Source organism: Tribolium castaneum, chromosome 3, assembly GCF_031307605.1.
Source record: "Tribolium castaneum strain GA2 chromosome 3, icTriCast1.1, whole genome shotgun sequence".
NCBI lineage: Eukaryota > Metazoa > Arthropoda > Insecta > Coleoptera > Tenebrionidae > Tribolium > Tribolium castaneum.
In genome coordinates, this window is record NC_087396.1 from 14,605,392 (window position 1) to 15,097,934 (window position 492,543).

At 37.0% G+C, this 492,543-nt stretch overlaps 76 protein-coding genes, 6 long non-coding RNA genes and 11 other non-coding genes across 132 annotated transcripts; 39 read left to right on the top strand and 54 right to left on the bottom strand.

Annotated features, from left to right (window-relative positions):
- The first annotated feature begins 2,232 nt into the window (after positions 1–2,232).
- LOC107398322 (uncharacterized) lies at positions 2,233–6,018 on the top strand. Its single transcript, XR_010333305.1, has 3 exons — positions 2,233–2,864; positions 2,916–5,666; positions 5,717–6,018. It is a non-coding gene; the product is annotated as an uncharacterized LOC107398322 (transcript).
- A 1,529-nt stretch (positions 6,019–7,547) lies between these two features.
- Positions 7,548–8,773, top strand: galla-1. Of its 2 annotated transcripts, XM_008197742.3 has the most exons (6): positions 7,548–7,726; positions 7,818–7,883; positions 7,936–8,015; positions 8,066–8,249; positions 8,295–8,405; positions 8,490–8,773. In XM_008197742.3, exons 1-5 carry the CDS (start codon positions 7,693–7,695, stop codon positions 8,390–8,392), a joined length of 462 nt encoding a protein of 153 aa, XP_008195964.1. In that variant the 5' UTR covers positions 7,548–7,692; the 3' UTR covers positions 8,393–8,405; positions 8,490–8,773. The 2 variants fall into 2 exon arrangements, with proteins under 2 accessions (XP_008195964.1, XP_975560.1); XM_970467.4 differs by lacking the exon at positions 8,490–8,773 and having other exon boundaries at positions 8,295–8,460.
- On the bottom strand, positions 8,702–12,868 carry Fem-1. 4 transcript variants are annotated; one of them, XM_015982061.2, is made up of 8 exons: positions 12,438–12,868; positions 12,176–12,359; positions 11,546–11,757; positions 11,150–11,490; positions 10,197–10,662; positions 9,930–10,147; positions 9,637–9,881; positions 8,702–9,587 (listed from the first exon to the last, which is right to left on the bottom strand). In XM_015982061.2, the coding sequence occupies exons 1-8, from the start codon at positions 12,561–12,563 to the stop codon at positions 9,427–9,429; spliced, it is 1,953 nt and encodes a 650-aa protein (XP_015837547.1). In that variant the 5' UTR covers positions 12,564–12,868; the 3' UTR covers positions 8,702–9,426. The 4 variants fall into 4 exon arrangements, with proteins under 4 accessions (XP_015837547.1, XP_975561.1, XP_008195966.1 ...); XM_970468.5 differs by having other exon boundaries at positions 9,658–9,881; positions 12,438–12,867; XM_008197744.3 differs by having other exon boundaries at positions 9,655–9,881; positions 12,438–12,865.
- A 153-nt stretch (positions 12,869–13,021) lies between these two features.
- On the bottom strand, positions 13,022–14,343 carry LOC664464 (uncharacterized). Its single transcript, XM_971392.5, has 3 exons — positions 14,057–14,343; positions 13,720–13,999; positions 13,022–13,661 (listed from the first exon to the last, which is right to left on the bottom strand). The coding sequence occupies exons 2-3, from the start codon at positions 13,989–13,991 to the stop codon at positions 13,430–13,432; spliced, it is 504 nt and encodes a 167-aa protein (XP_976485.1). The 5' UTR covers positions 13,992–13,999; positions 14,057–14,343; the 3' UTR covers positions 13,022–13,429.
- Positions 14,344–16,795: 2,452 nt separating this feature from the next.
- LOC100141741 (uncharacterized) lies at positions 16,796–17,826 on the bottom strand. Its single transcript, XR_010333459.1, has 2 exons — positions 17,123–17,826; positions 16,796–17,071 (listed from the first exon to the last, which is right to left on the bottom strand). It is a non-coding gene; the product is annotated as an uncharacterized LOC100141741 (transcript).
- A 192-nt stretch (positions 17,827–18,018) lies between these two features.
- LOC103313719 (uncharacterized) lies at positions 18,019–19,341 on the top strand. Its single transcript, XM_008197746.2, has 5 exons — positions 18,019–18,256; positions 18,302–18,519; positions 18,570–18,879; positions 18,925–19,053; positions 19,098–19,341. Exons 1-5 carry the CDS (start codon positions 18,090–18,092, stop codon positions 19,309–19,311), a joined length of 1,038 nt encoding a protein of 345 aa, XP_008195968.1. The 5' UTR covers positions 18,019–18,089; the 3' UTR covers positions 19,312–19,341.
- A 19,822-nt stretch (positions 19,342–39,163) lies between these two features.
- On the top strand, positions 39,164–56,179 carry LOC664468 (uncharacterized protein). 3 transcript variants are annotated; one of them, XM_970473.4, is made up of 4 exons: positions 39,164–39,299; positions 42,603–42,890; positions 42,988–43,927; positions 55,562–56,179. In XM_970473.4, the coding sequence occupies exons 2-4, from the start codon at positions 42,658–42,660 to the stop codon at positions 55,763–55,765; spliced, it is 1,377 nt and encodes a 458-aa protein (XP_975566.1). In that variant the 5' UTR covers positions 39,164–39,299; positions 42,603–42,657; the 3' UTR covers positions 55,766–56,179. The 3 variants fall into 3 exon arrangements, with proteins under 3 accessions (XP_975566.1, XP_008195969.1, XP_015837641.1); XM_008197747.3 differs by having other exon boundaries at positions 42,603–42,815; XM_015982155.2 differs by lacking the exon at positions 39,164–39,299 and adding an exon at positions 39,338–39,487.
- A 2,547-nt stretch (positions 56,180–58,726) lies between these two features.
- LOC664470 (uncharacterized) lies at positions 58,727–59,858 on the top strand. Its single transcript, XM_971393.4, has 4 exons — positions 58,727–58,806; positions 58,854–58,894; positions 58,944–59,203; positions 59,250–59,858. The coding sequence occupies exons 2-4, from the start codon at positions 58,858–58,860 to the stop codon at positions 59,778–59,780; spliced, it is 828 nt and encodes a 275-aa protein (XP_976486.2). The 5' UTR covers positions 58,727–58,806; positions 58,854–58,857; the 3' UTR covers positions 59,781–59,858.
- Positions 59,859–62,285: 2,427 nt separating this feature from the next.
- Positions 62,286–64,851, top strand: LOC664472 (uncharacterized). Its single transcript, XM_064355646.1, has 5 exons — positions 62,286–62,355; positions 62,415–62,457; positions 62,512–63,787; positions 63,835–64,325; positions 64,385–64,851. The coding sequence occupies exons 2-3, from the start codon at positions 62,421–62,423 to the stop codon at positions 63,243–63,245; spliced, it is 771 nt and encodes a 256-aa protein (XP_064211716.1). The 5' UTR covers positions 62,286–62,355; positions 62,415–62,420; the 3' UTR covers positions 63,246–63,787; positions 63,835–64,325; positions 64,385–64,851.
- A 1,181-nt stretch (positions 64,852–66,032) lies between these two features.
- On the bottom strand, positions 66,033–67,313 carry LOC103313721 (macoilin-2). Of its 2 annotated transcripts, none has more exons than XM_008197753.3 (3): positions 67,054–67,313; positions 66,946–66,993; positions 66,033–66,898 (listed from the first exon to the last, which is right to left on the bottom strand). In XM_008197753.3, the coding sequence occupies exons 2-3, from the start codon at positions 66,977–66,979 to the stop codon at positions 66,174–66,176; spliced, it is 759 nt and encodes a 252-aa protein (XP_008195975.1). In that variant the 5' UTR covers positions 66,980–66,993; positions 67,054–67,313; the 3' UTR covers positions 66,033–66,173. The 2 variants fall into 2 exon arrangements, with proteins under 2 accessions (XP_008195975.1, XP_008195974.1); XM_008197752.3 differs by having other exon boundaries at positions 66,946–66,997.
- A 141-nt stretch (positions 67,314–67,454) lies between these two features.
- Positions 67,455–69,085, bottom strand: LOC664474 (UDP-glycosyltransferase UGT5; the record flags this gene model as incomplete). The annotated part of the gene is made up of 3 exons (XM_015982197.2): positions 67,455–67,766; positions 67,819–68,261; positions 68,306–69,085. Coding segments are annotated over 3 exons (1,503 nt in total), but the record flags the coding sequence as incomplete, so codon positions are not given.
- Positions 69,086–70,439: 1,354 nt separating this feature from the next.
- Positions 70,440–83,564, top strand: LOC664478 (uncharacterized protein). 4 transcript variants are annotated; one of them, XM_008197755.3, is made up of 14 exons: positions 70,440–70,634; positions 76,978–77,178; positions 77,226–77,327; positions 77,373–77,450; positions 77,501–77,551; positions 77,598–77,676; positions 77,726–77,818; positions 77,929–78,061; positions 81,613–81,758; positions 81,804–81,993; positions 82,053–82,312; positions 82,360–82,754; positions 82,801–83,028; positions 83,074–83,564. In XM_008197755.3, the coding sequence occupies exons 1-14, from the start codon at positions 70,527–70,529 to the stop codon at positions 83,152–83,154; spliced, it is 2,145 nt and encodes a 714-aa protein (XP_008195977.1). In that variant the 5' UTR covers positions 70,440–70,526; the 3' UTR covers positions 83,155–83,564. The 4 variants fall into 4 exon arrangements, with proteins under 4 accessions (XP_008195977.1, XP_008195979.1, XP_015837211.1 ...); XM_008197757.3 differs by having other exon boundaries at positions 81,616–81,758; XM_015981725.2 differs by lacking the exons at positions 70,440–70,634; positions 76,978–77,178; positions 77,226–77,327; ... (3 more) ...; positions 77,726–77,818; positions 77,929–78,061 and adding an exon at positions 81,146–81,553.
- Positions 73,040–74,104, bottom strand: LOC103313722 (very long chain fatty acid elongase AAEL008004). The gene is made up of 3 exons (XM_008197754.3): positions 73,946–74,104; positions 73,710–73,900; positions 73,040–73,653 (listed from the first exon to the last, which is right to left on the bottom strand). The coding sequence occupies exons 1-3, from the start codon at positions 73,992–73,994 to the stop codon at positions 73,105–73,107; spliced, it is 789 nt and encodes a 262-aa protein (XP_008195976.1). The 5' UTR covers positions 73,995–74,104; the 3' UTR covers positions 73,040–73,104.
- A 425-nt stretch (positions 83,565–83,989) lies between the features above and the next one.
- Phax (Phosphorylated adaptor for RNA export) lies at positions 83,990–85,574 on the bottom strand. 2 transcript variants are annotated; one of them, XM_064355373.1, is made up of 4 exons: positions 85,362–85,574; positions 84,668–85,208; positions 84,525–84,616; positions 83,990–84,472 (listed from the first exon to the last, which is right to left on the bottom strand). In XM_064355373.1, exons 1-4 carry the CDS (start codon positions 85,389–85,391, stop codon positions 84,044–84,046), a joined length of 1,092 nt encoding a protein of 363 aa, XP_064211443.1. In that variant the 5' UTR covers positions 85,392–85,574; the 3' UTR covers positions 83,990–84,043. The 2 variants fall into 2 exon arrangements, with proteins under 2 accessions (XP_064211443.1, XP_975575.1); XM_970482.4 differs by having other exon boundaries at positions 85,258–85,572.
- Positions 85,575–85,588: 14 nt separating this feature from the next.
- Positions 85,589–86,465, top strand: Ccs (Copper chaperone for superoxide dismutase). Its single transcript, XM_970484.4, has 2 exons — positions 85,589–86,085; positions 86,133–86,465. The coding sequence occupies exons 1-2, from the start codon at positions 85,701–85,703 to the stop codon at positions 86,429–86,431; spliced, it is 684 nt and encodes a 227-aa protein (XP_975577.1). The 5' UTR covers positions 85,589–85,700; the 3' UTR covers positions 86,432–86,465.
- Positions 86,466–86,493: 28 nt separating this feature from the next.
- LOC103313724 (A disintegrin and metalloproteinase with thrombospondin motifs adt-1) lies at positions 86,494–89,353 on the top strand. The gene is made up of 10 exons (XM_008197760.3): positions 86,494–86,810; positions 86,858–87,032; positions 87,076–87,414; positions 87,465–87,676; positions 87,732–87,923; positions 87,967–88,348; positions 88,394–88,618; positions 88,669–88,789; positions 88,838–89,013; positions 89,061–89,353. The coding sequence occupies exons 1-10, from the start codon at positions 86,605–86,607 to the stop codon at positions 89,298–89,300; spliced, it is 2,268 nt and encodes a 755-aa protein (XP_008195982.2). The 5' UTR covers positions 86,494–86,604; the 3' UTR covers positions 89,301–89,353.
- Positions 89,354–89,410: 57 nt separating this feature from the next.
- On the top strand, positions 89,411–102,378 carry Lpin (Lipin). Of its 2 annotated transcripts, XR_511560.3 has the most exons (12): positions 89,411–89,556; positions 96,652–96,968; positions 97,025–97,707; positions 97,757–97,932; positions 99,536–99,772; positions 99,868–99,976; positions 100,030–100,258; positions 100,317–100,661; positions 100,714–101,217; positions 101,267–101,370; positions 101,473–101,790; positions 101,915–102,378. XR_511560.3 is itself a non-coding variant. In XM_970488.5 (11 exons), exons 2-11 carry the CDS (start codon positions 96,780–96,782, stop codon positions 102,042–102,044), a joined length of 2,706 nt encoding a protein of 901 aa, XP_975581.3. In that variant the 5' UTR covers positions 89,412–89,556; positions 96,652–96,779; the 3' UTR covers positions 102,045–102,378. The 2 variants fall into 2 exon arrangements, 1 of the variants encoding a protein (XP_975581.3); XM_970488.5 differs by lacking the exon at positions 101,473–101,790 and having other exon boundaries at positions 89,412–89,556.
- On the bottom strand, positions 102,360–123,213 carry Dhc64C (Dynein heavy chain 64C). Of its 7 annotated transcripts, none has more exons than XM_064355368.1 (20): positions 122,837–123,213; positions 122,021–122,787; positions 119,581–119,873; positions 119,276–119,525; positions 118,783–119,227; positions 118,351–118,724; positions 116,269–116,304; positions 112,508–116,102; positions 112,217–112,451; positions 111,854–112,164; positions 110,773–110,861; positions 110,672–110,704; positions 109,456–110,602; positions 109,219–109,406; positions 107,248–109,168; positions 106,654–106,852; positions 103,231–106,483; positions 102,981–103,178; positions 102,758–102,929; positions 102,360–102,707 (listed from the first exon to the last, which is right to left on the bottom strand). In XM_064355368.1, the coding sequence occupies exons 1-20, from the start codon at positions 123,078–123,080 to the stop codon at positions 102,439–102,441; spliced, it is 14,019 nt and encodes a 4,672-aa protein (XP_064211438.1). In that variant the 5' UTR covers positions 123,081–123,213; the 3' UTR covers positions 102,360–102,438. The 7 variants fall into 7 exon arrangements, with proteins under 7 accessions (XP_064211438.1, XP_064211439.1, XP_064211440.1 ...); XM_064355369.1 differs by lacking the exon at positions 106,654–106,852 and adding an exon at positions 107,000–107,195; XM_064355370.1 differs by lacking the exon at positions 116,269–116,304.
- A 1,113-nt stretch (positions 123,214–124,326) lies between these two features.
- Positions 124,327–127,031, bottom strand: LOC664490 (uncharacterized). Of its 2 annotated transcripts, XM_064355371.1 has the most exons (6): positions 126,847–127,031; positions 125,301–126,341; positions 125,153–125,254; positions 124,961–125,098; positions 124,660–124,903; positions 124,327–124,612 (listed from the first exon to the last, which is right to left on the bottom strand). In XM_064355371.1, the coding sequence occupies exons 2-6, from the start codon at positions 126,223–126,225 to the stop codon at positions 124,504–124,506; spliced, it is 1,518 nt and encodes a 505-aa protein (XP_064211441.1). In that variant the 5' UTR covers positions 126,226–126,341; positions 126,847–127,031; the 3' UTR covers positions 124,327–124,503. The 2 variants fall into 2 exon arrangements, with proteins under 2 accessions (XP_064211441.1, XP_975585.1); XM_970492.4 differs by lacking the exon at positions 126,847–127,031 and having other exon boundaries at positions 125,301–126,691.
- A 1,360-nt stretch (positions 127,032–128,391) lies between these two features.
- Mat1 (Menage a trois 1) lies at positions 128,392–131,312 on the top strand. The gene has a single exon (XM_015982125.2). The coding sequence runs from the start codon at positions 128,510–128,512 to the stop codon at positions 129,455–129,457; it is 948 nt and encodes a 315-aa protein (XP_015837611.1). The 5' UTR covers positions 128,392–128,509; the 3' UTR covers positions 129,458–131,312.
- Ras64B (Ras oncogene at 64B) lies at positions 129,486–131,462 on the bottom strand. The gene is made up of 5 exons (XM_008197763.3): positions 131,371–131,462; positions 131,155–131,311; positions 130,878–130,965; positions 130,622–130,809; positions 129,486–130,568 (listed from the first exon to the last, which is right to left on the bottom strand). Exons 2-5 carry the CDS (start codon positions 131,257–131,259, stop codon positions 130,347–130,349), a joined length of 603 nt encoding a protein of 200 aa, XP_008195985.1. The 5' UTR covers positions 131,260–131,311; positions 131,371–131,462; the 3' UTR covers positions 129,486–130,346.
- Positions 131,463–133,175: 1,713 nt separating this feature from the next.
- Positions 133,176–146,495, top strand: Myb (Myb oncogene-like). 2 transcript variants are annotated; one of them, XM_970495.5, is made up of 12 exons: positions 133,178–133,505; positions 138,541–138,670; positions 138,840–138,989; positions 141,956–142,405; positions 142,461–142,779; positions 142,828–142,982; positions 143,920–144,114; positions 144,169–144,453; positions 144,510–144,668; positions 144,727–144,840; positions 145,709–145,807; positions 145,883–146,495. In XM_970495.5, exons 1-12 carry the CDS (start codon positions 133,474–133,476, stop codon positions 146,000–146,002), a joined length of 2,208 nt encoding a protein of 735 aa, XP_975588.2. In that variant the 5' UTR covers positions 133,178–133,473; the 3' UTR covers positions 146,003–146,495. The 2 variants fall into 2 exon arrangements, with proteins under 2 accessions (XP_008195986.1, XP_975588.2); XM_008197764.3 differs by lacking the exon at positions 145,709–145,807 and having other exon boundaries at positions 133,176–133,505.
- LOC107398259 (uncharacterized) lies at positions 139,601–140,859 on the bottom strand. The gene is made up of 2 exons (XR_001575155.2): positions 140,043–140,859; positions 139,601–139,910 (listed from the first exon to the last, which is right to left on the bottom strand). It is a non-coding gene; the product is annotated as an uncharacterized LOC107398259 (long non-coding RNA).
- Positions 146,496–146,603: 108 nt separating the features above from the next.
- On the top strand, positions 146,604–151,427 carry LOC103313725 (E3 ubiquitin-protein ligase Topors). 2 transcript variants are annotated; one of them, XM_008197765.3, is made up of 5 exons: positions 146,604–147,030; positions 149,466–149,650; positions 149,704–149,799; positions 149,906–150,040; positions 150,091–151,427. In XM_008197765.3, the coding sequence occupies exons 1-5, from the start codon at positions 146,881–146,883 to the stop codon at positions 151,238–151,240; spliced, it is 1,716 nt and encodes a 571-aa protein (XP_008195987.1). In that variant the 5' UTR covers positions 146,604–146,880; the 3' UTR covers positions 151,241–151,427. The 2 variants fall into 2 exon arrangements, with proteins under 2 accessions (XP_008195987.1, XP_008195988.1); XM_008197766.3 differs by lacking the exon at positions 149,704–149,799.
- LOC135265602 (uncharacterized) lies at positions 146,746–148,877 on the bottom strand. Its single transcript, XR_010333319.1, has 2 exons — positions 148,673–148,877; positions 146,746–147,106 (listed from the first exon to the last, which is right to left on the bottom strand). It is a non-coding gene; the product is annotated as an uncharacterized LOC135265602 (long non-coding RNA).
- A 98-nt stretch (positions 151,428–151,525) lies between the features above and the next one.
- On the bottom strand, positions 151,526–152,207 carry RNASEK (Ribonuclease kappa). Its single transcript, XM_970498.4, has 3 exons — positions 152,048–152,207; positions 151,874–152,002; positions 151,526–151,822 (listed from the first exon to the last, which is right to left on the bottom strand). Exons 1-3 carry the CDS (start codon positions 152,114–152,116, stop codon positions 151,721–151,723), a joined length of 300 nt encoding a protein of 99 aa, XP_975591.1. The 5' UTR covers positions 152,117–152,207; the 3' UTR covers positions 151,526–151,720.
- A 228-nt stretch (positions 152,208–152,435) lies between these two features.
- rush (rush hour) lies at positions 152,436–156,280 on the top strand. 3 transcript variants are annotated; one of them, XM_064355376.1, is made up of 7 exons: positions 152,437–152,597; positions 153,854–153,929; positions 154,195–154,461; positions 154,505–154,903; positions 154,952–155,037; positions 155,536–155,566; positions 155,698–156,280. In XM_064355376.1, the coding sequence occupies exons 2-7, from the start codon at positions 153,914–153,916 to the stop codon at positions 155,700–155,702; spliced, it is 804 nt and encodes a 267-aa protein (XP_064211446.1). In that variant the 5' UTR covers positions 152,437–152,597; positions 153,854–153,913; the 3' UTR covers positions 155,703–156,280. The 3 variants fall into 3 exon arrangements, with proteins under 3 accessions (XP_064211444.1, XP_064211446.1, XP_015837240.1); XM_064355374.1 differs by lacking the exons at positions 155,536–155,566; positions 155,698–156,280 and adding an exon at positions 155,162–155,516 and having other exon boundaries at positions 152,436–152,597; XM_015981754.2 differs by lacking the exon at positions 155,536–155,566 and having other exon boundaries at positions 152,443–152,597.
- Positions 156,265–157,696, bottom strand: LOC664501 (uncharacterized protein). Its single transcript, XM_008197768.3, has 2 exons — positions 156,535–157,696; positions 156,265–156,482 (listed from the first exon to the last, which is right to left on the bottom strand). Exons 1-2 carry the CDS (start codon positions 157,475–157,477, stop codon positions 156,304–156,306), a joined length of 1,122 nt encoding a protein of 373 aa, XP_008195990.1. The 5' UTR covers positions 157,478–157,696; the 3' UTR covers positions 156,265–156,303.
- A 390-nt stretch (positions 157,697–158,086) lies between these two features.
- Positions 158,087–159,037, top strand: bisc (biscotti). Its single transcript, XM_970504.4, has 3 exons — positions 158,087–158,518; positions 158,572–158,653; positions 158,703–159,037. The coding sequence occupies exons 1-3, from the start codon at positions 158,326–158,328 to the stop codon at positions 158,977–158,979; spliced, it is 552 nt and encodes a 183-aa protein (XP_975597.1). The 5' UTR covers positions 158,087–158,325; the 3' UTR covers positions 158,980–159,037.
- A 123-nt stretch (positions 159,038–159,160) lies between these two features.
- LOC664505 (adipocyte plasma membrane-associated protein Hemomucin) lies at positions 159,161–161,343 on the top strand. The gene is made up of 4 exons (XM_970506.4): positions 159,161–159,318; positions 159,376–159,499; positions 159,552–160,043; positions 160,131–161,343. The coding sequence occupies exons 2-4, from the start codon at positions 159,378–159,380 to the stop codon at positions 161,026–161,028; spliced, it is 1,512 nt and encodes a 503-aa protein (XP_975599.1). The 5' UTR covers positions 159,161–159,318; positions 159,376–159,377; the 3' UTR covers positions 161,029–161,343.
- A 376-nt stretch (positions 161,344–161,719) lies between these two features.
- LOC664507 (uncharacterized protein) lies at positions 161,720–170,173 on the bottom strand. The gene is made up of 14 exons (XM_015981752.2): positions 169,726–170,173; positions 166,673–166,916; positions 166,426–166,582; positions 164,810–164,929; positions 164,322–164,756; positions 164,034–164,270; positions 163,892–163,976; positions 163,698–163,821; positions 163,307–163,648; positions 163,096–163,255; positions 162,892–163,050; positions 162,678–162,846; positions 162,020–162,633; positions 161,720–161,972 (listed from the first exon to the last, which is right to left on the bottom strand). The coding sequence occupies exons 1-14, from the start codon at positions 169,959–169,961 to the stop codon at positions 161,755–161,757; spliced, it is 3,300 nt and encodes a 1,099-aa protein (XP_015837238.1). The 5' UTR covers positions 169,962–170,173; the 3' UTR covers positions 161,720–161,754.
- Positions 164,992–165,064, top strand: TRNAM-CAU (transfer RNA methionine (anticodon CAU)). The gene has a single exon. It is a non-coding gene; the product is annotated as a tRNA-Met (tRNA).
- TRNAL-CAA (transfer RNA leucine (anticodon CAA)) lies at positions 165,635–165,749 on the bottom strand. The gene is made up of 2 exons: positions 165,712–165,749; positions 165,635–165,679 (listed from the first exon to the last, which is right to left on the bottom strand). It is a non-coding gene; the product is annotated as a tRNA-Leu (tRNA).
- TRNAS-GCU (transfer RNA serine (anticodon GCU)) lies at positions 166,028–166,109 on the bottom strand. Its single transcript has one exon. It is a non-coding gene; the product is annotated as a tRNA-Ser (tRNA).
- On the top strand, positions 167,510–167,581 carry TRNAC-GCA (transfer RNA cysteine (anticodon GCA)). Its single transcript has one exon. It is a non-coding gene; the product is annotated as a tRNA-Cys (tRNA).
- A 2,297-nt stretch (positions 170,174–172,470) lies between the features above and the next one.
- LOC664509 (enolase-phosphatase E1) lies at positions 172,471–175,291 on the bottom strand. The gene is made up of 5 exons (XM_970510.4): positions 175,039–175,291; positions 174,391–174,626; positions 174,083–174,336; positions 173,867–174,033; positions 172,471–173,797 (listed from the first exon to the last, which is right to left on the bottom strand). Exons 1-5 carry the CDS (start codon positions 175,141–175,143, stop codon positions 173,102–173,104), a joined length of 1,458 nt encoding a protein of 485 aa, XP_975603.1. The 5' UTR covers positions 175,144–175,291; the 3' UTR covers positions 172,471–173,101.
- A 1,170-nt stretch (positions 175,292–176,461) lies between these two features.
- On the bottom strand, positions 176,462–185,574 carry LOC664511 (ephrin-B1). Of its 3 annotated transcripts, none has more exons than XM_008197770.3 (2): positions 185,345–185,574; positions 176,462–178,762 (listed from the first exon to the last, which is right to left on the bottom strand). In XM_008197770.3, the coding sequence occupies exon 2, from the start codon at positions 178,694–178,696 to the stop codon at positions 177,896–177,898; it is 801 nt and encodes a 266-aa protein (XP_008195992.1). In that variant the 5' UTR covers positions 178,697–178,762; positions 185,345–185,574; the 3' UTR covers positions 176,462–177,895. The 3 variants fall into 3 exon arrangements, with proteins under 3 accessions (XP_008195992.1, XP_064211447.1, XP_064211448.1); XM_064355377.1 differs by lacking the exon at positions 185,345–185,574 and adding an exon at positions 178,996–179,703; XM_064355378.1 differs by lacking the exon at positions 185,345–185,574 and adding an exon at positions 178,814–178,952.
- Positions 185,575–185,796: 222 nt separating this feature from the next.
- On the bottom strand, positions 185,797–189,207 carry LOC664513 (uncharacterized). Its single transcript, XM_971397.4, has 9 exons — positions 188,507–189,207; positions 188,267–188,422; positions 188,113–188,220; positions 187,623–188,067; positions 187,400–187,572; positions 187,152–187,350; positions 186,622–187,101; positions 186,101–186,560; positions 185,797–186,058 (listed from the first exon to the last, which is right to left on the bottom strand). The coding sequence occupies exons 1-9, from the start codon at positions 188,521–188,523 to the stop codon at positions 185,910–185,912; spliced, it is 2,187 nt and encodes a 728-aa protein (XP_976490.1). The 5' UTR covers positions 188,524–189,207; the 3' UTR covers positions 185,797–185,909.
- Positions 189,208–189,403: 196 nt separating this feature from the next.
- Positions 189,404–192,511, bottom strand: LOC107398270 (uncharacterized). Its single transcript, XM_015981798.2, has 8 exons — positions 192,332–192,511; positions 192,115–192,267; positions 191,950–192,057; positions 191,320–191,898; positions 190,477–191,269; positions 189,970–190,264; positions 189,757–189,918; positions 189,404–189,707 (listed from the first exon to the last, which is right to left on the bottom strand). Exons 1-8 carry the CDS (start codon positions 192,349–192,351, stop codon positions 189,565–189,567), a joined length of 2,253 nt encoding a protein of 750 aa, XP_015837284.1. The 5' UTR covers positions 192,352–192,511; the 3' UTR covers positions 189,404–189,564.
- A 497-nt stretch (positions 192,512–193,008) lies between these two features.
- Positions 193,009–195,043, top strand: LOC664516 (lysosomal acid glucosylceramidase). The gene is made up of 7 exons (XM_970515.4): positions 193,009–193,189; positions 193,236–193,714; positions 193,764–194,048; positions 194,105–194,218; positions 194,268–194,489; positions 194,534–194,814; positions 194,867–195,043. Exons 1-7 carry the CDS (start codon positions 193,153–193,155, stop codon positions 194,964–194,966), a joined length of 1,518 nt encoding a protein of 505 aa, XP_975608.1. The 5' UTR covers positions 193,009–193,152; the 3' UTR covers positions 194,967–195,043.
- Positions 195,044–195,702: 659 nt separating this feature from the next.
- LOC664518 (uncharacterized) lies at positions 195,703–214,676 on the top strand. Its single transcript, XM_008197772.3, has 6 exons — positions 195,703–197,715; positions 197,840–197,852; positions 197,930–199,816; positions 200,095–203,073; positions 214,324–214,450; positions 214,555–214,676. The coding sequence occupies exons 1-5, from the start codon at positions 195,785–195,787 to the stop codon at positions 214,411–214,413; spliced, it is 6,900 nt and encodes a 2,299-aa protein (XP_008195994.2). The 5' UTR covers positions 195,703–195,784; the 3' UTR covers positions 214,414–214,450; positions 214,555–214,676.
- On the top strand, positions 214,418–216,278 carry Rab23. Its single transcript, XM_970519.2, has 6 exons — positions 214,418–214,450; positions 214,555–214,676; positions 214,966–215,128; positions 215,334–215,413; positions 215,933–216,120; positions 216,166–216,278. The coding sequence occupies exons 1-6, from the start codon at positions 214,418–214,420 to the stop codon at positions 216,276–216,278; spliced, it is 699 nt and encodes a 232-aa protein (XP_975612.1).
- A 341-nt stretch (positions 216,279–216,619) lies between these two features.
- On the bottom strand, positions 216,620–224,386 carry LOC664523 (uncharacterized protein). Its single transcript, XM_008197771.3, has 3 exons — positions 224,148–224,386; positions 219,048–219,222; positions 216,620–218,039 (listed from the first exon to the last, which is right to left on the bottom strand). The coding sequence occupies exons 1-3, from the start codon at positions 224,241–224,243 to the stop codon at positions 217,498–217,500; spliced, it is 813 nt and encodes a 270-aa protein (XP_008195993.1). The 5' UTR covers positions 224,244–224,386; the 3' UTR covers positions 216,620–217,497.
- Neurochondrin (neurochondrin) lies at positions 219,340–223,861 on the bottom strand. The gene is made up of 2 exons (XM_970523.4): positions 223,701–223,861; positions 219,340–221,522 (listed from the first exon to the last, which is right to left on the bottom strand). Exons 1-2 carry the CDS (start codon positions 223,810–223,812, stop codon positions 219,451–219,453), a joined length of 2,184 nt encoding a protein of 727 aa, XP_975616.1. The 5' UTR covers positions 223,813–223,861; the 3' UTR covers positions 219,340–219,450.
- Positions 224,387–224,506: 120 nt separating the features above from the next.
- LOC103313744 (sodium channel protein Nach) lies at positions 224,507–227,915 on the top strand. Its single transcript, XM_015981799.2, has 10 exons — positions 224,507–224,989; positions 225,036–225,245; positions 225,293–225,455; positions 226,415–226,586; positions 226,634–226,737; positions 226,789–226,938; positions 226,986–227,172; positions 227,219–227,363; positions 227,410–227,510; positions 227,809–227,915. The coding sequence occupies exons 1-10, from the start codon at positions 224,913–224,915 to the stop codon at positions 227,913–227,915; spliced, it is 1,416 nt and encodes a 471-aa protein (XP_015837285.1). The 5' UTR covers positions 224,507–224,912.
- A 1,626-nt stretch (positions 227,916–229,541) lies between these two features.
- LOC135265583 (uncharacterized) lies at positions 229,542–230,846 on the bottom strand. Its single transcript, XR_010333303.1, has 2 exons — positions 230,243–230,846; positions 229,542–230,148 (listed from the first exon to the last, which is right to left on the bottom strand). It is a non-coding gene; the product is annotated as an uncharacterized LOC135265583 (long non-coding RNA).
- Positions 230,847–232,021: 1,175 nt separating this feature from the next.
- LOC664529 (patj homolog) lies at positions 232,022–237,705 on the top strand. 2 transcript variants are annotated; one of them, XM_015982057.2, is made up of 3 exons: positions 232,022–232,646; positions 235,021–235,746; positions 235,797–237,705. In XM_015982057.2, exons 1-3 carry the CDS (start codon positions 232,398–232,400, stop codon positions 236,787–236,789), a joined length of 1,968 nt encoding a protein of 655 aa, XP_015837543.2. In that variant the 5' UTR covers positions 232,022–232,397; the 3' UTR covers positions 236,790–237,705. The 2 variants fall into 2 exon arrangements, with proteins under 2 accessions (XP_015837543.2, XP_015837544.2); XM_015982058.2 differs by having other exon boundaries at positions 232,535–232,674.
- LOC103313726 (uncharacterized protein) lies at positions 237,610–238,360 on the bottom strand. Its single transcript, XM_008197773.3, has 3 exons — positions 238,151–238,360; positions 237,885–238,049; positions 237,610–237,834 (listed from the first exon to the last, which is right to left on the bottom strand). Exons 1-3 carry the CDS (start codon positions 238,209–238,211, stop codon positions 237,722–237,724), a joined length of 339 nt encoding a protein of 112 aa, XP_008195995.1. The 5' UTR covers positions 238,212–238,360; the 3' UTR covers positions 237,610–237,721.
- Positions 238,361–238,429: 69 nt separating this feature from the next.
- LOC100141605 (uncharacterized protein) lies at positions 238,430–243,741 on the bottom strand. Of its 3 annotated transcripts, none has more exons than XM_001816441.4 (5): positions 243,532–243,741; positions 241,065–241,274; positions 240,603–240,707; positions 238,736–238,861; positions 238,430–238,595 (listed from the first exon to the last, which is right to left on the bottom strand). In XM_001816441.4, exons 2-5 carry the CDS (start codon positions 241,234–241,236, stop codon positions 238,492–238,494), a joined length of 507 nt encoding a protein of 168 aa, XP_001816493.1. In that variant the 5' UTR covers positions 241,237–241,274; positions 243,532–243,741; the 3' UTR covers positions 238,430–238,491. The 3 variants fall into 3 exon arrangements, with proteins under 3 accessions (XP_001816493.1, XP_015837546.1, XP_015837545.1); XM_015982060.2 differs by lacking the exon at positions 243,532–243,741 and adding an exon at positions 243,020–243,462; XM_015982059.2 differs by lacking the exon at positions 243,532–243,741 and adding an exon at positions 241,587–242,374.
- Positions 243,742–244,867: 1,126 nt separating this feature from the next.
- Positions 244,868–245,551, bottom strand: LOC103313727 (hypothetical protein). The gene is made up of 3 exons (XM_008197774.3): positions 245,295–245,551; positions 245,131–245,244; positions 244,868–245,077 (listed from the first exon to the last, which is right to left on the bottom strand). Exons 1-3 carry the CDS (start codon positions 245,392–245,394, stop codon positions 244,977–244,979), a joined length of 315 nt encoding a protein of 104 aa, XP_008195996.1. The 5' UTR covers positions 245,395–245,551; the 3' UTR covers positions 244,868–244,976.
- A 1,187-nt stretch (positions 245,552–246,738) lies between these two features.
- Arl2 (ADP ribosylation factor-like 2) lies at positions 246,739–247,634 on the top strand. The gene is made up of 4 exons (XM_970532.4): positions 246,739–246,900; positions 246,987–247,097; positions 247,145–247,307; positions 247,353–247,634. The coding sequence occupies exons 1-4, from the start codon at positions 246,836–246,838 to the stop codon at positions 247,566–247,568; spliced, it is 555 nt and encodes a 184-aa protein (XP_975625.1). The 5' UTR covers positions 246,739–246,835; the 3' UTR covers positions 247,569–247,634.
- LOC100141526 (protein mothers against dpp) lies at positions 247,631–248,602 on the bottom strand. Its single transcript, XM_008197775.3, has one exon. It carries the CDS (start codon positions 248,600–248,602, stop codon positions 247,631–247,633), a length of 972 nt encoding a protein of 323 aa, XP_008195997.1.
- A 20,170-nt stretch (positions 248,603–268,772) lies between these two features.
- On the top strand, positions 268,773–272,397 carry AlaRS-m (Alanyl-tRNA synthetase, mitochondrial). Its single transcript, XM_008197778.3, has 11 exons — positions 268,773–269,074; positions 269,120–269,293; positions 269,341–269,486; positions 269,536–269,727; positions 269,775–269,919; positions 269,969–270,108; positions 270,157–270,304; positions 270,362–271,624; positions 271,673–271,830; positions 271,880–272,090; positions 272,139–272,397. Exons 1-11 carry the CDS (start codon positions 268,865–268,867, stop codon positions 272,343–272,345), a joined length of 2,994 nt encoding a protein of 997 aa, XP_008196000.1. The 5' UTR covers positions 268,773–268,864; the 3' UTR covers positions 272,346–272,397.
- Positions 272,398–272,420: 23 nt separating this feature from the next.
- wwk (white walker) lies at positions 272,421–278,885 on the bottom strand. Of its 2 annotated transcripts, none has more exons than XM_008197777.3 (17): positions 278,159–278,885; positions 277,548–278,109; positions 277,258–277,501; positions 276,966–277,207; positions 276,801–276,917; positions 276,650–276,756; positions 276,409–276,594; positions 276,052–276,234; positions 275,867–276,002; positions 275,651–275,706; positions 275,374–275,448; positions 275,071–275,322; positions 274,821–275,018; positions 274,468–274,766; positions 273,834–274,197; positions 273,403–273,783; positions 272,421–273,357 (listed from the first exon to the last, which is right to left on the bottom strand). In XM_008197777.3, exons 2-17 carry the CDS (start codon positions 277,645–277,647, stop codon positions 273,298–273,300), a joined length of 3,000 nt encoding a protein of 999 aa, XP_008195999.1. In that variant the 5' UTR covers positions 277,648–278,109; positions 278,159–278,885; the 3' UTR covers positions 272,421–273,297. The 2 variants fall into 2 exon arrangements, with proteins under 2 accessions (XP_008195999.1, XP_015837199.1); XM_015981713.2 differs by having other exon boundaries at positions 272,422–273,357; positions 276,052–276,204.
- A 145-nt stretch (positions 278,886–279,030) lies between these two features.
- On the top strand, positions 279,031–279,686 carry IscU (Iron-sulfur cluster assembly enzyme). The gene has a single exon (XM_970538.4). It carries the CDS (start codon positions 279,127–279,129, stop codon positions 279,580–279,582), a length of 456 nt encoding a protein of 151 aa, XP_975631.1. The 5' UTR covers positions 279,031–279,126; the 3' UTR covers positions 279,583–279,686.
- Positions 279,628–285,493, bottom strand: LOC664349 (sorting nexin-2). 3 transcript variants are annotated; one of them, XM_961860.5, is made up of 9 exons: positions 285,351–285,493; positions 285,156–285,295; positions 284,957–285,103; positions 284,497–284,905; positions 284,328–284,449; positions 283,836–284,279; positions 283,633–283,785; positions 282,811–283,583; positions 282,474–282,761 (listed from the first exon to the last, which is right to left on the bottom strand). In XM_961860.5, the coding sequence occupies exons 2-8, from the start codon at positions 285,249–285,251 to the stop codon at positions 283,533–283,535; spliced, it is 1,422 nt and encodes a 473-aa protein (XP_966953.1). In that variant the 5' UTR covers positions 285,252–285,295; positions 285,351–285,493; the 3' UTR covers positions 282,474–282,761; positions 282,811–283,532. The 3 variants fall into 3 exon arrangements, with proteins under 3 accessions (XP_976493.2, XP_064211483.1, XP_966953.1); XM_971400.4 differs by lacking the exons at positions 283,633–283,785; positions 283,836–284,279; positions 284,328–284,449; ... (2 more) ...; positions 285,156–285,295; positions 285,351–285,493 and adding exons at positions 279,628–279,771; positions 279,822–282,456 and having other exon boundaries at positions 282,515–282,761; positions 282,811–283,537; XM_064355413.1 differs by lacking the exons at positions 283,633–283,785; positions 283,836–284,279; positions 284,328–284,449; ... (2 more) ...; positions 285,156–285,295; positions 285,351–285,493 and adding exons at positions 280,234–280,381; positions 280,429–282,456 and having other exon boundaries at positions 282,515–282,761; positions 282,811–283,537.
- Positions 285,494–285,503: 10 nt separating this feature from the next.
- On the top strand, positions 285,504–286,990 carry LOC664544 (protein PRRC1-A). The gene is made up of 6 exons (XM_970540.4): positions 285,504–285,727; positions 285,778–286,012; positions 286,058–286,263; positions 286,311–286,413; positions 286,465–286,795; positions 286,843–286,990. The coding sequence occupies exons 1-6, from the start codon at positions 285,646–285,648 to the stop codon at positions 286,951–286,953; spliced, it is 1,068 nt and encodes a 355-aa protein (XP_975633.1). The 5' UTR covers positions 285,504–285,645; the 3' UTR covers positions 286,954–286,990.
- Positions 286,991–287,103: 113 nt separating this feature from the next.
- On the bottom strand, positions 287,104–288,135 carry LOC135265609 (uncharacterized). Its single transcript, XR_010333325.1, has 3 exons — positions 287,879–288,135; positions 287,606–287,649; positions 287,104–287,382 (listed from the first exon to the last, which is right to left on the bottom strand). It is a non-coding gene; the product is annotated as an uncharacterized LOC135265609 (long non-coding RNA).
- LOC135265779 (small nucleolar RNA SNORD31) lies at positions 287,233–287,300 on the bottom strand. The gene has a single exon (XR_010333639.1). It is a non-coding gene; the product is annotated as a small nucleolar RNA SNORD31 (small nucleolar RNA).
- LOC135265778 (small nucleolar RNA SNORD31) lies at positions 287,501–287,569 on the bottom strand. Its single transcript, XR_010333638.1, has one exon. It is a non-coding gene; the product is annotated as a small nucleolar RNA SNORD31 (small nucleolar RNA).
- On the bottom strand, positions 287,770–287,836 carry LOC135265777 (small nucleolar RNA SNORD31). Its single transcript, XR_010333637.1, has one exon. It is a non-coding gene; the product is annotated as a small nucleolar RNA SNORD31 (small nucleolar RNA).
- On the bottom strand, positions 288,034–288,102 carry Mir3859 (microRNA mir-3859). The gene has a single exon (NR_038703.1). It is a non-coding gene; the product is annotated as a microRNA mir-3859 (primary transcript).
- Positions 288,136–288,483: 348 nt separating the features above from the next.
- Positions 288,484–293,013, bottom strand: eEF2 (eukaryotic translation elongation factor 2). The gene is made up of 9 exons (XM_970542.4): positions 292,858–293,013; positions 292,309–292,523; positions 292,068–292,261; positions 291,607–291,815; positions 291,081–291,340; positions 290,267–290,910; positions 289,388–290,070; positions 289,077–289,334; positions 288,484–288,873 (listed from the first exon to the last, which is right to left on the bottom strand). Exons 1-9 carry the CDS (start codon positions 292,858–292,860, stop codon positions 288,805–288,807), a joined length of 2,535 nt encoding a protein of 844 aa, XP_975635.1. The 5' UTR covers positions 292,861–293,013; the 3' UTR covers positions 288,484–288,804.
- Positions 288,982–289,073, bottom strand: Mir11627 (microRNA mir-11627). The gene has a single exon (NR_161844.1). It is a non-coding gene; the product is annotated as a microRNA mir-11627 (primary transcript).
- A 31-nt stretch (positions 293,014–293,044) lies between the features above and the next one.
- On the bottom strand, positions 293,045–295,495 carry LOC664548 (lysosomal proton-coupled steroid conjugate and bile acid symporter SLC46A3). Its single transcript, XM_970544.5, has 4 exons — positions 294,057–295,495; positions 293,770–294,010; positions 293,628–293,716; positions 293,045–293,253 (listed from the first exon to the last, which is right to left on the bottom strand). The coding sequence occupies exons 1-3, from the start codon at positions 295,261–295,263 to the stop codon at positions 293,635–293,637; spliced, it is 1,530 nt and encodes a 509-aa protein (XP_975637.3). The 5' UTR covers positions 295,264–295,495; the 3' UTR covers positions 293,045–293,253; positions 293,628–293,634.
- Positions 295,496–295,642: 147 nt separating this feature from the next.
- Positions 295,643–303,531, bottom strand: LOC664550 (uncharacterized). The gene is made up of 11 exons (XM_015981581.2): positions 302,656–303,531; positions 302,344–302,600; positions 300,579–300,695; positions 300,062–300,154; positions 298,992–299,889; positions 298,840–298,941; positions 298,658–298,795; positions 298,367–298,607; positions 298,263–298,317; positions 297,702–298,137; positions 295,643–295,824 (listed from the first exon to the last, which is right to left on the bottom strand). Exons 1-11 carry the CDS (start codon positions 303,377–303,379, stop codon positions 295,685–295,687), a joined length of 3,201 nt encoding a protein of 1,066 aa, XP_015837067.1. The 5' UTR covers positions 303,380–303,531; the 3' UTR covers positions 295,643–295,684.
- A 199-nt stretch (positions 303,532–303,730) lies between these two features.
- On the bottom strand, positions 303,731–306,161 carry cactin. The gene is made up of 5 exons (XM_008197782.3): positions 306,016–306,161; positions 304,803–305,968; positions 304,560–304,758; positions 304,020–304,509; positions 303,731–303,968 (listed from the first exon to the last, which is right to left on the bottom strand). Exons 1-5 carry the CDS (start codon positions 306,042–306,044, stop codon positions 303,780–303,782), a joined length of 2,073 nt encoding a protein of 690 aa, XP_008196004.1. The 5' UTR covers positions 306,045–306,161; the 3' UTR covers positions 303,731–303,779.
- Positions 306,162–306,544: 383 nt separating this feature from the next.
- Positions 306,545–307,361, top strand: Cks30A (Cyclin-dependent kinase subunit 30A). Its single transcript, XM_970551.4, has 3 exons — positions 306,545–306,815; positions 306,872–306,999; positions 307,055–307,361. The coding sequence occupies exons 1-3, from the start codon at positions 306,736–306,738 to the stop codon at positions 307,114–307,116; spliced, it is 270 nt and encodes an 89-aa protein (XP_975644.1). The 5' UTR covers positions 306,545–306,735; the 3' UTR covers positions 307,117–307,361.
- A 125-nt stretch (positions 307,362–307,486) lies between these two features.
- On the top strand, positions 307,487–308,384 carry LOC664557 (uncharacterized). Its single transcript, XM_008197835.3, has 2 exons — positions 307,487–307,696; positions 307,742–308,384. The coding sequence occupies exons 1-2, from the start codon at positions 307,487–307,489 to the stop codon at positions 308,372–308,374; spliced, it is 843 nt and encodes a 280-aa protein (XP_008196057.3). The 3' UTR covers positions 308,375–308,384.
- LOC135265610 (uncharacterized) lies at positions 308,380–308,767 on the bottom strand. Its single transcript, XR_010333326.1, has 2 exons — positions 308,634–308,767; positions 308,380–308,577 (listed from the first exon to the last, which is right to left on the bottom strand). It is a non-coding gene; the product is annotated as an uncharacterized LOC135265610 (long non-coding RNA).
- LOC135265202 (uncharacterized) lies at positions 308,470–309,489 on the top strand. The gene is made up of 2 exons (XM_064355415.1): positions 308,470–308,691; positions 308,739–309,489. Exons 1-2 carry the CDS (start codon positions 308,470–308,472, stop codon positions 309,399–309,401), a joined length of 885 nt encoding a protein of 294 aa, XP_064211485.1. The 3' UTR covers positions 309,402–309,489.
- Positions 309,490–310,774: 1,285 nt separating this feature from the next.
- On the bottom strand, positions 310,775–312,699 carry LOC664560 (lysosomal acid glucosylceramidase). The gene is made up of 6 exons (XM_970556.5): positions 312,540–312,699; positions 312,020–312,495; positions 311,574–311,975; positions 311,299–311,523; positions 310,965–311,242; positions 310,775–310,906 (listed from the first exon to the last, which is right to left on the bottom strand). The coding sequence occupies exons 1-6, from the start codon at positions 312,574–312,576 to the stop codon at positions 310,792–310,794; spliced, it is 1,533 nt and encodes a 510-aa protein (XP_975649.1). The 5' UTR covers positions 312,577–312,699; the 3' UTR covers positions 310,775–310,791.
- Positions 312,700–312,741: 42 nt separating this feature from the next.
- Positions 312,742–314,629, bottom strand: LOC664562 (lysosomal acid glucosylceramidase). The gene is made up of 6 exons (XM_970558.4): positions 314,513–314,629; positions 313,991–314,469; positions 313,661–313,945; positions 313,266–313,604; positions 312,927–313,216; positions 312,742–312,877 (listed from the first exon to the last, which is right to left on the bottom strand). Exons 1-6 carry the CDS (start codon positions 314,544–314,546, stop codon positions 312,778–312,780), a joined length of 1,527 nt encoding a protein of 508 aa, XP_975651.1. The 5' UTR covers positions 314,547–314,629; the 3' UTR covers positions 312,742–312,777.
- Positions 314,630–316,859: 2,230 nt separating this feature from the next.
- Positions 316,860–319,288, bottom strand: LOC664563 (lysosomal acid glucosylceramidase). The gene is made up of 7 exons (XM_064355414.1): positions 318,994–319,288; positions 318,452–318,942; positions 318,112–318,402; positions 317,948–318,061; positions 317,680–317,901; positions 317,351–317,634; positions 316,860–317,296 (listed from the first exon to the last, which is right to left on the bottom strand). The coding sequence occupies exons 1-7, from the start codon at positions 319,031–319,033 to the stop codon at positions 317,197–317,199; spliced, it is 1,542 nt and encodes a 513-aa protein (XP_064211484.1). The 5' UTR covers positions 319,034–319,288; the 3' UTR covers positions 316,860–317,196.
- A 1,086-nt stretch (positions 319,289–320,374) lies between these two features.
- LOC664564 (lysosomal acid glucosylceramidase) lies at positions 320,375–322,394 on the bottom strand. The gene is made up of 8 exons (XM_970560.4): positions 322,248–322,394; positions 321,712–322,193; positions 321,380–321,664; positions 321,216–321,329; positions 321,020–321,164; positions 320,895–320,971; positions 320,571–320,848; positions 320,375–320,520 (listed from the first exon to the last, which is right to left on the bottom strand). The coding sequence occupies exons 1-8, from the start codon at positions 322,273–322,275 to the stop codon at positions 320,421–320,423; spliced, it is 1,509 nt and encodes a 502-aa protein (XP_975653.1). The 5' UTR covers positions 322,276–322,394; the 3' UTR covers positions 320,375–320,420.
- A 3,039-nt stretch (positions 322,395–325,433) lies between these two features.
- On the bottom strand, positions 325,434–331,456 carry LOC664567 (uncharacterized). The gene is made up of 11 exons (XM_008197786.3): positions 331,256–331,456; positions 330,986–331,205; positions 330,824–330,939; positions 330,570–330,775; positions 329,592–330,505; positions 327,161–327,492; positions 326,875–327,115; positions 326,720–326,829; positions 326,464–326,669; positions 326,096–326,416; positions 325,434–326,048 (listed from the first exon to the last, which is right to left on the bottom strand). The coding sequence occupies exons 1-11, from the start codon at positions 331,433–331,435 to the stop codon at positions 325,475–325,477; spliced, it is 3,420 nt and encodes a 1,139-aa protein (XP_008196008.2). The 5' UTR covers positions 331,436–331,456; the 3' UTR covers positions 325,434–325,474.
- Positions 331,457–332,659: 1,203 nt separating this feature from the next.
- On the top strand, positions 332,660–334,637 carry LOC664571 (beta-hexosaminidase subunit alpha). Its single transcript, XM_008197788.3, has 7 exons — positions 332,660–332,889; positions 332,937–333,159; positions 333,204–333,313; positions 333,363–333,568; positions 333,615–333,935; positions 333,994–334,210; positions 334,260–334,637. The coding sequence occupies exons 1-7, from the start codon at positions 332,728–332,730 to the stop codon at positions 334,614–334,616; spliced, it is 1,596 nt and encodes a 531-aa protein (XP_008196010.1). The 5' UTR covers positions 332,660–332,727; the 3' UTR covers positions 334,617–334,637.
- A 701-nt stretch (positions 334,638–335,338) lies between these two features.
- On the top strand, positions 335,339–336,188 carry ND-18 (NADH dehydrogenase (ubiquinone) 18 kDa subunit). 2 transcript variants are annotated; one of them, XM_008197789.3, is made up of 4 exons: positions 335,339–335,500; positions 335,546–335,708; positions 335,757–335,932; positions 335,983–336,188. In XM_008197789.3, the coding sequence occupies exons 1-4, from the start codon at positions 335,448–335,450 to the stop codon at positions 336,161–336,163; spliced, it is 573 nt and encodes a 190-aa protein (XP_008196011.1). In that variant the 5' UTR covers positions 335,339–335,447; the 3' UTR covers positions 336,164–336,188. The 2 variants fall into 2 exon arrangements, with proteins under 2 accessions (XP_008196011.1, XP_975662.1); XM_970569.5 differs by having other exon boundaries at positions 335,343–335,503.
- Positions 336,181–395,533, bottom strand: LOC664574 (sodium channel protein 60E). 4 transcript variants are annotated; one of them, XM_064355803.1, is made up of 29 exons: positions 395,067–395,533; positions 356,949–357,157; positions 352,065–352,285; positions 348,700–348,883; positions 347,613–347,970; positions 347,128–347,557; positions 346,913–347,079; positions 346,707–346,851; positions 346,107–346,324; positions 345,796–345,966; positions 345,552–345,745; positions 345,230–345,335; positions 345,057–345,182; positions 344,912–344,989; positions 344,243–344,417; positions 343,599–343,720; positions 343,372–343,549; positions 343,017–343,320; positions 342,652–342,967; positions 341,687–341,962; positions 341,536–341,640; positions 341,294–341,485; positions 340,957–341,245; positions 340,711–340,904; positions 340,188–340,663; positions 339,913–340,132; positions 339,725–339,864; positions 339,159–339,663; positions 338,888–339,069 (listed from the first exon to the last, which is right to left on the bottom strand). In XM_064355803.1, exons 1-29 carry the CDS (start codon positions 395,460–395,462, stop codon positions 339,028–339,030), a joined length of 6,537 nt encoding a protein of 2,178 aa, XP_064211873.1. In that variant the 5' UTR covers positions 395,463–395,533; the 3' UTR covers positions 338,888–339,027. The 4 variants fall into 4 exon arrangements, with proteins under 4 accessions (XP_015837603.1, XP_015837606.1, XP_064211873.1 ...); XM_015982117.2 differs by having other exon boundaries at positions 336,181–339,663; XM_015982120.2 differs by lacking the exon at positions 344,912–344,989 and having other exon boundaries at positions 336,181–339,663; positions 395,067–395,532.
- Positions 395,534–400,048: 4,515 nt separating this feature from the next.
- LOC664575 (uncharacterized protein) lies at positions 400,049–404,286 on the top strand. 2 transcript variants are annotated; one of them, XM_015982181.2, is made up of 4 exons: positions 400,049–400,197; positions 402,773–403,767; positions 403,815–404,080; positions 404,135–404,286. In XM_015982181.2, the coding sequence occupies exons 2-4, from the start codon at positions 402,778–402,780 to the stop codon at positions 404,214–404,216; spliced, it is 1,338 nt and encodes a 445-aa protein (XP_015837667.1). In that variant the 5' UTR covers positions 400,049–400,197; positions 402,773–402,777; the 3' UTR covers positions 404,217–404,286. The 2 variants fall into 2 exon arrangements, with proteins under 2 accessions (XP_015837667.1, XP_975664.1); XM_970571.4 differs by having other exon boundaries at positions 403,815–404,286.
- Positions 404,287–406,324: 2,038 nt separating this feature from the next.
- On the top strand, positions 406,325–408,125 carry LOC664576 (myrosinase 1). 2 transcript variants are annotated; one of them, XR_010333538.1, is made up of 5 exons: positions 406,325–406,465; positions 406,521–407,295; positions 407,347–407,655; positions 407,708–407,873; positions 407,925–408,058. XR_010333538.1 is itself a non-coding variant. In XM_015981594.2 (4 exons), the coding sequence occupies exons 1-4, from the start codon at positions 406,431–406,433 to the stop codon at positions 408,064–408,066; spliced, it is 1,479 nt and encodes a 492-aa protein (XP_015837080.1). In that variant the 5' UTR covers positions 406,325–406,430; the 3' UTR covers positions 408,067–408,125. The 2 variants fall into 2 exon arrangements, 1 of the variants encoding a protein (XP_015837080.1); XM_015981594.2 differs by having other exon boundaries at positions 407,347–407,873; positions 407,925–408,125.
- Positions 408,126–410,444: 2,319 nt separating this feature from the next.
- LOC664577 (myrosinase 1) lies at positions 410,445–412,250 on the top strand. Its single transcript, XM_970573.4, has 4 exons — positions 410,445–410,604; positions 410,652–411,429; positions 411,485–412,023; positions 412,076–412,250. Exons 1-4 carry the CDS (start codon positions 410,570–410,572, stop codon positions 412,230–412,232), a joined length of 1,509 nt encoding a protein of 502 aa, XP_975666.1. The 5' UTR covers positions 410,445–410,569; the 3' UTR covers positions 412,233–412,250.
- Positions 412,251–413,990: 1,740 nt separating this feature from the next.
- On the bottom strand, positions 413,991–418,750 carry SMC5 (Structural maintenance of chromosomes 5). Its single transcript, XM_970574.4, has 9 exons — positions 418,592–418,750; positions 418,402–418,543; positions 417,700–418,356; positions 417,441–417,648; positions 417,108–417,394; positions 415,623–416,001; positions 415,379–415,572; positions 415,149–415,331; positions 413,991–415,098 (listed from the first exon to the last, which is right to left on the bottom strand). The coding sequence occupies exons 1-9, from the start codon at positions 418,636–418,638 to the stop codon at positions 414,064–414,066; spliced, it is 3,132 nt and encodes a 1,043-aa protein (XP_975667.1). The 5' UTR covers positions 418,639–418,750; the 3' UTR covers positions 413,991–414,063.
- Positions 418,751–419,732: 982 nt separating this feature from the next.
- On the bottom strand, positions 419,733–430,859 carry LOC664579 (microtubule-associated protein Jupiter). The gene is made up of 4 exons (XM_970575.5): positions 430,679–430,859; positions 420,537–420,715; positions 420,375–420,464; positions 419,733–420,321 (listed from the first exon to the last, which is right to left on the bottom strand). Exons 1-4 carry the CDS (start codon positions 430,738–430,740, stop codon positions 420,164–420,166), a joined length of 489 nt encoding a protein of 162 aa, XP_975668.1. The 5' UTR covers positions 430,741–430,859; the 3' UTR covers positions 419,733–420,163.
- A 21,507-nt stretch (positions 430,860–452,366) lies between these two features.
- Positions 452,367–458,188, top strand: LOC664580 (uncharacterized). Its single transcript, XM_064355954.1, has 4 exons — positions 452,367–452,523; positions 452,586–453,339; positions 457,207–457,265; positions 457,318–458,188. Exons 1-4 carry the CDS (start codon positions 452,512–452,514, stop codon positions 458,077–458,079), a joined length of 1,587 nt encoding a protein of 528 aa, XP_064212024.1. The 5' UTR covers positions 452,367–452,511; the 3' UTR covers positions 458,080–458,188.
- LOC664581 (sodium-coupled monocarboxylate transporter 2) lies at positions 454,188–456,583 on the top strand. Of its 3 annotated transcripts, none has more exons than XM_015982103.2 (7): positions 454,188–454,428; positions 454,466–454,743; positions 454,796–455,015; positions 455,056–455,196; positions 455,251–455,466; positions 455,530–455,797; positions 455,850–456,583. In XM_015982103.2, exons 1-7 carry the CDS (start codon positions 454,217–454,219, stop codon positions 456,267–456,269), a joined length of 1,755 nt encoding a protein of 584 aa, XP_015837589.1. In that variant the 5' UTR covers positions 454,188–454,216; the 3' UTR covers positions 456,270–456,583. The 3 variants fall into 3 exon arrangements, with proteins under 3 accessions (XP_015837589.1, XP_015837590.1, XP_015837591.1); XM_015982104.2 differs by having other exon boundaries at positions 455,329–455,466; positions 455,850–456,431; XM_015982105.2 differs by lacking the exon at positions 455,850–456,583 and having other exon boundaries at positions 455,541–455,744.
- An 847-nt stretch (positions 458,189–459,035) lies between the features above and the next one.
- LOC103313729 (larval cuticle protein A2B) lies at positions 459,036–459,463 on the bottom strand. The gene is made up of 2 exons (XM_008197792.3): positions 459,452–459,463; positions 459,036–459,401 (listed from the first exon to the last, which is right to left on the bottom strand). Exons 1-2 carry the CDS (start codon positions 459,461–459,463, stop codon positions 459,036–459,038), a joined length of 378 nt encoding a protein of 125 aa, XP_008196014.1.
- An 895-nt stretch (positions 459,464–460,358) lies between these two features.
- Positions 460,359–461,058, top strand: LOC135265586 (cuticle protein-like). Its single transcript, XM_064355340.1, has 2 exons — positions 460,359–460,501; positions 460,550–461,058. Exons 1-2 carry the CDS (start codon positions 460,490–460,492, stop codon positions 460,970–460,972), a joined length of 435 nt encoding a protein of 144 aa, XP_064211410.1. The 5' UTR covers positions 460,359–460,489; the 3' UTR covers positions 460,973–461,058.
- A 1,695-nt stretch (positions 461,059–462,753) lies between these two features.
- LOC135265585 (larval cuticle protein A1A-like) lies at positions 462,754–463,789 on the bottom strand. The gene is made up of 2 exons (XM_064355339.1): positions 463,665–463,789; positions 462,754–463,615 (listed from the first exon to the last, which is right to left on the bottom strand). The coding sequence occupies exons 1-2, from the start codon at positions 463,674–463,676 to the stop codon at positions 462,824–462,826; spliced, it is 804 nt and encodes a 267-aa protein (XP_064211409.1). The 5' UTR covers positions 463,677–463,789; the 3' UTR covers positions 462,754–462,823.
- A 1,523-nt stretch (positions 463,790–465,312) lies between these two features.
- On the bottom strand, positions 465,313–466,396 carry LOC664584 (cuticle protein). The gene is made up of 2 exons (XM_015981578.2): positions 466,247–466,396; positions 465,313–466,191 (listed from the first exon to the last, which is right to left on the bottom strand). Exons 1-2 carry the CDS (start codon positions 466,256–466,258, stop codon positions 465,397–465,399), a joined length of 807 nt encoding a protein of 268 aa, XP_015837064.2. The 5' UTR covers positions 466,259–466,396; the 3' UTR covers positions 465,313–465,396.
- Positions 466,397–466,853: 457 nt separating this feature from the next.
- Positions 466,854–467,797, bottom strand: LOC100141525 (uncharacterized). Its single transcript, XM_001816297.4, has 2 exons — positions 467,729–467,797; positions 466,854–467,672 (listed from the first exon to the last, which is right to left on the bottom strand). Exons 1-2 carry the CDS (start codon positions 467,738–467,740, stop codon positions 466,986–466,988), a joined length of 699 nt encoding a protein of 232 aa, XP_001816349.1. The 5' UTR covers positions 467,741–467,797; the 3' UTR covers positions 466,854–466,985.
- Positions 467,798–472,948: 5,151 nt separating this feature from the next.
- Positions 472,949–481,681, top strand: dmrt99B (doublesex-Mab related 99B). The gene is made up of 3 exons (XM_970582.4): positions 472,949–473,141; positions 475,733–476,207; positions 480,482–481,681. The coding sequence occupies exons 2-3, from the start codon at positions 475,757–475,759 to the stop codon at positions 481,168–481,170; spliced, it is 1,140 nt and encodes a 379-aa protein (XP_975675.1). The 5' UTR covers positions 472,949–473,141; positions 475,733–475,756; the 3' UTR covers positions 481,171–481,681.
- Positions 481,682–482,281: 600 nt separating this feature from the next.
- On the bottom strand, positions 482,282–483,311 carry LOC107398231 (uncharacterized). Its single transcript, XR_001575143.2, has 2 exons — positions 482,613–483,311; positions 482,282–482,478 (listed from the first exon to the last, which is right to left on the bottom strand). It is a non-coding gene; the product is annotated as an uncharacterized LOC107398231 (long non-coding RNA).
- Positions 483,312–492,543: the final 9,232 nt, after the last annotated feature.

Below are 492,543 nucleotides of genomic sequence, written 5' to 3' on the forward strand. Positions count from 1 at the left end.
CGGAGTTAGAGAAAACGAGAAATCGAGACGGATGTTGCTGTCTTGCTCGCGTGTTGTATGTTTTGGCAAAAAAGCGAATTGCTTCCAACTTTTGCCTATTTGAATTGGAAATTACCCACCGATTTTGTTGCTTTTTGAGCTCTGATTGCCTTTAATTAAGCCCCTTTAACAAAAAATACTCCAATTTAAAACTTATGTACGGCTTGTTTTCTAGAAATACGTCTTTCGGTGGAGAAAAACAACACAGAAGTTGGTATTTAACTTAATATTATTGCACTTGGTGTTTTTACTCCTTGCTTACATTTCTTGGTCGAAACTTTGGTTTTATTTTGCTTTTATCGCGGCAATTTTATGGTAAAGTTGAATGTAAATTTAAAATGAGACAATTTATTAGTGGAAGCGAGCAAAATCAAAGCAATAAAACCGTGGAAAAGCGTTCAAGGCGTAGATTGTGTATCCATAGATTAAGACGAGATTATCGCCATTATTTCGGGTTAGTTCAGGATATAAAGGGGAGGATTACTTATATCTGAGATTTATCAATTGACTAAGCCCGGTTCTTTGAAAAATGTTCGAAACAAAACAAACCAGTGTAGTTATTAAAGTTTGCTTCTGAAGCAGAATTGCCAAGGAAACGGCAGTGAAAATTCACGACAAACAATTAAAAACTCTTGTTGGTTTCAGTAATCGATGTGATTTCAGATTAAACAGTTTACAAACAAATATTTATTATTACATATTATTATTATTTTATTATTATTATTATTATTATTACACTTATCTTATCAGTATCATTTCACATTAAATGAATTGCATTTACCTGAATGTTTTTAAAATGTTAAAAAACGGGTTAGTAATGTAGTTGTGAATAAAAGATCATGTTTTAAAGAGAATGATAAATAAACATCAATATCAAACGAAATAGTATACTGACTGATCATTATTACTCCGCTATCTATTATTTATAAAAACCAACATGAAAAGGACAAAACGTGCGTAGTTTTCAATCAATATACTATTGTTAGTATCTGTAATTCTAAACTATCGTATTTCTTGTTTTAGATTTGAAAATACATATTTAAGTAAAACTAGAACCTAATCAAATACTTAACAAAGTTTAATTTAACTGTATTTCAACCCCACAATAAATTACAGTCAATCAATGTTCCGCAACTTTATTTCGTTTAAAAACAATTATTAACACCAGACGCCAGGAATTTTTTTCAAATGATTAGCGACTTAGCCAGAAACTAGGAAATAAGTTATTAAATTTGTTTAAAAACTTATTTATTTATTAAACATTTGCACGTTAAGAAAAATTGCAAATTGTAAGTTTATTTTGTAGATTTTATTATAAATTAATCATTACCATAATAGTATTATTTTAAGTAATAAGTACCAAACAACGTTATCCTTAAAAAAACTAATGTTTGGTTTAGTTTACGTTTATTGTACGACATGAAATCACACATAAAATAGGCGAAATTCACGACTACAGGATATTTCACATAATTTTACGAAGCCTGTCGGTGTAAGATAAAATCAACAATGCATGTTCTGTGTCTTGATAGAGTAGTACATGATAATTATTTCCGAAAAAAAATAATTCACAACTGTTAATAAAATAGCGATTAGTTTGACAAATATACTACAATGGGTTTTCAAAAATAAAATAATTGAATTTTAATTAACAAATTCCGGAATTTTCATAAAAACTCCTGGTCAGCGCCTTCTTATTCTAGCCTAGGTTAAATTAGAACAGATAAGATAAATTTTTATAGTCTGGACATTGTGTCTTGCCGTTTCGAACACCTTTTTAGTCGTAAGTTAACACTTTTTTGGGGAACTGATCCCCAATTTCCATTTTTTTAATATTTGATATAATTAAAAACTTTCAAACTACATAGATCAAGAAATTAACAGAAATAAAAATTAAACATACAGTATAAAATAAAATTTAAAAATATTAAAAATTGCAAATATAAAAATGGTGGATGCGCCGGGCTAGCTTTTAATCTTATGTTATTAAATGGCAAATAAGCACATTTATTGTGTGGCTTCATAATCGAACATTTTCCATAATGATGATCACGCAAGGGCAAAAAGCAATCCTTCCTAGGCGAAGGGTTAAAGCGGACATTTACGGCCATCTCCGAGTCTCTCTTTCTGCAAACTCATTCTGACTAGTTCATATAACTGTCAGCAGAGAGCGACATCGCTTCATCATGGTCAAAGCCAGTAGATATACTAAAGTAGCGACACGGACCTTGACAGGGCAACAATAACGATTATATACTCTAGAGAGGGCGCAACTATCGAAATTCGACATATACCGCATTATTTACATAAAATGCCTAGCCTTGAAAAGCCTTAGTAAGTGCGTTTTGTCTCTGTTTCTACGTTTAATCTTCACTAAATGAAATTGCTAAAGGGGATGCTCTAAAGAGATATTCGTTAAAGGTCACATTAGATGATAGATTTAAATTGAGAATGTATTTAAACAAGCAGTTTAGTTTTCCAAGGCTCGACATTTTTTGTAATAACGCTGTAATTTTAAAGGTTCGTCAAATTGTCAGTAATTTTGAACATACGTCAAAACTGTCAAGATTCTCTCACTTTTGAAAAATTGGTAAAGAGTACAATGATTCTGGTGTTCATCTGTAGTTTTACTGTGGTTATTGGTTATGAACAGATTCCATGGAACTTTCAAACCTGTGCTTCAATCACGTAAATAATAAATCGACACCAAAAACATTAAACAAAGGAGCCTCCAGACTGTTCAAAGTCGTCCACATTACGAAGCACGTCTGTGTAATAATACTAGAAACTCATTCAAACAAAATTTGATTAAGAAATGTAAAGTGGTAGGTATCAACTTCAAAGAGAAATTTCTAAGATACCAAATTTTCATTAAGTATTTCAGGTAGATTTAAACAATACGTCCTTGAAAATTCATTCTAAATTATTAGATTCCGCCCTAATGGGAAAGAATTTAAGACCGCTCTGCTTACACTGACCTTCGTTTCAGAAAATTTAATGCATCTAAATCTGGGAATTGTAGCGCATCGAAGTTTGGTGGACTTTTTATAGCCACTTATTTACAGCAACTATGTTATACAAAATTTAAATAATAAAGAGAAATTCAGGTTGTATTATTTCTATTTCTTAAGTAATATCGAGGTGTAAACCGTACCCCAAATTTTGTACACCTGTGATTTAATCATGATTCCTTCTGATTTTTCCCTAAATTTTTAAAGTGATTTCCTTAAAATTTCTTGATTTACTCAATTTTGTACACTGATTTCCTCTGCGGTTTACCTCTCGGGTAATATTGAAAACACTTACTTTTATTATTGCGAAAAATGTCTTGGTTTCATAGCAGTTGTTAATAGTGTTGAGGGAAAAAATTAAATTTAATTAAAAAAAAATAAATCGACCAATTTAAAATCTTGGAGTAATTAAATACGATAAACTGTAAAAACACTTAGAGAGGAGTTTATTAAAATTAGAAATGTAAGTATCACAATTTTTTTAAATCAAACAATTATTATTTTGAAACGTGTTTTTGGCTTTTTCGTTAAATACAAAGTTCAAATTCTTTTAAGGAATGAATTCACTGTTGAAGCGCCAGCACCTTCTTCGAAATGTCCATAAGAGTTGCTGTATTCTGCGCATTCTAAAAGCCTTTCTCATTGCAATGTTCAGTTGAATTTAGGGACGATCTGATTTATTTTTACGTGAGTGAAGCACAAGTTTGAAGGTTTCATGGTATCTGTACACATAAACTGTAATAACCAGGGTGAAATTATAGACGATCACCGAATTTATTGTTCTGATTCACCAATTTTTCAAACGTGAAAAAATCTTGACATTTTTGACGTACGTTTTTGAATTTTGATAGTGGAGCCATCTGTAGAGTGTATAATCGTTATTGTTGCCCTGTCAAGGTCCGTGTCGCTACTTTAGTATATCTACTGGCTTTGATCATGGTCAGTGTGATGAATGATACGGTCAGTAAGAAGGCGCCACTGTCGCGTCACTCACCCGACTTGCACACGTAATTTTCATTTTCTCCGCCAATCCGATTAAAAACGAAACTGCACAGCCAAGTTAAAAACTCCCAGAGACAAAAACGAACATCACGCCTTGTCTCTAAATTACTCTTTATTTATCTAAGTACGTGCCTGGAGCAGGTCGCATTGGAACCCCATAAAATCCCGAGTACAAGTTTTAATGTTCCTTTCAGTTGTTTGACTCCAAGGAATCCCCCATAAAGTACATCGTTTATAATCGAAATATACGAGATAGGTGCAATATAAAATGATCATTTTATTTCTTTATTAAGTCGGACGTTCCCTCGAGTTCGGAAACAGATCGAAGTCGTTTTTTTATCATGGTTAATGTCCCAGTGTGGTCTTTTAAATCGAGCATTAAACTTTTCGGACCGAATGGAACTTGCCGGACCACACTGAAACATTAATTTTTGCGCCGCCCAAAGGGCCGATACAAATTATTTCGATTTGGGATCGAGAGTTTTCAGCCGTGGCTTGCCGCCGGCTCAATTAATTTGGAAATCAATAACAGTCCACTGTTGTACACATTTTTGCTAAAGAGAACTAACGCGTTGCAAACAAAACGTCAATGATGTCCACGCTAGTTTTACGGTTTGAAATATATAACTCTTAAGGAAAAAATTACCAAATACGCCGAGGCCGCTCAGCGACCCTTAAAAAATCCCATCAATTTTCCCAATCGGCCCCTAAATGCATAAAATTGTGTGGAATAAATCAACTTTGTATTCATAAAGCAGACAACAATCAGACAAATAAATACATTCCTGGTGTTCTGCCTTATTCTGGTAACCGCCGGCACAAAAAAATGATTTATCGGCCGGCGTCTGGTAGACACACCAGGTTTATTCTTGGCCAAAATATCACGTTGTCATTAGTAAGATTGATGTTTCCTCGTATTAGTCCCGATCGAATCCCTCCAGTCGTCCGCATGCAAACATCTCTAATTCGCTGTGAAGACAAGCCGCCCGTGCAAAACTGCATCAAGTCGATGTTTATCTTCTTTATGGCTCCTGTTTCCTGCTTGTTAGAGTCCAGAGTCGAGGATTGTTTGACCAAAGCACCCCACAAAACATCCTCTCGAGTTCCAGGTGAATCTCCGGAAGTGGTTAATCCATTATGTATGTTGCTGAAAGCATCGGGATTTTGTATGGAAATCATTCCGTAACTTATGAATAGGCGGATAGGGCGCAAGTTTACTTACTTCTTGCTGCGGCATTAAAGATGGATGGCTGAATCGGAGGATTCCAAAAGCCACCTATCGACTGTCCGCCCCCTTTAATAGTTTATTGAAACGCGAAGACTTGGGGTCAGATTTTATGGAAAGAACGGATTTATGGAAAGCGCAATTTACACACACAAAAATCGCTCCCCATTGTTGCGAAAAGCAACTCTATGGAAACTACAAACTGACACGACTTTGACTACCCAAATGGAGAAATACTACATTTTAAGGAACCCTCAGTCTAGATTAGTTTTAGATGGAACACAAACGATTGTTGCCGCCCGCCAAGTCACCAGGTTCGACACTCAGCTGTGGAAAGTGGAACATGTGGAGTGTGGAAAATTTTTCATCCACAACAAGGCTAACAAAGGGTGAGCGCTTCCTTGTTTTTATAAAGCTAATCCCGAAAGTGCAAACTTAGAAAAGTTTTAGACATCGAACGTGAAAGTAAAACAGGAGCCAACATCTTACTCTGCGAAAAAGAAAATGGAAACATAAACCAAAACTGGTACATAAATTCCGACGGTTCCATCGTCTGTGCTAACGGTGATGATTTTGCACTTGATATTTCAACGGACAGAAAAGTTAAACTTGAACGAAAGACTGGGTACCAAAACCAAAAATTTGAATTCTGCAGCAGAGGTGATATCTGAATTAACTACCCATCTAAGAATTAAAGTGGAGATTTGAACCAAGTTTGTTTTAATAAAAACCGCCACTTTTTGAAGTGTTATGTAATTATAAAGTCGAAGAATGAATGTTTTTTACCAAGTGTTAAAGAAACAGATAAATTGACGAAATGGTACTTTTAGAAAACCAGAACAAGAAGAAAAAGGAAATAAAAAAGATCTTGCCACAAGCATAACAAGTCAATTATATAAACTAAATCTTCGAAAACTATTAAATTGTTATAAAAAATACTTTGAAGAATGAAAACTTTGTCTGATGCAACGTTACGAACAGCAAAAACTGAATTAATTTAGTATTCAAAATAAATATCCCAGTAGTTTATAAATTAAAATAAATTGTAAAGCTAATGTAAAAAAACATGTGACAACTTCCAATTTCAACCTTAATTAACATAAGTACCACACATCTAACTAAATGAAAACGTATAATAATGCTGAGTCATTTTAAACTTGTGAAAAAGTATGAGTATTTCGCGTTATCTGATGCTCACCAGAGTTTCAAATTAATACTACAATCAAACCAGACACAAGCAATAATAAGATTTCATGAGATATATCGTCAAATATACACACACAAACAACGCAGCAACAAATCAGTAACATATTTTCTAACAAGAAATAAAGTGGACACGATCTTTGCCATTTACTTGACAATCCAGTTTATCTAGTCTCAAGTTTTTACTAGAATGTGTATTCAAAGTTATATTTTACAGACACAGACCTCGTAGAATTTTGGAATCACCCGGTAGAAAATAGTTCAAAAATGGTGGATGCGCCGGGCTATTTGTTCAATTTTCTAGCACAATCACTGTTACTTTTTGATTATTTTGTTGTTCCAATTTTAGAGTAGTATCACCTAGTACTGGGCCTAGTACTACTAGTAAAATTTCCAAATTGTTTACTATGCACAGTCTGTAGTAAATTTGTAGCCTTTATTGAAAAATAAGACTGAAAATAATAGGACTCATGCATAAAATTGTAATTTTAATAAAAGATTTGCAAAGTTGCGAAAGGTAATAAAAGTTACATTGAGAATATGGACACGCTTATCATTCCCCGTGAATCGTCCTGCAACAACCACTTTAGATTCGAAAGGATTCCATTAGGAGAGTTTAGGCAACCAAATCTACAAATTGAATTGAACTGAAAGACACTTATTATTGTGAACTTATAAATATTTTTTATTTATAATAATCATATGGGTACGATCTCAGGTATCATCAACACAAAAATATTCTTGTAACCAACTAATATTAATCAACAATTAAAATGTCGACTCAATCTGTTACGGTAAATTTCCATTGAGGTATTTTTCTTATTCCAAAAAACTTGTGATGAATAATTAAATTAAAAAATTAAAAAATACTATTATATTTAATTTATTTATGTGTATTTATAAAATACGAGTATATTGCCAATTTGGTGTCACAACACCTTTAAAATTTCTGCAAGTCATTGCTTTATATGGATTCACCTAATTATAGAATTCTGTTCGGAAATGAAAGCCCCACAACCCACAACAATTAACTATTACGTGCACAATCAAAACCTTTCGAACTTGGGTTATCATTACAAGAGCTTCAACTTGAGATAATTTTTAAATCTGGCAATCAGTAACAAAATGACCTCACACGACGCCGGACAATTTTCTCAACAAAAGCCTTGAATTTTTTTAACTTCCTTTAACAGTTTTCCAAATAAGCACAAAATGCCTGACCTTCTGGAGCTGGTGGAATTTGAAGGTTAGAACAGCTGATCAATTACCATTACTCGTTACATGAGTTATTTGTAAAAATTACATAATGTTTTTATCATTTTTCCGGAAAAAAACAGATAGTCCACGCAAGGAAGTCAAGGAGGTGAGTGAAGATGATAGTGAATTGAAATATACAGTTTATGGTGAGTGCTTGAGCCTGATTTTAGTAAAAATTTAATTTAGGGGTTGTTTTAGATTTAATTCGCACTATAAAGGACCCAGAGAAACCCAACACTTTGGAAGAATTAAACGTAGTTTATGAGGAGGGAGTTGAGGTGATTTGTTCCTTTTTTTTTGATAAATTGCTGAGTTTATGGTATTTGAGGTTAAGGAACGTACTTCTGGCAATGTTAGCGTTGTGAGGGTTGAATTTAATCCCACTGTGCCCCACTGTTCTTTAGCAACGCTAATTGGATTGTGTATTAGGATAAAATTAGAAAGATGTATTCCTTATAGGATTAAATTAGATATTTATATCAAGGCAGGAGCCCACACAACTGAACACGAAAGTAGGTCAAGTTTAAAGGCATTTCGTCAATAACATCTTTTTTTAGTCAATAAGCAAATTAACGATAAAGAGAGAATAGCAGCCGCAATGGAAAATCCAAACTTGCGGGAAATGGTAGAAAACTGTATTGTTGAAGAAGACTGAACTTTGTATCCAGGTATTTAAGCCGAAATGTTATTTACTATTTTATTAGAATTACATATTATATCGTATTTATAAAGTTTTTCCTTGCTCCTTTCAGTACAAAATGAGACTCTAGCTTCAAGCTCTCAGAAAATTGTTCTGGAAAATTTCCCAAAAATGTTTCCTGGTTTCGATGTTTCACTGTTGAAAATCACGGTGACGCAGCATTTCGCATATTTTTTTTCAAGACTCATTCTATTTTTGAAACAGCGTCTCATCGCTGTTTTGTGATTAATAAAAAATCTATTTGGGGGTTTCACAAAACATGAGTAACAGATATCACACTTGGGTTTATTTCAGAATAGAAAAAATACATAAGTAAAATATAAATATCTTGTCTCATCCCTATCTCTATTATGCACCATCTTGATTTGATAATTTACAAATTACACCTAAAAATCATAAGGAAGTCACTTAGACATTACAGAAAAGGTTAGGTTGCAAACAAATCTAATCCTCGTGCCGTTTCTATAAATTTTCTAAACGTCCTTATTGCTATTTTCAATCGGCTTTATAAATAAATAATACTATAACCGCCAAATTTTCGCTTAAATGTTAAAATTTTCTTTAAAAACACTTGTTTCCAAAAGCTCAATCAAGCAATTATTTGTTGCTTCACTCGCCAAAATTTCATAATTTTGGTTTGAAATGTTAATGTTATTATCAGTGTCCAGTTGTAGCAGTCTTTGCCTTTTGTAACCTAAACATAGAAAAGCCACGAGGTTAGACACAAATTGAAGGAACGGCACAATTTTGTACAAAAATAACAAAAAAGGAGACATACTAATAACGCCTCAAATAACAAGTACAATTAAAAATCTGATAAAAAATCCTAATTAGCAGTCTCAAAAAATAACACCAATTATTGGTAAATGACAAAAACAATTTGTTCGTTTGCTTAACAACTCTACAACTTAAAGCTAATAAAACAATCAGCAAAAGAACAAATTGGAAAAGCACGCTATTTACAATAAAAAATCTAACAAAACGATTGACTAGGCCTTCTTCACGATCCCCGGACCGTGTAACTCTATAAAAGATTCGAGAGCTTCAGGAACTTGCCCTTGATAAGTGAGTTTATGATGTTTAACAGCATTGGCAGCGATACACTTCAGACTAAGTTTCATTTGAGTCTTTAAAATAATCTCGGCCACACCTGAAACACACCATCAATCAAAAAACGTACACTCGAGGCCGGGCCGTACAATCAACACAACACTTACTACCTGTAGCCGAGGCTTCCAGCGGTGTTTCCCCTCTCTTATTTACACAATCTAAATGCGCCCCCGCTTCGGTCAAGTCGGTTATGATCGAATGCAAAGTCAAAAAATCCGAAATTGGCTTATGGTAATTAACAATCACATGAAGGGGAGTATTACGGTCATAATCCATGGCATTCACATCAGCGCCACATTTTATCAACAGTCGGGTGGTCTCAGCACAGGGAAATCTATAAACACACGAATAATACAAACTCACCACCACTACCGCCACCTACTTGCACACATCGTTAGTATGGAAATCGTCCACAGGTGTCTCCGCATTACACGCCAGGTGCAGAAGCGTCTGACCGTCTCTCAGCGTTACATTAAGCTGGTTAAGAGTAAAAACCATCCGATTTACATTGAAGCGTTCCTCCTCTGAACACTCCTTGAGTAATTTTGTTAATATTGTCAGGAGATAAAGAGTCGTAGTGAGATTACTTTCAAGCTCCTCCTAAAATAAAATAAGATAAATTGGCACCACCAGTGCCCACTTCCTTTACCATCACAGTCTCAGGATCATCCTTGGGCCCCGGCTTGCTCAACTTGTACTTATTCCTCTCCAACTCCGTAATAGCCGCCGCTAAAACCTGCACCACGTGATCGTACGTAACCTTGACATTCACGTGTAACATCTGCGAAAACACTTGAGCAAACCTGAGCAAGTCTTTAACAACCGAAATATGGTTTTTCTGCCTCAACCTCAACGCGTGCAACCACAGCTCTAAACACCGCTCAAATCGCGCATTATCTGCGAAAACAGCGCCCCTGTATATCACAGGATGAGGCACTTCTGGGTTCTGCGACCCCAAGATTCGTTCCCGAATGGTCAAAGCCTCCATATGGATGGAATTGTGGTTGTTTTGGATGGCTTCGAGTTCGTAAACCGTCTGAGATTCGACCCAGTGTTCGTACGCGGGAATTGGAGTTATCAGTTTTTTCTTGACCGGACTGTCCGGATCGCTGTACCTGCAAAAAATTTGATTTCGAGAAACTCGATCGATCTATTTTAGATTTTATCTGAATAAAGTTGGCAACGGATCAATTGCTCGTAAGTTGCACAATTCATGTTTTCGTACACGTGTCGAGCGTGTACTTTTGTCAAATAAATCTGAATATTGGCAGTCAGGTAAATTAAAACTATTTTTCATGAATATTTTGAGACGACAAGGTATTTGTGCGTCAGTTTTTGACTTCCCGGTTCAACGCGCCGAACACCTGGAAACTTTCGCCCTTACTTGTCCGCGGCCCTCCGCCCACGTGTCCGTTCCGCCACTGCCAAAAAGCTATAAATAACGATACAAAAAATCCTATTTTTAGTGTTGTATTACACGCAAAACGCTGATTCCTTTAAAAATGCTAACATTCACCTTGCCGTCTAAAAATACCGTCCCCGTATGTTTATTTCATAAAGTTTATTTTCGATGGCGGAGATTTTCTTTGTGTACGAACCCACCTCAGCATCATTGACCTGTGCAAGTACTTGTAAGCCATGACGATGTCGTAATTCTCCTTATCGTTGGCGTACGACGCTCCCAGCAATTCCAGTGCTTCGATCTGCTCCTCTTTACTAATTTCCGGTCTTTCGACGAGATATTCCACCACATCGGCTCGGGTTCTTTCCGCTGCCGCTTTAATGGGAGTCATTCCCGAGTCGTTCGTTGAAAAAACAGCGTTGTATTTCAACAGTTCTTTAACGACGGGAAGGTGTCCGCACTCGGCGGCGAAATGCAGGGCCGTAGCCCCACAAAGGGCTTTCTCGTTCGCGTTGGCACCATGCTCTAGGAGAAAACTGACCTAAAATAACGGGGACAATCCCTATTGAGTCACACTGTGTACCGGACGGACTCACGACGTCCAAATGGCCTTTATACGCGGCTATCATAAGACAGGTGTTATTGTATTTGTTTGCTATGTTAATATCAGCCCGGTGGTAAGTCAGGTACTTGACGATGTCCAAGCGACCGTCGAAACAGGCGGCCCGCAAAGGCGTAGAATTGGATTTTGTGGGGTGGTTTACGTCAGCCCCGGCCTTCACCAGTGTTTTTACCACGTTTAAGTGACCTAGACGTAATTCCATGTTACAAAACTTCTACGTGAAAGACAAAAAACTGTTAGTGAAACAACAAAATTCAATTTTCAGTCGTGCAGAAAACACAAACATCGAAACACAATAAACTGCACATTCTGGTGAAAAAATAAGCAATTTTGCGATTGGACCTAAACCTTGAAATGATTAACGATTTTATAAACAAAGAAATCGCGCCGTGGCGCCAAATTTATCAATTACGCATTCCTTTAGTCCTCAATTGCGTTATTAAGTCCAAATACCACAAATACCAAATTTTAACACAAATTCCTTTTATTTCTGGAACTGTCAAAATTTTGAGGTTATGTCTGACAACCAACGAATTAAGCCTTTAGTCCCTCGTTAGTGTTTCAAAACGTATAACTAAGAACACTGTTAGTGCAGCTTGACTACCTGCACACGCGGCACACCACAGAGCACTGGCCCCCTCGATCACATATCCATCGAACTTGACGGTGCCTTCTTTCTCCAGATCGGGCTTAAACTTGGTCAACATCATGCGCATCACCTTGTCGTGACCCTGCCGCGCCGCCACGATCAAAGGGGTGCATTCCTGGCCGTCATCCTCGACGAACTTCTGCAATGGTGCACCAGGTTAAATTTATCCAGTTTCCATGCCAGCAGCCGGCGGCAATGGCCGGGGACAAGAGTTTACCTCGTCGAGGATGGCTTCCACTTCTTGTTTGTTAGCACCCACCAGCAGAGCGTACAGGGCTAGGGACATGCCGTCCTTGGCGGCATAATAAACACGATTTTTTAAGTGGTCGCGAGGTTCTTGCATCGTTCACTGTTTCAACACATACTTCGCGAAATGCTATTTTGAACTAACTCGAGCGCGGACTGCGATTCACTGATTTGCTCAAGGGAGCGAAAGCATTTGCTTGCTGTTTGACGTAGGATGGGGGCAAGCATTGACAGATCTGTCATTTGCAAATTTTGTCACGTGATTTTCTCGTAATTTAAAAATCTGTTTTGATCAGAATATGGCACAATTACATATCGCTTCTAAATTTAAACTCCTGGAACCTGCAAACCGTAAATCAACCTCAAAATCAAGAAACTTCAAACTTAACCTTTCATCACCTTTACATTTTATCGTTCTTGGGTTGGTAGCAGCAGGTGGCGAAAATAAATCCATTTTTTTAAATTTGTATATTTATAACAGTGAACATATTGCATACAAATCTTTATGATGGAGTAACTGATAAAGAGTACAAGTAATATAAGCTACACCCCTAATAGCTTTAAATATTTTATATACTTATTTAGAAAAATATAACAAATTTACATTAACACAGTCCGAATTATATACTTCCCAATATAACATTTATTTTAAAGGCAACAGCGTTATTTTTATTTAATGGAGGTGAAACATTTTTGGTCTTAGGGAAAATTAATTTGTTGCTATTACTTATTGGCAGCCCTGTACATCAAAAAATGAACAAACTTCAAATAAAAAAATTCGTATTTTAAATAAAAAAATGGAAATAAATTGTGTTTAACTCCGATTTAAGGCCCCAAATACTAAGTACAGTAAATTATATTTCATTTGACAATGACCCTAAATGTAACAATTTAGCCCTTATCTGAACAGATAGTATTATTTGAACATACTTAAAGTATCCCAAGGGATAATTAAGCCAAAATTTAGTGGTACTCCAAGTGGAATTGCTGATTAGGGCCCCCATGTCTATCATAGGCAATGAGAATATTCCCTGGGAAGCAATTACCATCACACACATCCACAGCCAAGTTTGCAGCGGCACTAGTAATGGTATGGTCAGGATTGACAAACCATTGTTGATTAAGCCCCCCGTGACTCTCATAAGTAATCAAATTCGCACCACAATCTGGCCCTCCTTCAATATCCAACACAGCCCTAAGATTGACAACACCAATTTTCCTACTTGAACTTGTGACATAACATAACCTCTTACCCATTTCCCTTGTTTCTGAGAACGTATCTATCACCTCCTCCAACCGGCTCTAGTATCCACTGCTGAGCTGGAGAACCTGTGTAATGTTGCAACTTGACTTCATATTCAGTTGCATCAAGACACAGGCCAGACGGGGTGTTCCTGATGACGGCACATTGCCCCCCTTGGTAGGGAGGAGGAGCACCGGGAAAGCCGGGCTGTGGGGGTGCTCCTGGCTGGTATGGAGGTGCTCCCGGCTGGTAGGGTGGTGGTGGTTGGAAACCGTAACTCATGCTTTTTCCTTGACCAAAAAATGGAATTTTATAACGTTAGATAACTGGAGTTGAGACCAACGTACCTCTAAGGCGCCGACCTTGGTTGAATGTGTAACTAACTGTTGGTTTAGTCTGATTTGGTGCACTATTTGTCGCTGGCGAAGAACACAAGGACACTTATTAAATTTAAGGCACTGCAGGAAAAAATGGGTCACATGGGTTAGAGATGGGCGTAACCCATGAGTAATTACTGCGAAGTGGGAATGACTTCAGCAGGAAGCAAATTGAAATTAAATAATCCAGATCCAAATACGCAGACGACCTTTAGTGTTCTTGGACGAGAATGAACAGTGGCGTAACTAGAAATTTATTGTGCCGCCTGTCCAGACGTTTTTTGATTTATTTTTTTGCAATAATAAAAAATTATTGACAGATAAGACATATTAAGGACTTTATTAATCACTAATAAAAATGAAAATTTAGTCTAATTAAATTTACATAATTTTATTCGACAAAGGAGATTTTATAAAAAAAATCTATTTGCCTATCACGTAAAAATTGAGGTAAAAATATTATTGGAAAGCCAGAACTTTGATTTTAAAGTTCTTGTTACGAGTATTTGGCGGAGACAATGATAAATAAGTAAAAACAAAAATAAAGAGTATTAATATTTGATTTTCTGTTACATGCTTCGGAAAGGCAATGATGTTATCTAAATCTCTGTGTAAATATCTATTTTCGAGGTTCATGATCATAAATTTTTCTTGGTCCTATCAGTGTCAACAGTTAAGAATATGCTAAATCTGCACAAACATATTCAAGGGCCAGATTTAGAATTCCCTATTAAAACGGGTTTTTGGTGTGTATTGTTTATTACATCATCAACACATGTTTACATGTCTTCGAGACATGTTATCGGCTGGAAAAGCCAAGCTCTGATTTCGCAAGTTCTGATAAAATAAAGACTCTTCTTGGGAGCTTACTCACATGCAATAAAAGTAGTACTATGACATACTGCTATACTTATTATTTTTCAATTTTCATATTAATTAAACCAAGATTTTGTCTAATTAAAAACTGATATTTCTGTTGTAGGAACAAATAATAGTTATTCCAAAAAAAATTTTTATCATTATTATTACAGGTTTACTAGAACCGACTTTTTATTGTTTATCATAAATTCGGATCATTTATCAGATACTTTTTCGCAATTGTCTCATAATAATTATTGTACAAATATCTGTTATGTCAACATTAAATCATATTTTGTCGTATTTTTGGCTGATAAGTCTGATTATGATTGTTTTTTGGGAAACAATAAAAGTTAGTTTCAGAGTAAATACTATTTCAAGTACTAATTTAATAAATGTTATCTGGTTTTTTATCTTCGAGTGTTTGATTTTTTATTCCTAAATCCTATTTATAAACAAATAATTTAAAATAATTTTTACACAGGTATACAATGTATAAAAATTGACGATGACACACTTGTGGAAGTTAGGAACTTTGAAATAATTAGGGACCGATTTAATATTTAAAAATTTTTTATTTAAGTTTCTCACTAAATTAGGAAATTTATCAACATTAGTTATTAAATAAAACAAAATTTGGTCATTTTTTATTTTATTTAGACGTATAACATTTAGTATAAATAATACATAAAACACGTAAAACACTGAATCGTTGACTTTTTATTTCCTGTCCTATACGTTTTTGGGTCTTTTTCTACAATATAGTAACCAGACCCAGGTTTAAATTTGTTTCCGTTTAAAACCTAGTTTAGATGAAGTATACTTATTAACAGGGGGCCACTGTTGATATATTGCATTACTTCCTTAATTAATCACATTTACACCATTTTTACTACCTAAGAATCGTCTCAAGACCGAAGAAAATATTATACTGAACAAAAGAATTTTTACTTTCTGGAAAGAAAATTATTTTATATAACAAAATTTTTATTTTGGATTCTTAATTACTGATTGATTAAAGTGTAAAAAACATTTTTTCAACCTCAAAAAAATGTTATTTGTTTTCGAGTTAATTTTTAAATCGTGTACATTGGTTTTCCTTATGTTTATTGCTCACAAACGGTCGTGTCCTCTTTAATATTGTAAACATTAAAAATATAAATTACCTTAAACTGAAACGGTTTTTCCTTTACAAAATCAACATACCAAAGTAACAGACAACGCTAAATCTCTGATAAAATTCAACTTGTTGCAAGTTGGTTTGTTGTTGGTTACATCTTTCTATTTATTACATAGGTACAATTATTACAGATATTATTAAATTGCATAAAATTGTACACAGTCATGTTATCACAGATATATTTTTATAAATCAGTTGAGACACCGAAAGGAACGAGTTGATTAGTATCGTCAGTAAACAGATATCGTATATAGGGGTGGAGATATCTACTTGTAGGTACATTGGATCTACGCATATTTATTTTCCAAATAAATAAGGTTGGGAGTGGCTTCACCTATGTAACTTTTAGTATTTGCCCCAAGTTTGCATAACGTACCTACCCACCTATAACAAAATTTTATGACAAAAATAGCAAAGATAAGGCTAATCCTGTTTGATAGAAGTATATCACTAAAACATTTTATATGGTATTTCTAACAAAAAATTCTTATGTTGCACAAATTCTTGTTTAAAACTAATGTTATTAAAAAAGTCTCATCACTTTACAACTCTCTACAGTTGAGACAGAGGAAAACCATGTAGATAAGAGGAAAACCGATATGATGTATGATTTATGCGGCTCTGGCACACAACTGTAGACACAACATTCAGAAAACAAAAAAACGCACAGAAAAGTTATAAAATGACTTTATTCGGAAGCAAAACTACAAGTTAACTATTGATATTGGAAGGTGAATTGCTGATTGGCTCCCCCATGCTTGCGATATGCAATTAAATTATTTCCAGGCGTGTAGTTTTCGCGGCATATGTCCACAGCCAAATTTCCATCGGCACTCACAATGGTACCATCGGAATTAACATGCCATTGCTGATTTGAGCCACCGTGTTTCTGATATGTAAGTAAATTTGAGCCGTTTTTCAGACCTCCATCAATATCCAAAACTTTCCTGTTGAATGAAAAATATATGATCTTATTCAACACTTTTAAAATTCCTTACCCGTTGCCTTTGTTAACAATGAAAAATTTGCCAGGACATGCATCTTCTAACTTCCATAACTGCGCTGGAAATCCCGTAAAATGTTGAATTTTGACCACACAGTCACTAGCGTCTAATACAAGACCAGATCTTTGATTTCTGATAACTGCGTATTTGTCGTGGTGGTGGTGGTGGTGATGTGGATGACACTGGGCCATTTTTGTAAATGTTTGATGTGAAGTGCTTACTTCAGTTTATATAGCAGTTAGATATGAGGAGGGGCGATTTGATAACATGTTATTGATAAAATTAGTCACCAAATTTCCAAAAAAAAGAAAGGGTTTTCCTACATGTTCCACTTTTAAGAAACAAATCCCTGTTAAGTCTCAGGGATTATCTTCCGAATAAATTTTCCGCGTTTGAAGCTAGTCTAGGGTAATTCAATACAACATAAGCATACGATATAAGGAAAAATGCTGGGAAAAACACTGAGGTTTATCCTCCCATTTATCTTTTTAATGTCGGCATTTTTCGAGCTTTAGAACTCAACTTTTGAAAAAGCATTTTTGCCTTAGAGAACCAATGAAATCTGAAATACTAGATATCATAAAGTCTACATAATTAAAGCATAATTATGTTGAAGGAAAACACTGCGTGCAGGAGAGGAGAGGCATTGGCAACTAATTTTCTTATTTTATGTTTTTCTAAAAAAATATCGTTAGTTTTATGCCATTTTTCCATGTTGTAATTTTCTAATGACTATTACTATTAGCACTATTAGTGCTCCATGTTGTAAAATGGGTTGCAGTATCACTTGGAAAAATTAAAAAAAAATTACTCAAACATTTTCTTAGTTATATAACACACAATACAAGTTGTATGTTGTATTAACAGTATAACATTAACCATGTAAAATTTTGACTCAAATGAAAAATGATCAAAATGACATAAAATGTCACAATAAGTGTAAAAAATTTAAGCCGAAAAAATGCCCGATACAGAGGACAAACCCTTTGGTTTCGGCAGCGCTGTTAAGCGCTTTCGTCCTTTGGGGCTTCACCCAGAACTGATTACCGTAAACACAACAAATCCTCTTGGTCCCGGACAATACGATCCTAAACCGGCTTGTTGTAAATACAAAAATAATGCAGCCAGGTTTTTATAAAAAAATATTTATTTTGTTCTATCGCAAAATTCTAGTTGGAAGGTAAAATTAGACAGTGAAGAATTTTCCAAGTATTTGGGCTTTCGAAACCCTCAAGTATTATGCGATCGCATGTTTGAAAGAACCCTTGGAGGGCCAGGAACTTACGAACTTTTTGACTATAAAGAAAAAGGAGTTTCCACTTTGGAAAACGTTGGTTTTGGGAGTGGAGAAAGATTTCACTCGGCTATTAGGGATGAAACATTACCACCTGGTCGAAATTTAAAAAATTAATGCTACGTTTTATTAATTAAAAATTTCCAGGTTGTCACACTCTCAAAACTTTAACAACAAAATTTACAAAAACACCAACTTTTGAATTTGATGGTATTACATCGAGGTTCAAAAACACTGAACCCCCATATAGAAAGGCCCCAAATCGTTACAAATTACCCACTTATTGCATCACAAATAAAGTTGTTTCAAAAAGAGGCCCTTATGACACGTTCACCGGACCTCGTGACGAAACAACAATTAAAAACCACTTTGCTCCTCCTCTTTTTAAATCACCTGACACTTTTTACGCCATACCTAGTGCAGTTGACCACCTTCTGTACCACCCGAGCAAAAAAAGGTAGTATTTTGTAAATAATTGTCGTTTAATTAAAAGTAAACTTAGGAATGGTAAATTCTTGTTGGAAGAGAGGTTCCCGGAAGGTTTGTCTGTAACCGCGACCAAAAATGGGTTCAGTATGTTCATGAGAGATCCAGAATATCCAAGTCCTGCCCAATATGAAGTTTCACAAGGGTATGGTTTAGTTCAAATAATTGAAATTTTGAGTGGAGTTTTAGGATCAAAGCGGCCAAAAAAAGTTTGCATCCTTTTAACAGCTCAAACGTGAATGCCAGACCCCCAGCAAACTGGAAAATTCATCCAGGGCCGGACCGCTACAAGGTAAAATATCCCACATGCCACCAGAAGAGCGTCAAAGGCTCTTGGATGTTCCTGTCGACGACCGAGCGCGAGTTGGTCAAAGTGGAGAGCTACAGCAATTTTATCTACTAAACACCTCTGATAAATAAACGATTAGCACGTTGTTTGTGCAAATTTCCGGAAGTTTCCGTCCCTCCGGGAGTCGGAAATAGCCGACTTCCGTCAGATTAGTAGACAATACTTATTAAAGACCAGCCCAAAAGGCGCATTCGTAATTCGCATTAATCGCCACCCAAATATTGACTTTCGCAAGAACAACAGGAAACGCCCATTTTTCCATACAATGGACTTTCTTCGCTTGAAATTTCTCTTGATTGACGATGGATTTCCGAAAATTCTGACAACACGTGTCACCAAGGCGTGACACGTGCGAAAGCGATCTAAACTTTGTGAACGAAACGTCGCTCAAACCTCTCATTTGAATTTCTATTACGTCTTCTCGATCAACTGTGAGATAATGCCACTTGACGAAAAAACCGATTAACCGCACGAAATCTTCCCATCATCAGCCATATCAAGCTTTCTTTCATCTGGGCAATTACGAGAAAGTTTTCATCTCGAAAAATCGAAACCTTCGATGGGTCTTTTTCGGTGATTTTCCGCCTTTGTCAATTCATCATAAACACTTGCTATTATGCAATTAACAATTGAAAGATGTTTCTCTGAAGAGGAAGTAGTAGGCACAACGTGGAACAATATAAGACCAAACGTGACCGGCGTACGCTTTCTCACAGGTACCATTTTCATTTCCTTCCAACTGCTGCGATTTTTGAGTCAAGGTTGGACTAACTATTGCAGAAGAAAATCAAGTTTTTCTTGATGGAAATATTCGCAAGCACAATATCGCAACAGGTGTTTATCGAGAACTTGGAATGCCGCGTGCTAGTAATTAGGTAACTCGTTAGTCATCGGAAGTAGGGGAAGGTGGGGACAAGATACACCAACATATCTTATCCCAAACATCCGCAAACTGCCTATTTCTCCTTCCGAAACCATTTTTTACTTAATTTTTACTCTCCGTATTCTGAATGCAGAAGTAAAGTGATGCAAATGTGTTGTTATTTTTTTACTAAAAAGTATACTTAAAAAAACTATTTAGAAAATGGTTAATCAAACCTGTAAGCATCAATAAAGCATTTATTTAAAAAATTCTATTATTGTTCAAATTCTTGAGCTTTTCTGGTTTTGAAAACAGAATCTGTTTTTTTTACAAAATTTAAATTCAAACTTTAGAATATCAGTAACAAATTTTTTGAAATACTTGTGGGTATTTATGTGTGTGATTAAGAGAAGCAACTGATGCGGAAATGGACAAACCACAACGTTTAGTACTCCGTGTTCAAGAAACCGCAACATATTGCCATTTACCTAAGAAGAATATTATTTTAGTTGCGACATGGCGGAATTGTAGACGGAAACGCTGGTACTCAAATAATTTAATTAATTTATCAAAATTAAATTCAATGATACGAGAAATTATCTTGCAAAAATCTAAGCAATTCTTTATTAGGTAACAACGGTTAGCAAAATTGTAATTACCATGGGTAATTGGATGTGATATTTCTTAATGTTCGGTTATTTTAAACTGTTTATTACATAAATCAATTAACGGCAAGTAAAAGAGAGGATCATGTTAAAAAAAGTAACCTGATTTTAATCGCAGGTAAGTGTTAGGGGAAAAAACAAAAACAAAGAGTTAGAGGATTGACTTGCTATCTCTGACCCGAATTACATATTCTATTATATAAAATTTTATAGACACAATTACGTTTGTGTGCCACCACAATAATTATTTTTACGTGAGTTGATACTTCTTACGACACTTAAAACGTCCAAACCGCTGATATAACAATACTTGGACGAAGCAGTGAGGGGTAAAAACCTCCCAATTTTCTAAAATCATGACGTAAGATTTTAACTCGATTTTTTTACGAGAGTTTATTATTGTTTTTTTCTATGCTGATCTAATTTGCAACTTTCACGTGGCTGTGACAGCAGTTTATTTTAGTGAGATGAGGTCATATTTTCTTAATCGGAGTATTTCCGTGTTGATTTCAAAAAATTAAATAGTAATTACTAACCCACTTGAAGGGTTTCGCACAGGTGGAAGTTTTCACTTTCTACGAGATGAATGCGAGATTAGGATTAAAAATATTTAATGAAATACAGACCGGTAGAGCTGCACATAAGGAAAGTCATTGGTTATTCCAATTGATTTGATTCATGCTGAACCAATGTTTACGATAATTGATGAAAATGTGCTGAAAGCATGAATTGAGGGAAAGCACTGAAGATCCGGTTAAGCTGAGTGGGTGGCGCGAAAGAAATTTTATTATACATGCTTAAATGGGAGCGCTAAAAGTATTTATCGATTTTTTTTGCAAATGTGGTGTTAATAAAACCGATTTAAAGAACGGCAGGAGTGGAAATCGAAATTTCACAATTTTATGGATAACATTACGGACAAGCACAACATTTTTTATTTGAAGTGAGTTTCTAAGTGTGTGATTTTTGTTTTTAGACTTAATTTGGTGTGTTTTATTTGTGTTTTCTTCGTGTTGGATTAATTCCACTTTCGGTTTTTATTTTTATATTTAGTGATTAATCACTAAAATGCTTTTAAATACTAGGGGTCCTATACTAAATTTTGAGATGGCAGGTGGATGGAATTATACTTGAAAACAACAACATGTTAATAAATCAAAATAAATAAAAGTCACCACTCGAGAGGGCATTAAAAAAACACACAACACAGTCAGTCAGGATATTTATTTCATAAACTGTAGTGGTTTTGGTTTGTTTCACATTATAACGAGAATAAGAAATTAACTAAACTGACGGGAGCTTACCGGTTAATGAATGCTGAACTAGATATTACTAGGTTAATTTAGTAAGTGTATTAATAAACAAACCTTGTGGAAATGTAAAGTAACAATACGAGTACGAGTCAACACTTTAATTCCCCCTTATTTCCTGTGATATATTCTCCTACGTGATGTGCTTTCAATGCCGTATACGACAAAAGCTTGCACTTGCACAAATCTTCCCATTCCCTAAAGAGCAACAGTAATACTCCTGACGTATATTATCAGCCTAATTAATTACTGTCCGGCAACCTTTGAATGCATTAACAGTTGTTTATGTATAACATCCAGACTGGGTCAGTAGATAATAGTTGCTCTGACATTTTGACTGCTGGGCATTTAGCCGCTTTGATTGATATACCAGTTTTGGCGAATGTTTTTCGATTTCGCAACGATGAGCCGTGAATACACCTTAAATGTTTGATTTATCGCACTTTGCCCAATTGTTGATGTCAATCTTCGGAAAGTCTTCGATCGATTGTGGCTGGTTGTGCAACGGAATTCTAGTCCAAGCAGCGCTGACCTAGGACAACTAATTAGCGGCGGCCAAGCCAATTCAAGTGAACCGAATCGGGCGGACTTGGCGTCAAAAAAGCCCCAATTGGAATTTGTTTCTTAACGAGACAGTTGCAAAATTCCTGAGTCATGGAGGAAAACGGCGAATTTCTGCGATGGGGTCGCCGTTATTACTTTATAATTACTGGAAATTCGGACGGGTCACGTGCGGCTGAGGTGTGGAAACGAGTTCGCATTCTTGGCCGGAGCGGCAATTTGGCGATCTTTCGATTGCATCGGTAAAACACCTAAATGGATTATTATCAAGCGAGAATGTCACTTTCGACAAATTACGCTTTTAGACACTATAGATGTGCCTGTTGCAATCGTGTGTGTATGAGTACTGACATTCAGAAGAATGGTTCATCACTTGTCACGATAATTTCTCCCATTTATATTATTACGAGTCAATCATTTTAATGATTTTGTTATATAATGCGATAATAGTGTACAATAAAAGTCTTTAGTTTTGAAACAATGTGTCTAATTAAATTCGCAACAAAGCTTTTGCAAAACTTAAGAGATAATGGCGGATGTAATGGCGATAGCAATCTGGGATGGGTTGTCGTTAAGCGATTATTGTTTAGCCTAGCTAAGTGACTAGTTAAAAAAATAGTAACCTAATGACTACGTTAGCACCAGTCTTCATTAAAGAAAAACATTATAGCTCTAATTACATTAAATTCCTGTTACTCAATTTCTCTTTTACTTTCTTTTTTCGACTAAAAATGCCTGGTATTCGATTTTATTAGGTACATTTTTATTAAATCTTTCTGGTGGTCACTTGGTTTTTAAGAACGTGGAAACACTGTAAAACTAAAACAGAATTTTTTTTATCACTTTACTGAAAGTCCAAAGTCGACAATAAATCATCTGCCTACCAAAAAATAAGCTTGTCTGCATTCCCGAATAATTTATTCGAGAATGCAGACATTTTGATATTGATTTAAACCAAAGAATCACTACGATTAAAAAATAAAAATTTTGATCCCAAAAACCCTTAAATTCTCTAAAATCACCTCCGAACTAATCACGAACGTAGGAAAAAAATCAAACGGGCTAGAGAAATTCGGTCGATAGTTTATTGATGAAGAAGTTTAATTCGTTCAAATATACTGTTTACTAGTAGTTTTCTGTTTACTTATTATTTACAAATAAAGCATTTTCTTCTTCTTCTTTTTCCACTAGGTAGGTACATACCTAGTACTTAGGTAGATAAAGCCTGGTCATCGGGATAACTGCTGTTAAAAGCAGATATAGGCTACAATAATCTTAAAAGTCAAATTATTATGAGTAATTACAGTAAAACCTCTCAACAACGGACACCGACGGGAACGTAACAAAACCTATGATAAAATTTCCACCTCCCATTAGTGGACAGTTCTCTACAACGGACAATTTAAGATGAATTGTCCGTTGTGGAGAGGTGTCCACTAATGGGAGGTGGAAATTTTATCATAGGTTTACGTTCTTACAAAAATGTTCGTTTGAAAGGTGTCCATTAAGAAAGATTTTACTGTATTTTTATCCTCATTTTTCCGTGGATTTTTAAGTGGCATTTTTTTCATACTGTGACTAGATCTTGCGACACAATGCCAATTATACAATTTTATTAAAAATTATTATCAACTTTTTTACGAATAGTGGTACTGGCGGACAATTTTATTATTCTAGCTTAAATTGTAAAGTGTGAAGATGTAGGTAATTTTTTTTAGTAAGTAGGGAAAATTTTTTGTTAGCCTCAGGTATTATGATTTAATGATTTGTATTTTAAGAAAACATTTCTTTTTTAAATGAAAATGTTATAAATAAATAGAGACCACATTATTAACTTGTTGACAATACAAATTTTTATTTAATGTATCAAAAACCTATAACTTCTTTGGCTTTGAAATAATTAATAAAATTTATATTTGCACACTCGCAGTTACGCTGCGAAATAATAAAAATCAATTACTTAGACTTAATATTAAGTAATATTGTACTTAATCTAACTGCCGCCTACGAAACACCAGGTACAAATTACTGGTTGTTGGTCATATTTAAGGCTGTCAGATGAAGAATAATAATATGTGTGGTTGTAGAACAAATTTGTTTTCGTGTTTTGATGAAGCAATAAGAGATTGTTTTAATTAATTATTTGACTGGCCGTTTTTGTGAAAAATGATTTTTAATAAAATTGTCAGTGTAGGTTGTAATGAAAACACCCAACTATTTTTTAATAAGAAAGTTTTGTTTTAATATAAAATTATTTCCAACACTTGACCTCTATCCAATAACATATCGTATCCAAATTAAACTTGTGCAATACTGAACAGCGCACTTTCACCCAATCAACTCCCGGTGTTACTCGTACCTTGTAATCTTCAGAACCTGCACGTTATCAATATCATGCACTCGCAAGTCCAGATTTGAAATAGAACCGCATAAATCGTAGTTTTAATTCTCAGAAGAATCGACTTTGCAATCCTCGTTTCACAACGCCCTAGATGATGCTCTTGTTGATGTTTGGATTAATTACATGTCGTCATTGAAACTGATTTTGACATGATGAAATCGCATTGTTCACGTCTTAGCAAACTTCTACAATTACTACTGTCACTGAAAGTTATTAAACGGGAACAAATTTTATGTAATGCTCGTTGGATCTCCAAAAATTTTTGAGTAAAAGTTACGATTTTTTCGGGCTTGTATCTAATATTTCACTCCCATCTAGTATGAATTTGCAGAATTTCCTCTGCGGTTGTAGGTCATGATTTGCGCTGGTGGCGATTACATTTTTAAAGTGTTCTAAACTTAATTGATGTATTATCTAATAAAATGTAAAGCAAATTTTGGGAACATGTTGCAATAGTTTTATTAGGTTATGCAGTCGTTATATCATTCAAATTTGGCGAAATGCATCCTGTTCCACAGCGCTCCTTTCGGGTCCCAATTTTTTTAGCGTTATTAACGCGAAAGAATAGAGCCAACGAGGCATAAAATGTCACTTAGGTGGTTCAAAAAACTATCTATTATGATCGCATCTTACACAATCGTTCCGGTCTGAAAACTAAAGGAGTCAGTCGAGTATTGTCAATGTTAGTCTCCTTTGATAATTAATAAATAAAATCAGAAGAGCGTTTGCCGATTAGGCAATGTGAAGAATTGCGCTTCTATTATTAGGAATCACCAATGGTCAGCCTTGGTGCATTGCGTAATATTTATCATGAAGTCGTCCTCAGCAGTACTGATAATCAGACCGTGGCTAAGTATGCATGGTCACTTGGGCTCTCGACCCAGCGGCGTTCCAAGGTGTTTTCCAGTTGATAAAGACCCCAAAAGCCCGCTACACGTCACTGCTTTGCATACGTGCATGCTAATCGTTCCGACTAAGGGCAAAGCCAGCCAAGCTTGACAAAAAATGAACAACCTCGTGGAAGGACTATAATTTGCTTTAGTGGACAGTCATCATAAAAGGAAACGGATCCTGGATGATTTACTGCAAATAGAAGGCATAACTCACTGATCTTTGATAAAGAGGCGCGATTGGCCAATTTGACATTGGTGGACGCGTGCTCGCTCGTGACCTGCACTAATGGTCCCTCAAGACTCTGTTTTGTGTAATCGCGGATAAGTGGTCACGCATCTGGCGCTAGTCGCTCGTTTTTTCCACGAATTTGAAATCAGTTGCGAAATTTTGGCAACGAGCAGATTTATCTGATCGCGAGCGGCGTCCCGCAGGGTGCCAGTTTGGGAACAATGCTGTTTTTAGCACTTCTCGGTCGCATTCCGCACGACCCCGTGGTCGATTAATCAAGTGTCGAACGGCATTGTTGGAAAATCACGATCGTTTGTTTGGACATCACACTAAATCTGATTTGAGAAGAGAAACACGAGGCTAAATATGGAGGTGTAGCTTGCAAGGTGATGTCTTTTGGCAACTAGGTTAGAGTCTGTTTTAAACGACTCAAATTACGGTGTTTTGCTAAAAAGCGTTATTTCTCCTATTGCGAAACCTCCACCCGCATCAGGTGGTATTATCCGTGTACTGGCCAATGGGTACAAGGGCACGTGTCACTGCAGGTAGTCCATTATTGCCTGAATTGCGAAATTCCCGCATGTCACACCGATGCGGTCATAATGCACATTAATGAAGACACTGTCGACGACACGCAGGTCAAGCTAAGACCTCCTGCTGTTTAGATTTTGGAGATAATAATAGCAATAAGTTCGATTAGCTACGCATTACCCACATGATTGTTGCACACTTAATGGAATCTTACTAGAATTCCAAAAATGATTATCGAAAATTTTTGTAATACGAAGTTTGAAGCGTGAAGTTATGTTTCACCTATACGTTCATCTTTTTTTCTCTCAAAACAAAAGGTATTTTATTTCCCTTCATTAGGATGTGGTCTTACATTTACAATTTGGCGCATTTACGTACTTTTACCTTTTCTCGCATTATTTTCTTATTTCTCCGCCTTACGTTTATACGTCTATGTGTTCTCTCAATACATATCTTATTTTTGCTTACGTGTTGTTTCACTTACCTTTTTTTCACTTTTTTTCATAGAAAAATTGTTACTCTGATCCGGGTTCGAACACCCGACCTCCCTTGTCGAAAGTGGCGCTTATACCACTGGGCCACCGAGCCCCAGGTACTGACTGTCTTTTACAGATATTTTAACACAAACTTTTTAAATAAATCAACATTACAAACTATATAATTGCAATAATTCACCTAAAACGCAAATTGATTCAGTTCAAAAGTTGGCGAATTAGCTCGAGAATTTTCTTTTCTTCCACTTTTTTCAATTTAATTCTCTAATTTTTCACTAGATTTCATGAAAAGATACTGGGCATATAAGTTGATTCTACAATTTTAAAATTGATTTTACTTTTTTTGTTACTTTCAGCACTGTTTTGACCGAAAATGGACATAATTTCGTAAAAAAATCACCATATTTGTGTATTTTTCAGTCAAAAATAGTGGACGTGCGCAAATCTTATCGGACCATGATTTTTATTAACAGTGTTTTTCGAGTCTTTACTAAACAAACTCAGTTAACTAAAAATTTTTAGACATAAATTAAATATTTTCGTTTATTTTTTTATAATTGTAGAAAAAGCTTATTTAAGAATTCAACGCTAAAGTTTGAAGTTATGTTTCACCATTACGTTTCGTCTCCTTTTCTCTCAAAACAAAAGGTATTTTTCCTTTATTGGGATGTGCTTTTACGTTTACAACATGGTGCCTTTACGTACTTTTACCTTTTGCCGTATTGTTTTCTTATTTCTGTCAGTTTTTTACTCCGTTTTACGTTTATACGTCTGTGTGTTTTCTCAATCTCTTATTTTTGCTTACGTGTTGTTTCACTTACCTTTTCTTCACTTTTTTTCATACAAAAATTGTTACCCTGATCCGGGTTCGAACCCCCGATCTCCCCCGTCGAAAGTGGCGCTTATACCACTGGGCCACCAAGCCCTAGGTACTGACCGTCTTTTGCAGATATTTTAACACTAACTTTTTAAATAAATTAACATTACAAACTATGTAATTGTAATAATTCACCAAAAACACAAATACATTCAGTTCAAAAGTCGGCGAATTAGCTCAAGAAAACATTTTCTTCTACTTTTTTTCAATTTAATTTTCTAATTTTTCACCAGATTTCATCGAAAGATGCCGGGCGTATAAGTTGATTCTACAATTTTAAAATTGTTTTTACTTTTTTTGTAACTTTCAGCACGTTTTTAACCGAAAATGGAGATAATTTCTCCAAAAATCACCGAATTTGTGTATTTTCTAGTCAAAAATAGTGGATGTGCACAAATCCTACCGTATTCACAGTAACCATAATTTTTATTAACAATGTTTTTCGGAATTTTACTAAACAAACTCAGTTAACTAAAAATTTTTAGAGATAAATTAAATATTCTCGTTTATTTTTTTATAATTTAAGAAGTAAGTCATGTAAGGATTCAGCGCTAAAGTTTAAAGTTATGTTTCACCTTTACGTTCATTTCTTTTTCTCTCAAAACAAAAGGTATTTTCCCTTTATTAGGATGTGGTCTTACGTTTACAATTTTGTACCTTTACGTACTTTTGCCGCATTATTTTATTATTTCTGTCAGTTTTATCCGCTTTACGTTTATACATCTATGTGTTCTCTCAATATCTTATTTTTGCTTACGTGTTGTTTCACTTACCTTTTCTTCACTTTTTTCATAGAAAAATTGTTACCCTGATCCGGGTTCGAACACCCGATCTCCCCCGTCGAAAGTGGCGCTTATACCACTGGGCCACCGGGCCCCAGGTACTGACCGTCTTTTGCAGATATTTTAACACTAACTTTTTAAATAAATCAACATTACAAACTACTTAAGTGCAATAATTCACCTAAAACTCAAATACATTCAGTTCAAAAGTCGGCGAATTAGCTCGAGAAAACATTTTCTTCTACTTTTTTTCAATTCAATTTCTTAATTTTTCACCAGATTTTAACAAAAGATACCAGGCGTATAAGTTTATTCTACAATTTTAAAATTGTCTTTACCTTTTTTGTAACTTTCAGCACGTTTTTGACCGAAACTAGACATAATTTCTCCAAAAATCATCAAATTTGTGTATTTTCTAGTCAAAAATAGTGGACGTGCGCAAATCCTACTGGTAAAGCCATTATAAAACGTATTTTTTAATGAGTAATTTAATGCCTCGTTTGCATTTCTACTTTTGAAAATTTTAATTATACGGGTGTATTGTTCGACGATCTTTATCCTAAAACTATTTTTATGAACGTTTAATGGAATTGGTTTCGGATCTCTGGATGAGCTTATTTGAATTCGATTGAAAGTAGAAATTGTTTGTGGATTTCTTGCTAGTTTTTCGTATTTTGGCTAGCATCTGCTGTTCGAGCAATTATTATAATTCCAAATGTGCTTCAAATTCCTTTGGCCACTCTCCGGCCTTCCTCCAAATCCATTTTTTCATGTGCGGCGCGTGGGAGTTTATTGTTGCGTGAAAATAACAAGGTTCCAGCTTCAGTTTATGTAATTATCGGAGATCTCGATCTCCTGAACCGAACAATTATCATAATCACTCCGATTGTCCTGTCCTCATTAGCCTGTCCTTATTCGCGGATGCGCCGATATTTAAAAATTACGTTGACGTTCTCGTCAAGGATTATTGACCAATCACTTACAGAATTATTAAAATTTAACCAAACCCCTCTTGTTTGAAGATTTACGTCGTGTTGGAGCTGTCGCCACTCGTGCCAAATTTTCGCCTTTGTTTTCTGTATTGCATCGCGAAAATGTCTTATTATTATAATTTAGTTGTAATAGCTTGTAGTAGCGTTTATAAATAATACATTAGGAGCCAATGTCGTGATAAATTAGAAATTCAATGAACGATTTTACATAATTTATAAACTACTTGCTCGGTTTATAGCCGTCCAGCGAGATTAATGTGACCCAAAATTTTTCTGGGGGTTCGTTTCGCTGTGACCTATTATATGCAAATTTGCAATCGTTGTGCAATTGCGTCTTCCAAACACAAACAACCAATTAGCCACATTTCCACCAACAGATTCACATATTTCTCTCATTAGAAACAAAATTTTTATGAGAAAAAAATGAGAAAATCATGGAGAAATTTTTCAAATTAAGAATAAATTCAGCCAAGGCTGAGGTAACAATAAAATATATTGTGATAATTTTTTTCAGAACCGAAATTTATTGAATCGCTAAAAGCATATTTCGATTAAATTATTATTACAACAAACAATACAATGAGCTCAGAATTTTTCGTACAAAAGCATGCAAACTAAATATAAACATAGTTTACGTGACTTCGCTGTCTTCTTCAAGTTATTTTTAGGCAGTGTCCGCTGAAGGTTATTAACACCGTGATGGACACCCGGATCCTGACAAACAACAATAAATACCTAACCGAAAAAAATAATTGCTGAAAGGCCGTTTGTAATTAGAACCAATTACAGAAAATTTTGTTGGAAAGTCGTACAAAGGATGTTTGCAACAATACCGAACTGTAACACCAGTCCCACATTACCATATTGCTTGCAAAACTGACTAATTATCGGCTTGAACGAAAATAATTTCCAATATATTTTATTGCAGAAATTAGCTGCTCATAAATCACTGAATAATACCGAATTTTGACAAGTGTTGAAACTTGGCGGTCAGGAACTGCCATTTACTGGCGATAAATCAGAATTAGTGAGGAATAATCTTACGAATTGTTCTTTACGAAAAAAGAGAGGCATTCCGAAGTTGACCTGTTGACCTGTGGTCACTGCAAGCTGCCAACCTTGTACTGTCAGCCATTCAGGTCGTATTGCGAAACTCGATATAACTATATACGTCGCTGATGGAAATTTTCAAAAATGCGAAAAACGATATCTAAGGAATTTGATTTGATTTATGATGGATTTAATAATTTGCTAAGGTCAGAAGAAAGTAAAAAGCAACCTTTATAAAATTATTACGTCATTTTTGAGGGGGAGTTGGAACCACTGGCCGTTGACGCTTATTCTGATTTACTGAAAATTCGGGCAACGTAGTAATAAATTGCAAGGGGATTTATTTATATTATTTTTCGAATTGTTTATTACATTTAAATAAATTAGCATTTTTAAATATATTTGCATATTTCTAAGAGCTTCTCTTGTATTTTTTACGTCTCAGATAACGAATGGGGGTTTTTAAGCAACAAATTTATTACAGGCTTCACAGATTATAAAAATCTATTCTGGGAATGATAAACAATTAAAAACATGACGAGGGTTAAGCCGTTTTTATTTTTAAATCTGTTTGAATTTAAAAATATTGGAGATACGAAGATCAAAAAACGTTAACAATTAACTTTACAATAAAAAATATCACGACCACAAATAGAGCGGAACATTTTAAACACTGATAGTATTTCACAATTGCAAAAGGTTGAGCACTATAAATAAAAAATTGCATAACTATTGTTCAAATTTTGACTTTGCAATTTTTCCATCAAAGTTTCAAATTTGGCGAGGAAAAATCCTTAATACTGTTGCCTGCAGTTGATTGAATCAATAATTAAAAATTTGTTTTTTCTATCGAAAATAGCAAGGCCAGTTTTGCAATAATTGTTTTCATGTTTTTTGTTTCGCAAGCCGCGTTATTTATACTAGCGGCTAGCCCCTGCCGGTCTACAAATGTTCGCTCAGTCGAAATGTTGCGAGCGAGGTCGGAACAGTACGAACGGAGACCATAACGGACTTCTCATTTCAGCTGGGCATATTGGAATAGTGGTTTTTATGGAAATATGTTGCGCGTGGCTGGGGCTTCGCCCCAGTTAACTAAAAGGAAACAAACCCCACGACCAATTAAACTCGAAACGTGGAATAGTGTTTATGTTTATGAACTGTACGCCACCCTAGCTCCATAAAAAAACACTATTCCACGTTTCGAGTTCCACGTTTTCGAGTTGGTCGTGGGGTTTGTTTCCTTTTAGTTAACTGGGGCGAAGCCCCAGCCACGCGCAACATATTTCCATAAAAACCACTATTCCAATATGCCCATCAATGCCGATTGTTAATGTAATTATTTTTAAAATACTCAGAAAACTCTTTAGACTTAACCAGCCCAGCTGAAATGAGAAGTCCGTTATGGTCTCCGTTCGTACTGTTCCGACCTCGCTCGCAACATTTCGACTGAGCGAACATTTGTAGACCGGCAGGGGCTAGCCGCTAGTGTTATTTATGGGCTGTACTCCTTTTAATCCTCTAGTTCAGGGATAACTCCGGGAAATATGCAGGGACCGCCTTGACAAATAAATTAATTTCAATTAAGATACGCGCCGAAATCTCGTTTCGATTAAAAATATTCCATCTGTCACCCAGATTACCATAAAATTTGCATTATTTTTGTCATAATTAGAATAGATAATTAAATCGCCGATGTTGATATTATTATCAGGCGATTATGTAACTCCACATTTCGCAATGCACGATCCCGCATGCACCGATTATCTAATCTCAGATGCCATAAAATGGTCCACCGAAATACCAGCTCCCTCGAATTAATCGGCTTAATGAGCAAACGGTTACGTCAAGGTCCGGCCCTGACCCCTGAACCCTCCGAAAATTTGGAACACATTGAGCGCCACCTGCCTAGTAAAAGTTGTTTGCCAAAAAGCGGATTTTTGGGTCTAATTGTTGCAAAATTTCGGCAACGAGGAAGTGTTATTTCGTGCCAAACTGTACCCGAATCTAAACTATTCGGGTTTGTGTATCGCACCACTTTGAAATGTAGCTTATACCCGGTCGTAAATTGATGAAATTGTGCAAGATCCAAAAAGCTATGCGACGTTATCCAACTTCTGGGTTTGACTAAATACCTAATGATGAGTTGGCTTAATTTATTAGGGGCCAGGAGAATGTTGTTTCCCAACATTTGATCAACTATTTCTTTTATTGTTGTCTTTTTTCTGGCGTCTCTTTTAACAAGTGTCTAGGAATATTGCATGGGGACTTGTCCAAGGATAAATCCGATCTGTTCTCTTCATGTGACGGTACTGATACCTGCGACATGTCTATCATGTTCGAACAACCTATTTAATGTTTCAAGAAGCCAATATCTGTCGAAACATTGTGCTAAGTAACCTTTTAGTGCAGGAACGACTGTCAATCAAAACACAATGCAGCATAAACCTGAATTATTAGAATCTGTCCAAAGCAATCAGTGCGATTGCTTAAAAATAATACCGTCAAAAGCAAGTTTAAGAAATCTCTTTCGGGAAAACCTTGACTTTTCAAAGAAAACACTTAGTAATATCAAGGTCATTGATGAGCGTAGGTGCGACATTCGTTAATTTGTGAAAATTGAGTCATTGTCACGTAATTTATTCACTAGTGGACAATTAGTCATGTCGAAAGGAGCGATTTATGTAACAGCAGGAATTTTATGGATTGTTTATGTGCAAACAAGCAAAAACCAATATAAACAACAATAATGGCGCTAGTTGAAGGAAATCATTTCACAACGACCTCGCGAAAGCTTCTGATTTTCGCGTGATATTTAATAATGTAGGAGAAAAAGTGGTAAATCCGTAGGTTTAAATTAATTGCTTGAAGTATAAAACAGCCGTTTGTAAATTATTATCAATTAGCCGATTGTACAGTTGTAAATAATTAGGCGCTGAAACGAATTTAACATTTAGAAAATGTATGCAGACATAATTGCACTGCAATAACGGATAAAGAGCAGAGACTTTCGGATTCATTCGATCAAAATAAGAACGGATTATTGGGTCAAAACGAACATGTGCGAATAAAACGGCCAGTCGTAAACTGTAATTGATCGTAATTTCGATTTAATTTATACACACTATTTACAATTTACAAATCTCAGGTGTAAAACTCGAAAGGTGACAGACGTTGTTCTGGTAATAACGCAAAAATGAAACGGTATTTCTGGGTCTATCGATCTTTGCAATTTCCTTGAGACCTTAGATACAAGTGGACTAAGCAGGTTACCTACATGGGGCTAATTAGCGTAAATCTTAATTTGACTGCCGATCTGTCGCAAATTATCGTTGCAGATATATGTAATTATAATTAACTTAGCTCGAATTACCTAAAAATCGAAGTAAATTTGTGAGTTTCTTGATTTATAAATTTTTATTTATTATAAAAAGAAATCGATAAGAAATTGAAAATTGCCATAATTTTTGTATTCAGAATAGAGTTCCAGTCCGCTGAACTAGGTGTCTTAGAAATTGTTTTAACGTTCTTATTAAAAAATACTTTATTCAGGAAATATTATTTAAGGAAGTTGTATGTACTTACTATTAAAATTACAGTATACTTGAGAACAAGTCAGTTATAATTATACAGGGTGACCCAGGGGTGTGTAACTGGTCTATGACTTTTTTCCGACCCACAAACTAAAATATTTTTATTATACACAGAGTGTTGTACATAAAGAGTGGTGAATCAAAGTTCTTTTTAACGGAACACCTTATATGTTTTTTGCATAGGAAAATTCTACGCAAAAAATAATGTAGCTTCATATAAATTATTATGGGTCTATCTCTAAATTTTTGAAAAACCACTGCGAAGTGGCCTATGATTATTTACCAACAAATTTGCAACAGGAGATCTCAAAATATCTTGTAGTATTAGCAAATAGTCGGCTTTTACTTGAAACATACAGATAATCTACAGGGTTTGACAAAACCCAAAAAGTTAAATAACTCATTTTTTACTATTAAGACACCATCTATCTCTTTATACGTGTTGATAGCATTTTTCGTAAGCTTTTTAATAATACGTGGTTTGTAAAGCAAATTTAAGTATTTTTTAAGATATTTAAATATTTTTTCTTTTTTATTTATTTTATTATTAATTCTTGATGAGTAAAATTAATAATTAGATAATAATTAGATTAGTAATAGTAATAATCAGATTACCAACGTAATTAGTCACATTAGTACATATCAAAAAATAAATTACCATTTGACTTCTCAGATTCTAGAATAACAAATTTTTTTGTAATAAAATATTTTTTTTAAATCTCGAAAAATATTTTAAATTTGCTATGCAAACTCAATACCGTTAGAAAGCTGATCAAAAGTGCTATCGAACATAAAAAAATACACGGTGTTCCGTTTGAAAAAAATGAGCTATTCAACTTTTTGAGTTTTAGCACACTCAGTATATTATCTGCGCGCTTTAACTAAAAGTCGTTTATTTGCTAAAACTACAAGGTATTCTAAATTTTTCTATTGCGAATTAGCCGAAAAATATTCATAGGCGACTTTGCAGTGTTTTTTCAAAAATTGTTTTTTTTATAACCAAAAGTTGAATAATTCCTAAACGAAAAAAAATAGACCCACAAAAGTTTATACAAAGTTACATTATTTTTTAATTATGCAAAAATATATAAGATGTACCATTTAAAAAAATATAACTTTGGTTCACCACCCTGTGTATAATAAAAATATATTTAGTTTGTGGACTTTAATCTATCGGATAATAAAAACAGCATTGCAATCTTTTAAATAGCAAAAAAATTATAGACCGATTACACACCTCTGGGTCATCGTGTATATAAAATAAAGATCACTAAATACGTAACAAATCTCTGACGCCATTTTTCAATTATAATTAAAAAAACATCTTTATAGAGGCTTTTCTGCTGGTAGCAACTTAACTTGACTGAGCTTTAATGACTCTAATTGAGATCTAAAGATGACCCTGATGAAGATTTGTTTGTATTTTTTATTACAAATTGATAAAAAATTGAAAAAAAGTAGTAGTAAAATTGCTGCAACACCTTGTTGAATAAATCGTAAAAAGCATAACTGTTTTTTTTCGGTTTCTTAAAGAAATAAGAGAATTCTGCAACGGCCTTTATTTAGGGCATCAAAATATTATAAATCTCTTCAGGTCACCCTGCCATGATTGCACACACTCAAGTCAGATTTAGTGGTCCATAAAAGAGCCATATTTATATAAACCCATTGGTGTAATAACCACGGTGTCCCATTTAAGGATACCTACACTGCGTTCTGCTCCCGTTAAAACCCACACGAACAAGTTTGAGTGTGTTTCAGTTAAACCAAGCCAACCTGTCGACTTTTCATGTCATTTACGGCCACGTCTAATTACGCACATTTAAAGCAATGAACGTAATCGATAGATCACCGACTTCTTCAGTAGCCGCGACGTGACACCTCGAGAAAACGTTCCAACGACCACTCGCAGCCTTGGACGGGGCGTAAACCGCCACACACACAAACACCATGCCGTAAATCAAGCGAATCCTCCAAACAATGAAACAAATAATTGATAGGTACGACCAGGTCAGGCCTAATTTATGTCCATCAGCGCCCTCAGCGAGTGTTTTATTGCCTCGATGATAATAGTAGATTGGGAAACGGCAATTAAATGTGAGGCAACGGAGATAAAACGCACGCGAAAAGTGGTGGATGCGCCGAGGCCGGCACGCATCCACCACTTTTCGTTCTTTGTGGAAACAGCGACCTCGCTTGGCACGCGGCGCCACAAGCAGGTTGGGGTTGTCTGTTGCGTCACGAAGGAATTCCAATAAACTGCTCTGTGATGATGAGTACGGTTTCAGGGGCTCGGATGCTGGAGGGAGGCGAGGAGCAACAATCTATTACAAAATTTTAATGATTGAACGGTTGGGAAATACACGACATATGGGTATCGGCCAGTTTATGACATTTCACTTTTGTCTAAAATTAGGTAATAATTAATTATTGACAGCAGAGTTGTTTTGTTGGGATTCTCGAAGAAGGACAAATTGAGTCAAATCTGTTTTTCGACGATTTGCTGAGTCATTCCGAAGCGATGCCAAATATTTCGATTTTTGGAGGGCATTTGCATGTTTTTGCACACAAACAAATTAAGATTTACTGTTACTTCAGTCATGTACATAGCCATTCTATTCTAATTGAACCGAAGACATGCTGACTTACACTCATGTATGCTTGTAAGTTTATGTTGTTTTGCATTACTTACAAGTGTTAGGTGCGGATAGAAAATTACACAGCAAAATTCAATAAAACATAAACGTAAATGGGAGGAAGTAAAGTTATCTAACAAAAAAAGATGAAGTGAATTTGCAAGTGGATACAAACAAATGTTCTCTTGCATTTACGACACCCAGTCGTATTTACAATGAAATAAAAAAACAGTATGCGCAAAAGATTTAATGTTTATAGGTTTATATGTTTATATTTTTTATTTTTTGAATTTTTCATATTTCATAGGTAAGTACAGTCACGATCGAAAAGAATGATACTCCTACCACTCGGGCCGGATAGCAAAAGTCCGACTAAAGACTTTTAGATCATAAATTTCAACAAACAAGTTAATCTACAAACTTTCCAGCTACTTGATACAATATCCAGCTGGTTTATAAATTAACCGTATCATTTCGAAAAGATTTGTGGCTGCGGTTTTAGGGTGTCATTCTTTTTGATCGTGAGTGTACAAGTACAATTATTTCACAAGAAATTAACACAATAATTAATGTTTCCAAATACAAAAAACATTGTAAGTATAATACAAAGTGTCAATAAATTATTGTAGAATCGTAGTAGGTATTAACAAATATCGAACAATTCTAGTATATGAAAAAATTGGTTTTATTCGTAACCTGGATACATAAAAATTGGTACTTTTCAAAAATTTCATAAAAATAAAATAATTGAATGCGGCAAATTCAAATGCCAGAACCACCTGAAATCCTACAATCATTTATAAACAGTTTGTATAATCTTCAATTGCCTTTTTTTCTGGGAAAATTGCGATTCATTTCATTTCTAACATGTGAAAATTATAATTACGAAGACAGCAGATATGTGATTTAAATAACACTCCATAAAGATTTTATGGGGGAAGTAGTAAAATATGCAAATAAACTATCGTTTTATTAAAATAAAAAATGTGTTATATGTTCATAAGTCTGAGTGGTGATTTGTTACGCTTTCTTTAAGACTCGTAAAACTACTTAACTTAAAATCTAAACTTAAGTGACCTAAAGTTGATCTATTGTTTACACAAATTTAAAATGCACGATTTTGGAAACGTTTTTAGTTTGCGTAATTTCAAACGTGACTTTCTTCAATTTATTGTTTAAACGCGCTTAAACGACGCAATTATAAAAATCTCCTACTACTTGAAGAAGATACTCTTGTAATCATAGCTTCTACTTTTTCGACACACATAGGTATGATGTATTGTTAAATACCTTTGTGTAATTTTCACGTCACATGCAGGAAACATATCGTTTCGCTTACTATTGATTAGAAACCCTGTCAAGAAGAAATTAGCATTGTTATTAATTGAAGTATATGTAATTTATAAGATATAAACAAATTGTAGATTAACATTTTTTCAAGTTTTAATGTCAGTCGATTTTTTTTTCTGCCTCTTGAAGCTCCAAATATTACAGTTGATGAAAAATTTTGTAAACCAGTCAAGCACTGGTCAATCTTTTATGCTTATGACCTTTCTAGTAATATTTTTGATTACGTGGTATCCAAAATTAAAAAAAGTGCAAGCGATTATATCACCAATTTAATACCCGTTAGACATGGCTTTAGTAATTATTTGTTTCTCTTCAAAAATGAGGGTACCTTCTAAACGAAAAACTTTCTGTGACTAATAGCCGTCCAAATACGCCCGCCAAAAAAACGAGAGATCTGGTCTTAATATAATTAAAAGTCTATAAATAATGCAAGAGCCCAGAAAAGCAAATGCATTGTATACCGGCTCGAAAAACTCTTGTCGCGTCATTCTGGGCTCAAAAATCCCCTAACAATAGCGTCCATTGTATGCATTCCTCGATCCATTTCTTCGCGCCCTGACATTCCTTCAGCCCAAAAAAGATGCATGATCAGGCGGCATTCCATCGCTTTGTGCAGGATTACCACATGAACTCTGATAAAAGCATCAGCCCCACTCTCCGGTGACTCCGGCCACTGACCACCTCGCGACTCCGGGTTCCACTTTCAGTTTCGTTGGCGGGTTCATGCCGGCTGCATGCGCGAGACCTTCGCCAAAGACCAAGTTATGTGCTGAGCAAGTGACAGTTCGTTGACAGAAGCCCAAAACCGAGCTGTTAAGGGTAATTTGTGTCTCTACCCCAACTTCAAGACACCTCTTACATTCAATTTTTTTTCAACAAATTAGGAAAAAATTCACTTGCGAAAAATGATTTAAAGCTTGTTGACTTTTGTGGTTTGTTAATGAGAAAATGCCAGAGCTTTGTGTGGGGTAGCCTTATTTCAGAAGTTCGCTTACATAATTAGAGAGGTAAACGGGTTTTGATTGTATTGTTGCTGATGGTGCTATTAATAATATTTTTTTGCAAATTGCGCGAATTATGTAAGTGACCTCATTTTTGTACTCCACTGTGTATATATTTAGTTCTTTGTCTTTTTAGAGCGGTCGCGATAGAGTAATCTTTGAATTTATCAACTTCCGTTAATTTTAATAAGAAAGCTTAAACATTTCCTTCCAAATAAAACGGTTATTATCTCCGAAAAATTATCAAATTGTTGGTGCAGACAATACGTTTTTTAAGTGAGCGAAATTAATTACAAATCAATTGTTATTATCTGTTTAATTTTTTGAATGCAAGCAATTAGCTGCAATAGTGGCAAAAATGTATTGTGACCACTTCATTAATACTATTTTTTTACATCAGCGCTGTCATAAATTAATTGATGTTTTAACTACTAAATCACGTTTGAAATTTGAAAATATTCTTGTCAAATATCATACTGCTTCGGTGTTTTATTGACCTAGTTTTTTATTTATAATGAATTTAAATACGTCTTAATTATTTTCATAACAATTTTAGCTTGCATTTTAAAAAAAAGCTGACGCGAAGCATCTGTAGAAATAATGAACTGAATTACAGCTGATTTAATTGAATATTTATAAGTTTGATTGATTAATGTGATAATGCATTTGTTGGTTTTATTCGGTTTTAGGATTGTTTTTGTGAAAAATTAAGTAATGGTACATTCTCCACATTGCCTTGGGTTAAACAAAAAATTAATTTTTGTTACAATTAAATTACGTTTACACACGCTAATATCCTTAATCTTTCGTGCCAAAAAAACCGTAATTACCTCATTATTACCTCAATATTTTTTAAAACAATAATAACAATCAGCATTATAAGTCATTGACTCAAGCAATTGAAATTCATCTCATGCACATTCGTGGCTATACACTAATGTAGTTTGTATAATTTTTTATGAATTTTAGATTTTACGATCGGAAATTTAAAAAATGCTATAATGGAGTGGACAGGCAGAAAATCGTGGAGCAATTAAAACAATGGCAAAACTGACACAACAATGTTGGTAGAAATGAAATACGTCCGTTTCATTATTACCCATGTCATGTTCTGCCATTGTTTTATTATATTTAAATCGCGTTTAGATTAATTAAATGAGAGACTATCGCCGGATTAGGAAATAGCAGTAACAATAGGAACAATTTGAACACGATTCAAAGAAATTTATTTTATATTCTGCAGTCACTGCGACAAGTACCGTTCATTTCATTAAACATGTGATTCGGCCCTGACATCAATGACCCTTGCATTGCCCTAGCTTAACCCAGCGTGATTTTTATTTCTTATAAATGCAAGTTCAAAACTGCTGTAAATAGTTTATGGGTTGTAAATTTCTCAATCGAAGCTTTCTATCCATTTTTGTTACAAGTTTTTGAATTGGTATACAAAAGATAAGGTACTTTCTCGATTTGTATCAAAGACGTTGCAAGTCACTTTTGCTAAAGCAATATTTGCTGAAAGTCCAACAAGGGAAATATTGGTGTGGTAAATACACCAAGCAAATGTTTGAGCAGACGGCAGAAAACACGATCCCAGTTTTTATTGCCTTGCAAATGTGTTATGCAAAGAACACACATTTCGCTCACCAAAAAACAAATTTTCAGTTACCGATAATCATGAGAAAATGGAGTTGGCATCTTTGAGGTGGCAGTCATTCAAGATATTATTAAAAAAATTATTTACATTAACTTAAAGCTTCCTCCATATGCCTCAAGTGCGAATGTTTTATTTGTTTGTGTGGACGCCACTGTATTGACTCTTATGAAAAGGAGCTTCAATTAAATGAATTGAACTTGACCTATCCACTTGACTATTATTACTTTTTAGTTGAGGATACTCGAATAACTGCAAAATAATTAATTATTTATCATTACCAGTAATTAACGTAGGTACGAATATACTCGTAAGTGATTTTGCTTTATTTACATTCGATCTTGCATACATTTCGTAACAACTTGGATAAAGAAGTAATGAGTACTTTTTTCTCAAGTGTTCATTACATTTTCTCAAAAACTGTCGTGGGCCAATTAATTTATTATACAATATGTCTGTAATAAATGTAGGATTGTAGTAGATATTAAAAGTTGGCCACTTCTTTTCAAAAAAAAAAGAACAATGTTAGTATATGAAAAATTTGGTTTCACTGGTTGCTTGAGTAGATAAAAAATGGTACTTTTCAGAAATTTTATAGAAATAAAATAATTTTATTTTATTGATTCACCTAATTTGAATACGAGTATCAGGACAATTTAGGCAAGAATTCAATCAAATATTGTGTTTATTTACAGAACATGTTCTTGCTTTTACTTTTTATTATCTTAAAATTGTTTATGATAAATTTAAAAGTAGAAATGTAACAAACTGGAGAAATTCTCTATAATTTTTATTTTGGTATATCAGAACATAAAGATACTAAAGAAATATATTAGACAAAGTACGTTGAATTACTAATTGTTTTTAATGTGTTATAAGTTCAGTATTTTTTTCAACAGTGGTTTAAACAGTTATGTTGTTAGTTTATGTAAATCTTTAAACTTTCAGTTTCAGAAATACATTTTAAACCTATACCTTGTAGGAATATCTATTTTGCAACGTTGATGTTCTGGTTAGAGAAATTATTTTGAGATTTTATGGTTATTTAAACTGGGCTTTTTGCACTTTAACACTGCGAGAAAAACATCTAATATTACGTTTTGCGATACATCTCCCATCTTGTTCACGCCTCCACACCTCTTGTCTTTATAATTTTGCAAAATTGTATTAAGTAAATTTGCGATGAAAAAATCCACAACAATGGAATATTGTCCGCGCACACAGAACGGATGTTGCATTGTTGATAAGTAGCAAAATTATGAAGAAATGTGTGCAATTCAAGTCTTTGCGAATGCATCATTTTGGTGTCAGAAAAACGGCGATATTTTTGTAATTAAGTGCAATTTACCGATGATGAAAACCGTAAGGTTACGAGTTTCGCAAGTTTCCAACAAGAGATCTTACAAAGCTTTCCACTTAAACGTACATTGCGCCACGAAAACGCTCCAATTCAATAATCACTTGCAGCCGTCACATCTCGCACTGTCATGCTGAAAGGTAGCTGAAATCCGCCGAATCAGAAATGTTAAGATGGCTTGGACCGCGCAAGGCCCCGACGCCGAACGACGGTCAAGCAGATCCTATCCCGAGCATCCTCCAAGACGAAGACGTCACCGACGACCCCCTCGCTGTCCTAGACACCCACCGGAAGGGACTCAAGCAGATCTACTCAGTCAGCAGGTCAGTCTTCTTGCCCAGAGTTAGTCTCAAGAACACTTGTAACACTGACAATGACGTTTGCTGTGCGCCGCCGGGGTGAGTACTGTAACTCCCATCGACTAACAAAGTAACCACGTAACACCTAACTCGCAAAACCTGCGAAAAGCACCATCTATTTGGCCTTTTGATGCAGGGTAAACCCCCTTTTTCGCGACGCTCCACAAAAAGCCCCCCGGCAACGCAGCCCCCAACCAGGCGAAAAGTCCAGCTCGTCGGGGTATGGGAGCAGTCTCGACCAGTTCTACTCCGACCCAAAACTCCGTGATGAAAGTGAACAAAACCAAAATTTTGCCAAGTCAGTCAAACCCAACCGGGTTGGTAAAAACAACCGGTCGCCCCCATCATCTGGATCCTCCTCTGGTACCTTGACCACCATTCCTGAAGGTCGCGTCGACCTCCCCATCCCCAAGCCCATCTGGCCGGACAGGAAACCCCACGATTCCCTCGTCGATGACGCGCTCCTCCGCTACACCAGCCTCAACCAAGAGCAGGACTTTACCACCGACCGTCTAGACGTCTCCGTCAAAGAGGTCCTCGTGGAGCTCCTCAACGGGATCAACGCCACCATGGACGGAAGCACCGGACTAACCCCTGAAGAAATGCTGAAGTCCGTCAACGAGAAAATCGCCGCTAGCATCGAACTCCTGCGCTTGACCACCGAGGAAGAAATGAAGAAACTGTGCGTTAACTTGAGCAACTGTCGGAAAATCAATTCGGTCCTCCGGGCTTTCAGTAACTCTCCCGAGCGAACTGTGAGTGACGCCGACGAGTTGTACCAGATTCCCTCGGGGTCGTCGAGTAGTGGTTTTAGTGATTTGCACGCTCTCCCGGTTTTCATCCACGAGGACCTGGGGAGTGTGCCGAACGGGGTGAGGAACGCGATGATCTACGGGACTCTGTACCGGGGCAAGAACCTCGGGAGCAAGCCCGCGAAGGACGCGCCGCCGAAGAGGACCTCCCTGAGGGACGTCAACGACAATAAGCCGAGCGTGTGGGAGCAGTACTACGGGGTGAGGGCCGTGCAGGAAGGGGAGGTCAAATATGCGGCAAAACCAACGGATGTCCCGCTTTTTGTAAGTATTTTCAATGAATCATCCAGTCGTGACAAGAGCATCCCAGATGTGTAACATGTAATTGGGGCCTTTAAATTGCCCATACACCCACTAGATCAAAACAATCCGACTCCCACGTGACTCACCCAACCGACTACTAGATCAGAGCGAAATTTCTTTATGACCTCATCGCCGGCATGGTGAAAGGTCGTAAGCCACCAAATGACCCATAAACGTCAAATCGGCCGATTCATTCGTTTCCTATACCATGTTCAAGGTCGGAAAAGTTTTCGCTGCGCGTAGATGCTCTTAAAATTGGCAATTAGACGCGGTTAATATCATACCGTGACGAAATATCGCCGTGAAATTATGGGATTTTTATCGGATTTTCATTCAAATTAAACATTAATTAATGGAATGTGCTTTTTCGGTTGGTTTGACATTTTGGTAGCTGCGTGATTGGAGTTTTATTGGTTGTAATTCGGGTTTATGTATTTTAACAAACATACCTGACAGGAACATTTAAAATTGCATTACACGAACTTTTATTGTTACAACATTTTTGTCTTGGGACTAGCCAGATCGAAAGATAATATTTTCTATTTAATTTCTTCTCATACCTTGAAATAACTCTTTTATGCATTAAAACGAAAAAGAATTGGGCATTTGTATGCACTTTCTTTTCGCGTCCTATTTTTCTAATCAGAGACAAGAAACCACAAATTAATCATTCAGAAATTATTTATTTGGTTTCGTTTTTGTAACAGTCACTGCTAATTGTTCGGAAATAATCACAATAAACTACAACTCTGTCACTGTGAAAAGGTCAGTCGACGAATAAAAAACCATTTTGCAAAAAAATTTCCGATTAATATTTCCGTTGTGAGCATTTTTGAGCATCAAACTAATTGATTGCCTTACCATGGCCCAGTTGAGTGAACGTGAATTTTCATGGGCGTTCGAAACAATTTTTGGAACTTTGGGTCATCCGAAGTGAAGCTGATTAAAGTAGGAAACATTTAATGACAGATTTGGTCGTCATTTTTGTGGTTTTTAAATACCCGAAGAAATTGATTTGAATTTACAACTCCTCCACTTTTCATCTAACAGATGTCACATTTTTTCGCTTTCTACCACGGCCAAACAGTTTTCAATTTCAAATTGCAAGACCACGAAAAAATGGGTCGCCATCTGGTAAATACTTTTGCAATAAAGAGAAAATACCGAATCTGATAAGCATCGCAGCGTATTCACGTTTTGATCTTATGAATAATTGTCAAGAGTCTTAAAAACAACACGGAAGTGGATAGGGTGCAGCCTTCCGGCCGGAAAAAACACACATTGAAAAAATTGCAAATAAATCAAAATCAGAGCGAAACTTTCTCCTGATTTTGATCATCGAAAATGGAATTTACGCTCTCGTGGGACGATTTATCGTGAGCAAAAAGTTTTGACGGCTGTACCTACGTTCTGAATAAGAATTACACGTAAACATTACATAAGACGAAATATAAAATATTACACATCATTGGCAGTTGTGGATTTTGATGGTTTTATTGGATTTGTAATGGTGGAAAAATCTTACATAAAGCTCAAACTTACAATTATTAAATAAATATTGCAAAAAAACACTCTTACGAAAGCTATTGATTCAATTTCTTCTTTCTATTTGTTTGCATAATAATTGTTAGTAAACAAAACATGGATGCATAGCACTTATCGCCTTCAGATTACGAGGTATTGTGCAGTGACACTCATTTTCAACTTCTAAATTTAAGAAGCATTATTAATTTTAAACACTTTAGATAATTGCAACTGTCAAAGGTCATGCAGTTTGATTTACGGGAATGCGGAGATTTGCAAAATTTATTGATTAATATTCGTTACTTCAAAGTTATGAATAGTTGATGACGTAATATTGTCTGAGATTTGCAGAGATACAAGATATCAACGCTAATTAACCGTACAATCAGATAAATAATCGGCTAATTACATCTGCGTGTATTTATTTCTAATATTTAAACATTCAGAATAGCTATGCTGTGTTTACCGCTTTTAACAATCGATGATAATATCTAATGGCGTCATTTACGAGCCAAAATGTTTTAAAGGTCGGTTAAGGTATTTTTAACATATTTAGGAAACATTACATTTGAGAGTGTTTAGAAAATTTTAAAAAAGTTTGATTTAAAGCCTTTTATTTTAAATACATTTTATTGTAAGAAAAATACTAACTTAGGGGTTGAAAAAAATTGAAAAAAGGAGGACCTTATAGTTTTCCAACTAATAGAAATTGTTCTATAATCATTAATCAACTTGTATAAGTATGTGTAGTATAATGATTTGTTTTTTCTGCGAAATAGGATAGTAGCAGTAGCTGCATATAATTTTCAGCCTTTTATTTCAGTTTCTATGTCTGGTTTTTTCGTTTCTTCGCACGCAAGGCTCGTTTTTCTCCGATTTAACCAACACTATTTTTATTATCTCCATTGCAAATGTCTTTATGTAACAAAATTTCCATTTCTCATGGAATTTTCTCTCTTACTTCCTCAATAACAATGATTTTTCTTCCGTATCAACCGTGAAGAGTATGCACATGACCCCATTTTACGTAAGCCCTACGTGGTTTACATTCTTTCCGCTTGAAGTGGTTGTACCTTTACGAATTTATGTACCAAAAACAGTCCTAATCCACATGAGATATTGCAAAACTAAAACCAGAAACGCCGAACCAGAAGAGTCACGGCACAAGGCCTCAACAACCCGAGCGTTAAAATAACACGGAAACATTTCTCCTCTTCATCGAGCACTTAAATCTCACAGTCTAATGCACTTCATTCTGGCGCGATGACGCAACAGCATATGTGGGGCCGCCAACTTCCCTTTTGGTCGCCCCAAAGGGTGTCTTACGTAATTCCAACCACGACTCGTGCTCCGGGTCATCCTCAACCTTTCGGAGACAATGCCGGGCGTGAAAGAGGCGCCAGAACGCTTCCCCGAGGCGGTCTTGCACCACGTCGTTACCGACGGCCTTCGAAGGCCGCTGACCAGTTTTTGGCCGGTGACGACAGCTTTAGCACAATTCACACCCTCGTCCGAGTAATGCGTTTATGTAATAACGTGGTGGAATTTTTGGAGAAATTGGTGGAGTTAATTGGCGCCGGGGGCTGATTAGGGCGTTGGGATGCATGGGAGATGGCCGTGGTCGTAATCGAAGGCGACGATTCGGTCGTTTTGTGCATACGTGAGTTTTATTTTATTTTCACTTTCAATGATTGCTTGGCCTACTACCCTACATTGTTGGCTAAAGCATCTGAACGAAACGAATTGGAAAGTCGTTCAACGTTGCAATAGCTGTCTAGCGTATTAGCGAATTTTTAACGCGACTCGAGCTGGACCCTTTGCCGATGGCCTCAATTATCATTTCATAAAGATAAAGAAATTTCTTGTTTACTGTTTTTTGGAGCAGTTGGCCAATCGCTTAAACGAACTGCCTGGCTTAATTGTGCTCTTAATTAACACATATCTTTTGCTACACCAACACCACCAAAATTTCAAAATTTCTCTTCTTTACGAATTTTTTCTGAATTTTAAATTATTTTAGATGTCTTTAAAGTTGCCAATCTAAACTCACTCTTATAATATCATTCATAAACTGTCTCGACATAAAGATCTGCTAAGTGAATCTAAGTATACACGTGTCTCAACAAAAGATTGGAAAAATGCTAGAACAGGTCAACTTTAGTTTAAAGGGGGAGCAAATTTTATCTTATTTTCAAAGTTATTTCTAAATATCTCTTGAGTCCAGAGCTACCTCTTCAGCAATCAACAAGTTAACTTTTAACTTTAAAATTGGTTTTCATGTAAAAAAATGTGTCGCTCTGTTCAATTAAATTCTCTGTCAATAAATGTCAAAACTGTCAGTTGTAGAATTTACAAATTGTCATTTAATTAATTTTAAAAATTTCGTTAAAATGAAACTAAATTGTTACACTGTGCAATAAAAACACTTTCATTGTCGAAGCTTATTCTGAATTGGAGACTTAATAAATGGAGAATGGTAATATTCGGTGTCTAAATGCCTGTCAGTAAATCTATAAAGCGGCATTTCTGATTTTACACGGGAAATTCACAGACAAATAGATGGGAATTATTTAAAAACACATTGTACATGCAACCATGTACCTTTTTCAATTTTGAACGATTTGTTCTTGAGAATTTTGAATTGGCTTTTTTACTTTAGTTAGATATTTGCTCTGGTATTCGGTTTAATTTTCCAAGTTTTTCTAATTATTTGTAACTTAATGTAAATATTTTAAATGTAAACATTTGTTTTTTTAATTTTAAAAGAAAATATTTACTTCGCAAATTCTGTATTGAAATATTTTTTTCTCAATTACAATTTTTGAAGATTGGTTTTACCTTCACACTACAAACAGTGAAGATTTTATTTTGCTGAACATTGGCGTTTCTATAAAGTACTGTTTTCAATGTATTGATATGGACTTTTTAAATCTCAACATAGAATAACACAATTAATAGTGTCATGGCGTGGTATATAATATTTAGTCTTTATCATATTAATGGAGAAGATTTAAGCACTCTAATAATATATTGATACGACTTTTGTAAAACTGATCATAGGATTAATAGTGTTATGTGTGTTATATGATGTTCAGTAAATTAAAAATCTCAGTACATGTAAGTATTTTTTTCCGAGTTTTAAAAATTGTTAGATAACAATTAATATGACTTCATTATACAATGTATTTTTTTCAGTAACGCTACTGAGAATTTAAAAAAAAATTGAGTTAAACATTTAAAATCTATGAAAATTACTTAAAATTATACCATTGAACAAATGAACAATAAGGAAATTGAAAGTCAATAATAGTTCTCTTATAGTAGGTAGTTTATAGTCTATCCCGAAGGTGCTTTTTTATTTAAATAACAAGGCGCTGTTAGATAGTTTCTCAAATCCTACTTTTTGAAGGCCTTGCACTCGGAAATTTTACAGGCTCGTAACAATTTTCATTGAAAAAATATGTTGCATTATTTTAGAATTCTACACTAATTTTTCGTCAAAAATTATTTATTTAGGATTTTATTCCAGAAATATTTTTTTTTCAGTAATTAAATGAGTTTTTTTTCAACTTCACAGAATAGTCAAAAGCAATCAGCATCAACAACAGCTTACAATAAAAGCCATTTCTTAAATCAATAAGATTAACTATTGAAATCGAAAGAATAAAAGATATTGAAATTAAACCTAAATCGAAGAATTATTAAAGTTTAAAAAAATTATTAAGTTTAAAATTTTAGCTGTAAAACCTGAAAATCGTATAACTGGGGATTTTTGCTGAAATACTACTAGTCCTTCTAACACGATCGACGACTGAGATATGTACGAGTATTTTATTTTGCAAAAAGCCTGTGTTGCAATTTCCAGTAATTATATGATATTTGAATGGCGGTATTACAAAACACAAAAAGCTAGACAAAAGCTCGTAATGGAGGAAGACCTAAAGATTGCCATCAAATCGTCAAACCGTACTTACGACGATGTCAAATTATATCAGATTTCCTGTCTTCAAAGTGGTGAAAATAAGGAAATTTCATTAATATTAATTTAGCTAACTAACCTCGTTGAAAATTTCCCCAGTTATCTTTGCATTTACGGTCCGCCGGTGTTAAACCGCTGTAAAGCGTCAAATTAAATTTATATCACAATTTGCATATCATTATCCTGATGATTCCTAATCTTTTTATCAGCTCTTTAATTGTCTTGTTATGAGGCGAGAAAAGAAAGCTGATTAATAAACGCGATTCGGTTTTGACCCATTTCTGGCCAACTGGAATCGATTTCTACAAGTCTCGCAAGGTTTTGGTTCAAAAGTTGGAGCGAATTTGGACAGTTTTCGAGTTTTTATGTTCATTGGGAAAAATCAGTGCATGACTTCTGACTCCCGCGTAGATGATGTCAAGCACGTCACTTAAAACACGTGTCTCCCGAGAAATTGTTTGAACTTTAATAACAATCAAAAGTTATTTAATTAACAATACGTTACGTAAACGAAGAAGAAAGCGAACGTGTGTGCAAACACTAATTGTCGGCCCCGGAATCACCTGAGATTTGCCAAGTTTATTCTGTTTTATGGAGAATATTTTTGGCAAATATTGTGAAAATGTTTCGTAAGTCGAACCGGTCGCGCGAATTATCAAGGGATAAAGGATCGTTGTGGAGATGGGACATGGTGGTGATGGTGGCTTTTCGGAGGTGGGACTCGAATCTCGGTCATCGGGTCAGTTAATTCGCCTTAGGATTTTGTTATTATTTATAAATACAAACTACATCTGGTTTTAGATTATTTCAAGGTTGATAAATAAATAAATTTTTCGGTAAATATGAAATGGGGGAATTCTTGTTGGGATGTTTCCTCCAAAGGTTGCACCATTGCCACGGTGATTCACGGAGCATCCACGCAAATTTCTCTCCCTGTCGAAATAACTTCTAATTTTGGAAAACTACAATGAATTCAACTGATATTTCGCTTTTCACAACAAATATTATTTATCGCTGTTTCTATATCATTTTTTCTACTTTTGTTTAATTTTATTCATAATTTTCGTTACGTAAAATTTATGGTGATGGCTCAAACCACCTGTGCCAGGCTTTTGTATGTTAATTTTGTACAACAGATTAGAGTAGTACTCTAAACCAAAAATTGATTTTTACAACTCATACCCAATTTTTTTATTTCACACTCTTGAAGGCAAAGATTTAAGAATGCAGTTGGCCATGAAAATCAAAACTTACTGATCCATCCACACTTTCATACAAGTTGCAGTGTTGTTTAAAATTTTCAAAATCTGCTGAAATGTCGGTTTACTCGTTAAAACTTTTTATTTGCTTCTCACGTAGACCTGAAACAAGTGCTTTTTCCCATGCTATTTGAAAAAATCTTAATTGCGATTCCTTGCGCAACTTGATGTAAAGGTTTAAGGTCTTTTTTGTTTCGTTCTTTCCCCTTTCCACTTGCCGAAATTTCTCTCGACCGCTTTTCTCCTTCGATCGATGTTGCAAGGTGCGTCACCGCCGAAATTATTTTCCTATTTCCACACCGTCGAAAAATGCCGTTCTTTGCAATTTTTTACCAACTCTCACCGGCCGCCCATACCTGTTCCGTCCAACGCTAATAAATCGAAACCAGTCACATCCATCATGCGTAATCCGCCACAAAACCAACAACAATGGGCAATTCGGTCGCCCATCGGCGTTACCTAACAATGCATGCATTACCCGCATTGCGATGTGAAAGCGCTGAAGAATCCCAAAAATCCAGTACACCCTGCGTTACAATAGCCAGTTTCAGGGATGCTTATTCTAGATCTTTCCGAAACGAGAGAAAGTGGGAAAGTTAGTGCTTGTGTCAATGGCGAATAAGCGATTTCGGTTTTTTCAGTAGGTCGATGCGAAATGCGTGAGGATTTGCCGCACGCTGACGTAATACCGATCGGAGAAAGTAATGGGCAATTACAATATTTCGCGCAATGGTAATGTCAACATTACTACAATGGGACTTTCTTCAGTTTCTTCTCCTTGTCTCTTGACCAATTCGGGACAGTTATGTAACCAAATTCAATTTTCCGTGCAATTTTTGGGAAATTTTGAAAACCAAAAAAAAAACTTCCTCGTCATAAAATCACTTCAGAAAATACCTATCATTAATTTGCAGCTTTTAGAATCACTTACGGTTAAAACCCAATTAAAAACGAAATTATATAATAACATTAGCATAAACCTTGACCACCTTCCCTATTTCGATATTTTTACATTAGAGTTTGCTAAAATAAGAAAAACTGCCAGCTTTTGGTAGGTGTCCAGTTGGAGTCATTAATTAATCATAAAAATGGAAAGGTAATTAAATTTTTGGGTATTAATGATATCATTAAAAAGCAATAAAATTTGAAAATATAATTATTTTAGTTGGTACAGTTACATGATTGATAGCTTTTCTAATATTCAAATGAACTTATTTTGCACAGTGCGGTGGGTGTCCATACCCGGCATTAAAATCTCCGCGGATTCTCTTACATAACGCAAATTATCCACGGTAGAAATAAATCTCAATGCACTTCCCTCATATTTTGCAATTATAATTTATCATAACCTAACAAAACGTTACGACGATCCTTAATAACCTTATATTTTTTCAAAACAACGGTCTTATGTATGTCACACGAAGATTAGCCGTGTTATTAGTGCAGAACATCAATTTGCTTGATGTAAATTGTGTAATCGGCAATTTTTTGTGTTAAGTATAGATATGTAACTAGAAGTTCGGCTTTATCGCTCAGTGAAGCCAACTGAAGTGTAACCGCAACAAATGAAGACGTACCGTGACAATCCATTACGGGAAATTACAAGGAATCTAGACGATATTACACGCTCTCAAATGACGCTGACCGTGAAAATTATTGACGGTCGACCGAATATGGAGAATAATTATCGGTTGAAAGAGAATGGCGAGAAATTTTCACTTACAATACGCATAGGTGGTCGAAATGATTGATTTTTTATTACTAATTTCACATTGTTTATTACTTTAATACGAACGAGATTATAAATTAATTTTACAACTGCTGTAATTATTAATTTACTCGATTGTTCCACGTGTTCGCCTCCTCTTTCACTTTTTCAGTCACTGCGTGAAATGAAAATCGTCTAATTAATCGATCGTTAGTTTTAATTACGTAATAATTCTTGATTTTTCATTGTGTTAGTTCCGCGGCGCCACCAAAATAAACATTTCGCCATTATTGTTGTGTATGTTTTTCCGTGTGCTTTGTGAGAAAAGTCCCAATTGCATCGGCAAACAAAATGTTGTGTAAAAGGGAAACAATCGAAAGATTCTTGGCGCAACAATTTTATCAATTAGGCAACTGCATCGGGTTCAAGACTACTTGACTACTAACATTTACACCTACTCGTGCAAGAAATGTCAACACCTGTCATCGTTTATTGTTTCGAGAACTAAATTAGGGATTGATGTCATCTCGGTGGGAAATTGGAGAGAAAGTCCTGCGCGAGATGGAATCTCCTGCTTCACTCTCACTGCAAGCGATGACCGTGAATTGTGACTTGACCGTCACAGTTTGGAATTGCAGCAGAGCTGGGCTTTCCTATGGATGCGCTAATTGGACCGAGGAATTAACCATAAAGCACACGCTAGAATAAGCGGTTAATAACGTGTCGAAGGAAACTAATAAAGCTATAAAAATTTCTTTAAAAAAGAGAGAAATTCTAAGCGATCAGGTACCTACAAGACAGTACTAAATGTTTGAAAAATTATTAAATATAGAAAAAAACACTAACAGATGAACTACTCTGAACAGACTGATGGGTTATCCCAGAAATATGAATAGTCTAAAATATTAATTATCCTTTGGACCCGTTTTTAGAAGGCGAGAATTAATTCACTGTTAGTTCCTGAATCTGAACTTCTATTAACTAAATTTGGTCACATATTCAGTTAATCTGATGTTTGACTGCAATTAACTTAATATCTGCTTATGATCTTGGTTTAAAGCTCCTGCAGCGAGCGTTGTAAGAATTCTTAATTTTAAAACAAAAGAATAATTAGTTGTACAGGGTGATGCATTTTATATGTCCGAATAGGAACATACAGCATTCCGCTATCGTCTTTTGTTTTTGACTTATAAACAACAACAAAAAGTTGATATTTCAGCGAAATCTTAAAAAAATTCATATCTTATATAAAAGATACAAATTTAAAACAAAGACATTATAGGCACTTTTTTGCAGAAAATCCAATAATGTTATCAGCGATTTTTTTAAATTATTCGTTTAGCTGTCACAACATAAAGTTGTATTTTTTTAAACAGTATTCATAGACGGCTGTGATATTTTTGAAAAGCTTATTTTTTCTGATTTGATATGTCTATTTATGTAATGCATTATTTTTAAATTATTAAAAAGCATTTCTCTTTTTCTTTATAGTAGGCTATGAAAAAATTTTGGATTTTCAATTAAAACTATGAAAAATATATTACCCAACAGTAGTTATTTCAAAAACAGCAAAATAAATTATTATTAGAGAAGATTTTTGCGATTAATAAAAATTATTTGTTTTTAGATTTAAAATGGCAAGCTTACATTGTCATTCTTTTTTTCTACTTAAACATGAAATGTCGGAAAAAGAAAGATTTTATTAATTGTATGATTGCCTCTCAATAAAATTTTATTTTACAAAAAAATGACAATCCAAACATTAAAATAAAATTCCATCTTCGTTAAAAAATACATAACATTATCAATGTCACCTCCATAGCACTTCACTAAATCATAAAAAAAGTGATAGCAAATTTTTGCACATTTTTTGTGTAATTAAAATTTGCGACGATTGTATATTTGTTCAATTGGAAAAAACTTTAACATAGCTTATTTTTATAATGTCATATTTTTTACTTTAATAACCGTTTACAAAATATTTATACTATTCACACCTCTTATGCGAAATAATTTTTGCATGGCCAACTACTTTCAAATATTATAAATATATTTTTTATCAAAAGTATATAAAAATATCAAACTGTATTTACATTGTTTTCGCTTCAGAAAAAATAAGCTTTTCGAAAATGTCATAGTCAACTATGATTCCTAATCAAAAAATTAAAACTTTATGTTATTACAGCTAAAGGAATGATTAAAAAAATTGCTGGTAGCATGGTTAGATTTTCTGTAAAAAATGCCTGCATAATGTGTATCTTTTATAATAAGGAAGCTATGAATTTTTATGCTAAAATGTCAATTTTTGCTTGTAAGTCGAAAACAAAAGACGATAGCGAGATACACCACCTTGTACAAAATGAAAAAATCTTTATACAATCAAAAAAATACAAAAATGTTTAAAAATACACACTTTACACGAAGACCTCGACTAATATTAATTTTGGTTTTTTTAATAAAATTTGAATCAATAACTGATATTTTTAATATTTAAATTTAAACCAAAAAATTGAATTGGCGTAATTGTTGAATCAATTTTTTCCTTGATTAATCAGTTGTAACAGTAATTAATTTAATTCCGTTTACTATCAATGGAAAATAGAAAACTTGTTTCTGTTACAAGACACAAAAATGTTAGACGATTTTCGTTAAAACCGGAAATAGTACACACCTAGATTAAATGCGACAGGTGGCAATTAAGAGTTTTTTGATTTGATAAATGGTATTTTTATGTATGACTTCAGTTACTTGACATGTGTTCAAAAATTAAACATAACTTTAGCGAACGTCTGAAAATCCGAATTTCCGCTCTTATCAAGTTCAACGACACCATCGATGTCGCCAGTAATAATTTCATCATTTACATCACGTCTAGACACTAATTTAGCCAAGTATCCTCACTAATCATCATGAAATGATTTCTCCTAGATTTCCCCAGACCCGCGTCTTCCTGAGTACTTGCTGGAGTCTTGGAGCCACACCTGCGCAAAATGCCGACCTCAAAGGTCGCTTCACTTGCACAATAAATCCGTAGGATAGATAAAACTCGCTTTCTTCTCAAATATTGGCTTTTCTTCACTTCGGAAGTGTGTAATTACCTTATGTAAGGCTTTGTTGGTTTGCAGCCTGGGGGCCGGCCCGAGGCGGACTTCACCCTGGACGTTCCGCGGTCGGAGCTGCTGTCCAAACGCATGAAGCAGGACAAGAAGTGGCGATGTCGCTGTCGGCTGCTCACCTCCTTCCTGGGGCTGGTCTTTTTCCTGCTGTCTGTGATGGCTGTGAGTCTGATGCTCACCCGAGGCAAGCGCATGTTCGGTTCGATGATGTGACCAAAATTTTTGTGATATTCGACGTTTTATCACATTGATGCACCGAAATACTGCCATAAGTTTGCTCATTTTGCAGGTGCCAAATGCTAGTTACCACGATTTTGCAGTATTAGTCCTGATGGGCTATTAGAGTTGTGATAAAATTATAGTGTCATGTAGGTATTATGTCTTTAGAGTGATTGTAAGTCGACCTTTGCCACGAATCGGGGGATTTGGGGCAACTGGAGGCATTATTTTTCTTTAAAAACACATTCTTAACTTATTGATTCAGGTATTTTTCATTTATTTTTAAGAAATGTATTTAACTAGATATGTTGCAAGTTTGAGTGTAAGTTAATGTGTAAATGATGTGTCGAAAATGATTTGTGTGCAAATTATTGTATATATTGTAATAAATAAACAAATAAACTGTTATTGTCCCATCTTATTTCTTATGCAAAGCAACAACGTGAATATCAATAAATATGGTTATAATAATTATTACAAATTATGAAATATAAAATAAGAAGAGTAGTTGCGAGTAATATCCCATTTGTTATTCACTATTAAAAAACACTTTCTGATTAAAATGTTATATTAATGATTTGTTACTGCATTTCTGAAATTTCGTTAGTAATATTTGTTATTGATTAAATTAAATTCAGTTTTTATCAATAAATAGAACGATTACTAATTTACTTATTATGTTACATATTCGGAAGTGTTAAATTAATTGCTCACTGCATGTTTTTTAGTGCCAAAAAGCTATGCTATACAATAACACACTGATTATTTGTTTGTTACAGTTTATCTGCAAAATTTGTAAAGTTAAAGCTGAAAATTTGTGTCACTTCTATTAAATCAAAACATTTACAGCACTACAGCAATTAATAGCAGTACATTTGTTAATCAGGTACTTGTATTATTATTTTTGTCCCGATCACTATTTAAGTGATCCTTAGGTCAGGTCAGAAGCTGGAGATGCGAGTCTGTAGATAAAAACTCTGACACTCATGTTATTTTATTCATTGTTTAAAGTTTATTTTATATACATTTATTAAAAAATTACAATATATATCTTCGTAGCTTTCTAAAAATAGGTAATTAGATATCTCTGCTTATTTTTTTTAGTTCTGTAAAAAATTTGGTGTATAGAAACGATCAACAAAGCTTTTATTGAAAATACTTTGTATATTTTTTATTTAAAAAGTGTTACAAACTTAATAGTAGTTTATGCAACTAATTATACAATAATGCATAAAAAAAACTTACACATAGTTTAACCAGAGAGTATGCGATAGTATGGCAGTTTTAATTTAATTAATTTAATTAATTTATTTATTTAATTTATTATTATTTTACAAATAAGTATTTTGTTTGCAAAATAATCTGCTTTAAATCTGCTTAAAAGTGTGACACATTCATTATAATATGTTTTTAAAAGATCATTTTTTATTAATAATAATAAAACATATTAATAATTTATTTGCACTTTATATAAAATTTTATTTTAATATAAAAAAACTAAGTATTTCTAATAAATCAATTCAACCAAACTAAACACTATTACAAAATAATAAATACAAAAGAATATAGTACACAGTAGTTCCTAAAGGGCTGCATTATTGTATAAAATAGTGGAATCTTTTAGCTCAAATTTTGTCAATAGGGTTCAGTTGTAACACAAATGCTTCTTTTACATAAAAATCCAAAATTTATGACCAGTTCACCTCAAAACATGACATCGTCTGGGGGCTAATGTGTACGTATATTTTCCTTTAATTTTTATAAAGCAAATAATGTGTTTTGTACAAAACAGAAAATAATCAACAAAACTAAATATTTATTAAAAAAATGTTTGGTTAATCATTTGGAATTAAGTCGAAATTCAAAAAAATACTTGCTTTATGTAAATTCTAACGTCCATAATTATTATTTTTGTTTTAATAGTATATTATACTATATATATTTAATCCCGCGAGTGGAGTGGAGAGCAAGGCCCGAGAGCCACAATCACCCAAGGAATTTAGACACTTCGGTCTCGAAGTATATACGCTATTTCTTGCACTTTAAAATTATTTATTTGCACTCCCGAGACTAAAATAGATACTTTAGTTTCTGTGTACAAGGATTCCCTAGGGATTAAATATGAACTGAACCCCCTAGAAAGTTAATAGTCCATGTAAAGTATCAGCTTTAGTCCCGGAGTGCAAGAAATAACGTTTTAACTTTTTGTTGTTCCAAAAAAAAAAAAAAAAAAATTAACAGTGATGCAAAATACCATCAGAATAGTATGTCTACTTGTTCGTTTTACAACAATATCGTGCACGTTGAAAACATTAACAAATTAACACTGATTCTGAGATTCATAACGAAAGTAATTTGTGTTATTATTCTCATCATGGTTATTAAATTGTATATCTGGAATAAGTTTAATTAAATTTCATACAACTATAGAAAGTTGCAAAATAATCGAACCATATGCTTCCTCAGAAACGAATTCAAATCACTTTACAACAGTAAAACGGCAATTGCTATCATCACTATTCAAACACTTAAACAGACAATAAATTGGTAAAAGTACAATACTATTGCTAATAATAGCATTGTTAAGCACAAGTACTTATCTCTATCGATGTTTCGTGAGCCGAAGGCACTATCCAAGTAACACTTTAAATCTGTAATTTTATAATATTACAGTGCAGACATAATTTTAATGGAAACAATCTTTAGTAATACTGAAGGAAGTCAGTTGCAACAAGTTTTTGCCAAATGCAACCGCCCCTGTTATCTAACATTTCAACTTTATTCAAAGTTACGAAATTGGCAAATTGACCATAAAACGAATTTAGTTAAAGATGTACAATCTACTTTAATTATTCACGGTGTGTGCCTTTTTCCATTTTTAATTGATTCAGTTACACTTGGTATTATTTCGAAGCATATTCATTAATAACAATCCCCCTACTCATCCTTCTTCCATATAAAAGCTCTTTGGCAGTGTTGTAGCATCAGTGACGACTAGATCTCTCATATAGGTATACCACCACCAGTTGGGACAAGTAAGTATTAACCAAAACCCCACAGACATTACCAAAAATTGTTGCAGTTCCATGATGTTCAGATTCATTCTTTTTGCATCTTGCGTTGGTAAGTCTGTCACTTGACCAAAAAAACTTTTCCTAACACAAACCCTTAGTTGCTTTGGCCTCCTCAAAGGTCGTAAAGCAAAAACTGAAGATTGTAGTTGGTGAACCTGAAGCTCAAGGCACCCACGTGGGTGAGGTCAGTGTAGGTCTCAGTGGCGGCCAATCCAAGTCCTACTCCTCCGGCGCCGCCCTCACCAGCTTGGCCCACACCTCGGCCCTCCAAGCCAAGTCAGCCGTCCAGAACCAAAACACCGCCGGCAGCCAAGCCGCCTTCGGGGCCAAAAGCAGCCTAGCGCAGGCCGCCCTTGGGGTACTCACCCATCCACCCCAACCCTCTCTTAACTCACAATTTCCAGGCCGCCGCTACCGCCCAAGCCGCCCTCGTCGGCAAGCAGGTCATCGTCCAAGGCCTCGAGCACCAGCTCCACGACGCCGAGCACCAGCTCCAAGCCGAAATCGCCCAGTACCAGCACACGGAACACGCCGCCCATGCAGCGCAAGAGGCCGCCCAGCAGGCCCAACAGCAGGTCGCCGCCCTGACCGCCGCCCTCGCCGCCACCCAGGGAGGCGCCCAACACGCCGCCAAAGCCGCCGCCGAGGCTGCCGGAGCTGCCGCCGCCCAGCACGCCATGATCCACGAGGCTAAGCAACGGGTGGCCCATTTGAGGGAGGAACTGCACAATGCTCTCGCTGGGCTGCAGGAAACCGAGATTTCGGCCCAGAAAGCTGCAGCTGCTGCTCATATTGCGCAAAGTAATGCCGCCGCCGCCGCCAATGATGTCGCCGCTAATGCCGCCCAGACTGAACTCGAAGGGCATGGGCATGGCTACGAACAGGCCGCTGGAGGGCTAGAAGGACAAGTATACGAACAAGCGGGTCATAAATGAGAAGGGCTGAGTGTCACTCATCTGTAAATAACCATCCTCGTTTCATGTACTTGTGATTAATAAACAAATTTAAAATTATTATGTGGTTTTATTCAAACAACATAAAAATTCACAACTGCAATAAATAATAAAATAAAGTTGAAGACAAATTTAAAATAGAATGAGTAAACACACAAATAAACCAAAAGGTTATTCTGGAAGCCTAGGATTTTTGTTTAAATACGACTAAATACGACATTAAAAAAATTTAAAACTTTGAACTAAATTTATTTACACAAATTACGTATCCAAAAAGGCAACTACTATTACGTAAAACATGCATAAAACTGTGACAAAGTATGATATCAAACTTTTGGTAAATTACTCGTATCTTCCTTACAGAAGGTATAGGAACTTTAATTCTTTCTAGCCGCATTATGTCTTTGTAAAAACGAAACAATTAAATTAAAAGTATTATGCAAATTTTTCAATCTGTACGACCTATTTATTAAACATAGCGGAAACTGCTGTAGCTCTTAACGCAATTAATGAGAGTGAGATCAGGAACCAAGCACACTTCGGAAGCTATTATCCTGGCATGCGTTAAAAATAAAAGCAATTCGTAAAGAAATGCAACACCATTTAATTGGACACCATACCGAGTTTTTATAAAAATCTATTACACATTATAATTACTTAAAACTCTCCATTTACAAATGTAGGAAGCTTCTTCAAACAAAGCAAAATAGGATAATTGTTGGTTACATCTGCCAGGCACTATGCACGAAACCTTTCTCTTCTCGCTAATTATTATCTACATTTTTTGAGAAACGTTATAGTTCATTTACATTTTTCCTAATGAAAACCACTACCAAAACTAATATCCTCGTTGCATGTTTTGTTGCGTTTAACGTCGTGGATAATGGTGGCCAGTGCATGCGTTGGACTGTGCAGATTTTTAGCAACCTTTGAAAGAATTTCAGACACTCGTTGCAATTGTGCGTGTCTTGTAATTTCAGCTTGAAGCACTTTTTCCGCATGTTTTAACTGATTTTTCAAAGCTTGAATTTCTTGTTTCTTGCTGGCAAGAATAGCCTGAGTTTTAGTAGAGTTCTAAAAAACTTTTTTTAAATCGGCATCACCGTAAAGTAGTTTCGTACATTGTGAGCCGATTGAGCTTGAACCAATTTTCTAGAAAACTCTAGTATTTGTTGATGGAAAACAAAATTTTGAGCTTGCAGAGCCGAGCTTTTGGCCAAACTGCCTAATTTAGCCGCCGACAGTTGAAAGTTAACATTGCCACAATGGCCCAAATCTACAATTAAAATTTTCCAATTGTTTAAATGAAAAATACCCAACTCTTACAAAAATGTGCTGTGATTGTTATAAAAACTTGAGGATGCATCTTGTGAAACTGATTATTCGTGGTTGAAATCTAGGCATTTATGTGCAGATTTGTCCCTTCTCACTGGTAAAATGAAGACACTTATTTGCTGACTGTACGAATTGAGAAAGTGATGAATCATTTTCTTTTTGTTAGATTACTGTGTTGATGTTTTTGATCGGTCGTTAAACTCGATTGAGCAGAAAAATGTTATTTGAAGAGTGGGCTTGTTGATTGGCTGTTAAAAATCAATTTATATTAAACGGTCACTTCGAGTAATAAGTGTAATGGGTACGAGAAAAGTAAAGCAAGAAATAAATGAAATGGTTGTTAGCGATTTGCACGCCGTTTCTATTGATTATTTCCCATAACAATTTTTAATATCTCTAGAAAACTTCTGGAAGAAGTTAGAGTTACCATTCTCAATAATTAAATTCAATTATTTTGATGCATTTTCTGCAAACACATAAATATTAAAGAAGCTAAGTAGTTAAAGTATTTTTAAATATGTAAAAAACTTTTTAGCACAAATTTGGGTTGATAAATGAGGTTTATTTGTGAATTGCTAAACGATCTTTGCGCTACACTAAGAAATTATAAAATACAATTTTATTCTTAAAACATATACAATACTTTTAAAACCTAAAACAGAAAATGCTGCCCTGTTTTTATTTAGCATAGAATTTTGTCGCTTAAGGTAGTCTAATTTGTAAAACTGATCAGATCCGGCTTACATGCATATTTTTAAAATACATCAAAAATCAGTTAAATATTTTCAGCTTTTTGCAATGTTGAGCACATAAATTTGCCATTCTTTGAATAAACTTTTCTTCATTTCCGGCCAATCAAACGAATCTTAAAAACCCATTACATCACCTAAAACGCCATGGTCTGCTTGTCCCAAATCATTAAAAAATCATCAATTAAGAAATCTGATAAATTCATATGCAACATGCAACATTCTTAGCATTCTTGTCAGATCCTTACCACAAGACTCTTTAATCTTTATTCGAGGAACACCCTCGAATAATTTTCCAGTGCATTATTTCAATGCATTGAAATCCGATTAGAATGTAAATTAATACCAACCATCAATTATAACCATCACTAGCATGTTGGTTGCAATTAAGCTACTTGTATAAAAATAGGTGGTACCATCACAAAAACACCAGTACCTCCTCAGCTTTTAACCCAGCACCTCCTCCAGTTCTCGTAAGATTATTAACATTTTTCAAACTAAATAAATATTTAACAAAAAAAATAATTTTTAGGCAATCATGTCTAGAGTTTTTGTTGTCGCGGTCGCAATCTTAGGTAAGTTGACTCTCTTCCTCCTCCTCTTATCGCTCATCGAACTCTCTTTCGAAGCGTCCGCTTCCTCCAAGCAACAAAAACTGAGCCCGATTGCCGAACCCCAAGCCCAATCCACGGTCCAGATCGAATTCGAAGGCGACTATTCCGCACACGGGGGCAAAAAATACTCCTCCAGCGCTGAGCTCACCAGCCTCGCCCACTCCTCAGCTCTCCAGGCCAAGACGGCCGTGCGCAACCAACAAACCGCCGGCTTGCAAGCCGCCCTCGGGGCCCAAACCGGCTACGCCCGCGCCGCCCTAGAGGCCGCCGCCGCCGCCCAGGTGGCTCTCGTCGCCAAGCAGGTCATCGTCCAAAACCTCGAGAAAGACATCGAACACGCCGCCCAACAGCTACAAGCCGAAGAGGCGCAGTATCAGCAGTCGCTACAAGCCGCCAGTGCCGCTCAAAACGCCGCTCAGCAAGGCCAACAGCAGCTGAGCGCCGCCACCGCCGCCCTCGCAGCCGTGCAACAAGCCGTGGCGCAGACCGAGCGGGCCGCCGCCGCCGCCTCCACTGCCGCCGCCGGTCAGCATCACATGATTCAAGAGGCGCAACAGCGGTTGGCCAGACTTCACGAGAAGTTGCATGCGGCGTTGGCTGGACTGGAGGAAACCAAAATTTCGGCTCAGAAGGCGACAGCTGCTGCTCAGGTTGCTCAGAGCAATGCGGCGGCTTCGGCCCAGCTGGCGGTGGTCAACAGTGCGAGTAATCAGATTGATGAGCATGGTGCTCAAGAATATCATCATTGATTGTTAAGGTGCATCGTGTATCATACATTCTGTAAATACTCATTTTAGACGCAAATATATTGCATGTTTTAAAATTTGCTTCAGTTTCATATAATAATACTCGTTAATTTGGCGTTGAAAAACTAGATATTTTCTCCGATACGTCGAAAAAAATACAGGAGTAGGTCGACGAATATGTTTAAGCCGAGGTAGGTAAATAGGTATAAACAAAATATAAATCTTAACTTTATTATTTAATTATAGCATGCATAGATGCTTAACTTATCTCAAATAACTGCGAACCAGACATGACTTAATTGTTTTGAAAAAATATTATTCTGTTAATCTAAAGCTTCAGAAAGAATTGTCCAATTGTGCAATTGTCCTGACACAAATATTGAATTTGTGATAAGAAACCGTTACTTATTTAGAGCAGCATTTAACAAATCAAACAACATATCCTACCCCTGCCTAAACAGGGTGTTACAATATACATATAAAAAGTAAGTACTATACTTCATCATGAGCTTAATTATTTGTAACTTTGCTGAAATTAAATAGAAGTAGGTATAAACAAAATATAAATCTTAACTTTCTTATTTAATTATAGCATGCATAGATGCTTAACTTATCTCAAATAAATACGTTACAAAACTGCAAACCAGACATGATTTAATTGTTTAAGAAAGATATTATTCTGTTAACCTAATGCTTCAGAGAGAAGTGTGCAATTGTGCAATTGTGCAATTGTTTTGGCACAAATATTAAATTTGTGATAAGAAACTGTTACTTATTAAAACAGCGATTAAAAATTTTAGCATTTAACATACTCTACCAGTGCCTACAGTTGGTGTTACAATATACATATAAAAAGTAGGTACTATACTTCATCATGAGCTTAATTGTTTGTAACTATCCTGAAATTAAATATAAAATCACACACGAGAAATATGTTATCATCAAAAACACAAAGTCTAACTTGGTATTAGACGCCACCGAGTTTGAAGTTAAACTGCAACGTTATACAGGTATTCTAGCGCAAAAATGGTTATTGGAAAGCACTGATTATGGAAGATTTTTTATTAGAAACATGGGAAATGGGTATAATAATTAAATCAGATGCTGAGGTTTAAATAAATTCTTTGAATAAATTGTTTTAGAGGTGTTTTAGACACTGCAAATGGTCCAATTTGTGGTGCAAAGGTTATTACCAACCACGTGAAACACAGAGGAGTTAATCAGCTGTGGCATATTACCTCAGATCACACCATAGTGTGTTGTCAAGATAATTTAGCTTTGGATGTACCTGAGTCAAATTTTGTACCAGGAGTTGGCATTATCGCATACTGGAAACATGGAGGTAATAATCAGCAATTTCGTCTTGAGTCCAGATTCCACTAAATTTTTGATATGGTTCTTATTTATCTTTGTCAAACAATACATTTAAGTGTGTGAATAAAAACTAGTTTTGTGTTAAAATAAAAAAGATATTAATTAACATAAGCTTAGATTTAATAGGTATTGTGTAAAATTTTTGCCGCAAATTCACACCAATCACCAGATTCTATCACCGATGATATGTAATGTAAGTGAAATGTAACGGCTTTAAATAAAATATTTCTAAGTAGGTAATGTCTGTTTGTACACCAAGTGTTGTTCATGTGATATTTCTCGACGGCTTCATAAAAAATATTGTTTTTCATGTACTTAATAGAAATTAATAACATTGTTTAACTCAAAATAATTAAGAACAGTGGAACTTTTCTTGTTAGCAACACTTTTTTTATTTGCAACACTTTTCAATAATTAGAATATTTTTATTTGCTTCTTCCACATTCTTTTCACTTCTCCATTTACAAAAGTGTTGGTAATTTTTTTTTGTATTTTGCATTAGACTTTGTAGATAGTAAATCTAACTCCGCTTCTGCTACCAATTGCAGAATTTCTTCATAATTTTCGCTTTGATTCATTTTAGTTGAAAGCTTTTTCGAAAATTATTTGTTTAGTTGGTTGTGATGTTTTATCACTAAGGAAACAAATGCCTGGTGGGGATAACTTTGCTAATAAGAACAAGACAATTTTTATTTGTAAAATCATAATTTTCGTGAAGTTGAAATACACGAAAAAAGTGAGTTTTCTAGCGTGTGAAAACATAATTCACGAGCATAGCAAAAGCTCACTAGAATATCGTCACTTTTCTTTACTTGTTAAACAATCTACTATTTTCAACTTTTTAAATACTCTATAAAAGTAAGTTATTTACTTTTAAAACAGAAAAATGAGGAAGGAATGTACGTTATTTTTTTCTGAGGCAGGAAATAATTATTTCAAAAACCTAACAAAGTCGACCGAATAGGTACTATTTCACATGAATTATAAAGATTTCGAGGTTTATCAGGGATATAATAATGAATTTTTTTAATTTTCCTTCAACAATTTTTTCGGAAAAAAACAAAATAGGAAAAAACTTTTAATTTTAGCCTAAATCATTTTAGTTGCTGTTGTTAGATGTTAGATAATATTTAATTTTATTCATGATACTCCTAGTTTTACCCGTGAATCAGAAATGTTATATTTTGAATGTCCTTTCTTTCTATTCCCTTGACTTATTAATTCAATACCGAGTTCAATACTAATAAAAACCTCATTTTTATTAGTTAGTTATCGTTGAGAGGCAAAACAATTCAAATTAGTGTAAATGAAGCTCAATTCCGTTCCGAATCGTTGACTTTCTTTAATAGATTAAGCGATTTTATGGCATGCTTACTAATTTGCGTGGTCAAAAAGGTACCAGAGCGAAATGGAATGTTCCGGATGATGTTTTATTGACTTCACATAAAATTTGAATTAGGTACTCCATTAAAACCAAAATTTTCAAAAACAACGTTTATTTACTAGATAGAATAAATGAGATAAAATACAAATACAAGTCTTGATCTCTTAACCCCTTTAGTGAAACTTCCCAGCCCCCCCATGTCCATGCGCCTTGGCCCCCAACGCCACAGCATTGGCCGCAGCCGCAGCATTAGCCTGAGCCGTATGAGCCGCAGCTGCCGCTTTCTGAGCCGCGGCCTCAGTCTCCTGTAAGTCTGCGATAGCAGCCTCCAACTGCTGAGTCAACTGAGCAATTCTCGTCTTGGCATCTGTCACCATAGCGTGCTGAGAGGCCGCCGAACTTGACGCTCCTGCTGCAGCTTGACTGGTGTGCGCAGCAGTGGCTTGAGCAGCGGCCAGAGCTGCACTCAGAGTGTTGACTTGTTGCTGAGCCTGCTGATTGGCCTCCTGAGACGCTTGAGCTGCCTGCTGTGCGCTGTTGTACTGAGCGATTTCGGCCTGGAGCTGCTGCTGAGCCGCTTGGACTTGGTGGTGCAGCTCTTGGACCAAGACTTGCTTGCCGACGAGAGCAGCTTGAGCGGTGGTTGCCGCGCCCTGAGCCGCCTGAGCTAGGGTGCTTTTGATGCCATAGGCGGCCTGGTTGCCTGCTGTGATCTGGTTTTGGGCCGCAGAGTTGGCCTGAAGGGCGGAAGTGTGGGCTAGGCTGGTAAGTTCAGCACCCGTGGCGTAACCATGGCCGGAGTAAGAGCCAGAGTGGCCAAAACCTCCACCTCCGTAGTGATGGTAGGAACCTTCCGCTGATGAGTCCTCGTGAGAAGGGTACGAAGAAGTGACAGCGACTAAAAGCTTGTTACTTTATTGGGTTACTTTGGACGAATTTACTTACAAGCACAAGCAGCAATGGCGATGAAACGGAACATTGTATCTTGTGTACCTGTCTTCACAATAATTTAATTTGGGAAATAAGTTAACTTAATAATTAACAGTGACTTACTTGGATATTTGGAGGTAATTGCTTGTTTGAGGTCTGGCTGACACTGTCTACACTTTTACGAGCGCGATTATTTATAGTAAAATTGGAAATAGGAGTCTGGGGTTGAAAAAAGACCTAATCATGAACTTATTGTCACGCTTCAAGTTATATTTTGCAGACATTCTATATGACCGAGGTACTTTCTTTTTTTTATTGCTTTTAAGTGTTTAATTGAACTGATTTTACGGTATTTTGCCATTTTTACAATCATCACGTTTTGTAAAAAGACACATAAGTGTAGCTAAACAACAGTCCCGCTCGTTCAAATCGTGACGCTGTGCACTATCGGTTCTTAGTCTTTTTGGATTTTTTCCCGAACTTTCTCTTGTTAAATGTGGGCTGGGTGATTAAGTGTTTCAACAAAAATTTTATTGAATTCGACAAAAAATTGTTTTTATTCTTGTTTCGATTTATTATTACTTCTTCGAACTAATTTACTAACGATTTTCATACACAAATAAAAGAGATAAACAGAAACCGTGAAACCAATCAGAAATAAGGCAAGTACGTCGAGTAAAAAATACTCGATTAAAGACATATCGGCCGCAGAACTCCTCAAATGTCGGGCTCCATTGTACCTTATCACATACTCAATCCACCATATGGATTTTTCCAAACCCGTCATTGGCTGGTCGGAAAATAAATCTTTCAGCTGCCTGGCTTTTTCTCTATATCTTTGAATAAATAAACACATTATTCGAACATTGTTTCAAACAACTGACATACTTTTCATTCTTTATAACATCCAGAATAACTTCTTTTAAAGTTTCTTTGGTCATCGTCTTGTGATTGACGCTGCGGCCAATGCCCATTTTTACCATTTTCATGACATTTAAGGGCTGATCTGCAATAAAAGGCATACCTACGAGGGGTACACTATTTGTGACAGCCTCCTCCATCGACTGAAGCCCTCCTTGCGTAATAAAAACTTTGATGTTTTTGTGTCCCAAAATACTCTGCTGAGGAAACCATTTACTTGTTAACACGTTACTGGGTTTATTCAGGAAAGTATCAGTTTCCCATTTCCATAAAACGTTGTAAGGCAATTCTGAGAAAGTTCTAGTTAAAATTTCCACAGTATTGTGAGACAAATTAGAGCTTCTGATGTTTGAACCCAAACTCATATAAATAAACCCTTCGGTGCTTCTATCCAAATAATCTTTCAATTCCTAAAAGTATCAATGTAGTACTGTTTATGAAAGTAAGTGATTACTTTTGGTAATGGTTTTTTAGTCGTAATATGCATTTGTCCCATTTCGACAATCGTGGGAACGTTGGGCCGAATTGGGTGTAAGATGGGGTTAGTGTTGACCAAAACCAGGCTTACATTTCGTTCAATGTCGCCAAGGTAGGGACACTCGCCCCAGTATTTTCTCGCAATTTGGTCATTTCTTGGCAAGATTTGCCAATAGTAGACGATACGGAACCACACATTGTGCACAATACTACAAATTTTTTCGTACATGGAGAAGTGTTCAACATTTGCTAAAATGTCAGGCGCCACAATCGGGTGAGTGGGGTTTCCGACCGCATCATGAGTTTCCAAGAAAACTCCCAACGAAGAAACTCCAATTATTGGAACTCGGTACTTACAACCCAAACTATAAACCAGAGGGTGCAACGTTTCGACTATAATCAAATCAAATTCAGTTTTGGGATTATTAAAAATATGTGCAGCTGTTTTGAAATGATCTTCAGTTATGTGTTCAATCATGTCAAATAGCCATAATGTGGCATCCACAGCGTAATTATCTTTAGCCATGTTTGTGGCAATATCATTTTCTCGAAAATAGTCGTACGTGAAGCCGAGATCAACTTCAGTCAAGTTGGTCAAATTCGCATCATTTAACGGATTCGGAGTCAAAACGGTCACTTGGTGGCCTCGCAAAGACAATTCTTTCCAAATTGGTTGGTAGACAACTTGGTGACTTATTGAAGGAATTGGAAACACCCCTAAAATTTTAGCACACTGTGACTGGATAACACTGCAGAATCAGACTGTCAAAAGCAACATTTTTACTGAAAGGCAGCATTTTACTCTTGATGCTTTTATGTAATAAATGCAAGCCATTAGAATAATGTACAACATAAGTTATAAAACATCGATGACATGCGAACTCCATTTTTCAATAAAGTTAAATGTTTTTTTAATTAATAATTGAACAACCAGTCATTTGGGTTTTATTATATTTAATTTGAAGTAAGTTAACACGAGATTGATATTATTGTGTGAGTCGTTTTAATAGTCGTATTCTACACGTGGATGAAGGTTGTGGAAAAAAGGGATACGAATGTAGCAAATCATCCAAATGAATAGTAAGTTAGCAAATAATTTAGAGAACGTTTAAAGAAAACCAAAACAAAACAAACACAGAATATTTGAAAAAAGAAATACAATATCTAAAGGGTCAATGTTTTAATTTAGGAAAAATGTTCAAGTAGGAAACTATTGCATTTTATTTCAAAATTTTATTTATGTTGAGTATGAGTTTCAGTTTCTTATTTATTCCCTCTCATTATCCCAATTTTGGTGATTTTCATTCAGCAGACGGCCCAACATTACCTAGGAGGGTAGAGCTCAATGAAAATCTATGTAACAAAGACAGACTCATCCTTTAATGAATTAACGTAACCCCCGTAAAGATTGTTGTAAAATTTGTAAGCATTTTGATTGGGCCGTTTAGGTCGGCCATTAAAATTACGTAGAAAACCAATCATTTTAGATTTTTGATTCATTGACAACTTATATTTTTGGATATGATTGGTCCACTTAAGGTCAGCCATTAAAATTATCATAGAAACCAATCACTTTGAATTTTCGGACTCATTCAATAATTTAATAGAAATGGTTAGTTTAAACTTGAAAGCGTCAATGGCAATGATTTTTTTAAACGGTTTTGCTTAATGCTTTCCCCAAGTCGGAATTTTAGTGAAAAAATTGGCAACAACTCATCTCAATTACCACAAATTTTGTTTATTGATTGCTCTTGCAGCTAAAAATTTCTTTAAAAATTACTTTTACGCCAAAAAGACCTAGGTATATAGATTTTGGATGCATTTATTCTGCCTCCTGAACGCGTTATTATCGAGTACCTCAGGTTCTTCAAGACAAATACAGGGTGTAATAAAAAGATGGGGAAAAAAAGGAACCATAGATTCTGTAGGTTAAAATAAACGGATTTAACACAACTTGCGTCTGTATAATGTATTTTTCTTTGATAAGTTTTCCGTTGTTAACAGCTCTATTTTTTATTGATAAAACTTATTATGTAATCATTATTTTCATTTTGAAAAAATGTTTAGCGTAGACAACCAAGAATACAGTCCGTACGCGTGCGCTCTGCCAACCCGGAGTTGGGGACAAAAATGTCAAATCGGTAACTAAACGGCTTATGTGAGTAGTTTTAGCGGTGTTGCTTTTCAAAATCGAAGAAATGGTCGTGATGGAGGGTTCTTTGAGTAAATGGACGAACGTGATGAAGGGCTGGCAGTATAGATGGTTCGTACTCGATGACAACTCCGGCCTTTTAACATATTACACAGTGAGTACTCCACCTGTCATTTTTTCACCCGTCAACATAACCACGAAAAGCCGCTCCTGGCATTTACCGTGTCTCTTCCGTTTGTAAACAAGTTAGGTGGGTGTAACTCCATGTCGTCAATTAACCGAATTGTTGCCCAGTTTGTGGTCATTTCCACTAATAAAAACAGCATTAACAAAAAGATGAACATCTGCGCTGCTTGCCACAGTAATTGGCTATTTGAGTGTTGTTTCTTTGATAAAGCAACTCGAGTTCGCCTGCACCCGGGGCGTCATTATCAAAGTGCGCTCCAAATCCGGTTATGATAATTAACTAACGCTCAGCCCTTTGAAATCAGGACGGAGACGTGCTGTGGCGCTAAATCAGCCAAAGGGTAAATGGCCCTCAATTATAAAAAACTGACATTATTTTCACAGTTTTGTGAAACCACGATCATTTATCAAATTGTATTACAATTACTGACATGCCTTTTGTTGTCACGTTTAGTGTTAACTCTTCAAATCAAATCGATGTTTCTAGTTAAATAGTTAATTACTTAAGGGCCAATTTCATGATTGAAGTTAAAGCAGAATTAAGTTAAATGTTGTTTATAATGTGCTGGTTACAGGGACCCATTAACTAACATTTAACATTCTAAACAACACTTAATTTAATGCTCTTTTAAATTTGAGTATGAAACTGGCCCTAAATCAACATAATTTAGTATGTAGTGCAGTTGCTCAATTTAGAAATTTGAGTCATGACTAATTAAATGACTATTAGCTGAGTTAAAACTGTAAATGGCAACGTCGTATTTTTCCAAATTATTTTTTTAATAAAATCTTATAAAATATTACATAGTTATTAATGATCTCTCATTGAAGCTTTAAATTACATTACCTATAAATGTTACCTATGTTGACTTCTCGAGTTTAATGACAATAAATGGAGTAGTTGTTTATGTTGTAAAATAATATGTTTCAGGTTTTTTTGGTATAAAATCTTCTAATTTTTTTGAGAGAACGTTTTTAAAACTTGAAATAAGGGTATTGTGTAATGCATTTTATTGGTATAGCGCTAATCATCTTACTTGATCCACCTTATGTATACTGAATTAAACAAATCTGTATTTCATGATAAGTAATGACCTACATTTCGAAATATGTATTGAAATAGTAACTTTATTAAACTTTATTGCAAATTTTTTCGCATAATTTAAAAAATGACAGAAGGTTTAATATATCTGACTTCGAATCTTAAAGCACCTCCAACTGATTAAAGCAATTATCTTGCTACAAAAGCATTTTGGAGTGCATTTTCATTTCTATTGGACTCATTATACTACTCATGAAGCAAGAAGTGACAGCAAGCTCTTGAGAGAACTCAGATACGAACGAAATTGTAAAAAATAATTCTTTAATTTTTATAAGTTATATTATTATTATATTTGGAAACAAATAAACAGGGAGCATATGGGAGCATTAAATAAATCCCCACACAGGGTGTTTAAAAATATGTATTGTTTTTAGTGGTGATTTATTAAAATTAAATTAATTAAAAGAAATGTTACGGTAAACTTTATTACCGCTAAAATACATTAAAATAATCTAGGGGAATTTATTGCGAAACACTTTCACAGAAGATGAAAAATAGAATCCGCTAAAGGCAATTTTTCAATAAAGCATTTACTCAAAATAAAACAGTATGTTTCAAAAATAAAAAAAACGACTCAAACAGTCTCAGTCGATTCATAATTACTGTCGAAAGTTCTCTTGTCTTCACTGCTTGTCCCCTAGATTATTTTGATCTGTATAGTATTTAAAAAAATATTATTTTGATTTATTAACATTTCACGTTATAAATTATGGTAGAATTTTTTAAATAAACCGCATCCAAGGATGAATGACTTTATAAATACAGGCGGATGTGAAAATTTAAATTTCATTGACAATGACATTGTAGGTATGAGTTTTTGAATATTGAATGTAACACTTGTGACTCTGTTTGATATCAAAATATTTTGCAAAATAACACCACTTAACATGCAATTAATTTTTTTAATTACCTAAGTAAGTGATTACTAATTACTCAGGTGGTGAAATAAAACCAGAAATTAGCGTATTTAAAGATTTTGGAAACCTTAAAAAGTATTAATATTGAAAGTACTTCTAAATAGAATTTAATAATAATTTCTACCTAATGCATTTTCCAAATGAAATGTGAGTTGGCATATCTTTGTTGTTCTGCACTTTTCTTCACAAGTTATTTTTATCGTTATTTGTTTCACATAATGCATAAAAATACGTATCTTTATGGTCGGCACGTTAAAATTTAACGTCAGTGCAAATATTATGAATTATTTAAAATTAGAAGAAACAAATTTATTAACAACCTGTAGGTAGGAAGTCATTACAAAAATTACAGTCTTTACAAAAAATATCGTTTTTATTAATTTGGTGGTAACACAATCACACAATGCAATACTAATCGACTACTTGTTCTTTTGCTTGGGTGTGTAGCTTTCCTGATAGAATTGCCAGAACATGTAAAACACTAGTAGAACATTAGGAACATAAATGAGCAATAATTGTTTGGGTACTACACACTCAGGATGCAAACTTTGCAAGGAATGCGCTATAATAACGCAAAATTGGACCATTTGAAAAATAGTCAGTCGCGGTTTCCACTTGGCCATCTTTTTTTGCCATTCCGGTCCCAAACTCGCCAGAAGGTAATAAGTGTACATGAAAACATGTATCACCGAGTTGATCATAATTGGAAAAGTGCTCATGCCACCTCCGACGTATTTGGTACCTATCCAAGTCAGAAAGAAAGTGGAAGCGTGGTGGTACACGTGCAATTTAGACACTTGATTAAACTTCTTTCGTAAGATAAATAACACTGTTTCAATCAATTCAATTCCTTTGAGGACGAATGTGAAATAGCACCAATGGAGCATGTTTATTGCTTGGGGGTTGTTGGAGTAGTCGACAGGTTGGCAGCCCCAAGAGTACGTGGTAGTCCATCCAGATGTGGCAACCTTTGTTAAATAATTACATTTCAATAAAATATTACGTTATTCTAATCAACACCTACTCCGTAGATTAGGACTAGACAGGACACTATTTGGAAAATATTGTAATAATAAATAACATTTTTGAGGTCGTATGGTTTGCGATTTTTCATGTAGGCCGGTAAAAATATGTAAATACTGGACAGGTATAAGGCAATGATGCTGAGTACCATGGCAGGGCTCGAAAAACCGATCCAATTCTTGACCCGAGGATCTACGAAGATTTAAAAAAATGCGGTTCTATTGATTTGAGACTTACCACTCAGGTCGTTCATCACATAATCATACTTTTCTGCCAAACCTGCCATTTTTCTGGAAGGATTTGTAAAAACTAAAGTTGTTTACCCTTTAAAGCTTTATATAAAGACCACGATGAACAGGAATGACGCTGACGTACAATAATCTTTTGTTTGTAAATGAAGACGCTAGAGTATGCGTAGATATAGAATAGTTTCTTTTATATCGTTTCGGCCAAATACGTTTGATTATTTTATAATTCACATGTGAATTATGTATTAGTGAAATGTGTTGAATGGGTACTGTGACACTGCAAATTTTGTTTACAAATTATGTTTGCAACAATTCTATTGCAGTTATTAGAATTGTGACCAAAGCCTGCAAAATAATGCAGCTATTTGATTTATGTGCAAAATATTAAACAATTACATGTTTAACACTGCGTTTTAAAGGGCTGCATACAGGGTGTTTCAAAATTGGCGAATTCCGAGTTAAGAGCGTTGTAGAGAATCACTTCACTCGTCCAAATATAAAAACAAAATAAAGATTCGGGGTTTCTCCACAAAGATAGATTGGTTTTAAATGCGTTTTCTGGTAATGCTGGCTAAAAATGTCAGTCTTTATTTTTATTTATGGTGTAGATAATTGTGGAAAATAATAATGTAAAACAATTTATTGAAAAATTAGCTTTATTTTGGAGTAAAAAAATCATGTAATATTTCTTAAAAATTAAACGGCAAATTATAAAAATTTAAGAATTTTTTACTCCAAAATAATAATTATTTACTTTACTTTGTAGTGTAAATCGGACGTTTTATTTCGTAAGTGGATTGTCAAACCACGAGGTGAAATAAATGCACCGATTTACACGAAAACGAGTTCAATACAACATTTTATTCTTCGAATACAAGTCTTAAAATTACTTTAAAACTGTTAAAAATAATCTGACTTTTTGTATTGGGAAATGCCTTACACAGGAAAAAAAACGGAAATTTTGACAGTTTCTAAAAATAAAGCAAATTTTTTGAGAAATGGTTTTATATTATTATTCTCCACAATCATTTACACCGTAAATGAAAATAATCACTGAAACTTTTAGCGTACATTCAAAGGTATCGCAGTTCAAGGTGTAATCTTCAAACCAGTGTATTTTTGTAGGGAAGCCCCGAATCTTTATTTTTTCTATATTTGGACTTCTGAAGTGATTCTCTAGACCGCTCTGAACTCGTAATTCGTCAATTTTGGGGCAGCCTGTATAAAATGAAGTCCTCCAAAAAATGAAATTTATAGAGTTGGAAAATTACTGGGGAAGGACTATAAATGAAACCAAAAGAGAGTTCTACAACGTTTCGTTTTATTACATAAGACATCATCACTTATACTTATAAGATTATTTCCCTGATAATGTCTTATGTAATAAGACGAAACGTTGTATAACTCTCTTTTGGTTTCATTCATAGTCCTTCCCCAGTAATTTTCCAACTATATAAAATGGGGTGTTTAAAAAAATTTCGGAACTGATCATAATAATTTTTTAGTGATCCAGAATAACTGTTCAGTTGACAGTATTAAACTTAGTCTTGAACGGTATATTTCCGGGTAACAACAGTCCAACAATTTGTTAGGTTGAACGCGGGTTAACTCCTAATAATGGTATATTATTATGCGAGTTTTATAAGACGTTCTATTGTGGCATGAATGGTTTTGGAGCACGACGAAGGAGTGTTTGCTTCAATAGAATGAGTGTCACAATGAAGTCTTATAAAACGAGTGTAATATACTGTTTTTCTACTTTTTATTTTTGTTGTTTATTGTTTTTTTTTATTTAACTTATCAAAATCTGTTCAAACTATTTCCTATTTTTGTTAATTATTTGGGCTTTATCAATAAACGACTTGACGCTGTTGACAGATCACACACTAAATTACAGTGATAACGATAACCGATGACACCCAGCCCAATACAACTTCTAAAAATTTATTAAAGGAGTTGCACAAAAGTTCTCTCAATGAACAGTTTGTGAAACCAAAGTAGAAAAAAATATTTCGAAATCTGTTTCGAACTAAAACAGCCATTCTGAATCACTTCGTATTTGGAATATAAAAACTTCAATTTAGTAAGTACACAGATAAATGCAAAAAAAAATAGCAATCAAATAGAGGCTATAAGAATATTAAAAAATTATTGATTGACTCTCGATGTGGTGGTTGATTTAACTGCAAGTTTGTTCAATACGAACGTTCCCTGTTTACCCACTTTTGAGCTGTCGCAATTAGCAACGTCAATTTCAATAGCTTATCAAAGAAGATTCTGTGGGTAGATTTAATTGCAATTTCTGTTTGTTATTATACTATGTATCATTCTAACGTAACACACCATTGAATTGAAAATCATAATTTTTTAAAATGTTGATACGAGACTGATGTATTACTATTGTCAAATAAAAAAAAATAATTTCTCATGAAAAAAAAATCCGAAAGTTAATACTTTAAGTTTGACCTGTACAACGAATTAACGGGAGAAATTGTTAAATATTTAATGTTATTATTGCAAGATGACCTACTGTTTTATTCAACATTTTAACATTTATATAAATACAATTTGATTTGTTAGCTTCTGGCAACACATTTAAAATATGCATTTCAAGTTCTAATCTACAACGACAGCCAGGAGTTTCCCGAATTAGAGTGCTGTATTGATTTATCACGTAACTGTAATTGTTTTCAATCTAATTTCCAAGAGTAAATAATCCATTACGCGATTTTATCGAATAAATTTGGCACACTTTTTAGTGGAAAAATTTATAGGTAATTTGTATAATTATGGACATTGTTAATAGAAAAAGGTTTTGGAAATGAGCACAAGTAATTTTAATTCAATCACTTTTATTTGCTTTGAGTAACAATTGGAATACACAAATCTATTCATCTACCAAATTAATCTCTCCTCATGCGTGGAGCTTTCAAACACCGATCGTCAATTCCACATTTTACGAGCACTAAATATCAATTTGTGTGAAAACTCTGCAATAAACGTGGCTATTTTCCCTACTAGTCCAAGGAAAAAATGATGCGTGGCGCCCGTCGAGGCTGCGTCCGACTGAAGGGTGCCGTCATCGGGATAGACGATGAAGATGACAGCACCTTCACTATCACAGTCGATCACAAAACGTTTCATTTCCAAGCAAGAGATGCCGAGGAAAGGGAGAAGTGGGTACGCGCCCTCGAAGACACGATATTCAGACACGGCAACCGCGTAAGTGCTTGCTTGAGATTTTTGGTGGAATTGAAACGGTTTTCTAGACTTTATGGGACAATCATCGACCACCCCCGACCATCAAAGACTTCGATAATAAAGTTTCAGAAGCAGACGCATATCTACAGTTGATGATTGACCAAACCAAGGTAAGTTTTTTTTGAGGCGAGCGAAACCAAGCTGGGAAATTGCAGGATCTTGAGGAGAAGATCAAGTCGATGACGGACGGCGATGATAAAGCCAAGTGCCAAGTGATCCTAGAACACGCAAATGTGAGTCGGGGACACACTTTATTCGGTTATTTGAAATTTTTAATTCGCAGGCGATGCTCGACAACATCAAGCACTCGATAGTACTCCTCCAAATAGCAAAGGTACTTGTATTTTTGTGTTAATGTCGGTACTAATTTGGCTCATTAGAACACAGCACACCCTATCAACGGTATTTATCAACCAAGGCCGGGTACTTCCACAACCAACATATCTGCAAATATGGGAGGTTTGTTTCCACCTCATTTGTCTAAACACACTGACTAATTTTTTGCTAGAAACGAATAACGTGGCCGGGTCGGTCGTCCAACAGGGCATCGAACTGGGTTCAGAGTGCGTCGAAAATTCAAGAAGACACAGCCGGACTTTGGGTAAGTGCTAATTTTACGCAGCACTTAACCGTTTAATTGCCATAATCGGGTCAATTTCGTCAAGACGAAAACATTGACGCAAAGATTGTTGAACTGTGGCTTTTTGGCAGAATTGGTCCATCCAAGTGCGGCCGCAAGCCTGGCCGTGCCCCCCATGTCCTACTCGAGCTCCGAGGGCGAGGAGGACTTCTATGACGCCAACGATTCGCCCTTCACGCCAGGAAGCCAACAACAGACGCCCACGTGAGTATTTCTTCGCATGATTTTCAAAAAATCCATAGTTTATACGCTGGCATAAACACGAATAATCTCAAGGCTGCAGCGTCGGGAGTTAAAATTTACGGCCCGTCGTTGTCGTGTAGTAAAGTTTTTATTGGCGGAGAAAAGAGGTGATAATGGGATAATCATTTTAATTAATTACGTCACTCGGTGCAGAAGTTTTTACAGATCGTGACTTTCGATTTGTAACTTTGTTATGAAGCTTCGGAAATGAAATGAAAGAAGTTTGACGGTCTGAAAGTTTGTTGTTTGTTGTAATTATTAGGGAAAATCGCCCCCGCTTTCGTGTTTTAACAGTGAAATATACGACTCAATCTCGCCGGCATTTGAAAACCCTCCTGACTAACGACAAGAAAATTAAGTTGGCAACGAAAGCGCAATTAAAAATCACGAACACGAGATAAGATGACAGCGAAAACTTTATAAAAGGGAAAACGGCGGCCAAAAGAACGCCGCAGATATTCATCTTACTTTCATTACGTTGAAACGAACTTCGCGTGTTAAGGATGAATGAACTACCGGGACTAAATTGATTTATTTAGTCACGTCCTTGCCGAAGGTCGGGGATTATGATAATTACACAAATAGTTGTGTTGATGGATTTGTGTAAACATAATAAATACTCACAACTGTGCTGCAATTTTTGAAAAATCCTCAAAAAATCAACCTTACCATTCCTAACTTACTCAAATCTTTCTCACGAATTTTTTCATTACGGTTTAGAAAACATAAAAATTGTTACTTTAGTGACACACGTTCGCAAAGAAGCTTAGATATTTTTAAATCAATTTTATATTGTCACGAACGCATGCACACATTATTTTAAATATGTTTTGAATGTCGAATAATAAGTATGTGATTATTATGTATGTGGAAAATCAATGTTATCAGATGTAATTGTTTCGTGCAATTATTTATTATGTAAAGCAGGAAATTGAAATTTTGTTTTCCGCCTGATCTACAACCGTACCTGGCTTTATTTTTAAAGACACATTTCTATGAAGGTTTTAATTTTTTTCAAAATTTTTCACACAATACATTTATGATCTGTGGTAAATAAAAGCTGCACTTTGTTGGCTGTGAGACAAAATTGTTATTTCTCGTAATGACGTTAAAAGTTAATTGGTATAATTATGGAAGAAGGTAATGTTAATATTTTTAAACCCGTATGATTTATCATAAATTACCAAGACGGAAAATACGAACAAATATGTTTTGGAAGGAGTCAGTTATGAAACGATAATAAATATTATAGTAAATAATATTATAGTAAAATCAATGACTAAATAGTTATTAATAATACGAGTGCGAAGACACAAGCTTTAAGTTTCGTATGAGTATTGTTCAAATTTTTTTTTGTTGGAACATTTTATCGTAAAACACATTGCTATGGAAAGCGTGTTTTAATAGTATATTAATGTGTAAGTATGTATTGAGGTCTTTAAAACACGCGCTATTTTTTGAGCACGACGGCGTAGTCGAAGTGCTCGAAATAGAGCAAGTAATGTGAGATCAGTATACCTTTCGTTGTCATGGAATTGATGGTCATTTTAATAAAAAATCATTAAAACGATGCCATTTATACTTCAAGTATCAAGTGTTTTCTGTTTTTCGTTATTTTACTTATTTTTTGGGCAGAACCGCTCTTTTTTAAAACTTGGGAGTTAAATAGTCAGTGTTGTAAACTCTTGAAGTTTGCGTTGAAGAGCGATTGTTTTTTATCTTATCGTTGTTTATGATATTTTATCAAAAAAGCTCGATTATATTAAGAGCGTCTCACTATTACGCAGACTATTATTATTATTATTGGGATTATTCCCCAACTAACATAATATTCCTACCTCACAAGTTAATAGGGTAGATCTTTTAATTTATTTTTATAAAATGTTCAGTTTGAGTGTTTTCTTGATTTTTGTTCTCATTTTACAAATACAGCGTGATTCGTAAATAGACAGACAAAATTCTACCCATGGTAGTATCAAATGAGTACATGGTGGGATAAATAGTAATAAAATTCTTTGGATAACCGTTAAAAAAATTAAGTTATTTTGGAGATACATCGTACGCCACTGATGTGTTCGCAAAACTATAAAAACACCAACGTCGTATTTTCGCTTAAAATTACCTGTTTTAAATTATTTATGGACTTCAAAAAAATAATAGCTAATTGAATTCATACTTTCAATGAGAGATCTAATCATTAATAACTATTTTACAATTTTATCAATTTTATTTAAAAAAATAATTTGGTAAAATGCGACGTTGGAGTTTTTATAGTTTTGAAAGTGCTAATACCTCAGCATGATAATTATTTCATGACAATATACTTGATCAATACAACAACGATTTTTGTGCACTATTGATTTTCTTGATGAAAACGGGGATATTTTTTTCAATACAACGAATTTAAACTTATGAGCGCCGTAAGTGACACGGATTAAAGGATTTTTACGTCTCTATTTATTCTTAGAAAGCTGTGATAAAGTTTTGTCAGTCTATTTAAGAATCACTTGGTAAACATATTACGCTAATTATAAAATAATAATAAAAAATTGAAACCTAATTTCTGATATGATTTTGTTATTTTTCACGCCATCAAAAAAAGTTTCATTATTAGCGTACAATCAAGATACATAATTGCAACTTTATTTCACCCTGTTTGCTGCATTAAGTTTCCCGGCTTCATTTTGAGCACGGGAAGTGGGCTGTTACGGCATCAGTGCCAATCCGGGAAGTAAGCTAATAAAATGTGAAATCAAACTTTTTTTAACGGTACGAAATCAAATCCGTTATTACGAGATTTTATATAGAGATTTTTTCTGTCTATCCACAAAGAAAAAAATCAGTTTTTGGTTTTAAAACATTTAGTTTTTTTTTAATATATGTAACCCCATTTGTGTGTGAATAAAGAAAACACGACGTCGGGCGGCAATTGAATTGACTCTCCTAGTTTCATCATGAGTTACGTATCCATTTTTTGCTGGCACAGTTACAAAAAACAACATTCTATTGACCGCCCCCGACAATAATCACCAGCCTTTTCATATTCGCCGCACAATTTCGTCTCTCTCGTTTGCGCACACGTAGCGTCGCGGCGCCGACATTCCGAGCGTCTCTAACCCCCAAGAATCCCATCGTCTCTTCTCGGTCGCAATAATCGTCAACCACCTCCTCATGTGATCCCAAGTATAATCCTCGTGCCGTAATAACCCGTCGACAATAACAACAATGCCCAAATCCGTGCCCTTAAACCTCGGATCGATGAAACGGGTCTATTGATTTTCGTCCAAGACTGACATCAACATTTGTGTTTTTTCAAAAAATCATTGTCAATTCACACAACAAGAAGCCTTATTTTCAAATTCACGCCCAACGAATTTTTTACGTGTAGTTTTAAGCGAGTAACACCAAAATGATGCGACTTTTGAACAACCGGTTGACGTTCAGGCGTAGGAGGTAAATTCGTTTGAATTGACGTTTGTCAGTTTGCGGTGATTGACGATGTGCTTTTTCAGCAGTTTGAGGTCGTTTGATGACGAGACCCAAGCGGCGTTGGCTATCAGCAATAAACAAACCATACAGTCTCACAACTCGAGGACGCCGTCCGTGAGGCAAGATAGCGCCACTTTGTCAACCACCTCCGGCAATCTCGACTATGATGGTGAGCATGTCATTGGAAAACCGTCGTGTGAACCGCCTTTTGCAGCCCTGTATGAGGAGGAGGACGACCAGGACGTAGAGATGGAGAGCCATGGCTCCGTCATTCGTCACCTTCTGTCCCAAGTCAAAATCGGGATGGACCTCACGAAGGTCGTCCTTCCCACTTTTATCCTAGAAAGGCGTTCATTGCTAGAAATGTACGCGGATTATTTCGCTCATCCCGACTTGTTTGTAGAGTAAGCGAGCGGCATTATCTCCATTTTTCCGAACTAAGGGAGGAAATTATCCATTTCAGTATAGCAGAATTGAAAGATCCCAAAGATCGGATGGTACAGGTGGTCAAATGGTACTTGTCGTCGTACCACGCCGGCCGAAAAAGCACCGTGGCCCGGAAACCCTACAATCCGATTTTAGGGGAGGTTTTCAAGTGCCATTGGGAAATCCCAGGTGAGAAAGAAGACAAAGACGAGGGGGTTGTTTCCGACGGTCCCGTGCCTTGGTGCAAGAAAAACCAGCTGTCGTTTATAGCCGAACAAGTGTCGCATCACCCACCTAGTGAGTACTCACTTGAAGGGAAACATAACTTGAGCTTAATTTTTAAGTATCCGCATTTTACGCGGAACACTACAACAGACGCATCAGTTTCAACGCCCACGTGTACACGAAGTCCAAGTTCTTGGGTTTGTCCGTGTGCGTGTACAACATAGGACAGGGCATAGTTTCGGTCTTGGACTACGACGAAGAGTACGTGGTAACATTCCCGAACGGTTACGGCCGTTCAATTCTAACAGTTCCTTGGATAGAATTAGGAGGCACGGTCACTATAACTTGCCAAAAAACCGGCTATTATTGCAATATTGAATTCCTAACCAAACCGTTCTACGGCAACAAGAAGCATAAAATAAACGCCGACGTCTTCGGGCCCGACGACAAAAAGCCGTTTTTGTCGATTAACGGCGAATGGAACGGCGTTATGGAGGCAAAGTGGTCTGATAAGGTGAGTGGGAAGTGGCGCTGTCCTGGTGTTTAATTGTGTTAACTAGGACGCTGAGCAATTCATTGACGTAAACGCCCTGGAAATAATTAAGAAAAAAGTGAAGCCTATCAGCCAGCAGGAGATAAACGAGTCGCGCAGGCTGTGGAAGGAGGTAACAGCCGGCCTTAAGTTTAACGATATAGATAAAGCAACGACGGCTAAACAAACGCTGGAGCAGAAACAAAGAGACGAGGCCAAAGACAGGAAAGAGGCGGGGATTGAGTGGCGAACAAAGGTGAGTTGGCGTGGAGGAGATGCTTGAATAAGAAATTTGTTCTAGTTGTTCCACAAGTGTTCGGAAGACGGGTGGATGTATGCGAAGCCGCTGCGACAAAGGCTGCAAAAAACATCGAACACTTGAACGCGAAACGGTCTTATGATTGATAATTGTGCTTTTCTGAACTGTTCTATGAACTGTCTTGTCTGATGAATTATTTTTTCAGGATTATTATAGTGAACTGTGATATATTATCATGAAGTGTACGTATTGTAAAATTTTAGTATTATACAGCTGCCGGACAGCATTTATTTTCGTGATGAAGCAATGTATATAAGTTTAAGTATTTTGTTTTGTTTAAATTTGATGTACATATTTGGTTGAGTTAGGTTGAGTTTTTTACGCGAACAATTCTGTTTTAGTCGGTTTTTTTCTATATTTTATATGTGACTCGCCTGTGAAGGGTAACTGGTAGTACAATCAGATCAAATTTGTATGTCACTTACTTCCAAGTTGAACTCCTCTAATAAATGATATACACATATCATCCTGTACCTTGCGTTTCGTTTCAACACAAGAGCGGAAAAGTGGACGTTTTTTTGGCGCCAAATGAACTGTCAAAATTACATAACCTCACATCTTGAAAATTACGGATGGCATCGTCCGCAAACACTGACGAATCCATCATTTCAAAAGTTAACACAGCTTTCAAAAATGTGAGTTAAGCTCTAAATCTTTCTAAACCGAAACAAGACTTTCTAGGATGTCATTAAGGAAACACTCAAATCAACTTTCGCAAACCCCAAAACTAAAATAACCGACGATGCGGTCGACTTAATGACCGAACTGAGTAAGTTCATTGTTGTGGAAAGCTGTCTCAGGGCAGCCAAGCAGTGTTCCAGTCAAAACAGGACCACCGTCACATTAAACGACATGGAAAGCGTTCTTCCGCAAATCGTAAACAGCAATCAACAAACAATAAAAATAGTATTAACTTTATTTGTTCCAGATGTTAGACTTTCCATAAATAAATTTAAAACAAGTCCATGTCATTTGAACAATTTATATCGAGAAAATCGTCATCATAAGCCTCGCACTTCCTCCTGTCTTCAATTCCGTTACCCCCATCCATGCCATCGCCGCTGTTTTCGTGCCCTCCGTCTGTTTCAGGCGTTGGCGGCGGATTAATTACGTCCCTTTCATCAGTCTCTTTTCTTACGCGATTATTTTCCTTAGCTAATAACTCAGCTCTTGTTAGTAGGTCAGGCAAAAATTTGTTTTTAGAAGCCGCAATTTCGTCTTTGAGTTTTTTCAATTTCTTTTTCTGCTTGTTCCTCATCATTACCTTTGACTTCTCCTTCTCGTCTTCAAAAATTTGGTTTTTTTGTTCCTGCGTCAGGTCGTAGTCATGCCTGACTAGGAAGAGGAACACGCCCCCTGGGGTTCTACGCCGTGTTTGATTCTAAAATAAATAGCTTAAGCAATGTAATAAAGTTAAGGCAATACAAACTTACCATGATCAACATACCGCCTTCTTCTTCTATCCTTTTCGTTTCTTTGAATAAGTTGAAGGTTTTTTCGGTGCCCAGTGTGTTAAGTACCCTCACTGCAACATTTTTATATCAAATTCTATTAAATAAACCATTTTGAAACTCACAGATCAAATCCTCCTTCTCTTCTGATAATTTATTGGCAATATCCTTTGCAATTTCCTCGGGGGTGTTTGAGGCGGTGACAGCCAGATCTAGTATATTCCTGGCATTGCCTTTTGCCCTGTCTTGACTTTTAGGTCGCCCCACTGACCTAACATTAGGATTCTTCCTGTCGTCTCTCGTCCTCTTATTATTCGTTCTGTTGTAATGACTTAAACTATAATCATAAGTCTCCACGTCACGCGACCTGTCTTTAATGGTAACATCACAGCTATTTAACGTTTCCGCAAGAACATCTTCCTGAACTCTGGTGCTCCAAATATCGTATCTCTTCCTCTTAGGTTGTTCCAGCTTAGGTTTTAGCTTAATTTTAGGCTTTTTGTTTTTCTTTTTATTCGAATCAGAATCACTGTCTGAATCAGACGACTGCAACTCTGTTTCGCTCTCAGATTCAGGGGGCACTACTGGAAAGCGCGGGTTGGGTTGAGACCCTGAATAGTCAGCTGGCCTCTCAAGGGGTGTGTACGTATCGGAATCCTCAGACAACTACAACATTCACAGTGAAATCAGTCATCAAACTTTGGCTAACAAGTACTTCGCCCTCTTCTAACTCAACTTCGTCTTGTTCCATGTTAAAACACCCCTTGTTTGTGTCACCCTTGACAAACGAACGTATAAATTGAAATTTAAGCCACTTACTGTCAACGTGCGCTGCGCACGAATTTTCATAACCAAATTTTCGCCCAACTGCCAATATTATTTTTTTAAATACAGCTTCACATTTTTTAAATTTTATAAGAAAATGTGATTTCACAACAGTTAGAGATTTATACGGCTTGTTAATTTATTAACAATCGATTTAAGTTAAACAAATTGGCTGTTGTTGCACTCGCAAGCCGGGAGGAGTGGCGCTTATGGGAAAAAGCGACTGTCAAAATGATGACTGACTTTGACAATATAACCTTCAAAAAGTCACGAATTATTTCGTGGAAATATCCACTTTTATGCACTGTCATGCTGTAATTGTGCTTTGGAACGATGCCAGAAAGTCAGATTGAGTTTGCCGTGCAGATGACATGTAACTCCTGCGTAGAGGCGGTGAAAAAGTCTTTGGCCGGTGACCCCAACATCAAGAACGTCAATGTAGACCTAGAAAAGGGTTCGGTCGTGGTCACTTCGACACTTCCGACCCTCCAAATCCAGGAAAAGCTTGAATCCACCGGCCGCAAGGTTGTGGTTAGGGGATATGCAGGTAGTTCGGCAGGTGTTGCTATCGTAGACACAGGAAAAGGGAACATCCAAGGGGTGGTTAGGTTCGTCCAGGTGGCACCCAGTTCGTGCATTATTGACGGCACCATCGACGGCTTGGAACCCAGTGCGGAGTATAAGCTCACCGTGAACGAATGCGGGGATATATCACAAGGTGATTAATATTGTTTTAATTTCAAGTTGAGAATATTTGTTTATAAGGGTGTGAAAGTGTCGGCGGCGTGTACCAGCCACTTCAAGACGGGGAGGGCCGTCCTTATGGGGACTTGGGAGTCTTCAAAACGGGGAACGAAGGTCGCGCCACTTTCAAGAAAGAGGATAATGTCCTAAACTTACCCGAAATCATTGGGCGTTCACTTGTTGTCAATTCAGGAGAGAAAAGACTAGTTTGTGGGATCATTGCAAGGTCCTCTGGCCTTTTCCAAAATCCCAAAACTATATGTGCTTGTGATGGAGTTACTATTTGGGATGAGAAAATCCCACCCAGAGCTGTTTTGTAATTGTAATTAATTGTTAATAAATATTTGCACCTGTCCAGGTCGTTGTTCTTGCTTCTCGTGCCTTAATCTTAATTATTCCAAAGTCTTATCCTACGTCTACCAGCAGAATAGGGTAATACAAACACAAAGCCGATATAAAATTAGCCAAACAAATTGGGGAGATATCAGTGAAGATGTGGGCCTTGGTGCTACTTTTGGTGGGTTGTGGTGAGGGTTTTTCAATCGAGGCTTTACATAATGAAATGACTGAAGATGAGCTGGCTTATTACTTCCAAACTGATGATAAAAGTTCGGTGCCTGAATACGAAGTGATCTATTTACCCCAAATGGCACCCATTGAGACCGACTCATTTAGCTACAATTTTGATGCTTTTCAACGGTATGTACTAAAACAAAACGATTTAAACCAAACAGATACGTTTCCAGACCTATTAATTTAAAACTGAGGAAAAATGAACACATCGTGTCTCCGAATTTCACCACGTATTTAACTGAAGACCACTTTCAGACAATTTTGCCCGAAAGACCGAATGACTGTCATTTTATTCACCAAGACGGTTCAATAGTGGCGGCTATAAGTTCGTGCGAGCCACGTTTAATGGTAAAATTAATAATAATTAAGACAATCCTAATTGTTCTCTTAGCAAGGGCTCATACTTCTCGAAGATTCAACTTTGGAAATCCACCCGTTAACAGAGCGTCTACAAGCTTTGGTCAAAGAGCCTTTAGTGACGGAAGATGATGATAATACAACTCCCCACATTATAAAACGAGCGACTTTTGTATCACACGATGACGATGCTTTTCCAATATCAAATCATATTATAACCGGCGTTCGAGAAGCCGCAAGCCACAGACCAGCCGGTGCTCTGACCGTAGAAGTCGCAATGTTTTTTGACGAAGCTGCGTATAAAATTTTTGCCCCGTTTTTGGGCAACAACAATCAGAAATTGCAAGATATGTTATTGGCGTACATGAATGGAGTCTGTTTTTAACTTTAACTTGACTTTTACTTGACTATGATTATATCTAGGTACAAGCACTGTATCATCACCCAAGTCTTGGTACTTCAATCGAACTCGTCTTGGTGCGCCTGGACATTATGAAAAAACAGGCGTCGGCTATGCCCCACTACAACGGGGAGCGCTCCAAACTCCTGGACTCTTTTTGCGCCTACCAAAGTAGCCTAAACACTAAGAGTGACGAAGATCCGAATCACTGGGACATGGCTTTGTACATTTCTGGGTATTTGACCAACTTTAGTTAAATCCAGATGTGACTAATAAATTTACTTATCCAGCTTAGATTTTTACGCTTACGAAAACGGGAGGAAAAGTGGGGTCACAATGGGCCTGGCCACCGTAGGTGGAGTATGTTTGACCAAATATAATTGTTTAATTGCCGAATTGGGCACAACTAACGTGTTCGGGAAACCTTACCCTAGCGCTGGTTTCACCAGTGTCTATATTTTGGCCCACGAAATTGGCCACAAGTATGTGCAAAAATAAATAAAATTGAGTTTTATTGCTCTGTAGTTTAGGGATGCACCACGACAGCGTGGGCAACTCTTGCCCAAAGGAAGGCTACGTCATGTCGCCTTCCCGGGGCACAAACGGCGAAACTCAGTGGTCTCGCTGCAGTGCCGAAGTTGTTTCCAAACTGAGTTGGGCCAAGTGTTTGCATGATTCGTCCAGGCCTCCCAAACAACTGGACCACTCCCGATTTCTCGACAGTCCAGGCCAGGTCTACACTGCGAAAAAGCAGTGCGAGATTTTATTGAGAGATAAAGATGCAGTGGTCGCACCTAATCAAGACTTGACTACGATTTGTTTCAATTTGCAGTGTAAAACACCGCATCGTAGCGGGTATTATTTTGCAGGGCCCGCTCTTGATGGAACTGAATGTGGCAAAAAAAGGGTAAAGCGAAACACAAAAATATAATGGACTAATTAAAAGTTTTAGTATTGTTATGGGGGTGACTGTGTCAAGAAAACGCCCCCTAAACCAATGAAAGTTGTCTCCGGAGGATGGGGGCCCTGGAAGGAGTCCCCATGCACCTCCGGTTGTATCGAAAAATCGCGCGGTTTTCAGGTGAAGACACGGCAGTGCGACAGCCCGGCCCCCCTTAACACGGATCAAGGGTGCCAAGGTTCAAGTGTTCAGTTTGGAGTTTGTCGGGATGATAAGGTATACAGTATTTTTCCCAACATTACAAAAATTCCGTTTTAAAATCACAGATTTGTAAAAGTAAAAGGCTGAGCGTTGTCGATTATGCGTCCCAAAAATGCCAAGAATTTTCAAAATTGCTCCCAGAACTGGACCCCAAAGGTGGAGGACTCCAAGCGCCTCACGAAGACGGTATTTCAGACCCAAATATCAATTCGTATTAACTGTAATTAATTCTAGCCCGTGTTTGGATGGGTTGCGCTATTTTTTGCCGACGAGCCGACTCTGGTGGCTTTTATACCCCCAGACTGGAGTTGAACGATTTGGGGGTTTCCCCGTACTTTCCCGACGGGACCTGGTGCCACCGCGAAAACGACATGAATTACTATTGCTTACACCACCATTGTTTGCCTGAGGTGGGTAATTTTTCAAACAAAACTCAAAATTAAACTAAAATTGTTAGAATTTCCGTTTTTCGAAAATTGACCCGTTGGACGCCATCGGCGACGACATTCCCTTCTCGCAAAATGCGGGACCGGAATCGGAGATTCCGCCCGAAATCAAGTCCTATTTTTCTTTGAGCTCCCAGGGAAAGCCCCTGAAGACGGTGCTCAAGCCGCATGAAAGGAACAACCCCAAAGAAGAAGACTGGGAGATAGATGACTATATTGTAATCCCGGGTTTGAAGGAGCGCTATGATTAGATGATTTGCTATTGATTATTTTATTTAACTTAACAATAAACTATTGGAGCATTGTTGTGTGTATTGTTGGTTGCGCGCAACGTGCGCAAATTTCGTGTTTTTGCCGGTTGCCTAACCTGTTTCTTAAATAAATTCCCACTTGTCAATAATTTATCTGTCAGTTGCTAGACGTAGTCACAGGTGAATGTAGCTGACCGTTTTGTGAATTTATGGTGCTTGATAAAAGAAATAAATCGTCAAGATTCAATTAGATTAGGTGAGTGATTTTCCGTTCACTTGTGCGTAATTTTCGCGAGGTTTTTTCACAATGTCACTTCGGGATTTTTCTGGATGGGTCCCGTCCGCTGATAGAATCAATAAAGGAGCAATTTTTTAATTAAATAACCGATTTTTATTCCGAACCGCGAGTTCGCGTTAACCTTTGGATCCCTATCACTAAACAAAGGACTCGTCAAGTGACTCACGTAATTAACCACTGCGAGTAATGATTTTTCATAATGCATGCAGAATCGATTCGGTTTGTTGCGAAATTCGCCGCTGTCACAAAGCGGCCTTGGACTTGCCGAAAGGCCCCACATGTCTTGAAAAAATGCCAAAGTTTGTGCGCCCCCACTTTTGCCACTGTCTTTGAGCGAACTCGGAACGACACCGGTGCTGTCTTCGAGGTTATTTGAAAAAATTATAAATGCGGAAAAACAATCTGAGTAAGGTTGTTTACCTCTAATAAAAATGATAATGGGCAAGGTCCCCCCAACTTCTTTGTTGCCATTATCAGTTGTTTGTGACCAAATTTGGCTTCACGCTCAAATCGATTAAAAAAATTATCAGTGAAGTGCGGGAATCAAAGTCTTCACTTTGTAACTTAATTTATTATCTGGAATGTGACTACGGTTCCAGCGGTTTATTTTTTTAATTGGACTTGTAGTTATTGAGATAATAGAATTAGTTCATCTTTACATCGCCTGGAGTTAGTAAAAAAGACAGAAAAAACTGGTATATGTGTGGAGCACTGACCTAGAAATGGAGACAAATTACCAAATCTGTGTTACGGAATCGAAATTTTAAAATATTTGGATTTTTTTCATGTCTTGCACTATCTAATAACAGTAATAAAACTGATCTCCAAATCTGCTACAAACATATTATTTCTTTGTTTTTTGTTTGGTGCCCTGAATCCTTATTGCGAACCTTATTAGCATTCAAACCAGTGACCTGCCTTTGAACAAAGAATACGATTCTATCGTCCTTGGACTTGACCATAGTGCCAGCCTTGGTCCTTTGACCCCAGCAGTCGGAAATCAACAGAATATCAGATTTTAAAATCCGCAAATCACCCGATTCCTTGTTCTTTGTCGCATGACATCGCACCTGCCGCCCCCTCCTTGTTGCCAAGCCAGACTTTCGATCGTCACAATATTATTGTTAGATTTTTTGGCAATAACCCCTATGGGAAATTTTCCATTTGTATGCGAAAGTTGCGCTTTCGGCCAAGGACGGATAAGGAACCCTTCTTGCGCTTCTTCGAAGTGCGACAGAGCGAATCAAGTGCGGCCTCGATTTTTTTTCGGTTGGGGATTAGTGAAAGTGTGCCGAAACGTCGACGGTTATATAATTTTGATTGTAGCAATGAGGATTGTTGAGATTTTTTGTTTGTTTGTGGGTTCAGAGGTGACTTGGGGTATTGCTGTTTTGTTTAATCAGCCAAATGGAATGAGATTTGGTGCCAAAAATTTATAATCTATTTGGAGTGCGGTAATGAACCGGATCTCTCCGCATTTTTTAAGTTTGGAAAATCAAGAATTGATCGATTCTTATCGCGTTTAACAATTCAATAGGAAGTGTAATTTATATTTTCCATAAACATTCCTAATCATTTTACAGCACCTTGACGTTTTAAATGAAATCGAGTCAAGTTGTAAAATTTCACTTTTGCCAAGTAATCAAGGTTACCGCTTCTTATTTCTTCATTAGTGTTGTTTGCAAGAATTGGTTTAATAACACCATGCGAATGTTAATTTTGTCTTTTCTTTTAGAAAATCTAATGTAATCTAGGTTAAATATTAGTTATTTCTAGTGCGAATTACTAAGTCTTTGCAAATGTCTAACATGAAGTCTTGGTGAATTTTTTAAATTGTTGCGAAATAGGTCAAGTTTGACTCTTTCCTGTTCTATTTATGTCTTCTTTTTTTGGCCTTAATTCCGAGAAACGGGCTTATATTTTTAGACACGCTCGCCGTTTCAATAATGCTAGAATGTTGTTAAATTAATATGATTAGAATAGAATGAACGATGCTTTTTTTATATTACCCTTATATTTTTTTTAACGTAAAAGTAATCGTAAGGTTGGAAATTGTTTTGGTTTTTATAGTAGAATGATAGTTGCACTTTATAATAGTGTAACAAAATTTCGATGTATTTTTGCGCTTATTTGAAAATATCTTATTTTTTCATTCAGAATTTTGTTTGTTACACTCAAATACAGGGTGTTAGGGAAGGGCTTAGCAATATTTGGTTTGTGAATTTGTCATGATCAGCCGAGTTAAAAACCCTTATATCATTTTTCCAAAAATGCGTACTTTCTTCAGAAATTTTTATTAACCCACCTGTTGAGAGCCACTGTGTAGCTTATGGTAGTTTTTAGTTAATTTTTTCATTTAACATAATGAAGATGGTAGCGCATGGGCGTTTTCAGAATTTTTCAAAATTGTGGTTAACATGTTCATTTGTGTGGCAAAAAAGAATTTTTGTCTTTTTTTTTCGTGAAATTTAATAACAGAACACAAATTGAAATGGAAGAATAACGTAGTGGACCAAGAAGTTAACTTATCTATGCTGTTTTGTCAATAATACTAAAATTTACGCTAATTTTTATAATTCCATTTCAGCGGTTCTCAAAATTTGGGACTTTATTTTCAGATCGATTATTCAGAAAAACTAGGCATTTTTTATTTACATAAATTTTGCTTAATCGATTTGTCTTGCCATTCTCTATCTACCTTTAACTTCTTGCTAAACATTTCCCTAATATGCTGTATTTGTATTGATTATTTGTCTTCAGGAAAAAAAAACTACGTTTGCAAAATTTCGCAAAAAAATAAATTTCATAAAGGCCGTAAGAGAATTCATTATTGTGTGAAAAATATGCAAACTAAGCTTGAAAACGGGACTGTACATCTTCTAGTTTGAAAGTTTTTCAACTTTTGTCGAATTAGTATTTCAAAACTAAAACTATTTGTTTGTAGATAATTGCAGTTTAAATTATCTAACAATATTATTATCAAACTTTCAACAATGTTGGTAAGTGGTTGGTGTAAAAAGTGTTTTAATGTGTGATAATTTATTTAGTATAGAATAAATTAAGGATTATTTTTCCAGTGTAAAACGTTTGGCAAATGCTCAGTATAATTCCGCTTTTATGAGGTGGTGTTAATTTCCGGACTTAATGTTCATAAAATCCTTACATAAAATCTTCAAAGTTCAATGCATCTTTATGCAATCAAAGTCGGACGATAATTTATTGATAATGAATAAAGTCAACAGAACTGTCTTTGACGCAAAGGCTAAAATCGAATTAAAATATTGCGTCAAATCAAACATAAATGAAGTGTGCCCTTAAATGGGAAACACTCGAGAGTAAACAAAACAATAGTCACAATCCAAGGCTGAGTGACCAACAAAACAAACTCATCAAAAACCTCATTGCAAAAGACAAAACACGTGCTACCACATTTTGATTTTAGAAAAAAAAAATGCGGCCTCTAATTCCCCAATTCGCGCCAACAAATTTTTGTCATAACAATAAATCGGAATGTTAATCGGAATTCGGTCGTTGGCAAACTTTCCATAACAAATTTTCGCAAAAAGAATGACACTCATTAGTCAAAGTGTAGCTTTGTTTACCTCACGTGATCAGAAATCGAAGAAGTGAGGCGAGATCGCGCCACGCAAAAGTAAGAGGAGATCGATGACGTCGTTTATCGTACGACTGTGACCCCCATTTTCGCTATTGGAGCATCGTATATGACACCACCAACACGCGGCTCATTACACGTGCACTCATTGATTATGTTTACAGTACGAACGGGAGGTGTGTCCGCTTCGCAAAATACACTCAAGGACCAAAAACAAATTTTGGGCGCGTGGACACACTCGCATTGTTTATTTGCGAATTTTTTAGATGATACTCAGTAATAATCTCCGCGAACTTCCATTGAAATTTTGATGATTTTATTCTTTAAATGATTACGTCTCTAATGATAAAAGTGCGTTGTAGGGTACACGTGGTGTTGTAAAAGGAAAAATATTTATTGTTGACATTTTACAATGGCAGGTGCGTATTACATGCAAATTCTGAGCGTTTCTATCGTAACTATAAGAATGTTAAGCTGTATAATAATGGTAAGGACTAACGACAATAATCGAACACTTTTTGTGCTTTGATTAATTATTATTTAATGGATAGTCATCATAAAACAACAATTTATTAAACCAGGTTTAATAATTGTTGTATGAAATAACGAAACAAAACAACCTAGCATTGCGAACTTTTAGTAAACATGGATTTTTGAAATGTACCGAAAACCTAAGTAACTTTTTTATTTTTAATACAAAAATTATGTGATTTTTTTTAAACGAGCCACCCTGAATATCTCCGAAAATACGCAAAAAATTTAAAAATCCAGAAAGGGATTTTTGTGTACTTTTAAAATTTGTAGCATCAACCCCTTTTGTAATACAAAAAAAACCTTGAAAGTTTTAAATGGCATGTCATGAAAGGTATTTTCACCAGAAATTCGTCTATCTGTTTTTTTTTTAAGTTTCAATAATTTTTATAAAGTTACATGGTGCACAATTATTTGATAATACACAGTTCAAAAATGGTTATTTATCAAAAAGTCGAGTAGGGATTTTAAATTCAATTTGCCGATTCGTTCAAGTGAGTACTGAATTTTCTGAGAAATGTCATCGTTTGTTGTCAAATTTTTTATTTGTTGTTTCCTCATTTTTATGCATTTTTCGGCAATGTTGTTTCAATTGTGGGGTTTGTCTTAATTTGTGTTTTACATTCTCGTGCTTATAGTGGCGGTCAGCTCGATTTGCGTGTGCGTCATCAATTTCATTTTTTCATTACCAACACAAATCTATAAAAAATTATCAAAAACAATGCAAATTTAAACAACTAAGGGGTATCTAAGGGTGGTATCCTTGAACATTAATTTACATGTGCACTTCGACAACACCGTCAAGTGTCACGAATTTGTCAACCTGACATTGACAGTAAATTATAGACGTCGTCGCATGGTTGTCGAAAGTGTTATCGTTTTAATCGCAAGTATTTTCCGTTCGTTTATTGTGTTTTGTGATTTGCGTTTCGTTAGGTTTTTGATTCTGCGTTTATTAGTTCTTGTTTTGTGAATCTGTATTTTTTGTATCAACTCATAATTTAAACACTTCGTAACCTCAAAAAATATTTGATAGTTTGTCACCGTTATGACCCTCTATGTAAACGTAGTGACAGAAATGTCAGATGACGCACACGCAAACGGAGCTGAGCGCTACCATACTTGAGTAGTCTGAGCTGACGTCTTTCTTTAATTTTAATTTTATTGTTATTTATTATTATTATTATTATTATTATTATTATTATTATTATTATTATTATTATTATTATTTTCACTACTAATATTACTATTATTATTATTAAATACCGATCAAAAAACGTTTAAAGCGTTTAAAGCGACAGAATTACTTTTACTTTTACAACAATTTGTTCTATTCTTCTAAATCTTGTTCTGTGTAATGTAAATAAAAATATTAAAAACAGGTACACAGCTGAATTCCTGATCAAAATACCTTTCTTGTAAGAGGGTCATGCCATTTAAAATTTTGAAGGGGTTGTTTGTATTACAAAGGGGGTTGATGCTACAACTTTTAAAAGTACACTAAAACGTGTCCCCCTTTAAATAAAAATTAACCTGTCTCGGAATTTCTTAATTTTTTGAGTATTTTCGGAGATATTCAGGGTGGCTCGTTTTCAAAAAATCACCCTGTATTTGTAGAATTCTTCATAAATCGTTGTAGGTATCGAATCGTGTTACAGAACTTGAAATCATTTCAAATTACAAAGCCACTCTACTTTAATTGTTAAAAAAAAATACGTAGCCAGTAATTCCTTCAAATTTATGTATAACGATTTAAAACAGCTTTTATATGTATCCATTATTAAATTCCATAAAACTGTCATTTTGCATTGTTTTATTTTTAAATTACTAATTTACTACTGTAATTTAATAGCAAATTACAATAACTATTAAATTACACACAGATATCAAAGTCCTTTCATAAATTTCATTTGTAATAGTTAATTCTTATTTTGTTCTACAGTTTTAATTATTTTGTTGACTATTACCAATGACGATTAACTTTGTGCTATCTAATGCATATTAATAATTTTAAAAGATATTGTTTTAAACTGTATAGAAGTTGCCACCAATTTTTTCAACGCTCAATCAAAAGCAAAACAATTCACAGAATATGGAAAGTATGGAATCAAGCGTTTTTTGCCCAATCTGTTTACTTTATGAAAAAAGTGATTAATAGTACATTATTAAGTCCGGTAGAAATATAATTTTTGAGGAATACAATTTTTCGAAATTACGTTTAGTTTTTATATAATGTATTTTTTTTAAATAAATTATTAAAGTTGCGTTCTGAGCTAGTTAGGAAGACTTTCCGATGTAAAGTTTACGAAGGTAATACGATTTTTACAGTAAGAGTAAATTTATCACAACGCTATTTTGATACTTAAAACCACACGTGCTAAACTACAATAAGGACCTTAATTCCATACGTTTGCTCTAATAATTTTTGTTTACGTATTTCGCACATCTAACCATGACCTTGTGATGAAATCGTTGATAAATAGTAAACAAAAACAAAAATTGACTTTCTAATAAACGGCGTTACATAAGTTCAGAAAATGCAGCTGTCTGGCCTCTCCATCGCAAATACGAAAGCGTCAACTGTTTCAATATTTACATAAGACGGTTTCCTTTTCCGATGGAAAAATCATCATAAAAATCTAAAAATAAAACGTTGATCACTCGCCACTTAGTCTCAGTTTGTACCTTTTAATAATTCTCAGACTTTGTTCCGAGCACTTGTACCTTGCGTGACACGTTTGTATTATTATTGTTAGATCGATATGCGGTATTATAAAAGGGTACGTTCGGAGGAGACTGACTTTCTCTTACGTCGGTAATAATTACGAAAGTACAAATCGATGCGGTTCCAAATACGTCAAGATTATTTTATCGCAGTGTTTTAAGTTTTATATATGTTTCTGTTTTAGATTGCTAGCGCAGGACGCGCGCGCCAGGATAACAACAGACACTATAAAAATACGCGTGTTTTGTTTTTCCACTCATTATCGAGTTGGAATCTGTGTGAAGTTCAAGTGCTTGTGATTAAATAACCAAAATGTATTCTATGAACTATATCGGACGCTTCTTCAGCAACTTTCGCGAGTTTTACAACGAAATCAACACAGCGACGCTGACCGGAGCCATCGACGTCATCGTCGTGGAGCAGGAGGATGGGACGTACAAGTGCTCACCGTTCCACGTCCGATTTGGAAAACTGGGAGTCCTCAGAAGTAGAGAAAAAGTGGTTGGTATCCGCAATAAACCATTTTTCTCTTTATTTAAATTTTCTTATTTAACAAGGTGGACATCGAAATCAACGGCGAACCCGCCGACATCCACATGAAACTGGGAGAGAGCGGGGAGGCTTTCTTCGTCGAGGAGCTCGAAGATGATGAGAACGAAATCCCGGACCATTTGGCCACGAGCCCGATCCCCGTCAACGAATTCGAGAACATCTTCACGTCGCAAGGCCGGAGGCGGAGTTTCGGGGAACCCCCGACTCTCGAAAACGAAATCAACGATTACACAAAACGGCGCAATACCGCCGATAACGAGAGCAGCGTCAAACGCGAGCGCGATTTTCTCAAACGACAGATCGGTTTGGGGAACATCGGGATCGGGGAGAACAGCACGGAGGACATGTCCAGGTCCATGCACTCCACCACCAAGGAAAGCGTGGAGGACTTGAGCAAGGACAACGACATTTCGGACACTATCTTCAAAATGGACAGTCTGGAGATGGACACCAGTCGGTCGGAGAGCGGGCCAAAGCCCGAGGAAGCGAGTCAGGGGAAGGACGAGCACAGCAGCGAGAGTCGGAGTAGTAAGAAAAAGCGGCGCAAAACTAAAAAGAAAAACGCGCCGAGGAAGTCGTCCAGTGTTAATCAGATATCGCCCGAAGTGGCGGAGAAAAATGACTCGGCGACGACCGATCCCAGCTCGATTGAGAGCAATTCGTCGGAGCCCGAGTTGAAGGAGTTGCAGTAGGTGGTTTTGGTTTTTTCGATTGCGTTTTTGATTTTGTGGGTTTAGGAATGTTGAAGGGAGTGCTCAGACGCCGTCGAATAGTCGCAAGATCATCGATCCGGATTTTCATTTCTTCAGCGATACAGAGTTGACCAGTAATGTGGTGGATTCGAGGGCCGATTCGCCGATTCAGGTGGAGGCAGTGCAGTCGGATTCGGAGTTTGAAGTGAAAAATCGCAAAGGTGAGCGATTAGCTAATGAAATTATAACGGTTGATAAAACGGTGAAATATGTGTGGTAATTGGATTTCGTTACGCTAGTGATACTAAATCTATTTTTAATCCGGTGATAATGATATACCTAGTTATTTATAAAGTTCGTAAGCAAATGAAGGTCATTATTGGACGATATCGAACATTATGACAATAGATTCTACATTCTACATTTTTTCTACGACTCTCACTGTCGAAAATCACAATAGTACGTAATTCTAAAAGCCACAACCTTGGTCTTGGGTCGCAATTCTATTATATTTTAATTATCAGATAAATTCACCTCACAATGATGTACTGATTATTGTGTTTAACGGTCTTTTGGAAAAAAATCAAACTTAACCCATGCTAAAAAGTGTTTTACAGCCGTTGTAAGTAACGTTTTTGAAAGTTATTTACAGGATACATTCTTCAGTTCGGGTTGTAGAGGGGAAAGTGGTTTAAAACGCTATCAGTGCTTTATTTAATTCAAAAAAAAATTCTAAAAACTGTAAAATAAATTGGTGTTCTTTGAACATTATTTTCCTTCAACAGTGTGTGTTAAAGTGAAAATGAAATACTTTTGGCCCTGCAATGGACACTTGGGAATAAATTGGCTTTTGTTTTAACTTGAAATTGTCAAGCGTTAACTCGTAAAACTTTTAAAACGAACTTGTAGTACTGGCTTATGATATGAGCAATTTTTTGACTGCGCGCTCGCTTCAATTCACTGTCGCACATTCGCACGACCACGTACCTAAAAAAGTGACTCGTTTACTGAACACTTATTCCTATGCAAAAATTTTTGTAAAAAATTGCTCACTGCATGTAGTTTTTAACATAAATACACAACTCTTTGAGTTTTGAGAAAAGAAAACTGAGAAAATTGACTTCGTGAGTGTTAATAGAATATTGATATGATTCTTGCACCAAAAACTTATTTAAGCTATACATATTAATTTCATTACGTCTCTATTATGTATATATCTAACTTTTAAAATAAAAAAATTCTCGCATCTCGAATATTTCACTACACAAATATGAACCGTAAACGTACAAGAAAACTGTACTTATTTGAGTTTTCTTTTGTCAAACAAAACTAAAACTAACTTCGTTAGAATCCACTTTCATAGAGGAATCTTTCGCAGAAAAATAAAGTTTCTAGTTTTATCCAGAAGGAAGATATGACGATCTAAACACAAAATTTGACCAATTTTAGGTTTTTCAAAAATAAACGTCTTTTTCATGATGAACGCAATTCCAAACAGAAAACCGAACTTTAGATTTGAAATCAGCAGAAAATTTTGCATAAGGAACAGTTTAAAAAAATCGTAGGTTCTCCAACCCAGACGTACAAATAAATAATTAATTATTGCGCGTTATATTCTACATTTTTTCTATGACTCTCACTGTCACGAAAATCGCTATAGTACACAATTCTAAAACCCGTAACTTTGATCTTGGGTCGCATTTCTATTATATTATAATTTTGAGATAAATTCACCTCACAATGATGTACTTATTGTGTTTGTCGCTCTCTTTGAAAAAAAAAAACCTTGAGGTTTAGTATTTTTCTTGATTATGTGCACTTCAGGCGACAACAAAGATAATGGCCAAAGCTGGGAATGGGGCGGCTTCCCCAGCGTCTCGCCGACAAACTCCCCAATCAGCGAACAAGCCACCAAAAACGACCAGTTCGCCATCAGCAACGTCTTCTCCTTCATGAAAAAATCTCACGGCCAGACGGAAGGAATCTACTTATCGGACCTCAACTCGGTCGATCCGGAAGTGGCCGCCCTTTATTTCTCGACAAACAAAAATAAAACTACAGGTTAGAGTTTTCCCAGCTTCATTTTTCAAGTAGTGTAGATCCGGTTTGTTTTTTGAGTTCTTTTTATTAAGTGTCAATGTCGTGTAATAATTTAGATGCCGACATGGATTGTGAATCAGGAAATGGTCCGTCACTGGCCCAAAGCCCGAACAGTGCTGAAGGGTGCAAGTCGATCGATTCCGACTTCGACGAACACATCAAAGGGTAGGCCAATTAGGCGTTTTTAAAACAGTTTTTTTGATTAAATGTGTCGCTAGGGGTCGCTTGTACTCTAACGAAGTCTCGTTGTCGCTGTGCGGCTGGGACCCGGAACCGGATGCCACGCGTTTCGACGAGCACATGATCACCTTCAGTGACTTCTGCAACAACCCCATGCTGCTGGAAGACCCGAATTTGGTGGTGAACATCAGAGGGAAATACTACAACTGGAAAGTAGCAGCCCCTATTATTTCAAGCATCATGGTTTTCAACAGACCTCTCCTGCAGGTATTTTCTGTAGTAATTCCTATAATAAGATGATAACGATATAACTTTTTGCTTACAGTCATCAATTGATCAACTGTGCAACATACATATGCCCTCTAATCAGGAGAGCAAGGACAATAAACAAGAAGCTAAGACGTCGTGGTGGCATTGGCGCAGATCTAAGACTTCAAGAGAAGCGACCCCGACGGTTGATACGAGAAAAACGGTAGTCGAAGTTAAGGACACAGCTATAGATATCGGAGATGAGCACATCCTCCAAACCGATATTTCAGTAGCCCAGAAAATTCCCAAAACTGAAGAGACTGAAGAGAAGGACAAGGAATGTGCCATCTCGATCTCGCCCCAAGTGTGCCAACTTTCGGAAAAGTGCAGGAAGACCTTGCGCCTCAGCTCCAAGCAAATTGCAAGTGTGCCAGTTAACAAATCGTTGGCAAAACTAATTAATTTAATTGCAGGCGAGTTTGAATTTGCGCGACGGCATGAACGAAATCGTGTTCAGTGTAACGACAGCCTATCAGGGGACAACCCGGTGCACCTGCCACTTGTACAAGTGGAAATGGGACGATAAGATCGTCATTTCCGATATCGACGGGACCATTACGAAGTCGGACGTGTTGGGCCACATCCTGCCCATTGTCGGGAAAGACTGGGCCCAATCGGGCGTCGCCCAATTGTTTAACAAAATTAAGGGCAACGGTTACAAACTATTGTACCTCAGCGCTCGAGCGATAGGCCAGGCCAGAATCACCCGAGAGTACCTTAGGAGTATCAAACAGGGGAACTTGACCATGCCCGATGGTCCGATTTTGCTCAATCCCACTTCGTTGATCACGGCTTTCCACCGAGAAGTGATTGAGAAGAAGCCTGAACAGTTCAAGATTTCCTGCATGAGCGACATTAAGGCGCTGTTTCCGTCTGAATCAAATCCGTTCTATGCCGGATACGGGAATAGGATTAATGTAAGTCGTTGGACTGGAGCCTGGTCAGGGATTAACGGTTTGATTTCAGGATGTGTGGGCGTACCGGGCTGTGGGAATCCCTATAGTTAGAATTTTTACAATTAATCCCAAAGGGGAGCTCAAGCACGAGCTCACACAAACCTTCCAGTCGACGTAAGTGTCTCAAATGTTTGATTAATTGGGGGTTTGCTTGTTGATTTATCCACATTTTAGTCAGAGAGGTTCTTTAAGTTGGTGTTTTATTTAATTTTACAGTTACACGGGTCAGTCACTGGTCGTCAATGACGTGTTTCCCCCACTTTTGCATAAACTCAGAGACAATGACACTAGTAGTGACGAAATAGAGTCAGATATGAGCGATAGCGATTAATTTGTATTTTATCAGTACAAACACTCTCATCTAGTTCATGCAACTAACGGTGGTAGCGCTTATCATTCATCCTCATGATCATCAGGGGCTTATCGCGAACGCATCCAATGATAAAATACAAATGAGTTCGCGTTTAATTTATTTATTTATTGTTTAAATGTTATTGTCTTAAACTCCGGCCCTCTCCGTGGTTTATTATAACGGTAAGCTTAAGTCAGTATGTGTGTGAGTGTGAGCCGCTTTGCATTTGTTTTTCGTTTTATTCGATTTTATTTTGTTTCTTTCATCGGTGTAAGTAACGCATACTAAGTTTTGATTTATTTACAGATATTCGACCATGACGTACTACGTAGACCAGCTGTTTCCTCCATTGATCGAAGCTGCCAATGACTACTCGCAGTTCGCCTATTGGCGCGATCCACTTCCGGTCGTTGAAGAACTCCCGGAAGTAGCGTAAAATTGAATTTGTCTGCATTTATCGATTCAGTATTTGTTGTCGTGCGCTTTCGATGTCTCCATTACCGGACACAGCTTTTAGAACAAATCAAGTAGCTGTCACTGTTATAAATTACAATAATAACGATAATGTGATATACTGATTACCAACTTATTGTAAGGCTAGGCTTAAATACTCTACCTGTTAAACAAATTGTGCGTTGCTTTGTTCAATTTTAGTACTAAAAAGTGATTCACTACTTTTTATATTGTGATATTTTATTTCGTAAGGGATACACTATTTTTTTTGTTTTTTTTTTAAGTTATTGCAATAAAGTTCCAACTGTATATTTTAATTTATTCTCACTGTTAGTATAATTAAATATTTTCAAGCATAATTGGTTATTATTTAAAATTTAATTAAGCGAAGTTGATGTGAGTAAAGCTACACCTCTTTCGTAGAAACTATGGGAGTCCTGACCTGGGGCTATGTTCAAGTCCACAGTGTACAACAGCTCGGTCCTCGTGGAATTCAAATAAAGCGGCAACGATAATTTACTAGCAGTGATTTTTTCGTCCCCAGACACTCGAATCCACCGCAGTAAGGTAATCGGTAGTTCCATCATAATACTGGAAGTGAGTAACAATTGATTGTTGCGACACTGGGCCCCTTGGAGTTTAATTCCTGTAAGTGATTACGTAAATAATTTAAATTACATTCGGTTAAAAACGTACCTGTAACTGCGAAACAATCGTGCGGAATCGACGCTTGATCATTGGAATCGGTTATAGTGACCTCAAGGTACAGTTCTTCCAATGACCAACTGTTAGCCTGAGCCACACACTGTCGAGTGGCAGTGATGTAAGCTTCGGGGTTCAATAAACCTCCCAACCAAACTGGGAAGCTCTAAAACAATTAATGAAATAAAACGCTAATAATAATAATCTATTGATTTACCTGTAATTCTTTAGCACCCGATGTGGATACTAGTTTTGAGACTTGTTGCAACTGTTTGACTCTCTGACTGAAATCGGTGATCCACTGAATGACAGTACAACCCCTAGGTACAGTGTACCGGCGCCAGTTTCGGGGCAAAATGCCCCTGACCAGCTCTCCCAGCATTGTTCGGTGGTAATTCGTTTGTTTCTTTTCGCCCTAAAAATATTTCCTTTTGGGACGTTCTTCCAAAAAAAAACACAACCCTTACCTGACAGATAAGCACAACGTCCTTAAGATCATGTATAACATCCTGCAACAACCTCGCCCCCGAATTGACTTCCCTCTCGAAGTAGCGATACAACGGGTCTTTGATATTCTCCACCGTTCGCTTCAAAGTCTGCAATGACGTTGGCAGCAACTGCAGCCAAGTTCCCGCCGAATTATGCAGCGTCTTCATCCACGACGGCCTTCCATCAACTTGTGCCGCATCGGCCGGCAAAATCTCATCAACAGAATACGCCAGTTCGTCATCATCCTCCAACTGCTGCATTTTCAACAACTTGCTCACCAAATCCGTACCCCTAGTCGTCAAAAGCACCTTCTCGGCATTATTCGGCAAACCCAACCAAGCCGGCGTTTGCCGATCGGCCAGACTTTCAATCCACTTCAAAAAGTGGTCCCTTCTCGTACCATCCGGCATAGTTATATGTCTGTTGCCATTAGGCCCATTATCAATATTAGCCACCAAAGCAAAATCAGTCTCGAAACTCTTCGGCGTGAACAACTTATTCAGGAACGAATGCAACAACCGTTGGTCGAAATCGTTATCAATCTTGCCGCCGTAAATCGACTGCGACAACAGCGTAACCAGCGCGTCCCATGGCACCTTCGTCGGTGGCAAATTCGTCCGCCCCATCGCCGTGGCATCAATCCACGTGTCAAGCGTATCACACGCCACCCGCAAATCGGACTCGTTGAACTCATAGTACTTCGCCCACCCCAGTGGCGCGTACCTCAGCCTCTCCTGGACGATGGCGTGGAACCAAGCCAGCAAAAAGTACAGCCTTGCCCGCTCATTCGGCGGCTTCATCATGCGACTCGCCGGCACGGTACTGAAAGTCCGCAACAAGTTCGCTCTAATACCTGGCGGCGGCTCAAACACGAAAATGCGGCCAGCTCGCAGCAAATTCACCGGAAGCTTCGGGTTTATCTCCATGGTGAGGAACAGCCGGAAGTTGGCATGCGGCTGCAACGAGTGCAGCTTCTTCTCCAGCTGCACCAGCCACTGGGGCGCCAAATGTACGTTCTTCAGCATGACCCATCTCCCCGTCTTGCACGCCATGTTGATCGCCCGGTCGGCCTGATTGAAACCTTCAGCTGAACCAATCGCGATGCTGGAAATTTGCTTATTAAGCTCGGCGGCCAGGTCATCGACTCGACTCGAGGCATCAAAGCCTGGCACTGAGCAAAGCAGGGCTGGGACGTTTGATCGGATCTCCTTTTCGACACATTCGGCCAAGTCGAGCTCTTTTTCGGCACTCGGCATGAAGTTCTCGCCTAGGACGGCCGAGACGAAGAACTGGGCGGCGGCGATAACGCGATCTGGGCGGAACGCTTGGATTACTAGAAGTTGGTACATGGCGGTCCCGATGGGGCTCAATTGACGTTCTTCGATCCACAAGCGTGGGACACACTGTTCGGGCGAGCTTTGCTGGAGCCAGGCCCCGAATTCGGGCATTTCTTTGATTTTCTCGGCCAGTTTTTTGAAGGCCGGGAGACGGGAGGAGAGTCTCATCATGGCTTCCTGTTGCTCGCTATTGAGACCTTCGATTGAAGGACCGGTGTTCATGTTAAAGACACCTTCTTTGCCCCGGAGGAAGAAACTAAATTCTTGATCGAGGTTTGGTTCCGTTGGTACTCCTTTCAAGTGTATGCGGCAGAGGAGGATGGCAAAAGTGAGCCGATCATTGTGCAACATTCCACGAGCCACTCGATCGTAACAAACGGAGAATAAGTCAGTTGTGATAATGTTAAGTCTCGCTTGGTAATCAGAAATGTTCTCCAAGTGTGGGTTACTGTACAAAATGCTGCTAAACATGTCCAAAAACATGTGGAGGGAGTACTGGTACAAGAAGTGTACTTGATTCAGACTATCCATTGTGAAATAAGTGTTACTACAAGCCTGGGATAGGGGCAAGTACTGTTGCGACACCGTCTCAATTTCGGAAATCACCTTATCGGTCTCTTCGACCTTTTGCCCGATTTCGGCCGCTTCCTGTTTCAACGTTTCCAAAGTCGTAATCACACTATCATCATCCAGGATCTTTCCTTTAGCATCATTCAACGCCTGCAGGAGAGACTTCTCCAACTGTCTCAGCCTCAAGTGGAATTCGCCTTGCAATTTCAACAAGTCGGACCTCTTAGCATCAATATCAGGCCTCTCGGCTTTAAGCACTTGATTCAAGCACTGACTCTGTAACGAGCTCCTGGTCACCGTGAAGTTGACAAAAGTGACTCTCGAGCATATGTCTGGCGGAAATTCGACAGTGGGGTCGCGAGTCGATAAGAAAATAACAAACGAAGGCGACAGATCGATATCTTGATCACCCAGAGTGATAAGAACACGGCCTCCGGTCCTTCGTAACTCCCGATTGAGAACAGGGTTGAGAATCGGGTCGTAATTTTCAACATCTTGGACCAGGAGCGGATTCCCGAAACGTAGCGCGCTTTCGAGGTTCTTGCGGAACGAATCGTCCAAGAAACTCGTTTTTGTGATTTTCTTATCCTTGAATTCGTTCATGATGTACTCGGTGGCTTGACCTGACGGGTCTATGATCAGAGGGTAGCGGTTGAAGCGCTTCAACATGATGGCGTTTTCGGTACAGAGGTCGTCCGAGGGTAACGCGTTAGCTTGCCACCTTAGACGTTCATCGGGGTTGGAGAGGTACTCAGTTCGGGCAATATCAGGCCTGTACTGGATGGCAGCTTGGGTCAAGTGTTGGCACCAGGTACTAAACAAGTTCTGGCGGTAGTGCTGGTCGAAATAACCACCGTAGGCTATGAAAGCAGCTGACAAAAGAACGTCCCCGATTATTGTCGACATTTGCGACCTAAATGTTTCACTAGTGGCCTCCCAACGTTCCCTTTCAATGACCAAACTCTTCAACAGCGCTATGGAACGGTCAACTTTGGCTTGGACGTTCTCCAAGTCGGTTTTAATAGCCTGAGCTTGCGCAATCAACTGTGCGTATTCTTCCTTGTAGGACGCGATACTTTGTTCCAATTGGCTGATCAAATTTTTCACTTCTTCGCCGCGCTTTTGATTGGTTTCGGCTTGTCTTTCTAAAGAACTCAACTCTTCGCGCAGCGGTTCGACCTTCTTTAACATATCAGCATACAAAATTTGGGCTTTCGCCCACTTGACTAAAGGCCCGCACGCGTTACTCGCATGATTGACTTTTTCGAAATTGTAGTCAGGGTTATTGAGATAGCGCGTCTTCATTTTTTCGCGGACGTCGTCACTGTAACACGTGACCAGTTACCAAAAATGATGAGGTAAGGGAAGTGGGAGGGGGGTTGGGTCATGCTATTAACTAATAAATACATTGAGGGGGCGCAAGCTACAGAAACTTTGTTTTTTTTTAACAGTGTTGCTGCAACTGCCCCCAGACCAAACTAAGCACATGCATACCTAATGTCCTCTGTATTGAAATTGTTGACTACGGTATTGATGAAGTTATCACGCATGATGACCGCTCGAATAGACTTCCAGTCGCTTGCGTTTTCACCGAGTAACAAGCAAATGGATTCTAGGGCCAACTTTACCACCGCAGGGGGATTTGCCATGGTACGGATTTCGACCAATTGTTGTTTTTTGATAGACTTTACGGCTGTGCAAAAACAAAGAAACCAAAAAATAATACAATGCAGGATAGTCAAATCAAAAAACAAGAAAGAGAGACAAGCAACAACTAGAAGAGAAGCACAATACAGGTTGTACATCTAGAAATAAATAAACGGCTTCCAACGAGCCTTACGTCAGATTATCACTGCTGAAGTTAACAATAGTCGCGATGAAGTTCTCTCGCATTATAACCGATCTTATCGAACGCCATTCGTTGGCGTTCTCGTGCAGCAGCAAACACACCGATTCGAGCGCCATCTTGACGCTGTTTGGTGGATTCGCCATCGAGCGCACTTCGACCAGATGCTGCTTCTTTATCGATTTAACGGCTAGTAATCACGTCACCTACAATTACGTACTCAAACACACAGCGACACTCACCGTTTTGGGCGTCGATGACCGCAGGCTCGACTTGGGCGAGGTCAGCCATGACTTCCTGCCGCTTCTGCTCGATATGGACGGTCTGTTCGCTCAACTGTAGCTGGATTTCTTGGCTCTGAACCTTCTTCTTTTCGGCCTCTTGTTGGTCCTTCACCATCTGGCGCAGCTTCGCATTGGCGGCTTCGTTCTTCGCTTGCAATTCTTGCGACTTGACGGCGAGACTCTTCTGCATCTCCTCGACTTGCTCGACGGTCTCGGCGATCTTACTGAGACCCACGTTCAAGTGCAGTTGTTGCTCTTCCAAGTCTGAACGCTTCTCTTTGTATAACTTGACGAAATGGTGGATGAAGTCCAAGTAGTGCCTTGGTGTTATGGCCATGGTGCGACTGCCACGTTTAGCCAACCGGGCGTTGGCCTTGTGGAGAGTTTGGTGGACGTAGACGCAAGCATTGATAACCGCTTCCCTATGTGTGGGAGTCGCAGAGATGAGGGCACAAGCCGCTGGGAAGAAATCGGGCGATTTCCACGTGGCTTTATCCAAATCCACCCGATTGGTGAACTCTTTACCGACCTGGAAGAGGGCACCGTCTGACCAATCACCGAACCAGTTCAAGACACATCGATTGAACAGAGCGGGGGAAGTGGCAGCTCGGTCCTTCAAACCATCGGTTGAAGGATTCATAGTGAAAACGACATGCAAGTTGCGCATAACTTGCTGTGTGAACCACTTATACAACTCGTCGTTCGAGTCAAGCATCAGACCTTCTCGTTGCGCCCCTTCCTTGCACTGAGTCATGAGAGTGGTGTACTCATCACCTTCAAATAATCCCGGAACTTCACCATTGGCCAACAAAGTATTCATTCGCTCCAAGAAGCTTGAATCTAGCATATTTGACTCGTCCAAAATGAACGCGATTTTCTCATCCTTGCACCCACTACGTCTCAAGACTGATCTTAGATCCTCATCAAAGTCTTCAGCGGTGTATTTATTGTGTACTTTGATTTGGAAGATTGACAGTCCGTTCATCCAGGCAACAAATCGCGACAGGGTTGTTTTCCCAGCCCCTGACACTCCGATAAGTAACAAGTGGCCCTGAGGCTGCCTGAAAATCCGATCAATCCTCAAAACATGATCTAGAACTTCATCAAAGAGCACCAAAGGCACGTCCAACTCCTCCTCGTAGAATACTTTCAGTCTCGCTTTAACATACTCCCTCAATTGTTCCCGATCTACAGGGACATAATCCTTCGACAACCAATTACTGTACAAAATTGGCCTCTCCAAAGCCTTCTCGCAATTCGCCGAAGGGAAGTGTTTTAACGCAACAGCATCGATATTTTCATTAGTCCATTTCCTCTCAGTTTCCTCCACTAGCCGATCTTGGAACAACCTCAAAGCCTCATGGGCCCACAGTCTGACCAACCCTTCCACATTCAAATGATCAAGGGGCCTGATCGCTTCACAAATCCCACGCACCCACCGAGTCATCTCACGAGGTGAGTACACGTAATGTGGTTGCATATCTTGAGTGAACCTGTCTTGGGAGGCGAGATAAAACTCGACCATTGCATTGGTCAGTGGTTCAGCGTAACCGCGCAAACCAAGAGTCAGTCTGAGCATAGCTCGGGTGAATGTGCCGTAGATTTGTTTCAGGGACGTTTCTCCCGGATAATCGACGTAAATCACGGGGACGTGGCGCAGGAAACGGTGGGAGAGGGGTTTACGGCCGGGGTCAGTCGGGGGATTACAAGCACCAACGAACTGAATGCGTTCGAGGGACACCCAGGTTTGGTCAGAAGCGCGGTAGAAACCTTTCTGTTCGACGATCTGACGCAGGAACATAATCACGCGTTGGGTCCCGTAATTGTCCATGTCGGGCAAGTTGATTTCGTCGCAGAAGAGAACAAGCCATTTGCCCAACTAACAAGAAATAAAAGTAAAAACTATTTTGATTAAAACGTGACACTTACTTGTACTGGTGATAAAACCACACCGTTGGGTGTTTTACGATATTCACAATAGTGGTCAAACGTTTTCAACAACAGTTCGGGTGTAGTAGCCGACGAGAAATTCAAACCGACAACTTCCATGTCAGGAAGAGCCCTCAAAGCCGAAAACAAGGTCATGGTTTTACCAGATCCAGGAGGACCACACAAAACTAAAAGGCGAAAAATTACAACTCTCTCCAAAACCGACTTTAAACTTACCAATCGGTTTATGTTCAGCCAGCCAGGTGTACAACAGCGACTCATGTCGCACTGTGTCCAAAGTCGGTACTACGATATCAGGCGACGCGACTTTGTGCGTTTCAACCTCAATCTGTGGCACTTTATTGGACCAAGGTGACCATTCGCCTTCGATATTGACCTCGTAGTCAATAATCGGCATGTTGTTGGAAGGTGGTAGCGGTATTGTAGTCACCGAACGGATGAAATCGCCCAAATCAGACCGCACTTTTAGCTTGGCATCGCCTGCAAAGCTCCACAAAAGCGAGTAAACCAAACACTTGGGTATGTATTTTTCGAGTTGTTCGTTGGTTAGCGGAAAATCTGAATGCGAATGGTTGTACTGTAGCACATTTCGCACGCTTTGGTTCAACATGGAGAAGAGCGAACTCAGAGCGCGTAAGCGCGTGAAATCCATGATATGTTCCTGTTCCATTGCATACTCCAGGCATCGGACGACCAACCCATCAGGGGCCAAGTGAGACTGGAGAATGTTAGCAACGTCGACTTGAACCTGCAGCGTTGGCGATAACAAATCATCCTTATTCTCAGTTTTCTTCCCGAAACTGTCATCCTCTCCCTCCTCCAGCGGGATACTTTTAAGCCTCAGCATGTAATTCTCGAAGATCATCTCGGTCGAAAGCACGTCCTCGGAGAACCACACCATGCCACACCGCGAAACCGTGGCCAAAGTGGCGTATTTTAAGTCCTGCACCTCGAACATCACCCTCACGTTGGGAGGGAGCGACAAACGTTCGCCGTTTGGTAAAGTTAGTAGTTTATTGTCGTCCAGGACCGAGTTGAGATTCTCGACCCATTCAGGATCGACGTCACCGTCGAAAATAATCCATTGGCGCTTGTTGATTTCGCCTCGGACGTTATCGATGATTTTGCGGAGGATATGAGTGAAGAGACCGTCGGTCCATTCGCGGGTGTTGGGGTCCAGGACACCGTAGAGCGCTTCTTTGCTGATGGCTTTAGGGTCGATGACGTGGGCGACACCCTCGATGCCTTCAAACCGCTCCAGGGCTTTGAGCAACACGCGCCAAGCTGTGCTTTTGCCGGAGCCACTGGGGCCCACCATCATCAGGCCGTGGTTGAGGTTGGAAATTTGATACAGTTGGAGGACCTAAGGAAAAACATATTGTGAAAATTGTAAAAATTGTAATAGAGTAATGAAATTAATTGATGAGGGTACCTTTTGAACCCATGTCTCTCCAACTAAAGTTCTCTGTGCAGCATGGAATGAATAAGTGCCAACATCATAACATTTAATTTAAGAGTTAGACAAGAGCTTACCTTTTCCATCCAGGCTGAGCCTTGCTCGTCACCCTCGCCACACACTAGGAACTCTTCTTGGCACACTTTCCGAATTTCGTCCTTCAAGCCTACAAGAAAGAGTCAAAATAATTTTAGACATGTTTTTTGACAACACTGTTTACGTTTTTTACCAAGAGATTAAACCAATGTGTAATGTGTATAAATAATTAACTTAAAGTCTGATACTGAAGTCGAAAAAAAATTAGAACATCCAGTTTTTTAAATATCCATTATAAAGTATTAGTATTTGAGAATTTTTGCAACATCAAAAATGTTACAGACTGCTTCTTTGTTGTGCTATCAGAGTCAGTTTAACTTAATGTAAAATAATAGTAACCGAATAACATATTTTTATTCCAAAAACCTTAATACCTCTCGTCATAAGACTTTAAATCTTGATGGAAAAATTCACCAATCACCATATACATCGGCTAAGTTTCCCAGGTTTTGTTAGAATAATTTTAACACAAACACAGAAAAAGTTTGAGCTTAATTTACATTCAGCAATCAGCTGATGATATTTTACAGCAAATAAAATATTTATTTGTGAATCACATCAATAACGAATGCCAAAAACACATAATTCAAAACTTAAAAAATTAAAAATGTCACAGATTGTTTTTTTTTTGCACTGATGAGTGTCAGTTTCTCTTACTGTAACCTGCAGTAATTGGTTAATACATATTAATACATATATTTTTATCCTAAAAACCTTGGTATATCTCTTTCTATAAGACTTTAAATCTTGACGAACACGTTTACCATTTGATTCAGGTTTTAAAACCAGGTTTTAAAAATTGTTTGGGCTTAATCTACATTCACTTGACGATATTTTAGAACAAATAAAATGTTTAACAATTAGTTTATCACAGAAACAACGAATACCAAACTAGACACCAAAAACCAACTTTCAAAACTTTTAGTGAATATATTAAAAAAACTAGACGTGATAGACAAATATGTTATCAGTGCGAGTAATCAGACTACGAAATCAATATAAATTATCTCTTGGTAAAAGAAAAAAAATCTTTGTAAACTAGTGCAATTTTCGGAATGTTACCCTTCATTTCTGCTCGTGTGTACTGAACATTGGGAAACACGTCGTTCAGCAAACTTGACAACAACGGAATATCCTCAGCTACTAACTTCGGGACCATCGTTTCGCAAACCGACTGAATCAAGATCGCCTGTTCGGGTAAATTCTCTGCAATACCGGCCTCATCAATGTTAGTTTCGCCTCGTTGTTTCATCCCTTCTTTAATTTTCTGAATGCGGTCACGTTTGACATTACCAGCAGAGACCAGTACTGACTTAAGCGCACGCAAACCGAAATCGTAATGTGATTGGTTGGAGAGTTGCTCGTCGCACAACCTGGAAGCAAGTCATTACAAATTGCCAAAATTTTCCCTTAGATTAGACGTACTTAAAGAACGGTACAATCTTAGACGCGAGTTTTTCAGCAGTGCGGAACCCTTGCGAGAAGAGCATCACTTCGGCGATTAATTGCCTGTCTGGGGTGGTCATAGCTAACGACCTGAACAACTTCTTCAAATTGTCAGGTAAGTTGGACCGGCCGGCGTAACCCGGGTTCATTGTGATGAAAATTGCCATGTCGGGCGAGACTCTGACTTGTTTCCCCACAAGTTCCACCGTGATACCTAGGCAAAATCCATGATTACGTCTAGACTCTAACAAAAAATTAATTGTGACTCACTTCCAGTAGAGGCATTTTCGTCCAATTCTCTCTCCTTCTGTGACTTCAGCGCCTCTTGGATGGTTTGAACTTGTTGCGAGACCGCTGACAACATCCTCTCTTCCAGACGATTAAATTCATCAAAGCAACCCCACGCTCCCACTTGACACAACCCAACAAAAATCCGCCCCATGGCTTGGAAATCAAACGTTTCGTCACAATTGAAGACGAGGACGAAGCGTCCCAACTGATTCCCGAGCGCTTTCACGGACTCGGTCTTCCCAGTACCCGCAGGGCCAAAGGGAGAACCTCCAAGACGTGCTTCCAGGGCTTGAGTCATCGTCAGATAACACCGATCAGTTAACGGCGTCTGCACTAGTCTGTCCTGAACCCCGAGATACTCAAACCCATAGTAGAACTTGGCATTGGCCATGTGAATCGTTAATTGTTTCAAAACCTCAGTTTGGCGAGGGTCAAAGTAGTACCTCATTTCGCACAACCATTGGAACGCTTTGTTACCACAAACCCCGTTGGCGATCAAACGCCTGGTCACCGTTCTCTTATGCACAAATTCATTGATCAAATGTTCCAACTTTTTACGCCTCAACAAGGGCTGTTCTTGCAGTACTGAATCGGCAAGTACGTTTAAGGTGTTCTCAACTTGTTGCAAAACCTTCTCCAGGACACCTTTCTGCGGCTCGCCGTTCATTTTGACAAGAGCCGCTTCCACGTCCTCACTCCACAAAATTTGGGCTGCGAGTACCACAATCTGGGCCTGGTACTTATCCACCCATTGCATGTATTGTTTAGGATCAATCTCGTCTTTGAACTGTTTACTGTCTTGCACGGCCTGAGCCAAACTCGAGGCTAAAGTCACCCGCATTTCCTTCTCGACCAAAGTGAGCCACTCGTTGATTTTCGGGTGTTCGACGGTACTCACAGGAGTGCAAAAATTGACTTCTTCGCCCTCTCGGGACGCAATACCGGTGATAACAGTGTTATCCTCATTCAGGATAATGGCAGCAACCCCAGCAAACATTTTCTTGAAGTGTTTTTGCAACCGGGCGATGTTTTTACTGTTACCAATGATCTCTAACAAATCTTCATCACCGACGAAGTAGAATCGGGGGAAGGAGGTACGTTCCCGCTCCAAGTACTCGCCCAAAGCCTTCTGTATCTTTCCAAGTAAATCGGCGAGACGTTCGAGGGCGCGTTGTACGCCTGGGATGTTCAAAACGTCCATCACCATCGGCGATTTGCTCACTTTCTTCATCAGGCCCAGAAACTCCGAACTGATGCTTTGGAACCGTGAAGTTTCGACCGGAAGCAAGGTTTTAATGTCGGCGCTTCCGGAGAAGATTCCCTCCAGGTAGACCCAACGTCTCTGCACGTCAATCCACACATCAAACAGGGCGTTAATCCGGTTCAACTTTTCCTCCCAAGTCAGAGCTTCCTCCTCAAACACCTTGTAATACGGGGACAATTTCATCGCAGCGACTGAATTAATGTGTTCCTTGACTTTGTTGAATAAATCGTCCCAGCCACGGATCAACTTGCACTTGTTTTGGTAGTTGATCAAGTCGAGTTCGTAGGTTTGCCACGATTCGCGCACTTGTTTCAAGAATTCTTCCAGCGCCATCTCCCCTTGGGCAATCAGGATTATATCCTTGACTATGGATTCGTTCTTTTGCAAGTTCACGTCCCAGACTTGGCCCAAGGTGAGGTCGGACAACACCCAGTTGACTCTCAACTGTTTCATCAGTTGTTTCCAGTGGCGTTCTTTCAAAGCGTCCGATTTCAGCTCAACAATCATCATGTTAACCTTCGTGTAATTGTTGAGTGTCTTTTTGACGTATTCGTAGGAGGCGTATTGACGCAGCCTGGCCGGGAGTTCCTTCAGTTGTGCACTCATGGCGTCTAGTTGCTGGCGCAACTTGCGAGGTTGCACCGATAACCACGGTTTTTCCCTTGTTTCGTCGATTTGGGTCCAAATCCGCGATAATTCAGACCAAACGCCTCGCAAGTCTTGCAGTTCTTCATACACGACTTGCATCCGGTCTTCGCTGGTGCTCACACCTCCTGGCTCTTGCAACTCCAAAGCCTCCTTGGCTTTGGCGACATTGTCGCGTTCTTCCTTAAGTCGGGCGAATTTGCTTTCGAAGAGTTGCAACTGAGTTAAGGCATCGTCCGGCTTGAGGTGGCCTTCAACCGGTTTGCTTCGTTCCCAGTCGTTCAAGAAGTCGTTAGTCCGACTCTCGACGGCTTTATCCTCCGAAACGATTTTCTGTTGCAAGCTTGCAACCTGGGTCTGGATGGACGAGTCTTTGCGTTTGATTATCTCGTTGAAAGCGCTCCATTCGCCTTCCAAGTTTTCAACGTGGAGCCAGGTTGTGGGGAATTGGAAACGCTGTCTTTCGAGGATTCTCTGACCCTCGCGGTAAATCTCGACCTGTTTTTCCCAGGCTTTCATGCTGCGTTTCAACTGTTGCACATAGGTGATGAAACAGACGGCGTCTGAAGTACTTGCAGCTTCGATGCTTTGCAACTCGAGGTCGGAACGTGATTTTGAGACGTTCGAGTGGAACGTAACCATTTCGTTACCCAAGAGACTTCCAAACTTGCTCAGAGTCTCTTTGTGCCACGAATCGTACTTAAGTGAGACTTTACTTTGCACTTTGGCAAAGTCTATAACGACCGGGCCAAATTCACGCCTTGTGTCTGAAGTATCAAACGTGGTTCGAGTCTTCTTAATGTCATTCAGACACTCCATCCATTTGCTTATATCATCACCCAACTTGCCATACAGATTATCAGCTTGCAAGTCCCAGAGTGACTGGTAAGTCAACCATTCGTTGACATAATTCTGAATCTCCTTAATTTTTGAAGCAATCGCACTGTAGGCATTTTCCAAAGGTACAGACAGATTCGGTAGCTTCGTTAAAATATTCCTGTAGGTCTCTGCAACCGGTTTATCGACCCCCACTTGGTACCGACTGCTTTGCAACCGCTGCTGCGACATAACAATCGCCTCCCAGGCAAACAACTGTTGCATAATTTGAAACCTGGCCTCTTCAATGCTCGGGTACAAATACATGGTCTGATTTGTAATCCTCACTTCGTGTATCACCACCTGAATTTGCGGGTCACCTCCAGGCTTGTGTGTGGGTTGGGTGGGAGCATCCGTATCCATGCTATGGTCAATTTCCTTCTTTTGCCCATTGAGAGCATCAGTCCAGGCCTCAACCCCGGCCTGAAGTCGCCTCGCTAAATTCTTCTCGACTTCCTCGTCCAATCGATTGACCCAAATGTGCAAGTTGGAGTACTGTTTGAGTGATAAATCGTCGACTGCGTGCTGTATTTTCGATAAAATATCGGCAAAAGTGTTCGCTGAGTAGGGGCAAGTCTCGAGTGACCTCACGTCGACTTCGAGTTGCTCGCCAACGATTACAAGTTCCTCGACGCGTTCTTGGAAACTGACGACGGTGTCGGAGAGGCGTTGGACGTAGGGGTCGAGCTTGTAGCTCTCCCAGACGAGTTGGATGCCTTCGGCGATGAGTTGTTGGACTTCTTTGCGCATGCCGGCCACCAGAGGGATGATGCTGGCTTTGTCGTCGATCTGTGTGGGATTCAGTGGATGAGGTACTGGTTTGGATTTTTTGGTATAACACAACATGCAGTAAAAAATCGTACTGTCAGAAAATGGTAACTAGAAAAATAGACAGTAGTACTACGAGTAGGGGGAAACACATAACATGCCGTAATTGGTTTAAGCTAGACGCTACCTTGGTACCGCCTTGTGCGCTAATCCTGTTCGAGAGCTACGTAATAAAAGACATATGCCTGAATTTGTTGTCAACGCAAGTCAAAACGCATTCATTTGTTGCTAATTCCTTGTTCTAAGCGAGTGGTAAAACAAGTTAATTCTAACAACTAATCGCGAACCTTCTATGTTAACACAAAAAGTAAAATTTTTGCGTAAATGTAAAAACTTCTAAATTTTAACATTTCCATTTTTATATATTTTCACACTTGTCTCTGTTTATTATTTTTATTAATAAATAAGTAATAAGTAAATGAATAACCTTTAAGTAACCTTTTTGAACTACGAGCCCTAACAACTAAATATTTGGACAAAATCTCGTTTTATTTTTAGTAATCAAATTGGTTTTATTTTATTCATAATTTGCATTTGTTTTTTGTAATTTACTGTCTAATTTTCAATCAGTTATCAGAAACAAAAATATAAATGATAAAATTGACCCACTTCAGCTGGTAAGTAAATGTATGTACACTAAAAAATTTAAAAGCAGAATGGGCTTTTAGTGCAATATTTTTGTATTTAACATCATTTGATCTTCAATTTGATGGAATGCCAACTTTCATTGGGTTTTAATTCATAGAATAACAAAAGGGGTGGAAATTCCAACAAAGGCAAAATAATTCCTTTGAAATGTTCACTCTGGAAGTAATTCTAAAAAACTAAATATTGCCAATTCTTCGGTGGCAATATTATACAAGTATATGGAAAGCAAAGTATAATACTTTGACCATGAGTTGTGACACAAAGGCTGCTACGACACTTAGTAAAAATTTGTAAAAGTTGCCGCAGAAGCATTTTAAGGAAAGTTATTGCTCTAAGCATTGCAGAAACATATTCGAATTTTCTTGAGAATGTTGTGCAGACGGACAAAAAAACAGTACTTGGTTTTATAAGGTAGACACAATTGAATAATAATGTTATGTTACTTTACAAAATAATAATTTTAACTAGGCAAAAAATACCATTTCCCTCTTCTGCTCAAAAAGGGGAAAATTCTGTGGGTCAAAAGTTAGTGGCAGTGGACATATAATGACTGGAAGAACGTGATATTTAGAATTTTAATTTGATATATGCGTTCGAGATTCTGTAATTCTCAAAAACAAGTAATAAAAAATAAACAAGAGATCTTTCACAAAGACTGTCTTAAAAGTACGATTAAATTTACCAAGGAATAAATTGTATGAGGATACTCTAGGGGATAAATGTTTGTAAAGAATTTTGAGCAATTTGAGTTCATATATGGAGCAGTATGCAGTAAATACCAAATATACTTGCAAAGACGTTTATTACCAACACCCACTGACAAGTTTTATCCCGAAGGTATTTTTATTAAAAAAAATATGTTTCTTGCCACACAAGATTTGTAATAACGATTTGGTAATTCTGACAATAACATTATGTCTTGACCAGCAAATAGCCCGGATTTAAATATCATTGCGTCTTTTTAGCACATAATAAAAAGTTAGCTTTTCAAAAAACATCTAAAAAATTAAATAGGACATGTTTGGAGCAATAAAACGCCAAAAATCTGCGACAGAATCGTTAAAAGTAGCCACCGGTAAGTAGAATAGTCATCAGAGCCAACGAAGATGTCAAATTCCTAAAAAGTTTTTCTTTTTTTTGTCCAAACAATTAGTTATCAGATATCATTCATGTTTTTTTTTGTATTTTAATTTTATGTTTAGTAGTGCTTTAAAGTAGTTTTTAAACAGGTCATAACCACTCATAACTTATAAGTTACAAAATAAACAAACTTCTTCAATTATTTATACTTGAATTCTTTTAATAAACATTTATTAGGTTGACGTGCATTTACCTTGTAAAAATGAATTCGTACAAACAATTAATTGTTAGGGAACGTAATACTTTATTTCTTTCCTCAATATCAATTTTTCAAGTGTTTGTTAAAGTCGTGAGTCTCCCGATTCTTCGAGTGTATATTAATTTTCTTCGAACGTATTTAAATTCATTCATATGATAAATCATTACCACTCGCTTCCAACGCTATTATAATAATCTCTAAAACAAATAGCACTTTACGTACCTTTTCCAGAGTCATCTCGTAGGTCCTCACACTCTCAATCAGTGAAATCGCAAACGGATACAACTGATTGGCCTGATGCGCCTTATTAACAATCGCTAGCGGCACCCGAAACCCTAAACATTTCAAATTTCGCACTTCTTTCGCCAAAGTAATAATTTCCGGCAGAAAATTAACTCTCAACTTCAAAACATTCCCACGTCCGCTCCTCGAACGCACAGCTTCAATCGTAAAAATACGACCTGTCACTCCCAAATTACGTTGTTGCACATTACGTGCCCAATCATCGAAAATTTCTTGCGTATTGAGCTTCACTCGAAAACTATCACCGTCAGCTTTAAGCTTCTGACCCTCGATGTGATTTTCCCAACCCTTGCCTTTATTAAAAAAATAAATAATTTCGAAAAAAAAAACAACAAAAAATTAATTTATTACCTAAAACGTCTTCAACACGTCGCAAATAAGTGGTTAATTGGTGATCAATCTGTCTTGCCCAAATGATTGAACCGGCGACTGGTGGCAAATCGCGGACTTTGCTGATTCGAGCGCTGTTACTTTGAGGGTACTGGACCTTGAATTTCTCATGCAGGGCTTCGATATCATCTTTTACTCGTTGGATCAAGTGAGTTTGGTACTCCCTGATAGCCCCGCGAATATGTGGCCGCACGAAAAGTGCATTAAAGCGCGAAAAAATCCTGAACATTTCGTTGGCATTCTTGGCTGTGCCAAGCTGGTCTCTGAGATGTGCAGTGATGCGAGTTTCGACTCGATCGATACGTTCTTCATAGCGTTGGACAGCCGCATCCCAGGCGTCTTGCCCTTCCTTAGAAATGTCCAAACAATCGACTTCTTTCACATTCTCGTAAGCTAAATTAACTTCCTAAAAATACAAAAAAAATAAGACATCATGGTTGATGGATTATCGGACCTCAATGGCATTAGCATCGGCTGCATCCAACGATAGGGTTGGTTTGGACTGCTCCAAATCCTCTCCTTCAACGGGGGCTGCGGTGTCGCGCACCGAAGGCCGCAACACCCGGACTATAACAGTCCGAAGCTGTTCATGTTGACGGCGGAATTTCCGCATGTGTTCCATGCGACTTTGAAGCTTCTTGTGTTGGGCCGAAATGCGCCATACCATCTTCATTTGTTCGTCCCGTTTTTTCTTAATGATGTCTCTAAACAATTTTGACAAAATAAGATTAACAAAAAAGACAGTAAATGTAAATTTACCGAAGTAGGGCTTGTAGTTTTTCATATTCATCTTCCCAAATAGTGAAAACATCAAAACACTGGGTCATCACTTTTTCGAATTCGTCGAAAGGAATGTGCATTAAGCGTCTGGTACCCAAAACTTTGAGTAGTTGGGCACCCAAATCACGAGAAATTGCTTCAACGAGACGCAAACAACGCTGGATTGGGTATTTTGTTGATCTGATTTTTCGGAGGTGGGCGAAAATTAATTGAACGGCTGCTCGAATCCGCTCTAATTCGGTCGCCGAGAGTAAATCGTTGATTGGGAAATCCTTTAAAGTCGAATAAAATGAATGAATAACCAAGAAACAAAATTAACGGAAGATAGCAATGTATTTTTTAAGAAATACTTTAAGACAAGCTAAATGCTTACAAGAAACACATATTTTTTGCCATTTTTTATTATTAAAAATTTCATTGTTAATTACATGATTAAAGAATTCTCTTTTCATTCGTGTAATAATAAATAATATAAAAAACTTCGTTTTATGCACAATTTTAACGTAGATCCTTTAACGTACCTTAGGCACAGAATATTAGGCGTACGTTTTTAAATTAGACTTGATCTAGGACTTTTAGCAAGACGTGGAAACTTCTACATGACTTCCACCTCAAAATAATAATCAGATTATGAAAGATGTATTAAATGTTGCTGCATTTGGGGACGTAATTATAATTTGAGTCCTCGAAGAATTGATTAGGATCCGTTTCTTTTCGTAGAGCGAATCGAAACAAATTGTAATCATAAAAAATATAATGCGTATTTTAGATTTAAAAGTCCGATCATTTTTTTAACAATTTGACGATATGCTTTGTATGTTTACGCTTCCTTCTTAGGGAAAGCTTCTTGTCAGTTGCCCTTATTGCATTTAGATTTTTGACAAATATTTTGCTTCTCATTATAATTTACGAGTTTATGACAAATTACAATCAAGAACTGTTCTTAGAAGTGCTAATTCGTTATCTTTATTGATCCGAAGATTAAAAATTTTTCAGAATTCACAAAAAATTTCACGTATAACATATAAGTAAGACAAAAAGACGTGATGGGTGGTGTTAATAAAAATAGGTACTTCCTATTTACTTAGTAGTATAAGATTTTACAATAAAGTAAAAGGATGTGCAATAGCAAATCCTGGATTTTGTATTAATAATAAAACGCTTATACTTATAAACGTTTGCTTCTGATTCTAGGAAATTGTTTTTCAGTTGCGTCACTTAAAAAACTTAAAATATCTTGTTTTTCAATTAACTGAATTTAATTTTTGATTTAAACATTTCATAAGAGAAGTAAGCTATATACAATACACATACTAAAATATTCTGCAGTTAATTAATAATTATGCCATTGTTGAATGGCTAGTGATTTCTCATTTGATGATAAATCTTTGCCTGAGAAAAAAACTTGAATAAATAATTATAGTAAAATTATTACAAAAAATCCTTTTATTTTAAATAAAAGCCAAGTGCTCTCCATAAAAATACGAAAACGAGGAAGCAGAAGTACGTATGAATGAACTACGCACTGAGAAAATTAGTTGATAAACATACATAATACATAAAAAAGAAAACAGATAAAAATGTAACTGCCAATAGAAAAATAAAGCTAAGCGCTTCTGAAAAAATATTTTTGGTTATTACGCAAAGTGAACAGGAAAATATTTAATCTTACATTATAAAAAATTCCTAATTTTTAGAGTTTGAAGCAGTTACTAATTCAACAAAGAAAACAAGAAGAGTTTTCTTCAATTCGGAATACTCCTAAAAAATTGTCACCGCCACCTGCTAGATCTTCATCTATTAACACCTTTACTTAAGAAACAGATGAAACAAAAAATCTTTCAAATTTAAGAATTTAAAATTAAAAGATCTTGGCTACCAAAACAAAAAATCAGAAAATAATGTGAATGCAAGTATTTTTGTGGATGTTTGCTAAAAACATTTTGAACAAATGATTACAAATTGTATAAAAAAAATACACATTAAGCTTTGTACATGGCTGCAGCCTGCCAGTCATCTCTATATTTTGATAAGTAAAGCATTTAGCAAATCTATATTTTTGGAAGCATTTGCTTAATTTTAAAAGCTTACCCTTATCTTTATTAATACAAAAATAAGCATTACCTTCTGCTAATAAAAATTAGGAAAACCTTATACTTAAATTCTTATCCTTATTTTCATTAAATATGTGTTAATACATATTCAAGGAAAAACATCGTAAGTAAAAAAATAATCTGTGTTAAAAACAAATACTTATTTTTGTAAATTCCACCCAATACGTCTTTCCAATGATGTTCACGTTGACGTTAAGATTTTTCTATTTCTTCAGCAAGCAAATAACGTACGTTATTATTACGACTCAATAAAACTGTATAATAAGTAGAGTTTTCTTATAAATAATTTGATACTAATGTTATACCTTCATTAGTGGATTGTAGTCATTCACGGTGGCAATGGCCTGTTTCAACCCTGTATCTGTGTCAAAAGACACAGTTGCATGAAACCTCTTCCCATGTTTGAGAATATCCAAAGTCAAAGCGACTTCCATACTCTCCCTCTTCTCCTGAATCCTATGCAGCGCTCTTTCTAAATTCAACCAGAAACTAATCTCTTGTAAAGCGGTCCCTGACGATGGATCCCGATCCAATTTCGTCACCTTCTGAATCTCCTTAATCCAGCGATTAACCCCGTGTTGCAACTGATTCAAAAAATTCGAATCTTCAACTTTATCGCTAAAATCAGCAACTTTCGGTTTGCGCCCTTCATCAGCACACTGTTTAATCAAGCTAGCAACGTAGGGGTGCACTTGAAGTGTAATTTCCGGAATATCAATATTTTGTTGCAAATGCAGGAGCCCCATTTCCAGCTCCGCGATTGTTTTCTCAACAGAGGGTGCCATCTTATCACCATCGCGGTCAGCTCTGCCTGACTCCTTAACATACGATTTGAAAAATGGAGCCACCGTTTTGCTGATGTATGAATGGAGGATCTCGTAAGGCGAGCCATCGCTGAAATTCATGAGACGCACTTGCGCCCGAATGCTCTTATCCGCTTCAATGACAGCCCCTCGTTTGATGCAAACCAAACTGGACATTTTGGAATTGGAGTAGTGGACCTCATTGCTGATGTAAAAAGTGACCGGTTCTTTCTCTTCCTCGCCCTCAGGAGGTTGGTCGCTGTCGTCGTCTGGACGAGAGTCAAGGTCATGAGGTTAGTCACACCTTTGGCCACTTACCTTTGGATGGATTCCTCTGGATATAGAGAATCGAGACTTGGGAGTCGCTGAGGAACTTCCGGATGGTCTCTTGGTTGGATTTGTCGTCAAGAGCCGCCCGGAGATTGGTGAGTTCCCACTGGTTGTCTTCCGGTAAGAGCACAGTGGCCGCTTTCGTTATAAAGTTAGTGAAGTCGTTAAAATCGACGATTGCCACATTTTGTGGCTCGGGAGTCGATTCACTCCCTTCCAGAGAGTCCCCCATGGGGGTACACGGTTAAAAACACGTAAAACACGCAAATAACGGACACACCACGAATGCAAGAAACGTCACCTGCCGGTGACAGCTGCCTTGCAAATGGCGAGTTGCGGAAATGCAGACACAAAAGAGGCCAATAAGGAGGGAGCAAAGGACGAGTCAATGATAAGAAAGATAAAAAAGCTGATAATAGATAAGGTGTAGACAAAAAACTGCTTGTAGAACCGGTTTTAAGTGATTTTTTAAATTTTCGTCTTTAACACCAGTAGAGTAAGTAGACCGGTAGTTCATATAATTTAAACTTCAACCATTTGTCTTTGTAAAATCTTAATTTTCGACATCGTCCGTAAAGTGTTAATGTGTTTGAAAACTAGAATTCATCTGTAAAGTAAGGCCCATCAGAATTCCTACATTTTTTGTAGAAATCGTTTTTAAAGTGACTGACATAGTCAACGGTGTGAACACGTGTATAATGTTGGTTGCATAGTATTTTAAAATTGAAGTTAAAAAAATAACTTTTTGGGAAAAACTCAGCAGAAAGAAACTTAACTTTAGTATCTTGGTGTAAAATAACTACTCGACCATTCAAAACGTTTTGTTTAAAAAGAAACACTTATTTTTACTGAAGCTCATTTATTTTTTGACATATAACATCGTTGTATGTACTACTTTTACGTACATATTACCTTAATCCGTACATACCACTTTTTTTGTCCACTTTATTCTTTATGTAATAATACCCTAATGACCAGCAATAAAAATTAAGCTAACAGTGGTTTGGTTTTTCCTAATTTTTCGAAATTAATACTAATAAAACTACATATCTCATTAACCATTAATGTTCATAAAAAACGGAATCATTAATTTGAAGGTGTTATTAAGTGAAGGTTCCAAACCTTAACATATGGAAAATTTAAATCTTTATTATCACTTAAATATAATTACACTTATTTACAAATTACAATTTTTTGACTACAATATAAATGAGTCATTCGGAACTCCCTGAGACGACTTCATTCTCACTGTTTGGTTCTTTTTTTACAGACTCGCACAAATGAGAAATAAACAAACTCAATAAACCGAGAGATCAAAGGTTAAAAATAATATTTATCATTTTTCAATCTGCGTATAATTAGTAATTACCGCACGAATCATATTTATAAAAAATTGCACATTGTTTCGTTTATAAATAAATTAGAAATGATAAATAAATTCTTTATAGAAGAGCTCATTTTTTATTTTAGTTATATTCTTTTGTCTTTATCTAATAAATTACAAGTATTTAGAAAAATGTTCACTTGACGCATTTCTAAATTTAATTTCTTTTTTAAAAACTGGGAACTTTATTTTTTATTTTAAATACATCATAAAAAATATATAAAATGAAATAGTTTCTCTTTCATTATTATTTACAAATTGCAAGTTTCTGCTAAATATGGGTCATCTGGAATTCCTCTGAGACTTTTTCATTTGCATTGTTTGGCTGTTCTTTTTCGATGTCACCTTTTTCTTCCGACTTACTTGCATAATACATCCATCTAAAATTTCCATCGTAATAATAATTTATATTTTTTTACTCACTTACATTATCACCACCAACAACAAAACATGTAAAATTGCTCCAAAATAAAAATAAGCCGAAGGTAAAGTATCTAAACTGTTTAAATAAATTGCTTTATTGTACAGCGGAGCGGCAATTGCTGGACCTATGGCTTCACAAATTCCAAATAAAGACTGAGCTTTTCCTAAATCCTCTTGTGAAACCACTTTCGTAGCCAATGATCTTATAGCAATGTTAGAAATTCCGGTAATTATGCTTACAGCAGTGGCTAAAAGACAAGTCACAATAATTACGTACAATTTAAAAATTAAATCTAAAGAGTTACCAACATATAACATGACATCAGTTTTGGCCAAACCGAAAACAATATTTGTTACAATTTTATCCACAAATGTGATGAGTAAAATCATCAAATCCCCCAGTGAGAGAAATTTGGTAAATAGGGGAACCCCAATTAATGTCCCTTTAATAAAATTAACTCTAATTCGTGTATCTCATTTGGTACTTTGGTACTCACCCACTAAATGAATAACGGTATTAATAGTAATAAAGTAACTGTATTCAAGAGGACCCCAGTTAAAAAATCCTTGAACGTACAAATAAAAAACTCCTCCTTCACCTACAACCAGGTTTAAATCCGAGGAAAACCAAACACTGTTACCAACCTGTAACCACTATACTGTAAATGAACAAAATGAACAAAACGGCGACCACGAACGCTCGATTATTCCCTTTGCTCTTTTTGAATAGAAGATTGAAAGTTTCCACCGCATGTTTGGGGTCAAAAGCATCGACAAAAAACGATTTCTTTGAAATAACATCGGGCTGATGCGGTTCTTTAATCCAAAAAATCCCGTACAAAATCGCGAATAAATAACAAACAACGGCAATCGACAAAACTCCATAATAGCCGATTTTCTCAAACAAAATCCCACTAACAGCCTGTCCCACAGGAGTGCAAACGTTCAAAACGATTTGCACAACCCCGACCCTTAAAGTCCGCATCTCCACAGTGCTGACATCAGCAATGTAGGCAAAAACAGCCATGACAATCATCGTCTGGCCCCCGAAGAAAGACGGGATGACCGTCTGAGCGATCCCTTGTGACGCCAGCGGCCACTCTTTCATGAAAACAACACACAGGATGCACCCCGCGACGGCGAAAAACTCCCCCAGGACGGGAATCAAGAGAAAGGGCTTGCGCAGCTTGTGCCTGTCGCTGTACGACCCCAAAAACAGGACCAAAATTAGGGGCATGACGCTCTGGAGGGGTATCTGCCACGAGTGCATGTCCCCGATCAAAATCTGGATTTTCTCGTTCTCCTCCGAGTAATTTGTGGCCTCTCCGCTGAGGATGGCGTCGCAGATGGAGTCATTGAGCTGCAGGTTGGACCGGCAGCCCTTCTCGAACTCGAGGTTGTACAGCGCGGGCCCGCAGATGATGGAAGCGAGGAGGTACGCCGCGATTAGGGGCTCCACGGTGATTATGTTCTTGATGTAGTGGAGGCGCTCTTTGGTGGTCATCGTCCGGAAGGTCTTCGGCTGGAGGTCCGCGACGGACGCGGTGACCAGTTCCGCCGTCGATGCCATTTTTGTCAAAGACACTTCACTTAAGGACAGTTTTTGGTTTCATAGTAAATCGCGTGCAGCATAGCTGAATAGATGGATTCTCACTGAGAACAGGTTTCTTGGGGCGAGTCGGTGGCCTTACAGTGATTTAAAGATGTTGGAGGAGAAACGGCAAAAAAGAAATAAAAGTTACATGATCAAGCTGCATTCCGGTTGGGGATTTAAAGTGGCTAATTATCTTGATCATTTGAACTTTACTGGCGTTTTACGTTTGATAGTGCGAGATAGCATGACGGATCTTGTTTTCATGAAGATGCGCTTAATGTTAAGGTTGCGGAATAAATAAATATTAATAAGCAATGTCACGTCATTGTATTGAAATTTACAAAAACACGGAGATAACAATATCTATAATTAAATAATCTACCAAATTTGGTTATTGAACTCATGTGTGTGAGTATAGTTACAAATTTTCAAAGCCCGTTTACGGTAGCATTCTTTGCCATGTGATTATCTGCATCATTTTGTGGGATAAAAAATAACAAAGTGAACAATCAGACAGATCAAAGGTTAATAAGAATAGTATAATTATGTACCTACTTATTTGTTCAATCGTCTAGAAACGTAAATCAAAAAACTTACATATTGTCCCATTTCAGTTCATAGTGGAGTTTTGCAACAACTCATTTGCATTTTTTGTAATGAAATGGAGCACAAATTGAGAGTTTTTGGTGGGTTTTCTTGGCTCAAAAAATTTGTCGCTGGGATTTAGTTTAATATAGAAACTCTCAATTTGTGTTTTTTTATTTAAGTGACACAATTTCTTGTCTTTAGTAAATTAAAAATTTTGGTACACATGAACGTTAAAAGCAGAATACTTTACGAAAGATGATTTCATTTGATTTATTCCCAGGGAATATTAGATATAAATAGCTTTTGTTTTTGTTTTCTGACCTTCAATATCATATTTTTTTTCAAGCAGAACTTCTTAATAATTATTGTACTTGATATAAGCATTTTAATTCATCACAAAATATTGCAACAAGTCTGTTTACTTGAGTAAACTCCATATAATCTGTGCTTAAGCCTTAGGAGGGAAGAATAAATTAAAAAAAGATTTTTTTAATAAAATCATATAATTTTATTATATAATTATAAAAACTTACAGTTTCAAAAAAACTGTTATAGTGTTTTTATTTTTGTGTGCACAGTCAGTGTAAATAAAGCTTTTATAGTAATAATTTAAAACTGGGTTTCAAATTACAATTTTTCGCGCCTCATTTCCCGCAGCTTAAACGGTTGATCTACTGCCACGGAGCATTTGAACTATTATAAAAACTGCTGAAGGTTCAATTTATCAAGAAAAACATTGCTTAGGCTTCGTATTTGCTATTGTATTTGTTTTGATACTTATTTGCCTCAAATTCTGCTTATAAGCAATTTCAATTCGGAAATAAAATTAACTACACGCCCTCTGGTGATGACTTTTGAACTATGTCGAAAACAGTAAAGAAATTTTCGTAATGCCACATTTAACTGACATTTAATGAATTTGCGTGTATAGTGTTAATTACTTACAATAGAAAGAATTACTTTAAAAGTACGTGGTGGTAAATGCTAGCGTTGACTTTGGTTCTGTAGTTTTTCGTGGTATAAAGTGTTTATTGTTGGAACTTGAAAGTGGATAAAAAGTGAAAAATATTTAAATTTTGATTACAAAGTGTTATCAAGCAGTTGTTTAATTAAAGATTATAAGTAATGGATCACAGCGAACACAAAGTTTGGCTCAAGAAACCAATAAATTAGTGAAGTGTTATGAATTTTAGGTTAGAATTTTCCACTGAAAAAATCATGAAATGCTGCGGTAAATCTACAAAACTACAATAAAGATTAACAACTGCTGATACATTTAAACGTAAATTATGCCAAAAGGTAGGCTTTTCAATGTCTTTGTAATAATTTTCCAATAAAGAAAGTGAACCAAACAGTCATTCGTTATTCGTGTTTTCCTCGTCATCTCACATTTGTCAACATAAGTTTCTTGCATCAAAGATGCAATAATCATTCCGCATAGGCAATGTAATAATTGTGAAGCCCCAAAATTCGTACAACGCTCAAAATATCCGAATAAACATTTTCCCGCCATTTATGGTTACTGTTTTCGACCTAGCTCAGTGGCGCCCCCAACGGTAATTTTACTTCCGAATATTAAATAACGTGGTAACAGCAATGTGTGTGACAGCCGGCAAGTAAGGTTATGTGCTCCTGTTGATGTGCGAAAAAGTTGCCCCCTTTTCCTTGCACGATGGAGGACTTTACGTGCCCGCGATGCAAGACCTCAAAGTTCCAAAACCCATCACTCAAAATGATGGTAAACGTGTGCGGCCACGGGCTGTGCGAAAGCTGCGTGGACTTGCTGTTCCTCAAAGGCTCCGGGAGCTGTCCCGAGTGCCGCATTCCACTCCGGCGCAACAACTTCCGCGTCCAGTTATTCGAGGATGCCTCAGTTGAAAAAGAGGTGGATATTCGCAAACGCGTCTTGCGCGATTTCAACAAAAAAGAGGAGGATTTTAATTCGCTGGCTGAGTTCAACGATTATTTGGAGGAAGTCGAGACGATCATTTACAACCTGACGAATAACATCGACGTGGTTAACACGAACAAAAAGATTGAGCAATACAAACGCGACAATCGCGAACAAATAATGAAAAATAAAGGCAAACTGGGGAGAGAAGAGTACGAGCTGGAGGAACTCTTAGAGTTGGAGAAACAGCAGCAAGAGATGCGTAAGCAGGAGATAATTATTGAGGAAACTGAAAGTAAGAAGAAGAAGATTCGGGAGAAGGAAGCGCTAATTGATGAGTTGATGTTTTCGAGTGAAAATGCTAAAAACATTGTCGAAACGTTTGCCCAACAAGCCAAGGAGGCCAAAGAGGAGGAGGCTAAGGCGGCGCCTGCCAAAAAGACGCACTTTTCAACAGGGATTCAAATTGGGCGGCAGACACAAAGCTCATTTTTGCCTGTTCCCATCGAAGAGGGCCCCTTATTTGTTTATAAACCTTTGGTTTTGCAAACCGATGGCCCCAAATTGCCAACAGATGAAGAAATCGCCAGTATGGGGTACACGAACCATGTACGGGCAGAAAACGAGCAAGAGAGAGCTGGCGGTTTCAGGTCCAATATTGCGTGTGTTAGGGCTCTGCAAGATGCCTTCTCGGGGCTGTATCATGTAAGGAAAGCGCCGGTGCATTAATTTATTGACGTGTTGGAGAATAAAGATATTTTTTGTACATTAAAACATTTATTTTGTTAAAATAGAACACACAAATCTAAAATTTATAACTAGAAAGTGTGCCCGCGATAAATAGCACCGTTGATTACATCTAATTGTACTTGCGATAAACCTGTTAAACTAAGCAATCAATAAGGGGGCTATTTTGGTAAGTTTGAAATAAACCAAACGTTTGTTTAGTGTAAAAATATGAGTCAAGTCTATTACCGCCTAACTAAATATCATTAGTAACTCGCTTATTAGATGTAATTGACACTCTGTTAAATCAATTCTGCCTATTAAAACATCAAATGGCAGTGTTCATGGGAATTACATAATGTAAATATCATCTCACGTGATGTACTGAAAATTATTTCGGTTGAAATAATTTTATCGAGATCTCTAAATGAACAATCAGGCAATCTTATTTGTCTCAAAGAATCCATAAAACTATTCTAGCTACTAGTAGCCTAGAAAAATATAATTTATATAAAAATAAAATTGGTGTTTTTCACTCTCTATTTGGTAGACAATAACTTATATACAAAAAAAGCTTGAGTCATATTCATATAAGTCTGCCTCTCTTTATAGCTACATATTATATACAATATTTATAGAGCTTGACGGCTAAAATCAGACAAACAAGGGGTCAACGAAAATTCAATACGCACTAAGGGTGTGGTCACTGGAGTTTTGATTAGTGTAAAAAGGATTTTGATTGGGAAACTTCACTGGGAAAACGCCAAATGTCCCCCTGTTTATCTGTAGAAGAACACAAGACCGTGCAGATATGTCCTAACAGCGTAATTACGTTTAAATATCATAAAACCTTAGTGATGTGTACATAAAAATAAGCGTCTAGCGTGCGCGTTCACAGCATGCAGCATTTTTTCTTGTTCCTTTTCATGTAGCCGGTCTTTAGAGGCGGTCTTTCCGATAACTGGAATTTTCGCACAACGCGGACCAGTTCGTAGAAGGCATTATCCACATTCATCCTCATTTTGGCACTGCATTCAATGTACGGGATTTTTAATTGTCTGGCCAGCTGCTGCGCCTCCTCTTGCCAAACGACTCGCTGGTGCTCCAGATCCACCTAAACGGAACTGTTTACAAAGGACGGAAAATAGATTAGGGTCAAGGAATTACCTTGTTTCCCACCATCAGCATGGGGAACTCGTCGCGGTCCTTCACTCTAAGGATCTGTTTGTGGAATTTGTACACTTCCTCGAAGCTGGACCTTTCTGTTACTGAAAAGACGAGCAAGAAGCCTTCACCCGATCTCATGTATTGTTCCCGCATGGCGCTGAATTCCTCCTGACCGGCGGTGTCCAAAACTGCAATTTTGGCGGGTTAGCCTTGGGCTATTTTGGGGCTTGGGAGTAAACATTGGGGCGCTACTTACTGTCTAGTTTTGCGGGGATATCGTCGATGACACATTGTTTGGTGTAAGAGTCCTCAATGGTGGGGTCGTAGTCGGTAACGAAGTAGCTCTGGAATTTCGTTTTGAAACTTGTCACAAAAGTGTAGGATAAATTACAAGGTTAAACACACTTCACTCCATATAAAGGAAAATGTAATTAGGGACAATAACACCTGACGATTTTCATACGCTAGATTAATGAAACCAGCCCTTTTCAACAACGGAAAACATGCAAAATTGACGGTGTTTGCATAATTACCTGGATAAATTGCAAAGTTATTGCGGACTTTCCGACACCACCTCCACCCACAATAACCAATTTGTACGTCTGATAACTGTTGGGCCTGTCCGTTACCTTAGACATTTTAATTTCCTTTTTCAAATTAAAACTAATTTACGACGACTTTACTCAACTACTGATTTAAAAATAGGGAAAAAATAAATATAGAACAACTAAACGTGAAGTTAAACCTACCAATAAAAAATTAGTCACAGATTTAGTAACATTCACGATTCTGCCGCAACGTTGGCAACTAGACGGCGCCAAGTACAAATCATCCTTTTTCTTGTTTACCACTCTATGTGAGCATTTAGCAAGAAAATTTTATTGATGCGGGTGTGTGATGCTCCCACGGTGTTAATTTTCAACCCTTCCGTCGGTGACTTCGTTGTTTTTTATGCAAATTAGCAAATGCCATTACCATGTTTCATGAATAATGCGTGTTTCCGGTGATGTGGGAAAGCATTTTCCGAGAAGTAAATATGGGGCATTAAAATTACATAATGTGGAAGCTGGAGATGCGTTGACCTTCGTTTCCCGCCAGTTCCAGCGAACACCCCGCGATGACGCATTCCAAGATGTGGCCATCAGGTACTTGGTTCATCCCCCTTTTCAGGGACGGACTCGCCAGAAAATAACAGTCACAAACCAAATTAAAAAAAAAAACAGTTCATGTTATATCTCAAACTTTGTTGTGTTGAACCCATTAATTAAAGTGGTTGCAGTTAATTTAAAGTTGTTCTGATTATTTTCCATTTCATAAATTATTTCAACTTATTAATCTTATTATAACTATAATACGAATACGACTACAATAAAAATATTTGTACAAAGTCCAGAACCACAGATTACTTACACAGATAATGTTTTAATAACTATTGGCACAATTAATCTACACTCTCTTTTCCTGCTTTTATAGCACTATTTGAAACTTATTATAAAAAGTGTACACAAAAAGTACCGAATTTCTTAAATAAACAAAAATAATTATTAAAGTTTACAACAAAAATGACTATTTGATACATTTTTTTTTCAAAAACTTCACCGATTTGAATTTTGTGTGAATTTGTTCACTAGCTGCAGAAATCAGTTTTTAGTTTCCAGAATTCTTTTTGAATTGCGTTTTCTTCAAATGCAAAATTTTGGTGTTTATTATCATTTATAGTGTAGCTGGGTCATTGTGGAAAAATAATAATGTTAAACAATTTCTCGAAAAATTAGCTTTATTTTAAAAAAATCTTAAATTTTTGTAAGTGAACGTTTCATTAAAAAAATACAAAGTACAGATGTTTTTACTTCAAAATAAAGCTAGGTTTTCGAGAAATTATTTGCCATTATTATTTTCTACAATCACCTACACCATAAACAATAATAAACACTGAAATTTTTGGTTTGCATTTGAAGAAAACGCAATTCAATGTACTTGAAGTGCACCTTCAAACTTCAAATCAACGTATCTTTGTGGGGAAGCCACGAATCTTTATTTTTTTTATAATATATTTATTTGGAATACTAAAGAAGTTCTCTACAATGCTTTGGAATTTGCCAATTTTAAGACACCTTATACGTATCTTTGACTGAAGATGTTGTTATCGGTATCATGTTTCCCCAAATGATCAAAAAAACAGCTCGACTCATGGAGGTTTACATCTAAAGGGAATCGAATTTCTATCCAACTTATTTAAAAAGGAATTCGACTTCAAGATTTTTGACATAAAATTACATTGGTTTAAAACAGGACCCAGCCAATCATTTCTTCAACATATCCAAATTTCGAGATACAAAGGTTCGACTGTATTTGTTAAAATGTATTTTTTAAAATAAGGTTTTTGCTAGTTGATATGTTCATATTATTATTATTAACAAAATTGTTTGTTATCTGATTACTACAAGTTTTTAAATTCTTTGCTGTGCGTTTTTTTATGTTACAATTCACAAAAAGAAGACATCTTCAAGTTGGCACAATTGCAGCTTCTGCCAATTGACAGTAAACTAACAGTAAGGTTATGCGAAGTTGTTAAGTTGTGGAAATTCCTTTTGCCTTTTTGTGTGATCCTTCAGTTCCTTAATCCTCTATCCCATGCCTGGCGCTTGGTATGGTGAATATCCTCCTTGGTCCGCCCCTGTTTTTGTGCCCATTGCGCAGGTCCTCCCGTTGTCAAAGGCGCGCTGAGAACCAGAAACCGTCCTTCGTTTGCAGTCCAAAAGCGAGGTCTCTGAGTGACTGTTGTCGAATTAAAGTAAACACGGCGAGTGCATTGCGTGAGTGCTGCAGCCCTACGGGGCTCCCGTGTGGATATGGCTCACTACTACCAGTCTAGCCAAGACAGGTAAGCTGAATCCTTCCCAACCAACTTATTTCTCCGAAGAAGATCGTCGGTTTGTCTCCATAAACCGGTCGACGGTCGTCTGGAATGCGGAGCTCGCGGGATGAACCGACCCCTATTTACAAAATGGCGCCATAAAAAAGTCCGCCACAACCCCCAAACCCAGACCGGCGTAAAACATTAAGACCTGATTATGTAATTAGGGCAGTTTTAATTGTCATTCCTGGCAAGACGCAGTTCTTTTGTTCCCGAAATGTGGGTCCTCGTACCAGTCGTGCCACCCTTATCTAAAAAAGTGAAGAAATCGAAGATTCCAAAGAACGAAGAGCACGTTGCAAAAGACGGTTATTCATGACATCATTCGGCGAAATTGAAATGTTGTTTACTGATTTGAATTTGCCAATGAGAAGCGAGCAATTTGTTGAATAAGCGTGAATGAAATTAACGTGCGTTCAATTATGTAATCTTCTAATCTTCCAACTAACAGAATGCGTAGGTGTATATTTACTGAAGAGGGTGTCGTGTACGCGTTTCCTTACGAATCTCTACAACACGCGACCACAGGAAATGATAAAAAACTTATCACGAAAAGCTGCGTTTCCTCATACTCGTATTTACTCTCCAGGCCCTTCTACAACACACCCTTATCTTTTTGTGGTTCCGTGATCTTTTCCGAAAAATGGACAACCCACCTCATTCTCGGTCTATTTTTATGACTCCTAAACAAAAAGTATTTATGTGAGGAGTTTTTACTTTTCTTTGTCCAAAGATTGGTTCGTGGTAAGGCTTGGAACTTTGCCGACAACCAGCGATTGTCAATCAATCGTTCTAGGCTTCTTGGTGCTGAAAAGTTTTCCAAGGGCCACGCCTTCCAACCGAACAATGAAAGAAAAGAATTATTAAAAAAGTAACGTCAACCCTTTTCGAGATCAGATATAGTTTGTTGTACAAATGAGCGGAAGAGGTTGGTCAAGACGGGACAGAAGGGTTAAGTTAATGACGGTGGTGATTATGTATTATTACGTGAATAAAATTGCATTGGGGTAATTAAGGTTTTAATTGGGTTTATGGTGCGCCATGTTGGCATTTTTAACGCAATTTTGACAATCCTAGAACGAGATTTCTGAATTCAGAGCTATTATTTAATTATCGAATTGGGGCTTGCAAGGCAATGTGGAACATAAATATCGTGGTGCTATGTTTGCTTACATTTCTCAGGAAGTAAGAATTTGCCTAGCCACAGAACATTGGAGATAGCGATCTCAAATTTAATGTTTGGCTTTTTGCACTTGTCGGCCCCCGCTTCGCATCAATGAAGCTCTGGAGTTTAATGTTCTTTTACGCGTTACATAAAACATAAAAGGGTGGGCGTATTGAATCTAATTTGTCCGCATATCGTATGTAAAATTTAAACCAAAAGGAGTGGCCGCATACCCACTCGTGTTTCGTTTCTTCCATTCATGAGAAAAATATCGCCCACATGTCAGATGTTTGTTGAATTTCGCGCGAGCAAATATTTGCCCCGGAACTGGTTTTCGCGCCAACAGCTGATGGTCAGTCGCGGAATCCCCACAAAAGCGGTCTTTTATTGAAAATCGCGATGTCTGAACGTCTTACAATGGGTCCAAAAGACCCGTTGTTTCCTAGCAGCTGGATCGGCGGCACGCGCCGTCTACCTTCCTTGTAACAGTGAAGAAATTCATTGACTCAAGGGTGTTACCCTCCGGAAACTTCCTTGGGGTCGATCGACAGATGCGCTATGTGATTCCTGGAAATTGGTTCGTGTGTCTAAGGAAAACGTCCCAAGGGGAGATTTGCACTCCCTAAATGCTCATGGGAAAAATCGTGTTGGCGACTTGCACTATCTGAATTTATCAAAATTTGACCTCGGGGTCGGGTCATGGAAAGGCGGGAGACTTGACGAAGTTTTGCAATTAGACGCGAAATGTATCTATGGTAGCAAGTTCAAGTCGGATATCGATCGACCTGGGGAGACCATCTGCCAGAGGGGACTCACAAGAGACACCTGCCGGGCCCGCATGACCCCTCACATGTGCATAAATTACTCAGGCACTATCAACGCTGTGATAACGCGACCCAAATGAAAGAAAAAAAACAACGTAAACCGCAAAATAAGATCGAAACCCAAGAATCTTCCAAGATACGAAAAGATAAATACAAATAGGACTTGCGTAAAAAATCGGAACAAATATTTGATCGTTGGGTAAACCCCACTTAGCCTCTTGGTGCTTCGCACTACAAGGACACATGCGATCATAATAATAAATAACTCTGATTGCCTCCGGACCGAAACTTTATCTTTTATTGATTCTTTGGTGCCCCTTGACGAAACTACTAAACGGAGAGATTCATAAGGACAACTTCTTGTGCAGATAAAAAGTAGATTCCGTAGTGCGGAAGGAAACATCTGCTGCATGTTTATGATAATAACAAGAAAAAACATGAAGTTACATTTTGTAGTTATCCTCAAGTGGCGCCAAAATTATTCCAAAACGGCACCAGTTAGTTTAAGAAATAGAAGTTTAAGCATTCAATCATCATGTTGTCGTGGTCGCTTCCTCTTCAAACAGTTTAATCTTTCTGGTGTGGAAACGTGAACCTGACCCAAATCCGGCGGCCCAGGTGTCGGCGGCGGCGCTTATCGCCACATCCATTCTGATAATCGTCACGTGCCCGATTCTTTTGGGTCTTTTTGGTATAGCAACACCAGCGCAGATGCGGTCTAGCCCCACGCATCGCTATTGTACACACACGAGCGGCAGCTGCGTAACACCCCCGTGTCAAAACGCGGCATATTGCCAATACGATGGGGTACATTGTACATTCGAAGGGGTAAATCGTTTTAATTGTCGTCGTATCTCGAAAAACACAAAGGCCGCAGCAGCCGTCCACTAATTAAAGCAATATCGGTCGTTCGCCAATCAGGTGCATTATCCTCTACCCCTATATCCTCTGGTTCATTACTCCGGCCTAACTGTAGTGCAGTTCAATGTCCAGTGTAAGGCAAGGACCCTTTCGCCCACATCCCCTCGGAAGACAGGTGCAATTCATCTAGAAAAGCACATATGTCGCAGACACGTGCTACCTTCAATTTCGTTTTGATCCAGGAGAAGACGGTTTCGGCGACAGTTGGTAGCGCTGCCACCTACTGCGGTGGTAATTGACTTCGAGACGGGGAAAAGTAAGCAGCAAATTGCAGAGTGAAGGTCGAGGAAAAGTGGCAATTGGATGGTGGTTGACGTACCGAGAATATTATTCCATAATCCGGTTTCACAGAAATTTAAATAACAACACTTCTGCTTTAAACCCGACAATTTACCGGGAAATGGCCTAATTTAATTTGAATAATTCCAAGCGCACATAAAACTACAATAAAACCTTTCGAAACTGCACTAATTAACCTACTAATTTTTGGTGATGTACACAATTCTTCCAGGTACATGAAAAATACAAAGCGGCATCTTTATGGCTTTAAACCCTTGCTTATCCACCTTATTTTGCCACCGACCGCGAGGTCATTGTAAAGTATGCAAATTTGAAAATATGGACATAAACGTGTCTTGTCTTGAAAAACAGCATCCGATATGATCTTCCAACATTGTTCCATAAAGTCTGATCCCGAAGTTGTTTTCCCAAGAGTTCTGTTCAAAAGATATTTTTCCGCACACGGGGAACCCCAAATTTTGGGCCTATGTCGAATCTAATCCATTAAAACATTTTTTTGTATATTTTTTCTGTTCCTGTTTCTTATTATTATTATTACTCTTGTCGGTAATAATATATCCAACGGATTTGAAAATATTTTAAGTCTTTTTTACGCGCTCATTGTCTATAAGAACACCTGACGTAACTCGTTAATTGGTAATACATTTTCATGAAAAGTGTACAAGTATTAGTGTACTAATTTATGTGCATACTAAACTCTGAAAGCATTGTTAACGAAGTAAATTCATGCACAGAGAGTCAATGAATATCCATATTTGTCACTGGGTGTAATGTAAATAAGATAAGGATCCACTATCTCATCTTTATTTATCCTTTTCAAATTGATCCTAAAATCGCACCAGGACTAGAACGATACTCGTGACATTTTTTCGTTTTCTCCCATGGAGTAGCGGTGGCTGTAAACAAATCCTCCCAGCGTGGGCGCAGTGGAGCCGTTGAACGCTTTTTCCGCAACTAGACGCTAAAAATTTCCCATTGTCGAGCATTCGCTGCTAATGCTCACGGTATGCGTCTGGTGAAGTCAGATCGAGTGTAAATAAATCGACAACATATGGCAGTGTATCTGGTTTCTCTCGTGTTCCAAATGGTGGTAGCTTCATCAGCGCCAATAAACAATCCGCATAAAACGAAAAGTGATTATTTTAATTGCCCTTCGGAGGAAATATTATCTCATTGATCGAACTTCATTATAAAAACGATATTAGGTCATCCGGTCTGTGGCGATATGCTTGACGAACGCACTTAAAGGAAGGCTTCCTGTCATTGTCACGCATTTCCGCCATAGGGTGGTTGGTTTTCGGAAGGAGCGAATTTTACTTTGCCGCTGATTAAACGAGGTCTCACAAACACACAAAGGGTCTGGTTTAATCGAGACCTGCCAGGTAAAAGATATTCGGAAGATTATTTGCATTGTGAATCTTCTTACGCTGAATAGAAAATAGGCCATTCCCATAGGAAAATTTCGGAGGGGAAGGCCCACAATGATGGGGTGAGGCCGACCCCGAACTTGGTCATTGCTATGACTAAGTGCAGAGGGGTGGTTGCATGTTGAAGCCTGTGTATGCTGATCGTAGAAAGGGGAGATTTTCAGACATCGAATGATTATTTTGATTGCTAGATTTTGGGAAAAGAATATTTTTTGTAAAAGCCACCCTGCAGTGTTGATTGCCTTCATACACCTGGCTTGACCTTTGATCCCATTGCATTCTAAAGTTACGCAAAGTCCCCCAAATTTTGGTGGGAAAAATTCGCCCCCTTTGTTCCCGCCCTAAGCAGATTTCTATTGTTGCAGATACCGAAAGGAAGATTCGGAAATCGACATTTCTGGAAATGAGGATTCCGACTCTTCAGCATTCACCGAAGAACCTCAACATTCCAAAACGAAGAAACCCATAAACAAGGGCCGGTGGAGCAAAGAGGAGGTAAGGAAGAGAAAATAGTTTAACATATAGCTGGTGTTCTTTATCGAACACCTGCTTTGAATTAATTATCGTTTCATTAGCTCGCTTTGCTATTATTTAGCAAGCTCGCCGTTGACAGACTAGATAATAGATGGAAATTCCAGTTTGTTAATGTCCAAATTGATTACAGGACGCCCGTTTGAAGCAGCTGGTGGAGGAATACAACGAGAAATGGGATGTGATTGCGGAGCTTTTCCCAGATAGGTCGGACGTCCAATGCCAGCAGCGCTGGACCAAAGTGGTGAATCCCGAACTGGTCAAGGGCCCCTGGACCAAAGAGGTGAGCGTGACCCGATTTACTAACAGCCAAGGACGCCTGCCTTCATCGGCATTCTCCGAGCGTCCGGAAAAAATTCTTTAATGACGCGTTACTTCCTTTTTGTCTTTTGATGAGCGTATCTCCATCGGCTATTGAGAGAAAATTGCTTTTCTTCTTATTACGAGACGTCTTGTGCAATGAATGTGTAGAGGTAACACACAAAGGGCATTGCCCCTCTTCCGTTCATGGTGGGAACCGGTATAGCGAGAAATTCTACAGAAGGGTTTCTTCGCTTTTGTCTTGGATATCTCGACATGCTTGGGCGCACCGAGAAAAAAGGGGCGAAGACATCGTTCGACTCGGGGGAAAATAATGTCAACAAGCCAAAATTAGCAAACACCAGGTCCGAATTTTGTGCGTAACGGTGGCCCTTCCAAACGTATTTCTCCGGTGCGGCTTTAATTAGTACGCTCGATCGGCTTCTTAATAGCCATAGAAATGATTACGACTGAGTTGCAGTGAGATGGACTGCACGGGTTATCATAAATATGCGATAAATTTCCCACAGTTCATTAATTTGCTTACATTATGCACTAAGTGGTAATTTTCCGCCAAAGCTTGAATAACTTCAGTTAACAAATTATTTTGTTTAATTCGGAGCTTATCTTATTTTCAAACAATAATAAATTGTATCCACCTCTACTGTGTTTGTTTTCTTGTTTGTGTTTGTTTGTGTACACCATGTGCGCTTGCCGACAACGGTCTTATATTACAGGAATACATTGTTGAAGTTTTATCCATAATTGGGTAACAGCTTAATCCATTATTCCGCGTCTTAAAAAAGTGCATTAATTCCTTTTGTTTTAAAAATGACTTGGCACTTTTCAGTGTTATTCTTCCGTCAAACAAGACTGATCTTTTGCACCTGCCACAAAGTTTTACCTGTGGAAAACAATATATTAGCCAGAAAATTCGATCAATGATATCAAAATATATGAATTTCTATTTTTATAAATAATAATGCCTTCGAGGAAGGAAGCTCAAGCTTTGGCTGTTATTCCGACCACGACATACCTGCCAAGGCCATCCCGTCGAAATTCCGTGCCAATAAAAACAGGAAAAAAACTTTGAATTTGCCCATAACGGTCGGAACTGTGCCAAACTAGTTTTTTTTAATCTCTCAATTCGGAGCCGTTGTTACTACACCATTATTCATGGGGCCTCGTTGTGGGAGTGCCTAAATCTGAATGGGCTCTTGAACTTGCGTCAAGGTGAATCTTCACCCCGCGCCCCCGCTCACGTAACAATTTTTTTTCGTGTGTGTATAATTAAGCCACGATAAAGCGTAATTCAACTGGTTTGTTTTGGACGGTACTGTTCTTATCCAGTCCGGGCACACCTTACTTTGTAATCTGAGGCGGTCTTCAGGGCCACGTTAGCCACGATATGATGATCGTTCAACCCTCCCGGCCCCGACTTGATGATTTTAATTCAAGCTTGTGCGGCTTCCCACGCTTTTCTTTTGCGAGACAAGATCGAATCGTAAATCAACGAGTACAAGACAATTGCGGGGGACATTTTCAAACGCGCTGCTTTATAGCCCCCTCGGGCTGCTGTACTTACGTAATTTGCACATTTACATGCTTTATGGAGGAATTTGGCCGCACACAAAGGAACGGACACACTTCAAACACGATTTGAGTAAACACGACCTGTAATGAAGACAACCTGAAACGGTTACTAACGGTCATTACCGAAAGTAATTTGAATCGGACATACACGAACTCAGCTCAAATTGAGTTAACATTTGTTCGTTAATTTTACAGTTTTTGATTACGTTTGTTCATAAGCATTAATCATTCATTCATTTTGCAATAAATGATGCTTGTTGCACGTGACAGTTGTTTAAAATAACGAGTTTTGATTGGCTCGTTTTGTTGACAGTTTAGCGTTGTCTAGGCAACACCAATCAGGATGAAAAATTTGAATTTAAATCAATAGCGTAAGAAACGGTTTTATCCACCTGAGATTCCGTAAAAATTAGCAAAAATTGTATTCGATTAAATAAACGCATATTACAATGGTATTTGATTTTGCATTTTTATTTGTAAATAAATAATTTTTCAAATAACTGCCACAATTCTTCGTCTCTTGAGTTTTTCTTGAGATCAAAATGATTTTCAAATTAAGGAATCAGAAAATGTTGTAGAAATATAGTTATAAACGTAAAAAACGGCTAGTGTTTATGTAATGAACTAATGACGAGTAATTATTGCTTAGGAAATTTTTGTATTAATTTACATAAACGTTAAAAAATATTGCTGCAAGCATAAAGTCAAGCCTTTGTTTTCTTCGGTTATTTTATTTATATAAAGAAAAATAAGGAGCAGATTGAACAAAGCAAATAAGGAAAAAGAAAATTTAAAAAATATTGGAACAAATGATAAGCAATTTGCAAATTTTTTAAGACAGTTAGCTTGCCTCATACCTATAGGGACGAAATGCCGAATCGTATACCTGTCTCTTTCTTTCATTAATTGTAACAGTATTGTGTTTTCCCCCTGACTATAATTTGATCCAGTACAAAAGAATCGCCACATAACAAATATTTCACCGCTAGTTCCATCCATCTGATACAGGACATGAGGCTTCCAAAGCATTATTTTTCACAGCTGTGAGTTCCCAACGGGTGGGGGGTTCAAATTGACCACTTTTATTTGACTAAAGAATTGATTGTAATCCAAACCTTTTTACCAACGATGGCAATCAAAATTTTTCTCATAAATTCTGCTCCACTTTGGGGGCATTCTCACACGTTTTCGTGAAAACCAGGCGATGCGTTACGACCATATGGCCCTAAATGGCGCAAATTGACCCTCAAAGCATCACCATATGTGTTTTGTGAACTATGACTTTTGTGGGAACACGTTACGTAATCAATTAAAGAAAAAAAAACGGAAGTTGTAATTCTGTTTCTGTGTTTCCAGGAAGACGAAAAAGTGATCGAATTGGTGAATAAATACGGAGCGAAGAAATGGACCTTGATTGCGCGTCACCTGAAGGGCCGTATCGGCAAACAGTGTCGGGAGCGATGGCACAACCACCTCAACCCCAAAATAAAAAAGAGCGCTTGGACGGAGAACGAAGACACGATTATCTACCAAGCGCACAAGGTTTTGGGCAACCAGTGGGCCAAAATCGCCAAACTGTTGCCCGGAAGGACGGACAATGCCATCAAAAACCACTGGAACTCCACCATGCGGCGGAGGTACGAGACCGAGAACCGCCAAGACGGGGAGACGCGCCGTGGGAGAGCCAGAAAGAACCAAACAAAACAAGCAGACATTCTGGCCTTTCAGTACCAGAACCACCAAGTTGTGACCATTGATAATTGTGATAGTCGCAGTGTCAACCAGGATAATCTGATTATCAATGATGTGAGCACGCGGGATTGCGTTACGACCGGTTATTTTATTTTAATGTTAATTGCAGGAATGGACTTTGGAGACGTACGACCATGGAAGCAACCAGTCCAGCACAGGCGGTTTCTCTCTGACGGCCACCCCCAGTCCAGGTCCTCTGACCCCCAGCCATACGGTCGTCAGCTTTTCCTCCTCGCCTCCACCCTCCACGACCTCAGTTAAAGCAGATTTGCCATCATACAGCTACCTTGATGTAAATACGTACAACAACCAAACTAGTCCCGTGAAACTAACACCAATGACTGACGATTTTGACCTGAAATACTGTACCCCGAGTGGAATAAACCCACTGAGGGATTTCTCCGAAAGTCGCCACTTTATCAAGTCACGTAAGTTGGTCAAGTGTCAGAAAAACGTCATTTCTAGCTTGCTTGCAGGCCTGACACCGCCGAACCTCAACCAAAACACTTTAGTACCTGCTGAAAATATGACCCGAGCCTCCACTCCTCCCATCCTGCGACGGGGTGCCAAGTCGAGGCGAAGAAGGGAGAGTGAAGGCCAGGATATCATGTCGGACTGCGCTGAAGATCGGGTAAGAATCAAAGGACATCAAACCCAATTTCTAGCTAATTATGGTTATTCGTTGAATGGCCAGATCTATTTCATAACACAAAAACATAAACTAAAAATAATAAGAGAAATAGTTATAAACTGAACAATTGCATCTGATAAAGCAAAACTCTGTGCTATTGAAGGTAAAATAGATAGCGATGATAATTTGAAAATAATTAGATAATTATGTGCGAAATACCACTTTCGAAGATAAGACCTCTGTGCCTTCTAATAAACGATTTAAACCGCACATTTACGAAATTTTATTTTGGCTTCACCAGCGACAAACAAATCATCAGTTAGATATTTAACAACTGTTTTTTTATTTGTTAAATGAAAAAAATGTTTCATCATTCTTTTGTTAGTTATTATAATAAGGCAATAAATTGACTTGAATATGATGGTTTAAGTAGTGATATCTAGTACAAAAACTGTGTAAATTTATTCAGAGATATAATTAAATTAAGGCACAGTCGCATAAAAAAAGAGCAAGAGATGTGTAATCTTTTTTTTCTGAAAGAAGCAATAAAATGGGAACGGTTCCATCTTATGGAAATTTAATGACCACTCAAATCCAATTTTTTTTATACCAATCGATAGCTTTTATCGAAATAATGAGCAATTCGTACCTTTGCAAACTTTGTAACTTTTTTAATAAAGGCAGAATTAATGATTGGAAAATTAAAAACGGTAAATGCAAATTGCATTGGAGCAAAAAAAAAACAGAGGAGGGGAAGTTTGAGAGTCTATAAGTCATCAAAGTTGGTTGTGGCTGTGAGGTTTTTTGATTTCAAAATTAAATAATTGTTTATGATGACGGGTTGTAGAAAAAATAAAATATGCAGCTCGCTTTTAATGGCCATGTTTTTAATATTTGGGCATAATTCAGTTGATTACAGTCCATTGTTATTTTGTAGAACATCGACGAATTTGCGTCTATGTTGGGCTACAGCACGAAACCAACCAACAACAATGGCACCTCCCCGATAAAACAGTTGCCGTTCAGCCCTTCACAGTTCTTCAACAGTCCTGGCTTTTTAGAGATGCCTTTATCCTCAACGCCCGTCAAGAGATTCCCGACGACACCATTGAAAGATCGATCGTTAAAACCTGTACGAAACATTCAACTCGTCTTCTGACCACAATATTTAATTTTTTTCTTATAGGACTACAGTCCCTTGAGCACCCCCAACGGTCTTTCAGTCAAGGTGGAAATGCTGAGTTCCACAACCGACCCAACGGTGACACCCAGCAAGCGCTCGTTCCAAAGTATGGACACGCCCCGTACCCCAACGCCCTTCAAGAAGGCCTTAGCCGACTTGGAGAAGAAGTCCGGCCCTATAACGCACCTCCCAGACACGCCAACTCGTCTGGAAGACATCACGGAAATCATGAAGAAGGACCAAGATATCAGTTCGAATTACGAAACCGACACCAGTCTGATGATTACAGTAATTTAGTCACAGTTTAATGTGGTGTTTTTTATTGATGTGTGCTTGACTTTTAGAATGATAGTGGTTACATGACGGGGAAGAGAAAAAATGGGAACGGGCTCGCTGAAGGCAAGGAAAACGTTCTTCCGAATAAGCGAGTGCGGAAGGCTTTGGCGCCGTCTTGGGCCTCCACCTCGTCGCAGGATATGTCGTCGTTCGCTGTGGAAACTCCCGTAAGTTGCGATTTTTGCGAATCAAATTTTCGACATTGTACTAATTGTCTGGTTTTAGAGTAAATCGTTGGGCGACGATCCCTCAGCTCTGTTCTCCACGCCGTCTTCGATAATGAAAGACTCTTTGGGAGTGACCGGACTGATGGATTTTGCTCAGTCAGGATCATCCAAGGTACATGGATGGTTTCATTTCGGAGATAATTTATTCCCCTCCTAATCCTGCCCCCTTTTTGTTGAGTTAACAATCCTGTACCTGTTCCCATGGTCCCTTATTAACATGTGTCTGGGATTAATCGCTTCGAAATTCTATTTTTCTTCGATTTTTAGGTCTAGGTTGTAGTTCTTTTTTTTTGTACATTTACTTGTTTTTATTTTTTATTGGCCACATTTTGTTTGGAAAATTTCTTAGTCTAGTGACAAAACCAATCTTGCATGTACCGTGAGTCGTACCTACACTTCACCTTCTAGTCTATGCCAACTTAAAAGTTGCGCATAAAGTCACCAAAGTCCATGATTACCATTCCTCTTTTTGTTCTTCAGTCAGCTTTTGCCATCGCACAGAGAACGCAAGTATTGTCACACTATCAGGGGCCGGTCGCGCTGACACAACCGACGGGGTTAAACCTCGGTCACGTGGTTATGTCGGCTGAGACTCGGAAATGTTCTTTAACAAGGCAACTGATTTATTATTATGACATTTGTGTCTTTAAATATTTATTTTGATTGTTAATTGTGTTGTTATTACGGTTTGAAGAAAATGCGAAGCATAAATGCAACAATGAACAAAGTTTAGCGTTACCAGAATAGTCACGCCCGGTTGTTTTTAATTATTACTAAGATATTGTGTAGATAGAGCACTTGAGTACTTAAGTAAGTAGTGTTGTTGCACAGAGAATCCACGCATTTTCTCCTAGTTTTTAAGAAATTAAGTTGCTCCTCTTTCGCGGGGGCTCTTTGGGGGTGTTAATGCTAGGCTTGGGGAATCAGCATGTGGTCGTTTGTGTGGTGGTATTGTAGCTTTTTTATCCTTGTCCCGGCAGCGCCTGCCATCTGCCAGTGCCCCCTCCCGCGCCCCTGGTCCACGAAGCACCGCCGCCAAGCGGATCACTTTTGAGGATACTAGGCCCAAAGCTCCAAAGGTGAGCACTCGCCCATTTCCCTCCCTCCACGTCCGCAAAGCGCCGCCTGATAGTAAGGTTCCGTTTTTCTTCCAGATCGAGAAGATGTGGGCCATGGTTGCGTGCGGCAAGACGCAGGACCAGATCGACCTTACTAAACGAGCACACAATTTTTTAAGAACTACCAGCTTGAAACCTCGTTCTTTAAATTTTTAAGAAAATTTTGTACATATGCGATTCGGTTTACACTTTGTAAATAGAATCTTTTTTACAAATAATTTAGTGCAAACGATTGTATTGTAGATTTGTCGGCTAAATTCAATAAAGCATCACCGGAGTGAGGTTTCGTTTACGGCTTCACTTTACTTCTTTTTAACTACGTGTAATGTATATAGACTTTTCACTGAGTAAATGAAACCTTACTGAACAAAAACCATGTATAGAACTAGTCTACCATTTTTCTTGTATAATTGTTTTCGTAATTATATCTTTTAATATATACAGTTATTAGAAAGGACGCCCAAAGGTTGAAGTTGTAATTTTATTGCCATGGTAGGTCTAGGTCTCTTTCTTGTTGTCCTTTGGGTTGTTTCGCTTATAAAGCATGCTTCAGTTTAATTTTTGCATCTATTTAAAGAATGTGTTTCTGAATTTATATTTATTTTATAATTTTATGTCACTAAATAAAATTGGTACTTTTGTAAGAATACACCGCATCGTTGTTTTTTTCCGCCCCGAACTAAACTTTTCGGAAGTGCCCCGTATTACATAACAGGAAAATCACCAGGTGGCAGCTGGTGTAGTTTTCCGATTGCGTTGGCACCCCTGCTTCAGATGTTTTATGTCAACTCCATGATCGGTACACAAGACGTTCCTAGAAGTGATTTTTGTGGTATTTTCTTAAATTAGAGCAACTTGGAGGCTAAAAAAGCATTAAAATTAGCGTTTTTGGTGCAGTATTGTTGTTGCGTGAGTGGATAGTGTGTCTAATCGTAGGAAAATCGCGAAACTCGCAAGGTCAGAACTAGTGGATAAATCAACATGACTTCATTCATCTCCGGAGTGCATTTGCAGTGAAATCGAGTTTTAGTGATATGGCAGACAGTAAACTGGCAAGCCCCCGTGCTGACACCGCTAGCCCGCCCCCACACTGTGCTATCTGCTTGGGGACGTGCAAAAACAAATGTCGGGCCAATTCCTGCATGCACGAATTTTGCTACAGTTGTTTGTTGGAATGGTCTAGAGTGAGTAAATTTGTAAGATTGCGACATTATTTTCATCGATTGTTCATGTATTTTCACTTGCTGATGGCCCGGTGCACTGAAATAAGAAGTACTACAGCTAGATTATAATTTATTTAGGTACAAAAAATTTCCAGCTCGCAAGAACGAAAAACCTTTAATAGTTTTTGAAAAGTCATCATAATCAGGATCATAGTCTTAAACCGCAATGATGACCTCATGTACTGCCATATCTATGTAAACCCTTTTGTTCAGATAAGTAATACGGAAGTCTTAAAAACCCGTGAAAACCCAATTAACTAACTAAATACGTCGAGATTTAAAAAAGTTGTTGGAATGATAAGAGCAATAAAACAGGGAACGGAAATTTTGAACAGAAAGAGTCGTAAGGAGTGACCCTGTTCTCAAGTTTTTCTACCATAACTTTAAAATATATAGTAAGATGCTTCCTAAAATAGCAAAGGGTGGAGGCACATTTTGTGGTTCCAGTATTAAAAACATTTGATTTTTTAACAGTTCATTGGTTAGTTTTTCGTTCATGTAATATTGAATTCCCTTGCTAATTGAAAACTTTGTTCTGGTCGTCGTTATGTTTCTTTGCTACTTTATACACTGTCGAATATAGGACTTTTCGTAGAGGTTTATTTAATTTTTTGCCATGAAATTGGAGCTTAAATATTATAGTAACTTAATTAATAAACTTCTTTCAATAAGTTGTAACTTCTTGGACTGGGATTGATAAGAAAGGTTCTTAATAAATAAATTTTATTTAAAATAATGTTTTCCTTCCACCCCACAAGTGACAGTGTTCTTATCAGACAAGCTTTAAATCTGAAGGAAATGGATATAGGATCCTTCAAAATTGGCGAATTCCGAGTTCAGAGCGTTGTAGAGAATCACTTTAGTTTTCCAAATAAAGAAAACTATGAAGTTTCGTGGATTTTCCACAAAGATACATTGGTTTGAAGGTGCACTTTTGGAGCACTTTGAATTGCATTTTCTTCAAACACAGACAAAAGATTTCAGTGTTCATTGCTATTTATGGTGTAGATGATTGTGGAAAAATGTAAAACAATTTCTCGAAGAAATTGCTTGATTTCGGAGTAAAAAAAGCTTAATTTTTTTGTTATTTTTTCTTAGAAATGAAACGGCAAATTACAAAAATTTAAGATTTTATTATATCAAAATAAAGCTAATAAAGAAATGTTTTGCATTATTATTCTCCACAATTATCTATACCATAAATCACAATAAACACTGATACTTTCAACCTGAATTTGAAGAAAACGTAATTCAAAGAGTAATCTTCAAACCAGTGTATCTTTTGTTGATATGTAGAGTAAGAGAAAAATAAAATAGTCGCGTGAATTTTTTACATTTTTGTAATAACCTATGATAATTCTTAGCTTTTTACGATTTCAATAGTTTCTTTTTTAAAGGATAACATTTAAACACCTTTTATTGGCATTTATAAAGATAATGAGTACTTGTACTCATTAAAAAAAGAGTGATAAGTATATACCAATAAAAAGCAAAAGAACTTACACAGTTAATATTTGTTTCTTCTATAACAAAAAGCCATAATATTTCTGATAATCTTTTACATACAAAAATTATCTTTTATTGACATTAACATAATACTTACTGCTTCAGTAAGGTAAGGAAATAATGTCTTATCTTGAGTCTCAAACATGTATACGATGACTTACTGAACAACTGGTTTAAACCACTATATTAACACTCTCCAATGCGCGCTTTTGTAACAGTTCCCACGATAAGTAAACTACGAATACACTTCACTCAGTGGCTAAGTAATATTGATAAAATTCTTAATATTGTAAAAAATTGAACACATAACATGCCAACAAACGCTGTAAGTTTTTAACTTCAGATAAAGTAATTTTCGACTTGACTACAATTTCTTTTCGAGTGCTTCGAGTTGGTCAGTATTTGCTCAAAAGTTTTCCGAGAACAATGCGTTCAAAAATGTGCTTCCATCATTTGAAACAGGCGTAAATACTTTTTAACTTTAATTACGCTATTGTTGGGAAAGTGATTTGGTAATTTGGGTGATTTGGTCATTTTTACCACGAAATTTCATAAAACTGTAGAAAATCTAACGAAGAGACCAAAATATTATTTTCAATCTAATCACCTTCGTGGCTTTTGGAGGAAAATTTTGCGAAAAATAGAATCAAAACTAATAAAATGACATAATTTTTTTTATAATGGGGAATTTTTCCCCGTATCAGGCAGAAATTTTAAACAAGAAACCGTCCTTTAGCTAAAAATTGAGAACATTGAAGCATGTTTTGTGAATTTTATTAGCAGTTCTTCACCTATTTTCGGACCTGCGCCGTCACTACAACTGTTACCCCAAAAATATTCTTTATTTTTTTAATATTAGTGCTAAAAAATAAAAAACTTTTTAATTGCAGATTAAAGCGGAATGTCCTTTGTGCAAACAAGAGTTCAAATCCATCCTCCACAACATAAAGTCTCTCAACGAGTACGATGTCCACATTGTGGAAAACATCACCGTGGAGAACAACCGTTACCTCGAGAATGCCTCCTTGATCTACTTGCCCCCTGCCACGCCCCCCGTGCACCAGTACCACTTTCGGTGAGTATTCATTTTAAAGGTATTTATACGTCTGGAAATTGTCCATTTTTCAGAACCACATTTACTGTGGACACAAACGGAGAACATGCGATTCAACAAATGTTGCTCAGTCATCCGTTACTCACCATCGGAGGTTTTACCCCCGACAGGTAACTTTGTACAGATTGGAGTAACGTTACCTTGACTTTCCTTCAACTTCTTCCATTCCCCCGCCTGAAGATTTGTAAACTGGAGGGTTAATTGTGTGGGTTTTAGGTATACAAACCATAGGAGACGAAGAGGTGACACTTCCACGTCGTTTAGGAGATCTGTATATACCGATAATTTGTGGGTCTATGCTCCTCCTGATATAACAGGAAGGTATAGAGACGTATCACCGTCTTACTACAGGTTGGTACAACTGTTTGCCAATTGATCAGAAATTGACCTTCGTACTTTAGACATAATCCAGCTGCGAGAACACGTCTAGTGCCCTGGCTAAACCGCGAACTCAACGCCCTCTTGTACGAAAACACGCAGCAAGTGATGCACTTGGTGGACATCATCATGGACCACCTTCTTCGCCACCACATATGTAGCTACATGTTCCGATCCCTTTTGTACGATTACTTGGGGAACAAAACTGACCATTTCATTCACGAGTTTTACAATTTTATGCGGTCTCCATTTGACATGGTTGGCTATGACCGGCATGTGATATACACTGAGCGCCAGCACTCATCGCCGTTCCGATTTGTTGATGAAATCGACGTTTCGGATTACGACAGTGACGTGATTTTGGTCAGTGACACGAACAATAATCAAGGGGCCCAAGCACAAGATCCGGTCATTATTGACCTCGTTGAGACTGATTCAGACGAACCAATCATAGTCTCGGAAGAACGAAACGAGACACGGTGGTGCGATGAGGAATTAAACCGGCAGCCGATTCTTCCGTTGAAACTCAGAATCAAGAATCGACACAAGTCAAAGGAGAAAAAATCCAAGAGTAAGAAACGTCACAGGCCACCGTCGACGAGTCCTTCCACCAGTAGCAGCACCAGCAGCTCAGAAGACAGCTCTTCAGACACTGACTGTGGCTACAAGAGGTACCATAAACGATGTTTGAAGAAGATTAAGAGGGAGAAGAAGAAACGGAAAGATAGTTATTATGTGGAGAGGAACAACTCGGACAATGAGGATGATATCCCCTTAGCTAATTTCACCAAAAAGAAGAAAGCAAAGCACAGTAAACACAAGTCGTACACTGTGGTCAACTCGAAAAAGGAAAAGAAACATTCACATAAACATCACGAACTAGGGAGTGAAGCTTGCGATTCGACGCAGAATCCCACTGTAGAGGTAGAGTCACAAAATGGCGAAAGTCTTAAGAGTGAGGACAAACACACAGACAGTACAAACAGTGATGAAAGTTTTTATAGTGAACATAAACCGTACGTTAAGAGTAAAATTAGAGACCTGAGGAACGAAGATAGGCACAAGGCAGGGCCGAGCAGCGGACGGCTGAGGAATACACTTAAGAAGGAAACGTCAACGAACTTGTGGTATTCAAGGCCTTGTCTGTATGATTCCGATAGTTCTGATAGTTAAGCGTCAGTAACTAACTGTACAGCCTATTTAAATATGATTTCTATGTTATATTTATGATTTCATTTACAATCACTATTTGTAACCACTCTCAACAAGTCCAAAGTTTTCTGCCCTATAAGCGCGCATATTCCAACTGGTGTAGAGTTGAGAGTGTTTTTTTGTTATTTTAATAAAAATTACTTGACAATTACGAGTTTTTATTAATCCTCTTTATCACAATTTGCGTCGTGAAGGTTAACTAATGGTGGTTATTATGTCAAGGTTAAAAAGTACGAAAAAGCGAACTTACGGCGGTGCCCAAATATTACTTTATTGAACTTAAATTAATAATCCTACACTAGCATTCACAAGATAGTTGTAAAATTTGAACTAATCGCGAGATTAAATAACAGATAAAATTAAAGACGAGGTATTAACTACGTGAAATTTAAACATATGTACACTAAAAACGGATAAACGAGCAACAATACTTAAACATTTTCACACGCTCAAGGACGAGCGGTTGTTGGCCCAGAACTGGTGCACTGAAATCGCAAGGGTTACAAGATATAACAGAGCTGCAATCCAGCAGTTGTAGGCATTCTAAAACAAAACAACCCTGAGTGAAACATGGGGGTATGGACTTGGTCTCACCTGTGTGAAACCCCTGTCTATTTCACTATAAAATTTATCGAGATCTTTGACATGTTCTGGGGGCTCGACCTCGGGAAGGTCTTCGGCAAGAGCCACCGAATGGAAGTGGTAGAAAATCCCCATCAACCCCTAAAGTACAGAATTAGGAGGTTTTTCCTTAGACAAACAACTCACCAATTGCACGATGCCCCAAACGCTCAAGATCAGGCCACAAAGTGACAATTTTGGTCCACAAACTGGCATTTTGGAGAGTGTTTTTTGAAAAAACTGATCACACCTTAGACAACTAACTTGTCATGTGATTGACAAATGACGAATTCGAGAAATTGGAGTCTAGTGCGCAGCCGAGAAAGTCCGTTCACGAGAAATCTCTAAATTCTCATAAAACATCATTGTTTATTAATTTTTTGTTGCTCGAAACGATTTGAATTCATGTTTGATCACTGAGATCTACCACGCATGGATGAAAAAGTATAGGTTGACGATTTTGAAGGAATTCTCGTGAACGCATATTCTGCGGTGTCTATGGTAGAACTTTTGTTGCCAATATATACAAAAAAAAGCCCCACGGTTAAAGTTTACAATTAAATTTTTATTTTATTTAATTTTGGCTGATTATACGATAATGAAAGTACTTAGCCCTCCAGGAACCCCCCTGAAGTGCTATTTTTAAGTGGGGCATTTTTATTATTATGAAGGCGTTCTTGTCAATTTGACAACTGACGGTTGTCAGCATGGGGGTGAAAGTGGGATACGCGCATTGGCAACACGAGAGTATAGGCGAGGGGGGTTTTGCACTCCCGGGGAGATGAAAAGGGACGACCAATGACGACTGCTTATTTTAAAACAAGCGCGTATTTATTAGGGATTTCATTAAATTATATTTTTTGACGTAACAATGACATCTACGCTTGCGCGCAGATCGCACCGAAAATATCGCGCCAAAAGTGTTGTTTTGTCACTCATCGTTCAACGTGTTACCGGAAGTATGTAGCAATTATTTGTTTAATCGTTTAATCAAAGCAAAAATTCTGATTACAGTTCGTTAGTGAGTCAATTCCTGGTGTTGAGCGCCGACCAAAAAGATAAGTATCTCTTATTTTATTAATATAACCTCATCTTTTTGATTGGTGTTTCTTTCTATTTTAAAGGCATTGGTCTGGAGTGACGGATTTTTGATTTCTACTACTCAACTGAACTTTAGTCATGGCTGGTTATCGCAAATATTCCTGCAAATACCCCGGATGCACCAGTGATTATGTTCCCAACAAAGGACAGTCCAATAAGCATTTCTTCACCTTCCCTAAGAATCCAAAGCTTCAAGAATTGTGGAGGAATGCCTGCAAAATTGAGGATCCTGTAAGTTCAAAATTTTGGCGTTTTCGCTATTTAGGGTATTTCAGAATTTACTTTTAAGTTTCTTATTTGCGCTCGAGTGTGTCAGTGCACTGCATGTACCTCCTCGTGGTCGTAGCGTGGGCAACTGTTTGCTGACAGACAAGGTAAAAGTCATTGCAAAGCAGACCTTATTTTGTTTTAAGTCTCGAGCAGACAGGCAAAACATGCCAACACTGACTGATTTAATTTTTTTATAATTTTTGTATAATTAAGAAATAATACAATACTTTAATTTTTTGAAAAATTTAATTTGTTATGTTACTCAAGTGTACAATAAAAATGTTAACAAAATCTGTGTTTTATTACCCCAAAACAACTTTTTTTGTAAGTTTCATTTCAAATTTTGTTTAAAATAAATATAAAACGTTTTCATTTTGTTTAAAATGAAAATATATTTTTTTATTTTAAACAATTTGCAATGAAACTTGTAAGATAAAAATAATAAAAAACAATATAAAAGGAATTTATTCAAACGTGGCACTTTACCGTGGTAGTAACGCACTTCAGCACCAGAGGCGCTGGATTCTCGTGTTGCCAGTGATTTACTAGGGAATTATCACTTCTTAACCCTTTCTGTTCTGTGGTTGTCAGTTTGGGAAAGTGGGTAGTGGTGTTTTGTGAAAATCGTGGAAAGCGCTAGAAATGGTGGATAAATTAGGTAAGTTTATTCCAATTATAAATTCGAAATCACACCGACCCAAATAATCCACATTCCACTTGTTAAATCCCCCAGTTCTCAGTAATTACACTAGTGTCCCTTATAAGGTTAATTTAATGCAATTTTAATCCTTCATGGTCTGTTTACTGGAGTTTTTCGACGGTGTACTCATTGCCCACCCGACTAATTCCTCCGTGATTCACTCGTCTCGCCATGGAAGTGCCTGTGGCCGCGGTCACTCCAGACTGTGTTATTCCTGTTTTAGTGAACAGTGAAGCCAACACCAGGCGAATAGCCACCGTAGAGAGCTGTTTCGGAAATTCCGGACAGCCCCTGGAGGTCCCGGGGCGTGTCCTAGTCGGCGAAGGTGTCCTAGTTAAAATGTGCCGAAAGAAACCGAAAACCCGACAGTTTTTTCTATTCAACGACATCTTAGTCTACGGCAACATCATAATAAACAAGAAGAAATACAACAAGCAACATATCATTCCCTTAGAAGAAGTCAAATTGGAAAATCTCGAAGATGACAATCGTAAGTGCCCAAACAAGTTTAGTCTTTTCGTTATTTTGTCTAGAATTCCGGAACGGCTGGCTGATCCGGACCGCCTCCAAGTCGTTCGCCGTCTACGCCGCCACGGCCGTGGAGAAGCAAGAGTGGATGGCGCACATAAACAAGTGCATTGAAGACCTGCTGCGGAAAAGCGGGAAAAAGGCAGTGGAAGAGCACGCAGCTGTGTGGGTGCCCGACGGCGAGGCCCCCGTGTGTATGCATTGCAAAAAGACACAGTTCACTCTAATCAACCGGAGGCACCACTGTCGCAAGTGCGGGGCCGTGGTGTGCGGCCCCTGCTCCAACAAAAGATTTCTTCTGCCCAATCAAAGCTCCAAGCCTTTGCGGGTGTGTCTGCACTGCTACGATGTGCTCACGTCGGCCGCTAAAAACCACAATTCAGCCACAGACAATTCACACAAAGGTTTGCGTTTTATTAGCGTCGGCGAAAATTCTATTCACCGGTTTCTAGATCGAAATAATGCTGATTCATCAGGAGAGGAAGACTCGGATGACGACGATGAGACCAACAGAGGTCAACCGGAATCCCACGATTTGGTAAGTTTTAAAAAGTTGATTGCGATTAGTCACGGAAATGATAAGAGATTTCTGGAAACGCTTATCGAAAGAGTTGTGTAGGCGAAGAGATCTTTAGTCTCCAAATTAATATTTTTTCTCCAAGAGGCGAAAACACCGGAAGAAGACTTTCAAACGAACGAAAAGATAACGTAATATTTTTCGGTTCAGAAGCACAACTAAGTTCCAGAATGTATAATAGTAACAAATAAAACTCATCAATGTTTTTGTGGACATTGAAGTCCCGTAAATAATTATTTACAGTCGTCATAGGCGTTGCCTTGCTGATAAAAGTAATTGCTAGTCAAATATTCACAAACCAGCAAAATGCGGTCGCCTAAATACATAATTATTACACAATAAACGTGGTCATTAACACTTTTTACCAGCTTGGTACTTTCGGGATGTGAGTAAATGAGCCTCCTTTTATTATTTGTCTATTGTATTACTCCACCTGTCGTATTGACGTCATCTGAATAGTTTCAGAGCCACTGCCTCGGTTACACTTGTTGTAAGTTACAGTTTGTGCGATTTCGTGTGTTAAAATACCTTTTGTGTTGATTGCTTTCGCTTTGTAACCGTTTTAGTCTGTTTTTTATTTTCCTGTTATTGTTCTTTGACGCCGTGATTTTGTAATTGCAGCCTAAATTTTACGGCGACAGCGAAAGAACCGATGATCTACACTGAAATGCACTTCCAGTCGGTATAACCCCACAGAAATAACAATAGTGTAAAAATATATTTTTAATATGAACTCATGGTAATTGTGTATTCGGTAGAATATATGTAGATATTGAGAATTGTACGTCAATTTCCTCTTATACATGAAATATGTGTATTTCGATGCAAAACTTTTGATAATAACCAACAATGTTTGCTCAAATATTCGATCTATTTGTCATTTTATACTTCTTGATATTTACATAATATCGATCCGGAATTATTTTTATTGTAAGAATTTAAGTTATAACTGTAGTTTTAATGGTGGATAAGGACTTGTCCAAGAAAATAATCAAAGCATGTACATTTTAGCAACTGTGATATAGTTGGCCTATTTAACGGAAGTTCTAAGGGAAGAGGGTGTAAAATTCAGTAACTTTTTCAGCATAGGCATTATTGGACTGACAGTTATTACGTCCAGTAGTGCACCCTCAGATTAAGTTATCATCACAGTACACAATTGTTGAGAAATTATACGCAATTAAACCATTTATATTATTTAAAATCTGTTTTATTATTCCTTGCTATTTACAACTTCCACTTTGGTTTCTCGCCCGATTCCTGTTCCAGCTGTGCGAAAGGAGTCTTCATCTTTTTGTTAAGCTTCGAATTAATTAATTTAATGTGGTGTGTTTTAGGTAAAGCCACGTCGTTGTCAACTGCCCACCTAATAATTTCCGAGCACTGATTCCAATCTCCATACCTAACTGTAAGCAAAACCAAAATGAATGAAAAACCCCAAATCAAATTTATCATTACATTGATATTCTAACAGAGACTCCAACACGTTGGAATATTGTTGTTTCATCTTAAACTTGAGTAAAATTTCCAACAACCGGTAGACAACTTCGGTCCTGTGGCACTTTAGCGAGACAAAAACTACATAAGGGATTCTATTGATCACAGATTTGCACAAACCGTTGTGTTTTTCGAGTAGTTCTAAAGCTACACTTTGATCAGTGAACCACTCGCTCAGGAAACACGCTTGCCACACGCAAGTGAGGGGACTCACATCTTGAAAGTCCCTATGAATCCGTTCTGAGAAAGCAATCGTGTTTGCTAGTGCGGCTTCACTGCCATTTGTAATCAAATCACTGATTAAGTATTTTAACATGAGGCGGATACTTCGCCTCAAAAAGGGATTTTCACGGTAAACATTTTCAAACATTTCTAAGGCTTTGGAAATATCTCCTTTCGTCCATATTGCCTTGGCGAGATAGTGGCGAAAATTCGAATTGTCCTCGAGTGCAGTGGGGTGATGAGTTTTGCATAACTCCTGAATTTGAGAAATGGTCTCTTTATCGCCACTTGCCCCACATATTGAAAGGACATTAACTATGGTATTAACTGTCGGCGATTTATTGTGTTGAATACACAAGTTGATTAAATTCTTAACAGCTTTTGTGTCGTTACTATCTATTGCGTTTTGGAAGAGAAAGCCAAGTTGATCACTTCCCATATTCTCCACCGATATTTCCCCAAGATGGGTGTCATCACTTTTAGGGATGTTCTCCAACAGGGCTTGGTTTTGTCGCTTCTTTGACTCCCATTTACTGATTTTACTTTGCATCAACTGGGTTGTAAAGTCGTCAATAACATCGGCCTCAAATTTTGAATAAAATTGAGGCAAAACCCGAGTTAAAGTTAGCAGTGATATAAATCGAGAGCTGCTCACGTAAAAGCGGCTTAAATAAAGTGCCATATCTCGAAGTTGGATTTTACATAACCTCAAGAAAAAAAGTGGTAACCACTAGCATGCGACGAAGAGAACTGTACTAGCACTCACATCGTTTTCAACACTATTTATTCATTAACCGTTGCATAATAATTGATTTGCCACTATTATTTATTATTGAAATTGTTTAAGTTTTGACATTTGCCGTCATGTGTCAAAAATGGTGCTGGCACCATGAACATTACAGTCGACCAACTGTACCCAACAAAGAATAGGGAAGGTACCCAAGGGTTGTTTGTCCAAACATGATTTTTTTACAGTCGAAAGCCCTATCGAAGGGCTTAATCTCCTGCAAAAATAAAGAAAATTGCAGGATTAAGAGAGGTGAAAAAAATCAGTTTGCATTGCTCGAATAAGAGAATAAAAAATGCAGAAATTAAATGCAGTTAAGTTTTAATTTGTAATAGAAACACATTAGAATGGTCAGGAGATGTTCTACAAATGTGATATGCAAGTCAGCATAACAGCTTATTGATGTTTTTATAATGATTTAGAATACGATTATTTTGATAATTTTCCTGGTGTGAACTTGGCTTTAGAAAACGAGCAGCGATTGTCTGGTCGACTGTAATGTTCATGTTGACAGGTGACAGCACCATTTTTGGTGCTATCTTCACCCATATAAAGAAGATAACCTCAAATAGTGGTGCTTTTTTCTGGCCCAATTTCGGCAATTTTCTTCATTCTTCCCTAACTTTTTGTAAATAGTAATTAAAAAGAGAATTTACTGCCACGAAAGTAAATTTAATCTCCTAAAAATTCAACTTGTGAGTTTTTCGAACATAACCACAAACCGCCAAAGCACTATGTGAAAAATGAAGAAATACTTGTATTTGATTCTCAACGTGTTATTAACGGCATGGGTGTACACAATGGACCCAAACCCCCAAACAATAGACTGCAGCACACTTCGAATGGGGCAGTACATCTGCCCTGACCCAAGCTACGACCTTGTTGACCCCAAAACCCAACAAATCCGGGGATGTAGTAAAGAAAACAAAGCCAGAGGTTTATAATATTGTGCCCTGATGTTTACATGTAACTCTATGAGTTCTTTCCAGTTCCTTGCATAGCAGCTGAAGGCCTAAATTGTTCAGAAACAAACAATTCAACTTTTACAAGGGAAATGCCTTGCAAGTGGACGTAAGAAATACATTCGTTTGGTTTTAATAATCTTAGATGCTCATTTTAGAAATGGGTATTCATTCGAGACTGCTCTTTTACTCTCTATATTTCTGGGAATGTTTGGAGTTGATAGATTTTATTTGGGGTACCCAGCCATAGGTTTAGCAAAATTTTGTACATTAGGATTCATGTTTCTGGGCCAGTTGGTGGACATTGTGCTTATAGCGACTCAAGTCGTTGGGCCTGCAGATGGGTCCGCATACGTAATCCCATTTTATGGGCCTGGGGTGCAAGTGGTGCGCAGTGATAATTGGACTTACAGACTTAAGCAAGATGATTGGTGATCATTAGTTTTTAATTTAAGATATTTAATTGTATTCTCAAATATATAATGTTCATTAACTACGTATATTTTTTTCACTCACCCACGAAATGCAATGTGAAACACAGTTTTCACTTCACAAAACTAAATTGCAGCAGGGAGCCCCTTTTCGTTTGAAAGCAACTGGTAATTTTTCGTTTTCCCTTAAACATTGTCGGACAGATGGCGCCACATTCGAATCAGCCTGTTTTCAGGTGTTGTCAAAACGGTTCAAGGCTGGTTCAAGGTTCGTAAAACGTGAAATGCACAGTTAGCCTCAAGTTTTAATCGCCGTGTCATCATTGTAGCGTTAAGTAACGAAGTAAGAAACTGCCAAATCCCCAAGGTTTAGTTTTTTCATCCCTAACCTCAATTCCAGAGATGGGTCTTGTCGGTATCGTGAAGTTTTTTACTCGTAGAACTTTTGAATTACTAATAATCGCTTTATTGCTTGTGTTTCTCCCGAAAATCCCCCCCGAGGCAAAGTTCGAAAAACCGTACAAGTAAGTACACCGTAGACAGCTTTGTTTGGAAATCCTTTTACTTGATGTTTAGAGTTGCACCGCCCCGGCCGTTCGAGGGGGCGCTTAAACTCAATGAGAAGCTAAACGATGCAGAGATTTGGCATAAGGGGGACCTCCACGGGCCTGAGGCTTTCGTGGATTACAACGGGGAGTTGTATACGTCACTGCATGGGGGCGACGTTGTTAAATTAACAGGAAACCACATTACCCCTGTTGTAAAGTTTGGGAAACCTTGTAAGGGGATCTATGAGGAACGGATCTGTGGGCGCCCCTTAGGCATGGCGTTTGATAAGAATGGAGTCTTATTTGTGGCCGATTCGTACTACGGGGTGTTCAAAGTTGACGTCAAAACCGGCAAAAAGGAGCGATTGGTTGCCTTTGACGAACAGATCGACGGCCGGAATGTGACTCTCCCAAATTCCGTGGCGGTTGCAAGCAATGGTGATATTTTCTGGACGGATTCAAGCACAGAGTTTGATTTACAAGATGGTGTTTTCGACTTGTTGGCGGACGGGAGTGGGAGGTAAGTAATTTTGATTTGAATAATTAATTAATTTTTGAAGGTTATCGGAATTCATGCTTTGATTATATTGTGATTTTTCCATTTTAGATTAATTCATTATGATTCAAAAACGAAAAAAAATAAAGTTTTAATCTCAGATTTGCATTTTGCAAACGGTGTTGTCTTATCCGACGATGAGGAATTCGTTTTAGTTGGTGAAACAGTTCGTAGTCGTATTCACCGTTACTATCTGAAAGGGCCCAAGAAGGGCACCCATGATATTTTCATTGAGGGGCTCCCGGGCCTCGTTGACAACTTGAAGCACGACGGAAAGGGCGGTTTCATTGTCCCTTTGGTTGTAGCCGTCGATAACGAACACCCACTACTCACTCAAATCATGGGTCCTTTCCCCCTGTTACGAAAATTCGTAGCTCGAATTTTGGGTTTGGTCCAGTTCGGGTTCAAATTTATCGGCGATATTTATCCGAACGAATTTTCAAAACGCGGCGTGCATTTCGTAGGCCATTTCAGCATGGCTTCGTTCATGTACCCCCCAAGGGTCACGATTTTACACCTCTCCAAAAACGGCGAGATCAAAGACAGTTTGCACTGTCTCAATAAAAAATTGTCGGGAATTAGCGAAGCGCATATCTTCAAAGACACGCTTTACCTTGGGTCGCCTTTTAACGATTACATCGGGCGCATTCCATTGTCGAAAATAGGTTGGGAGCACTTGAAACCAACCCCTGCTCCCAAACCTACAACTACAACACCTAAACCCACCACTACTACTACGACAACACCTAAACCTACTACCACTACAACCACAACAACGCCCAAACCAACCACCACAACACCTAAACCAACGACAACGACGCCTAAACCTACAACCACAACACCCAAAGCAACCCCTCCGACAAAACCTGCTCAAAAAGAAGCTCAAGCAAAAGCGGTAAAAGACCAACCCAAGGCAGTGCCAGTTAAAGAATCACCCAAAAAGAATTAATCTCTAGTAAGCTGTGATGTTCCAGTTGTTAACCGTTTTATATCGTCGCGGTCGTCAGTTGTTTTTTATAATTTTTATTTAATAGACTGTATAAAATAAGAAAGCCATTCCATTAATCAAGAATTCTCCTTTTTTATTCATGTACTGATATTATATTTTGTAGAAATCTAGTTTTTGTTAAGTTCTAATTTGATGGCAGGATTATTATTTGGTGATACTTTACATAGTTTTTATGTATCTTAATAATCATTTTGTATTGGGTTCTCTTTGTTGGATGTGATGTACCTACTATTTAAATAAAACTGTTTACTACAATTTTTTCGTGTATTGTTTGAACAGCCTAACACCCGAATAAATATTTTTGAATTATTTTATCTAATTAAGAGGATGACAAACTTGACTCTTGAAACGATAAGAGTGATCTTTCACGTGATTTTTTTATCGTCTCGACTAGGATTTAAAATATTAGTCCGATATTAATAATTAGGAGCAAGTGAAACTAGCTTGTTGGATTTTTATGGCTAACAGTAATTTTCTGAAAATATTAACAAGGTCGTAGATAAAGCAGCATTGTTTTTAAACATGCATATTTGCCCTGGAATTGAATGTGTCAAGAAGAATTAATATTTAAAATTCTTTCTTTGGAGTTCCAATGTTATCGCGTGCCGTTTTTTTCGCAACAAAACGAAGGTTATCCAGAAAAATGAGCGTTTATTACCACACACATTAATTTCCCATAAAAATGAGTGGATATGGATTAGTGTCTTGGTCCGCTGTCACTAGGGGCGAGGGCGGCCTGGCCACAGGCTCGGTACTTCCCAGAAGCCAATACGTTGTCACAAACCCCTTACCTTTCAACTCAACCTCGCCCCTCAATTCGAGTTTGAACGTCCCGTACTTGTCCAGAATATTCTTCGTAATCTCGCTGACGTGAATCTTCAAAGCTACGGAATATTTTTAAGGGAACATTGGGACAGAAATGGCTTATTACGTTGTCCAGTGCTCTCCATTCTGCTAGCTGTGTTAACAGTGTCGCCGAAAAGACAATAGTGGGGCATGCGTTGGCCCACAACCCCGGCACAAACCGGCCCTGAGTGAATCCCAATGCGGACTTTGAGCTGATAGTCGGGGTTGTGCTGAATACTGAAACATCGAATCGCGTCCAAGATAGCCAACGACAGGAGCGCTATTTCCTTCGCATGCGAGTCGCCGTTTCGCTCAGGGAGTCCAGACACCACCATGTACGCATCTCCGATCGTCTCGACTTTGTACACGTCGTAGGAACCGATGATCCTGTCGAAGGTGCTGTACAAGTCGTTGAGAAAATCGACGACTTCCATGGGAGAGCTTTTGGCGCAAAGGGCCGTAAAACCGACAATATCGCTGAAATAAACGGTCACACATTCGAACTGCTCCGGCTGGACGATCTCTCCCGCCATTAGTTGTTGGGCCACAGGCCGGGGAAGTACTTGGTAGAGGAGTTCCTCCGAGCGGCGCTTCTCCTGGCTGAGTTGTTCGGTTTTCTCCCCAACTAACGCCTCCAGGTTGTTGGCGTATTGTTCCATGCGCCTCAAAAGGTCGTCCATGAGGTTCTCACAAAAACCCCTATAAATAATAGTAGATTAATAAATTCACAAACATTTTTTTACTTCATGATGGTGCGAAGAGTTATTTTAACTGAATCAAAAGTCGGTCGGTCTTCAGGATTGTCGCTCCAGCAACGCTCCATCAGCTCGAAAAGGTCCTCTGGACAGTCCCTACAACTGACAGCTGGGCGAAACGGCGGATTTTCCCTCGTGGCGACTCTTGCTATGATTTCTGGAGCAATAATTAAACAAATGGAAAAATATTTTTGGTAGGTACCATGAGGTTCCAAAAACTGACGAGCGGCTTCGTATGGCCCTCCACGGACAATTATCTCTTCTAAAATAATCCCAAAACTGTAAACGTCGCCTTTTTGGGTTGCCGGAGTGCCTGGCACGACCGTCAAGGGAAGGAGCTCTGGCGCCACCCATAACATTTCTAAAAATATTTAACAATGAGCTACTAATTTTTGTAATGACTTACTCTTGTAATAGTCAGCGTCTTTTTCGACTTGCAGCGGAGTAGTCAATGTTGTTAAGCCGAAATCGGAGATTTTTAGAACAAAGCGGCCATCAATGAGACAATTACACGACCGCAGTTTTCCATGGACCGAAACCTCGCAACTGTGCAAATAACTCATTCCCTAAACGTGGCAAAATGAGCACAAATAAACGAGAGGTCATTTAATTCTTACTTTAACAACGTCATGAATTAAGGACATTCGGAAGTTCCAGTCGAGCTGAATTTCCTCATTTTCTAGCACATCTTTAAGACTCCCTCTGGGGCAATATTCGGTCAGGATAAGCACAGTGGGGGACTCAATGCACGCCCCCACAAACCTGACCGTGTTTTCGTGAGTTACGTCCCGAACCTGTTTGATTTCCCAGAGAAGTTTTTTATTGATATCGACCTTCTTTTTTGAAATTTTTTTAATAGCGACTCGACTCCCTTTGTAGATGCCCACAGTGGTGAAGATTTTTGTTTGAAGTGAGTTGGTGGAAGTGATAGACGCGCGGCCACTTCTGAGCCCATATGACTTCAAGAAAGTTGAATAAATTTTTTTGTAATGTTACAAGTTCTCTTACTTCTGTTAGTTTGTGGAGGGCTAGTTTCGAACCAAACGCTGATCTGCCCGTCATTTCTAGAATTACTTCCTCCGGACGGATCCTCCAGGACATGTTGTTGAGGTCGGCAGCGATTTTCATTTGTCTAAACGTAATAAATAAAATCAAGAAAACGCAAAAATTGAAATGATTAAAATTGCACACGAACGACTTACTTATTACAAACGCAGGTGAATGTGATAATTAGGGCTAGAAAGACCCCAAATGCAAAAGATCCGTAGAGAATTATCATGTAGGTTTCTCCAGCAGCACAAAGGGGAACTAAATATCAAAAATGAATAACCAAGTAAAACTTACCGTGATTTCGGCATTCGGGGTCATTATTCATAAAGCCGCATCGTGGAACGTCAGGTGGGGCCCCCTCACGGCCCCCTGGCCAATGGATTCTTTTACCGGTGACCGGAGAGTAGCGTTTGTGGACCCCGTAGTAGTGTGCCACCACTTCGAATTTTCCAGTGATGGGGTCCAGGTCCAAGACTGAGTAATCGGCGTCTCGGTCACCGTTGTCATCAATACGCACATGACCAGTGATTCCTGTTTATGTAATAAAGAATTAGAAATAATAAATCGGGATTTTTTATTCACCGTGAAAATCCCTCGACCACATCCTCGTCGTGATGTTGATTCCGTTCCTAATATCCCCGCCTTCAGTCAAGGTTTCATTCAGAGCCATCCCTAATAAATACACCCCATCATAGAACGCCCCAATGACGAAGTTGATTTCTTCTCTTTCACTGATGGTGTAGTTGTAATCCTTCAGGGCTTTTTCTTTCACTCTATCGGAAAAATCTTGGAATTGGTCGCTTGTTGGTTGCAGTAAAGACACTCGGAGAAGCGCTTCATATGCTTTTCTAGCAGCTGCATCATTGCTGTCACCTGCTTCCCAGTCGTGGTCCTTCCAGTATGATCCTTGGAAAATTTCAACATCGAGAAAAGTCCAGTCGCCTTTAGTCATACCAAGGGAGTGAGCAACAAGCATGAACTTCCGGACAAGGGTTCCCCGAACACTTAGAATTACCACTATAGAAAATAGAAAAAAAATAGTTAAGGGTGTTTTTGGGTTTGAGGGCTACCTCTGGCATACATGCTTGCGTCGCGGAGGTAGTTATCGATGGATTCGTTGTCGTTACCGTCTAACTCGCGCATGAATGTGAGGAGACCTTCTTTTTTTAAGCCATGTTCTAAGTTTTTTCCTACAAAAGGGATGAAACAATTAGTGTTTGCTATGTTAGGATTCTTAAGCGGAGCTTTCAACGCCTCGGTAGCGCAGTAGGCAGCGCGTAAGTCTCATAATCTTAAGGTCGTGAGTTCGATCCTCACCCGGGGCACACTTTTTTTTATCGCAGAAATTGAATTACTTTTTTGTTTTGGCGCTATGGAAGTTTAAGGTACATTACCTTAATGGATCAACATCAAAAAGACAATTCCTGTGGGAGGATTTATATAATATTTCAAAAGCTAAGTGATTTAAAAATTAAAAGGTTCAAAATGATACGGACTGAAAAGACAACGCTTTTAATATGCTATACTGTAAATATATCCACACTTAATGACTTACTGTATTTATTTACTAGGTTTATTACATTTTTACGAGGTTTTGGCTATAAAAATAATAACCAACAAAAACTGCCTATTCACACAACGGGACGACTAATATTTTCTTTATTATTATGGGTATAGTAAATATAAAAATTAATTATTTCAACTGTCAAGAGATAGCTAGAGTTTGTCGTCTAGAGATTTATTTTAATGTTATTAACTATTTCCCTTTAATGAAAAATTGGGATAATATTACAAAATCTGTACATAAATATTTTGTTTACTTAATATTTGCTATGTTTAGATAACGTAAACTAAAATAATTAGTTAAAAAACATTCACATTGAAAAAAAAAAGTATGTCAGAAGTGGGATTCGAACCCACGCCCACAGAGTGGACCAGAACGCTCATCAACCTGCAGTGCAGGCAAGGATACCTTGAGTCTGGCGCCTTAGACCGCTCGGCCATCCTGACATGTACGGAAATTTTGTCTGTTCCAATATTTATGCACCATTTATGCACTGTTATCAAATTTTAGATAATGCATTACTTTATAAAATAGAACAACAAAAACATGTAAATTCACATAAAAAGCTCATAAATGTAACGTTACTTCCTTGATAAATTATTATGATTTTGTGAAAACTATTTCTTTGTTTGCCGTTTTGACCAGATACAAAATTTGGCATGCAAATTGGCATTTTTTAATTTTTAAAAATTAACTTTGCAAAATAAATTTGAAAAAAAAGACCCGACGAGGATGGGATTCGAACCCACGCGGGCAGAGCCCATTGGATTAGCAGTCCAACGCCTTAACCACTCGGCCACCTCGTCTTGTTAATGTGACGGACATATGACGCAATTGCCTTGCCGGTTACTTTAGCGATTGTGTGATAACGAAATGGATAAGATATCCTGCATTTTATCATTTGCTTAAAAGCTACTATCTCTAACGTTCTAATTCGGTTGCTGCCACGTAAAAATATCACTCGTACGCTTAGAAAAAATACATATGTAATTTACAGCACACCCTTTTTTTTCGTGAATTTCTAAATTTCTTTAATAACAAGTCGTTAAGAACGGCACTTTTTTAAATCTGCTTGCTTTGTTATAAAAGAAATACACTTTTTCTTCGTCTGGGTGGTCTTACCGGCAGTAAGGGAGAACAGATCCGACCTGTCCAGAATAAGCGCGATGTGTCTCCACCCAAACTGCCTAAAAATGCTCGAAAAAACGGACTTGAGCCTGCACTGGCAGTAGGACATCCTCGTCAGTGTCGGATATTTGCTTTTGTCCTTCAGAATCCCCTGCAACATCACGAAATAACGCAATCAACTCGATCCAATTTCAATAATGGTCCCATTAAAGCGGCCAATTTGGCCTAATCTCGCACTTACGGCACTGTCGCTCTTGTTCCACTTCTGCAACCGGCCCAGAATCCCGGAAGTGACCGACAGCTCCCCTTCTGAGGGCGGCTGATCGCCCATTCCTGTGATGATGGGGGTGTTCCAGTAGGCCGCCAGGCGAGCAACAGGTTCAAGGGCAAACAAACAAGCGGGCCCCACGAATGCAATTACGTCCGATTTGAAGTGCATGTCGGCGGCCAGGCCGGGGGCTCGGGCGCCGCTGCACGAAGGGTAGCTGTGGAAGATGAGAAGGGGTGAACTTGACCGTCGCAGGTGATAATTTCGACTTGTTACGGGCTAATGATACGCATTCAGAGGAAAGCTCAATTTATGGCCTTAGTTAAGGGTGTGAAACAGGGTATAATTTAAAACAAACGGCCGGTGGAATGGTGCGCATTTATATCATCGGGATTATTCAATGGCCGTGATTGCTAATTGTGCGGCTGATTCCATTCCAAAAGGTGGGATTAATGTCAATGGGTAAATGTTTGTTGAAAAGGGGAAAGATGGACATTTAATTCGCTATTCTGGAACGTGAAATACAATTTGCCCTGCGACAAAAACAACTCGACTTGTTTTCGAAAGTAATTATCCCTTTTAAACACCAAATTACACAGTCTCTACTGCCATATCACAATACCTACCATCAGTACGATGAATACTATACCATAGTTTTATTGAATACCTTTTTTTTGGTTTAATTATTATCTAGAAAATGGTAGCATTACTATATATAAAAAACTGATGCTAAATTTAAATTTAGTTATATTATTTCTAAAACAAATCAGAGTTGTGGAAAAACACGTTTAGGGGAGAGTATAACCAACAGGGGATATAGCTCAGTGGTAGAGCATTCGACTGCAGATCGAGAGGTCCCCGGTTCAAACCCGGGTGTCCCCTAATAACTTTTTTTTTGATGTAAGTACATCAATCTAACGTAATTTATCTCATCTCAATAAATATTTAATTAACTAATTTGCTATTTTAGATTTTCTCAAGTAAAAAAATCACAATAGTCTGCAATACAGTCTCGCATTTCCCCTACCAAATTATTTATCCCTTTCTTATTACGTGACAGCAGTGTGAATCTAATCTTAGACATTGTGTTCCTTAATTTGGCACACTATTTTTAGCTTTTAGAGGTGTTAATGACGTAATTTATGTTGTTTAAATTAATTAAATCAAAATGAACCGGTAAACATATTATGTAAATGACTAATGATGTAAAATCGATAAAGCTCCAATAGTACGATTTACACAACTGGGCAATAAATTTAAAAACTGCCAATATCTCTTCCGTCTTAAAGTAGCAGTCAACTAATCAAAAACTGAATTCCAATTAATATTTTCAATCCGTCGATCCGGAAAATATGATTCAAGACAAATCATTTGGAGCAGATGATCCTAAAAGAAATACAGAACATAGAGAATTTCGGTTTATTCGGGCGATAACGGAAAAAATCCGGAACAAATCTAATAAAGTCTTGTCTTTACCAATTCTGCTGAAATGGACATCTATCGAAAAACATAATTTCACATAAAGACATTATAATTAACCTTTACTTTGTGTTTCATTACAGCAAATGATGTCACAGAAGCCAGGTAATGCAAGGGAAGCAATCTTCCGAAATCGGACAAATATACAGCATAAAGTGCTCGATTATGTTTTTAATTATCAGCATTCCAAATTCTTGCTGTTATGAATTCAGTTCAATGTAATTTTAGCAACATATTATTATTCCCACCGCTGTGCATTTCATAACTGTAAAGTACAGAATATTGTTCACGATGAGACAATTCTACATAGAGCTTTATAACCTGCACCCTTTGAGACAGCTCGTTTGCTCGATATGTAAGTTGTAATTCGAATGCAAGTTGTGAAGTAGTTTTTGAGATAAAGGCACCAAAAGTTCTGCAGAATATAATTATAATAAACTTATTCGAAATGCAAATTATAGGGTTTAGTTCATATCAGAAACTAACCCTATGTCTCTCATGTGACAGTCTTTCAAGATTAAAATCACCCTGCTAATCGTAATTTTGTGACGCTTATAACTTATGACACCCTTTTTCGTAAATCTGATGAAATCCCAGGGCCAATTCCAAAGGAAAACAGATTATGAGTCCAATCTCGCCCCAGATTTTCGCTTATTTACTTAATAAAATCTAAAATAAGTCCTAAAATCCGTCTGGGCAAGCGTTTGCATTGTGTAAAGTGAAAGAGGATGAGAAAATGACAAACGACGAAGTCTAGAGTCTCTTGTGCGATCCTTTGGGAATTTGCAAGGCGGTGATAACATAAAGCGCGAATATTCTCCCTTTTTCACGGTGTCGATGGACATATTTTCATGCCACCATGGTCGTGATTTAATCCATTTTCGTGGAACAAACGCTTTCTCACTTTTTGTGATTGCAAATTGGATTTTTATTTATAGATGAACTCGGGCGATGTTGAAGCGTTTTCATAATATTTCCAGAGTAAAGTTCCAAAAAAGAAAACACAGTCAAGGGAAGTTTGTCTTTTGAAAGCCCACTTTGAACACTTACCACACGTTCTAAAATCTTTACAAATTCTGGGGTCTCCACCAGAATACAATAACTAATTAAGGAATCGAGGGCCACAAAAAACCGTTATTTAGTTTAGTTGCGTTGTCAAATAATTACATTTCTCTATGTCCTCTGCTTCGTATCTTTAACAACCCTCATTCACTATTTAAAATACGAACTCAAAGTCTAGCAATTTCACTCCGAATCACAAAGCAGACGATTTAATTAAATCGTAACACGTTGGAGAATAATTCAGTTGTTACATAAAATAGCGTAATTCGGGATAGGTGTCGAACCGTGCAATTTTTTGCTTCCACTGAATAAAAAAGCCATTCGTGTGAGATGAATGCATAATCTCGATAATACACACATTTGCAAACTTTAAGCAAAGGTGGAAAATAGCGAATGTGTCGCCTCTGAAGCGATAAAAGTGGAAATGTCTTCTCCGAGCGTTTTGTTGTTGAAGTAAATTGACGTACTCAGTTTATTTAATTTACCTTTCCTGGACCTTTTTGAGTTTGATCCCGTGGTGTGCTAAGAACTTGTCGTTGATCTCCTCCAAAGCCATATCAACCGCAGGTCCGCACCTTTCAAGATCGAAGGGCGAATCCAAGTGCGATGCCATCAAAACCCCGATGTTATAATAACGGAAATTATCATCGAAGGGTTGCTGTGACCATACTAAACCCGCGCACCACCACAATACCATTGCTACAATTAGCTGATTGGACATTCCGCTCAAATTACTGCAATGATTAAATTTCTGCAGAATTTGAAGCACTTTAAAAAATGATTAATTAAAATGATCGCGTTGTTAGTTTTTTGTAATTGATGGATTATGGAAGAGCTTAATTCGCTAGGAGCGACATTATCTCGGAATTTTAATAGAGTCAGGGGGTTGGATTGTGCTTGCCTACGCGATTGTTGGAGGAATACTAAAGCGGGAATCTTGTGCGAACCACTTGCTGCGCTTGAACACGTGTTTTTCAAACGCAGTTGGTTAATCTGTGATCGCAATTTTGAGTAAATCACTGGAGATAAATGAAGATGTTTTGATAAGTACAAGGCGTGTCTAATTAAAGTCTGCAGTGCATCAGTGCAACAGCTATAATTTCGCATTTCTGTTGAGTCTTACTGTGCACAGGAACTAATTAATCGTTAGCAAATATGATTAATTTCTGATTATGATTAAGATTTACTCGAAAGGCTTCAGTTCCTTTATAGTTAAAGGAAAAATTCGTTAGTGTAACGACTACTCACTCCTAACTAGCATCGTTCTTTCAATTTATTGAATTTATCTTTGTTTTGAAAAACCCTGAAAACTTTAAATGTAGATCAAATATAAGGTGAACAAATAAGGACGAGTTGTAAAGGATTCCTTAAATTTAATGTACTTTCAAAATGCAATTAATAATAATAATATAATAAATAATCGGACTATCAGGCAGTCAGGCCCTAAAATACGTAGTTTTTAACCTATTTTTTAATTTCCAACTAACATTTTCAGGTCAATATGTACCGAAACCATGTTCAGATTTTTCAGTCTTAAGTTAAAAAAAATAGAAACCCCAGCAAATAGAGCAAAATTTAAGAAAGAAGTCCTAAAATTTTCTGAGGTTATTTTAATCAAATGAATTATCGGTGTTTCATTGTGTCCGTGAGGAACACTGAACTCAATATCTACACCTAAATTATTTATAGTTAAGAACTTCCTCGGAGTGTGTAAACGACGGATGCGTTTAAAAACTTAAATTCAATAAAAATGTAAATTAAACCGTCGCTTCAGACGGAACTATAGACGCTTATGAAACCGGTAATCACTTTAAAAGCGCGTTGTAAAAAATTGAACCATGCTGAAAGATGAATTTGCTGTAAACACAAAATTGTTTACTATTTTCGTATGTATTATATTTTAGATGTACGAGTATCTCAATTATTTAAAATCGAAATTTTAAATAATAAAACAAGATAATCCTAATTACGACTTTTCGTATCCAAGAATTACAACTGATCCTCACCGCGAAATGTTTGTGAGTAAAACTGAAGTAAGTAGCGAAATTCAAAATTGTTAAAATATTCTTCGCATTTTCTGTACAATATGAGTCAAATCCAATAATCACTGTAAAAAATTACCCACGCTATAAAAGTCGAAACTCTCTCTAAATTAAATGAACGCATAAACGGCAGCAGTGAAATTGAGTTAATTTTCTACGGATCTTCTATTTTCTCGTAAAATTTTAATGCCAATATCGGCCTCCTGAGGAGTATTAATGCGGTGGAAATTTCTTGATAAGGAATAAAATGCGTTAATAGAACAATGCAAATATTTTATTGGAGTAAGTATGTACTCGTTCATAGAAATAAATATTTGATGCAAATTATTCTTATGAGTAAAAAACGATTCCAAAAATTTAATGATAACTGTTTATCCACATTGTCACTTAATCTTTTTTGGCAATATTAAGATATTATAACATTCGAATAGTACTGAGTGATTTAAAAAAGAATTTTGTATAGTAAGAAAAATAAGAATTTTTAGAAATACTATAAACAAAAAAGAATCTGAATTCTTTATTTGGTACCTGAAGTGTTAGAATTGTTCTTAAGAGTTTTAGCCTAAAACACCTTAGTAAAATGTTGATGATAACGAAGGTACAATAACTTTTTTTTTATTTTGGAAAACAACCTAGTTCAGATCAAAAAAATCAAAGGACCATTGGCGTAACAACAAAAACTGTTACAATTGTCATCTAATTAGTTGGAGACGCTCGGACCGTTATTAAAAACAATTTAATAAGACGATTTAGGCTAAGTCTTAGTTGGGCATACTCAAGGAGAATATTAACTAAAATTTCAATCAGGCTCTCTCGGCCAATCACTGACGTCCTTAAAGCGTATTCAAAATACACGCCTTTATATTATTTTTTTTAAGTTTCCATAAAATTCAAATATGTTTTTATAATCCTCGGCTACCAAAACAAGTCAATTTATATCGTATGCAAAAATAATTACGGTTGAAGTAATTAGGCTGTCTTTTTAATTTTAAAGCGAGTAGTAAGTCTTGAAATGTTCCACTTTTAGTATTAAATGGTAATCTGTCCTCAACATACTAGAACTAAATAAACGAATTAAAATGGCAGCAGTGAAATTGAGTTAATTCTCCGCGAACCTTTTTTTTCTCGTAAATTTTAATGTCGGCGTTTTGAGGAGTATTAAAGTGGTGGAAAATTATTGAAGAGTAATAAAATGCCTACAAAATTTTATTAAGGTGCTAAGTAACGTATACAAAGAACTGTAGTTATACATTAGGCCTGTACACCATCACTATTGCTTAACAAAAGCTCAAATCACAAGAAACACAAAACGCAATGTGGCATTCCAAATTTTTCAATTTTTTTTAATATCACAATCTCATGAGCCATAAAAATGGAACAAAAGTGGAACACACTGGAAGCCAGTTATTTTACAAAACTAAATTAAGTAAATGCGTTAATATCAAAAATAACCGTACCAGTATACTCATTAGGAATGTGATTAAGAAAGCGAGTTACATAGCTAAAATAAGGACAAAACACCTAAACAATGAGTGACACAAATTTAATACTGTTCAGTAGTCTTAAAAAATGAGTATCACAAAAGTGAGATTAAAAACAGTCTTTGGGTCCAGTCTTAAGTCCAATAAAAATTTTGGCACTTGAAAATTGAAATTTCCCAAATGGTACAAACCAAGAAACTTACGATTACTCGACAATACATTCGTTTAGATGTGATATCTAGAGAAACGTTGGTAATAAATAACAGAAGAAAAGAAAATTGAACACTACAATATTACAATACATCCAGTATAAATATGAAACAAACGAGAAATTAATATTAGACCTCCACACTTACTGTTTTACTTTCAGCACTTTCCTCTAGTTTTTTCACTTTGACCTCGGCTTCATCGCTCTTTTCAACCTCATCGACTTTGACTTCAGCGCTCTCAGCCGCATCTGTGACAGTTTCACTCTCTTCCTTTCCGTTCTCAACACCGTTGGCTAGCACACTCTTATTTTCTTTTTCCTCAGTTTTCTCCGCAGCTTCGGTTTTTTCTTCACCGTTCTCCACAGGCGCGTCGGTTGTGTCTACCTTAACCTCTTCCGTTTCAGTCTTTTCGGGGGCTTCTTCAGCGGGTTTTTCCTCAGGCACTTGTGCCTCTTCTGTAGGTTTCTCTTCTTCGGGTTTAGGATCTTCAGGTTTTGCATCGTCTGCTTTTGGTTCTTCAGTTTTTGCTGCCTCCACCTCTTTTGGTTCTTCAGTTTCTGTTGGTTTTTCTTGCTCCGTTGTTGCGTTAACCTCTTCAGTTGCTACTTCTGCTTTTGTTTCTTCAACAACTGTTTCCATTTTTTCCTCAGATTCAGTGACTTCCTTGGTTTCTTCTTTATTTTCAGTCTTTTCCGTTGGTTGTTCAGTCTCGTTTTGGGCAGTTTCAGTGGCTTCAGGCTTACCAGCATCAACTTCCATTGACTCTGCTTTCTCTTCAGTGGGTTTTTCTTCCACGTCGGTTTTAGGGAGTTTTGAAGGTGGCGCCTGTACAAAAAAAAACACAATTAAGAATAACAATTTATTAACAACAACTACGAAAACAACAAATTATACCTCCTCTGAAGTGGGTGCCTCTTCAATTTTTCGTTTGAGAGTTTTATCAAAGTCTTTAAAGGAACTAATAGTTGTAAATTCTTTTGAGATCTCTTCAGGTAAAGGAGAATTGCCTTCTCTGATAATTAGGACAGCCGCAAGTCCTCCAGATTTAGCAGCTGTTGCTTCTACAAATCCAAATCATTAATCACAATTTTTCAAGTGCAAGAAAACAACCTTTAGGGTCGTCAGTAATAAAGACGATTTCTTCTGGTTTGGCTTCAGTTTCTGTCGCTATCTTCTTGTAACTTTCAGCTTCAGTCTTAGGTCCCACAGATTGGTCGAAATATTTGGAAATGTGTGCAGAAAGATCGCCTTTAACCGTGTTACTAAAAAGCAACTTTTGTGAATCAACGCTTCCAGTGGAATAGATAGCAACGCGGCGATTTTTGGCCCAAGTTTCAAAAGCTTCAGGAACATCATCAAAAACGCTGTAAACATGCGGTTTCAAATAAGTTTCTAGCTACAATAATTACTACACGTACTGTGCTTTGAGTTCGCCCTTTTCGTAACCATCTTTGTAGATCAGCCCTTGGAGCGTCTTCAGACCTTTATTGGAGCTATCTTCTTGGGTCAAGGCTTTGACACGTTCCACTGCGGCTGCAAGATCCAAATCGGCATCTCCTTTGATTAATTTGATGCAATCCTTAATAGATTCTTCTTCCCATTTTTCTTGAAGAAAGGGTTCAGCTTGTTTGACGACAAAAGGAAAGAGAGTGTCCTGAAGAACGGAAAATTATTAGATTTGTGCATGAAATGTTGCATGTGAATTTTAAGTAGTTGTAGTCTGACCGTGTCGTGGCATTTTGACCAAACTGTACCTAGACAAAGATGTGAATGCACCAGGCATCGAACAAGGGATAAATTTTTACCTGAACCAAGGACAACCGGCTGGTTTGTAACGAAAACACGTGCAAAAATCGAAAACTGCACAATAGCGAACACATCACCACGAAATCTTCAATTCCGAATTATTTAAAAGGAAAAAAACTGCTTCAAGTTGCATCACATGCTTTTCTCATTCGATAAAGTTAATTTATAACAATCAATGAAACATGAATGAAATTGGCCTCGAATTTGGTGTTTTCACACAAAAATGCGAAAATACTACAAAATTGCGGATTTTTACTCACCTTTACAAAGTCGATGGAAGTCGTTGTGCCGGCAACGTCCACAAGCACAAGAGAGTACTTTTCGATGCTCATCGGAGAAGAAACACTTTCTTTTTCAGAACTCATCTTAAATTCAATTACGGTAATGGGTTTCGATTAGTGGTAACGTTTTTTCACAGAATTTGTGGTTTTTAGTTTAAAAAATTTCGTGATTAACGGCAACAACGGACGATGCAAAACACGAATGGTGGAGGTGGAGAAAATGGTGAATTTTGCATCGTTTACGCTTGCGCACTGGGAAAAACCGCCAAAGATTCGGCGGAAATTGCCGATTATGAACGACAGGGCAACCAAAAAATTAAATGGTTTTCAAAAGGGTGATTTATCTCAAATTTTAATAATTATTTGCAAATACGGTGTAAGCCATTAATAATTTCGCAACACATATTGAAGAATGAAATTTCTCTAGGGATAGAACTGAGGAACATCTGCAAAGAAAGTTTTACACCTTTTTTTAAAACCTTACAATATAAACTTGTAATTAAATAATTCAATAAAAGTGAAACATTGTTGGCGGTAAAATAACGACCATTTTTCATTCTAAGTTCTTTAAATTTTCATTTTCCTAAAAAGTGAGATAATAAAACTTTTTATACCTACAAAATATCAAAAGAAAGTTGTTACGACATAAACTTCTATTATAAGGGTAAAAATCTGAGATTTATAACTTTTATGATTCCTTTACAAGTTTTACCAGGCCAAACCAACACTTTTATAGTAAAATTATTGTCTTTGTCACACGTTTTTCATTAACACATCAAAAACAAAATTGGTATTTATAGTAGGATTTGTAAAATACACAGTGCTAAAACAATTACCTGATATTTAACATTTTTTGCACAAACATGTTTAAACATCATATAATGTTGTGTGTTTGTTTAATTTAAAGTATAAAAAATATTTCTAATTTTATTTCAAACGCATATTGATTTTATTACTTTAAAATTTCAAAACATTTACATTTGAAATGTGATTTTGGGAGTTAATTTGGTTCGCTTTGTTGTTTGAATTCCGTTGTGTGCTTTTTACAAATGCTTAAATAACATAATGTTTTGAAACAAATAAAAATAGAAAATACAATGGGCTGTCCGTTCGTAACAAAAGTAACAAAGTGTTGACAAAGTTACAGCCAATTGGCAAATAAGTCAGCAAAATATTTTTAAATTTTTACACAACTGGGAGGGAGTATATCCCATTTCAGTTCATTATAGAATTTTGCAACAACGCATTTGCATTTTTTCAAGTTTCTGGTGGGTTTAGTTGGCTCAAAATTTGGGATTTATTTCACTCCAAAAAATTCAAATGCGCTGACAAAAAATTCTACTATGAAATGAAATGAGATTTATTTGCGATAACACATATTTGAACAAATAAAAACCTAGCAAAAATGGCATGTATGTATATTTATAATATTATGTATATATAGTGAGTGCATTTTACAATCGTAATACATACAGTGTGTTTACCTATTAAAATGTAACACAAATTTCGTATGTTAAAACCAATTACAAATATATACAGAGCATTTCGATAAAATAGTTTTAAGGAAAAATATATGGAGTCGTCAAGAAGCGACCGTTTACATGTTTATGTGTTTGCAGAAGTTACTAAACGTCACCCAATAAATATGTTAAAAACTTAAATAAACCAAGATCAGTTGGTATCATTGCTATTTTCGTTTTTTATAAGTTAAATATTTATCACTATGGCTTGCAATTAAAAGTACATCTGATTACAATATCGTAAAACTACTTTTCTAGACACAAATCATCTTCAATCTGGCGTTTTTAGTGCGATGGAGTATTGTTCGATTAAAGCCTTAATTTTACATGGCAAGATCAAAATGGACAGTGTGATAGAGAGAATTGATGAGTATTATTGAAAGCTTATATTGCACAAATCTACCTCACTTCAGGATAATTGACACGAACAAATCCTATGCAAAGTGTAAATTTCACCGGGCTATCCTGAAGAATAAAAGTAACTACTAAACAGCGTGTTAATTCGACACCCTGTTTAGTTTTTAAGGTGAAATAATTTACTATCTACAAAGCTACCGTGATGTATAAATAGAGAGAAAATAAATAAATTAATAAATAAAGTGGAAGTCTGCATTAGTCTAATTTGTAAACTGGCACTATAAAAGGGTAAATAATCACAACCATTTACTGTAAAACAAAACTGTCACCGCGTAATAAGTACATGGAGGTTGAGTGAAATGTCGACTAAAAACGCCAAGATTATGCTATTAAGGATATTAATACTTTATATTTAACACAATAAAAACTATTATCAGTCTTCACAGTTATACAAATACGCCGTTATTTGAAATGTTCAACACTGTTTATAATCTACGAAATAATCAACTGACCGAAAAATATAACATTTACACATTTTTTGTTTAGTCCGTTGAATTGGTCACAATGCGCTTGCGCATTAAATTATTTTTCTTATTTTATTATCTTCAGTGTCTACACCAACATATAAAAAACTGTACACCACCAATTCATATTAAAAATAATGGATAATCGAATAAAAAATTATATTGTCAGGTTTCAGTCGTCGGTTTCGTTACTAAAATATACACAATAATAAATCCGAGGACTGGTTTGCATCTAAAACCGACGATCGAAAATGAGAAGTGGGAACAATAATTTACCTTAATCGCCTAATAGTTACCAATATTTATATAAAATTAGGATAGTTTTAGGTCGTTTTTCCTCATTAAAAATAACTCGTGACAGTACATTACACACAAAGGGACACGTAACGTTCTTTATTATTTAATCATCTTAACTACTTAGTACCGCGAAAAATTTCATCGCATCGCGAGCAGCACCGCGACCGCACACACCACCAGCACTTGCACCGGCCCGACGGCGGCGCCGCCGCCGAGCGTGAGTTCCTCGCTCTTGCCGACCTCGTTGGGGTGCTTGCCGCCGTAGGTCTTGGACTTCTTCGTCGTCGTGACCGGCGGCGGCGTGCTGGTCGTCGTCGTCGTCGAGCTCGTGGAGGTGGAGCGCGGCGACGTGACGGGCCACCACCGCGAGACGGTGGCGGGCGCGGGCGGCGGCGACGTCTGCGCGGGCCCCCACACCTTGAACACGATCTTCATGTTGTGCGTCGTGCACCGGCCGCCTATTCGCCGGTGCAGGTCGTCGCTGGTCGACGTCGAGATGAAGTAGTAGTCGTGCCCGGGGAGGAACTCCAGGCCCCCCGGCTGCGGCGTGAACGGCCGGAACGTTATGGTGAAGTACATTAACTTATACGGTTTGTCACAGACGGCAATGATGCGCGGGTTGGGGTTCGTTATGCGGCACGTGTCGTACTCGTCCTTGGACACGTTGTAGATGATGTACTTCTCCATCTCCTCGTCGCGGGTGCCCGGGACGTACACGGGGCAGATGAGGTTCACCTGGTCGTACTCGAACTTCAGGTTGTAGCGGTTCACGTCGATCACGTTGTCGGTGTTGTCGATGCGAAAGATCGGGTTCGAGGAGTTCCAGTGGATGGTGTAGAACTTGGCGCTGCTGGGGTTCGTTGCCGTGACGAAACTGTGTAGGCTGAACGTTAGCAGGATCAGGCCGTTGACAAGGACACTGCTCGGTTGCCAGACCATCGTGATGCCTTCCTCTTCTTCAGAGACGGGTGAAAAAACGATTTACATGTCTCCTCCAGCGTCAATCTAGAACACCACACCATTAGCAAAAATTCAAGCACTGTGACTACCCGTTACATGCAACAAAAATTACGGTCCGTAATCGAACGTGTTATTAGTTTCATTACGGTGAAGCGTAGACTGTTGTGTAATTATTATTGACTTTTGTTGTTTGGAGAAAATTCCTTCGTGTCTTTAAAAATTCACCCCTTCTTTAACGAAGTGATGGCAGGAAATTGATTACGAGTTTCACCACTTACGTTATAATTGTAATTATGTTGTTTCAGTGTCAGGCATGTACGAAACGTAAAATTGTCAAATGCACCCTCCCCTGTCATTAGTAATTGAAACATACAAGTAGGGGAGGAACCAACAACGTTCGAGGTATTGAGAAAATGTACTAGCCGAACGTATTTTCTACCACTTCATTTAGAAAATTGATTCCTTATCAAATTCATTATAGACTTGTCGCTCAACCGAAAGATTACAACTCGTCTACTACACTGCAGACAACACATAACATTCTTAAAAAGAAAAGTAAAAAAATTGCTCGAAAAAGCTTAAAACATATAGTGTAGCCACAAGTTCATTAATGCTTTCTAATCAGCTGCTTTTTCTAAATGATTACGAGTGGAATGACGGTACAATTGTCTTCGGTTTATGATAGAAAATCAACCATAACCATGCAATTCCTTGGCTGAAACACTAACAGTAATGTGGAAAGGAATAAATGTCATAAATCCGCAAGATTATTTTCCGCTGTCTTTTAAACTTTTCACATAGAACAAATGTTTCAATACTTTCATGCTGTTCCTATAAATCGGTTCAATATAATAGGTTAAACTCCATATTAATGCCTAGCAGACTGCAATTCCTCACTTCGATCAGTTATATCATTTTTCCTAGTTGTTTTGATCGAAAATTTAACACCCGCCTGAATGCTAGCTCTATTTCATTGCATACCAAAATAAAAAACTATTCTTGTTTTTGTGAATTCGAAAGAATTTCTTACTAAATCATCAAACTTTATTTATTATACAAATTATTGATAAATTTCTTCTATTACGTGAAAAAACTACAATATGAAATATTTATAAACTTACAATTAGGAGCAAGAAATATTTTTTTAATTAAACAAACCCAACGATTACCATTTAGTCTACCCTAATAGTAAATTGAAATAATCACAATGTCCTAAATTTTATTGTCAAAAGACTAAAAATAGGAATAGAACCAAAAATCCCCCGACATTTGGCGTACAAATCAAGTGACTTCACAGATGCAGTTTAAATACCGTATAATGAAACAAGACAAAATAACTATAGTGGAGCGCAGTAATTGTCTTTAAGTCATGAAGACGCACTATACTTTTACTGTCTATTATTTCCACTTGAACGTACAATACTCAATAGCAGACGTGCTTACACTAATTAATTAATTAACCACCATTGTACTGCAACTTTAACTGGATTTTAATGCAACTATTCAATTGAGAATAAAAAAGCCTCCACATTCTGCTCGTAGAAATCATATAATCCCTGCGGAAAAATTAGAAAGTACATGAAAAGTCCAGCAAGATAAATCATTTGCACTGAACTGAAATGAAATTTAAGAATCGAAGAACCTTGAAAGAAATTTGGATTAAATTTTGTAAATTTAGTTGTAACCCGAAGATCGATAATAAAGCTTTCCGCCGTTCATTTATCATTTTAGAGCAATGAGCAGTCTCTCAGTTGCTCGTGAACAAAGTAAGAACATCTTAAATGTCTTTTAAATCTCGGAATCCTCCACGAACTTATTCGCGAGTTTTAAAAACGATGTGAAAACCTCTACTCTTTCGCGTTATTACACGTTGTTGAAGACACTTCCCTTGGCTCAATTATCCCCGATTCCGTGAACTACTCGACGATCACATTCTATTTGTTTACCCTGCGTTATCTCAAGATCATTTTCCAAGACCGTATGTCTCGAGTTGATTACATTACACGACAAAATCCTTGCGGTCTACTCTGAAAATTACCGAAATGATGTTCTCCGGGCATTGGAGGCGGTCGCTGAAAAGTGGACCTAGCGAACTCCTCTATTCATTTTGTTAAAAGTGATCGCCGTTCTGCAGGATTTGGACGGTCGTCATGGTGATGATGAGGCCACGCGTTAACTTCATCTCTATTAACTTGCCGGCTTTTTATAATATACAAATCGAAAAAAAATTAGGTGAAGCATCACTCGAGCTGACACCTGACAAGTCGCCAATTTCCACTACAAGTGGCCGTTCGCTGTGAAAACAAATAAAACGCGAAAAAGTTCAATTAAGTGAACAGCTTTGATATCACCACACCGCTAAATAATTACTTTAACAAATAAAGAGCTTCGGCTTCTTCAACTCACCACTGCGAACGCTATTTTGCGACAGTACTGAGGAGAGTGGGAGCCCTAGCGACGCAACAAGATAACAAACATGAAAATTATTTTTTATATCGACTTAACTTGTTGTTTTGGCCATTGTTAAGCTCGTACGATGGTGTAAATGAGGCGCAAATAGTGCACATTGTACTTTTATTGTCACGTTATATCTTATTAGGTGCCCCAGCCAGATCGATATTTTTGTTATTTATCTATGAAACCTACTCCATAAAACAGGTATAAGTAATAAAGTCAGAAGCAAAATAAACGCTAAACCGTTAAAGCAACTATTTTCTTTTGAAAATAAACTACGCTTTATTATGAAAAAGATTTGTGACTCTGATATTTGGAAAAACACGAAAAATTTGATTCATGGACGATTTTATTAATAGAACGGTATTTGAATTAATTATCATTGTCGAACCTATGTTTAACATCCAGCATTTGGCTACGTTACATAAATCAATAACAAGCGCAACTTGTAAAAGTTTTTACTTCAAGAAGTATTTATTACAGTGTCCTCTTTATGACGGAAAGGCTTATAAGTAACTTAAAAACATAATTCACTGAAAGAGAAAATACGGTGAGTACAATAATTTATGCTAAAAGTCTGCCTCCTTAAACGACTTTTTGATTATTTTCTCAATTTATAACAATAATCTCTTTAAAACAAGGATATTAAATATTTTAATTCCTTTTAAAGTTATAAAAAGTAAATCTAAATTTTTTAAATATTACCTGTAATGCATCTAACATACCTAGTTAATGATTTATGATTTATTTACTAATTATTATCGTTATCGAATGACCAATACATGTATGGAATGATAGCAACAATCTACACGTTTCATTCGAACGCCCGATAAGACATGTAGATATTAATTTATCAAAAGTAGAGAAATTTAGTTTTGAAATTTTTAATCCTAGTTAATCAAAACATAGAACTTGAGCAAGCTTTTAGGAGCTGGACATTCAAGGTTGAAAAATATTAAATTTCCGATAGGAAACGTATTAGAAAAATCTGTAAACCAAAATAATTTTCCTGTTCTATTTATCGGCTTGTAAACATGTTAAAAATTGGAATAGTTGCCTGATAATTAGGAAAGGTGGTCTGTCAGAGTCGAATCGAAACAAAACGCGTTCGGGAAAAACTGAAATAAAGATCCGCGGATAAGAGGCACGCTGTGGTCTAGTTTCGTGAGCTGAACGGGGAAAAATTATCGAGCCGATTTTTGATGTTGATTGTCGTGGTGCGGAAGTGAGTTCGCCGTTTTGAACAAACGAGTTCCATTTGTAGAATTCAAAATCGCGCATTTCATCCAGGATCCATTCGAATTTTTCGATAACGAGTAAACAGGACTGGTCCGCGAGTAGCGGCCTGCGGCGTTCCCGTTCGAAAATTTTGTTAATCGAAACATATTAATTGGGCCATCCAGATGGTGAACGGGACGTTACTAATTTGGACTCGGTATTGGCGAGGTCGGAATTCATCCTCTCCGGTCATGGAATTTTAACAACAATAGATCTTTTTCATGACGAAACGTGCAATTTTATTTACAATGGAATAATTCGTTTAAAATATGTAGACGGCGTTCCCACAAGCCGATCGAATTTATCAGCGGCGGAAAAAATGAATTTGCGTCCTGTGCAAAGGATGTGAATAACGAGATTATTAAAATTGTTGCGAAATAGTCTATCACATTCATTACGGGCATTTGGAAATTATCGTCGTGTAATACCAACGACTTCCTCATTTCCAGATTGCGTTTAAAAACGAAATTAACTAACCATTTAATGGTTCTTAATTAAGTACTTCCACCGGCTGAAAATACCATATTTACGACCAAGACACCATTTATGCGCTTACGATAAGCGCAATAATTATGTTTCAGGGAATGTTGCAAAAAATTTTAATGAACTTTATTTGATGAGATTCACACCACTCCCGTTGTGTGCACGTGTGTTGATACACTCCTTGTAACACGAGCTCACATATGCATAAAGAAAGTGCTTAATAATGGACGAAAAAACTACACCCAAAGAGTGGAAGTGCAAAATTTCCGATATCTTGCCATCAAAATAAAAGCACTTTTATATCGCAACATTCTTCACATTATTCATTCATTGCTAATTAAATATCCACCGCAAAAATTACCAAGCTGTCGCCAAGACCACGACCTAGGCAATTACCTTGAAAATAGGAAAATTGCACGAGACGTAGATGAGTCCTGGTAAAACCAGACTAAATGACCTGCTTTTCCAAGCTGCATGCTAAAACGCTTTTACCATCCCCAATGAGGATAATCGCAAAAAATGATTAATTATTAATTTATTATGCATAAAATTAGCCATAAAATTAATCAGCCTAAATTACACGGTATTAACTGCAATTTTCTGTACTTTTACTGCTCGACTAAACCTAGTTTCAAATAGACACCATTACATAAAACAAAAAATTTGTAACCAAGTTAGTGACCAACTCGAAACACTGTTGATGCAAGATTGTAAAACATCGGTGATTAAATTAAATAAGTAAAAAATAAGTGAAAGGGACGACTACCTCTCGTCACATCTGCTGCAAAACAAGAACAAAAAACAGTCAACATCTGCAAAAGTTAAAAAAGATTTATTTTCACTTTAATAATAAAGTTCATAATTGAAAAATAATCTCATACTCGTAAATGTACCCCACAAAGTATAATTTATAACTTGCGCTGTATTTTTTTGAGTAAATACTGCTACCAATAATTTAAAAATCTTGGATCAGTTTAAAATTCGTTATTAATTATCTTTTATTACATGGAGTTTATGAGGAATGCCCTTGAAACTGATTAATAAAGTTACAAATATATTCTTTTGTGTCTCCTTACGGGAGAAAACCAGCTCTTTATCAGGACTTTTCTATTATTATTTTGCTTGGTTCTTGGAAAAAATGTGGTCCTCGATACTCTCTCTCGCACCTTTATTTGGAGACAGCTGTACATTTCTTTTCGTATCAGTGTCAAATCTGAGTGATTGGTCACTAAAATTTAATATCCTAATGTAATGTATCTTCGTTTTTGTCTATTTGATGTCAACTTTAACGATTCATGTTAGCATGACTGGAGGTTCTGAGGCTGAACTCTTGTCACTGTCATAACGGACAAAACAAAGAGAATAAAAGAAACCATTTACACATTAAAATCCTATTCGAGGATTACATGTTGCTGTTACTTATTAGGCCTGGAGTCTGGACATTTTCTCAGCAAAGCCTCCCAGATCAAAAGTTAATCCTGGCGGCTCCGAAGAGTCGTCTTCGGCGAAGGTGTGTTTGGCAAAATTTCCCGTGGTTCGTAAAAAATACGCACCGTGAAGAGGTAAATACCGGCGGGGTCATCGTGTCCACACCACGAGTGCACAGAATTCCATCACATTTCGTGCAAGAAACAGTAGAAAAATAGAATTATGAACGTCGTATTTATTTTCGCGTTTTTGAGTAAAAACGATTCTCAGCTGATTGTGTTACTGGCCGAGTCTGAATAGAATGGAAGGTAGAAAAATGTGCAAGAACAAGTCTCGGTGAATTGCATTTTTTCGCTGGTTTATTTATCACACGCTGTTGTTTTAATTAGCGTCCAACGGAATTGAGGCAGTAAAATAGTTAAGAAAAAACATAAATACCTTATGTTGGATGTTAATGAAGAACTGTCAGCGTTGCTAATTAACACAACGTGCAGATGATGGTTAATAAAATGAGTCGGTTTGTAAATAAGACAATTCGATTAGGATGGCACCGTAAATCGCCGAGAAATGCTAAAGTCCTAGGTGTAAAAAACCGAGACGCGGCGGAAATACCGTGATTGCATGGGACATGAATGAAATACGAGCCGAAAAATTCGATTACAATGGAAGAGATTAAAATGAAAATTGATTATTGGCATTATCACGAATCGTAAATAAGTCGGAAAAGCGTTAAACGGCCGGATATCAATTAGACTTTCGGCACGCCTTTTCCACTGGCAAATTAACGCAAATCGGGGTAGATTAATAAACACAGTGGATTTTTGCACTTCCAACCCAAGATTTGCCCAAAGACCAAAACCGACCAACTGGGCCTCCTCGTGGGCGGTTCGGTGGCGACGTTAAATAATTCAACGGCAATTGATCAATAAATCAAATTACAATTCATAAAAAATATACAAAGGTGATTGATAAGACATGGCTTACCTATTGTTAAAAGTATATGGTTCATAATTGGAAAAGAAACATGATAAACCCGGCCGAAATGCACTCACACATCGAGCCCCACAATGCACATTATGTTAAATTATGTTTACTAAACATATTACATTCAACAACACCACAATTATCTTAGAAATTTAACGAAAACACATCATAAAGTCGGGTTCTTACACCAACATTCCATTGCCATTTTGTCACTCAGCTTCTCTCGACGATCGCGCCGCCACCTGACGGCGACCTACACAAACGCGCGCACTACAGGAAACTGCCCAGCGGTGAACGACCTAAGACCAACGTGCAACAAAGAACACAATTCAAAATCATGTTGTAATAAGTTTTTTCGATTATTTATAAATTACATGAAATTACCAAAAGACACAATGTTTTGTTTAGAACAGTAAGGCGCTATGAGGGAATGTAAAAAATAATTATTCGGGTTTGCATGTAAGTAAAATTTATTTCTTAAAAGGTAACTTAAAAAAGTTTGATCAAAACAACACAATCGAAATTGTAAATCAACTAAACTTAGAACATGTAAGAAACATAAAAATTAAACACTCTCTCTCAGATTCTTGATGAGAGCAGGAACTTCAACTTCATAGTGGTCACCACTCAGTTGTTTGATATTTATTTCGTAACTATCACCTTCAACAACAATCTGCTTCAATAACTCATCCACGTTTGATAAATGCGGTAGGCCTGCAAAACAATTAAAAAAAACACAAATGTTAATTAACCTACCAATTAAGCGACACGGAATGCCTAAAATAGGAGTATTCTTAACATCATCAGACAATTTTCTCAGCTGATCCCCTTTGAGAATTTCTACGTTGCCAAAATCGATGAACTCGACCTCATATCGCGAATTCATCGTGCGATTGACTACGCATCTGGACCAACTATCCAAGTATGAACCAAAACAAATCTCGCCTGTGATGGGTTCATACGGTTGATTATCGTCCAGCTCTGTTTTGATAATGTGGTCCAAGTGAGATTCAATAGCGTCATTGCAACCAATGGTTAATTTATCCTTGTTCCTAAAAGTGTTAAGGATGTATTCGCCTACGCCTAATTTAGGCTTAAAGCGAGTCATGTCTTTCAACATTGTTCGCTTTTGGTGAGATTCTCCAGGTGGTGGTTTTAGTTTATCAGACAGCAAATCCTTTCCAAGTTGGAGATCAAACTCGTCACCATTTAAAACCTTAAAAATAATCCCACATTATTCATGTTTTACAAAAAAAATAAATAATAATAACACTTACAACAGTAGACTTGGCACGAGTTTCAATCAGATTTTGGACAATTTCCGCTGTTTTATCTGAGAGTCCTTTAACAGACGGAGTGACAAGATATGAAATTGGCTCCTTGGCCAAAGATTCGGTAATATTGCTTATTGAAGATAAGTCGACCTTAACTTTGTCATAATAATCTAGCAACTCAAGTTCGACTTTATTCTCCTGAAAATTTGTAACAACTGCTCTTTGCAAGTTACTGTTCCTACTGAAGAGAACAAGTTGATCTTTCTTAACGCTGCTCAGAGGTTTAGAAGTCACTTCTGCTAGAGCTTGTTCCACTTGTTTCAACTTATCATAGCACTCTTTCGTCCTTAGAGCCAGTTTCCCGTCTCTTTGGGAAATAATCATAACCCTCTGACCATGTTGAAGCTGACACAAAGGCTGCGGTTTTGAGAAAAAAGCATCGTCTGTTTCAGCGATAACAACAGTGTAAGTGCCATTCTCATGCTAAAAGATATGTTATTTAATTTACTATACTGTGTACACAAATTTGTCACCTTGTTCAAAACTTTAACTCTAAGGGTTTCAAAATCATTTGGCTTCATGCTAGAGTCCTCCAGTTTCAGTTTAACGCACTGGCAAGGATATTTGGCTAATTCTTCGGAGGCCTCTTTAATTTCGGTAACTTCACCAATATTACCATAGTCAATAAAAAAAACTTTCAGAGGCTTAAATTTGATCACTTTGCATCTAGCCCTAAAACAATGTATTATTCCCGGTTACGTTAATTACATTCTAATCACACCATAATCCTTCATGTTGTGCTAAGTACACTTTATTTAGGAGGAAATCGCAAATTTGCTTATTTTTCTCAGCCTCCTCCTTAACCTTAGCGTCAATCTCAAGTAGCGTTTCACTGTTTTCCGTGTCCTGGGCCCAGAAGAAGGGAGCACTTGTTTCAACATGGGTCACTAAGATCTGCAAAGCAATAGTAAAACCTATTCTTATAAATATTAAATTTGAGTTACAGTATGTTCAGGGTTATTTAGCCCAACATGCGAGAGCTTGACCTGATTCTGCATATTGAGACGTCTCTTCTTATCGTCTTGCCCATTGATAAACTGTGGTGATCCGTCTGCATTAATAACAGTTTTTGGCTTTCTGAGTTCAAAAGATGAATTGAGATTCTGATCCTTTTTATCATATGAGCTAGATCTTTCTTGATTGTGAGTAAAATTATTATTTCGCTTGTAGTCGGGAGAATTGTGCCTCCCATCGAAAGAATGAACGGAAGATGCGGGACTGCGTTTCTTGTACGAAAAATTCTGTTGATCATTATGCACTTGCATGGTGCTTAAAGTAGGTGAGCGCAAGTTTGCTGTGACTGTTATGTTATCACCAGAATCGTGCCTAATTACATGATCCCGAGTAAATTTATTTGGGGATGTTTCTTCAGTCAAAATTTTCTTGCACCTGTTCCTATTTGATTAGAAAATGCGCCAAAACAAATGCACTTACTTTTGAATGCTATCAATTACTGTATGTTCATTGAAGGCTATCTTCTTCTCTAACATGTACGTTTGGGCCGCTTGCAACATAAACAAGTCAAATTCGCGATCAAATTGTCTAGAACTGGAAATTATGGAACAATTCAACCCAAAGAGTAACTTACTTATCGTCGATAAGAAGTCTACTGTACTGATTCTTCCTATAGATCCTGAATCCCATTTCCCTGACTTCATCAATGGGAATGAGAATTCGCCCCGTCTTGTCGCAAACGAGAACCTTAACATCCTGGCCGTGGATATTAACATACCCAGTGTCTTCACTGAAGAAGGCAAAAAACGCCAAAAATAAGGTTATAGGTTATGTACCCAAAAAGGAAAACATTCACTTGTTTTGTCTCAATTACCTGTATTTTTGAGACATAGTTGGAATTAAATGAAGCACAGTTAAAGATGGAAAAACTTAACCGATTTTCTTAACACGCGTTGACTAAATTTTCGTGGAAAAAGAATCTCACAAAGCCAGTTCCATCCTCGTTACACCCTCCTTAAGTTGTTTAAATCAATTCGACCAACCAGAAGACGTTACTAGCGGCTAGCCCTTGCCGGTCTACAAATGTTCGCTCAGTCGAAATGTTGCGAGCGAGGTCGGAACAGTACGAACGGAGACCATAACGGACTTCTCATTTCAGCTGGGCTGGTTAAGTCTAAAGAGTTTTCTGAGTATTTTAAAAATAATTACATTAACAATCGGCATTGATGGGCATATTGGAATAGTGGTTTTTATGGAAATATGTTGCGCGTGGCTGGGGCTTCGCCCCAGTTAACTAAAAGGAAACAAACCCCACGACCAATTAAACTCGAAAACGTGGAACTCGAAACGTGGAATAGTGTTTATGTTTATGAACTGTACGCCACCCTAGCTCCATAAAAAAACACTATTCCACGTTTCGAGTTCCACGTTTTCGAGTTTAATTGGTCGTGGGGTTTGTTTCCTTTTAGTTAACTGGGGCGAAGCCCCAGCCACGCGCAACATATTTCCATAAAAACCACTATTCCAATATGCCCAGCTGAAATGAGAAGTCCGTTATGGTCTCCGTTCGTACTGTTCCGACCTCGCTCGCAACATTTCGACTGAGCGAACATTTGTAGACCGGCAAGGGCTAGCCGCTAGTGAAGACGTTTCCCAAGGCATTTGTTTGGCGCACGTGATAACAAAGCAAGAGAGCCAATCACACGTAAGAAATGAAGCGCTCATTTTGAAATTTTAAATTCAGCATCATCCACACTAAATAAAAAACTAGTTATTCTTGTAATTTTATTCGTTTACAAATAAAAGGCGTAAAAAAACTTAACGTTTAAAAGCGACAATAAAAACAAATCACTCATTTTGAGCTACAGCTGCTAAATAATTGTTTAGCAGTGCACAATGAATACAATGATAAAAAATCACTCTAAGTTAGACCTAGTCTTTCAAAGCTGCGTATACTTTAGGTAGTTCCACGTGGCATTTACCCCCCGTTATTGATTTTACATCAACGTCGTAAATCTCTCCCTCAAGAATTATCTTTTTTAACGCTGCTTCAACATTTTGATGTCTTGGCAGACCTGCAAGTTTGTGTTAGCCTGAAAAAATCTCATTTTTGTGTTGTGTTACCAGTGAGTTTACACGGTAAAGCCAAAATTGGCACTTTCATAATGTCATAGTCAGGTCTCCTTAAATTTTCTTTTTTGATAACTGTAACATTGCCAAAATCCAGTAACCTAACTTCACAATCCTTATCAAAAATCCTTGTCACTACACATCTATACCATTGATCTACAAAACGGGTTTTATTGGCTGTTCTGGTTGGAAACAAATAACTCTTACCGACAAAATAACACAAACAGATTTCCTTCACATCAGCAACGTATGGTACACTATCTTCAACGTCACATCTTAAAATACAGTCAATGTGTTCTTGCAATTCCTTCATTGGTACAATCGCAAAATCGTCGCTGCTATTGTAATAACCGCACACAAATGAGTTGACTCCTATTGCGGGTCTGTAGGGCGTTACGTCTTGAAGATAAATTTTTCTGGGACCTTTTGGTACTGTTTGCAATTGCTCTGAGAGAAGCTGATTACCGTCAAATAAATCAAGTTCGTCGTCGAAACCCAACACCTTAAATAAAATTGAAACAATCAAATAAATGTGTCATTGAAGTTAACACTCAGAATCAAAATTCTAGTCTTTGCTTGACCCACAACCACAGATTCTGATCTGACAATTAAATCTAAAGATTTGCTAAAGTGAACAAAAAACATAATGAATTCATTTCTGTGAACCAAGCAAAAGCTTGAGCTTTGTTTCAATTGGTGTAGTAAAGCAATTACCACCCGGAATTTTGTCCGCTTTTGGATGTGTTTTGCAATAATTTTCTTACAATCTTCCCCGAGTTGTTTGTTTTCAAATCCGGTCAAGCGCCCCCCAGGGAGACAAGTGACAGGTTCTTTACTTAGTTGTTCACTGATCGATTTTAGATTTTTCAAATCTGTAGTAAATCGTCCTGGATAATCGAGAGTTTCAATTTCAACATTATTGTTATTAACTTTCAGTACGATAGCTCGGTTAAGTTTATTGGTTTTGCTGTTATAATGCAAAATAACTTGATTAACTTTAACATTTTCAATGCTTTTAGCATTTGTAGAGTACTCTTCGATCATTAATTCAACGACTTTTAATTTAGCAAAACATTCTTTAGTTCTTAAATAAAAAATTTCTTCGAGCACTTGCACAATTGCCACAGTTTGACCGTCACTGATTTCGCACAAAAGTGGAGGTTTCTTGAAGAAGACATCATTTATTGTCTTTGTGGGGTGTGTGGTGCTTTGTTTTATCTCGTTTGCAACCTGGGAGCGTTTAGTTTGTTCAATTGGTGCTTTTTTGGCCGAACTTAAAATGTTGACAAAGTAAGTTCCATCACTGTTGTAGTAGAAATTCTTTATTCGGATTTCGTCCTCCAGAACTGGCATATACTCCGCTTCCTTAAATGTAATGCGTGTTGCCATGCAGGGAATTTTTGCCAAGTCTTCTGAAATCTCCCTGATTTCGTCCACTTCTGCCACGTTTCCGTAATCCAGGAAGAAAACAGTCAACGGAAACATCCTGGCGATTTTACACCTAAACCTAAAATTAACACTAAATGACACGTTTTGCAATAAGGGCACCTCGCATACCAGCAACCCTTATCCTGAGCCATGTACACTTTTTCAGTTTTCCAAGGCTTTGAGGGCACCTTCTGGTGCTTCGCTTCTTCGTTCACTTTATCGTGAATTAACTCAAAAATTTCGTCGTTGGCCTTATCCCGCACCCAGATACAGTTCCGCTTATCAATTTTTGTCACATAAACCGTACGTTCTTCTTGAACTATGTTATAAGTAAACCTTTTAAGAGACTTGGCACCTTGTGTTTGGTCAGAACCATTTTTTAGTTTCGTTGTCCCATTTTGCGCTTTATCAGTGTCAAATTTCGGCTTCCTTGTACCATTTTCGAACGGCCTTGCTTTACTTTCCTCAACTTGACTGGTTAGTTTTATTGATTCAGGGCTTGTTTTTGGAGATACGTGTAATTTAGGATTGATGTTTTTAAAGTTTGGAATTTTCTGTTTAGCGCTTGGAGGCTGGAACTGGCTGGGTTTGTTAGTGACTTGAATCAGAATTTCATCATCGCCTCCTTTAGCTACAGATCTGTTTTGTAAGAAAGAGGGCTGCTTGTGAGGAGCAGGATTTTTGTTGTCTATTAAAATGCTCTTGCAACTAAAAACACAAATGCTTATTTCCGCTGCTAAATAAAAACGTAATGTTTACTTCTCAATGCTTCTCATAATCTGATCTTGGGAGAATGATACTTTATTGTTCAGCATGTAATTTTTTGCTGATTCAAGCATGTAGTCAACAAAATCGCTATCAAATGGTCTACAATTTTATTATTATTCATAAGCACAGGCATGCTGGGAGTAAAAATCAACTTACACATCAATTTTGGAAAGTTTTTCATACTGGCTTTTTTGATAAATAGCCACACCTGCTGGTTTTAATTCTGCCAGAGACAGTGCAATGTCTTCCTGCTTATTTCTTACTGCAGGTATTTCTCGGCCGTGTAAGTCGACGAATTTGTCATCATTACTGTAAGCATTTATAAGAAAAAAATATGTAAACATGATAAAAACATTTTTTAAAACGAGCTCACCTTAATTCGAATACGTCCATATTACTTAAGAAAATGATTATTTAAAACCGGTTTGAAAAATTTAAATATTTTTTATAAATAAACGAATAAAAAACGGCATTTATTTTTATAACTCTTTTAAATGGTAAATAACAGACGACGTTGATGTTTTTGAGGTTATGTAACCACCATTGACATCTCTCTTATTCTATGATTGACATTTGACAAAAAATGCGCCAATTTCAAACCTTTGTTGTTCATTTATCATTTTTTAGTAAATTAACTCTAAATTTTAAAATTTGCTTCCATAAATAACAAATATCTGTTTATTTTTATAATAGATAGCCAAATATTTATTTTCGTTTAATAGAATGTAATTAAAAAAAATTGTTTGCTTTTTTTCTGGATAGGGTCTGGATAGGATTTTCGAAATGACTTCATATTTCCCATATAAAAGGAGTATTTAAAACCCAAAATATATATTTATTGAAATTACGTATATTTGTTAGTACCAATGCGATAATACGAATAAACTAAAAGCAAATAATTTTTAAAGCTAATGCCCATAGTATCGCACATAGTGTAAGTGATAACTGATAACTCTTTATAGGTAGTAACTATAAGTAACTATCGTTACACTTTTGTGTTCTTTTATCTTTATCATAATAAATACATAATGAACAGATAGATAACAGAAAGCACACTTGCAAATAACTTATACAACAGACTCTTATACGATATTTATACGATAAAACAAACAAGTGCTAGTATCTACGGACAAAGTAATATTTTGTTATCATTTTCATTATCTTGGTCCTCAAACAGATCTAGATTTGCACAAGATGTTGGCAAAAATTCTTCTCCTATTTTTGCTCACAGGTAAACTGAAATACAACGTTTCAAATGAAAATAAATAATTTTTAAGGATTTTCGCATACACAGGAGTGTTTGAGCAGAGATTACGGCCATGGTGGTACTGTATGTGTATGTAATGCGACCCATTGCGATACTGTTCCGCAGCCAGAGAAAGTAGAACCGTCTGAGCTTCTGGTCTACACTTCCAATAAAGCGGGTTTAAGGTTTCATCTAGAAAAGAAAAAATTTGAATCGTCTAATCTTTTGGATAATCAGATCATAATCAATCCTAAAGAAAAGTACCAAACCATTCTGGGTTGGGGTGGTGCTTTTACTGACGCAACTGGAATCAATATTGCTTCCTTAGAAGAGGAACTTCAAAGCAAACTTCTAGAATCTTACTTTTCTGAAAACGGTATTGAGTATAGTTTGTGTAGAGTCCCGATTGGTGGAACCGACTTTTCGGTTCGTGCCTACTCGTATGATGACGGTGAAGAAGACAAAAACTTGACCAACTTTAAACTAGCTGAAGAAGATCATCAGTATAAAGTATTTAATTCTAGGGCGCTGTTCCAGCCACGAAATTGTTTTTTTGTAGATACCGTATATTAAAAAAGCACTAAATCTAACTGGGAATAATTTGAAGTTATTTGCTTCTGCTTGGACTGCACCAACATGGATGAAAACCAACGGGGAATATACAGGTTTTGGCTTTCTTAAAGAAGAAATGTTTCAAACTTGGGCTAATTACTTTGTTAAATTTTTGGACGAGTATGAAGAACAAGGAGTGGAATTTTGGGGTATAACCACAGGAAATGAACCTAGTTTAGCTCTAGTGCCTCTGAATCAAATCAATAGCGTTGGTTGGGATGCCACTGAAATGGTAATTAAAAATGCAAATAAAATAGCAACTGGGGGTAGAAATTAATCATACTGTAGGGTAAATGGATAGTGAATAATTTAGGACCAACAATCAGAAATTCGACACATCAAAACATAAAAATTATGATTCTGGATGATCAAAGATTATTCCTTCCATGGTTTGTAGATTTGGTATGTTTAAGAACTTAACTTCCTGCAAATAATTTTGCAATTTGTGAAGGCCCTCAAAGACAACTCCACTCGGAGTTACATAGACGGGGTCGCAATCCATTGGTATTTGAACAACATCGTTCCTATAACAGTAGTGAATGAAACACATTCGCATTTCCCGGAAAAATTTATTTTAGCTACTGAAGCTTGCAATGGAATTCAGCTGGGTGTGGGTCCGGTAGTTTTAGGCTCTTGGGAACGAGGAGAATATTACTCATTCGACATAATTGAGGTACAAAATAATTTCCCAATTTTTTTCCCAATAAAAAATTGTAGGACTTGTTAAATTGGGTCAGTGGTTGGGTTGACTGGAATATGGTACTCGATTTGACAGGTGGCCCAACTTACATTAACAATAACGTAGATTCTCCGATAATTGTAAACGCGTCAGCTGGAGAATTTTATAAACAACCCATGTACTACCATCTGGGGCACTTTTCAAAATTTTTGCCACGGCATTCTGTACGAATTGCCGTGAGTAATACCATAGAGGAAAATGTGTTGGTGGTGGCGTTTCAAAGGCCAGATAACGCCACAGCTGTGATAATTTTAAACAGGTAAGTTTAATCAGATTGGAAATGATGAACAAACACTGGGATATTTTTCCAGAAATGAAGACGTGGTCCCTGTGAGTGTTACTGATCCTAAAAGGGGCACAGCACAATTAGAAATCAGTGAAAAGTCAATTACGACTCTGCTGTACTGGTAAACAACATACGAAAATTAAATAGTTGTTGCAACAATGTAATTTGATTTATTGCCAAATAAAATCTTGTACAAATGTAATTAACTAACGGTTATTTTTGGAATTAGGGGCTTTAGAAACTACGAGTGTGTTCAGTTTGTCATAAATGAGTGAAAATACTTTATGTAATAAATCGTTTTAATGCATAAAAAAGCTATTGTTGAGTAGACCAAGTATACCGTCATGGCTCAAATAGCACAGTTTGAGCACTCCAATAAAGAATCCTAATTGCTTCCTGCAGTCTGCAGTCAAAGAGGCATGCAATAAATTGCCCGAGTTAAAAATAAAAATGCTGCTGTCTAAACTGATAAACATGACACAATGACATTTAGATCTAATTAAAGCAGAAATGTAACGAGTAAATAGAGAATAAAAACATCTTGACTAATTTCCATTAACGAAAACATATTAAGTGAATTTCCACGTGCAATAATTCATAAAAGAACAAAAAAATTTCTTATGTATTTGTTATTCTAATGTTAGGTAATAAAGCAAATCGAATAGAAAAATCGAATAAAAAAAACTTTGTTATTTATTTATAAAACAACAATTAATGAATGGAGAAGAAATATCAATTGAATAGTCGTCGACGACTCCTTTTAGCTCAGTGACTTACCAAAAAACCTCTCCGTAAGATTGCCGAAAGCTAAGTCAAGTTTATAAATAATGTCAAGTACACAATTCCCCTACGAACAGGTACTCAGTCGATTTTTGAACCCGTCTCAAACGTACAAAAAATTGGTAGTGTTTTCGGTAAAGTGTTTTAACAAATATCTATCAAGATGGTTTTCAATGTGATGATCCAACTATGCAAAATCACACGGGCTAGTAAACTGTTTCAAAGGAATTTCTATTTACCGCTCCTGAAGCCGCTTTCACCGAAAGATGCCCTCCGGAGGAAAATTCTCACCGGCCAAAATGTCCTCGGATCTAGAATTGAGCATTACATTCCGGTTTTGGAAGAATATTTGATGAGGTTGCAACGACGCAAATACGCAGTCAAGGGTGCTGGGAAAAAACGATTACGGAAGAAGTCAAGCATGAGATATTTAATGCCGCTTTTTGATGAAAATATGGAAAATCATGACAGGCTCATACATCTGCTGGCTAGGAAATCGAAGGGGAAGGGTCAATGTTACACTTACTATGTTCCTGATAAGGACTGCACTTTGGTGTTTACCTATCAGTTGGAGAGGGCTATCAGAGATAAGGAAATTCTTGATGTTGTGATAGCACAAAGAAGCGAGAAAATTGTTGTTAAATTGAAGGATGGCACTAAAGTTACTCTACCGTTGTTGACTTATGATGGGCGGGCTCCATTTTACCGGGGCGAAGGTTGGACGAAGAAAGACATGGAGGAGTATCACCATCATGGGAAGGAAACCATGTCCATTGCTCGGCTCTTCGAAGCTAAAGAACAAGGTCTGGACGAATGGGAATTAGAAATGATGCGAATTGCGAATAAAAGGAAGAAGAAGATGAAAGGTGAAGGAACAGCTGATTGGAAACAGATGATGACTGCGACTGTCGCAAATATGGATTGGGATGACTTCGAGGAAGAAACTAAACAAATAGTTGAACAAATCAATGAACCTGTGGAAGACGAGCCGATTCCCATGAAAATAGACAGTATGGAAAAAACCAAATTTGTGAACGAGAAACTTAAAGAAGCTGGTGATGAAATAATGTCGCTTCTGCCAACAATGCCCGAAATTCCCGAATGTGTGAAAGTCATGCGAGAAGGTTCGCTCTCAGAAATCGCCAATATCTCTGGAATGTCTTTGAATTTGCCCTCTTCTGGCAAGGACCGCTTCGTCCCGGGCCAGGTCGTGTCATCGGAGGAAGGCGAATTGTTTGTTCCTGGTCAGACCGTTGAAACGGAAGATGGCAGCTCGGAATACACGCCTGGCTTCACTGTAATTTTGGACAACGAGCCCACCCTCCTTCCCGGTTTGGTAATGGGCGACGATCCAAGCAAGCTTATGTTCTTGCCAGGAGAGTCGACGATAACTGAGACCGGCGAGCTGCAGTTCGCCGAAACCGAAGACGATATCAGGAAGGACTCGCTCGCCTTGTTGCCCGAAGTCGAGGAGGTGGAAGAGGTCGAGTTAGAGGAGGAGCAAAACAGCGAGGAGGAGAAGGAGGAGGAACGCCCGAAGCCGCCCCCTAAACGCGAAAAGAAAGAGCTCATTTACGAACGGCCCAAACGTGTGTACGCTACTGAAAGTATGGGTCCTAAACGTCGCGAACGGTCAAAAAAAGCGCCGCCAAAGGAAGAACCAAAGCCGGAACCGCCGCCGGCGGTGGTACGAGTGCCTGGTGAGCCGATTTTGTACGATATGACAGTACCGACTTTCGAGAAGGACCTGTTGGAACAAGAAAAGGAGCGCGTGGAGAATTTCAACAACAAAAAGGCGAAGGAGGAAGTGGACATCGACAAGAAGCGAAGGGAGATCAGGATCAAACTAAAACAGTTCGTAGATCGTAAGCCCCCTCCACCAGTGTACGAACCTTTAGAACCGGTGAAGAAGAGCGAGAAGCTTAAAGAACTGGAGAAGAACATCAAGAAAGGAAAGTTTTTCGATGTAGACTATAAGAAGTACTTGAACAAGGAATACCCTCAGCCCTTCATGTGGAATAAAATGCACGAGTACAGACACACGTTCGATTCGGTGGGGATAATGCGTCACCGAGTTTGGAAGTCGGTCATTTAGTAGGAGACGACTTGGACCAATTAGGTCACTGAATGTGGCTGTTGATAAATCGGTAATCGGGTTGGATGGCATACGTCGATCCATTCTATTTCCAATCGCGACCCCTCACCATCCGCATTTTAGTTCATTACCGTTCGTGATGCTCGACTCGATACATACCGGTCTTAACAATAGCCAGTAGTATAATCTAGTGCAACCTTTTTCGTCAAATAGAAGCAAATAAACGAAATGGTGCTCAACGTCAAGATATCCCTCTGCAAGATCACCGCCGCTAGCAAACTCTTCCAAAGAAATTATTACCTTCCACTCTTGAAACCACTCTCGCCCAAAGATGCCCTTCGTAGGAAAATCATCACGGGCCAGAACATTCTAGGTGCAAGAATAGAACACTACATCCCCGTCCTCACCACCCATGAAGAAAAAAGTTCGGAACGCAAAAAGAGAGGCAAAGGGACACCCGTCATTAAGAAAAGAATCCGAAAGCATGAAAGCATGCGATATGTCGAACCTTTCTTGGACGAAAATATGGAAAACCACATGCTACTACAGAGTATCCTCAACCGAAAACCTAAAGGCACGGGCCAACACTACACTTACGAAATCTTGGACAAGGGTTGCACCCTTGTTGTCTCCTGTCAGATGGAGAAAGCTATCAAAGATAAAGAAATAATTGACGTCACCATGGCACAAAGAAGCGAAAAGATCCTAGTGAAACTGAGCAACGGCCTCAAAGTCACTGTTCCCGTCGCCAGTTACAACGGCAATGCCCCTTTGTACCGAGGCAGTGGCTGGACAAAGGAAACAACAGAGGAAGAACATCACCATGGCAAGGAAACAATGTCCATTGCAAAATTATTCGAGGCCAAAGAGTCAGGCGTTGAAGAATGGGAACTGGAAATGATGCGACTTGCAAACAAACGAAAGAAGAAAGTTAAAGGTGAAGACTCTGTCGACTGGAAGCAGATGATGTCAGGCTGTCTCGAAAACATGGATTGGGACAAATTTGAAGAAGATACTAAACAAATTGTTGAAGAAGCCAGCGAAATCGTCGAAGAGGAAGACATCCCGATGTCAGTCGATGACATGGAAAAAACTAAAAACGTAGGGGACAAACTCAAACAGGGTGGAGAAGAAATTCTATCACAGTTACCCACAATGAAGGAAATCCCAGAAGTCATCAAGATCCTAGAAAGTGGCGAGATGTGCGAATTACAGAATGTTTCAGGCGTCAAGGTTAAAATGAACAACGGCCGCACTTGTTTCATTACAGGGCAGATGGTGAAAAGTGACGAAAATGAGGTCTTCGTACCGGGCCAAACGGTAGAAACAGAGGGAGGAAACTGCGAGTATACTCCAGGTATCACCATTTACATGGACAACGAGCCTACATTGATTCCTGGCTTGGTATTTGGCGAGGAGGAACAACCCGCCATGTTTTTACCTGGCGAGTCTACAATTACCGAGAAAGGTCAATTGAAGTTCGAGGTGACAGAGGACGACCTTCCGCCTATAGAACACAAAAGATTTTCGGATTCCTCGCCATCTCCGCCACCTGAACCCAAGCCAAAAGCCAAGCCAAAAAAACCCGAGGAGATCGTCATACGTCGGCGCGTTATCGACGAACCAGAAGAACCAGTTCGCAAGGAACGAGTGAGAAAGAAACCACCAGTCATAGAAATGAAACCCAAAGAGGAACCTCGACGGGAAATACAATTCCGGCCGCAACGACAGCCACTTGATGATCCTTTGATACTTCTGGAAGAGCAACGGTTAAAGAGAGAAGAAGAGGAGAAGAAGAGGCAGAAGGAACGCATGGAAGAGAAAATACTGAAGGAGGAAAGCAAAGTAGATAAAATTCGGATGAGTATTCGTAAGAAATTTAAAGAATTGAAGTTTGAAGCGCCGCCGCCTTACGTTCCCATAGAACCAGTAAAGAAAAGTCAGAAGTTGGTCGAGCTGGAACGCAGCATAAGAAAGGGCACTTTCTTCGAAGACGACAAAACCAAGGAAATCCTAGAGAAGGCGCGAAGTGCGACGAGGATGCTCAAGTACCAGCACGCTCTCAACGCTTATACGAGTGAATTCGGGAGAATACGGTTCTAAACGAGTGGTCCAGTGGGATGAGGCGAACAAGCGTCGCGACGCTAGTCTGCTCAACGTTCTAACGTCGGGATGACTTAACTCGCCGCCAACGAGCCGATTTACGAAACGATTTCTCTTGTCTTATCTGCTTCTATTTATACTGTTGTAAAAAATTGTATATTTTGTCGATCGTTGAGTGTTGTGTGTCCGAAATGTTTTATAATAAATCGATGTATAATTCAAGTGTCACCGTCTGAATAAATCAACCCTTTGGCCCCACTTTCACAATAAAATAAAAAATGGTGAATTACGTGTTGTCATTTTGTAAGATAACCGCCGCAAGTCGGATTTTCTCGCGCAATTTTTACCTGCCGTTGCTCAAGCCCTTGACCCCTAAAGAAGCCCTGCGAACGTTCCGAATCACAGGTAAATGGCTACTAGGCGCCAAAATCCAACACTACATACCGGTGCTACTAAACCACAAAAAGAAACGCTCCAGCAAAGTCAAAAATTTTGGCAAAAAACCACACAAAGAAATGGAGGATTACACCTACATGACTCCGGTTCTCGATTCGGATAACGAAAGCCACAAGCTTTTGCTCACAATTTTAGACAGCAAAAAAGGAAAAGGCAACTTTGTTTACACGGTCGATGATAAAAAATATAACATTGTTTTGCAAGCTGAGTTGGAAAAAGCCATTCTAGATGGTGACGTGATTGACGTCCTAGTCTCACAACGTAACGACAAAATGATAGTTAAGCTTAAAAGCATGAAAAAAATCCCCATGGAAATTGAGTATTACGACGGGGAAGGCAAGCTGTACTGTGGTGAAGGAGCGACCTGTCCCGAAGACGAGAAGTTTCACCACCACGGGAAATATACAATGAGTTTGGCGAAAATTTTTGAAGACAAGGAATTGCAGGAAGAGAAATGGGAGGAAGAATTGAGACGTATCATGCGTCGGCGAAAGAGGCAAGCAAAGGAAGGTTCAAAAGAATGGAAAGAAATGATGAAGGAAAGTATTAAAAATCTCGACTGGAATAAATTTGAAGAAGAGGCTAAGAAAATTATTGACGAAATTGACGAACCAGCTCTTGAACAAAATATCGATATGGAAATCGATGATTTGGAATCGACGAAAAATGTCAACGAAACGATACTAAGGAAGGGTTCCGAAATGTTGGACCAGCTGCCAACAATGAAGGAGATTCCCGAAATTATTAGAAACTTGGGTAGTGCCACTTTTGACGAAATCGAAGTTGAAGAAGGTGATGAGGAAAATGGAATAACTAAACGACGTGTATCGGGTGTCAGAGTTACTTTGCCCTCTGGAAAAGAGTGTTTCATAAGTGGGCAAATGGTCCACACTGAAGATGGCGATGTTTTCGTCCCAGGCCAGACCGTCGAAAATGAATTTGGACTGGAATACGCCCCTGGGATTACCATTAACGTTGATAACAAACCGACTCTGATCAGCGGCCTAATTATGGGCGAAGAAGAACACGACCCGATGTTTCTGCCAACTCAATCGACAATCACATCAGACGGTCAACTCACTTTTGCCACGACTGTCGAAGAGAGACCTAAACCGCAACCCGAGAGACAAAAATTGAAGAAAAAACAACAGGAAGAAACAATAATTGAAGAAACCGCCGAAATGATGGAAGAAGATGAAGCTGACGTCGACAGTATTTCATTGTCGGAAGAGAAAAGTTTGGACGTTTCGAGCATCGAACTGAACAATTCCGAAATCGAAGAACTCGACATCGAAGCTTACAGACTGAAACAGGAGCAGCAACGCCTCGAGATCGAAAAACTTAAATCGATCCTGATGGACGACGGCCTGGACGACATCCTCGCAAGCATCGAGGACAAGCGGGAGCAACTTCGCAAGAAACTGGAAGAACTGCGAAAATTGAGCGTCGCAGCGGAGAACAGTCTTGTAAGTTACGTCAGTGAAAGCGACACGATCGAACTAGCGTCCAAGATAACCAGCGATAAAGAAACTATTAATAGACTTTCGGATATTTTTATGACAATAACGCGGAGGGCAGCGACTTTCCGCGACAAAAATAGCATAAATGCGGACAATATTAATCAGGCTTACATTTCTGTAAGTAACTTGTCCGAGGCGGACGTGAAATTCAACAGTTCGCGCAACAAACTGAAAGTCATGCTTAAAACAGCCGCGGTTGCGGCCAACGATGTCTTTAAAACGCGCCCCAAAGACCAGATTCTCGCCCTGAATGCCATTGGAGACATTGTGGTCGAAGTGCTGAGGAATGACGATCAAACGCTTGCACAGCTCTTGGATTTGATGAATACGCCCATAGAACGAGCGGAAATTTGCAATGCGGTGTACAAACAGCTGACCCAGAACATAACCGATACGAAAATAACTTTCTTGAACGACATCATCACGAACTTGTCGGCGTACGACGTCATTGATCGAGTCGAAAAGGTTCTCAAGAAACAATCCGAAATTAAATGCGAGGCTTTTGTGAAAATTGCCAAAGTTGACCCCGAAATTATAAACTATTTGGTCAAGAATGTCAAGAAGGGGGTGATCAAGGTTAAGACTGAAGAAGACGCGATCGAATTACTGGAGGAGTCAATCGAGGAAGCAACGAGAACTTTGATGAAGGAAAATTTGTCGCATATGGTGGATGAGCTTGAAGAACTACAAGAAGAAGCAATCAGTTTCGCCAGAGCCCTCGGAATGGGGAAAGTGGAGGAGATCCTCTCTGAAGCGACTGATTTGGATCAAATAACCGATAGCCGGGCTGTTGAGCTTTTGGAACGCACGAATTTAATCCGTCAGTTGGCCGAACGTGATTTCTCACTGAAGAGTGCCCTGGAACGGATCAAGAAAAATCCGGAGCGTGGCCGTTCAGACCCTAGGATTCGCCAGTTGATACGGGAGAGCGCAGTTTTGATATCGAGGGGGCCCCAGTTGAGGAGTTCCCGCGATGTTCCTTTGCAAATGCTGAAGAATCAGAACCTGCTCGCTATTGAGGATCTACTGATTCAGAGAATCAAAGTGGAGTTTCCGGTTTTGGTCAGCAGAGACACATTACAAGCAGTTATACCAAAAGAAGCAGCTCGAGGAGTGCTGTCGGGCCGCGTCCCGTATGTCCTTATCAATGAAAACGGTGTAACGAGTATAAATCCAACGCGAAGATTCTCGGCGGACGTGCGAATTGACGATTTTAGTGCGCGCGAGCGGTCCTCCGAAAGAGACGATGACAGAAAGTACCTCCAGGCCAAGAGTAACGTAAGGAAACTCAAAAAACTGTTGAATAATAACAGTAGACAGGTTGCATGAAGTGACTAGAACAATGTTATTAAAAAGACCGCCATGTGGATGATTGTCGTAAAATTATATTTGTAAATAAACTTAGGTTTAAAGCTTCTCGTTCTAACAAGTATAATTTTAAGCGTGTGAGTAAAAAGTGTGCGTAATAATGTCGACACGAACCCCCAACACCGCTAAAAATAATCTTACATTTTTATCAAAATAAACCAATCGAGACACCACATTATCACCTACACGAGCGCTGCATATTTTTCGGAATGTCTAATTTCAGGTGAGTGAATCATACTCTCGACCGACCCTTTGCTATTTTTGTGTTCATTGCGAATTAACAATATTTTTTGTTTCAAAACGTTATTTCTGACACGAGTGGGTTATTCGCGTCTGTTTGTGTGGCGTTGTTGCTTTTTTAACGTTTCACAGTTTTGAAATATGGACACGAAATTTGGCGACCGCACACACTCTCCATAACTTCATACATCATCCTTTACATACCTGAACAAGTATAAATATCTCTACTTGTGACTTTAGATAGATGCGTGTGTCTGTGTGCTGTGTTTGGGTGGGCTTGCAAAAAACTTCTTGGAAGAAGGTTCCGCATACTTTAAGTAAATATACAGAGCGACCCTTTATTGACGAAGTTACACCAACATTTTAAATAAAAAATTGCAAAAATTATACTATCTAAGTATACTTAAATAGTATAATTTTACTATCAAAGATAAAAATTCCTCTCGGTCAAAGCTAGTGGTGCTGGAAATTTAGAAGATAAAATCAATAAATTTAGCTCATTATCTTTTTTTTTTAAACTAAATCATATTTATTTGAAGTACCTTCTTAGTTAATTGGTGCTAAGTAAATTATTTAAGTAATTATGGAAAATAAAGAGAATTTTGTCTTATTGGCTTGTTTCCAAAAAGTGAATCATTGTAAAGTGCCATGAAATTGTGAAAGTCAAAAATTACGACGAAATCGTCATTTAGCCTGCAAATATTGTTTGTTTTGACCGAGGCTTTGACGTAATGATTGTTCCATTTAATGATGTCAGAGTGTTATAGTTGATCAATGAACAAAATTTCACAATTTCATGCAGGCGACTGAATTAGAAACTAGTTACAAAATATTGTATATTTTTTCAATTTTTCCAAATAATTTTCCTGTTCCTTTGGAATTCAAAAATAGAAATTTATTATAAACTGCCAGAAACCAGCGACTGGCTTTGGTATAAAGCTGTTGTAATATAAATGCTTGGCAGTCAAAAGAGCTTTTTTCTTTTACATTTTGATTCTGGGGCAAGGTTTGCGTCTAACTTGAGAAAATGATTCAAGTGTAACCTCCCACTTGTCACTCTTGGGACATATCGAGTGTTTGTCTCTGTACACACTGTCGCAATGAAAATCCTTGCAAAAATTTGCTTTTGTCGCCCTCTCACACACTTAATTAAACCGAGTTGAAAGATGCAATTGAGTTGAAATCGTTTATGTGGCATTTATGTTAAACATTTTGCACAAAAATGTCCTGTGTTCTTTATTGGACCATAAATCATCTATTTTAAGTTAAAACAAATCGGAACAGTCTAATTATAACAGAAAAAGTCATGTCATTTAAGTGAATTTTTTATTACCCAACGCAATACATAAATATGAAGAAAGACCTTCCGCATCCGCGTTTGTAAAACCAGAAAAAATCGTGCACTTCCTACTTCTAGTTCACACATAATCAGAATTTATCGCAGACAAACTGTTCTGTTCTCCACTGCCAATATTATCGTAACCGCAATTCTTGGCACTTCTTATAAACGTAAATCACCAAAAAAAGAAACTCATTTTGAATTGAAGAATAAATAAATTAAAGAATGTCATTTTCCGTGGTAACGTCCTTTTAGTTATCAATAATTCCTGGCCTGTCCCAAGCCTAGACCCCACGTGGCCCCCAATTCCACCCCGGTCCAAATTTAGTAGCAATTGCACCAGCGGAATGCCATTTGGCTGCAAGACGCCTCCTTCTTGCCATCTAACACAAATAACAAACATGTCTCGTTATTCTTGTCGTTAATCACCGGCCGAGGTGTTATTTCGGTGCAGTGCATCCCCGAAGATGCTTTTTCGGCCGGTGTACGTCCGGGCGCCGCCTCTGGCGGTCAAAGTACCCTCTCCAGTGAAGCCGCCGCCACCACCGCCCCCGCCGAGATCGCCCACACCGCCTCCGGTTGAACCGGAACCGGAACCGGAGCCAGAACCCGAGCCCGCACCGGTGCCTAAGAGCAAGATCCCTATTTTGGTGTCTGGGAAAGGGGTCACCGCGGTGTACCCCAAAGAGGCCACAATGGACGTGCTCTCCGGGAAAGTCGACTATTTCCTAGTGGATGAACGCGGATTGACGCTTTTTGAACGGAAACCGGGTGCGAGGGTTGTGGTGGAGGAGGAGGTGGAGCCGTATGAAGTCCGGCGGTGTCGGGAAAGTTGCCAGAGGCTGACCCATAAGAACCCCAATCTGGAGTTGGAGTGCATGGGGCGGTATTACGGGAATAAGGTTTTGAAGGGCAACACAAGCTATCGCAGTAGATATTGACTTAGCTCCGGCAAGTTACGAGTATGTTTGTTATTTATGTAAACAAATTTTGTTATTTTTTACAAAATGACTACTGTTTCCCACGTCTAGTTATTAAATTGTTGATTGTATTATTTTTTATTTCCTCTCTTAGTTACCTGCAAGACCTCTGAGCCATTTTGTTGTAACTTTAACATAATTTTTGTTTTAATAAGTGATTCACGTCAAAATTAATTGTATTTATATATTTATGTTGGTAATTTGCTGCCATTTTAATGCTTCAATGGGCCTCAACTATTAGTGTGAACCATTAGACCAAAGGTTTAGTGTAATAACCCTAATTTAAATATTTAGATACGAATTAATTTTTTATAAAATTTAAACTTGGTGAAATGAAATAAAACAACCTTAAATTTATTTTTTGGAATTTGTCGCCATTTTGATGCTTTAATAGACATATTAAAGCACGCAACGTCATCAAGTGCTGTGTCATAATTGTTATTATCTGACGGAACATTTTACGAAAATTAGGTTGGCAAGAAGCAAGTTTGGGACCGTAGTTTTGCTATTATGTTATTGACAAGATTTAAAATAAAAGAACGACAAAATATTTACTTTGGAACAAAAACCTTTATGAAAAATACGCAACAATTTTGGTTTAAATTTAGAACACGGAAAAACTTTGCTAAAAATATCTTTTTAAACATGAAAATATCTCCTATTTATTTTCTTTTTTATTGTTAGTTCACTAACCGTTGTAAATTCAACTTTAGAATACATTATAGGTTCATTTCAAGGTATAAGATTTGTTCTTGGAAAAACTTAAAAAGGTTTTTTTTTGTAATTGCTGACAAGCACTACAATTTTATTTTAGGAAAATTGAAGTCAATTAAAGTAGCCATTTAATGAGGAATTTGAAAGGAAAGTTATTTTCATGCAAGCGTATCTCAGCGTTTGTAAGAACCATAGAAGGCTTTTAAAAATTTTCAGGAAATGATTCGGTAACTTAATTATTGTTTATCAAGCAACACGGCAATAAATTAGCATAACACTTTCGCCTTTTATCATATCAGAGCAAATAAAATGTCGCTGTCAAGCCGGTTACAAATTTCACAAAACATAGCAAAACTGAAAGTAGTCGTCGTCCATCAAACTCGGAATCGTGTGAGAAGCGAGAATTTCAATTTTTTTTCAAAGCTATAATTATCTCAAAAAAATTGAAAGTTCAGACCACAGCGAAATACACGCAATTAAGTGTCAAGAGTAGATTTCCATAATTAAAACCGTTCCGTTCGCAGACCGAAAAAATGGAGACGAGCCAAACTAAGAAAAGAAAATTTTGGTTTTCGTTGAAGGTCTAATTTTAACAAACCTTCCGAGCTGAATGCCGATGAAGACCGCAAAGCTAACAACCACAAAAAATGTTGCAAGTCATTTAGAATTTTGTCACGCTCATAATTTAATTGAAACTAGTTGCATCGATGCTGTTTTATCCAACGGAAGGCCGGCATTTGTAACATTTCCGACAAGTTGTTTCGTCTTGTTAATAAACTCACCGGAAAATAGCAAAATACGACGTGAATGAACAAAAACTTAATAAAATCATTTAGAAAAAAGCCACATAAGCGGCCCCGTACAGCTACGTTCTTCCGGCACAAAATATCAATTACTTCATGCTTATTAACATTCCACGCATCTTGATCGAAACGCACAGATGACAAAGGTGATTGACAAATTAATGAGCAAACAACGCGGAATTTCTTCCGCGTGAAGATGGCCAGAACCACTTTGCCAGCCGATTAGAAAATCGTCTATTTATGCAAACGCCGCTTTTACGAGGCAGTCTGCTTATTTTTCCTGTGAGCGCCCTAAACCGCGCGATTTCGCGTGGACTCAGATCGGGCGGACGCCGTGGCCACTTCGTGGAGGAATAACGGCAGGTGGCAAATACCGACCGAGCAGGTGAAATACACAAACACGCGGTTGCAACCTAACTTGGTGAAGTCAGTCTCGAGCGAGTGGCCGTTGTTGGTGCAGTGCCGAAGACGCCGGCTCTTAGTTCTTGTGTTGTTTGTGGATTGCGTTCTGGATTTTTGAATGGGACGCGCAGTTATGTAAGTGGTCCTTCGATTCGATTTGCTTGGGCCTTGCGGGGCTGCACCTCGTGTGAACCGCACAACAAAAGCTAAACCTCTGGCAATTACGCAATTTGATCGGAGACAAAGACGCGAAGAAGACACGAGGGTGCATCGAGTCGTTGACTTGATGAGAATTATTAAAAAGGGTTCATTCGAGTTCAGCACGGAACGATCTGATAAAATATTTACAGAACCATGTAATTTATTCAGGTTTGTTGTTTACGTCATTCAGATTAGTTCAATTTGTTCGGGATGCTTTTTCGAACGTCTTCTTCGAAGCAAAAGCTGTGACGGCTCGAATTAGACACAATTAGGGAGGCGCGGGTATTTATACCATTCCCAGATAATTTTAGAAAATCGAAAACAAGAAAGTTGAAAACTATGAGTTATCCTGCTTCGAGGGAAATTTTCGCTATAATTGGGGCCCTTCCGGGCTCTCGCGTGAGACAAACTAAAGGTCCAAGGGTTCTGGAACAACTTTTTCCACCAAATTATTATTAGTTTTATTAAATGGGGCAAGTCTACCACAACGTTATATCATTTGGGCCACACAAAATTACATTTATTACCCATAAAATACTGTAACTTTCATTTGCTTCCTCCATCCATTTCATTTGATCATCGTTTATCATATTTAATAGTCTAAATTATATTTGTGGTATTTTGAGCCACTGCTGCCAACTATTTTAACACATTTGTTACGCTCCCTACTTATAGATATTTTGAAATTTCTCCAAAAGTGTAAAAAAGGTGAAGCGATGAAAATTGCCAATGATTCGAATCCATTATATTCGTCACAGTGTATTGGCATGCAATAACATTTTTGTGTCAACACGTTAAATCACAACAAATCAAATTACCCGGAACCGAAAAAGTATGAGTTCATCGTGTAACTATTCTTCATTTGAATGCAAGAAATGTCGGAACTGTTATCAGGTGCTAAGTGTATGCAGTGAGTGCTAAAAGAAGCCTTAGAGTTTGACACAATTATTTCGAATTCTTCAGGTAATAATAACTACCTAGTTATTACATTCCAGGCGTTTAGCTTCCGCTTAATTTCTTCAAACAGAAGTCATTTATTAAATTAAAAAACAGGAAACTGCAGATTCGAGCGATATGTCTGAAAGTATAGCCTCGGACTGTTCCTCTTCCCTAATTCATATATTTTTTCATGTACCACATTTATGTCAGTGACAAATCTGTCTTGATTAAAGGCAACATTCACAGCTTAGAATTTTGAACAAGTAGGTCAGAAATTATAATTTATGGTCTTAGTACAACGTGTTTCATACTTATTACATTATTATAATGTTTAATGCGTTAAAACAAAACGTAATAAGACCTGAAATGGCATTACGTAGGATTATTAAATTTAATCTAACATTTTACATTACCTACATCAATTCTCTCATCACAAAAACGTTTGATTTTAAAATTATATGTTGTAGTTTTTTCTATTATTTTAATTTTTAATTACCAATACTTCTTTAATTTGTGAATCAAATACTTTTAGATCACCTTCAAAATAGTCAATAACTCGTCTATCAAGCGGTTGGTTAGATTAAATCAAAATAAATAAATTCGGTCGTTGAGCCATTCAAATAAACAATTTTTGCAACATCTGAAATTAGTGGTCGAAATCTTGGCAAGCGCATCTTGTAACGTCAAACATTCATCTTCAGCCGTTCAGTTTTTGTTTATGTAACAAAATGCAATTAAATCGAACAATAGGGAAACGTTCCCTCCATTATGCAAGAATAACAAGCTTATTGTGATCATGATCAAATTACAAATCCCCTGACATTTAGCCAGAGTTCAGTCTTGTACAAGTAGGCGAAAATAACAATTGAATTGATAATTAATTGATTGGATTTTTGAAGCGATCAATGGCGCGCCATAAATGTCAGACTGATTTGGGGGAAGTACCGAAGGCGAGGCCGTTGCCACGCGTTATCGAGATACTATCATGTAAAAGGCATCCATGCAGAACAAGAGCAAGAAAGTTATGTTTACCTTTACGGACCGTACGTGCCGTAAAACTGCCAATTTCAGTTTACCTACTTGCATAAACATCCATCATTAATAACGAACCATTATAATTTATGGCCAGCCGCAAAGTACTAACTGTAGATTCATACAAATTTTTCAAGTCGGACGAGAAAGTCGCGTTTCAAGTTAATTATCTATTTTTAATTAGCTCAATCCCCGTGGAAATCTGCCATGTACATCGATTATCTTCAGCTACTTGTCTTGGGGATTTTTTTAATTAGTGAATCTCGCATTCAGTAGCGGCGCACATTTTTCTACAAGTTCATTTGCTCGAAACGGGTATTTTTACTGCCCTGTCAACAGTACCGTTGAATACTTAATTCATGGCGTTGTTCAGCTTAAATCTCGTTTAAACACACAATCACCAAAAGCCGGCTTGTGACGCCTACAAGGCCCGCGAGGCGCCGCGGCTGAGATTTGCGGGGAATAATCCCATTGATTCGCATGTCTAAGGACAGATTACTCATGTCATATAATTAGATGAGAATATAACGAGAAGGTCGAGCCAATTTTTTCATTTTTTGTGACATGACGGAGCAAGTGTCCAGACAGTTGAGCTTCACAGACAATTTCGATTTCGAATTATTTACATCGTCATGCCAAGAAATGTAGAAACTAAATTAAAATCACTGCAAAATCAAGTAAAAATCGCTTTAATTTTAATTACAATTAGGTATATTTGAAAATATATTTGATTCTTGATCAAGGAAATGCAGCTGAAAAGCATTCATTTTTACGCAAGTTATGCTAGCATTTTGCTTATGCAATTATTAGAAAATTACTGTGTATCTGAAAATTTTATTTTGCAAAACAAATAATTTGCAAACCAAATATGTACACTGATGCATATTTTTCCACATCTACGGTTTATAAGGATTAATTGCGGTCTTAAAATTTCTCATAAACAAAGTAGAAATACTTAAATATTTATGTCTATCATAAAACCATCTATGTAAAAATTGATAGGGTGTGCCATTTAAAACTGCCAAGGAATACACAATAATAATCTAACAAATTAAAAGAATTTATGTTTCCTCATGAAATTTAATTTCGCGTATAATCATAAAGCTTGAGCTTAAAATTTAAAACATATTCCCACAGAATAGCGTTGAAAAAAGCGGAAGTTTAGCATATATGAAACAATTATTCTGCTTGATATTATTGTAAGTACTTCAAAGGTGACCGATTCTGGAATTTTATATGAATTTGCTTTAATTTCCACAATCCAACCGCACAAAGGAATCCATTATTGCGTTATTTCGCATTGTTGGAAATAAATTAAAGGAAGCTCAGCACGCTTCGTTCTAAAAATCGTCATTAAGCGTCGAGCGCCTGCCTCCGAAGCTCCATCACCTCTTTCTTCCATAAAAATCCAATCTGATACAAGTTAAACGAGATTCCTGCTGCAAACCGTTACGCTTGCTACAAACATCTAAATCAATAAAACAAAAGAGCCAAATTAAGCCGAACCATGACCATGTATGCCGACCATATGGGAAGCGTGACCGTCGAGTGATGTACGACAGAAAAAATTACATTTTGCCCGAGGACACTCAATTGGACAAGCATTGGCAAAAAATTGAAAAATTGGAACTAGTTCTCGGAGAAAATCGAGCTAAAAACCTGTAATGTTCTGCGATTGTTGCGCGATTTCTCAGATAACAGATCGTTCTCATTCTTGCCGTGCTGGTAGGCCTGGTTTCCGATGGAAGAAATCAGGTGGATATGTTTCTAGATCTGCAAGAGTAATGAATATGCGAAGTGGGGCGCACCCTTAAGGCGCGTTCCACGATTTCGTAATTCAGCGCTAAAAATGGACAGAGGAAAGTGTTCGGCGTTCAAGGAAACACCGCGATTATGAATTGTTTTGATCAGAGGGATTAAGTTGCGTAAATTGTTTGGGATTTGGTGCCAAAATTGGCACGCTTTCGTGCGGTATTTCTCAAATAAGATCGCTATCGGGGGCCGGGACTGCCAAATTTTGGGTATTTTTGGGCCAGGAATGCTGAGTGGTGTCCGCTTTAATTGACATTATTTTGATAAATTGCGAATTTCGTGTCAGTGTGCATCCTTTCTCTTCGCAAAAGATTCGTCGGTTTTTGTCTCCCGGCATGCCAGGAAATAATAGCGAGTCACACAACAAAATTGCCAAGTAAGCAATTGCACTCAACAATCAAACACATGTTACAAATGAAAAGAAAACATGGATCAAAGGAGGAACGCGCTCCTCTATAACTTGCTGGAAATTGGCACGTTGTTGTGGCTGTGAGTAATAATTATTAGCAACGGTTTCGAAAAGCCGGTTATCAATGCAAAAAGAAAAAATAGATGAGAAAAAGTGATACATGTGCCGTCCAATGGAACTTGAAGCATAGAAAGTGGAACTTGGATTGGAACTTCGTAAATGAGTAATACTGGCAGATATTCAAAAAAGACGTAAAAAGACAAATATTTACAGAACAAAAACGCCTGGCAATATGGATTACAAATATTTGCCGACATGAATCGAAAACAATATTGTGAACCAAATTCTATAAAAAAAATGTCAGGAATAGAGGACAGAGAAATGATGCATTAGTTATTGTTTTGTACTGGTATTTATTTGTGAGCCATCGATCAACTGATCTGTGTTCAAAAGAATAGGTGTATCCACCTCAAAGCATAGAACGCAACAAATTATTTGCTTCAAATATCATACATTTATTTTTGCTTTAAAAATATGTTATTATATCTCTCGCACAATGTGGCTCGCAATTGATGAAATGCTAGACACAATTTATTCACTTCGAATGTCATTACCCACATTTGGCTTCGAAGTAATATCCATGATTATAGGTTTACACTTGAGAGAATGTGCCTCTTTTAAGAAGATGCCATATAAGTTAACGCGTACATTCCCCCTTCATTCAATTAATTTAACACAAGTAGGATTTGGCAATAATGCGGCAGCCAATTTTCATCTCTTGTTGGACCAACTGTTGAAAGATTCCTGCCACGTTCTATCCTCGACAAAAAAGTGATGAGTGATGAATAGAATGTTTTGATTTCGTAAAAAGTATACCACAAACAGCCGTATTCTCACTAGTTTTTGCCAACGCTGATGGAGGCAAGGAGTCAGGTTTTTCACATTTCCGGCATAGAAACATCTTAATTAACGCTTTTTACAACAAAATGTTAATAACTGAAGGTATCCACTAATAACACATGTTCTAAAATAGCTATGGGTCAATTTGGGTAAATTTATATTTGATCGGAAATTTTTAATCTACATATTCAGTGATTTTTTCTATTCGTTTGACCTTGATTGTGGACAGCAATTCACTTTCCTATTCCAATGGACTTGGCTTTAATCTCAACAGTTTGAACTTAATTCTCATTTTTTTACATTTTTAATGAATAGAGCTTTAAATAGACTGTAAAAATAAGGGCCTTGGGAGTCCCCAGGCAAACTCGGTTTCGACTCGCTGAACAGCGTCTGTTACGCGTCTGCCCATATGGTTGAACGAACATCTAAAACCCATACTTTTTGAACGTTGTAGTGGAAACTAATAAAATATGAAAAAGATTCAACTACAGTCGACGTGGACTGGGTACTTAAATATTCCTTGAAGTTGCTCGGAGTAAAAATATCGTGCAAAAAATACTAAGCGATTTCAAATGTGAATAAATTATTGAATTTTCCCATTCCTGCTAGAAAGTGCAAGATTTATTCCGTCTCCGCTTCCTTCCTCCTGCGGCCATCTACGACTTCCTTGTCCAGGAGTCGGTTTTTCCTCCGACTAGGAAGAAATTACACCTCAAGTCCAGATTCCGATCAATTTCCTTTCTTGGTGTTTAATCCTAAGCTATTAATTTTAATAGCCGCTATTAACCATGGGAAAAAATGACAGCATAAGTCGCATATAAATCGAACCGATTTGTAGTAAGATTGTTAATAAATTAATAAGCGTCGGCTCTTTATATTCCCTATTACACGAATTTTTACAGACTCGGCCATTGTGGCGCTTTTTTCGTTCGGGAAAACACTGGAAAAACGTGTTCTTTGTTGTATCCTCGACGGATGTGACGACCGTGTCGGCGTGGCCTTGGCTGATTCTTTCTTCAGAGATGCGTATCGAATGTGAATCGAAGAGGTTTTCTCTAAATTATGCAAATACGGCGAAGTCCATGTGGAGGGGCCGCGCTTTGTTCCAATCCGGTCGATGGCGTTTCCGGTGATTACCGGACCTCTTGTCATCTCTCATCCAGTAAAAAATTCTCGGCTCGGCTTAAGCGAACCGTTTCTTCCTTCTTCACTAGACATGCACCTCGCGTACGCACTTGCATACTTGGAAAATAGCAGATGATGGCAGGCGGTCTATATCGCAATGGCGCTTCAATGGTCGCTCTGTATAGGTCACTAACCGCTCCGCAAGGTCGTGCTGTATCTTACTCCATCGCACCTTAGAGAGTTTTGATAGATTTGCCTTTATAGGGCACCGACTTTTCCTGGGGCAGTCCGCGGAGCCGCCGAGCGATGAGTTCCGGAAGCCTCTACAGAGGTTACACCGGGCCTAGGGCCTAGCAATATGCGGGAGGAAGAACTGGAGGTGGCCCTCAAGGTACGTGCGATAAATATCGCCATGAATTATTCAAACGTAGGGATAGTCGCGGTCTACGCACCGCGGGTCCTGATTTATCGGCTCTATTGTCTGGGTCTGTTTAGGTGGTGATCGTGGGCAATGGTGGAGTGGGCAAATCTAGCATGATCCAACGATATTGCAAAGGCACTTTCACGAAGGACTACAAGAAAACGATAGGAGTCGATTTCTTGGAACGGCAAATCGAGTAAGTCGCATTTTTTACTCGCCACAAACACGCAACTATTGCTAATTTAAAAGTATAAATGAAGCGATATTAAATTCCCGTGGTGGTTGCTGCTATTAGTGTTTCCGGTCGAGACGGTGGCTCACCCGGCGCATTCGCCAATTGTCACCGAATTACCATAAACCTGCAGTCTTAATACGAAAGACTGAGGTAGAATTAGTCAGATATCTCCTTTCATATTTTTTTATCTCTAACTTCTTAGTCTTCTTAAGTCATTGTTTTTATCATTACTATTATTTTTTGCCGGTAGAGTCGACGGCGAAGAAGTCCGCTTGATGCTGTGGGACACCGCAGGTCAGGAGGAGTTCGACGCCATCACCAAAGCCTATTACAGGGGGGCCCAGGCCTGTGTCCTTGCCTTTTCGACGACTGACCGGGACTCGTTCGAAGCAGCGCATTCATGGAAACTTAAGGTGAGGCATTTCGAATGTGATGTGTCAAGTATAGCACTTTTTGAAATTAATCATCGACAATGACTGAGCTGTTTGCTCGTGCAAATAAAACGAAGAGTTAACGGATTCCCGCCGAGTGTTTAATATTGAAAGTAATTTCGTTGTTGATTTTTAAGCTGTGTCATTTTCGCCGTCTGCTTATTATAAATGTGTATTTATTTTGCAGGTTGAAAACGAGTGTGGCGAGATTCCTACGGTCATTGTACAAAACAAAATCGACTTGATGGACCAAAGCGTCGTCAATCCGTAAGTGCGATTAAAAATGGATCTGATTTATTCCTCGCCAGCTCGGTAAAAAAGCTAATGAAGCAGAGATGTCGCTATGTGTGGCATAACTCAGATTACATCTCCTGATGTTCATAAAGCCGTAAACGTGGGTTTATGGACTCGGAACGAGAAAAATCGGCGACTTTGTATGCACTTACCAACAATTACCTCCAGTAAAGTCGCTAACTGTTCTGCCTTTGCTGTCATCGGGCAAGATTTATGCCTCAATTAGCATACGTAAAAATGACAATTTTATTATCGGCCCAAAAACTGTTCTAACGGTATTCCTGATTTGCATAAACCGTCCCGTTTTGTATAGAAATGGCTAATTTAATTAACCGCTCCACATTCCAGTGGAAAAACAACAAATTATGCACACACATAAATCCCTGACCAAAAATAGGAGTAAGTCACGGAAAAGCGTCGGCACGCGATGCGGTTCAGGATTTATGGGGTTAAAAGTGACCCGTTTGACGTCATTTACTCTTTTATTTACAGAGAAGAAGCTGACCTTCTCGCCCGCGCCCTCGGCTGTCGCCTGCTCAGGACGTCGGTGAAGGAGGACGTCAACGTCGCGGCTGTTTTCCGACACTTGGCCGCAAGGTGCCTTGCAGAACTCAGAGATCCGCGAGATTATGACTATTTCACTACGCCCACACCTCACCACCCCAATTCGCTCACAATTAGTAAGGCCCCAGACTGGTTTATCTCTGACTGAAAATGCGTTGCAGGTGCCTTCAGCCCTAGTCATTCTTCCAAAAACCACAACGGAACTATAGTTTTGAGGCCCAATAAGCACAAAAAGAAGAAGAATGTCTTAAAGAACGCTTGTCGGATATTGTGACACTCTCGATTCGTTTCTTAGACTTATTGTCTCGTATTGCCATTACTGAAAACTTTGTAAAATATTGTTTGTGTGTTAATTGACTGATTTTCTAAGCCCGTATTATAGGCCAATTGGTGAAGTGCTAATATTAATTTAGTTTTTTAACAGAACCGGTTTATGACGTATCATCGTGCACAAGAGGCCACGGAATGCGGGTTCCAAAGGCCGTTCAGTGTGAATATTTTGTAGTTAATAGCTGTATGTTTGTAACAATTATCCAATAAAAGATTAGTACCGAAACGAATTTTTAGCGCGAAATTAAAGATTCCTGTAACCGGGGGAAATGAAAACCACATTCCTTATGAATCTAAGAAATTTATTAAGACGTATGTTACATAGGATACTGTTATCATTAAATGTATAAAAGTACATGAAAATATATCGTTTATGCATAGGTAATTGTTATGTGATGATAATGATACAGTCGAGTTAAGTAAGTTGGGCGTCTAATTGTTACATTTGAATATTACGTTGTTACACTACATTAAAGTGGAATCTGTACATAGGAATCCTAGCTAAATGACTGATTTCTCTGATAAGTCGATATAGTACATTACTATAGCTCAGATCTTACTGAAACAAACTTAAAAATTAACAAAAATTTAGTAGAGCAGTTATTTCTCTTTATACTATTATATCCCACACCAACTTAAATAAATCCTTACACAAAAAATAATTATTTGCACTTCATTACCATCAGATGACTTCTGTTTCTGATTTTTGCACAAATCGGACAAAGTCCATATTGCACAATTATTTTTAAAATCTTCTCTTTATAACTTAAATTATTTGTCTCCTTAAATATCTAACAACAATATAACAATGCGTTGTTTCGACCACTTTAACGTATTATCCAGATTCTTTAAAAAATACAGTACTGAACACAACGATACATTCTTAAAATTTAAAAAAACGAAAAATTCATGGTACCCGTATCTATCTTTGTGCCACACTTTTTCAACATTTTTTAAGAAAATATAACCTCTAACGTACCTATATTCCTAGAGAACGTAACCTACTTCTAACTAGTCAGCCACAAATTCACAGCAAATTTAGAATATCTATCACAACTGCGAGATTTTGTACCTTAAGTAACGTGACTCATTACCTAAACTTTGGTGTAGAAACCTAATTGAAAAAATACTGCAATCATGTACTGACTCATCATGGGCCCCTTCTAGCTGCCATCGCTGCTGTTGCTGTTGCTGTCTTCGAAATCAGGTGCGCTGATTTGACGAGTGCGCAATTCTTCTCTCCCCCTAAACCTAGGTACTTTGGGATTTTTCGGTAAAAGATTTGGTAATTCGGTCACGTTTTTGATAACATAATCGGGCCTGGGATCTTCATCCCCAACTTCGATCGAATTCAAGGGCACCCACACTGTCCCTCCCAATTTCGCCTTCAAGCCCCCCAAGATGTCGGTCTCTAACTTATCGCCCACCATGATGCATTGCTGCGGCTCGACCCCCAGATACTCGCAAGCTATGTTGAAGATCTCCCTGTGGGGCTTCTCCCACGGGAGGTCCCCCGACACTAGCACGACATCGAAAAAACTCTGAAGATGCAACAGCTGGATCTTCTCCCATTGGGCCCTCGACGTGCCGTTTGTTATCAAGCCGACAAAGTAGTGCTGGCGCAGCTTTATTAGCAAGTTTTGTATTTCAGGAGACAGAGCCAGGTTGTCATAACGCAACTGTAGCCACATGCGATACACTTCCCCTAAAATAAAATATACGAGTTAGGGTTGGGTTGAATGAAACGCTTTCGATGTGGTTGACGGTTTATTTCATATTTAGGTCGTCAGAGAAAAATAAATATCCCGCCGCGTAATGCTACAACAAGGTGGAGAACAGCCCCACCTCGGAATTTATAGCTTTCGATTGTTCGATCATCTTTTAATTGTTTGCCTTGATGGATGAGACGCTGTTGCTCAGGCGGAATGCCTTCACGTTCCTCGAGTTTTTCTTTTATTGTTATTATCTTATCGGTAGGCTCGACGTCTATTTGTTTCTCTTCACCGGTCAACGTCACCACTTTTATTAGCATTTTACGAAAATTGGGCACACAGACAATTTTGATGAGGATGGACGAAAGAACAAGAAAGTGTCATTTTTGACAAGTGGGGACTTAATTGTTGGAACCGTTTTGTATTTTTATACTGTTCAGTCAACGACCCATTTAAACAAATTTAAACAGTCAAAAATAAAAACAAAGCAAAAGTAGCACCACTTAAAAACAATTCTCCACATGAAGTATTTTCGAAATAACAGCTCCACAACATGATTAAGTATTTGCACTTAAAAACTTGAGAACTTAAAAACACTTCATTTTGATTTGTTATTAAATGGTTAAACAAGATTAAATACTTGTTTTTTTTTCAATATTTTTCTTAAAATTTATCCTCACTATCTAACATAAATAAAAAGTTTACCATCTCTATCGACTTTTTATGTTGAATCTATGGAATATTTTTAATGACTTTTACCAATTCTTTTATCTCGTATTACGTACAGTTGTAAGCATATAAAAAAGAAGATATTACACAAGATCTTTTAAATTTAATAATAGTACTGGTGATTACCGTACGCGGAATACAATCAAAAACATTAAAAAAATTGCTCAACAGCAAACTGTATGTGCCAAGATAAAAGATTCTGCAACAACTGAACTACCAAATATTTATTTATTCCGCTTTATTGTAACAAATTTTCGCCAACTGCTGCTTACCTGCATACTTGTTGTACTGATCCCCCAGCGCCTGAGCCCAAAGCAGCCTCCTCCACGCATCCAAACTCATCGATAAATTCTCGGGGCATTTCCTGAAAGCCTTCAAAAAGGCTTTCGAGGCATTCGTTGCAAAATCAGTTGGAACGTCCCATTTCTCCCACAGAATTTGCGCTAGCTACAAAAAACGACACAGATACCCCTTATTAATACCTGCCATGACTATGCGTAAATTATTTTAGATACATCTATCGTTGCCAAAATCCACCTACACATCCCGAAATAAAACCACGTCTCGTCGACAAATACATTTATTTAAATATAATACAAAATCGATTACTTCGTATAAAAATCATCAGCGCCAAAAATAAAACAAAAAATGCATTAAAAGCACAAACGCACAGGTTTAATCCCCGAACAACTTCTTTCCTAATTCCATCAGTCTGTGATTCCGGCAAACCCTCAAAGCTTCAGCTTTCTTCAAAACATCGGTAACACTCTCGTTGGCGTCGACTAAGTGGCAGAGGAAATCTTCATAAGCTGATTTAACGTTTGGTGGGAGAGTCCCGATTTTGACTTTCTTCAATGTCTGGACGATGCCTTCGGCCCAACCGCTTTCAATCGCAAATTCAGAAATCCAGGGGATTTGGGCGATGACGCCTGACATGGTTTGCATTCCCAAAAACCAGAGTTCCATAAGCTCCATCCAGTGTTCTTTGTACGCCATTGACACAACCAAAGCGGTTGGGTCATTTGACTCATCAATGATGTACGCATCCCATAAAAACCTAATAGTCGCCTGGATGTAACGACAGATCGAAAAATCATTCTTCTTCACTTTATTCGAGAGCTGCTTCAGCAACAAAAGCCCCAACACGGCCAAATTCCCGTGAAGAACGAGATTCTCGGGAATATCCTTCAACTCCGGCAAATTCTCAAAAATAAATTTAAGCAAATCGTTGAAAACATCACTCTCTTCGACGTATTTCGTTTCCAGCACAGTCAGATTCATCAATACGTTACAGGCGCTGATCATGGCAGTCCTGGAGTCTTGCATTTCGGCCAAAAGTTCGGGCGATAGTTCCTGTTTTGGTTGATTTAGAACTTTCAGACGTTCGGATCGTGGAACCGGTGGACGTTTATAATGAACGATGCTCCAGTGAAACTGCACCAAGTCGAAGAGAACTTTATCTTCATGGTGTTTCAAGATAATGGCACGTGCTGCATCCTCCACGGCCAAATGGCAAAGACCTGGCAGAAGAATTCGCAAAATATCCACAGAATTGGCAGGGTTTGTTTCACTTTCAATCCCTGCTTTCTCGGCAACTCTTTTCGCCTTATGCGCATTGAAACTTTCATTGGCGATTTCGAGAATGAACGGTAGGAGTTGGTAGACCTGGATGCGTAACGCGGAGGTTTCTTGAGCCAACCAAGCTGCCAGAACTCTGATGGTAGCATAAACAAACCATTTTTCATCGCCAGAAGGTTTATTCTTATCAGCGGCCACTTTTAACAGTAGGTTTATAATAGCAGTGAATGCTCCCTTCAAACCGGTATAAAGTGTCTGCTTCTCCTTCTGATCCAAGTCCAACTGATCCGTCGAAATATAATTAATTGACAATTCTAGAATAATGTAACAAGCCGTTACAAGATTCCTTTGGGCGGTTGCAGCTTTGAGACTTTTGCCATCAAGTTGCATTCGGACCTCAATTGCTGCCAACTGTATCAAGAGTAAGAAAAACTGTTTAGGTTTCTCCTCATCGGACATAGCCCACTCGACTCCCAAAGCATCCAAAACACTCGATGCCAAAATTAAAGCCGGATTGCGTTGCTGTGGTCCAATTTTACTCTGCAGTATATCAGTGAGGCCCTTATAGAGACTCATAGGCCAGGTTTCCTTATCTGCACTGTTCACAATCTTCTTCGGACAATTAAAAATCAAGGCGTTAAGCACTTGGCATAACTCGAATTTTCGTTTATCGTGGTCTGTTTCGAAATCGACTGCGATTTTATTAAGTAAATTATGAAAAGTTTGTGGATTATCCTCGTCCCAGCTTTTTATTCCCAAATTGCCGACTAAAACGGCCAAAATGTTCAATGCCTCGTCTGACTGGAAACTCCCTTGGGAGTAAATCTCGCTCAGCTTTGCGATACCTCCGGCTTCGATAAGGGCCTGTTGCCCAGGGGGGTAACTAGCGATGCCCTTGAGACAGTTGTATGTCTCTCCAACCGACATGAGATCCTCGTCGTCGGCTTTTTTAACAATGTCGAGGAAAACGGGGACGTTAACTAACATTTCAGGGTGAGTGGCTAACTCCTCCTCGTTGCAAAAAACGGTGAGGATTGAAAGAGCCACCGATTTGTAGATGTTCGGTGGGCAATCGACGGGAACGTCATCGGTGAGAAGAAGACGTTTGATGAAATCGAAACCAATCGCTTCGAAGATGGCTTTCTTCGCCACGGCATTGCAGTCTTTACCTTCGGATACAATCGAACGTCAATGTCCGCTATTCATATCATTACAAGAAATGAAGTTATCGTTTACGAGATAACAATGTTTTGACACGGAAACAAGATATCTTTGCCTTATTGGTTCAAGATAGGCCTTAGACATGAGTCAGAAGTCAACAATGCGACAAGTAATAAACGATAACTTATTTCGGTAGTTGTTTACAAGTTGGTCAAACACTGAAACATTGTACTATGTTTTATTTTAGAACGTTCTAGTTAAATTACTGTTGGATGTATAGATAAATAGATTTTGCAATAAACAAACCAACATCCGCTATCAATATAACTTACAACGCATAAAAACGTCTCTTGCCAAATAATGATTGTCAGGTCAAGCTGCATTAGTTACGCATCAAAACTACAACGCCGGTATTCCTGTGTGAATATGTCACTCAAAATTAGCGAATCGATTTTTGATTATAAATTTATATAAGCGTTTAAACCGATTCAACGTTAAATTACACATTCATTTGTGTAAAAACACAATTACTGACATTTTGGAACGAGTTAAATATGCAAATGTAATGGCTCTGGATATAAAAGATTTTGTCTGAAAAAGTCGACTAATAAGCAATTTACTTTATTCGACACTGGCAAAATTTATGTTTTTTTCCTATGTAAGGAAGTTAACAATTGTTTGGCATTTTTCAATACGAAACATAGGATTATTTGCTTAAAGCAATTTTAAGGCAATTTTAGGCCTTGTTGTCTTGTTGAGTCTAATTTGGAGAGTACAACGTTGTATGCAACTCGTTTTCGTGTAAATCGGTATATTTATTTCACCTCGTAAATGATAAACCACTCGTTGTCACTGGTGGTTTAAAAATTAACTCGTAAAATACTATTATTTAAATAATAGTATTTAAATTTAAATTTTAAATAAATAACTATTCTTTAAAATAAATTTAAGGTTGTTTTATTTCATTTCACCATGTTTAGATTTTATAAAAATTTAAATCGTATCTAAATATTTAGATCAGGGTTATTACACGGAAGCGTTTGTTGTAAACGCTAATAGTTCTTATTTTAGAGGTTTTTTTTTGGCGGTAAGATTTTTTTTTTAATGTGTTATAAGTTATAACACATTAAGAGCATTCAAACAATTCGTTTATTAATTTATCTCTGAACACTGAGGTTCGAGAAAAAAGCGAAATATAAATTAAAATGTAGAATGGAGGGTGGCAGAATTTTAATATTTCTTTTAATTTAATAATTTACATTGACAATTACACTGCCAATAAAAAATGACAACAAGATTACTGTTATTAACATGTTGTCCTTGGCAATGAACAAATACATTCATTAGCAAAAACTTGTAACCACCCAATGAAATGATTGTAATATTTCATAAAAATTAAAAACACGCTTTGTTACTATCCAAAAAAAAGTTATTCAAATCTACATTTTTCCATAATCATATTTCTGATATTTAACATTACATAGAACCATTATGACACACTGTATTTTGTTTTACCTAGTCAATTAGTATTAGAATTTTTCGAAATAAAATTGACCTGATAATTAAATAAAATATAGTACACAGGCTCCTCTAAATACTCAACAACATAATAGTCTTGGTAATTTGTACAATTCTTTGTACAAAGGTGGTAATAATTGGCAAATACCACTGTGTTACTTTGCCAAAATGCGATAGTAATCTGAACGAACACCTGAACTAAATTACACCTCATAATTGGTGAATGTATATCTAAAAATAGTTATACTGGGAAACGTTTAAACAAGTAAAACAAGCCTCTCGCTTCCTTTTCTGTTAAACATCAAATTGGCAAGTCACAGCAGTCATGCATCCAGAACCAATCACCGACATGCCTTTTCAATTCTTCAGCTAAGTGAAAAACAAACTTTTCATCGACCAAAATTTCGAGTAAAAGAGGAATATACAGAGAAAAGTTTAAACAAGTAAAACAAGCCTCTCGTTTCCTTTTCTGTTATACGTCAAATTGACAAGTCATAGTCATGCATCCAGAACCAATCACCGACATGCCTTTTCAGATCTTCGGCTAAATGGAAAACAAACATTTTCATCGGCTAAAATGTCGTGTAAAAGCAAGTAAATCAACGTTTGACCATTAAATCAACTCCGAATTTCTTGTAACGTCACTGCAACGTCGCCTCATAACCTACCTTTGGCCAACTTGGTGACCATAAACAAAGCGGCGAACTTCTCCGTATCGCTGTTGGTGTTCTTGAGAATATTGATGCACTTTTTAACAGCATCGGAGATCTGCCCCGCCATTGTTTCTCACAGGAGGCCCCTCGCACTACTGCGCCGCTTGCATGCGAAGCGTCAAGGTTATATTTAGTTACAGCGTCCCGACGCTTTCTAAATTCGGTAATTTTTGGTCGTCTCGTATCACTGGCACTATTTTTAGTATTCCAGTCGTTGACTCCTGCATGGAGCGTAGTCCACGTGCGGCGATTCACAAGACAGCCCCCGTGCGGCCGCCACGCGCATGCGCCCGTACGTCAAAAACAGCTGATCGGGACACTAATCGCTAAATCACGTTTCGCATTTTGGGGCCAAAGCCGGCCTACACGCCACCAAAGGGGGCAAAGAGCAAGGGGGCTTACCTGGCTGCACGTCTGCTTGTCGGCCTTCCGGGTGGCGATGAGCGTGTTGTCCAGGTCGAAGAGGATGGCGGATATTCCGGGGCGTCCATTTTCCATGGCTCGGAGTGCCAGCGGGGCATGAGAAGAGCCTCAACGGTTTAAAATGCACTCCGGATAAACTTTCCCCCGCAATATGTCATGGAAAGACAGAAAATGGACCTCACGACCTCCCAGGCCCCCCTCTACTACAATGGATCCGCTCCGATGAGGTCATCGGATACTGTCACGTTGCGCGAGTCACGTGACTCCAGGAAAATTCCACCGGGGGCTTTATTTATAGGGTTTCTGCTTGGGGAAATAACGGTTTAATTTAGGGCGAGGCAAGGGAAAAGTGGAGACGGTGGTGAATGACATAAATTTTAGTCGCCACCAAGAAACGCTATGGACTTCCCTTGCGTGATAAACTATTGAATTTTCAATTAACCGAAAAACGAAACGAAATAATTGCTACAAAAAATTCGAAATGTATTAATTTAATATATCGGTATCAGTGGATTAAAGCATTACTCAGCAGAATCTGTTTTCCGCACTTTGTAAAGACTTCCGCTTCGCCGGTCTTTAATTAATAAACAAAAAGCATTTCCGGTTAAACCGCTAGTAGCCACCGCAATCCGCTCCATTACTAACTTGCCCTTGGTAATAATAACTAAATGAATAATTTATAGTAACACACCCTCATTATAATTTCTGTGTTCGCCCCCTCAAACCAGTCAAATCCACCGTTTGATGGAATCCGGCAACTTAATACAAACAATGCTCAAATTAAAGAATAACAACCTGAAGGCGGCCAATTTTCGTAATAAGTAAGTGTCTTCCCAATCAAACAACTCCTTGAAAAACGAGTTTCAGACTTCTGTGGCCATTTTTGGTATACATGGTTTTTACTGGTTTTACCATTTTTCTGGTTGTTAGTCTATGGAATAGGTTTCTCGCAAATCCGACGCTGACCTCGCTCGAAAGTTCGGTATATTCAGTGGGCAATATACCGTTTCCAGGTGTATCGCTCTGTAATTTGAATAAAATCAGCAAAAAACGGGCGCAGGAGATGGCTGAGTATATGTAAATTGAAGAAGTAAAAAAATGGAAAATTTCATTAGGTGTTACAGTGTCAAACAAACTGGGCAAAATTTTACACGAATTATGAGTTCTTTCAAGTTCTTGGGATTCCTGCATGACTCAAACTACGACATTAGGTTCAAGACAGAGATCGAAGAATTTCAAAGTATTTTAGATTCGCTACAACTCAAAATCACTGCTTTGATAAGAAATGTACGTGTTTTTTCTTATTTTAAAGCTTTTTAGTTTTTGTTATAATACTTAATGGCACAACTTATATTTTCTCATAAAGTTTATTTAGTCTCAAAAATACACAACTGATATAGAATATAAAGTTTTATCAAACAGGTAACTTTAAACAAAATGACCAGAACAAATTTAAATTCAAAAATACTCCCACCTTAAAACATTTTGCTAAAGTCATAAAACTTTTTGCTGTTATAATATGGAAAAAATGCTGCAATAAGAAGTGAACATAATTACATCCACCTTTAACATTTGCTACTAATAGAACTCTGACACAAGTGCGATTAGATAAATCAAACGCAAGGCAACACTTAATAATTGTGTTAACACAAAAAACACGTTTGTTGTCAATTTTGTTACAGCTTTTATTAACGTGTCTTTTTGATGTGAATGGAAACAAAATTGGTCAGTACTTAGCTTTATGTGTTAATAAATTACGACACTTTTAAAATTATTGATTTTAATTGTATAACACAGCATTTTTTGCTCGTTAGAAAATAATGAATGGCCAATTAAATAAAAAGGATTAGAAGTGTATAATACGACGTTGTAATATCATGTTTTAATGGCGCAATTAAAAACAAAATATAAAACAATTTTTAAAAAGTTTATTTTCTGTCCAATTTAATGAATTCAGATTAGTTTACTAAACCTTTTTATATGTATTTACATGATTTATGAACGTTTTCTTAAAAGGTCACAGGTTACTTAATAAAATGCGAAACCTGTTTGTTCAAACAAAAATCAAGTAGCTCTTGAACCGTTGCAAAAAACACGTTGCCAGGCAGCATTCACAAAATTCTGCATTTGTATTGGTGGATTTACAAGAGGCATTTGTAGAGCAAAGCCGACTTTAGCACTGTGTAATCAATATCAAATTTATTTTGCGTCTGAATATAAAATTGGTAATAATATAATTTCTGAAGCTGACCACACCCTGCGACGACCTTTTGCAAATGTGTCGCTGGAAGGGTCACAAGATCAACTGTTCTAATATTTTTCGCTTGAGACTGACCTTTGAGGGCTACTGCTGTGTTTTTAATTACGTGAAGAATACGTCAGAATGGTGGATGCGCCGGGCGAGAGACGAAACTTTGGGTGAGTTCGTAAACTCATTTGGTCCTGTCACGTGTCTGATTTATCAGTTTTGGAATACGGGTCTCCAGGGATAAGCAACGGTCTATCAGTCGAGCTTAATATCGATATAGACGACTATTTTTATACCATGATGTCTTCGACGGGAGTTAACGTTCGTGCGTCGGTTTTGATTTCATATCAGACCGCTGGTGTAATTTTCCAGGTGCACATTTTCATCCCTAGCGACTATCCCGACAAGTCCAGCGGTGACTTGATCGAGAACATCGCCGACATCGGCACAGAAAACTTCGTGGAAATCATCCCCACAACCGTGAGGGCGGTTAGGGATGTAATGAACTACGCTGTTGACAAAGTAAATCTAGCGCTCTCGCTTACGACCCCGAAATTTGATTGTTGTAGCGAGAATGCCTCTTCGAAGTGGAACAAAGGACGCAGTTTGGGGTGTATTCGCAAAGCGACTGTTTTGTGGATTGTAGGGTAAAGAGTATGACGACTCTGTGCGAATGCATACCCTTTACTGTGCCTTTGAGTGACGATTACACAGTTTGTACCTTGCGGGATCTTCCATGTCTCGCGAGATATAAAAGTAATGAGAACGAATGGACAACAAAGAGTCCAGAATCGATTTTCAGGTAAATGGTCATCTCTTGTTCCGGATAAATGGCACGAATACAATATAAGGGAACTGGAGGATGCGCTTTTGTGCTCAAAAACTTGTTATCCTTCATGCGACTCTACTTTGTATAGAGTTGGTGCATCCGCAGTTCAAATCAACGAGTATTGAAAACAACCATTTCGGATCTTTTGTCTGATTCGGAATTAGTTCCAGGTTTAGCAACATCACCGCTATTCATATTTTTTACAGGGACAGACATCATAGTTTATACAAACAAGACGTTGTGTATTACTGGTTTGAGATACTCAGTAATTAATATTCCGCTAAAACCGGGTGCAAAAAATTTTGAAACCAAGCATTTTCCACCATAATTTGTGGTGAACAAAAAATGATCGACTTTTGTGAAAACTTTTCGTCGTATGTGCGAATTTTTAACAACAACTTTAACTATTTTGTCGATTTCAATTTGGCAAAACCAAATTTTTTTAATATTCCTAAACTACAACTGTTTTTTTTTTACAAAAAACACCTTTGATCAAAAACTGCTTGGTTCCATAACTTCTTTACACCTGGTATTTAAATTTTGCAGCCACATTGTTTTTTTAGGTAATTATGGTGGTGTGTTTGGCATAAGTCTTGGAGTGAGTTTAATTTCAATTATTGAATGTTTACTATACTCTTTCAAAGTGATAATTGGAAAATATACTTTATAGATATACATTGTTGTTTTATTGACTTTAAACTAAGATTTTAATACCGCCAACGTGTTCAATTAATGTAAAAAAATACTTTTTTATTTTGTCAAAATATGTATCAGTTTTTTAGAAAAAAACGTACTTTTTTATAATAATAACGATTTATTTTTCCAACTCGTAAAACTCAAATTAGTCAAAACATGCACTATTACGTTTGGGAACATTTCCATGAATAATAGCGAAACCGCGACCTAATTCAGGACAAATCAGAAGAATCAACAAAATCAATTTTAAAGGCTAGTAACGTTTTAATAATGCATGTCAGTGGAATAAGTAAGAACCTAATGGAACTTAGAAAAACGAGATATTTTTAAACACGTATGAAAATTTTAGAGTTGCTTCCTACATTCATTCGTAAAATGTTCTATATTTAACCTCTGTTATAGCATCAATATTAAAAAAAACACTTTGGATCTGTTTATAGAATCTGTAATTAAATGCGTCGTAACTGATCACGTGACCAAAATGAACAAATTTGATTGGTCCATTCGCGTTGTTAACTTTTAACAACGACTTAAATTTTAATAAAGCTTTCTATAAACCGGCCCTTAGACTAGTTTGCTAAGTATGTATAATAAAGGATGCGTATTTTTTACAGAATGTGTAAATATGTATGTGGTTATACACCACTTCGTATAAAAAAGTTTGTTAACGATGTTTAATTTAGGAGCCTGGTGGAGTTTCAAAGCTGACCACGGATTCAATTTCGCGTTTGCAGAGCCTCAGTATGAAATTATGATGACTATTCAATTCAGGGCACAGAATAAACAGAGCTTCTGATTATAAATTGAAATTAATCATCTCGGTTTGTTCTATCTCCACATTACAGTCATAGTCCTGTAGTTTAATGAATAGAGATCGTTCTGTAATATAATAAGGGCTGGATAAGCAGCGAGCAAACAGATCATAAACCCGGAACTAGTTTCTGTGTCGAATTATGTAAAGGTCCGTCAATAAATCATCCAGTGACCGGAACGGTGGTTAAAATATTGAACCTTAGCTGGTTTTTCGCATTCCTTTTTCCGGTTGAATTCGTGTGTCAGCACGACGCATTCGATTTTATTCATGAGTGGCAATTCCTATGAAATCACATGTTTTATTTAAATCGTCTCCTGTATCGATTCGCTTCGTAAATGCGTGATTTGAGGTGTACTATTGTACGTGTGTCCTGCGTGTTCCCGCCGTCCAAGTGCCAACATCCCGCGAACGGCTGACCCCCTCAGCTGTCAGTCGAACCAGAGAACAGAGAGAAGCGACGCGCAACGTTTGTCCCATAAGCAAAGCATTGAAAACGAGTGAACACGAGTAAATGACGGTTGAGGGCACGATGTCCTTGAAATTATTTGAAACGGTTTAAAAAATGTGGTGGCAGTCCTGAAGTTACTAAGAGATAGACATTAAAGTTACTAAAGTGCAGTTTTGTAATGACAGGTAAACATAACCTAATATTAGAATTTAAACCGGCACCAAGCTAACCTTACAATAGATAAATATTTAATAATTGTTAGTTGCTTAGTTTAGTTAAATGTGGAAGTGTAAAAAGTGAAAGGGGTGTGGTATCAATAAGACTAAATGAAAAGAACATTTATAATAGATGATTTATTAACATACATACAACAAGGGAAGCTACATACGAAGCAATTTGTTTTGATAAATAAATGACCCATGCCACCCTATGCTATGGACCTATGGTTACGTAAGTATACATCATTCTTTGTTAAGATTATAATACAACCTTGAATACAACCAGAGAACGACGATAATACAATTAACAAAGGTTACAAATGTGAAAAAATAATGAGGCGGCGTTCTTTTTTAGATTTAGTTTTTTGCAGAGTATTGTGTGACTTCACACAAAGGAAAAGTCGCATCCTTACAAACAGACCCCGTACGTAGTCTAAAGGAAAGTTTTTGCAGGGATGTGAGAATGGAATTTTGCTTAATTCGGTAAGTATTTGAAAACCAACCCGGGCCCCAGTGGAATAACGTTCAAAAAGGCCGTTGGAGAACTGGTGTTCCAACTGGGCAATGTAATACACAAAATTAGTTGCAGGCATTGTTAGATTACCAAAATCTGAGCTTTCATCTAAATTTTTGTAGTGACAGAATAAGGTATCTTCGGAAATAGTTTGGCAGGCCTGTGCATGTACTTCTTCCCTGCTGGTTCCCGGAAGCACACAGGAACTTTGCTCTGTAAATATGTATAGATATATTAATTATTTCTATTTATTTTTTTTAGTGATGTGACAGATATCATAATACACCAGTATTTGGATCATTTGTACCTGACTCTTTCTGGTGAGGGATTGCGTCTCCACGAAGGGCCTTTTTTTGAGGATGTGTGAACATGTTGTCTGCAAAATGATCTGCACATAGGCGGAAATTGCCGTGGTCCTTCATTTCACGGGTTAACAAGTCTACTCGCCCACTTGCAGTGGCCCATATTTTGAACCTGCATAAAAATTATGCGTATAAATCGTAATATGTGGGGCATTCCACGCCAAATCGGACGGTTTGAGAAATTTTTTGTTTTGATTTCCTCAATTTTGTGATATGTTTTAGTACCCCTTAAGGTAGCATTTTTGGTAAATTTTGAGATTTTTTTGATTACCCGTTCAAAAGATATCGACTTTCTAAAAAAATTGCTGTTTTTTTAGATTTTTGGGCATAATTTCTGCAAAAATGGTTCAAATTTAACCATTTTTTTTTAACATTTGGGTTTTTAAATGGCCTTTATAGAAAAACATTTAAAAAAAACTTTTTCAAGATTGTTTCATAATGATTTTTTTATGTTAGATTTTAATTCGAGTTTTAAAATTTTTTTATATCCTTCGCTTTTTTCAAAATTTTTTATTTTAAACTTCTATTTATATCTCAATTTTTAATCCCGGTTCGGTAATGGGATCTCAAAATTAGATTTTTTTTAATTATTAAAAATAAAAAAAATATTTTTTCGTAAATTATTTTACGTATTTTTGATTTTTGAAATTGTACACGCATTTTTTAAGTATTATAAATAAATTTTAATACTGTTTCATTATTATTATTAAGTGTTTAAAGTCAATAAATACCAATTAACTTTATTGGTAAATACAATTACCACTGTCATTTTCATTTAAGGGGTACTAACACATCACAAAATTGAGGAAATAAAAAAAAAATATTCTCAAACCGTCCGATTTGGCGTGGAATGCCCCATGTACATTCAAAACGATTTTATATTAATGAGACCGCACTGTAATTAATTGTGTAAATCTTGTCGGTACATTTTTTATGTATCTATTTTTAGAGTAACTTACCTTTTTGCTTCTTTTGGGAAACGAAAGAAGCTTTTATTTCCATCCGCAGTAGAATTTGTGCACCCCGCAGCACTACACAGGCGTCTTTTAGGCATTCTAATTGTCTTTTTTCAATTGCACTATCACTAATATGTATACTACACTAAAGGCTACGTAACTAAATCTAAGAATAATATTAATGCACTATATACTATATACAAAAAAAGTCAAAAAGTTCCAAACTAAAAAAAGCCACAAAATTCGCAAATCTACAAAATCGTACTGTACTCGCACTGATCTGCTTTGCGAATGCTTATTACTTTCTGCGTAGTGCAGATTCTGCATTTTTTAAGTGTTAATGTAAACATAACTTTGCACTTCAGAAGTGCCCGCACGTGTGTTCTAATATTTACGGAAACTTTCTTTTTATAATTATTACTTTTGGGCTTAGTTGTAAATTTTTTAAATGTAATAATTTACGTTTCAGCTATTACCAAATATATTTTTACATACCTTTGAAGAGTTTTTAATAGCTACTTAGTTATTTCACTAAGTAATATGTACCTACCTTTTTTTTTGTCAGAATAATGAGGCTTCTCCTATAACTTTTTTAAAATCATTGCAACAGGTTTTTATCAAAAACCAATTGCAGTTATTCCACAGCAAAAAAAATTATATGCTTTCAGCGTTACCACCATTTTTTAGAATCAGCTCAACATTGCAATTTATTAATTTTTTTCTTGGGTTAATGAACAACTTTTCATTTTTATCTTTTTATTCATTAAATTACAATAACATTCAATTAAAAAAGCAGCATTGTAGCGAGATAATGACTATTCCAATATACATGCTTATTTCAAATCGCGCGCCTCAAAAAGTTCGTTGAGGGCGCCCCCCACTTTTTAGTCGTGTTCACGAATTCTCTGTCCGCGTCGCTTCTCCTCTGTTCTCTGGTCGAACTATGGCCTCGTTCAGATAACCACAAAAACACTTGGTGCCAGTCTCCGCGATGTCTGCCCGACTTCGGATCGACAAAAAAGTGATTGCCGGCGTGCCGTTCACGCTTTATCAACCGTCTCGGACATAACCTAATCGGCCACCGTTGGAAGAGCGCCAAGTTCGAAGGGGCCCCTTTGAGAGATGCGGCTAGAGCGAGGACATCATGGTGTTGAGCACGGAATGGTCGCAAGTTGAGATTATCGACTTGGTGAACGATGGCTCGGGGCTGGGGTTCGGCATCGTCGGCGGCAGAAGCACGGGGGTCGTCATAAAGAGCATCCTCCCAGGGGGCATCGCCGACAAAGACAGCCGTCTCCAGAGCGGCGACCACATCCTCCAGATCGGAGACGTCAATTTAAGGGGGCTCGCCGCCGACCAAGTTGCCACCGTTCTTAGGCAGGCTGGGGCACAGGTGGTTAACATTTTTAATACACCAATATGTAAGATATCACTTAACATTGTGCACTGTGTTGTCCATATAGGTTGTAGTCGTTTGTTAGGCAATTGCCCCGAAAAACGTAATGACGACGAGCATGCGAAGGCATTTTTAAAGTTCGCAACCCTATCGGGTTTTTCAAAATGCATGCTTTTTTAGTATGTACATTTTGCATCATATTTTTTCCCATTTATATTATTTTTGGACGAATTAATTAATTCAAACAGAAACAACTTGAACCTTTCTATCCGATATTTCTCCTTAACTTGTTTTACTCATTGCACCTTAACAATAACTTTTATTTTTGTGTATTTCTTATACATGTTTGATAAAATTTTAAAACTAAAAAATTGTCACAACCATAATTTGACGAGCTTCTCAATTGATTTAAACACTTAAAAAAACTTTTGATGAATTCGTCATTTCACTTCAGAATCCAAAAAAAACAATCTAATCTAAAAATTCTGACGAAAACAACGTGACTTTTGTACTTTGGGAGACTTAGGGGGTTATACAGGGTGAGTCAATAGTGAGTTATTTTTGAATTTTTGTTAATATGCAACCAATAATATTGATTCCAGCAGACCAGATCGGTAATCATAAATTTTTTTTTAAAGTAATCCATTGTTCGGGGTATTGTCCAGTTTGTTTTAGCAGTTTTGCTAAAATTTCAGTATGGACTATTATTAAAATTTTTATTTATTATTAAAAGCTAAAACCCAATGTTGATTTAATTAATGTTTTTAAAAAATAAACAAGTGTCTCCAAGTGGTAAGTGAAATTAGTATTTTTGGTTGCATCTTGGGACATGTCAGAAATATTGACTCATCCTGTATTTTTTTTTTGGATCTTTTGGAAGACAATTGTTCAAATCAATGTCCCTTATACTATTTTTATTTGTATCTGAAAAATTAAGCTCTCATTTTCATAAAAAATATCTCTCAGCAAAGAGTGTATTCCTGAATCCTGGAAAAATTAAACTGAAAGATTGTTTTTTGAACTACCTAGGGATGCACTGGAGAACATTAGATTCCACAATGACAATGAGCAAAATTTTGCGCATAACTTGCTTACGCATTCGGCCAAAAAACTTCACTGAAGAAGTTTTTGGAACTACCAAAAGGATGGCCTATGTACATAATGGTAGAGGAAAAGTTCGTGGATTTTGTTTCAGTGAAAACTTTTAAGCAAATTCCGGTTTATGTTTAAAATCCCCTCGTATTAATACTCATTGAAATAAAAAAAACTGAAATGAGATAGTGATTCTGGCGTGAATTTAGCCATGTATTCCTGTCGGAAACTCGGATGAAGTCATGATCCGAATAATTTCCCTCGAAGTTTTGTTATAAAGGAGGGAATATTCAATTAGTGGGTGTGGAAAACATAATGAGGCCAAGTACGTGTTTGTGGGTTATTTCTCGTTCCAACTTTTAAAAGCCGGTTATTTTTAACCCAAGCTGTCCCTTTGCGCAATAAAAGTGACACCATTGACTGTTTAATAAGACAAAGCAACGTCATGATAAAACTGGAGTCCACTGGCGATCGAAACTTCATTCATAAAAAATGTCTTGTGGCTCCATGTGTGCGCTTTTATTAATTTTGTAACTTTCTCTATTTTATTATTTGTGAAGTTTGGAAGGCGTGAAAAGTTTTTTGACGCCGGTGTTTTCCTGTTTGGAACGTTATTCGATTATGTAAAGCCGAGAACGTGAAATATGTTTTTGTTGTGATCAGAGTAAATCGATAGTTGGATAAAAGACGGCGGGCGTTAAAAGGAAAAACTTTGAATATGAGTCGCGAAAGCATCCAGATAAGGGGAAATATTGAATATAATGTTTTGTAATAGTAAAGAAAATATTTGTGTGAACGTCGAACCAATTTATCTGTACTTTTGTGCTTTAGCACATTAAATATTCATGCCGCTATTTACGAAAGGCGATCACTTTGACACGCCTCATACCAAAAAATCATAAAAATATGAAACTTGATTTATGTTCCCCTTCAAGTGCTATAATTATTTCCGTCTGAAAATGAAATTTTAGATTAGTTTTATCTGAAATTTTGTCATAATCGACATTGATTTTGCATCATCCTGCTTCACCGCTCGGGAAGAAGTCGTTATTGTTCACTATATCTCGAATGCTTTTATCACTTGTGTCGAGTGCATGTTTTTTATTAGATTACCAAGTATCAGAAACTAATCAACCGAAACAATTTTACACTTATTTGAGTGCTCATGAGTTATAATTTCCCTTAAATGGGAAAAATTCTTTACAAGGAATGATTTTAAATTCTTTATATTGTGGTACGTCCTGAAAGGAGCTTTCCGTCAACCGGCCTCTCTTTTCAGGTCAGGATGGTGGTCGCACGTCCTGTTGAGCCTTCTTCCGCGGATTTCCAGTCCTTCGGCTGTTCGGCTCCCATAGTTCCGACAAAAATCCTCACCGATCCGGAAGAGCTCGACCGCCAGCTCCAACAAAACGGCTACTCCTCTTTCTACGCTTACAACGACCGCGGTTCTTGCGACGACCTCGAACAAACCGACGTAAATTCCATCGATGCTAACCCCGCAAGTTTCAATTCTTTAGACGTGGTTGTCAACAACAATAATAACACGAATGGCTTCTCGCCCACCAGCGAGAGTCAAGTGGTGATCATCCCCGCCGACATTGAATACACTCTTCCAGAAACGGAGCGCTTCACCGTAGAACTGACAAAAAACGAATACGGGCTGGGGATTACGATAGCAGGGTACGTGTGCGAGAGGGAGGATCTCAGTGGAATCTTCGTCAAGAGTTTGAACGAAGGCAGCGAAGCCTTTAAGTGCGGAAAGATTAATACTAACGATAGGATTGTGGAAGTTGATGGACAGTCTTTGCAAGGGTTTACGAATTACGAGGCTGTGGAGAAGATTAAGCAAACGGGAGGGAAAGTTGTGTTGACTTTGGAGAGGTACTTGAGAGGGCCCAAGTTCGAGCAATTACAAGAAGCGTTAGCTATTCAGGAACAAAAGGATTTGAGTCCACCTTCGCCTTCGCAAACGACTCTCAGTTGGATACCTATTGAAGCAGCCGAGGTATTGTTTCACCTTGTTTTAGTTTGTCTCAGTTAAGAGGGGGTTTTCAGGGCCAGATCGAGCCGGAAGGTGAGTCCGTCGTGAGCGTCAATAGCGAAATCTACGAGCAAAACCTCGAAACTAAAGAAATCTTTATCGAAGAAGACTTCGAGGCGAACCCCGATGACGATCTAGAAACCGCCACCAAGAAAAAATGGGAGGCTATAATCGGCAGCGACACTGAAATCGTCGTCGCCAACCTGACAAAACTCAAAGGCTTGGGCATAAGCCTGGAGGGAACAGTCGACGTGGAAGGAGGCATCGAATTACGTCCCCATCACTACATCCGTTCCATACTCCCCGAAGGCCCCGTCGGCCAAAACGGCAAACTCAGCTCAGGTGACGAACTCCTGGAAGTAAACGGCCAAAAACTCCTCGGGATCAAGCACGTGGAAGTCGTCAAGATCCTCCGCGAGTTGCCGAGCACCGTCCGCCTGGTCTGTGCTCGCAAGCACGAGGAGAACCGCGTCATCAACACCTCCCAAGACCGCGAAGCTTTCGAAGCGCGGAACATCCTGGGGGGCAGTTTGAAAAACCTCTTACCCCAACCGGAACAACGCCTGCTCAAAGCTCTAAGCGACACGAGTATCAACACTTCGAGCACCGTGACCGTGACCAGCGAGCCCAGCTTGCAAAAAGCCAAATCGCGCTCGCTGGAAGTGACGAACTTGGCGATGTGGTCGGAGGAGGTCGAGTATGTCGAGTTGCTCAAAACCGATCGGGGTTTGGGCTTCTCGATCCTGGACTACCAGGACCCTCTGGACCCCAAAGCGACCGTCATAGTCGTGCGGAGTCTCGTGCCTAACGGGGCGGCGGAGCACGACGGCCGCATCACTCCAGGTGATCGACTGATCAGTGTTAATGGCAAAGTAATCAAAAATGTGACCCTGGACCAGGCGGTCCAGGCGCTGAAAGGGACACTGCCCGGTCCTGTCAAGTTAGGTATCTCCAAACCGTTACCCAGTTCCAGAGCCAGCGAAAACGTCAGTACGATAGGGTCTTGAAGCGACAATTTTTCGACAATTGTAAATAACAATATTTTAGTACTTGGATTTTGGATAAGCACAATCACTGCTGCCTTTTCGAATATTTTTCCGTAGTTAAGGTGATTAGATGACGAATTTATAAGCTGTAAGGCTTCAAGGGCACAAATTCGTATGTATTTTATACGCATATCAGCTGATGAGGTTTTAAAGTGTCCAGACACTTCACTTTTTTAACGCTCTAGTCGCTAGGTATATCAGGAATTAATGAAGGTAGGCGATAGACGGGGGAAGTCCCCGCTTGTATAGTCCGGAGTCCGGTCACTAGTGCTTCGATCAGTTTTCTTCTACAAGCAGGTTCTTCCATAAATCAATACGTAACAATGGAATTTATGCACAATACTGATCTAAATAAGGAATTGAATACACTTGATGTTTTACTTACACTGTGTAAATAATTGTGTGGTGTTATGTGTTACAAGTCTGAATCTTGATATTCGTGCCATGTTTTGTTGTGATTTTGTTTTTGTTAAGACTGATTTTAAACAACTCAATCTGGAGGTCAATATTTAAGCAATATGGCGGTTATTATGTGATAAGTTCATTGGCCTAAGTTTTTAATTTTGGTGTGTGATGTGTACATAAAAAATCGATCGTATTGTAAAAATAGGATAAATAATAAAATACTTGATTCGAGTTAAAACTCGAGACGGAATATTTATCGATTCTTGCCAGAGTTGATGAAGAGTTCCTCCTCAAATTGTTAAATAGAGTCACTGGGGGGTGGTTTTGATTTGTTGCATGATTAAATTAGGTCCCACCGGAAATTACTATTCTTAGACACTGTTCAAGCTTCATTATTTACAAAAAACTATCCTCTAATCATAATTACAATAAATTATGTAAGTGACGTTACATGAATAAATTATATTTATTATGTTGAGAGTTTTTCATTATTTGAAATAGACGCTGGTGCAGCAACAGGCGGTGATCAGTTTGTGTTCTTGACAAGTATTGGCGTGAAGGAAACTGCAATCCGCAAACTGGCATTGGTATGGAAGGCGATCTATAATTACTCACTGTGATTGATATTCGAAACGAATTGAAAATGCATACCGTAAGGGTTATTGGGATTGTGGCAACAGCAAGAATCGTGGAAAAGTTTGTCGCTACAGTAGCTATAAACCGAGGAGTCGCAAAGCGGACACCGCCTTCTGAAGCTAAGGGCGTAGGGTTGCCCTACACCCAGAGGACCGTCCACGTCGTTGTTTGTGAAAACCGCTGGAATTTTTATTTTATTATGGACAAAAAGTTGTGAATCATTCGCTGCATTATTAATTTTTACAGCCTTTCGTAATTAATTGAAATAATTGAATACTCACTGGTAGAGCGGACGTAGATGACGCATAGCGCGACTAGTAGTAGCGGCACGAAGAACTTCATTTTCTTGCACTAAACGTCGGGATGATGGAACGAAACTGCTTGAGGAGCATTCCAAATGCAGAAGACATTGTCGTCTAACTGTATTCTGCCCGATTTCTTGTATAATTTACTGTCTTGTGTTGTGGGATGACTATGAGTTTCACAACAGGTAACGGGGAAATTGAGCCATTCCAATAAATTAATTGGGAGAGCAGACGGGTAAAAAACATAAACAAGAGTTACGTAACCAGAAGGTTTATTATAATAATACTGTGCAGCCTTAATATTGCTTTGGTAGTAATTAAAGGTGATAATATACAAGTATGTACACAATTTGCACCATCAGTGCCAAGGTAATTATCTCTTTGTTGACGTGTGAACGAACCCCCGCGGACTTTTTCTTCCCTGCAAAAGCCCGAATCAATATTATGTAAATGTGAACGACCGGTTAAATTGTATGACCAACGATGTGATTATTGTTGAATCGGGTTCGCGTGACCGTCTTCAACACACTCCCAATTAGGAGAAGTTTATTTGGGGCTTACATTTCTGCAGGGCGTATTTATCACAACAGCAGGTCCGCAGTCGGCTGTACTCCGCACAGTCTCCAACCACCGGCTTGCAGATTTGGGTGCCCAAGTAGCACGTGTGGGGGATAAACGGTAACACTTCTGCAAAACAATTGTGATTCAGCGATTAGCTGGAGGCGTCAGTTAATATGTTAATTGAAAGGGTCACAAGATGCCATGTGGGAATGTGAGGTTTATTAGTTTGCTAACACCGCACCTGGCCTTTGCTGTGAATAAAATTAACTAACTTGAACTTCTTAAAACTTCGTCATCTTATTTTTTATGGTAATTAGCAAGAAAGTGAACACTGTTCAATTTTTTCATTTGTCTCCAGTGGTATGAATTTCAGCGCTTATTTAAATGGATTTACTCGGGTCTGCGGTTTGAACCGACTGCTGACTACGTTTCATATCGCAACACATTTTTTTTAATAAGGACACTTCTAACCATTAAAATAATCATGTTGGTAGAAAGGCGTCTACGAAAATAGCAACTGGAGTAAGTTTCTGGACTTTTTTCATAAGCTGATTAATGGAAAATTACTGTTGTCTGTTTCTAAATTTTTATTTCTTTTAGTAAACAGCAATCATGAGTTTCGTAATTGCACGACATGGTCATTCGGTTGAACAAAAAACTTTTTGCGTTACGCATATTTTTTACAAAAATTGGATTTGGAGTCGATAATTTACTGATTTTCTAAATTAAGCAATAGAAATACGTAATCGACGAGAAATCTAATGCAATTCGGAATATTGTTAAAATCAATAAGGGAAATAAAAATGATTTATTTAATCTACGAAAACAGAATACAAATTTTAAATATGGAACATTTATTTAATTTTTGTGATCCAGTGGGCTGCAGAAATGGAAATTACCATCTCATCGTATTTTTCTGTTAATATTTTCTTACCAAAATACGGACAGTATAGGCTCGGGTATATGATAATAATTGTTTAATCATGTTTATTTCCTTAGAAAATACAACACCGATAAGAGGTATAGAATGTCATTTTATTCACATTTCAGTATTTCCCAATTTTTTGTGAATGATAATGCGCCGTATATTTCGAACTTCGTGGTTTTAACTTACTAATACAATGTGTTTTTAAATTATGCTCATCTAGTTAACTTTGAATTTGGTTAACATGTAAAAAAATGTGCCGTTCTGTTCAACTGAATCCTCTGTCAATAAATATCAAATCTGTCAGCTGAGAAATTCAATTAATTTCTTTTAAAAACTTCGTTAAAATGCAACTAAATTGTTAAACCGTGCAAAAAAAAAACACTTTTATTATCGGAAATTATTTCCGAATTGGAGACATAATAAATGGAGAATGGTAATATTCGGTGTCTAAATGCCTGTCATGAATTCTATAAAGCGGCATTTCTGATTTTACATGGAAAATTCACAGACGACTAGATGAGAACCATTTAAAAACACATTATATAAATATAGCTACTTAATTTCTTAATAAGTCAAACATGCATAAACATGCTAAGGTAGGTATGTAAATACAAAAGAAGTAAAAGCTTAAAAAAACAAATCGATTTATGGGCGTTTGTCCCGATAGCAACTATTTGTCAAACAATAATTCTTCATAATTACATTCTCTTTCAGTTTTTTACTTTATTTATAAGTTCTGCTTTTGTAATTCAGTTATTTACTTTTTATGATTTGCTGTAAACCTTAAGAAAAATTACTTAATCGCTCCGTCGTCAAGGAGCAGTGACGCAGCAAATGTTTAAGTGACCACATAATTTTTCATACATTTTATAATTGTCTTAAATCGCGTACAAAAATTGACTTAGCTTTTGTGCGGGAAGTTCGTCCTTACTTACTTACCATGGTACTTCCTGTCGCAGCAACAGTGATCAGAAATGAGATCGATGCCCAAGCAATATTTGATTTCGTCTTTGGTACATTTTTGGCATCCGACCGGTGAAGCGACTGCAAAAAAATTCTGTGACAACTTTATTGTTATTTTCACTTGTCCTCATTTATCCGGGTGTGGTTGTTTTCTTCTGGAAATTCTTCGTTTAATTTTAATTGAGCGCTTAATTAACTCAAATCAAGGCTGCGTCTGAAGTGTAAAACTCCGTTTTTCAGTCATTAAAACGAAACTGGACTAACTTTAGCCGAATTGTTGGTTTCTTCGTGATCTAATTTTAACCCTCAAGTGGGTTAGTCGATAATGGATCAAAGACGCATTTTGTGTTCTTAAACGATGTCAATGGGTTGCGTGCACTTCCCTTTTATCCCGCGATCTTTTGCGGCTGTTGTGAGTTATGGTTGGTCAAGACTTACCGGAGTTCAGATCGATACTAAGGGCAGCGTTTCTCGCTTGTGTGGCCGATATTTCGTGCTCCACAATGTACTCCTCGTAGCGGTAGCCCTTATCATATTCGACAATTGGGCTGCTTTGCGCCAGATTTAGCACCAAAAAGGCCACGGTGTATCCAAAGACTATTCCCAGCATTTTTCATTTTTGGCTTGGGGAGAGGCACTAGAGAGGATCTGCAAGTGGAGAAATTACGGCTCTTGACTGCTAATGGCCAGGGGAGCGGATGATGCGTCATGTGAAAGAGTAATTTTGCGATAGAGGATTAGGAATGTTCGAAATGACGTCAAGGAGTTTCAAGTAGTAAAAAATAAAATAAAAATACCTTGGCGTGTAAATATATCGTTTAACAGTTATTAGAATAAAATTTATTTTTTTAAGTAATTAAATCGTAATGAGATAATTGACACGCTGTTGAGTGAAATGGTAAATATTTAGAAATGGATAATTGAGTAACAATTGCAAGGGAAAAGTTAAAGGTGAGTTACCTAATGTTGTATCAGGGGTCGTGAACTTAAGATTCTATTAACAGAATCTATTGATTCTTCTCTGAAAAATTAATGAACGAGTTCGATGGTAATTAATTGAACGGACATACAAATACATTATGGTATGTTTCCCTAAGAAAGGATGCTAAAAAATAAATGTTTGACAAGGAAGTTAGCCTAATTTGCGGTCCATATTTACAGAATTTCATGATTTTTTTATTTTTCGAGTTAACAACTGATTAAGTTATCTTACTTCCCAGCAAATGCCTGAAGCCTAAAAAGGTACGTACAAAATAGTAAAAATCGTGTCCTGTGGGTGAAGAAAAATTGATTCTTATTCTATTTTATTCATAAAACTTACAACATTAGCAATTTATTTTATATCTTCGTAATTGCATGAAACATGAAAGAAATTTCCAAGTGGAAATCCTTACCACAAACAAGAAAAATCCCTGTGAATTTGAGAAAATTACTAAATCAATCAATGGTTGGGGTTTCTAGAAATAGAAAAAAGTAACTACAAACTATAATAATAATTAATAAGTTATAAGTTGCTTCAATAAACCCGACTATAAGCGGTTCAGTATATTATTGTGTCTATTCAACGCCACTTTTTTCTCAAGATTTCCATTAAGCCTAAATATTTTTTCAAACAGCAAATAAATGAGTTAAAAAATAGCTTAAGAGGCATATAGACAAACTGATTTTTTACCTCAATTTTAAATTAGCTAGTTGCATTACCAGAAAACAACTCGCATTAAAAATAGACAAGAAAGTGGCGAGTTCTTGAGATATCGTCTTGTAAACAACGAATGCAGTATTTAGCTACTTTAAGAAAGATTTAGATTAAAACTTTTCGAAGATATACTACTATTTTTCAGGAAGGAACCGAAATAGAAACGAGTTTTTTCATATCGCGTATGAGCTGCACGAATTAATTCTCTCACTATACGATTTTAAATTAAGACGAATTAGCAAAACTGTTTAAGAAATACCTGCATGAAGAAATGTTGCCTCGAAAATGTTGAAACAAGTAAAATAATTAACATTTTCTTTAAAATTTCAAATAAGTATAAAAATTTAAATATTTTGAATATTAAAATTTTTGGATGAATAATTAATATCATTTACTTACTATTGTTACTGCTTATTTATTAAAAAAAGATAACAATTGTAACCTTGCATGTACTATACAATGAAAATTAGTTTTTTATAGGTTTGTCGTGAAATAAAAAAATTGTATTAATTGCAATATCTCACGTTCTCAGCGCTTATTAGAGAAAGTAACATTATTTAAATTATTTAATATCATTTAGCTTTTTTGTTTTCTTGTTACATTTTCGTGATTCCTGTTAAATGCAATAACTTCAATTAGAGAAAGAGTTTAACAGTGATGATGTCACTGCAGAAACAGTAATAATAATAATAATTACCCGGAAAAAATGTCCCTCGATCATTACATGTGAGACGCATCTGCCATAATAATTCGGACACCTGCTTATTTACAAGGGCCTTCACTCGAAATACCAGCACGTGTATCTGACAGTTACTCGACTGATTTGAAAAAAGAAATCGTGCCTGTCTTGTAGACCTAACACGACAATTAAGTCAGAATTTTTTGAATTAGCGCTGACGACACCGTCTCAGTTTCACTTTAATTGAAGTTCACGGTGGAAATTTTGAATACTACATGATTTTCATTTTGTAAATCAACAATACATGTCCTTTTTCCTTTGTGACACACTTAATTGCATAATGAATTTAAAATTGGAATAAATGCGCCGAACAAGAAAATAATACATAAATTCCCAATTATTGTGAAGGTTAGTCCCGTAAACATTTGATTGTTGTGTCTATTGAACTTTTTATTTTTCGCTGTTTTTCACCTTGTTTTTCCTTATCTACGAGATACATAAAATTGTACTCAATCCGTTTATTCACTCACCTTCATACACAATCAGTGTCAGCCGTCGCGACCACATGGACGAACGCACCAATGAAAAGACACGACCGGTCGTCTCGACGCGCCGCACACACACAGCCAACTTGACCGACGCTTTATCACCAATGACAATACGAGTCTAGTTGCGAATAGTTTTTCTATCGCGCATGACAAGACGACACATCGCGCGAAAGACGCATATTTATTGCAAATTATTAATTTTTATGGGTGCGTTACGGCAATGGTCACCCAGAGGAAAAGACCAGCAGGGAAGGGGAAGTCATAACGCACCGGCGATAATCGCGATTTAACAAATCCGTATTCCAATCAGGCACGAAAATACCTTACATAATGGTATTGTATTCACCTGTGATGGTACACGTCATAAACCCTACCCTTCCGGTGGATTGATTGGTGATTGCGAGGTCGTGGCACGGAGGGTGGTTCAATTATTACGCTCTTTGTGCAACTAACGAGGGCATTTTTTGCACCAATTCATTTTTATCGGAGCGTTAATGCAAAATGCGAGTGTCTATGTCGTAAAAGACGAAAAAACGACCACAATTTAAGGTTGCGGCTTTGCCGTGTTGCAACAATTTTGTTTTTGTTTGCACTAGAGTTTGGAAGGTGAAGTGTGTTTGTTTTTATTCGCGCTGGTCACCTACTTACTGGAAAATGATATTGTTATCAGATGGAATGAGGAATAAAATGTTAAAACATTGTTAGGTTTTATGTTCTGATTAGAAATATTTATACACAAGAAAAAGGTCATAACGTTCCTTTTTAAACTTTTCCCTCTACTTTTCCTAATAGGACTTTATTTATCAACCAATTTTATCTACTAAATTCAAAAAACTGTAGTAGGTACCGATTACTACCTAAATCTTTTTCATAAACGCACTGTATTTACGCCATTTTTTATTAATTGTACTACAATGAGATCTCCCTTAATGACATCTCCGAATAACGGACATTTCTGTAGGACGTAACATATATTTAAATTTTCGCCTTCCATTAGTGGACAACTCTCCACAACGGACAAGTCAAGATTTGCCATCGGTGTCCGTTGTTGAGAGGTTTTGCTGTATTTGTAATTTAGAAAGAGACCAAAAGACAGCTGGTGTCCGGGGTTGCCTACATCTGGAAAGCTCGGTAATGTCTTCGGTTATTTCACTTTTATTAGAAAATTTCCCTGTGTTTAATCTTAGTGTTACAAAAACAGTCACGTTATTAACAAATGCAATTAGTCGCTGATTTGCTCAAACAGTCGATGAAATAATCAGGAAAGGTAAAAAAGGAAATTGCATTGCTAATTCGCCTTTTATCAATAAGTTTTTTAATTAATTTTAATTACCAGTGTTTTTTCTGCACATACAATTATTAAAACATTGCAATTACAGTTAGTCACTCTTTAAAGCCAATTTTTCGATAAACCCAAATCGATGAAATCACTCGCAACAACAATACATCATATACTCGTAATCTTCGCATAAATCATAAGTATTCAGAGGACAGTCCACGAAAGCTCCGCACTTGACGGGCAGCACGTCTGCAACATTTCCATTTGTTCGCACCTGGTCCACCTACACCCACTACACTTACCAAAAAATCTGGCACATCCGCAACAATAGCCGTGAATGATGGCCGGGTCGTCGTCACAGTAATGCGGAGGACATCCAGTGCAGCGTGGGCCCAGGCCCAAAAATGGGATGTGGACTGAAATTGAGAATATCAATCATCGAGGATTCTGTCCGAATGAGATTTACTTCTTCGCGATGAGCGTGAAATTGGAGCGTTGGCTAACGCCACACTTAGGATAAAACAGCTGGTTAAGATAAAAGCAAATATTTTTGTGAGGGTGGCCATTGTTGGACTAGATGGGCGACTTGTCTGGATGCAGTTTTAAATGGGTGTGTTATCGAAAAAGTTGTTAAAAATGCATCTAGATAGTGGCTATGGTCTTTAGTAATGGAATTTTTTACGAAGTGGAGGAGATTAGGTAGACGAGTTAATTGGGTAATAGGTAGTTGTTTGTTAAAACTATGGGATTGTTATTCAAAATCCAGCAATTACAAGAGACTAGTTAAAGCACTTAGTTTAATTTAAAACCGAGTTTGAAACCTATACAAAACATCTACGAAAATTATTGTCTTATTTTCACTAAAAGTAAATAAAACAAAGTTTAAAAAACCCGACACACCAAACCTTTATTTAAAAACACTAAAAGTAGGTAATTTACAAAATTACTTTTTTGTTTCTTATCTTTTCAGGAAAATATTTTGCTAATCAATCAAGAATCACATTTTTGTATTGTTTTATTATTCAAGATTGAGTACTTAATCAGTCAAATAATAATTGTGTAATCTGCTCAAGATACTTTCAGTACATCAGCATTATCTGCAGGGGCGGGTTTAGATTCGTTTACTGGATAATCCTAAAAATACAGTTATGGAATAAATGAAATTTCCAACAATAATTTTAGATAATAGTATTTTGCGAAATCATTTTTTGAAGCAAGTATACATATCTAACATAAAAATTTAGCTCTTTTGACAACAATTAGTTTAAGCAACCTATAGTTTAAGCACGATCATAGCTAAGAAGCTGTTAGACTTCGTTTAAATAAAAGAGTCAATCAAAATTGAAACACATGATTCAGAAAAAAAAACACTTCAGGCTTTTATAAAACAAATTGCATCATACGAATGAATGTTCGAGATTTGATTATTTACAAAATTTATAAAGATAACAAATCGTGGTAAAAAAATTAAGCGACTTTTGTTCATTATACGAATTAGTCGTATTATGTAAATATTTTGATCTATTACCACCAGGTAATTTTTTTTAAAACAAAATAGTTTTGCCTGATAAACGAGCCAATTTTTTGCTCAAAGTACCTACAGTGTATGCACAACGTCCACGCAGGATGGCTTTCAAAAATGATAGAAAGAAGCACATTTTTGTATTTTTTAATGATTGTATTACAAGTTTATTTGTTTATCTTTTTTGAAAAGGTTTTAATATCAAATCATTTTTATTATTCTTTTTTTTAACAAAGAGTCACTTCGAATTATGATTGGTGTTTTTTCTTGTTCGCTTCAGATGTGGCAACTTTTTTGCGAATAAACGGGGTTTTACTGTAGTTGAACAACAAACTTATGTAGGCAATCACCAAAACTCGTGTGTAAAATTACAACATACGTTCTGGCGGTAATGTGACGTTTCTGTCAGATGTCGAAAATCTCAAACGTCATAAAATAATAAGTCTTCGAATTTTTTTATTGTGTCTAATAATTTTTAATACAAAATGGGTTTTCTCACAGTTTTAAAGAAAATGAAGCAAAAAGAAAAAGAAATGCGAATTTTGATGCTGTATCCTTTTATCGTCCAGATCTAACCTCAAAAAACTCATTTTTTGTGCAAAACATCTCACTGTTTTTCTTAATTTTATAATTTAGAGGCTTAGATAACGCTGGGAAAACGACAATTTTGAAAAGGTTTAACGGGGAACCAATTGATACGATTTCACCTACTTTGGGGTTCAATATCAAAACCTTGGAACACAGAGGGTAGGTCTGCTATTCACACTCCGAATTTTCAAAATAAAGTGTTTTAGTTTTACTTTAAATTTGTGGGATGTCGGGGGTCAGAAATCACTACGCTCCTACTGGAGAAATTACTTTGAATGCACAGATGGTCTTATTTGGGTGGTGGACAGTGCTGATAAAAGACGTCTTGAGGACTGTAAAGCTGAGTTACACACTTTACTTCAAGAAGAGGTACATAAATTTGTATGAAACATGTTCGTACTACTTTTTTTTCAGAGATTAGCTGGCGCGACTCTTCTAGTTTTTGCAAACAAACAAGACCTTCCAGGGGCTTGCACCCCTGAAGAGTTGCGTGAAATTCTCGGACTGGATCAAATCAAAACCCACCATTGGCAAATAGCGAGATGTAGCGCTGTTACGGGCGAAAATCTTTTGAAAGGAATGGATTGGTTAATTGACGATATTGCAGCAAGAATTTTCACTTTGGATTAATTTATTCTGTATCAAAATATTTATCTTTTGTACAATATATTTAATAAAAAAGACATAAAATATTAATAGTGTAGTTTGTATGGCGCCCCCATTTGCGTCAAAGTCCTTTGGGTCCACTCCAGATGTCGCAGAAAGCGCACTTCAAGCCAACAAGGCTTCTCAGTAATCCCCCCAACTTCGTTACCCCAACCCTCCACAAAACTGATTCGAACGGTGCACACTTTAGCTAAGCTGTAAACAGCCTCCCAACCCTTTGCCACCTCCGCAGATAACATTTCGTGAAATTCGTCATCACGGAACAGTTTCATGTGTCTGCACCGAAACGGCGACAACTTACAAATAGTACCACCCGGGTAGTTTTTAAGCCGATTGTAAAACCGCGAATTGACGTAGAGATCCGAATCGGACCACAACTGCACGTAAATCTGCCCCTTAACATAGTGCAGAGTAATCCCTCTCCCAATCTGCTGCCTTGTATTTTTCACCGTCCACTCGCGTCCCGCATTTTCCTTCTCGAACAAATTAAACCTGTCGTTTCGCTGCGGTCCTCCTTGTAAGCAATGCACCCAAGCGGAGAGTCCTTGGCAAGGAAACGCGTCCCCAATTCGCGACCCCTTCTCGTAGTAATAAATCGTTGCCCAAACCGGGGACGCTAGAACTGGGTCCAAGGGTGGAAGCAGTCGGTGGTGTCTGTAATGACACGGGTTGAGGCAAATCTCCATTTGGTGGGCCGAAAAACAGAAATTTCGCGGCTGCAGCTCGAAAATAAGGTGGGAGAGACTGCGCCGTAAGTGCGACCATCGCCAGACTTGGCCGTGGATCACTTGAAAGGGGCGAGATTCCGAAGAGGGCAGTTTTCGAGACACGGTTAGGCATTTATGGGGGTTGTAGGCGGACAAGTCAGTTCGGGTTTGTAACTGGTCGAGGAGCTTGTAAAGGTGTCTTTCGATATTGGATTGTTCGTCGCCGAGACGACACGAAATTTCGTGGTAAACGGAAGAAGCATCCGGCAATGATTTGCCGGCCGCAAACATGGTTGTTTAATAAAACGGCAATATATTCTCGCCTTTCCTAAGAAAAAAAAAACAATATTTGAATTATTATGACCTGTTGTATTTAATTTTTTTTTTGGTTCATTAATAAAAAGTAAGTTATAAAAGTTGTAACTCATTAAATGATTATCAAAACGATGGTGAAAGAAGCTTTATATTAACAAAGCGTTTAAAAAAAGTTTAAATAAGTATTAAAAAAAATTACACACCTACTCAAATGGAAAACTTACGAAAAAGCACTACTACATGTGAGTTCCACGTTAAGTGAAGGCAAGCTTTAAACTGAGTAAAGCATCTCAACTTTTATGTAAATTTTAATACTCTTGTAAACATAAAGTCAGGTAAAATTGCCCTTGGCTGGGGATTAATAAGGGTGAAATTTTCTACTAAATTCTAGGTAAATGACAACTTTCTATTTAATTATTTGTAATGTTTAACTATTTGTTCAACATGCTTTCTTTTGAAACATTTACTGCTCTCGTTACTGCCTAAAAAATTAGTCTGCAGATAGCAGGTAGTCCGTGTGGTTGTACACAAGTAAAAAAAAAGATGAGGCGAAGGCCAATTAGTAATTAGCATGTAATTTCTGGTACCATTTACTGAATCCATAAAATAAGCCCACACCAAAAATACGCACAAGAAAAAAGCCCACACAAAATAGCCCACAAGTTAAATGGTCACACTGAAAAAAGCTCACACTAAAAAAAATTCACACAGAAATAAGCCCACATAGAAATAGCACTTTGAAAAAACCTCACATAGAACCAACCCCACATGTAAACCTCATAAAGACAAAAGCCCACCCAGAAAATACCTACAATGAAAAAATTCCAACCAGAAAGAATCTCACATGAAAAAAGACCTTAAGAAAAAAGTTTACGGAAAAACTAACTCACTGGAAAAAAACAATCTCTTTAAGCATGGGTAGATTTATTATTTTATTCGGATGACAATAAAAATATTTTAATATTTTAGAATCAGTTTTTGCTTTTTATCCTATTCAAGAAAAGAGTAAATTAAAATAATCAAAAGCGTAATCATTCACCTTTTTTAGACAAAGACAATTCAATTTTATTTGTTTTATTTTTTTGTTTTACTTACAAATTTAAAATATTGGTAAATTGATTCCAGCTTTTCGACGTATAGCTTAAACCTAGACTGAGTGATCTTTCGGTATTTGTTATTCCTTTTGCAATAAATAATTTGTTGTCGCAAATTATGAATATCAACAAATTATACTGTATGTTAGGGAATGATTTAGCAAACATTTCCAGTTGAATAGGGATAGGAAGAAGTATCGTAAAGTAAAATTCTTGTATATCGAAAATGTAGTTTTTTCAAAAAATTGTTTTGGTTCCAAGTTTTAAAAACCGCTGAACTGGATTGATAAAAATTAGCTCGAAAAATATAAACAATAAAAAATTTAGGATTAAGGCACCTTGAGAGCGTTAAATGATAAAACATTTACAATTGAATCAGTCCGTAAATATTACAATCGACTCATTTGAAACGTTTTTGTTTTAAAATATCTAAGTTTTCGAGAAAATTGCTGCAATATTCGAATTGCTATACCCAGCTATAGCTAACACAGATACTCTTTTGACAATGATCATTTTATCAGAATTTAGATAATTGATGCAATCTCTATACGAAAGCGGAAACAAAACGAAAAATGTGTTGCCAACAAGACTAGATTATCCACTTTTTACGATTCTGTAGTACTTGGAATGTTGAAAAGGTAAAGACCGCTAACTATATTATCAAAAGTGCACAACGTAACGTTTAGGTTTAGGGTAAAAAAGTAAGATTTTCTTTTTTGTGATACCTAATGCAAAAGATTTATAGTGTATTTTTCAATAATTCTTAAACAAGAATGGTATCGGCACGCTTTTACAACAACTCCCCGCACTAGTGCCAATCATGAATTTGAAAAAAGTACCATAAAATTAATTTTTTCATTGAGTTATTAAAGTAGATTAAGACACAAAAACAATTTATTAATTAACTGGAACTAGTGGCGAAACGTAATTACTTATTCTCTGTGGGTTTTTTGATATGAGTATTTTGTGTGTGAGCTTTTTTCTACGTGAGTTTTTATCCGTGTGGGCATTTTTCTTTGTAACCATTATTCTGTGTGGGCTTTTTTCATCTGAGCTTTTTCTATGTAAGATTTTTTCGACGTGGGCTTTTTTCTTTCTGGGCATTTTTCTCTGTGGGTCTTTTTCTTATGTTTGTGTTTTTTTTCCTGTGCGCATTTTGCGTGTGGGCTTTTTCTGGTCACCCCACTTACTACATGATTTTTGCTGATTAAAACCTAATCGCTCACGCCTTGTTTAATTTCCTATATTACTGTTTACCCCTATTCCAACTTTCAACCCCTAGATTACCGTAGTTAGTGGTGCGCGATGAACATGATTCTCAAACTATCACTCAAAGATATTGTTTTCATTAATCCACTCGTCAAATATTTGAACATCTTTTTCATCACTCCTTGGTATGATTTCCCAACGAATCAGAAATATTACCCCAGTTTGGCTAAATGTTACGCGTGCTTGTTGATGGTAGTGAAGATTCTTTGGGTTATTTACTGGTTACAAGACGATGCATTGAAATCAGTTTATGCAAGTCTTCTTTGCACCGAAAAAATCTTCTTGTTTGCTATTTATACAAACTTGTCGATTTTAACGACAGTGACGATATTCAAATCTGCATTTTGGGATGTCGACAAGTGGAGGACGTTATTTACAAACTTACAGTACATCGACATAAACTTGCAAAATAAAGGGAAAAAAGAAAGCAAACTCATGAAGAATTTTTATTTTTGGTTTGTGCTGAAACAAGTTATGTTTCTATGTTACTCGACTTACGGAATTCAAGTTTTTGGTACAATGCAACGAACGTCGTTTTTTAAAACCTTTCTCAACAGCTGCCTAATGGACGTCTACTACGAATTTTTATTAATTAGTTTGATAAATATTTTAATAAGGAGTTTCAAATCAAGGTACAAGGATTTGAATCAAAAACTGGAAACGGCTTGTGAACAGTCGAAAAGTGTGGAAGAGTTGATGAACATCGCAAACTATTATCGTATTCTTGGAGACACAGTGGAAATTTTCAACAGTCTCTTCGGTTATCAGATAATCCTGGTAATTTTCGACTGCTGTTTAGAGACTGTTAGTGCATTAAACGGGGCTTTTTTGTACACCATAAATGGACAAGGCCAATTTAATATTGAAATGTTTCTTTGTAACATGTCTTTACTGACCGTAATACCCGTAAGATAATTTCACATATTGACTTTAAAACACAAGCTGTGATTTCTACATTTCAGTACTTTATAGCAATGATTGTTTTAAGCACGGACTCGACAACTCAGGAAGCAAAAAAATTTACTTATTTATGTTGGAAATACCAGGAAAATTTTACGCAAGGTTCCAAAGAACTTGAAGCTTTGGAAAAGATAGCTAGTTCGTCAGCAGAATATTTTCGAGGTTTTCACGCCGCTGGATTTTTTAATGTCTCCAAAAATCTAGTATTTAGTCTCATAAGTAATATTGCAACTTATTTCATCATAACAATACAGTTAAACAGCAGCGAATCAAATCAATAGGCGCTTTGGCCTGAAACATCTATCGTATTTAGCTTAGTAATATACTTAATGAATAAATACAATAACAATCAATTGATCATTTAATTACAACTAAGTGTTTTATTTCACGTCTCTATACTCACTAGAACAATTCCGTTGCAAACATGAGTCTGAAAGTTCAGTTACCAAAAGATATAAAGTTTATACGTTATTACTCCATTTACCTTAACATATTCCTCATCGCACCTTGGTATGATTTCAGCAAGAACACCATGTACAATCCATATTTAGCCAAATTTTACGGAACCTGTTTGATTTTGATTAAGCTACTACTTATTTTATGGGCTAGTCGCGACCAAGAAATATTACAGCTTTTTTCACAAGAGCTGTTCATTACCGAAAAATTTATTGTCATATTTTTAGTTACAAATTTAGCCCTAATCTATATCTACTCAGTTATAAATTCTGCTTTTTTGGACTCGAACCGCTGGACAAGGTTGTTCGACAATTTGTATTGGGTGGACAAAACTTTAAGAAACAATGACGCTAAAGAAATCTATTTACCCAAACGGTGTCTTTATGAGTTTATGATAAAACATGTCATTTTCGTTGGCATTCTGGCCTACGAGTTATACGTTTGGGGCATTTTTATGAACATGCCCCTTTACAAGATTTTCTGGCTAACTGGCTATGAAGACATGTACTTTGAATTTCTGCTGGTGATGTTTATGGCCGCCTTAGTTCGAAGTTTTGAAGCCAGATACAAAATCCTCAACAATGAATTACTGCAAGTGTGTTTGTCTACGCAAAAATTCAAGAAAGAGGTGAAAAGGATTATGCAAATTTACCGAGTCCTGGGACAAAATATCCAAATTTTTAATGAGGTGTTTGGTTACGCGATTGTGCTGATGTTATTTCATCATGGAACGGCATGTGTCAGTTGTTTGAATTTTATAATTGTGTATATTATAATTGGAATACAGGAACTGCCCTTATTTCACCACATGTTGGTGGCTAATTTATCCATTCTCATTTTAATGCTCGTAAGCATTATGCATTTTGGAAAATCTGGAATTTAAATTTGTATTATTGTAGATTAATTGTGTCACACTCTTGTCGTCCATAAGTTCAACTACAGCTGAAGCGAAAAAATTTCTCAATTTATGTTATAGAATCAGAGAGGAATTCCTAGACGATACAGTTCATTTACTCGTACAAGCCTTAGAAAAGTTAATTGATCATTCGAAATATTTTTTACAAGAATTCCACACTAATGGATGTTTCACTCTCAATAAAGGCATAATTTTTAGCCTTATAGCCAACATCTCAACTTATTTAATTATAACAATACAACTGAATGAAAGTCAATACAAGAATATGAATGTGTCCGCTCAGAATTGTTCGTAATGATAGACGCAGAATGTTGTTTAAAAATTGTGTAAACTGAAATTAATTAATTAATTAACGTCTTAAAAACCTGAAGTAGGTATGTAATTTACAAAGATAAATATTTATTTAGGTTAATTTGAGTAGAAACAAGAACAATATTTGGTTATTAAATAAATTACTCAATATCATTATAATCGTATAGTGATGTTCCTGAGCCACTAGAATTACTCACAACACAAAGTTAACATGAGCGTTAATTTACTAGAAGATATAAATTTCCTACGTTACTACTGCACTTTTCTAAACACTTTTCTCGTGGTGCCATGGTATGACTTCAAGAAGAATATAATTTGCTACCCGTTCTTGGCAAAACTTTATGCAACATGTTTGATTTTGATAAGGATATCACTTATTGTATTTACTTGCACGGATCAAAAATTGATGCAGATTTGGGCTCAAAGTCTCGTCATGTCACAAAAATTCATTATGGTGTTTTTAATATCAAATTTAATCATATTTAGTACATACTCAATTGCAAATAGTGCTTTTTTGGACATCAGTAGATGGATAAACTTGTTCAAAAATTTGCGCCTGGTGGACAAAATTTTCGGAAAACACGAAAAAAACGGACATTACTTGTCAAAACGCTTCCTGTGTGTGTTTATAATGAAACACATTTCATTCATCTGCATTACGGGGCACGAGATATATACTTGGTCAATTTTTATAGACATGCCGTTTTATAAGATTTTTTTGCAAACTGGTTACGTGGATTTGGTCTTCGAATTCTTCTTGATAATGTTCATGGCGGCTCTACTCAAAAGTTTTGAAGTTAGGTATAAGACTTTGAATAAGAAGTTGATACATATCTCGAATCAAAAAATGAATCAAGTCGAAGTGAAGAAATTTATGCAAATTTATCGGATCCTGGGCCAAAATATTCAAATCTTTAACGAGTTGTTTGGCTATCCGATTGTGTTTATGCTGTTTCATTTTGGAGTGGGTGCTGTGAGTTGTTTAAATTTTCTCTTTGTTTATGGAATAATGACACAACCGGAAATGGCTTTATTTCACAACATGATCATCGGTAACATTTGTATCATATTACAAATACTGGTAAAGAAAAATATTTGAAACAAATCGGTTTCAGCAATTTTTTTTAGCTAAATTTTCTTACAATTTTGTCCTCGATAAATGCAACTGCTAGAGAAGCGAAGAATTTTCTTCAATCGTGTTATCGAATCAGAGAAGAGTTTCTGCATGATTCAATTAATTTACAAGCCTTAGATAAGTTGATAGAACATTCAAAATTTTTTATGCAAGAATTCAGCACAAATGGGTGTTTTACTTTAAATAAAAGCATCGTTTTCAGTCTTCTAGCCAACATATCAACTTACTTAATTATAACGCTGCAACTGAACGAAAGTCAATATCAAAATGTGACTGCCCAGAACTGTTCTTCTATAGCAAAACCAATTTAATAAAAAAGATTATACACGAACGTAATGTAATAAAGTCTAGAAAAATTTAAGGATTTTTTTCTAAATGACAATACATCTGCTTTAATTAGTTTGTTGTTGATGTCCCACAAATAATTATTTTAATGCAAGTCTTAATGCTTTCAGTCATTAGAACCCAAATTCAGATGTTTGATGTTTGTAGTAAACAACATGGTTTTTCATTTATCAATAAAAGACATAAACTTCATACGCCCTTTGTGGAGTTTCTTGAATCTTTTGCAGATAACGCCATATTACGATTTTGATAAAAATGTGACAATACGTCCGTTATTGTCTAAAATACATGGGATGATTTTAATTGTGATAAAAACAGTATGGATCGTGACCATGATAAAAGATGAAGACGTATTTCAAATGTGGAAAACATTTTCATTTACTCAAAAATTTACTTTCACTTTGGTAATAATAAACACAGTCGCACTGAATATTCTGACAATTGTTAAATCTTCACTTTTGAAAGCCCACTCATGGAAAAGAATGATCAAAAATTTTCAACAAATTGATGTGAAATTACGCAACAGAGGAAGAGTTGAAACAAGCGTTTGGGGAAACTTTTATTTCAAATACACTTTGAAACAAATACTGTTTCTCATATTTTGTGCTTATGAGTTGTACAGTTGGTCGAATTTCATAGCAAAAATAGCGCTGTCAAGTATTTGGTTTAGTCCTATGGGAGACTTGTTTTACGAATTTCAAACTTTTAATTTGATCACATGTCTGCTTCAAAGTATTAAAGTGAGATACGAAGTTTTAAACGAGAAATTGGTGATGATAACGAAGAGAAAGGCAAAATCTCTGTACGAGTTGCAAGAGATGGTGCAAATCTATCGAATCTTGGGCGAAACTATTGAAATCTACAATAGTTTATTTGGATATCAAATTCTCTTGATTACATTTCATTGCGGTTTGCAGTTGGTTGGATGTCTCAATTTTCCACTAGTTGCTCTAAATACCTCGAACTTTGATATTAACATAATACTCTGCAACATAATTTTTTTAATGATAATGCTAGTACGTAAAAAGTTAGACGTTTCTAAAAATAAGTAAAATTTCGTAGGGTTGCTTTATCTGGATGGTGCTATTAATGGAATCAACTGTGCAAGAAGCGGAAAAATTTGTAAATTTTTGTTACAAACTGCAAGAACAGGTTTTCCAAGATTCGAGGGAAATTGATGTTTTAAGAACAGTAACAGCATATGCCCAACATTTCACGCGGAAGTTTAGCGCGGGCGGATTTTTTTATATTGGGAAAAAAATTATTTTTAGTTTGATCGGACATGCTGCCACGTATTTAATCATCGCCGTACAGTTTAATGAGCGGCAGTTTCAAAAATAATGTCATTTCGTTTAGCTTTTTCTAAATTGCAAACATCTGACAGAGTTCCAATAACTAATCAGGATTTTAATTTTTTTCTTGTTAAGTGATGTAATATTTCTTTTTCATTTTAGTACTAATAAATAAGCATGTCACACAGTGTTATTCGATTCAATTCCAACAAACAGATATCAATTATTACCATCGACCTATATTTTTTGTCCAATTTACATTTCAATTAATTTAATATAACGGTCTCCACTGTTATCAGGAAACCTCTTGAGCCAACATGAGCCTTAATCTATCAGTGAGAGATATAAATTTCATTAAATATTTATGGCGCTATTACAACTTTTTTCTTATTACACCGTGGCACGACTTCGACAACATCGTTCCTTGCAATTCTAGTATTTGCAAAATTTTTGCAACTTTACTAATTTTTATAAAAGTATACTGGGTGTCTGATGCAACATTTCTCGACAAGCACTTATTATTTACACAAAAAGTCAATTACTGTATCACTACTGTGACAATAACCACACTCAATCTCTTGACAGTGGTAAAATCGTCATTTTTGGCTGATGGTAACAAATGGAGGACACTTTTCAACAATTTACGATACTTAGATTTAAACTTGCACAATAAAGGAAAAACTGAAGGATCAATTTGGAAAAACTTTTATTTCACTTTTGTGTTACGCCAGTTATTTTTTATTATGTCCGTTGTTTACCAGATTCACGTCTGGACTAGTAAAGAGAAAATTTCATTTTTGCGGGGATTTTGGTTGTCTCCTGCGGTTGACATGTTTTACGAATTCCAGATAATTGAATTAATGACTTCTGTAGTCAAAAGTTTGGAAAGCAGATATGCAGACTTGAACGAAAATTTTTTGCAATGTCAAGACGAGAAATTTGAAAGCTTCGTTTACTACCATCGAATTTTAGGAGAAACGGTTGATCTTTTTAACAGCTTGTTTGGCTACCAGACTTTGTTAATCACATTTCATATTGGATCGCAGCTGGTGGTGTGCCTAAATTTTTCTTTTGGTTTTCTCACTCCTTCAAGCTTTACTCTACAGTTGGATCTGTTAATAAGCAATTTTTGGGTTGTGCTTGTGATTATCGTAAGTTTGAAAATTGGTAACGAACTAAATTCACTTGGTGTTGGTAGGTTTCTTTTGTTAGGATGGTGATACTGGTGGATTCAACTGTTCAACAAGCTGAAAGATTTCTTGATTTATTGTATAAAATGCAAATGGTGTTTCCACAACTTAGGAAAAATTGTTTCTTGACTAAATTTTCCAAGCACAACATTCGAAAATTTACAGCAGCCGGATATTTTCAAATGAGGAAAGGAATTATTTTTAGTGTGATGGCGAACGTGGCGACATATTTTATCATAGCTGTTCAGCTCAACGAAAGTCAAAAAACCACTTAATTTTCTTTTGTTAGAACACAAGAAAAAAATTTGTTAATTATTTATTACGTGTATTGAAGGCAGTTGTGGTTGTCTTTGTGATTTGTTTTTCAGAAATTATTAAAACTAGGTATAGAGATTTAAAAGAACATCTGCAAAGCATTAAAAACCTGAAATTTATGGATGTAACATAAAAAAACTAGGTTTAAACACATGCTGGAATTTAAAAAATAAAATATAACTTACAGCATTTTCAGCTTAGAATAGAAAATTCGTCAAAATAAACTGATTTTTTAGCTTAAATGCTCAAACAAGACAAGAACAACGTCACAATTCGGCGACTTTCAGTCAAGTTTTAGAAATTTTGTTAAATAATCGAATGTATTTTTCACGAAATTTGGTACTTTTGTCGAATATTTTTGGAAAAAAAAACTTGTAAAATCAACATTGAATTTCTAATAAAATAAGTGGCAATAAACACAAAAACAAAAAAAAACACTGTTTTCAACGCTACTGAGAGATCTTTCAGTCTGGTTTATTAAAAAAATTACTGACTACTAACACGGTAGAAAATGACAAAACAATGAATAAAAGTGAATTATGCGTCTAGTGTATGAAAACTAAGTATCAAGTCATGCTATAATCAAAAAATAAAATAAAAAATCTTCAGCATTTTCAGCCTCAAATAGGAAATTCGTCAAAAAACACTGATTTTTCAGCTTAAGTGCTCAAACAAGACAAAATAACACAATTTTTGTCTTAAAATGCGGCGATTTTCAGACAATTTTTAATGAAATTTGGCAAAATAATCGAGTGTGAGGCTAAAAAACGTCCCTAAAAGCCCGAAAAGGTAACTCTATTTTCGACCCAATTTGGCATTTTTTCCGAATAATTTTAAAGAAATCTTGTGAAATCATTGAATACAATAAAATAATGCTATTTTCGAACCAATTTATAGAGATTTTTCAGCATAACGAACAAAAAATTTAACATGCATCATTTTTAACGTGATTGCAAATGTGGTCATATATTTAGCTATTTCATCAATTCAGTTTAATGAAAGTCAGAAGTATAAAAAATAATGAAAACGTAAAAATTATTTGAGTAAAAATATAGCTAATTGAATTAATCTTGCACTTGTATGCTTTTAATTTCCTGTATTGATGTTTTAGTTTGTTACTGCATACCACGATAATTAATTAATAATACACCTGTAACAGCTACATACAGTAAAAACTGTTCTCAAAACCACGATGAGCACGTTCTCAGATATTACTTTTATGCGCACAGTGTGGAAGTTTTTTAATATTTTCCTGATAACCCCATTTTACAACTTCAATGAGAATACAATTCATTCAAAACTGTGCAAACTGTACGCAACTTTTTTAATTGCGCTAAAACTTGTGTGGATTGTGGCTCTATTTAAAAACGAGAATTTGTCCGAAATGGTTAAACAGTTTTTGTTCACTCAGAAATTCACTTTTGTGGCAGGGTTAGCCACTCTCTCAGTTTTAAATTTATTATCTGTGATCAAATCCTCCTTCCTGGATATCAACACTTGGAAAATGCTTGTGAAGAGTTTTGATGCCATTGATTCAAAATTGCAAACTGGAGGCAAGGTTGAGACAAGCATTTGCAAAAATTTCTGTTTCGGGTTTATTACCAAACAGCTAATTTTTATGATTTTTGTAACATATCAATTGTACTGTTGGTCGAGTTTTTTAAAAATCAGTGTTTTACAAAGTCTATGGGCCAGTCCTACGTGTGACTTGATGTACGAGTTTCAAATTTTTACCTTTTTAATGAGTCTACTTCAAAGTATCAAAAGAAGATACGTTCTACTGAACGAAAAAGTGGAAGCAATTAAAACATCCCCAAAAATGCGACACGAATTGCAAAAACTTGCCCAAGTTTATCGAATTCTGGGCGAAACTATCGAGACTTGGAACAAGTTATTCGGGTACCAAATCTTGCTTATTACTTTTCAGAGCGGTTTGAACGTAGTTTCTTGTATAAATTTTCCATTGGGTGTTTTAGACAGGGGGAATTTCGATATTGAAATAGCTCTCTGTAATGGCATTTTTTTATTACTGACGCTGGTAAGTACAAATTTGCTGCTTCTAGAATAAAACAAAGTTTGCAGTCCTGCTTCATATGGATGGTAATGGTGATTGATTCCACTACGCGAGAAGCTGAAACGTTTATAACTCTGTGTTACAAATTACAAGAAAACAATGAAATCGATGCTTTCGGAAAAATAACGATCTATGCGCAACATTTTACAAGAAACTTTACCGCAGTAGGATTCTTCAGGATCCGGAAAAACATAATTTTTAGCATAATTGGAAACGCTGCTACTTATTTAATTATAGCAATTCAGTTTAACGAGCGTCAACCTTACCATTCTTAAGTGATGTTTTTGTTATTCAGCAAGTCTCACTTTTTATAAACAAATATTTTGTTACTGTAACTCGATGACAATTGACTATTGATTCCAATAAAAAACATCCAATAATTCTAATATGCTTTCAGTTCAATACAATTACCTAAATTTTGTTGTTTTTGGCTGTAGTAAGTTAGGTGATAAAACATAAGAGAGACACTTTTCCAAACCAGCATGACCTCGAATTTATCAAAAGACCTCATTATAATACGCCCTTTGTGGAAATTCTTTAACATTTTCCAAATAACTCCATACTACGATTTCAATAAGAACACAGCAACTCATTCCAATTTACGTAAACTACATGGAGTGATTTTCATTTTGATAAAACTTGCCTGGATTTTTGTTATGCTGAATAATAAAGGTGCGGCTGAAATGTTGACCCGGAGCGTGATGACGGAAAAATTTACTTACATTTTGGGAATCATTAGTGGGACAGTTATAACTTTAACTACTCTAATTAAGTCTTCGTTTTTTAACTTTAACACATGGAGAATGCTTTTCACGAACTTCTACTCGATTGATGCAAAATTACAAAATGGGGGAAAAATCGAGATTAACATTTGGAAAAACTATTTTCATTTTATTTTAAAACAAGTTGTTTTGCTTGCGTTTCTTCTTTATCAGGTCTACAGCTGGTCAATTTTTTTGAAAATAAGTGTCCTTCAAAGTTTATGGAACAGCCCGTTGTGTGATTTTTTTTACGAATTTCAAATATTCACCTTACTCACTAGCATACTTAGTAGAATTAAAACAAGATACAAACTTCTGAATGCTAGGTTTGCAAGAATTAAAACCAATCCAAAAGTGGTCCAAGAGTTGCAACAGTGTGTGCAAATTTATCGAATATTGGGGGAAACTGTGGAAATTTACAACAATTTATTTGGGCATCAGATCCTGTTGATTACTTTTCACTGTGGTCTGCAGCTGGTTGCATGTTTCAATTTTTCACTAATTGCCTTCAATACCACCAATTTCAACGTTCATATAGTTTTGTGCAACATTGCCATTCTGACGCTGATGCTAGTATGTTAAACTGTGATGTTTTTTTTTAAATTATAGTAATTTTTAGTTTTGTTTCATTTGGATGGTTATTTCAATGGAAACAACCGTGCAAGAAGCCGAAGCATTTGTGCATTTCTGTTTTAAGTTACAAGAAAATTTCATTCAAGATTCGAGAGAAATAAACACTTTAAGGAAACTGACAACGTACGCCCAACACTTTACAAGAAATTTCAGCGCAGCTGGATATTTCTCTATAAGGAAAAGTGTAATTTTTGGGTTACTTGGAAATGCTGCAACCTATTTAATAATCGCAATTCAGTTTAATGAACGTTAGGCTCAGTCGTTTGTATTTAACAGATAAACATTTTTTTTAAATTTAGGTGAAAATGTTTCAATTCAATTTTAACCAACATCTAGGTGAAGGTATGACGTTCATTCAATTAATTGGATTAAAACAGAACATAAACATAAAATATAAAAATAAAATAAAATAAAATAAAATGAAATAAAATAAAATAAAATAAAATAAAATAAAATAAAATAAAATAAAATAAAATAAAATAAAATAAAATAAAATAAAATAACATAAAATAAAACAAAACAAAATAAATAAAATAAAAAATAATAAAAATAAAATAAAACCCCCTGAATGAGTTAAATGGGGTTTTAAAGTTTTAGGTTATATTTATAAATAGGTTTTCGATGTGCACATACCGTAACTTATACCAACATTAACGGCATGTTGGTCATTAGGAAATATATTAGTACCTAATCACTTTCATTACGTTTATTTTTTACTTTTTAGTGCATCTTTTAAATAAATTTTTTTTCTTAAAAAACATTTTTTTTAATTTTTTTTATTACCCAAAAGCTTAATAATGTATTTAGTTCTGCAAATCTAATCATTCTTAGCATCGATTCAATTAATGGCTCGTAAATTTTAAAACCAAAAAGGGGGTAAACAAAAAATTTATGAATTCGTAGAGATAGATGTCAATAAATACAATTTCATTATCTTTTATTTGGTAAATGAATTAATTTCCTAAAGTGCCACTGTTAATAAACACAGTAAAGGACTATACCGCCTTCTAAATCCTTAGTGTCAACATGAGGTTTAATCTTTCCCTAAAAGACATAAATTTTATTCGACCATTATGGAGCTGTTACAACATTTTACTGATTACCCCTTGGTACGATTTTGACCAAAATGCACCATATAGACCAAAAATTTCCAAGCTGTATGGGTCGTTAATAATTTTATTAAAGATTATTTCAATAGCCGCTATGACAGTTAACAGTTCTCTTGAACAAACCTACGAGTATTTATTTGTAACACAACAACTAAACTATGCTTTGTGTAGCGTAGATATGTGGGCACTGACTTTTTTTGGTATTGTAAAATCATCATTTGGGAGCGTGGACAACTGGAGAAAACTTTTTTCAAGATTGCAGTTTATTGATTTGAAACTACAGAATACAGGGAAAACTGAAAAACAGTTTTGGAAGAATATTTATTTTGCTTGGTTTTTAAAACAAGTAATCTTCTTTGGTGCAAGTTGTGGACAAATGTACATTTGGTCAGTTCTCATGAAAGCATCGTACTTCAAAACCATTTGGACTACTCCTTTGCTTGATTATTTATTCGCATTTGAATTAATTATTTTGATAAACGTGCTTACTGAAAGTATAAAAGTCAGATACAAAGATTTGAATAAGCGGCTCTTGAAAATTTCTGGAAGCCCGAAAGTTACCGAAGAGCTAAAACACCTCGTGTTCTACCATCGCATATTGGGGGAGGTTGTTGAATTAATAAACAAAATATTTGGTTACCAGATAATCCTAATCGTTTTTCTATGTGGTCTTCAGTTGGTAGGCTCTTTAAATTTCCCCTTTACAGCATTTACAACTTTAGAATTACCCCTGAGACCTTATTTATTACTTTCACTATTTATTTTAACGATAGGATTATTGGTAAGGTTGCACTGTTTATTGAGTGGTTCAATAAATTTTTGTAAACTGTTTTAGGGTAGCCTTTTACAAATGGTGATATCGATGGATTCAACAGTTGAAGAAGCTAAAACATTTGTTGATAGATGCTATAAAATGCAGGAACAGTTTACATTAAATTTTAGAAACAGTGACGAGCTTATTAAATTTATAAGCATTGCAAAACACAATGTACGAACATTTAGCGCTGGAGGATTTTTCGACATTAGAAAAAATCTTATATTTAGCCTGATTGCAAACGTGGCTATGTATTTTGTAATTTCAGTGCAGTTTAATCAAAACCAAAAAGAATAATAAAATAAAAATAATAGATGTAAAACTTTCAAGTAAAAGTGATGTGTGTCGTCAAAATTTTAATAAAAAAATCCAACGTTCACCATTTTTTTGTTTATTAAGTTTAGAAAAGTTTGTATTTTTCTGAATACTTCTACAAGCAATCAATTATTGCCCTAAACTGATGACATCAGATAAAGTAACAATTGATCCAATTATCTGGAATTATAATTAAACATTAGAAATACCACAACTGCGTAATATACCAATAACACAACATTTTTACCACTTTTACAATCAACATGAATTTAAATTTATCAGTGAAAGATATAAACTTCATTAAATATTTGTGGAAATATTTTAACATCTATCTCATAACACCTTGGTATAATTTTGACAAAAACGCCTTTTACAGTCCCAACATGTGCAAAATATATGGAACTTTACTGATTTTACTGAAACTTTTTTGGCTGTTCGATGTAACATTTCTACATGACAAATTAAACAAATCTTATCGACAGCTCTTATTTACGCAAAAAATCAATTATGCATTCAGTTGCTTAAATATATTTGTTCTTACCATCCTATCTATCGCAAATGCGTCATTTGTTGGCACAGACAACAAATGGAAAATACTTCTTGCAAACTTTAGGTATTTAGACCTAAACTTACACAATAATGAAAAAACAGAAAGAAAAATTTGGAATAACTTTTATAGCACATTTTTGTTGGAACAAACATTGTTTTTTGGGTGTTTGTGTTATCAAGCGCATGTTTGGTCACGTATTATGAAAATAACTTTCCTGGAAAGCCTTTGGTTTTCACCTACAGTGGACAGGTGTTACGAATTCCAAGTAGTTACTTTGATAGTTGCTTTTTTAAAATGTTTCAATAATAGATACAAGGAATTGAACCATCGGCTTTTGAAATGTCTTAATAACAACCAAAAAGTTCTACAAGAGTACCAGAACTTAGTGTGTTATCACCGCCTTTTAGGGGAAACTATCGACGCTTTTAACAAATTATTTGGTTATCAAATTCTTTTACTTGTTTTTCACGCTGGTCTCCAACTGGTTGGATGTTTGAATTTTCCGTACGTTTTCTTCACATCTGCTTCTAATACACCGGAAAAGTGCAGTGTAGCATTCAGCATGCTATTTTCAAATTTTTCTGTGTTACTTATCTTCTTAGTAAGTTCACAAAATGTTACTCAAAAATTGTTTATTTGACAACATTTTCAGTTCGCATTGGTTAAAATGGTTGTACTGATGGATTCAATCGTTCAAGAAGCTGAACGATTTGTCGACTTATCATACAAAATGCACGTAAAGTGGCCACAATGCAAAGAAATTGATGTAATTATTAAATTAACAAAATTTGCTAAGCAAAGTGTTCGGAAATTCTCTGCAGCGGGATTTTTTCAAACGAGAAAAAGTATTATTTTTAGTGTGATTAGCAATGTGGCCACTTATTTCATCATATCTATACAATTTAACCAGAGTCAGAATATCGTGTAATAATAAAATAATTTTTTGTTAGTGTTTGAATTAAAAAAACAAATTTATTGTGTAGGATAATGTTATTTATAAATTATTTATGTGTAAATAAACTACTTTGTAGTGAATTCAATAACAAATAATATTTTGGTTAACAAGTGTTGTTATGTCAAAGTTTTCAGGAGCAAATGTTGGTGCAAAAATGGTGGATGCGCCGGGTTAATATGTATATATTTTTTGTAACACTGTTGTAAGATCGTATAGTTTTTTTTTAAGTGTTGTGTACGTGTTATAAACCTATTCAAGATATATTTAATAATGTAAAGGTATAGTCGTAGAGAAAATAAAATAACACATATCAAAATATTTTTATGAAAATAAATTTTTCATCAAACTTACAATTTGAGATATCTGTCGTTATAAACTTTAATTCTTTTTCTGTTTTATTTTTTCCTTTAATAAATGCATTCTCTAATATTTGTTTTTAACTAAATTAACTTTCAGTTTTCACAAACGCCTCAGTCTCAGAAGTATAAATAATTGAAGCAGTTACGTTTTTAGTTTAATGGTATACTCGCTAGGACTCTTAAGTATTTATTTTTTTCATAAGCCAAATTAGTTATTCTATCCGCGTCCTCGCCAATTAGTAATTAGACGTCATAACACTCAATTTCCTGAACGAGAGAACTAATTAATTAAAAATGTCATCATACCGCGGTAGAACTCTAACGAGCCAACATGACAAGTTTGAAACTATCAACGCAAGATATCAATTTTATTCGTCCCTTGTGGAAATTCTTGAACGTTTTCCTAATTACACCATGGTACGATTTCAACAAAAACTGTGTTCACAAACCACTTTTAATGAAGTTATGTGGATGTGCCTTAATCATTGTTATTATCTTTTGGGCTATTATTCCAACATTCGACGACACTGTAAGACACATTTATCATATAATGCCATTCTCGGAAAAATGCGTCAACATTTTAACAGCTGCGAATTTAAAATTCTTCGTTTTTTTGGTCATAATAAAGTGCTCTTTTCTGGATTCCGACAAGTGGGTTGTTTTGATGACACATTTTCAATACATCGACGAGAAATTAAACAACAAGGGAAGAAAAGAAGAGCAGATATTGAAAAACTTTTACTTGTGGTTCTTCCTGAAACAAGTCCTTTTTCTTTTATTCGCATTTTACATAACGTACATCTGGTCACTGGTTTTGGGTTATTCGTTTATCAAATCCCTTCTAACTGATATTTTACTAGAGTTGTTTTATGCATTGCAAGTCATAATTCTGATACGATGTCTTGTCATTTCAATTAAAATGCGATACCAAGGCCTAAATAATAAGCTCCGACAACTACACTCAAGTCCGAACATTGTACAAGAACTGCGGAAACTTGTTGAATATTTTCGAATTTTAGGAGAAATGATTGACTTGTTTAACGATTTATTCGGATACCCAATTATCCTATTTATTTTTCACAGTGGATTACAAGTGGTTGTTTGTGTAAATTTTATGTTTTCAATGGTCAGGCAGACTCAGGAATCCACGTTCCATCATTTCATAATCGCAAATGTCTCGGTATTAATTTTTACGATGGTAAGAAGAAGATACAATAAGGTTTAAATTATTACTTCGTTTTTATTAACCTGCTTTCAGATTAATTTGTTCGCCATTATTCTACCCATCGATTCAACTGTACGAGAAAGTAAAAAGTTCATGCACCTGTGCTTCAAAACTCAGGAATACTACTTTACTGAAGATGCTCAAAAAGCTGAAGAATTAGCAAGGTTAACACGCATCTCAAAGCATTACCTACGCGAGTTCTCTCTAGCCGGCTTTTGTAATGTCAGCAAATCAATTATCTTTTGCTTTATTGGAAATGTGGCAACTTACGTTATCATTACACTTCAGTTTAATGAAGCAAATATTGAAAAGAGGTATAAAATGTAGTTACATGATTTGTTTCCGTTCCCGGATTTAAATAAAAATATAGAAAAAACTTTTAAGTGTAATTAAAATAATAAAAACCCCACAAGAACAAAATATAACAAACCTTGACTTGACATTTTGCTTTGTCTATAATAATTTGAAAATTTCTTTCATTCAATTACATTATTTTGCCTTTGTGTAATTTATTGCCAAGTGCTACAGGTATCAAATTTCTGGGTGACGCAAGCGAAGCTCTCACTTAATTGTTTATCGGGAATTCGATCATTACCTTGCCGAATCTTGAATTCTCCAGTTATGATGAATTTCAAACTATCAGTGAAAGACATAAATTTTATTCGACCACTATGGACGTATTTAAGTTTTGTTCTAATAACCCCATGGTACGATTGCAACAGAAACTGTCTATACAAACCCACCATAAACAAACTAACTGGATGCATTTTCCTCGCATTTAAACTGTCCTGGATTGTTGCTCTCATACTGGACGACACTACCCAACAAGTCTTCGAGATTATGCCTTTTTCCCAGAAGTGCCTCTACATTTTGACTTGTGTGAACTTGAAAATTTTTATTTTTCTGGTTGTCATGAAATCCTGTTTCTGGGACGTGGACAAGTGGAGAGTTCTGATAACAAATTTTCGGTACGTCGACGAGAAGTTGCAAAATACAGGGACAAAGGAGTTGAGAGTTTTGAAGAATTTTTATTGTGGGTTTGCTGTGAAGGAAGTTGTCTTTCTCTTGTTTGTAACGTATGAAATGTATATTTGGTCAAATGTTCTGGAGCTTTCGTTCGTTAAAGGAATGAAATTGGGGCCTATGATCGATTTGTATTACGAATTTCATTTTATTGCTTTCTTAACTTGTATAACTGAATGCTTAAGAATGAGATACGAAGAATTAAACGCCAGGCTTGTTAGAATGAACTCAAGTCTAACTATTGTTAAGGATTTGAGAAGTCTTGTCCAGTATTATCGAATTTTAGGAGAAATCATCGACATCTTTAACAACTTATTCGGTTATCAAATCATACTGCTAATATTTCACAGTGGTTTGCAAATAATCAGTTCTTTGAACTTTTGTTTTACGATTATCACACACACGGATGGGCCTTTGTACCAACATTTCATTATTGCAAATATTTATGTGTTATTCATTACAATGGTAAGTAGAATTCTTTTTTTTTTTAGTAAATGGATCATTTTTTGCAGTTTAATCTTTTCATGATTGTTTTTCCTATGGACTCCACTACTGAAGAAAGCAAAAAATTCATCGATTTGTGTTTCAAAACTCAGGAATATTTTATTGAAGACTGCCACAAAATAGACACTTTAACAAGACTAACGAATTTTTCGAAACACTACTTTCGGGAGTTTCGCCCGGCCGGCTTTTTTAGCATTAGAAAAGCTATTATTTTTTGTTTTATCGGAAATGTTGCAACTTATGTTATCTTAACGTTTCAGTTTAACGAGGCAATTATTAGACTAATGTAACTGTTACGGTGCCAAATAGTAGATTAGTGTTTGAACGAATTTTTTACTAAATGATAATTCAGTGGTATTTCCGGGACTTTACCCAAGCCATGTTTTCGCTCTTTTACACAACTACGCTTAAAATAAACTAAGCGAATGTTTTAATGCACAAAGGAGTTACTTAATAAATATAAACCCCTTACAATGTCTCCTTACATTAACTAATTTAAAAAATTCAATAATTACAATCAATTTCTTTCGTTCAAATCTTCAGTAGGTCGAATGTCGCTTCGCTCGTGACAGTTTAGTTCGATCATCCTCCCGGTTTTTAAGGTTATAAAATGAAATTTCCAGTTTTTTAAAATGACGAAACTTTTATGGGGCTGCCAAATCGTCCGAACATCAACGCGAAAAATCAGTAAATATGTGGACAAAGACAGGACGGGTAAAGCCATCCGACAAAAATTTCTCGATTACTTCATTAACAAAAACAACCATAACTTCATCAAATCAAGCCCGGTGGTCCCTTTTTGCGACCCCACCGTGGCTTTTGTGAATGCCGGGATGAATCAGGTAAGCAGTAATGGTCCCAAACTCTCAACTAAAAAATACTTTAAGTTCAAAGGAGTTTTCTTGGGGACACACCAACCCCAATACAAAAACGTTGCAAATTCACAGAAGTGCATCCGAGTCGGAGGCAAACACAACGACTTGAATGTCGTTGGAGGCGATGGCTATCACCACACGTTTTTTGAAATGTTGGGGAATTGGTCGTTTGGCGATTACTTCAAGGTAGGTGTAACAAACGTGTAACACTGACTCAGATTGTTGATTTAAAGCAAGAGGCGTGTGAATTGGCTTGGAAGTTGCTAACTGAAGAGTATAAAATACACCCCTCAAGGTTGTATGTCACATATTTCAAGGGTGACCCAGTTTTGGGGATCGATGAAGATTTGGAAACCAAAGAAATTTGGAAAACAATTGGGTGAGAAAATTACTGTTTGAGCCCTTGCCTTGTTACGTAAAATGTGTAGGGTGTCAGAAGACAGGATTTTACCTTTCACATCAAAAGACAATTTCTGGGAAATGGGGCCTACGGGCCCTTGTGGCCCTTGTACTGAAATTCACATCGACCATACAACGTCAAATAATCGGGCGAAACTAGTCAACAAGGGACTCCATGATCTCACTGAACTCTGGAATTTAGTTTTTATTCAATACAATCGGTAAAACTGTTATTCCAACAACCAATTTTCTGATTATTCACTTGTAGTAAAAGCAATGAATCAGTTGATTTACTCCCTGAAAAGCACGTCGATACCGGTATGGGCTTCGAGAGACTCACTGCAGTTCTTCAGGGCAAGATTAGCAATTATGACACTGATAATTTCACTTATTTACTTAAAGCAATACATAAGGTCAGTTTGTTTAGATTCAACAGACAAATTGGATTGAATAATTGAACAGAATTGCAGCAAAATCCCCGAATATCGGGGCACGTTTGGTGAAAAGGATTGGAACAGTTTGGATGCATCCTACAGGGTATTGGCCGATCACGCAAGAATGGTGACCGTTTGTCTCGCTGATGCAATGATTCCTGAACAGAAGTAAAAACCGCCACCTGATAAATTTAGATAAAAAACGTATCATTTCAGCCAAAAACTGAGACGTGTAATGAGAAGGGCGTTCCTATTGTGTGAAAATGTTTTCAACAAAGACAGTGGGCTGCTTAAGGAGCTCTCAAATTACGTAATCGAACACTTGGGGTGTGTTTACCCCGAAATGGAACGCAACGTCAAACAGGTGGACTTTAACTCTCACATATTTAACTCAACATATTTGTAAAAAAAAATATTGCAGATACACCAAATTATCGATTATGAAGAGGAAGTTTACAAATCGGTGCGCAAACAAGCCACAGAAGAGTGGGTCAAACTGGCCAAACACCAACCCAAGCTCCTTTCACTCGACATAAACGAAAACCCCAGCCTGGTAGCCGGGTATAAAGAGATCAGTTCTACCAACCCGAAATTTATCGACGCTCAACTCGCTTTTAAACTCTACGATACGTTCGGTTTGGACGAGGACTCGATCTCCAGTCTGGCACAAATCTTGAATTTGCCCTTCAACGCGTCCGACTTGCACAAGCAACTCGAGCTCGCCAAAATTCGGAGCAAGGAACAGGGCCTAGTGTCAGGTCCTAACGTCTATGAGCAACTCACTAGGGCTAAAGTACCGAAAACAGACAGGTCTACTCTTTACAATTACGCAAAGAAGGGCGAGAAGTACGTCTTCGATGATCTGGAAGTGGTCATTTTGAAAATCGTCAAAGATTCGAAGTTAGTCCGCCAAATCGAGTCGGAAAATTTTTACGGGTTGGTTCTGGACAAGTCAAGTTTTTACACCGAGGCTGGAGGGCAAATCAGCGACAGGGGCGCAATTAATTTTGGGGACTGCGTATTCGAAGTGACTGAAGCACAAGACTGTAACGGGTATATTTTACATAAGGGGTTTCTCCGTTCCGGGGAGAGTGGGCGTGTTAAGGTCGGCATGACCGGTAGTTTGAAAATTGACCCCGATTTTCGCCTCAAAAATATGAGAAATCACACGGCTGTTCATTTGCTGAACTCGGTGTTAAAAAAGGTGAAAGGCGCCACGTGCCAGAAGTCGAGTAAAGTCACCCAGAATTATTTCAACTTGGATGTTGGTATTTTTGCTGAGAAATTGTCGCTTGATGAGTTAGAGTTAGTAGAGAGTACGATAACAAAAGTTATTCAGGGCCGCCTACCGGTCAATATCAGCGAGTTGGATAGTCAGAGGTTGGCCAACTTGGATGAGATTATTTTAATCCCAGGTGAGGTGTACCCGGAAACTGGGATTAGGGTTGTGGAAGTTAAGGGTGGAGAGGGGTTTTTGTCACGTGAGCCGTGCTGTGGTACCCATGTTTTGAATACAAGTGATATTGAGGACTTTTGTATCGTCAGTATGAAGTCACTAGGGAGGAGCACCACTTCCATTCACGGTGTCACGGGAGATAGGGCTAAAGTGGCCAAAAGCAACGGAACCCATCTTTTAACTAACTTGGAAACCCTCGAGAAAAGCGTTTCTGACAATATTGATAAGGTAAAAAAATACACATTTACGATTCCTTTAATTTCAAAAAAATTCTAGCCTGATGTGTTGAATATGGCAATTACATCATTCAAGAAACAACTGAATTACAGTGTTGAAGACGAGAACATATTGCCGGTTGTTGTTAAACAACAATGTGCGGATATTTTGAACAAAATTAGTAAGCAGATTAAGGATTCAGGCAAGAGAAATTTACGGTGAGTTATTAGCAGTTAGCAACGCAAAAAACTTGTTATGCTTTTGAAGAGAGTTTATCGAAATCGAGATGCGCAACGCTATGGAGTCAAATGTTTCACAAACAGCAAAAAATCGGAAATATATGGTACACTACTTGCGCACATCACTTATTTTGGAAAACGTTTCGTTGCAAAAAGCGACAAATTTATGTCCTGACATTCCTGTTTTGATAATTTCTTACTCTGATAATGTAGTAAAGGCCCGTTGTTGTGTTCCTGAGGTAAGATTGCACAAATTATGAGCGACTTGTGACTTGTATTTGTTAAAGAATATGAAAAATGTCTCGTTTGATGCCGAAAAATGGATGAAAGAGACCGTCGCAGCCGTTTTCAAATGTTCTCTTGTTCCTCCCAAGGGTTATGACCCGTCTCTTGTGTGCAATATGAAAGCCAAGCGAGTTAAATTGGAAGATTGGGACCCTTTATTACAGGAAAGTCTCGAATTGGCTAAGAAATTCGCTGAACAAAATCTGTAGTAGAGAAATAAGATTGTTTTTTTTTAATAAACACTTATTTATTTTTATTAAATACATAGTCAACAAGCTTAACATTTAAGCAACATGAAAGTTCGACAAGCACAGAATTTGTCAATTTTTTTGTTTGTTTTTAATGCTGTGGATAATCACATCGTTAAAATCTGGCTAAAAATCGAACTAATAACAATAATACCAAGGCATTTTTTCGTACTAAATCTCAAAAATATTTGCAGTCTTATTGTTAGTTCCACTATTGAGACTTGATAAGCGCTATGTAAAACGTCAAAAAAATACTCGGCCTAGTGTACTATAACTGGTAGAAAGTGGCGACCGGCTTTAGACGGGTTCGTTAATTAGAGGCGTTAGCCGGGACAAAGCGGACGGCAGACTAAACAAACACTAGGTGGAGGCCAGGGTTGCTCCGGTCGTCATTTTCTACACTTCGTGGGGTCACACTAGCCGCATGAAAAGGCAATGCATTACAATATACTGGACGAACTTTACTCTAAACGTGGTCAAAATATAGAAACTAATAACTCCAGGGATTAGGGGGTCTACAATGAACCCAACGAAACTACAGCGGCTACGCAACCAAGCAAAACTCCAGCCGACCTATTCACTAATTATTAATTGTTACAGTCTTACCGCTACGTGAGGATAACATACAATCTACAGATTATAAAAAATAATTTAAAAACAATCTTATGTAACTATTAACATTAAAGTTTAAATATCTAAAAATCAGCTTACCATCGTTTCATAAACGGGCATTGCAATCTGTTTGATTTTTAAACGTTTTAAACTATTATTGCTCGATTCACGGAATACTCTTTCACCCGATTGAAATTGAAAAACATGCAAGTTCGTGTCGATAAAACAAATTTCTACTTTTCATTTCTTAAATAAAGAATGCTTACACGACGACTGAGTAGGAGGAATGCGAGCAAAGTTGCTACAAAGTTCCGGTTTGGTTAGGCCGTACGTTGCGTCTCACATCCTCCAGTTGAATGAGCTGAAACAGCCCAAATAACCCCAATTTCGCAACCGCTCCACTCACCTTTTCGATGGGTATGCACGACAACTCGCCGCCTCCACACTGCGGCGGCGGCAACGGCGCAGTCGGAGTCACCGGCTTGTTCGCCGCCTTCTCCTGCGCCTCCCTAGCGCGACGCTCCTTCAACTTCAGCGAGAAAATGGCCACAGAACGGGCTCGTTTCATTAGGCTTTGCTTGACTCTCGTCTTCTTCGCTGCTAGTTCTTCGGCCGCGCGGGCCGCCTCGTCCGCCGCCTCCTGACTCGACACGCTGCGAGCGCTGTCGCTGAGGGAGGAGTCGGCGGGGGCGGGGCGTGCCCGGTTGGGCGGCTGGGGCGGGGACCGCGGGCGCGGCGGCCACACCGGGCTACTTTTCAACAGGTCTGAATCAGAACTAGAGGCGTCCTAAACCAAACAACATGTATTTAATTAAATCAGTACGAAGGTTTTATTACTTTAGGGGTAATGCAGTCAGTACTTCGATGTATGTCGGATTCCTCTTTGAGGCGTTTGGCCCACTCGGCGCCCCCTCCAGGCCCGATCGTCAAATGGTGGGTCTGTTCGGGCGGCACCACCTCAGCTGGGGTCCACTCCTTGGATTTTCTTGGCTTAAACGGGGGAATTTGTTGAATGCTATCGGGGGTTATGGAGACGGGTTTGTAATGGGCCGTGCCCGGCGCTGGCGAAGTGGGGGTCGGTACCGGTGTGACATTTTGCGAATGTGTCGTTTCCTTCAAAGTTTCGCTCATCTCGCGCAACTTAATGTCGAGTTTGTTTTCGTTGCCGGCGACCAGACTGTGGCTCGGCGACACTGAAAATCTAAACAAAAAGTCACATTCACGATTCAAGTGATATGGCACTGGCTAAGCGCGGTTTTAAAGCGAAATGACTACGTCAAAATGGAGTAGACGTGCTAGAAAAGATTGATATGGTTTGCATAGTGACAAAGTTTTTGTTTTGGCGAAGCACAAACTTTTTACCATTGGGGACGAACGTTGCTAGCCCTCACACGGGACCTAAACGGAAGACAACCATTGTATTTATTTCTAGAGACTACGAATTCTACCTTCGCCAGACGCTACAACTCACCTCCCGACGATCTTGGCCGATAGCTCTTCGGGTGAGGGCGTCGACGTGTTGGCCAATCGGCTAGCTTCGCGTCGAGCCCACTCGATTTTGGCCATTTCGGTGGCCAACCAACCGGGGATGTCCGGGATGGCACACGTGATGATGAATCTAATAACAAGCATGATATGCTCCAAGGCCACAATCAACAGAATTGTCTGAGTGGCAGTCATGTCGGGAAACATTCGGTGCACTTGCCCCGATAAACCAATCAGAGCGCAGTTGACCAAAACCGCCATTATACTCATATATTCCATACAATTCTGAAACAATTGACTCACTCCCGTTTGGTCTAATTTGATTGGGCGAGTGATTACCTGCCACGTGCCGATATTTGGCACTCTTTGCCCAAACGGCCTTTGGCACACATAAGCCAGCTTGAAGGCATCACTCCTGATTTCGATCAAGTTATTCAACATCGCGCAAACCGCAGCCGGAGGAAAGGCAGACGAGAACAAAATGACATATCCTAACTGCATTGTCATTTCCAAATGATCGGCGAAAGTTCCATCGTACTAAGAGAAACGTAAATCAGGAGAAGTTATTTGCAAAAATAGCTTAACAGACTTTGTATAAAGAACTTTCGAGTTCGGCTTGACTCATGCTCCGTTTGTTGGCTTGTTCGGTGCTCGGTTCTTCTTTAATTTCTGGTACTTTCTCGGTTTCCTCGCCAGGTGGCGGTCTGGCGTTTTGGGGACTTAAAGCGCCCCACAGATCGAAACTCATTTTGGCCAATCGCAAGTGCTCAAGCATGTAAGGCAAGGCCGATTCTTTTAGATTACCGATCACTTGTCGAGATATCAGTAAAGCGGCCAATTGCTAAAGATAGTGTGGTGAATTTTTGGGTAGACAGGATGGGTGCAAAGTTACCTCTTTGAGGCGCGCCTGATCTTGCAAATAGAATGCGATGTAAAATAATGAGAGGAACGAATTGACAAATTGAAACTGAAACACAGAACAGTTTATGCATTTTTTTAATAATCTGCGGAGGTTTTTAGAGTTGGGCAATGGACGTTTAACGAATTAGTAAAACCTGGCATGCAATGATTTAAATTACTTTGTTCTATTTTATATTGGAGAAGAGACTAGTACGCAGTTAGAGGAAGTAAAGTGCAACAAGCTTTGTACAAGTAAGAAGAATACAAACCAAGGCCACTTTGCCGATGAGGTGGTTTTCGTACTTGGTCTCGAGACGGTAGTTCTCTGAGCAGCGTGGTAAAAACATAGCTCACAGTTAAATAGTTAGCACCTACTCTAGACTAACTAATAAGAAACAACCAACACAATATTTTACGCTCTCTTCGTACGAAAATCCATGCCAAACGTCAGTTTTGAAAACTACCACGCATTTTATCCAACTCACCTTTATCGTTGAGCCAGATGGCTATTTTGAAGTAGGCCTCGTCCATTAGCGAGATAACGACAGCCAACATGATTTTGGGGAGGTACCCCAGCCACATGGGCAGTCCTCTCGCACTTAGCAACCCGTCCCACCAATCCTGAAACACATCTACAATAGCCACGCCCCCTGGAACAATCCCAACCCACCTGAATTTGCAACGAAACTATCATGACGAAGAAAACGGTCGATAAACAAATGACAATGATCGGCACCGAAATGCAATATCTGAAAACGTGTCTCTTCCACGTCGGGTGCCAGGGCTCCAAGCGGCCGGTCACCGGACTAGGCTGGAGAGGTCCCTGGGAACATATCATAACATGTCGCGCAACCTAACACGTCGACATGTTACAGCACTATAAGCTCTCTAAAGAAATAAAGCGGCATACATAAAGTACAAATTATAGCGAAAAAGGTGCTCCAAGCGATGACATTTCGCAACTGATTGACAGTTGACCAAACGTCAAGTGTGTTAATTAATCGTTGCTTAGTAACAGTGGGCGTACCCTGAACAGCGGGCGGGGCTCGGCTAGGAGGTCATCGCGTTGATCCAGAGTGCCCCACCTGAAGGCCAACTCGGCCGAATAACGCTTCCAAGCTTGGAGGTAAGTCGTGACCCAAACTACGTTGAAAACTGAAAACAGGACATAGCCCACGTCTTCCAGCGTCTGGTGTTTGCCGTTACAACATAACTGGAAGGGAGAAAATGGGAGGAGTTTGTTTTGTGATCGGTTGATTAAGACCCACCCAAAAGAAAAATCCCACAATCGCCGGAATGCTCAAAGCCGTGGTGTAATGACCCAGCCAGGCAAAGTACATCCCGATTTTGACCCCAAAATATTCGGTTATTTCGTCTAGAAATATCAATACATTAGAGTCCGTGCCGTTTTAGAGTTACCTAGGGGCTGCCGGGCACAAAAGTCTCGGACCCACGTGTTCTGGAGGCGTTCCAGAGCCGCGGGTTCGTGCAGGGGAAATACCTGCGAGATTATTCCAGAAGTTAAACATTTGGGGACTGAAAATTACTGATAATTCAAATGGATTGATAATTCCTGTCTGGTACCAATGGGCTGTCCTTCGAGAAGTGTCAACCCTGGAATTGCCTGGGAATCGTTGGGTTTGGCCCTTATGCTCTCCAAAAGCCTCAAAACCAGCCACTGTCTCTCCTCAGTGGTAAAAAAGTGGTCCTCAGCGTCTGATCCCTCATAAGACTGGAAGTCCTGAACTAGAAACTCCTTCAAGCCACCTCCCTTGCTCTCCTTTAAGATTTTGGGAAGATGATATTCTTCGGCAGCTTTGAGCAAACTGTAATAACAAAGACTGCACACGGGGGCTTAATTGTTTGTGAAGGTTACATCGAGAGAGGTGCCGTGAGGTAAAATGCGCTGCTTTGGGTGGAAGCATGGTGTCTTACGTGTACCGTAAGCCCCGGCGACTGTCTCAGCTTGGACAGGAGCCACAACAACACCGAGTCCTCGGCGCCGGGCGGGAAAACAACAACAACATCGCAGTTCGGCGTCGAAATTCGCTTCAACCAGAGGCGCTTCGGGGCCAGGAAGTGGCCGGCGCACGGGATCTTCTTTTTTAGCAGTTCCGAGGCTGGAACATGTTGCTTAAGGGGATGCCAAAGGTGGGAATGCTTTACCTTGTTCGATTTTTTCTTGGGCGCACTCGACCAACTTGCGGCGCCGGAGGGTGCTAGCAGGGTCGGATTCCTGCGTCGCCATTTCACCCTCATTTGACATTCGAGACCACCGAAATACACAGTTGCGATCACGCAAGAGGAAGTAATCAATGAGAATGCTAATGTTAGGTAATAGGTTGACGTTACGCCTACTTCTGACATAACGCCATTTTTAAAAGGTGTCAAGAGGGTGACGTTTAGGGGTGCCAACGTAAACAAACATTTTAGAGTCTTTTCCATCCAATTTTTTCAAAATTTCTAATTTACAAAATATAAGCTTATTGCGACCTTTTCGTGTGGTGACAAGAGACAACACTTTGGAAAAAATATTTAATAGGTTAGTTAATACAAAAATATTAGGTATTTACAAGAAATATGTAATTATCGATTCGTGTTGTGCACATCAAACAAAGTCTCGTCTTCTTCGTCCTCGTCAAGTGGAAGAGGTGTCATCTCTATGTCACTGCGCCGTGTCCTCACACCGTATTTGCTTACCATCACAGGTTGTTTGCTTTTTTTACTGCTAACAAAACCCGTCAGTCATTAGAACAACAAATTACGTGCTAATTTACCCGCAATAAGTCTTCAAGGCCATGTAAACAATTACTAGAGCTGTTAAAATCACCACAACGGAAACACCCCGCAAAAGGGCACCCGATTCCATTTCCGTTGGTTTGAAAACTTTGTGATCTTCAACTTTCGTTTCATTTTTTTCGAGTGTTTTGCTCGGTTTTTTTGGTTCAGGAGGTACTTCCTGAGGTTTGACAGGTTGGGGTTCAACCTTTGCTTCATTTTTTATGTGCACTGTTTCTACATGATCCTTAGGCTCTTCTGCTTTGCTAGCTTCCACTTTTTTTCCGTCACTCTGAGGGGGTATCACATTCAGCAAACGCCGGTTATTAACATAAATCACTTCATTAGTTGTTACAATAAAGGTTAGGTGCGAAAACACAAACAAAACAACAAAAGGAGACATTGGATAAATTAACCACAAAAACGCATCAAAAACTTGCAGATTTTTTAATCACATTTCACTTCTTTTACGGGGTTTAATCATTATTTTGTATTTTTTCTTCCAGCATATTGACAACAGTAACGTCACCTGTCAAAATGTACAGTTTTTTAAAATTTGTTGCTTTTATAAACGCAAAACACGATTAACCAGTTTGAATAGGGCAAACACAACAATTAACTCGTTTTATCAATTAAAACAATTTAAAACTTTAAATATTTTGCTAATTTTGATTTTATAAACTTTTTGCTTGAAGGTAGTTGCCTTCGAATGTAATAACGCCCGAAAAAAATATCAATAAAAACTGAGAGCAGTGTTTTCCACTATTTGTATTGTATTCAGAGCATTGTGCAATTTTGCACTATGAGTATTATTGCATTTATTTGTCGATAAAAATATTTTAAATAAATGATTCGTGAATCGGTACATTCGGGCGCAAGCTCTACTTGCCTGACGTCAAATTTGGAGGTTAAATTGGTCAAATAAACATTTGATATTCGCGAAGAGTGATAGCGCAAGAATTGAGGCATGGCGTTGAGCTCCTCCTCAAAATTGTTGCGTGCCGTGGAGCCGCTGAGAGTCCTAGCAGCTGCCTACCACCCTAAAGTGATCGATCACTACGAAAATCCGCGCAATGTCGGCTCCCTTGACAAGAACGACGAGTCCGTGGGCACAGGCCTCGTGGGGGCCCCGGCCTGCGGCGACGTCATGAAGTTGCAAATCAAGGTGGACGAAAATGGGAAAATCATCGATGCTAAGTTCAAAACATTTGGTTGTGGGTCAGCCATTGCAAGCAGTTCTCTTGCTACAGAATGGGTAAAGGGTAAGACAGTTGATCAAGCCCTTGAACTGAAGAACACAGATATCGCAAAAGAGTTGTCGTTGCCTCCCGTCAAGTTGCATTGCTCTATGCTGGCGGAAGACGCGATAAAAGCGGCATTGTCTGATTACAGAATTAAGCAGAAGAAGAAGGAAGAGAAGTAAATGGTCAACGGATTTAAGGGTTGTGATATTTAAATTGTAGTCGGATTAAAATTAAAAGCTTTAATGTGTAAATTTGCTAAATTTAATTAAAGTTATAAATAAGTCCCGTCATTGTTTTTTTCCGATACTGCGTTGACCTTGCGCTGTACGTATCGTTATGCACTTTTTATCTAAAAATGTTAGTAGATCCTGAAACACGTAATTGGCAAAAACAAATATTTTGTAAACACTGAACTTACCTGAATATTGTATTTGAAACCTTGTTCTTTTAACATTGAATGTAAATTCTCCAATTGGAGGGGCTCATACAGCAATATATCTTCCCTAATTTTGGGGTTACTCATTACTAAATTGTGCCAGGCGATGTGCAAAGGCAATCGACACGATGCTATTCGCTTTGATTGGGTTCTTTCAAAAATCAATTCCTCCTCTTCTCCTACATCACCGATAATATCATTAAATTGGACGAGATTATTAGTACGTCTTTTTTTTACAATTTTTCCATCGTTATCTTCAACTATAGGATGCGTCGCCTCATAAATATATTTCAGTAGCTTAGCACCTTTACTTCTTTTGAGCGGTTTCAGGCCAAACTTATCCAGTTCTTTACAAACTTGAGGAGTATTCATTTCATCGTAATTGGCCATAGGCGTTACATTATCGGTTTTTATTATGATGGAGGATTTATTTGGAGTTTCCATGTCTTGTTTATCAGGGGATTGATCCTCAAACTCGACCATTTGAGGAGATAAAGGCCTTACGGGGGAATTACCGTGGTCTGAAATTTCATGTGAAGAACCTGCTTCAGATAAATTAGAGGCTTTAGGAGCACTTTTGAGTCTTAACCGTTCAGATAACGAAAGGCCCATATTTGAAATACCAAACTCTTCGTCATTAGAAAAGTTATATTGCGTCTTTTCTCCGAGATTTTCTTGTCTGTCAATGGAAAAATCCTCAAGTTCGACTTTTTCATTGTTTGGAGACACTTGTTGAAGGGTAGAATTAAAAGTTTCAAGTGGGGGCGAACAAGCCTTCAAAGGGGAATCCTCATTGGTGATTGTATCTGAAGGACCTGCTTTAGACAAATCGGAGAAGTTCGGACTATTTTTAAGTCCTAATCGTTCAGATAATGATAGCTCCATGTCCGGAATATCAAACTCCTCGTCATCAGAAAACTCATATTGCACCTTTTTTTCGCTAAATACGCTTGAATAATTCACTTCATCGTCGCTTATGTAGATGCTTTCTTGACTACAACTCTTTTCTGGTGAATCATCATCACTAGTACTTATTTTTTCTAATCTCCGTGGTTGTGGTGATGTTTGATCGCCGGATAATAGATTATTTACGTACTCAGTGACGTTCAAGCTTGATTCAACTGAGTCATCAGGTGCAGAACGACTCACATGGAAACTTGTAGTCTCTTCATTGTCGGACTGTGTCAGGTCAAAGCATTCCATTTCTTCTTCGTTATTTCGAGAGAGTTGATGTTCACTTTCTGATTCGAACAAATCGGGAGAAATACAATCTCGAGACCGTTTAACACCTTGATAACTCGGAGTTATCGGAGAAAGCTGAGGTGACAAGCATAATTTTGGAGAATTATATATTTGAAACGAGGAATTCACTCCCTCTTCACTCCTCCCTGAAGGACTGCTAGCATCTTTATTTGGGGAAATTACGGAGCTTATTTCGCTCGAAAACGGATTATCGTCTCCACGTTTGGAGAAGTCTTCCTCTCCAAGTTTTACAGCAGGAGATGGAAACTTTCCATAAATAATTTGGGAGGTGTTACATTCAAAATTTTTATTTTCGTTTGAACTTTCGTCAGAGTTGGTTAAATCTATTACTCGAGAGTTTCTTCTTTCCTCCCTCTTTTCAGATGCAAACAAACTGTCGTTATAAATAAAATTTGGACTTTCACACACAGATAATCTGGTCCAAGGCGACGGTTGTGGAGAATTTTCACGAAACGCGTTTTCTTCCGGTTCTAAATTTTCTTTATCACTTTGTAAATAACTTTGCGACAGTTTTGGCACATTTGATGTAATGACACGCTCGGGGGTGCGTTCACGTCCTGGAATGCTCCCCCAATCCTTCAAAAAGCGCCCACAAGATGATCCAGTGCTTGGTTCAAACCCCTGCACGTAGAATCGGCCCTCCTCGTTCAGCTCCTCTAAGGCCAAGTTGTTTATTGGGAATATTTTCCGTTTTGTCAATTTTTGAAGGAAGGCGGAGAACAATTTAAGCGTTTCTTGTGCTTTAGGCAAACGAGTTCGTTCATTCTGGGCCAAAATGAGTGAAACTTTTGACGAAATTAGTGATTCTCGTTCCTCGCTAGTTCGAATTTTGAGTATTGGGGTTACATGTCTATAGCGCGATTTTTTACTCTTTTTAGCTGGGTCTAGTCGTTCTTTCTTTTCTTGTACTGAAACCCTGCTTTTGTTATACCCAAAGCCAAATTTCTCAAACGCGCCTCTAAAGGAATCGATTTTTTCTTGTGAGCTGAGGGTTTGACCGGGATTTTCTGCGGCGTAGGTGGACTCAGAGAGAGCTAAAGCCATCTGGAGGTGGTCCGGATTGACGTCAACATGCTTGAAATTGTCCTCAACAAATTTTGTAAGGGGCACTTGTGTTTTCTTGCGTTTTTTAACGTTTTTACACGGGGGTTTCGCGTTCGCTATCTTTGACACTTTGTTGATCGCTTTAGGAGTCTCAAAATCGGCTAAATTACCCGCGGAGTCATCGAGTTTCACTTCACTTAAACAGTTTTTGTAAGGAGAATCTGAGAAACTACCTGAACTCTCAGAGCCCTCGGCATTGTCTTTAGTGATTTTGGCGAAATATTTCGAAATCTTCCCCGTTTTAGTGGCGCTAATGAAACGACAAAAATGATTAAACAACTTTATTACAGTATGTACACTACACTAACCTACGCTTTACAGGTTTAGATGTCTGGCTTTGTGTGGAATTTTGTGTACCACGGCTGCGGCTTCGTTTTGTCCGTGTAGAGCTCATCTTCTTTTGCGTCTTCTCTGGCCTTCAAGGCACTAAACAGTTCCAAATAGCCCCCTTTGGTTACGAGGCTAGTGGCCATAAAGCGTCGCCGGGTTTCAGGGCTATCGTCAAACTTGCCCTCAAGGTAACTTTTTTTGAGCTTTTGGGCTTCGGGCCACAGTCTACGAATTATGACCGGAAAAATGATTTTACTTCAAACTGACATCTTACTCGAAAAGTAGCCAGAACAGGCCCCCAACTGCTATAACTCCACCCGCGTAGTAATTCCTCTGTACGTAAAAAGGGGTCCCTTTGGTTCTACGAGGCTTCCTGAGTGATTCGTCAATGTTTCGGTTTGCCATAGCAAAGAAAAAAAGTATAAATGTGGGTCAACTCATAACCTCAAACCTGGAAGTTTTGCTTTGATTGCCACACACCCACGGTGGCGCTAGTGTAATAAGGAGATCCGGTCCAATGTACAATTTTATTTAAATTTTTCTTACATAATGGAAGCAGTACAATATTCGATAATTCATGCATCACTTGTACACAATGCCAATAGGGACCTAAATTACCTTAACTTGCACTAGACTTGAACAAGAATCAAGCTTCAAAAACTGAGCATATTCTTATCACAATGTAGGGTATAATATTCATGTTTCACACAAAGCACATAACAAATATAATTCTTTAGGCGATTTTTACATAACAAAGGAGCTATATTTTAACGTAGCGCTGTAAATACACAAGGGCTACAAAGTAACATAAATAGATTCAACAATAGGGTTATAAACTACAAATATTTGATTATGTGTAAATGACAGAAATAAAAAAGGGACGAACTTGGAGACTCCTCGTGCTAAATAAGTTCAAAAATTGTATATTACACATTAAACTTCTGGAAATCTCCAATAGGAATGTCTGTTCTGCTATTCTTTGCAGATATCCTCTAGTCAAGCAATCGCTTTGGCTTGCGGCAAGAAGGCTTCCCAGTACTTAACGAGCTGAAACACCACATCAGTCTAGAGTTTTTTACCCTTACTACAGTCAAACCTGGGCTTGGTGATTGAGGTGGTTTTCAAAATACTTTATAAACATAATTTTAAAGTCGTGAATGCGACACTTTTCAAACCTCTCCACTTCCGTTTTGATCATTTTCGAGATCTTATCAAAATTCTCTTGGCCACGTTCGACTTTGGCTTCCCACTATAGTGACATTAGTAAAGTTTACAACAGATAGTGCTGGTGCCACTCACCTCTATCACTTCAGCGCCAGCTTGGTCGACCTTGTCTGTCCTGTTTGTGAGCTCCATCTTAGCCTTGGCTTCCCTTTTCTTGGCCAACATTTGTTGCGAGTGTTGCCAATGTTGGAAAAGCTTTGTTCTTTCATGAAAGGCGTCACGAACAGCCCCGAGAAGCCCTAAATAATCCTTCAGTAACTCACAGAGAATGAAGAAATCCGTGTTGGCCTGTTCCAAATGCAATGCTTCAACTTTTTCCTCAGTATCGGCCAAATTGGACAGCGCCATTGAGAGCGAGTTGTGGTCCTCACAAGCGCTCAACATCGCCGCAGACCGTGAAACGCCGTTAGTCAAGTGACTCAGTTCCTTTCTGTAAGCCACCATCGCCTCAACATTGGTATGCAATTTCCTCAGCTGAGTCTCCAGAGCCTCAATGTGAGCCAACTTATCCTCAAACCACTGAAATTTGATTGGTTACTAACTCCCACCAACTCGTGATTGGCTTACTGGATCAGTCTCATCCATCTTGTAGGTGATTTTGTTCACAGTCTCGCCAACCTTATTGAAGAGCCTCATAACACCGGCGCTACTCAAGGCAGACGTGCTTGTGGCCTTCGGCAGCTCAATATCTAACGAAATGGGAATGTGAGGGGGAAAAACAGCCAGCTCTACCAACCTGACTCCAGAAACTCCCTAAAGTCGGGGTCCAGTACCAGGACAGGGTGTTGGGCAGTGCGTTTTAGGTAACGCTCCAAGGACGCGCGCCTGCGTTCGACAAAGTCGTTTCCGTTCGAAGGACTGCCCTCCGCTTGACTGGAGATCTTGATTTTGGTCATGCCAATGACACTCTTTTCAGGCGCTGGCGGTATGATCCTCCCGACCTTGAGGTACTTCTCTGATAATTTGTCGTGGAGGCCCAGAAAGTCGCTGAAACGCCTCGTCACCGAAAATTCGCGTTTTTTAAATATCGGCATGTTGGTTTTTGTTGTGACCCGGTAAGCCATATAAGCGCTCATGCCGTCACCCACTTTTTGGGGCTCCGTGATGGATATTTCCAAAAATTGATCGCCGCCTGCAGCCTCGACCTGTAGTTTTCACAATGCGAATAAAAATTTATCAGTTGTGTGAAAAAATACTTGTTCCATGGTGTCTGGCAATGTTCCACTATTGTTGATTGGGACAGTCTCCAGTTCGGGTTTCTGGTCGTCCAGGGAGAGGTTGGTGAGGTCGGCGTCGCCGTTGAGGCCTTCCTGGGGCTCATCTTTGTACGGTTCGGCCTGCTCCTGTGGCAAGTGGGGGGTTATCAAGCGATATATCAAATTACAAGCCGTGTACCTGTCTGGCTGACACGAAGAGATCTTCGTCTTCTTTTCGGTCGGAAAGGATGTCCACGTTTTCAAATAAAGGGGGCGGCTCCACAGGGTCTGCCATTTTATTTCAAAAGGCGATAAAATTAATTATTTGACGCGGCCGGTCTGTTAAATTGACAAACGTCAATCAAAAAAATTAATGGCAATAGGGAATGCCAACCTAATTATTCACCAGGTGCTAACGACGATTTTTCGCTTTAAAGTGCTTGGAAATATTTACTTAATGATGACTAAGGATGGAACCTCAGGCGAGGGTTTTGTAAAGCAAACTTTACTTTTATTTTCGTAAACAAATCTCGCGTAAAACAAATAAAACGTTCACGTAGCTAACTTCACACGTAGCGGAAAAATCCCTAGTTGTGCCACGATTACGTTTACGTACACAAACCAAATTCTCTGTTATTCTACGATGTGATCATATGTTTACAATAATCAATCAGTAAAAAGTAAATAAAATGTTACAAGAGGACTCAAACGGCGAAGCCTCATTTGAAATAATCGACAAGAAGCAGGACGATGCCTCGAATGACAAGACAGGTGACACGTTTGTAACCTAAAATCGCCCCAATTTTATTAAATGATTCCAGAATCTCTGAGTAGCGTGTCATCTCCGTACTCGATACCTTCCCCAGGGGGTGTCGCTCTGCCGGGTGGAAATTTGCTCTCGAATTTACCACCTCCGACAAATCTCCCTGATTTCACACTGTGGCAGTCTCAAGCAATCCCAGCACCTACCCCTTTACCTCCAAACATCGCGCCTGCGGCTACACAAGCGGCCCCCGCACCGGTTAACGTCCAACCGTTCCCCCAAACCCAGTTTAGGTAAATTTGACTCAAGGTTTCAAATTATCTGCAACTAACTTGCAGTGCTGCCATACCGCCGAGTAAAGGTGTTCAACATGGACCAGTTCCCCAAACTAGTGCAGACGCAGGACAGGGGGGCGGGGGACTGATAGGCTGGATGAAAGATGCAGTCTCCAGCGGTGGCATATTATCAAAGGTTGCGGAAAAGGCGAAAAACTCCGTAGATTCACTCATCACAACCCTAGACCCACAAATGTCGGAGTTCATTTGTAAGAATCTCCGCGTTTTTCACTCATTTATTGTGTTGATTTATTAGATTCTGGAGGGGACGTGGAGCTTGCTGTTGTATCGCAAGACCCGGACGAAGTCGCCCCCATTCGTGAGGCAATTTTTTCAGTATTTGGTAAAGCTTGGGTGAAGTAATTTCTTCACAAAGTATGTTTCTCGTGTAATTGATTAAATTTTTCAAGTGGGATTAGCGTTAAAGTTGATGAAAGGAAACACCAAGCTGTAGGTTTTGAAGAAGGGATTAAGAGGGCGGAAGAAAAGCTAAAAGCGGCGTTAAACTCGAGTCAAGTTCCAACAATTGCTATTGAGAATATTCTTTTACAACAAAACGATGAATGGTTTGACTTAAGCGTCTTAGTTTTGAAAGATGTGGAGAAAAAGATTTTGCTTAAAACATATACTCAAACGACACCAATTCCGCTTGATTCTTTTGTGAAGTTGGCCGAAAAAGAAATGCCCAGCTATGCGAAAGGGTGCGATTCAACCGAAAAACTACTAGCGGCGTATTTACAAGTGAGTTGAGTTGTTTTGTTTGTAATTCGTTAGAAAATCTGTTTTAGGTTTGTAAAAATAATTGGCAACAGGGGGTGAGTGGGGTTGCTAGAAAAGAAACCCTATTTCTAGCAGCGAGGACACTTGTTACTTTGTATAAAAACAAAATCACTAATTAAATATCGTACTTACTGGAATATAAAATTAATGATATAACTGTTGCATTTTATTCTAGATTTTATTTAATGTTCAAAATTCATTTTATCAATATAGGCTTTAATAAATAATTGTAGTATTGTTTGGGATTCGTTAACAGTAAAAAGCATTCCTTGTTTTACGTTTTTATTCAAATTTTTTTAATTACAGAAATATATGAAGAATATTTACCTCAAGAACCTGCAACAAAGAAAAAGTTGCTTTTGAAACAGTTAACAAAAAATTAAAAAAAATAAATAAATGAATAATCAGACAAACCAATCAGTCACCGGTTTCAGACTGGGGCGGTAAATTAATCATCACACAATAATTAAAAAAGAAGTAAGCAAATAATGCAATTTTACTCACCAGCTTATAAAAATCCAAGCCAAGGCACCCTCACCGTTACTTATCTGCAAAAAATAAACCGAAATAGTGAAAAAAATTTAAAAAATTTTAACTACTGAATGTGTGTTGCTTTTAATACAACTAAAGAACAAAAATAAATATATATTAATGTTTGTACTATTTAACAAATCAGAAAAACCAATCAGTCACCGATTTCAGACTGGGGCGGTAAATTAATCATCACACAATAATTAAAAAAAAATAAGCAAATAATGCAATTTTACTCACCAGCTTATAAAAATCCAAGCCAAGGCACCCTCACCGTTACTTATCTGCAAAAAATAAACCTAAATAGTGAAAAAAATTTAAAAAATTTTAAAACTACTGAATGTGTGTTGCTTTTAATACAACTAAAGAACAAAAATAAATACATATTAATGTTTGTACTATTTAACAAATCAGAAAAACCAATCAGTCACCGATTTCAGACTGGGGCGGTAAGTAAATCATCACGTTACGTTTAAAAAAAAATTAAAACAATGATTAAATTGTGAAACTCACCACCATCTAATGAATTCCAAGTAGGGCGCCTTGTTTCAAATTACCTGTAAAAGTAGACACAAATAAAGAAAAGCTTTTTTTTGAATGAAATGTATCTAATCTTCCTTTGGTTAGACAGACGAATTGCTGAATAACCATACACATGAAAAGAATTAATGTTCCCACAACGAGCACACCTCTTCATTTTAAGACATGAAACGGCCGGCTTAAATGTGTGGGGTGTGTGTAACAATTACTATTTACTTAAAAATTAAAAATCTTACCTTAATAGCTAGCAAATAATAGCACTGCCAAATGAGCCCCAGGTTGTGAACTGCAACAAAACAAAAATGGTTTAAACACAAAATAAATTTCGACAATTTTCTTGTTTTATGAAAATAACTTCAGACCTGTTGAGCTTAAAATTTTACATCCATCACGGTATTATGGCGTAAAAAAATCATCATCTAAATATTGATAATTTAAGTCAAATATTAAAAAGAAACTCACCTAAAACGTGTCGGAGAAGCCCCATCGCAAACTGACCTAACGTTACTGCAACAAACTTTATTACAAATATTTGGACTCTTACCCCACCTAACCTACTGAAAATGAAATTCTACAAATAAAAACTCCTCCTTTATTCTCAACTCCGTATGTTAAAACAAATTGCTTATAATTAATCAGTTCAACTAGCTTAAATAAAAATGCACTGGTAACAATAAAAACCCTTGTCTTATTCTTGGACACAATTTACTTGAAAATAAGTTGTCATAAATAATGTGGATTAAAATACAACCAATGCGTTGGGAAGCAAAAAACAAAGTTACAACTGATCCATGTATTTTCACCCTGCCAGTATATAAAAAAAATTATAATTATCAATTGCTTTATTGTATAATTTAAGATGAATCTTAAATAATCTGTACATAACTAAAACCACCTCTTTATAGTTTGTCCAAGTATTGTGAAAGATCGGGTAGACCTTCTTTGAGACCTTTCCTCTTACGTGTTTCCTGCAAAAACAAAAAATAATTACAACCATGCCAAGCGCAACGTTTGGGATTGACCATTAGAATGTCAGCCCCCCTATTCAGGCCAGGAATTTTACTTCAAGACCGAAACTAAAAGACTATTGATCTCCCATCAAAAGCAAACTCGTGGACATTTAAAACAATCCAGAGTTGTCTGAAGATGGGTCAAAATCGCCTACACTCACCTGTACAACAGTGTATGGTCTCGAGCTGGTTTCAAGCGGATCTCCGGGGAGAATTTGCCAATGGTCGAACACGCATTGTGGGAAAGCTTGTCCACCGGTGTTGGAGCGGAGATCGGCGGTAAAACCGAACGACTCGTTTACAGGCAAGTAGGCTTTCACCACGAACATAGGAGTACCAGCTACTTGTTGTTCCTCAAAGACGTGGCCACGTCTTCTGTTCAACACACCGTAGATACCACCGACGGCGACTTCAGGACACTATAAAAAAATCATTATTATTGTTACTAATTTAAAGTGCTTAATCTTTGTACCTGAATCTCACACTGGTACACTGGCTCCATAAGCCTTGGCCCAGCTGTCAAAAGACAAGCATACAAGCAACGACGAGTGGTTGGGATAATTTGACCACCTCCACGATGGATAGCATCAGCATGGAGAGTAACATCATAGATGTTAAACCTGACGCCTCTCAAGTTTTCTTCAGACAAAACACCTTCTTTCGTAGCCCATTGGAACCCAGCGACTACCGAATCCTTGATTTCATTCAAATATTGCACTCCCTTCGTACAATCGACCAAGATGTTGGGGCCGGTGCCGTCGGGACCGAAGCACCAGATCTTCCTAGCTTCCGTCACATCGTATTCATACTTTTCGCCCAAGTAACGGGCACGTGATTTGAAATCGTCACGTGGGTTGACTTTTCCATCGTCAATATCTTCAGCCAAACCTTCAGGCATTGGTACGGCCTTCATGAACAGACGGTTGTGCTTGTTTGGCGATTTGGATAAGCACATTTGGTTCGATTCTTCAACGACGGTTTCACGGTATGACACGACAGGGTCGGACTTCTTGATTGGAATGCAGGCGTGGTCTTCTTCAAGATCTTTAAGACAGATTTCCAAGTGGAGTTCGCCAGCACCAGCGATGATGTGCTCGCCGGATTCCTCGATGATACATTGGACCATAGGGTCGGATTTAGCAAGACGTTTGAGACCTAAAAAAAAAAAACCAACACTTTGTAACTTCTTGACATTACGTATGAACAAAATTCTCTCCAACAAATTGGTTGTGTGTTAGTAGTCAGTTGGCCGTTCTTTTGTCGTCAAAGTGATCAGAACAGGTCTGTGAGAACAATCATCATTGAAGGAACCTTGCTTTGATATTTGTAACTATTAAAAAATAAAACATACCTTCGACCAATTTGGGCAAATCAGCTGGATTTTTGGGTTCGACAGCGACACGTACGACCGGCGATACGCTGAACTTCATAACTCTCAAGTTGTGGGCATCCTTGAAGGTCGTGATGGTGCCAGTTTTGACCAAGAATTGATCAACACCGACCAAACCGCAGATGTTTCCTGATGGCACGTCTTCAATGGCCTCGACGTTACGTCCCATCATGAGAATAGTACGCTGAATGGCTTTCTCGTATAAATCTTCCTTCTTGCCGGGAGTGTAGTTGGGTCCCATGATACGTGCCTTCATTCCTGTGGCGACTTTACCGGAGAAGACGCGACCGAAAGCATAGAAACGTCCCTTATCAGAGGTGGGTACCATTTTCGAGACGTACATCATAAGAGGAGCATTGGGATCGCAATTCTTGATACCGATGGCGGCTTCATCGTCATGGGGACCTTCATACAACATTTCCATTCTGTACTTCTGGGCAGTTACGGGTGATGGGAGATGGATGGCAATCATCTGGAGGAGAGCCTCGCCAGCGGGCAACCAGGTGCGCATCACAACCTTGAGGAGAGGCTTGCCGTCTTTGTCCTTGTCTTCGTGTTTCAACTGGATACCAAGTTTGGGGAACAGAGCTTCGTATTCTTCTTTCCTGTAACATGAATAAACAACATTGGCCACAATTCAAAATTACACAAAACTTTTTAAAGATTAATTAAGGTCAGTTGGCCGTTCTTTTGTCGTCAACCAGATCAGAACAGGTCTGTGAGAACAATCATCCTTCATGTCCAGTAAATTAAATCAATTAATAAGATTATTCACCTGTAGTTCATGATGCTGTCAAAGATTTTGTAGATGGGGTCCAAGATGTACATACAGAAGGAGCGTTTGTTGTCGGCTTCCTTCTGTTTGGCCCACTTCTTGGTTTTGGGGTTGAAGAAGTTCTCACCCCACAATCTGTTCATTAGTTTCACAACGTCAATCTTGAATTTTTCAGAGTACATTTCAGCGAACTGTTTGAGGGTAAAAGCCCATCCGTGGAGACCTGAACCGAAACCAACGGAACCTTTGCTAGGATCGACCTATAAAAAAGAAATTTCATAAAAAAAATGACACAAAAAATTAATTTCAATGTTCCACATCAGGAAACTGCTTTAAATATTTTTAATCTAAAGCAGGGCAAATAGTGGACCTTATCTGCGAGTTTCTTCATGGTTCTAGTCAATTAAAAATTAATTAGACCTCCCGAATTAACTCGCGATATGCGTTTAATTCAGAAAAACAACCATTGCATAATTTCATTTTTTTTTTCAACTAACTTCTAATCGTTAAATTACTAAAAACTTACATGAATGTTACCCATTGGGCCATTATCATCAGCGTAAGTGGCGATAATGACGTTCACGTTTTCAACAATACGCTGGAAAGTTTGGTAGAGTTCCTCTGAGTCCAACTGCAGCTCCAACAAAGCTCTGTCCATCTTGTTCATGAATAAAATAGGCTTGATACGTTCGGCAATAGCCTGCCTAAGTACGGTTTCGGTTTGTACACATACACCTAAAACGCCACGTTTCCCAATTAAAAACCGAGAATTTCCAATTTCTCATAAATAAAATGTACAACTCATGCCGTAGCGTGCCACAACCGGACATAAAGATAGAGGTCCTGTGGCAGCGTTTAAACACATGTTGAAATTAATCTCCTTCCATTGCACTGCCAACATCGTCGTTGAGCGTTGGTTGCAAGCAGCCAATGCTCTATGAAGTGGCTCTTGTTGTGCTGGAAGCGACACTTCTTACAAAAACTTACCAGAAACGCAATCAACGACGACAAGGGCGCCATCAGTGACGCGAAGAGCGGCTGTGACTTCTGATGAGAAGTCGACGTGTCCGGGAGAGTCAATCAGATTGATCAAGAAACCTTTTTCTTCCTTCTCACGCTGTTCAGGGTTGGTAATAAAGACGAGATCCCTGTCTTCAAGTTCGAAGTACATGGAGATGGCACTAAAATAAGGAATCAGCCATCTGGCAACGAGGGTTGGGGCACTTACGTAGACTTGATGGTGATGCACCTATCTTGTTCATCCTTTCTCGTGTCAGTAAACCTCGTTTCTCCCGCCTTGGCCCCGGCAATGATACCAGCTTTGGACACAAGGGAGTCGGTCAGAGTTGATTTGCCGTGGTCCACGTGAGCAATGACGGACATGTTACGGATATTCCGCTTCTTGTCCATCACAGCACGGATCTCGTCAACAGTGAAGTTCACCTAAGGGGGCCACATAACATTAACAGATGTCCGGTTAAGATCCAACATGTGTTGACACTTGACGTCCCCTTTTCTCCACATTTCCACCGTTAAATGATCAAATAATCCCAGCTTTGGTTCGTTTTTATTAATTACAAGCGGGCAACGAAGCCGAAAAACACTTATTAGTAAACATAAATACCGGATAGAGTGTACTTTCATCTTATTGTGCAATCTGAACAAATCCGTTAAAAATCACTAAAATAACGCTAAGCCACCGAAATAAATAATCCACGGCGTGGAGAGAGGCTGGGGCAATCGTTTAACGTTAATAAAATCCACAAAAAGGGCTTACCATGTTGGATGTTTCTTGATTTTGTTAACACACACAAAAATACGATACGCCAGTAATGGCGCACTCCCGTGAAAGGACGATTGACGTGAAGTGGGCTAAGAACTGCCACGCAGCTGCATCTTCACGGTATTGCCAACGTGGAAAAAGTCACTAGTTTTTGTCGCCTTGGTGAAAAGTAAAAAGCGGGTTGATAAAAAAACGGTTTTATTTCTTTATACAGTTATGTTTCCCGTTTTCTGCCTTTAACTTGAATGCGGAGCCCGGCACAGGCGTTTCGGTGAGTTTCTATCCGATCAGGGAAAAATTTGCGGCCACATTTTCCACATTCGACCAGTTCAGCCAAGTGGTTGTCCCATATCCTGTGGAAGGTGCCCGCGAAATCCACATCACCAGTGGCTGGAAGAGAAAAAGCTTTCATTTGGAGATATGCCATAAGAAATATTGTTTCCAATTTTTTAATAGACTTTAAGCATTCTCTGCTTTACGCACTGAAAACTTGAAAAACCAGAAAGCCCTGTTTTTGGAAACATATTTAACGGAGGGATTAAATTTAAACCTCAGTTAAAACATAGCAACGCCAATCAGATACGCAGTACCTTAGCAACTAACAGAGAGATAAAATTTAACTAATTAACTAATTTAAGTTTAATCGTACCGGAAACCGGGCCTTAATCGTTTGGCAACGCGTTTTCATAATTTCTCTATGTTATTATTTAACAATTAGTGTGAAATATAAAAAGCAGTTTTTGTAACAAAACAGATTTATTTACATTCTTATCATTTAGGTAACAAACTGGCTTTTTGTGGCTTCTCCTTCGCCTCCTCTTGTTGATCTTTCTGATGCTCTCGGTATAACCAACTGTAACAAATTCGTATCAACCTTAAGCTTTCCCCATTTTCGTGAAACTTTACTAGAATATTACGATCGCAGGCGCAGTTAAAGCCCCTCCAAGTAGAAAGAAGGAGCCTGGTAGGACCTTAATTGTGGTTTCATAGACTATATTATACATGGGCCCATAAACAAGGGGCATTAAAGCTTCAGAAACTCCAAACAAAGAGTTAATTTTGCCCAATTCTTCCGGAGGTACTAACTTTGATATAATTGATCTCATGGCGATGAAAGAAGTACCGTTTAAAGCCTCGATTATCGCTCCTGCAATAATCGTTTGGTTGTGGGAGAGGGTCATTTGAGAACTTACCAAGATAAAAAATTGTACTTGTGGGTGCGAAAGCGTATACGAGGGAAGCGGCGATTTTACTCGTGCTTGAAATCATTCCAAGGACGGCATCATCGACTTTGAGGAATTTGCTGAAGAACATTAAAGAGAAAACAGTTCCACAGACGTGGATGACAAATTGGAAGGTTGAGTACAAGCTGTAGTCAATTTCGTTCCATTTGAACCTATGTCGGACAAACAGATACATGACTTGCATTTCGCCATGCATGGGTCCGATTATGACCATAACAAGGATCATGATGGTGCAAATGCGGCGCTTCCGGTTACGTGGGCCGTCTTTAAAAGCCACGTTCAGGGTTTCCTTGATATGTTTCAAATTGAAGAAGTCCAAAACTGGGTTCACTTTCTTCACGTTTTTATCCACAATCACCTCCTCGTTCTTCGGCATATCTTTGACATAGACGATGGCGTAAATCAACGCTGTCGTATACATGGCTATGGCTAGAGAGAACACTCCGTAGAACCCGATCTCGTTGTAGAGAATACCACTGAGGGCTATCCCAACAGTCACACTGACGTTGGAGAAAAGATTAACAGCACCGATTCGTAGAGTCCTAGTTTCCACAGAAGAAATTCTGCTAACATAACTGAACACCGCCATGAACATCGCGAACCAGCCCCCGGTTAAAGCAGGCGGAACGGCTTCGAAGAAAGCATTGAATTCCATCGGCAATTGGTAAAAGAAATACGTCGACAGGAGAAAGCCAGTACATGTGCAAATTTCACCCAAAATCGGGAGGATGATGCAAGGTTTGCGTCGTTGGTGGCGGTCGCTCCACGACCCCAAAAACAGGAGTAAGAGCGATGGGACTAAGCTCTGGATCATGCTTTTCCAAGTATTCATTGAAGTGATCAGTGTTTGGGTTACGATTTCGTCGCTTTCGTTATAACCAGATCGGTTTCGGATGCTTAAAGCGTCGCAAATGTCTTCGTCCATTTGCAAGTTTACACGACATGCCTTTTCGAGACTGAGGTTTTGTGTGGCGATGCTTGCCATCACACTTGGAAGGACGTAACATATTAGGACTGGTTCGACGGTGATGTTGGTGAAGATGAGTTTGATTTTCTTGCACAAGGAGATGTTTTTTGGCTTGGAATCCGGAGGGTCCTCTTCGGTTAGGATGGTCTGAAGACCGGCTTCGATGCTTTTGGATTTTTCCAAAGCCATTTTTCTTCGTATTGGTCGCGAGTTCACTTACCGATAACGCAGTCACAATACAACACGGCGGCAAATATTTATCTGATCTTTGGTGGGTATTACATTTTTGAAAGTTCTGGTGTGAAAACAAGGAGACGGGCGAGGAATGAACCAGAGGAACTCTTATCGAGGGTATTCAATTAGATTTAGTATCAACTGTTTACTGATCTGTGTGACACTTGAAGATGCATTGTGTTTCACTTAAATTTATCTCTTGTACTTTGTTTAATTAAAAGAAATTAAATAAAGTCGCAAACAGGGGTTTTCAAGGATTAACAGAACATGAATAGCAATTTTGGCTGCGAGTTATCTTAATGATTTGGCAAATACTCAGTAATAAAAGCCAGGAAACTTGTTATTATTTATTGGAAAAAATACAATCACACTTGAATTAACCCTTGCAGCTCCTCTCGTGCACTTCCACCCTGTCTGGGTTGAAAGTCCTGGAGCAGAATTGACAAGGAACCAACTGACTTAAGTGACTCTGCCACTTGGCTTCGTTCGTCGCTTCGTAATCTATTTTACCATCTTCTGCAAACAGCGATAAAACCCAAACTTCAGTTTATTGTAAATCAAAAAATCGTGGACAAATACACAGACACAAAACATTTGTGGATGGATTAACATGAAGGTCACTAACCCCTCTCCAAATAGAAAACGTGTGCAATCATTTTTAACGTTTAAAATGAACTTGTGAATTATTTAGGGGTGGGAGGGTGGTTTGCTGACCGCGACGCGGTCGAGGCCAACAACCTCTATCGATTATTTTTTACCTTCACATTATTGTCTAAGACGTACACACGTGCATATACGAAAGCCATATTTTTCTACAAGGAAGTGGTGGATAAGATCGAGCTACAGGTGGGGTGAACGAACTGATTTGCAAAGTTGGGCTACCCCTCCCAGAAATCAATCAACGACGTACGATTCCGCCTCCAAGGACTATTTGATTTTAGATGCAGATTAAATTTTCATAATGGAATTGTTTAAATTACTCTAAGCTCCATTCACGTCATAGAAAGCTGTCTTAAAATAGAAAATTGTAAACTGCAGACGACTTATTTCGTGTTGACGGTATTGACATTCAATATTGTGATGCATGTTTTATGAACTAGGCGTGTGACAGTGAATATTACATTGGTTTTTGACGTCACCAGAACAGTCGTTTTATAGATTTAAGCTAAAACAATTCTTATGTGATATGTAGGTTATCGATGTAAATTTTTTATCTTGTAGCCAAACAAAACAAGATTTTTTTATTTTTAACATGATCTCTAGATCTATGGAGGTCATTGTTAACACCACTTAACACCAGACGTAACAATCAACCTAATAGTTTGTCACAGTTGTGTCACTCAAGAGTTAGTTATTAGCAAATTTTAAGTTACTTCTTTCAATGGAAAGCATCACAGAACGAGCCAGGAGTCTACCCGACGTTCGAAATATGTCCGAGATTGTATATGAAAATATCCAGCACGCAGCTTTAGGTGCTCGGAACCTTACAGCTAACGCGCAACGAAACGCACAAGAAATCGCTCCAATAATCCGTGATAGAGCTGTTTCTTTCAGGAACACCGCAGCTGATACTTTGGAAGACTTCAGAGTTTATATTTTGACCAGAAGCAGAACTTTACCAGACATAAGACAAAGCGTCTCGGATTTGAGACAGTTAATTGCAACTTGGGTCGGTACCGCCACTGGTAGAGAATTATCGCAAGAGAGCATCAACTGATTTATAAAACTTTGACACTTGTCAATAATATTCTGACAAAAAATGTAAACTTCAAAATTATCGTGTTCCAAACTTTAAAAAAATGGCGCTTTCATTGGATCAAAATGGTTTGAGTGCGTGTAGTAGTCTTCCTGACCTCCGAAATATGGTACCGAGAGCAACCGACAAAATGATTACTTCAGAATCTGAACTGATCAATTCTTGTCTCAGTGAGGAAGTTCTTAAAAATGAAGAAGAACCCTTAGATACCGTACTAATTAGAACTAGAAGTAAAGACAAAAAAGAGATTGATTTAATCGAACGTTTGCTTCAAAGCATTTTATGCCAAATACTCAGTCTTGGTTCTGCCGAAATTGAAGATTCAAACTTGGAGGGCGCTTTTTTACAAGTACCTGCTACGAGACCAAATGAATGGTGGGTCAATACCCTTAACACAATTCTAAGCCGAATCGATTTGTTATCAGAGAGATTGAGGCTTATTATGGAGGAAGCAGAGAGAAGCGCGTCGTTCTCAAACATTGCCATTTTCACAAGACAGTTATTGTCGGGTACTGTTGACTTCGCCAAAGACCTATGGGAGTACTTGTGGCTACTTCCCGTCCATTTCAAAACGAGACTGCTTTCCGTACCGCAACCGTTAACTTTGTAACGCTTTAGTCAATAAAACATAACTTACGTGTGAACTTAATATCAGGTTTGAGTGGTTGCGGCCTCCTTTTATGTGGCGGTAATTTGTCGTTTTCAATCTTCCACATTTTCAAGCACTGCGGTTCGTGTATGTAGATCGAGTTGACTGTAAAGAGCCGGCCGCAGATATAGCAAGGAAACATCGGCGACTTCTTCCCGGACGAGGGCTTCTCTTCTTTCTCCACACTGCTCCTCCGGGAGCTGGGCTCCGGACTTTGGCGCACTTTCCCAACTTCCCCTTTTTTGGGTTCCGGGGCCCGGATATCCGCCGGTAGTGAGTCATTCTCCACGTGCCATTTTTTGAGACACTGCTTTTCGTGGATTTTAATGGAGTGCGTCCCGAACATTTTACCGCAGATGTAGCACTCCTCGCTGGGGGGACCCATGGGCGCTGGGGGTATTGATTTGTCGACGGAGGATTTTGACTGAAAAGCAAAGTTCACGGTAGTGCGATTATTGATTTTCACATGCATTTATTGCTAAACCGCAGACAGACACGCGAAGGAAACATGTGAGAAACGGAAATAATTTATTTATAATTGCGATTTACAATTTGGGTTTGGGCGTCTTCCTCGAGGTCTTTCTTGTGCTCGCGGTACAACCAGCTGAAAGAATACGCTTCAGATCAAATGGAGAGAGCAAAGTTAAAGGTACCAAAATATGAAGAGAGATGGTACTGTAAGGGCACCGCCGACTATGAAAAAGGTCCCCGGGAGGTAATTTATGGTGTGTTTGTACACAATACTGTAAAGGGGGCCGTAGATAATTGGTACCATTGCTTCAGAAAGCCCGAATAACGAATTGATTTTTCCCAATTCGTCTGGTGGTACCAATTTTGATATTATCGAACGCATGGCAATAAAAGTGGTACCGTTGAAAATCTCAATCAAAGCTCCTTTAAATACAATATTATTGGCAACGTTAGTCCCGAGTTTTCATCCATACCAACATAAAAAGTGAATGCGTTTGGGGCAAAAGCATAAACCATGGATGCCACTATCCGACTGGCACTAGATACAACACCAAGAGCGGCATCGTCAATTTTCAGAACTTTTGTAAAAAGAATTAATGAGAGTAGAGTGCCTACAAAAATCGTTAATTTCTCACAAATTAAATGGTCAGCGTACCAAACATGTGAGTGATCACGTAAAAAGTGGAGTATATGCTGTAATCAATCTCGTTCCATCCGAACTTGTAACGAACGAATAAGTACAAAACGCTAACTTCTCCTAAAAGCAATTGACACAACCAGGCGGTACTAAAGGGGTGTATACGATACCATGCATGGGTCCCATAATCACCATACACAAAACCATCATAGCACAAATCCTAGCCTTCCGGTTTCTTTTACCTTCTTTGAAAGCAACTTCAAACGTCTCGGCGATGTGTTTTGTATCAAAAAAATCACGAAGGAAGCTTTTGTGGTTGGTGGTTTTCCCCTCATTTGGAATTTCTTTGACAATTAAAAGGCCATAGAGGAAGCCTATAGTGTAAAACAGGAGAGACAAGGAGAAAATCCCATAGTACCCAACATGTTGGTACAGGATCCCACTCAAAGCATTGCCAACAGTGAAGCTGATATTGACAAAGATGTTGACGGCTCCGATTCGGAGAGTCCTCGTCTGAACACTTGTGATTCCTCCAACGTAACTAAAAACGGCCATGAACATAGCAAACCACCCTCCAGTGAGTGACGGTGGTACTGCTTCAAAAAACACATTGTATTCTACTGGCAATTGGTAATAGAAGAAAGTACAAAGGAGGAGCCCCATACAGGTCACCATTTCCCCGATTATGGGGCCCAGAAAGCAGGGTTTCCGCCGTTTGTGTCTGTCACTCCACGATCCCAGGAACAAGAGAAGGAGCGAAGGCACGAATGACTGAATCACATTTTTCCACGCGTTCATCGTCGCTACCAACTTCTGGACGGCCACTTCATCACTCTGGTTGTACCTGGAGACGTCACGAAGAGCCAATCCATCACAAACTTGTTCACTTAAATGGAGATTAACTCGACAGGCCTTGTCCATGTTGAGATTTTGCGTGGCCAAGTTGGCCATCACGCACGGAAGGACGAAACATACCAGGATGGGTTCAACCGTGATATTGTTAAAGACCAGGCGGAGTTTCGATCGGAGGGTCAGTTTCCCGCTGGAGACACTCTCCATTTTGACCGATCATGTCGGTGGAAAAGCACGACAAGCCAAATAAACGCGAATGAGGGCCTTTTGATTAGGTAATTGCAACGAAGCGTGTGCGCTTTGTTCGAGAAGGTCGCGATTTCAAAAGAAAACGGATCAATGTGTCTTCATCAGCGGTTTAGCGAGTAACTGATTGATGCGTACTTACGCTGTCTTGGACGACTTTGCAGCTACGCTGGTGCACAAGGAGCCGGTCGGGGTAGAAGGTGCGCCCGCACTTGGGGCACGGCGTCAGAGTGGCCTAAATAGTACCAAAATTTGTATAACTTATTGGTACACTAAAGACTAGTAACTAAACTGAAGCTCCAAGACTAGGATTTCTAGTAGCAGCTAGTTGTCACGACTTTGAAACGCAGCAATAATTTAGAAAAAGCCAATTATTCAATGACTCTTTTAAATGGAGAAATTACTCGTGTCCAATAAATCGATTCCGGAAGTTCAATTGCAATGTTAAGGACAATTATTTAATCAACAATCGAATCCTTGTCCATTATTTATGTGTTGTAAGCGATGGCACGAATGCATTTGGTATTATCGTTCCGAAATCGCTGCCCCTTGGCATTTTCCATTTGATGGGCGCTAGCCCAGCGGTGGATCGATGGAACCACCGTGTGTACATTTTTCTGTCGCATGCAATAGCTTAATCATAGAGGTGAAGGACGCACCTGTGAGGCCTCCCAGGCGTATTGGTTCCATTCGTCGGGGGTTAAGGCTTGGTCCGGTTTAACCGGTGGTTTTCTCTGCATGTGCTTAGGCAAGCTGGCGTTTTCCCTCTCCCACTTCTGCAAGAGAAGTAGGTCGTATAAATTGCAAGGTTTATGACTCGATCATGCTTTTAACAATATATGGGTTAATTTATTCCAGATTGTAGGTCAGTTTTTGCTGCAACTGGTTGATGGATTATTTAAATTTCATTAGGATATTAAAATTTTTGTCGTATCATTGTGTGATTAAATTAGGCGGTTTATATTGTTTGCTAGGGAATGACTTGGAGATGGTTGTGAATTGGCTTGTCGTGATAAGAGAAAAGAGTGGTGGCTTATCAACATGCAAGAGGCGATGCAGCAGTTTTGCTCCAATTTCGAGCAGTCAGAAAGGAATTGCACTACGGGATTTTCATTGAGGTATTTTTAGAGGTGACCAAGGCTACACGCTTTAAAATTTTAATTATTCATGAATATTACGTGAATAATACAGAAATTAATCTCTCGTTGAGTTATTTAAGGCCAGGCGAATTTTCGTCTCGTCCGATTCGATTTTACAGTAGATAAATAATTGAAAAAGAAACTATAAAATGAATATAAAAAAGCAAGAGCACTAATAAGTAAACTACAAAATAAAGAAAAAAGAATGTGTATTACAAAATACATAGCTTGGATCCAGCTTAGATGAAAAATATTTTTTTCACTTTTTTTTTGCAAGTGCAATAAATCCGTGGTGGTCGATTAAGATGATTCTGTTTTTTTTTAATATAAACTTAAGGGTCTATGACAGGAACCAGTCAGTACCTTATGTGTACCGAAACAATAACGATCACGGAATATTTTGTAAGTAGGTTTTTATTTTTCTCAATATTTTAAAACCAGTCATGTTATTAGAATGGAAAAACCATTTGTCGTTAAAAAATAAATCAATAGAACTACATTAGTAGTATGATGGAGCCGATTAAATGAAACGGATTTTTATGTTTTATGCATAATAGTCTATTTTGGTTTTATATTTTTCATCTATTTCTTTACTATGAAAATTTGCTCATCTTTGTTGTGTGACCTATTGGCCCGTATTTGATGATTGCGTTAGTGGTGCTCTAATTACGTCTTGATGGAAAAAATAAATGAGTTTCTTTGTATGTCAAGTTACATTGTATATCTAATCAATTCCCGGTGTGAAATACACAAACCAAATCGATCAATAGTTTGTATGAAAAGCGTACAAAATACAACATTAAAAACATTTCGATCGAAACCGTGACCCTCTATTTGGATATTTTTAACAATGAATTCTGTACACCAATAGGTATATCAAATTATATGACTGGGTCAGAATTACTCCAATTAACAAATTATAGTCGAAATTTCGCCGTAATTGCGTGCCCTGCCTTCAGTATTGTCATCGATAGTCGTTATGAAGTAATGAATTTGATTATATCGGCCGTTTTAGCAATTTCAGGACGGCTTTTGCCGCTCGGGGAATCCCTCCCACAATGAATCCCATGATCGATTATTCATACATTTGCATGCATTAGCAACCAGACTTGAACTTGGACAGAAGTTTTTATTTATGAGATCTGGTGGGAAGTAACAGACTGTTCGATTCTAGTGTGAACATGCGATGGGGTTTATTTGAAGCACGCCATTATTTTGAGAGTATGCGATTAGTTGCACGAAACGATTCGAAATTTATGAGCAAGTTTAACCAATTGGCACCCACCTGCAGACATTTGGGCTCGTGCAGAGGCAAGGAAGCCGTGCCGAACTCGCGTCCGCAGAGATAACACGTGAGCGTCCGCTTCGCCGACTTGACTCGCGGGGTGGCCGTCTCGGGGCTCACCCCCACATTCGGGGGCGTGTGGACGAGCTTCTGGGCCGGTAAGGACGGCTTTCGCTGCGCGGGCGGCAAAGCCTTCTTTTCCGCACTCTGTTTCGACTTGTATTTCATTGCCACCGGTTTCTGAACGGTGCTCTTCACTGCAATGGTTAAATTTAGCGCTGATTGCATCAAGGAGTGTCTAAATTGACTTACTTTTCGGGGGTTCTTCCTTCTTGACAATTTTCAGAGGGGTGGCTGGATGGCTGTGGAACCTCTCTGGCTGGTCTGGGCGGCCGCAGGTTTTGCAAGGTTCCGGCAGTTTGGTCGATTTGCCCAAATCGTTTTTGTTAACTTCGAGTAATTTAGCAACAGTACCAGCACGCTTGCGTGGGATTTTGAACGTTTTCGTGTTGTTGTTAGCGTCGCTGAGGGGCTTCTTTTTCGATAAGATGCTGGGTTTTTTAACGGTGGTGTTGGTTTTGCCGGGTTTGATTTTAGCGCTTTGGATGCTCATACTTTCCTCTTCCTCGTAGCTGTCTTCGCTCGTTTCGGGCCGTTTTTTGCACCCTTTGTGTTTCTCGGGGGATGGAAGGCTGAGGGGGCGGTTAATCACAGGCGTTTTCTTTCGTTTTGTTATAGTGAGCGCGATTGGAAACCGGCACAGGTTTGAAATGTTGAGGAATTCTTTGCGAACTGTACTCATATCAATTATTCCTATTAGACTTATGTTGAGTACTGTTGGTTTATCTAAAGTTGCAGTAAGTGGACGCTCTTCTTTCTTCCCATCTTTCTTCTGGGGCCAAGTTTTCGTGAACAATTTTAAATTTGTTTTCTTAGGCATGTTTAATTTTTTCAATGAGAGATTTTCGAGTAGCGGTAGTACCAAAAAAGGGCGCGCTTTTCGTTTTGTTTTCTTAGCTTCAGTCTTAAGCGTCATATGTTGCACTTTTCAATGATTCAACATTAGTCACTTGGGGGAGAAATAAATAGGGATAAGGCGCGAGAAATCGGAAAAAACGATAAACCGCGCTCGATACAAACAAGGACAAGGCTCCGGTAATACTGGATGGTATGCAACTTGTTTGTTAGCGGAGTTCTTGATGCCTACCTACGCGCAAAATCAACCAGACGCAAGAACATGACTAACAACAAACCTATATAAGGAGATTCCATGGCGATTTGTGTGAACACTGCGGCCCACGAGTGGATATTTAAGGATTTCAGCGCAGAAAAGGATTTCCTTGAAAGGACGTTGCCCCAGAAAGAAAAACTCTAATATTTTTTTCATAAAACTTTATTATATACATTAAGACAGATATCATTACAGCAAAACTGAGCTATCTTCGGTATCTGTACCTCTTAAAGTGGAACCACAATTGAAAAATGTTGTTGTGAAACTGGCACCTGAACCCCCTCTTGTACGAATATTCCCACTCCCTGTTCACGATCTTAAACGCAATGTCTTCATACGGCGGCCCTGCGTGGAACCGCAAAATGGCAAATTCCCGATTTTCTGGACACGGAGTCTGGAACGACCGAAATTAATATACAACCAAAATAAATTGTCACAAACTTACCAAAAAATACTCGGGCGTGCTATTCTTGTCGATCAAATCCGGGTAAAAAATGTTAAACTTGTAGCCCTGTACGATTTTCGGGGGCGGATTGTCCATGTCATAATGGGTCTGGTTGTACTTATTCCACTCAAAACCTGTGTGCACCCTATTGAAGTATCTGGGTTTCCTCGGTCTGTACTTATCGGACCACAAGTACACTTGGTTGTCCAGAGCCGCTTCGACCGAAAACTGGGCCTCATCGTCACCCATGCCCTTGCGGGCTTCGCGTTGTAGTAAAATTTCCTCCTTAGTTATGGCGTGTTCGTGCTTTTTGCCGCCTCCAGACATCTGCATGCGTGCGAATTCCAGGCGTTTGAGGTCATCTTCTTCGGTCACGACGATAGTCCCGGGCTCAATGTCTTCGGGTGAGAGGAACTTGGGGCTGTAGCCGCCGGCTTCGTACGCGTCGAAGTATTCGTTCAGGATGTCGCTGGCGTGTTCGTCCGCGGTCCTGAATTTTCTAAATTAATTAACTGACATTAAAAAAAAATTCAAACGTACTTTTCATTTTCATCGTCACTTTTCTCCTCCTGGGAAGTCCCGGGTTTGGGTTCAGGTTCTTCCTTGACGTGGGATTCCGTAGATGGGGTTGTTTCCTCAGGGGCTGGGGTTGTGACCGCTTGTTCGGCTTTAAGGACTTGCAGTTTGCGTCGGAGACTGTCCTGGTGGCGGTCTCGCAAGCGGGCTCTGGCCATGTGAGCTAATTTGAAATTAGTTAAAATCACACCAAATAAACAGTCTTACCTTTTAGTTGCGACAGTAGCGACTCCCAGTAGCCTATATCTATGCCATCAGCTTTGCCGTTTATCTTGCTTTCGATTTGTTTCTGCAGGGCCGCCAGCTGGGACGAAGTCTTTCCTTTGAAGACTGAGGTGACGTCGGCGGCAACTGCCTGATTGATGCCTTCTCTTCTGTTCACCCCCATGTCGAATTCATTTTGCTTTTCTAATTTTCGGAGTTTTTGCAGCTCGTCTTCGACGATTACGGTAATGTCGTTCCAATAGTCTAGGTTTTTCCCCCGTTCTAGCTCCTCATAAACTTTAATGTCTTCAACCAAGTCTTCTAAATCTTTGATGTGTAACCCGTTTAGGTAAGTGTAAGGTTCGTGCATCTCAACGGCGTCTACTTCTTCCTCTGCACTGATATATTTTGCGAGTAAATCAATCGGTTTAGCTCGCCCGTCTTGTATTCGAATGTGTGATCTTAGTCTGGCTTGTTCTAAATGAAACTGGTCCTCTTGACGTTCCCATTCTTCAAACTGCGCCGCCTCTTTACTCCTTTGTAGTAACTGCATTTCTTCCTCCCGCTTCTGTCTCTCTAGTTCCCTCTCTAATCTTCGCTTCTTTACCTTTTCCAATTCTCGTTTGTTCTCCTCCTGTTTGTGGCGATTCCTCGCTTCTAGTTCTTCAGGAGTCACACCAGTTAGCCCCTCTTTCGCCAATTTTTTTGTCCACACAAACGTTGATAGTAGATTCCCGTCACCAAACGGGTTATCTGTATTGGTATAATGGAGATATTCATTGTCCCACCCCATACGTTCTTTGCGTTTCCTCTCTTTCGCTTGTTTTTTGGCTAAACGTCTCAAACGCTTCTCCTCTGGCGTTTCAGTGGCCTTCCTTAGTTCTTTCTCACGTTTGCGCTCTTCAAGAGCTTTAATTCGTTCTTCTTTCAATTTTTGGAGCAATACTAAAGAGTCATCAGAGGAGGTGCTGCTACTGCTTGAGTCTGACTCTGAGTCGCGTCGTTTATGTTTTTTATGATCTTTTCTAGAAGAGTCACTCCGATGGCCACTTTTCTTATCTTTTCTGGAATGCGAACGTTTCTTTGAATCGTGCCTTTTGTAACCGTCACTTGAATCTGACGAGTATTTTTTGTTTGTTGATTTGCGGGAGCGAACTGGTGACCTGGAGCTAAATATTGGTGAATAATTGTTTTAGTGTGATTTTTGTACACTTACCGATGACTGGAGTAGTCATGTTTTGGCATTTTATTTCTGAACAAATGTTTTGATTTTAAGGTTAGTGAGTGTCAAACTACTGTCAATCGTAGATCATACGTCGTGTATGGCAGACGAGAATGTACGCTCACGAGAATTCTTCCATCGCAACCAACCTTTGGGCAGAAATCCAACTTACCTGCTTTATCCTGTTTTTCTTTAAATACTTTACGTAAGGACCGGTTTATAAAAGCGACTAATTTAATTCGCAATTAAACGCGTGATTAAATGATTATGTGACCAAATTGAAAAAATGTGTTTGGTCCATTTGCGTTAACTTTTAACAACGAATTCTCGTGAGCGTAAATTCTAGCCAGTGTACTATCTAGCTTTCGCACCATTTCAAGCAGGCAACATAATAATAACACTGTACCCTTTACTTGGCAATTTCTGTTTAAAAAACTTGAGGAAACTATTGATTTTGTTCAAAATTCAGTCATAAGAATAATCATTACAGCCACAAACGTGACAATGTTGATTTTTAGTTTAAGTTTGATGGTTTTTAAGTAAAAATTTATGCGTAATTTTGTTTTGTTGTCAAGGACCAAGTTTGTCATGTTGGTAGTACAATTGAATGTTTTGTCCGTTTGAAAGAGACGTGAAAGTTTTTTGTGTTGGAAAAGTCAGAAAAACCAGCTTTACGAGCAATTCCTTGTATAATAAATAGTCAAAATTACCAAAATGCATAGAAATAAGCTTGAGGAATTGCAGAGAAACATCTACTACTCCGATAAATATTACGACGAGGAATATGAATATCGGTAAGTACACACACAGTTCCAGAATCTTCGCACAGTTTAGTCTTTTTTCATTTTAGACACGTCGTGTTGCCCAAAGAAATGGTTAAAATGGTGCCGAAAACTCATCTGATGTCAGAGGATGAATGGCGAGGTATTGGGGTACAACAAAGTAAGGGTTGGGTGCATTATATGACACATTCTCCAGGTAAGTTATAACCGTTTGCGTTCGAGTGTCACAAATGGCTCTGTTAATCTTACAGAACCGCACATTTTGTTGTTTAAACGGCCAATAACAACACCACCAACCCAGAATGGAAATTGAGTGAGCAAAAGTATGTTTGTATTTGTCTATATTATGTTTACATTACCCACGTGATAAGAGTTTTTTATAACACGTCCGTAATGTTAATTTTCATTAGGGTCACTACTTTGGTCCAGTGGAATTTCAAGGCTGTAATTTTAGCAGTTTTTTTTATTGAGCTTGAGAGCTGTTTCCTATAGTGTAATCATTAACATGTCATGTTTTAAGTGTTACATTTTCATTACCAATATAGTTTTTGTAAATTATGTGACACTGTTCAATGTTCATGCCCCCGTTCAACTATAATCCCTTGTCCTTCATAACTAAAGTAGTGGGGTTATCATCAACGATAATTCCATTGTTAAATAGTTAGTTGAGTTATTTAATTAAAATGAATGATGTTTTGAATGAGATTCTGGACGAAAATCTCCCTAAATTAGCCCAGATTTATCAGAAACATGTAGACTGGGCACCTCACGTCCTCAGCCTGGTTCACACCGGCATGAGGTGGAGAAAATCCCAGAAATATCATCACTGCATCAAATTCTTATCATTGGGTGATAGTTGGGAGAAAGATGGCACTCTTATCGTCCTGATGGAGGTAAATTTAAATCAAACCAAACAATCTTTTTATGTTTCTTTTTAGTTCGGTTGTTACGATATATTCGTCTTTACTTTAGACGAAAAATGTACAAATTTGCGCCAGGGATTGGCCCAAACAAATTTACTAAATTTTACAAACGGTTCATTTTTTTGCGTACACGAGAAACACATCTCCGCTCTTTTGCAAATTGCCGACGACAAAAACATAAAACTGTCATACGCTCCTGATCCATATATTATGTTTGTTTTGCCTCCAGAAATAGAAATTTCGATTTACCCTTCTGGTGCTTATGTTAAAAAACTAGATGCGACTTTTGCCAATCAGATTAACTCATTTTGGGCGTACGGTGCTCCAGGATTTGACTTACGCTATTTAGAGTCTTTACTCGAAATGAATGGGGGGTTTGGAGTGTTTTTGGAGAGCACGAACGAAATAGTTGCGTGGATTGTGAGACATTGTTTGGGTCACATCGGCATGCTTCAGACTAAAGAAGAGTTCAGGAAAAACGGTTATGCCGTTCTTGTTACCAAAGTTTTAGCTGAGGAAATCAGGAAAGACGGGATTTTTCCGTTTGCTACAATTCATTCAAGTAACGCGGCTTCAATTCGCATGTTTAAAAAAATTGGTTTTAGCGCAATTGGAACTTGTGCATATTTGAATTTTAACAATAAATAATTTAATTGTGCCACGTACATTATTTATTCCTGCTTGAATCAATCGAACATTGCCAAGTGGGGATTTAGTCATGAGGTTTAAGAGAAAGTTAAGTCATGTCTTCGCCCAAAAACGACATTCTCGCCGAAATTCCAACCGAAGATTTGCCAAAGCTGGCCCTTTTGTTTGAGAAACACGTTGACTGGGCGCCCCATGTCTCAAATCTAATAAAAACGGGAATTTGTCTCAAGCAGTCCCACAAGTATTGTAATTACATTACGTTTTTATCTGTTGAGACAGCTTGGACGGAAGATGGCACAATAATTATCTTACAAACGGTGAGTGTCGGATTTCGGTGGAAACGAAATAATCGCATAATTTACAGTTTCATTGTTACAACATATTTGTATTCACTTTGGACGAACAGTGCATAAATTTACGTCGAGGTCTCAGCTCAACAAATCTCCTAAATTACAAAAATGAACACGCTGTGTTTTTTTGTGTTCACGAAAAACACATCCCTGTTATAAATCAGGTGATTACAGACTTAAATCTAAAGGCCACAAAATCGCACGTGCCGTATTTAATGTACGCACTGGCGCCGGAAGTGGGCCGCAAAACTGGGACACCGTCAGGTGTCAAAGTGCAAAAATTGCATTTAGGTTTGGTGGAGCAGATTAATTCAGCCTGGCCTTACAATTTCAAAGGATCCGAGGATTATATTGGGTCTCTTATTGAAATGTATGGGGGCTATGGGTTGTTTTTGGACGAAACGAACGAATTGGTGGCTTGGATCTTGAGATACAATTTGGGTCACGTTGGAATCCTTCAAACGAAGGATAAATACAAGAAGAGGGGATTTGGGACACATGTGACCAAAGTTTTGGTCGATAATATTGTCAAAGAGGGGAACCGGCCGTTTGCAACTATAAGTGCAACAAATTTTGTTTCAGTTTCTTTGTTTGAAAGGCTGGGGTTTGAAAATATCGGGGAATGTTCGTTTTTCAAGCTTTCGGGGTTTAAGAATTGTGACGCTTGTATTAAATAAGCAAAGAAAAATGGGTTTTTTGCTTTGTTTTATAGAAAATGACTATTGCTCCCTAATTTAAAGGTGAATAAAGTGGTGTAAGTTCGTACGTTTTCTTAATTTTTTTGTAGTAAAATTAAAAAAGCGTGTTTTTGTTAAAAAACTAAGCCAAACCGAACAATAATAATTTGGCTTAGGACGTGAGTGTTCAAAAATTACATCATAAAATGCAAAAAATATATGATAGTTTATTGAAAAAATATGTTTGTATCGTAGCTTATTTTCGGAACATTTAACAGGGTGAGTCAATAGTCGGTTTTTCTAAATTTCTATAAGTATGCAACCAATAATACTGATTCCAGCTGACCAGATCAGTAATCGTTAAGAAATTAAAATTAATCCTTGATTAAGTGATAAATGTCAGCAGTAACCCACTATTGACTCACCCTCTAATGGGTAGCGATCAGTAATAAATTCGATTTTAATCAGTAAAAAATAAAAATGATCAGTGTTTAATTAATTTTTGCACTGTAAAAAACTAAAAGTGATTGATATAATAAATTATTTTGCACAGTAAAAAAATTAAATGACAAGTAAACCACGCACAGTATTTTATAAAAATTTATTCGGTATAAAGTGCCCAGTAAAAAAGTCGTATATGCACAGTATCTAATTTCAGTTTGCACAGTTTAAATAATAAACGCTCAGTAGCTAGCCTGCAGGCTAGGGCTTCGTTCCAGCGAAGTAAAAGGAAGCAAACCCTTCAAACGATAAAACTCGAAATGTGGGATTCTAGACTCTCTAGTTTTGAAATGCTATTGTCACCCGGCGCCTCCACCATATGTCACGGGTTAAGATAAACGATGATGGTAGAAAAATAATAATTTATTGTCCTATAAACTACATAACAAAACGAAAGATTCTGCTTACATCTTAAGTACACAAAAGTCAGGGCACAGGTCACAATCCAACTCTTCAAAACCGACCAACTACGACTAACACCCGCTCCTCGTATTTCGTCAGTTTTATTAAGCTTCGATAGGCTGACTTTACTAAAACGTCGTTCACTATTGTTTATAGAATTTATCATTTTTACTGTGCCATTAGTATTTCACTGTGCATTTATTATTTTTACTGTCGTGCATTTAATTTATACCCGAAAATAATTTTAAATGAGTTTTAGCTTTAGTATCTACTGCTTTTGTAAAAAATAAAAAGATTGATTTTTTAACATTTAAAGGTCAATAATGGACTTTACCAACTTGCTCTAACACTCTGTAAACATATTATTATCAAAGTCATAATTTACATTGTTTAAATAATTTATTTACATTTTTGTAAAGGATGATGAATGATTAATTAATTATAATACGCATGAATTGTGAAGGCATAAAGTGGGTAAATTAATAATTTATTTATAATTTTGGCTATAATAGAAAACTGTGACAATTGATCTTGCTTTGATTTCCACCTGTGCGACACCTTTATTAGGATCGACAACATTTACAGGTATAGTTTTTCCAGTTCTGAAAAATGGTACAATAATTAATGTGCCTTATTGTTCCTGGCCATATCTATACTCACTTGTTTAGAATTACCAAGACTGTAGCATTATCAGGTCTTTGGAAACCTACCGTAAGTAAGTCTTTGTTGGCGAAACTCGTCTTAATCAGCACCGAATTCGGTGGCACAAATTTTGAGAAATGGCCTAAGTGGTAGTACATGGGTTGTTTGTAAAATTCACCCGCAGACGCGTTAACAATTATGGGCGCATCAACGTTATTGCTAATGTAGGTGGGTCCACCTGATAAATCGAGCACCATGTTCCAGTCGATCCAACCGGTCACCCAGTTTTGCAAATCCTACAATTAACAATTTCATGTTTGATACAAAATATAAAATTTACCCTCGAATTTACCTTAATTATATCATACGAATATTTTTCGCCTCGTTCCCACGACCCAAGAACCACCGACTCCTCACCTACACCATTGCAAGCCTCAGTGGCTAAAATAAACTTTTCAGGGAAATGCCAATGAGTGAAAGTCAGTACTGAAGCAGGCCAAAACAGAGGCCAAATATTGTGATACCAATGCACAGCGACTCCATCTACGTATTTACGAACAGTATTATCTTTAAGAACCTTTAATTGTAAAGTTATTTAAGTCGAGTTGTTACATATTTAAAACTCACCTCATCGGCATACCACGGAAGAAGCGATCTTTGATCATCCAATATCATAATCTTCATGTCTGAATATGCCGAGTTTCGAATTGTTGGTCCTAAATTATCGCGAACCCATGTTCCCATGTTTTTTGGGCCCCACCCGACGTTATTTATGCGGTTAGTAGGCGATATAGCTAAACTGGGCTCATTTCCTGTAGTTACGCCCCAAAAACTGATTCCTTGCTCTTTATAACTATCAAAAAATTTGATGAAATAGTCGACCCATGTTTGATACATTTCTTTCTTAAGAGAACCGCCAAGACCGGCGTACTGTCCGTCAGTTTTCATCCATTTGGGTGCAGTCCAAGCCGACGCAAACAATTTTAACCTATTTTCAGTCAACTCTAGAGCTTTTTTAATGTACGGAATCTGCAAAACGAATTTACTTCTGAACTTGCGCTAGAATTTTATACTTTGTATTTGTGGTCTTCTTCGGCTAATTTAAAGTTGGTCAAATCTTTGTCTTCTTTACCGTCGTCGTACGAGTAAGCACGTACTGAAAAATCGGTACCGCCGATCGGTACTCTACACAAGCTATACTCAAGACCGTTTTCAGAAAAATAAGATTCTAGAAGTTTGGTTTGAAGACTTTCCTCCAGCGATGCAATGTTGATTCCTGCTGCGTCTGTAAAGGCGCCGCCCCACCCCAATATCGTTTGGTACTTGGTTTTAGGATCAATGACTATCCGATCCGAGAAAGCACAAGGTTTGAAGTTTGTTTTTTCGAGATTAAATCTCAGACCAGCTTTGTTGGATGTGTAAATCAAAAGCTCACTCGGTTCTAACTTTTTCGGCTTTGGGACAGTGTCACAATGATTCGAATTGCAAACACATACAGTGCCTCCATTGCCGTAATCTCTGCTTAAACAGTCTTGTCCTAGGGCAAACGCTACGAAAAAATCACACCAATGCTACCTTCAACGTGTTTTTTACCTGACATTAGCTGGAGAAGGATAAGTTTTGCAAGCATCTTGTGCCAGATCTAAGTACTTTTAATATTATGTAAGGCATTTTTATATTGTTAGGTGCGTGTTTACTTATTTACACAGCTCAAAAATATTTTTGCAGTTTCCACATGTCACGTAATAATGTTATCAGTTTTGGGGTAGGGAGTTGTTAGTTTAAAGCAAACACGTTGTACGTTGTTGAATAATCATTTATTTAACACTTGTTACCAGTACAAAACAGTTGTAATGGATTTTGCTGTTATTGCTATGGGGGCGGTACCTCTAGAGTTATCCAATATGTTGAGCGATACTGCTGTTGGGTTTCTGCAAAATTAATTTGTACTAAAAGTGTACTAGTTTTGTGTTATCGGACCTGTTTAAAATGACTACGGCGGTACCATTGTCCGGTCTTCTGAAAGCAACACTGTCAACATCCGTAGAGTTATCGCTGAGGACTAGGTTGCAGTCAATCCTAACTGATCCTCTGGGTACAAATTTGGAGAAATGTCCGAAGTGGTAATAGGTGGGTTGTTTGTAAAACTCGGCACTCGTGGCGTTTACTATGATGGTGGAGTCGACGAAGTTTCGGATGTAATTGGGCCCACCATCAGGATTCAGCGCCATGTTCCAGTCGACCCAACCGGTGACCCAGTGTTGCATATCCTTTGGAAAAATAAAAGAAATTTGTTTTTGTCCATTTCTTACAAATTACTGTTATTATGTCGGAAGAATATTCTTCACCGCGTGTCCATGAACCTAATAAAACTGGCGTTTCGTACGAAGCTGGCATGACACTAGCCTCCGTCCCTAAAATGAATTTCTCAGGGAAAAGTCTCTGAGTCTGGTCTAGCAAATCTGGTGAGGAGTATAAGTCCAGGTACCAGTGAACAGCAATACCGTCGATATATTGTCGCGTTCTGTTATTATTTAGTGCTCTGACTATATACCAAGGCAGAAATACTCTTTGATCATCAAGTATCATAATTGTCAGATTTGAGTAATTAGGAGATCCTCGAATTGTTGGTCCTAGATTGTTTAAAATCCAGTCTCCCTTAAATCTCGTTTTGTAACGTTTGGTTGTAATGATTATGTTCATCTTTGGCTTACAATCAACCATGAAGGCCAACCAACGACTTCAAGCTGGTCGAAAGGGTTCAAAGCATCAGCTGGTTCGTTCCCTGTGGTAATTCCCCAAAAATTGACACCGCGTCGTCGGTACTCATCCAAAAACCTGACATAGTAGTTTGCCCAAGTCTGGTAGAAAAACCTTCGAATAAATCCATATCCGCTGTAGTCCCCATTCGTTTTCATCCATCTGGGTGCCGTCCATGCTGAGGCAAAAAGCTTGATGTTGCCGTTTGTCAAATTAATTGCCCTTTGAATATTTGGAATCTACAACCCTTAACTCAAAATTGTGAAAAGTCGTCAAAATATTACTTTATAGAGTAAATCTTCCGGGGCTAGGGCAAAATTAATCAGGTCTGGATCCGGTCCACCATCGTCATAAGAGTACGGTCGTACCGAAAAATCCGTCCCTCCAATCGGAACTCTCCCAAGACTGTATTCAAGCCCATTGGGCGAATAGTACGATTCTAGTAACATTTCCCGCATGTTGGCTGGTAGCGATTCAATGTTGATTCCGGTCGCATCAGTGAAAGCTCCACCCCAGCCAATGATTGTTTGGTACACCCTGCTCGAGTTTAGGTAAATACGGTTGGAGGAGTTGGGTCGAGGGGCAAACGTCCCACTCGTTTGGCTGAATCTCAGGCCAGCCAAGTTGGAGGTGTATGTGAGAAATTGGGATGGGGGCACTCTTTGGGGTCTTGCGATTGTGTCACAATACGTGGCGTTGCACACACACACGGTCCCCCCGTTGCCGTAATCGCGACTTTGGCATTGTTGGCAGTTTGAAAAACCTGTTAATGTTAATGGGTTAGGCGATTTGTGGGTTTGACTTACTTAGGGTGGACAGAACCAACAGCAGTACCAGCATTGTTGGGTTGGTGGTACCGCACGCCACAGTAGTTCAAGTTTGGCAAAATTCTCGTTTTAAGAGGGTCTCGAATAAACGATAAGGGAAGTGTCGACTGTAAATTCTTCAAGTTTGCGGTATCTCGTCAATTAGTGGCAATATTTTTAACGAAAATTTATGGCTTTTTGTGTCCTTGTGTAAAAGTATTCCTTTATTTGACATGTTGAAGATACCACTACTTAGAACTACTGTGGACTTGTGATGCAATTTTTGGTTTGTGAATAGAGGAGTGCATGGGAAATAGATTTTTTGGTAAATAATTTGTGATTTGTTTTTTGTTTTTATTTGTCGTAAGACAGAATGAAGTAACTATTTGCATGCTGAAGCACTCATTAATGTATTAGGTGAACCTTATCGCGCACCTAAGAAAATCGCAATTTCTAATTAAATAAACACACCTGACTGTACGTTCAAAAGGTATCTCCCCTAATTTTTTGGTAATTTTTTACTTGCAGATAAAAATAATAATTAAAAAAAAGTAATTTTCGATCAAAAACTCAAATTTTAAATTTTATACTAAACCACGCGTGTTCACTTCAGATAATTGTTTACGAAATTAACGAACAAAAATACCAATCAGACTTTAAATTAAACGCACTTTTACATTTTAACTTTAAAAATTATTTTTATTTATGAGTTGCTACTTGTGGTGTCGTAAATTTAGGTGACAGTGTGAACTGTAATTGGGGTAAGATTGTAAAAGATTTCGTTGGGTTTTTATAAATAAGGAGTTTCAAAAATACCGATTATTTCACCAACCAAGTACAAATTTATAATTCTGATACCAGCGTACGATGGGCTAGCAAGGTAAGGATTCATTTAGTCTAAAAACTTTGTAGGTAAATTAACAGTTGGTGCCTAAAAACTCACAAAACTGCTACGACTTTATTTATTTACAAAAAAATTTAATAAAAATTTAAAATGGTCCTTATCAATGTATAGGCTGGTGTGTAAAATTTCAGGATATTTATTTCATTAGAAGTGCGATAAAGTTGCTCATCCAGTATCTTCTTAAAAATATTGCTGTGTCTACTTTTCTACATCAGGGTCTAAGAAATTAATAATTTAATTCTCGATTTAATTGGTTAAATATTTGCATTGTCGTATTGTTTAATTATGTATTTATGCTGTTTGAGATTTGTGACTTTTTTCAAGTACGAATTATATGTCAAGTTTTGTTTATTATTCTGGAATTTTTGTTGTTAAAAATATGTTTTATGGAATTCTACGTGTTTTTCTGAGAAATAAACATTTTTTCGTTAATATCGATATTAATGAATTATTTTATTTAAAAATGGATGCATTAATACACATCATTAATACACTGTTTTTTAAGTAACTGTTTTTGGGATTTTGGCTTTTTGATGATATTTTGATATAAACAACCAGTTATTCTCATACAAATAAAAAAACAAAGACAACAAACATCATACATTTTAATAATCCATAATTAATTATTTTTCGTTATTTATGATAATATTATTAATATTACAGTTGTTTAAATTTAAGAATGGAAAGTGTTGAAAGATTTAAAAATGGTCTATCTTGAGAACAAAGAAAAGACGAAGGTATTTTATAATGTCTCATCTTTATCGATGCGATGAAAAAGATGAAATTGGTTTTGATTTGTAATTAATTTGTAATTTTTTCTCAAAAAAAAGAATTTACGGTCAACCAAAAAATATTGTAATGAACTCGTTTGTTAATGGGCGATTAATAAACTCAACTATTAAAGGCACTCATTTGCTATCGCTCGTTCGTGCTTTAAACAGTTTCGTTTATTAATCGCTTTCATTAACAGATTAGTTTATTAAATAACTATTTTTCTTCTCTATTTTAAAATGCCATTACATATACATTCGTATGACAGAAAAAAAAGGACGATAAGAAATAACAAAAGAAATATAAGAAATTACAAAACTTTTGTCAGATAACTAAGTTTTAGCTTCTGTTAAATTCTATTTAAGCTATATGTTTCCTTGATGTTATAAACACACTTCATGTGTTTTGGTCACGGCTTGTCGTGTTTAAGTCACAGACGGAAGTCAGTCCTAGATTTTTTAATGTTAAGGACAATAAAATAATTTCCAAATTTTTTCCGTTGTAGAAAAAGTATACTAAACACTAGTCAGTCAGTTTCACTAGTTATTATTAAACACTCGTGACTAAAATGACGTTTATAAAACAATACTTTTGTTGATTTAATGATAAAGACCGAGATAAAGACTGATATTACGAGTAGGTGTAAGGTTTATTAGGTAAATAAAACAATAATACAGTTTGATTGGTGTTTTACTTAATAATTTTCTATAGCAATTAAGCTTGCGGTGGACAACTTTTAATAAAAAATATAATATGACCATCAAATTTTAAATACCCACCTACTTTTGGGTTTATGATGGTCTACTAAAATATATCGGTCACTGTCACATTACCATTTTTGATAAGCCGCAGTTTTATGTTGTACGTCAAGGGTATAAAAAATATATCGGTTTGTTGCAAACTTACTTGTTATGTTGCGATATTGTTTAATTTGTTTACGTGTACATTATTATTATTTAATTACAGGCTACACATTTTTTGTAGACTAAATAAACAATTACTTTCCTAGTTACCAATAAAGAATACTAGTAATGGATTTTTGGCTGATGTCAATTGCGGCTGTTCCTCTGGTTTCGTCAATAAGATTAACACTAACGGGCTTTTCTTTCCTAGATAATCACAAATTAATATTAAATTAATTAAACATTACTTTTCTTAATTACTTGTTTAATATTATAACTGCTGTTCCTTCATCCGGGCGTTGGAAAGCCACAACCATCACATCGTCTAGATCAAGATCTGTTTTTGAATCAATGCGAATGGAACCAACTGGCAAAAATTTGGAGAAATGCCCCAGAACATAATACATGGGATTTTTATAAAATTCATTTGCTCCCGCGTTAACTATGATGGGCGCATCTATGAAATTACCGATGTAGGTAGGACCTCCTTTCATGTCCAAACACATGTTCCAATCAACCCAGCCGACAACCCAGTTTTGCAAATCCTGCCACAAACAATTAAATAACGATCATTTAGACACATTTTGCACCTCTATTATGTCAGTGGCGTACGCCTCGCCACGATCCCATGCACCTAAAGCAACGGCTTCAGATTTTGGAGAAAAACCACACGCAGCTTCTGTTGATATTATAAATTTGTCAGGGAAGTTTTCGTGGGTTTTGTCCATGACACTGCCTGGGGTTATAAGCCCCAGGTACCAGTGGATTGCGATGCCATCTACGTAATTTTGGGTGGCTTTGTCTCGCAACACCTACAGGAATTGTCAAATTTTGTAAGGGCATCGTTGTTGTACTCACAGAGTTGACATACCAAGGTAGGAAGGGCTTTTGGTCGTCTAGAATTATAATTTTAACGTCTGAGAAAGACGAATTTTTAATGGTAGGGCCTAAATTATTAGTAACCCAGTTTGCCTAATACATTTGTATTAATAAATTATTATTGCGTGCTCTTACGTAAGTACCAATTGTATAGAATCCCAACCAGTTGATCCGAGACCTTTGGCTCCTTTCCCTAAAGCTAAGCTCGGCTCATTTTGCGTGGTAACTGCCCAGAATTCTAGACCTTCTTTTTTATACTCTTCCAGAAATTTAAGAAAATATGACGCCCACGTTTGGTACATTTCCGTTTTAACGAATCCAAAACCGTCGTACTGCCCATTGGTTTTAATCCACTTCGGTACCATCCAAGGCGACCCGAAAAATCGTAGTTTGTTTTCACCTCGTAGTTCCATCGCTTGTTTCATGTAGGGAATCTAAATAAAATAGCGTTTTTCGATAATTTGTAGTAAGGATTTGGCTCACTTTGTATTTAAAATCCTCCTCAGCCAAGGCAAAGTTATTCAAGTCAGGATCTTCCTCTCCGTCGTCGTAAGTATACGCACGTGTTGAGAAATCAGTACCACCGATTGGTATTCGACACAGGGAATATTCAATTCCGTCGTCCGCAAAGTAGGATTGTAGGAGAAATTTTTGCACGTTTTCGTCCAACGATGCTATGTTTATGCCCACGGAGTCTGAAAAAGCGCCGCCGAAGCCTTCGATTTCTTGATATTGTTTACTTCGATCGATTGTAATTTTATTTTTGGAGAACAATTTGCCCTTTTTTGAAAATACTCCCGATTTTTGCTGAAATCTTTGACCATCTTTGTTTGATGTGTAAACGCGAAATTGCCCCTCTTCTGTTTTTTCCAGCTTTGGCAGCGTATCACAGTGTTCCGAGTTACATACGCAGACAGTGCCACCGTTGCCAAAATCTTTGCTCAAGCATTCCTCTTGTGATTTACATGTTGTTACTTCAAATATAACTTTACTTCATGAAGGGGTGTCTTATTATTACAACATACCTGCTAATATTAAGGCAAGTGTTAGTCTGGACAGTGTCATTTTGCAATTGTTATTACAATTTTGTATTTACATTTTACGAAAATGAAGGTTTCTGATAACAATGCATGAAGTTTAGTAAAAGCAAAAGTTTATCACAGTGACGTTAATTATTATGGCTAAATTTTAAAAACTAATGTGGCTTAATTACTCCCATTTCATGAAAAAATTGTTTATTAATGACTGAACGTACGACCAATTGTCCTGCTGGAAGAACTAGCTTTCGTATGGGCCGCTGTATTTCCAGCAGGACTTCACTCACTATTTATTCACGTGATGAACTGAATTGCTTCAAGCGCTTTTAACCAGTGTCGGCGAGTGGTGTAGGTAAAAAAATTGAAATGTAGGTAACTTAAAATATTTATTTGAAAATCGAAATATTTTACTAAAAATGTAGCATTAAATATTTATCTGAAAAACGGATTTTTTTTTCGAAGAAAATTTCTTAAGCTGGAATATCATGCTTAACATGATGAGAAATGCAATTACGTCTGCAAAATGTTGACAAATTAATATGCAAAAATAACTTTTAAGTTATTAAAATGATTCAGCTAAAGGTGTCCAAAACCATATGTGGCGGTTAAAATACTCGTAGATAAAAAATCACAATAGTAAAAGTACAGATCTAATTCGCAATTAAATGTGTGGTTAACTGATCACGTGACCAAATTGGTCAAATGTGATTGGTCTATTCGCTTTGTTAACTTTTACCAACGAATTAAATTATTAATAAAGCTTTCCATAAACTGGCCCATAATATTTATGGCCCATAATTTAATCATGATGATTTTGTCTAATAATTAATAAATCTGTAAAGCAGAAAAAATTGTTCCCACGAGTTTAATATTGCAAATATCACTCATAATTGGTAAAAATGGTCATATCAAGACGAAACAAACTTGTTCAGACAAAAAAATCTCTTTTCGTTTCTGTTAATTCTGGTCTTGCTAGCAGTACGGAAAGTCCTAAAATAAGCATTTAGGACGGGTAGTAGGAACTGTCCTTCTGGCAGGACGTTGTACAACGTTCTAACATGGGTCGGCTGGACGGTTGGAGAAGCAAAAATGTATTAACAGACCATCATTTGAATAACAGCCAATACGATTAGTATGTAATTAGTTTACAGTACAATTAGTTTCTTTGCTTTCTGTGAAACTAATTATAAGCATAAATGTCGATTCTGAATTTAAGTTTGAAGGTAACAATGTGTAATTGCTATACTTTTGTGTAATTGGATATGCGTAGTACTCTTGAACTTCAAGAATAATCATTCGGTAATGAGCCAGTTTGTACTTGTAATTTGACATAAGGTGAGGTACACTTAACGAGGAAAGGAAACACAAATTACGCAGTTAACATTTTATTAAAACAAATTTGTACAAAACAGTTATTACCAATACAAGATAGTCGTTATGGACTTTTTGCTGAGATCGACTTGGATACTACCTTTGGAATCGTCGACTAACGTGACTGGTACTACGTGGTCTTTCCTAGTAGTTCGTACGTAATTAATTTGTATTTTGTGGGGCAATAAACTCACTTGTTTAAAATCACTACGACAGTACCGTGATCCGGCCTTTGGAACGCTGCGACAGGAACGTGGTCATCAAACCCTGACGATCCAATTCGTACTGAATTTTTAGGGACAAATTTCGAGAAATGCCCTAAACTATAAAACATGGGTTGTTTGTAAAATTCACCAGCCGTAGAATTAACAATGATTGGAGAATCTACGTAGTTTTTTATATAAGTAGGTCCTCCTTTTAGGTCGAGGGCCATGTTCCAGTCAACCCAACCGCTCACCCAGTGGGTAACATCCTGGAGTAAAACAAATAGGATATTTAATTTTTGGGACTTGTCGTACCTCAATAATGTCAAAAGCGTAACTTTCTCCACGTTCCCACGAACCTAAATTGACGTCTTTTTCACCAGCTTTTTCACCTTTTAAACAAATTGTCTACAATTTTGCGTTTCTACTGTATTTTTTACCTCGACAAGCCTCAGTAGCCAACAAAAATTTGTCGGGATAATTATCGTGCGTTTGTTTCAGTAAACTTGCAGGAAAGACAGTGTCGTAGTACCAGTGCACCGCAATGCCGTCGATGTAATTCTTGGCAGCTTTGTTCCTAAAAACCTAAAATTATAAAATTGCGTTATATTTTATTTACAATAAAACCAATCGTACAATATTGATAAACCAAGGAAGAAAAAATCGTTGGTCATCGAGAGTGATTATTTTGATGTCGGCGAAGCTCGAATTTCGAATAGTTGGTCCCAAGTGATTTCTGACCCAATTGGACTAAAAAATTTAATTCAGACCCATCGTTTTAAATTCGTTAACTTAAGTACCATCATTATGGGTGTCCATCCGACTGAATTAATTTTGCTAAATGGTGCAATGCCTAAACTTGGTTCGTTCCCTGTTGTCAGCCCCCAAAACTGTATCCCGTGTGATTTATAATTTTCCAAAAATTTCACAAAATAGTCAGCCCACGCTTGAAACATTTTCTCTTTCAAAAAACCAAAACCGGCGTATTCCCCATTCGTTTTCATCCATTTGGGTGCTGTCCAAGCCGAAGCGAAAAGTTGCAATTTGCCTTTGCTCATATCTTGTGCTTTTTTGATGAACGGAATCTACAAGGAATTTGTAGGAGTGAAAAAAATTTTGTAATAGAGATTACTTTGTAATCAAAATCTTCGGGAGCTAATCGGAAATGTCCCAGTGTTTCATCTGCATGTCCATCAGCGTAGGAATAGCCCCGTTCCGAAAAATCAGTGCCTCCAATTGGTACTCTACACAAACTGTATTCAATACCATCTTCGGAAAAATACGACTCTAGCAATTTCGTTTGAGCGTCTTCATCTAATGAGTCGATATTTATTCCGGTGGCGTCGGTAAAGGCACCACCCCATCCGAGCATAGTTTGGTACTTTTCATTGGAATTAATGAGGATTTGGTTGTCAGACACTTGATCGGTTTTAGTGAAAGTACCGCTCGATTTATGGAATCTTAAACCGGCTTTGTTGGAGGTGTAAATTAGGAATTCAGGTTGTTCCACTCTCTCAGGATATGCAACAGTGTCACAGTGTTTTGAAGTGCAAACACAGACATGTCCGCCGTTACCGTAATCCCTTTTGCGACATTCTTCCGCAAGGGTAGTACCTTGTTAACGCCCATTTGAAATAACTGGTGAGACAGTATTTCTATTTTGCTTACCAATGAGAAAGAAGATTATAATCCACATGGTACTTTCACCTTATCACAAAGACAGTACTGATTCATGGTACCGATGCCATGATATATATTTGATAATACTGCTTGCTAATGCTGACGGGAGTTACTTCCGTCTGTAAGCACTAATTATACTTTGGACTCTCAAATCAGATATTTGCGTAAGGTTATAAGTGATTTATTAAGAACTAGAAAATGTATTTATGAAAATCAATACAATAATATAGACAATAAAAATTAAGAATTAAGACACTCCAAAATACTTAATGTACAAGATAATGTTGTTTTGACAAAATTAAGCAATCTGAATAAACAATTTTTTCGTTTTTTCTGGAGATTAAATTAAAGTTTCCTTATCTGCTTATTTCTCTCTATTCTGAGGTACTATATAGTTTGTGAAATTTTTGAAAGGATAAAAGTAGTTTACATTCCGATAAGGCAGGTAATAATTCAGAAAGTCACAGTCAACATAAGGGTTCTAATAAAAAAAAACACATTAGTAACTTTATTTTGGTACCTCATACATATTTTGTAGGTACTTTGTGGACCTCAACAAAATTTATATTGGATTCCGACAGACTCTAAAAGTGTACACGGGCTATTGGTTAATAATATTGCAGTGCGTGGTGGACATGAAGATGACCATGGGGTAATAAACATTGGAAGAGTAAATATTAATGGAGGCTTTAAAATTAGAAAAATTAATATATTCGAAAAAAGGACGTTTCCATTTTACAATAATAATCTAAATGAAGAACAGGCCGATGCTTACGAAATACTATTGTACAAGAATCATAATAACGTAGGCAAATTGAATATAAGAAAATATAAAATGGAAAAAAAAATAATAAAGAAGCAATTTATTTATTTAAATCATTGTTTTTATCATAAACGTTTTGGCGTTTACACATTTGACTAATTAGGACTAACAGGCATTAAAAATGATGCTTTTAATTTTTTTACTGTTACATTTAATTAGACTGTCTTCGTTTATAAGTCATAAGTGCATATACTGTTAGTTGTAAGCGTAGTATACAATTTTGCTGATACCAGCAGAGGCACCTGCTTTATTTATCCTGTCGACCGTCTCCTTATTATCTAATACTAGAAGTACTTCGTAAAAATAGGCATATTCTTCTGTCATGTTGTTGTTGAAATCGATGACAGGTTCCCAGAAAGAAGTAATTTTTCCGATTATAAGTTCTTTATTGTAATTTATTCTTCCAACATATAGCACTCCGCGCCCGTCGTCTTCATGTCCACCACTCACCGCTGTATGTTTGGTGAGTAGTTCTTTAATGCTAGTAGAAGTCGTTGCAATCCAATACAAGTTTTGTTGATAACCACAAAGTATCTAAAAAATAATTTTTAGATGTAAAAAATATGCTGCTTTTGATAGGTACTTTTATATTAGTATCTATTTTTTGGATTCCATTTATTGGAACATAGACCTCTTTTACTCCAGGAAAAATCTCCGCAGGTATAAGACCTTGATTTTGTACGTAGGCTTGTCCAATGTGAATGTTTACACCGTCACTTTTTTGACCTGCGATTATAGCATCTGAAGGTACTACTCCATCAATGTAAACTCGCCAGTAGTAGCCTAGAAATTAACCAAATGTTTAATGAATTTATTTTGGTAACTACTCAGTTAATTATTCTAGATTTACCAAGACAAGAAGATTGTCGACTATTAGTTAAGAGAAAAAAGACCAGAAGGTAGATGAACCGTAGCATTTTACACTCAATGAGAGAAGTAACTACTAAGAGGATTTGGTTTGGCTAATAATATATTTATATATAATGTTTTCAAAACAAATAAACCTACGAGGATAAATCGTTATTTAGAGAAAAAATGACACACGTCCAGTTATTTGAAGTACTTTTCGATAATATTTTTTTTCCAAAAACAATAATATCTTATAAAACTTAATTTGATTAATAGGAAGTGCTTTTAGATAATTTGTTTCAAAAACAATAATAATAATATTGTTTAAGATACAATTCTATTAAAGCTTATAAGTCTCAGAAATATAAACTAATACGAATATGAAAAATAAGTTTACAAGTTGGTGGTGTTGCTTATTTATTACCCATTAAAAATATTACATGTACAAGTTTTTTTTAAATAAATTTGTTATTATAATGGATATTTAGGTACCAGGTATGTAAATTGTGTTTATTTGCTTGTAACAACTAGTTTACTTCGAACATCAATATCTAGAGCACTTTCATAATACAGAAGTATTTCATAAGAATTAACACGTTCCTCTTTTTGAACTCTATTAAAATAAAACAAAGCGTTTCCTACATTATACGAATTAATTTTTCCAATTCTGGTCTCCCCATCGTAACTTATTCTTCCAATATTTATCACTCCATGTCCATCTTCATGTCCGCCAATTACCGCATGTTGGCCGACTAATTGCAAATGAAGGTGACTAGAATTAGCTGCTGTCCAATAAAATTTTTCTTGTGGCCCACAAAGTATCTAAAAATTATAATTTTGCAAGTATAGTTAAAACATGTTTTTTAAGTCCAAACTTTTATATTGGCTTCAACTGTTTTTATTCCTCCGAAAGGAACATAAACCTGTTTTATACCCGGAAAAATTTGACACACAATGAGCCCCCCATTTTTGACATAAGCCTGTCCAATGTAAATGTTTTTACTGTTGATGTCTTCACCTCCAACTACTGCATCTTCAGGCACGTCTCCTGTATATTGTCGCCAATAGTAATCTAAAAGATTGTAACTGTACGTTAAGTGCAATAACAAAATAACTGATTGAAGAATTACTTTCTTGGAGGCACAAATATTGACGAGTATAACTTAACAGAAAAATAAGCGGTAGATGTTTGAAGCCCAACATTGTGTACTAATACTGAATTAGTGAAGAGTTTTCACAACTTGTTCTTGTAATACACTGATTTATGTCTGACGTCTACAGAATTTCCAAAACAGGTTAGTAGGGACTTTCGGAAAACCCTATTTTAAGAGTTTGTTTGTTAACATTCTTCGTTTGAATCATTACCTATGTATTTATTCATGTAAACTATTCAACTTATGCAATTGTGATGACATCATTTTACATATTTACTTTATACCACTTAGGTCACAGGACAGATTCCAAGTTATAATTACCGAAAAAATTATTAAAATAAGACGAAATTTAATTTTTGTGGCAGTTTTTATTAAGCTATGGAAAAGGTTTAAAGACACACTCCTGGTCCATTAGGAGGCTGTGCCGCGATTCCCCTGTTATTCATCCTGCAAGTGTGTTCCTCTAGCCGTCCTTTGGCTGCTTGAGTATCGTTAACGTTTCCCGCAGACCACAGTTTTTCCGCAACGGCACTAGCTCTTGGCCACACTCTTGGCATGACGTTATACTCGTTCACAGCTTCGGACCACATACAGGCTTCTCCTCCCAGAACCAATTTTTTCTGTTCCTCAGTACCAGGAAAATCAAGCGCTTCACACTCATAGAACTTTTCCCAGTCGCCTCCACTGGACACATGGTCCAGGTACCAACAACTGGAAAAAATTCCATATTTTCCCGCTTTGGTCACGCTGTTCAAGGTCTCGTGGCCGTTGTCTCTCCAAACGTGCACGAGAGTACTGTCGGGAAGAGTGACCCCATTTACGAAAACTTCCTCCCACACTAAATAATTTGAATTTAGAGAATCAAGGAGATTGACCACGTGTTGTATGAAGTAACTTTCCAGGTCTTCGTAGGTCGAAATATTGTTGGCTTTCATGAAGCTTGCAATGTCGGGATTGTGTTGCCTAAGGAAAAAATTAATTGGCACATAAATATTTTCATAAGAGATTACCAGCAAGTAAAATCAACTTCGTCACCACCAATGTGGAAATAAGAATCTGGGAAAACTTCAACAACTTCAGTAAATAATTTGGTCAAAAAATCATAAGTGGAGTTTTTAGTTGGGTCCATGGGTCCCAAGTCTCCGTCAGGTTTATCATTTGTGTAGCAGGTAGTCAATAATTCAGGATGAGCTGCTCCCCAGGAGCTAGTATGGCCTGGGGTATCAAACTCTGGAATAACCCGAATGCCTCTCACACGTGCATATTCTATAACTTTACTAACATCACTTTGCTCGTAAACTTTGGAAACTGGATGGTAGGCCCCTTCATCGCTGGAACAATCTATAGTACTAACAGTTCCAGACTTTTTTTGAGCTACCTCAGTTCTGGATAAGTACGACTCTTGTAGGGAAAACTGTGATCATCTGTGATATGCCAATGGAAGACGTTAAATTTATTGTACGACATTGCGTCCAAAGTTTGAAGAATGATATAAATGGGTATAAAGTGTCTGGAGGTGTCTAATAAAAGACCTCTGTGAGAAAACCTCGGATAATCATTTACGTTAGTCGCGTTTATAATAAGCTGAAAACAATGGATTATCATAAGTGTTTTTGTTTACAACTTACACTTGCAGTATCTTGCTCTAGATAAATCAACTGGGAAAAAGTCTCCAAACCACGCAAAACCCCCCAAATTGTGTCGGCCGTAAGTGAAGCTCCCTCCGAAGTGACACTGAGTGTGTCTAAAATACCGACTTAAAATCATATTAGTGTACCTGAACACTTACAATTTTCATTGTCCCCGAAAGCTGGAAGTACATATTCACTAGCACAATCGTCTAACTGAACATGTAAATTGGTTAAATCACCGAGATAATTGCTGTCGGCTTTCCAAAATTTGGTTTTTGGTTTTCGCCCCACTTCATGCAGACGACCTCTGCGTTCTAGTGAACTTGCAGTCGCTATAATAGTCCAGTATCTCGTAAAGGCATCGTTCAGAAGATTCGGGCAACCGATGTTGGTGGGGCCCTAAATCGCTTATACAACTGACAAGCTGACATTATAATTAATTACCTTAAAATTGAAACCGTGCGGTCGTACTGTGTAATACTGCTCTGTTTTTTCCTCTACTTGTGGTTTAGGCCAGACTTCGCCTTTGGTTGCCCTGACCACGGGGCCAGGATGAATAGCATTGCAGCTGATGATTAGCGGAAGCAAATATAAAACTAATTTGGTCATGACAGAGCGCTTATCACAACTGACTCTAGTAACTGACTTGTTGAAACTCAAATGTTTTCGTTTATAAATCTGTGTTGATTCACTTGAAGAAGATACGCCGAGATAACTATTTTTGGGAAAATTGCTACAGTGAAAAATAAGGTCTAGACGAATACTAATATTATTAGCTCATTTTGTACTTTCTATGGTTTATCTGGGATTCACATGGCCTTGAGAAATGATTAACGATAATTTAGTTTTGATTGATACAAATAGATGTGAATGCTCGTTCTGTGTTAATTCAATTTAATTACATGGTTTTAATTGTATGGTAAAAATTATTGTGGTTGTAAATAACCACTAATTAGTTAAGAAATAAGCATTAGGTAATATCGATTAATATCACACTTTACTTGATATCCAGTGGGAGAAAATAATAGACTATTACTGAGTCATACAGGTGTTCCATCTCAGCTCCCGTCTTCTGTAGCTTGGTTATTAGTAAGGTTGGACTTTTGATATTTTGTAGACGTTATTTATACCACAGTTTATACTACTCTACGACGCATTTCAGGAAAATATTGTAAATTATACAGTATCCTGAAGAAAGTAGGGGAGAGGGGGGCAGTTTTGAACACGGGTTACTTTAGAACAGTAGACGTAACTTCTTCTCATTTTATGTTAGGAGCTCTAGCTTTTGAGCAATTACCAAACTTCTACGTACGAATATTAGTATTGTCCGGCATTGCAATCAGCCCTCTACCAGTTTTTGTATGTTGAGTCATATTTTTTTAAAGTGTAAAAGTGAATTTTTTGTTCTTGACCGGTAAGTTAATAATCCCTCTATTTTATTTTGAAAAATGTTACCTATTGACTTGGTAGAAAACTTTGAAGCTTTGTGTATTGTTTGCATTAGTTAGTTTTCAATTATCATCAATCATAAGAAAAATTTTAGCTCTTCTCGGAAAATTTGCTCCGAGGGCCACTTTTGAACATAGGCGTAGAAAAAGAACGATTACAGCAGAAAACACTCATCAGAAAAGAGAAACAAAAACTAGCAGACATAAGAAAAGCAAAAGCCAAGAAAAAAAAAAGAAAATATATTTAAAAAATCTAAGAATGATGAAGAAAGTGAGACCCCTGAAGATATAGAAATAATTTATGAGACTCAACTGACACAGAACATTTTTCTGAGGAAAATCAAATGTATGAGCCAAAGAAACCATAAAGAAAAAATGATAGCACTGCTGCCTGACAGAACTGGAATGAGCTCATTCTTTTTAATTTTTAAGGATGTCTATTGTTTTTTTTTAAGTTTAAAATTTGTAATATTGTGAGTATATTTTTTGATAATATTGTTAGAATGAGATTTTATACTTGTACTTTTACATTTATAATGCAATAAAATTATTTTTCCACACCTATCATTAACCCTTCATGTTGTATAAAACCAGTTTAAAAAAAAAGCCTGTTCGAAACTGCCCCCGTGTTAGGGTGGTTTAGAACAGTTGAAGACAAGTTTTTGTTATTTTTTTATATTACTCAAAATGCGTTTGTGGTTTCCGCAGGTATTACAAACCTTGTGCAACGTATTAAACTATAATACACTGCAGGTAACAGTTTCGTAAACTAATATTTAAAAGGATTTTCTACATAAAAGGTAATTTTTGTTCTAAACAGCCTCTCTCTCCTCTATGATGTCATTATAATAATTTTTTAATGGCATACTATTATTTTTTTGAGCTGATTAGGATACCTTTTTAGCTTCTTACATCTCTCTAAGGTTTTTTCAAATCAAATCAGGGACTACTGTTAAAAAAATAAACACCAAAAAATTGGTTTTCCATCGTTCCTCTGTTTAAGGTATATTTTGAAATTAATATTTTTCAAAGATTTTACCGTTTTGAACTTTTTACTAGTAGATTCTTTCAGTACACACCATTTTTGGGAAAAGTAGTTTTGTCCTATGTCATTGCATCTTCTTCCTTTATCGATATTTTAGATTAAGTAATCTACTATAAGTATCTAATGATATGATTATATTGTACACCTGCAAATTTTACGATTACAATCTAAAGATAATGTATTTCTAAAATATTCCATATTAAAAAAAGTTTGTTTATATTTTTGAATTTGTAAGTTTATTGTAAACTTCAGTTTTTGCTTATAAGCAAATTGCTAAGAAAATCAGTGATTAGTTGATTACTGAATGATATGCACTTTATTTTGAAGACTGAGTTAACAATATTTTATTCAAAATTATTAAAAAACAATAATTCATTAGCTTAAAAACAAACACTTGGTCCTGAAGGCGGCTGTGCCGCCACCCCTCTCCTGTTCATTCTGCAAGTCTGCTCTTGTAGCCTGCTAGCGATAGTCCAAAGCTCTCCTAAATTTTGCGCACTTTTGGGAGTGTCTGGAGGCGACCAAAACCTCTCCGCCGCCACACTAGCTCTCGGCCACACCCTTGGCTCCAAGTTATACTCATCAACGACTTCGCTCCACATACACGCCTCCCCTCCAAGAACAAGTCTTTTTTGTTCGTCAGTACCATCAAAGTCTTGCGGGTCAGCATTGTAGAATTTTAACCAATCACCTCCGGTCTTCAAAATATCCAAATACCAGTAAGATGAGATGATTGTTGGATGGCCAGCTTCTGTTACTTGTTTGAGGGTTGTTTTCGGGTCATCGCTAATCCAGACGTTGACTACTGTGGATTTGGGTAGTTGGACACCGTTGGTGAACACTTCTTCCCAAACAATTGAGTTTAAACCTAAAGAATCGACGTGGTTGATGAGTTTTTGGATGTAGTGGCTTTGCAGGGCGACGTAATCGCCCTCCATCTGGTGCTCAGCCATCCATTGGTTGATTTCTGGGTTGCTTTTCCAGCAAGAGAAATCGACTTCGTCGCCGCCAAGGTGCGTGTATTCGTCTTTGAAAACGCTTTTGATTTCTTCGAATAGTTTGAAAATGAAGTCGTAGGTGGTGTTTTTAATGGGGTTGATGGGTCCCCACTTAAGTTGGGGTACGTTGTGGCAATCGGTGAGCAAGTCTGGGTTTCCCAGACCCCAAGAAAGGGTATGGCCAGGGGTATCGAACTCTGCCAAAACACGAATTCCGCGTTTTCGAGCATACTCTTGCACTTCGCTTACAAAGTCTTGCTCGTAAATCATGAGAGTCGGATGGAATGCTCCCTTATTGCTATCATAAATTTTATAAGTTTATTATAAATAGTTTATGGTGTTGATAAGTTATCGGTAAATACCTCATTTGCGGGAAAGCTTTACTGACGTAGGGAAAACTGTAATCGTCAGTGATATGCCAGTGGAAAACATTTAATTTGTTGTAAGACATTGTCTCGATTAACTTCAAAATGTGCTCTTTTGGGATGTAATGACGGGAAGTGTCCAAAAGTAGTCCGCGATGGGCAAATCTGGGGTAATCGTGAATTGAAGTTGTTCCAATTCTGTGCTAATGAATAATTACAGTCAATGACTGAAGAGTAATTACGTATCTTACACAACTGTAATCGTCTGTCAAGTATATCAATTGTGAGAAAGTTTCGAGCCCCCGAAGTATTCCCCATATAGTGTCTGAGGAAATTCTTTGCACTGTTGACGTTACGTTTACAACATCTGCAAAAACAACTTAAGAAACTGAATAAAATTCGTGTAAATTTACATTCTTCTTTCATCTCAAATGAGGGGTACTCTTCATCGTTACAAGCACCAGTCAATTCAACTTCCACGCTTGTCAAATAGCCCAAAAAATTTTGATCTCCGCCTTCGTAGCAACTGCGCGCTTTGTAATAAACCTCCTTTATTCGGCGATTGTTAAATATGATCAACTTTCTGTATCTGTCCAAAGCTTCAGTTAACGTGTTACAGATGTTTCCGATTGGCTAGAATGTGTTATATTGTTGATAATGGTTACTGTTTCACTTTGACTTACATTGAAATGAAAGAATGTTGGTAACAAAGAGAAGAATCCATCGTCTAATTTATTTTCATGTTGGGGCTTTGGCCATATTTCGCCTTTCGAAGCCGGAACAAGTGGGCCGGGTTGGAAAATGAAATCGAAAGCCGAACAAAATGAAATTATGAGTAAAAGGAAAAATAGTTTGAACATCATGATCGTGTAATAGAAACTGCAAATTTTTTAATCTGCACTGTATAAAATAATATGATAAGGGCAATAAATTCATAAAGATGTTTTAAAAGTAAATACTTTTATTGCAAAAAAATAATGGAGGAATTTAAAAAAATATATGGTCGGAAAAATTTGTAAGAAGTTTAAACGAACTATTGTAATTATTGCTTTGTTAATTTAAACTGACAAATAATGCTTATTCTTATACCTAGTAAGTAATATCAAAATTTTGTTTTTCGACGAAAGTTGGCTATAGATTGGTCTATGGTTTGTCAGTACGCTCCAAAAATAACACAAGGTATATTAATAAAACTATTGTTACAATAGAACGACTGAAAAAAAAAACAATATTTTTTTAGAATTAATCATAATTAGGGTTTAAAAATTTAAACATTACCTGAAGGCTTTTAGATGTTTATAACATTATTTGTAGAAAACAGTAAAAAAGTTTATAAAGGTACTTATAGGTTCGTATGGTTAATTTTTTAAATCGGTCACTTTTCAAAATCATTGTGCATGTATAGTTTATTATTATTATTATAATTATAAACAAATACGTCACATTTTCCGTTTGCGTAAAAAGGGCTATTAGTGTTTCTGTAAGTGATTAAAACTATAAATACTTTATTTTTGCTGGCATTTTTCTACAAGGTGAAATAAATTCAGAGAAAGCGAAATCAAAATAAATTTTTAATTTTTTTCTGTATTTCACAACTTACACACCTTTAAAAAAGGATTGATTTCAACAGAATATTTTTTAATTGTGTATGGCTTGAGTCTTATTACAAAATCAAAATTGTAATTTTTACATTTTACAACCTGAAGAAAATGAAAAATGTGATTTATGTTTTGTGATTTACAGAATGGAGATAAAGGAAAGTTATGTATTCTATTTTTATCAAAGCGGTCCATCTTAAAACTTTTGTTATTTTATCAAGTTACAAAGTTAAAGTATTCTGTTGTTTTGGCAATTTTGAAGATGATTTAACAACTAATAGGATTTAAAAAGTAAACAACATAAGACTTTATTTTATAATGTAAGTACATTACATTTTTTGAGCACACGTTGTTTAAGCACATTAACTAAAACTTAATCGTTTTGTCTATAAATGTATTTTATAAAATTGCTTAAAAGAAGTTTGATATTCTACATGAAGTATATGAAACTTCCTAACACTAGAAATTGTGATTGTCTGATTAGATTGTCAATTATATTATAAGTAACCCAAAACAAACAGTTAGTAAGTAGTAACAAGATTATAGCACACATCAAGATGAGACTGTTTATATTTCTTAGCTTTTTTTTCGTTTACACCTTTGCCATACGTCCAGGCCCTGTAATTCAAGCTTCAAAGGGTGCAGTATGGCCTAAGCCCCAACAACAAGAAGTATCTGAGACTTATTATTTAATTCGCCCTCACTCTTTCACTTTTGAGGTAACAAACATAGTTAAATTTTCAACAACCGTTTAATTTTCCACAAGGCACCGGTAAATATTGGGTGTCCTAGTTTCTTAGACGACGCTTTAACGAGATACTGGACCATCATTGCTACTTCCATAACATCAAAGTTAGAAGAAACACCAGAAGCGAACTTTTGGGAATTAGATGATAATTTTCTTGGGTATTTGGAAACATTGACGATTACTTTACTCGGCGAGTGTCCAAATGAGAATATTTTACCGGAATTACACGACAATGAAAATTGTGAGTCGACGATAAATTGGGTAAACGTTGACGAAAAGTTTCAGATACTTTGACTGTTGACTCCGAGGGGGCCTTTCTGGAGTCGGAGACAATATGGGGCGTTTTGAGGGGTTTGGAGACATTTTCTCAATTAATTTACGCAGAACAAGATACAGTACGCATCATTCAAAAGTGTTTTTTCAATTATTCAATGTTTTTTGCAGCTAATGATTAATACAACTAAAATCGTTGATTTTCCGAGATTTCCTCACAGAGGTTTTCTCCTGGACACATCACGTCACTTCGAGCCCGTGCGTATCATTCTGCAAATGCTGGACGCTATGGCTTATAACAAACTTAACGTTTTTCACTGGCATATCACAGACGATCATAGTTTTCCCTATAAAAGTCGCACCTACCACGAGCTAAGGTTCAACAGTTAAAACTAATTAAATTTGCACTCAATAATATTTCAGTGATAAGGGTGCTTATCACCCTGTTAGTGGAGTCTACGAACAAAGTGACGTTATGAAAATAATAGAATATGCCAGGGTTAGGGGGATTCGGGTAATCCCCGAGTTCGATACTCCCGGTCATACACGTTCTTGGGGAGTGGCCCACCCGGAACTGTTGACTAGCTGTTTCACGGACAATGTGGCCAATGGCGAACTGGGCCCAATGGACCCAACTAAGGACACCACTTACGATTTTATCAATAATTTGTTTACGGAAATTGTGGACGTTTTCCCCGATTCATATTTTCATATAGGGGGTGATGAGGTTGAATTTGACTGTTGGTACATTTATTCCTCATGAATAAGAAACATTTTATTTTCACGTACATTATTTTGATAGGAAAAGCAACCCGGATGTGAGTAATTTTATGAAACAGAACAATTTCTCGACTTATGAGCAACTTGAAAGCTATTTTATTCAACACGTGGTCGACATTTTAGACAATTTGAGTTCGAAATACCTTGTTTGGGAGGAAGTTTTTGTAAACGGAGTCGAGTTACCTAACTCGACTGTTGTACACGTTTGGAAAGACAACGGTCTTAGCACTTTGAATAATGTGAGTATTTTTTCACAACTGATATTTTATTCTTTTTTCAATTTTGAAGGTGATTAAAGCGGGTAAATATGGTCTGTATTCATCTTGTTGGTATTTGTCGGTTCTGCACAGTGGTAGTGACTGGGATGCGTTTTATAAATGCGAACCTGGTTTACTTTTGCACACAGAGGAGGAAAAGAAATTGTTATTAGGAGGCGAAGCGTGTATGTGGGGAGAATATGTTAATGAATTCAGCGTAATCCCAAGAGTATGGCCACGAGCTAGTGCTGTAGCTGAAAGACTTTGGTCTGATGAAAACGTTGTTGATATTTCTGATGCTCAGATCAGACTTGAGGAACATGCGTGCCGGATGAACAAAAGGGGAATTGCGGCACAGCCTCCAAATGGACCAGGAATGTGCTTTTAAGCAATAAAACATCCAAATTATTCCAAGTGTATTATTTCATAAATCCTTGCAAATCAGCGATTATTAGACATGTTGAAATCACTTGAATGTTTACAAAGTTATTGAAAATGAAATAGTATATTGTACATTGGAGGTCTAAAGTGCAGCATTTAATTCCGCGAGTGAATTTGGTCACTTTGGTCCCGAGGCATATACATTATTTTTTGCACTTTAAAATTGTTTTTTTTTGTTGATAACATTTGAAGCTTTTTTTTAAGATCCTAATCCTAGATTGTTCCCATAGCAACGTGTTTTCACTATTTAAAACAACGTGTTTTAAATTAAAATCACTTAAAATGTTCCAACAAAAAAATTTGAACAACACTTATGCGAAAACGCTTGAAGTTTTCGGGTCTCTAGGTATGCAACTCGCATACGCTTGTTGCATAACGACAGCCTTCGGACTTTAAGCTTGTGTTTTTGCATTTGTATTATTAATAACTATTTTTGCACTTCTGAGACTAAAATACAATAGATAATTTAGATACTGTCTACAGGGACTACAGTGGATTATTTATTCCTTAGAACGTTCCTGTAAACAGGGCCTTGAAACTTTCGTAGAAAGAAAGTTTTAGTTCGTGTCAACAGGAACTAAGTATCAACTTTAGTCCCGGAAGTGCAAAAAAATTATTGCCTTTTTTTCTTTCATTTGAATATTGTTCCATTTGAATTATCCGGTAAAAACTTCGGTTGGCCGTCCTGAATTTTGACAATTGATGTAACATCGATTGTCAGTGTTTATAAAAAAAATTAAAGTTTTCCTGATTAGAACGTTAATTAGGGTTTTTTCAAATGGCTTCGATAATTTTGCGTTCACGGGCACTCCAGAAGTGCCCTAGTTTAAAGTGGTGAGTTTTCAAAATGATTTGGTATTCTAACCTCAAACTTAGGTCACTTGCTAGTATTTCCACAACTTCAAGCCGACAAAGTGACGACGTTTCTAAAGCACTTAATCAGAAAGAGGCCCCACAAATCAACGATCTAGCCTTGCTTAACCCTGAAGAAGTCGAACAACGTAAACGTTTACAGGGTTACATAACAGTGGACGCAACTGTAGGTCTTACATTTATTGGGGTATGGTATGAATCAGTGGGGTTTTAGACTGATATTTCATGCGTGACGGGGGTCCCAGAGGAGCACGTCAAGGAACGCTTGGTGCGCATTTATGAGCCGTCTAAAAATGCAATGCAAAGTGGGACTGACAACACAGGACATTGGGAGATGGATTTTGACACTCGCGAGCGCTGGGAGAACCCTTTGATGGGCTGGTGTTCGACGTAAGTTTTAGTAATTGTAGGCTTACTGTTGCTGAAAAGGAGTGTCATAGCGGTGACCCATTGTCCAACATGAAACTGCAGTTTTCAAGCAAAGAGGACGCAATCCAGTACTGTGAGAAAAACGGCTGGCAGTGGTACGTCCAGGAGAGTTCGTTTGAGAAACCGTTCAAGCCAAAGTCGTACGGCATTAATTTTGCATGGAACAAGCGTACTCGAGTGTCCACCAAGTAGTTTGATTAAAAGAAAGCTTGATTAATTTGGTTTTATTTTTAATTTAAAAGCTATAACTTTGACAATTTAAAGATTTGTACACAAGTCTACTCTAGTGTTTCCGCTACTATATTAAAATTAACAATGATATTTAAAATATCTGATGAAGGCAATCTAGGTAAACGTTATCACTAGCAATATAAATAGCTAACAAAACAGCAAAAGCTGCGTGTGAAACGCAGTTTCAGGCACGCGGCCCCATAACTTTGGCGATTATATACATTTATTAAATATTTTGGCAATAAACTTTATTCAAATCTGCCTCATAAAATGCAACAATACGTTTGTAACAATTTATGAAAGTCCTGACGGGAGGAGTCTGTCCTTCCGTTGGGACCCGTCTTTGATACACAATATCACAATGAATAAAACCTCGTTTAGCATGTAGTAATAAGGAAGAAGAAATTTTTCATATAAACAATTGATAATTTTATTTTCAAGCAATAAAGACAGACTAGTTCTCTACATGATCAGTTTTTTATGTACACTACTGTTTCAATGCACACGTCTGGCCCCCTGATTAGCTTTAATTTTGTCATCAAGCGAACGAAAGCGAATTTTGGACATACGTCAAAGAAGAGTTTCAGGAAGAACAAGTTTCGTTTCCAACTAAAAGTGCAGGATTGAAAATTGTTGTGGCTCTGAGTGCATCTAATCAACTGATAGTAGCGCAGTAAATCTTATTTTAAATATCGTAACAATCGTGTTGGTTGCATTTCCGCACCTCCATTTAAGCGTTTATTTACAGAAAACGGTTGATAAGTGATATGTTACGATGTGGGTGAGAGAGAGCGAACAGTGGTTAAATGGAGGGCGAAAAAGCGTACAAAAACTGTAGTCTTTTTGTGTAGGCCTTTGAGTAATGTACAGTTATATTGTCAACATATATTTACACATCTTTATGACTAATAAAATAACGCCAACAAAAATATGTCATGCTAAATCATTTAATATCCTTAAACGCTACAAACTATTTTCGCTACTGATTGTACGATGTCTCTTTTGTAGAGATATAGTCATAGTTTAGAGTTTAATTGACTTAATAATAACCTGTACGTTAAGTTATTGATTAATTCTCTTAACTATACAAACTTCAGATTCATAAAATTAAAAAACTCACTCATTTCATAATGCTCTATCTACATGAAAATTCATATTTTTTCTTGGTTTTCTTGTTTTATGTACAATATGCCCAAAGCATCTGAATTAGAATTAATTCGCTTTATCATTTTTCTTTTTACAATAACCTTAAAAAAGTAATCCTAATTATACAAAATGAAAAATGCGTGGCCAGGACCAGGCGCCGTAATTTTTTGACGTTCATAAGTTATTTTGAAACTGGAAAGTTGCGTAAACAAGCAAAACTGAAATATGGTGAATTAAAAAGAAACAACAGATTATTCGCAATCATTATTAAGGTTGAACATCGATATGGTTCCACAAGCGCGTGAACGCAAATTTTTGAATTGAATTTTTATGAGAAGTAATAAACAAATTGGTTTCAATTAGGTGTTGTTTCTGAGTTGAATCATTCCCTCTCAGGTTAGTTTGTACTTTATTTTTAATATTTTTAACTGAGTTTAAAGTGGTGAAAAACTCGATTGATTTATTTTCCTTTATAAAAATTTTAAACTTTATATAAAAATAAAAAAAATGTCATTTAAAAATAAAATGAAAAAACCGCATTTTTTGGTCATTTTATTTTTTTTATTAAAATAATGGTACGTAATTTTTTGAAAATTTTTATTAGGAGTCTTGTGTATGACTTATTTATCATACTGTATGTTTTTCAAGGCATTTGCACTTTTGTTTTTTTATAAAAACATTAAAATTATTAAGCTGTTTAAGCCGTTAAAACATTGTTAGAGATTTTTAACGCGAGATAAGAACTGGTTTTTGAGGTAATGATTTAACCTACGAACAACATCTAATAATGAAGTTTAATCATTTTTTAGTAATCTACGTTATTAATAATTTTCACTAATTGAATGATCTCTCATATTAATTTTATATTTTTAAAATAACAAAGATGATGATTGCGAATAAAACAGTACACTATACTTGAATATTTTCTACCTCGTATCTCCCGTATGTCATATGTTATTATTATTATTACCTACATAATTCACTAATTGTGGTCAACAAACCAAAAGAATTCCGATTGTTAGATATGATCTCATTAATGACTTAATTGATTGGTTGGTGAGTAGCACATGAAAAACGCAACAGAATTAATTTTATCTCTAGGAAAGTATTCATTCTAAGATAAGTTATTGCGCTTTATTGTAATTCCGATAAAATTTATTTAATAAATCTAGTTGTACCTAATTAGGATCGAGTGATACAAAAGCGTGTTTACTGTTTTAGAGTTCTTTTGGTTTTAAGACAATTGTGATTGGTTTAAAAAATTATAATAAGCTGAAGCCGACTAGTTATCTAAAAAATCATGCTGTTCTGTTGTAAAAATCAGGACTGCCCTAAGCATAAACTGAAAAGTTGTGATTGTACTGCTTGTGGAATGTTTAAAATTGGTTTTCATAAACCATTGACTGTACGCCGCCTGTTCCCCCACTTCCTAGTCTACATTTAATAATTATTGCAATAGTTCGGTGTGTGCGGGTTCAGATCAGCTATCTGTGGTGTTACCGTTTTGGTTATTCGCGTCAGCGCCCGACACTTGGGTCAAGTCCGTATCACAAGCGTCCTCAGGAGTGACTTTAATCGTGGGCGTGGCTTCGTCATCGTCCTGATTGTACTCCTCACTTTCCCTATGAACTAACACTTGAACAACGGTGGCCTCGCTCTGTTGCCGTTGCAGAGGAGGCTTAAGGATGGGTGCTTCTGGCGAGGCTTCCGTCACTAAAATACTAACGTCCGCACTGTTAAGTGGTTCGGATTCGGCCCTGTGGGCGGGCGTGATGCCGCCCCCCGTCGGTCTGGCCTTGACCGAACCTACCCGTTTTCTTCGGATGATGCTGCCGCGCTTGGGCTTGGGGTCCTCGGCCATCGCCGGGTGCAGCGATTGCGCCGAGCGCTTGGACGCCGGCGGCGAGGCCGAGTCGTCCGGCTTCTCCACCGCGTCCTGGTGCCGCAGGAAGAACGGGAAGTTGTAGATGCTGCGGCGGCGCGCCGGCGGCGGCGCGCACACCGGCGTCGTGGCCTCGGGGGTGGCCTCGCTTACCTTTATGTTGACATCGGCGGCGTCGCGCGTCAAATCCAGCTCCTCTGGGTCCATGTTGGTGGCGCTTGAGAGCAACAGCAGCGGCAAGTTCAGCCACGGCCCGCCCAGCTCGCTGAGGTCGCTCGCGTCAGAGGCCCTAGAGGACTTGCGAGAAGAGGCGCGACTCCCTCGATGCACATGCAGGAAAGCGGACAGGCGCCCCTGCCACCCGCCGCCAGGCGACGACGTCTGCGTCATCTCGTCCACCTCCTCCTGCACCCGCTCGCGCTCTTTCTTGCGCCTAACACACGAAACCATCGATTAAACCAAACAGTTCACTTTTCTAATGGAAATCGACTCACTTTACGTAATCCCGGAAGGTTTTCTGGATCAACCTGGCGGCCTTATCTTGCCGTTTCCAAATCCGAGTCGAGGAAACAATTTCCAGCTCTTTTCGCGTCGGAAACTGCTTCTTGAATTTGATATCCATTTGTTCTTGTAACTGGAAGAGATAATCTTAATCGAATGTCCTTCTTCCCTTCACACTCACCTGTCTAAAGTTATCAGTCTCTTCCACGTGGCCGAGCACGTGTTTAACTAACGCGTGTAGAATATCTAAACAATGGATTTTATTGCCCTTGGCGATGGGCAGATTGAAGCTCACTAAAGCAACGGTATTGGGTTTCGAGATGCCTAAAGGAGGGTCTAAAGAAGCGATGAAATCGGAAAGTTGAGAGAATCGAATAAACTGAGTTGCATGAGGATCGTATCTGAAACCAAACTTGAATTCTAACACAAATCCCGCGTTTCCGCAACAAGACCTACTTGCTCCACCGGATGTAGAACATCTCGAGATCATCCTCGACGATCCCGATCTCTTCCTCCTGGTGGGCCTGGTTGAAGTTCTCCAAAATTATAGCTATATACATATTTATCACTATCATGTAATTTATTATGATGAAGCTGGTAAAGTAGATGATAGAAAGGAGGGGATATCCGCAGTCGCCGTTCGACTGGTTCCTATAATGGGGATCACATTCTGGCGGTTCGATCATTAGCGACTCCAAAACGTCGTTCCATCCGGCTGATGTTATCAGTCTGAAGAGCAAATGCATCGATCTTCCGAAAGTTTGGAAGTTGACCATGTCGTCGAGCGCACCTTGTTGCTTGACGTGACCGAACAGGAACATTCCGATTATAGCGTAAATGAAGGTGATTAAGGCTAAGAGAGCCCCTATGTTGAACAGGGCTGGTAAAGACACGACGAGGGCAAAAAGCAACTTGCGGATGCCTTTGGCCGCCTAGAAAAGCACACTCAACGAAAACAGTATACATAACAGTAACTCACTTTTATCAAGCGCAAAATGCGCCCTATCCTAAACACCCTGACCACCCGTAGTAAAGTCGGCGACACGGGAAAATCAATCATGATGTCTTCCATCAAAATGCCGAGAATGGAAGCCAACACTAGTAAAAAATCGAACACATTCCACGGGACCGTGAAGTAGTGATACCTTAGTCCTATTATCTTGACGATAGCCTCTGCAACCACAATATATTTCAGTGTTGCATTTTTTGGGTGATAACTACTTACCTAAACCGAATACTGTAGTGAAAAACGCGTTACTAACTTCTAAAATGAAGAACACAGCATGGGGCTGATTGTAATGTTCGATCCCCATCGATAACATATTGAGAAATATCAACACGAATATTGCTATTTCAAACCTGCGCGAGTTCGACAGGTCGTAAAACATCGCCAGAAACTGGTTCATGGGTCTTTTAATGACCTTCTGGGGTTTTTTCCTACCCAGCTTCTTCATCGCGGTGTAATAGTGCTTCTGGCTTTCGGTGAGGAACATCTCCAGTACCCCGCCTTCGTACTGAAATCACTTTTCAAAATTTGTCCCACCGCTTCGATCCCTTCTTACCTTTTTTTTCAACATGTTGAAATTATCGATGATGACTCCAATGAACAAATTCAAAGTAAAAAAAGAACCACAGACTATGAAAATAACAAAGTAAATGTAAGCGTAAAGGTTCGCCTCGCGTTGGGGTTGCAGGTCCACCCCTCGGGCGTCCACGGCGTCGGCCATTACTTCCATCCAACCCTCAAATGTGGCCTTAAACAACGATTCGAAGCCTTCTTTTTAAACCCCAAAGGCGGACTTACCACTTGGAACAGCGCAAGATAGGCGATCCCGACGTGATCGAAAGAAATCTTCGAGTTGATCCAAGTGTAGTTTAGAGTTAGGCAATCCAGGCGAGTGTTAACAATCTAAAATATATTACAATATTGTGACGATTTGTTGATTAGTCCTTACTTCTATGGGTACTAATTCGTCATTTTCGTCGAGACATTTGTAGAATTTACCCCGGAAAAACTGTACACCCATGATGGAAAAAATCAGCCAAAATACTAGACACACTAACAGCACGTTGAAGATGCTAGGGATTGCGTACATTAAGGCGTTGACCACGATTCTCATCCCTTGCCATCGGCTAATGGCACGTAACGGTCGTAAGGCTCTTAATGTTCGTAATGAACGTAAAACTCGCAAGTTTTCGTTTTCCTCAATCAGTAAGCTGAAGAGGGAGACCTGGAATATAATAATGAGAGAAGATGCCAGGCGACGCCTTATCAAGGCTTATAAAGACGAGAATTTGTGGTTACGATTTATTCTTATCAGTATGTACATGGGGAACTTATGACAGTGAATGCATGAGATCGAAATATGCACTGTTCACAAGGAAAACAGCAATTCCATATAAGAAGGTGTTGATAAAGCCGAGCAGCCCGGCAATCATGTCAACAAGTCTTGATTTGTTGATCGAGTCTAGCGTCTGAATGAGGGAAGCTAGGGCGTAATCTATGCAAGCGACACCAATAAAGATTCGTTCCGCGATCACCCAACACATCACCGATGTAATAATATCACTGCCGACCGCAATGTACAGAATTATCCAAATTATTGTGCCTACTAACGCCGTAAAAACTATAAAACGGAAAATTGTTCCGGTAGGGTAGATGGGAGAAGCCAAAAACCCACAAAGCGCACCAATCAGGAATTCTGCCACTTTTAGTAAACCTCTAAATGTTTTGAAATGGTCGAGATTTCTTTTTAAAAAATCTGCAATACTGCGCAGGCTGGTGGTAGAGTCCGGCGGAGTTGATGTCGCCGACTCTTCGTCCAGTTGTAACATTTTTTGTTATTTTTTGACTCAATGTTGTCATAATGACATTAAGTAACAACAAATTTTCGCCTTTTCAATTTATCTCAATACTTACGAAAACTATTAAAAAATCTAACAAGGTCCAAAAACTGGTGAAGTACTTGTGGAACCCCAACGCGATCCATTTTAACAACATTTCGATAATAAAAATAATTGAGAACGCTAAATTCGTCCAGTAGAGAACGCTTTTCAAGTCCGGACTTTCATCCAAATGAATGTCCTCAAAGCACAGTGTCACACTAGACGCGAAAATCAACACCAAAATAAACCACTCGAATCCGGGAGTGTCAACAACTCGTAAAACCATCGTCCTTATCATTGTCCACTTTTTGCCCACACTAGTGTTCAAGCAGTAATTGAAACAAGCGCACCTGCAAAGCAAACATTAGTGTTGATCGGGGCACAGTCTTGCAAAGTTACTGTTGGTAACAATGATGGGGAAAACAGTTTGGTGGTACTTTAGGCGGCTTCTTGTTACCGAAACCGGGAAAGTTCCCCATTCCGTCAATGTATTGCCCTTTGGAGTTGCGTCGGCCACCGACGGTTAGCTCGTCCACGTAGGACACTAAAGTCTGCCATGGCTTCTGGCTGTCGTCTTCGTGCTCTCCTCTCCTGTTGCAATTTTTATGGGAATCCGGACATAAAGCGGACTCCTCGTCGTGCTCCGTGTCGGCCGATGTTCCCCTGTCAATGTTTTTCATCTCCACACTTTCGGTGTTTTCCTCTGGAAAATCCGAGACTCGTCGTTTGGAGGCCATGCGGAAGTGATTCTTACCTTTACTATCGTTCGTAGTTCCTCTCCCCGAAGACATGTTCTGTAGTAATCTAACGTCAGTCTTTTTGTTTTCGATGAGTCGTGTCTTCTCCGCATTATCGCTCTCTTCTGAGTTTCCGTTAATCAACGTCGAATATCTCCTGGCGTACTTTTCCTCATTCTCCCCTTCTTGTATTGTCTAGAACCGAGTTATTGTTTCCATTCCATTTGTGGGTGATTAGGTTTACCTGATAGTCGGGTGGATGATCGTAACTTATGATCGAGATCGGCCTATTCATCGCTTCTTGGTAACTGCGTTTGTCCCTCGGAAACCCAACAACAGTTTCCTGTATCGCTTTAGTTGTTATTCCTGTTGGAAGAAGGGTCACGTTAGATCGACCGAAGATAATAAATCTTGTCAACAGGTTCTTGCGCCGACATCGCGTATAAATTGCCGAAATTAGGAAAGCATTAAGTTGAGCGTTAAAATAGATACATAATACGAGTCGCGGCTGCTGCAATTACCATCGTTTTGTGGGCTTTATCAAACTAGGACGTGACACGAAGGAGCATAAACAAGACAGAAATCGATATCTCGCCGTTGCAACCGTCAAAAGGATAACGAAATAATGCAAATGGAGCTCGTTAGAGAGCTGTAAAGGTTTACCGGAAATGATTTTCACATCAATCCACTGAGCGTAATGTTTAATAAATAATTATGAATCCCGGAGCTGTGAAGTTCCACAATTAGGAGCCGGCGAATTAATTTTTATGAAGAATTGCTCTCCGGCTTTGATCATGTAAATGGTAATTTGTCTCTTTGTTCCCTCTAAGACGCCTAATTCGTCACGAAATGGCTGTGGCTTTGCAAACGAACATAATGGCTAAATACCTGTTTTGAACGCTTCTTCCTCAGCTCGCCTCTGCATGACTTCCCGGACAATCTGCTCCAGCCGTGAATTGTTTTCGTTTTGTTTTTGTTCTTGCATTCGTTGCTGTCGCCGCTTCCTGATCAAGTCCCGGATCCGTTCAAAGCTCTGAGCTAATTTCGACTCATCTCCAACTTCCTGTACAACATTTTTGTTTGTTTTGTGAATTACTCTCCAGCAGGGAGATTGTCTAGATACATGCATTCTGGCAAGTTCCTCAAAAGTTCTATCGTTATTTCGTGTTTTCCAACTCGGTCCAATGTGTCAAGTGGGTAACTTTTGATACAGTGAAAATGCATGTTTTCGTGTTTTCTCTAATTTCTAAACTAATTGCTAAACCACCAATTTAATTTGGAAAACTGGCGGTTTATTTTTGCGCTACGTTTATAGCGATTGCGTTTGGTGTCGTGATTTGCAGTTATTTTTCAGCATTGTCCAATAAGCGAAGCAATTAAACAGGAATTAGTTACTTACCTAACGCATAACACATATATTTATGTACATTTCGCTTGCAAACGACAATATCACAGGGATTTAGAACTTGTGCAATATTATCCTTGTTAGAAGAGTGCATGCACACAAATTAAACAACAAAGAGGTAATAATTAGTCGAACAAAAACCGATCACAAACCCGCTCCCGGTCTTCTACTGGATAACATAAATTTGGTTCGGGTCTACATAAACTGTGTGTGGGGAAAAAATAATAAACCTGTGAAGAAGAAAAACGTAAAGTAACATAAACGGACATGCAGGTGGGGTGTGAATCGATTCGGTACCTCTTTTCGCGTCTTGAGTTCTTCGGAGTTGAAACTGTTGAGCAACAAAGCCAAGAACAAGTTCAAGACCATGAAGTTCCCCATTACTAGAGTCGGAAGGAAAACGGCGAGGCACGTGCCAGGACCCTGCGATTACGAAAATTACTCGGTGCCGCATTGGGGGCGATTCTCACCTCAGTGCTCTCCGCCCGCATGCAATCCCACAAAGGCTCGATCCATTCGCCGCAAAGGATCCGAAAAATCATCATGAACGAATGAAAAAAATCAGTGAAGTTCCATCTAAAACGGAAAACGCAAAACTGTTACAACTGAAATGTTTACTTTTAAGAAATTCGAGGAAATAGCGTCCCTCTCTTAAGTGTCGGTCGTTCTGTTTTTAATTATCCCAACAGAACAGTTTCATCGGTCGTAAAAAATATCACCCTCGTAAAACCCTTGTTCCTGTCATTTTGTCGCCGGATTAAATATGAAACAAGCCCGGAATTCCAGCCTTACCTAGGAACGGGATCGGGATAGAACTTCTCCGGGGTGTAGTCCTTGGCGAAAAGTTGCATCCCTATCACGGCAAAAATATAAATGACGATAACAAGTACGAAAGTGAGGTTCCCCAAAGCTCCTATCGTGCTAATTATGATGCTGAGCAACACTTTCATGGTTATCCATGATTGAGCCAGCTTCAGAACTCTCAACTACGGATAAAACTAAAGTCAGGAAACGTCTAGTCGGTTTTTCGACTCACCAATCGCAAGCCTCGCAGTACCGATAACCCATCGACAAGTTCGAATATCAGATCTAGAACGCTCGCCGAGACTATAATTAAATCAAAGATGTTCCAGCCGCAGTAAAAAAATTCCTTGCTAAGCGCCATCAGCTTCAGGCAACATTCGAACGTAAAAATGGAAGTAAAAACCTAAAAATAAACACGGATATCAGCGCTCGCGTTTTAGTGAGCAATGTATAATTAAACGGCTTTAATTGGATGAGTTTTGGCCGCACAATTGAGCTGATTGAATTGCCAACCGAGGGAAATGGATAATAGGCTCGACTCACTTTATTGCCTATGTCTAGAGCCTTGAGCACGTCGTCGCTCATGCCGTGGTGCTCCATGGCTAGGAACATGGTATTGAGCACAATGCAGACCGTGATGGCGAGCTCGAAGAGAGGGTCCCGGACTATTCGATAGAGGGCTTGCTGAAACTGCAGCCACCCATCGTAGTCCACACAGCACTGTTCACAGCCGGAACAGTTCCGATCCGGAATCTGGTCGTCTACAATGTATTTTTCAATTAACCAAAGGGATTCAATTGGGGCGCTGGCGCTTAAATGGCGAATTTGTGGCCGTAAAGTTCAGAAGGGTTAGTCGGGACAATTAAGTTTTTCGTGGTTTAGACATTGTTGGAATTGCCGAAATTGGATGAGACGGGAGAGGTGAAAGAACGAAATTACAATTCCCTGGGGCGAAAATTCCAGGGCGTTATCTCTGGAATTAATTCTCTCGTGTGTTACGAATTAACTAAAATAAAACCAGCGCAAAATGGATCAAACACGTAATCATAAGTCGCCAGGTCTTAAACACTGTCGTACTTTTTTAGCGCCGATTGTGAAGTCTGCTTTGTTTGATTATAGAATTATAATTTTTTCTGCACTCACCAATGACGACGATGTGTGAGAGATAATCCGGCGGAAGGGAGTACATCTGCTTCTTTTTCTTGCAGCTTCCCACCCCGTTGCACTTGATCACTTTGATTTCCTTCGGGCTGAGAGCCACCGTAACAGGTGTCACCTCTACCCTTTGCTGCAACAGATTAGTCGAATCGATAAAGCGCTGAACTCGTACATCACGAGCAAAAACGCACCCGTGGCAGCTGCTGCGGTAAGTGCGAGGCCACATCCTCCGACGTGGCGTCCCCTTCGGTTTCGTGGTCGTCCACCACGCCGGAGTCGTCCAGAGAGGACTCCCGGTTGTTCCCCTCGCCGCTGTTGCTGCTCGCCTGCCGGCTGCTGAGCCCAGTCCGCGTGGGCGCTGCTCGAGAGGGTAGTAATGAGGCCAATAAGCAATTAGCGGGCTTACCGAGCGTGTTGGAAGGGTGCAGGGTGTCGGGACACCTGGGGTCGGAGAGCTGCACGTGGCGGGGAGGCGGCAGCGGCAGGGGCAGCATCTGCGGGCGTGAGGAGCTCCTGCTGTGGCGCGGGCTGGGACTGGGACTTGGCGTGACGGACCGGTTGGGCTTGGGCGACGTCTTCGCCGAGTCTTTGCTGTCTTCCTTGGCGTTGGCGGCCTCGACGGCGGCGGAGCTGCTCGGGGATTTGTTCGGGTTGTTGGTGCTCCGGTTCCGCTTTCTCCGTCTGGTCTTTTTCCGCGTGTAGGACGACAGGAGGACGCCTTTCCGCGCGTCGATTTTTTTGATTTTGTGCTTCGACAGCTTTTTTACGTTTAGACTCGAGGGGTCGAAGCTGAACGTGGAATCCTCGCGGTGATCCACGAGTTCTTTCTTGCGTTCCTGGAAGCGTCACAGTTTGTTAGGATTGTGCTCGAGCAAGAGGAGTCCTCGTTACCTCTTGCGTTATTTCCGCTTCCTCTTCGTAACTTAGCGCTACCACAGCCAACATTAAGTTAATTAGGTAAAACGAACCGAAAAAAACTACCACTGTAAAAAACGAAACACTTATTGGACCACACGATGACAGCACCATATTGTAAACGTTCTCCCAGTAGTCGAGCGTGATGAGCTGAAAGGTGGTGAGCATCGACCAAAGGAAATTATCGAAGCTCGTGTATCCATGGTTGGGGTTTTCACCAACGCAGATGCACGTGTGTGTCGAGGGGCAGTGTCGAGAGCCCGTCACGTTGCCACAGAGCAAGGGCTCGCCGGTTTCGTTGCGCACTATCCAGTTGTTTGGGTCGCTCGTCCAACTACAAAAACGCAAATTCAAAGAAACGAAACCCTGTTAATTGAAACAAACAAAAACTAATATATGCTCCACTCTTGCGGGATAAACCATCGAAACCGCAGCAGGGAGCTGCTGTGGACATGTAATTGAAAAGTAATTTACCGAAACTGGCGGAACTTTTACCGCGGAATTGAAAGATTAATGGAAATTTAATAACAAATCATAACATCGAATGTTTTCGGGTTGCAAAAAGCTGATCAAAATAGGGGAGAAATGTGAAGGGCGATTGATTAATAAATAACTGATAAATGATTAGTTTACAAATGGAAGAGATCATTTTTGAACATTTTAGTTCGGGAAAACAAGCATACACGAAATCTTACCTAACTATTCGCTACGCCTAATCAATTTTTTGGCTAACTGAAATGCTTAATACCTGCTTAAATAATAAAAACGAATAGATTTAGGAGAACAGTCGTTTATCGGAATCTTTTGTTGGTTTGAACGGCGCCATTTGTCACAAGCGAGATGGCACATCGGACATCATCATCATTCACCCGCTTTTATTCCGAAATACGAAATTTTCAGCGGATAAATGAGGCTAATTCGGTTTCCAATGAATCAAAGTCTCTTTAGTGAAAAGCGCCCTCGGAGGCAAACAGGTGTTCGAATCCCCGATTCGAGATCCAAAGCACCGTTGTGAAAGCTTTTATTACGTCATGCAGAAAAGCCGAAATTTTGTACAACATACTTGAACCAGGTTTCGTAGGTAGCGTTGTGATCCTCCATTTTTAGAACGCACTTGTTGCGTAATTCCCCCTTGTAAACTTGCAAGGCGAATAATGCGAACACCATCAAACAGAAAATAGTTAACGTCATGACTTCCGCGAGCTGTTTGAACGAATGGAGAAGCGCGTTGATGATGGTTTTCAAACCTGGAACAAGAGAGCGAAATCAGTCTACATTCAGCCTGTCAAGGGTACAGACCAAAATTATAGCGTGAATTAATTTTAATAAAGAAAAAATACGGCTCATGAGTGTCATGTTTGTCTATGGAACGCGCTGCACAATTTACTCGTCGTTTGTTTGACGATCTTAATCTAGGATTGTTGACAAAACTGTCTACGACTTTGCCACTTCCCATGCATTCCAACAAGGCTAATAATCCTCATGAAAATAAATAACGTGACTACTACCCCAGTTGCAAATCCGCTTCTGTCAGTCGTACAGTGTCGCTTTACTAACATGCACCGTTTTATCGCACTTGCGATAATTTTCTCGCGTGTGAGTCAATCCATATGTGTTGTTCTTTCAAGGGCACTAATCTAAGGCTGGTATCGAAGCGGAACCACGTTTTGCTTTCTAACCAGTAAAAAATCGCATGTGAAATTAAAGCACACTTTTTCTCATTCGTAATATTGTAATAGGATCCTTTGTAGGATCATATCGTACGACTTAAAATTCTGAGGTTGAAATCAGTATCGTACAGCTCTCCCCCGCACTAATTGTCTCTAGATCAGATTTATTTCTTTTAGGGAGAAAGGGATATTACCGTTTTCTATTACCTGTCTAGTTATACCTGTAATGAAAAGGATCGATGATGAGATTGCAGGAAATTGTCTAGGGAAATTGAAACTGATGGACCCACCACTGAATAAACACTGTGCTATATACTAGATAAATAGGTCTTTTGGTTACTTTTGTTTTAAGATTAATCAAAGCGATAACAAATTTTATCCCTTAACACATTAGAGAAACATAAATTTGCTTAAAAGATAGGCAAAGCTGCAGGAACTTCTTTATTTGTTTAATCATAATAAAACCAATGTAGCTTGAATCACGTTTATTTTCATAAATAAATAAGTATGAGTATATTTGTAATTGAATTGAAAGTTAATCCAATCTCGCGCAATACTTGTCCAAGGGAGTGTTTACCTTCCTCAGTTCCGCGAAATATGTGTTCGTAAGATCATCATCAACCGTTTCATTGCAAGTTGTTGAGTGGACAGCCGGAAAAGAACAGACCGGGACATCCCCCGAGACACAACCATCTGACGTTTGAACAGTTGCATTCATTTCGTGCAGCTGGAGCTGCACTTGATCTAAACAGAGGCATTTCCACGGGTTCCCGTCCAAATTCACATTTTTGGTTTTAACACTGATCCACAATTTCGTGGACACCGCGTTCAAATAATTTGCGGCGATAGTCAATGAATCAATCATAATCACGTTCGGGAAGCTTCTAGGATCTATAGTTTTGAGTCTGTTGTATCTCAACCCCAAATATTTCAAATGAGTGATGCCTTTAAAAGCTTCCGGTTGGATAACTTCCAGTTCATTGTAGTTGAAATAAATCGCTTCCAGCTTTCGGAGCTCGAAGAACGCCCGCCTTGGCAAAATTTTGATTTTGTTAAATTGGAAATTTATGATTTGCAGATTTGTGCTATTCGTGAACCACTGTGGCCGCCATATTCCCAAGTTGTTGGACTCGCAAGAAAGCCGTTTTAAGTTGCTTACTCCACTGAACGTACCGTCTTCAATTTGTCTCAATTTGTTGTGACTCAAACTTAATGTTTCTAATTTCGGCGCCAACAAAAACACGCCTGCAGACACATACGTTAGGTTTCCATTTAGGATCTCGATCGTTTTGAGGTTTGGCACGTTTCGGAAAGCCACAGGATCGATGCTTTTAATTTCGCAGTTATCGAATGTGATTGTATGGAGATGTTTCATGTTTCTTACGGAGTCTCGGCCCAATTTTGGTATTTTCTGGTGCTTGATGTGGGCTTCAGTGATGACGTTCTCGAAAGCTATGCGTTCGATGCACCCAGTGATGGTAGTGTCGTAGGGGTTTCCCCGATCGGGGTGCACTTTTATTGTAACATTTTGGAAGGAATCGCATCGCGATGAAACAGTTATTTTAATAAATAAAACCACAGTTAAGGTCAAGACTCGCTGCATGGTGCACGTGAAAAGTACTGTGTGGAACTGTCTCATATGGGAGCGATTTCAAAGAGGTCGAGGTCGCGGTCAAGTGGGAAGTCCGATGACAGCATTGCTTTGTTTTGATAATTCTGATCAGTGCATTATACCCAATAAACAAGTACGAGTATCTCGTTTTATTTCCATTTATCTCGTTGTGAATAACATTTCTCTCACGAATCTTTCGGATAAAAAGGCAGTCGTAATTTATTCTCCACAGACAACATGAGCAAAAGCATCTGTTTATTGTTAAGAATGTGCAGATCGTAGTTGCAAGTCACTTAATGTTAATGTAAATGCGGAATGATGGAAGTGATGGATGGTTTTAGCCTAGAAAATGGATGGATTGTTTAAAAATTGATTCGTTGTGGATTGAAACGTGCAGTATTGACGGTGAAAAACAGGCCCGGTCGGAAGTGGAACTGATTCTGCTATAAAATCTTAAACAGGCTTTTTTCGTATGCATTATAAAAATAATTACATTTGGTTGAGACAGCTAACACACATCTTTGATCCGGAACCATCGGAAACAGGATTCAATAAAGTAGTAGGTCAGAAATTGGTACTTTCCTCGTTTTTTTTTCCAATTTTTGGGTTTGCTGGTTTGATCTGACGTGGCCTATCATTTTGAGTGAGATTTGAGTTTTTTAAAAACTTTGTTTTATGTGATTTTAAATAATGTTCAAACCACAACATAACTTTTATTAATTAGAACAAAAAAAGAACACAAAACTGCGTTCTATCCAGCACCTATTATTTGTATGCAAAGTCGCCAAATAACGACGCTTTAAGCGCGGCTTTGCCAACTTTTAAACGACCTATAAAACAAAATTCATTTTTGCATGTCGGTGCCCACACGCCACACTTTTGTTGAGCAAAATGCGATTCAAAACAAAGTTTTGTTTATTGTTTAAGTTTTACAAGCCATTGGTACACCTGTAGCTCCAACACTTAATTTTTATCGTTACATAAAAACTTTACCAGCTATAAAATCACTATCTGAATCACGTAATTACCCATTATGATGGTACATAAAAGTGACCGCGGGATAGCTTGCCATTATCGACACTGCAATAGAGGCGTATTTCGCGATAAATTAGTTTTATTGCTAGTGTAAAAGGGTGAGCGGCTAACCTGGGAGAATCGAGATGGTCTTGAGGGCTCGTAAGACGCGAAACGTTCGCAGACCGGCGAGGTTCCCCACCTCCATGCCGATGGTGGCGTAGCCGCTGGTGATGACGACGAAGTCCAACCAATTCCATGGATTCCTTAGATATGTGTACTTATTTAATATAAAACCTTTAGCGATGCTCTTTATTATCATTTCAGCCGTATATATGGCTAAAAAAATATACCTGAAACAAAGAAAATACTGCAATATTTTTCAAAGCTCGCGCAGAAATAAGAAAGGGACCACGAAATTTATTGCGATTTTAGTGGCAGTTTGAATATCTGTAGAACGCTTAATGAAACGAAATGTGAGAATTTATTAGTAAAATTTACCGACATTAAGCAAATAGCTATAATTAATGTAATAGCGCGATGCAGGCTGAACTAATTTCTCGCTTATAGTATTTCCCAAAGGAGGTACGTATATTAAGAGGTCTGTTAAGTAAGAGATACTTCAGAAATTTTAGCCTTGGTAGCATCTTCAAAGTTTTAAATTCGAAGGGTGGGTGTCATTTTTAAACAAAAACACTTCCTTAATTGTTAGAAAGAAGGACAGATTAACATTTAAATTTTATCCATGAAATATTGATTTAATGTTTTGTACTTGAAAAGCGTACAATAATATTAGTAGAGAAGTAAGATGTCTTACGTCTTCGGAAGCCGAGCAAAGAGAATTATTGTTCTAACGACAGATGTGCGTTACATTTGGAACAAAATAGACATTTTCAGCAAAAAATCGGCAAAAACGACAATCCCCATAAAAGCAGATTACAAGGGATAGACGAATGATGGATGGATGGAAAGTGTTTTTATACCGTTGTTCACCGTCCTTTTCATCGCAGTTTTCCAGGTACTCTACAAAAGGCCGAAATTATTATTACAACTGTTATTTTTCCGGAGAAAAACTTTGCTACGTAAATGCCGTTCGAATTATAGTTTGTCATTTTATTGATCTGTTAATATTGTTCTTGGGGTCAAAGCTCGATTTCAACTGGTAGCGGACTATATTCGACTGGCAATTATTTATGGCTCCGGTCAAATTAAAGCTGGAAGGGTTGGCCCTTAACCTCCACATGCCAGTAATTACCCCGTGAATGAGTAACGAGCGCTCGTATTTCAACTCCATAATCCCACAAAGTTAACAATGGACTTTTATCGACACTTCTTATCGATTTAACAATTAAACTAGTCAAGGACTTTGTCTAACTTGATTTTATTGCTTCCATAACAAATGATAATGAGTCTTGGCTTTGTAACATTGTTGGTTCTGGCCAAGTGTGACAGTGCGTCGTTTCCATAATAATTAACAACAACGTCGGCTTAATTAAATAGAAAGTGCACTCGTCTGGATCTTAGACTCGGATATGAACAAAGTGTCATCAACTGAACAACAAGGTAGTTGCGGATTACGACCAAGGAGAGCGAATCTCATTATATTTTTCCATCTTATCTTAGTTCGCGCCACTGTTTTCAGCTTTTTGTAACGGAAACTTTGTGCGAGACGGAGAACAGCTTCCCTTTAAACTCTTAGCAGTCGTTTTTTCTACAAAATTAAACAGCAGTCTACAGAATGGGTGCTGCTGTTTAAAATACTGCAATTTCATTGAATTTGTACAATTTGCTTTTTGTGTAAAGATGAATAAATAAAAATTTTCATCAGCCTCGAAGAAGCGTGGAATTTTAAATGTAGATTTATTAGATTTATCCCTGATTGGGTATGTTGTGCTTCCTTATATTATAGACTGATATATGACGTATTTCAATTGATCCGTGTAATTGGCAATCTCGGGTATCAATCGGCTTTTCGTATAATCAGGAGTTGTAATATTATTCTCGGTAAATGTACATTTTATTTAGCTTGAACAGTCTAATAAGCATAGGACATTTACTGAATTATTCAGCCTCATCATTTGAAAATATAATTAGATTTTAATCTTGCTTCACCTTTACGTAGGTGTATAATTTTTTAAACTGGGTATAATTCTATCAGCATTTTGAAAATTAATTTGTTTACCGTAAACTCTGTTTCTACACAAGTGATTATATGTAATTACTCCTAGATTCTGGGTCATGCAAAAGCCTTTGGAGACCCTGGAAAGACATTAGGAACTTCTGTATGAATAGATAATTTAATAGTACAACGTAATTATGTATAATGAGTCATTTTGCTCACAAAGTGTAACATATGTATGAACACATCCTGAATACATTCAAATTTACAAAAGGTGTAGGAGACGGCGAAGAGATAAGATGCAAATAACTGTATCGTGTTTCAACAGATTATTAGATTAACAAAAGATAGTAGGACTAGATTTGATTGTTTATTATTTGTCTGAAATCAGTTACATCTGATATTGATTGCGTTTAGATAATAATGAAACCCTTCAAATAATTTTTAGACCCGGCGCATCCACCATTTTTGTCGAGTTATTTTTAAATAAATTGTGTACAGTACGGGCAACCACAGTGGAAACCTTATCCAGCTATGTTCTAATAAGAAACTTGTTTTTCCTAACAGAAATGTGTTTTTCCTGGCTACGTCATTTGACTCTTTTACGAAATTAATCAAAATAATTTTGAACTTAGAATTTAGAGTCTGTCTTTATTTTATTAGGAATCTTTCTGAATTATATAAAACAAAGAGGTATATCACTGATTTGCAAGCTTTGCACGTAATCGTGATTCATTGATTTTAAATTTATAAGATTGTTGAAAACTAATGGCACAGTTTGCATTTATCTTACATTTCGTAAACATATTCGGATTTGCCGCTTCAACTATAACACAGAGGAAACTTTTTTAATAAAATATTTTTTAATATTAGTATTCTACTATAAAATTATGTGTTTCTGCAAACATGGAATACGGTTTACCTTTATTACGTGAATGACCACAAACCGGCACAATTTGTCCACTTACTTTACTTTTCGTTGCTTTACAATACACATTTATACTTTTTCTTTAGAAAATAAAGTTATATTTATCATTGATTACGTGTAGATAATAACGAAACGCTTCAAATAATTTTTGGATCCGGCGCCTCCACCATTTTTTGTCAATTAATCTTTAAATAAATTGTGTACAGTACTGTATGCACAGTGGAAAACTTATCTAGCTATATTCTAATAAGAAACTTGTTCTTCTTAAAAGAAATTTGTTTTTCCGGGTCAGGTTATTTGACTATTTTACGAAATTTATTAAAATAATTTAGAACTTGCATCACTCCATTTACACATTTATCGTACATTTACCCTATATTTCGTGAACATAATCGTATTTGCCGCTTCAACTATAACACAGAGAAAACTTTTTTAATAAAATATTTTTTAATATTAGTATCCTATTATAAAATTATGTGTTTCTGCAAACATGGAATACGGTTTACCTTTGTTACGTGAATGACCACAAACCGGAACAATTTCTCTACTTACTTTACTTTTCGTTGCTTTACAATACACATTTATACTTTTTATTTAGAAAATAAAGTTATATCTGTCATTGATTGCGTCTAGATAATAATGAAACGCTTCAAATAATTTTTAGACCCGGCGCCTCCACCATAATGTCAACTAAGTGGTTACGTTTCTCTAAAAAATGAACATGCTTTAATGTGATGTTCACAAAAACATTGTTTTCGCAGCAAGTTATTACAGAACGCCATTACGATTTACACTTTATACTTGTTTGGAATAGCTGTTCCTACTTCAAGTCGGAAATAAATAACTATAATATTATGATTTATATTTTTACTTGTGCTACCTAGGTTTCTACATTAGGTAGAGGTGGAAACAGAGTTTTACTAGTAAGTACTGTATGAGCTTGGGCGATCTAATTATTGTTTAGATACATTGACTGGAACGAAGACAGTAGCAATAACGTAGGAAATTAACAACACAATATTTGTTAATGTATAAAAAACAGGTTTTTTATTTATTTTCACAGAAAATATAAATTAAATACCTATGTTTTGTGTTAGTTATTTTATAATTTTTAAGTTCAAAGGAGATAAAGTTGATTAGTAAAATTACAAAGCAGTTGTGAGTGAGTATATCGACCTTCCTGAAGGAGTAATGAAACCAATGAAAGTTAAGACAAGTTTCTACGCTCGCTTGTAACACTGGAGAACCTAGATCAGAAGCAAATACTAAATACTAGTAGATTTTTTCTAAACTCACTTAGATAACAATTTCTGTATTTTTGCTGGCTATTATTGATCCTTGTTTTTTGTTCTAACATAAAGGTGAATTCAACTACCATTTATTCCTTGTATTAAATATTTTATGTGTAATTTCCTCCCCTACAAGTCCTCGTTTAACCGTTATTTTTATGACAAATATTCATATAAGTGCAATGGAATTGATACAATTTGCGATATTCCGGTCGCGTTTGCTTTTATTACTTGCATGATGCCTTTCGCAGAATCTCTTTTATGGCAGCGTCAGAAGGGGAGATCCAGCATCTCAACACCAGAACAAACGATCGCCTTCCATTGTTTACTTATCAAACTAACCTGAACAAACAGAGGCATTGTGGTCCGTAAAAACGCCCTTCCAAGGTTTACTCCGGTCATTTTGGATCTTTTGTCTCTTGTCATGATGCGGAAGCTGCCAGCTCCGGTTACGTTATTATTGAAACGTTTACCCGGTTGAAGGAAGGATTTTCCATAATATTTACGTGCGCTGAGCTGGAATTGTCCGGTAGAGACGTGCGTGTGAAATAGAAATGAGAGGTGCAAAGGAATTGGGTTGGTTCATTTGAATTCCGGGCAGGGCGGAGCACGCGGTGAGAATTTTCGAGGCCGGAGGTGATTGTTGGGCCTTTGAAGGAGTGATTGCGTTTGATACTTACTCGGCTTCTTCAATAGTTTCCGCCATGGCAAGGAAGACGCAGTTGAGCAAAATAGTAGCCATAACTAAATAATCGAAGTACTGGTTGGTGGACAGGTATATACACGCTTTCCTAACTGAACTAAACGGACTGAAGAAGAAGAACGAATTGGTGGCGGTGAAACGGTGGATGTAGTTCTTGCGAAACCTCTTCGAAACCACGCAGAAGGTCTGCAAGGAAACGAAACAGATTAGAATATAATGGGAAGTAACGAAATTTCTGCTCTAATTTGAATTATTCAACGTTTTCACGAAATCCGATTAGATGACTCCAGTCCAGAGTAAATACACCGCCATATTGATTTTACCATCTTGAAACGCAAACATTTTTTCCCGAATAAAATAATCTTGCTTTTGTTATTGTCGGGGGACTTGAGCTAATCTTGTACTCTCTTGAACCGCAACTCGAAAATTCTGTTTTTCCTATACAAAATCGATTATGGATTAAATTGAGACTCGATTCAGACAGAAGAGTTGATTAACCCGTAAGTGACTTCAAAAGTAATTTCCTCTGTCTGCAAGATTTATACAGCGGCGAATAAATATTTGAAAGCAATTTCATCGAGAGTAAATAAATAACGACCTTGTTTGATTCCATCAGCCCACATTTGTCTTTTTAAAAATATTTTAATAAGCAGGAAGTGCACCGATTCTTTCTTGGAAAATGCGATAAAACTGGTTAGTCGGCACATTTAAATTGAGAGTTTATTTTATAAATCTTTGTTGCTAACAAGAAATTATACATAGATGTAAAAATACCTACAAATTTGTAAAACATTTCACTTGTATCAAAAATTTATGTATCAGGGGCAGCACTCGAAATTCAACAATAGGGTTTTTGCAAGTATACTCAGTGTCATAAAAATTGCAACACTAGGAAGGAATAGGAATTTTTTGACGAAACTTGGCACAAACGTTAGACTATTAGCAGGTATTAAATGATTAAAATTTAAACGTTTTTAATCAGGGGGTAAAAGAGTTTTTAACACTTGAACTCTTTTACCAGCAAGTGTTCCTCTAATTTTTTGCATTCCTGACAATTTTTGAATTGTTTTGTTTTAATTTGTTTAGTTTTAAGTGTAATAAAAACGAAAATGTGTTTAGAGTTCTACAAAAAAGTAATTACCAACAATTTAACAAATTTTAAAGAAGCACAATTTTTGGGCTACGAATAGGGGTTTTTTCATTTAAAAAAATTGCTATTTATTTAAATAGTAATCCAAGTACCATTATGCGATGTTATATTGTTATCAATGGTAAACAGTCCGATGTGATAAAAGAAGATCTTTAAACCCACCCATTGGGCAAAAATTTGTCTTGTAATTAAATTATAGACTCCGAAGACGACCATTTTGGACTTTGCCACTTCCAAATTGCTTAATTGTTAGTAATTTTGGTTTTGTGGTCTTAAGGCCTAATTGCGCTTAATTAAGAAAAAACACACAAAAAGATACTTAAAAAAGCAAAAAAGTGGAAGAAGAACACTTGGTAGTAAAAGAATTTAAATGTTAAAAATTCCCTTACCACTTGATTAAAATCTTTTAAATTTTAATCATTTTTTACTCGCTAATAGTCGATTATTTGTACCAAATTTTGTCAAAAAATTTAAATTCCTCTTGGTGCTGCAATTTTTATGACATTGAGTGTATTGAAGGGCCATAGTTTGTATTATTTTTTGTGCGCTGAGTATTTATTTTACAAGTTATATACGTATAAACAAACAATAGGGCAAAGTGCATAGTTGGACAGTGACAGTTATTGGCAGGGGGCATTATGAGTTTATAACTAAGGTCTTTTCAACTCATGTGTTCGTGACACAAAGTGCAAACTACTCTCTTCTGTTATGTTTCTTTGGAATGCCGTACTTTGGTCTACATGTTATAAGTTTTTGACCTGACCAATAACAAAAAATCTTGCAAATAATTAATAAAAATACTATAAAAAAATAATATTTTTATAACATTGTGTAATAATTAGCATCTTTTACACACAAGAACGATTTTTCCAGTTTGGATTTTTGCTTTAAGTATTTTATTCTATTAATGATTACGGGTACTTGTTGATCTTTTTGCACTAAGCAACATGTATCCAACGACCGAAATATTCAGTAATGTTGATATTATAAGGAACTGGAATATAAAGTATGATTCTTTACGGCGTGAAGATAAAAAAAGAAAAAAATTAAAACCGTTTTTTGTTGACAAAATGGTATGCATCTGGGACATCTGCTAACAAGTGCATTGCATGTGCTAGAAGAAAATGTAAATTGATCATCAAAGAAAAACCGCCGTTTATTAAAGTAGGGCATGATCACTTGAAGAATCCATCTTTAATTCATTTACATAAATTGTCCCTCGTTTTCATAAAACTCCTTCTGAGTGTACGACTGTATTCAGAAAACACCGTCAATAAACGTAAATTTTTGCAACCTCTATTGCCAGCTAACGTTCGCACGGAGTCCCCTAACGACGTCCGCGTTTGCATAATGCAAAATGATCCCCTTACTTAGCAATTTTCCCCGATATGTCCAATCTGCTCGTGTCGTCATTAAATTTAATCAGATAAGATTTCGGTCGCTTTTTACGAACGCCGTATTTTCGTCGAAGGTGGTGCAGTAAATTTAGCAAATTTCTGCTTCTGACCGTGAATTCGCAAGGGTGTTTCCCTGTTAATTATGCAGGCGACCATGAAACCACGTGGAATTTTTCATTAAATGGTTCCGAACACCCATAAATCGCTATCCGGCGAAAAACTCCTCCGACGCTTTGTTTCTCTAAAATTAGATTTTCTGAATGAACCTGCGTACTATTAGCACAATTGGAAGTTCGGCATTTCCGGCCTGAAAAATCTCCTTTTGTGCGGAGGGGTCGCCTGCTGGGGTAATTTTAATCAGGGAAATTGATTATGATGTTGGGAGAACGATTTTCTTGTTGTTGGAGCGGAAGCTCGTTACGTCCCTGCTGATTTGACACATGAATGAACTCACACCAAACAAAGAACTATTTTCTACGAAAGATTAGCTTGCGTAATTTGCAAGAAAACCGGCGTGACTACAATTTGAAAAAATCATTTAGGAAGTTAGGTGTCTCGTTTTGTGTGTTTGGAGTTTCTTTAATTAATGTAAACAAGACTCGGAGAGATATCCCAGTGTACAAAGAGATTGGGAATAAATTCCGGGAAAGAAAACAAACATTTCGCACCTCGAGTCGTATAAAAACCAAAATATCACCACTTGTCAGAGTTCGGTATTTTTTCAGTAAATTTCTGTTCCGTGAAAGATCTACCGCCGGCGATACAAAACTCAAAATTGAACAATTTTTCATTCAACTCCTCGTAGCTGCGAGATCGATGCCATGTCTGACTTCTTCCTTGCCCACACTAAATTTACATTTCGGGGTGCTTTCTGTCACGCCAACTGCATATCAAAGACGCAAACGACCTCTTGTACCCATTCGTTTAGATGCGCGTTAATGCACGTGATTTATTTAGGTGTGTTTTTCGCGGTGGAACAGCCCAGATGCGATAGACATAAAGTCGAGTTTTTATGTCGGTTATGAAAAATGCGTTTTATGGGCGCCATTAGCAATAAAAGTATCCGACTTTGGTATAATTTGTCCGGGTTAATAGAGCCGGTTAAGTGGACGAGGAGGTTTTCGAAAAGTAATATAAATCGTATCGTCTTGCACCTGAATATGCGAAGAAGTTGGAAACACACTTTTGAACGTTTTATTGAACCGTTACTATTGACTGGTTACGTGCCGACTCTTGACACATTTTCTGAATGTTGTCTGTTTGCTAGGACGTTTGAGGTGTGAGAGGAACGCGCTGGCACAGGATTGCGAGCTGACACAAAATTTAAAATTGCGCTTGTTGTAAGGTGTTCTCGTAATATACAAATTTGCAAGCCCTTCGAAGTAACACTGTTGATAAATAAACGCCTGTTAAACGTAATCGATGTCCTGTTACCCGCTACACGCAATATTTAATGAAACAAAAGCACATTTCAAAATGTTCATTCCCAGTGGAACCACTTTTGACCGTTGACTCGTTTGGCTTTGATCGTGCAGACCTTTGTATTACAGTTTCAAAACACATATAGTCATGAAAATGTGAAAATACTTTATTTTTTAATCACTTTGGTGTTAACAATCGTTTCTATTACAACTCCAGTATAGTATATCCAGTATAGTATATAGTATATACGTATATAATAGTATATAGTATATACGAGTTTTATAAGACGTCCTATTGTGGCACGGATGGTTTTGGAGCACGGCGAAGGAGTGCTCCAATAGAATGAGTGTCACATTAAGTCTAGTAAAACGAGTGTAATATACTATTTTTTCTACTTTCTATTTTTGTTGTTTGTTTTTGCTTAGTTTAACTTATCAAAATCTCTTCAGACTAGTTCGTCTTAATTTGTTAATTATTCGGGCTTTATCGCTGATGACGCTGTTGACAGATCACACACTAGATTACAGCGATCACCCAGCCCAGCACTACCGATACAATTCCTAAAAATTTACTAAAAGAATTTGTGAAACCAAAGTAAAAAAATATTTTTTTAACTTTAGAAATTCTTGGCTTTAAAGTCAAGAACTCCCGAATGCGTTATTGCTCCCGTGTGTTTGTCATATTAATTTTCCGACGTTATGTGTCATGTGAGGACTTTAAGGGGCGGCCCCACGCTTTCGTGGCAAACGAAAGTAATTGCCATAAAAGGCAAATGAAAAAGGGTATAAAGTTGAAACATGGCGATAAAGCGAAGTACTTGAAACGTGAAATGATCTATTTTGAGTTCCATCGGAACGGTCCTATTTAGTCAGTAAATAACAAAGGAATTTGCTCTCAAAGCTTACAAATTATGGTACAATTGGCGTCTAAGAGACACCCGAAATGTTTCGAAATTTCCAACATTCGTGCTCGAAGCAATTAAACTTATGACAGTAGAGCCGTGATATATACCTAGACAACCACAATTCGCGCGTTATTCAAAATTACGAGCGTAGAGAAAAAAAAAACAAAACAAAGTTTTAATCGTTGGTACTCAAAGCTAACTTTTTACATAAATTTTAATAAAACCTGCTGCAAACTTTTCCGGGCAATACTGGTTGAACATTCGAATTGAATGTGTTTTTTAATCCCTTTACGATTGTGCATACCTGCGCGATTATATTCAAATCTCGGAAATATAAAATTGTCCAGGTTCTTAGCCAAGAATTTATGCATTATTGCCAGTAAAACTAATGAGCGAATTTGTTTCAACTTTATTGCCAACCTGCTTTGTTGCACCTGATTTATTGTATATTTTTACACCGAATTTTTTATAACAAATCCAACAAAATCCAGAAGACCAACAAGCGCTTAATAATTCCTGCATCATCGACAAATCTATTCTATTCCTGTTGAGGCAACAAAGGTAAGCGTTATATTTGGAATCGATAGTAGCTATTTCGAGCACTGAAAGTGTACGTAGATTTCTTGAACTGGAATGAAATTTGGTGAGCATAATTTTTCGTTTCAAGACAAATTCAAAAATTCAAGACAAAGACAAATTCTTGAATTTCTACTCTTATTAGTGCAGCTCTGGCGCAGTTTTAGCTCCCGTTTGCATGTTGTGCTATTATGGTGCCCATCAAGTTACTATCTTGAGTTTCCGGGTTAATAGAATTGTTGTATTGCCACTTCATATAAATATCGATCACCAAATGAGAGAGCTTGCGATTTAATTATAAACGCTTAATTAAATATTTTGTTATTAATTAAATCCAATATTGGGCCAAGAAAGCTTTAAACAACGCCTCGTTTGATTAAAATGGTGCAAAGTTATCACGTCAGTCTCTATCCACTAAACACCAGTCCAGTGTCAATCTGGTTCATTCGGCCAAACTCAATTATCCACATTTACTTCCTCCCAATTCATCAAAATTAAGCAAACTACCCCGAATCAATTCCACCCCGTGTGAGCTGCCCTCTTAATTCGCTCCACAGTCGCAGCCAGTCAATATCTGAGCGTCAGATGTTGCAGTGTTATGATATCAGGAAAACAACCGAATGAAGTCAACAACTTTCCACCTGCTCCACAGTAATTCAAGTGCAGGTATTTTCTTTAGGCTCTTAACATTCCAGTCGGTTCTTTGTTGGCATGTTCTTTGAGGGCTCTGCATGAGTCTAATGCATAATTCCATGTGAAAAATGAGGCCACACTGGTCGGCGCCCTGGGGAATACCGCAACTAAAGACGACTACACCTACCACCGACATTTCGGACGATTGTGGTACGGTGGAGGAATTCGGTCTCTGTTGCCCCCGGCAGGCTGAGATTTGATATCCTGGGATAGGGATGGACGAGGGTTATTAAAATGCTATTACGTTGGGATTTGCTTGTGTTGGATTGTTGCAAGCCAGTCTTGAGTCAAGGTTACCAGAAATTTTTTACCAAAATGTAATAAAGTGGAGACAATACGAGTATTGAAGTTTGTGAAATGGGAAAAATATTTTTGCAATTTAGTTGCTATAATTTTTACACCTTTTGGACTTTGAGTACTTTTGATAAGGAAACTGATCAAAAAAATTACCTACTATGGAAGTTTTTTGGGAAATTCTCTCTGGATAAAAAAACTCACTTACTACGAAGTGAAAAATGCAAAAAAGTTATTTAGAATTTTGGGTCATATTTTAATAAAAGCCATCAAAATATCCATTTCTCTTGTTTTGATCCAATTCTTTTTTGAACATTTAATTTTAATTTAATAATTAAATAATTATTAATAATTACGTAGGATGTACGTTCCAACAGCTGTGCTAATTTTATGTTTCTTTGTTACTTTTAAAAGACTTTTGTTCAGGTTTTAGTGAAATTGCAAAGAAAAGCTTTTATTTTCATAATTTGTGAATAAATGTAGCATTTTTCATCATTAAATTACAAGCCCCGTTTTCATTTACAGATCCTTAACAGATCTTTAATTTGATAGTCGCAAAGTGTCTGGTTATTGCAAAATTATAGACTGTAAACAAACAATTTCATTGGAGCAATTTGGTGCAATTTTACTTATTAATCAATATTGAAATTCTCTTGCACTTTAACTCTGCACGAATGCTGATTTATGAGTTTCAACATCGCATATTTCATACAGTCAGTCGTAATTTAACAATATGCATTAAATGATATCAGATGGAAGGATAAAGGTAAAAAATAACAAAAAATTATTCTTTTATTTTGTTCTTTATTTTTTTATTATTTGTCACCCCAATGTATTTTAATAAACTGTACTCGGAAAACAGTGCGATATTTTGTTATACCAAGGAACACAAAGTAGGTACGCAAGTATACAATAAATACTGACATATTTTATTATCTGTTATTTTATGGCAATGGCTGTTAAAATAAATAAAAGCAAACGACTGGCTGCTAAACTTAGACAAAATGTATAAGAAGCGTCGTTTTATTGTAGTTCGTATAATAAATTTCTAATATGTGCGATATCTACAACAAAGTGTAATGTTTTTCTGTTTCAAAAATGCACTTCACGCTTATCTATTTCTCATGTGTGTAGTGTGGAGAATTATGCCCATTTTCACGTATATTACCTCCTCTAAAATGATTTATTAAAGTTGCGAGTTGGGTAGCTTATTCATTACGAAATCATTTATAATGATTTATTTATATAACAGTACATGCAATGCAATTCATTTTCATTTAAATGGATCATTAAAAATGACCCGTACAAACCCAGGTTTATTAATTTAGTTGATTTTCAGTGAAACAACAGACTTTTGTCTGCTTGCTATAAACGATTTTAAACATATTTTGCTAAAAAGCGGCTTCACCAATAATTGAAATATGTAGGATACTTTTTCATTATTTATAATTCACAATTCCGTTTAAAATTTTTTTATCCGATTTTGCCCAAAAAAACTTTAAATTGAATTATGTTGTCAAAAAATCGCTTTACAGCACCCCCATAAAGCGCAGATAATCCCGGAATTCGTGCGAAAATTTAATTTATCTAAAACGTAGCAAATTCGGTATCTCTTCCATCATCGAAATGGATTTATATCCAATTGCACACACGAAACGGCTCCAATTTCTGCAATTTTCATGAATTTATGACACGTAACGAATCTCGCACTAATCAGCCGTTAGTCGAGCATGCTACTGGCTGCGAAATTTCGCCCAACTACGATAATAAGAAGATACTATAATAGTGAACATGCAAGAGTGTCTCTTCCATTACCATCACCAAAGATGTCTAAATGTATTACAGTGACTTGTTTATGTAACAACAATATAGAAAAAAGAATACAGTTGTATTACCTTTGAGTTGCATCTACGCAGGCAGAAGTGAAAGAAGAATTTGTAGTGTACTCAGTGCTATGTATTTACAAGACGAAAGAATAAAAAGTACAGCTACCAATACATTATAAATGTAATTAAATCTACAGATGCTTCGAAAAGAAGAAAACGCGAAGAGCTCGTCCTCTGAGCTGTCCTAAGAACGAACTCTTCGACGTCATTGGCTTATTACTCACCAAATAACGCAAACTTTACTTACTGGAACCTGGTAAAACACACTCTATTAAAATTTCATTCAATACAGGGGTTGGTTTGGGGTGTTGTGTAAATATGGATTATGTAAACGTGTACGAAGTAATTTAACTTCTTTCGCGCTTTAATTGGACGCTGTGCTTCTTTTTAAACACGTCGAATATTTCACGCCAAAAACATAAACAAGGCAATATTAAATCGGGAGACAGGTGCCTTAGCAAACTGGTAGATTTGCGGGCGCCGCGTTTAATGAAAACAAGGCAAATTTACTCCGGGAACAGAGGCATTATTATCCATTCTGGTATTGTTATTATGTAGACTTTATTTACAAATTTAGATGCTGCAAAAACGCCGTTCCATCGCAGAACTTTTAACTTCATTAGTAGATTTGCAAATTAATTAAAATTTTATGACGAATTTTAATTATCTGTTTAGGCGTCCAAAATGATATAACTTGTATTCAAACAAAACAAAGAACGCAGCATCTTACTAACACCGGATTTGCCGAAAAAAATATTTTCGAATCTGGCTAGAGTTATATCCAGGAAGTTTTAAGTTGAATTCAAAAGAGTGGCAATAAAAATATTTTTGCTGCCGTGTAGAAATCGATATCTCGAGTGGAGAAAGCCGCAAATTGCGAATTTGTGGAGACAAAGGCAACACAATAAAGTCCCTAAAGAAGGGCAATCATCTTTATCTGTTGCCATTATGCCCTTCACGCATCCCCACAGCTGCCCCATTACTGCACCCCTTGGCGCACCTCATTACCTAAAGGGCAGGAGAAAACAACTTTAAAGCCACCGTCCGGAAAACAGCATTCCAGATAAACCCAGCGGAAAAACTTGTAAATTTTTATTATTCTGTTTACAACCTTCGTGGCCACCACATCGATAACCAATTTAGGGACCGAGAGCAGCACAGGTCGTGGCAGGATTCGAAAACTACCCCTCAAAAAGACAAAAACTTTCGCATATAAATAACTCGAAAAATATTTGAAATTTTGGAATCGGACGGAAGATAAATAACCCGGCTCTCGAAGGGCAGGTTTAATTATATTCCGGATGTTCGCTGTGATATTTCATCGTTTGTAGCAATGCAGTTTAGAAAATGCCATGCGTCCACACGTCGTAATTAGACGTGGGCGGAACATTTAGTGGAACCGTATTCAAAGTCTGAAGCATGAATAAATCATTAACGGCAAAGTTGAAGTCAATTTTTGGGAAATAAGTATAATACACTGATAATTTACTTGGGGTAAAAAGCGGCCATGTTGTTATGATTTATAGATCAGATAACAGCAGGAAACTGTCAGTTCAACTAGAATTAATACATTTGCGATTGCACACGCACGCACGTTTACCGCGTCATTGATGGTCCCAAATTTTGGCGCAATAACAAGCCTGAGAGTAAGACAACACCTCTGTTTACGGTACTAATTGATTTGGTGGTTCTACAAGGGGGCTTTATTGTTTGGCGAAGAATAACTATATGATGACAGAACTAGTGCGCTAATTAACGCAAGCACGGACAATTTTGTTTGTCACATTGCACGAAGAGGCAATTAGAGGAGCTCCAACTTGTACACATATGTTTGCAATATAAAATATTTTTTATAAAGAGTTTAAATACTCCATTTTATAAGCCCACGCATTTTGGAAAATCGTCATGTTTGGAATATTCAGTCATTCATTATAGCAACAAGTGGTACGAGATTTAAATAATGCATACAGGGTCCGGCATTTTCGATGTCCGAAGAGGAGTCTCCGAAACTAAGAGGTTTAGAGAAACGATTAACACATTTTCGGATCCGTTTTTAGGGAAAATAATTTTGGTCAAAACCACATCCAGCTAACGTCTTTTCTTTTCGAGTTATAAACAAAAGTTGACATTTTAGCGGAATCTTAAAAAAATCATATCTTTCTTATTGTAAAAGATAAACATTTGAAACAAAGACATTACAGGAACTTTTTTACAGAGAATTTAATAATGTTTATCAGCGTTTTTTTTCGTTCAGCTGTAATAACAATGTTATATTTTTTAAATAGGAATTATAGTTGGCTATGACATTTTCAAAAAGCTTATTTTTTTCTGAACTGAAAACAATATAAATACACTTTGATATTTTTATATATTTTTGATAAAATATATATTTAAAATATTTGAAAGTAGTTGGCCATGGAAAAATTATTTCACATAAAAGGTGTGAATAATCTAAAAACTTTGTGAACTGTGATTGAAGTAAAAAATCTGAAATTATAAAAATAAAATATGTTAAAGTTATTTTCAATTAAACAAATATACAATGGTCGCAGATTTAATTACATAAAAAATGTGTAGAAAATTGGAAACGATGAGTTACTACGATTTGATGACTTTTTTATGATTTAGTGAAGTGCAATGGACGTGATATTGATAATGTTATGTATTTTTACCGCAGATAGAATTTGATTTTGCTGTTTGGATTGATATATTTTTGTAGAATAAAATTTTATTGACAGACTATCACTCAATTCATAAGATTTTAATTTTTCTGGCATTTCATGTTTAATTACCAAATAGAGCGACAGTGTAAGTTTGCCATTTTAAATCTAAAAACAAGTAATTTTTATTAATTGCAAAAATATGATTTAATAACAATTTATTATGGTGTTTTCGAATTAAGTAGTATTTAAAAAATCATTAAATCATAAATATTTGTTGGATAATATATTTTTCATAGTTTTAATTGAAAAGTAAATTTTTTTCATATTTATGTAATTTTTTAATATCTAAAAATAATGTAATACACAAATAGATGTATCAAATCAAAGCTGTTCAAAAATATCACAGCCGTCTATGATTCTTACTTAAAAAATAAAATTTTATGTTATTACAGCTAAACGAATTGTTAAAAAAATGCTGATAACATTATTAAGTTTTCTGTAAAAAGTGCTTGTATAATGTCTTGTTTCAAATGTTTATCTTTTACAGTAAGGAAGATATGACTTTTTTTAAATTTCGCTAAAATATCAACTTTGGTTTATAAGTCAAAAACAAAGACGATAGCAGAATTTTCTCTAAACCTCTAAGTTTCTTAGTTTCGGACATCCTCTATTCGGACATCCAAAATGCAGCACCCTGTATAAATTTGTTGGAGTTGGGTGGGGGTATTTTTTATAAACATAAATGTTTACTAACGTTTAATACTTCTAGTTATTTTTGGTAAATATACGTTTTATACAATTAAAAATCATCTTTATTGTCTTGTGACAAATGGTGGAGGCGCCGGGTTAATATTATTTTTTATATTGCTATTATTGTTAACACAAGCTTGACATTAATTTGTCTAGGAAAAATGATTTTTTATTATTATTTTTAATAATCTCTTCTATTGTAACAGAGGTTTTCCATGGTTTTTAAATAATTTACTTTATTAATTTATTGAACTATTTTCTGATTTTATTCATTTTTATGCAGATGTTAACAATGCAATCTTGGAACTTTGTGCATTTGCGATCACGGTTACTTGTAAGTTTTCTTGCGCTTTTGATCCCAGCATGGAGTTTCCACTTTTCACAGCGAAATATTAAAGTGCAGAGAGACGGAACAAAATTTACAATTTTTCTTTACTTCTCCTGGAAAAATCATTTAAGAAACACGATATTATTTCACGTTCGCCAGTTTTTGGGCGTACTTTAACCCTGGAAGTTTCCAAGCTTTAATTGGCGTGTAGCGTCAAAAAACCCACTGTCTACGTTTGGAAACTGTTAAAACAGTCTTTTTTCGGTACACGCTCGGGGCCGCGCCGATTAAAACTTCTCATCTCGGAGTTTCCCGACGAAGAAAAACGAACAATGAACATATCTCCGTCGTTTATTTGCGAATTCCGTTCGGCTCAAAGGCTTAATTTAAAAATCCATTAAGTATATTAAGTTCTCGACGTGGGGACCTCACGGGAAAACAGCAAATTGCACTCGAACCTCTAAAATTTATATTCAATTCTTCACCGGTAGATTTATTGTTTTCCAACTCGCCTGGCCGGAATCTCTAGTTTTAAATAGAATCAGCGCAACCTGTTAGATGCAGGGCGATAACATACCTACATTAGAACTCACTGCGAGTAATCGATAAGTTCGAATTACATTACATCGGGAAAATGTTCGCGGTGGTGTAACTTGAACGTTCTTCCCTTACTGGAGTAAAAACAGAGACGAATGGGTAGAGGGTCAAACAGAATTGGATTTCCTTTCGATCATTTATAAAACTTGTAAATATTTTCTCTGAGTTTTTCAATCGTTTGTTTTCTGATTGCTGACACGAACGGAGGGTCTTCCAATTTTGGAAACTGCCACCGATCGATTCTGTTACGGAAATTCGTGAGCGAACCTGGAAATGAATTAGGAGCCGGAGCGGGACCTAAAGGTGGAAGTTTCATCTCCGAAAGGAGTTTTTGAGGGAACAGCGGCTGATATTATTAGACTGATTAATTGCCTTGTTTGGGACCTGCGAGGTGGAAAACGAAAATAACAAAAATAAATGTGTTGATGCTAAAAGTATTAATGGGCGGAATTTTATTGCTTTAACGCAAACAATGTACTTTTAAATTTACAAAACACCAAAGCTGATTCCGATTAGCTAAATGGTTTCTGTTGTGATAAAAAATTGTAGTTCATTGCAGTTAAATGGTTTTCCGTACTCGCTGTGTAGTGAAAGTGGGTGATAATTAAAAACCGTCCTGATTTTGACACGTTAAACAACCGCAGAAGTCATTAAAACTCAGGCTGTAGTTTTACTTCACCTCGCGCTGCAATACAATGCATAGTTTAAATAGAACGCCAAATCGCAATTAAGATCCCATCTGATATTCCAAATTCTGCAAGTTTGGTTAACAAAGTTTGTGCGAATGTGACAAGAACTTGCTCTAAATGTGTACATGTACCTGGATCGGATCAATAAACTGAAACGCTTTCGTCGAAACGTGTCCTGCTTGAATTTTCGAATTACATCAAAGTGTGGATTCAACGCCGCCAAACCTACAAATATTTCAATTCCGCTGTGATAAAAGCAACTGTGCAAAAACGCGGCGATAATCTACACAATTCGCAAATTGTTTTCATGGATTTTAGCGGAATTGGTCGTGTTTAGGCAACAGCGGGGTTTGATTAATTAGTGAAAAACAAAACGCAGCTCTGATTAACAAAAAACAAGCTAAACGCCAATTCGTCCGACTGATTTTACCTGGAGCTGCCAATTAAATGGTTGAATTTTTAATTTGCGCCCAAACTGCATTTTGTAAACCGCTTAAAACGTGTTTTTCTCCCGTTTTCGGCGCGTGATGAATGCCATTACGCGACAATACGTCCGGAATTGAAAAGATTGCGAGAAGTTGGCTTTTGTAAACATAAAATATCCATTATTCAGCGTCTCACGGGTAAGGTGAATCGATGGCGAGAAGGAGCAACGAAGAATGAAATTCTCTTCACGTGTCTCCTGTGTGTCTGAATTTGGGGGCTTTTACAATGATTAAACCGAAATTATCCGTTGTGAATTTTTAACTGCAGTGACGAAATTTGCTCTCAGAGCTTCGCAATTAAGGTCGTGGCTGACAAAGAAAAACGCGGTTGTGAATGACAGGTGGCTCATATGCGAGAGCTTTCATTGTTTTCTGTTCGCGGAAAGGGCGAATCTGTGACGATTCCTACTTTTTAATTAAACGAGTTGGGAGCTGTTTTGGCGGAAAACAGATTGCTGATCCAATTAGGCGATTTCACGTTTAAAATACGGTATGCTGCCGGAGTTTACTATTGCAACAAGACAACTAATGGAATTTAGCTGAATTGCTCTCGGCTCAGTCTTAAGCTCGTCCAATCTGCTCTATTTATTGGACGTTATAGCCTCTCTCTGTTTTCCAATAATGTGCCGCTTTTACACCTGAAAGCTTTTAGTTTTTAACCTGTCTGGGACGATTAAGGCGAAACTGCTACAACACAACAAAGACAAAAATTAATGTAAACGGTTGGTTTTTCTGCCCCTAGATATAAAAATGTACTCAGTACTAGGCTGACATTTGACCTATCGTCGGAATATGGATTGAAACATAATGTTACTCTAGTTATAGTTGAAGGCAATGCGTTGGAGTATCTACTCCAGTTTTATGGACTCTGTCATGAGTCAATAAAGGCAATTCTATTGTCCAGTTATTGACATTTTTATGTTTACGGCCATAATATTTTGTTTTTGTAATAAAAAAAAATCGTAAGTTTTTACCCGTTTCAGAACAATGGTAATCTTTTTTTCTATGAGCGTGTTTATGTTTTAAAATTATAATATTGTTGTACACATAAATGATTAGGAAGATCTCATTAAAGTCGAAATTATTATACCCATGATTAGGCGATTAGAAGGATCATTTTTACCCCCCTGTACGCCAGATATTAACTTTGATCTTTCCTCTTCATTTATTATCTTTCAGTGCGTCTGTGCCGATTCACGGATCATTTATCTCTGTCAATCGTTAGAACTTTTATTTGGGTTCCATTAGAGTGAAAGATTTTTGACATCAATCGAACACAAATCTCACAATTAGGTAATGCATCATCCTGCAAAAACCCCACTTTTTCTTTTATAAATTAGCTTTATTAATTGATCGAAGGCCGTAAAAATGAGTGATTCTGAAGCATTTCGTAACAGTCAGCCATAAAAGAGCATGGGCTTATTTAAATTATTTATTGAACGTCGTTCTACGTCACAATGCATGCGTGTAAGGGGGTAGTTTACAGGACACGCAACATTGTCAGGGCGAGTGTCCCTGTCGGGCATTATCGACGTGTTTTCGACCACAACCAAAACAGAAAAATAAAATTTGAGTCCCGATTTTAAGAGAGTCAACAGCTATGTCGTTTTTCCGTTATGATTCAGGTTTGAGCTAAATGATGTATAGTTTGCATTGATTAAATTGTTGTGGTCGAAGGGTAGCTGCGGGTTGTGTACAAGTTGGATTTGGGTAAATACCGTGCTAATCCAAGTTCTGCGCTCGATCAAGGACTGTTGTAATAATTTTGGTTTATCCGCGCCCTGGATCAGCCCTCATGAATAATGGCGGAGCCTGGGAATTGATAACACATGATTGGGTACAAAAAATTAAATTGTTAAACGGGATTTACAATAGACACTTTGTAAATATTGATTTGACCCGATATCTTATTCTAATAGTTTCGGGCTATTAACAGAACCTGGGAAAATGATAACTTATTCAATACTCTAAATTGGAAGTATCAGAGACAGCACTTGATTGATCGTAAAAATGTACGTGTTGTGACGGCTGTGAAATCTAGTAGCGAGTTTCCCCATTAAAATTATTGAGTTAACATTAATTTTAAATAAACATGTTTCAACGTTAAATCAATGTCATGTCCAAAATTAAGGCAAAATTTAATTACCTGGGGTGATGACAGTGTCTGGCTTTTGTTGGGAATAAACTGCTAATTTGTTGCAAAACTGAAAAAAGTTTGTAAACAAACACTGCAATGTTTTCGCTGTTGGTAAATATTATTGGTCAATGCGCACATTTTTGACATTAATTTGTATGTTTTTATTTAAAAAATTAGTCCGCATAACAAGCAATGCAATGTTTTTCTAATTAAATTTTTCCTTTGTAAAATAGAGCAGAAGCAACTGAAAAACTGTACCCTTTACTGTAAATATTTTTGGTCAATGCATATATTTTTTACATTAGTTTGTACGTTTTTATTTAAAAAATTAGTCCGCATAACAAGCACTGCAATATTTTTATGATTGTAAATTTTTCCTTTGTAAAATTGAGCAGATGCAGCGGAAAAACTATACCCTTTACTGTTATTTCAATTTCAATTTAGACTATGTATTTTATTGTAAAAGGTAATATAGGGTTTCTGTTGTATGTGGTATACTTGTTATGAAAATGTATTAGCTGTTTCAAAACTATAAAAACGCCAACGTTGCATTTTACTGAATTATTTTTTTAAATAAGGTTGATAAAATTGTAGAATAGTTATTATTATAGTATATTGTATTATAAGTGAAAGAAATGCATTATTCTATACGAGTGAGAATTTTGATTTCTCACGAGCTTTATAATAGTATTTCGATCACGTGTGATATATGACGTTTTATCTTACAGGTACATTGTAAAAAAAATTCAAGAAATTAAAGTAAATATCCGCCTGTAACATTAGCACCTGTGTTGCTACAGTTACGAAATAAAGTCTCATTGTTTTCACCAATTTTCCCCAGAATTACTCATTTGTGAGGGAAATTTCAACATTGGTTTAATGTACCTAAAAAACTGCACCTGTAAGACAAATTACATTTGCTATTAATTTTTTGAAGTGTCTGAATAATTTATAAAAACTAATTTTGTGAGAAAATGCGACGTTGGCGTTTGCATAGTTTTGAAATATTTATTACCTAGCATTAAAAAAGAAACAATAAAAACTGTCACATTTTATTAAAAAAAAATATTTTAAGCTGCATAGTTAAAAATTGTTAGTTTTGTTTGCGAAATTTGCATATTTTGACCAAACGAGTGAGTTGACTTAATTTTTTAAGGAATTCATCTTGAGCTTAAACCGTTTGTTTGCCGTATTTATTTAGAGGTAAATTTCAAAAGCGATGTTCCTATGTGTGACACAGTATCTCCCACCGGATGCTCTTATTGCGAAATATGGTCAAAGTTTATCGGAAATGAAAGCAAACGAGGCAAAAGGGCGTCAAAACCGAACAACGGCCAAATTCCACTCGTAGTTCTATTATATTTTACGATCGGTTGGAAAATCGAACTTTGGTCCATTTACCGTTTTTTTAAACAAAACCTAACAAGCACCACTGTGATAACGGTTTTAGGGCAGGTATTTATAATCTGGGTCAGGTTTGTCACGCTATGTGTGCATTCATAAAAATAGGCAGAGCTACTTAGGTATTATACAGGAACATAATACTTACGCAGCCGAGGATTTCATTACGACGGCTAGATAATATCCGTGATATTCCTAGTCATGCTACAAGAGTTTCGGTAATGATATCTTTACTAAAGTGAGCAATTCGTTTTTAAAAAGTTGGGAAAGCGTTTTATTGGGGGACAAAATTGTTGTTGTTTGTTGGTGGACAGACGCAAGCAAATCCTTTTTATAGAGGGATGGTCTGAATTTATCGGTGCTACCTAAATCGATAGCTTAACCGGAACACAACTTTGTAATTTACAGCAGCGATAGTTAAACGATACTGTTTAGATAAAAGGGAAAACGGCAGTGTTTTACTTTACGACCCTCGCTGACCACGAAAAAATTTTATATCAACGGAAACAATTTATCTTCATGGACTGGCGCCCATTTGCTAGTCCTTTTATCCACCATGTGCGGAGTTTCAACACAGTTTTATTTGCATTCGATAAAGTGATTCGCGACGCTTTTATTTTAATGACTTCATTTGTATTCCTCGTGAAAAAATCTACGAGAACTAGTAAATACCGTGAATTTAGATCGAGGACTAATTCGCGGAAATGTCTCGCTCGAGTCCCATTTAAGGCCAAATACACTGCCATAATAGTCGCGCGTGTTGAATTCTGCGAGAAATACGAAATTCGATGATTTTACTGCCAGAGTAAAGAATCTTTCAAAGTGGAAAAGTGAAGCGTGGTGTTTGCAGCCTTTCAATGAACACAATGCCAAAAATTGCGCCTCGATATTTCTATAAGCAACAAAGCTGTGTTTGAGTTCGCTGATATAATAGCTTGCGCTTCAAAAGCCTGAGCTGCTGTTGAAACAAACAGATTCCGAGAGAGATTTATAACAATATCAAATTGCTTTGAGCTAGTTTGGATGCATAATTTTTGCTCAACGAGAAGTGAAAAACTGGTGATTGTGACGACCGCAAGCATATATCAATTAAGGGCATAATTACGACTAGGGGAGGATGGAGCAAAATAATCTCCCCGAGTTTTAGGTAAACAGTTATTGCAATTTAAGAGCACCGCAGGCTGAAATGTTGCTGTAAAGAACCGTGCTAGCAAATATCTGTTTTGTGGGGAAAATTTAGAACCATGTCCTCGTAATAACTAAGACACAAATAAAAGAAAGAAGCTTTTTATTCGTTAGCACTCAAAGGTTACCTATTGTATACAATTTTAATTATATACTGTAATCAGATTTTATATTTATGACAAGTTTTCAACTGCTGTAACTTACTAGAGAAATTTCCTGCCATATTTCCAAACCTATTCCGGCGTCAATAATTACTAAAACGCTCCAAAATTGTTTCATCCAAGAACGCAAATCAAATCCACACCCTAATTACAATGTATCCGCGTTTTCCCAAATTCGCTTAAATGCATTTGATTATTGGATCTCCGGATCGTTGAATTAACCGCGTCAACCGTCTGTCTCCTCTCGCTTTTCGCGTCCGATGGCATAGTTTTCCAGTCGATTTCCTCTACACGCCCGGAGTGAAGGAAAAAATCGGAACATAAGGACGACAATAATCGTAGTCTGGATTCTCCACTTAGGAGCTCATCAATCACGAGCCTCGCGCCGGCCGATTGTGATTAGGGCCGACAAGTGGCGTGGAAGTGTTTTTGGCTCGGATTCAGAACTGGGGAAGCGAAAGTGATAGTGTCGCAGTCATTCATAAAACAAAAGGCCGGACCGAGGGTTTATCTCCGATCGCGGTGTGTTTGGAGAGAAAAAACGACGAGTGAATTGCTGTTGTACTGCTTCGAGGATCTGAATTTAATGGAGTCACGTTTGATGAGTTCAACAGGCAAAAATTTCAACGGAATAGCAGATGGGCTGAATGGGACAAAAGGGAGTTGCAAGTGAACAGAGGAAACCGCGACTCGATAACTTTATTAATAATGAAGATGTTCGGGTCAGAGCTTTCAATTCACTTATTGAATAATAAAAATAGTTAATAAGGGAGCTTTTGTAGTATTGATGTTGCATAATAAACGACTGTTATTAAAAGGTGTTATAAATAAATGTTACAACGTTGGCGTTCTTAAGGTTTATGCAATTCCGAAGGTAAAACAGCGAGGGATAGTATATCACTCACAAATCTAAAAATAAAACAACAAAGAGACATCTAAAGTTTGAGAGAGTCTCGGAGAGAGTTTTCAAATCCAAAAGATGTTCCAGTGACGCACATCTAACATTTTCTCTTATAATATTTATTTCTTCTCACCATCCAGAAACTCCAACTGAATTGAATTTGTTATAAAAATCTATGATCCTGGAAATTTTGAGGTATGTAATAAATAAAGCATATGCACATATGCATATTTTGACAAAATTCTATAAATGCTTACGCATTTATGAAATGTGCATATTTTCAATGTTTTTTGGCAGGAATTCTCAGAAATTACTGTAAATGTATAAATAATATATGTGTAAGCAGGTAGAATTGAATCCGTACCTTCTGCTAAGCGATAAGCTGTGGGGTTTTCTGGATTATCAAAGAAAGTTTGTGATTATGAATTACTTATAATTAAACGGATTTTAAGAATTTGTGAATTCCTAACATTAAAATTACTCTTGGTTTTTGAATATGAAAGCAAATTCTTTGGTAGTGTCTCACAAAACGACAACCATATTTTTTGTGTCGTTTATATTTTCTTATAATACATCTAATTTTTTCTACTTTTTTAAAATGTACAATTACTTAACTACAATTTGCATTTCTAATTCCAGTTAACAAAGTTCAGCGTCAAAAATAATAAACCCCATTCTGTAAATAAATTTCAGTTAGCTTCAATGAGTTTTTTTTAACTAATTTTAACGAAAGGCGACAAAGTTTTATTCTAGAAAACTTAGAAAAAAATGCTACAATTTGCAGTTATATCGCCAATTGTTAACAAACAAAAATTATTTTAACAGAAATATGTCAAAAAAAATAGTTTGTAACACAAAAAAATTAGATAAACTTAGTATGTTGTAAGTAATTTATTGGAATTTTGTTCTTATTATTTTTATAGTTTTTGTTATTAAAAACGATGTATAAAATAAGAAAGACTTACTATTTTGTTATTTTATAAGAGCATGTATGCACATTAAAAAATATAATACCTAGCATGTTTTTGGTTGTATTTTGAGAGTTTTTGATGCATATTTGTAGTTTTTTTTAATGTATATTTTCCGAATCTTGGTAATTAATAATCCTAAAATTTACTATTTATTTGGCCCATATAATATTAATCAAAAAATTCTACGTTCAAGTATGAACTGTAACAACTTGTTTGAATTGATGCTTTCACTTTCAAGTTAACTAATCAATTCATAATCACTATTAAAGTTGTAGTACTATGAATATTGTAATCTGCATTATTTATCGCTAATCGTAGTTAGTTTCCTGTGCATCGTCTTAGGTTAGATTTAAAAATTAGAAAAAAATATATGTTTCCAAAAATTCACCGTTTAATACGTGGGGATCAATAAAAAAGGTCTCACTTGATCGAGTAGATTATGTGGCATTTTACTCCTTCCACCTACAAACCGCCTACACGAAGCTTTAGTTCCGGTTTTATTGAAAAATGTGCATTGCAGTAACGCATCGTCAATTTTAATCTAGGCAGCTTTTAAGTCGTTGAGAAAGTTCCCCGTTAAAAAAGTCAAAGAATAGGGAAGGAAGTGAGGGTGAATGGATGTATTCCAAATCTAAAGCTGTTTCTTTTCAATCATCGATCGGTTGATTGGTGGAAAACATTTTTAATATCGGGGAAAAAACAGCCTTTTGTCGGCTAAAGAACAATAGTAGAGACGCTTTAACGAAAAGTAATAAAGAAAAAATGTGCGCAATAACGAGAAAAAACTTGTTTGTGAGTTATTACGGTGTTTATGAAAATAATCGCCGTCGTCTATCACTCCGAAATTAGCATGTAATTCTGCTAAGAGTTGAATTAATGTTCGTTTAACCAACAGTGATAAATGAGTTCATTTAGTCCATGTACACTAACCAACTAGAAGTTTGCTTATAATCCTCGAGGTGTTAGTTTGATCGCATTGTTATTCGAAATTAGAGGGGATCAAAGACGGATTTTCTTAATTACTGTTGCACCACTTAACTAGAAAGTGCTCAATTAACTTCTGGGCGGAAATTAGAAAATCTTATTAAATAAATTAAGCCAAAATTCATTTAACCGACACTATAATAAAATAACTAATGGAAGCATTAAAAATAGACTAGTAAACAAACCAACATTTCGCATTTCGTTTAACACAACAAACTTTTTTATTCCTCACGTTGTGTTTTGTTTAAAACTCAATCCTTTTTAATCCTTTCGCTGCAAAATGGCATTTATGTGACTTTTATAACCGGCCGTATAAAACTAAATCGAACTTTCACATAACGAGCGCTAACAAAAGAAAATCGGATTTTACCGACGAAAATTCCTGTCCTTACAAGAAGGAGGCACGCAACCGCCTCAAGCGCAAAGCTCTCGGAATATCTTCTTAGGCCACAAAGTGATGTGTGTAAGAAACTGATTGAAGAGGGCTTGTTGGATCGGTGTGCTACTCACCTGAAACAAATAATAAAATTCGCAGTTAGAAAAATGAGGGCAATTAAGTTGTTGGGATGGGTCGCAGCCATTGAGTCATTAATTATTTTCAAGTAGAGGCAATTAACGCTGTACAAACGCGCCGCGAAGTGGGCTATGAAAAACGGGTTAATTTTCCGCTGGGGCGAGTGACACTTGGGGGATTATTGCACAATTATCGTGAGTAAGCAATTGGTTATGTAGGCAATGTGGGGGAAGATGCTGGTTATTACACAAGTTTTTCACTGAACATTTTTAAAGGTGGTAAGGATTCACATTAATTTCGCAGAAAAATCGTCTCCCAAGTGGTTTAAAACAGTGTGATATCTTTACTTGTTCCGCTTCCTTTATCAGCCCATGCGATCTGCATTTATGCTGATGAAGTGGGTAGAAACAGCCGAAAAGGGGCAAAGGTCAGGCCACTTTCCTTCCGTTGGCGTTATCATCTTATCAGTCGGAAACAGCTCGTTTTTTCCTCCACCTGTCTCACCACTTGTATTGGCCGCTCCAGCAGATTAAAATTGGGGCCGTGCGCTGTTCGGTTAGATTAAAGCTCCCGATGTGATTGCACCCGAACTCGAATCAAATTATCGAGAACAAAAGGCGACGCATTAACCGCCGCATAAAATAATTAAACGCAAAGGAGAGACAATGGTGGCGAGATTTGATGGAGGCGGCGCAGCGCTCTATTCAAAACGGATCCGTCAGCACACGATTTGAATAAAGTATGATAAAATTGAGGTTCTCGCTTTAATAAATATGAATAATATGCGAGGTAAACGTGAGGCTTATAAATGCACGTAGCGCCGATTACACAAAGTGCCGACCCATTAGCCACGTTCAGTCAACACGAGCTGAAATGTTAACTGTTATTTCGTCGTAAAGCCGCCCCTCGGAGCCACGAAGCCACTTTTCGACAGGTGAGAGGAGAATTATCGGAGATGGTCACTTGGGGGTGATTGGAAGAGGGATGGACAGGGTCAAAAGAGGCAGGAAAGCTCGGCGCTCCAGAAGACACAAATCCAAAAAATGGCACAGCGTTTTGCTTTGATTGCCTCACTACTGACTACATTTTTCACAAATAAAATTTGAATGCATGTTTGTATTTTAACGAAATATGTAAAAAAGTTCAATTTATTTAAATTAATAAATTTACGATCATCCACAAAAGGCTTTGAGCAAATGTTAATTTTGGTGGATGCGCCGGGCAAAAGTAAAATCGTCAGACAATTTTGTATTTATAAACATAATATTAATTATTTTTTACAGAAAGTCTTTAGATGTCAGTTACTAAGTCATTTAATTGTATTATTTGTCGGTTTTGCTAAGGATAAACTGCACACAAATATACTATGTATCTCACGGTGTAAATAAAATTGTGCAAGTTTATTTTTATTGTCAGTTCAAAATAGTTATGTTTTATGCAATCTACTGTTTTATTAGACTACATAATCCTAATTCTGTTAGATTTTTGCACGTATGTGCTCGTTGTCAACGTTTATTCCTACAAAGATAAGATCACGATGTGTATTTCCGTTTGTATAGAGTCTAACTATGCGGCACAGTGCTTCTATATTATTATTGTTATATTTTAATGATTATGTTTTATTACATAATCTTATCGTGCCGCTACAGAGATACAATGTACGAAATTTATTCATAATTAAAATAAATCTTCGTACGTATCGTTTTTTTAAGATTTAAGTCACATCTTTTACTGAATGTTTAAATATCGCAACATCCTACCGTAATCTAGCAAATGATTCTAGACTAGTAAACACACAAAATGATTATTTCTTATGTACTTATCAAGCGGCTTAGCATTAAATAACTTATTAAGCGGCTTCTGTTTAGTTATGAAAAGGCATCACAGTTTTCTGTCTTTCAAGTTGCGTTTTCCCTTCTTATTTACTTCAAGTTTAACCGTTAAGTTGCTTAGAACGTTAAAAGGTTCTTTTATTCATTCATATTACGTTTTGGATCACTTTTTAACTAATATGTTATACCTTATAAGTTTTGTCTGATTCTTTGTAGCCTGCCTTAGTTTCAATGTAACTTCATTTTGTGAGTGTGTTTCTGACAATTATGAAAATAATTCTAAAACAGACTTCATTTTATTTTAATTGAAATTTAAAAAAGTAAAAACATCTTTAGCTAGAACTAACTAACGCATTCTTCTCTATCCTCAGTTTTAAATCAATATAAAACTCCGGTCTTGAAGCGAAAAAATCTCAATGGCGGTTTTACATTTAATGACCTTATAATTTAAAGCAGAAAGTTTTAACGATAATTGATATCGGGGTTGAAATGGTGTTTTTATAAAAGGCAAAGTTTTTTAACCGTTTGAATTTTTAAATGAAGCTAATCTGCAGTATACTCGGACTACAATTGAATTATTTATTTACCCAAATAAAGAAAAACAACAAAAAACTTATAAAGCGTATTAAAAAACCCTCTGTGTGGTGATGAGCCATGTTTCCACATTGATGACTTGGCACGATTTTATGGATCTTTGTACCATCAGTTACCACTGCAGTCGAGTTACTGAGTCCATAAATTACAGTTCTAGCCACCACAGGCAGTAGACTATTAAAAATATAGTGCAACTGCATGAAGACGGGTACTTTGTAATTTATAGAAAACATTTTAGCAAGCTGAACTGTTATAAGTCATGAATAAGTTCACTTTGCTGCACTTGACCTTAAGCAGCCAGCACTGCCATTGAGTTAAATCATAAAATTTTATTACGTATACGGCAATCCCTAAATCTCTGATTTTGAATTTCGTTGAGCAGTTGGCATAAAATTGTACGGATCGCCCGGAATAACTTGCATGAAGCGCTGAAAATAATTCACGAATCTGCTGGTTTCGTTATGGCGCTATGATTATTACATGAAGTACACATTCTGTGTGAAATAAACCCAGCTGCTGGTCGTTATATCCCATGCAATGCGGCACAACACCTCCAGCATTATCAAACTTTGCCCGATTCCCAAATGGCGACAATTCGGTTTGTAATCTAAAATACGCCGTCTCAAATGTGCATGAGAGCTGAAAAATCCCCTCACACAAGATTATGCTTCTGACAAGGATATACGCGTTCGTTTTTCTAACTGAGCCCAGATTTATCGCAACAGCGCCGGCATAAACTTCATGTTTTCTCCGGAATGTGTTCAGCTGATATGCATGTTCGATTTCCACTTTAACCAGAGACAATTGAAGTCACCGGAGCCTGAATCCGGGAAAAAGTTTGCGCGGATGGCTATCGATTAATTAGTGAGGGGTCGCCAGAATTAAAAGTTTTTTCTTGTAGTTAGGGCGCTAATGCGATTAGGGCGGTATTTACGAGGACGTCAAAGGACACTTCCGGAAAAAGAGTGATCTGGGGACGCACAGCTGACCCAATTAGAAGCACTGCAATTAACGCAAGGCTGCAGGAGTGAAGCGCAAACTGGCGCTGATAAAGCGGTATTTTTAAATTTTAGGACTTTTTGGTGGTGTAGGTCTTTTTAGAAAACTTTGAGTGCCATTAATTAACGCTTCCGGCTTTTCAAATATTTTTACTCAGTGTTACGAGCAACACACTACTTCTGCACACAGCTTGTTATTTTTTTCTTCTAATAAGAAGAATCATGCAACAGTAAAAATTATGAACTTATTAAGAGTTGCATTTTCAACAGTGAAAGTGTACAGTGGGTATTATTTGTAGGTAATAAACAGAATCATGGAAATTATTTAATTTAAATTAAGCACTTTATTGCTGTGATAAATTAGACGATATTATTCATTTATCAATATTCACAATTTTGTATAATATTGTTATTGTAAAATTAAATATGAGTTTATACTAAACGTACATGTTTAGCGTCCAATTACACCGCTTTTGAATGTTAACATCATAATAATAATAATTCATCACCGCATAATTTTGGGGAAAAAATTTGTTTGTGTTATTGTTTATAGGCGCAACTTGCAAAATTATAGATAAATTGTTAGAGATGGTTTAAAAAACTAATTGAAATTAATTTATCAATACAACGTAAATAAGAACTTCATTGTCGTTTATTTAATTGTTAATTAATTTTTTATGTACAGGCTGACCCAGAGGTGTGTAATCGTTCTATAAATTTTTTGCTATTTAAAAGGTTGTCATATCGTTTTTATTATACGATAGCTAAACATAAAGTACACAAACTAAAAATATTATTATTATTATTCACAGGTTGGTAAACTAAAGTTATATTTTTTAATGGAACACCTTATATCTTTTTGCATAATTAGATTTTACACAAAAAAATAATTTAACTTTGTATAAACTATTATAGGTTTATTTCTTTTCGTTTCGGAATTATTCAACTTATCGTTATAAAAAAGACCAATTTTTGAAAAATCACTACGAAGTCGCCAATGAATATTTTCCGATTTCACCTTCACCTTCACCACAGAAAAATTAATTTTGAATAACTCAGTTTTTTCAAATGGAACACCATGTATTTTTACACGTATCGATAGCAATTTGCATAAGCTTTCTATTGATATAGGGTTTACATAGCAAATTTAAAATTTTTCGAAATTTTTCAAAAATAAAATTATTACAAGAAAATTTGTTATACTAGAATCTGATAACTCAAAAGGTAATTTATTTTTTGTTATGTATTAATGTGACTAATTACATTAGTAATTTAATTATTACTTGATACATAAATGAGTTTTATACGTCAAGAATTAACAATAAAATAAAAAAAAAAGAAAAAAAATTTGAACAATTCAGGAAATATTTTTAATTTGCTTACAAACCGCATATCATTAGAAAGCTTATAAAAAATGCTATCGATACGTGAAACAAAATACATGGTGTACCATTTAAAAAAAATGAGTTATTCAACTTTTTGCTTTTGGCACAGCCAAAGATTACCTGCGTGTTTTAAGTAAAAGTCGACTGTTGCTAAAACTACAGTATATTCCAATTTTTTTTTATTGCAAATTTAACAGAAAATATTCCTAGGTGACTTCGTAGTGATTTTTCAAAAATTGGTCTTTTGTATAACAAAAAGTTGAATAATTTGAAAAGTTGAAAAGAGAAAAACTCATAATGGTTTTTATAAAGTTACCTTATTTTTTGCGTAGAATCCAATTAGACAAAAATATATAAGTTGTTCCATTAAAAAAAACTTTGGTTTACCACCTTGTGTATGATAAAAATATTTTTAATTTGTGGACTTTAAGTCGATCTACCGGATAATGAAAACGGCATGGCAATATTTCAAGTAACAGAAAAGTTATAGACCGATTACAAATCCTTGGGTCATCCTGTATGTGATTTTTTCAGTTATGAATCACTTAAGAAACAAGTGAAAAAAATAAAATAAACATTGAGAGCTAGAACAACATTTGAATTATTATGTTTTGATCAGAATATGACATGGATTAAGATGTTTAAACTTTCCTTTTGGAAAACAATTATCTGATCTCTGCTGTTCAGAATTTAATTATTCCGAGAGTGACTTGCGAAAGAAACAATAATTAAATTGTCATCTGAATATATAATCATTCCTTTTACTTAATTGTTATCGTTTCTTGTTAACGTCATTGGTGTTGTCAAGAGTTAAAGATGAAGACTTGCTCTAACTTTAGAAATAAAATCTGTTTTCCAGTGTCTTTCGATCAAGACAATCTGTACGTATCGAAACGTTGTGTGAGTCAATATTGTTTTCACCCCAATCACATATAGCTTCTTTCATATTGATTCCCAGGTTTGTGTTATCCTCGTCTCGCCAATTCCTTAATCTCCCGTAGGATAAAAATGTAAAAAGCTCTTCGACTCCCATCGAACATCTCTTCACCAACTTTCCTGTCAGTGTTATATCACAATACACTTTTGTTCCACTTCGCCTCCCCTTCTTTAGCCATTTTAGGTCGACGAAAGGCTTAGTGTCACAACTTACGACCAAGCTCAGCTTTTAATTCTTCGCAGTCACGTAAAGACAGGTGCTGCGATGTTTCAGAAAAGGAGGGAAAAGATTACATGGAAAAAATCCGTGGTAGGGGAGTAATCGCGCTGCATTGCGGGTTGAAAGAAACATTGCGTGCCGATGGTAGCGCTGATTGCGGCCTGCGTCACACGCCGTTGCTCATTTCATCCTTCGACCGTTCGACAGGATGGACTCCACCGGCATTAACCAAAAAGATAATTGAGCAGTCATGCAGCATCGCGTAATTAAGGGCGCGCCCTCAGTTAGTGTCTTTATCCGGGGGAGGTCGGCCGACTCTAACAAGTTGCACGGTTATGATACCGCCGAGTTATCTTACTGAACGTTCCCGTTTAAACCGGAATTAACAGCTATTAACTTGGCTTAAAACAATTTTGGGGAAAAGGGTGCCACTGGCATATGTCAAGGACAGCAGCTGGAGCTGCTACAAATGGAATCATGCACAGAATGATTGGCTGTTGGCAGTATAGCTCATAAACAGTTACACCAGAGATTTCCTCGTTTTGTATCGTGTTTTATGCGCGTGACAAGATATACTGCAAATTAGTCCGATGTTTTTGACAGAGATTAAATTTTGATGCTATTTTATTATTTATTAATCGAAAATGTTGCTCCATTTAAAAGAGACAAAATCCAGCCTCACCTAGTAACTAAGAACTGTTTATTGGGTTTAATTAATGAGTGCATATTATAAAATTATAATTAACCCGGAGGTACAGCAGTTCGCAATACTGATAATAGTGATAATAATTACACCATGACGGAAAATAGAACTGAGTAATGATTATTATTTGTGGAATAATTTTTAAAGTTTAAGTAATAAACTTAAATTGATACTCTTATTATAAAGCGATTAAAATGAGCTTTAATCATTTGGCAAGCCAATAGTTAATTTGTAAATGCATCAATAATTTATGAATTTTGATATAACGCATTACCACAGAATTATCAGTATTTTAAATTAAATCCACGTTGATATAACACTGGGTGATCAAATCACATTATTCAGGTTAAGACCTTCAAGTTGCTTGGCAGTTGGTGACGCTTATTAGTTAACAGGAAGTGTGTGAAATCTAACAGGTTTTTTATAACATTCATTTTAAGAAAAAATACCAAGTTTGAGAAATAAATTCTTGCTTGAAAGGAAGAAAAATGTTTAATGTTTTTTTTAGAAAAAACCTTCTATTTAAAAGATGCACTAAAACGTAAAAAACAATGTTTCTCTATCAGAGAAGAATATTTTTGCTTACAAATTAGGATTTTAAAGTTTATAAAAGTTTTGGGAACAGTGCTTAATTTAAGAAAGCAATCGATTATTTTACTGATTTGTGCAAACTTGTTTTGTGGTAAGTGATAGAAAACAGCTGTTAGCAATGAAAGCACCTCCTAACCTCTGTTCTGTGTCTATACTCTATCGTCCAAGATAAATGAATTTAAAAAAATAGCGACATTTGTTTGTAACAAAACGTAATGAAAATGATTAGGTATTAATATATTTCCCAATGACTAACATACCGTTAATGAAACTTACGGTATGTACACATCAAAAACCCATTTGTAAATATAACCTATAACTTCAAAACCCGATTTAACTCCTTTAGGGGTATTTAACTATATGTGATTGCATTGTCACACAGATTAAGTATGTATGCAAAATTTCAATTCATTGGGACAACGGGAACCCTTTCAAATTTGAATCCAAAAGTATGAAACAGACAAACAGACAACAAAGCAAGTTAAATAAAAGCTTTTAAAAACATAGAAAATATACCGAAAACATCGGTACTTTTGGCAAAAATAGGAAATTTTTCACGACAGGAAATAAGAAATCGTTTACCAATTGGAGTAAAAAAATATGCTTTTCAATAAAATTTTATTTAATTTTTACATTATTACAACATATAAAGTTACTTCACCAATAATAGTATTAAAACTTCAAAGTGACAAAAATGGTGGAGGCGCCGGGATAATAAGCGCTATTCTTTTTATTGACTTTGAACAATGTTTTTCTGTTTGTCAATAACTTAAATCGGTAATGGTAAGCCTCAATTGGAGTACACAATTATGCTTTTCAACAAAATTTTATTTAATTTTTGGATTATTACAATATCTAAAGTTACTCCACCGATCATAGTTTTAAAACTTCAAAGTGATAAAAATGGTGGATGCGCCGGGATAATCAGCGCTAATTTTTTAATTGACTTTGAACTATGTTTTTCTCTTTGTCAATAACTTAAATCCGTGATGGCAAGCCGCAGCCCGTTTTCGCCGCCCTCAAAGTCAATGTTTGCCATATGAGTAAACAGCACTGACCATCGATGAGCCATTATCGCTTTTACTTCTGCTTACGCAAGCACTCATTCGCAAACAAGTGCCCGTAGATCATACACCCCCCTGTAATCGTCCACGTCATGTAAACGATAGTATGACACAGTTTTTCCCGGTGGATCGATGCAGCCCTCTTCTCACTCTCCGCCACTGTTTTAACCGTTCATTACCCGACCAGGGCCGTAACGGCAAAAATTCGATTCGATTAAGCTAATGCAATTAAATTGGAAATTAAGCTTTGTGTGTCGGCATGAGTGCGTCTTTTTGTCAGTGCGTTAATTGTGATGTGAACTTTGGGAGATTGTGGTGCGAGATGTTGTCGGCAAAATGGATTAACGCTGAAAGTTTGCCAACAAGAGTCTATAAGTTTCAGTTTGATAACCGGAGGGCTAAAGAGCAACACTTGGAGAGATCGGAGATGGAGTAGATCTCGGACGTTATTGCTTTGTTTATGTTGCATCAAAATTGAATTTCGGGATATTTTGGCATGCTGGGACTGGCAGACGTGATTTCATCGAGTAGTATACATACTTGTTGATGCACAGAAACACTGAATAAAACAAAATTTCAAAACTTTAAACATAGAATATTTATGCCAATTTTTTGTTGGTTTTATTTTGCCTACAGCATTTACAAAAATAAAAAAATAAAAAAATGTTTTTTTAGAAAAAAGGTTTTATTTAAAAGACGCACTAAAAAGTAAAAAATAATGTTTTTTTTTTCAAATTTATAAAAGCTTGGGGAACTTCATAAGTCATATCAATACGGCATTACAGAATTACTTTCTTAAATTTGGCTCCACAAATATGAAACAGACAGTCAGACAACAAAGCAAGTTAAATAAAAGCTTTTAACAACATGTTTAGTATGAGTAAGCCGTACGATGGGAATAAAACGAATCCAAAAAAAACAGCAATGACTTATTAATTGTTCAGCATTTTTGCAAGCGAAATTAAATGTTTACTAAGTTTGTAAACTCACCGCAACAAAAAACACAAAATGCTGAAATAGAACAGGAAGGATCAATGTTCCCACTGTATTGCTGCATTTAGTGCACTGAAATCCGCACCGTAAACAAGGAAATGCGGCTGAATATAAAATAAATAAATAACTGAGACCGAATGCTACGCCATTCAATATAAAATCGAATTTATGCTTACACGCTACTGCCATACGGTTAATAAAGGGACCGCAATGAATGTACACAGCATTATTTTACCTCATTATAATTCATTTGATTGCAAATTGTCGCCCGAAAGGATTATTTAATGTGTATTAATAGTAAAAATTTCTAGACGTGTCCTACAAGCCAATTTTCCACAAATGCGGACAATGCGGGACTCCCACGTCCCTAAAAATGCAATCAGCACGCTTTGGTTGGAAAGCTTCCAACCAGCAACAAATACCGTCTAATTAAATTTCATAATTCTCATGTTTGCTGCACTGTCCGGAAAGACCGGTACACCATATCCCGTTGCAGTTCAAATGCCCATCACGCGACCGGAAACGAATAGCGTTCCTGCTAATGAAGGTAAGATCGATGCGCGTTTTTTCCACTTTTCAGCCTTATCTTGTCTTCCGGTGACACTAACAGAAACGCGCTCTTTATAAAACCATAAGATAAACTAACTGCCGATTTATCGGCGGGTGGTGATTTCTGCCGATGTTGCTGTAAGTGCACGCCGTGCTGTGTAAAAAGAGGTCAAGTGTTACTCAAACATTCAAACAGGTTGACCGAAACCATTAAAAATCCGGAGGGAGTCGAGCGATCTGGCCCTCTTTACCTTTCGATTAGATTGGGGTTGCAAAGCGACGGAAATAAATTCTATTTTCGGGGAATTACCCAAAGTGGTAGCGTCGATGAGGCTTCTGCTAACAAATGAATTAATGATGCGCGTAGATGGCGCGCTTTTGGGTAATCGTCAGGTTGGTGAAGATGGATTTGAATTATGGCGGTTTTTGTCTGGAGAAATAGGGCGATAAATTGTGCCAAAAGGGGAGTTATGATCGATGATCATGCGATTATGAATGTTGACGGATCTGATTTGTGGCTTCGGAGAGTCGAGTGTATGATGTCGAGATTAGTTTATGTTATATGCCTTTTGTTGCTGGGTGGGGTGATTGATAGATGCAGTTCCAGGACGAAGTTTTAACAAATTTAGTTATACTATCTGAAAATTTTCAGACACAGTTGACAAAGTTGGCTAATTCTTCTTTTAAAAGAGAGCTTCCATTATGGCCAGAATGAGTAGAGCAGCAGAAGAAAACAAAAAGTAGGCAAGTTATACAATTTTTCATAATAAATAAATAAATAAATAAAATACAAAACCGATTCGTCTTTGGTTAATTAGTCCCTTCATAAACTGCGAAACTTATGCGTAAGTTGGAGGTGCGTTTCCTTGTCTAGATATTTTTCTGCTGAATTTTTCTGTGACAGTAAATTTCCACAGATATGTAAAATACGTTAGGAATGTTTGTTTATAATTATTTTATTCTTGACTCGGTTTTACAAGTTAAATGAATGCTTAAATCAAATTTTCCGACTCATCCAACTGCAAATCACACTCTTTCTCCTCTCTTTGGAAATATGCCATTAGTTCAAGCTGGAATTGAAAAGAAATGGGTAAGGCGAGCCAACCCTGTTGATTTGTGAGTCCCGATCTCCTGATTCCCATATCAAACAAATTACTGACACACTTTCTAATCTCCTTGATGCTGCACATTCAAAAAGACATCTGTACGCCCCAGCCGATAGTTTTTTGCAACGAAAACACGTTTCCCTTTACAAGAAAATTGCACGATGTTAATCCGGCAACTAACGACATTATTTTTTAACCTTTTACGCTCAAAAATTCATCGTTAACATGACTTTATAGTATGTTGGAAAACGGTAACTATAAATTCTGCATTAAGTGAAATTTTTATGCGGATCCGTTTGGAGGAAAGGGAAGTTTTATTGTAATTGGGATTGTGATGTGATTCGAGTTTTATTCAGGAGAGAATATTGCGCTTTGGAGAAAGCGCCAACGAATTGAATACAGGATAATTTGATAAATGTGAGCGAATAAAGGCGCATACGTAATTGTGGGTATTTTTAGCGGCTTTCGAATGCATTTTTAGCTTTCTTTGAATTTTCTAGTTGTTATTCTTTTTGCAGTTCGTCTCAGAATAGCATTGTGTGTATGTTATGATGACTCAAATATCGTGTAAAGAAAGCCTTGACAGTTTTACTTAATAAAGTCGGATCAGAATGGATTTTGGTCCGAATTACAAAGCAGATATCTGTCGTGTAGGGTCCACTATGCCGCTGTCATGTCATTTACCTCGAGAACAATACAAGTTGAAATTAACACCAATCCCCTGTCAGATAACAACGTTACAGAACCGAGTTATGAGTTTATGGCATCGCTTAACAATGCTCACAATCTTCTCAAACCTGCGAGAAAATTTCTCCTGACATATTTTCCATACCAGCTCTTAAGAACCACTAAGAGCTTGGATAATGTTTCGTCACATACGCATTACCCACAAGAATAAAATAAAAAGCATCCCTCGTTTTGCGTCTCTTAAGAAAATCGATGTCGCTTGATGAAAAGAAAACAAAGAAGGGTCCTAAGGGTCGCTAAATGGAATAAATTAAAACGGACCGTCAATTGCAACACAAGAAACATAAACATCATCAGGACTCCGCAATTTACGGAATGTCGCAGTGCCGGAATTGAATTAAAACAAGGACCAACTTGACCAATCATAATTAGAGAAAGGCAAAATGCGCTATTTCACGACAAATATTTTTACTGCTTTACACCGAACTTGACCTGAAAACAGTCTAATGAAAGTTTATATAGTATAGTACGTAACCTAAATAATTTGCGTTGATCAACACTCAACACAGACTTCAAAACGAGATTTTGGCTCGCCCACAAGTTTCCTGATTACATCCTGAATTATATCGACGGCTTAATTCGACCATAAACTGGCTGTTTGCTCACAGATTTGCTCGTCAATGACCTAGGTGTTTGCAATATTGTAACAGTTAAATTATGAGCATTATTCACTATATCACAGAATTCATTGAAAATTAATTTAGTTAATTTTCATCACTTCTTACTAATAATTCATTAACTACTCTGATTGCCTATCTCGTATTACAAGTTCCTGGCAAGTGGTAAACACTCGAATTCAATAACTTTACAGTTTGATTGACGTTAGTTATTTTCTCTCTTGCCAAAACTTTTACTAATAGCACAGAAAGGTTTTACCAAAACATATTTCACCTTGCTCTATTTTCTGAACTCACTAAATTTGTTCTTTAGTTGTTATTGTTCCAGTTTTTAACGCAAAACCCACTGTAAGATAAAAATAGCTGTTTCATACCTGCGTCGACAAACAATCGAGTCAGAATATTAAACAGAACTTGAAGTTTTCTAATGTGGTCGATAAAATTAGATCCGCCGAATTCAAGCTTTTATTAGCTGTTATGTACTGATATTTATTTTAATAGCACCGACCGATAAACGAAAGCAACCTTTTAACGTGGTTTCAAGCACAGTTCGCCACATCCCCGTGATTAAATTTACCACCCCGTCAATCATTTATTAATTAATTGCTCCTGCGACTATGGCAAAATTGGATTCCATAACGCAAAAGGGTTTATAAACGTCCACAGCATTCTGGCTTCAATTCCAGGCCACGCGCTAAAAATACGTTCCGGAAACCCTTTTCCCGGATAAATTAGTCACGACGTCACCCCGCATCGAATTGAACCGGAGCACGGAGAGATCTGTATCAGCTTAATTGAGTTGCATCTGGTAATTACTGATTTTGTCGATCGAACCATAAATTCAGTTGTCAACGTGATGACAAAAATACCACCGATAAGCAGGTAAATGCACAACGTGGAGTAAGGGGTGAATTAATCAATTCCTCCGGTTAGTAATTAGTGCAACGGAAGTAAGGGTTTCTAATTTGCGCTTTTTCCGCCAACTGCCATTGTGATTCGGCGTGAGGCCCGTGAGGGTATCAATAATGAAAAGCTTTCTTAAAACTAAAGAAAAAGAGTTTCTCATTTTACAAACACAAAAAAATAAGTTAGAAGCCCCCAAAGCTTATGCTGACTACTGGAGAATGCAATTAATCACCTGCTGTGAATCGCAGTACGAATGAAGTGCAGTGACAGGTCAGTTTTTTACATGAAAAATGTTTTAAAAGTCGTGAATAATAAAAATTTATTCGACGTCAAATACTAACGATTGATCGGTGCACAAGCACTGATAAATAATTGAAGTTATTTAGACAAGAGTCGTACGAACGAGTGTTTTGTTGAAAAATGTAATGTTTCAAAGAAGATTTGCCTAATTTGTTTTTCGAATAATAAACCAACTCATTATAACATTTTATATATAAAATAGAAACCAATTCTACTGACAGAAACAGACTCAAAGTAAGTAGGTCAAAAATGGGTGAGACATACAAAAACTTTAATAAAAAAAAATGTTAATACAAAATAAAACTTTTGCGGAGATTTAGGCAAGATTTCCGATAAATATTTGAAGATGATGCCAATTCTAAATTTCCTTCAGCTTTAGTTTCAGATCATTCGTTAAATTTGGTGTAACTTATTAATTACCTTTTTATTATTTAGCAATTTTTTTTGTTTAGCAACAAAACTTTAAACCTGTATTTAAGCTGAGTATAGATTGCAACTGGCCTCATTTTATTTCACACTTTTCGTTGTCACATTTTCAAAAAATTGTTTGTGGTACTACTTTTGTGTTTTTGTTTCCAAATTTCAAATTTTCTTATTTTAAAAAAATCAAAAACTACAACATCCTTTAGATGATTAGACGATTACTCTTGTTAGTTTTCCAACAAACAAAGTAGGGCAGGAATTATGCAACCTGACACCAAAATTTTCAAAATAATTTTAGTAGGTAAAGTTTCCTTCAAAATAAACGATTTGGTTTATATTTAATGTATTTTGCGACAAAAGAGATTTTTTGTTGTGGATTTAAATTGAAGTAATTCGTTGGGTTCTAAAATTTACATACATTGCTTTGTAGGCAATAACATAAAATACTGTTTATAGCTGATGTACTACGACTGTTGAATACTTTTGAAGAGTTTTTCTAGTTTCTGGTAGTTTAGAAAATAGAAATCGGTATGTAAATTAATTAGTGGCATTACTTTTTTAACTCTGTAAATTTTGCTGTCCCGTCCGTTATTGCAAATATACAGTAAAGATTTTATTTTGCTGAAAATTAGCGTTTCTATAGAACTGTTTGCAATATAATGACATGAATTTTTTTAACTGAATATCAGCTACTACATTTAATATTTTTGTGTGTTATTTAATGATCAGGGAAATAAATTCTTTACCATATAATACAGAAGATCTTAGAACTCTAGTAATGCAATGATATGAATTTTTTAAAACTGAACATAGGATTAATTGTGTTATGTTCGTTATGCTATGTTGAGTAATAAAACAAAAACCTTAGTGTGTAAATGTTGCTCTTATTTCTACGTCGTGAATTTTGAATTTCCCACTGTCTAATTTTGATATTGTTTTGTCTTTAATAATTAAAACCTGTCTAAATATTTTTTAAGTTATTTTCATACACAATATTTTTTGTCCCGTCCGTGTAAACAAAATGTAAATTAATCACAAGTCTTTACACATTGCCTTGTTTTTCGGTTTTGTAGTTTCCACAGTTCTACCTTTTACTTCAAAAATAATTGTTAGAATTAGTGCCGCTTAAATTAACAGAAGTTTACAACCGTGTTCAATGATAAAAATGTGAGGTCTTTTTTGTTTCCCGTCCGTCACCAATTTGTATTTCTTTTTCCTGTTCGTCTTATTTCAAATTTTACAAATGTGGCTCCCATTGTAGGTTGCAAACCGTTTGACTGGTATTAAGTTTCTTTAAAGAAAAATTCACTACTACGGATACTGCTTTTGAAAACTGAACATAAAATCTAAAAATTTGTGCAGTTAAAATGGAGTGGCTGTTTAGCAGATTTTGTTGAATACAGACTATAACTGCCTGCCGATGTAGATTACACTTCGGGACTCATAATTTTAAATTTTTGGTGGTTACTGCAGCCATATATCTCCATTCAACCAAAGTCGGGGAATCATAAAAGAGATTCTTATTTCTCAGACTTTGCTTTACATTCTTTTTAACTTTGATTTTTAGATATTATAATACAACATGGTTTTAAAAATAAATAAAAAAAGTGAATTATTATTTGCAAGGACAAATACGTAAATACGCCCCTAACAGGGAGTTTTCAAAATCTTGATTAACAGTAAAAAATATGAAAAAAATACTTGAGTTTAAAATAAAACTTAAATTAAATAATGGTCTAAGAAGACATGTTTAGAGTCAACACTGTTGAATTTTCAAAAATAACGTCATAGTGTTGTTGAACGTAATGTCGGCAGGGAGACTTTGGTGTGGAGTGTCAGTCCACCCAGTAATAAGTGGGGTCGGCGGTTCCGCGTCCGTGATCGATATTTTTCCGTTTTGTGAAGGCGCGCTGGTAAAAATCCGTTGTAATATTGATGTTTGTTTATATACACAACGTCAACATAATAACCGCATTAAGTATCGATCCTCCGTGAGGACAATTCGTCCCGTTTCCGTGATCGCTGACCAGGGCCTTCGCCTACCTCGTCATAAATGAAATTGTCTATTTCCTCAAGCGGCCTGCCGTAGAGTTTGGCGGGGAAGGGCTCGAACTTGGCGGGCAGCCGCGAGCCATCCTCAACACTGAGTTTCCTCCTCGGCTGGAAGCCGTACTCGCGCACCAGTTGCACAGTTTTCCTCTCGAGCCGCTCGAGCGACTCCTTGGTGAAGGGCTTGACCTGGGTGCGGGGCCTGAGGGCGGCCGCGGGCGCGGGGTCCGAGTTGCGTTTGACGAAGCCGCCGGTGCGGGGGGAGCTCTCCGGCCCGCGAGGGTACGACACCGGCCGCGGCGGGCGCTCGGACGGCGGCGGTTCGCGGCGCACCACCTGGGGGTCCGGCGGCGGTGGAGCCGGCTCGGCCGCGTCGCCTGGACTCGACATGGAGTTGCTAGGGCCTGAGGCCCGGAACGCGAAGCGGCATAGCGAAAATCTCGCGCTAGACTGTCGAAGCGAGCCCGCCGCGACGCTACGGCGCCGCCGCCGAAGACGACAGCGTCGGAACGGTGCGGCGGCATGCCGGACTCGACCCGGAGGAAACAACTCCACAGATCCCTTAGATTATTTTAAAGCGACTCACTTACTACCTGGATCTTGGAGAGTTTGCAGTTTGCGAATTAACAAACTTTGGTAAATTAAAATTCATTTGTTGTTAATTTTTAATAAACTCTGAGTAAGAACAGTGAGAACTAAGTAAGCATTTCAATAGAGGAGTTTTTGCTCTCCTTGCTCATATTAATAAAAATATTAACTGAAATTTGTCTCTTCAAAAATTTATGGAAACGGTTCGCTGTGAGCTGCCACCGCTTGTTTGATTAATAAACTATAACTAAGTGAAAGCAGAAGAAGTTTACCCGAATTCCTCAAAAACCTTTGACAAAGGAGCTGAACTGTAGTAATCCTTTGATCTTTTTTTAAAGCTCAAAAAATTAACTTTTGCTTTATTTCATCGGTTTATTGTTAAAGAAAACATTATTATAGTAAAGTATTCTCCCGTAATGGTAGTAAAACTTTCAGCAACATGTTTTATGACACGATACAAAAAGAAATTGCTTTTTGAGTATGTTACAATGACGGGAGTGCATGAGAATAAGTCAACTGTGCTTCATCTACGTACTTCTCAAATTGTAAAAAGAGCTCATGTAAAATTTAAGTCTTGAATCAAGTTCACGCAGTGCTCTTTCCGGTTTGATGTTCACATAAATATGTAATCTGATGTTTTCTTTATTCCCATTATTTTAGGGTTTTTGGGTAAAGCCACCTCTTGTGAAAAAACTTAGCTACTTATGCTGCTTTAAATAAATTATTAAGTAAAGAAATAAATGTACGAATATATAAAGAGATAAAATTTAAAAAAAATGTGCGTGCGTAAAAAAATAGTCAAATAAAAGACGTAAACTTTGGCTTGCTCCAATGGTAGGAATTAGCCTCATATTTCATGAGCCATCGACTAATTTATAAAATCTGGATCAGAAGATCGCAATAAACTAAATACCTTCTGAAACTATTAATTCTTTCATCAGAATATATCAGTACACGATTAAAAAACAGTTTTTAAAACACTCAAAAGATACTAAAGACTGTACAGAACGTTTTGAGTCAAATTTATTACCAGTAAGGATATTTTTGTCTTTTACGAAGTTGTGCGTTGAGAGGGTTGCATTATCGATTTTTGACGGTTTGGGGAAACCCCCAGGTGACGGTATATTAATAAAAAAGTCCGATATAAATTTGAGGAGGGTGAGTATGCAGATACATCAGCCAGGACCGGAAATTGATACATTATCTGACGATTCCAAATTGATGCTTTCATATGCAAATTCTAAAATTAGCCAAAAACGGTAATCAACAAAAATAAAGGCCAAATTAATAATTGAAATAAAAGGACTATAAAGTTAACAATGATTTAAAATGCAAAATTTTTCTCAACAAATCCATATAAAAATCAGCACATTATAAACAACATTTAATGTAATTCTCTTTTAAATTCGATTATGAAACTGACTCTAAAACATGTATTCTCTTCCAAAATATCGATTTTCACCTTCCTAATATTCCATGAAGATACGTTATTTCATCCCTCGTGATGAAATCATGTACAGTCACTATCAAAAAGAATGAGACTTCTGAAACCGCAGCTAACAATCTTTTCGATGTGATATGGTTAATGTATAGGTTTGTCTGGTTTATAAATAGCTGGACAGTTTGTAAACTAAACTGTTTGTTGAAATTCACGACCTAAAGGATTTTAGTCGGACTTTTGCCATCCAGCCCGGTTAATAGGGGTGTCATTCTTTTTGATCGTGACTGTACATTCATAGGATATTTTGGAGAAAACGAAGTTTTTTGGGAGTGAAATATTCATATGCAGTTAAACTTTTTTAATAAATGTATTAAAATAATTACTGTAAAGATAAATTATTCATTAGTTTGCTTTTATTTTATTGTAAGTCTATCTTATAATTATGGAATGGCTTTGTTTGAAAAGTTACACTATCCATTTCCATGAAATAATTATATCTACAAAATGTTCATTTCTTGTTGCTTTTCGTCAATAAAGTTATTAAAAACTGTTTCACTGGTTCGTAAAATTTATAAAAAAACACCGATTTATGGCAACCATAAGAAAGGAATGTGTAATTCTACACAAGTGTTTAATTTTTTGAATTTTTAGAAACTTTGCTAGTTGCCGTATTTGCCACACTGCCCACCTGCTTTGCCGTTTCCTATCGCATGAATGAAAAATTCATAAAACGAAATCAAAGTCGGGATTGCGGTCAACTGTGCCGAATTATGGATCACGTGTGACATATTTCTCGGCTAGTTCTCGTGCAGACAAGCAACTTTATTAAATAATAAACCTAAATATAACATTTGGCGAAACCGAGCACAACTCTAGAAATTTTTAATAAATGTCGGTGGTCTGCGCTGCTGCGGTAATTGCTACTGCACTATGACAACACGAACTTAAACAACCAACTATTACCACCGTAAATTACTTTAATTTTCTTTAAAACACAAATAAGGACGAAAAACAAACAATAAAAGACAATTAGCCAAGTTTAGACGCTGCCTCGCCTCATGCCCCATCTGCCTTTCGGCTCATTAAGCATGAATCAAAATATGTGACGTCACAATCGCGAGTACAGGTGGTAGAAAACAGGCCCCGGAATTCCAACCCCCTCTATATCGATCCCACTTCCCACCACCGTCTGCAGAGCTTGTTGCGTCATGATACGTCATCGTCATCGTGTGTTGCGGATGTCTCTCGGCTCTCAAGAACCATAAAAATTATTCACCAGCAGGGACGATGCCCGATTCGGCCAGATGTAGGTCGTCCCCGGTTTATTTATTACATATTTACACTCGCTTTTTAATTCGGTTACTCGCGACCGCAATAATCCTGCCAACAAGGATCAGCCGCGGATCACTTAAGAAGTTGCATCGTTTAATTTTAAATAATAATCCTGAGCTTTCAGACCGAAAAGTTGGCGGAGATTCGTGGGGGCGGCGTTTAACTTGCTTATTAAAATTTAAAGCTCGCTTCGTTTCAAATAGTTTTATTAAGCTAAAACGATGGAGAGGAGCTTTAATAAAAAGGCCAACAGGTTACGGAATAAACGAGATGAATTGCGCAGGATGTTTTCAAAATTGAGCCAAGTGAAATGAGCACTGGGACAAAGGAAGGACAAAAATTACTTAGACTTATTTATTTGAACCAATTTAGCACAAATTTCAATTTCACCTAATGTTCAAAATGACGATCTTAATTAAAATAAAGAAAGAACATGAGAAAGACTAAGGCTCAATACTACTAAAATTATAACGTTGACAAGTGAATTTAATTAAAAAAAAATTCAAAAAAACGAAAAAGTTTACAATAGCGTCTGTAGATGAAGAACACTCTGTATATAAAATATATGAGTCACTTTGCCAATTACATGCAAGCAAGTACCAAGAAATGAAGCAATAAAAAGCACCTGAGTACTCGGTAAACGACTTTACGTGTGCTCCCTAACAAGCGTTTTGGTGGAGGCGCCGGTTCTATATCATGTATAAATCCACAAGTGCTCTTAAACAACATCCTTACAAAATATTTCAGCGCTTATGTAAGCACGACTTTACTGTATATTAAATTAAGTGAAGAGAGTCATTTACCAAGAAGCTTGCCAACTTGCACCTTTAAACAAAACGAGAAAAAAACACCTCATTGTTAATGTAAATAATAAATAAACGGCTTAAAGTAGATGAAAATCGTTTCGTGTGAGAGATTTTAAGCTGGCATTAAAGGTCAACACATAGAAAACTGTTTTACAGTGTACGTAATAAAATATTTACATGCATAATTCTGAAGTTATTATTAAACCCAGCTACATTAACAATCAATGCTTGGAGTTGAATGTTTGAAGCGGAGCTCCATCTAGACGCGGCGGCGGGTTTTAAGGGTAGATCAGCAGGGCTCTAGAAAGGGACTGAGGGTTGAAATCACTTGTATTTTATTTTTATCGCTGCTATAATTAGGTACAAGAAAAATAACAAAACAACATACAAAAAAAAGAAAAAGTTAGAACAAAGAATAAAATCATAAAAGTTGGACCTTTTTCTTTTCTTTTGGAATTTGGTTGGAGGGTGCATGATATTGTGTATGAAAATAAAAACAAAGCAAAGAAGAGAGCGGAAGGAAGCTTGAACAAATATCAATCTTTATTGTCCCAAACAATCCTCGGCGGTGCCTTAAAAATGAATTCTTTAGTCCGCTATCTGGAGAACCCTAAGCAAAGGCGACCAGCGTCCTCATTCAAATTTCAGCCCCAACCGAGTCTCGGTTGTCCCTTAACCCCATCGCGTTCTGTTATCGCTGGTCGAAATAGCGACTTTAAAGTAGACGAAACAATACAATTTTGAACACGTAAATCAATAAAATGGAGTGCGCGACTAGAGCGATGTCAGGTCGATAGGATAAATGGCTGTCCAGGATTGGCTGGATGAAATCAATAGAGGTAGACCGATTTTATCGATTTTTATGCCGGCATCTGCAACTGGCTAAATTCACTTTTGTACGAGTGCTGCTGCAGCCGACGGTGATGCGTTCGTGTTGACCGCCTTGAAACGCTGAAAGGTAAAGGATTTTGTGTTGTTTAAGCGTTTTTCGGACGTCGGCGTTGCTGTACACGCGCTCCCGATCCACGCCACATTTCAAATAAACATTTTGGTTTGGCAAGTTTTGAACTAGTGGCTCGACAGTTGGTGCTTGTTCAATTTGTTGATTTTTCACATTGCAAAATCAGTTTAACAATTGATAGTTTAGTGGTGTTTTATTTGGCGCTTACGCACCAAATCAATATTGTAAATAAAAAGCTGCTGCATTGACGGGGATTGATAAATAATGTGACCCGGATCGGAACGTTGCCGATTTTTAAGTTGCAACAGGTGCAAAATTTATTAGTGTTACAGGGTTCAGTGTGGACACGGTTTATTTTATTAGAAACTTGGCGCAAAAGGATTATTATCGGGCATCTGAGATAGTTGGCTGGCTATATCCTAAAGATTTTTCAAACACGGATTGAAGCAAATGTAACGCACAAAATTTATATGAGTAATTTTTCAAAAAAATTCCCGAACAGATCGTTAAATGCTACATTTTGACTTCGTAACAACAAATATACCTCATTGGTTTTTTAATAATATTGTCATTCTTAATTTTTTTAGTGACAATTTTTTACTGTAAACAGAAAGATAAATTAAAAATGGTGTCATTATTCAAAAACCAATAACGTCCTAAATGTTGCTATAGTGTCAAAATTAGTACTAGACCTGCTAGAAAATTTTTTTGAAAAATGATCTATAACAAAGATATGAATTTTTGCTTTAGTCTGAACCTTTTTAGATCATGGCAGTTCAAAAAACATTTTTCATAAATGTTCTGCTAAAAAATATGAATCTTATTCTATTTCAGACTTTCTGTCTCCATTGTGTAACGTATCTAGCTGTAATTTAAAGTTCTATACGGACCTTTATTTCATACCTATTTTCAAGCACAAAAAAGAACCATGGTGCCTACATTAGAAACTTTTTAACTTCTAATATAGCTAAAGCTTTCAAATATTGTATACGATTCAAGTCGACCATTTTTAGTTCATCTAAATTATTTTCAAAAAATTAGCGCCAAGTTTAAAATTTTGAATAGTAATCACACATTTTTATTGTATATTTGAATTCACCAACTCAAACTGAGTAAAATTTACTCAAGTTGTTGGTACTTATCTCTCATAGTTTTTGATATATGTCAATTTTTATGTTAAAATTTTCATTTGTAAGGGTTTATCTAAGATATCGCAGCCCTTGAACCTTTTGCGATAAATAAATATTTTTTTTGCATTCGATAATCGAGGGTTTGAAGAGTTTTTTAGAATTTTCGAAATTGCCAATTATCAAAATTCATGGCTAGTATGATTTTTTCAAAATGGTTTTCAAAAAACTGTTATAACTCAGTTTTTTCAAATAGAATGACTATTTTCTTAACGGTAATCGAAAGGGCATCGATATTTATGGTGACTTTTATCAATACGCCCTATACCTATCTTTTACGGTTTTTGAAAAAAATCACAGAAAACGGATTTTACTTCGAAATTTTCATAGTTAATCAAGTAGAGCTTGTAAAATGGTCAACAACTGTCAAACTTCAATATTTTATTTAGTTTTTAGATATAGAAATAGATATAGAAGATGGTAATAAAAGTCTGCATAAAAATTATGTTCTTTCGATTGCCATTAAAAAAACAGGGTCATTCTATTTAAAAAAACTATTTTGTAATCATTTTTTGAGCATCATTTTCAAAAAATTATACTAGTCTTGCAATTTGATAGTTGACGATCCTAAAAACTTAAGAATACCTTTGGCTATCAAATGCAAAAAAACTATTTACTTATTTTAAAGAGTTCACGAGCTGTAATATTTTAAATATACTTCTGCAAATAAACATTTTAACAAAAAAAAGACTATTTTTCTAGTTTCTGGTAGTTAAGAAACTTTTTATCTTTATACCTTTTACTGTCCCGCAAACATAAAATGTTGTTCTTATTATTTACGCTGTTAAACAAAATTAAGAATTTTTAATTTCTACTCTCTGGTTTTAATACACGTATTGTTAAAGTCTTTAATAATTAAAACCTGTCTGAATAATTTTTTTGGAGCTATTTTCACACACAAAATTTTTTTGTCCCGTCCGTCATGTGTAAACAAAAACTAAATTAATCAGAAGCCGTTGCACATTGCCTTATTCTTGAGTTTTGTGGTTTCAAAAGTTTCGACAGGTTCCACCTTTTACTTCAAAAATAGTTGTTAGAATTAGTGTCTTTTAAATTAACAGATTTTTACGATTGTTTAACGATAAAAATGTGAGGTCTTTTTTGGTGTCCCGTCCGTCATTAGTTTGTATTTCTTTTTTCTGCTCGTATTTCAAATTTTAAAAATGTGGCTTTAATTGTAGGTTGTAAACAATTTGACTGGTAATAAGTTCCTATAAAGAAAAATTCACTTCTACTGAAACTGTTCGTAAAAACTGCAAACAAAATTTAAAAAGTTATGCAAACTGTCCCGTCCATTAAAATGGAATGACTGCCTTGCCAGTTTTTTTCTTTTTTTGTAAGATAAAAGAATGCTCTTTAGCTCCATTTCCATAATTTTTTGCTAGACACCATGGACCAAATCGCCGAAAACTACCAACTGAAATGGCACTCGTTCGGCTCCTATCTCCACTCGTGCATCGCAACGTCTCTCCAGAACGAAACTTTTGCCGATGTGGCTCTTGTCACAATAGACGGTCGCCAGATAATGGCCCACCGTTTCGTCCTATCCGCCTGCAGCCAATACCTCCACCAAGTCCTCAAATTACAACCCCGCGTGACCACGGCTCTCCCGTTGATGATCATCCTCCCTCCCGAAATCAATTACCGAACCATGAAAACCCTCATCCAGTATATGTACAGTGGAGAAGCCACCGTTTCCAAAGACATCCTCGAGCCGGTTCTCCGAGGTGGCGACATCCTCAAAGTTAAGGGCTTATGGCGTCCGAAAGAGGACGAAAGTAACGAAAATCGGCTAGTGAAGGTATCGCACAAAAATAAGTCTAGCAAGACCGAACAGAAAGAAGCTCAAGAGTCTGCGACAAGTCCGGGAAATTCGGCGGCGCCGAAGGTTCTGAACTATACTATTAATGTGATGAAGACGTACGACGGCCAGAAGGAAGGGGCGAAAGACAAGCAAAGTCAGGTCAAGAGTGGTGAACAGGAGAAGGAGAAGCCTAAGCAAAACAACCAGAATTCGGTCATCAAGAGTACGGAGGACGAGAAAAGGACGCAGAAAAGCACAGAATCGGTTGATAGTGAGAAGACTGAGCAAAGCAACGACTCGCTTCAGTTCCTGGTGATTAAGGAGGAGCCGATCGAGTGGAGCGAAGTCAACGAGTCCGACATGGAGCTAGTGGACGAGAAAGAGGTCTTCAGCACGGAAATGACCATCAAACCGGAAATCTACATGGAGGATGGTGAAGAGCAAGGCTTGTATTCACCCTTGACCTGCGAGCTTTGCTCGGAGACTTTCACGCTTCCAGCCGAGTGGGTGCGCCACGTGCAGACCCACACGGACATGTTGCCGGCAAAGAGGCAAAGACGAGGCAAAAGTTTACAGGTACTGGCTTCAAGCTCGTAGGCATGATTTTGAGGTTCTGGTTTCAGGACGAAGACTCAGACGCGCCTTTTCCTCAGCTCCACTGCGACCTCTGTCAAAAGTACTTCCCTACCCCTGCCGAATGGGTGCACCACATCCAGAATACGCATACGGAGTTCGAGCTGCACCTGTCGAACAAAACCGCGCCCAGTAAAGTGATAAAGACGCCAAAGTCGTTCGGCCCCGCTCAGAATTGTTGCACGATCTGTTCCAAAAAGTTTCCTTCTCATGCTTCCTTGTTGATACATAAACGCACGCACACCGGCGAGAAACCGTACATGTGTGAATTGTGTTTTAAAGGGTTTAACGTTAAGAGTAATCTTTTAAGGCATTTGAGGACTGTGCATGACAAGATTATCAATCCGACCGAGGTGGATGACGGGATCAAAGACGAGACAACGGGGGATTGAGTCTTGATGCATTTTATGTGTACATAAATCGTTCTATTCTATATTCTTAATAAAATTTAATCGACTCAAATTAGGTGTTTCCTTTAATCATCGTAAAAATTCTGATACTATAAAAATTGAATGCTGAAGTTTGCTCAATAATTTTATGAAAGTTTGTAATTGTAAATAAATAAAACGCTTCCAAGTAATAATCTAAAGCTTCCTTTCCCTCTCCAAATATCCACAATCATTTACGTAAATAGTATAGGTATCTGAATCTGAAAATTGGATCTTGGTACAGAAATCAATTATCTATTTGTATAATTAAAAGAAATAAAAATGCAAAAACGAAGATGCAGCCTTCAATATGTCTAGATTTTCAAATTTTAAATTATCCATTAAAAAATGAGAATAAACGAATTAATTTAGATTCAGATTTTATGATAATATTGATAATTTACTTTCGATAATTCATAATTTGTCTTGAACGGGAAACAATAAGACAAAATAATGTTATTCTGTAATTATTTATCTAAGTCTGCATATGTCTCAGCAAAAATAACTGTGATAGTGGTACTACAAACAGATACACTTAGTAGTCAGATAAGTAACCGTAATGAAAGTGCAGAAAAAGCTCTGTTAAAATTTAATTCGTTGTTAAAATTTAACAACGCGAATGGACCAGCCAAATTGCTTCAATTTGATCACGTAATCAGTTAATCACGCACTTAATTGTGCATTAAATTAATGACGCTTCTACAAACCGTTTCTTAGTTTAATATACTCAACATCATGCAATTAGTCCTACTAAAAAAATTAGCAAATGTAGCCACTTTCAAGGTTAAAAAGAAAATGCATATATTTACATTAATACATTTAAAATGGTCAGTGTCATTGTCAATGCCATTGATTAAAGTGTATAACATTTATAACGTAAATGAAAAATGAATAAAGCAAGAATAAAGTAAATAAAATCATAAACTTTGCGACGATAAAAATAATTGCAGTATTTTTTAATTTTTATTAATACATTCAAGATACAATGGAACCTCAGTTATTCGGTTCCTTCATGGACAAAGCCAAGCCGGATAATTGAAAAACATCGAAGGGTAAACCGCAGAGGAAATCGCTGTACAAAATTGAGGAAATCTAAATGTTGATAAAATCTGTTTTATTGTCGATCTAATTAATTTTTTTATAAATTAATTTAGTTGATTTTTTGATTTCGATGAGTTTTAGTTTTTTAAAATTGTTACAACTACTATATTTTTTATTTAATTTATTGAAAAATAAGTATTTATAGTTCATACTTTATTTATTTTACTACGTTAAAAAAATAAAATATGATGTTAAAATAATTACCTATTAAAAAAAACAAATTCAATAATTCTCATTCAAAAAGACTAGAAACGGATAATCGAGATTCTACTGTACATCTTTTTCAAGCATTGTGCTATTGATAGGATAATACTTGTAAACTTTTAAAGTTTTTTGCTAAAAATTTAGATAGGCAATATATAGTGAAAAATTTTATTTACCAAAAAAATTCATAACTCGAAAACTAAAAGTCGTAAAGCAATGCGGTTTGTTGCATTGAATTCAGCGGCTTATTTTGCGTATAAAGCCATCATCTAACGAGATGTAAACTTTTAAAGTTTTTTGCTAAAAATTAAGATAGACAATATCTATAGTGAAAAATTTTATTTACTAAAAAAATTCATAACTCGAAAACTAAAAGTCGTAGAGCAATGCGGTTTGTTCCGTTGAATTCAGCGGCTCATTTTGCGTATAAAGCCATCTTCTAACGAGATGTAAACTTTTAAAGTTTTTTGCTAAAAATTAAGATAGACAATATCTATAATAGAAAATTTTATTCACAAAAAAAATCATAACTCAAAAGTTAAAAGTCGCAGAGCAATGCGGTTTGTTCCATTGAATTCAGCGGCTCATTTTGCGTATAAAATCATCTTCTAACGTAACTTTTCGCAAATACACTGCATATAAATGTTAACAAATTATTAAAGCCCACGAAACGGACTAATTTGGTTTTAATAAATGCTTAAAATACAATAAACATATCAGAATCATTTGCATTAATTATCTTAATAGACCTGCAAATGGAAAACTACAGCAAATCTACTTACTTTAACACATTTGGTGGGTAAATAAATCGTTTTAAAAATTTCACGTAATGTCCCTACTTAAAGTCTATATATTGCCATAATTTATTTTAAAATGAAGGTAATTTTACTACTAATTATTTACTTCAGGTAGGTATCAATTTTTCTTACTTATTATCAAAGGACAACCTTTCAAATCTTATAGAAGTAGAGTTATGGCACTTAATTATCACTTATTTCCCAAAAATTTTATTTTTGGCACCGCCACTGCGGCCTATCAAGTCGAAGGTGCTTGGAATGAAGATGGTAAAGGCGAAAGCATCTGGGACCGAGTCCTTCACGAGTATCCAGACTGGGTGGTAGACAAAACCAATGGAGAGATCGCTTGTGACTCGTACCACAAATACAAGGAAGACGTCCAACTTCTCAAAAGTCTGGGCATACACTTCTACCGTTTTTCCATATCTTGGTCTAGAATTCTCCCGACGGGAAAAGCTGACCAAATTAACCAAGCAGGCATTAACTACTACAACAACCTGATTAACGAGTTGCTAAATAATGGGATTCAGCCCTATGTCACGATGTTCCATTGGGATTTACCTCAAGCCCTCCAAGACGAAGGCGGTTGGGTTGAACGAAAAATTGTTAATTATTTTGTTGACTATGCCAAAGTTTTGTTTGACCATTTTGGCGATAGAGTCAAGTCTTGGTTAACATTTAATGAGGTTTTGCAATTTTGCGAAGGTGGTTACTCTCTAGGGGAATTCGCTCCTTTTGTCCAAAAGCCAGGGGTTGGAGGCTATTTGTGTGGTCATCATGTGCTCCTAGCACATGGGGCGACATATCGTTTGTATGAAAATTATTACAAGGAAAAACAAAATGGAAAAATTGGGATTGCCGTTGATTGCGCTTGGTATGAACCCGACAATCCTAACTGGGACAAAGACCAGAAGATTTCAGAAATCACAATGCAAATGACCGTAAATAAAATTTCTTGTGTTTTAATATTAAACTTTTGCTTCAATTTTAAGTGTGGATGGTTTCTCAACCCCATCATTTTTGGCAATTACCCTGAAATAATGATTGAAATGGTCAGACAGAACAGCCTTGCCAAATCGCGTTTGCCAGAATTCACACCCAACGAACAAAAATTGCTAGGAGGAGCCGTTGATTTTATCGGTTTGAATCACTACTCCACTTTTAAAGTTTACCCAGCTACGAAAAAACTGTATAATCAACCTTCTCTGTTCAGTGATATTGGTGGTATCTTGTATCACGATGCCTCTTGGCCAGAGACCGCGTTTTTTTATTTCAAAATTGTTCCTTGGGGAATTCGAAAGGTATTAGTTTGGATCAAAAACCACTACAATAACCCACCGGTTCTGATCACAGAAAATGGGTTTGGTGACGATGGTCGGCTGGATGATTACGACAGAGCAGATTATTTTCGACAATACCTTTACGAAATATTGAAGGCCATTCAAGAAGATAGTTGTAATGTGACTGGATATACGGCATGGAGTTTGATGGATACATTTGAATGGATGAGTGGTTACATGTAAGTTTGTGAAGTTTACGTTTTTGGGAGACCTAATAATGTGTATTTCAGGGTTAGATTCGGCTTGTATCATGTAGATTTTAACGATACCGAGAGGCCGAGAAACAGAAAATTGTCTTCTTATGTTTATAGTGATATAATAACGACTAGGCGCATCAGTTGGGATTATTACCCAAAGTGGCCCCCATCTTAAAATGTTAAGAAGAAAAACTCATAATGTTAACATGTTCAATAAAATAAAAATTGTTACAATTTAGCAGTATTTGCATTTTTTTTCATTTCCTACTAATTCTGGAAGACTTTGAGTTAGTTTTGTGGTAATTAAATTATTTATGAAACAATCCTGTCCGGGTATTGTAACTTTACATAACAACCTCGATCAGTGAAGACAATTAAAAAACTGAACACAATCGCAAAAACGAACACTGTCCAAGTATTCAAGCCAATAAAGCTCAATTAAAATGTTTGCAAAATTATAAAAATCAAAACATTTTAAAATTCCTCAAATGTACCCCAGCCAGGACAAAAAACATAATTCAAAATTTTAAATTTCTATAAAAACATTGCTACAAAAACATCATTTTGTTGGTGACATTTTAAGCCTTCTTTTTAATATCTGAATCGTAGATTATAAACACTATTTTAAAACACGTTTTCCATAGCAACGTGGTTTCACTATTTTGAAACACGGGTCCCATACCAACGTGTTTTCACTATTTTAAAAACGCTTCCCATAGCAACTTGTTTTAAATTAAAATGTTCCAACAAAAAAAAATTGAATAACGCTCAAAGTTCTACACATGTTTCAAGTCATTGTCAAAAACTTTAATAATATTTTCTATAAGTACATTGATAAGAATAGTATACAAAACATTAGGAGAGAATTCCTACATATGTTTGTTGTTTCTATTGTCACCACTTACAAATTGATATAAATAAGTATTATCTTTAAAAAATCGCCAATATTTCACCAAAATCGCCAAAATTTTAACATGTAATAAAACTCATCAAATACAACAACAATTCTATATAACATTTTGCAAAATTCTTATTTATAATTTTAACTGTTTTCCTCCTTTCTTTTGTGCAAACGAGCCGGTCACCGTTTAATAATTAGTTTGTATTCATAGCAACAAATTTCATTGTTGTTTTGAAATGTTTAAATTGTCCGTTTTTATCACAACAAAAATAGTTCAGCTCTCTTATTTTTGTACCCATAGGCGGGTACACGTTTCAGTATTTATCTTTTTCCAAATTTTAAGTAAATCTGCGAATTTTTTATTGAAAAATTACAAATAGAAAAGATGTTTTATTTGTTCAGCTCTGTTACCATTTAAAATTAAAACACGTATTTTTGATACACCCTGTATTATAATGAAGAATAAACGCAAAATTAAACAAAATGGACGGCAAATGAAGAAAACAGAAAAGGAAAATAAAAATAAAACAGAAATAAACTACAGCAAACAATTTATTACCCAACAGCGTTAACCAAACAAAGAACAAATAATATAAAAATAAAATTGACACAATTTTTTTAAAACATATATAGTTTTGGCCTCGGTTTTGGTTTTATAGAATTTGATGCAATCTTCTTGTTACTAACAAGCAGCTATAGGTACTCACAGATGTACAGAATTTCCACACTTCTTTACGAGTACTTTATCTATGATTGTTAATTTCCGCCAAGTATTTTATCATTATCACAATTGGCGATCATTTTTGACATTTTTTATCAAGTGGTTTTATTAAAAATGTAGATATATCCCCATATAAATTTCTATTGTCACCACTTACAAATTGATATAAATAAGTATTATCTTTAAAAAATCGCCAATATTTCACCAAAATCGCCAAAATTTTAACATGTAATAAAACTCATCAAATACAACAACAATTCTATATAACATTTTGCAAAATTCTTATTTATAATTTTAACTGTTTTCCTCCTTTCTTTTGTGCAAACGAGCCGGTCACCGTTTAATAATTAGTTTGTATTCATAGCAACAAATTTCATTGTTGTTTTGAAATGTTTAAATTGTCCGTTTTTATCACAACAAAAATAGTTCAGCTCTCTTATTTTTGTACCCATAGGCGGGTACACGTTTCAGTATTTATCTTTTTCCAAATTTTAAGTAAATCTGCGAATTTTTTATTGAAAAATTACAAATAGAAAAGATGTTTTATTTGTTCAGCTCTGTTACCATTTAAAATTAAAACACGTATTTTTGATACACCCTGTATTATAATGAAGAATAAACGCAAAATTAAACAAAATGGACGGCAAATGAAGAAAACAGAAAAGGAAAATAAAAATAAAACAGAAATAAACTACAGCAAACAATTTATTACCCAACAGCGTTAACCAAACAAAGAACAAATAATATAAAAATAAAATTGACACAATTTTTTTAAAACATATATAGTTTTGGCCTCGGTTTTGGTTTTATAGAATTTGATGCAATCTTCTTGTTACTAACAAGCAGCTATAGGTACTCACAGATGTACAGAATTTCCACACTTCTTTACGAGTACTTTATCTATGATTGTTAATTTCCGCCAAGTATTTTATCATTATCACAATTGGCGATCTATTTTGTCATTTTTTATCAAGTGGTAAGCGCACATTTTTATTAAAAATGTAGATATATCCCCATATAAATAACTATCCCCAACCATTTCTTCTCAAATGCAAGATGAAGCCAATTGTGTTGCTGCTCATTTGTGCAAGGTAACAACTCCAGTCAAGTAACATTCATTTTAAAACACTTTTGCCAGTGCTTTCGCACTTGCAGACAACCCTGACTACCACTTCCCCGATGACTTCGTTTTTGGCGCTGCGACTGCCGCCTACCAAGTCGAAGGTGCATGGAACGAAGACGGGAAAGGTGAGAACATCTGGGACAGAGGTATCCACGAGCACCAAGACTGGGTGGCTGACAAGTCCAATGGAGACATCGCCTGTGACTCGTACCACAAGTACAAGGAAGACGTTCAACTCTTGAAAAATCTGGGAGTTAACTTTTACCGCTTTTCCGTATCTTGGTCTAGAATTCTTCCAACGGGGAAAACAGATCAGATTAATCAAGCAGGGATTGACTATTACAATAACTTGATAAATGAGTTGTTGGCTAATGGGATCGAGCCTTACGTTACGATGTTCCATTGGGATTTACCACAGCCGCTGCAAGATGAGGGCGGGTGGCCGGAGAGAAAAACGGCCGATTATTTTGTCGATTATGCGAAAGTTTTGTTTGAGAATTTTGGGGATAGGGTTAAACATTGGATGACTTTTAATGAGATTATGCAGATTTGTGAAGCTGGGTATTCTGGGGGTAGTTTTGCTCCTTTTATCAAAAATCCAGGAATTGGGGGCTACGAGTGTACCCATACGGTACTTCTAGCCCATGGGAGAACCTACCGGTTGTACGACAGTGACTTCAGGGGACAACAGCAAGGTCAGATCGGGATTGCGGTCGATTCCTATTGGCACGAACCCAATTATCCTGACCGGGAGACTGACCAACAAGCTTCAGAAATCGATATGGAGATGAATGTAAGTAGAAACAGCCACCAGTATCAGGTATCATTGAGCAAATTTTGAAACGTAGTATGGATGGTTCGTCAATCCCTTCGTCAATGGCAATTACCCGGACGTTATGATCGAACGAGTGAAAAAGACCAGCATTGCTGAAGGATATAACAAGTCCCGCCTGCCAGAGTTTACCCCAGAAGAGCAAGAAATGATGAAGGGAACATACGATTTCATTGGTTTGAACCACTACTCTTCTGATAAAGTTTACCTAGCTGATGACGGTGCTGGGGACCATCCGTCCCATTGGGCAGACACCGGTGTCATAGGGTACCAAGACGCCTCATGGCCAGGGTCAGCCTCCGACTGGCTTAAAGTCGTTCCTTGGGGCATTAATAAACTACTAGTGTGGATTAAAAACCACTACAACAACCCACCAATTCTCGTCACGGAGAACGGATTTTCCGATTATGGTCAACTCGATGACTATGACAGAGCTAACTACTACAAAGATTATCTCTATGAGATACTAAAAGCTATCCACGAGGAAAATTGTAACGTTATTGGATACACCGCCTGGAGTTTGATGGACAATTTCGAATGGATGGCTGGATATACGTGAGTTATCCACCACTGTAATGGTTTCAGAAAATATAGCTGTCGCTTGTAGACAAAGATTCGGCTTGCATTATGTCGATTTTGAGGATCCAGAGAGGCCGAGAACGAGGAAGTTATCTTCGTATGTTTATAATAATATTGTGACAACGAGGCATATTGATTGGGATTATTACCCCGACTGGCCACCAACTCAAGATAAGACACAATAAATTAATGTCCAACCATCAGACGTATTTATTTCATAAAAATTCAGTATAAAACATTGGCACGAACTGCATGAGTTCTTAAGAAGTTCAATTACATTATAAAACAAAAGACTATGTATCACGGCACCACAAAAAATCATCAGTCTTCAAAACCGTCAAGTCTTTACAACATACTAGCGTTTTCTTGAACACAAATTCTATCGTTTCCATAATTTCTGTGTAAACACCAGTCAGATCTCTGCCTTAGCAACTATCCAACCGATAATAAGGCAATATGGTTAATAAGATAAACTGATAAAAATAAAAACTGTGGTCGAAAAATAAAAGTTTTACCTGCGAAGTTTAATCATAAATTTATTGTAACTTTTATTACGATTACAATTAAATTAATTATGTTTATTCACTCGAAAGTAGAAACTAGAAAATAAATTAAATTACAAAAATAAGAACACTAAGCAAAATTTATAAACATGTATTAGCGGTTTCAAAACGATGGTAACACCAACGTCGCATTTTACCAAATTATTTTGGTAAAATTATTTAAGGTTGATAAAAATGTAAATTACTTATTAATATAGTTAGATCTCTCATTGAAACTATAAATTACATTTGCTATTAATTTGAAATAAAATGAGACTTTGGCGTTTGTATACGCTAATAAGTAATAAGTATTAATTAATAATAAGCTAATAAGTACGTAAAAATCGGGAAAATAAATATAACGCAGTGTATTAGTAGGACTACAATAACGTAATAAAAAAAGTAGAACAAAAATAAAGATACTCAGTTGTAAAAGTAAAAAAATAATGTATAACAAGTATATGTCAGATAAAAATGTATACGCTTATAAGAGGGCGGAGACACTATTATGATCAATCTAGATATTCAAAACGTAAAACATCGTTTTGAACAAAGTTTTAAAAAATCATTTTGATTCGGATTAATTGATTTTTTGTTAAAGTCTCGTCAGTTTTTATTTTCTTACGACGCACCGTTTTGGGTCAGCTAGAGGATTCAAATAAAGACGAGATGTAGTTTTATTTCGAGCATAGGTCCGTAAGAACTTTTCTTCTTTTTTATGTAAAATATTTCAAAATTTTTTTGACATTTATCGGGCAATAACTTCGGAACTAATAGACGTAACCTTAGTAAGTTTCTCATCGTTGGAAAGCTATTTTTTATAATCCATTTTTTCAAAAAAAATTATTCTATAATTAATAATTTTCGAGGAAATTGCAAACAAGTGCAAAAATTAAAAGAAATGTTCATAACTTAAAAACCATTGAGAACTTGGCGATTTTCTTAACGCCGATCGTTTCCCCCGATCATTTTACATGGGTTTATATCAAAACAGTTCTACTTTTTGGAACAGTTTTGACGCAATCGATGTTTGAAAAGTGAGTGTAAAGAAGTTCTTGATATTCATTGGGTAATAAGTAATAACTCCGTAACCAATAGATGTAACTCTACTACGTTTATTATCGTTGGAAAGCACTTTTCATAACCATTTTTTTCCAATAAAGATCATTGTTTTCCGACTAATAGATTACGGGAAAATTGCAAATAAGAGCCAAAAAGTGAAAAAAAAATGTAACTTCTTATCATTAAAACTGTTGAGAAATTGGACATTTACTCTGGCTAAGAAACCTTGACCTAAGAAATCACCCCGAAAAATTTTAAGGTTTTTCCCCGAGACCTGCATATCGGTAACTCCATAACGATGTAAAACACCGGGTACGGTGAAAATAACAACAACCCCAATTTAAGAAAGAATCTTTATTTAGTAAAAACATAGTATCTGTGAAAATATAAAACAAAAACACAAACAAAACAATTAATGTATTAGCGCTCTTTGCGGGTTACACAATTTGGACATGCCCCACTTCCTGTCCGGCTCCACAAACGGTCCGTTGTGCACAATATGCACCATCGTCGACCTCGAGTAGCTCAAGTTGGGTACTAGCTTCGGCGTGATCAAAAAATACTGCGCCGTGTCGGCCTGACTGGTCGACTCCACCAACAAATCGAAAATCCTCCGTTCATTATTCACATCCATCCCTTGATTAATCTCATCGACGCATCGAAAAGGCACTGGAGTCAATTCTTGCAACGCCAACATAAACACTGCCGTCGCCACAGCCCTCTCTCCTCCACTTTGAACCACACTGTTGAGTTCTTGCATCGGCTGTCCATTGCGATAGGTCACTTTGATACGCAGCCCGTAATTGGAGAAGTCTTGCTCGTCATCGCCCGGGTTTATGGAGACTTCCCCCGCACAGCCCATCCGTTCGAAAGCCGTGGCGAAGTTGGCGTTAATCTCAGTGACCAACTGGCCAAGCGGACCCAACCACTCCTCCCGCAGTTGGTCCATCTTGGCCGAGATTTTGCTCAAATCGACGTGAGCCCGTTCGATGCTCCCTTGTAGGTTTTTGATCGTCTCCACCCGTTCTTCATACTCGCGCATCTCGTCATCATCGGCTGTACTTAAGCACTCAATCTTGGCGTTTAATTGCAACTTCTCCTCTTGAAGCTCTCGCAAGTCGGAAGAAAGCCGCTCGTGGGTCTCCCGAAACTCCTCGAAAGCCTCATCCCCAGGTGTATAACCTTTGGACAAGCCTTTGGCCTTCTGAAGGGCCGCTTTGGCTTGACCCTTCACGTTGGCGTAAGCCTCCTTGACCTGGTTTAAGGTCGCTTCACTCTCCTCCATCAAGCGTCGCGCTTCCACAGCTTTGTTTTCCAAATAGGCGGCATGGCGGCGCGCTTTCTCAATTTTAATAAAGTTCAATTCGCTCTTAACTGTGAGGACTGTTAAGGACTCGTAGGTGTTTTTAAGTTCTTGGGACAATTGTGGAAGAACTCGGATGACTTTCTATGGAACAAACACTAATTTTTGCTACAGTAGGACAGGGACGTACTTACTCGAATTTTGTTGCGCCCTTGGGCGCGAATCTCGTCACCGTTGGACGACTGTTGTTGCAACTCTTGCACCTTTCGCTGCATGGCAACAATACGAGTTTCAATTGTTTGGACTTGCTGCTTGATGCTGTGGATATATTTGTGTTCCTCCCCAAGTTTTGAAACTTTCTCATTAATAAGCGAAATCTGCGCCGATTGGTTTAGTAGGGGAAAAAGTACAAATTAAGTGTTACCTGTGTGTCAAGTTCTTTCATTTGAGTGTCGCATGTGTCGAAACTATTTCTAAGCTCTTGCATTTGGCCACGAAGTCTCTCCAATTGTAACACATCAACAGATATGGAGAAACCCCCGTTTGATCTAATTTCGTTCTGTCTTATACTTTTAGCTTTGGTGTATCGGGAGTAGCTCACCGAATATTTCACCTTATCTGAATAAAAATTTCAAACATGTCCAGAAACACCGGTATTGCGGACTTACCACTAAAGAAAACCCTAATTTGGGAAGGCACTGCTTGGAAGAACTCGTTTGTTTGTTTATTGCCGATTGGAATATCATGCACTCGGTACGTCTTACATAAGTACCTCATTATTGGCTCAGGGGCGGTAAATAGTGAGTGCATGTAAGCGTACAAGCCATATTTTCGCAACTGCTCTATAGGAATAGAAGGCTGATAACGTGATACGTGGTCATTGGGATCACCAGCATAGAGCACGTTGACTGTCAGTTGCTTCTCATTTCTCAAAAGGCGAATCAAAGCATTCATATCGTCTTTATTAGTGCAAGTAAAGGCCACGCGGTCACGCAGCGGAATGACATTCTCAACGTACATCGCATTTTTCGAGTCAAGAACGTTGAGCTATTAAAAAATAATTCTACTTTAAAATATTTCAAAATGTATCTGCTGTTTCAAAACTAGAAAAAAAATTTCAACAGCGCATCTTACGTTTTTTGAGGTCAAATAAGACACAAATTAAAATAGGATCGTATGTTAAATTAGACTGGGAAAAATTTAACGCTAAGAAAACCCACAAATAAATGAAAAATAAAATCAATTGTGAAAAATAGCGATTGTTTTTATAGTTTTAAAACAGATATTATTATATTAATAGTTATACTAACCCGTCTAATTTTAAGCAGAATGAAATCAAAAACTCTGGTAATTAAATAACGGTACAAGGCCAACAAAAAATTTCACGTAAAAACAACATTACATTCAAATACGTAATAAATTAGTGCAAAAATTTTACCGAAAACTATACAGCGTGTATACAAAATTACAAAATAGCGCATAGTTCGCTGGTACGTTTCTAACAGAAAACGTACAGGAAACCTCTAAAAAAATAATTTTCTTACATTTCTGTATACGGGATGTATAAAAAATGCGTATATTAATTTACCTGGTAACCGAGCTCAAAAAGTAAAACATTTATTCTATTTCTATTTTTCAATAAAATTTCGCAAATTTATTTAAAAATTGGAAAGAATTTTGCAAAATTGTATACAGAAAATTTGTTGTAATTGGTAAGTTTTATTATGTGGAAAAATTAACACACGTATTTCTGACACACTGTACAGGAATCACAATTTTTTAAATTGAATGGTTATTATACATAATTTTTAATTTTGTTGACGTGGAAGAATAGAAGAACTTCGTCTCTACCATAGTTCTATCACCGATCAAAAATAATTTAAGAAATTAAGAGAAAAAAATCTACACTTTGCTTCTCAATACTGCTTAGAATAATTCGGAGGGATTTTATAAATTATATTTCTAGAGTTTGTTAAAATATGTGCTATGACGTACTGAAGAGCTTATCCACCAATTAAAAAAAATCTAACTTTGCTCTAGGAAAAAAGAAAATATGTAAACAATTAAAGTTATACAATATTAAACTTCTTGCAGAAAAGTATCTCGATCAATTGTTTGGGTTTAAATTGGTTTTTAGTTAAAAAAAACCTTACCTCTAGCATTATAGGCTCATAAATCTCTCCCTTGAAAAGATTTCTGTTGTTCCTCAGCCAAACCACCGCTTCATAGGCATCCCTGTCCACGCGCTGCAAATAATTTAGCCTTTGTTGTTTCACATTATCAATTCTGTTGATTTCGTTTTCGTAAGCCCGTAATTGCGCCGACTTCGTCTGCCTTGACGCAACGATTTCATCTCTCTGATTCTGCAATTCGCTCACGTGGCGTCGAAATTTCTGCATTTCAGTCGTTAGTTTTCGAACTTTTTGTTGAACTTCCTCGTCTGCAGAATAGTGTAAAAAACAAAAATGATAGATATGAGAAAATACCGTTGCCACACTGATTGAGTAGTTCTCTTTGCGCGACTTTCAATTCTTCAATTTTAGAAGCCATGGCTTCGTTTTCTTGATTCTTTTGCTCAATGATGGCAATCTGATCATTCATTTTCTGCTCAATGTCCCTTATTTTGTCTTTGGTTTGCTCAATTTTCTCCACATAATTTCGGGCGGACGCTTCATGCTCGCGAATGGTGCGTGTCTGAAAATTATAAATTACAAAACGCCACGAGGAAAAACAGCCAGTAATTACAATATTTGAGTTTGATTGTTGCAGTTCTTGAACCACTTGTTTGGCCTTTTGGATTTCTTTTTCCGCAGGTTTAGTAGCGCTCTTGTGTTTTTCGTAAATTTTGGTCGCTTTAGCCAAGTCAGCTTTTGTTTCGGTCATTTTCTCGTAGAGATCATCATACTGTAACCAGGCTATTTTACGGTCTATGCCTTCAATCTGGCTTAAGAATTTCTTCTTCCTACTAAAATTCTCAATCTTGCCTTCTAATCGCATATTAGCGTCGCGGGTTTCCTGCAACTTCGCTCCGTTCTTATCGATTGCTTCAGTAAGCTGTTTGTGATTATTTTTACATGCTATTAAAGCCTCCTGCTTTTCTATTAAATCAGTTCGACATAGAGCTACTTGAGTTTCCTTCAATAATTGTTGTTGGTTCATTTTCGCGAAATCCTGAACCCGGTCTTGGGGCAAAAACTGGCACAAATTATCGACTTGTATGTTGTACTGCTTGATGCAATCCATTACTTCTTTCAGTGTTACTCTCTGATTGTTTACAAGCCACCCTGTTTTGTCATGCGTATTAAAAATTCGTGTAATCTTAATAAAATCATTGTCTTTTCTGCCTTGCAAGTAAATATGAATTGTGGCCTCTTCACAGTTGTGTTTCACGTATTCAGACACCTACAAGCTGGCTTGCATGACTTCAATAACAAATTTGGAACTCACCCTAACGCCTCTACCAACTGTTTTGGGGTTACCCCCAAGTCCCAAAATAATAGCAGCCACGATTGTAGACTTACCCGTGCCGTTGGGGCCAATCAGCATGTTCAAATTGGGGCCCGGGTACAGCTCCGCGTAGCTGTAAGTCCTACAAAATTCAGTGAACAACAACCACTCCCAAAATGTGGGGACTTACACAAAGTTCTTCACTTCGATTTTCCGTATACTGCCCACTTTGAACATTGCTAATAATAATTACTATTAATTGATAACAAATACACAAACATAACCTCGATACTGTAGTTTCCCGCGAACAGTCTGCGCTCTGCGCCTAAATTAAGCAAGGAATAAAAATCCAAACGACCAGCTAAATATTGGATACGATTTTTGTACTTTTTATTTGGGTAGTAATAAAGCGATTAGTAATAAATTCGATTGTGATCAGTAAAAAATAATAAATGATTAGTATTTAATTCATTTTTGCACAGTAAAGAAATTAAATAACAAATAAACCACGCATAGTATTTTTTATTAAATTTGACCAGTAAAAAAATCGTATATGCACAGTATCTAGTTTCACTAGTTTCAGTTTGCTCAGTTTAAATAATAAAAGCTCAGTTGCTAGCTTGCAGGCTGGGACTTCGCCCTAGAGACCTAGAAGAAAACGTACTCCTCGAACGATTAAATTCAAAAACGTAAAACTCGAAATATGGAATTTTACACTCTCTAGTTTTGAGATGCTATTATTTACTGTGCATTTATTATTTTTACTTTGCATCTATTATTTTTACTGTGCATTTATTATTTTTACTGTTTAATTATTATTTTTACTGATCAAAAATACTTGTATAATAAAATACTGTGCATCTAATTTGTACCGTTTTTATTTTACTAAATAAGAAATAAGAAATAGCAATTATCTCCGTGACATTATTAATACTGCGATAAAGTAGATAAATTTTATAGTTATTAATAATACAAGTGCAAAAACAAGGGCTGCCAAATATGCAACGAGCGTTAGCGAGTGTTATTCTTTTTTTTTTGTTGGAACAAAATGTATTTTAAATTTTTTTTTTATTATTTTAAATTTTAAATTTAAACATGTTTTAAGATAGTGTTTATAATCGAGGATTCGGATATTACGAAGAAGGCTAAAAAGTTACCAACAAAGAAAATTGGTGTTTTAAAGGTGAAACCTCTGATGAATGACGATTTGAAATATTAAAATTTTTAAAACTTAAAAACAGTGGGAACGATTGAAATTATAAATTAGACGACAAAAAAATTGGAAAACAAATTGGAATAAATTGGAGTGTTGTAAAAAAAAGACAAAAAGCTATGTGTATAAAAATTTATTCTACAATACTCTTCGTACATAACGTAAAAATAAAGCTACTCCTAGGAAGTAATATAATTATAAACATGATATAAAAGCTTCTAATCCAAATTACAAACTAACATGATTTATGAAGGCATAAAGGCATGATGATATGGATAAACTAGTAAATCCGAAGTGTTATATTGCTTATAATGTATACCTAAGAGAGGCAATAAATATTTTATTATATTAGTTAACCGTCTCGGAAAGTCGCACTCGATAAATACTTCTTTATTTATTAGTGCCCAGATGTTAGTATAATTTATTACTTAAAAATATATAAAACCTACGTATATATTTAAGTTCTACAGTAAAATTTGGTTTATGAAACAAAGGAGAACAGTAAAAAATGGACGAATGTAGAGAAAAGAAAAGTCCGGATAAAAGCACTTATTCAGTCGCGACGTTCCCATTCATGGGTTCATGGTTTCCGTTTAGCATCGGAGTGGAAGTACCATTAACATGGGCGAAACCGTTTTCGACAGGTTTGGTTGGGGTCGTAGCAGGGGTCACAATGGTGTACACCTCTCCAGTTACTGGATTTCTCTCTGAAAAAAAAACTTTATAATTAATTGCCCAATCTCAGAGGCGATTTTCTTACCATTATGGACTTTGGGCGTGGTACGATTCCCTGGCTTTTGGTCCCAAGAGGCGACTCCGTCACCAGTCACTGGGTTGCGATTTGTGACATCTGCAAGCAATCGATTATCACAAAAAGCCACAATTGAGTTTGATTGAGCTTAACAAGTAAATCGCTATTTACCTTGTTTTGTCAACGAGGCTCTCCTAGGTGTCACCTTCTTAGGCTCCGGGGTTCCAAACAAACGGGTGAAGGAGTCGGAATGGGAGGATCGGCGCGGCGTTAGCTTCGAGGATGGCGAATTGTTGTTCGACGGTGGCGTGCACAGGACATTAAAGATCTCGCTGGAGGGGTTACGTACTCTGCAACAAAATAAAAAATTGCAATTCCTCAAGTGCATATCCTGTATTAAATGTGATGTCCGGATGTGACAATTACAACGCTTTCGACTTCTTGCAGTTAACTGTCATAAACAAAGTCAACTGATTTCGTGGTTCTTGCACATCCGGTGAACGTGAGAGGATGTAGGTTACACCACCGGTGAACAAAAATTTCAAGAATCATATGCCCTTCAGCGCGCTAAACACAATGGAAGTTGGTTCACCCACACGTGGGTTGGTGATGGACTAGGTACAGTCATGCGAGAGGAGACTCTCCTTCGCATAAAAGGAAGTCGAATCGGTGATAATTTTATCGTTTAACTTCGAAAACGTGAGGCATGGACCGTATCGTGGACCGTGGGTTGGGTTTACATGCGTCGGCGGATCCGGAAAATGAAGAGGATATCGGCGTTTAAGGCTTCCTTTGCACGGGCATTTTGTGGGTTGTGCCATAGGAAATGGCAAACCAATTTATGAATTCTCCAGCAATTTTCTTCAACACTAATTTATGTGATTTCAAACAATTGCAGCCATAAACCAAAGAAGAGGTTTATTAGTTGTCTAATCTTCATTATCGCACTCAGTATAACCCGGAGCGTAAAAAGTTCTAAGTTCTCCGTTGATCCGAGCTTTTATGGCTCACTTTTCCAGAAATGATAAAATCTACTTTCTTCAACGGACATCCTATAGGTGGGACCTCAGTCTTGTAAAAGCAACACAATTATAAGAAAAATAATAAAAAAAACGTAATTTTTATAAATAGATTAAAAGTAGTTTTTTAATATTTTTTAACTCTGGTCCTTTGATCTCTGATCTAAAGTAGTTTGTGAAAGTGTGCGAAAATTGAGGAATGTTTTACTGATTTGCGGGCGAGGTGGAGGTAACCCAAATATTTGAGATAAATATCTTCGGCGATTAATTCCCGAAATCGTTTGTGGTTATTTATTTCGTGACAGGCGGAGATCAGCGGTGAAGAAGAAAGGCGGGTATGCGTGCATATCCACTGAATAAAGATTAGATTTTGAGCTTTGCGAAGTAACAGCACGAAATTGCAACAAGTCTGGAATGCCTCAAAAAACCCGTACTAAAAGCTTGATATCTTCATGAAACTTTAATCAGTCTTGGACTGATCTATTTGCTCGTTAATAACCTGCAGAACGTGATTCGACATCTTTATCTCCCGTGCCGGATCCAAAATTGAAAATTCCTGCTTTCTCCCGACAGAAGCCTATTATTAACATTTCAATCTCTATCACTCCTAATAGAATGTTTTTAGCGCTCTGTGTAAAAAATTAACAACTCGTGCGTGACAATAACATGTATTTATAGAATCACCAAATTTTTGAAACCGTTAACAGGTCTAAAAAATTAATTAGCCGCTGCGAATAATTAAGAAAAACCTCACTGGCCGGTTGCGATTTGCGGTTAGCTGGCAGGAGGTGAATATAACCATTTATTTTATGCAATGGCGTTACGTTTTTCATTTAAATGTATGTACAATTAGTACCGATGAGTAATTTTATTTATTTTTTCTAAGGATAAATTGCATGTAATTTGTTAAAGCAGTGGAGTGTGGTCGTGCGTCTTCCCACTCATTGTCTGGGTTAAAACACACGATTATCATTGTCTCTTGGTTTCCATACTGTGTAGCATCGATGGTATAATTACGACGAAATTAGCGTAAGCCAGATGCACCCGCGACAATTTACTCAATTAAGGTTTATGACCCACTTACATTACGTAAATGGAGAGCTGAGATAAAAAAAGATGCAGAAAGTGCAGATTAGTCGACTCAAAGGAAGGCATCGGTTTCAAACCCACACACTGCAAGAACATTATCTGTCAAAGAATGAGTTATTATGTAATGACTTCAAGTGGAAGAGTTTCCTGGTGTTGCTTAGATTAATTAAGAGTACAGTCGTGTAATCCGCGGAAACCAAATGTACTCGGATCGGATTTCGGGATATACTTGTATGGGTTGAAGGGTCGACGATCGCAAAAATTCTTCTAAAACACCAATTAGTGTACGTAACGTGTCCATTAAGGAGGAAGTCCTAACAAGCAGACAACCGGAGCAACCATCTATGAACAAATTGTTTTCCACAGTAAACCAGTAGGAGGACTTAATGGCCCTCGCTAACAATTAACCGAGATATGTGCTCTATTAGAGAGGCTGTTGACTCTGACACAAAACTGGAACATCAATCGCAAAGGGCGACAACCCTTAAATACAAATCGATAATGATGAATCATCGTGGAAACGGACATCTGGATGTAATCCAATTGACCCTAATCCTGGATTTTCCTACTTTCGGAGAGGTGGCACTATGTGATTGGGATCCATTAGATTCAATTATTGCAATCAAGTTGGCGCGATTTTGATTACACGAATTACACTACAGTGGAAAATTACATTTAATTGGGCCTGAAATGTAACCAGCAAGAAGCTCACGATGGCCATAATTAGAACGTTTCCTTTCTCAAGTCACACCATTAGAAAAAAGTTAACTATAGTACAGCAACAAGAAGCAAAGGAAGACTGAAAACAATGCGAAAAAATTAACGGAGGTAACACCTCGGACTTTATCACCAAATTGTTTGTCTTGGTACGAAACCAAAACTAGAAAAGTGTTCCAAATGAAAAATACATAATTATAAACACATAAATCTTTACAAAGCGGTTTGAAAAAGCAAAGTAATTGTTTTGAGAATTAGTACATTTTAGTTACCACAGCTTAGCTGTTTGCGCAATAAAAAAATGCTGAGGCGAGAACATAAACTTGTACTAAAAATGTGCTTAACATTAAAAAAAACAACATAGATACTGTTTAATATCGTCCTGATGATGGCAACTTGGTTGCCGAAACACTGTTGGACAAGTGAATATTTTCCTGAAAGAGGTGACTTCGGAAAGAAATTCTTCCATTGCCTGCACAAGTGCCGTTTTAGTTGCAATCGATTTGTAGTGCTTTTATCTTCCGATCATCAAGAACAGTAAAATCGTACGAGGCATGTCCGTTAAAACGGCACGGCACAATTAACGTGCAAATAACGTCGTTAAATTAGAAGCAATCATTTGTTCGTACTGTACAACCACCGGAGAAATGTTTAATTCATGTTTCGGAAAGGCGCTACAAAAAAATAACGGTCGGCAATTATAAATCTTTAACTAGTTTCAAAAATAGGAGAAAGAAAGAGGAGAGCGCGCTGCCGATCAGCATATGAAAGAAAAAAAAGGAAACAAAACAGTAAAACAGGTGAATATTTATGAAGAATGTAACAAGCTACCTTTCAAGGCCACCGATTATCTCTTCTATTTTTGGAGCGGGCTATTAAGACCGGAATGGAAATAATAGGGGAAAACACGGAGTGGACATGTTTATCACTTTTTTTTTCACTGGTGGTGTGGAAAGTCGGTCTAATTAAACCGCATCATTGACGGATTAACGAGTTTATCGGCTAGAATAGGAACGGACCACCGGCAGAAAATTTAAAGCAGTAACAGACATCATTTTATCTCGCCCTCCTGAATAAACAAAATATTTCTGGAAACCGCGTCTGCTCTCGCCCGGATTTAGACCCCCCATGTCAGTCACCATTTCTCACGGATGACTTTCATCTAAATTTAGAAAGGAATTAAAATTCGACTAGTCTCATAGCTTCCGAAGGGAGGCACGCGATCGGCTGTATTGGCTGTGCTTCAAATTCGATCCAAGACACGCGAATCGGACGTAAATTATTTTGATAGACGTCTGGGGAATTGTACAGAAGCTGTAACAAAAAAACAGCACGGAGGAATCTGGCCCTGCTTTCGTTAACTGATTATTAATGCAGGCATTGATGTTTCGGTTACTTCCTGAGTAAGACACGCCAATTAGGCAAAGCAACAGGAAAATCAACACCTGTATACGAATCTACAACTCGTAATCAAGGCGGTCCAGAGACCGTTAACTGTATAAAAATTGGGCCAAAATCTGGGCTCTTTTAATATCGTTCACTGGCAGTGAGATGGCAAGTTTCTAACAATGCAATCGATTGTTTTCCGATTGTTCCTCGAAAACAAGACTCCGTTATAATACTAGATAAAAGTTGTGGTGTCAATGACATATCAGGAAGATCGGGAGTTTAGACCGACAGATGTTAAATGAGTGTGTGGTCGATTAATCGATTTTTAACCATGTCCTGTTTATTTACCCAGCCGGACACGGAAGTCGGAAGTGGAAATGAAACAAAAATGCAATTTTTTAATCACACCCATCAGTCGACTTTATAGATTCTTAATTAATTCAATCTGAAAGAGCCAATAACGAAATGACTTGACAAAATAATTAATTAAGTGTTAATTGATAAAAGTCAAAGGTTCGATTGGATTGATATGACGGCAAGGTTTCGAAAATTTTAATTAAGTGATACAATGGATATTGTCTTCTTGAAAAAAATTAGTGAAAGTTGGTCATACATTAAGAGAACAGTTGTTGGTTGGTAAAAGACCAGGAATGTTCCAAATGTGCATATTTCTGGAATCTATTTACTAAACAAAGGACAAGATAAATATGTGCGTACACCTCACGACTTTCTAAAATAATTAATTGCTTGTTAACTAAATTGTGTGAAAATTTGAACACTTTTACGCTTTACGCGGATTGTGGAAATTTTGTTGGTTCGTAGTGGAAACAATGACTTAAATTTTAGTGAAGCTGAACAGAGATAAATCATACCTAGTTGGGAAAAGGCAAAAACTTGAAACATCCCACACAGAAGCAGTGCCATATTACTGGAGGCACAATGTAGTATGTACCGGACTGACATGAAAAGTAGTTTAATAAATTTGATGTTAAATGAAATCCGGTTCAAATAAGCTAGTTTATGGCACTACAGAATAATATGTCTCAAAATAAGTAAACCTAAATGTCAAACTCGTATGTCGGAGACAACCGGGCATACGCAGATATCTGATTTAGCCTTTTAAGGCAAAATAAACTTCAAACATAACTACAACACTAAACGTCCACGTAGTTTCACTCAGATAATGTTTCTGCATAATGGGATGGTATGATCTTTTTACTGCAGTACTTAAAACATATATGACATTTCAAGTAATTATTTTAATGTTTTGTGGGCACAACTCACAAAAACACCGGAAATAAAACATATTAATTAATTAAGCTTTTCCACTTATACCTCATGGTGTTTTAATGAGTTGTGAAGAAAATACTCTGCACCCTTCGTAATTCCATCCAAGTTAATCAAATATTTATACGCCACCCACCCTTCTGTACCGCGCTGGCGTTACAGGGGTGTATGACCTAAAGTTGGCATAGTCCTGCTGCACGCGATGCGCTCCCTTTATTACACCTCGTCGTCTACAAGATGATTCCACAATTTACCTAATCTTGAATCGGCTTTTATTCAATCTGTATGTTCCCCGGTCGATTTAAATCGCCGCACTCGTGTTTTACTGGCCTACATTTCCAAATATTTAAATCGCGCTGTGATGAATGAGCGCCGATAAGGTGGTGCATTATGGTCGCGAAAATTTGCATATTCGCAATATTGAAGAGGTTTTATTAATTGCCGAAGCACGCTCGCCTTGGGGTCGATTATGCACAATGGCAAAGATCCGATTCTAACACAAAAAGTCGCGGATGTAGTCGAGTAATTTACAACAGTTCGATAATAAATGAGCTTGAGAACGACTCACAATGAATATCTAGTCCTATAAATACTTCAATGGTGTTGTAATTACTGCAGAAAGGCGGTAATTAAAGAAGACTGAAACAGTTTAAGAATCGTTTAAAATACAAATGGAGAGAAAATGTGTCGCATGCCGCCCCTTGTTTTCAGACAATCGCACTTTTTTCGGAGATGGACGATAAATAAGAAAAAGGCCTATTGTAAAATTTGTGCAACTTTTATTCCAGTCGTTTCCTTTTTAGATAGACACAATGAATTCTTTCGCGTTATTGGAACGGGAAGTTTCTCAAGGTTTTTCGATAGCAAAAACCCCGTCTTGACATCAATGGGAAAATCAAAATCTCAACTACAAGCATACCAAATCAGTTTCAATCGGTTGATAATAGAATTGTGGCGACTGGACACTTCCGCAGATTGGAAAAACACCGACTGACCTTAGGAGAAGCGATGGCGCGGAAATTTTGCAGAGAATGATACCAATTTGTCAATGATTAGTCAAAAAAATACCAAACTCAAATGATTTATCTGCAAATGTGCCTAACCAGTTAACATTCCACAGATTCTACGTTTGAACCCTAGAATCCAGAATGTCTAGCCGGTACCGAGTACAGATATTGAAATAACTTAATAATCTGAGTTTCCTATTAAAAGTTTCTTTTTTTAAATTTTCTTAAAAAACAAATAAAAACAAATTATCATGGTTTAACCCTTCATATCAACTCTTTGAACTTAAGATTTATTTTTTTTGGTTTAACTTTTTTAATTTATCCATCAATGTACACGTGTACTAAAACTAACGTGTTTAGATAGCTACGAAAAAGAATACTGTCCAAGTGCGTCCACTAGCTAACTGTACTTAAAAAATTCATTCAGTCCAGCCACTTAAAAGAGCGCAGTTATAATACCAGGTTATAACACGTAATATTAAATAATTCCCAATTACCAAGTGCACATAGCACATTTTTATCTTTGTGTGAACGCATACTCGTATACAAAACGGAAGAGATCCACACCGTATTATTTCACGCTCTGTAAATCAATTCATATATTTTTTTCCACCACCGCTTACAATAAATATCAGTCTGGAGAGAATAGATGAACCTGAAGGGCCGCGTCCGGCACATTCATCAAATTTTTTCCACTTCAAATCTACGGCTTCTAATGGAATAAGTCGCCGCTTCCTCGACATCCGTTACGAAACGTTTGAAGATACGGTTAGTCTAGCGATTTCAAGAATTATCATAAAAAGCCGTCGGGAAACGTAGAAAGTCTCGGATGGAAATTCTGGGAAGGTGAGTCGGTGGTCGGCATTCCGGGACATGTTCACCCATATCTCACATCGTGGAAAATGACCGGAAGTGGCAGTCAGAACAACTAGTTTTTATCTATCGAGATAAGAATTGATTTGGGGACTTGGCCAAATGAGACCAACTTGGGTAAATGAGCCCACAAATCGATTGGAGTCACCGTACGCATTGCGGTACGAAAAATGCACACGGACTTATCCAGGTCACTCCGGAAAATAGATGAAAAGCTCGACAATTCATTATCGCTTGTTTTCCTCGGGTGTGTCTCTACTCTCACCTCAATAACTCATATTTTCACTCAAATGCAAATTCGCATCGATTTTCAGCAAAAACATCGACTTTTAACCTACAGAACCAGATATAAATAAAAGTAATCTCCCATCTAGCCTAAAAAAAGCGTTTCGTGCAAATCCAAAATCCTCATTAAGTATTCAAATCTGTCACAATTCAGGCCGTAATTACGACAAATTCAATTATTTGTGTGAAGGAGAAGGGCCTCACGAGCTGATTTGATTCCTTTCACCCGGTCCAGTGATGGAAAAAATTTTGATTTAATAGATACCTTCTCCTTACAAATTTTGACAAGTCGGATCCGTGCTGGCCGCGGGCCCCAAATAGCTCAAGTGAGAGTTATTTTGTTGTTTATGAGGAGCGAAGGAGGAATAATGTGATCGGAAATTTGCAAAAATTGGCCCCAATTCCCAATAATTGGCACCAGCGTACCGTTACTGGCATGCACCATGGTCAAGGCGCTCGTGACGCCATGGTGCATGCCTTTTTAATTTTTGCGCGGAACGGGCTATGCAAATATCACGATTTTCACCGGCCGAATTAGAAACTTGAGGGAAAATCGAAGGTTTCTAATCGAAGGCACAACGAAAAATCAGTTTGATTTTTTCATTGACTGTGAACTTGCTCGAGTTCGACCTTGCTCAAGCGACTTTCCTTTCAGAACGGATTCAGTTGCGTTATGGAATTTTAATCTCACGGGAACGTGATTAAATGCTGATAATATTTCTGGTGCTTTCTTTTAGATTAGAGGTTTTGGTGTTGAAAACCGCAGACTTTGTTGGGTTAATGTAGACGAGCATATGGTGGAGAGGAAAAAATTTCATGGCATATTGACAGTGAGTGACAGCTGGGGGCACAGTTCAGTGCTATAATGGGATCTCCCGCTGGAGCAAATAAAAATAAAAGTCACTATTAGAAACAGGAACACATGGAAATCGCGGCAAATTGGATGCAAATCGATTTTTCACCGCATTACATGCCTGTGTTTCCCGGCTAATAATGTTTGTTTTGGCAATTTAACACAATCGGAAGTCCTTGTAAAATTTGCCACAGAAAATCTATTTGTTACAACCGATCATATCACGTCGAAAACAGCGAAATCATGATTATGGTTCTTATTATAATTATAACTTCTCTTGAAGTAATTTCTAGGTGTTAGATTGGAACGGACCTTCTTTAGAAAACGGATCTGCTTAGACTGGAATTATTTCGAACCGAACAAACAAAACCATTAAAAGTAATTACAGTTTAAACTTTTGGATGCGTTCTAGTAATTTTATTTCAAAAATGTATTACGAAATTATCACGTAAAACTAATAAAATTTGGGTACTAAAATCAATTTCAGAATTTTTTTAAACAAAATAATAGTGTATTGCGTATTTCAAACCAACTGTAATTAGAACTTAATTACAACTCTCTCTTCGGAATAATCACTTTTATCGTTTAAAAATGATCACTGGCTCTCGTGTATACCTATTATTGAAATTATATTTTGTAACAAATAAAAACAAAAGTTACAAATAATTGATTCAAATTATTGATAATAGCATTCGCAATTATATAAGCAATTTATCAAATTCTCCAGATATTCCTAGTGAAACGTAATTACAGATTATCAAGAAAGAGATTAATCCCAATTAAGTGAGTTAATTATTATGATTGAAATTTAAATTGAATTAAGTTTTTTTACAACCCTTTCATATAAAAAATTCTACAGGCCCTTCACAAGCGGAAATGTGGTTTACAAAAACAATAGTTTGCATGTATTCTCATTGTTCGTCTTGAATAATAATAAATCTTTTATCCTGTATTTCGCATAAAGGGGCTGCCTGCCGCTCTTTTTATTCAATTTTCGAAAGTAGAGCCAGAGGCAAAATCGACAAATTAACACCTGTTAGAATAGGAATTTCTCAAATTCTTTCCGGTTTATTCTGTGGGTGTCTGCACACTGAAGAATAGACACCTCGGGCAGTTGATGATTATAGTCATTTTTAACATGAGTCTATTGTTACAAAGCCCAGGATTTTTTCGGCCTCTCTTCTATAATCACTGAAACGCTTTCATAAGAGGTATTGGACCAAAAGAGAAAAATGCAGAGCAAGCGTCATAACACACACGAGAAACTTTTTATAAAAAAAGTGAAAGAAAATGTAAATTGAAAAACATTACCTTACCTTTAGTTTTTTCATTTTTCTACGGATTATTATAAAAATATATATAAAAAATAATACAAAAATCAAAAATAAATTAATATAAAACTAGAATTTAAAAAAATTAAATTAATATAATTTTTTTGAAAAATAAGAGGCTTAAAAATGAACAAAATATTATTATTATTCTCCGGATTATTATAAAAATAGGTATATAAAAAATATTACAAAAATAAAAAATAAATTAATATAAAATTAATATATTTTTTTTTGGAAAAAAAGAGGCTTAGAAATTTACAAAATATTATTTATGAATGTTTTCGAATAATTTGAAAAAGCAAGATATTTCTGTTAAAATGGTAAAAATAAAAAAAATTAATTCTGAAATTTTACAGGTACGTAAATAAATACATATTATATTTTGAAAAATATTTCAGAAAGTATTTCCTGAAATAGCCTTCTCTATTTGTAAGTGGTTTCAAAATTTGGAAAAAGCCCTTACCTCTTTTTGCTGTAGCCAACTTTGTCAAGTTCGATGTGTCTGTAAGCAGCATAAGTGGCCATGGTCACTGGCAAAGAAACAACAAGCGCAAGTAGATGCCGGTAAAAACGGAAAAAACGCGCTCCGGTTATAAGCTCTCGCTGCAAATGCCAACAGCTGACTGCCAGCTCGAGGCAAAGTAGTTGCTTTTATAGCCATCATGTGCATTCATCCATACTTGTATTATTGTTTCACCGCATTTTCTGGATTTCCAGTTAATTCCAAGGGGTGGATTACAAGCCACCCTTGCAGGAGGGGCACTGATTTGGTTTCGGTCTGGGGCTCAGATTGCGCCCATTTTTCCGATAATTAGTACCGTGTACCGTGTCGCCTTGTTTGCAGAAAATTGCTGCTAGATCACGACAAAAATGAATGAAAAAGCCTGGAATGCGGGCTTTGAATGCGAGAAGTTCTCACACAGCAGGAATAGCCGACTCCGGGTAGACGGTGACGACTGGTGGCGCTGGGGCGCGGTTGTCGGGAAGGCTCTTGTCGTTAATTTTAAGTTTGTGTGTCGAAAATGTTGTGTCAAAGGCGGAAATTTTGATTGAGAGGAGACATTTAAACGGGTTTATGGGCCGATGACGTGCTGCGAAGCTCCGAGAAAATCTCGTACAATTTTATCGATGAAATATTTTGTCTCAACTCTTTCTTACAGATCAACTAACATAAATTACTCGTAGTTTTGGATTAATTAAATTAGTCACGTTTTGTCATGATATAAATTCTAAAGGTATTGGGGGTTTGAAGTCAGGTAATTCCAGAGATGGCGGTCAAATCCTAAATTATATATTCGAATATTTAAGCTGCACTGAGATCTATTATTTCTCTTGTCAATACAATACTTTATTGTTATTTGCGGAAATAAACATTTAGAAAAGATGTATACAAGTAATCGAATACCTTCTACTATCAAAGTGCTTTCCTAATTGGAGAAACAGAGAGACAAACGCACAACAATATACATTCAATATGTTCACAAATTATGTTTGTGAAAACGCACATTTATTTAGCTTTTTATTACTGAAGCTTGTTATAAAAATAAAATACCAACGCTGAAAGCAATGATTCTTGTACAATTTACATCTCTTTGATTTTTAAATATGTGTGATTAAACATAATTCATTGTTCCGTTATGTTTTATCAAAAAAATTATAAAAAAAGCATAACACCAAAAGCCAAAATTGCAAAAAATATTAGTTTTCTTCTTAATACACATGCAATGTAAATTAAGGTACAAATCATTTTTTAGACAGCCACACCCACATCTTAAATTTAGAATTACTTTATTTACCTTACACTTACAATGGATAAGTTTTACCTGTTATCTCAGTCATTACACAAGGAAGTACTTAAATAAATAATGATAATTTTGAAAAAAATATACCAGAAAATACTAAGAAAATCGCGATTTCTAAATAAAATTTGCATTTTACACGCCTGACTGTACATTCAAAAGGTAAATCTTCTTTAATTTTTTAGTAATTTTTTACTTACAGATAAAGATAATATTTGAAAGAAGTAATTTTCAACCAAAACCAAATTCTGAATTTTATACTAAACTACGCGTATTCACTTCAGTCAAATGTTTACGAAATTAGCAAAAAAAATACCAATCAGATTTTGAATTAAATGCACTTTTACATTTTAACTTTAAAAATGATTTTTATTTATGAGTTGCTACTTGTGTGTAAATTTAGATGACAATATAAACTGTAATTGGGGTAACATTGTAAAAGATTTCGATGGGATATTTGAATGCAAGCATCATAAGGTTGCCTCACCTGGTGTAAATAAGTGTGTTTTTTATATAAGTTTATAAAATTTGTAGATTCGATTTGCTTACCTCGAAATTCCAGTTATGAATCCATGTTTGTTAATCGAATAATTTTCTTTCTTAGTAATTTTACAGGGACAAAGTTTTTATACTGACAGTCAACCACGTATATACATAATGAGGTACAGTCTAATTTGTACCACTTGAAACTTACTTTGCAGTTTCTGCAGTGTATATTCTTATAATGAACATGGTACCGAGTTAACAAAGTTAACTTCCTGTCACGTACACTATCGGTAGGTTTAATGTTTGTTTTCTAAGCGAAATAGTTCTGTACATTGCTACTTTGAGAACTTTGGTAGCTTTAAAATTAATACATATTTAATAACTTAACTGCAACTCTCTTTGTAAATAGGTATAACTATTGGTAACAATTCTTATTATTCATAAAAAGAAACGAAATTTTGTAAAGTCTAGAACAGTCTAGATTATTTTTTTATTAAAGCCTTTGCTTATAAATGCTAGTATTTTGGTGGAGGTGCAGAACTAACTAATCTAAACATAGAAATGGCTGGTTGTATCTGTTTAATTATTCTGAAACTATTCAGGCGGAAAAGCCGGAGAAAGTGTAAAATTGGTAAATCCGTTTTTCGTCCCGATATTTATGACCCCTGGTCTTCAATTCGCTTTAAGATTCCATTACGATCAATCATAGCTCAAATTCGTCACGTTTTTCATGTTCATATATGTAGGTTTATGGAAAAAGCATGCGGAATTCCAGACTCGGGCCTTATCTTAATGAAATAAGATAAGAAAAAAGCAACTTTTCCGTATGAAATAAAAGTAAGTAGAACCCATCCGTTATGGCGATCCTGTTACGACTTTATTTATTATTGTCAAGTCATGTGTGGATCCGCACATCAGCTGCACAAACGCACTTTCCTTCCTCGTTCTCTTTTGCTCTAGCAAAATTCAATTACGTCATGAGAATCGTCAACCCTATAATTATTCCGGAGTCAATGTATCACAATGAAGGCCGAAATAAGACCGACACGTACGAAATGTCAACGCGCCTCCAGATTGCCGCTGGTCAATGCACGTTTCAACGTTTTTAAATTCCGAAACGTCGCTTTATTTACGCTTTCAGTCCATGAACCTCGGACTTCGAATTAACCATTTTAACTGCACTTCCGCGACAAAGTTCCACCAGCGGTGCTGGAGTTTTCAGCAAACGACGATTTTACGACTTGTTACAACAACACGAGTGTAATAATCGATTTTGTTGAGGAAAGTATAGGCAATGGAAAACGGCAATTAAAGTGAAATTGTTATTATACTGCGACACGGTCGCACAAAAGGCGAGTGTGTGAAATACGATCCAGTTTTTTCTATTCCTACCTTCTTTCATCTTCTATTTTTGCTTGTGTAAATTACACCGTAACGCTTCATCAAATTCTTGTTCTGGATAGAAAATAATCATGCCGATATGGTCTGGGAGGTTTCTGTTATGCTTACTGAACACTCATCACTCCGGAGCCAATTATTATATTGAGAATATACAAAGATTATGATTTTGTGGATTCGTACCGGGAGATAAAGGTAATTGGGAATTAACTGTTCTTTTCGTTCCAAAACGAAAAAAATCCAAGTATTGTTCCATTAAAACAATTTCATTTTTGATCCGATAATTGTTTATTGTTTCTCAATAGAAAAAATAGTTAATTTGTCTTTGGTAATAACTGCTTCCAAATAAAAGAAAATTGTAGGAGTGGCACACATAAATTAAGGCGTGCTGCGATGCTTGATTATAATGATATACATCAACAATCATCCATTTAAGATGTCCTTTAATTAGGTATTGCGTTTTATAGGCTTTACGTGCATTTGCCTGCAGATTACTTATGGTGCAAGTAAATGATTGCTCGTGTGGGCTCGTTTGGCTACTCACGAGGAATCCGAGAGTTAGAAAATGCTATTAATTTGCAAAAATTGCGCCTTAATTATCGGCCACAGTCTCATTTCCTCTTTTTTATTACGTACGACATGTTTATGGGTCTCTAAAATTCTCTCCATATCATCTCTTCTCTCTCATCCAGGAGGTAAATGTGCAAATTCCACTGCTACCTCTGTTGCATCAAATAAGCCCAGAATTTCTTTAAAAATTTCGGTTTGGGTTTTACGTATTTACGTATTATTAAGTATAACATGAGCTCGATTTAACTTGTTTTTTTCGATAATTTTTTTTTACTTTATAAACAACATATAGTTATTAATAATACGAGTGCGAAAACACAAGCTTAAAGTTCGGGGGCTGTCGTTATGGAACGAGCGTATGCGAGTTGCGTACCTGGAAAATTGTGAAAACAATGTTAAATGTGTTTTAAAATAGTGTTTACAATCTAGGATTGTAAGGCTTAAAATGTTATCAACAAAAAAATCATATTCAAGAAGTTATAACACAAGAATATGCTCTGGTTTTGGAATTGGAATTCATTCTATTTCAGTACTGGCCAAACGTGTATAATACGCGCGTTTTTCCTTTGAAGTGAGCTTTTTCGTTTGCACCACTTTATTCTAATCCGCGACATCTATTTCCTGAAAGCTCTTTGTAGAAGTGCGCTTTGTTCTAAGGAATGATTCACTCTCTCGGCACCGACATTCATTTGCGATGATGTTGTACCCTTGGTCCGTGGGCAGATAATTCAATTCATTATGCAAGCGCAATTTACTCCGTAAATTTTTCATAGACTGCTCCTGAAAAAATTCCAATCACGAATGTTTCCTGTCATTACCTGCGAAAAAGCTTCGATTTTATTAAGATCAAAGCTCGTGTCTTGTGCAACTCTTCCGCCAAGTGCTAATTATAGTTGCTTGACGGTGCGAACTGGTAATTACAATGGGCCGATCTGACGTTATGTTATTACAATAATCTTCTATCTGGACAGGATCGATTCGTATGTTGGCGGCTAGATTTTTGCGACATCGGACGTTCGATTAACGCCTGGGAATGGCTAGATGGGCTTAGACGGGACTTTCAGCCGGGTTTTTACGGGTGAAAGTTCGGTTTAACGGTGCTTGATTTTGCTTCTGGGACGTTTTAATTGCGAGCTGTGAACACTTCAAACCCAGGATTTATTGCCGATTGTGAAATGGCCCTCAACACGTTATACAAATAACACCTATCACTACATAGAAAAGTGCCCACTTTTTATTTTATTATATAGTTCTAAATTAAAAAGTAAATATGTTACATTTTTCAATTATTGTTACGATTTTTTGGATTATTTTACTACTTTTAAGTTTTTTTGACTGCTTTTTTCAAGGGTTTTACTGACATTTACTAAATTAAATTTGTATTTTATTTTAGCTTTATTTATGTTATGTAGGTATACTTTCTTTTATTAAAAATGATAGTTCTAATTTTAAAATGTTTAAAAAAAACAGTTTAGAGAGAAACCAGTAAATTAATGAACAAGTTTATCGAGGTGTTTATGTGCAATTTTTAGATTATAATAAGTTTTTTTCTCTCCATGAATAGACTTTGGCATAAATAATAATCATGCATAAATATAAATTCTTAAGGAAACACAATAGCCTCTTCTTCAATCTGTGCATTCTGCACCTGTCCACTCCTTACGAAACGCGCGAACATAATCTTCCAACACAATCCGAGGAATTCGTTTTGTAGTAATTTGATAGAGGTTAAACAACATTTTAACCTCATACATACATCGGAGAAAGTGCCCCACACAATAAATTAGATTGTTGAATCGTTTGGGAGAGGCCAAAGCATCATTCAAACCGACCGAGAAAAATTTTAATCTGGACACTTGATTTACATTTCTAGTCAGAGCAAAATGTACAAAGTGCCGGTACTGTAGGTGTTCCAAGCGACACGTTGGTAATATAAAATCGATGGTCGGCTTTGATAAATATGCGACTTTACATTCCTGTACAGGACTTGATATTTCTTCCCTTCTTGGTATCTAACTGTTGTTCAGTTGACATTAACATTGCATACAAAAGAAAGGATTTTTTGTTCGGTGCCTTTGACATTTTTCCTTTAATTTAAATGTTATTAGTGTCAAGTTTTTTATTTATTCATCTCTCTGATTAACAGATTACGAGAAAGATTCAATTTACACAAATTCCTGTTTCTGCAGAGAGAGCTGAATAATGTTTTCCGTTGTTACATCCGCGATGCCTATCTTCATTATGCAAACTATTTCTTCTTTACTTTCTTCAAAATAAAAACACTTTACTAATTTGTTTGTTTCGACATTTGGGTAAGGGGCCGACATTTTTATAACTATTATAATTAACTAAATTGTTATTCAATTATGTTTTTTCCTTTTGAAAAGTTAATTGATCCGTAGGTTTTTCGGACAATTTACAAATCAAAATTCAGACTTTTCGCAAAACTTGGCTTAATGACGTCTAAACTGTTTATTTTTATTTTTATTACAGACTATTAAAACGCCAAATTATGAACCAATTTCAAGGGTACTGGAATAAAAACATCTTAGTCCATTCACATAAAGTAAACTAAAGTTTTTATTTCAAATAATTTTCTGGTGTAGGAATATTTGGGTTTCAAAATCTTTATCTCCACGTGCCAATTATCTTTAATTTTTTCTTGTCTAAACTCAACGGTATTTGGTTCCACTCCAGCACTACCAAATTTGACTTTAATTAAACCCAATGGGTGTCGATGGGTGCAATTGACATGTTCGAAATCAGGGTCGTGTGAACCTCTGTTTATCATAAGTCACGATTTAGATCCACGTTTTGTACCACTACTAGTACTACAGGTGGTACTCTCGAACATAAGCCAAAGTCATAAAACCGTGCGATGTAGTCGCACACAATCGGGAGCATCTTTGCCTACATTTCAGTTGTAAAACTCTTACTTTCCAAACGTTCCGCTTTTTCGTCTCAGTTTGCGGTTTTTTGTTGGTTTTTGTTCGACAGCTCGTTTTTTGTAAATTAAGAAGGAAGTAGTTTTAAGCCTAGTTTGGGCAAATGTTCCGTTCTTAATTCGAATGACACCAGGAAGAACCAAATTCCTATGCTAATAGGATAAGTGCTAAAAGTGTAATAGAATAGGATAATAGAATTTTGAGTGGAAAATAAAAATCAAAGAGAAAATGGAATTCCTTGACAGAAAGTCTGGAGAAACTATGGTCGTAAAGATGCAGCTTCAAAAAGTGTAAATGAGATTTATTGAACCGTTGGGGAAAATTAGTTTTTTGATGAATAACAGATTTGGAAAATTACATTAATATGCAAATGGTATACACTTAACACAGAAGTAAAGTTTTAAGTACTTTCGTGATATTTATCTAGGATTTCAATTTCGTGTTTTCTATTAGTGTCACTGAGATAATCTGGAATTTAATTAGTGGAATTATTGATTGCATGTTACACGTTGCTGGCAAAAAATAACTAGAGATCAAGGCTGGTGAAAAGTTTGTACGTGATTAAAAAAATGCAACCTAGTATCTTTGAACGGTTTAAACGGGTTCGTCTTGGTTGCACTTTTATGCAAAAATCAATTTATATTTTCGATCCGTAGAAAGAGAAACTTTGAATGGAAAATAAAGTTAGTTTATTGCTGTTCTACTTAATAAATGTCTGAGACAATGTAATATATCATACGTTGGGAAAAATTAAGTTGGTGTAGCTCCCCGTCAGAGTTTAAAAAATCAACACTGTCGTCGGATAGAAAATATGGTACAAAGGAAAGGAACGTGACAGAAAAAACATGAAATTTCTTCGAAGATGGAAAGTAATAATTAATCAGAAGAGACGACTCAAAAAGACGTCCGGCAGCAGCCTTGGCTACAAGAAAACAAATCACTTTGCTATGGCAAAAGCAAAACAATAAGACTGTTCGCAGATAATCAATAACGCAAAGTGTGCCACAGTGGTGTCTTCCCAACATCCATAAACATTTTTGCCGGCTTTTGTCCATAATTCAATTATGCATGCGCGAATTTTTTCGGCAATACCGTTACATTTTGTTGCCGAGTCACGCATTTCTTGCATATGTCTTGTCAAAACTGAACCACCTTTTACCAAATATATAATAAAGACTTGAAACGGCTAGAAACAGGCGTATTGATTAGTCGAGACAGACCAAAAGGTCAACGATTCGTCGACGTTTTGTTTGCACAACGGGCCATCATCAGGGAGGTTTTTAGCATGGTGACCGTAATGAATCACGGTGGCGTGATAATTTGATTTTTCTTCCGGTAATTGAATACGGAAAGTCTCCGACACTGTGCAGTTTGCAAAATGAAAATGCACGCAGTGAGCGAATGAAAGAGCCGAAGAAGGAATTGAACTGGCACGATGTTTATTCACGATGAGACACCCGCTAAGAACCAACGATCGGTTTAAATGATGTTAAGTATTCAACTCGATTAAATTTATAACTTGACACGTTATAAATCACCGCTCGGGAAGTTACTATACTTCCGATTGTGATTTATCGACGCAAATAGCCGACTTATTCATGAGAAAATTTGCCAAAGTTTGAAAAAACAGTTGTATTGTCAATGATGATAGTGCAGTGTGACTTGGGAGTTTGTGAATACTTATTCAAACTGCTTTAATCGTATAGTACAAAGTAATCTCACAAAATGAGGCCAATTTATTGTAGAAGGCCATTTGTTATAATGATGTACATAGGTACTCCATATTTAATTGCACTGTAAAAAATCAAGTGAGGTGGAGCTTAAGTAACTATAATGTTTAGTATTTTGGTTTTCTTTCGTTAATTGGCTATTGAAGGTATACTTAAGTGGATTCTGTTCACTTCAATTAGGTTGGTTTCTTAGTATAATAAGAAAGGAAATTAAAGTAGTACCTATACGTACATTCACACTTAATTTATCGATATTTATATAGCTGTGGTTAAGTAACCATAATTTGTGTGGTTTACAATTACAGTTATCATTTTACGTTAGCTACCTGTAATTAAAATAATACGTATTATTATGTACATTACTCCATACAATTCAAAAGCTTTACCAAAGTTGTGCAAACTAAAGGCATATTATGATATATCAGAAAAAATATTATTTTTGTAATGTGTACACCACAAAGATTACACGTATAATGCGATTACGCAGACCTTTGTATTTGGTAGGAAGTGAAATTTTCTATTTTTAAAAGCTTTTATTTAACTTGCTTTGTTGTCTGTCTGTCTGTTTCATATTTTTGGAACCAAATTTGAAAGAGTTCCTGTTGTCCTAATGAACTGAAATTTTGCACACTTACTTAATCTGCGTGACCATGCAACCCTATTTAACCCCTAAAGGGTTAAATGGGGTTTTGAAGTTTTAGGTTATTTTTACAAATGGGTTTTCGATGTGTACATACTGTAACTTATACCAACATTAAGGATATCTTGGACATTGGAAAATATATTAATACCTAAACATTTTCATTACGTTTTGTTCTTCTCTGATTTTATTTTTTACTTTTTTAGTGCATCTTCTGAAAAAAGCATTTTTTTAAAAAACATTTTTTAATTTTTTTATACTACGACAGGTATATAGATAATAAACTGAAATGATGTTTATTTTCGCAAAACAGTAAAAGGGGTCGTTAAAAACAGTTTCAATTTCCATTTTTTTAACGTCTCGTATTTTATTAAGTGGCGAGTCGGAGATAACTTAACCAACATACACAATAGCACTGTGGGCGTGATTGCAAATTACAGAAAATACATTATTGGAAATGAAAATGTTTATTACGTAGTTTCCGTTTGCATGAGTTATGTTGGCAGACGCGAGTGTATATTTTTGAGCAAAATAATGGTTGTGAATCTTTGCATGCGTAATGTTGTTACAAATTGGGTTAAGAAAGGTAGAAAGCAAATGAATGAATATAAATATGAAGTAAAACTGCTGAATTATGCAAAAAAATGCAACCGGAACACTGACTACTTCTGTAATGTATTACGAATTTGAATATTTTAGTGCTAACTGTAGACCCTCCACACTCGCCAGTTTCAGCCATGCATGCAAGTACGCGTTATCCGCTCCATCGCATTATAAAGATCATAATAAATGTAATTATTAGCCGCCGTTACATCGCAATGATGCTGTTGACCCAAGTTTGGTAAAAATCCAGTCGGAATATCTTATTATATCGTCCTAATCGGCCAACAGTGCGATTATAATTCTGTCAGTGTGTTAATGCATTCGGTCTAGACGTGCCATATTTGGCGAAGAGAACCGTTAGCGTGTGCATGGTTTATTGAAGAGAACGTCTTAATGCACACTGTGCATAAATCAAAATCGCCATCAATTTATTATTTATCGGTGCGTCTCAAAAAATAAACTTGCCGCAGTTTCGGCGGAAAATAGAACGCACGTGCAACGAGGATGTGTCGCTAACGAGCGCATTTTTAGCAACACGCTGTATAGCCAGGGATGTACTGTTACAACTCTAATCATTAAACTCGAGTAAATTTTACTCTTTTTGGTCCAATTCCCTGCTGAAATTGCCTGGCTGTAATAATAAAAGCCAGATTTCCTCTTCCTTCCATCTGCTCGTCTATCAAAATCGAACAGATCCATCATTCGAGTTCAAACAACAGTAAAAGTTTACAGCCTTCTGCAGAACGATCAACTTAACAGCGCATATTACACAAAACTGTAAAAATGCTCCTCTAATCGTCGTTCTGATCCAATAAACTTCGTCGATACAACAGAACAGTTCTGGTGAATGGAGCCACTGTATTTGGAAGATTGACGAGATAACACCGGCAAAAGAGACTCATCCACACCAATTATGGAACATAATTGCACGTATATTTGGTGGAAATGCTTCGCAGTTTCTAATAATTGTGATACTAACCCAGAAGAGGGGTCCAGCTGGCAAAAACGAAAAAATCGGCAAATGATGGCACATCTGGCATATACGTTGCAAGATATTTAGATTAGATAGCTGGCTGGTCATCGAGAAACCTAAATTGACTTGTCGATTGCCTTATTTGGAGGTTTATGTTTGTTTAGAATTCAGAAAAGATCACTTATTAAGAAAGTTGAGACAGCCAAATTAATTAATTATTTCCGAAGCCGCACATACTGACCGCCTTGACAATTTATGACTGCTTTCCTGAAATTCCACATTTATTATGAATTATTTTCACAAAGACTGATTGATCTTTATACGTTTGGGAAGATAAAATCAGTGAGGAAATCAGTTTTTTATTTATGGGTGTAATAAAATGCCCATTAACACTAAATAGAAACACGCTCTTAGAATTAAAGCAGTGCTCATTAATGTGTCTTGTGCGGCCTTAGAGAGAATAAAGAATTTAGAAATTTTGTTGTTGGACGAATTGTATTTCAATGGATCTCTCTGTGTTACCGCCGAGACAGATTAGAAACAATTAACTGGGATGGAAACGTTCTGGGACAGGAAAAGAGGTTAATTTTCTCATCGTAAAAGAAAACATTACGAAATTATACGATCGAAGCAAATTAATAAGTAATTACCCTGTAACAGCCTTGAAAGGATATGTGTTTTAATTAAACAATAATTAACATTTCCTCGTAGCTGCTATGTTATTACCCGAGTGCAATTGCAGTTTCCATCTCTGGCCGTCAACAATAAGGAAGATCAGCCTTGTTCCATTTCACCGGTTGGAAAGCTCGTCCGATAAAAAATCGAAGATTTTTCTAATTTTGTTTTGGTTGACACGTCCGTTCCATTGAGGTGAATCCGTAAGAGAGAACAGCTGTCATCGCTGGTCTTGCTTCAGTAATTTGATTTCCTATCCGAGCACGTTTTTGCTTTTGTTGATCATTTTTCGCATTCATACCACTTACCGCTCATAAAACCATTGTACAGGTAAGAAATATTAATGAACTACGTATTTCCGTACCAGATACCAAGAGACAAAAAGAAATTGCTGCTATCAGTCGCAATTAGAGGTGGATGAGACATTTTCTAAATGTGTGATTCGCTTTGGTTCTCATGGTCTGTATGCAAGTGAAGTATCACGTCCAGAAGGAAAGTGTTCGCGAAGAAAGTGCACAAAAAATTCATTTGAATTCGAGCTGGATTGATATATTGCCTGATAATTTGTAAACAGTTATAACAACTTTTTTAAATAAATAATTTAATAAACTACCGCGGTTTAGTTTATGTGAGAATAAAACTGCCACGAATAATAAACAAAAAAAGTTTAACAGATGTAAGACGAGATTTAGAATGGTTTTTTATCACTGGAAATTTCGTGTCTAAAACTATACTAGTAGGTAGGTATTTCTCTTTCTAGTTTATCTATTTAAGGTTCGCAAATAATCAAACTTTTAAAATACCTAACTGTGTTATCTGCTACCTATTAAGATTTATTTGCAACTTTCATTCAGTGATTAATTGATATTATTTATGATAATGAAAGGAATAAAATTCTTCATTTTTTAATTTATCCTTATTAATAAATTAAACATTTTTTAAATGTCGACTGGATCTTACTGAAAGTTGATGTTTTTGTGCCTCTTTCTATATTTTGCGATTTCGTAAACGCATTCACGATTTTTTTGCTTAAAACTTGTAGAGAAATAACAATACTAAAATAGAAATTCTTTTTAATTATTCAAGTAGCCCTCCATCTTCATAATAAAACAATTAAATCAATTTTCTTCAAGTTAAACTTGTTTTTCAGTTTTAATGTTTCGTAGATTACATAATAAATCCATAAATAAAATAAAAAAAGCTGCATATGGTGCAATCATAATTTATAAAAAAGGCAGGAAATTGAAATTTATATGCAAGCCATTTCGCAAAGTGGAAAAATTGTAAGAAGATTACATACTAAGTAAATATGTATTTGACGGATAGCCACACGCAATGGATATGTTCATGTCATGCATCTTTTTAAATAACTCGCAAAGTATTTATTAATAATGAGCTGATGTTAATGAGCGACACTTGAAGCAAAAACTTGCATTAGTTGGATCAACATTTTGAATTTTTGTTGCTGTGAACGTTAACCCTCGTTTATGTTAATACGTACATATCTAATAAAGATACGCAGTGCAAATATTTTTTTTAAAATAATAATCTGTTAATAACGCAAACATGTGTAGGTATACATAAATAGGGGTTAATATTTATTAATCCCAACTGATATAAAGTGGGAAATTAAGAAAAGTATCACTTGACCTGGCTCATAAATTTGAAAACTTTACGAGTGGGCTATTAGCCTTCATTGCACTTTCTACCCGAATGCCCATCGCAAATTCGTTTTTAATCATTTACTTTCTTCCTAATGTCTTTTCATTAACGTGAGACCAAGACAAAGAGTGTATTGTGTAACCGACCACCCGCAAATTTTATTCTTAGTTTAAATTATTTATTTTCTCTATCCATCTATGGGAAATGACAATGAGAATATCACTGCATTTTTAGTTAATTGAAAACCGTAAATGGAGCTTTTATGACTCATAATAGCTCTGCAATGACCGCTTTACATTGACTTATGGGTTTTATGTTATTGGACATTTACGAAGGTACGTGTACAAAGAATTAAAAAAGTCCATTTAAAGCAATTTCAAAGTGTGAAGCGTCACCTTTTAGACAGAACTGAAAATTACAAGTTAATACCGGAGAGAAACCTTTGAGGTTGTTATATGAGCTGGATAGATGGCACCATGTTATTAAATTGAAAATTGCTGCAAAGAAAATTGAGCACAGACAACCAGTTTTACACATTTTAAAAACGATTGGAAATAAGTAATAAATTATTAACTGAAGGGTTAATGGATGAAGAGGATATGTGTCTAAGACTAAATTTTACGCTACTCTTTTACAAAGTTTTATATAAAAAATCTGCATTAGTTTTGCAATTATGTTATTACTAAATTAAAATATTATTAAATATATATTTGTTAAACAAATAAATAGACAGTTTCAGTTAGAAGTAAGTTCCTATTTTATCCATAAATTTCGAGCATGATACTTTTTGATAAGCATGATATACAAAATGTTAACTTACTTTTATATTTTATATTTTTATATTATGATATTATTATCACGCAATACCAAATTAATTGGACATAGATTCTCTAGCAACAATCAACTTGAAATTTTACGGAAAAATACGAATATGCTAATCACACATTAATTAAACATTATCAAAATAGTGCAAATTTGTCACATGGCTTTCTCATGCACTAAGATCTTCAGGACTTTATATTATAATTTTAATTTTCAAATCAATGCAATTCTTTTTTATCTTAAAATTGTAATTTGACTACAACAACGACCACTAATGGATGAATGTTTTACGATAATTACCTACTTTAATTTCCATTTCCCTTAAAGCAATAATCATTTTCTATATTTTTTGTAACACTATAAGAATACTAAGATAAAATAAATAGAACAATCAAACAACTAAAAGTAATACCGGTTGAATGAAAGTGATTTTGAATGAAAGGTGTTGGTTTTTGCTATTGGCGAAATTACGGTAGGTATAGTACGTTCGTATCCGTGTAACGCCGATTTGAATTTTTAAAAGGTGCAAGGCCGAGTGGCTGAAGGTCGTATGAGAATATGAATGTGTAGTGATTTAGCAAATAAATTTGATTTGGAGAGCGCAAATTAAAAAAAATATCTCAAAATCAGACCTTGACAATGTCGGATTTACTACTCCCAAAATGTTATAGCAATTTTATGACTCAAAAGATATTTGTGTAAAAGATTTTTAACTGTACATACATAATTCTAGTAACGACATTTATGATTTTTAGTAGCAAAAATGGCATGTGCTTATCCCACCTTCTATGTAGGTATTTTATAATGTTGTTTAGTTTTGTTTTAATTTTTTTTAATTTTTATGGTGATTATCTATCTAATTTACCCTTTTAACATAACAAATTATGCCAATACAAAAAGTTCAGGCTTACCCAGATTTGGTTTACTATAACAATATATTAGGAAAAACATGACATTTCCAAACTATTATAAATAGTTTATGAATTTAGTTTAACCTACGCTTGCCTTTCTGCGCAAAGGTCATCATCAACACGACTTTTTCGCTTATTTTGTAAAAACTGTAATTTTTTAGTTGTATTTGAACACAAAATTTGTTAACAATAAACTTAGCAGGCTTTTATAATGTAGTCTATTTTTTCATTTTTATTTCCTTTTCTTTTTACATTTTTTTTAGAAGTCTAAATTTTTGCTTTCTACAAAAAATGTTGGATTTTTTACGTTGATTGAAATAAAAAATGCTATGTTGCGTTGGGATTTAAGTAACCTAGACTCATTTTTAGATTGAAAAAGCTAGGAACCATATGGTGTCCTAAGATTTGCTAACATAAAAAGTTACATTCACGTGAGATGGACAATTTATTTTGCAGTAAATTATGAGCAAGTGTTAAAAGGCGCACCTGTTCCTTTTAAGAGTTTCAGAAATCTGATAAATTGCGTTACATTTTATATATTAGTCGGTGCTCGTAAATAATATAAAATTATTGTACGGGTCAATATTACGACACCTTTGAAAATAAATTAAAAGAAACGATTAGAATCGATGCGCCGAAAAAGAGAAAAAGCATTATGAAAAGTAAAAGTGAATGAGATTGTACCCATTTACATATTGCACCATGTTTGACTTACTTAAGTCAGTTAACTGAGTCACATTCAGCAAAAACAATTAAGAAAAAAGTCCGAAAGATCATCCAAACATTTTTGGAAATGTCACTTATTTTAAAATTTTTCGTGTTGCCTAACTTGGACTTACGAGCGTTTACACATGTTACAACACCGAAGGGATCAAGAACAAGTGACCTTTAACCGAATTACAACGCCTATAATTATGTTTTCGGATTTTTAATTTTTGTTTGTGTCGTTCTTCAAAACAGGAACCGAAATGCATTTGTTTTTATTTCACACATTTCTCGGTTACCTTGGTTGTTATTTACATATCCAAGTTCCGGTTTGCGGTCCAAATAAATATTCTAAACTTTCAGCGCTTTGAAAAGAATTTTTACCCATAATAAGCACGAAATGAGTGGTGAAACGGCACTAAATCCAATACCTGACATATCCCCGATCGATTCAAGCCACGTACACTGAATTTATAATCCTAATAAAGGAAAATACCGCCAATAAACTGGTCACTCCATTACGCAACTTGAAAAAATTAAAATAATGCATTATCCTGCCGAGCTTTCATTCGCAGGATCGGCGCCAATCCTTGAGGCAGGATGCTACAATGTAGCGATGCGCCGCGCACTTGTTACACTTTCGTCATTGGCCCTCTGAAATATCGATACAGTTTTCTCTGAAACAAGATGGCCGGCCGACTGTAACATCCTAGAAGGCTTCCGCCGGAAGTTGCTAGATTTGCAACAAATTCCTGAACGGGGATCCAGTTTCATAAATGCTAATTATGGTCGCTCCACACGAAAGGTCACCGGTTTGGTCATATTTTAGCTTACTGGCGATGAAAGATGATCAAGTTGCGAAAGACGATTTTATCGCCTCAGTTTCGTGATGTGTTTAATTTTTTGGTTTGTTTTGCACAATTATGTCATCCAAACATTTCGCTTTGGCATCTGTTACAGTTAAGGAATATTTTTTGTTTTTGCTTAATCGTCTAGCGAGGAAAGTTCCAGTTAGCTCGCGGAAGAAACAGGAATTACTACTAGTTAATGGCCTACAATTAATTTTACATTAAGTCTAATTGAGATATCTGTCAGTCCCGAGTGTGATAGATTCAATTCTTGGAATGCCTATTTTTCCATAAATCATGTTTCATCATAAATAGTAAAAATGGCAAAATGAATATGTTGCTGAAGCCTACATATGGCACTGGTCGCTTTATATCTCGGCGACGTTCAGTGAACCGCAATGAATTTTTCTTGCCGTTTTCAGAGTCATCGTTCTTGAGGCGCGGTCCTTTCACTTGGCCGCGAATCTGCTGCTCCACATTTGACCGCGGTGCTACCTGTGCATTTCAAGGCCGGTCCTGTACACTTTCGATTTTTATCCGACTGTTATGTCACACGGGTGTGCCCCGCAGACGAGTATTCCTCCGTTTAAAAACCCGATGACGTCCGAGATCGACCCAAATTTATTCGCATTTCCTCTGACGCCAGCGATTTATTTTCGCAGTGCGAAATCGATCTCGTTATCGGACTGTTTTAATAACCATCGCGTTAATTAAGTTTCATCATAATATAGTTTTAAGAACTAGTTTTCGTTCCCATCGCACAATATGAGGTGCTCGAAATCGGTAACCCACTTTTGCTCCTCATTAATTTTTATGAATGTCACTAATTTCGTTAAATGTTTGTTGTAATTTATACTGGAAGTGGGAAAAGTCAAATCGTGGCGTCCGATAACGTAATATTTGACAAATGGGCGCTTAAACACCCACATGGGCTTGGGAAAAATTGTTTTAATGCGGAATTAAATGCCTGAATGTAGGCTGAGCTTGAGGTACATTTGTGGCAATCTTATTTTATCGCTGAATAATATGACATGAGCAGTTCGTTTTCTCATATCGCTGACTAATCTCATGTTCGCGACAAGCCATTAGACAAGAAGTTATGTCACCTCTAGGAAGTCTTGGAATTGCACGGTGGTGCGTATTGTGTTGCTGATAATTACGATGATAACGGGCTGAATAATAAATAGCCATCTCGAGATCTAGCGAAAACATGAATGTAGCAAGCGAGAGCGATTGATTCATTGAGGTGTGTTGGGTTCGGATTTTATTGGAAATTTCGTCATCAGAAATGAGTATTTATGGTGTCGACCACCTTCGTAAATTGACCATTACTTCGTCAGCAACTGTGCATGTCAATCAATTAGTTTACATCTCTTCACACACCTGATGATAAGGCGATAAAATTAAGTTTCACACTAATCCACACCTTCCAGCATAAAATATTTGTTTTTCAAAATTAAAGATCACTAGCATGTTTTATGGCCCGATTACTGACATTTATGACCTCCTGTGGTTATATACAGAATGTTTCTTTACACTTTTAATTTAGTATTCAATATTCAATCTTGTATTTTCACTCCAAATCGAGTTCTCAAAATTGACATAAAAAATAAAAAAACTCTGATTGTACTGTAATGAGCGCAGTGCAAGACAATTTTCAAAAAAGAAGCGATTGTAAAAAAATCTTTTTGAAAGAAAACGTTTATGCCAATTACAGATAAACCACACATAGTTTGACAAAAACAGCAAATTATTATTAAAAATATGAAGAGCTTTATTAAATATAAAATCAATTGTTTAGCTAGAAATGCTAGTATGCAAAATATCTCACAAATTAGTGACAATTGAGGTCTAAAATTTTGTGTATAAATAATTTGATCGGGAAGCATTGGCTGGACACCTCCATTTAAATACGAGTAGTAAATTCAACTTAACATTTAACATAAACAGCACATTACCCCTTCAGGGTCCAGCCCGTGCAGTATGTGATCTAATTCGGTTCCATAAAAGCTGCATTCAATTGTGACCAAGTTTGCAGAGAAAGCAGTTCGAGTTCAGCGAGTCTAAAATCGTCAAGAAGTCCGTACCATCTTAGGCACATGCTAGTTTACATAATTTCTAATCCAGTTCTGTCGGAGCACCATTAATATTATAATCGTTGGCTAATTGGTGTGCGGTCTGCGTCCCAAGCTTCAAGCTATGCGATTTTATGTAACACATGCACAGAATCAGTGCAGACAAATGGTCGCCTTAGGTCTGTAGTTTCGTAAAAATCGAAAGTGTAGCCTTGCATTAAGGGAAAAACTGCTCCCGAACAATTGCCATTGGATTAACATAATTTCTAATCGGGCGACTTTATTGGATTTTCTTGCGTAATCCGTCGATTGTGAGCGCGATTGTTTATCACGCCCACACTTGACGATGGAAAAAGTGTTAAACATGACCGGCGTTCTGGTAATGGTCATGGCGGTCGCACAATGCTTGTTTTTAACAAATTGCTTAATCCTTTTGGTCGGAATGGGATATGTGAAGGCCGGTCTGAGCTACCGGAGAATGGCCTCAGGAGAGGTTGGTTTCTTCGTCTGGTTTTGTTCTTTTTTGGAATGTTTTACTTTTGTTGAATTTGCTACTGACAGGGGAGTAATCTATGTAAGGCAATGTGGTTTAGCCTGTGCGTAACGACTCCCATTGTCCAAGCTTTAGAAAAGCTCTCAAACTTTGGGTGCCAAAAACCACTGATTAGGTGTATGAAACATCACTTAATAAGTTCAAAGTTTCTGACACAGGTAGTTTTGTTGATTTCTGTTTACTTTAAAGCGTAATTCTGAGGTGTTCATTTGTGACGATCCGGGTGACCGGAGTCCCAGAGCGTTTATCTATTGGTACCGATGAAGTGATAGGAATTCCAAAACGTAAATATAAAATATACAAAATGTGAATTGACGAGATTTCCTGCAGTACTGAAAAAATTGAGGAACTGAAAATTTTAAAATCCGTTGGTTCGAGTGAAGATTTTTCTACCAATGTAATTTTAATAAAACGGAAAGATAAAATTTGTCATACAAATCCGCTATCTTCAGTCTCAGACTGACTATGCTCTCTGTTACAGACAGTTCAATAAAGCAGTCAAGAACATTTTTCAACCTTCTACTACTCTTACCATAAAATGCATCATTACCTATGTAATTTTTAAAATACTAATTTACTTTTTGAAGTATGCTACGTTTAATAATAAATTATCACTAATCACAAAATTAACCTCCGCTTGAAGAACAACAATGGTTGAACCTCAAACCCCGCGGTTTGTCATAGGCCACACCTTAATCTCGGTTTAATTTGGAAAGGCACCGCTTTAATCACCTATTATTATGTTGTAACGAGATTTTCCGAACACCTGTATGGTACGAAATCGGATATATCGTGGACACTTGCGACCCATTTTAATAACCGTTTCAAATGTAAAGCGTACTATAAATCACGAATATTTCAAATGTCTCTTGTAAAAGTCTTATACGTGCGCTTAATTTTCATCGCAGACAATCTCGGGAGTGTCGCGCTGGAAACCTTTTAAGTTTTAATAACAGTTCATGAGTTCATGCGCTACGGCCTTTGACGACAGCATCAGGACCCAACAAACAATTTTTTACAAAAGTGAAAATTACACAATTAGAAATTTATAAGTCCTTGACTTGAGACAGAACTGGACAGCTTCGATGATTTACGAGGGTTTAATAAGTACGGATTGGTTAAAAGTGACCGAATTTTTTCCGCATTGCACAAGACTAAATTGTTCGAAATTGTACTGCGATTATAAAAATACATTTGTAATTTCGAGAACTGTTCGGCCTTTACCAAGGACGGATTTGTAAGATCTAATATTTAACGCTTAATAACGGCGTGCCAACAAATAATTAAATCCTTGGGAGAAACACATTATTATCAAAAGTAAAAAATGAGAAATTTGTTTGGAAGAATTTGATTAATTTTTAGTTTTGCACACTTTTGTGCAATCACACTTTTTTGATTCGAATTCGTTCTTAACTTTCTTCGGGTTCGTGCAATCTATCTTGTGTCACGTAACATCCCACTTAGAAAGGAATGGTGATTTGGTCCTTGTAAGAGATGGTCCAGTGCGTAATACAACGTTCATTATCACTTTCTTCCAGCAAAATTGTTTCATTGTTTAATTATTTATTACCAACACAGTCGAAGCTTTGAGAACAGAAATAAATGACACTTATAATACGGAGAGCGGTAAAATTGTCGTTGTGCGTACATTTAGTGTGAGCGTTGTTAGTTAATTTTAAATTTATACGAGTTCTAAAACACCACGTGGTCTTATTCCGGAGGAAAATCACGGCGATGAATGAGAAAAATAACCGAAATCAATAAGGTCACTTGTTACAAAGTGTGACACTACATCGTTAACATTTCAATTAAAAAAATCTCCGTTCATTAATCGGAAAAATGTTAGTCCCCACAAGTCAAGCGATTGCAACAGCGTCTCACCGTGTTGCAGCCATTAAATGATCCATTTTTGCGCAACTTCTTTCAAAAGATTATATACATTTTTCTATATACCGATCATACGTGTCGACGTAATACAACAATCGCAATTGCACAAGATCGTGATCGGCGAAGTCATTTTTAAAGAATAATTAACAGGACACGTCGGTCGACCTTCGTCCGCAAATCCAGTTCGGCTCCGGAACCGCTCCGGCTTTTTTTCCGGGCTCAAGGAATATCGATTCGGGAATGAGACAAGAGGTCGTAGGTCATACATTAACGGGATTGCGGCACGTGGTTGCGTCATCACGTGCACAACAGACGGACACACCTGCTCGTGATAATTTCTCTTTCGTTAGCCACACATCTGATGACATTAGGGAGCTTTGTTGGTGGATTATCGGCCATGGCCGAGATACACTTATCTTATAATAAATCGATAGATTGTTTATAAATATTGATTTATGGGTTAGTCGACTTTTTCGTAATTGGCTCGCTGGAAGAATAATTCGGGACAGGATGTGGGATCGGCCAATTAGAATTGATGCAACAGTTTACGATAATTCTGAAATGCTGAAAAATGCGACCAGTTACCTACTACTGAACTGAAACCACTGAAAATTAAACAATTTTGTATTTTTTTAAATTTGCTGCTTGGGAGCTTCTGTTTTAGAAGCTTTAATGGATGGAATAGTTGGTAAATGTGAATTAGTAAGACAAAAACTGTTGATTTTTCACTTTTCAAGGCGACCATTTCAGCGGTAATAAAAATTTCGGTCTAACATACTGACATTGGTGAAAAATTGCTTAATAATTATTCGTTATGTAATTGGATCAGTGCTACACTAAGCTCAATATCTGTGATAAACCATCAAAATCTCCCATCAGGATGCCGGCCGGATCGAGCCTCCGGTCCAGTGAAAGGTCCCAAACTCGGCCCGGGCCGTGGGGGCCACACCTCCACTCCAACTATATAAACTTGTGCACCACCCAAGCTCAGCCAGAAACCTAGAACGATCAAACATGGCATTCAAAGTGAGTACTCAGTGCTCAAGTGTCTCAAGTGCAGTGTCTTAACTAACAACCCTCTGTTGCAGTTGTTCGTCTTCGCCGCTTTCGTCGCTGTAGCCCGTGCCGGCGCCCCCTTGGGCTACGCCGCTGCCCCAGCCTTCGGCTACGCAGCTGCCGCCCCCGCTTACGGCTACGCCACCCCTGCCGTCCATGCCGCCCCTGCCATTTCCTACGCCGCTCCCGCTATCGCCAAAGTAGCCGCTCCCGCCATCTCCTACGCCGCTCCCATCGCCAAAGCCGTAGCCCCAGTCGCTTACGCCGCCCCCGTAGCCAAAGCTGTCGTAGCTGAACCCTACGCCCCAGCCCACTACGACTTCGGATACGCCGTCAGCGACCCCCACACCGGCGACAGCAAGAGCCAGCAAGAATCCCGCCGTGGAGATGTTGTCCAAGGCTCTTACTCCTTGGTCGACCCTGATGGTACCAAACGTACCGTCGAATACACCGCTGATCCCCACAACGGTTTCAACGCTGTTGTCCACAGAGAAGGTCTCGCCGTTAAAGCTGTAGCCCCCGTCGCTAAAGTCGCCGCCCCCATCGCCTATGCTGCCCCCGCTGTAGCTAAGGTCGCCGCTCCCGTAGCCTATGCCGCCCCTGTGGCCCACACCTACGCCGCTCCCGTGGCTCACGCCTACGCCGCCCCCGTGGCTCACGCTTATGCCGCCCCAGCTGTAGCCAAATACGCCGCCCCAGCTGTAGCTTACGCTGCCCCAGCTGTAGCTAAATACGCCGCCGCCCCCGCCATCTCTTACGCCGCTCACGCTCCAGCTTACTACCACTAAGTGGTACCGTGAGTGCGATTGAATGTCTGTTCAGATTGTTGATCGTTGCATGTGAATATGTATTTATTTTTGTAGATAGGCCCGAAGGGCCACAATAAATATTTTTACTTTAAAATGAACTGACGTTTTATTTTTTTTAAAAACCTAGTTGAAAAACAATTCTTAAATTCAAATTATTGTTGTTGACAAATTTGTGACACATTCGTAAATAATAATAATAAATATTAATGTTTAAATTAAAAACAGTCTACAATGTTAACCAATTCAAAATTGTTGAATGTTGGATTTGATCTTTGCACAAATGCTAAATTCATTTCAGCGATGAAATCTCATTTCATAAATTAAATTCTTCACATACATATCTAAGAGAATGTAAAAAATTTAAATAGTATAACTTTACAAAGCTTAGGTATATGACAGTAAAAAGGCATATTTAACTTAATTATTTGAAAATACAGAATAATATCCAATTTGTCCATATAGTCTAAACTATAGCTTACAAATCTATAGAGTAAAAGTAAAAACTTGCAATGATTTTTCCGGTCATTTAGGTAGTTACATTACCTCCTATGTAGTCAAGTAATTGTTATAGGTAAAATTAAGCTAATTTCGTACTTAGCGCCATAGTTTGCCGATGCAACGAAATTTTAATTTTAATTTCTTGTTGTTTTTTTAAGTTTTACACTACATACAAATAATACACATTGATGAAAATTAGAACACATTAGGTTCTTATGTCCTTGAATATTCTTATCAAAATTGTTTACCACTTTACATAAATGTACACTTACTTACTGTATTGAAAAATAAATACATGGGTATTTTTTATATTTAAATACTAGTACAATCACAAGTGAAGTAAATACTGCGTCGCGATGAGTGGGAACTCGTCAGAAACCCTAACTAGCATTTCTAAATATTCCTTTCATTGGTACGATTACGTATTTTTTTGTGTCATGTTGTTTATAAGCGTTGCAATTGGAGTATATTACGGTTTTCTTCGAAAGAAAAATTTGACACCTACCGAATATATGATGGGCAACAAGGATATGAAAGGTCTGCCTGTGGCCATTTCTATAACGGCTTGGTAAAACTATGTTTTTGAAAATACTCAAAAAAAATAGTCATATTTCCGGCGTCAATCTTCTCGGAGTCCCTGCTGATGCATATCGCTTTGGTGGCAGCTATTTGCTCGGCGTTATTTCGATGGTATTTGTAATAGCGATCACTATTTTTATTTACGTACCTGTTTTCTTCGAACTGCAAATTACGAGCATTTATGGATATTTGGAAATGAGGTTTGATAAAAAAACAAAAGCAGTGGTGTCTTTTTTGTACATTTGTTGCGAACTGTTTTATCTTCCAATAGTGGTGTACGCTGCTGCTCTAACTCTTTCCGCGGGTAGGTATTCAGTTGTGACAAAACTCAAAATAATCGAAAATGAATTTTTTAGCAACAGGTTTTACAACTAATTTGCAGATAATTATTGTTTGTTGTATTTGTATTTTCTATACCAGTGTTGGTGGACTAAGAGCTGTCATTTGGACTGATATTTTTCAATTTCTCATATTTTTCACAGTTTTTTTAGTTGTTTTTGTGTTGGGAATAAAAACTGAAGGGCTTTTGACGGTTTGGAACAAAACCTTAGAAAGCGGAAGACTTGATATTTTTAAGTAATTAGAAACAAATCGTGATAGTTTAACTTCCTAAAAGTTTGGATTTAGACCTTACGGACCGAAACAATGTTTGGACATCAGTAATTGGATTAACGTTTCATTGGATAGCTCTCAACATTGTTAATCAAGCAACAATTCAGAAAATTTTAACTGTTTCCAGCTTAACTCAAGCAAAATTGTGAGCATTTCTAGAATTTATTTGTTACACCACGTTAACGTTACGCATTGGCAGTACGGTGTTTTACTTCGAATTCTTGTTTGTAATGATTAAAGTAATTTGTGTTATTCTTGGTTTTGTAATATATACAAGGTACAGCAGTTGTGACCCTTTCACAACCAAGCAAGTCGAAAAAAATGATCAGTTGGTACCACACTATGTTATGGACATTGCAGGAAATACTGGTTTACCAGGGATTTTTGTGTGTGGGATTATAAGTGCGGCGTTAAGGCAAGTGTTTCTTTTACCACTTATATTTAATGGATTTAAAAAAAAATATTAATAAGTGTTTAGTACTCTTTCAGCAAACGTGAACGCTATGGCTGGAGTGATATATCAAGATTTTCTCAAAGATTTGATACCTAACGTGTCCGAACGGACAAAATGCAATATCCTAAAATTACTTGTTGTTGCTATAGGTATTTGGTGCATGTGTATAAGTTTTGTTATAGTCCATTCAGAGGGAATTGTACTTTTACAACTAACTTCTAGCGCTGTCTACAGTGGACCAGTTTTAGGAATCTTTACCCTCGGAGTTCTTTTTCCGAGAGTTAATGCTAACGTACTAGGAACATACCATATTATTTTAATAGTAAACTTTTTTCATATCACAGGGAGCTTTCTACGGCGCCATGGTTGGTTTTATTACTATTTTTTTATTGGCAGTACCTTCCAAGTTTTTGCAAAGCCAAGGCAAATTGAAAGTAATACCAAAGCCTCTTTCCACCGATCGATGCAATGTTTTAAACCACACTTTCATTCCTACTTCGCCACTTGTTACGACGGATTCATACACAATTTTTAAAATTACACCTTTCTGTTATACATTCATTGGCGCGAGTGTAACACTGATTGTAGGACTAGTAATCAGCTATTTTACAAAATGTGAGCATCTTCCAAACGAAGCACTGTTAAGTCCAGTTACACGATTTATTTTGACGAGACGAGTCAGAAAAGCCGAAGCTTCATACACTAATGTTGAAGAAGCGTTAAAACAGTTACAACAAGCAGAAACAAAAGATGTCGACTCTTAAACTAAGTGTTTGATTTAAAAATGTAAACAAATGAAAAAGTGTCTTGCTTTCTTGTTGCGTCGGTCGCAATCTGTATGGTTGGTTATCTATCTTAAGCTAATATATTGCAAGCGATTTTTCTGTCTGTAAATGTTAATAATAATAAATTAGTGCGTATCATAAGCGTTTCCAAAGGGGAAGAAGGGAGGTAGGCTACACAATTTGTAGTGATATAATGTATACTGTAGTATACTGCGATATATTATTATTAATATTTAATAACATGAATATTTAACAAAGTATAATAAAATGTGTCTTATCCCTAATACATAGTACCATTAGTTTTTTTTTAATTATTTTATTTTAAACGTTATGTAGATAGTAGATAATAATAATAATAATAATAATAATAATAATAATAATATATAAAAATAATATAACTGGAAAAGCATTGTTTATTCCTAATAGTGTTTAAAACTCAGAAAAAAAATGAGACACTGTACATATTTTCGATTATTTTTATTGGCCCTTTCCCATTACTTTTTACAACTGCGATGTTTCGAAATCTGGTTCAATGAACCACCCATCAAAAAGTTCACGATTAATTTAAATATAAATGTAAAAATCTAGTAAAACATGATAAAATGGAATTAATAATAATTACAATTTTAATTACGATTTTTCATTGGGCCTATTAACTTCGTGTGAACACTCATTAAAGTCATAAGAATCAATTTATTACGATCAGATCTTGTTACAAAATTGCATATACACATAACTTAACCTTTTGGTGACCGCTCAGTTACGTAAACCCTTTTAAATTGATACACTTTTCAAGCCCGATGTGTCCCGTTTTGAAAAGAATGCTCTGGTTCAACTTGTTTTACACATTTCTGGTTTAGGGTCCTGTAAATTGGCAATAACCACACCTACCAGTCTTTAGTATAAAAATTGCTAGTCTTTTTGATGACAACGCACTTCGAAGACAACAACCACTACAACAAGATGGCTTTAAAAGTGAGCGCCCTCGAAGTGTAGTAAAATGTGCTAACAGTGTTTTTAATTCCAGGTTATTGTTTTCTCAACACTTCTGGCAATTGCCCGTGCTGGTGCTCCAGCTCTCTCGTACGCCGCTGCTCCTGCCATCTCTTACGCCGCCCCCGCTGTAGCTCCCGTCGCATACGCCGCCCCCGCTGTAGCTCCCGTCGCATACGCCGCCCCCGTTGCCAAAGCCGTCATCGCTGAACCGTACGCCCCAGCTCACTACGACTTCGGTTACGGCGTTAACGACCCTCACACTGGCGACAGCAAAACCCATCAAGAATCTCGTCGTGGAGACGTCGTCCAGGGAGCTTACTCGCTAGTTGATCCTGATGGAACAAGACGTGTTGTACAATACACCGCTGACCCACATAATGGTTTCAACGCTGTTGTGCACAAGGAGCCCTTGGCTGTTAAAGCTGTAGCTCCTGCTGTGGCCCCCGTGGCTTATGCTGCTCCTGTGGCTAGAGTCGCTGCTCCAGCCGTCGCCGCCTATGCCGCCCCTGCAATTCACAGCTATGCTGCTCCTGCTGTAGCACCGGCGGTTGCCACCTACGCGGCCCCAGCGATTCATAGCTATGCTGCTTCAGCTGCATATGCAGCTCCTGCAGTACACAGCTATGCTGCTCCTGCTGTTGCTGCTTATTCCGCACCTGCAGTTCATAGCTATGCGGCTCCTGCTGTAGCTGCATACGCTGCTCCTGCAGTACATAGCTACGCTGCGCCTGCAGTAGCTGCTTATGCAGCTCCAGCCGTGCATGGCTATGCTGCTCCAGCTCTTCTTCACTAACTTTGTGAAAAATCTATTGTGATTTTGTAGTCAATTAACAAACTGTCTCTATTTTTAGAGATAATGCTCATTTAATACTTTATATTTAATAAATATATTTTAAAAAATACCATTGTCTGTTTTTTTTACAAATAACTACATAGTAACATGAATACAACATTTGAAAGGAACAAAATATAAAAAAAAACTTTTAACAAAACTCAGAATACGTGTGTCTACCTACCTAAATGTAAAGTTAGAAATTTAAATTAAATTCTTTATTATTACGTTCAATAAGCTACAGTAACAAATAAATAAGTATTAAAACTTTTCAATTCAATAAGTAAAAGTAGTGTTCAATGTTTTTTATTTTCTCTGTTGGAACTATTAGGATATTTAAACCACAATACGCAAAACACACCCGATTTAGGTACTTTATTTGTTTAAGACTTGCTGTTTAGCCTTCAGTGGTATCAAAACCATAATTATGCTGGCCAGTTCATTAGTGACTTTTTTCCTCATTTATTTTTAATTATTAAAGTTTTTTTTGTTCCATTGTGTAGGAGTATTTAATTATTTCGGCTCGCGAATTGTAGGAGTTGCAATTAGGTTTGTGTAAAACTAGCTAATAAATAATGTAGTTTCAACAATCTTCAGGGAGGCGTCATCGCCACCGCAATTCCAATCATTCTCGTTACTCAATTTCGAACCGGTTTGCTTTAAAAAAGTGACACCATTTTTTCACAAGTATGTAGCAAACCGAAATTTGAGAAATTAATTCGAAACAGTCTCAATGATCTATAAATCTGGTATAATGTCAATGTCGAGAGTTGTGCTAAACATGCTCTTCCTTACAGTTCAGTTTTGCTTGGGCAAGTCCATAAATTTACTAATTTACGATCGAACCGAGAAACTGGTAGTATAATTAGTTATAAATTACAAAATAAACTTTATTTAAAGAAAATATAACAACAGGTTTAGTAATAATCGTTACTGTTAACAAACAATTTATTATTAAGAATCTCCTTCCGGACTTCAGCCTTGAAACCACTGATTGGATCAGCGTAGTAATCCACTATGCGCCTCGTTCCATCAGGTTCGATCAAAGAGTAGCTTCCTTGGACAACATTACCGTGACGTACTTCAACTTGACTTTTCCTATCACCCGAATAGGGATCTTGCACTTGGTAGTTAAAATTATAATGCGGTCTCGTTGTTGCTGGTTCTTGAATTACTGCATTTACGATTTTACTGGCTGAGGGAATGCGAACTAAGTGCGAATAAGGCAAGTTTTCCGCTTCAGCAACACTAAGATGGATTAATGAAATAGCTAACAGTATTTTCTAAAAAAATAATTTATGTTTGCAAAGGAAAAACTCAGGACGTTACTTACTTTAAGTGCCATGATCGAATAAGAATGCCTGACTTAAGCCGTGCTTATTTATAGTAAAGTGAGGAGTGCCGTCTGTGAGAAATCTTGTCTTCAAGAGTTAAATAACAATATTTTAACTAATTACGATTATATGTAGACCAGTGACTTGCTAACCGGGACAAGACGACAAACTCGTTTCATCGTGTGACATAACTTTTTATTGAACACATTTTATGTTTAGTGGGAGGATTTGCCAAGTAAGGCAAACGAATTTTGCACCATCCCATTGCTCGCTACAGAAGATTTACAAAATGATTTTTTTGAGTCTAAACATAAGTATAAAAAATAAGTCATTTAAATAAGCATTTGGTTTTTGATATTATTTCGCACTTCATTTATATCTTGGCACAAGGTTACAATATTAAAATGTCGCAGATCGTCTAATATATTTGAGGTAATCTGGTAGCATCCAGCGACCATCATTCGGAGAAAGGGAGGCCAGTTTAAACCCTGCATGCACCTATTTTTTGGGGTTCAACTCCAGATGTGGGACTGTGGTACCATCCTACTAAAAACTGACCATGAAATTAAAAAATACCAAATTACCACAAATGGAAAACGTTCTTTTAAATGTTAAGCAACAACAATGAGTTATGATTTTTGCGATTGTGGGCCAAATTTTTTCGAATTTGGTGATAAGTAACATTCACATTTTTTCGTAAATACCTAACATAGCTAGTTCAATGTCGTTACTATTAATCAATTAAGAAAGAAGGTAACTACAATAATAAATTAGTTTTTGATGGTCTTTGACAAAAATGTAAAGCTATCATGTATTAACACATTTATGGATTTTGAGAATAAATTATAATAGAAATAGCCAATTAAGTACTTCGTGATTTATGAATTGTGCACGCTCCTAAAATTTTGTATTTGTTCCGTGTTAATTTAACCAAAAAATTTGGCAAATTGGTGGGGACCACTCCTCCAAAAACCAGGTATAAAAGCGAAAACATCTTCAAAGTCACACACATCGCCCCAAAATTAAACCGAGCAACAATGGTGTTTAAAGTAAGTGTGATTCCCAAATTTTTATACGATTTTAGGATGATTTTTTAGCTTGTCGTTTTGGCTGCTTTTGTGGCCGTAGCAAAAGCTGGAGTGCCTTTCGGTTATTCAGCCCCGGTGGCACACGTAGCCGCTCCCGTCGCCTACGCCGCCCCCATACCCAGAACCATCATCGCCGAACCCTCAGCTCCGGCCCATTACGACTTTGGATACGCCGTAAACGACCCTTTGACTGGAGACAGCAAAAGCCAACACGAGATCCGACGTGGCGACGTCGTCCAAGGAAGTTACTCCTTGGTCGATCCTGACGGTACCAAGCGTACCGTGAACTACGCCGCTGATCCCCATAACGGCTTTAACGCTGTAGTCCACAAGGAACCTCTCGCTGTTGCTCCTATAGCCCCAGTGGCTAGGATCGCCGCCCCAGTCCATGCATACGCAGCTCCGGCTTTGCATCACGCCTCATACTATTAAAAATGATTTGTTGATAGACAAATTATTACTAATTTTGTTTTTTGTAATATCAAAAAGTGAAATAAATTTTTTTCATTTGTTTTGAAGAGTTGGGTGTTATTGAAAGTGAGAATTGATTGATAATCGCCGATGAGTGGGTTGTGCCCGGAAATTGTTTCGAACGCCTTGACCCTACGAGATCGTAACATAAATATCGAGTCAAGGATCCGCTTCTTGAGTTTTGAGACGTAATTTGTCTGGGAACACGGATATTTTGGTCATTAAATGGGCTAGGACCTTCAGTACTTTCGACCTCGTCAGTTTTATAAAAAAAAAATTATTAAATATCTGTGTGCTGTTTCAAAACTATAAAAACGTCAACGTCGCATTTTCTCTCAAAATTAGCGGTTATTTATTATATATGTACTTCAAAAAATAATAGCTAATGTAATTTAATAATGTCAATAAGAGGTCAATCATTAATTATTTTACAATTTTATCAATCATATTTATAAAAATAATTTGGTAAAATGCATTCTTAGTGTTTTTATAATTTTGAAACAGCTAATATAATAGCGGTGTTCAATGCTATAACGAAATAAGTCCAATTTTAGTGATTTTGAGAAAACTATAATATGCTGCAAAATGCTACAAAATCTTCTCTTTGAAATGCAATAATTGGTTTTGCTCAAGGCTGGTTTATTTAAATGTTATTAAATAATTCTGTTATAACACTGAAAATTTGTAAACGTTTATTCAGTGCAATAATGAGATAAGTCTATCAATCGCTTCTTCTCTACAAGTCTACAAATTAATATTAAAGGTACAGTAACATAAAAACTTATAAATTAAATCTGACTTTTCATAAATTTAAAGACAGTATTTTTTATTGTAATGATTTTATTAAACAATAAAATAATACTTCGTTCTGACTCTTAGGTCTAAAAAAATTACTAATTAGACGTCACTTTTAAAAGACTGTTGTAAAAATTTCGTTAATTTCTGATGGAGAAAGTATAAAAAAATAAATATTTTTAAAGATTGCTACCCCTAATGTTTTGTTCGCTAGAACGTTGGCTTTAGTACCTGTAAATATACTTATTTACATTAAAAATAATCTATTTTCAAATTTAGAGCTCAGAAAGAATGTTTACAATTTTTTATCACGAGCTCCCGGATTTATAAGTTATGTGGAAGTAAAGTTTTAGAAAAAAGAAGAGAAAAGACAGTATTGACATTGGATGGACAAATCTTTAATGGGTTAAAAATTAAAGAGCTTTTAATTTTAAAAAAACTTAGGTCCACTTCTTAGTCCAAACAAGATCAAAGAAATAAATTCTGTTTCACATTTCTCCAATTTGCGTTTTATACTAACTTTTATATATTTATTTATCAAACAATGTTCTAACGATATTGTTGTATAGTTTATGTTGTCTTTTAGTTACTACCAAAAAAACCATGTCACTCTAATTTGCAAAACAAATTTGCAAATTATCAGCAAAGTTCAGACTTTTGTAACTGAAAATTCGTCTAATGGACTTATTTCGTTATGGTACTGAACACCCCTGTTACTATATTTTTATTAATAGTCATTTATTTAACGAGTTTAAGTGTAAATCGAACGCTTTAATTAACGAGTGGGTTGTTAAACCACGAGTGAAAATGAGTGGCTTATCAATTTTATCATTCTCTTTCGTTGTGCTACAAAACCATTCGTGCCAGAAACTTATAAAACTCGTATAATAATAAACTATTTTTAGAAAATATTTTAGGTTCGGTAGGTAAATCAAATACTATTGGAATTAATGTTTCTAATTTCTCATTTAATTATTTGTACAAACTTCAAATAACCAACAACAGTCTTAACAATATTTAAAGAAGAGCTTTAGAGTAGCCCAATCCAGCGGAATATCCTAACCCTCCAGCATATCCCAAGCCTCTGGCGTATCCCAAACTTCCAGCGTATCCCAAACCTCTAGCGTATCCCAAACTTCCAGCGTATCCCAAACCTCTAGCGTATCCCAAGCCTCTGGCGTAACCGAAACCACTGTATCCAACAGCGGGGGCGGCGTAATGGGCGACAGCAGGGGCGGCGTAATGGGCAACTGCAGGGGCGGCAAATCTGGCAACGGGGGCGGCTACAGCAACGGGAGCGGCAACTCTAGCAACAGGGGCAGCTACAGCAACGGGAGCGGCGACTCTGGCCACGGGAGCAACGGCAACAGGAGCAGCCAAAGGCTCCTTGTGGACAACAGCGTTGAAACCGTGAATGGGGTCGGCGGCGTATTCGACAACACGTCTGGTGCCATCAGAGTCAATCAAAGAGTAAGCGCCTTGGACAACGTCCCCACGGCGAGACTCGTGCTGGCTCTTGCTGTCTCCAGTGTGGGGGTCGTTGACGGCGTATCCGAAGTCGTAGTGAGCTGGGGCATAGGGCTCGGCGACTACGGCTTTGGCTACGGGGGCGGCGTACGTTACTGGAGCTACAGCTCTGGCAACAGGGGCGGCGTAAGCAACTGGGGCTATGGCTCTAGCCACGGGGGCGGCGTAAGCAACGGGGGCTACGGCACGAGCGATGGGGGCGGCGTAGGAGAGGGCGGGAGCGGCGTGAAGAGCGGGAACGCCAGCACGGGCCAAAGCCAAAAGGGTTGAGAATACAACGAACTAGAAATCACAGTTAGTGAACTTGTGAAACAAATGTAGATTCACTTACTTTGAATGCCATGTTGCTTACTTTGCCACCAACTGTTGAGTGTGCAGAATGGGTGCAATTTTTTGATTTTTATACAAAATTTATTAAGGTGTGGTTGCAACAGTTGTGTTGCAACCCCGATCCTGATAAATAGTTTCTGGTAAAACGGGTTGAAATTTATGTTGGTGTACAATTGCATTAATATTTTGCGTATTGCAGTTTGCTACCATTCAAGGTTCCGGTTTTTGGGACTGACCTTTAAGGGTTTTGTAAGAATGTTCTTGTTTTGGAGTTACGTCCGATTCTAGTTTACCCAGATACCTACATTCTCTTTCGGTTCTTTGACACTTTGTTATTATAAAATTCTGGTGTTTGACCTTTGTGTAAAACAGTTTTTTTGTCGCAAAAATCTCACAGCTCGCATTAACACAAATAAGTCCTGGAAGAATAGGTAATGTGTTTGTTTCTTCAGAAAGTTAGAGAATCTAATTTGTTTTCTTGTGTTTACATAATACGGGTTTATCATTCTAGATATGCAAAAATGCATCGTACAAAATAATAAAAAAAAACTCTTGTTTTTTTTTTAAAGTAACATCAACAATTTTTCTTTCTTACCATTTCTAAGTAATTTAAATTAATATCTGTTTTGACTAATTCTGTCGGAAACTGAATCTACGTACAAACATAAACTATACAAACTCGTATCAACAATGAGGATTATATTTCGCTGAACACATAACACACATAAGGACATAATTTATGCTAAATTCTAAAAGAACAGTTTCTAGAGTCTTTAGATATTCTATATCCTATGGATGTTTGTACTTAACAAGCAATTTGTTAAACAAATTTTTCTGAAAAAACATATTGAACTATCACACTAGTTTACAAAATATAATTTTTTGTGTAGTTCTGACAACTTAATAAATGTTGTTTTGTTTTTTTTATCAAGTTTAAGCAGAATTTGTTCAATAGATCGCATTTCTAGTAACTTTGTTAAAAACTACCCATTTGTTGTATACTTCAACGTATTATGTCTCTACTTAAGACTTAAGGCTTCTAATTGTGCTTGTAAATTATCTGTCAAATATAGATTATGGAAAATTAAGTGTAAAATTGATGAGAAAACGTAGGTTTGCAGTATGAATTAATTATGTACATGTCAAGGAAGGTAGGCAGCTAGCAGTATTTATTTTCTGAGTGTCACTAAAACTGGAAACACCCTGTATGTATTGCGTTTTATTGCTAGTTCCTGATGCGATACTTTTCTCAGTCTGTTTACTAGACTCGTATAAGAGAAATTTTTAGGATGTGACAAATTTATAGAGAATTTTTCTTAAATAAATTTATTTTCTTTGAATAAAAAAATATTACACAATGTAATTTACTGTAACTTTGTTATTTATTTGATGTTGGAATGATTGTTATGAAAAAATCGCTGACTTCAAGGAATATTTTCGCCTGAGCATGTGTTGGGTTCAAGTGATTATTGTTGGCGTCTCAGTCTGGGCAATTATTTTGTTTTCAGTCTCAACTCTTCCTTGTATTTGTGTATTTTGTTTTGTTGTCCTTTTTTTACTAGTTATTCATAGTTGAGTTTTTGTTCAGTAACTAATTAATTAGCAACTTATTTTAAAAATTATTTTTTGAAATAAAATAAATCCGGGAATTATTTTCTATTTTTTATTATAAGAAAATATTATAAAATTTTCCTCCAAAAACTGAGGTATCAATGACTATTTAAAACATCTATTTAACCAAGAAGAGCTTTGGAATATCCCAATCCAGCGCTGTAGCCGTATCCACCGGCGTATCCTAAACCTACAGCTGGGGCAGCGTAGCTGTGGATAGTAGGGGCAGCGTAACTGTGAATAGCTGGGGCAGCATAGCTATGGACAGCTGGGGCAGCATAATTGTGGATAGCTGGTGCGGCGTAGCTGTGAATGGCTGGAGCAGCATAAGTGTGGACAGCAGGGGCAGCATAAGTGTGGACAGCAGGGGCAGCATAAGTGTGGACAGCAGGGGCAGCATAAGTGTGGACTGCTGGGGCGGCGTAGGTAGCAATAGCGGGAGCAGCAACTTTAGCTACAGGGGCGGCGTAAGCTACTGGGGCTACAGCAGGAGCCACAGCTTTGACAGCTAAAGGTTCCTTGTGAACGATGGCATTGAAACCGTTGTGGGGGTCAGCGGTGTATTCGACGGTACGTTTGGTACCATCAGGATCGACCAGAGAGTAAGCACCTTGGACAACATCTCCACGGCGGGATTCGTGTTGGCTCTTGCTGTCACCAGTGTGCGGGTCGTTGACACCGTAAGCGAAGTCGTAATGGACTGGGGCATAGGATTCAGCCACTACGGCTTTAGCAATTGGGGCGGCGTAAGCCACGGGAGCGACGGCTTTGGCGATGGGAGCGGCGTAGGAAACAGCAGGAGCGGCAGCGTAGGAAACAGCGGGGGCGGCGGCGTAGGAAATGGCGGGGGCGGCAGCGTAAGAAAGGGCTGGGACGCCGGCTTTAGCCAAAGCCAAAAGGGTGGAAAATACGACGAACTGCAAATAAATAAATAATAAAATAAATGTTAATTTAGCTTGGAAGCTGACTTACTTTGAATGCCATGTTGTTCACTTGAGATTTTGATTTCGAGTGTGATTTGATCGAAATAAGAATCAATTTTTATATGTGTCCCACAAAAGGCGTGGTCCACACCCACTGATGCTGTAATAATAACCAGAAAATAGTAATTTCTGGTAAATCAAGTTACGTTCGAGTTTTTTGCTTAAGAATTGCATTTGTTTCTATTATTGTAATAATTATAAAGATTTCGTAAAGTTTTTTATGACCTGATCGCCTGATCCAAATACTTTCGCTCTTAATTTTGTACTCACCGAAGTATTTAGTTGTCTTTGCCCAAATATATATTTTTTTAATTTTTTGCAATGGCAAAAAAGTATGAAACCTTTTAGATGTTCTATTATTAGGTTGTGAAACATATTGGGAAGAAAATTCATTTCATTATTTGGTCATGATCATGACATATAAACGTATCTAGATTGTACTCACAAGATTTTCGATGTGGTAATAATGAATTCTAATCGCAGAATTATTACAGTTTCACAACCGAATATTTGATCACTGCCAAGTAGGTAGTTATCTATACTTTTAAGAAAAAAATTTGAAAACACAATTTTCAATGTAGAATAAATTAAAGAAAAACTGATAAAAAGTATTGTATTTATTATAACAAAATTGGTACATCGGCTAAAATATAGACAGACACAGTAATCGACGCAATTACAAAGTGCTTTATTTTTACTACAGTTATTAAGTTACATTAGAAAAGTCTTTAAATTCTCAAATAGTTGAAAGGTGAGGCTACACCGTAGGGATGGTAGCCGTAAGCGTGATTGTAGTAAGGTAACCCAGTGTAGGGAAATCCGCTGTAAGGCAAATAGCCGCGAAGTCCTCCGGGATAAACGTACCCTCCAGCCACAGGAACGGGAACTAGACGAAGAGGATTGTACGATTCATGATATTGACCGTCATCATCATGCCCATCTTCACGAGCTACTCTATAACTTCCATCGTCATGGCCTTCCTCTTCGTGGCTTGGGTGGTAGCTACCATCATCTCCTTCATTGTGTTGTTCGTGATGGTAACTCCCATCATCTTCCCCTTCAGCGTGCATTTCATAGCGGGCTTTGTTGTAACTACCTTCTTCTTCACCTTCGTGGTGGTAGCTGCCGTCGTCTTCACTTGGAACTACAGTGGTGTGCACTTCTTCGTGGTGTTCTTCATGGTGTTCCTCGTGGTGTTCTCCTTCCTCGATGTTTGCAACGAAACCGTTTGCGTCATCAGCGGTGTAGTGAACAGTGCGGGTAACTCCATTGGCGTCTACGACGGTGTAACTGCCTTTGATGACGTTGCCATCGGCAATTTCTTTCCTGCTGTGTGAGTTAGAAACGTCGTATGAAAAATCGTAGTTGGCAGGGATGGCTTCAGAAAAAGCTACAAGAGCCAAGAATAGAACTGCCTGAAACAAAAAAAAAAAACAATAAATTGTAAACAGTATTGTAAAAACTGTCTTACTATGATTGCCATTGTTTGAGATCTTGTGTTGGTCTGATTTTTTTACATGAGTTTCGGGTTTATATAGGTGTCATTTTTAGAATAATTTTCCGTTATGATTTTTTAATTGTTAAAAGGAGCTAATTGTATTGTTGCTTCATAGATGACACGTCCGATAGAGAAAAGTAATGAGAAATACATGGATTCCTAAAATTCGTATTTAATTGACTTTGAATTTGAAAGTCGAAGCAACATTTAAAAAACGTTAAATATAGTACAGCCATTAATAATCTTATTTCACACTTTTGACACATTTTTTATTTTTCAAAATCAATCTAATAGTGCCTTAGCTCTTAATTAATTCCGACTGTGAAAGTTTCTCGTATACAATTTTGCACCCAAGAGCTTAGCATTTTCTAAATCCGCTTTGTTCCATTTTTTAAACAGGTTTGGCTGTTCTTAATGGTTAAGGTCAGTGAAAATTGAAACGCTTTTCGCCAAATATATTTTTTATAAATTTGAATCGTTACATAACAGGACTTGTGTGACTTCCTGATTTGCTGTCCATAGCAAAGGATGCAAATGTTAGCTTATTTCGGAGAGAATGGGAATTAAAGAATTAAATTTTTCATTTTCAGCGTATGACGTTGAAAAAGCACTACGAGATGATCGGAATGATTTATGCGGTCCCATTCCTGCGAGAGCAATAATTTATTTACAATGGCCATAGCCCTGAAAAGCGGGACTCGGAACGCGGAAATATTAAAAAAATGAGAAAAAACACACACCGAGCGGATTAATTTTAAATATAATAAAAACTGAACAATACACATTCTCCAACATCACGGATCAGTCGTCCGCAAAACATAAATCTCAAATCTGAATCTGAAAAACGAGGATAATTTCAATAACCACTACGTGCCGTTGGCAGAAAACTTTTAAAAATGATCGCAGGAATACGGTGTACGATTTATATTCGTCGGACGGTATAATAGTGTCCGTGCTTCTGTCCGGTTCTATATTTTTTTCAATGGCCACCAGTCAATGTCGCCGCCAGATTTCTGATTTGGATAAAGTCCTGCAGACAAGCTACCCTTGCGATTCCGCTGACCGCAGGATTTTGGTCGCGTCGCAGGAAAGTGCTTATTACTGTAGGCAACTTAGCACGCAAGCTCGTAGTTTTAATTGCCTACTCATTAAAATGCTTATAATTCCAGTAGCGGCTCGTCAACAAATCCAAAAATTTGACTAAAATATAAAATTATATTTTAGAAATTTTATTTACGTGTATTAGTAGATAAAGATGGGTAATTTAACTTATGCCCTAGATATCGATTTTCCTACCTGCCGCAACCCTCTCTATCCCGAGACAACCCCCTAGGAAAATATCGGATCTTTCATCAGATAAACGCTTTCAATCAAACGCACTCTTTCGACGTCGTACCTGTTCCCCACACTCACCCTTATCTCGAGGGTTGTGTATGCATTGCGTGGGAGCTGCGGTCTCCACGGCGATCTGATAAGCCCCTCGGCGCTGGCTTATTATGTAACATATTGTGATACAAATCGGCCGATATTCAATCTCTCTATTAACCTTACAAGTTCATCCCCGGATAATTGCCATTGTCCAACGAACAACGACTGCTACAAAAGATCGCTTTTTGCTGTAGGTATTTTGTGACAGTTTGTCAAAATGATGGGCGCGATAAGGCCGTGTTTGCGTTTCGAGGGTGAGCTAGTGGTTTTTGGTTTCGAAAGAGGCACCTGTTGAAGTTGGGAGATAGGTCTTGCAACTGTTGTTATTTGACCAAAGTATTAAAAAAAAAGATATATCTTAGGTAGATGGAAAATGCCACAAATTATTGATAAAAACACTCGAAATTAACGTTTTGTTTGACTGTCATCGAAGGGTTTGGCGGTATTGACCTAGTTGTTTGGATCTCAGTGTATTTATTTAGCGAGCCGATGTTTAAGCAGCAGTAAAAACTGATAGAATCGCTTGTCTTTGGAGTCATGAGCAGAGCCGGGCGGCGGTGCGGTGGCCGCCCCCGGCGCACTCCTCCGTCGACGATACCGTAAAATTACAAATGAGATGAAGTTTCCAAGACGATCTTGTACAATGGGTGAGCTATTTGTGAAGTCATTCCGCGCGGCCGGCTCCATTGTGGTGGCTCCTCCGTCCCGGACTTTTATGCACAATTACATGAAATTGTCTCTTTGAATCCGGGGACAAAGGCCGGTATGCGAAAGGTTATATGTAGAATAAAAGAAGGGGATAATGACGGCGAGGTGCTCTAAGATCGCGGCTGCAGGAATTTAATTAAGCGCGGATTACGAGCGGGCCGGCAGCGGCGGCGGCAACGCCGGCAACACTCCCCGTTTTTTCGCAAGGTGAGCTCGATGTGTCGACGGCGGAGCTGACGGTGGCGACGGCGGAGGATTAATTTAAAGTTTGCCAGTTACAATGCGATATCGGCCATTGTGCCTGATTACAATAGAATTGTGACTTTGCATAGATATACGTTCGCCAACAATGCCGAAACTGGCAGCATGAAATTCAATTAATTCTGTCTACTCTGCATACATATCAAGTTTGAAGTTATTGTGTATTCATTCAGTTTCGCAATTTAAACGAGGATTTATTAAGATTGTAATTGAATTTGATAGCGTTCGTTCCAACTTTTATTAAAAAGTGAAATCGCGATGAGGAACGATCTTACTCCATTTTATATTGTATACACATTTTATTAAATGTTTGAAGTCAAGCTGACTCGAGCTCGGAAAAGCTTAATTAAAATTAACATTTCAATAATACGGCGACAGCTTATACCAGAAGACGTTTATTATCTTGATTGACTTATTGCTAAAAATACTTCACTGAAATTCACTAAAATTAATTTTGATTTCTAAGAAGATTTGAAACTATTAAGATTTGAATCACAAAAAATAGAGAGTTCAATAATTTCAGTTGTTACAAAAAACTCCAAACAAAAATGTTTGCTTTAATTTTTGCAATAAGTAGGTATACTTATACATAGGTATAATAAGTTGTACAGCCAGGGACAAATACAATCTGCAATGACACCCCAGTCGTATGAAACCTAATTTGAGAGGACGAAACCCAAATTGTTGATCTAGGTAACAGTTTACAGAAATTAAAATTTAATTCAGAATTAAACTAATTCGCAATAAGATGCCATTTATTTTGCATTGACCAACGTCAAGCTTTATTTTTCAAATACAGACTGATCTGTTGGCAACAGATTAAAAAATATTTTTTTTCTTAATTTGCATACCAACCGAATTCGTTTTTCTTGACACCTATTTGACGAACAACCCCACAAGATTGTTGAATTGTTGTTAAATGGAAGCGTAGTGCTTTGTTATCCTTTAAATTCTTTGTTGCCAATAGACGAATTTTTTCTGGTTCACTCAGTAGTACCTACCTAATGTTTCACACCGATAAATACACCTCGTGACTTTTTTTTAAACTTTATTAAATGCAAAAGACCAACATAGCAAAAATATTTGAATAATAAATTGACAATAAAGATATGATTTTAAAAAATTGCTCCACCCAGAAAAAAATAAAAACTGATGACATAATATTTATAGGAAATTAGAGTTCTGTCTAGTGTCTTAAGAGCAGTTAAATCCGCAATAATTTTAATCCGCAACTAAATGCGCGACCAAATTGAATCAATGTGGTTTACAAAATTAAATTTATCAGCGCTTTTATTTCATATAAATCCAACTGCTTTGTGGAGTTTTATATAGGTCAAATATTTATTTGTCAAAAAAATGCGGTTGAAGTGTTACTTACAAATTTCAAACAAAAGTACTTTTAAATTTGTTTCTAACAGACAGAGGCATTCTGAAACAGTCTGTAGTATTGTTTTGAAATTACAGTGAAATCTCCTATAAGCGGACACCGACGGTGACATAATTTTTGTCCGGTTAATGGAGGTGTCCTCTTAAGACAAATAATAATTTATGCACAAAAACAAATTAAAAAGAATTTATTAAAGAGATAGCAGCATGATTATAAATTATAACTAAGTATAAATAAATTGTCAATAGTACTTGTAAACCATTTCACAGAAAAAAAAAATTGCTTCAAAGTTTACTACGTCTTGATCATCAATACTCGCAGATTCGTCAGAAATGTAGATACTTGAGAAATATAGCGAGAAAAATTTAAAACTTTTCTTGACACTTTTCAGATGTTTTAAAAAATTTTCAATATCGTCGCCAAAAGAATATTTTTATTAAGAGGTTTGATAAACCAGTTATAAGTTAATTGATTATATTTTCAATTGTTCTTTAGGTTCCCAAACCTTGTGCTTTTCACAAACGTTTCTACCGGCAATTCATTTTCATTTTTTACAATATTTGCTGTTTTGAGTTTTTTCTGTATTAAATTTCTTTGCTAAAATTTTGTATACTCGGTTTGTCTTAGGTAAACAACCCAAAATTTTTAATTTTTTCCTTTAACGTTAACGTTGTATAAATGAACTAGTGCAGTTCATTTAGCCTTTAACTTTAGCCTCTTCTGAGGTCTGAATCTGAATTAGTTTAAGACTGAAATAAAACATGTACCCGCTTATGATTCCCTGAATTTTCTGATGAATTGTCATAATAATTTGATAATATCTACTTAATAATATACGCGCGTATTACATGCTGTCCGCTTAAAAGAGAGATTTTGTTCTCAAGGATTCGAACTCTATTGTCCGCGTCCGTTTATTCGAGGGTTTATCTAAAAGAGAAACAATACCATTTAAAATACATTAGCTCAAAACGAGGCCAACAAAAATGTCCGTTTATCAGAGGGGTCCGCTTGTAGGAGGTGTCCTTTAAGAGAGATTTCACTGTAATTCAATTTAAGATCTTCGAATTCTGAGTGATCTGTCAGTTGTTTTTTATTTTAGTAAATCAGATCTTAACTATTTATAGACATGCTCTATCGTTACCTCTCGTCTACCTCCGTTCATTATGAAACCTAGAGTATCACAGTCCTCAAGAGCGCAAACAATAGAACTAGAGAGTGTAGTATATTCGAGGCACTTAAGCCCTCCTTCGCCGTCCTATTATAATAGCCGTATAATATATTTGCCATTGAAAACTAGTTTGTATTCCTATTATTCTATCCATTATAATACCCCACATAATACAGTAAATATCAAGCAAGCGGGGTCGATGGGCGTTATTCTTTAACACGTCATCTGTTTCGGGCGGAGTTTAGGGAGAACTCGACGGCGATTGGTTGATGTAACAAGCGCGGCCAACCAACAGTGCTAAGGACTGTTGCGATCACCGGATACGGTATCATTACGCAGAAATTGTCCGCTCAGTCTCTAAAACTCCGGAACTTCGGGTAGTGGCGAGTTCGCGCGCTGTGGAATGGTGAACTGAACGACCAAAACTCACAGAGGTAAGTGCGAGTAGTCATAAATATTCTTAAATCTGTGCCTAACAACAATTTATCTATATACCACTAGCTGGGTAAATACCTATCTAAACTGTTTAAAGCAATGTCACAAAAGGTATACTTTTATATCCCATGTCAGTTCATAATAGAATTTTGCAACAGCGCATTTGAATTTTTTTGAGTGAAATGGAGCACAAGTTGAGGGTTTTGGTGTGTTTTCTTAGGTCAAAACATGTCGCTAAAATTTAGTTTTACATAAAATTCTTTTTTTTTATAGAAACTCTCAACTTGTGCATTATTTTTCACTCAAAAAAATTCAAAAGCGCTGTAACAATTTTACTATGAACTGATGTGGGATATACTTCACATTCTTGTTCAAACGAAGCATTTTTAATTCAGCTTCAACAGTAAGTAAATTGATACATTTTATCTTCTGATTCTAGAAACTCATACTCATTTTAAGTACAATAAAATGATTTTATTATGTATCTATACATAAACCTAATAACAATAATGAGAAAAGTTTATATAGTAAATTAGGTACATGCTCAATTAGTCATGCCAAATTTGGTATTCAGAAAATGTACTTTACCTACTTTTTCTACATAAATTTCTTACATAAATCAATTTTCATTATTAGGCTCAAACTAAAACCAATTATGTACAGTATTTTCAAAAATGGTTGTTCATCAAGTTAATTATGGAATTCAAATACAATTGCCGCTTCGTCCAAAGGACTATATCCTTGACAAATTTTTGAATTTGCTTTTTATTTACATTTTTCTATTTTTCGGTTGTTTTAAATGTAGGGTTTGTCTTCATTTGTGTTTTATATTTTCGTGCATTTGGTTGTTGTACATTCTTTCATTTTCCGATTCGAAGCCTTTTTGCATTATTTTGACGAATCTGTCAGTTTGACGGCATTTACGAATTGTGAATACCGTCAAACTAACACATTAGGTACGTCCAAATTTCATAGATGACTTGATTAACAACCATTTTTTTAAACACATTGTAGATGCATTATTAAACAATAATTGTTTCTTAAACTCGTTTGTTTTTTCTTAAACGGTTTTTACCATTTCGTTTTGTTTTTTTATTTTTAGAAATCATCTTAAAAAATGTTGATTAATTAATTACCTAATTGAATAAATTAAAATAAAGAGTTAACCACGACCATTTTTTAATTGACAGTACTGAATACTCTATTTTAAATAGTACCCATTTAAAAAAATACTATTGATATTATTGTTTTTTAAGGTGTTTTTAGATAATATTTTTTACTTTTTTGATAAACACAAAATTTTCATGTCAAATCTTAGTAGAAAAGACTGAATTTCATAAAATTTTATACTAAGTAGATAGGTAACCTTTTTTACTTTACTGTTGTTTGTTTAATGGTCCAGTTTTTTTACTGTGTATGACGGACGTATTTTTTTGTAAAATTTTAAACGCTAGTAAGCTTATCTTTATTGTTATCATTCATGAAATTTAATTGATTAATTATTATTACCTATACCTACCGTATCATCGATGAAAATAATGTATTCTTTAGTAGGTAGGCTTTATTTTATTATTATTATTATTATTTTATTATTATATTGAATAATTTGTGTTACCTACCACAAAATATCGATTTCACAATTCTTGAAAATAAAATTTCTCGATCAAGTGGTATTTCCATATTTATTATTTGTCTAGAAAATATTTTTTTATAATTTAAAAGTTGTACGTATAAAATTTTAAATTAGGTATGATTAAAGAAATTAATTAGATAATATTTTCAGTTTTATTAGATAGGTAATATTAGGTAATGTATGTATTTTATTCTATAGTACCTTCATGGTTTAATTGCAAAGGTAGATAAAATAATGTTTTATTATATTTATTTTATTCAATTAAATTTACAAATTCCTACATAATTTGAAAGGTTAACAATAACTTTTTTCTCTTAAAGTCCTGCTATAGACAAAATTACTAAGGTTGAAAACCAAAGTCCAATCCACGTATATTTTTTTTGTGTCCAAAAAGGGTGTCAAATCAGAGCGCTTTCAGGATTACATTTTCTCATCATTGATAATTACCAGTTAAAAACGTAAAAAAATCAACAAGAAAAAAATGTTAAAAACAGAAAAATCAGACGATATAATTTTGTTTTATCATGAAGTAATGAGTAAAATGCCATTTTTTCGTTTGCAATGAAATAAATAGCAATTAATAAATTTATACATAAGTATTATGTATTATATCTACAAGTATCTATGTGATTTACGTTGTACGTTTACGTTACACTTTCGTTTAGAGAAACAATACCTAATAAATATTCTTATTTTTTTAAGAAGAAATTACCTAGTTCTTGACAAAATAAGACTATACCAACAAAAATAAAACAAAAAAATATAGATGTTGGTACTGTACAGAAAGAGGAGAACATTATTAGTTCGCAAAGTTAGTTTCGAAATGAAATAAAGATATGAAAAAATAATTTCAAAATATAGAGGTTCTACATTTTATTTACATACGAGTAAATACGTTATTGTAATTTCGGAGTATTTCTGTTAGGTACATTTTAAAATATGATTTCTCCTTTTCAGGACCACACACAACACCACACTACCATGAGCCTTCCCAGCAGCGGCGTCGACATGTCCTCCCTCATGTCGCAACACCCAGTCCTGGGTGCTATTCCCCCGGCTTTTTTCTTACGCGCCTCCGAACGCTACCAACGAACTCCAAAATGTGCACGTTGTCGTAACCACGGCGTCGTGTCGGCCCTCAAAGGTCACAAAAGATACTGTCGATGGCGCGATTGCAACTGCGCCAAATGCACTCTTATTGCTGAAAGACAAAGAGTTATGGCGGCCCAAGTAGCTCTCAGAAGACAGCAAGCACAAGAAGAAAATGAAGCCAGAGAGTTGGGAATTCTGTTCCCGACTCCTGCCGGCGTTGTAGCGGACACACCAGGAGTTACTGCTCCTGCTATACCACAGAATTCCGACGTAGGAATCTCACAGTTGATGCAGAGGAACACGTTCACAGCTTCGGATTCGTCGGAACCGTCGAGTCCAAGTAAGTGGTTGCTTGTTTAGTTAAAATATTAACGGCGCAACAAATTTGACAGTTATCTGGGTAAATACCAAATAGAAATGGGCTTTGGAAAAGTGACCCAGATTGGAGGTTGATTTGACACAAATTATTTCTTGTTTAAAGATTTCACGAAAGTGTTTGAACACCAATATTTAAAAAATTGGCTAAATACATAATTCAGTTAGGTATATTTTAATACAGTGCGTTTTAAGCTTTCCAGAATTAAGATAATAAAAGTGTAACCACCGATTTTTAATTTTTTTTATTTCCTTGATTCTTGTTCCATCGTGGAACAAAAATTATCGCGAAAAGAAAACCCTCGGAACATTTTTCTTTTCACGCCAATCGCCGGGACAAACCAATTATCCTGGAGCACAAAAGGATTCGAAAAAACACATTGATTTGAATGAATCGGCGTCGATATTGGATGGGACGTCAGACGCAACATTTCAGTCGCCATCGGCGCCACAAAAGACTAGATTTCCAGGCGCTCCGCGATGCCATTGTGACACCATCTTTATTCACGATCAGATTTCAATAGTACATCGACTAACAACACCGGAAATAATAATTTACATCGCGCGGTTTTTCCGGGGATCGTCTCCGGTGTTGCATTACATGGAGGGAAAAAACTCGAGAAGTTTGCAATTGAAATTCTTGTCGTTTTGAGAGTGCAACTGTAGGAAGTCGAACGTTTCGAAGTATCCATTTTCAAAAGAGAGCCGTTTCTCCTTTCTGGAGAAAAACACACACGAAGCAAATTAAAAAAGAGACTCGAGACGTCGTCATCGCCTTCTCGCTGTGTTCATTAATATTCTCGAGTGGTTGATGAGTGGATAATGTTTGCCTAGCCATTATTTCTGTAAATGTTACAATGCTTTCTGGTGACGGGCACGTAACAGTTTCATAACCCCTGGCGGTGTTTTTTCTAATCTATTGAATGAGATAAGAGACGGCGGCACCTCCACTCACGGTTTTCCCCACGAAAGAGATTCTTATAGATTTAAGGCCAAGCTAAAGTAATTACAGATTTGGCTAAATAACTTTAAATACGGATTAGTATTGATAGATATTTAATTTTTCACAGTTAACAGTTATACAGAGTGTTCGCGAAGTTGGGGCTTTCCTTTTAAGAGGTGTTAGCCTAAAACAGCTTTGTAAAATGTTGACGACAACAAAAATACAGTAACTTCTTTAATTTGAAATTTTAGAAGACTCTGTTCAAGTCAAAAAGATCAAGGGACCATTGGTGTAATCAACAAAAACTGTTACAACTGTTGATAACAATCTTACAAATTTTATGCAATTGTATGGGCAATGCTATCCGAATGCAGCTGCGGCATTTAGAGAGTATTTAGAGTATGAAAAAAAAAATAATAGTAACATTACTGAAAATCTGGGATCTACAATAATGAGATAGATTTATAAAACGTTTTATTGTGGCACAAAAAGTTTTGGAGCACGACGAAGGAGTGTTCCAATAGAATGAGTGTCACAATTAAGTCTTATAAAACAAGTGTAATAAACTATTTACTTTCAGTTTCACAGTGAACAATTTACCAATCCAAAGTAGAAAAATATATACCTACTTGAAAAATTAATTAAAAAACGAAAAAAAATTTTAGTTGAAAAAAAACTATACCTACTGAGTATGAGTGGAGAAGCTAGACATTATTCACTAAACAAATTGCGCACGATTTATAGAAGCTTAGGTACATTTATATTTATCTTACAGTTATATCATAGATTTAAACATCGTTTATAAAATATACTATAAACGTATGCAACAATTTATTGGTAGAAAATTTTAGAAACTAAAATCTACATTATTATTACGACGTTGTTTGCTTAGCTTAATTGGTGTCTTAATTAAAATTAACTAGCAACACTAAAACGGAACATGAAATTGTGCAAATAGAAAAATCCTAATTGTTATTTAATGCCGTCCGTTTGCACAACTTACAGAGTATTTAAGAAAACATATATGTAGAAGAATACTAACGAAAAAATGAAAAGTTCCGCTAGATAAATATGACAGTGGTAAAGTAATGATGGTTAGCTGCTGGAACAAATATACTGAAACTGGGACCTCGATGGACAAACATTGCACGACCTTTTAGAATTTACATTTCCATAGATACATGCAAGAATTTCTTCTTAAATTAAAAAATCGCTGTATTATGTGTCGTTCGATGGCGAACGTTCACTATGTCAATATTGACCAAACGTTATTAAACATTACAGGACTATACTTTTAAATTGCCAAATGTTTATTGCCGACTAGCAGTGAGAGGGGAGAACATTTAAAATCAGAGAAAAAATTTCTTCTGCAACATGAAAATCATTATTTTTGTACGAGTTATTTTGCTAAGCTCAAATAATTTCGAAAGCAGCAATTAAAAAAATAAATAGAAGGTCGCTCGAGACTCGGGCTCGCCGACATTATTTCGGTCCCTCGCATAAAAATGCGGTACTGAAAATAGTCGAGTTGATCTTTCGAGTGGTCTGCTGCAAAGTGGTGAAAACGCAATCGTCTGACTGGACCGTGACCACTCTGAAACTGAAAACAAAATGTTGGAGCACACTGAAACGTAGGAATTAACTTGGTATACAGTCTTTTATTCCGCCAATAAAAGCTCTTTAAAAGCACTCGGCGCAATTTTCCATAAAAACGAATCAAAAGCTCGCAAATAAATATAATGAACAGTCCGAACCCTTGTCCGAAGGAAAACGCTTGGATTTGGGGCAAACGTCTCGATATTTTCGCAACAGGATGCTGGAGGGAAGTATAAAAGAGCTGTCGCCACTTCATTACCCTTAAATGATACTTGGGGAATTCGCAATAAGGAAGGAATGTGGGGTAGAAATATGAGTATCCATTTAATATAGAGCGCGCGGGTGCTAAACGACCCGTTTATGGGTCATATAAGGTCGAGTAATTAGGATCGATTGGGGTGCTAATGACGTTCGTCCCGCCGCCACGGTTTTTTCTTCCATTCGAGATGGAAAAAGTTTCAATCAAGCATTCCCGGGCTTCTCATATTAAAATACGCCGCAAAATAATCATTTTTTCAAACTTTCAAAGACTTCTTTAATTTCAAATCCCCTTCTCTTTGTTTCTTGCATTACATAACGAAGCAACAATCGCAAATACTGAAAAAATTCGGCATTGACTTGTACAAACAGATTTTGACCACGAGACAACATTAATTAATTTTTGAGTGCGCCAGCAACCGCATTGTTGGCACTCGCGCTAACGATCGCTGTATCCTTTTCGAGAGCCATTAGTGGATGAAGTGAACGAGGGTCGATCAATTAAAGAGTATTACGGTCTTAACAATTTGTACGGGGCGAACACTTGGCCACGTTTTACCTCCACTTAGCGCTTGCCGTAAGAACAAACTATTGTGCCAAATGGTTGAGGTATTTGGAGGTTGATGAGGCTTAAACGGGAGATTTTATTATTTCCTAGCTTCATAGGTAGAAATTTTTAGCATTTTACCACGTCAACAAAGAACTAATTCTTCAATGAACCGCCAAATCGGTCTTGTTTTTGCCACTCGTGTAATCCAGGCTCTCAACAACGCTCTAATTTAGGAGCAAACGCGGACAAAGAAATAAACTCTTAACATGTCAAAATTTTTCAAGAACGGCACACTTTCAACATTCCAGGCACTCAAATCATTATTATCATTTTGGAAAAAAGAATGTTAACCATGTTATAAAATTTTTGTTGTATTACGAATCTCAAAAAACTGAAACTGAGTTACAAAATTATGCAAAGCTATCTTAGACAAGCGCAATTTTCATGTTTTTCAACACTGCAAGAATAAGAAGTGTGTAAAATTTCATTTCCCCGAATCCTGCAGTAAATCTTGGCCGTCAGTTACAATCCGTTTAGCGGCGGAAACTTTTTAATGAACGATTAAAAGGCAGCATCTCGTAAATCCGAACAATGGCTTCAACTTCTAACTTTACGACCGTTCGTTATTGAATATCATTTTATGCTACCTCCCGCTGAAATTCGCACCGAATTGTATCTGAAAATCTGTACTAGGTGTTAGTAAGCTTCATAAATCTGGCAGCTACCCTTGCCAACGCGCTTGCTATTGTTCGAACGTTAACACAACACGTTGGCGGCATTGTCTTACACAATTGTTAGAATATATATGGTCTTCTGCGGCCGACATGTTAACTGTTCGATATCAAGCCGAGCCTTGTACGCCTCCACTGAATCGAAATTCCCTCTTTTCCAGCCTCGAAGCGGCCCAGAATCAACGTCGAGGACTGCTCCTTGGAAGGCTCCGACTCCGAGCCCGAAGACTTGAAAAAGAGCCGTCAGTCGAGTCCGGTCCCCGCGCCGGCTCCCTCAGCCCCCACCCCCTCCCCCGAACCCCAAACAAGCCCAGATCCCGACTTGGACGTGGAGGAGGACACCCAGAGCGAAGCCCCCGAGAATCTCTCCCTCAAGAAGCCATCCAGTCCGGAGACACCTCCGCAACCGACACAGAACTTCATCCCTTACCAGCAGTTCGCATTTCCCCCCTTTCAGCCGCAGTACCCCGCCCAGCGCTCGCCCATCGACGTGCTCATGAGGGTGTTCCCGGGGAAGAGGAGGTCGGACGTCGAGGCCCTTTTGCAGAGGTGCAAAGGCGACGTGGTGCAGGCCATGGAGATGATGGTGAGTGGGAGCCACGAGGACGCCACGCCGCCATCGGCGTTCAGTCCTCTGGGCCCCCCAACCAACTTCCACCGGTTCAGCCCTTCGAGGAGATTCCTGTCGGCTCCGTACGCCGGGACGGGGTATCTCCCAACGGTGATAAGGCCTCCTCCTGATTATCTGTCGATGGTGGGGTCGGTGCATGATATTTACAGCAGCGATAAGACCTCGGCGTCTTCTCCGGGCTCCAACACGAGCTCGGACAAGACGTCGTACTCGGAATAGCCGTGATATTAAGTGTTTACCTGCACGCCCTGCATAGTGGATTATTCGGTGCGAGTAATGAAGACCAGTCGAGTTTCCGCACGAACAATCACATCAGAATTTAATTATAAAATACATATGAATCAAGTTCCATCCCTACTCGGTATTCAGCGACCCCTAACCCTATTGAATACATGAAGCCAGTTATTAGGTCTCTATTGTTAGCCTGTAGCTACCAGATCATATAAATTATATTGTAAACAGTGGCGTGTGTTCGGTTTATTGTCTGTATTAAAGTGTGGTTTCATTTGTGACGATCGCCACTGGGTCCAGTGATCACGTTGTAAATAATTTTCTACTAATACTTTAGCTCCATTCTATCAAATATGTTGTTTCACTTGTAAATAATTGTGAATAGTTTTAGACACATTCATCGTACAAGCTGTATATTATTAATTAGATTGTTTAGAGTAGTTGATTGTATTAATTAAAATGGATTGTATACGAAATTATATAAATAAAATAAAATGTTAATATAGATGAAAAACGGCTTTTATTCCGATTTGATCCTATTATACCGCTGTCACGTTTTACAATTGTTGGGTCGAAATGCGTTCCACAACGCAGTAATAATTATTTAGCCGAAACTAACAAACTTTTGTGGCAACATTTCAATTAAAGCATGACAAAAGCAAAGTTAATCTACCGAAACTGAATGTTTTTAAAGCAATCATTAATAAATTAAAAAACTACAAAGCAAACTAGAGATGATTTTTGAAGACTGGCCACCCCAGCCCGTGCACCCATTCTTCACGGATTTTATTAACTTAAGTATCGGATCTGATATCATCGGGGTCAGATTTCTGCCGGTGACAGACATTGTAGCGACCCTCTCACTCGCCCTGATCTGCGACCACACTTAAAACTGAATAACATTTTACATCAAAGAGCACCCTTCACTTTGACGTAACTGTATTTGTAGCCAGCATTGTGACATATGTTTGGATACTCCAAAATTAATTACATCGGCAAGCAATTGTATCGCGTTCGTGACCTACGGTGTTACATGTTGAGGGGCAATTCGAGAGCAATCGACACTTGAGTGTTGATGAAAAAAATAATTGGGCCAACGTCTAACAGCAGAAACGTATTTATTGGAAATAAATTAACAGTTGTGGGAAAGCAAGTTCATCACAAATATCAAAAAGATGAGGAGGAGCATGTTGGCGATCAGGAGACCCATCAGGATCTTCTCCTTGGCGGTGTTGAGTCCTTTCAGCTGGTTGGTACTGGAGTGAGAACCCAGGAAAGTGTCGGACGTGTTCATTTCTGCCAAAAATTGTCAAATTTAAACGTTTTCTTAAACCCGCCTCGTGATCCGCCCAAGTGTGGGGATATGGAAACGTAGCACAAAAATAATTGGTTCGTGTGTACCTACACTCATGTGTGCTTGTAGATCTCACCTGAATATATTTAAATTGGAGTCGAACCATCTGTCACGTTTTAGAAACGGTTACAAAATTAAACAAATTGTTGAAAAAATAAAAAAGCCGATTTTTGACGGCTAGTAAAAGGGGCAACACCTATTGTTGACCAAGCCATTAGGCGACCGTTCAAGTAACTAAATATTGTCACGCAGTTACCACCTGTTATTTTTATTACGTTTTTTTCACTACTAACAGGCTTCTTCTGCGGTCTCGAGTGCCCGACGAGGCTATTAACGTGTGTTTAATCTTTGTTGCAACAGATGACAAGAGATGGATTAATGATTGACAAATTGCCAGACGGTGATTGGAGAAGCTTGGAGAAGTGTATATTTTTTGGTCGCCTCAATTCAGCAAAATTTTCGTTAAAGTTGTGCATTAAAAATGATTTTTGAGAGCAATATTCGGCGATATCGGCGCGCCGCTGGTTGCGAGGGAGCTATTTATATAAGGGTTGCCGATGGTGTTGAGACTTTATTGAATCACGGGTATAAAATTGGAAATGATATCTTGGCCACGGTTGTCAGGCGCACGCGAGACACTCTTTCACAACTTCTTCAGAGCCCGAGAAAAGTTAATTGAAATACTATTAGTATTCTCTTTGTAGACAGTCCTTCACAGTCCTCTCCAGATTTTTTTCATAATTAACTTCTTAAATTGGAAAATTCGGTCTTAAACTTCTAAATAATAAATCTGATTTGCATCATCGACGCGTTATTTATCAGTTTTAACCCACCTCCGCTCTCCCCGGAACGATGTTATTGTTTAGGGAATTTCAGTTAATATTCAAATCAGTTAATTTGCATGAAGCGATTCGAATTCGAATAGTTTGACGTTTCGATCGATAATGATGCGGAAAAAGGGTGGCCGTCTTGTTTTTCCAAGACTTAAAATATTTACTCTCCTCTGTTTGTGTTTTGACGAGGATTGCTTTCAGGAAGCGTCACAAAAAAGACAACTTTTATCGAATTTTCTCCACTAGAAGGAATATTTAAACTGTGCCGCTGACCAGATCGTTGCACGAAGGCTGAAGGACTCTTGAATTGTAAAACGGAGGAATCGTTTCGATTGTGAATAGGCCGCATCCCAAAACCTATACAAGTATCTCGTTATCCCATACGTTGAAACCGATCTCATATTGTACAAATATATTTGTGGTGAATGCTTTCGATTTTTTTGTTGGAGTATTATGTACGAAAGCCACCCTTCGATGCGCGTTCTCTAATTGTCGGTCCGCTGCACGATTTATATTTCGATTATGATTTCATTTTTACGGTTGGACTTGACTCCGGTCGCTCCGGGATGGGGCCCTTCAAAGGGCGTATTCGACTGATAATAGGGAGCAGCAGACGGAGCTGCACCGAAACTGCACCGAAAACAATGTTCAAACACATAATTATATGCCTTGCAATATTTGAACGGTTTTTTTCTAAATCGTTTTTCCTCAGGGTATAATAAATAATATATAATATATAATATATAATATATAATATATAATATATAATATATAATATATAATATATAATATATAATATATAATATATAATATATAATATATAATATATAATATATAATATATAATATATAATGTATAATATAATGTGCCCATTGACAACATGACTTGTAATACTGCTTAAATTCAATTATGACCCTGTAGGAAAGGTAAACCTAGAATCCCCCGTAGACAAAAGGTGGATATCGCATTAACAGACCGGAAAAGGAACGTTAAAACGCAATTATTTCTAAGTTTCGTCCGCTTCTTTCATCTGGGTTTCTTTATGCTGGAAATGTTTGGAAGTCGAGTGTACCTTTTCAGTAGCAATCGCTTGATATAGTGATCCCCATTGAGTTGCGATGGTATAATGGAACGGCGTATTGTCACAGCATGTGTGCCCAGCCTCCCACTGGTTCGTTTCTTTGTTTAAATCGTTGAAAAGCGTTCACAATCTGCCCACCTCGTGATTAAGTTCTGCCATGAATAATGGCCGGAGCTTCGCGCAAACCGTTTTATTATTGTCCAATTTGTGTTATTATATTGTTCCCCACTTATTGTACTCCTATTCTAAGCAGATTACTCGATTACGCTCTTTAAAAACAATGTTCGAGAGTCGGGGGTCAACCGCTACCAATTTACAAGAGTCGAGTCAGGAGTGGAGCTACTTGTACTTTGTGTTCAGCACGGAAAAGGCGAAACCTAACCGAAATAGCTATTTTTGAAACCTGCTGTAATTATATCAAGAAGTAAGCCTTCGTAAAAACTAAACATTGTACAAATATGATGCAGTAAGATGGATTAGAATTTTGGAATTTCCACTTTACTACACGCAATCATATACGTTTCATTTCTTTAAACTACGTATTCCAGGTATAGCATTGTCAATGATGCTGTTTTGAGTTTTTTCAAATGAGTTAGGTAAGAAGATATCAAAACATCAGTGTTTGTTTAAAACTGCAAATGTTGATAAGTTGAAAATATTTTCTCAATTTTTTAAAAACTTTTATTTAACTTGCTTTCATTTCTGTCTGTCTGTTTCATATTTTTGGAGCCAAATTTGAAAGTTGACCCAATGAATTGAAATTTTCCGTACTTTCTTAATCTGCGTGACAAGGCAATTCTATGTGGTTAAATACCCCCTAAAGAGGTTAAATGGAGTTTATACATCCTATAGATATACTGAAAAATTTTTGTTAATTTTTTTCACCGATAGAATAAAAAAATCACCAAATAAAATAAAAAAATTACCAAATGACTACTTTATTTTATCGAGAAAGATAAAAAATAACTAAATCAAATAATGTACTATTGTAACCACTTGTAGAATAAAGATGTACTACCTCTACTCGTATCTATGAAATAAGCAACAACATTATTAATACCTATAAGGCCTAACTGCACCGGTATGGCTTAAAATATAAGCTCTGCTTAAGCCTGTCAAGTAAACTGCACCGTAAATAAGTGCAACTTAAAATTGTATAAAGCTTGGTTTAAACTAAACCGTACCTTGAGTACCGCTTAAATAACGCTTAACGCAAAAAAATACAATTTAAAGGCACTGTTTGTAAACGGATCGATGAGAAATTGCGTTATTTTTGAGTTGTATGATGAAAAAATTCGTTCTATTGCTACAAAAAACATTTTCAGCGAAATAAAATTCAATACACATCTGAAGATGAGATAAACAGACAGAAAATGGTCAAATAATTTTGGATTAGCAAACTGATTCAAACTCGTAGTTTGTCTAATTCTAATTTTAAATTTTGAAATTGTTGTAATGTACTAGATGGTAGCTCAAGATGAAAATTTTCGGACAATGCTTTTACGTCTTCGAAATCGAAAGTTTTTTGTTTTTTTATTGAAATCATGGGTTGGTGTCGTAGAATAAGTTTTTTTCTTTTTGGTCTGAAAAATTATTACGTTTGTATCTAACTTTTTGTTGGTATGTACATACATTACCATATCTAAACAAGAAAGCTTACACATTTGGCTCTATTTCTGACTTCAGTCATACTTGCAGTAAAACTTTTTTTTAAATAAAATTGGCTCAAAGTAAAAAACTTAAATAAGTACTCACTAATTTTAATTTTGTTAAATTATTTAACAAAAATGTAATTCAGTTTTCAATGTTTTAGACGAAGACGAAAATGCAGCATCTAAAGACGACTCTGAAGACTTCAGTGACTTCTATGTCTTCTCCTTTCTCCTCTAATAAAGTGTTGGACCCAATAAATTTAGTGTATTTTAAATCACAAGACATTTTCTGTTAAAACACATTTTTTTAAATTATTAATTTAATTATTTATAACAAAACAAAACAAAAATCCGCAACATTTTTACGTATTTGTAAATTATTGATAACCAATTGACAGACATTATGCAGATTAAATTAACTAACAGATAAAATGTCAGGGTGCAGCTCGACTTATTTAAACTTCTTATATCTGTAAGCCTAGTTTTTCATAAGCCGAACCGATGCAGTTAGGCCTAAGAGAAACATTATTTTTTACTATTTAGTGCATCTTTTAAATAAAAGCTTTTTCTAAAAAACATTTTTTTATTTAAATGGCGTTTAATTTATATTTTCAATCTTTTGTCTTTTTTGTCCTTTTGTGAATCTTTGCCTTATTCCCAACATGCTCTATCGTCCCCTGATTTGTCCTCCCAACTTTCTATTTTATTATCATTTATGTTTAATAAAGATTAAAACAGATAAGCAAATAATGTTTAGCCAACCTGCTTGTTTTTTGTGGCAACAGCCCGTCCAACCTCTGCAAACAACCCGTTGAATAATTACAAAAAATGTTCATCGGGGCAAACGCTCCCATTGGATCGAATTGAATTTGTGGTGATATTATCATACTATACTCCAGTGGGTCACTTACGCCGTTATTGAATATGAATATGATCGTTGAAACGTGTTTAACTGAATCGTATCTGATGGTATAGAAGGAGGATGTTTGGCGAACGCATTCGCCGTGTGAATGGTGAATTATCTGATGCCAAAAGCTATTAAAAAAATTTATTCCCTTTGAAAAGACTTGGCTCTCTCTCTCCTCACCTAAAATAAGTTCGATATGATAATGACAGTTTAAGGAGGTCGACGCTGTTGTTAAATTAATTTTCTAGCTGAAGGGGCATGTGACAAGCGCCCTTGTCCGCAAATCCGTGGCCAAACAATTAAATAAGCCCAACCCGTCCTCCTTAATCAGGGATTAATACAAACTATTTAGTGTCAACGACAGGACTTTAAATTCGGAGTGTAAAGCGTGAGTCTGATCGGGAGGAGCGTGGCGGGAATTCACACTTTGCAATCCAATCAGCGCTTCATAAACTAGTCACACAGTCGAAATCTGCCTCAAATCAAAGAAATTTGATCAAAACTTGAAGGAAAATGTTTGTCAATTCAAGTAAAGACTTTTACAAAGAACGTCCGCCACTCATAAAATGAAATCATTGGAATTAGCCCTTGAGAGTGCAGAAATCTCCCCATTTATGTCATATTTGCGATGATCCAATCACGCGGTGACATGCGACGATTTTCGAGTGGTCACTTCCTCGAATTATCCACGGCTGCTCCACTCAAAATATTTTTTTAATAAAGCACAACGCTAACACATAAGTATCTCGATCCAAGAAATGGAACTTAATGGAACCACAAATAATTTATTCTAAAAGCTCCTTCAATTATAATGCAATTACTGAATTCCGGGCATATTTAAATACAAATTACATTTTTAGAGTCGGAGAGGCAATAAAAAAGTCGCCGCAATATGACATAAAGAATACCAGTTGGAATATTTACATTTTCTGTATCGTCCCTTGGAGTTAGAAGTGTTAGACAACACGCCCCGAGCCAGGCCCGGATTGTCGCACATTCGGCAAACGACTTGTGAGCCAAGCGTGCTCTAACAGCTGCTGGAAACGGCTTAAATCCGCCCCTGCGATCCGTGTTTTACTGCCGGAATAAGAAGTTATTGAAAAGATATTCGGAACCGAAGCGGTCGGCAATAAAACGCAGTCAGACACAAAAATGTCGACAATTTGCAACACCCCCGACGTAAAGGGGTCGCAGGCAACAAAGGGTAATAGGCATGCACTCTGTCAACCCTCGGTTTCTTTAAATATGTCGGCAGCACACTTTTTATGTTATTGAATTTTGATTTAATAGAGTAGCATCAATTTTTTCGTCGATGAGGGGAGTATTAAAAGTACTTGTGTCAGTTAATTAATTTTCGAGCGAAATTATTTTATTAATTAATGTTATAATAATGTTAGGGTCGGAGCGGAATACATTTAAAGCACTCGACGCTGATGGTTTTGTGATAAAAACAGCAAATGGGTGATGGCTTCAACAATGTTTTGTCCAAAGCAAAACAATAACAAATAGTCAATAGAGGGCGATTGTTTCGGGTTTCAGGGATTATAATGTTCAACAGTGCACTATTTCAACCCCAATAATAGGGACATGAATCGAGTAGTTTCATAATTAAAATCGTTTATCACGCTATATTTATTTAATTGTTATCAAGGTTATTATTAAAAATAATCGATTTTACTGGCAGCTAATTAATATTCATTTCAATAAGTATTTTCGATATTTCAATTATAAAATTCACCCCATCGGTGTTATTCGAAAATTTAACTTAGGTGTAAGATGGTTACGCCATTGTTGTAATTCTTGAGATTCCCGGCGAGACCTTTTCATATTGCAATATTAGAAGATGTTGACGTCTTTGAATTGAAAATTGTAAACCACCCTAACCATCCCTCGCATTCCTAACATTGAACATTCACGCCAATATCCGAGTGATAGATACGTGCCATCTTAAATACGTAGCTTATAGCCCTCCTATCGACTTTACCAAAACTTTTCAGGGGCGGCACGGTGATAAATGTTCCAAGAAAACCTCAAATTGCGAATAAATAGTACATTTCAATTTTATATTTATTTATATTTTACCTCATATAAAAAACGAACATACCTACAAATAAAATTATGTAAGTTTCTTATGCAACAATTTTATTTAAACAAAATAAGCCTTTTTTAATTAAAAGTTTCTAAAAGATTATTAACTTACAAGAGTGGGTATTTTGATATTTTTTACCTTTAAATAATAAGTTTTCAAAGTCTTCTGTATTTGAAAAGATTAATAATGTTATTAGTTACTTATAGAATCCGTTTTACTAACGATAAATAGGTAAATAGTCAGTTAAATATTTAACAAATATTTTTTGCTACTTAGGTTTTATAAAATGTTCATTATGAAACCGAAAGTAGTTTCACAAAGAGAACTTTTGTGCAACTCCTTTCAGTAAATTTTTAGGAGTTGTATTGGCACTGCTAGGCTGAGTGTCATCAGTCATTACTGTAATTTAGTGTGTGATCTGTCCACAGCGTCAAGCCGTTTATTGATAAAGCCCGAACAATTAACAAAATTAAGAGAAAATAGTTTGTACAGATTTTAATAAATAAAACTAAACAAAAATAAACATCAAAAATAAAAAGTAGAATAAATAGTATATTTTACTTGTTTTATGAGACTTAATTTTGGCACTCATCCTATTGGAGCACTCCTTCGTCGTGCTCTAAAACCAATCGACACAATAAAACGTCTTATAAAACTCGTATAATAATATACTATTATTTAATATTTAAATAAAAAAAAATTTCACCAAACTTGTGTTAATTAAGTTAGTTAGCTGACACCAATATGATGTTTTTAGTAGTTAATTTCTTAAGAAGGATATTTCCATTTAGTTTCAACCGCAGCAGAAGAAATGTAAAAGAAGTCTAGCTTTTTTTGGAAAAAGCAAAGGAATTTTTGCTCCAAAAAAAAAATGACAAAAATGCCAGCTGATGAACAAGTTTTAACGGAAATCGGTGAATAGTTATCTTATTTAACTGCGATTGGTGAAATCAACCCTTATTAGTAAAATGTATTTTTCCGAAGCAAATTTTAATATTTTATTTAAAAGTTGCCTATACTCGTATACGTAACTAAAAACTTTTAGATATTGTACAATTCTTGAACTAAGTCAAAAATTTAAAGGTAGATACAGAATAGCAAGACAAATCGATTAAGCAAAATTTATGTAAATCAAAAATGCATAGTTTTACAAAAAAATCGTTTTGAAATAAAAATTCCAAATTTTGAGAACCGCTGAACTAGAATTATAAAAATTAGCGTAAATTTTAATATTAACGACAAAACAGCAGAGGTAAAATAACTTCTTGGTCCATTACGTTGTTCTATTTCAATTTGTGTTTTAATAAATTTTACGAAAAAAAGACCAACTTTTTTGGCAAGATAAAAATTCGAACCTTCCACACAAATAAACATGTTAGCCATTTTAAATAATTTTCAAAACGCTCATGCGTCACCATTTTTATTTTGTTTAATGAAAAAATTAACTGCTAATAAACTAGCATAAGCTACACAGTGGCTCCCAACACGTGAATTAATATTTTTTTTGAAAAAAGTACGCAAAAATTTAAAAAATTATATAAGAATTTTTAACTCATCTGATCATGACAAATTCACATACTACATAATGCTAAGCCATTCCCTAACACCCTGCGTCCACTAAGGAAGAAATGAAAATATGGAGAAAAAATCTCCCATCAGAATAACTGTTTTGATGAGAAACATTTTTGAAGGCATAGGCTTGAAGTTTTAAACTCTCTCATTACCTACCCTTGTCCCTTATTTCAATGTCCTAGCACCAGCAACCAGCATTCATCATTCATAAACGCGTATCAAGTTCCTTGCCAATCCAAAAAACACTGCCATCAAAGGACGAATCACTTCCCCATTCATCCCTCGCGTGGGAATCATCTCAAATCCCGGAGTCACAAGTTTCGCATCCCATAAAACGGAAAACACTTTTCCAAACTCTCACACACACTGATCCACAAAAGATCTCAAGACTCGCATTCCCTTTGAAAGAAACTTGTAATTGCTCTCAGAATTGCAAGTCGTGTCGGTCCATCTACAACGTCTGTGCCAGAAACAGGAGAAAAATCGTACATGCCAACCGGAAATTAAACTATATAACGAAAATGGAGTTTTCCAGGTTGTATTGTTCAAGCCAGTGGCAAAAGCGAACTCAACCGAGTGTGTAAAGTGCGGAGGGGGAGTGTTAAAACAATTTCCAAGCCACCTTTGATGCGGGAAAATAATTTGCCTCAAGTTACTGAACATTTCACGGCGGCTGGACGTCGCTTTTCAGGAGCAACTGCGCGGAAATCTGCGGTAATGATAACAAGAAACCATTTTTAAAGGAACAAATCTAATTTCCGCCGGAAAAAACGGAGAAGTACCGCCGAAAAGTGAGGGTAGGATAGATATTATCTGGCAAAAGATAACAAGACGGCAGATTGTTGATAACTGATCTGAAGAAAAAATAATAAAAAAATATATGAACCCAGTTCCTGACTATTGTTCTTGACTAAGAAATTGACAAGTAATAATAAAGCACTATATTAAAAATCCAAATATTCCATCCCTCTAAACTGCAGACTGTAATTTTTAATACAGATAGATATACAATCAAAATCAAAAATTTTTATTACAAAATTACAAAACAAAGAACAAAAGTATATTTCTTTCTTCTATTGTAGATTTTGGATTTTTTTATTTGTGACATAGGAATATTTTTTAAGATGTAATATTATATGTTTTACTTCGCCCTGATTTTTTAAGTTTGACTTTGACAAACGTATGAATGGGAGTAGATCAGTAGCTGCCAATAGAGCACAATGGAGGAAATGGAAATATCCTTAGTTTTTGTGTGGCTATTATTTCGGTGTGTAAGAATTGAGTTTGGACGTTTTGCTTGCGGTCTGTTTTCTTAACTGTGTTTCCAGTCTGAAAGATTGAATAATGAGGTCCCTTGACGGCATAATAGGGCCTCACGTGTGGGTTAAGCGAAACCCAATACTCTTATTGAAATGATTGTAGTCAATGAAAGGTTGTGATAGGTCACATTATGTGAAATAATGTGGAACAAACAAATTAAGTATAATGTTACTAAAGTGGACAATGCGAAGTGTCACTCAAATTTCTCGAGGTAAAACAAGGAAGGCTCTTGTGAAATTTTTATTTGAGACCCCATCTCGGGTCTGGCACTGACAATGGCTGATAAAGTTGGCCGCTTTTGCACTTTTAAGTCGCACTATAACCGCGATATTCTTTACAGTTTTCAAAGTTTTGGACGGAGACAAAGGACCAAAACGATTAAACATGAATGATTGGGTCCGGAGCCCACCTACCTGGTATACTATTAAAGAAAGTTTGCTTTTTGAAGGGGCGAATTTGGATGATAGGAGTGTTGAAACAAAGCGCCTCTTATGAACAAACCGCGTCTACTTTTGGATCGCAGAATGGAGAGACAATGGTATAATGGCGCGGT

Bases quoted from the DNA above. Each gene is read 5' to 3' on its own strand.
- galla-1 (XM_008197742.3), top strand. From the start codon at position 7,693: ATGCCTGACCTTCTGGAGCTGGTGGAATTTGAAG. The intron at 7,884-7,935 runs GTGAGTGCTTGA...GGGTTGTTTTAG, and splicing joins ATTGAAATATACAGTTTATG to ATTTAATTCGCACTATAAAG. The intron at 8,016-8,065 runs GTGATTTGTTCC...ATGGTATTTGAG, and splicing joins TTTATGAGGAGGGAGTTGAG to GTTAAGGAACGTACTTCTGG.
- Fem-1 (XM_015982061.2), bottom strand. From the start codon at position 12,563: ATGCAAGAACCTCGCGACCACTTAAAAAATCGTGTTTATTATGCCGCC. The intron at 10,663-11,149 runs GTGGGTTCGTAC...AATTTTTTGCAG, and splicing joins CACAGGTCAATGATGCTGAG to GTACAGCGATCCGGACAGTC. The intron at 9,588-9,636 runs GTACGGCCCGGC...GGTGTGTTTCAG, and splicing joins TAGTAAGTGTTGTGTTGATT to GTGTGGCCGAGATTATTTTA.
- LOC664464 (XM_971392.5), bottom strand. From the start codon at position 13,991: ATGAGTTACGGTTTCCAACCACCACCACCCTACCAGCCGGGAGCACCT. The intron at 13,662-13,719 runs GTAAGAGGTTAT...TGTCAATCTTAG, and splicing joins CTCAGAAACAAGGGAAATGG to GGCTGTGTTGGATATTGAAG.
- LOC103313719 (XM_008197746.2), top strand. From the start codon at position 18,090: ATGCCCGATACAGAGGACAAACCCTTTGGTTTCGGCAGCGCTGTTAAG. The intron at 18,257-18,301 runs GTTTTTATAAAA...GCAAAATTCTAG, and splicing joins TACAAAAATAATGCAGCCAG to TTGGAAGGTAAAATTAGACA. The intron at 19,054-19,097 runs GTATGGTTTAGT...GTGGAGTTTTAG, and splicing joins CAATATGAAGTTTCACAAGG to GATCAAAGCGGCCAAAAAAA.
- LOC664468 (XM_970473.4), top strand. From the start codon at position 42,658: ATGTTAAGATGGCTTGGACCGCGCAAGGCCCCGACGCCGAACGACGGT. The intron at 42,891-42,987 runs GTGAGTACTGTA...CTTTTGATGCAG, and splicing joins GTTTGCTGTGCGCCGCCGGG to GGTAAACCCCCTTTTTCGCG. The intron at 43,928-55,561 runs GTAAGTATTTTC...GTTGGTTTGCAG, and splicing joins CAACGGATGTCCCGCTTTTT to CCTGGGGGCCGGCCCGAGGC.
- LOC664470 (XM_971393.4), top strand. From the start codon at position 58,858: ATGATGTTCAGATTCATTCTTTTTGCATCTTGCGTTG. The intron at 58,895-58,943 runs GTAAGTCTGTCA...ACAAACCCTTAG, and splicing joins TCTTTTTGCATCTTGCGTTG to TTGCTTTGGCCTCCTCAAAG. The intron at 59,204-59,249 runs GTACTCACCCAT...CACAATTTCCAG, and splicing joins TAGCGCAGGCCGCCCTTGGG to GCCGCCGCTACCGCCCAAGC.
- LOC664472 (XM_064355646.1), top strand. From the start codon at position 62,421: ATGTCTAGAGTTTTTGTTGTCGCGGTCGCAATCTTAG. The intron at 62,458-62,511 runs GTAAGTTGACTC...TCTCTTTCGAAG, and splicing joins TGTCGCGGTCGCAATCTTAG to CGTCCGCTTCCTCCAAGCAA.
- LOC103313721 (XM_008197753.3), bottom strand. From the start codon at position 66,979: ATGTTCCGTTTCATCGCCATTGCTGCTTGTGCTT. The intron at 66,899-66,945 runs GTAAGTAAATTC...ACAAGCTTTTAG, and splicing joins CGCCATTGCTGCTTGTGCTT to TCGCTGTCACTTCTTCGTAC.
- LOC664478 (XM_008197755.3), top strand. From the start codon at position 70,527: ATGGTCGTGATGGAGGGTTCTTTGAGTAAATGGACGAACGTGATGAAG. The intron at 77,552-77,597 runs GTACTTGTATTT...TTGGCTCATTAG, and splicing joins TACTCCTCCAAATAGCAAAG to AACACAGCACACCCTATCAA. The intron at 82,313-82,359 runs GTGAGTACTCAC...TTAATTTTTAAG, and splicing joins AGTGTCGCATCACCCACCTA to TATCCGCATTTTACGCGGAA.
- LOC103313722 (XM_008197754.3), bottom strand. From the start codon at position 73,994: ATGGCAGGTTTGGCAGAAAAGTATGATTATGTGATGAACGACCTGAGT. The intron at 73,901-73,945 runs GTAAGTCTCAAA...AAATCTTCGTAG, and splicing joins TGTGATGAACGACCTGAGTG to ATCCTCGGGTCAAGAATTGG. The intron at 73,654-73,709 runs GTAGGTGTTGAT...TATTTAACAAAG, and splicing joins GTCTAGTCCTAATCTACGGA to GTTGCCACATCTGGATGGAC.
- Phax (XM_970482.4), bottom strand. From the start codon at position 85,293: ATGGAACAAGACGAAGTTGAGTTAGAAGAGGGCGAA. The intron at 84,617-84,667 runs GTGAGTTTCAAA...AAAATGTTGCAG, and splicing joins AGAGAAGGAGGATTTGATCT to TGAGGGTACTTAACACACTG. The intron at 84,473-84,524 runs GTAAGTTTGTAT...TATTTATTTTAG, and splicing joins AAGGCGGTATGTTGATCATG to AATCAAACACGGCGTAGAAC.
- Ccs (XM_970484.4), top strand. From the start codon at position 85,701: ATGCCAGAAAGTCAGATTGAGTTTGCCGTGCAGATGACATGTAACTCC. The intron at 86,086-86,132 runs GTGATTAATATT...TTTGTTTATAAG, and splicing joins ATGCGGGGATATATCACAAG to GGTGTGAAAGTGTCGGCGGC.
- LOC103313724 (XM_008197760.3), top strand. From the start codon at position 86,605: ATGTGGGCCTTGGTGCTACTTTTGGTGGGTTGTGGTGAGGGTTTTTCA. The intron at 87,677-87,731 runs GTATTTGACCAA...TTACTTATCCAG, and splicing joins ATGGCTTTGTACATTTCTGG to CTTAGATTTTTACGCTTACG. The intron at 87,924-87,966 runs GTATGTGCAAAA...ATTGCTCTGTAG, and splicing joins GCCCACGAAATTGGCCACAA to TTTAGGGATGCACCACGACA.
- Lpin (XM_970488.5), top strand. From the start codon at position 96,780: ATGTATTCTATGAACTATATCGGACGCTTCTTCAGCAACTTTCGCGAG. The intron at 100,259-100,316 runs GTATTTTCTGTA...TTTTGCTTACAG, and splicing joins TCAACAGACCTCTCCTGCAG to TCATCAATTGATCAACTGTG. The intron at 100,662-100,713 runs GCAAGTGTGCCA...ATTTAATTGCAG, and splicing joins GCCTCAGCTCCAAGCAAATT to GCGAGTTTGAATTTGCGCGA.
- Dhc64C (XM_064355368.1), bottom strand. From the start codon at position 123,080: ATGGGGGACTCTCTGGAAGGGAGTGAATCGACTCCCGAGCCACAAAAT. The intron at 110,705-110,772 runs GTAAGCTCTTGT...CATGCTGCACAG, and splicing joins GCTCAGCCTGGATGGAAAAG to AGAACTTTAGTTGGAGAGAC. The intron at 102,708-102,757 runs GTACGTTTTTAA...AATCACTTACAG, and splicing joins CGATTGTTTCGCAGTTACAG to GAATTAAACTCCAAGGGGCC.
- LOC664490 (XM_064355371.1), bottom strand. From the start codon at position 126,225: ATGGCATCGACGGCGGAACTGGTCACCGCGTCCGTCGCGGACCTCCAG. The intron at 124,904-124,960 runs GTAACTCTTTAG...CTTGTCTTTTAG, and splicing joins TGATGTCATGTTATATGTTG to CCACTGCTGTAAGCATAATT. The intron at 124,613-124,659 runs GTAAGTGAGTAA...TGGAAATTTTAG, and splicing joins TTGTTGTTGGTGGTGATAAT to ATGGATGTATTATGCAAGTA.
- Mat1 (XM_015982125.2), top strand. From the start codon at position 128,510: ATGGAGGACTTTACGTGCCCGCGATGCAAGACCTCAAAGTTCCAAAAC.
- Ras64B (XM_008197763.3), bottom strand. From the start codon at position 131,259: ATGTCTAAGGTAACGGACAGGCCCAACAGTTATCAGACGTACAAATTG. The intron at 130,966-131,154 runs GTAATTATGCAA...ACGAAATTCCAG, and splicing joins TAACTTTGCAATTTATCCAG to AGCTACTTCGTTACCGACTA. The intron at 130,569-130,621 runs GTAATTCCTTGA...AGTTCCGTTTAG, and splicing joins TGCTGATGGTGGGAAACAAG to GTGGATCTGGAGCACCAGCG.
- Myb (XM_970495.5), top strand. From the start codon at position 133,474: ATGGCTCACTACTACCAGTCTAGCCAAGACAG. The intron at 142,780-142,827 runs GTAAGTTGGTCA...GCTTGCTTGCAG, and splicing joins TCGCCACTTTATCAAGTCAC to GCCTGACACCGCCGAACCTC. The intron at 144,841-145,708 runs GTACATGGATGG...TTGTCCCGGCAG, and splicing joins CTCAGTCAGGATCATCCAAG to CGCCTGCCATCTGCCAGTGC.
- LOC103313725 (XM_008197765.3), top strand. From the start codon at position 146,881: ATGGCAGACAGTAAACTGGCAAGCCCCCGTGCTGACACCGCTAGCCCG. The intron at 147,031-149,465 runs GTGAGTAAATTT...TTTTAATTGCAG, and splicing joins GTTTGTTGGAATGGTCTAGA to ATTAAAGCGGAATGTCCTTT. The intron at 150,041-150,090 runs GTTGGTACAACT...TTCGTACTTTAG, and splicing joins GTATCACCGTCTTACTACAG to ACATAATCCAGCTGCGAGAA.
- RNASEK (XM_970498.4), bottom strand. From the start codon at position 152,116: ATGCCAGTTTGTGGACCAAAATTGTCACTTTGTGGCCTGATCTTGAGC. The intron at 152,003-152,047 runs GTGAGTTGTTTG...TCTGTACTTTAG, and splicing joins TTTGGGGCATCGTGCAATTG to GGGTTGATGGGGATTTTCTA. The intron at 151,823-151,873 runs GTGAGACCAAGT...GTTTTGTTTTAG, and splicing joins TAGACAGGGGTTTCACACAG to AATGCCTACAACTGCTGGAT.
- rush (XM_064355374.1), top strand. The intron at 154,462-154,504 runs GTAAGTGCCCAA...TATTTTGTCTAG, and splicing joins AAATCTCGAAGATGACAATC to AATTCCGGAACGGCTGGCTG. The intron at 155,038-155,161 runs GTAAGTTTTAAA...TTTTTCTCCAAG, and splicing joins AACCGGAATCCCACGATTTG to AGGCGAAAACACCGGAAGAA.
- LOC664501 (XM_008197768.3), bottom strand. From the start codon at position 157,477: ATGGCACTTTATTTAAGCCGCTTTTACGTGAGCAGCTCTCGATTTATA. The intron at 156,483-156,534 runs GTAATGATAAAT...TTTTGCTTACAG, and splicing joins GTCTCTGTTAGAATATCAAT to TTAGGTATGGAGATTGGAAT.
- bisc (XM_970504.4), top strand. From the start codon at position 158,326: ATGAAGAAATACTTGTATTTGATTCTCAACGTGTTATTAACGGCATGG. The intron at 158,519-158,571 runs GTTTATAATATT...AGTTCTTTCCAG, and splicing joins TAAAGAAAACAAAGCCAGAG to TTCCTTGCATAGCAGCTGAA. The intron at 158,654-158,702 runs GTAAGAAATACA...TGCTCATTTTAG, and splicing joins GAAATGCCTTGCAAGTGGAC to AAATGGGTATTCATTCGAGA.
- LOC664505 (XM_970506.4), top strand. From the start codon at position 159,378: ATGGGTCTTGTCGGTATCGTGAAGTTTTTTACTCGTAGAACTTTTGAA. The intron at 159,500-159,551 runs GTAAGTACACCG...CTTGATGTTTAG, and splicing joins AAGTTCGAAAAACCGTACAA to AGTTGCACCGCCCCGGCCGT. The intron at 160,044-160,130 runs GTAAGTAATTTT...TTTCCATTTTAG, and splicing joins TTGGCGGACGGGAGTGGGAG to ATTAATTCATTATGATTCAA.
- LOC664507 (XM_015981752.2), bottom strand. From the start codon at position 169,961: ATGTCCAATCAGCTAATTGTAGCAATGGTATTGTGGTGGTGCGCGGGT. The intron at 166,583-166,672 runs GTAAGTGCGAGA...GTGATGTTGCAG, and splicing joins GGAACAAGAGCGACAGTGCC to GGGATTCTGAAGGACAAAAG. The intron at 164,930-166,425 runs GTAAGACCACCC...TCCCTTTTGTAG, and splicing joins TCTGTTCTCCCTTACTGCCG to GAAAAAACTTAGAACATGGC.
- LOC664509 (XM_970510.4), bottom strand. From the start codon at position 175,143: ATGAGTTCTGAAAAAGAAAGTGTTTCTTCTCCGATGAGCATCGAAAAG. The intron at 174,337-174,390 runs GTACGTGTAGTA...GCATGTTTACAG, and splicing joins AAGGGCGAACTCAAAGCACA to CGTTTTTGATGATGTTCCTG. The intron at 173,798-173,866 runs GTATAATTTGTT...TTTTTTGTACAG, and splicing joins AGGCACCCACTTCAGAGGAG to GCGCCACCTTCAAAACTCCC.
- LOC664511 (XM_008197770.3), bottom strand. From the start codon at position 178,696: ATGGTCTGGCAACCGAGCAGTGTCCTTGTCAACGGCCTGATCCTGCTA.
- LOC664513 (XM_971397.4), bottom strand. The intron at 188,068-188,112 runs GTAAGTGCATTT...AAATAGGAACAG, and splicing joins GTAATTGATAGCATTCAAAA to GTGCAAGAAAATTTTGACTG. The intron at 186,059-186,100 runs GTAGGTTAATTA...ATTGTTTTGCAG, and splicing joins CATTCCGTGTCGCTTAATTG to GCCTACCGCATTTATCAAAC.
- LOC107398270 (XM_015981798.2), bottom strand. From the start codon at position 192,351: ATGGACGTATTCGAATTAAG. The intron at 192,058-192,114 runs GTAAGTTGATTT...ATAAAATTGTAG, and splicing joins AAACTTTCCAAAATTGATGT to ACCATTTGATAGCGATTTTG. The intron at 190,265-190,476 runs GTAATTGCTTTA...ATTTTATTTAAG, and splicing joins AGCGGACAAAATTCCGGGTG to GTGTTGGGTTTCGACGACGA.
- LOC664516 (XM_970515.4), top strand. From the start codon at position 193,153: ATGTTGGCAAAAATTCTTCTCCTATTTTTGCTCACAG. The intron at 194,219-194,267 runs GTATGTTTAAGA...CAATTTGTGAAG, and splicing joins TTCCATGGTTTGTAGATTTG to GCCCTCAAAGACAACTCCAC. The intron at 194,490-194,533 runs GTACAAAATAAT...AAAAAATTGTAG, and splicing joins ACTCATTCGACATAATTGAG to GACTTGTTAAATTGGGTCAG.
- LOC664518 (XM_008197772.3), top strand. From the start codon at position 195,785: ATGGTTTTCAATGTGATGATCCAACTATGCAAAATCACACGGGCTAGT. The intron at 199,817-200,094 runs TAAACGAGTGGT...ACAATAAAATAA, and splicing joins AATTCGGGAGAATACGGTTC to AAAATGGTGAATTACGTGTT. The intron at 203,074-214,323 runs GTAAGGAAACTC...TTGCCTTTATAG, and splicing joins ACCTCCAGGCCAAGAGTAAC to GGCACCGACTTTTCCTGGGG.
- Rab23 (XM_970519.2), top strand. From the start codon at position 214,418: ATGCGGGAGGAAGAACTGGAGGTGGCCCTCAAG. The intron at 214,677-214,965 runs GTAAGTCGCATT...TTTTGCCGGTAG, and splicing joins TTCTTGGAACGGCAAATCGA to AGTCGACGGCGAAGAAGTCC. The intron at 215,414-215,932 runs GTAAGTGCGATT...TTTTATTTACAG, and splicing joins GACCAAAGCGTCGTCAATCC to AGAAGAAGCTGACCTTCTCG.
- Neurochondrin (XM_970523.4), bottom strand. From the start codon at position 223,812: ATGGCGGGGCAGATCTCCGATGCTGTTAAAAAGTGCATCAATATTCTC. The intron at 221,523-223,700 runs GTAGGTTATGAG...TTGTATCCGAAG, and splicing joins GGTCACCAAGTTGGCCAAAG to GTAAAGACTGCAATGCCGTG.
- LOC664523 (XM_008197771.3), bottom strand. From the start codon at position 224,243: ATGGAAAATGGACGCCCCGGAATATCCGCCATCCTCTTCGACCTGGAC. The intron at 219,223-224,147 runs GTAAGCCCCCTT...CGTTTTTTGTAG, and splicing joins ACAAGCAGACGTGCAGCCAG to CTAGCGCAAATTCTGTGGGA. The intron at 218,040-219,047 runs GTAAGCAGCAGT...ATTTTATTTTAG, and splicing joins TCAGTACAACAAGTATGCAG to GGGAAGTGTATCGCATGTGG.
- LOC103313744 (XM_015981799.2), top strand. From the start codon at position 224,913: ATGGAATCCGGCAACTTAATACAAACAATGCTCAAATTAAAGAATAAC. The intron at 226,587-226,633 runs GTGAGTTCGTAA...CTGATTTATCAG, and splicing joins GGCGAGAGACGAAACTTTGG to TTTTGGAATACGGGTCTCCA. The intron at 227,364-227,409 runs GTATTGAAAACA...ATTCGGAATTAG, and splicing joins TCCGCAGTTCAAATCAACGA to TTCCAGGTTTAGCAACATCA.
- LOC664529 (XM_015982057.2), top strand. From the start codon at position 232,398: ATGGTGTTGAGCACGGAATGGTCGCAAGTTGAGATTATCGACTTGGTG. The intron at 232,647-235,020 runs GTGGTTAACATT...CTCTCTTTTCAG, and splicing joins TTAGGCAGGCTGGGGCACAG to GTCAGGATGGTGGTCGCACG. The intron at 235,747-235,796 runs GTATTGTTTCAC...GGGGGTTTTCAG, and splicing joins TACCTATTGAAGCAGCCGAG to GGCCAGATCGAGCCGGAAGG.
- LOC103313726 (XM_008197773.3), bottom strand. From the start codon at position 238,211: ATGAAGTTCTTCGTGCCGCTACTACTAGTCGCGCTATGCGTCATCTAC. The intron at 238,050-238,150 runs GTGAGTATTCAA...TAAAAATTCCAG, and splicing joins CATCTACGTCCGCTCTACCA to CGGTTTTCACAAACAACGAC. The intron at 237,835-237,884 runs GTATGCATTTTC...GAGTAATTATAG, and splicing joins CAATCCCAATAACCCTTACG to ATCGCCTTCCATACCAATGC.
- LOC100141605 (XM_001816441.4), bottom strand. From the start codon at position 241,236: ATGCTGGGAATAGTCTTTGGATACACCGTGGCCTTTTTGGTGCTAAAT. The intron at 238,862-240,602 runs GTAAGTAAGTAA...ATTGTTTTGCAG, and splicing joins CTGCGACAGGAAGTACCATG to AAGTGTTACCGTTTATCCCC. The intron at 238,596-238,735 runs GTAAGCCCCAAA...GGGCTTTTGCAG, and splicing joins TAAATACGCCCTGCAGAAAT to GGAAGAAAAAGTCCGCGGGG.
- LOC103313727 (XM_008197774.3), bottom strand. From the start codon at position 245,394: ATGGCCACCCTCACAAAAATATTTGCTTTTATCTTAACCAGCTGTTTT. The intron at 245,245-245,294 runs GTAAATCTCATT...TCTCAATTTCAG, and splicing joins TTCACGCTCATCGCGAAGAA to TCCACATCCCATTTTTGGGC. The intron at 245,078-245,130 runs GTAAGTGTAGTG...GAAATGTTGCAG, and splicing joins CGGATGTGCCAGATTTTTTG to ACGTGCTGCCCGTCAAGTGC.
- Arl2 (XM_970532.4), top strand. From the start codon at position 246,836: ATGGGTTTTCTCACAGTTTTAAAGAAAATGAAGCAAAAAGAAAAAGAA. The intron at 246,901-246,986 runs GTATCCTTTTAT...TTTATAATTTAG, and splicing joins GAAATGCGAATTTTGATGCT to AGGCTTAGATAACGCTGGGA. The intron at 247,098-247,144 runs GTAGGTCTGCTA...AAAGTGTTTTAG, and splicing joins AAAACCTTGGAACACAGAGG to TTTTACTTTAAATTTGTGGG.
- LOC100141526 (XM_008197775.3), bottom strand. From the start codon at position 248,602: ATGTTTGCGGCCGGCAAATCATTGCCGGATGCTTCTTCCGTTTACCAC.
- AlaRS-m (XM_008197778.3), top strand. From the start codon at position 268,865: ATGACGAAACTTTTATGGGGCTGCCAAATCGTCCGAACATCAACGCGA. The intron at 269,294-269,340 runs GTAGGTGTAACA...GTTGATTTAAAG, and splicing joins CGTTTGGCGATTACTTCAAG to CAAGAGGCGTGTGAATTGGC. The intron at 269,920-269,968 runs GTCAGTTTGTTT...ATAATTGAACAG, and splicing joins TACTTAAAGCAATACATAAG to AATTGCAGCAAAATCCCCGA.
- wwk (XM_008197777.3), bottom strand. From the start codon at position 277,647: ATGTCAAATGAGGGTGAAATGGCGACGCAGGAATCCGACCCTGCTAGC. The intron at 276,595-276,649 runs GTGGGTCTTAAT...TCTCCCTTCCAG, and splicing joins TTGTGGGATTTTTCTTTTGG to TTATGTTGTAACGGCAAACA. The intron at 274,198-274,467 runs GTGAGTTGTAGC...CTTTTTGTTTAG, and splicing joins TCGGCCAAGATCGTCGGGAG to ATTTTCAGTGTCGCCGAGCC.
- IscU (XM_970538.4), top strand. From the start codon at position 279,127: ATGGCGTTGAGCTCCTCCTCAAAATTGTTGCGTGCCGTGGAGCCGCTG.
- LOC664349 (XM_971400.4), bottom strand. From the start codon at position 282,600: ATGAGCTCTACACGGACAAAACGAAGCCGCAGCCGTGGTACACAAAAT. The intron at 282,457-282,514 runs GTTAGTGTAGTG...TCGTTTCATTAG, and splicing joins TCTAAACCTGTAAAGCGTAG to CGCCACTAAAACGGGGAAGA. The intron at 279,772-279,821 runs GTAAGTTCAGTG...TACGTGTTTCAG, and splicing joins GTTTCAAATACAATATTCAG to GATCTACTAACATTTTTAGA.
- LOC664544 (XM_970540.4), top strand. From the start codon at position 285,646: ATGTTACAAGAGGACTCAAACGGCGAAGCCTCATTTGAAATAATCGAC. The intron at 286,414-286,464 runs GTAATTTCTTCA...AAATTTTTCAAG, and splicing joins TTTGGTAAAGCTTGGGTGAA to TGGGATTAGCGTTAAAGTTG. The intron at 286,796-286,842 runs GTGAGTTGAGTT...AATCTGTTTTAG, and splicing joins TACTAGCGGCGTATTTACAA to GTTTGTAAAAATAATTGGCA.
- eEF2 (XM_970542.4), bottom strand. The intron at 291,816-292,067 runs GTAAGTTTTTGT...GTGGCGTTTTAG, and splicing joins CGTCGTTGATTGCGTTTCTG to GTGTATGTGTACAAACCGAA. The intron at 290,911-291,080 runs GTGAATAATCTT...TTCATGTTACAG, and splicing joins GACAGCATCATGAACTACAG to GAAAGAAGAATACGAAGCTC.
- LOC664548 (XM_970544.5), bottom strand. From the start codon at position 295,263: ATGGCTTTGGAAAAATCCAAAAGCATCGAAGCCGGTCTTCAGACCATC. The intron at 294,011-294,056 runs GTAAGTTCTCAA...CGATTATTGCAG, and splicing joins AAGTACAATTTTTTATCTTG to GAGCGATAATCGAGGCTTTA. The intron at 293,717-293,769 runs GTAAAGTTTCAC...AATTTGTTACAG, and splicing joins CCTGCGATCGTAATATTCTA to TTGGTTATACCGAGAGCATC.
- LOC664550 (XM_015981581.2), bottom strand. From the start codon at position 303,379: ATGACGCTTAAGACTGAAGCTAAGAAAACAAAACGAAAAGCGCGCCCT. The intron at 298,318-298,366 runs GTACCTTTAACT...GTATTCTTTCAG, and splicing joins CCATCTCTCTTCATATTTTG to CTGGTTGTACCGCGAGCACA. The intron at 295,825-297,701 runs GTAAGTTATGTT...CGCTGTTTGCAG, and splicing joins ACCTGATATTAAGTTCACAC to AAGATGGTAAAATAGATTAC.
- cactin (XM_008197782.3), bottom strand. From the start codon at position 306,044: ATGCCAAAACATGACTACTCCAGTCATCG. The intron at 304,759-304,802 runs GTAAGACTGTTT...ATTTCAAATTAG, and splicing joins GCTACTGTCGCAACTAAAAG to CTCACATGGCCAGAGCCCGC. The intron at 303,969-304,019 runs GTAAGTTTGTGA...CGGTCGTTCCAG, and splicing joins GCACGCCCGAGTATTTTTTG to ACTCCGTGTCCAGAAAATCG.
- Cks30A (XM_970551.4), top strand. From the start codon at position 306,736: ATGCATAGAAATAAGCTTGAGGAATTGCAGAGAAACATCTACTACTCC. The intron at 306,816-306,871 runs GTAAGTACACAC...TTTTCATTTTAG, and splicing joins GACGAGGAATATGAATATCG to ACACGTCGTGTTGCCCAAAG. The intron at 307,000-307,054 runs GTAAGTTATAAC...TTAATCTTACAG, and splicing joins TTATATGACACATTCTCCAG to AACCGCACATTTTGTTGTTT.
- LOC664557 (XM_008197835.3), top strand. From the start codon at position 307,487: ATGAATGATGTTTTGAATGAGATTCTGGACGAAAATCTCCCTAAATTA. The intron at 307,697-307,741 runs GTAAATTTAAAT...GTTTCTTTTTAG, and splicing joins CTCTTATCGTCCTGATGGAG to TTCGGTTGTTACGATATATT.
- LOC135265202 (XM_064355415.1), top strand. From the start codon at position 308,470: ATGTCTTCGCCCAAAAACGACATTCTCGCCGAAATTCCAACCGAAGAT. The intron at 308,692-308,738 runs GTGAGTGTCGGA...CATAATTTACAG, and splicing joins CAATAATTATCTTACAAACG to TTTCATTGTTACAACATATT.
- LOC664560 (XM_970556.5), bottom strand. From the start codon at position 312,576: ATGCTTGCAAAACTTATCCTTCTCCAGCTAATGTCAG. The intron at 311,976-312,019 runs GTATAAAATTCT...TTCGTTTTGCAG, and splicing joins AAGAAGACCACAAATACAAA to ATTCCGTACATTAAAAAAGC. The intron at 310,907-310,964 runs GTGAGTATAGAT...ACCATTTTTCAG, and splicing joins GTCTTGGTAATTCTAAACAA to AACTGGAAAAACTATACCTG.
- LOC664562 (XM_970558.4), bottom strand. From the start codon at position 314,546: ATGCTGGTACTGCTGTTGGTTCTGTCCACCCTAA. The intron at 314,470-314,512 runs GTAAGTCAAACC...TAACATTAACAG, and splicing joins GTTGGTTCTGTCCACCCTAA to GTTTTTCAAACTGCCAACAA. The intron at 312,878-312,926 runs GTCCGATAACAC...TTAATTTTGCAG, and splicing joins GCCGTAGTCATTTTAAACAG to AAACCCAACAGCAGTATCGC.
- LOC664563 (XM_064355414.1), bottom strand. From the start codon at position 319,033: ATGACACTGTCCAGACTAACACTTGCCTTAATATTAGCAG. The intron at 318,943-318,993 runs GTATGTTGTAAT...TTATATTTGAAG, and splicing joins ACTTGCCTTAATATTAGCAG to TAACAACATGTAAATCACAA. The intron at 317,297-317,350 runs GTAATTAAGAAA...GTGATTATCTAG, and splicing joins GCAGTTATAATATTAAACAA to GAAAGAAAAGCCCGTTAGTG.
- LOC664564 (XM_970560.4), bottom strand. From the start codon at position 322,275: ATGTGGATTATAATCTTCTTTCTCATTG. The intron at 322,194-322,247 runs GTAAGCAAAATA...GGCGTTAACAAG, and splicing joins TATAATCTTCTTTCTCATTG to GTACTACCCTTGCGGAAGAA. The intron at 320,521-320,570 runs GTGAGTTTATTG...ACGAACTACTAG, and splicing joins GTCGTAGTGATTTTAAACAA to GAAAGACCACGTAGTACCAG.
- LOC664567 (XM_008197786.3), bottom strand. From the start codon at position 331,435: ATGATGTTCAAACTATTTTTCCTTTTACTCATAATTTCATTTTGTTCG. The intron at 327,116-327,160 runs GTAATTAATTAT...TAAGCGATTTAG, and splicing joins CGCACGGTTTCAATTTTAAG to GGCCCCACCAACATCGGTTG. The intron at 326,049-326,095 runs GTAATCTCTTAT...TTTTTTCCTTAG, and splicing joins GAAGTTGATTTTACTTGCTG to GCAACACAATCCCGACATTG.
- LOC664571 (XM_008197788.3), top strand. From the start codon at position 332,728: ATGAGACTGTTTATATTTCTTAGCTTTTTTTTCGTTTACACCTTTGCC. The intron at 332,890-332,936 runs GTAACAAACATA...ATTTTCCACAAG, and splicing joins CTCACTCTTTCACTTTTGAG to GCACCGGTAAATATTGGGTG. The intron at 333,160-333,203 runs GTGAGTCGACGA...GAAAAGTTTCAG, and splicing joins ATTACACGACAATGAAAATT to ATACTTTGACTGTTGACTCC.
- ND-18 (XM_970569.5), top strand. From the start codon at position 335,448: ATGGCTTCGATAATTTTGCGTTCACGGGCACTCCAGAAGTGCCCTAGT. The intron at 335,709-335,756 runs GTAGGTCTTACA...GTGGGGTTTTAG, and splicing joins ACATAACAGTGGACGCAACT to ACTGATATTTCATGCGTGAC. The intron at 335,933-335,982 runs GTAAGTTTTAGT...GGAGTGTCATAG, and splicing joins TTGATGGGCTGGTGTTCGAC to CGGTGACCCATTGTCCAACA.
- LOC664574 (XM_015982117.2), bottom strand. From the start codon at position 395,462: ATGTCGAGTCCAGGCGACGCGGCCGAGCCGGCTCCACCGCCGCCGGAC. The intron at 346,325-346,706 runs GTGAGTGCAGAA...AATACATTGTAG, and splicing joins CTCACACATCGTCGTCATTG to ACGACCAGATTCCGGATCGG. The intron at 345,336-345,551 runs GTAAGGCTGGAA...TTTCCGTTTTAG, and splicing joins TATCCCGATCCCGTTCCTAG to ATGGAACTTCACTGATTTTT.
- LOC664575 (XM_970571.4), top strand. From the start codon at position 402,778: ATGGACCAAATCGCCGAAAACTACCAACTGAAATGGCACTCGTTCGGC. The intron at 403,768-403,814 runs GTACTGGCTTCA...TTCTGGTTTCAG, and splicing joins GACGAGGCAAAAGTTTACAG to GACGAAGACTCAGACGCGCC.
- LOC664576 (XM_015981594.2), top strand. From the start codon at position 406,431: ATGAAGGTAATTTTACTACTAATTATTTACTTCAG. The intron at 406,466-406,520 runs GTAGGTATCAAT...CAAATCTTATAG, and splicing joins CTACTAATTATTTACTTCAG to AAGTAGAGTTATGGCACTTA. The intron at 407,296-407,346 runs GTAAATAAAATT...TTCAATTTTAAG, and splicing joins AAATCACAATGCAAATGACC to TGTGGATGGTTTCTCAACCC.
- LOC664577 (XM_970573.4), top strand. From the start codon at position 410,570: ATGAAGCCAATTGTGTTGCTGCTCATTTGTGCAAG. The intron at 410,605-410,651 runs GTAACAACTCCA...CACTTTTGCCAG, and splicing joins TTGCTGCTCATTTGTGCAAG to TGCTTTCGCACTTGCAGACA. The intron at 411,430-411,484 runs GTAAGTAGAAAC...TTTGAAACGTAG, and splicing joins AAATCGATATGGAGATGAAT to TATGGATGGTTCGTCAATCC.
- SMC5 (XM_970574.4), bottom strand. From the start codon at position 418,638: ATGTTCAAAGTGGGCAGTATACGGAAAATCGAAGTGAAGAACTTTGT. The intron at 418,357-418,401 runs GTGAGTTCCAAA...GCCAGCTTGTAG, and splicing joins CAGTTGGTAGAGGCGTTAGG to GTGTCTGAATACGTGAAACA. The intron at 416,002-417,107 runs GTAAGGTTTTTT...ATTTTTTAATAG, and splicing joins ATGAGCCTATAATGCTAGAG to CTCAACGTTCTTGACTCGAA.
- LOC664579 (XM_970575.5), bottom strand. From the start codon at position 430,740: ATGGCCACTTATGCTGCTTACAGACACATCGAACTTGACAAAGTTGGC. The intron at 420,716-430,678 runs GTAAGGGCTTTT...ATTTTGTTGCAG, and splicing joins GTTGGCTACAGCAAAAAGAG to AGTACGTAACCCCTCCAGCG. The intron at 420,465-420,536 runs GTAAATAGCGAT...GATTGCTTGCAG, and splicing joins AGCCTCGTTGACAAAACAAG to ATGTCACAAATCGCAACCCA.
- LOC664580 (XM_064355954.1), top strand. The intron at 453,340-457,206 runs AAGTGGTACCGT...AAAAATTGCTAG, and splicing joins CGCTCCAGCTTACTACCACT to TCTTTTTGATGACAACGCAC. The intron at 457,266-457,317 runs GTGAGCGCCCTC...TTTTAATTCCAG, and splicing joins ACAACAAGATGGCTTTAAAA to GTTATTGTTTTCTCAACACT.
- LOC664581 (XM_015982103.2), top strand. From the start codon at position 454,217: ATGAGTGGGAACTCGTCAGAAACCCTAACTAGCATTTCTAAATATTCC. The intron at 454,744-454,795 runs GTAGGTATTCAG...TGAATTTTTTAG, and splicing joins TGCTCTAACTCTTTCCGCGG to CAACAGGTTTTACAACTAAT. The intron at 455,798-455,849 runs GTACTAGGAACA...TTCATATCACAG, and splicing joins TTCCGAGAGTTAATGCTAAC to GGAGCTTTCTACGGCGCCAT.
- dmrt99B (XM_970582.4), top strand. From the start codon at position 475,757: ATGAGCCTTCCCAGCAGCGGCGTCGACATGTCCTCCCTCATGTCGCAA. The intron at 476,208-480,481 runs GTAAGTGGTTGC...CCTCTTTTCCAG, and splicing joins GTCGGAACCGTCGAGTCCAA to CCTCGAAGCGGCCCAGAATC.